The sequence below is a fragment of the Eretmochelys imbricata genome, chromosome 4, assembly GCF_965152235.1.
Source record: "Eretmochelys imbricata isolate rEreImb1 chromosome 4, rEreImb1.hap1, whole genome shotgun sequence".
NCBI classification, from domain to species: Eukaryota; Metazoa; Chordata; order Testudines; family Cheloniidae; genus Eretmochelys; species Eretmochelys imbricata.
In genome coordinates, this window is record NC_135575.1 from 38,713,892 (window position 1) to 39,290,607 (window position 576,716).

Sequence of the window (576,716 nt, forward strand, 5' to 3'; positions counted from 1 at the left end):
TGGCACTCCTCTCTCTCCCTGGTATTTATAGAGAGCACTCATATCTCCCCTCAGCCTTCCTTGGGTTAGGCTTAACAAGCCAAGCTCTTTGGGGCATGCTCCTTCCCTGCCATGCCAGTGGGGCTACCGAGGGCTCCCTACACTGCCACAGGAGCCATTCAGCAGCCAAGTCTTATTCAGACAAAGGCGAGAGGAGGGGCTGGAGAGGGTTGCAGTTTAGCGCTGGCTGGGGAAACAGAGGGAGGCCCAGCACCAGGGTCTGGACTCCCAACACCCCTCCTCCCCCAAGATGGAACTGACTGAGGGGTCCTGTTTTCTGTGCCTACAAGCTCTGTTTTGGACTGTATTCCAGTCATCTAATAAACCTCATGGCAGGAGGCTCGAGGAGGTATGCCTCGATTCCACCCCCTTCCCAAGGCCCCACCACTGCTTCATCTCTGCCTCCTCCTCCGAGCAGGCTGCTGCCCCGCTTCTCCCCTCCTTGGCGCCAGCAAACAGCTGTTCAGCAGCAGGGGAAGCACGGTTGCAGGAGCCTGCAGGACCAAGCTCTGCCCCTCCCCCCACCCCCACCCCCGAAGACGGCGGTGGGCAGAGAAGAGTGGGCCGGGCCAGGGCCTCTTTGGAGCATGGGTCTGGTCCCATGGTAAACCCAGTACTGCTTAAAAAGGTTTCCGTATTCTTCAGTGGGTACTGAATCAGAGTAGATTCAGACCCTTTATTTGATTTTCACCATTCGTTCAACTAGCTCTTTACCTTGTATTCAGGTTGAATGATAAGACCAAATTATGTTAGCGTAGCCGTGTCCATCCCAGGATGTTAGCGAGAAGGTGGGTGACTTGCTGGCATGAGAGACAAGCTTTCACGCTTACACAGAGGTGACCTGAAGAAGAGTTAAACTCGAGAGCTTGTCGCTCATGCTAACAGAAGTTGATCCAATAAAAGTTATTACCTCACTCCCCTTGTCTTTCTAAGAACAGACTGGGCAGTTATGTGTAAGTTTACAGTCACTTTCATTTCCTGAGCCTTATGTAGTAGTTCTAATGTTGACATGACAGATTTAAATCCGGAACCAAAAAGTCATTAATTGGTAACCATTGTACAGAGTGTCAGGGTCCCTCTACTATAACATTTTGTAAGCTTTTTTGGTGGACGGTCACAGAATTTACCTCCAATGTGGCCTTAATATATTATATTATAGTATTTGTAGGGGTATTTACAATATCACCTAGAGTCACCAACTGCAATTGGGTACCTGTTTTGCTAGGAGCTGTTCATGCACTTGGAAAGGGACATTCCCTTTCTTGAGGAGCATGAGCGATGTCGGTTGCAGTAACAGGAATTTAAGCCAGGTCTCCCAAGTCCCAATCCTGTGACTTAAACCAGAGAATATGACTGGTCCTGTGATTATCTTTGCAAATAATTTTTTTTCTATACAAGTGCTACAGAATACCAAACACACACAAAGTTGTTAAAATATTGACTTTTGCAAACAGTATAATATTTACTAGTACTAGCCTTTTCTTTTTCACACTGACTCAAAGGATATATATCAGTAGGTAAAGACACTGACCTTGAAAAACCTATATCATTTATGTAACAGAACTGAATATTAAACATGGTACATATGGAGCAGACTGTGCCCAGGCCTGTGCATTCATGGAAGGTGGGAAGGTACTTTATACCCTCACACAGATGTTGAGCACAATTGCAGTCCAAGGTTTTCTGCACATGGGCTGAGGGAAGCAAGTTACACCTTTGGATTGGATGTGTGGTCACTGATCATTAGCCACATTTAGGGTTGCCAACTTTGTAATTGCAGAACACTGAACACCCTTGCCCCACCCCATCCCTTCCGAGGCCCTGGCCCCACTCACTCCACCCTTCCTCCCTCTATCGCTTGCTCTCCCGCACCCTCACTCACTGGCTCATTTTCACTGGGCTGGGGTGAGGGGTTAGGGGGTGAGGGCTCCCAGCTGGGGGTGCGGGCTCTGGGGTGGGGCCTGGGATGAGGGATTTGGGGTGCAGGACAGGGCTCTGGGCTGGGGCTGAGGGGTTTGGAGCGCAGGAGGGGACGAGGGTTCTGGCTGGGGATGCAGAGTTCGCGTGCGGGAGGGGGTCCCAACCTGGGCAGAGGGTTGGGGTGTGGGTTCAGGGTGCGGGCTCTGGGTGGTGCCGACCTCAGGTGGCTCCTGGAAAGTGGTGTTATGTCCCTCCAGCTCCTAGGCTGCAGTTCCTGGCCAATGGGAGCTGCAGGGGCAGCACACGGAGCCTCCCTGGATGCTCCTTCGCCTAGGAGATGGAGGGACTGCCAGATGCTTCCTGAGGCCGTGCAAAGCCAGGCACAGAGCCTACCAGTCCTGCTGCAACCAACTGGATTTCAGTGCCCTTTTTGACTGGGTGTTCTGGTCAAAAACTGAATGCCTGGCACCCCTAGCCACATCTGCAATTGCCCCTCTTGCCAAACCTCCATGTTATAGTGGGTTGAACTCCAACAACAGAGCAGTGCTGTAGGATGTATGAGCTCAGTATATCTTGCCTTTCATTTTATTCTGCACATTGCAGATATGCAAAGTACCTGTTCTACTGCCTTTAGAGATGCCCCTGCCTACATGATTTGCACTATGATATTACTCATATGACTAATAAAGTAGTTCATAGTCATACTTCACTTGGCCATTTTGTTTCATGATTACAGCTGTGTGGAAAGTAGAATTCAGGTTTTACAAGAAATTCTGCAATTTTGAAATTTGCTGTTTTCCTAATTGCTCCATAGACTTAATAGAACATCTCACAAAAAAGAATTTCAATATGAAAATCCATTTAATGCACAAATTCAAAAAGTGTTATGTTTCAACCTTATGGAAATACTCTCCTGCAGCCCTCTCCACCCCATCCCCCTCAAAAAAACCTAACTCCATAAAATTTCATCCAAGTCAACATGTTTCCATGGAAGTTTGTGATTTTCCAATGGAAAAATGGTACCGCAGAAAAAATTCCAACCAGCTATACTATACACCTGATTAATTCCTTTTCTTTGTGGCCAGATTACCACACCTCCTCTGTTCACAGGGCTGCCCTTCTACACCTGGGACCGGTTCACCTCCAGGCTTGACCTGCCCCTAAAAGCTATGCTTGTTTTCACTTTTGTAATAGAGTCATTGCAGATGGGGTTGTATCCATTTGTCAATATTTCTACTATATTCTACAATATTTCTACGCCTTCATGAGGAGTACATGACAAAAAACAGTAACCTACCTCTCGTAACTGTTGTTCGAGATGTGTTGCTCATGTCCATTGCAATAGGTGTAAGTGCATGATTGTCGGAAGATTTTTTTTCCCCCTAGCGGTACCCGTTGGGTCGACTGTGGAGACCCCTGGAATGGCATCTTCATGGCAGTGTATATAGGTCACTGCCTGCTCAATTCCTTCTTGCCGGAATACTTCTACAGCGGGGAGGCGGGGTGGGCTTTGGAATGGACATGAACACCACATCCTGAAGAACAACGGTTACGAGAGATAGGTAACTTTTTTCTTCCTCGAGTGATTGCTCATGTGCATTCCAATAGGTGCCTTCCAAGAAGTTTCCCTGGGGAAGATGATGGAGTTCACCTGGTTGCTGAATGCAGGACTGCCCTGCCAAAGGCTGCACTGTCCCTTGCCATGTAGTGTGACATGAAGGTGTGGATGGAAGACCACATTGCTGTCTTGCATATGTAGTGGATAGGGACCTGCGCCAGGAATGCTGCAGATGATGCCTATGCTCTCATGGCGTGTACTGTAAGGGGAGGGGCTGGACTTTTTGCCAGGTTGTAGCAAGTCCTGGTACAGGACATGAACCGTGATGAAAAGCGGGACAAGATCAGGAGCCCCCTCATCCTTTCTGTGATTGCAATAAAGAGCTGTGGTAATTTACAAAATGGCTTTGTGCACTCAGTGTAGAATTCTAGGGCATGCCTAACATCCAGGGAATGGCACATATGTTCTCTGTTACTGGCATGGGGCTTAGGGAAGAACACAGGTAAAAATATGTCTTGGTTCACATGAAACTGGGAGACTACCTTTGGCAGAAACGCAGGGTGAGGGCATAGCTGCACCTTGTCTTTATAAAAGACCATATAGGAGGTCAGTGCTCTAAGCTCAGCTATCCTTCTGGTTGAGGTTATGGCCACCAGAAAGGCCATGTTCCAGGAAAGGTAGGTCAGAGGGCAGGTTACCAGAGCTCAAAAGTGAGCACGGACAGAACCAGGTGGAGGTCCCACTGGGGAACAGGCTGTCATACCTGGGGATAAAGTCTGTCCAAGCTCTTGAGAAACTGGCCCAGCATGGGATTACTGAAGGCTGACCTACCCCCAGTCCCTGGGTGAAAGGCTGAAATGGCAGCCAGGTGTACCCTGAGAGAGGATATTGCCAACCCCTGCTGCTTACGGTATAACAGGTAGTCCAAAACAAGGGGAATTGGTGCTTGCTGCGGTTTGGTTCCCCTTTGCAGAGGCCAGATGGAAATACGCTTCCCCTTTGCCAGGTATGTGGCAAGAGTGGAGGGTTTCCTACTTCCGAGCAGGACCTCCCTCACTGGGTCTGAGCACTGAAGCTCAAGAGGGTTCAGCCATGAGGTGGAGGGACTCCAGATTGGGGTGCTGCAGACAGCCTTGGGCCTGTGTGAGGAGGGCTGGGCACACAGGAAGGGCTACTGGTTTGTCCACTGAGAGGTTCAACAACATGGTGAACCACTGCTGGCGGGGCCACACTAGTGCTATGAAGATCAAGGAGGCTCCCTCCCGGCAAGTCTTGAGGAGGACTCAGTGTATGAGAGGGAAGGGTAGAAATGCATACAGCAGGCAACCCGTCCATGAAAGGTGAAAGGCGTGCGCTATGGAGCCTGGCTGTTGTTCAGGAAAGAGCAGAACTGGTGGCACTTCCTGTTGCTCCGCGTGGTGAACAGGTCTATGTGGGGAGAGCCCCACCTCTGGAAAAAAAAAATCGCATGTGCGGTGTCCGGCCTGAGGGACCATTTGTGACCATGAAATGAGTGGCTGAGGTGATAGGCTAGCTTGTTTTGCACTCCTGGAAGGTGCAACACCTCTAGGTGTATCGAGTGGGCGATGCAAAAGTCCCACAGCCTGAGGGCTTCCTGGCACAGGGGAGAGGAGTGAGCACCACCCTGTTTGTTTAGGTAGAACATTGTTGTCCGTCAGCACTGACGCACATTCACCCTCCAGGCGGGCCTGGAATGCTTGATATGCCAGACGAACTGCCCTCAGCTCCCTTGCATTGCTATGCAGTGACAGTTCTGCGTGGGACCACAGGCCTTGGGTTTTGATATTGCCCAGGTGTGCTCCCCAACCAAGCGTGGTGACTCGGGATAGCATAGGTTGGGATTTGGCAAAGGGTACTCCCACACAGACCACTTGTGGTTCCAGCCACCAGTGGAGAGACTTGAGGATATTGGGGGGGGGGTAACTATTGTGTCCTTTGGGTCCCTGCCCAGCCTGTACACCTGTGCCAACCATGCCTGGAGGGGCTGAAGGCATAACCTGGCATGCAGGACCACGTATGTGCAGGTCACCATATGCCCCAATAGTTACATGCAATTTCTGGCTGTGGGGAATTGATGGAGGTTTCTGAAAATGTCCAAGAGTGCTTGGAAGTACAGCTTGGGCAGAAATGCCCTGGTCTGTGTGGAGTCCAAGAGAGCTCCTATTAATTCTATTTTCTGCATCAGGGCCAGTATGGATTTGGGCACATTCAATATGAGGCCCAGCCTGCGGAAGGTGGCCTAGGCCAGAGATACATGCTCTGCGGCCTGTGCTTGCGACTCGGTCTTGATGAGCCAGTCATCCAGGTACAGGAACACTTGCACCTGATGTTTGTGGAGGAAGCCTGCCATACACTTGGTGAATACCTGGGTGGGCCACCAAGAGCCCAAACGGGAGCACCCTGAACTGGTAGCACTGGCCACTCACCACGAATCTCAGGAATCGTCTGTGGGCCAGGATAATGGAAGTACACATCTTTCAAGTCAAGGATGGCGTACCAGTCCCCCAGATGCAGGGCAGGAACGATGGCGTCCAGAGAGATCGTGCAAAACTTCACTTTCCTTATTAATGTGTTGAGGTCTCCCAAATCCAGGATAGGCTGGAGACTATCCTTGGCTTTGGGGATGAGGAAATAGTGGGAGTAGAACCCCTTGCCCCTGAGCGATTGCACCTCCTGCAAGAGGAGCTGTTCATGAGAAGGGTCCCTGAAAATGGATGGGGAAGGGGGGGCAGGAGGGAACAGAATTGGATAGAATATCCCTACCATGCTGAGGGTCCAGCAATCTGATGTGATCTGGGACCAAAAACACAGTAGAAGTGGGAGAGTCAATACACAAAGAGGGTTTGGGGGGGGAGGGGGAGGAAGGAAAGGATCAGAGATTGAAACTGATGCTCTGTCCTCAGGCGCATTTTCAAAAGTTTGGCTTCGGGCAAGGGGGCTGTTTGGCCGAACCCTCACCTTGGCCTGAGGAGGACTGTGGTGGGTGCCTCCTATATTTTCTGCCCTGTTTCCTCGACCAGTCTTGCCTGGGAGGCCCCGAGTAGAAATGGGATGGGGCTGAGGCTTAAAAGCCTTTCTTTAGGGTACAGGGGTATGGATCCCCAAAGACTTCAAAGTCAGCTGTGAGTCCTTAAGGCTGTGCAGGCAAGAGTCCATATTTTGGGTGAACAGGCCTGCAGTCAAATGGGAGGTCCTGAATTGTGTTCTGGACCTCAGGTGGTATCCCCGAAACCTGGAGCCATGCACTGCACCTTATTGTAATGGCAGTGGCCATGGTCCAAGCAACCGAGTCCACCGCATCTAACGTGGCCTGGAGGGAGGTTCTGGAGACCATGCTGCCCTCCTCCAGGAGTGTGCTAAACTCCTTGCACAAGTTTTCCAGGAGCAACTCCTGGAACTTTGCCAATGAGCTCCAAGAGTTGAAAGCATGGCAGCTGAGTACTGCTTGCTGGTTGGCCACTCGAAGCTGGAGCTCCCCAGTCAAGTAGACCTTTCAGCTGAAAAAGGTCCAGCTTCTTCGCGTCCTGTGACTTAAGCATGGAACCTGGCTGTCCTTGCCGCTCTTTGTGATTTGCTGTATCGACCAGAGTCCCCACATGGGGGTGGGTGAAAAGATGTTCATACCCTTTCTGCGGTACAAAATAGTGTCTTTCCACCCCTTTAGCAGTGGGTGATATAGAGGCCAGAGTCTGCCAGACCACCTTAGTGGTGTTTTGGATTGTTCTTATTAGGAGCAAGGCCTCTGGGGCAAGGATGTCCACCAATGGGTCAGACTCCTCCGTGACCTCCTCTGCCTGGAGATTGAGGTTTAGGGCCACCCGCCTAAGAAGGTCCTGGTGCTGCCTGGTGTCCATTGCCAGAAGGGTGGTGGTGGTGTCCGCCACCGCCTCATCTGGTGAGGAAGAGACCCTTCAGACAGGATCTTCCTGCCTTTCTGGCTCTCTGGAGGCTGGGTCCAGTACCTCAGAGCTCCTGTGACTGGAGATGGCTCTAGTGTCACTGATGGCGCTGGTTGGGTTGCTGCACCTGAGCATGAGAGCCCAGAGTCACTGTCTTGTGAGGGGCCTCAGGAACTGCAGGGGTGTGGTAAGCCAGTGACATTGCTGAGTGGGGAGCATAAGGTGCAGGTGACACCAATGCCAGCCTGGAGCCTGACCCTGGTGGTAGGCCCACAGGGTCTGTTAGGGGGCTTATTCCTTCACCCGCTTCCTTCCCTGGTCCTTCTCGCATGAACACAGAGCAACAATACACCTGTGCCCTTGTTCCCATTCCTGGCCTTAGCAAAACATGATTCCAATTTCCTTACCCCCATTCCCTGTTCCCATTTCCCCCACCTGCATGCCCACCCCCACCTCCTGACTGACTGCAGACTGTATAGTAAAACTTGAGTTCTGCTTAGCTATACCTGAAATTTAACTAACCAATCCTAACATGATTATGTAACCAATTATATCCCACCCCCTTAATTAGTTTACACCCAGCAAAATTAAATTATACAGCAGACAGGAACAATCACAGAACCAGGACAGAGATTATACAGACAAACAATAGCAAAGTGGGAACTATAATGACAAAACAATACAGAAGTGGGGATTTCACATCCCAGCTATTGATAACTGAGTTCTTGCCAGACAGGATGCTATCAAACTAAAAGAAAAGGAGTACTTGTGGCACCTTAGAGTACTCCTTTTCTTTTTGCAAATACAGACTAACATGGCTGTTACTCTGAAACCTATCAAACTAAGTTTCCTTTTACATTTTCTAGGCACTTCCCTTGCTCTGGAGGGGATAGGAATACTAACAGCCCAATAGCACCTTCTTTCAATGTGACTAGTTTGGAATGTGAGGATGTGACTGTTCACTTCCCAGCTTATGGCTGCCTCTGCTGCTTAGCCTAAGAACAGGGCCTCAGACTGTCACGGTAAGAGAAGGCCCTTACACCGGCAGACAGGGATTTTGATTCTCTCTTTTATACCTCTATAACTAGCCAAGTGATAAGAATACACCTAAATTCTTAAAGTACAGGCCTTTGCAGACAGGCCTGAATATCTATATTCTAACATTCCACCTCTTTTTTTCCCCCTTTTTCTTTTGGGATCCTCCTGCCCAGGTATCCCTGGAAAAGCATAGGACATATGGCGACACATTTCCTGATAGGGCCAGGCATCAAGGTGGAAGGTGTTGATATTCCATTTGTCCCACTGCCCCTTGTGTAGTATATGCCCGTACGAGAGAAGGTGCAGGGCACTATCACACCTATTCCAATTAGTGTTCCAGACTTCCCATTAGAGTGGACCCGAGAAGGTTGGGTCTGGGTTGTCTAGTACACTGTAGGGTTTGGAGGGCTTATTACATTACTTATAGGTTATCTCCGTATGCAACATAACACAAGTACAGTTAACAATACAAAATCCACAGCAACACTGAGTCCTGACCACTGCAGTATGGTCCAACATCCGAGACACCCCCAAAACACTGCCTCTCCTCCTTTGACGGGGTGACGCTCTTATGTGCCCAGTTGCAACAAGCTGCCCCTGCAGGTTTTGCTTGCTTTTGTCCATATCATAAGTCCATTGAATGTTCAGAGAAATGGGATATTGTCCAAACCAGCTTGACCACTTGGGTATGGAATCAGGCAGTAGGCAGTGGCTTATTTACAGCAATAAGATTCACAGATCCATTTGTGCACCAAAGTCCATATAACAGCATGTAGATGTGTGTAGTTTGGTTATGAGCTGGTGTAATTGTGCCCCCAGTAATATGTACATTCCCAGCAAAACACCTTATACACAGTACACCCAATTGTCCACCCCTTGCAGAGGCCATTGATCCTGCTCCTCTATAGTCATAGGAGATGAGCACATCCAAACATCTTCTGTTGATTTACATTATTTTACACACCCCTCCATTGACTCCCAGTGAGCTCCTCCCCTTCTCATTATTTCCATAGGGCTTGTGGGGGCCACCTTAGTTGCCATTCCATTTCCAGGTACCACAGTAGCTATTACACCTAGCCTCCTAGTTGAGCATTTTGCATTCCCATACACATCCTTCCCCCCCCAGGTCAGCCCCACCCATGTCAGGAGGTTTTCTGTTCATTAAAACACAACAATGCTAGCAACAAGACAAATACCACAGACAAACAAAACACAGATCCATGGTATTCTGGGTTATTTTTCCTGCTGGCGCCAGCTTGCTTGTAGAGTGTGTCTGAAAAACAAAAGAAACAATTTCCGTCCCCATGGTGGAGACAGACTATTGCTTAATAATAATAATACCACTTTCTTTTACAAATTTCCTTGCTAATTGCAGGAAAAACAGAAGAATTACCTCCAGGCTGTCCTTATTTTGTTCTATAGTCAGACTAGTGAATTACCCCACTCACTGGTCATTTATGAAATTCATGAGGTGGTGTACCTCAGTTTCCCCTCTTGTACAACAGACCAAGTTTGCAATAGTTTCTCTGCTGTACCAAGCTTCAAGTTTATTCTCAGGTAATAGCTGAGACAGCTTCAGATTCTAGCACTGTACACACACACACACCCCTTAAGGTTAACCTGTCCCTTATTTTCAGGCTTGACTTGTTTTTTCACCTCCCTTTCCTGGAGGAAACGTGTTGCCATAGTCTTCTAGTAGCTTGTTTGCTGACCAGATGTATTTGTTATTTGCAGCTCCTTTGTGGCCATAAGCTAGGTAATTTGCATATACACAGAGGCTTACTAGCTTGCTTTTGGATCCAAAGCTGTTGGCAGTTTATAGAGTGTCTTAAAAGGGAAACATTCCACTTCCACTAGAGTTCGATTACTTTCCACTTTCATCTCCTGCTCCAAAACACAGATCTGAAAAAGAAAGCACAAACTATTGTGGCTCCTTTTGGAGCCCTATTAGGATTTTAATGAAGTACCATGTTTTATTGGCATTTCTTTTACCCCTTCTCCAATATACACTGCACACATCCTGGGAAAATGCAAATTCCTTCCATATAGTTTAACCTCCATAACATTATATTAGCCATATTAATTCTACACAAGGTGTAACTGCCTCCCCCATGCCCAAGTTTTCATGCACACCCACCAAAGCAACAATCTGATCCCCCAGAGACACCCCAAGGCTCAGTGTTCCCATCATTCCTCCCCTTTTTCCCCATGCACACACACAAAATTCTCTTTTGTCTAACATCCTTTGCACTGTGATTACTCTTTTACACAACTGTACCCCAATTACATTTCCATCTTGTACAACTAGACACAACCAGGGGCAGCCAAGTTAAGTTCCAATAGAAACCCCTTCCATCCTTTAGTGATTTTGATTACCATTACCCAAAAGTCAAATAATTTGGATCAGATTCTCTCTCCACCTGCTTCCTGCAGCAGTCCCCTATAGACCATTTCTGTGGGGAAAGGGCCCATTTTCCCTCAGAATAGCTGTAAAGGCTTCTGGGAACAGAAGCGTAGTGGTGGTAGTAGCCACTCTACCTGACCCCCTTGGATAATTTAATTACCAAGCTTCCATCCAATGTGACTGCACAGAGTTGCACATACAGTTATATAAATGTAACTGGGTTTTATCATTAAACAAAAACTTCTTTCTTGACGTCTCACATAAGTATCCAAAGTACCCTCCTTTAAAACTTCAGAAAAACAGAAGTGTGGAAAGGCAGGTTGCACTTTGAAACTTTTTTTTTCTCTCCACTCCCCCAGGACCAAGTCTCAGATCCAGTCTCTAAAGGTATTCTGTTAACTCTGCTTTTGACTTTAAACCCTGTTGTGCCAAATCATCTTTCACTACCCCTAACTAATTTACAACCCTTCAGCAGCCCTTGCTGAAGCAGCACCAAACTTGAAAGACTACTGGCAGCTTCCCATAATGCTGTCCTTACTTCAAACCGCTCACAAGCGGACTGAAGTGCCTCCTTTCCCTGGAAGGCATTCAGTCCCCATGGGCAGGGACCTTCTTCCACTACCCATATATCAAGGAGGGTGGGCTCCTCAGCCACCCCCCATCCCTCTGGGTCCCCTAACACTTCCTCCATTTCCTTTTTAATCTCATCCCAGGTTGACCCCTGCACCTGGTATGGGCCCTGGTTCTTCCTTATCCATTTATCCAAAAAATCCTTTACCCTGGCTTGCCAGAACCCGCAACCACCATCACGATAGTTCACGATACCCCCTCCAAGCAGCTGCGCGGACTGTTGGGGAAGGGGACTTAAAAGGGAAACATTCCACTTCCACTAGAGTTCGATTACTTTCTACTTTCATCGCCTGCTCCAAAACACAGATCTGAAAAAGAAAGCACAAACTATTGTGGCTCCTTTTGGAGCCCTATTAGGATTTTAATGAAGTACCATGTTTTATTGGCATTTCTTTTACCCCTTCTCCAATATACACTGCACACATCCTGGGAAAATGCAAATTCCTTCCATATAGTTTAACCTCCATAACATTATATTAGCCATATTAATTCTACACAAGGTGTAACTGCCTCCCCCATGCCCAAGTCATACAGGCTGCCACTCACCTATCCAATGCGATGCATCTGAGTCAGTCACGGCACCAAGATGTTTGATAAAATCCAGTTAGTGTTAGGATATAGATATTCAGGCCTGTCTGCAAAGGCCTGTACTTTAAGAATTTAGGTGTATTCTTATCACTTGGCTAGTTATCTGTGTGTAAATGCAAATTACCTTGGGGGTGAGGAAATAGATGTTAGGGGGCTTATTCCTTCACCCACTTTCTTCCCCGGTCCTTCTCGCATGAACAGAGAGCAACAATACCCGAAGTCCAAAGGTGCAAACAATTAGATGTTTATTGGGGTGAACTTCCAGCAAGCATGATTCCAGTTTCCTTCCTTAGTGTCCTCTTTCCCAGCTCTGATACCACAGAGCCTTACACCTGTGTCCTTGTTCATCATTGCACTGGCCTTGCAACTGGGGAGGACAGGCGACCGTTGGTGCCGATGATTCCACTGGTGCCAGGACCAGTAGTGGCTGCATCAAGAGACAGAAGACTAGGACAAGTTGTCTCTGCCTGACCAGGAAAGAAGGCAAAGCCCGCATGTGCCAGGGAGTGGTACTGGGGAAGATGGCGAGTGGCGCCATAAATCGTAGACTTGCACAATGATGAACCAGAGGCGGTGCCGCCATTGGTGCCATAGAGGGTGCTGAGCCACATGCAGCACTGGGATAGACGCTACAGCTAGTGCCGCTGACGGTGCTTGGGCTTGTGGTACCAGGACCCACACCTGTGGGGCTGGGGATTGTGCCATCATGGCAATGGGGTCCTGCACTGCCACATAGGTACCCTCAAATCCTCCTGAGTTGGGGAGTCCACCAGGACTGGACTCGATGGGCCTCCTGTTGGCGCTGGAGTCAACGGTGCTGGGTCTTGAGGCCCAGACCATGGGTGCTCTGCTGGAGGACACACCCCACTGGAATCCCCATGCAGTTTCTTGATGGGGGGGGGGGGGAAATGACCCCTGTCCACCTTTTTTCTTATGTGGCACTGGGGACTGAGTGGTGCCGCCTGGTAGCACTGGCCTTATGAGTTGGGGAGGAGCGTCTTTGCTCCTTGGAGAAGTCCTTTCTCAGGGCTGGGACATCCCACACTGATGCTGCTTCCGGTGCAGACTGTGGGTGGAAGGCTGACTCCATCAGGAGGAGCTTCAAACAATAGTCCCGCTCTTTTACTCCTGGGTCTAAAGCTCCTGCAAATTGGGCACTTGTCTGATGGCCCTCTAAGCACTTGACAAAGGCAGTGTACGGACTGCCTGTGGGCATAGGTTTTGCACTCCTTAAACCCCTGGGACCGAGGCATGCCCCAGGGCCTGGGGAAGGGGAGGGAAGCCCCCCAAATCCAATCCAACTAACTATCACAAACTAACAACTATGTACAATAAAGAAAAGGGAACCACCGGGTAGGCACTTTCAAATGCAAGAGACTGAGCTGCTCCAATGACTGGTGGTAAGAAGGAACTGAGCAGGCAGCGGGTTGGCAGGGACCCGATACACACCGCCGTGAAGGCGCCACTCCAAGGATCTCCAGACCCGACCGCTACCGCTAGGGGAAAAACCTTCTGATGATTGTGCACGCATCACGCACACACACCCACCCACCCCTTTTGGAATGGACATGAGTAATCACTCGAAGAACTAAACGACCCACACATAATAGTAACCTTAATGTTCTTTTGAATGTAAGTTAAGAACTCATTGTAATGATGCTTGTTCTGGTGGGACCCAACTGAGAGTGCCAATTCAGGACCAATTGCTTAAAGCAGGGCAGTTACAGCCCAAGGCTGGGGTTTCTATGCACACCAAGGCAAACTAAACCACCCAGACAGAAAGGACTTTGGTTTTACCCCACTGGTTAACCACAAATCACACAAGCAATTCCCTTAGACGCTCCAGTTTCCCAGTATCACCACCAATGCCACTTATTATGGGGACAAATGGTTATGAAAACCAGTACCCAAGTAAAAGCCCCAGACCCAGGTCAATACATAAATCAGATCTTACCCACAAATCACGCTGTTGCCAATCCTTTAGAATCTAAAATCTAAAGGTTTATTCATAAAAGGAAAAAAGATATAGATGAGAGCTAGAATTGGTTAAATGGAATCAATTACATACAGTCATGGCAAAGTTCTTGGTTCAGGCTTGTAGCAGTGATAGAATAAACTGCAGGTTCAAATCAAGACTCTTGAGTGCATCCACAGCTGGGATGGGTCATCAGTCCTTTGTGTAGAGCTTCTGTTTGTAGCGAAGTCTCTCCAGAGGTATGAAGCAGGATTGAAGACAAGATGGAGGAGCTGCAGCAGCTTTAAGAGTCTCTTGCCATGTGGTCTCTGCTTTCTTTGTCCCAAGGACAAGCTGTCCATCACATGGCATGGAAAAACCTCAGTGTTCTGTCCATAGGCATGTCCCTGCATACCTTGCTGAGTCACAAGGTGTATCTGCCTTCTCTCAATGGGTCATTGTATAGTTGATGGTTCTTAGTGGGCCATCAAGAAGGCTAGGCAGAGCTGACACCAACTCATCTGGGGTGTCACCCAGAAGCATAGCACAAGTTTGAAATACAGACAATATAGAGCCAACACTTATAATACAAAAATGACATGCATATAGCTAGCATAATCATAACCAGCAAAGGTTCCCATAGACACCACACGACAACCTTTGTTCAATATTTACTGCAAATATATAACAGTGGTTGCAACAGTGACCTATACTGTTACAGATTGTCAATATCGTCACACTCAAAAGTTAGAAAAATGCCAGAAATAAGGTTGTCTGTGCAATCTTAATTCAGCTTCCTTGTGTGAATGCATTATGATACAGTCTTTAATTACTTGTCCACAATGAACTTTCCCACAGGACTCCTGCCTCAATCCAGGGCTTTGGAGCTGTGTTCTGGCTTTGCTCCAGCTTCAGGCAAAAGCCTGCAGCTCCACTGCTCCAGGCTCTGCTCCAAAGCCCTGCCTCATTCAATACACAAGATAGAAGGTGCACACTTAATGAGCAGGTAGATATTCTCTCTTAAAAAAATCCTCCTCATTTAATTTACCACACACTATTCAAACACTACTCTTAAGACAAATATTAATTTCTTCATGGACTTTTCTATGGTGCACTATCGTAGCTGACTGCTTCACTGATATTAATGAATTCATTTTCAGAAAGCCCCTGTGAGATGATGGGGTGGTATTATTCCTGTTTTACATCATGGCCCAGTGAAGCCCAGAGAGTTAGATCTACAAAGAGATGTAAGCCCAGATTTTTAAAAGTATTTAGGCATTGCTGCACTAAACTGTCCAATGCTTAATTGATTTAACAGCCTATAGCTTATGCCCAGAAAAATGTGTTTTGAAAGCCTAAAATCTGTTGGGTGCTGTAAAGCTGAATACAGTGAAGCCTACATACCTTGCTCTCTGTATTTTTTTCCAGAAGAAAGCCAGTTCAGCCCTTAGGCACCTAACTCCAGGAGCAGGTTCATAGATGAGAATCCTAAACAGAGATAAGCATCTAAGTCCCTGGCATTTCTACTGGCTAGCTTAGGCAGCTTCCTGCTTAGCTTGGTGACTTATACAAGTCCTGTTCTTAGGCACACAGGAGGAGCCTGGGTGGCTAATTCAGGACTGAGGATTCTACTGGGAGGCAGCACACCTAAATGTTGGGTGTTACAGTACTGCAAATGCTTAAGCCCCTTTGTGAATCCAAATACACATATTTTGGATGCTCTTTCTATGTTCAAAGCACAGCTTCCATTGGCTTCAGTACTTCTACAAATCAGAACCCAGGGTCAATTTCTACACCCAGAAAACAAAGAGTACATACTTAATGACCACAAATTAAAAGCTTGGTTTAACGGACTTGTCCGGCATCACATAGGAACTCTGTTGCAGAGGCAAGATTCAGTTCCCCAGGGCAGCACTGAACTGCCTTAAGCCTGAGACCATCCTTTTTCTTCTGGCAAGCCCCAGTACTTCAAATAGTACACTCTTTCCTACACACCTCCAGGGATCTAACAAAGACAATATTCTCTTTTACTACACAACTTTGATTGACCCCTAGAGTAGGTCCCGCTTGTGCATCAAAGGGACAGGTATGCTGTGGAAAAAAAATAGTACATAATTAAAGACACTTTCATAATGCACAGGCACAAGGAGGCTAAAGTTAAAGATGCACGTGTAACCTTAATATTGGTATGTAACTTCCAAGTGCTTGACGTTTGTACCCTTAATATTTAACATAGTGTGATACTGCACCCCATAATACTTTATGGAAATACGCTTATGAATGTATATATGACATAACTGAAACAACAGAATCATAGAATATCAGGGTTGGAAGGGACCTCAGGTCATATGGTCCAATTCCCTGCTCAAAGCATGGCCAATCCCCAACTAAATCATCCCAGCCAGGGCTTTGTCAAGCCTGACCTTGAAAACCGCTAAGGAAGGAGATTGCACCACCTCCCTAGGTAACCCATTCCAGTGCTTCACCACTCTCCTAGTGAAAAAGTTTTTCCTTAATATCCGACCTAAACCTCCCCCACTGCAACTTGAGACCATTACTCCTTGTTCTGTCATCTGGTACCACTGAGAACAGTCTAGATCCATCCTCTTTGGAACCTCCCTTCAGGTAGTTGAAAGCAGCTATCAAATCCCCCCTCATTCTTCTCTTCTGCAGACTAAACAATCTGAGTTCCCTCCGCCTCTCTTCATAAGTTATGTGCTCCAGCCCTCTAATCATTTTTGTTGCCCTCCGCTGGACTCTTTCCAATTTTTCCACATCCTTCTTGTTGTATGGGCCCAAAACTGGACACAGTACTCCAGATGAGGCCTCACCAATGCCAAATTGAGGGACATGATCATTCGCCTCTATCTGCTGGCAATGCCCCTACTTCTACAGCCCCAAATGCCGTTGGCCTTTTCTGCAACAAGGGCCCACTGTTTACTCATATCTTCTCCACTTAACCCCTAGATCCTTTTCTGCAGAACTGCTGCCTAGCCATTGGTCCCAAGTCTGTCGCAGTGCTAAGTGCAGGACTCTGCACTTGGCCTTGTTGAATCTCAGATTTCTTTTGGCTCAATCCTCCATTTTGTCTAGGTCCTTCTGTATCCTATCCCTACCCTCCAGCGTATCTACCACTCCTCCCAGTTTAGTGTCATCTGCAAACTTGCTGAGGGTGCAATCCACACTATCCTCCACATCATTAATGATGATATTGAACAAAACCAGCCCCAGGACCGACCCTTGGGGTACTCCACTTGATACCAACTGCCAACTAGACATGGAGCCATTGATCACTACCAGTTGAGCCCGACAATCTAGCCAGCTTTCTATCCACCTTATAGTCCATTCATCCAGCCCATACTTCTTTAACTTGCTGGCAAGAATACTGTGGGAGACCATATCAAAAGCTTTGCTAAAGTCAAGACCACCACATCCACTGCTTTCCCCTCATCCACAGAGTCAGTTATCTCATCATAGAAGGCAATTAGGTTAGTCGGGCATGACTTGCCCTTGGTGAATCCATGCTGACTGTTCCTGGTCACTTTCCTCTCCTCTTAGGAGTTCAGAATTGATTCCTTGAGAACCTGCTCCATGATTTTTCCAGGGACTGAGGTGAGGCTGACTGGCCTGTAGTTCCCCGGATCCTCCTCCTTCTCTTTTTTTCTAAAAAATGGGCACTACATTAGCCTTTTTCCAGTTGTCCGGGACCTCCCCCAGTCACCATGAGTTTTCAAAGATAACGGCCAATGGTTCTGCAATCACACCCACCAACTCCTTTAGCACCCTCAGATGCAGTGCATCTGGTCCCATGGACTTGTACTCATCCAGTTTTTCTAAATAGTCCCAAACCACTTCTTTCTACATAGAAGGCTGGTCACCTCCTCCCCATGCTGTGCTGCTCAGTGCAGCAGTCTGGGAGCTGACCTTGTTCGTGAAGACTGAGGGGAAAAAAAAAAAAAGCGCCTTGAGTACATTAGGTTTTTCCACATCCTCCGTCAGTAGGTTCCCTCCCTCATTCAGTAAGGGGTCCACACTTTCCTTGGCTTTCTTCTTGTTGCTAACATACCTGAAGAAACACTTCTTGTTACTCAACATCTCTTGCTAGCTGCAACTCCAAGTGTTATTTGGATAAAATATTTTTTACTTTACATATGCCGTGTAACGTCTCTGCAAAGGTTATGATCTACTGAATATATTCATCCTATTTCTATGCATCATTTTTGTATTCACAGTTATGAATATTGACTATGTACTTGTTTAATTTTAAGTCACCTCAGTGAAGCAGTTGGTCAGCTTCCTGAGAAAAGACTATTCTCAGTAAAAAGAAAAGGAGTCCTTGTGGCACCTTAGAGACTAACCAATTTATTTGAGCATGAGCTTTCGTGAGCTACAGCTCACTTCATCAGATGCATACCGTGGAAACTGCAGCAGACTTTATATATACACAGAGAATATGAAACAATACCTCCTCCCACCCCACTGTCCTGCTGGTAATAGCTTATCTAAAGTGAGCATCAGGTTAGGCCATTTCCAGCACAAATCCAGGTTCTCTCACCCTCCACCCCCCAACACAAATTCACTCTCCTGCTGGTGATAGCCCATCCAAAGTGACAACTCTTTACACAATGTGCATGATAATGAAGTTAGGCCATTTCCTGCACAAATCCAGGTTCTCTCACTCCCTCACCCCCCTCCAAAAAACCACACTATCAGAGGCTCGTTCACCTGCACATCCACCAATGTGATTTATGCCATCATGTGCCAGCAATGCCCCTCTGCCATGTACATTGGTCAAACTGGACAGTCTCTACGTAAAAGAATAAATTGACACAAATCAGATGTCAAGAATTATAACATTCATAAACCAGTCGGAGAACACTTCAATCTCTCTGGTCACGCAATCACAGACATGAAGGTCGCTATCTTAAAACAAAGAAACTTCAAATCCAGACTCCAGCGAGAAACTGCTGAATTGGAATTCATTTGCAAATTGGATACTATTAATTTAGGCTTAAATAGAGACTGGGAGTGGCTAAGTCATTATGCAAGGTAGCCTATTTCCTCTTGTTTTTTCCTACCCCCCCCCCCCCCAGATGTTCTGGTTTAACTTGGTTTTAAACTTGGAGAGTGGTCAGTTTGGATGAGCTATTACCAGCAGGAGAGTGAGTCTGTGTGTGTATGGGGGTGGGTTTTTGGAGGGGGGTGAGGGAGTGAGAGAACCTGGATTTGTGCAGGAAATGGCCTAACTTCATTATCATGCACATTGTGTAAAGAGTTGTCACTTTGGATGGGCTATCACCAGCAGGAGAGTGAATTTGTGTGGGGGTGTGGAGAGTGAGAAAACCTGGATTTGTGCTGGAAATGGCCTAACCTGATGCTCACTTTAGATAAGCTATTACCAGCAGGACAGTGGGGTGGGAGGAGGTATTGTTTCATATTCTCTGTGTATATATAAAGTCTGCTGCAGTTTCCACGGTATGCATCTGATGAAGTGAGCTGTAGCTCACGAAAGCTCATGCTCAAATAAATTGGTTAGTCTCTAAGGTGCCACAAGGACTCCTTTTCTTTTTGCGAATACAGACTAACACGGCTGTTACTCTGAAACCTATTCTCAGTAAGTGCCCAGTCAAGAAACACTTAAGCCACCAATGAACTTGGAGACTCCAATCCAAATCTGAGCTTTTGCAGGAATGTGGCCGGGTTGGTAAGGAACTCAGTCATGCATGGACATGTGACTTGCCCATCTGACTCCAAAAACTCCATCTTGGAGCTGAATTCTGAATAGGAGAGTGGAGGGGGTCTCCACACACAAGAGAAAGTCTATTGAAGCCTCTGGGGCCCCCTCCATTTTGTCTTCAGCTGGCTCAAGAGGTAGCCTCTGCATCCCAAAGGATACCTGAAAGAGACTGGAACAAAGGACAGTAACCACAGGGGTAGGAGTGATTGCTGGACCCAGACTAGAAGGAGGCTAGTCTGTAAAAGAAACTTATTGGAACATCTGAGGGTGAGATTTCATCTGTAATCATTTTCTTACTGTATTAGGCATAGACTTGTGTGTATTATTTTATTTTGTTTGGTAATTTACTTTGTTCTGTCTGTAATCACTTAAATCCTGCTTTTTGTATTTAATAAAATCACTTTTTATTTATTAACTCAGAGTATGCATTAATACCTTGGAGGGGGCAAACAGCTGTGCATCTCTCTCTCTTTATCAGTGTTAGAGAGAGCGAACAATTTATGAGTTTACCCTGTATAAGTGTTATACAGGGTATAATGGATTTATTTGGGGTTTGGACCCCATTGGGACTTGGGCATCAGAGTGTTGAAGACAGGAACACTTGAGCTGTTTTCAATTAAGCCTGCAGCTGTTGGGGGATGTGGTTAAGACCTGGGTCTGGGTTTGCAGAAGGCTAGTGTGTCTGGCTCAAACCAGGCAGGGCACTGAAGTCCCAAGCTGCAGGGGAAACAGGCTCAGGGATAGTTTCAGCCCATCAGTTGGCAGTTCCCAAGGTGTTTTCTGTGATCCAACCCGCCACACATAGGTGGGTGCACAACGTCCGAGGTTTTCGAAAACAAAAAGAAAAATTCCATCATGTGACAGCATATTGACATTCTCACGGGTCATCAGCAGGGTTGGATCCACCCCCATGCAGACCTCTGCCACTTGAGCTAATGGAATACCCAAGGCAATAGTAGGTGGTCGGCTTCTGTGTGAACTAGAAGGGGATGGGGCACTTCACCAGTGGATTTCACAGATATCTGCTGATAGCAGAGTAATGGTGAGACTCCGGAACCTTCAGTTCCATTCCCAGCTCTGAAGGGGAGTGTGCCATAGTGGGCACAGATACTTCCGTTTCCTCATGCCCTGACCCTGCTGGCCTGTCTCTACCCCATCCTTGGCTCCTCCTCCCAGTCCCAATCCCAATCCCAGTCTCTACACAGGCTTCTCATGCTATTCCCAGCCTCTGCCCAAATGGTCCTACTCTCCACCTCTGGAGTCCTAATCCCACTCCAAGTTCCTCCCTCCTGGTTCCTCATCCACTCTCTCACTCCAGCTCCCAGGGCCTACAGTCACTCCTCCTCCCCTATTCCCCATCTGTACTGGCTCCTAGTCTATCCCCCATACCCTGTCCCCCAGGGTCTGTCTCTTGTCCTCTCTGCATGTAAGTCAGGCAACTTTCTCCATACAACCTGGGCTAGGGTTGCCAACCCTCCAGGATTCTTCTGGAGTCTCCAGGAATTAAAGATTATGTCATGTGATAACCAAAATTGACAACCCTAACCTGAGCCCAGCAGGGGTGGGGGGTCATTCAGAGCACAGGAGCTTTCAATTCCTTTGCCCAGCCCCTGCCCATAGCATGAAGACTTTCCAGAGCCAATATGAATTTACTTCAGTGCCCAACAATGAATATTTTCTTTAGAATAGTAAAAGCCCTAATTACACACACAGGATTTCAAGTCCCATGTGCCTATTCCCTCTTCATTTATCTTTGCAAGCTGCTTCTACATTGTTAATCCAAGACAACCACTTCTAAACTCATTCTGTGGAGATTTTAATCTACCATACTTCTATATTGAATAGAACTTCAACTGTAATTGACGCCCAGTGGTTGTGCCGCCAACTGGCTTCAGAGTCTCTATTTCACAGAAGAATCCGACATTAGTGCCAGCAGTGAAGACCAAATGGTTAATCTCCTTTTGCTGCCCATTTTACAGGTTCTTGCTATTCTCTGACTCTCCCCTCACTTGAGTTATTTTGTGACATTCACAATAGACATTTTCTTAAATCACTGTAAAATAAACCCATTCAGTGAGCAAGGGGGTCTCGGTGAGATACCAAATTAAAGTGCTGGTATGTGGGTGGAAAGTGGGATAAGTGATGTGTACACAAGCCTTTAAAGCACTGTGTCTGAAACCTGAGAAATTAAGATTTTTCTTTTGCTGTGACTCGTTTTTGGTCACCAAAATGATCAAATTTTACATAAAAGCAGAGGTAAAAGTAAGCCGGTACACCCCAGTATGGCGTACCGTCAAGAGCTGGTGCACTGTACTGGGGCAGCCTGGCTTCCCCAGGGGGCAATTTAAAATAAAGGGCCTGGCTTCCCCAGCAGTGGCTGGAGCCCCAGGCCCTTTAAATTGTCTCCAGAGCCCTGCTGCTGGAGCCTTGGGGTAGCAGCTGCAGGGCTCTGGCAGCTATTTAAAGGGCCTGGGGCTCCCCTGCTTCTACCGCCCGGGCCCTTTAAATAGCCCCCGGAGCCCCAGGCTGCTGCTGCTGCTACCCCAGTGGGGCGGGGGGCACTTATCTTACAGGGTGGGCTGGCAACCCCCTCAACCCCACCCCTTCCACCCTAGGCCCCACCCCTTCCGGTGGCTAGAGCTGGCCCCAGAGTACTGGTAAGTCACTTGACTTATGTCATAAATATAAAGGAAAGGGTAAATCCTTCCTGGCCAGAGGAAAAATCCTCTCACCTGTAAAGGGTTAAGAAGCTAAAGGTAACCTTGCTGGCACCTGACCAAAATGACCAATGAGGAGACAAGATACTTTCAAAAGCAGGGAAGAGGGAGAGAAACAAAGGGTCTGTGTCTGTCAGTATGCTGCTTTTGCCAGGGATAGAACAAGAATGGAGTCTTAGAACTTTTAGTAAGTAATCTAGCTAGGTATGTGTTAGATTATGATTTCTTTAAATGGCTGAGAAAGGAACTGTGCTGAATAGAATGACTATTCCTGTCTGTGAGTCTTTTTTGTAACTTAAGGTTTTGCCTAGAGGGATTCTCTATGTTGAGTCTAATTACCCTGTAAGGTATCTACCATCCTGATTTTACAGAGGTGATTCCTTTACTTCTATTAAAAAAGTCTTCTTGTAAGAAGACTGAATGCTTTTTCATTGTTCTAAGAGCCAAAGGTTTGGGTCTGTGGTCACCTATGCAAATTGGTGAGGATTTTTACCAAACCTCCCCCAGGAAGTGGGGTGCAAGGGTTGGGAGGATTTTGGGGGGGAAGATGTGTCCAAACTAAGTTTCCCAGTAAACCCAGTTAAAGTTTGGTGGTGGCAGTGGATCCAGGGGCAAAGGATAAGATTAATTTGTACCTTGGGGAAGTTTTAACCTAAGCTGGTAAAAGTAAGCTTAGGAGGTTTTCATGCAGGTCCCCACATCTGTACCCTAGAGTTCAGAGTGGGGAAGGAACCTTGACAACTTACTTTCACCCCTGCATAAAAGTAAACCTGTGATCTGAAACACCTAAATCTGACAACATTCCTCTTGCAATGCTGAATTAATATGGGATAGTTAACAGTTGTGGAATGCATTTAATACAGCTGATGGGTCAGACTCTTAGCTGGTGTCAATGAAGGTACACAGATGTATACTGGTAGAGGATCTGGCTCATGTGTAGATAGAGCACTCATCCTCAGATCATTAACTGTATAGATTTTAGACCTCCATGCCACAAGCACCACAGCATGTCCTAAGAATCCTTTTACTGATTTACTCCAGGCTTTCCTTCAGATTTCCTCACCTTATCTAGAGAATCACTAGACAGCATTCATATGAGAATCTTCAGGGTTCTGCTTATTTGCTATTATTTGACAAATGAAATTTGTTTGACAAGTTATCAGAATCCTGTATCCAGTTTTAAAGATATTGGATGTACAGACAGCTCCTATGCTAGTAATATCACTTGACAACCTGGTTTTAAAGTAAGATCACTGCTTTCTTCTAACTAAGAATTATGGCAGCACGGGAGGGTTCTTTCCTTTAGTACCTGATTCAGGAAATACCAGTCTATATTTGCTTTCCAGAAAGAGAGCTGATTTTACACAGTCGCACTTAAGATCCCACAACCACTTTGCTAGGGCATTTGTTTTGAATCCCTGGACTTGTTTTAACCAAGAACAGCATAAGATGCCTCCTTGAATAATTTCTGGTTGTTTAAGAAACTCAGTTTGTTCTGCTCTTTTTTTAAAAAAAATTCCCCTCCCCCTCCCCCTCCCTCCTTTGGATATACAAACTGTTTGCTAAGGTAGAATTGTAAAGTCTGCCTTGTTACTAAGGGTAATAATCTGGAACTCTTCTTGTAAATTTGCCCACTTCTCTTCCTGTTTTCCTTTTAAAATCTTATGATTTTGTAGGGTTTTACAGAAGTTAAAAAAGTATTCTAGAAGTTAGGCTAAAATCATACAGAATTTAGTAAAAAATGAGCTCCATTCTATAGAATTTAGGCCCCTGGAATAAGGTGTCACACTACAGTTCTACCATATTACTGAACAGCATAATTGACCAAAAAAAATGGAATTTATGGTACAGAAGGCACCTTGAACTCCCTTTCTTGTCAATGGTGTATAGAAATGACCTGTGACCTCTGGTATGGTGGTATTACTTTTGGAATGAAACACCATTAGAGGAAAAATGGTATTTCATCAGTGTAATCTGTTCTTTTCAACTACTCCATTACAGTACTAATAAAACTATTTCCAATAGCAAATCACTTAACCTTGCTAACAGGTTGCTAAATCACCAATTAAAGCATACACTAATATTAGATTACATTTTAAACAGTAAAATATGGGTCCATTTAGACCCTACACACAAGAATAGGAAAGACTACCAAATTAGAAAGGTCATGGACCCACAACTTCATAAATGTCCAAAAGGAGCAAATAAATGCTGCTAATTCCACACAAAATTGGTCCCAGGGACAAGTGTGGCTGATTTGCCTAATAGGCAAAGGCCCTTGGTGAAACATCCATCCACAACCCTATAGGTAGCTCAGTAGCACCTTCCTTGTGTTAGGTGGATTCTCTTTTTCTTAACTTTGCAAATCTGAAATGTTTCCTTTTGTGATACACCCAGAAGATAGTAATGAATACTAAACAAGCAACTCCTAGATCTCATGGGGGTAAGCTCATGGCTGTGCCTGACGAGGAGTCTGGTGAAAGCCCAATTAGGATCCAGAAATATTGAACTACACCTGACATGCAGTTTTGTTTTGTTTTTAAACTAAGTTATGCAGAGCAACTGCACAAGAGCTCATTATATGCAGGAAGCATCTTTCACTGTCCTGGTGAAACTCTAGGGTTTTGAGGAGAGCAGGAAGAAGTTTAGCCACACAACTGTATTTTCATGAAGGAACTGAAGTCAAAAATCTAGGTCAAGTATCTTTTTCTTGGAGAGAGTCTTTAATTTTCCAGGCAGAAGGAAGAAAAGTTCAGATGCCTCAGTCTGAACCAGACTATTTTTTAAAAAAAAACTTTAGTTGTTTAATTGCAAGCTCAGGAACATAGAAAAAGTGTTCTTCTCCTCACATGTTTACACTGATGTAAATCAGAAGTAACACTGAGCTCAATAGAGTTACAATGGAATTCAGTTGACACAAGGGAGAGGAGAATTCAGCCCAAGAAGCTTATTCACTTCTTATACAGAGAGCAAAGTATAATTTTCCAGTACCTTGCCAGTGGAAACAGATTACTGTTTAACATGCAGAGTCTGCTTAACAGACTAAACAATTTAAGACTAGATTGTGCAACCATTAAATCCATTGTGAATTTTGCACACTCTGAATGGGCGAAGGGAGGGAAGAGCCCAATCCTGCTCCCACAAATAGGTCCCGATCCTATAAAATCCTGATCAATCCCTGCCAAGGGCTGAGCACCTCAGCGCTCTTTAACTTCACTAAGAACAGAGGATGTTACAGACACGCTTAGAGGCACTCACCACCTCCAGCGTTTGGGCCCAAGTAGCAATAGCTCAAGCCACCTGACATGCATATTATGCTGCAAGCTGCCTACTGTCAAAGTTTGACTCAGACTCACAATTTATCAGACCACTCTGTTTTATTAGCAAAGCTGCTCTCCTAATACATTTAGGAGTGAGCCCCCCGAGTGGGGCTTGTCTTTTAATTTATACAGTTTTTTGGAGAACAAGTTACAGAGAAGTTACAGACAAAAGAAAAAAAGATTTTAGTCGCCACCCTTTGAGATCCCTGAGACCAGTCATGTATCTTCAATTACCTGCCACCCTTAACAATCTCCTTTAACAGCTTCCAGTTAAGTTAACTAATTGCCCTTCACACCTTCCATTCAAAAGCTAACTGTCCCTAGGTGTGCTCCCTCAGATACTTTGTAACATGTTTTGGCATACCCTCTCATATACAATGTATCCAGCATGTCCCCTTATACAATGTTATACTTCCACAATCCCCCCTTTTGGTCAAGGCTACGCCCATGACCAATGACTTAGTGGATTCCATACATCAATTGTTCTTTTTGATTACTTTCACTGGTGACACTTAACATTAGATTAGCACCCTGGTTAGGGGTAACCTGATGGATGGTGTGTCTTGTGCAGTTTTGGATACAACAAGAAGTCAATTGAACACACACAAAGATTATTAGAATTCCAAATAGGATAGTCACTCTGGATTCCCCAGACCCTCAGGACACAGTAGCTGAGGATTCTGCTTCCAACATGTGTCCTTTGAGAAGCTTGACCCTTTCTGGTTCTGACAACCCCTTTCGAGGGAACTGCAGTCACGGTTTTACGTCCACCAGGCAGCAGGCGCTAGGCTCACTACTGCTTCTTGTTTGTTGGGTCCTGCTGTCTGCTTACCTTCTGCTTCTGGCAACCCTTACGAGAGCGCAGATTGTAAGGTATTGCAGGCTGTTCCTCTTTGTCTTCTGGGGTTGAAGCTGGTTCTGCGTGGTCTTGCAGAGGTGCTTGGTCCCCTTGAGGTGGCGCTGGCTTACACTGTGAGGCGTGGATACATGCAGCGATGCTGGATAATTTCACTGCTGTCTGGATGGTGAGCAGTACCTGGTATGGACCCTTCCACCGGGGTTCCAAGGCGTGCTTCTGAAGGTGGTGCCGCAGGTAGACCCAATCACCAGGCTCAAGAGTGTGACAGGCAGCAGAGGTGGGTTCCGTCAGCCAAGCTGCTCGCACCTGCAAATGGAAGGAGCTCACAGCTTGCATTAACCCTTTGCAGTACTGGAGGAGCGTGCTGTGAGTTAGGTTTAGGTCTGGGGCTGGGGTAATAGTAGCCATTGTTCGCATAGGGCATCCCATGATGATTTCAAATGGACTCAATTTGTGTCTCTGGGATGGGGATGACCGAATTTCCCTAAGGGCCAGTGGTAGAGCAGCTAGCCAGTTTAACCCTGTGGAACTACAGATTTTTGCCAGCTTATTTTTAAGCACACCATTTCGCCTTTCAACTGCCCCTGCACTCTGTGGATGGTAAGGGCAGTGCAACAGGTGGGTGACATGTAATACCTGGTTTAGATGTTGAACAATTTTTCCAGTAAAATGTGTTCCCCGGTCACTAGACAAAGTGGCAGGAATTCCCTTGGTAGGGATAACGTGGTTTAACAGACATTTTGCAATGGACAATGAATCAGCTTTGTGACTGGGAAAGGCTTCAATCCAACCCGAAAACAGACATAACTAAAATGAATTCATATTTCTGACACTTTGGCAACTTGATTTTGTACAAATGCCAGTGTAGGAAAGGTGCTTAAGGCAAACCCCAGAACCCTTGTGTTACTTTTACAGATTTGCCTACATTGTGGTTTTGACAAGTAACAGAAGCGGCACAGTGGCAGGTTGCAAAGGAGCTGAAATGGGGAGCCCACCACCCAGCCTTACTCATAGCAGAGACCATCCCCTCCTTGCCGACATGCAATAATACCATGTAGCAGGGCTGCTAGAGTGAGAGGGGGGCTACAAAGTTACCGGTGGGCGATCGCCAAAGGGAATCGGAATGCAAAGAGCAATCCAAAGCACTCCAGGAGTCTCTGTTTCTGGGGCAGAATCCTGGAGCTGAGTGAGATGAGACAGGGATGGTGGCGTTACAGAGACAGAGAGGGGACCAAGAAATGCTTCTGGTGAAGGTTTTATAGTGGCAGCATGTTTTGCAGCAGCATCAGCAAGTGCATTACCTTTTGCCACCTCGGTGTCTGCCGCTGAGTGGCCAGTACACTTAACAATTGCCAAGGCAGACGGTAGTAAAACTGCATACAGGAGGGCGGCAATGTAGGGGCCATTCTTGATAGGGGTACCAGTAGAGGTAAGAAAACCTCGAGCCTGCCAGAGGGTGCCAAAGTCATGCACAACCCCAAAGGCATACCTAGAATCAGTAAAAATAGTGGCAGAGAGCCCCTCGGCTAGAAGGCAGGCACGGGTTAGAGCAATTAGTTCAGCCACCTGGGCAGAGGTCTCAGAGGGTAAGGGCGCAGCTTCTATGGTCTCAGAGAGACCACAGTGTGCCCTGCAAGAAGGTGGCCTTGGTCATTTCTATAACAGGACCCATCAGTGAATAATACCAGGTCAGAGTTAGGGAGAGGTACATCTGAAAGGTCGGGGCATGGGACAGTGATAGTGGAGACAGTTGCAAGGCAGTCATGGGGTTCACCATCACTAGGTAAAGGAAGGAGGGTAGCAAGGTTTAACCGGGAGCAGCGCTTAATAGTGATATGTGAGGCTGAAAGCAGCAAAAGTTCATACCTAGTGAGGCGAGCAGAGGAGAGGTGAGCAGTAAATAGAACAGCCAAGTTTGCATAGCAAGTCCCGTCCCAGAAGGTTTGCAGGGGTGGAATCAGAGAGGAGGAATGCATGCTCCTCAGAGAGGGGACCGACCTGAACAGACAAAGGTTTTGAGCGGGGAAGAGAGGTAGGGATCCCTGTAATGCCAACAGCAGACACAGATTTTCCAGATCGGGGAACCTCAGGCAAGTCAGTGGTGCAGATTGTAGAAAGAGAAGCTCCAGTATCAACAAGGAAAGGGAGAGAGATTGATCGATCGATCGATCATTTACAGTCAGGACACATTCTCCAGTAGGGGACAGAGGTAATAAGGGAGCTAAAAAACTTTGTGAGGTTCCCCAGCATCCCATCATTGTTGGGGTGCAAATAGGGTTGGGGGATCAGCTGGAGGAACCAGCGGGGGGTTCACTTGATTTCCCATACAATTATTAGGTCGTCTTGGACACTTTTTTTCAGTGTCCAGGCTGTTTACAGTAGTTACAATCCCCAGTTAATCCAGCCCCCCCGCCCCCTTCCGCAACCCCATCCCTGTCCCTTGTGTGGTCTGCTTAGTCCTGAATAATGCTGTATCTGCAGAGCCATTAACTTTTGGGAGGACTGTTCCTCCTTTCCTTTTAAAGTGCGGTGGCAATGCTCTGCTACTGCCAGCAATTTGTCCATGGTTTCAGTCTCCCATCCCACACTTATTCGTTTTAACATGATGCCTGTGGCAGGGAGAAGACCATCAACAAATGCATGTGCCAAGGCCCCCTGCCCATTTACATTGGGCTCTTGTATTCCTGAATGTTGTAGGAAAAATATCAGTTAGCCGGGACCTATAGTCGCCTGGGCTTTCTCCTTGCCCTTGCTTACGACAACGTATTGCTGTCCAGTTTGTTTTAGGAGACCACACTTTAGAAGCGCCTGCATCAAGCCATTCCCAAAGGGCCATACACCGGTCTCTGTATGCCAAATCTGGGCCAGTACTTTTTATGGTTGAGTGGCATGCCTCAGGTTGGCCAGTCTGCGGCAGCCAACCATTTTTCATAATAACTGGCAGGAGCTAACAATTTACACAGTTGGAGGAGATCTGTCTCAGAGGGTTAATAGGTTTCACAGATGAACAGAAACTCCTCAGCAAATTTGACAGAGTTTTCCTGTGGTTTGGGAAAACTTTTATCTATAGTTAAAAGTTCCGTATGAGTCCAGGGCTTATAATCCCATATGGACTCACTTTCTCCCATCTTAAGGGCTCGTAAGGGTGCCACAACAGTTTGATCAGAGTCTCTCATTAACTTCCCATCAGGTTCTCTTTTCCGAGAAGAGATGAGAAGAGAATCTTTGCAGACTGCTTTGGATTTCTTCTTCATAATATTTTGCAGAGCTGTGAGGCCAATGAGGGTATCTTCTTCACTTTCATTATCTGTAGTCACTGAAGATTTTCTCTTTTCTGATTTCTTATTTGCGCAGGAGTATGGTGGGGGTCGGGTTTGATCCGGATCATTGCACAGGACTGGGCAAAGGGGAGCGCTCGGACTAGTGGTGGGAGAGACTGCATCCAATTGAACTGTTAGGGTTTTTTTTAGAATTTTTAAGAGGTGAGTTTTGACTCAGTCCATCTACGATTTGCCTCTTCCCACCACTGCATGAAGCAGTCTACTTGTCCTCCCAAAAACCAAATTGGAGAGAGGAGGAGTTTGCTTTTTAAAGCATCCACTCGATCCTTGTCCCAAGAACCTAACAGTGGCCACTGTAATTTGGGGTTCTCTAGAGCTAATTTGGACCATTTTTCAAGAAACCTACAAGAGTCTGGACCCCTCCTAAAATACATAAAATAAGCTGGAGTTCCCTTAGGGAACTGTTCTACCTTAGACTTCTGATTACCCATCCAGGAGGACTTCACACAGCACTCACACAAGAAGGAAATTCGGGCTCAGCAGAGTGGTACCTGGTGCAACACACAGAAAGGAGCCCACAGGCTACTGCCTCAACTGCCCTTGCTTTCACGCCAGGGGTTATACCCAAGGCGTGGTGCGGCTGCAGCTGTGCAGATTCCACTTATTCAGACCGTGGGGACGGGGACTCCTTGGTCAGCCAGTCTCCGGAGAGAGATGGTTCCCAGATTCATACACACACCACAGGGAAGACAGATAGACACAAAGACAAGACAGTCCTCAAACCGGTTAAAGCACAAAAATAATAATTACCCGAGAGGTCTGATTCCAGAAGCTGGATCCAAAGACCCCAACCCGAACAGGGTGGGAACCAACAAGTTCAATGGCGTAGACTGCGCTGCTGCGTACCTTTCTGTCTTGTGGAGGATCGCTTGGATTAAGCATCCAGGCACCGGCTGCCACGATTGTCCTGCAAGGCAGTCAGGGATCACACAGCCACAGTGAAGCCGCTTGCCATCTTGGTGGGACCTCCAAATTGTCAAAGTTTGACTCACTCACAATTTATCAGACCACTCTGTTTTATTAGCAAAGCTGCTCTCCTAATACATTTAGGAGTGAGCCCCCTGAGTGGGGCTTGTGTCTTTTAATTTATACAGTTTTTTTGGAGAACAAGTTACAGAGAAGTTAGACAAAAGAAAAAAAGATTTTGTTGCCACCCTTCGAGATCCTGAGACCAGTCATGTATCTTCAATTACCTGCCACCCTTAACAATCTCCTTTAACAGCTTCCAGTTAAGTTAACTAATTGCCCTTCACACCTTCCATTCAAAAGCTAACTGTCCCTAGGTGTGCTCCCTCAGATACTTTGTATATGAGAGGGCATGCCAAAACATGTTACAAGGTATCCAGCATGTCCCCTTATACATTATTATACTTCCACACTACTTAACATCTAACCAAAATAGTAGTCAGCCATAGGTACAAGTACATCCCCACTCAAGATTAAGGAGTTCAGTCCAGTTGTGGTATCTCAACTCTGAGTAAACTTCAGATTTTTAAATGGTCACCATTATATCTAAAATAATTTAATGTAGGCTGAATCCACAAACAATCTCAAACAAGTACAAATTAGTTAAGCCATTTAATAATATAGAAGAAAAAAAGTGTGTATTGATTGTGTGGGTGGCAAGGTACATCTGGTGAAAATGAAGCGTGTAGATACATGTTTTTTCTACATGATCCCTAAAATTACTACATGCGTTTTCCCAATTGTCGCTGGATTACCTTCCAGACATAGGGCCAAACTCTTCTCCACTCAGACTCTGCTCTGAGAAGGCAGCTTAGGCCACCAGTTCAAATAAAAACCATGAACTTGCACCAATGCAACTCTCAACCTTTTAAATAAATGTTTCATGAACATCTGTCCAAGAAATTAGTTTGTTCACAGAAGGCATTCTGGGCATTGTGTATGTAACCCCCAAGGAGATTACCTAGATTCCTGGGGCTCTGTCTGCTGGCACACTGTCCCTGGTAGGGAAGGGGTACCAAGGCAAACTCAGTCTGCCCAGCAACCAATAGGGAGTAAGATGCCCCTCCCCAGAGTTCAGGAAAAGGGAGAAGCCATTTTTTGAATCAGTCTGGAGCCAGCCAGGAGAAGGGCAGGACTGGCTGTGTGAGAAGCTGGTGTGTCCCAGGCCTGCATGCAGGGTTCTCCCTGAGAACTGGCCCATAGGGACCTGAAAGCAAGATCCCTCAGCTGGGCTTTTCTTTCTCCACTGAGGATTCCCAGTTTGTAGAGTTTTGTGGGGAATTTTTCCCAGCCAGGCTGAGTTAACCCTCCAGCTCCCTAGGCGAGACTAGTCACCACATGGTCAGCTCTGCTCTGTCTGCTAGTTCAGGGCTGCTGCCTGCTGTGTGTGTGTGGATGCTGGGCTTGGAGGCTACCGTATGGATTTTAGTACATGTTGTGTAATCTGCACCTTGAGCCCTGCACCCCTTTGTGGTGACGGGAAATCCTGAGACCGAAGCAGCCTGACTCCTGCCTGAAGAGGATCCCTGCCAGCAGAGATCAGCCCCTTTGCAGTGACTGAGGAATCCAGAGTCATCTCTGACCTGGAGGATCATTCATGGAGTTTGTGAGTACACCATCTTTTAGTCAGTCAGGGAATTTGTTTTGGGGACCCCTACTCCCTGAACTGTGTCCTCAAGCCAGGGAGTAAGGTTTGGGGATTTTAAAACCTGCTGCATATTAAACCTGTGGAGGGATTTACCACCTTCTTCCACTTGTGAGTCCTTTGGGCTGCACTTGAGAGTCTTTTAGCCACACTGCTAAACCACTGCAGAGAAGAATTTTTGATCATAGGTCATCAAGGGCCCCAACAAAGTACACGTACCAACAAGACACTAATTTTACATTTGCTATATCAAGTCACATGACTGGGGAAAGTTGCAGGTATTTGCAGCGTGGGCACCGGTGGACCTAAAGATAGTGTTTTACTCTGTTATGTTATATTTGTCTCCTCTTTAATAAAATTGTGTTAATATATTGAATGTGTTAGTGTTATTTCTTGGAAATCTCCAATTATCTGGAAAGTGGGGTTTGTTTTTCTTTTTCCTTTTTTTTTTTTTTTTTTTAACCCTGTGGTTAGAATTTTCCTCCCAAGCTGCCCTGGTGACCCTGCCAGGAAGGAGCGAGGGGGAGTGGAAACACCACCAAATAAATTTGTAGGAAAAAAAATAGAGATACATCCTGCTGAGTGGGTGGCAGGATCCAGAAGAACCCAGACCTGTCCATCAAACCCTGTAAACAGATTGGCATTAAAGACAGTAACCGGATAGAGATGGGGCGCTACATCTATTTGAACAGAACTTCATCTCCAGAAATAGTCAAGCAGCTACCTTCAAATCACTTTGCCCTCCTCTGGAGTATAAATTGACCGAGACATCCAGTCATGGTGTCAGAAATAAAGAAAAGTTTGACACTCAATAGAGTACATTCTTAATACTGTAGTTCACAAACAACCCATACGCTGAAATATATTCATGTAAGTGCCCACTGAAGAATTTTTAATAATGAACAGATTTATCAAAGTCAAGGTTTGTCCATGACTAGTTTATCATCAGAAACTAGAGGATTCAATTCATCTGAGAAATTGTTTTCTGTTAATAGTTTGTCAAGCTTTAGCTAAGTGCCTTGCTAATTATTCAGTGACAGATTCCAGTCTTCTTACTTCTCACAGAGTTGCACATTAACATCAGGCATAAGGTATTAATGTAAGCCAGCTCCCTGGCCTGCCTGAAAAACTTGACGCAACCAGCACCTCTTGTGGTACCATAAATACCATAGTACTCAACTGCTTGTGTAATGCTGACATACCCCAGCCGGGATTAAACTGGAGACCTCTGTAGCTTCTTGCATGAGCATCTACAGCATAAGCTAAAAGCCAACTGGCTGTTTGCTAACACTGTAGAGCAGACTCATTTTATCTCTTTCTCTAAGTGATCTCAGTGCCACTACATGGGACAGAACACCACACCCAGAATCAGAGTAACAGCCGTGTTAGTCTGTATTCGCAAAAAGAAAAGGAGTACTTGTGGCACCTTAGAGACTAACCAATTTATTTGAGCATGAGCTTTCGTGAGCTACAGCTCACTTCATCAGATGTATACCGTGGAAACTGCAGCAGACTTTATATATACACAGAGAATATGAAACAATACCTCCTCCCACCCCACTGTCCTGCTGGTAATAGCAGCAGCACAGCAGATAACTTCATTATCATGCACATTGTGTAAAGAGTTGTCACTTTGGATGGGCTATCACCAGCAGGAGAGTGAATTTGTGTGTGGGGGGTGGAGGGTGAGAAAACCTGGATTTGTGCTGGAAATGGCCTAACCTGACGATTACTTTAGATAAGCTATTACCAGCAGGACAGTGGGGTGGGAGGAGGTATTGTTTCATATTCTCTGTGTATATATAAAGTCTGCTGCAGTTTCCACGGTATACATCTGATGAAGTGAGCTGTAGCTCACGAAAGCTCATGCTCAAATAAATTGGTTAGTCTCTAAGGTGCCACAAGTACTCCTTTTCTTTTTTCACACCCAGAATGTGTGTGGGTTACATATGCAAATATTGGTTTTGGTTGTTGGAGTTGGGAGGGGAACGGCTGGATAACACTGAACCCTGGAGAATCAAACATTACAGGTATGGCACATGAAAAAACAAAAACAAAAAAATCCCCACACCTCACCAAAAAAAAGTTACTTCTGTACTTTTAGTATCTTATTAGTAAAGTTCCCCCTGATTTCAGTGGGATGACTCATGGAATGAAAGTACTGCTCAGTGAAAGGAAAGGAGAGAGGAAGCCAGCTCTTAATGCACAGAATGTGCATTTTCTAGTTTGGAGTTTAGTTATTGTTCCAAGGCAGCACAATCTATTTAGAACAAAACAAAACCACCCACAACCAAATTTGGGCTCAGCCAGGAGTTAAGTAAATTCAAATCTAAGCAGCACAGTTACTTATATAACTTACCAGCAATACTTATCCCATCCAAAAAAGAAGGTTCAATTAGGCAATCTTGGATTTCATTTTGTAGGAAATTTCTTCCAAAGGACAGTCAGTCATGTACTGCTTGCCAAAGGTGCTATTATCAGCTGGATGTAGACTAGGGCTGAGATACAGTGCTTGCCATGAGGTGTAGGAAAAGAGAGAGTGGACAAGCAAAACTACAAAAGTGTAGTCATTTCAGACATGCTGCAGTTAAAGTCATGTAAGAAAAAGCATTGTAACAGGGTTTACTCACCACTCTGTACTTCCTCATGGCCAGGCATGGCATCACAGTGTCCTTGTGGGGTAACAGCCCTTGTCAACAGTTTCTTTCAGAGAACTCATATCACTCCAGCCAGGGCACAGTCTTTAGCCCGTTCCTTCCAGGGTCAGCTACCCAAACTAAAGTTCAAAACTATCTTAACAGAAATCAAAAGCTTCCACCCTCTCCACAGCTCTTCTTCAGCACAGTCACATTCAGCCTGCAGCCCCCGCACTGGGCTCACCTACCCTTGTACACCACTTCCTTGAGGCTGGTAGGGGAATCCAGTCCCAATCTCAATTCTGGGGCACAGCACAGCTAAGTCAAATCCTCTACCCATAGTACAGTGTTCCCTGCACCATTTCCTTCCTCACCTCTTTACTTGCCTTCTCAATCTCCCAATCTGCTCCCTGGGTGCTCACTCAAGACCCTGCAGGCACCTTTTGACTCCCTGCATTCTCTTTCCTCCAGCCCTTCCTCAGCTGGGCCCAGTCAGTAGTTAAACCTGAAATCACCTAATTTCTCTCAGGTGGGGCCCATTCTGTAATCAGGGCTGGCTTAGTCAGGGGCTCTCTATTATTATCTCAGAGCTCTGGATGATCTCCGAGTGTTGATCTCTCTCTGTATATATATATATATATATATCAATTTTATTGTCAGGCTCTGGCTCTCACCCTCTTACACCAATCCTGTAACTGACTTCTACTCTGGGTTATCTGTTTTCTTCTAATGAGATTGGGCCAGCCAATGGTGCCATGCTGAATTCATGAGCTGAGGATCTGGCCCATTGTTCTCATGTTGGGCCAGATTCTGCCACCCTTATGTTCACTAGTATAATACCCCACAAACAAGCCCCATTGAAATCAGTGTTCGTAGAGTGAGGTATTACTCAGTGTGAGTAGGACTGGAAGAATCTTGCCTATTATTAACTATTCTTTCTACATGTAGCAATGTAAATTAAAGGCTGTTTTCTAAATACTACACTTTTAAAAGTAGATTTTCTTCCTGCCTAATGCAGCTGCCATCTTGTCCTTAAGATGCAGCATGTTGCAGTCACTGTGTTTTCTCTGTCATGGAAAATTTCTATTTGTTCAGTCTTTGGGCCCAATTCTGAGAAGTGCTGAGCACCCACTAGTTCAGTGGGAGTTCAGGGTGCTCAGTACCTTGGAGGAAGCGGTTAGTGCCTCTTAGGGTTAAGCCCTTTCTTTGATGTTTTTCCTTGACCTGAAATGAAAACAAATCTAGACTGAAGAGTATGTTTTACTCTGTGACTATGAGCATGAAAAACATCATTCCTGTGGCTTGGTTTAGTTTAGTTTAGTTTAGGGGTTTAGTTGATGACCCTTACTGGTTATCTAGCACCGTTTTGGTCTAACAGGGAGATGAAGCTGTCCATAAAAGGAAAAGTACAGGCAAGCTTGACGCAGACCAAGAGAGAGGAAAAGGAGGAGAAATGATGTGGGAAATCAGCCGTGAATTTTGTTGTCGTGTCGTAATTGTTAGATGAACAGTAGGAGTAAGGGAAATACAGAAGAAAATTATTTAGACCTAATTGGAAGATCTGTTATTTTCCAAAAGGTATTTACGGACTGGACAGCCCAACAGCGTTTGGCATTTTATAAAACCTCTAGCTTTGTGAAACAGTTTTTATAATGGTGGCAGGACAACAAACATAAAAGTGTCTAGTAGAATGGAGAAAACATCCTCCCCAAAACAAAAATGATGGAACAGTAAACTGGGTGTCTTGCATAAATAGACAGGGATGAACATGAAGAAAAAAGACACTAAAAATTGTGAAAAGAAACCACCACAGGAAAAATATGTATCTCGCTTTCTGTGTTTTTGACAGGTGGGATATGAATTTGGTCCACAGTGAAGAATCGAAAACAGATCCAAAAATCAGTCGGTGTGCTTCTTCCAGGTCTGGTTATAAAGTAGCCAAAATCTCATGAGCGGGTCTAAAAATGGGATTTCCCCCCCCATGGAAAGAGTCAGTGTCAGCCCTGGTCTTGCTGACTTTCTTGGGTTTCCTGTAGATGCCAACAGAGCTGGCAACAACAGACTATTTGTATGATCTACATCTGCTTTTTCTATCCTATGCTTTTCCCAGGTTAGTCATTACTGATGGGGAGTTTACATAAAGCCTCTGAAGACAGTATGTAAAAGTGAAGAGTTAAAATGGCCTGCTTGAAGAGAGGTTACATCAAGTTGCTTCTATCCTTTGGCTGGGCCAATATTTTTCTTCCGATTCTGTCAAAGTAAAGTGTCTACACTTTATATGCTAATCTCTACTGTTGTCATTAGAGCAATTTTCCTCCTCAGCAGGTCATCCAAGTTTGGGAAATATAGAAAAACCATGATGCTACTTGTTTGTATTATAGCGTAATATACCACCATTTTCAATTCTGTGTGGCACGTAATCGAATGCAATAAAGTATGGGATCATACCTGGATTAGCCTCACTCCATATCTGTTTTGCAATTGTGACATCAAACTGATTTACCTTGGTGCTTCAGAACAGCTAGTGTGCACTCTGCTTGATCTTTGCTTTAGAATTTGGCAAGGAAAAGTGGTTAGACAAAAGGATAAAATAAGATGACTTGGATATGGAATTTACAATTTTGCTGTAAGTCAAACAAGCATCATTTTGTTCATAGCCATGAACATACATTGTGCTTCTGTGCAGAAGATGACAACTATGTATTAGCAACTTGGAATGCACTAGCTGGTGCATAGCTTTGCCCCCTTGTTGGTGAACCACATTTCCTTGGGCAATATAGTAGGGTGAGGTACCTGGACTGCACCTTTTAACATTATCTTGAGTGCTGTACTTGGGAAAGGATCACTACACCTTATTCTGGCCCTGTATCTGCCTAGTCCTGAGAACTTCCAGGTTATTGCTTTTTGTTAGGTGGAGCACTTTAGTCATTAAACTACCTAATTATCTAAGGATCCAGGATTGTTCATTCTAATCCAATGTGTTCAAATAAATTTGAAAAATTTGGTAGAAGGTTGTAAATGAGGATTAAGAACAATTCAGTACTCTGGCTTTTTTTCCCTTAAGCTTGAGGACATGATATACATTTCAGAGTAACAGCTGTGTTAGTCTGTATTCACAAAAAGAAAAGGAGTACTTGTGGCACCTTAGAGACTAACTGTAGCTCACGAAAGCTTATGCTCAAATAAATTGGTTAGTCTCTAAGGTGCCACAAGTCCTCCTTTTCTTTATACTATACATTGTACATCTTAAGTTTATCTACTGCTGCTTATCCACCACATATTACCACTGCTTATGACATTAGAAACAACTTGCTATGGAAGTTAGGAGGTCACAGAAAAGGGAAGATTATGGTATGCAAATATTGTTAGCAAGAAAATGAGGCAAGAAACACAGAACACATGGGGCCAAATGGTGCCACCTCTCATCAAAGCTCAAAAATCTGGCTTTGGGTGGACTATTTTACCCCCTAGCCTACTGGGTTGGCATGGAATAGCTGCACTGGCACGCTAGTGGAAGAGACAAATGGGGTTCCTATACACCTCATACACTGGTTGTTGCTACTGCAGCACAGACCTGTCTAGTGGCTACCCGTAGCCCTCCATTCTGTTGTAAAGAAAGGCACGACAGAGTCCAAGGGGCACAGAGACTTCCCAGCACACACCCTGCTCTCAGCACAGTACAGCTATTCTGCTTGTATTGTGGTTTGGTATATAAACAGAGGGTAGGGCACCACGTGTGACTTAATATAGCGACTGATTAGTTTCTAAAACGTTTCAGAGGTTTTCTACTCTAGGAGGTGCCAGCTTTCAGTCTTTTACACAGCAAAAGTGAGCAAAATTGAAGGACATGGCATCTGATCTTATGAGGTCTTGCCCAAGAAAAGCAAGTATGTCTTAGACCACTTCACCTATTTACATTGTAGAGACAGTCTCCCTTTGTACAGCTTACAGCCGGTCTAGAGTGTCTTTTATCCTGAGATGCAGAACTGAAGGAGATAGGCCTGGGAAATACTTCTCTAACCACAACACATGTTCAGTGTGTATATTTTCCTCACATAATGGGCTTGAACTGTTTTAAGCATTTTGCTCACTTTTACATAAGGTGGTTACAACTTTGCAAGAGGAAATATGATCTTATGTATAATGTCCATGTACAGTGTAGCATGTGCAATATAAAGTGATGCTTCCTGGCCACTGCAATGTTATAACAAATATATACTTGTGGTACTTAGTTACGGCTCTAAGAGTGGGAGGGGGAACTGCACTGCCTCAATGGTGGAGGTACAGAACGTCACACCATGAAAATGTTACATTTCTTCTGGGATGATTAGATCTTCAATAGCTGAACACATCTTTATGAAACTCGAGGCCACAGTCGGTGCTGGCCCTGGCCTTGCAGCCACAGTCGACACCAGCCCAATGAGAGTCCATGAAAATGTTACATTTCTTCTGGGAGGATTAGATCCTCAATAGCGGAACACATCTTTAGGAAACTTGAGGCCAGAGACGGCACCGGCCCTGGCCTTGCAGCCAAGCAAGTCAGTATGTACAGCTTTCCTCTGGGTGTCTTCTTAGGGAAAGGACACAGAATATCCACAGCTACATGCTGAAATGGAACTTCAGTTATTGGGAGTGGCTGGACAGGGGCCTTGACCTGGTCATATTGCACCTGGGAGCCATACAAACTCTTCCTCAAAGTCTAACTTCTTCATTACCCCTATAGTGCAGAGGAGAACCTCCTGAAAATCATTCCATCGCATTGTTTTTAAGCTGTGCTACGTGGAAGAATCTTTTAATCTGCTTAAGAGCCATTTGATGTTATCCATCATCTATGTATTCAGGTCTTCCTGTGGGAAAGCCAACCACAGGTGGATAAAAAAGGAGGAAAAGACCACTAATACATCCCCATATAAGCTCACCATTATCATCCCAGTAGCAGGCAGGAGGAAATAGTTTGCCCCACTTTCATCGTAGAAATAGATGACCAATGGCTTCTGCACAGAACACAAAATCTTTCCACATAGAGCACCTGAATGTCTGCATCACTTCTAGGGCTTTGTCAGACCTGCCTTCCAGTCCCTATCAGCATGGTTCCATTACAGCCACCCTGCCAGGGCTGCCCCAGGCTGGAACAATGGGTGCTGGAAGCTTCAAGTAATAAGAGAGACCAAAAGTATGCTCTCATTCATATTCTGCATTTGCAGTTTTGTCCATTTGCTTTCAGTACCCTGCAACATCTTCCCCTGGGATTTCACCCTGGTGTGGAATACAGAAGCCCAACATCCCTAGAAACTCATGGGAGAATGGGGAGCGTAGCCCATGACAATCTGGGGGCTCTGGTAAGTCTGCTTTCTCTGCTTTGCAGAGTGTCTTTCAAAAATGTGAAGCAAAACTCTCAAATTTCTTATAAAAGTGCAGGAAGACTTGGGAGACTCTAACCAAATTAATAAGCACAAAATGTTTTCATGGTTTCTTCAGGTGATTTTTCTTTTTTAATTTCAGTGAAAATAGTTTTCTTTTTGAATTAAAAACACATTTCCCTGCCATGATGGAAACTCCAGCACAACCGTCTACGCTAGGGCTTGAGAACCAGAAAATGAAACATGACCACAGGAAGTGAAGAGAATTAAACAAACCAGAAGAATTTCCCTGCCCAGCCGAGGGGAAGGCAAATGTTAAAAGAGAAGGAACCAGCAAAACTGGTGAACGCTGAATTTCATTTAAAAAAAATATTTGAATTCTTTCATCCCAGGACACACTTGGTAAAAAAATACATAATGTGACTTCTCTGCATAACCTCCTTCTGACCACATTGTAAATCATAGTCATCCGTGTGGCTACCTCTCTAGCATGTGTTACTATACTAATTGCTCATCCTGTTTTAGGAATTATTCTCAATTTTTCACTACTGTCAGCTACTTGGAGTGATCAACAGGACATGATGTTCACACCTTTCAATGGCATCTATTACTCATCTCCAGCATGTATGTAAAGACATGGAAATAACCAATGAGTTAAGGTTTCATTTTCTCAGAGCACTTTCTCTCCTGTGGTTTCACAGAAGGAAGATACCAATGGTTTCTGCTGTCTACATTTTAAATGTGCCTTCTAAATTGGAGGAAATGGTTAAAGTTGAGATTTGCCAATATTTTTGGGACGCCTAACCCTTTGCTCCCACATTTACTTCCTCCATGCACGGGCCGAGGGATGTACTGGCCACTGCTTCCAGCAGCTCCCATTGGCCTGGAGCAGTGAACCGCAGCCACTGGGAGCCACAATAGTCCGAACCTGCGGATGCAGCAGGTAAACAAACCAGCCCGGCCCATCAGGAGCTTTCCCTGCAGAAGCGGTGGAACAAGTTTGGAAACCACTGCTTTAAACCATACTAGAGTTACAAGGGAATTCTGTTCTTTATTCCCCCTGAAGAAATAGAGTATAAAGGGTTTGTATGTGTGTTTGAATCTTTAGTGATGATTATCCCAGTAGATAGCTGGGAAGAAGTGTTTGCAGAGGACATGTGTAGATTTGTTTATGTAATGTTGGCACCCTCGTGGCCAACATGGAGTCTGCTCTGCAGGCAGCTCTGGCCAAGAAAAGGGCTGCGCAGGAACGCAGCAGGGAAAGATCCTTCTACCCCAGGGGCATCTGTTCCAAACCCCCCAGAGTGAACACACACACACTGGAAGAATGTAGGAAAGGGAAATATTTATTTCCACAGGGATGAAAGAAGTGGTAAAAGAGGGTTGCATTCATCACAAGGCCCCAGATGTTTTATCACAAGTCTTTGAGAAGTTTAGCTAACTTTACACCAGGTTAACTAGCAGCAACCTATTCTATTGAATAGTCAGTCCTGGCAGATCTTTTGTTTAGCTGTAGAAACCCTTTCTTTTTCCAGGTACGCATGATGACACTGGCTGAGGTATTCTAGAATGGTACTTTGCTGAATTAGAGCCCTCATCATCATGCCATCAGGTTTCAGGTCTCTCACAGCATGACATTCATCCTCTAAGAAAGAAGAGGCCAGTGCACCTGCGACTCATCAGCTGCCTCTGAATTGGGTTTAAGTGAAGGTGGAAAGGGGCAAGTCAGAGTACCTGTAAACAGAGAAAAGACATCTATTGAATCTATTGAAGTCATGGAGTTTCCCTAGTGTAACTGCAGCTGCTGCACACTTAGACTTTGTTCACCCGCTTTTTCAACAGCAGGTGAACAATCACCTAATATTGTGTATTTGCTTTCCAAGTTGCCCTCTTTTGAATAATAAATCATAGGGCAAGGGTAATAAATAAAAAGCTCATCCGCATGCATATTTCAATGGAACAAAAAGCATCTGGTATAGTAGCAATGAATTAACAAATGCAAAGAGAGACAGGCTGTTTCAATTAATTATTCACAAGACAGTTTTCTTCACAGCATTAGCAAAATTAATACCTACATAGTGAATTATATGTTCATGCACCCTTACCAAAGTTAATCTCTGGTTCTCCCCCACCCCTATAGAATCTCATTTTTAGTAAAAATTCTGTTTAATGCTTTTCTTTAGTAGAGCTCAAAACACTTTACAAATGAGGTCAGTACAATCATCTCCCCTCCCCTCTTTCTTTTTAAATGGATGGGGATACTGGCACAGGGAGGTGAAGTGACAGCCAAGTGACCCAGGGACAGGCAGTGGACCAGCAGCAGAGCCAGGAATAGAAACCAGGTCTCCTGAATCTCAGGCCAGTGCTTTAAACTGCTAGACCACACTACCTCACATATATTAGCATACTGAAAATTTAGTACACTGTAAAAGTAAATTTCTGAGAAACATGAAATTGAATTAAATATAAAAATATTATATTAATCTACTTTTTTAAAAATTTCTGAACTGGAAAGGTGCAGAAACCAGAGGACCTTGCTAGTTTTAGGCCAATCTTATCATAGCCACAATCATATATTGTGCTCAGGAAGTGAGCTCTAGGGCCTGCAGATCTCAAGCAATCTAAAAGCTTGTGAACATTGAAGGAACCAAACGAAGTCCTATTCTTGTGCACCTTAGATGCTCTAGGAGGGCAACTTTATGCACCTAAGTGGCAGTAAGATTTTCATCCTCAAGGTCACACTGCAGTCTGCCAAAAATGTGTGATCCAAGAGAAAAATCAAACTGCACCACTACAGGGTAGTTACTTTCAATGACCACATGAAAAGGGTAAAAAGATGTTAATTAACTTAAAAGTAACAATACCAAAATTCCTCACAAGTTTACCAGATTCCTTTTTGTTTAGCCAAAGAAAGAACTGAGACTATACTTGAATGTATACATTTTATTAATTGAATTACATAAATAGTAATAAATACATTCATAAATAAGGAGTTACAGAAAGCAAAGCAAGGTGATATGACAGTCAAAGTTCAATCCATGCATTTAACATGGAGTAGTCCAACTTTTATCTAGTAGGTATAATCAGACCTAGTTAATTCATTTCACACATCATAAAGTGGCGATTTTAGCAAAATCATCTTAATATAGAACAGAATTAACTACCAGTGTAAATCTTTTAATACAGGTCATTGTTCAACACTTAAGTGGCAGAAGTAGACGTTTTCCACAATTATTACACGTTGAAAAGCTCAATAAGGTTTAAGGGATCCCCTAAAGCTTCAGAAATGCTAACCTCTTGAAAGTCTCTGGAGATATCTTTATTCTGCCTGGTCATCTTCATCCAAGATTTTGGAATTAGGAATGACAGTAAGAACTGAGGTAGCCAGGTGAGTCCTCTGACCCTGTTGAAATTAAAATTCAAACCTCAGTGCTTTCAAACACCTACCCTAAATTAACTTTCACGCCAATCAAATTGCACCAAACAGGCAACCTCAGCTTTGCCCTTTAAATACATCTACTAACGTACGTATACAAAACATCTAAAATTGCCAACAATTCAGTACCTGAAAAACAGTCATAATCACAAAATACTGCACCTCTACCCAAATACCAAGACTTAACAGAAAAATACCTACCTAAAACATCCACATCATCATCCTCTGAATTCAACAAGCATAAAAAACTATTGAAACACCACTATTGCCACTTACATCAAGAGACACAACTGCTAAAAATACTCTAACTTCTGACACAATAGGTGCACAGTTAAAATTGAATGTGTGGTACACTTTGGTTGGTGTGACTGTTTAAGTAGAGTAGGTGTTTGAAATTTGTGAAATGGGGGGAGTAACTGCCAGTTTCAAGAACATTTAGTTTTGTTTGCTTGTTTTTAGAAATGTGTGAGAAATATATAAGGTAGGTGTTACCTGTAGTAAATGTTAATCTTGTGAATCTTAATTTTATTTAAAGAGTTTTTTGGGGGGAATTGAGGGTGAGTGGAGAATAGAAATGCATGCCTTCCCTTAAGTCACATCTTTGCACTTCCAGTAGGAAATGATGATTTATTAATAAAAGTAAGCTATAATTCTATAGAACTTGTGTGTTTAAGGTCTCTGAATTTCAGATTCACAGTTATGCCTTGATACAGGGCACTCACACTCACTAGCCAGCTAATGGAGACCCAAAGGGCCTCGGAGACACAAATCCTAGTTACAGGGAGGTCAAGCTGCCCATGTTACGGAAATGACGCTACTCCCCCAGATTTCAAAAGCGAGATGCAACCTGTACCCCGATTACAGGGTACTCGCTGGCATTAGGCATATAGCAGAGACCATAACCTGAATTACAGGAAGGTCAATCTGTACATTGAGTTTCAGTACAAAGAGTTCAGTACATCCCATTTCATAGCGACTTGTCACATGTACCCTAATTACAGGGTTGTCATGCTGACTAGTGGGGTAGAGCATGGCGTAATGCCAAATGAGCAAGTGGTCAGAGACCCGGACCCTAGTTACAGGGCGGTCACATTGCTCTATTTAACAAAGAACACAATGCCCCTCCAAAGACAGGGGGAGGTGACCTGCACCCTGAGTACAGGGCAGTCACACTCATTAGCCAACTAACAGAGCATAGTTTCAAAAAGACACAACGGCACAGACAAGGACCAAACTTATAGGTCTGTCATGCTGCTCAAGGCATTAAAAGGCTCGAGATTCCCATACACTCTAATTACATGACCTGAAGCCTGATTTAAAGGGAGGTTACTGTGCCCAGAGTCCCTTTCCTTTTCCTCCATCTTCTTTTCTCATCTGTGTGTGGCATTCCTGACATTTCCTTCCTCTCTACTTGTGCTTCAAGATGCCTGAAACAGAGAGAGGGAGTACAAGGCGCTTGTAAGTGAGAACCGCTTTTGACGACTCTACGTCCCGGACGCAAACTCAGTGTACACTATTGATTCAGTGTTCTTTTCCGGGTCTGCAGATACCCTGGATATTTAGGTCCCAGACAGTTCTAGGTGGTACTCAGAAACCTCCACAACGATTTCCCCCTCCTTCCAAGCCACACTGGGTGAGGAAAGTACTGAACCCATCCTTCTGTAAAGCCACAATCTCTAGATTCCTCCTTGACAACTATTACACGAGGCAATCTCCACACAAAATCAAAAGGCATTAAATGATTACGGGAAGTAAGGAATTAATTGACAAGTATTCCTAAATGAATGTGACAAGGTATACTGCCTGGACTGACATAGTCCAGAACCGCCACAGGACACTCCCTTTCGGAACTTACCACCAATAGCGTGCAAGGTCTCCAAGAGAACAGCAAGTGAATATAAAGCAGGAGACTTGGCTGCAGAATTTCAGGGAAGTTGGAACCACTGCTCAAAGGGCCAGAACTCTGGACACAGTCTCATGGGGGCACCATAAATAGTAGCTGATGAGACCTGTACCCGGTTTACAGGGTGCTCATTCAGGCCAGCGGGCTGCATTTGGCCTACTGCCAAGAGACTAGAGGGCAAAGACCCGATCGCTGATTACAGGGCAGTCGCTCGCAGCAAAGATCGTAACCAGAATTACAGGAAGGTCAAGCTGTCAAAGTATGAAAGAGCTCGATATGTCCCATTCTAGAGAGACTTGTGACATGTACCCTAATTACAGGGTTGCCATGCTGACACGTGGGGTAGAGCACGGCATAATGCCAAATGAGCAAGTGGGCAGAGACCCAGATCCTAGTTACAGGGTGGTCACATTGCTCAGTTTAACAAAGAGCTCAATGCCCCTCCAAAGACACGGGGAGGTGACCTGGACCTGATTACAGGGTGGTTACTCACACTAGCCAACTAACACAGCATAGTGTGAAAAGGACACAATGGCAGAGACCAGGACTCTGCTTACAGGGCGGTCAGTTTACTTAGGTTTCCACAGAGCTCAATATCCCCCAGAAGACAGAGAGACTCGGTCTCTCCCCTAATTACAAAATCAGGACTCCCACCAACCTGCTGATGTGGTATGGTGTCAAAAGAATGAAGGGCAGAGACCAAACCCCTCGATACAGAGTGGTCACATTACCCAAGTGTTAGGAGCTTCTCTATTTCCTTTGACCTAAATCACCCTCATTATAGGCCAATCATTGCCATCAGCCCACTAAAAGGAACTAAACCTGAAGAAAGCAGAAGTGGAGAGAGACTGTCCTTTGCACTAAAAGATGATATCTGAGCTCTTACTCTTCCCTTTTGTGGGGAGGAGGAGGATAAATATATTAATACATTTTCAGCTCTTTTTCCAATTCTGAGGAGAGTAAATAAAAAGCACTGCAGTGATTTAACTTAAAGAACTCAAAATAAATAATAAATAAAGAAGTTCATACCCATTTGTATCACATGCTCTCACATACACATACATACAAAACAAAGGGGGACTTCCCATAACAGTAAGAAAGCTCGTTGCAATAGGTCACTTGACCCACAGTGTTAAACTTGACCAATCTTCCTCCCCTACAAAAAGAAAGGGAAAAGGCATAAAACCTGGACCCTGCTTACGGGGCAGTCACACTGTTCAAGGGATTAAAAGGCTTGAGATCCCCATATAGTGTAATTAGATGACCGGAGGCCTGATTACAGGCAGGTAACTGTGCCCAGAGTCCCTTTCCTTTGCTTCCATCTTCAGTGACTGTCTTCTTTCTTCCCCTTTGCTTGACATTCCTGAACCTTTCTTCTTGTTCACTTGTGCTTAAGCTGCCTGAAACAGAGAGAGGGAGCAAAGAGGCATGTGTTAGTCAGAGGCCCTTACAACAACTCCACATACCTCAGATGAGGATTTTCCCCTCCTGAGTGAGAAAAGTACCAAATCTTTTGCGCTAAGCTCCTCCTCCTGCATCATCTCAGCCTTTGCCGCCCAGGCTCCGACCCACCCCCTTCAGAGTCACCTCAGCTGAAATTTCCCATCCAGGCTCCAACCCTGCACCTTCAGAGTCACTTCAGCGTTTCCCACCCAGGCTCCGACACCCCCCTTTAGAGTCACCTCAGCTTTTCCCGCACACGTGTCAGACTCCTCCTCCTCTGCCACCTCAGACTTTCCTGCCCAGAGGCCGGGCTCCTCCTCCCCAGGCTCTGACCTCCCCGCGTCAGAGACACCTTAGCCTTTCCCGCCCAGGCTCTGAAACTGCCCCTTGAGAGTCACCTCAGCTTTTCCCGCCCAGTCTCCAACCCCCACCCCGCCCTTCAGAGTCACCTCAGCTATTCCTGCCCAGTTTCTGAGCCCCTCCCCTGGTAGCACCTCAGCCTTTCCCGCCCAGACGCTGAGCTCCTCTTCTGGCGTCACCTCAGGCTTTCCCGCCCAGGTGCCTAGCCCACTCCTCTGGCGTCACTTCAGCACTTCCCCCTACTTCATTTGATCTACCTCAGACATTTCCTGCCTCAGCCCAAGCCCCATAGACCAACTCGTGCCACCTCATCTCTTTGCCCAGCCTGCTGCCTCAAATCGCGTTCCTCACCCCCTTGCGCGACGTCAGCATTTCCCTTCTGAACTTGAACCCTTCCCTCAGCACTTCCTGCCTCAAGCCCAACCCTTCCCTCTGCTCATGCCCCTTCTGTGCGGGTTTGCCCCCAGCTTCCTCCTACCCTCTTGGCATCGCCTTTTACCACTCCACAGCAACCTCTGCGCCTTCTGCCTGCCTTGTGTTGCAGTTTCCCACCCAACCCACATTCTGTCTATCACCACCTCAGACTTCCCACCAGAGCCAGCTGCTTCCCGCCATCTCATCACGGTGCTCCAGCCTCGCCTTTGCCCCTCCTGCCACCTCACAACCCGGCCACCCACTCCCCTTTGCTGCTTCTCCCTGTTGAGCCCCCCTTTCCCTGAGGGCCTGGAGGAGCGTTAGCGTTTCAAAGACCAGGGCATGTGGCCCTCTGCTCCTAAGCCCTGCCCCCGCTCGTGCCGCCTCAGAGGTTCACTCAGGCCCACCTCACAGTCGGCGCCCGCTGTCCTCTAACCTGAAGTCTCACGCTGACTCAGCCTCTCACACCGAACGCCCTCCCTCCTGAACCAATTCCCGCCCAGTCTGAGCCCTGCCCCCTGGTGGAGCCCTTTGTGGGCTCCATCCAGCCCTTGTGGCTGGGGCTAAGTTTTGGAGTCCTGGTGCCATGGTGGCAGCAGGGCTCCAGAGGTGTAAGGGTAAAGTGCACTTGTCAGGCCACTTCCCATGGCAGCCCCTGCCCTGAGCCTGCCCTGAGCCTGCCCTGGCCTCTTCCTATGGGGTAGGGGGAACCAAACCATCCCCTGCTGTCCCTCAGCAGTGCACAGAGCCTGCCAGCACTGCTTCCCCACGGTGCCAAACCTGGCCCCATCCCTGCAGCTCAGGCTCTAGCACCAAGCCCACCCTGGCTTCCCTCATCCCCAGCAGCGTGGTGCCATCCCAGGCACTTTGGCAGAGCCCACCACCAGCCCAGGGAGGAGTTGGGCCTCTCCCAGCCTTAGGTAGCGACTTCTCATTTGCACAGCCCGACCCTGCTGATGGGAAACAGAAACCAAGTGAGAGAGGATCCTCAAAGGTCTTTAGGCCCCTCACTCCCATAATGGCTAAATACCTTGGCGGATCTGGGCCAATATGTAAAGAAGATACAGCAAAAGCTTCTAATGTAGAGAGAGAGCTCAGGCCCAGACATCAGAAAGGAAATGACCTGCTCACTGACATGTGCTGAGGTGCTATCTACACATCAGGCAAAGGACTTTCAAACTTGATTTAATTATATGGATGTGTTTTATAGTATACAAAAATGAAGAGCTTGTAATTTATAATTATATTCTGTTGTGTATTCCTCCTGAAGAAATATAATATACAGGGTTTTCAGGTGTGTGTGAATCTTTAGCAATAATAATCACAGTAGATAGCAGGGAATAAGTATTTAAGAGAACATACGTGTATGTGTGTGTGCAACTTTAGTGCCCTTGTGGCTAAGATGGAGTCTGCTCTGCATGCAGCTCTGGCCAAGAAAAGGCACGCGCAGGAACGCAGCAGGGAAAGATCCTTCTACCCCAGGGGCAGTGGTGAGCTGGAGCCGGTTCGCACCAGTTCGCTGGAACCAGTTGTTAAATTTAGAAGCCCTTTTAGAACCAGTTGTCCCGCCTTAGGTGCTGACTCCGTGGGTGCTCCCCTCCCCGCCCCAGCTTACCTCTGCCCCAACTTACGCCCCACTCCCCCGCTTCCCGCGAATCAGCTGTTTGCGCGGGAAGCCTGGGAGGGCTGAGAAGCAAGTGGCGGCTTCATGCTCAGGCCCAAGGAGGTGGAGCAGAGATGAGCTCGGGTGGGGGGGCACGAGGAGGGCCTCCTGTGCCACAGCAGGTAACCCTGGGGTGCAGGGGCGCTCAGGGGAGCCGCTCCCCGCCCCAGCTCACCTCCGCCTCCCTGGGCCTGTGTGCGAAGCCGCCACTTGCTTCTCAGCCCTCCCAGGCTTCCTGCGCGAACAACTGATTCGTGGGAAGCGGGAACGGGGGGCGGTGAAGCAGAGCGGGACGGTGGGTTCAGGGGCGGAGGCGGAGCGGCGGTGAGCTGGGGCTGGGCACGGGGTGGGGAGCTGCCAGTGGGTGCTCTGAACCCTCCAAATTTTCCCCAGGGGTGCTCCAGCCCCGAAGCACCCACGGAGTAGGCGCTTAAGGCGCCACTTTTGATGTGATCAGTGAGTGGAGCGGCCGCTCCTCCTGCTCCCCCCCAGCTACGCTACCCTGCCCCTAGGAGCCAGAGGGACCTGCCCGATGCTTCCCAGGAGTCGCCCCAGGTAAGCACTGCTGGGACTCCCCACCTTGCCCCCCGGCAGGTCCCTCTGGCTCTTAGGGGCGGGGCAGGGTGGGCACCCACGACGGTGGCCCACGAGACCATCCTTCCCAGATCTGGGGGCAGTCAGGGGACGGGGAAGGGGGTGGATGGGGCAGGGGTCGAGGTGGGGACGGACAGGCTATGACCCTCTCGTGGTGTGAGGAGGGAACCGGTTGTTAAGATTTTGGCAGCTCATCACTGCCCAGGGGCATCTGTTCCAAACCCCCCAGAGTGAACACTTCACACTGGAAGAATATAGGAAAGGGAAATATTTATTTCCACAGGGATGAAAGGAGAAAAAAAAAAACAGGGGAAAAGATAGGGGGAGCAATAAATCAGGATTGCATTCAACACAAGGCCCACAGGCCCAGTGGTACCACAGTGTGAAAGGACAGACACTGAGCAATGCGTCTGCACTCAGAGTTCAAGAGACGTGGGAAAGTTCCAGTCCAGTGAGCCTTGGGTGCTCCTGGTTGTCTTCGGTGCCAGTAAACGTTCCCCAACAAACCCCTCCGGTGTCTTCTTCTGGAGCTCTCTGCCAAACCACACAGAATGACAACCTCCTCACTTAAGGAGCTTCAGCTTCCCCCATTTATTCCCAAAGCAAAGTCACCAGCACCAGTACTTATGGTGCTATACAGCTCTGGGCAGCAGTGATACTGGATCCAGGTCTGGGTTGTCCTTGGGTGATTCCTCCGTGGCACAGTGCTCCTCCTGCTTCCTGCCCGGGGTGTCCCCGATCAGCCGCTCTTTCCCTCCCAGGTTTTGGGCAGGTTCTTGCCTGCTTCACTCTGTGAGGGCCTGCTTGCTGCAGCCCTTCTCTCTGGAGCTCTCCCCTCTCTGCTCCCACACCAACAGCACTTCCACTTCCTGAAACAATCAGCACTTTTCCCCTCAGGACAAAGATTCCTCCTCATTGATAAACATCCAATCTTGATTTTAAAGATTTTCTCTCTAGTCTAACCCCCTCTATAACACAGACAATAGCACTGTCTTGAACTGATTCCCTTTTGAGCAGATCTTTTAGAAAAGCATCCAATCCTAATGTCCAGTGATGGAAAATTCACCACAGCTCTTGCTAATTTGTTCCAATGGTTAATTACCCTCACTGTTAAAAATGTATTCCTTATTTCTAGTCTGCATTTGTCTAGCTTCAACTTCTAACCCTTGAATTTCTGTCTGCTGGATTAAAAAGCCCTCTGCAAAGCACCCTCAGAGGGAACAGAAATGTAATGAGTCACCCCTTCACTATCTCTTTAATAAGATGAATAGATTGACCTCTTGAGTCTATCACTATAACAGTCTCCCTCCATTTGATCTTCTGGGTGCATCTGTTCAGACTTGAGTTCTAAAACAGTGCTGATTTTTTCCCCACCATGAAGAGAACTGATAGCAGTTCTCAGTGGAATATTACTGGAAAAGTTGTGTGAGGTTATGAGTATGAGCAAATATTGGTACTGATTTATCACTAATGCTCTGCTGCAATAAAAAAAATCATATACAATTTATGGGGACACTACTGTTTACCCACATGTACTACAATGTCGTAACAGAGCTATGACCATATTTTCCTGGTTTTAGGCTAAGAAATGGCTGCAGTAGCTTGGCATCATTATCCACAGTTACCACACAAACAGTGACTTTTAATGGTGACCACTATCAGGCTTTAGCTGAATATCGAACCTCAGAAACTCAGTAAAAAAAAAAAAAAGATCTAGATATAAACCCATCTTTTCCCACATCTTACATGGTGCTGCTCAAACTTATACACCTACCTGACAGGATTGCCAGCCCTCCAGGGGTGTCCTGAAGTCTCCAGAAATTAAAGATTAATCTTTAATTAAAGACTATATCATGTGATGAAATGTACAGGAATGCACTGAACCAAAATTGGCAACCCCACTGCCTGAATACAAATCATTCCACATGATTGCCAACTTTCTACTTGCACATACCCTGGCTGCTGTCACAGAGTCACATACACACACTGTCTCAATTTGTGTGCACATACACACCATTGATACATATTCATCCACGCATGCATTGAGGAGGTAGATAGTCTCCTCCCCATTGCTTGCACATACTTATATTCCCATGACATAAACATCACACAGACAATCCAACACGTACATACAATACACATACTTTTCAGGTGATCCCAGCCATGCACACAGGGTGAACTTCTGGCCCCACTGACGTTAGTGGACGTTTTGCAATGTTAGCTATCTGCACAAGGGGGTCAACGGCTACAAAACACTCTGCTCAATGTTATCAGAACACCGTTCTATATTAACATAGCACAGCCCTTCAGAAAAACAGCCATGAAATATACAGGGATTTGATAAAATTGTGTAAACTCATGAACACTCCATGTTTCTCTTTGTACTGTTGCTCCTTTAAAAAAAATTAAAAATTGCGTATGAATGTTATTATTTCTGTTTAGGTTGCACAATTAAAGGCACTCACCAATACTTATAATCACTTTTGCATTATGTATCCATCCTTAAACATCACAATATGGTATATGCAGGATGCAGGCTAGATACTGTTGGAGAATCTTATATTTGCAACTTTTGGGTCTTCAAATCCTCCTATGTGGAAAGCCTATGGGAAAATATCTGCCTGATTGGTTTCCCTTCCCAATTCTCCTGCTGCTGGAGGAAGGACAGACAATCAGAGCTGCAGCATGCGCTAAGGAATAGCCCCAGTTCATAAAGCAAGCCATGCTTTCTTCCTCTCCCCTTGCGAGCACAGGGCTGGGGAGTTCCTGAAGCACTCAGCGCTGAGCAGTCAGAATGTGGGGGGGAAGGCAGCAGCTCCTTCCTGGTCCTGCAACCTTCAGCCTGCTCTATACTAGAAAGTTTGTTCAGCAAAACTTGCCTTCTGCTGGCACAGCCTGGCATGTGAACACACTTAATTTGGCAAAAAGCCTCCATTTTTGCTGTCATAGCTCTTCCCTTTCTCAAACCTCTAGTAGTTCTTTGCCAATATAGTTATATCAGCACAGTGCCAGTATGAAAGCAAATGTATCTGTACTGGCACAAGAAGTCTTTCAACAATAATCCCAAAATGCAACAGTCCCTTCTCAGGGTACCATATATTAGGTTCCCAAAAAGAAGACACGGAGAGATGAGAGGGAGCTGTGTGTGTGTGTGTGGGGGGGGGGGTGTACTTGCGGCAGGGGTACTCACTGGAGGTGGGAGAACAGCAACCATGGTTGCCAGCTTTCTACTTGCACAAAACTGAACACCCTTGCCCCGCCCCCCTGCCTCTCCTCCAAGGCCCCCCCCCCCCACTCACTCCATCCCCCTTCCCTCTGTTGCTTGTTTTCTCCACCTCACTCACTTGCTCATTTTCACTGGGCTGGGTCACGGGGTTGGGGTATGGGAGGGGGGTTAGGGCTCTGGGGTGGGGCCAGGAATTAGTGGTTTGGAGTATGGGAGGGGGCTCCAGGCTGAGGCAGGGGGTTGGGGTGTGGAAGGAGGGTACAGGATCTGGACTGGGGGTGTGGGTTCCAGGGTGGGGCCAGAAATGAGGGGTTCAGGGTGTAGGAGAAGGCTCTGGGCTGAGGCAGTGGTTTGGAGTGCGGGGGTGAGGGCTCCAGCTGCGGGTGCAGGCTCTGGTGTGGGGCCAGGAATGAGAGATTTGGGGTGCAGGAGGGGGCTCTGGGCTGCGGCAGGGGGGTTCGGAGGGGGAGCCAGCCCTTGGGGTGGGGGGGCAGCGTGTGCAGCCCCCTGGCTGCCCCTGAGCATAGGAGCCAGAGAGAGGACATGCTGCTGCTTCCGGGAGCCGCAGGCCTGCCTTAGCCCCACTGCACTGCCGACCGGACTTTTCACAGCCTGGTCAGTGGTGCTGAGCTGAGCTGCCAGGGTCCCTTTTCGACCAGGCATGCCGGTCGAAAACCAGACACCTGGCAACCCTAGCAGTGTCGCTCCTTATTACAATGAGAGGCGCAAGCCCAGGATACAGTGATGGTCGTCAGTCAGGGCTGGGAGCTGGGGCCTGGGTGAGCAGAATCCTTCAGCTATGGCTTGCAGGGGAATGGACCAATTAGTTGCGCATGAAGGGGAGGACCAATCAGTAAATGGACCAATTGGGGCTCTTTCTGAGCTGCAACTTGTCTGTGATGCAAAAACCTGGCCATTTCCTGTTACTTGAAAAATCTGCCCAGAAAGAGAAAGGAAGCTCAAAGAAGAGAATATGGTAGGGAAAACCTGGACGTATGATAACCCTATGCCTTTGACAATGAATAGTCTGATAAATTTTAAACTCTGCTACTATCCCACCACCAAGCCTGGGAGGCAAGGGGACAAAGAAATCCCACCTGGAGCTGCCAACTCTCTCCCAGTGTTGATAAAGGGGGTCACTGGCCTAGAAAAGCAGAGACCAGCACCAGCATAATTAGCCCTTCAAATCAATACTGGGAAGACACTACTGTGTGCTAAGGTACAGGGGGAAGGGGCTGTATTAATTTGTGTGCTAGGAGGCTGGACACAGTATTACTCCAGGTACTTGAGTGGGCAGGGCCTGTTATTAATCCAAGTGCTGGGGATCACTAATGGGCAATATTAATTCGTGGGTCAGGTGCTAGTAGGAGACAGAATTATTTGGTGTTTGTGTTGGGTTTCTTTGGGACTCCCTCACACCAATAGGCTGGAGCTGGAAGAAAACACAGGCAGACACTGCTTTATGTGAAATTATATAAATATAAAATGCACTTGGATTTTGGGCACCCATTAAGATGTTGACAGGTACGTCACAGGCAGCTGGATAAAATTTGCACATGCACCCAAGGAGCAGTAATCCACTCTACAACGGGTGTGATTTCTAAAGCACACTAAGGTGTTGCAGACTAATTGGTCCTTGTAGACCTTGCTGATGCACACTAAAGTTTCCCTAGTGCACTTTAAGGGAGTATTGTTTCACACAACATTACATTGAAGTGCACCAGCAAGGTCTATGTGGACCAATTAATGTGCAAAATGTTAGTGCACTTTAGAAATCACACCCCCCATAGAGTGAATTAACCACCAGTCTAGAAAAGCCCTAAGGGACTCAGGAGACTGAGTCCCATATTCAAAAACTTTTGAAAATGGGACTTAGGTGCCTAAGAAAATGGTCCATTATATAAGTTCCTAATGACTTAGGTACTTTTTAAAATGTAAAATTTGCCACCCCTCATTGCAACCACAAAGGCAATGCTGCCCTTCTGAAAATGTAGGTGTAACGTCCCAGTCATGCAGTCCTTTCACATGCAAAACTCCCCTTGACTTCAGTGGAAACTATGCAGACAATGGCAAGATTAAGTCCTCACTGTTAATTGATATGTTTCCTTCCAACTAATAATTGTTAAAAATAGGGAAGCTGAAATCTTAGTGTCCTCTTGAAGCCATTTGAACCATTTCCCTGATTGTTAATACAGCTAATTTTGGGGACTAAAGATCTTTTGCTGGAATAAATTGGAAAGTTATTGAATATAAAATATGATCATAAGGATCCAAGAAGTGAGAGCTTACAATAACCAGGGTCCAGGGAGATCTCCAAAAAGATGAAACAAAACAAAACAAGACACCCCCCCCCCATCTTTCTGAAAATGGAAATACTATATTTGTGAGAGATTTACAGCACTTGAAATAGTAAAGGACAGTCTCTGGAACAGAGTTCTGTAGACAATTTTAAGTTAGAAGGGAAAAGTTATTTTCTTCACTAATCCCTTTGAAATCAGTCTTTGGATAATGGATTCAATTTGTTTCCATCATGTTTGTCAGCAGTGTAATGTAATTATGAGCTCTTGTTAAAAAAACAGATCTTCCAACCATGAAACAACCTGTGTTGCTTGTTCGTAGTAGAAAGAGTTTCATGAAAAGTACCATACTTTCCATTGTGAAACACATTGGATCTGTTTGGGCAGACCCAAATAGAAAACATGGAAACATAAAAATCCACCAGGTGGCAGCATACTAAAGTATTTATTGTATGGTACCACAAAGAGATGCTCAAAGTGATGTTAAAAACATTTCTCAAAAATCTAACCTGATTTTTGTTTTTTTCTCTCTCATCAACTAGTTAATTTTATACACTGGACTATATTCCAATCTGTCTACCCCACTGTAAATGCATGGTAAATCCACTGGCTTCAAAGGAGCTACTGCAAATTTACATCAGGGTAGTTAAGATTGTAATCTAGTCCATTATCTGTAGAGCCCTACCAAATTCACGGCCATGATAAAAGTGTCAAACACCATGAAATCTGGTCTCGCCCTGTGATATTTGGTCTTTTGTGTGCTTTTACCCTATACAATACAGATTTCATGGGGGAGACCAATGTTTCTCAAATTGGGGGTCCTGACACCAAAGGGAATTGCAGGGGAGTCACAAAGTTATTTTAGGGTGGTTGAGGTATTGCCACCCTTACTTCTGTGCTGCTTTCAGAGCTGGGGGGATGGAGAATGGTAGCTGATGGCCAGCTCTGAAGGCAGCACCCCACCAGCCCATCATGTAACAGCCCAGCATGTAAGCTGCTCTACAGGAAGCCAAGAAGTCATGAGCCTGGGAGCTAAGACTCCCGAGGCTTTCACACTCTGGGCTCCCCAGTAGCCCCCTAGGTGGACTGCCAAGGACCTGGATAGGTGAATTGGCAGGAAACCAGGTTTTTTACTGCACTGTTAGCTCTAGCTATAACTTGAGTTTTGTGCCTAACCCAACACCCATCCACACATACAAATCTGTAACTTAGTTAAATGGTACTTTAAACTTGAGCTAGTTGGCCAGTTGCACGGAAGGAAGATTGAGGTTTGAGTGCTACTGATGCTTGAGCTAGCAATGCAGTGGTGATGCCGCACTTTGAGTAACAAACCCACCAGCTACTAGTAAAATTTCTCTTTACAGCTTAAGTGCTGTTTCACAGTGTGGCTACTCTTACTCAAGTTAGGCTGTCTCGAGTGGAGTAACTTGAATGAGGCAACTGCTTCAGTGAAGACAAACCCTTAAATCCGATTTGCCTACTCACTTTTGAAAATGCGGTTTACACTTTTAAATCACTTAGGGGCTTTTGAAAATTTATCTCCATGTTTTTTAATTTTGTTGAAGGGATTGAGTTAGTTCCATGTATTTCCTATATTTCACAAGAGATCCAAAGTCCTGTGCACTTAATTTATCTTGAAGAGTTTTGTACATTAAAGTTGTTGGATAGAACTTACCCTACAGACAGCCCCGCAACCTGAAGCAAATACTCACCAACAACCACATACCACACAACAGAACCACTAACCCAGGAACTTATCCTTGCAACAAAGCCCGTTGCCAATTGCGCACACATATCTATTCAGGGGACACCATCACAGGGCCTAATAACATCAGCCACACTATCAGAGGCTCGTATACCTGCACATCCACCAATGTGATATATGCCATCATGTGCCAGCAATGCCCCTCTGCCATGTACATTGGTCAAACTGGACAGTCTCTACGTAAAAGAATAAATGGACACAAATCAGATGTCAAGAATTACAACATTCATAAACCAGTCGGAGAACACTTCAATCTCTCTGGTCACGCAATCACAGACATGAAGGTCGCTATCTTAAAACAAAAAAACTTCAAATCCAGACTCCAGCGAGAAACTGCTGAATTGGAATTCATTTGCAAATTGGATACTATTAATTTAGGCTTAAATAGAGACTGGGAGTGGCTAAGTCATTATGCAAGGTAGCCTATTTCCTCTTGTTTTTTCCTACCCCCCCCCCCCAGATGTTCTGGTTTAACTTGGATTTAAACTTGGAGAGTGGTCAGTTTGGATGAGCTATTACCAGCAGGAGAGTGAGTTTGTGTGTGTATGGGGGTGGGGGGGATGTGAGAACCTGGATTTGTGCTGGAAATGGCCCACCTTAATTATGCACATTGTAGGGAGAATGGTCACTTTGGATGAGCTATTATCAGCAGGATAGTGAGTTTATGTGTGTGGTTTTTGGGAGGGGGGTGAGGGGGTGAGAGTACCTGGATTTGTGCAGGAAATGGCCCAACTTTATTATCATGCACATTGTGTAAAGAGTTGTCACTTTGGATGGGCTATCACCAGCAGGAGAGTGAATTTGTGGCGGGGGGTGGAGGTGAGAAAACCTGGATTTGTGCTGGAAATGGCCGACCTGATGATCACTTTAGATAAGCTATTACCAGCTGGACAATGGGGTGGGAGGAGGTATTTTTTCATATTCTCTGTGTATATATAAAGTCTGCTGCAGTTTCCACGGCATGCATCCGATGAAGTGAGCTGTAGCTCACGAAAGCTCATGCTCAAATAAATTGGTTAGTCTCTAAGGTGCCACAAGTACTCCTTTTCTTTTATCGTTAAAACTGAAAACACTAACCATTTCAGGAAGATAATCTTGAAATCCCAGTATTTCATCCTAAACATATCATATCTCAAACATTTTTCCCTTAAGACCAGTTGGGGTTTGTGACATATTGTTTGCTGCTGCTATACTCACATAGAAGCTTGTGCTCCTTTTCTGTTATCAGCCCGAAGGCAAGGACTATCTTCCTATGTCTATGTACAGGGCCTAGCATAATTGGCCTCTGATTTTGACTGGGGTGTTTCAGCTATACCAAAATACAGATAGTTCACAGTAATAACTATTCCTGTAATAAACAGACCTTCGCTCTTCCACATTCTTATTTGCATTATTATGTAGTTCCTATGCTGGCTTCATAGTGTAAATGTTAAGATACAAGCAAAGGCTACGTTGAAGACTAGGGTTAAAATGTAATCCAACTCATCCAATCCTTTCAACTAATAGTTTGGAAAAACAGAAACAGATATTTTATAGTACATTGTGCTTTCCCGCCCCATGCTTTGCACAACACAACTTATTATGAAATAAAACCACAAACACAGTATCAGCAGAAATCACAAATTTATTAATCCTTAAATATATGTCAGTCATTTACCATTATGGCAAGAAATATGTACACTGTGTCCCATGGTAAACTGCAGTGTTCCAAAATGACAGAAGACAAGTGTATAATTTGATTGTGGTGGAGAGAACGAGTCACAATTTCCTCACGTCTTGGTGTGGAAGACAAACTTGATCTACAGTAATACATCGACACCACATGCTATGTTAAAAGTGTAAACCACCCCCCACCCTACACCTAATTTTGTTAAATTTAAATACATTTATACTACTTATAGCTGCTTCACAAAAAAAGTAAAGAAATTAATGAGAAAAAAATTAGGCCATTTCTTTTTTATTTTTCACAGACCCCATTGTCAAGTTAATATGGCTCAACACATTTACTGTAAATGCTTATTTTAAATATACATTGTTTTAAGTCATGTAATAATTATCAGAGAAGCTTAAATCCATCTACTGTACATCCACTAATAACAACATCAAAGTGTAAAGGAACGCTTCTGATTTATAATCAACACAGAAAGTAAAATTATACAAATTAGGAAGTCTTCCCATTTTAAAAATTTCAGGCTGCTGAGAGCTGTAAATTGTGATTGCTAAAAAGAACACTGATTGAGATATCATGCACTATACAGCGCTGCAGAAAACAGTTAGCCCCACTGATAATAAAACAATGAACAAAACAAAAAAGAAACAGACAACCCCTCTATTTTTCTATTAAAAATGAGTGGGGGGAAAGGAGGGAGACAAAATCTAAATGTTTGCAGGAATATACATTCACAGCTATAAAATAGAAGCAAAAACAGTCCAGGTCACAAAGTATATGTTTTAAATTGACACTGAGAGCATTCCCTGCTTACTGTACAGGTATATGCAGCAAAAGAAAAAAACCCTCAAAACAGTTACTAAGTTATGCTGCAATAGTTGTTGTCCCTAATATTATGCACTGTGTAAGGATTTTAATAAGCCAAGAGAAAATGGGGGGGAGGGGTAACACCATTGTAAAGTGTTACAGTATTATTAGAAAATCGGTATATTCATGATAGTTCTCCAGAGTAGGAGTCACTACAACGGAAAGTAGACAAACTCTTTACACTAAGCTTGTAAGGCCTAATAGTACTGATTTAAACTAACCACATATCTGGACTAGAGCATAAACAAAATAAAATAATCCTCTAAAGCTTCCTTCATAAATTTACTGTACACCCGGAAAGTGATGATAATCTATTTTGTTTTACCCTTTCACTTTAATCATCAAAAAGTATCTCCACTCAGTCTTCGTTCCCCACAAATTTTAATTTTGCTCTTCTATCACCCAATAAAAATTTTCAGTTAGCATAAAAAAGTAAAGGTAAAGACTCAAAATAGAAAGACAAAAAACGTTACTGACTAGCCAGAACAGCAGAAGTTAATTCTAACGTGTTCAAGCCAGAAAATGATGCAATTTTTCCAGTTTAATAACTAAAATGGCTTCAGCTGGTACAAATCCAACATATTTTTGCTTTCACATTCATCAGTGATTTTATCCATTTTTGTGTTCCAACAAAACTATTCTGCAGTAGCAAAGCTGTAATTGGAAAGCTCATTGATTTCTACTATGACCAAAGCAAAACCCAGTGGTTTTGAAAACAAACAAGCCAAAGTTTTATTTTTTACAAACGTAGTAATTTTAAAGTTATTTGTTAAAATTTCGCATTAATAGAGAAAAATGACAAGTGGATTGTGTATCCACTACTGTACTCTGATTTTTGTTTTTTTTGTTTGTTTTGTCATTTTCAATTTTCTTGGAACATCCTCTTCACTGAAGTGTAAACAAAATATACAGATGAAATATACAACAAAACGATGCATCACAAATGCATTACATGTAGAACCGTCACAGCTTCATGCACTCATAAACATGCATGAAGAGAAGAACAGGATGGCCCACATGGTAACCAATCAGGTGCTTTGAGTACGGAGAATGCAAGAGTGGCATCGTTGAATTTTAGCTGGAGGAGAAAAAAAACCAATATTGCTGTTATTCCCTTAGCAATATCACCACTTTATAAACACTACAAGTGTTGGACTATAAAGTCTTCCCCAGTCTACAACCTTGCAGGATACTGCTTCGAAAAGCAAACAAGCACTTGTGCTGCTCTTTCCCTCTTCAAATCACTTTATAAACACCAATTAACCTTCACTACATGCCAGGAGGTTGGTTAATAGTATCCTTACTTTAGAGAATGGGCAACTCAGGCAGAAAGCTTTACTGATTTGCCTAAGTCCACAGATGGGACCAAGTTCAGAACTGAGCATCTGTCAGTCCAAAGGGCATCTAAGTTGATTTATTTTACACCACTTTATGATCCCCTCATGCGCATAGTACACAAACTTATACTGACTGACAGATTCACATACAACTTACCAATATATCATTTACATCCCTACTTTACACACCACCTTTGTAAGTAAGTTGTGAAAATCAGGAAGTTTGAGCTGATGTCATCATTTGCATGCAGAGGGGACCAGAAGAGGTGGGTAAGAGGAAAAGAACCTAACAGGAACGTGTAAGAATATTTAAAGTAGGCCACTCACTATTAATATCATTATTATTTGTTATTTGTATTACTATAGGGCCTAGGAGCCCTAGTCATGCACCATGGATCCACTGAGCTAGGTGCTGTACAATCACAAAACAAAATCCTTACCTAGGCCTTCTTTTGGCTCCTCAGTATGTAACATATAACAACTAAGATCCCCTTATACACGGATAAGTGGGTACAGGGGAATCTAGTGAAGTATTACATCATGTCTGAATTTGGCCTTGGGATTGAGTTTCAGACCCAGTAGTTCCATGGCTGCTAATTCCATGCTGAGACCAGGAGACAACTCTTCCATGTGTGTGCGCGTGTGTGTGTGCGCGTGTGTGTTCAGCAGTTTTGCAAAAATAAGCTAAAAGAACAAATTCAAAAGAATACTGAGCAAAGAGCAAGTTAACAGAGAGAATCTCTCATCAAACGTATCCGTTAAGTAGATACAAGCTGTGTAACAGATGGAAACCAAAGTTTTTCCATAATTTTCTTGACTTAGTTAAAAATAATCTAAGTTTGTGGCCATTTTATGAGCCAAATAAATTCATGTGAAAGGGAAATATCTCTGTGTATATACAGCAGCCTCGGGGCTCAGTTCTGGCCTCAGATTTATGTGCATTCATCACTGCAGTCTTGACAAATCAGCTACTGTGCTTGCCCAAACTGATTTGACACGATCCAGAGAAACATATTCCCGCAAAGACGGAAGATAATAGCTATGATTGCTTTTGTAATTTTATTGTATTTGAAATCTTTTTCTTTAGCCAGTGTGAATAAGACTTACTATGTATTACAAAAGTGTGTTAATGAATGGAAAATATAACATTAATAAATATTCTTATAATGACAGATCTATATCTGATGGAGTACAAGTATTCTAAATCCAAGAAAGAAAGAAATAATAAGGATTTGGTTCTGTGGAATTCCACTTTTGTGAAGCTCCAGAATGGAGATATTTTTGCATTGCTATATTCTCTGTAAGAGCTGATGGTGAATTCATTATAAAAGATAATCAGGAAGGTTTGTAGAAAGTGACTTCTATGTGTTACTCATATTGCATAAGTTAAAAATGGTGAGCCTCATTAAAATACTAAACCCCACATTGATCAATTTACTCCCAAAACCTGGTTGCAGGAATTACTAGGCAAAATTCTATATCATATGTTATGCAGGTGGTCAAACTAGATGGTCATTATTCTTCCTTTTGGCCTTAATTCTACGAATGTGTGGATGTATGAAACTACTTGGTTCTCTCTCAGTACTTAACAAAATACATGCAAGCAGAAAAATTAAAATGAAAAGAACTAAAATTTTCCCTAATCTAGTTCCTGTCATCCTGGTATGAACCCTTGTTTTTCAGTGAGTATCAGGATGAAATATTGATTCTTAGATATTAATCCTTTCTGGATTTTGTCATTTATGCTTTCAGCCCTCACCATGAGATGGGGCAGACCTGTTCCACATATCCCTCCAATGGAAAACCTGTGTCTTACAACCATCACAATCTCTCCTGTTCTGTTACACTAAATGTACTTTGTTAAGTATTGGCAGTGTGCTTGGAGCTGTGCAAAACAGAGGAAGACAAGGCCCCTGCCGCCAATGGGCTTACATTTTAAAACAAACATTATGGTACAAACATACAGATTAACATATTATAAAGCCAGGCGATGGGTTTCTCTAAAAACAGCATTTCATTCCTTTTAAAGTTTAACACCACTTTGTTCAATCACTATAATTCATTGGCTGACAGATTGACATTGCAAGGCTTTGTGGAAGAAGCATGTTGTAAGGAGGGAAGGTAACTGATGCAACAAGGCAAGGTGGGAATGCCAGGTATAAAGAATAGCACAAAAGGCAGAAGTGGGAGAAACATAATAGTGAAGTTACATGGGAAAGGAAAATTGGAAAGAGTAAAAAATAAAGAAATGAGAGCAGAGCTGTAGACATGAATGGACTCAGAGCCTTGAGAGTGATGACAAGAAGTTGGAACATGATGCCAGAGATGACAGGAAGACAGGTGAGGAAATCAAAGTTGTGAAGGGAGCAGGCAAAATTGACTATTACTAGAGCAATATTTTGGATAGACTAGGTGGGGCAATGCGGAAAAGAGGGAGGCTATGGGGGGGAGGACATTGTTGTCGTCAAGGCAGGAGATCACCAAAGGAAATGCATACAAGCACTTTTTAGGTGTGAGGATGGAAAGGATGGATTTTCAAGATGTGGTAGAGGAGAGAAAGGATTAAGTGACATCCTGGAGGAAGAAAGAGCAGTCTAAAGTAACACTAAAGCTTTGTCATCCAAGTTTGAAATCTCAGGAACTTCCTCCACTAAGGAAATTCACACTGGTGTAAGTACGTTGATGTGCAATCCTCAAATGTAGATGTACTGCAACAGTACAGCTTAATTTGGGAATATACCAACGTAAGCTGCAATGGTAAAGCATGTCTACATGAGGAGTTGGCAGACTGATGCTGTTGCACCAATGCGAATTTTCTTAATGTAGATAAGGCTGCAGTTTGCAAGCCTGCATCATGGGGAGAGCAGTGGTGTAACTGACAGTAATAAGTGGGGGAAAAGCAGAGGGTTGAGAGGAAAGATGAGGGGCCAGAACCTCAGCTGGTACAACCTGATGTAGCTATGGGATCAATGGAAGTACATGATTTACACAACTGAGGATCTAGCCGGAGGAATTCAGTATTTTGCATGCTGAGTCTAAGCTGCTATGATTCCAAGGATGCAATATCAGAAGGTACTTAGAGATGCCCGAACACAGTAGGATAGACCATGAATAGAGAGATTTGAGAGTCAACCACACAGACATAGTAACTGAAGCAGTGAGAACTGAGGAGGTCACTCAATGGGAAAGTATAAAGGGGAGGAGGGGGGAGAGAAGAATTGATGACACTTATTTGTATCTTATAATTTATAAAGTAAATAATCTGACTCTAAATCATCTAGCTGTGTACATGGCTAGTCTGTGTAAGCACTAGGGCTAGCTGGAAAACAGGAAAATTGCTAACATTTTCATTTTTCATCGAAATTTTGTTTTTGTTGAAATTTTCCAGCCAGATCTAAATAATTATCTTTCCTATCACTTCTCTCTCTTCACTTCCTCCCAGTCCCCTTGGACTGTATTTATTATGCCCACTTTTGTATCTGGTCTCAGGTCTGTCTACATTAAAGAAGCTTCCGAAGTAATTACATCAATGTGATTATACCACTGTAAACCCCTTCATGTAGACATGCTGCACAAGTAGAAAGTGCTGCTGACACCTATGACACTCAACCCAGAGATTTACTGAAGTAACCTGCACTGGTGCAAGCCCGACTTTGTACTGAGCCAGCGCGTCTATGTTAATGGTAGTGTAAGCACATCAGCTGAGTTACACTGGGGCAAACTTCCCTAGAGAAGAGGAGGCCTAAAATGAAAACAATTTAAACTCTTCAGGGCAGAAACTGTCTGTGTGTATGTACTTGTATGTGTCCTTACTATGTGTACGTACAACACCCAGCACAGTGAAGCCCTAAACTGAAATGGGCCTGCTTGTAAACAAATAACAACAACAAAAATTATTACAAATATTTGCACTAATACTGTATGCAGCATACTGAATTATTAAATGGACTGTGCAGAATTGACAGTGCAGAAGTTACACTGCAATGCTGCTTTCAAGAGAATGAAAGTTTTATAGAGTAAGGCCAGAACGGATGTTTAGATCATCTAGTCTGACCTCCTGCATAACACAGGACATTCTTACCCCTGTAGATAATACTGTTTGGATAGAGTTCTTACTTGATCGGTACTGTTGGTGACCCTGAACGGTGAAAATGAACATTCTGCCATTTGCCATCACGGCGGTGCCAGACCCGGGTCTCCTCGGACTGCATAGTCTTTGGCATTCCACTTCCATCCATGTACTGCGTCAGCCGTATGTATGCAATGCAGGCAGCATCATCACCCACAAGATGGACATGGGGATTGAGGATAATGGTGTGGATTGGCTTATTACCCTTGGACAAAGCTAGGGGAGGGAACACACACAAAATCAGTTTTTCCCAAGTAAACCAACAGAGTTAGCCATGTCTCTCAGTACTGAAAATGGTGTGTAAATATATCAAGATTAGCAGATGCTAAATACTAAACACTGTTTTACTGATAAGCAAGCAAAGCTAGCACAAATAAAGTTGCAGCAGTGGGAAGGGAGTGGGACGACAGAGATGAAGCATGTACTCCTCTCTTCTATCAGAAAATCATTCTAAAATAATAGTGGTCTATATGAATGTGCCAAATAAGTTACAATAATTGTCTGCTTTTCAACCCTGATCAGTTTCAAGATTTCTTGCCATAATAAAGACATAAAAGAAGGATGTGTAATTATGTTGTTCCCTTTCCTTTGTTCACTCTTAGAAGTGAGGTCACAGGATGAATCTCATGAGTTAGCACCTGCGCTCTGCTCTTAGTAATATATTTGCATTATTCCTATCTCTGATCCCTGTTGGCTATAAATTTCCTTTTATTTTTTTTTAGTTGACATTTCTTATTTCTGATGTGCTGTCTTTGTTGAAATGATCTCACCGAAGTCTTTGGCCAGATTTCAACAGGATTATTATCCAAAGTGATCTTAAATGGTTTTGTATGTATCGTTTGATGGTTCTAGCGCTGTAGTAAAAGCGGTTACCAAATGCTTTATTTATGTGGTTATACTTCTCTGTACTTTAGAAAATGTAGTAAAAAGACATTTAAAAATAGAATTACTTTCTGTGATTTGGGATCTGTGCATGCTGTACTGTGAACTCCATGTTGTTTTGTGACCCAGTTTTGTTTCAGGGCTCTACTTCGCTCTGTAGCAGCCTTTGTGGATTAGAACATCCATTTTGCAATAGGGACTTGACTCCTAATAGAAAGACTATGTCTAAGAAGCAGAGACAAAGCAATCGAGAGCCATCAATGTTGAATGACTTTTCTCTATGGAACAATGGATTTTCTACTGGTAAGGCCACTGTCTTTGAAGGTCTCTCTATACGGAAGTTGATGTGGGGAGAGTAGGGGGTGGAACATGAAATTTCTTCAGTGGAAAGACACATGCACACAGGGGGACAGAGGTGGTTATCAATACCAGGTTTACCATGGTGCCATGCTCCAAAGGGGCCCCGGCCTGGCCCACTCTTCTCCACCCCCTGTTCTCTCCTGTGGGGGCAGCGGGCAGAAGCTTGGTCCTGCCGGCAGCCAAGCTCCCTCCCCTTGCCTCTTCCCCGGAGCGTGCCGGGACCAACCCTAGTTCCTGCCCCGCTGTGCTTTTGCTCCCGGCCCCTGCCTTGCTCCAGTCCGCAGGGACTAATCCTCCCCCCATGCCACACTGTGCTCATCTTTGGGGACTGGCCCTGATTTGAGCAGGGGGTTGGACTAGATGACCTCCTGAGGGCCCTTCCAACCCTGATATTCTATGATCTTGCCCCTGGCCCCTGCCTCCCTCCATCTGGGGACCAATCTTTCCCCCCGCCCCCACGTTGCCCAGTTGTCAGGGTGAATAAAAATCAATGATTTTTTTAAAAAAAAATCAAAAAATCAGATTTTTTGTATTTAAATCGGATTTTTTTTGATAAAATGCTTTTTGAGGGAAAAAACCTATCTAAAGATAGTTTTAATTAAGATACATTAAATCTTATCATGGAATAGGGTTTATAAATTCTAATTCTATAGTAGGAGACAATATATTTGTGTAATGTTTAAGAAAAGTTTTGTAAATGAGTTCTAATAGTTCATGGATTAGGGACCCAATCTTATGGGGATCCACGGGCTTCTATATAGATTATTTAGGTTAATCTTTCTATCTACCCAATGGGACTCAGTGCTCAGTCTAGAAGATACCATTAGAGATGCTTAGTTTTGCAGTTCTCAAACTGTGGATTTGTGTCTCCAGAATGTTTTAAAATAAATAAATAATATATAGAGGTGAGAAATAACAGACCTCAACTCTATTGTCCCCCTGCAAATTTGTGTACTCAGAGTCAATCCCTTACCTCTCTCTAAAAGTGAAACGTTTCAAAAAGTTCAATGAATAGAAGATTGTTGGGGGGCAGAATAGATTTGGACAAGGAGAAGAAATCTGATAAATGTGAGAAGCGAGGGACATAGGTTTTTTTGTTAAAATATTATGTTTGCTGTTGAAGAAACAAATCCAGAATACTTAACGTTGTTTTAGTTAAATAAAACAATTTAAACGTCCGTCTGGTGATGTTCTCCTCCTAATACAGCATGGAAAGAAAATCCTCCAAATATTAATGATTAACCTGTTGAACTGGAGATAGGTCACCTCCCAATGACTTCATAAATATCTGCTTCAGTTACCTTTGGTAAATGAAATAACCAAATAATTATTCATTTTCTGATATAGCTGTAAAACTCATCTGAAAATTTTTCAAAATAAATCACTGTTTAAAAATGTATAGTGTGAACCTTCTAAAAATGAAACCTACATCTATCTGAGTTGTGAAGAATATGTATTAAGGTTATAACAAACAACAAGAATGTACTTTTATGTAGAAAATCATGATTAAATCAAGTCTTCCTGACTAGTGATTTAAATCATGATTTAAATCAAATTCACCCTGCCCTTGCCCCTGGCACCTTCATTCCCCACAAATACGTTTCGCACCAGGCCCACAAAAAGTTAATCCGGCCCTGGTGGTTATTAAAAGCTAGTTGCTACTCTGAGCAAAGGGTTAGTCTCCTGCTGCATGTCAGAAGAAAAGGGCGGGAGGAAAGACAAAGCAGGAGGGCTCCCTAGCTTATCCACACTGAGTTCAGACTCAAAGATAGCCCTGGGACACAGCTGGGAATTTGATGGATACATTATTGAGCTGCACTGTTAGTCTATAAACTTGAAATCAAGTTTGGAATTTCCTTCCAAAAAAAAGCCCTACAACAGGGTGTGTCTAGCTGAGCCATTGGCCATGGGGGAGTGGAGGGAGGAAACTGGAGGCAACTTCAGGGGCAGGACATTCATCCCTGTCACCAGTGACTGACAGGTCTGATTCTGCCCCAAGCTGAAAGCAGGCTGACATAAAGGGCCTATAGACCTTAGCACTAAGGAGAAAATGCTAAATGCTTGCAATTCTCATTTCCAAGTAAGTTAGACAGTAACCCACTTGAATAGGTTACCTAGGGAGGTGGTAGAATCTCCATCCTTTAGTTGGGGATTGGTCCTGCTTTGAGCAGGGGGTTGGACTAGATGACCTCCTGAGGTCTCTTCCAACCCTGATATTCTATGATTCTAAGTAACCTGAATCCTTACCCAGGACATTTTACTAAATAAACAACCACCACCAATGCCAACTCTTACGCTTCTAGATGCCCATCCAACATCTCCCATCTGAGTTAGTAGGAGAATAACATTTTGCATTTAGTAGTTTTCATTTTACTATCCATTCATATAATATTCTTTAGTTCTCACATCATTTGTGAGATGTTACATTTTATTAATATCTATACAGATGGGGAAACTGAGGCATTGAAAGTCAATGATGGGTTCACAAAAGAGAATGGGAGTCCACCTCAGAATTGAGATTATAATTTAGGAGTCCCTGGAGCTAGTCTTGTGCCCTGATATTTCTCACTCAGAAATTGCTGGATGAGAAAATCAGTTTCATTAGTTAATTTATAACACGATCAGTCTCTCTTTAAGTTTCAAATCTGTTCTGAAACTGTGTCATCTATAGTACCGGATAGTCTATGGTATGAACAAGTAAGCAGTGTAGCCTTTATTTTCTGAAGGTGACATGGTTGTATTAAATCCACCAACTGATGTGCTGTGATCACCATTAAAAAAGTCATGAGTCCAGTGCTTCAGCTAGTATGAATCAACGTAGTGACTACAGTTTTTCCTTAGACTTACAGTAAGAAAGAATAATGATCAACTGTTAGGAAATGCTGACTTTTTAATGGTGATCAGTTTGTCCATCACTGCAGACTTTTCAAATGTGCCCAATGCTGTGGTTCAGCCCCTCTAGCTCTGAAAAATAAAGAGTGGGAATCACTTGCCTTCCAACCCTATCTACCTTTCAGCCATCCCTCCACACCCCTGTCCCCCAAAAGATATTACACGAACTTGACAGTTCCTCCACAATCAAAAGTTCCCCATGGTTTCTAAGCAAGTTTAGCAAAAACATGAAAAAATATTTCATACTGCATAACTCAAAATTAAATTTCAAAAACATCATTTGCAGCTACAAAAAAGAGCTGGATTTGAGAAGCACACTTGGAAGTATTTTAAATGTGATCAAATAGGAAAACACACCATTTTCAAAGTAGAACCTGTGAAAGTCCATCCCTTCCACTAGATTCCCCAAAGCTTCAGGTTCAAAACATGTAAGGCCTGGATCACAAATCTTTCTGTGGAAGAGAAAATGAAACAGTTATGACAAATGTATAGTCAGTTTCAGATGCAGCACAGGACTGCTTTCTTCTTGATGTCTTTGAAACCAAAGGAATCCTCAGATTGGGATTTTCCATCCCTAATATATACAATTCACCACATGAGGGAATTCCGGCTAAGTCAGTGTTTCTCAAATGCGGCCACATGCAGCCACCAGGGGCTTTTCTTGCGGCCACAGCCTCCTGGGCTGTGATTTTGTGGGGGGTGGCGTGTGGGAGTAGCTCTCTCTTCTCCTCCCTGTTGCTCCTGAATGCACCCCTTAGTGCTGGTGCTGTGGCCACCAGCAGGGATTAGGCCCTGCTCCTCTCTGGAGTCACCTGGGGCACAATGCTGTAGGAACAGGCAGCCATTGAGTTCCCCACTTTCCCTGGGGCGGTGGGGCTCAGGCTTTGGGCTTCAGCCCTGGACACTGGGCTTCGGGCTCCAGCCCTGAGCTCTGGTTGCGCGTCAGCAGGCCTCAGGCTCCAATGGCAGGCTTCAGGCTCCGTCCCTGGGTCCCATCCTCCAGCCGTGAGGCTCGGGCTCTGACAGCAGGGCTTCAGGTTCCAGTCCCCCCACTGCCTTCCCCAGTCCCCTACCCCCTTTCTCTTGACCCCCACTGCCTACCATGACCCTCCATCCAGGGCTTAATTTGTCCCCAGGCTTGCCAGGGCTGAGTAAGTCTGTTGTGAAAAGTGATACTTGTATGTTTGTAAATATCACTTTTCACAACAGACTTACTAGCTAGCAATAAATAAATTACAATGATTTGGACATGTATATGTGCATATTTATTTGGTTTTCCTAAAGCTAATTAAGTATTTTAGGAAAAGTGTGTCCTGAGAACCCCTGCTCTAAGTGATGATTATGATGGCGTTGAGGGAAAATTGGAGGATCTTTATATCAGAGGCAACTATGGAGCAGAAAGTTTAACAGGAAAGGAGAGACTATGTCTGACGATGTCTGAGGAAAGACTTCAGAAGGGGCAGGAATGGTAAAATGAGTGCTATACCTAGTCATGTGGAAAAGAAAGCTTGAAGAAATGCAGTCTATCAACTCGAATATTAAGGTCCAGAATAGACAGAGAGGTTACTCACTGTATGCAGTAGCTGTAGTTCTTCAAGATGTGTGTCCCTATGGGTGCTCCACTTCGGTGTGCGCCTTTCATGGGAGATTTTCATTGGCAGTGTCTGTTGGCCCTCGCATGCACTGTTAATAACTTGTGCCCTGCACCGAGGTTATGTCAGACTGCGTGGGCAAACTGCCCTCAGTTCCTTCTCCACTGCCGAGTCTCAGAAGGAAACTCTGAAGCGGAGAAGAAGGAGGGCGGGTAATGGGGCACACCTAGGTAAGGCTGCGATTCTTTCATAGAGGTCACGGATTTGGTGACTTCTGCAGCAGCTGGTGCGGCTGACTTCAAGCTGCCTGAGCAACTGGCCCTAGGGCCAGATGTTCAGGTGCCCCACGACTAGCCACACTGGCCACTGCTGGAGTGACCCAGGACCAGCTGCTCCGGCAGTCCCTGGGGCCAGCCGCATTGGCCACTGCTCAGGAGGCCCCAGGCAGCTGGCTCCGGGGACCACCCAAGCAGCAGCCGGTGCGGCTTGTCCTGCAGACCGCCTGAGCAGTGGTCCTGGGGACGGCCCTGGGGAGCGCACGAGCAGCGGTCCTCGGGGCTGCTCCGCAGCCAGCCTCACTGGCCACTGCTCAGGCTGTCCCAGGCAGCTGGCTACAGTGGCACCAGAGAGCGCCCACACAGAGGTCCTGGGGGTGCCCTGGAGACTGCCTGAGCAGCAGCGGCCCTAGGGGCGCCTGGATGTTGGTCCCTGGGAGCAGCGGTCGGGGGGTAGTCAACCCCCAGCACTGGAGTAGGCCCCCCCACCACAAGGTCCTCCCAGAGCAGCAGGGCCTCAGAAGTATTTTTGGTAAAAGTCATGGACAGGTCACGGGCCGTGAATTTTTATTTATTGCCCGTGACCTGTCTATGACTTTTACCAAAAATACCCGTGACTAAATCTTAGCCTTATCCATAGGGGGACACATCTCAAAGAACTACAGTTACTGCTCAGGGTGAGTAATCTCTCTTTCTTCTTCGAGTAGTGTCCCTGTGGGTGCTCCACTTCAGATGACTCCTGAGCAATATCCCCATAAAGAGGAGGGAGCTTTGGAATCGAGTCCAGCACAGAGGAAAGAACTGCATTGCCAACTGCCACATCAGATCTAGAGGCATCAAGTAAAGCGCAGTACCTGGAGAAGGTATGTACACCAAAGACCATGTAGCAACTCTGCAGATCTCAAATACTGGGACATTTTTAAGTAGAGCCAAAGATGTAGATTGTGACCTCATCAAGCAGGGATTGGAATGCTGGCAGGACTGTAACAAACTATAATACACCCAGAAATCCATTTTGATGGTCTTTGGGTAGAAAAAGCAGAACCTTTATCTGTCTGCAAACAAAAAGAATAGTCTAGGAGATTTAGAAAATGATTTAGTCCTGTGTAGATAGAAGGCTAATGCCCTCCTGACATTGAGTGAGGAAGGTAGTTTCCACATTGGAATTATGGTTTTTGGAAAGAAAACTTGTAGGTGAATGATTTGGTTCCAACGAAACTCAGAAAACACTTTAGGAAGAAACCTGGAGTGTAGTCATAAGGAAACTTTTTCCTTATAGAACACCGTAAAAGGAGGGTCTGCTATTAAGGCTTCAGTCTCTCTGACTCTGCAGTTGATGTAATAGCCACTAAGGAAACTATTTTCATAAACAAATACAGTAAGGAGCAAGTTACCATCAGTTCAAAAGGAGATTTCAGGAGACTTTTAGGAACCAAACTTAGCTCCCAAATTGGGGTGGGGACTTTCCATCAGTGGGAAGAGAGATTGCCCAGACTCTTCATATGAACCTTATGGTTGTAGGGTAAGCAAACAGATAGATCCCCTCAATAGTGGTGGAAAACCCAGTAAGGCAGCCAAATGAATCTTGAGAGAACCAAGTAATATTCAATGCAAGGGCAGCATTCTGGAGTTCACACTAGTGACTGAATCTTCTCCACTTCTGAAAGTATATCTTGTAGAATCTGTCTTACTATTTAATAATATCTGCTGTACTTCTGCAGAACAGACAGATTCTAACCCCGCAAACTATCAAGGAGCTACACCTTGAGGCAGAGAATGCTCAGATTGGGAAGAAGCAGTTGACTTGCACTCTGGAAGAGAAGCTAAGGAATCATTAGAATATCTGTTGCTGGACAAAGAGCTAGGCTAAAGGAAACCATGCCTGCCTTGACCACATTTGGGCTATTAGAATAACTCTGGTGTTGTCCTGTCTAATTTTCTTCACCACTCTGAGAATCAGAGGCATCGGGGGAAAACACCATTAAACAGCTTCTTCATCCAAGTGAGGAGAAAGGCATCTCCCAGTGGGACCTAAACCTCCCCTTGAAAAGAGCAGATGGAACTTTTTATTCGAAGCTGTGATAGAGAGCTCCACTTCTGGAAATCCCCAAGTTTCAAGTATGCCAATAAGAACCTGGGAATCCAACTCCCATTTGTAATCGTGGGGGAAAAAACCTGCTGAGAGCATCAGCTGTGACATTTTACCTGCCCAAGAGATACGTTGCTGAAATTCTTATGCAATGTTTTATATACCAGTTCCATAACCTTATTGCTTTGGCATAGAGAGAAGAGGATCCATGTTTACTCTTAGAGCTGTGGAACTTTCCCGCTTCACTGGTACTGGAGAAGCCCTTCATCTCAAGGGTACCAAGCTTTGAGGATTAAGTCTCTGAGGTCGTTTACCTTGTCAAAAAGTGAAGTCTCTTTGAGGTGGGTTCCTTAAGAGGAAAATTAGAGCTCCTCTGAGGATATTCAGAGGAGGATTCAGGCTTTCCCTTTCTAGAAGAGTGTTGCGCTGAGGTTGAAGGGGCACAAGAGATCCCCAGGAACTGATGTACAGCGGAGTTCTCCTGACCTAGTTTCAAAGGGGAGTGAAGAGAGCAATCCATCATTAACAATTGCAGCTTGATTTCCCAGTTCTTCCAAGCCTTGGATTTGAGGGCTAAATGAAGTTACGCTTCTGTGGAATGTGTGACGCTTCCAGGGAGCAAACACAGTTAGAGTGTCCATCGCTGAGTGATACAGCCTCTCTACACATGAGGCAACGTTTAAACCCTGATGAACTGGGCATGCCCCTCACAAGGAGGATTTCCCCAGAGGAAATAAAATGATCTTTCAATAGCCAATAACTAAATATTGCTACTAACAACTTAACTAGCTAAACTAAGTAGAACAAACTCAGCGAACAGGTGAGGCACGCACAATGCAAAGATGCTAAACTCCATCTCAAGCTGAGGCAACTGAGAAGGAACTGAGGGCGGTTCGCCCATACTCAATAAAGGGCATGAAGATATCAGCGGTGCATGCATGGGCTGAATGGACACTGCTAATGAAAATCTCTGATCAAAGGTGCATAGGGTGCACATGCACCTGAAGTAGAGCACCCATGGGGACACTACTCAAAGAAGAACCACCCATTCCTGCCAAACTTTTTTTTTCCTTTCCAGATTTTCCTCTCTTATGGCAAGTAGAGCTGAGTTCATAAAGCTGATTTATTCCCATGGGTCTTGTTTTCCATGAATGATGGAAAACTTCTAATTGGAGACTTTTCCCACAAAATTACTATTTGTCATTTTAATGTCCACTGTTTTGACAATTAACACAAACAATAAAACAGCCCTCCCACTCTGAGATTTAAATGAGGTGGCATTCTATTTCTTTCATGATAACCCAGAACAAAGGTTCCTTATCCTCCATCCAGTTTGCCCTACTGCAGAGCATGCTTGACCTCAAAGGCATATGACCTCATGCAAATCAGCCTGCGAAGCAGAAATATGATGTATGTGAAATTCTGTGATCCATCGATAAACATGGGCATTAACATTTCTGTCTGCCTTGCTTTCCTATGTGTCATTCCAACAGGGAACATAAATTATAAACTGCATCATGCTGGAATGAAACACAACACATATAAGCATGAAGGATGAAATCTTGGTCCCAATGAAATCAGTGGGATTTCAATGGTCAGCATTTCACCTAAAATTTTCTTTCAGTGTTTGACCAGAAGATAAATTTTCAAAGCCATAAATGGAAGTTAGGGCATCTAAATCCTACTGGAAGTCATAGGACTTAGATATTCAGCTGTTACTTGTGCCTTTGAAAATCTCCCCCACGATCTGTTAAGTCTGAAACCAATGTTGCTCCCAATGTTTAAATGGTAATTTAATTTTGGTTAGATGTTTCTAAGGCTTGAGTTTCGCCATGCTGCAAAACAGAAAAGTTTTGAGCGAAGTTCCATTTGACATTTTTGTACAACAGTTTATGTAACAGTCAAAGGATATAAAGTGCTCAGACCAGGTAAAGGCACGTTACTGGTAATCTGTCACTGTCTCATAGGCGTATTACTTCCCTATTTCAACTATTCTAGAACCTTTAGCTTTTCATGAGCTGAAATAGTGTCTTTAGCTCTAGACCTTTAACTTTAAACAAAATATAATTCGTTTTTGTTCCAAATACATTTTAATGGGTTGGAGTAAAAAAATAACAGAACTAGCTATAAGGTTAATTGAAAAACGGAATACCTAAAATGAGTTATTTAAGCAGAATTTTTTTGGGTCCTGAACAGAATTTCTGAAGTAAGATTGGTGCAACACACAATGGGAAGCGAGAGACTGCAACACATGGCCGGAGAGAGGTAAGAGAAGGCCAAAGTAAGTGCTTGGGTCTTGCAAATTCACACCCGGGCTTGCTATGTACTAGCTCTCCATGTAAATGAGCCAAAAGTCCCAAGTGGCGTTAACGTATTACAGTGCAACAGATGAATTCTGGTGATTGTGAACCTCTGCTTATACTGAAATGTTTCTGACAAAACAACTTTCCAGTATATTTTGATCTTGATTCTTAGATTTTAAATCATGAGCATTCTCTCCTCTCTGCCTGATGAAAGAGATCACTGCATATGTTATGTAGCGATAATGGGTCTGATTCACTATGGTGTTATTCCATGTTTATCGTAATATAACGCTACTGAAATCTACTGTTATACCAGTGTGTGACTTGTGCATTACAGCCGTGAATCAGGTTCTGTTTCCTCAGGGCCTACAAGCATGAACATTTTTATACTTTTATCTCATCTTGTCTCTTGCAAAATGAGTCAACTTACGTGTAAGCTTCAAAGTCCCCATTGTTGATAGCTTCAATCAGCTGCTCAGTAACCTTGATAATCTCCTGCTTACGAGCTAAAGAAAGGATAAACAGACAAAAATACAACAAAACATGAGATGGGAACAAAAGTGGAAAGTGACAGCACAAAAGACTGTCAGACTAAATAACAAAGACAAGGACATTTACATATTTCCCTGATCAGTGTGACTGCCATTCATTCCATGATTCCACTTTCTTTTCTAGTACCATAGCCAGAAGTGTTAAATTACTCACTTTACAATATATTGGCCTTAGTGTATTTCTGTATTCATAAGGAAATAAAGCACATGATACATTTTCGACCTCGGTTCTGATCCACTTTCTCTCACTGAAGGATCTACAGATGTGTAAAAGCAGCCAATTGTCATTTTATGAGCAATATTGTAATGATTCACCTATCTGGAATCTGGAGCTTGTAAGTGTGTCATCCTGATCTCAGAAATCTATGTTTACAATGTTCCAGAGTAACAACCGTGTTAGTCTGTATTCGCAAAAAGAAAAGGAGTACTTGTGGCACCTTAGAGACTAATTGGTTAGTTTCTAAGGTGCCACAAGTACTCCTTTTCTTTTTATGTTTACAATGAATTTTTCTCCACTTAGCCTTTGTTTTGGCCAAACACAAAAAGGCAGGGTGCCAGCACTTCCTTAAATGGCACACTGCCTTCAATAGCAGAGATTGAACCATGAGAAATTAAGAACGTAAGAACAGCCAGACTAGGTCAGACAAATTGTCCATCTTGCCTAGTATCCTGTCTCTGACAGTGGCCAGTGCCAGATGCTTCCGAAGGAATGAACAGAACAGGGCAATTCTGAATCATCCATCCCTTGTTTAGTCCCAGCTTCTGGCAGTTGGAGGTTTGCAGACACCCAGAGCATGGGGTTGAGTCCCTGACCATCTTGGTTAATAGCCATTGATGAACCTATCCTCTATGAACTTATTTAATTCTTTTTTGAAACCAGTTTTACTTTTGGCCTTCACAACATCTCACAGCAATGTGTTCCACAGATTGACTGCACTGAGTGAAGAAGCACTTCCTTTTGTTTGTTTTAAACCTGCTGCCTATTAATTTCATCAGCTGACCTCTAGTTCTTGTGTTATGTGAAGGGGTAAATAAACTTTCCTATTTACTTGCTCCATACCATTCATGATTTAATAGACCTCCATCATATCCTCCCCTTAGTCATCTCTTTTTGAAGCTTGAGCAGTCCTACTCTTTTTAATCTCTCCTTGTAAGGAAGCTGTTCTATACCCCTAATCATGTTTGTTGCCATTTTCTGCACGTTTTTCAATTCTAATACATCTTTTTTGAGATGGGGCAACCAGAACTGCACACAGTATTCAAGGTGTGGGCATATCATGGATTTATATAGTGGCATTATATTTGCCGTTTTACTCTCTCTCTCTTTCCCAATGGTTCCTAACATTCTGTTAGCTTTTTGACTGCCACTGCACACTGACTTGATATTTTCAGAGAACTGTTGGTGAGGACTCCAAGATCTTTTTCTTGCGTGGTAACAGCGAATTTAGACCCCATTATTTTGTATGTATAGCTGGGATTATTTTTCAGAGTGCATTACTTTGCATTTATCAACACTGAACTGTATCTGCCATTTTATTGCCCAGTTTAGTGAGAGCCATTTGTAACTCTTCACAGCCAGCTTTGACTGAACTATCTTGAGTAATTTTCTATTGTCTGCAACCACTCCTGAAATAAGCCCAAACCACTATTTAAGAGAAATTTAGTCCTGTTACCATATCCAGATCTTCCTCTGCAGAGTCGCATTGATTACAGTAGGATCTATATGGATTCAACACAGATCTAACTGCAGCAAAGAGTCCTTCAGCTGTAAGCTCTGTGGCACAGTGAGTATGTCTATTATTATGTTTGTAAACATCTAGCACAGCAGAGTTACAACAGATCTTTTGATGCTATCATAAACAAATATTAAAATAATAAAAATGCTTTATAAAAGACCAGTATTAAAACGGTTGTGTGTATGTGTGTGTGTGCGCACGTGTGTATTTTCTTTGATCAATGATGGAAGCCCCAGTAAGACTAAATGGTCACTCAGCTAGCAGGGCTAGTGGGTAGCATGGTGGGATACGGAAGATTTTTAAAAATAAAGAGAGGTTTCAGTTGCCTGATTTCTTGCAGGTAGCATGGATGAATTTGTATGGGGCGAGAACCCTGGCTTTGCTGACCAGCACTGGCAGGGTGCTCCACGTATACCGAATGATGCAGAAGAAAGTGTGGAGGCAGCTGCGGGAGAAGCATAAAAATGGGGCACTGAGGCTGGCATCATCAGCAGAGCAAAGAGGATGGTGGGGTGATGAGAGAAGAGACAAGAGCAGTAGAATGAGGAAGGGTCTAGAAACTGAAGGACCAAGAAGTTTAAACCTGATGTGATGAAGAAAGGGGAGTGAGGGGGGGGAGTGAGGGGAGGGACTCGAGGAGGGAGGATAACATGGTGAGTTGAGAGGGGAAGGAAGATGATGCCTGGAATCAGAAATCTTGTATGCCATGCCTAGTGTAAAAGTAATTGAACTAGAGATTTAACAATACATTAAGAAATGTAAATAATTACAAATTGTTAAATTAGGCAATAGAAAACAATATAGTTTTCTATTGTTGGATAGAATATAATTGGTGGATCACTGTAAATAAGGCCAAGATCTAATGATATATGGTATTTCCCAGATGCAATTTACACTAAACCCCAAGGACAGATCATAATTTATACTCAGCTGGTTGGTAATAATTTAGTGATAATTTTGTGTATGTTGATATTATTCTTTGTTTCACAATTAATTAATATCACATTTGATTTTACCAAAACATGCCCACAGCTGGATACAAGGTCATGTATATACAAAGTCATGCAAATTAAGTGGTGAACATCTGAATATACTCTGCATCATAATATGCTACTAAGTGATCACAGGGGGCTTCAGGAGATGGTTTTTCAAGTGGGGAGCACTGTCAATGGTATGTCTTAGCATAATTCACTTTGGCAATGCTTAACTCATTCTCATCTGTCTGTGGCTTCAATAGCACAATCTAGAGTTGTGCAAAAGACAGAAGCTCAGTTTCACAAAGGATTTTCAGATTTTGAAAACTGGCTTCATTCTTCAGAGAAATGTGTCACAGGGTGGACCGGGCCCTTTAAAAGGGAACTGGTATGTCCCACCTGTGCCTCATTAACAGCATCACAATGGGGCCTAATAGAAGACAGCTGGTTTCCATAAAGAGCCAGAGAAGGAACTGGAAATAGGAAGATGAAGCTGTGGCAGAAATCGCAGTTAGCAGGAGGGAAGATTTGGGCTTAGAAGCTAGAGGGCCTTGGGGGCAGGGGAGGAATGGGGCGGGATTGCCTGCTGATCTCTCAAAGAGGGAGAATAGACAGCACTGGGAGAGTGATGAACTCTGTCCTGGGGAAGAAAGGACTCCAGGTAGGAAGCCCAGGGATTTCCTGCTGTGAAAAGCAGAGAAGGACTCTAGCTGGAAGGGATGGAGTGGCTCCTTGATAAAAAGTGGGTTGGACAGAAGAGGAACTTGGGGACTGGCAGAAGATGCCAGAGATGAACTTTTGAGACTTTGAAGACAGTTTGAATTGTTTGGTAATAAACTCAGCCCCCAAAGAGGGATAATTATTGGTCACAAGAGAGCCTCTAGTGGAGTTAGTGATTTAAGAAGCCCTGAGCAGAAGGGAAAATTGAGGCAGATTGCCACAGATCCACCGCTGGCCAGGGTAGGTGGCCCATCCTGTTACAAAAATAAACCAGAAAATGTGAAAATTCTCTGTGAAGAAACACAAAATGTTTAAAAAAGAGACTTTTCAAAATGAAAAACTGAAACATTTTGTTCCAAAAATGTCAAAACATTTCCCCCTCCCCAACTTTCCAAAATAAAATTCTGCTTAAACTGAAACGATTTTGTGAAGCATTTTGATTTCAATGGAACTGCACATTCTGAAGGAATATAATTCAGTTGAAGTTTCTCTGTCCCGCTCTAGTATGAACATTTGGCAAAACTACGCATCAGCTGATCTGCCCTCTGAGCACAAAGCATGTCCAACCAGCAAGCTCCACAGGCCAGCAAACGAGATTACGGAAACATTGTTGGCTCAAACAGCACAACTGCTTTATGTATTTCAGTACTAGTATCAATCCTTCTAGTGCTCTTCGCACTTGTGGAAAGACTTTTCAGCAAATAAAACTCACTGTAAGAAATTCACAATTCTATACTATATTGCTATACTATATATGTTGGTTACACACACATATAATTGGTTTCAGAGTAGCAGCCGTGTTAGTCTGTATCCATAAAAAGAAAAGGAGTACTTGTGGCACCTTAGAGACTAACAAATTTATTAGAGCATAAGCTTTCGTGAGCTACAGCTCACTTCATCGGATGCATTCAGTGGAAAATATAGTGGGAGATTTTATATACACAGAGAACAGGAAACAGTGGGTGTTACCTTACAGACTGTAACAAGAGTGATCAGAAAAGGTGAGCTATGACCAGCAGGAGAGCGGGGGGGTGGGGGTGGGGGCTTTTGTAGTGATAATCAAGGTGGGCCATTTCCAGACGTTTACAAGGACAGTAGGAGGGGAAATAGTTTTAATTTGTGTAATGACACATCCACTCCCAGTCTTTAGTCAAGCCTAAGTTAATTGTATCCAGTTTGCAAATTAATTTCAATTCAGCAGTCTCTCATTGGAGTCTGTTTTTGAAATTTTTTTGTTGAAGAATTGCCACTTTTAGGTCCGTAATCGAGTGACCAAAGAGACTGAAGTGTTCTCCGACTGGTTTTTGAACGTTATAATTCTTGACGTCTGATTTGTGTCCACACAACAAAAACACTAACCCAGGAACCTATCCTTGCAACAAAGCCCGTTGCCAACTGTGTCCACATATCTATTCAGGGGACACCATCATAGGGCCTAATCACATCAGCCACACTATCAGAGGCTTGTTCACCTGCGCATCTACCAATGTGATATATGTCAGCAATGCCCCTCTGCCATGTACATTGGCCAAACTGGACAGTCTCTACGTAAAAGAATAAATGGACACACTCCCCGCTCTCCTGCTGGTAAATAGCTCATCTTTCCTGAGCACTCTTGTTACAGTCTGTATGGTAACACCCACTGTTTCATGTTCTCTGTGTATATAAAATCTCCTCACTATATTTTCCACTGTATGCATCTGATGAAGTGAGCTGTAGCTCACGAAAGATTATGCTCAAATAAATGTGTTCGTCTCTAAGGTGCCACAAGTACTCCTTTTCTTTTTACACATACAATTGTACACGTACAAAAAAAAGTTAGATTTATTTCTATTCAGTGAGCTTATTGAAATGCAGCATCTACTGGCTCTCTATCAAATGTTCCTAAGACAAAAGTGCAATACAGTTCAGAGTGGCAAAATTTGTTCCAGCAGTGCTTCTTCCTGTATGAAAAAAACTCAGATTCTCATGCCTTACTTATCTGAAAGCTGGAATAAACATTATGAAAAAACTACAGCTAAGAACAAATGTAAGCAACATGAAGTGTTTAGTAATTAAACTGAAACATAAGAAAAAAAAATCTCCACAGCTCATGGAATTCTACACAAACAGCAGACAATAGTAATTTTTGAAATATCACAAACCTTACGTGTGTATGTGTGTGTAAGAAGGGAATAATAGATATAAGAACTGGTTCAGAGTATATACATATAAATGTTTAAAATTGTTTATAATATAACCAGAATCCAGGGTGGGCAGAGGCAGTTTGGGAAGCAGGGGAAAATAGGAGACTGGGAGGGATATAGACTTGGGGGAGGTACAGGAAACATGTCATGGAGCTGTGCTTCACCTCAGAGTTGGGGAAGGCAGGAGATTTGATAGATGTGGAGAAGGAGATGTAGTGGCATAGAAGACTAGATGAGTTATCAGTGAGAGTGCAGTGAACTAGCTGATGTGGATATTGGTTGGAGCATGGTTTTACTCTTGCAGACCTTATGAATCAACCTGATTTTAACTTTTGGCACTCATTAAAAGTCAGAGAAATTCTGAAATAAAATTTCATTAAAAAGTTAAGGTTGCATTTTAGTGGAGACTACCTAACATGTGCTCTCCATGACCCTCCAATTTTTTTTTTAACATTCAAATACACTTCAAAAAACAAATAGTAAAAAACCTGTAAATGAACAGATAAGGCAGTAAGACAGCTAACAAATTCCCCTCTGCCATATAATTCTTCATCACTCTATCACCATACTCAGTTTATGCTCCCTACCAAACTTTAATTTAACTTCATTCTTTTGTTTTGTTTTCTAATCGAAATATACTATTTGCTGCACACTGATGATTTTATATCTGTATATTTTTGGGGAAATGTGCAGTAAAGATTTCAGAAAAAGTATAATCCACGATATATTAAGTCATGTTGGAGTTTTATAAATTCTCTCAGTACAATATGCTGAAGGAGTAGAAGAATGCTTTTATGCACAGAACTGGAATGGATGAGCTCTTTGGTGTTATGCAGAGTGTTGAGCATAAGGTGCTGTGAGGTTATATAAGTGTACTGACCTTGAAAGTGCTTAAATTATATTCACTGTATCGTGCAATGCCTAACATATGTAATAGGCTTTTATTTTTTGTAAAGATCAATCGTATAATATATCAGTGGTATGGCTTAAAAAGTTGAGACCTACCACAGAGAAAGGGAAAGTTTTCCCAGGAGGAGAGGCTACTAAGGACTGCTAGTGAGGTCCAGTAACAAGGAGCCTGAGGCAGTGGCTAGCCTTTCTGTCCATCCCCCACACCTTGTGTGGGGACAGACTGACACTATAGGCAAGGGGCCCTGGAGGGCTGCTCACAGACAGTGATCTGTGGTGGGACCGGGAGTGCTGCCAGGGACTAGAAGTAATTGGACTCAAGAAGGACCATGGGAATAAGTTGAACTCTCACCAGTAACAGAGAAATTGCCCAAGAGTGGGGGCTCCTGTAGGAGACTCAGGGCAAGAGACTCAAAAAGAGACTAAGACCGAGCCAAGGCTGAGTGTCGGCTGACTGCAGACCTGTGATCTGACTTCAATATATAATCTACACAGTATATAATATAAAGCATAGTCAGTTAAGGGATTGTGGTAACAGTATTTCACACAAATGTGACCTTTATTTTAGCACGTGGGCAGGCATATGATGATTACAAAGACATTTCTAACAAAAATATTTTGAAGTCAAGCTAAAATGGATATCTAATACAACGGAATGAAGGGAATATGTTACAATTTTGGCTGAAATTATTAGAGCATTTAGCATTATAAAAACATTAATCCCAGTACATGCATCAATTCTTGTTGATTTATTAGACTCTGGCCACATTTTACAGGGATGTATTTTACATCTACTCCATGTTTGACAATCTACTGGTATACAAGCTATGCAAAGAGGGTCTTGGAGAGCACCGCGCCGGAATCTTTCAGATTAATGAAATTTATGTACTAATGGAACAAGGTAATGCAGAAATAAATCAGGCCTACAGAGCCCCACACAAGAACACACTATTTTTGCATCAAACTAAGGAAATGTGAATACATATTAAGGTCACTCTATAGAAATAATCAATATTTTAGTATGCTAATCACAACAAAAAGGAATGGAGAGAAAAATCTAAGAAGAGTTAAGCATAAAAAATACCCGTTGACATGTAAAAATGAAGACTGCTAGTTTACCCACAAAGGGGTACCTGTTCAAACCAATTAATGAGAAATGCATGCAGAACCCTTGCTAACTGGATGAGCACAACACTGCTGATGCAATGGTTTAAAATTGTGGACAATGTGCTTTGTGCTGCAACAGTAATAAAAACAAAACAAAAAAACTCTTAAAATATGCTCCCTCACAGGTTAATAACACTTATTTTTTTATTAATACTCCAGATGACTGACTATATAATTACTGTGCTGGAACTATTATTACCCTGATTTCACATAACTGGGTGTCCTGTGGTTTTATTGTTCCTTGGCATACTCCTGTTAACGTAAAGTACCTCTGAGAGCAGTAATTATTATGAAGCCAAAAATAAAGGTCATCGTCATGTACTTTCTAGTCTTATAGAAAATAGCTGCGTATCAGTTATGTGCCATGCAGAGGCAGCTTGTTAATTCACATTAATACCTGAGGGATCCATTTCAGATTATCAAATTAGCAAGCAAACAGTCTGTGCCCTATGCACAAAATCGGGGGCAGTATATCACACTCACTTGCCTCCAATATTCTTATAAAGATAAAACTTTGAAAATGACTTATCCCAGTGCTCTTTACAATAGACCTTGGGACATTCTGTGCTATCCATTTTAAAGCAGAACACTCTTCATTGAGCTCAGTGGGGAGTTCTGCTTAAAAATAGATGGAATGATGTGGTCTAGGTTAATTTGTAATAAAAACTGGATCGCAACAACCAGCAATTTGAACAGTTAAAATGTACAGTTAATAGTACTTTTGTACAGTATACTGCAGAGTTTGCTGGAACAAAATATTACCGATTTTGAAAACACAAATGAAACTGGAGGCAAAAGAGAAAAAACACTCTAGTATCATTCACTGAAAAGAATAGGTATAGAAAAACACATCAGATGTCATTCTGTTGTGCAGCATGCATTACTGCCACAGATCTAGAGACAGATCAATAGTCAAGTGCTACAAAGCATTTTCAGGGGCTAACCGTTCAAATTTTAAGTTGCTCTGGCTGTTTTATACTGCTTTTAAGGTTAATTTCTGCAAATTATTTACAAGAAAGAAAAAAGATGTGATAGGTGAACATCTACTCAGTATCAATTATTGCTCAGCTGTATAAGAAACATATTTGCAAAATATTGTATGAAGACCATGCATACCCACGTTTGTAATCCACATAGGGACCATCCCTCAAAGAAGAAGGCCCTGATTCAGCAAAGCACTTAAGCACATAAGTAAGTAGGTGTGTAAGTGCTTGTCTGGATCAGAGCCTAAGGACCTCATCCAAAGCCCAAAGAAATTAATGGAAAGACTTCCATTATCTTCAATGGTATTTGTATCAGGATCTAAAAGAATCTTGTATTAAATTCCTTATTTCTAGAACCTTTCTGGTGACAACTTAAATTGATCAGTAATGTGTCCTTTACCACAAATTGTGAAAAATATTGTAGTTAAAACTCTGGAACTTATTTTAAAAAAGATTTTAAAAGTTTACACTGTAGCCTTAAACATTCTAAAAGTTGTTTTGATTTACTGTATGCCCATTCTAAACACTTAAGCTGTCATCTTAAGAATGATACTCCTTTCTAGCACCTGCTGTTCCTAACGATTCACTCCGATTCACCATCTTATGAATTGATTGGTTTCTGAGATTGCTGATTCTTCTCAGCCTTCCCCATCACCCTTCAGGGGAAATAAAAAAATAAATAAATAAAAATCTACAAGTCTCATTGCTTGTCTAATGAAAACCCAATGCATCATTTCATAATAGACATATATCTGAAAAAGTTATGCCAGCTAATCATTTTTCCATTTAATAATGACATACAAGATCCAATACAATGAATGCTTTATCTCTCATATCTATCTTTATCTCTCATATCTCATATCAGATCTCATATCTCTAACCTCTATCATATTATTATGTTAAACTTTTTGTCAAATTCAGCAAATATGATGTCACTTTGTACACGTTACTGTAGTCACTTTTGAAAAGTCTATCTGCTAACAGTTACCACACAGTTAAGTTAATCTCTCTCTTATGTGGAAACTTTTTTTTTTGAATGGCAACCACTCTATAGTCTCAAAAAGAAACGTATAATGGTGAATTGCAGCTATAGCGAGTTAACACTAAGTTTCTACTGAGATTCCTTAATGTGTTATATTAACCACAGACCTGGCTTACTGTCTCAAGAAATAATGTTTAAATGCATTAACAATGTCAAAGCATCTTATGGTAACTGAGACATTAATATGATTTGTATACACTTTTTATATAAATTGTACTCCCACCTTATGACTCTCTAAATTCACTCTGAACTGTATCTTTGGTCTCAGTTTTATAATAGAATAAATGATAATACTCTTTGCTTCTATTATGCCTTCCTTTTAAATATCTCAAAATGCTTTAAAAACAACAATGAAATGTATGCTGTAATAAAAATAACCAATATTCCCATGAAATGAGGTGTTTGCCCCATTTTTACAGATGGGAAAACTGAAGTGTGGTGCAAGAAAAGCCAAGACTAGAAGCCAGAACTTTTAATTTCCAGAGCTATGCTTTAGCCACAGGTCAATCCTTCCTCTCCATTTTCTTTTTTTCCAACCCCACTACCATTCATAATGCTATCTACCCTGGTCTTGTATGTAACGGTAGATGAGATCCTAACAAGTTTTACCATACCATACTCCTCTAGCATCCTTCCTATCTATTAGATGGAAACTGTAGGTTATAAAGAAACCCACACTATTATCCTTACCCGTACGCATGGGCTGGTCCAGACAACAGAGTACACTGTTCTAGCCTACCTGCTACTGTATTATCACTGTCAATTTATTGGGGTGAAATCATGGCCACACTGAAATCAATGGTAAAACTCCCATTGACTTCAGTGGGGCCATGATTTCGCCCCAGAAGTTTATATGATCCTGTGATAACTTGCAAGCTTTTGTTATGTTCCTGCAAATCCTGTGGTGCAAATTCCTGCAACTTGTGCAAGGTCATCATGCTTTTTAATTTTTCAACAGGGTCCACAGTGCATCAAAGGATTAGATACCACAGTATTTTCTGCATCTAAATAAGATGGGGGAGAGGATTTTCTCATACCATAAAAGCCTCCAGTTAATTCAGAATAGCTACTGTTGTGTCTGTGAGTAGCCTTTACTGCTAACAGAGCATAACAATATCATATTAACTCGGCAGGACTGCCTCTTTTGAGCACCTACAGGATTGAGCTTGTTTGTCCCACAAACATAGTAAGTGAGAGATTCTGAGAAGTGCACTAACATGGCTCTAAGAGGCACTATTGGCCACTTTTACCCTTCATGTACACTTGTTGGCGGGTTATCTGAGGGCAGGAGTCATATCGAGAGCTTAACAAAAAGTAAAATCAGGAAAAAATATATGACGAAGATGAACACAGAATATCACAGCTTTGTCTCTAAAATCAGCATATTCCATCAGAATGCCAACTATTTCCCCCCACGTGGTTTAATGTTTTTTATAACTACAGTGTAATTGAATAATACAAACTGATATGAGAAGCAAATATGAAAATTACATCAGTAAAAGCAATCAGTGGTACATTATGTAAATCATATCAAGTAATGCATAGATTCTTTTTAAAAAGTAACAATTTGTGATGTGCTGTTCTCCAGTTTAATAAATGGAGTTAGGAGGAGTGCTGTTCTCCAGTTTAATAAATGGAGTTAGGAGGAGGAAATCAGGAATAACTTTGAATCCTGAAGGAATTATTTGCTCATTTCTGTAATGGAAATGACTAGACGTGATGTATTAATGTCTGCAGAATTGATTCAAAGGACCAAACAAGATAAATTGTTTTAACTTGTTGCTCTTCCCTTCTGTCTTCTGTCTTAAAATATCTTTTAATTTCCTATACGAGTAAACAGCAAAAACTTTTTATAATTATATTACATTATGATATTTAAAATAGTATATTATTTTTATTTTGGAATCATACAACACAACAAAATGCATGGAATTAGGAACTGATCACACCAATCAACAAAATAAGTCCTTGTTTATATAAAACAATGCTGTCTACCAAATGACAAGAACACTTTGCATTTATATAGCATCTTTACTCAGAGAACCTCAATTGTTTAACAATTGTGGGTATGTATTACTATTGCCATTTTAAAGGATAGGAAATGGAAGCACAGAGAGTTTAAATGGTTTGTCCAAGGTCACAGAGTGAATCAATATCAGGAATAAATCAAGGTCTCTTGATTTCCAGTCCCCTCCTTTAATCTCCAGTTCATGATGCTGGCACAATAATGATATGGGACATACGGAAGGATTGGGATTGAATGGTTTTCTCCGCTAAGTCTGTCTGCTCTATAAGTATGGAACAGAAAGCACACCAAAGGGGTAGGGCCTGCAATGTCTTCTTTAATGTCTGATTCAAACCTTAGATGAAAATTTTAGGTTAATTTCCGATAGACTGTATCTGTGTCAATAAACAAAGCTATGTATCCTGGCAATTCCTGTGGGGAGTGACGGGGACTAAAACGGGTAGTTTTAATTTACATGCTGAGACACAGTTCATTTTACACTTCATATTAGCTAATCTTAACCTTATGATCCATACTATAGACCTTAAAATCAATCAAGTAGAAATGTATGAATTCATATTGCTTATAGTGCTGCCTTTTTGTCACTGTTTTGAAAGAAAAGAAAAAGATATTTTGAAGCATGGCTGATATGCCACACCAACCCAAACGTCAACAATGACATGATCTACCATACAAAGGAAAGAGCCTGATTCACTGCTGCAGTACTTCAGTTTGACACTACTATAATTTAAATGGAGTTACATTTGCAAAACAACTGTACAAATGCAGAGGTGAACTCAGGTCCTTAAATTTATAAAAATGAATTCACTGGTGCAGACTGAAGGTTCAGAGCAGAAACTCACTGAACTGGAACACGTGTGCTTCCATTTGACCTTATTTTAATTCAAGATTAGATGCTGGGAAATGACCATATACGACATATACTGTAAACTGAACACTAGCCTAATCACCACCACATTATACTCTTTTATGTCCATACTTTTTTTATGCCACATTTCAGAAGGGAAGATTATGTAGTATAATGGTTGTGATGTTGCACTCCATAATGTTTTGTGGAAATATGCTTATGAGTGTGAATTTAATGTAACTGGAATATGCTTTATACAAAAGGTCTCTTGTAAGGTATCATTACAAAGTTTATAATCTACTGAGTGTGTTCATCCTATTTGTATGAATGTATCATTCTTTTATCTGAAATTAGGAACATGAAGTATAACTCTGAGGTCCTATTGTAATTATGCAAAGTGTCGGCCATTAATGGTGGTTTGGAAGCTTGATGGCTTCCATTGACTAGGACAGTTGGTTGTAAATGGACTGTTTACTTGCAAACCTTCCGGTGAATGTGCGGGCCAGCCCTGGAAGACTGGAGGCTGGGGTCTCACAGGACATGTGAACATGTCATTTGACACTGGAATCCATCTTAAACCTGGTGCTTTTCCATTTAGAAGGAGGGGTGGGGACCCAGAGAGACAAAAGATTCCCGCCTTGTGCCAAAGATATAGAAGGGGGTGGAACAGAACAAAGGGGGCTGCCAATCATAAGAAAACCCCTAGTTTCCAGCTAAGATGTCTGCAGGAACTAACAAGGACTGTACCAGGGGAAAGGATTGGGCCTGGACTAGGAAGGAGTCTAGTTTGTGAAACAAGCTTATTGGAACATCTCTGAGGGTGAGATTTTACCTGATTCAGTTTCTTAATGTATTAGGCTTGGACTTGTGTGTTTTTGCTTTATTTTGCTTGTGACTTACTTTGTTCTGTCTGTTATTACTTGAAACCACTTAAATCCTACTTTTTATACCTAATAAAATCACTTTTGTTCATTAGAAAACCCAAAGTAAGTGTTTAATACCGGGGGGAGAAAACAACTGGGCATATCTCTCTATCAGAGGGTGGACAATTTATCAGTTTACCCTGTATAAGCTTTATACAGAGTAAAATTGACTTATTTGGTTTTGGATCCCATTGGGAGCTGGGTGCTGGAGGCAGGTTACCTGCTGAGCAGTTTTTAGTTAAAATCTGCAGCTTTGGGGTTGTGGACCAGACCTGGGTCTGTGTTGCAGCAGGCTAGCATGTCTGGCTCAACAAGGCAGGGTTCTGGAGTCCCAAGATGGCAGGGGAAATGGGCTCAGAGGTAATTTCATCACTTCAGGTGACAGTCCCAAGGGGTCTCTGTGTCCGAACCCATCACAATGGTCACCCTTAAAGACCTGCAACTGTCTTAGAAAATGCTTTAGATATCTTGACTTTACCCCAGTAACTGTAGTATTCCAGGTATTTCCTACAGTAAGTATAGAATAGGGATTCTCAAACTGGGGGTTGGGACCCCTGAGGGGGTCAAGACGTTATTACATGGGGGGTCACAAGCTGTCAGCCTCCACCCCAAACCCCGCTTTGCATCCAGCATTTATAATTGTGTTAAATATATAATAAAGTGTTTTTAATTTAAAAGGAGGGTCGCACTCAGAGGTTTGCTATGTGAAAGGGGTCACCGGTACAAAAGTTTGAGAACTACTGATTTAGAAAGTACAAATGAATACTACAGATACTGAGATAATTGCAGACACTTAGCTATTTTGTCTGCTGTAATTCTGGAAAGTCCTTAAGGGTAATCAATGTATGTATCTTGAATTATGCAAGACATAAACCCCAGGAACTCTTGAATACACAACTCTGTAGAACCAGCATGTGTTCTCCACAGACTTACAATACTTTACACAAAGCTCAGGACTGGAGACTAACTACCAATCTGATATACTACCATGATGATTAACCATGTTTTTAAGAATCATTGCCAACATAGGGATTTAAACTAATACATTTTGTGTTGTGAGCAATCAGATCAGTTATAGCAGGCTATCATTATGAAATTATTTTGCATACAGCAGATGGCTGTTTAATAGCATTATGCCATTTCTTAAAGAAAATATCTGTCGTCTTATATAAGCACGGTGAGAAGTTTTTTTGTGAGGGGAGAAGGAGTTAGGGAGCTTGTGTGTTTTGTGTCGCTGGGGCAAAGGGAGGAATGGACTGAAGTAGTACAGATTTGTTGAGATTGTTAATACTATATCCCTACACACTACAGGTTTCAGAGCAACAGCCGTGTTAGTCTGTATTCGCAAAAAGAAAAGGAGTACTTGTGGCACCTTAGAGATTAACCAATTTATTTGAGCATAAGCTTTCGTGAGCTACAGCTCACTTCATCAGATGCATACTGTGGAAAGTGTAGAAGATCTTTTTATATACACACAAAGCATGAAAAAATACCTCCTCCCACCCCACTTTCCTGCTGGTAATAGCTTTTCTAAAGTGATCACTCTCCTTACAATGTGTATGATAATCAAGTTGGGCCATTTCCAGCACAAAGCCAGGTTTTCTCACCCCCCCCCCCAAACCCGCTCTCCTGCTGGTAATAGCTTATCTGAAGTGACCACTCTCCTTACAATGCGTATGATAATCAAGGTGAGCCATTTCCAGCACAAATCCAGGGTTTAACAAGAACGTCTGGTGGGGGGGGGGGGGTAGGAAAAAACAAGGGGAAATAGGTTACCTTGCATAATGAGACTGGGAGTGGCTAAGTCATTATGAAAGGTAACCTATTTCCCCTTGTTTTTTCCTACCCCCCCCCCACCAGACATTCTTGTTAAACCCTGGATTTGTGCTGGAAATGGCCCACCTTGATTATCATACACATTGTAAGGAGAGTGGTCACTTTAGATAAGCTATTACCAGCAGGAGAGTGGGTTTGTGTGTGTGGGGGGGGGGGGGGGCGGGTGAGAAAACCTAGATTTGTGCTGGAAATGGCCCAACTTGATTATCATACACATTGTAAGGAGAGTGATCACTTTAGAAAAGCTATTACCAGCAGGAGAGTGGGGTGGGAGGAGGTATTTTTTCATGCTTTGTGTGTATATAAAAAGATCTTCTACACTTTCCACAGTATGCATCCGATGAAGTGAGCTGTAGCTCACGAAAGCTTATGCTCAAATAAATTGGTTAGTCTCTAAGGTGCCACAAATACTCCTTTTCTTTCTACACACTACAGTACACCCTTTCAAGGCAGCCAAACTAATCCACTTCCTATGAAGACTGACATTACTTGTGGTCTATGCATTGTTGAAATCAACAACAAAAGTACATCTGATCATGTAAGATGTTCTTTACTTCAGTGCTTCTTGTGCTGGACAGGTGTCCACAGTACACCATGACCCTTTCTGTAGCCCACCTGGTTGATATATTTTCTTTGTCCCACTTTTGCATTTTCTTTCCCCTCCAATGCTATTTCTATTATGTGAAATCTATGATGGAGGAGATGGTATGATGGGATAACATGATTTTTGCAATTAATTGATCTTTAAATATTCATGGTAAATAAGCCCAATGGCCTGTGATGGGATGTTAGATGGGGTGGGATCTGAGTTACTACAGAGAATTCTTTCCTGGGTATCTGGCTGGTGAATCTTGCCCATATGCTCAGGGTTCAGCTGATCGCCATATTTGGGGTCGGGAAGGAATTTTCCTCCAGGGCAGATTGGATGAGGTCCTGGGGTTTTTTCGCCTTCCTCTGTAGCATGGGGCACAGGTCACTTGCTGGAAGATTCTCTGCACCTTGAAGTCTTTAAACCATGATTTGAGGACTTCAATAGCTCAGACATAGGTGAGAGGTTTATTGCAGGAGTGGGTGGGCGAGATTCTGTGCCCTGAATTGTGCAGGAAGTCAGACTAGATGATCATAATGGTCCCTTCTGACCTTAATATCTATGAATCTATGCAATTGCAGGTCAGCTGAACTCAGCAAGTTCCATCAGTTAGAGCCTTTTCCTTCAACACTGATTCTTCTCTCTTCCTCTATCTATTAAATGCCCACATCTAAGCATTCTGCACATTATTTAGGAAAAATGTATTAAGTTACACCAAGTGGCAGCACATGTGATCTGGTGTGTTCTAGCCAACTCCCTAGTGCCATATCTGTTTCTAGATTAGATCAGCAAAAAAGTGCACAAGCTCCAAGAAAGTGAGATATAACCTCAGCAAACATACAGATCCATGTACAGTAGGGTCATCTTATTATTTTGTTCCATAGATATGCACAGTGGTTTACAACTGGATAAAACACAACTGCCTTGCTTCTTGGAGCTACCTTTCAAGTAGCACAAATTATTTGATTCTCAAAAAGGATGAAGACGCAAGATGTTGTTCATGCACCCCATAAAATCAAAAACTAGCATCTGTATGAGGAGTTCTTGTGGCACCTTAGAGACTAACAAATTTATTTTGGCATAAGCTTTCGTGGGCTAGAATCCACTTCATCAGATACATGGAGTGGAAAATACAGTAGCAGGTATAAATACATAGCACATGAAAAGATGGGAGTTGCCTTACCAAGTGGGAGGTCAATCTAACAAGACAATTCAATTAACAGTAGAATACCAAGGGAGGAAAAAATCACGTTTGTAGTGGTAATGAGAATGGCCCATTTCAAACAGTTGACAAGAAGGTGTGAGTAACAGTAGGGCGAAATAAGTATGGGGGAAACTAGGTTTTGTAATGTAAAAACCTCATTTCCCCCATACACCCTTGTAGCCTAGGTCCAGGAGTTCAAAACATCTCTAACAACTGAAGCCAAGGCAGGTGCTTTAGTGACATTCATAAACATAACAAATAATTAATTTGGTGGGTTATTGCCCGGATGCTGTTCCATCCTGCCCTATGCTGTTCAAGTTGATTTGTACAGCTTTAAAGAGAGGAGCTGTACAGGGTATATGCAAAGACCTCAAGACTGATCATTCCATCCATGTCACCAGAAATTCTAATTCACCCTAATTCACATGAAATAATTCTTTTTTTCTTATGTCAGGCTCATCACACAAGTTTTTTCATTCTATTCTTCAACACAGACATTTTGCGCAATGGAATTGGATTTTACCCGGCCTTCAAGACAGATTTCAGGAATGACTTCCTTGGAGCATTAAGCTGCCACACAGATGACCTACTCTTTTCCAGAAATATTAATAGCGATTTACTATAGTAAAATGGTGCTGATTTAACTAAGGAACAAAACAATCAAATGCAAACCCACCCAAACCATAGTATTTTAAACAACAACAAAAATAATGGTTAGTCTAGGCCAGATCGCAAAGGTCTTTTGTCGGACTGTGAGATGGGGGGGCCATCTCAACTGATGGTTTCTCTCAACTTACACAGCACAAAGGAAGGAATGGATTGGAAAGGCTCAGACTCATGCCAGTGACTCTGTGAGTTTACATTTTCCAAGGACTTGGCCGCTGAATTGATGGAAAGAAACACAACATATGAACAAACAAAGATGAAGAGGTAGAGCATGATCAGAATCCTCAGTAGACACTGACAGCAGGAGCGGCTGCTGGGGCACAGCAAAGATGGTGACCAGTGAGATGAAGAAGCAATGGAAGAAGAGGACTGGTGAGCAGAACATAACCTCTCCATGTCACCCTCCTTTTTGAAAGCTGTATGTGGGGCATGGAGATGTGAGGAAAGAAAAAAAGGCCAAAAAAAAAATGGTAATTTAATCACAATCAAATGGATAAAATCTCTGAACACAAAAATAACACTAACAATGCATTTTAGGAAAATGAGGGCTGAGGTCAAGGAAAAAGACAGTGGTATCAACAAATGTCTCTGTTCAGATGCCAGTGCTAAGTGTCAAGCCCTTTAATCAGATACTCTGATATGATGGGTTTGAAAAGAGCCATACTCTTATAGTCTTTGGGTCTTAAAAGACCAGTTTTGGGAAAATAATAAGTAAGCCAAGCAACAAACAATATATAATTCAACCTGCTTAATTTAAATTGGTTTATTCATAGAATTTTAACCCAGAATAAAATGAAGTCAAATAAACAAATCATATGTAAGCATGTGTTTCCTGAATGGATTACATATAAAAGGTACCCACCATATGGACAAATTGAGCAGCACAGATGAACCGGAGTTTATCTGCTTTGAAAATGCCCTAAAGCTCAGCCCTTTTGCCCGTGGGAAATCATCACTCTTACTATTGTTTACATCGATCCATCTTCAGGGACACACCACCATGAGAAATCTAGATATCCAGACCATTTCGTATTCAACAAATCACCTCTCTAAAGCTTAGGTGTATTACTGGCAAAAAAATAAAGAAGTTATTCTACAACATTAGTGAGAAAACATATCTACCATTCTTACACTGGAGAGATGCTATTGATGTGTTTGGGCCTCACAATCTACCTTCATAAAGGAGGAGAAATCCCACAGATATTCCTCTCAGATGCCCTTTACTGTGGATTAAATTTTCAGACTCGTCTTCATTTCCACAGCTGCAATTATTTCCAGGTCCCTTTACTACCACTTGGATGTCAACATAGTCTATGGTTACAGCCATGTTCTTAGGTGTCCAAGTGCCCTAAACTGGTAGAAAGGATTTCATGCACAACATTTGTCTCCGTATATATTTTTAAAAGTCTTGTGCTGTACCACTGTCTTATAAAGAAAGTTTCTATTAAAATTCCACTTTTAAAAATACATACCTACAAATGGTACATGGATATGATTTGCTGACCCACATTTACTTGCAGTATTATTTTTAAATGGAAACTATTACATTAAAATGTATGAAAAATGAACTCTTGCTCTGGTTTCACTGCCTCCAAATTACAGAAATACCTCCCTTCCAATACAAAATAATAGCACAAGGCCCTGACACACAATGTTAGAATACGTCCTGCAGGTCTCTGATGAAGTCAAGGAGTAAGAATCTGTGCTTGAAGACAGATTTGTGAAAGCAGAATTCAGGCTGCCTTTTAAAATATTCAAACCTCTTAACTAGCCACAATGCCTATATACATTCACACACGCACATGCACACACATGCTCAGCATAAAAAGAATCGGGCAGGAAAATTTTAAGTCTCACACAGATTCATAGTGCCCACATATCTGTAATGCTGTCTGTAAACACTCAAATCAATAACCTACGAAATAAACAAATTAACTGATGACAAATAAAAAGATTTGTGCACATCAGAAATTGAGTATGTCCCACTGCATTTTGGTTGCTGCTCCATAGGTGTGCAAATGGGTGGGGCGGGGAAGACCTATGTATATGTGCACAAGAGAAAACCACAATCCTGCTGCTTGTTCAGTTTGTGCACAATGTAAAAAGAATGGGGGTATGTTAAGTACCTTCAAGCACTTGTAACACCCTAAAGGGGGCATTCCAGGTTAGGAGAGGGTCCAGAACATTTGTACATATGCTGCATCTCTAAAAATAAGCTGGGTGTAACTTCTCTGAGTGCTCTTCCCAGAATCCCTGAAGGCATCCTAACTTCTTCTCTTCTCCACAGGTTGAAAGTTTCCAGCCTTTGCCTCTATTGTGGTCAGCCTCTACAAATCTCTTAAAGTGGCAGTGACTACAAAAGTCACAATATATAAGCAAGATATGCCAGGTTATGGGACCTTGCATAATGCAGAGCTGCTATTCCCCTGACTCATTCTAGCAGTCAGAACAAGTGGGTCCTATCTGCTTTAATCCATGATATAAAATAGTTTGAATATCACTCTGAGGTAGAAGGAACAACGGGCACAGACAGAGGTGCTGCCAGGAGCAACCCTAGGAACAGGCAAACACATAAATGTACTCAAACTGGCTGGAAGTTTATATTTGTTATTTAAATGAATAATAAATAATACTACTACTCCCTATTTTGGATTAAGTTTGTGTACTGTGTTAGGAGCAGGATGGGAGTGGTACTTGTTGAGTCTAATAGGAACTTGTACAGTATTCCTGAACACAGAGATGCTAAACAATGAGAAAAACAACATCAGAAGAGGGTTCCTCAAGTCATTGCTTCCATTCAGGAACTCTTCACAATCTGCCCCAATATATATGTATCTTATCAGGTATTCCACTTGAACACACAAGCAAACTTTTATTGCTGCACTGTAATTAACTGGCCAAATGTTAGAGAGTCCCTCCAGCAGCAATGTTAATGAAACAGGGACATTTCACAATTCTTCATTTTCAATCAACAATTCATCAGCTCCAGCCAGATGAGCTATTCCACATATTTATTCTCCACAAAGTTATTATTAAAATGATATTTTGTATCTCAACAGCCTCAGTGACAATAATATTCTTCATTATCCTTTGGGGCTAGAGGGATAAGTGGGTCCACAAAAGGGTCAATAAAATGTAGGAACCAATAGTGCCTAACAGGGACAACTCTGAGCAAAGGGTGGTGCCGAAGTGGGAATCTGGGGAAGAATTGTGACTCAGAGAGGCACAATGCTTCCTGGAGCTCCCCAACATGCAAAGGGGCTTGTCTCTTCATGGGTACAGCTTCCAGTCTCCCTACACACTCACCTCCTTCCTGCCCACTATGTGGTGTTACACCTGCAAGGGCACAAGGAAGGAGGAGCCTCCAAACTTTGGGCAGGGGAACTCAGGAATAGCAAAGGGGCCTGCCAGTGTCTGTAGGCACAGTCATCTTGTTCTCTCTCCACCTCATGTAATGGAACTGACTAGACTTTGTGTAGGCTGTACAAAACAGCAGCATTATTGAGTTGTTTCAGATGTTTATTGTTCTCCCTTGAGAAGACTGCTTTGTGACTCCTGATAACAGTTTTACAATTAAGGTCATTAACAGGAGTTCTCTTATGTCCTTCAGCCAATTTTCACTTTTCTCTTTAATTTAACCAGGACACAGAAGATAGGCATCTAGGGCTTGATTTCTATGGGAGCAGGAGCAATGGAGACCTTTCCAATAACAGGACAGCTTAGAAAATAAACAACTGTCAAGCCCTTGCTGCTCTGCCCAACAGTTTTGCTGCTTAGTTTCTATTGCATTTGTTAACTGCTCCGTAGCAGAACCAGGAGCAGGACCACTCTCTCTTCTAACTCAGACATGTATTGTTATTATCTTTCCTATCAGGAAACAGTGAGTATAAACGGTATATAAACCTTTGTTAATTTTGATATTAAACAACCAAATAAACAATCTTAAGAAAAACATTTTTTTTAATTTACGTTCTCTTATAAGCGCACTCCTGGATGAGCTAAATTTCAAACAAACTTTTTAGCTAAATTATAAACCCAAGAAAATATGGGCTTACAAATACGGTATTATCTCTAATAATCAACATAGCATTATCTCTAATAGTGCAGAGGCTCAGCTAGAATTAAATTATATAGTTAATGAGGTTAGTTGCTAAACTACACAGAATGGTTTGAAGGAGGATATTACGAATAAAAGTAAATTGCACTGCAACTATTTTTCTTCACATCAATTGCAGATAAACTTAATTGTTCTTCAAACTATTGCTTTCCATTAACTGAAATTATTTTTATTATGCTGTTATTTAAACTGAGAAGTTATTGGTTGCTAATATACCTGAAGCATGCTCAAGTCAAGGTAAATCATACACTGAAACTTTGAGAACAGAAGGCAACATCAGTGACTTAATTAAAGTTAGTTCTAGATCATATACTACTAAAAAGCATAATCTACTGTTAGATTGTAACTAGCTATGCATGAGTGTGAAACTGAGGGGAAGAGCGCACAGGAAATCTCCTCATTACCCCTTGTACAACAAGTGAAAAAATTTACCCAAGTGCAGAGGGCCAGCGTAAGCCCTATGAACCACTAATCTCTCCAGATGTAGTGGGAAAAGGAGTGGAGAGAACAGTAGGCAGTGTTAACACAGCTGAACAGGCATAAGGAGTACACATGATGAAACCTTTCCAAGATAGTAGCAGGGACCATCCTCCCATGTGTACTCAACAAAGTCCACAATGCCTCATGGTAGGGCAATGTACATCTCTGCCTCTCCTACTGACAGGTTGTGGCTTTACAGTCACAATCTAATATTCAGTGAAACTCTGAGGACATTGGCCTTGGTTTTGATTAGGACTATCACTCCCTTGACAAGTGAGGGGTTAACTGTAACAAATCTCCCAAGATCCCATTTACTGGTACAGCTAGTATCAAGTCATCTGCATTTTAGTCTGAAAAGTCGCTATGTGAAAAAGGCACATCTTGTTAGGTTCTACAACTGCTCCATGTGCATGCAGAATCGTATCTGTTGCCTTCAATGACTAACAACTTCTTAGTACTTTGTTTCCTGTGTTTTACTTGCAAAGTCAACACAGCTAAGAAAGAGTGAGCTACTGATTCAGCTAGGAGAGACTGGATTATACTCCTTCTCACACATTATCAGCACAATTGTTTTTAAGTTCCAGTTCTAGCACTAACAAGTTTGTCTTCTTGAAGACAATGATGTTCCACATGCATAATCAATGAGATAATTTTCTTACTGGTGATGTTGCTTGAGAAGGAAATAACCAACCTTGATTTTCAGGCCTACGGTTCATTTTGCAAGGCTGAGAGTTAGAAAAGTGCATCTTTTTTATTTGTAAAATGAACATCTTTGGTATTAGAGAGGCAAGGTGGATATTAGAGACTCACTTTGTCTCTCTAATATCCTGTGACCAACACAGCTATAACAACATTGCAGACATATTTGGCATGGAAGTAAATGAGAAATGAAAAATGTGGACGCCATAATATTCTTTTTACAGAATCAAACCACACTTCAAGAAAATTGATCTAACCTATTCCCACATTAAGTGTTAATTTTGGCTTTCTAAAATCTCTTCTATTGGAGTATCCACTATAATTCCCATATTCTCTGCAGGTATTATTTTTATCATGACTGAAGCAAAAACAATAGAACTATATGGGCCGGGAGAACAATTTGATAAGTGACATCATGGAAGTGAGAATTTTCCTTTTTTGATCATGCCTTCTGCTGAAGTTCAAAAGTATTTTTATGGCCTTTCACATACTGCCCTTTCTTCTGCCAGCTCTTTCCTACATACCTACCATGCCCTCGACACTTGTTGTGTGTGCTACAGACAACTGAAACACCCTGAGACCGACACAGAAAAACATGGGACTTTGTTTTTTATTCACACTTAATGTCATGTGATGACCAACTTGTGTTAGCTGTATTAGCCCAACAACTTTTTTCAGGGATTTCTCTCTTTTGAAAACAGTGAGAGTATCAAAGCAAAATCAAAGCAAAAAAGTACTTAAATACAGTACTACTTCTTTATTTTCAAGTGGACAGTGACACACTAAGCAAAACTACACTGGGAATTTTCTGTAGCTATACTGGTTCCTGAAATAACAGGGCAAAAGGAACTTCTTTACTCTGCATTACACGTCAATAACTAGATTGTTCAGCCATCTCTGACTACTGCATCAAGGGAGTATGACGTTGCAGTCCATCCTCCAATCTTCTAACTGTGCTCTTCTCCACCACATTCGTGACCATCTGCATCCCTACCACACAATCAGATGGTGAAGATTGCGCTAAGACACTACACCACAGTCACACTGTGAAGATTGGGCTAAATCAAATGTCTGCATTGTGGCAGCCACTCTGCCTTTTCCTCTCAGCAGTCTGTTAAGTCCATGATCTACATCCAAGGTCGCAAATAAGTAGATGTAAATCAGGGCTTCTGAAGTTTGCCAGCACTCCTGCCTTTCTGTTCCAGAGTAGCTGCCACTCTACAAAGAAATAGCACTTGGCCTTAATGTGCCATTGTTCATCTGAGATTGGCACTGAGCTGGCAGCATGAGACAGAAGTGCATGAATGGCAGGAGGATGTTGTGAAGACAATCATGGCAAGTCAACAGGAAATGCAGGTATAGGTGATTTCTTCTGGAAGTGGGCAGATCTTCTGATAGGAAGTATGGGTTGCTTATTTGCACCTGTTGTCAGATTTGTATTCAGCAGGTTGTTTTCATCCATCATAACCCTCTATGCAGTTTTATGGGAGCTATATGTGCCATCACATATAAATCAGATGTTAAAGTACGTCAAAGACAACCACTAACGATATGAGTGGTTGTGTTCATCTCTGAAACAATGAGATGCATTTGCTAACTTCTGCCCCAAACTGTTGCGTACTGCTCTACTGATGCAAGAATATCAGCCCCAGGACTGAGGTGAGTAAAACATTTGCCTCGACTTCCAGGAGTTCCTGCTAGTCTCTGGATCAAGGCAGTGCAGAAAGTCATCTTTTACTTTACATGTTCTAAATGGGGCTGGTATGTTAGGCTGAGGTCCAATTTGACTCCTAAGTTAGTGACATCTGGCTGGAAAGGGAGTGAATGATCCTCAGCACAAACTGTAAGGGGCTGATTGGCCAGGAAATTATTCAGATGGAGGGTTGCGGCCACCTTCTTAAGACTCACTAAGTGAAAGTCTCCACTGATGGAGCTAAGTAGCCAGAGAGTTCATGTCCTTGCTGAATCACTCTTCAATATTTTGTAGATTACTATCCATGTTGGTAGGTCATAAGTATCTATGGTGACAAGGAGAGGCATTTCCATTTTGAACCACACCATAGGCTTACAGGAAATAGTCTGCAGAACCTTAGTGGTCAGCCCCACATGCTAGACAGTGTTGTTTGCAGTTGACAAGTCTGCCAGAATGTGTTAGGTGACTGACTTGATCTTAGGTGCACCATTTGTCAGGCTCTAGGTTTTAGGCAGTCAGGCCTGGTGGTTGGAGTGGTGGTCGAGGACAGGTACCAAGAGTCAAAGCTGGATGCAGATTCAGGACCGGGCTGAGGGCAATGCTTAAACCAGGATCCGGGGATAGGCCATGGATAAGAACTGGGGTCAGAGTCTGTAGGTAAGCCAAATCAGGATGATAGTGGAATCCAGATGCGGGTCGAAGCGGGGCTGGAGTCAGTCCAACGGTCTGGGAGGGAGAAGGCGGATGCATGGCTGGAGCAGGTCAGAAACAGGGCTGGAGCAAGGTTGGAATAGGGTACAGACAAGTCTGAAGTGCGCTAGAACAAGGCTTGGGCAAGACTGAGGCAGAAACAGGGATAGGATTGAAGGCACGCTTGAACCTCAGGGCGCCTGTAACACTGTGAGGCAGCAGGAGAATTCCTAGCTGAGTGGTGCTGTTGCACAGATTAAGGCTGTGTCTACACTGCCACTTTCAGCGCTAAAACTTTAGTTGTTCAGGGGTGTGAAAAAACACCCCCGAGCGACAAAAGTTTTAGTGCTGAAAAGCGTCAGTACAGACAGCGCTTTATTGCCGGGAGCCTGGCTCCTGGCGATAAAGCTACTACCGTTGGTTCGGGGTGGTTTTTTGTTTTTTTTTTGTTTTTTTAAATTGCTGGGAGAGTTCTCCCCCGGTGATAAAGCGAGTCTACACTCCCCAGGTCACAGTGCTGCCTTGGCAGCACTGCTGCAGCTGCACTGTAAAGTGGGCAGTGTAGACATACCCTAACTTGCAGTGAGAGGGAAACACCTGTGCCTTGGGGGTAATTTGACCTAGGCCCTGCTCAGGGATAGGCATGCCTGAGCAATGAGTCACTGCAGGCTTGGCTTTGAGGGATAAATCAGTGTAGCTGAGTTGCCCCAGCATGCCCCTGAGATGAGTCACTGAAGGCTCTGTTGAAGGGGTGAGTTTTTGTAGCTGAGTGAACAGCCCTGGTCTGTCTACAGGTTTGCCTGACATTCTTCTTGTCTGAAGTCAGCCTGAACAAAGAGCAGTTGTGGCCTGATGACCTCACTGATGTGCATTAGAATCAGTCTCTCTCAGAATCATAAGCTTGTATGTAACACAACAGAAAGAGATGTGTCGATAGCTCTTAAAATCTTCCAGTGGTTTTTCCTGGTCTTGGAATGCCTATGACCTTTGTCCCGTGCCACATTTTTGGGATGCAGTTGTCCTGGAATCATCAATTAAGGAACTTGAACAGCAAGCTTTTGGGCCTAGGTGAAGAAGGAACTCATGTGAGTATTATCTAGGCTTCTGGGGGACTGCCTTCTTGTGAAATCCCCATGAATAGTGCACAGCAAAATGAAAGTCAATGAAGTGTTGAACACAGGCAAAGAGCAAAATGAACTGCATTTTAATGCACACATTTTGAGTCTGAAAAGGTTTCTTCAAGTGTCAACTTGTTCAGTGGAACTAACAGAGCAGGGTATACTTATGAATATGATTTTGAGCTTCTACAGCATCTGTGGTTAATTCTGAATAGTTTATTTTCCCCCACCCACATTATATTAATAGCAAATATCCATACTACAGTAGCATCCAAAAGCTCCAGTTGGGATTGGAGTCCTGTTGTGCTGACTGCTGTACAAACACACTAGAGAAAATCCCTGCTCTGAAAGGTTTACAATCCTAAACATATCTAATGGCTCATTTACCTGTAAATAACTACAATAAATGGATCCAAAGCACCTGCAGGAAATAATGGAAGCATTTACATTGCCACAGTGTTCTAAATATTTTCCAAATTTATTCATTTTTTATAGTAATGGGGAATCAAAGGAACTGCAGCAACAGTCTACCATGCATCAAAAAACAAAAACACCCCAACCTTATCTTACTGCAAATAGCAATGCTTTCCAAAATTACATTTCATTAAATTAAATTTCAATTAAATTTGAGAAGAAATTCTAAATCTCACTTTTCCACTCTCTGCTGCTTTGGAGGAAAAAGCAATGCATGGTTTGTTGGAACTAACCAGTATTTTTCAGAGAAATTTGTTTAGCTGTCTTTCAAAGCAGAGAATGTGAAATATTTAGCTACATTAATATGTGGATGAAAGCTTGCAAACTGGCTTATTTTTGAATCTGCACAAAGTTACATAGAGCTATTTAACTGTGATCATCGCCTGATTTTGAAATGTCAAGGTTAACTGGCTGTTTAAAAATAGTTTCCCCATTATTCTTTTGCTTAGTAATTGGGAACAAAAATATTATTATTAATGAGATTATGCTGCAAAAGATGTGATGGTACACTGTGCTGGGTGTTTTTCTGATAGCCTTTTACTTAAATAAAAGAAAAAATTAAATAAAGGTTTGACTGCTTCATTGCCCATTTGTTTATTAGGCCTGTCTGATGAGGTTTTCGGTAATACCTGTTTGAAAGGAACTGGGCTGGTGAGTTCATAGTCACATGAACTTCCAGGGACCAAAATACCTTGGAATCACCAGGTAAGTGTCAAATATTTCATGGGACTTGTAGAGGAGTAGTTATATAATAGCACCACACACATTCTCTGGGATTTACTTAGAAATTTTGGAATGTGTGAACTGAGTGTTGGTGGTAGGAAGGGGAAGTAAACAGGGAGTTCTAAAGGATAGGACAAGAAGCATCCTTAAACTTGGATAGTTCCATCTGCTTTGCACAGAGGGTGGTAACTCACTGAGTTCAGCCTAATATATTCAGGTAACTGTGAATGCTGGATAGTTCCAATTATATTTTTAAGGAAGGTGTGTTTTGAATCCAGATAAAATAGTTTTTCCCAAAGGTTGGAGCACCTGGAGGGGTGGGGGCACTGGGTACAGATGGACCTGTCATCATCCTCTTTTTTTATAACTAAGTTTTTCTCTGGAGACTACATAGGTTTTTCTATCTGTCTGTTTGAAATAAATGATCTTGTTGAAGTGATAATATACCAAACCATACAAACACTGCTTAGCAGGAGAACATTGTTACTTGAATCCTGGGATAAGGTTTTATAACACACAAAATAAAAGTGAAACAGAAGCTATACACCTCATTAAGCAAAATAACTCTGTCTAAAAAAGACAATATATAGGATATCACCAGGTTACTGATGTTCATTTGAATGCCAGCTCATAAACAATGGAGTGTCCTACTAAAGAATTATCTTATCTTGTATTTCTTATTACGTTTCTGACTTGGAAATACTCATGAGTCCTAAACCATTACACTATCAGTCCCTTACTCTGGCAACATCAATTACTTTATCAAACAAGGATACTGCCTGCTCCATTATCCAGAAATAAAATAACAGTTGACTAAACACGATTTGAGCAACTGCATCCACTGAATCAGTTTCATATTCTAAAATGTTTTCTCACAGTCTTGAAGCTATTGAAAACTCCAGCATCTTAGAATCTATACTTTAATGCATATTTCTGCAAATAAACACTTTAATAGTGACACCCACAAACATAACACTTCTAGTATAATACAGTGCAAAACCAGCCCAACACTCTAATGGTTAATTAACTGAGAAATCTCTCTTTTTCTTACTACTTCACCTCTTATTTTTCAACATGTCCCTTCTTATTCCTGTTTCTGTTTTGTGAATCCACTATAACTAAAATTTTGTACTTAAAGCTAAAAACCAATGTCTTATATGAAACATATAATACACAAGCTGAATACACTGGTTTTAAACCCACAAAATGTTATTAAAATAAGAATGAATAATGTCACAGCATAGAATTTAAAAAAGAAAAAAAACCTTAAAAAATAATCAAAAAGATTGCAAAGTTAAGAAGGTTATTGTGCAGAAAATCAAAAAGAAAAGAAAAAGGTGACTGAGGTTAAGACAATTATAGGGCCAGAATACAACAGAAGCACAAAAAAACACTGGCATCTGAACAGAAATGTTTTATAAATGCTGATCTGAAAAAATGCATTAAAAACACATGAATTAAAGCAAGCAAACAAAAAAATTCAAAGTACCATATACAAAATGAAATTTAAAATAATATTAAATGTCATTAGTTTTTAAATCTACACCTACTACTGCCATAATTATAATTTTAAATGACAAACTTCCTTAATTGTAAAATACTACAGAAACGGTACACGTAAAATTTAGACTATCGAAGTCAGATTATCCAAGTCAGAACTTAACATATAGAACTTCAGCAATGAACATAATTTTCAAAAATAATTGTATGTTCTCCTTGGATTACTTAGGAACTCCCTCCATCTGACAGATCAACAAAAGTTAATAAAACCTACTGAAATATATGCATGTAGCCATGGTTTTGCCTTTCCAACTGTCAATCATACCTTTCACATCTTCGTCTTCAATAGTCGTATTGGAACTTTCTGTTGACTCCTGTTAAGAAGTAAATACAAGTGAAATGCATAAAGTGACCCAGCATATTATTCATGCACCTATGAAAATTACACTTGGTATTGTACAGATCATGCAAAGCCTTGAAGCAGGCTATGTGGATGTAATTCACAAACAAATGGCCACAGGGATTGAGATGTCTGTACCTGAAACTAAATGTCAATTTTCATCCATTTCAAAAGGGAACATTTTTATTAAACGTATTTCTGGCTGTCCAGTTTTTGAATGTCACACAGATGTATGGGGAAATAAATATCTTCATGAAAATGAGTTAACTTGTTGGGTTTTTTTACATTCTACTAGACAGAGTATGTCTGAACTGTTATATGAATTACGTCAGCCAAATATTAGAACTCGCCATTTTAAGCTTCGTGAATATCAACTGTGTAAAATAAGTCATTCCATTTGAGCTTATAAGTATAAAGTAAGCAGAATGTTGTATTTCACAATTTAAAGTACTTCTTCTGCTCATATAAGAACTCATACAATAAACTGAAAGGCTCCCCTTGATTTCAATAAGAATTGAATCAAATCCATGATTGCATTTTTATACTCTCCTTGTGCTAAAAAATTTGAAAGAGAGAGCAAGTTACTGGAGAGGCCCACAACAATGCTCCTAGATAATCTAAGATATCTTTGAAGAAATATTCTTTAACCAACCAGCCACACAGAGGAATGACTTGTCCATCAGACAGTTGTATTGAAATCTTTGCAATGTTAAAAGGCAAGGCTCTTATCACAATTTTTATAAGATATTAGAAATGTGAAAAATTAGGGAGCACACTTCAAAGGACAATGTCAAAGGTAGTAGGCAAAAAATTTGACCTACTCTTTTTCTCCTAATTTTATTTTTGCAGAAGATATACTTTTTATGATTTTTAAAAATAAATGCTTTGTTGCAAATAAAAAAAAAAGAAAAAGAAAACGTCAGAAGCAAAATACTCAAGAGTAAAAATATCCATAACAAGCCAGTTTACCTCTGAGACAGAAGGGAAAAACATAAGATTTATTTCAAGCTTCCGAAGGGTTACTATCCACATTAATTAAATAAAAATTCCAAAATACCCTGACAGTGTCCTTTTGTCTACTACGATTTCACAAGACAAGTCAAAGAAAAGTTTCAGAATGGTTAATGCATTATTCAAATGTAAAAGAACAAAATTATATGCAGCAATAAATCAACTACATTAATCAATCCACACATACAAACCAAGCTTAATAAACCATCATGCTTTTCCTATTGTGAATGGTGTTAGACTATTCACTCCACATAAGGGACATACCATGCTCTATCATATATAGTACCTAGAAGAAAATAAAAACCACACACATACAAGCAGGAAACGTCATGCACAAGCTCACAAGAGAGATGTGGCCAGTAATATGGAAGCATCCACTCCAGTTGTCATGCTAAAATATTTGTTTTTTTAGATAATGAAATTTAACAGTAACTTTCCCCATAAGTAGTTTTCCTGTCCATGTTATAACTTTTTGGGACATAAAATATCTAAATTGCTATGAATATATAATAATGTCAAGTAGATGTAGTCATGCCAAAGAGCTCCAGTGTTTTGTTTTTTTGTTTCCCTTTGCTGGGCTTTAGTAAAGATTTGACTAAAATTAAAATGCTGGCGGTACACTGCCTATTAATAAAACATGGGAGATGAAATATGGACCATGGGTGCAGAGAGTAGTTGGTACAGTAGTGAAATGAACATCACAACTTATTCTTACCCACAAACTATAAAATAAATAATCAAACGAAGAAGCGAGATGACTACAATATGCACAATTAACACTTTTTCCATGCTTGTGAAATGCCTGCATCTGATATTTTCCACTCAGACTCTATCCTTTGCAAATACAGTATTGAGCGACCACAAGTAATTACACTAGATAAATGTGACAACAATCCTTTGGAAACTTTAAATTCTCAGCACACACATTAAAATCTGTTTAAATAAGTGAAATCTGCATATGAAAACTAGGAACATGAATCACAAACAACAATATTCCCTAGCCCCTTTCAAGTCCACATAGGGAGAAAAAATTACCACACGTTATAGAAACCAGACATCAAACACAACCATCACAGCACACAGAAGAAAATAAATGAGAAAAATCAAATCAAGATTTATGAATTCAAAAGAGCTTCTTGCCACTTCAAGTGTTAGCTTCTTTTCAAACTGCAAGATGATGTTATGGAATAAGTCAAAAGTTCCATGCAGAAGACATGTCACAGTATGATGCATAAGCATGCTGAGAAACAGCTGATGGAAAGAGCTCAAAATATGCCTTCATCTTGTGTATGAAGCTTTCACTAGAATCGTAAAAATAACCTTACTATACTCTGTGTCTGAATACAATGTTCCTTTGTTTTTCTGAGAACTGAAAGTTCTTGCCTGAAGCAAGAGATGTACAACACACCATAAACCTGGTTCCTCAGGGTGCTGAGCGCCCTCACCGCCTACAGACATCCACAGGAGCTGAGGGAGCCAGCAGCCAGGCAGAAAGCATTCAGTGGGAACAAGCCACAGATGAATTAGGCCCAAGAGGCACCAGGTGCAACAGATACAGGAATGAGATTTTCCTTGCTAAGCTCTGGGTAATGGGCACATTCTGGCTTAGAATAGTGGATGAAATGTGCACTTTGGAGAAGCAAGATGGAGCTAATTCTTTCTGAATACCTTATTTCCATCAGGGTTGTGGATTACTGTAGTTTGGGGCTCCTGAGTGAGAACAAAATAAAGAGAAAAACAGTTCTCATTGGTAAATACATTCACAGTAGTGTGAGGGAGCGCGAGAAGAGCCAGCAGACAAATGCTAAACAGTGACAAGAGCTAAAGCAAATGTTAACTGCTGCCAAAAGATGAAACAATGTCTCTAATAAAGATTCTTCGACTGGCAACCCAGCAAGGGAGGTTACCTCACCTACTGCAGCGGCATGCAAAGACCTTATTCATGATCAACACACACACAGGGCTTTGAAGCTCTGGGGAGGTCAGCTGAAGAGGCACTCTGTTTCACAATGTCTCATATCAGATACATTGTTCCTTTTTGTCTGACCCTGCTTTAGCTCAAAAATGGTGAACTATTTTAATTAAAAAAATACTGTACGCTTATTACTAAAGCAAAAATGAACACAAATCAAAATAAAGATGGGCTGAACAGATTCTGAAAGATTTGGGTACCTCTAAACACAAACGGTGTTTGGATGTACAGGGGTTATTTCCAGTCTGTTGCCCATTTGAACAGCATAGATACCAATTATGATGGAAGTTCTTGATGCCATTTCAAAGGTTAACTCCCCTCTTGCTTCCCTTAAAATGTCAGTTAGCTGGCCCAGAACAAGCTGCAGCAAGTGTAGCTTTTTAACATACTCACAGAGGCCTGGGAACCTGATGGAGTTGAGGACTCATGTACATACCATGAAACCTTTAAACTACTGCTCTGAAATGACTTGACTTAATGCAGGCTTCCATGGGAGCTGCGCATGCAAATCTATGGCAGAATTTGTCCTTATGTTTATATTAAAGAGCAGAAGCATTTCTTCAGAGCTATGTACCAAAATACATGAGAAGTAATACTGCTTAAATTTAGGTAATTAAATAGCAGCATTTGTGTTCGTAAGCCTTCCTCCATCTTAAGAAATGTGACTTAATAACAGAAGCAAGATTCTGACATAGAATCTTCATGTACGCTGTCCTACTGTTTAGTAATATTCCCCTAGCAGAACTTATTACAGAGTAATGCTTACTGTAGATTTAAAGTGGCACTATTCAAAAAGCTTTATAGGACTAAGGTGCCTTTTGATACCAGTAAGTGAAGCCTTGCAAAGTCCTGCTGGGTTGTCAGAGAATAGGGGGAATGAAAATCTGAATAAGGTCTATATTGTTGTTGCCTAGCAATAGTCCTGTTAGCTCTCCTTGATATCAAAACTTGTGTTAAGGCAAAAGAAAAGATAACAGGTACAATTTAAAAAATAAGTCAGCACTTAAAAGCATGGAAACAACCATCAGGTGAAGAGCTAAGGGCAACATCAAGCGCATTCTATTCACTTTCTTACACGGCATGCAAAAAATTCAACTATCGCTACTAATGCTACTACACCACCACATCCAGCTTTTGTGTCACGTTTTCTATTTATAAAAATGTTGCTTCACAATGGACTTCCTCACAAAAAGAAAACAAAAAGTACAAACAACAAGAAAGAGAAAAAATTTTATAAAGCAAACAAAGAATAAAAGCAAAAACAAACAAAAAAAACCCAAAGAAAACAGTAAAGAACTTAAAGATAGGGTGAAAAGGAAGATTCCAGGTATACCAGCGCCGGGGTAGGAATATTTTCTTTGGGGCTGGTTACCACGTTGGTTTTGTTGTTTATCTGTAGGTATGCAGAAAATAGAAATAGACAAGCCTTAGAATTCTTGGTAGCTAGCATATCTATATCTCTCTATATAGAATATCTATATACAGATATAGATAGGGAAATAAAGAATCACAGAAAGGTCAACTTATGAACTTGAAAAAAACACTGACAACAGATTTGATAACTGGCTATAGCTTCTCCCAAAGACGCTAGTGACAGTATTTTGGACTTGTTCAAGGAAGTCCTATATAGAGCATAGGCAGTTTCAGCTCTGACACGTAAATGAATGAAGAATTTTTTAACAGTGGCTACAACCAAATAATAGGAATTCACAATTAATATGGATTTTAGAAAGAAAATGCCTGTATTTCCATTGTGATTTATTTGCCAGTTTAGATCATGCAACAGTGTTAAGTAATATACCATCATTTCACTTTATTTCTAGGAGGGTGTCACTAGGTTAAACGTCATTTTGTTTTTCACGGAAGGAAGCTTCAGTGGTTCAAATTTATGTGTCATTTACACCCATATAAATCTGTAATTGGTAACTCGAGATTTATATGGGTGTCATTGAGGTCAGAATATGTACAGGTACATTCACTTTGAGATTTTTTTCAAACAAGCGTTCAGTATTTCAAATGAAAAACGTGTATGTTTCGTTTTCATTTAATGAAATAAACTAATTTGCTTGTTTTGAAAAACCTTTCCAATCTGGCTGAACCTGCAGTAATACCTTTCGTTTACTGTACATTGGCCTTTCAGTCCACAGAACCCAAATTAAGAGTGTAACTTCCTGTACTGTAGCTTCTCAACATTACTACTTTTGGCCCTGATCCTGCAAAGTTATCTATGGGAGTAGTCTCAATGACTACAAAAACGCAAGTCTTTGAAGAACTGGGCTTTTATTTGTTTAAAAAATATTATTCTCTCTCTCTTTCTGTCTCGCTCTCTCTTTAAGTAAGACTTTAGCAATTAATTTAAATTTCTCTGATTCTTATACCCATTTTTAAAACCCACCTTCCATAACTGCACCAGGTAAATATCACTGTGGTTGTAAAACTGGAAAGATTTTAAAAATCAAGCCCCAATTAAAGTTTTCATACCCACTGGAAAGCTGGTTTCAATTATAACGAAAGCTTGTTGGACTCTGATGCTGTCAAACTATTTTCAATTAAAATTACTAGGATTTTTTAAAAATATTTTTGACCAGTTCTACTTATAACAGCAGCAGGTCAAAGAAGCAAAATGTAAGGTGGGCTGTCTGCACACAGGGTTGGCATCATTTCTACCCGTCAGTGGTATAGAATCTCTACGGCTCTGCTGTGTTAGTACTCTGGTACTGAAAATGTAAACATTACATGGGAAAGAAATGCAATAATGCAAATTCAGACTTCTCTTCTTTCACTGATGGACATTTTGTCAATATTAAAGTAAAATTAACTACCACATTTAAAAACCAAAAGTCAAGCCCTTTGTGTCAGTCAGGCTGTTGATATTTTTTATATAAAAGTCTTTAGGAAATCTAAATGTTGAAGACCTGAATAATATTTACCAGAGTGTGTAATGACATATATTGGCCTAGCCCTAGCCTAATGGTTTAAGCACTGGACTGAGAGCCAGGAATTTCCGAGTTCTAATTTGAGCTCATCAATTCCTCCATGGCCTTAGGTAAATCACTTAACCTCTTTGTGAGGTGGGGATAATGATATTTAGGTCATGTCTACACTTCAGATTTTCCCCAATTCTACCTCTGCACTGGTGCAATCCCTAGTACAGACTGATAAAGCTGCTGAGTAAGCTTTATTTGGGCAAATGTGCCCTAGGGGCGAAATCATGACCCCACTGAAATCAACGGAAGCTGCTGTAGCATTGATTTTAATTGTGCCAGGATTTCACCTGAGGTGTTTGCATTGGTGGCTGCCCATCAGTTGCTGGAATCAGAGCAAATCTGAAGCATAGCCAATGTCTTAGTTAGGACATGTCTAGACTGGGGAAATCTGTTCTACTGTAACTTCATCCATGTAGTTAAGATGATGGAAATCCCTAACACGGACACATTGCTCTGGTGCAAAATGGGCTTGCACTGGATTTCAATTTATCCTCTAAGATATTGAAAGACACATGCCAAGCAGGGCAGTGTATCTACGTTAGGGACAATCTCGGTCAGCACTTAACTACCTTACAGGGGTTTAGTAAGGAACAATTAATGATAGAAAATGTACTACCTGCATTCCTTACTCAGGGAAAAAAACCCACTGAATTCAAGGAAATGTTATTTTTTTAAAATAAGACTACATAGATTATGGAACAACAACAATACAGACAACCATGGACAATCATATTCTTTTTCTCTTGTAACAAGAGAAAAATCACTCTCCCAAGTTTTACAACTAAAAATGAATATTCATTAACAGTTTGGCCATCAAGAGAGAAGTATTCAAAGAGCAAAAGAAAGAAGAAATGAACACATACAAAGCATATATGAGAGAGGGAATGAACGTTTCAACAGACTTCTTACAGTCCTAATCAGCAACATCAGAAATCAAACAACACACCATAGAAGCGCTTGTCATGGAACATGTAACAGACAAAGGATAACCAAATTTCAGAGAGAATTTTGCCTGAGTAAGGAGAGCAGCATTGAGCCCACACTCCCCTGGTCAAAATCCTATAAAAAATAAACAACAACATTCATTCCACTACCATCAAGAACTAAAGAATATATACTCAAACTTATTAATGGTACATCAAGAATACAGAATTTACATTAGTACAAATGAAAAAGAGAATATATTGCATAGTCAAGTTATTTCGTCGGTATGAGCACAGCTTGGCTAAATACTTCCAAACTTAAAGAAAAATGGTAGGTTTTAAATCACATTTACTGCGTTTATTTTAACAGAAAGGGGAAACTATTAAAAACAAATTCAGCATTTTCATACCAAATGATTAAGTGATTATGGAAAATTATTCTAAATTGGTGTACTTCTATTTGTTGTCAGGAAGGAAAACTTTTTCTACTAAAATTGTAGTTGCTGTGAAACAGCTTTTAACTTTATAGCATCTCTTTCTCTCTCTCTCTCTCTCAGAGCAAACAGTTGGGCAGGGCCATACTGTCCTAAGTATTAATGCTTTTTATATATTTTATAAAAATTGTACAAAACTGTCTCTCGGGATCTAAATCCTCCAAGCATCCTATGTAGTGTTTCAGCAGACTAAGAGCTGGCACGTGGTGTGTTTGGGATGCTGAAAATATCCCAACATATCTGGTAAATGGCCTGTACTTTTGTATTAAAATGAACTGTTCTCTTGCATGAAACACTGAATCCAGCTAGATGATATAGGCCATTTACCAGACAGGTATTTTCAAGGGGAGGTCTGCTTGCCCGTGACAGAGTGACCAGTTGGAGAAAGTGGAACATTTGCTCTGCTCTACCTGGATCAGCAGTACAGAGGCATGGTGAAGTGTCACCGTTGAGTAAGCTGCCTTGCCAGGATCACCACCATCATCCCAGAATTCAGGATCAATGCCAGTTAAACAGGAGGATGGTCACTACCTGCCTGAGGACCCTGGTGCTGGGGGAAGGGAGTCTATGTATTGGTTCTCAAATGGGGGATCTGAGTTAGAGGTTGAGAAGGTCTTGGACTAGGAATGGGACTGGCTGGGGGTCTGGAGAAGAGAAGGAAGGCGGCATGTCTGCTGTGGCCTGTGGTTGTAGCTTGACATCCTGATGTGAGTCAAATGACACTAAGACGCTTAGAAAAACCTTATTATTTGATTCTAAAAGTACAACATCCCCAAAAAGAAAATAAACAGCCATCCTTCCATTTGTTATTTGATTTCAAGGGATAATAAAAATATACAAAGCGGGGTTTTGAAAATCACCTTAAAATGTCCTAAATACTGGATATCTGCTCAGTTATAGCTGGAATCAATAAAAGTGGATCTTGCAGTGAATTTATTTATTTATTACAGAGGGGGCAGCAGGAGTACAGAGGTGTCTCTTAATGGATTCCTGATGTTGAACCGTATTCATACTATATGGTAAAAGCTCTAGCGATTTCCCAAGTATTGAAATTTTTAATTTTTTTTTAAGTTTCTATGTAAGTAACTACACAGAGGGTAATGTCTCCATTACACTTATTATTATCCATTTATTATTTTAATGTTATTAGTTTTTAATACAAGGAGATTAAGAAATTAATAGAAGACTGTTTAAACGAATACTTTTTTTTTTAAGTGTACTAAAGACAGCTGCATTGGCCAATGTTACATCTACTTTTTTGTATTTATATTTCTATAGCTAAAAATCTTGCTTTAAAGAATTGCGGAACAATTCATTACAGATGGCACGTAGCACTTCTTGGTTTAGAAGTCACAAGTTTTCATGTTAAAGGTCTTGTAGCTTCTCAAGTTATGTTAACAGATTAAATGCATTTATTTGATTTCTAAGTGTGAATGTTTCACAGGAGGAAAAATCTGGCAGATAAAGATCCTCACCATCATTTGAACACTCGAACTGGACTTCCTTTTCTGAATTGACCAGTCAGAGAGAAAAGGAAAAGAAGAAAATGTGACTGGTTGGATTGAAAATATCAATGCATGGAGTACAGCATATTTTTGTTTTCAAAAAGACAGCATAAGCTGTGGTAGAGAAGGAAATACTTTTTTTGTGCGGGGAAGTTTCTACATGAGAAAAATGCTGAAAACAAAGACTCCCACGCAGGTAAACATTTCCCCCCTTGCTTCACATAACTGAGCAGGAAAATGGTAAAAAACTGAAATATCCTGAAAACCGGAAGTATGAGATCCCAACGAGTGTAATATTAGCAAACCATTGACGAAAATTCTCAGCAACGTTGCTATCAAAATGGAGATACAGCAGATGCCATTATAAACCTGTAGGAAGAATGGTATTTATAAAAATACTAGCCTGACCCGAACACATAAAATTCCCGCATTCCACAAAGACGTGTTAAGGAATCTGTATTGCAATGACCGAATAATACAGAATGATGTGCTTCTTCATCCTCTCTAAGATGCCCATTATTTGACTTTGGGTAACATTCAGGTTAGAGTATACTGAATTCATTTTAATAGCCTTAACATTTTTAAGTGTGAAAGAATACGTGTGCGAGAATAAGTAAAGAACAAATCTGCTGTGAACTGAGTATTTCAGTAAGTAGCACTCTGTTAAAGAAAAGAAAGTTTAAGCAGAAAACTAAAATTCAGGTCAAAGACGCTCCTGAGAAAGAGGCAGAACTGAGAAGAGAAGAAACTTTGCATTATCTACGGAAAGCTGGGGTGCTTTATTTAGTCTTCAGGAATCCTCTGAGAAAAAGAAATACAACATTTTTCAATGCTCAGTGATTTTTTTCCTGGCTATTTTTCAAAGTATCTGTCTAGAACATTCATTTGTGAAGCATCTCTCCTCCTGCGGGACCTGGTGATATGAAAATAGGAACTCTAAATAATCTATGAAAGTTGCCAGAATGTTCCCATTCTTACCAAGGTCTATTAGTCAGGATGAGCTTATTCAGTGAAATCTTAAACACCTGGACTTCTGCCAAACACACCAACTACACCTGGTGGAATGTACCTCATGTGGGGCTTCTAGTAAGCTTCTGACGTTCCATCAAGCTTACATACCCACGACCAAAGTCTCATTTAAATTAAGCAGCTAAAAATACAGTGAGTCACTAACGACTGGACTAGCTTTTATTAAAAAGCAAGGAATATATTCCCTTGTCAGCATTTTTCAGAACCTTATTTAAAACATGGTACAGTTTTTCAGCTATTTCTTTTCTGACACATTATTTTGAACTTAAACTAACTTCAACTTCTTCAAAAATACAGTGAGAACCATTTCTTAACACAACCTATGAAGAAGAGATGTAGTTATTTCCAATCGCAAAGTCAATAGACGTTAGAAGAGTACAAGGAAAAGAAAGCTGAATGAGATGTATAGTTTGGTGCATTTGTTTAACTTACCTTGACTCCATCAGGTTTTTTCAGTAAACTTTTTGCTGCTGTAAAATGAGAGAATAAATTCAATGTCAGCTGGTTATCAATAAACTCCATCAGGTTTGAAGCAAAGCAAGCACTTTCTGTTTTTAGTTCCTCCCTCTGCTGCTTTACATTTAGGAAACGGAATATTTACAGCATTTGAGAAATTCCAAACTACTGGACATAAGGCTGCAGTACCACTTTTCTTAGATTTGCTACCTGGATTTTGTCAAGATCTATACTGAGCTGCATTAGGCACTAAACACTGCCACATCCAGTAGAATCTCATTATTTCACATTGAGAGACCTACTACAAGTTTCTCAAATGTGTGCATTAGCGTGTAAGCAAACACACAAAAGCCCTGAATTGGCAAAGGTGTATGCATATAACTCTAACTGTATGAGTTGATGAACTGAATTCAAGTGAATTATTCACATGGATAAATGCTTGCAGGGTCACAGCCAAAAATATCAAGAATAACAAATCACTGTCATTTACTATTTTGCTTTATTTATAAGTGAATATGGACTCCTAGAAAATACATTGTAGAATACAGCAGAACCCCATTTAACCGAGCCTCCATTATGCGGCTCTCTGTATTAACCGAACCACCAGTTGCCCAGCGCTGACAGCGGTAGGACTTGGGCTGGAGCCCTGGGAGGCTGGGGCTCCTGCCTGTTGTGCTGACAGTCAGAGCCCTGCTGCCCAGGGATCACAGCTGGAGCCCTGCCACCCATTCCCCAGTTTATCTAGACTTTTGGTTATCCAATCTGGCCCTGGTCGCAGGTAGATCGGCTAATTGTGATTCCACTGTATTTTGTAAAAATGATAGCATTTTACTATTACATTTTTGCTCAGAAATGGGGATAGATTAGCTTTTTTGTGATAGATACAAATGCCCACTTTGCTGTTGGGGCTGTGGCCAAGCCAAACCAGCGGAGAGAGACCCTAGACCGCCTTGACTCCTAGGGTTAGCCTGTGATCTATGCAGGGTTATGGTGGAGTGGAGAGGAATATAGGGGTTGGAACTGGCCATGAACCCCAGCCTGTAGCTGTTCACCTAGTTCAGTGGATACAAAGACACATTACTGACTCCCCTGTTCCTTTGATTTGGTACTACTTCTGGAGCCAGGTGATCAACTTTTAGTGCCCTCTTCACATAGCAAGATACCGACGAGGAGGAACAGAAAAAGAGCTGAAGGCTGCAGAGGTGAGTTGGGAGTCGCAACCTCTAGGTCTTGTCCATGCTGTTATAGCTGGTGGTGACATCAAGTGACTAAACGGCTGTGGGTAAGCCATTGGGCTTCCATTTGTCCACAAATGTTTAAAGGGGAGTTTGCAGCCATTTCTCCTTGTTACACAGAGAGGCAGTTGCTGAGGACAAAAGTGCAAAGAAATGGAGGGTTTGGAAGACTTTGGACCTGACTCTTGGTGTTGATGGGCATGGAAGTTGGCTTCGCTGTCTTACACAGCTCGAAGCATTACTCATCTGGACCCTTATCCTGAACATGAAGAAGGACAGCAGGGATCACAGGCCCCTTTATTTGACTGGCGGAAGGAGGGCTTATTCTGTTGGGAACTGCATTAGTCTAGTTTCAGCCTGTTTTCTAGGGAACCACCATTTCTCTGGGTTAAGTTAATGAAGATAAAGCTTCTGCTTCATCTACATTTCTGTGTCCATGTCTTATTCACCTGCTGTGTCTGTGTCAAGTGCTCATATTATTATGGTTCTACTGTAGACATGATGGACTATATAACCATAGAACTGTGCAGAAAAGAACAGATCTTCATTAAAGTGTCTTTCATATTTGTTAAAAGGATACTAGAACTTCAGCTAGAGCTGAAGTTAAGGTTATCTTCTATAATCTAGTAAAACTCCTCAAAATGCACTTTATCAATTAGGATAGCAGATCCACTCAGACCTCTGTTAAGACTGTGTCTCTGCTGCCCATCATAAACCCCTATTTTTCAGGAGCAGAAAAATTTCATTCATAAAAATTTATTTCAAGCTAAAGTTGACACAAAATATTTCCACCTGTGCTAAGGAAGAGTAACGCAGAACATTTTTATATGTGAAAAGCATATGTTATATTTAAACTATGCTGCTGTTTTACTTTAAACTCTTTGGACTAAAGACTGCCTTTTTGTTAAATGTAGGCACAGCACCTAGCACAATCGGCCTTGAGTCTTGATTGAGTTTGAGGCTCTACCACTGTACAATTAATCAGATAGAAAGAGCATCAAATTCTTAAACTAATTTAGCAGAAAATGGCTGTTTTCAAGCTACAGGAAAGCAAAGAAAATTAGAAGTTTATTGGCTTTACAGGTTATTTTATTCTCCTAGAACTAAAAAAAAACACCTAATGAAAAATATTAATTCTTATAAGTTGCTTGTCATAATATGAACTACATCCTTCCAATGTTATCTTTTATGTTTAAAATCTTTTACATGTTTCCGAAACATTAATTTTTTAAAATAAAAATTAAATAAAACAAACAACAAAAGAGTCATAATGAAGGTTGTAACAGCCATTACTCCTCCCATTGTGCCTGTAGGATTGCTAGGGTGTAAGGGGATGTGTCCCTTGAACGGTTTCTTGCATGAGACTGGTATGTGATATCTCATATTATGGGACATATTCTATACTTCAGTCCTGTACATTAACAGGAGCTCCGTGCCCAGAACAAGCGTAGTATATACCCTGTACTTTGCATACTGCAATAACCACACACAACTATTTAAAGAAGTGTTAGCACCATCTTTAGCTATGAATCTTTTGCCTTTTTTGTTGGCTTGTGATATAATTCTAATACTATTTAAAAGCATTTTGTGTAAGCAAGGACACTGTATGCGAATCAAAAACTACAGTAGCAAAGCATATTCTAAGTAAGCTAACAATGAAGAATTTGACCATGCTGATTTCCTACAACTAAAAAGCAATTGTTATAAATAAATCCTAAGGCACTGCTAATAAGCCAGAAAGCAAACTGAGAAGAAATGGAATTGTGACAACATGCAGAGATTAGTGTGGTTCAGGGCAGATGGCAATTTTGCTTAGGAGATACAAAAAAGATGTTTCTTTCAGTTGCTGAGGGTCTTACCTCACAAGAAACACACATTCCACATAAAAGGAAGAAAGAAAAGGAAAAATAAAACACTTTTATAAACACATTGTTATGGACAAATAACCTTGAAAAGCATGCTTTCAATGAAATTCAATGAATAAATAACTCAAAAACTAAAATGTCATCTCAAGTGCAGGTATGTCTTAAATTAACCACTGAAATGATGGATGAAAAAGTCTTTGATCACCATGCTGAGACATTCTGAAATAATATTTTTAAAGGACGATGACATTCTTGTTCTTCAGAGGTGTTAGACCTTACATATGATGTATGTGAAACAATGATTATGGAGAATGATTACAAATGATACACATGCTTCATGTTTTAAGATAATCCATTTTTGACAAGATACTCAGTCTTCAACTACAGCATTTCTGTTCAACTCTTAAAGGAAATTGAAAGTTACTGGCAATTCATTAAACATTAACCAAATATAATTTACAATCCCCAAAGATGGTTTTACATGTTACAATTGTATATTAAATAGGGGAACCTAACAAAGAAGGGCACGGTATATTCCAAGCACCAAACAGATTGGACCAATTGGTCTCACTTGCATCCTGCTGTAGCTTGTTTATTTCGGATGCTTTGACACTTATTATTCTTCAAAACATGCCCAATGCACTATAGCATTTTTACCTGTTAATTAAATATATTGCAACAGAATTATCTCAGACAAAGACAGGATGCTGCAAAGTCACTGCAGAATTCACCCTATGTTATTCAATTGCCTGAATTCTTGTTTGTGGGTGTCTTATATGCATTATCAATGTCTGGTTAGGATAAAGGTTGTCAGAATAATTCTCAAATATTGAGGTTTACATTGGGAGATTCCCAGCTCCTCCCTTCCAAATAAGAATTGAAACACAATGTAAACAAAAATATATCATAGCTATTTGGGGGACAAGCGTTTGGCTAATCAGCAGGGAGGGGAGTAGATGGTCAGGGGAAGGAAGAAAATGAGAACGCAGAGAAGTTTAGGAAATCGGAGGAATGAAGGGAAAGAAAGGTTTTAACACTTTTACAAATTTCCCTTTCAGAAATGTATAGCTATTTTAATTTTGGTATTTTTTCTTTTCTCCTTCATTGAAAAACTTTAAATATGTAACTATAAATTTAAGCATCACAATATTTTGAGCGCGTTCCTAATTAAGACATAATTATAATGGTGCCCTGGGCTAATAAACACCTTGGGTCTTCAGCATTAGAGTTTGATTACTGTAAACACCAACAGCACAGCTGTTATTTCATAAGCAGAAATGTACTCTTATGTTGCTATAACATGATGCTTGAGAATGAGGCAGAAGTAAAAGAGTGAAGAACTTTCATGTGTTTATTAGTATTAAGAAACCCAAACACATAGGAATGGTATTAGAGGTAAACTTGATTTGATATATTACTAGAAAAGCAGTAAAATATGTACTATAAGGTCGCTTTTTATATAAGGTAAGAACATAAAAACTTATGTCTTAAAATGTATTTTAGATTTGCGTATTCAAATGCTCTTCTACTATGTAATTTAACTTTTAAAATATTATTCTTTGACCATATTTCAATTTGCACATTTATCCTTAGCATTTGCTATTTTTCTCTTCCTACCTGGAATATTTTCTGGTCTCTTTGATAGGATTCTACAAATAAGAACGAAAAAAACGTCCCCCTTCACAATAAGGGAAACAAACAGACAGTGCACCAAATTATTCCAACTACCACCTGTACCTTACAAAAGGCTCAATATGACCCTTTTAGTTTAATCTACAGTAGCGAGTAATTTTTGCTCTGATCACTCCAAAAAACAAATAACTTTAATACACTATACTTTACATACTCCACAGTAGCAAAGAGCTTTACTGTACTAAACTAATTCTCATTAGGCCTGGTTGCATTAAGCAGATACCAAAATGTAAAGAACATAAGGATTTGGAGCTCAATAAACATACCTGAGAAATTTCTGGTAGCCAGCATAGTTGTCAGAATGGCCCCCTGTGTACACATATGTTAACTCAAATTAGCATTAATTACGCATAGCTCTGAGCATGAATAGACCAAAAAGGCAAATATGCTTAATCATAAATCATTTGACTATCGAGGTCAACTCTGGAATGATAGATTTTCTATGAATTATTTGGCATAAGGTGGAGTACATTGGGAATGGAGAAACTGTAGCTTATTCTTAAAGCTATTACCTATCATAAATCCCCGAATAGTTACTGAGCTGTCAGAACAAGTCTTGCCACAAATGTATGTGCACACACAGGGATATTTGTCATCAATTAAATTGCACACATATGACACTGGAAATAGAACCCAGACCCTTACTTCAGTTGCTTGGGATGAGTTGTGTTCAACTGGGGGTTTATATGTAACATACATGACCACAACCAACTAAGGGAGGTTTTCCTTTATCTAAAGGGAGAAATGCCCGTGATTTTAAAATGGAGGGTCATCACTATCATCCTGATTCCAAAGAGGTATGTAGATGATATTTATATTAATTGTATCTTAAAAGCAGTACAAATGCTGCTGGAAATGCATGCAGAGCTCAATCGTATGTTGTTTATTAAGCACTGCAGCACAGTTCACATGGCTGTACTTATTTAAAGATCCAAGCCTGACGTTTGTTTATATAAACTTGTTTTTAAGCGTTCGCAAGATAGTTAATATTCTCCATAAAATCCCTTTAAGGAATGGTTATCCTCTACATGGAATATATGTCACTGTATCCTTTTACCCTTCAAAAATTACCTGCTACTAAAATGCCCCTGAAGAAATTGTCTTTCTTACCTTTAGTTTTCTTCTTGCATTGAATTTCTTCAAGCAATCTACAGTCTCCTGCCTGTGCATCATAGAGGCCACAGTAGAACGTTGCTGAGGAAGAAGAAAAGAACAATATATTCAATACACACAAATATATGAGTTATGTTGTATTTACTGGAGAACAAACATATCATAACCTGCATGGGCCAAATTCCTAAGTCTTAAGCTCCTATCCCTCACTGGTATCTACTCAAGCAAACCTCAATGCACCAGTGAAGTCTCCAAGATTTTGCCTGGGTGCAGGGATCCATGCCAATGGAACCTGATACAAAACTAGAGACTCAGTTTATACTCAGTCCTTACCTATGAAAAACTCCAACTTAAATCAGTGGGGTTTACACCTGTGTAGAGACTGACTAAAACCAAACCATTTTGGCCATATATAATTATAAAAATAAAAAATCAGTAATAGCATCCTGAATTGTGGTGTCCTGTAAAGTTTTCTTTTAAAAAAATGAATGGAGTTTTATTTAACATTACCAGTATTGTGTGATGCACGGGAACATGAAATGTGTAAAAAGGAAATATTCAACATCCTCCTTATTTCTTCTGAAACTCATTATCACTTGTATTGTTCTATGATAGAGAAGACACTGCAGCCTACTAGAATGAGTGCAGGGCTGGGCACCAGGACCACATCAGTTCTGATTGTGGCTCTGTTAGTGACTTGCAGAGTATCCTTAGGCAAATCCCTAATTTCCTGTTTCCGTGTTTTACCCTACCTGCACAATGGGGGCAGTATCATTTACCTATCTCCCAGTGTTTTGAGAATTAATTGTTCTGAAGATGCAAAGCACGATATGAGAGAATTTTTCTTGATACAGCTCCATACTGTATTCCCTGAGCATGCACATAATAATGATGTCTTAAAGACCATGAGAAAAGGAGTACTTGTGGCACCTTAGAGACTAACAAATCTATTTGAGCATAAGCTTTCGTGAGCTACAGCTCACTTCATCGCATGAAAGCTCAAGAAAGCTTATGCTCAAATAAATTTGTTAGTCTCTAAGGTGCCACAAGTACTCCTTTTCTTTTTGTGAATACAGACTAACATGGCTGCTACTCTGAAACCTGTCATTAAAGGCCATGATCCTCCATTCTCAGTGCAAGTGGATGTCTGTATCCACTCAAGAGCCCCAGTGAAGTCTCTGCTCCGCCTGGGCACACAGGTCTGCCTGCACAGGGCAGTTTCTTAGGCTGGAACCTCAGTTACGGTAATTATTTCTAGATTCACAGAGTCTAGATAATTACAGTTTTATCTCCTCTATTTAACTACATTGCAATGAAACAGCTCTAAGGAAGGAAAAAAATAATCATTAACCTTCTGAATTTGTGCACTAGATTTTGGAGAATGCTATCAACTATTTTGCATGTACAATTTTTTAGGCATGCAAGTGGAAACTACTTACACATATCCATGGATGCTTCAGTGCCTCTGATGCTGTGATTCGTTTGGCAGGGTTGATGGTAAGCATTTTATTGATGAGGTCTTTGGCTTCAGGAGTCACTGTATCCCACTCTGGTGAGGGAAACTTGAGGAAAAATATATATGTAATTCTCTCTCTGTATGTGTGTATACACACACACACACACACACACACACACACACAGTATGTCACATGAATGGATAACACAGCTTAAAAATTCGAAGACTAAAGAAGCCTGTTATAAAGAAAATAATTTCAAACAACTTTTTATGTAAACATGTGTTTTCTTCTTTATTGTTTTGATGACTTCTAACAGGCTTGTTTCAGATATTAACTTATTTTGTAGTGCAACATGATGCAAACTGACACTTAGAGGATGAAATTACAAATTCAAGGGGAATACAGTTGGCTAAGAAATTCAGATCAGGGAGTGTGCTTTTCTGTGTGTTTGTACACTGCCTAATACAGTACTGCAATAAAAATAATAAACAAAATTATCATATAGACTTATTTGTCTTCTTGAATGTTAAACAGTGTATATGACATCTTAATGTTTAAACTCTGATTTATGAAACCACTTTATCAGGTACTTAAGCCCATCCCTGATCAGCAAAACATTTAAGCTTGTGCTTAAGTCCCATTGGAATGGGACTTAAGTGTGTGCTCAAGTGCTTTCCTGAAACACAGCCATAAGCAACTTGTGTTTTTCACTTTATAAATTAATGAATTTAGACCTTGTGGAAATTGAGAATGGGGCACGGGTCGCTTGTAGTTTTAAGCTAGTATAAATGGTGGATTCTCTATAATTTGAAGTCTTTAAAACATGATTTGAGGACTTCAGTAACTCAACCAGAGGTTAGGGGTCTTCTGCAGAAGTGGGTGGTTGAGGTTCTTTGGCCTGCAATGTGCAGGAGGTCAGACTAGATGATCATGATGGTCCCTTCCGGCCTTAAAGTCTATGAATCTAATAGCGCTCGAGTCACTGCTGATCCAGAGAACAGGTACCTAGGGAGAGTGAGAGTGCTACCTTCTTCTGCAGGGACCACCTCTATGGAAGATCAGTCCAGTCTCCATATGTATTTAATCACTGCCTTCTCAGCTGTGACTGCAGTGCCAACTGGAATGGTATGTTTTGCAATATGGGCGCTTGACCACTAAGAACAAGACTGAGACCATAAACTCATTTCCACTACAAGGCTTACACGAATGGCTTAAAAGATAGAAAGTTCTGTATGCCTTACAATTTTTTGAGTCATTCAGTCTTTAAATTGCTTATCAGTTGAGCACCAATAGACTCCAATTTCACTGTGTCTAAAATAAATGTACTATACTATAAAATCTATAACCCTTCTGAACTACTACTCTAATCCTTCCAACGTTCACTGCTGGGCACTGACAGTCAATGGGACTATTCCCACATAAGTGTTTGCAGAACTGGGCTCTATAACGCTACTGTTATGCCTATTTAGGCAGGCTACAACTTTATGAAAGATAATGCACAGGAAAAAGTTATTTAGGTTGGTACCAGTGGTACACTGAAGAATTTAAAGTTTTGTCAATTTAGAAATACTACTGAAGATCTGAACAAAGCAAAAGTAACCATCATTCATAAATGATTTTAGACTAATGTAACTACCAGACTCAGACTTTGAGCAGTAAAGGAATTTGATAAAAAACATACTGTAGGAGGTATTCGTATTTGTAAGGCTCCTTTTGCACACATTTGTCCCAGCCAGACACACATATGCAAACTTATAAGTGAATCAACTGAGATCACAGCTGTGATACTCTGTAACTAATCTAACTGAAATGTAAAATCAGTAACAATAACCAGCAGAAAGAAAAACCTTGTGCTCTCTCAATACCATCCCTAAAAAGCAACAGCTGTAGGATTGTGGGCAAAGGTACACATTAGTAGAAATATAGGTACTGTTTAAACAGGCAGATAGAAATATACTGCATAATGGTATATATTATATATTGTACAGGCCAAAGAGATGTTTACTCATATAAAGAGAGTGGATCATAAAAATGCTGATAAGAACAGAAATATTTAGGAACTAATTCCTCCTTAGTTTTCACTCCCTTCTTAGTCTAGCAAACTCATACTGAAAGCTCGAATTAAAAACAATTATAAGAGTAGCTCATAATACATACATCATAAGCACCAGCCTTGATCTGCTGATAGAGTCTGTGCTGGTCTTCATCCCAGAAAGGAGGGTATCCCACAAGGAGAATATAGAGAATGACACCTGGAGGAAATCCAAAGTAGCACTAATTAAGCCATTCATGTAAACTAGCCGCAGTGAACATGAACTGAATCATGCCTCAAGGCTGCACAAAACAGGAACAAACAAATAAGGCAAATGACTTATTTGGTAGTACAGCTGAATAGAAATCTTCCACATGTTGGAAAATAAACATCCTGACAATGCTCTGAGGCAGCTGTAGAGTTCACATGATGACACCCTGGAAGAAATTATGGGGAGTGCAGGTGAAGACTATGTGTCTGGAAATGGTGCCTAGATACTATGGGGATGGGCACATTGGAAATGTCTAGTTAGCTCTAGAGACAGACAGGGATATCTCCTCTAGTCCTACTCGGAACAGTCTTAGACAGCACAGAGATTAAAACCAGCCTGCTAATGTAAGTGCTCTCATTAGTGTACTGATGGTAAAGATGATGGAAAATTTTAAGAAAAGAGTCTACCATAGACAAGCCTATCTGATTTGTCATTTATTCGGCCGTGGTTTTGGGATAACTACAAGACGCAAGTGCATTCACAGATATGGCCTAATCAATCTGTCTATGCTACAAATAGTACCTGTTAAAGAACCAGGTTACAAAATGGTTGTCCCTTAACCTGGTTACAAATATGATTTCAGGGCAATTCAAACATTTTAACTGGGCAGCTAAAGCAATGGAGAGAGACTGGTATTTAGCCGGGTAATGAAATATAATTAAGGCCCAGTCTATAACACAAACTGGAACCATGTTTGTAACCATGTTAAGGAAAAATTGTGTTGTTGCTAGGTTCTAGGACACTGTTACACCTGTAGTGTAGACAGGGTCAAGAGTGCTCTGACAGCACATTTGCTTAACTGTAACATTCAAATAATAACTACTATTCAAATAAACAACTACTGAAAAGGTAAATATGAGATAAGGAAACATTTAAAATTAACTCTGAAATACATGAAACAGAGGCTCCTAACGGACAGATCACAATGTAGTGGGCTAAATACAATTCTTCAAAATTGTTTCTTACCACATGCCCACATGTCCACTGGCTTCCCATAAGGATCTTTTCGTAGCACTTCTGGTGAAAGATATCCTGGTGTACCAGCAAAACCTGTCAGAAAGCATGATGAGAGAGTTAGCCAGTCAGTCATGAGAACAGTTGTGTTCTCCATAACTGTATATACAGTATAACAAAGAATTTCTTAAATAACACCCTCTTCTGCAGACTGTGTCTATATTAGCTATTTAGTTTTAAAATCTCCTACCTTTGGGACACCTGTAGCTCAGCTCATCAGGTAGTAGGTGACAATGGGAGTGTTGGTGTAGACAGGACACCACCATGTCCAGTGTAGAGGTATGACAGTAAAAATAACATTGGACATCTGTCTACATCTGCAATCCAATTGTTGTTACTACTGGTGGAGCTACACTGATGAAAGAGCAAGAGTGGGAGATTTCACATAAAGATTCAGTGCAGACACTCTCATGATTTATGTACTACAGTAAATCTATTGTAGGCCTTCAGCAATGACAAGCAGTGCATTTACTTGGTGTCACAGAGTCATAAAAGTTACAGAGGGGAAAATTCTACTACATCTTCCTGTCCATCTCCCAGTAAATGCAGTATCTTTTCTATTTTATCCAGGTCAGCGCCTAAGCTCTGGTCTACGCTGGGGGGGAGGGAGGGAGATGTCAACCTAAGATACGCAACTTCAGCTACACAAATAGCGTAGTTGAAGTCGGCGTATCTTAGGTAGACTTACCTGGCCGTGAGGATGGCGGCGAGTTGACAGCTGCTGCTCCCCCGTCAACTCCGCTTCCGCCTCTCGTGAGCTGGAGTTCCGGAGCTGATGGGGAGCGTGTTCGGGGATCCATTTATCGCGTCTAGACAAGACTTGATAAATCGATCCCCGACAGATCGATCACTACCCGCCAATCCGGCAGGTAGTGAAGACCTGCCCTAAGTGACGAACTTAGCCCGTAAGTGTCTTACAGAGAGGAAAAAGAAGGTGTACCTGATCATATGAACATTTTTGCTGGTTGTTTGTTATTAGACTGATCAGAGTTAGCATAAGATAAGCCCTAAACTATAGAAATTATGTCAGTAGAGCTCATCTAGGAATCACAAATCATCTCCTGTGGATCCTTTAATTCAGCCATCTATCCATTCTGTGGATTGTCAGACTGACATCCACGTAAATTTGTTACGAATGTTATCACCTATTTTATACTTCAGTGGTATCAAGTGCACTTATTGTCCAAACAGAATACAGTAAGAGTAAAGCTACAGTCTCATGTTCATATTAAAAAAGTGAAAATACTCCATGAATAAAATGCAGCTGGATCCCATGGAAAGTTTTCTCAATGTATAAGCAATAAGTAGGGCCAGAATTAGAAAACTAGTGTAGATCAGTGTATATTACAAAATGTTATCCAAACCCTTTCTCCCAAACTGGCGATTCATCCCAGTTAATGCCAGGTTGTGGTACTATCACTGCCCTCCTTTGGAAATTGAGCTGAGGGGAGTAGAAGTTTTTGCTCCCACCGGAGCATCATAGTGCCAGTTGCTCATAGCAGAAATCAAATCAGGCTGCAGCCTCTTTCCAAACACTGCCATTCATTTTTCAGATTGTGCCGGCTCTTTACAGGCCACCTCTGATATAAGTGACATTTTGGGAGTTTTCTACTACCACATCTGTGTCCCCTGGGGATGTTCCAGGTAGAAGCTGGCCCAAACTCTGTAGTGAATTTGGCTCATGGAATTTACAAGTTCCTCCTCATTCTTTAAATAGGTTTCAGAGTAACAGCCGTGTTAGTCTGTATTCGCAAAAAGAAAAGGAGTACTTGTGGCACCTTAGAGACTAACCAATTTATTTGAGCATGCTCAAATAAATTGGTTAGTCTCTAAGGTGCCACATTCTTTAAATACTAGACAATGTTGTTTTCCTCTTAGGAGAAACACAAAATGGAGGCATGGAAGACACCAAAGCATGCCAAGCATTATGTAAAAATGAAAGTAATTGATGACTAGAATGAATGAATGCTGGTACACTGACAGATGAATAATCTCAGACTTTTTCTAAAACACAGTTTAAATGGAATCTGTCCTGTTCGCCAATGGCCATGAAGTACTATTGCCTATAAGACTGCCTGAATGACCAGAATATTGATTTGGTGACTGTTACTGTATTATGCAAACTTGGCTAGAATATTTTAATCTATCTATAATTGAAAAGAGATGCAATTGAGCCTACAAAGACCAGTTAAGACCATTTAACTGAATAGTGTCTATGTGCCTAGAGCCTCAGCTGGTAATCTTTCCAGCATCCTCCCCGCCCCCCCACTGTGCCCCCTTCCCCTCCCTCCACAGCAGTGTCCTCTTTTGGGGAACCTGAAATATGGTAACCCTAAATTTAAGACAAGGTGCAACTAGGGCTCAATCCAGCTCCCAATGAGTTAACATTTTAATGTTTCTTGACTTTAGCAAAGCTTTTGACACGGTCTCCCACAGTATTCTTGTCAGCAAGTTAAGGAAGTATGGGCTGGATGAATGCACTATAGGGTGGGTAGAAAGCTGGCTAGATTGTCGGGCTCAACGGGTAGTGATCAATGGCTCCATGTCTAGTTGGCAGCCGGTGTCAAGTGGAGTGCCCCAGGGGTCGGTCCTGGGGCCGGTTTTGTTCAATATCTTCATAAATGATCTGGAGGATGGTGTGGATTGCACTCTCAGCAAATTTGCGGACGATACTAAACTGGGAGGAGTGGTAGATACGCTGGAGGGGAGGGATAGGATACAGAAGGACCTAGACAAATTGGAGGATTGGGCCAAAAGAAATCTGATGAGGTTCAATAAGGATAAGTGCAGGGTCCTGCACTTAGGAAGGAAGAATCCAATGCACCGCTACAGACTAGGGACCGAATGGCTAGGCAGCAGTTCTGCGGAAAAGGACCTAGGGGTGACAGTGGACGAGAAGCTGGATATGAGTCAGCAGTGTGCCCTTGTTGCCAAGAAGGCCAATGGCATTTTGGGATGTATAAGTAGGGGCATAGCGAGCAGATCGAGGGACGTGATCGTCCCCCTCTATTCGACATTGGTGAGGCCTCATCTGGAGTACTGTGTCCAGTTTTGGGCCCCACACTACAAGAAGGATGTGGATAAATTGGAGAGAGTCCAGCGAAGGGCAACAAAAATGATTAGGGGTCTAGAACACATGACTTATGAGGAGAGGCTGAGGGAGCTGGGATTGTTTAGCCTGCAGAAGAGAAGAATGAGGGGGGATTTGATAGCTGCTTTCAACTACCTGAAAGGGGGTTCCAAAGAGGATGGCTCTAGACTGTTCTCAATGGTAGCAGATGACAGAACGAGGAGTAATGGTCTCAAGTTGCAGTGGGGGAGGTTTAGATTGGATATTAGGAAAAACTTTTTCACTAAGAGGGTGGTGAAACACTGGAATGCGTTGCCTAGGGAGGTGGTGGAATCTCCTTCCTTGGAAGTTTTTAAGGTCAGGCTTGACAAAGCCCTGGCTGGGATGATTTAACTGGGAATTGGTCCTGCTTCGAGCAGGGGGTTGGACTAGATGACCTTCAGGGGTCCCTTCCAACCCTGATATTCTATGATTCTATGATTCTAACAGGATCTTTCCATGGACTTTAATGTGGGGTAATGAGTCACCTGCTTCAGTGAGTCAGCAGAGCCCACTTGATGGGTTTCCAGTAGATTAAACACCTGCTAACTGGGTGGGGTGTATTGGGAAAACGTTGCCAAGCTTTTTACAAACAGCTACACAGAAATGAAGCTTATTTAATTAACAAATGTGCAAAACAGGAAAATATCTTGCATTCTCCAAACAGGATATAATATATTCTGGACCATATTCTCTGCTGGCATAAATCTACTGACTTCAGTGCAACTCTGCCAGGAGGGAATTTGTCCCTCACAATACACAGAAAAAGATCCTGATGGGTTCAGAGCTATAAGTAGTATTTGTGAGTCACTAAGTGCTGGAAAATCCACCAGATAACAAAAGTTCCACTGGAAATTGGGAGAGAGAGAAAGTTGAACATACTATTACTATGCAGGGCCCTGCAAGTTCAAGTTCTTCATTGTAGGGCTAGCTATGGGTAGATCTACAGTAAAACCAAAGATGTGACTGTAGCTTAGATAGACGCACCCGTGCTAGCTTTAATCAACCTAGCATGGCTAAAATGCAGTGACGTTACAACAGCACAGGCTTCAGCATGGGCTGTACAAGCCTGCCCAGAACCTTGGGTACCTACTTGCATTGCTAGCCCACACCAAGACATATGCTGCTGCAACTTCACTGCTATTTTTAGTCATGTTCACTAAATTAAAGCTGGCATGGGTATGCTTATCTGAGCTGTAATCAGTCCCCCCACTTTCGATTGCAGCGTAGACATACCCTATAGGAAGAATGGCACTTGACATGCATCAGAAGGAGTTGCTTCTTCAAAGGCTCATACATCATGCACAAATATTCAACACTGCATTTAATCAGGCATGATCCATGCATGTTCCTTGCAAACAACCTGAACAAACCCTCCTTGCATCATGGGCTTTGGACTTTTACCAGTATAAAGTAGCAGACTAGGGCCTAACTCTGAACTCATAGCAGTGTAAGTCAAAAGTAACTCCATGAAAGTCAATGGAAAATTAAGCCCAAATTATATACTACGCAAGGGCTTTGTAGGTGGAAAAAGAGGGGATTTAAAACATTATTAGAAAGGGATGGGGAAAAAAAATTACAGAACAGGCACAGAACCCTTCATCTCCAAATAGAAAAACAAATAAAAATTGCTTTGTTACAACATGCTGCTTTCCTCATTCCACTGCTAACAGCTGAATCCATACCAAAGATATTTGAAAACAAATCCATTCACACGCTCTTCCCTCTCCTTGTGATCTTCCCTACAACTCCCCCACACTTCCTTTACCAAGATGGGGACGTTTTTAACAGCTGGATGAAGGTTTGAATTGGTTCTTTTTGTAATTCAGAACCACTTTGTCCTTCCCCAATTTCAACAGCACCACAGTGTTGTTTGATTAAAGGGTAATACTGGGCCTATCCTATTCTTACTGCCTTGGCACCAGAGGCCTTGGACACTTACCACTTTGGTTCCATTTTTAAATTATATAATAATGTTCATTTTTCACTAACCTACGCAGCAATGTACAGAATTTCTTACATTATACCCTTCTTAAAGTTTTTTGTGTCAGCCCCCGCTGAATTACTTGTAGCCCAAAACATTTACTTTAAATGCATCACAGCTCCATAGGATCAAGTGCAGAATTTATTTTTATAGAGACCCACAGGAACGGCAAAATCCTGGGCACTCTTCTGAATTCACCCTATTACTGAAATACCATTTAAAATATCTCAGGATTAAAACTCACCCTGATTAATTTTTTTTCCTGATTTGCCAGCTGTTTTTGCCATTAATACACAACTTCATTCTGTATTATTTTTGATCAAGTCCTGTTGTGCTGGCTTGACCAGTTATATGCTGTGGTGATATTTAGGTCCCCAATGCAACTCTGTGTCTTCTGGATTTTGGAAATCCACTATAAAACAGAGTGGGATTTAAAACACTGGACTAGTTAATAAGGACACTGTTATGCACAAATGTGTACATATGTACCCAACTCTTCAGACACTCAGCATGGCTAACCTACTGCTTTTGTTCTGTTACTCTGACAGCAAACTCCAGGTTTTTTACTTAATTTTTAAACATAGTTTTCCAGCTACTGTACATGTGAATGGTATCTGCGACAACCATTTTGTGCTATATTGTTCCTTTGGAGTCCTAATTATTTTTGCTTTATGCTTGACATATATTGAGTTAAAAACACCTTATTCATACATACCTTAGTATTTTTTTAAAAACTGAGAATAAACTCTTTTTCTCGCTTTTATTTATTTTGACCTTCAGGTAATGACAATAATGAATTTGCAATCTGCAGATGTTTTCTACATTAAATCAGGCCTGGATGAACTGATTGATTAGTTATCTGGGGGCTGTATTATCTTTTCTGAAGCATGAAGGGGACAATGCATGTCCCCCATCCCTAGTGATCCTACTCCCCTCGCACACTGTGTGTCCACCTACTACCCTTACCGTGGATCTCAGAATGTGTGTAAAGAGCTCTGCCTGACCCCTTCTTGCATGATCTAGAGGATACAATCTGACAGTGTATATCTTCCTTCGGGGGGGTTGGTGGGGGAAGGATTTAGGAGATGACTTGAAGTAAGAAATTTCTCTTTTTGAAATCATAATCGATGCATTTGACTCCACCCTTCGATATATCTTTGTGCCTCCTACTGAAAGTCAATGGGACTTAGGTTTCTTAGTCCCTAAGTGATGTCTGCAAATGGGACTTAGGCTCCTATGTCACATAAGTGCTTTTAAAAATTTTACCTACTGAGTTTTTAGCAAGATGCTGAGCTCCCCAGACTCTGCCGAGGTAATAAGAATTCAGGATGCTCAACACTGTGCAGGAAGAAGCCCAAAGTGAAGTAAGATGTAGAAACTGAATTACAGTACAAACAAAACAGCCAACCACCACATATTCAACTCTACTATGTATGATTGTCCATTATTATTATTAGGGTGGGAACAGGAAGGGTTGGGAGGATGGGCAGAAATGTGAGGTTAAAGAAACAAAAAATAGAAGAAGGTTCACTTACCAAACCAAGCCTGTTGTTCTCCTTGAACTTCTATAGCCAATCCGAAGTCTGCCAATTTTACAGCTGCTCCCTTGGATTTGCTAGCTAAAAGTAAATTCTCAGGCTTTATTCAGAGAGAGAGCAAAGAGGAAAGGGGGAGAGAGGGGAAATGAGATGAGAACACATCGTAAGTAACTTTTTTCAACATTTACATTTTCCAGTCCAGTATTCAATGATCGGCAATACTGAAAAGTACAAAACTATTTTATAGAGTGAAGAAAACAAACCATGCATTTCCCCTTGAATATTACAGAAACCTATGTCTTTCATTCATTCTAAAGGACCACCTGGCCTGCAAATGGCCTTCCCAATCCTGCATGATAGCAAGACGAAAAGAGATGTGTAGACCTACTGAAGAGATTATGGGGATCTGTGTGATCAAACTTTGTGTTTGGCATCTGCCTTTGTGACACAAAGCTGGCAATCACAATTTACCTACAAAAATGCTGCTGGGGAAAATATAGGTTGGGTCTGATCTGCATGCAGAATTTTTGCAGGATCAGTATATTACTCGCTGCAACATCATAAATGTGCTTTGCGTCATACAGCAATAACAGTAAGAGTCATGATTTTTATATATATATATATATATATATATTTAGAGAATGGATATTAAATAGATTATATAGTGCAATCTCTTCAGCATGGGAACTGTACCTTCTGTGTTTGCACAGTGCCTCGCATGGTCTGTGTTACCAGAAATAGCAACGGCAAGGATAGTAATAATAGCTACTGTTATTGTTGTTGCTATTTGTCATCACTTTTCAATTAGAAGTCAGATTCTAGGAAACAGCAAGAAATGACTATTTTTAACCAAATAAATGGTTTTGAACAATTGCTGTACACTGAATATGAGAGTCTTTCTTTTTGTATGGGTATATCTACTACTATTGGAAATGATCATTCATTTAGACAGAACACTATTAATGCATGCTTATGAGTTTCAGAAGAAACCGGAAAAGAATGGTTGAAGTATTTTGATGAGGTATTTTGTAAGTAAGGTACTTGGATTTGTTTCTAATATGAATTCAAATGCAACATTAACTTTACATATTTAAAACAGACGCTAAGGAAATGCAAAAGTTAGCATTCCAAATAGTGTGTTTAGTTTAAAATGCGTCTGTGTATGCTGTTAAACACACCTCTTAGAATATACAGGACATCAATCTTTGCAAAGATAAGGCTGCTAGAGCAAAGTTAAGTTTTGTTAGAATTTGCAGAATATTGTAGAATTCAGAAAAAATATAGCAGACACACTAACTGTAGGACCCAATATTCTTCCCCTGACATTTTCCTTTTCCCCCTGACATTAATACATCTTCTTTAAAAAAAAGAGAGGACATGCCCTATGTTGGCTTTAATTACAATCTCCCTCCTACAAATTTATCCCACTAATTACCTGAAGCATTTCTTGTGTAGGGATGTTAAAAACAGTGCACCAAATCATTACATCTTGTCTTAAAGTGAGGCCCCAATGCTGCCAAGTCTTCAATGTGAGCTTTATTTTAAGCATGTGAGCACCTTCATCAGCTTCAGCTGGACTATACACATGCTCAAGGTTAATAATGTTTGCGAGATCAGGGCCTAAGGCTATAAGCTTTTTGGGAGAGGCTGTCTTTTAGTATATGGCTGTACAGTGCCTAGCACAAAAGGACCATAATGTGAATAGGGCCTTTAGGCACTGCAGTGATTATGATGATGATAAATAACAATGGCTTCTAACAAGGTTTTTCTAAAATCTTGTTCAGAAGTTTATTATTTTCCTGTCACACACAACTTTTATGAACCAAAAACCTAGCAAAGAACTACCTATTCATTGAATGTTATTTACACCAACAGGTATTTTTCTTTTTCTTCTTGCTATTTTTGCGGTAGCTGTATCTAAAAAGGTTTAATCAAAAAGTATTTTTTCACCCTCACTGAATTTAAAAATGGTTGAATGAAACTTCCTTGACTTCTCATCTTCTCTCTATCCCCAGCAAAAAATCAACGTTGGGTTGAGACCAAACATGGAAATTCAGTCCTAAAGGAATTAGTCATTTTTAAGCAATTACTAAGCACTGAAAACAAGGGATGGGGATTATATGAAAACTGGTCTAGTAATAATGAAAACTATAATATAACTGGAGCTCTTCAGCAGAGTTACCACCCACCCTCTGGCATTTGTTATGGAAACAGTTAACTTCCAAAAGAAATATGAGAAAGTCATCTAAACTTTCGCCCCATATATGCTAAATCTTACCAATTATTATGTTAAAAACCGTGACATACACGAGATTCAGTCAATACATTTATTTAAAATAAAGATTAAGGTTTCCCAGAATAAAATGTAATCTATTTTTCACTTGAATTATTTCCATCTATTTAAATCACAGTACCCCCAATATTTAAAAAATAATGTTAAATGTTTCTTTAACTTTGACATGTTTTATAAATATTAATATAAACAATGTCACATTGTCTGTTATTTCCTCATACCTATTTCAATGTATAGCTAACATTCTTAGAGATTTTCAATCAAACAGAAAGAAATTTGCAGTAAACAACTTAAGGAAATTGATGGTCCTATTTGTTTGTGATCTTCAACAATCCAACACAGTGAAATTTCATGCACTACCAGTTGACACACAAGTCCTAATTCATGAAACACATACCCTATTTTGAATGGGATCACATTGTGAAATGGTATAACTCTTCCCCCCCCCCTTTTTATACAATTAGAAATCTGTAATCTCCCTATTAAATGGGATTAAAGTACTGTAAGCAAATACCATTGTCATAAGATAATAAGTATGTTTCAATAAAAAAAGAAGGAGCACATTTACTCCTATGATAAGAGCAACAGCCTTCCAGGCAGTATAGTGTGGGACTATGTCCTTAAAGAACATGCAGCTGCCAGTTCAGAATAACAAGAAACACACTAGATATTTATCATGCATGAACTTCAAATGACTAAGGCATATATGCATAACTGGAGAGGAACTGGGAGATTTTACAGCATAATCTTGTGTATCATCCATGAAACTAACAAATCAGTCTGGATCAAAAAGTTGCACTCTGCACGAAGAAAGTCTGGCTGCAGTCATGCATGTAGAAAAGCAGTGATGATTTTAAAAGTTACTTGTAAATAAATTAACAAAGACCTGAGTTTATGGCTTGTGTGTGGAAATGTCTTTATTCATAAAGGTTTTGTGTGGGGTTTAATATATCTGGAGCCTGATCTCGAATATTTTTTTCACAATGGGAGTCTGTGGGGGTTGTTAATCACCTTAGATTCTCAAGAGAAACATGGCCGCTGATTGCCAGAGCCAATGTAACTTAGATCTTGAAATTTCTACATGCAAGAGTTCTGTGAACTATGTGAAAGAAGACAGCCATTAGTAAGTGTTTTTACCAGCAATTTTAAAAATCCTATGAGAGTTTTTTCTGGATTGGGTTCTAGATCCATTCCAATACACCAAGGTTCCCAAACAGTGTTCCATGGAACACTTCCTGGTGGTCATATAGTGCCAGATCACGTCTTCATTTCTAGCTGCTCAACTGCATTAAAAAAGAGCTAGAAATATATATATATACTTCCCTAAAATGAAGCTAGATCATCCCTCTCACACCAAATGGGAAAGGACATTTTGCAAGTATGCTGTCAGGATATGGATAGGGTTTGAGGAAAAGATACTTCCAAACCCTCACAAGGCCAAGACCATCCCCCCTAGTTGCCTGGCCTCCTACAGTTCTAAGTAGCCTCTCCAGGCTTCCTTGCTGGAGTTTCACGAGATCCTTGTGTGGAGAGAGTTGTAGAAAACTCAATATGGCCCTGGAACGTATTCCCTTCTCTGTGTCACTTCCATGAGGGCAGTAGGGGGCTGATTTTCAGTTTCCTCAAGTTTTCATCTTGAAAATGAAATTATTTCAAAATTAAGCACTAATGGTGATAGGAACAAAGTCTCTCTACTGCTTCCAATTCATTCAGGATTTGCCAAAATAAAAAAAAATCCACAAGTGGGCTGGGGTGGAGAGAGCACAGTTGGGTTACATAAGGGATCATTCTTTTTTCATGCATCTCTAAGAAAATGTCACTTTATATGAACGGTACACCAAACCATTCCTTATCCTCTCAGTATATATAGCTACACACCAGTTTCTTTAACAGTGGATTGCACAGTATATACAGTGTGAACAGGCATCTTTAAAGCAGCTGGTCAAATTTCATATCCTTTCATTTAAAGCTGGTGCTGACTGAGACATGTGTTATCCAGCTGCTGAGAAGGATTTGTAGACTGGACAGAGACTTGGCATTGTAATGTTGTCCAAAATATGAAATATGGAGCTCCATAAGAGCAAAATGTAGGATGCTGACTATGCTTTCGGAATCCACCATGTCCCCTAGGTTTTCTGATTCGTGTTTTCCTGCATTACAACTCCTTAGATTTATCTAGTGTAACATTAAGGAAATCTATAAATAAAATAAAGTAACTATACAGCTCTTTGCTGGGGGTGAGAGACGAGGAGAGGGAAGACAACATTTTGATCCTGGTTCTATCATTGGTGATGAAAAATCTCAATCTGGAAAGGAAATTCCACCTCCTTATAATAAAATTCCTTGATCAAAGAGAAAGGCAGTTGGCAGTATGGGGAAAACAGAGACAGAGAGTGAGTGTACTCAAATGAAGGATTGGGTGAGACCTACAACTGCCTTCGGCTATAAAGATGCCACTTTTTTATTTCCTTTTCAAGGGGAACCCATTATTCAGATAGTTTCCATTAGCCTTCTATATAAACAGACTAACTGCGTCTAGGATCTCGGAGACTGAGCGTTGTCTGAGTTTAGTTTTTCTCTTCTTTTGTATGAAGAATGAGAAGTTAGTACCTGTGTTTTTATAGACAATCTAGCTTGTCTCTAAGAGTATGTCTACATTGCAACTAGACACTTGCGGCTGGCCTGTACGAACTGACTGAGGCTCGCAGGGCTTGGGCTGTGTGGCTGTTTAATTGCAGGGTAGACATTCTGGCTTGGGCTATAGCCTGAGCTCTGGGACCATCCCATCGTGTAGGGTCCTAGAACCTGGGCTCCAGCCAAGTATCTACACTGCAATTAAACAGCCCCTTAGCCCGAGCCCCGTCAATCTGAGTTAGATGGCATAAGCCAGCCATGGGTTTTTAACTGCAGTGTAGACATATCTATGAGCCATCCAGGAGCAGAAACTTCAATCTCTTTAGTTCCATCTCAAACTTGCACCAGATGTGAGAGGAATTTGATGTAGCAGTTATCTCCAGTCATTTGGAAATATATGTAGTTAAGATGGGTAATATTCCTCTTAGCAAAGGGAACTTCTTTTCCAAAATTCTATTCTAAATAGTACCACCACTCTGGGAAGAACTCTAACCTTAAAGAACTTTCTGGTCAGAAAACTGCAGCAATTCCAGCTTTAAACAAAGGTGGCCTGTAGCACAGTCATCAGCCACAACAGGAAATAGAAAAGGGTAGGCCTTGGTAGCAGCGATCTCAGGATGGCCATTTATCACTAGGCCATGTGGCCTGCATGTATTAATATGCTTCTCAGGCAGCTCTTTCTAAAAATGGTTTGAAAGTCATATTCATGTTACCTCTGCTGCCCCCCCCCCACCCCAGACAGCTCTGGGATGACAGAGTGGCATACTGTTTATGTAATTACATTACGTGCTCAAATACTTGAAAAATAACTTTTTTCCTTTTCTTCTCTGTTACTAACAGATGTATAGATAATGACAATCCCTTAGTAGGTTGAGAGGATTTTAGAGGTTCACTCCTATTTTTGCCACTGAGGAGGGAAAGGAAAATATTTACAGTTTCACTGGACAAGTTTGGTAACCATAATTGCTTTTTAAATTGAAATTCTATTAAACAGCAACAATTTGTTCAATTAGGTTAGCTATTCCAGTTCGGTAAAGTCTACAAGCAAGTTTATGCAAAAAGACATGCTCATTTCTTCTGCCTTTACATGCACATCTGCAGCTGAACAGTAAGTAGGAGCTGTGTGGTGTGAGATCTGCTCCAACTGTATTACTCACCTTCAAGTCCCGATGGACTACTCCCATCTGATGACAGTGTAGCACAGCCTCCAGGATCTGCTGAATGCAATGACTGCATGCAAACACCAGGGGGCGTGTGTTAGTTCCAAGCTTACACTCACTGTCTGTATACCCTCAGCGAGACTGGGTTAAAGTGCAAAACTAGCAAACAACTGAAGATGTTTTTACACAACCTTCAGAAATGTACACACATCACTCACACAGAGCAGCTACTATCTCAGAAATACCATGCCAGGTGAAGGCTTTACCTTATTTTAACCCATTTTGATCTGTACTTGGAGTTTGGAAGAAGGAAGGTCAACGTGGACTCCACTTGATTTAATGGAGAAGTCCTGTTAATGGGGATATGCTATTTCGGAGATTACTGTATTTTAAAAATGCAACAAGTACTGATACTGAAAATGTGTTGATAACATCATTTTTTAAAAAGTTATGTTAAATATTTAGTGGCATTTGTTCCTTTTCCTCCCTTACTTCCTGAGAGCTCTCTGTTGCATTAAAAATCATAGCAGCCATTAAGGTAAAATTACTATAAGTAATGTATTTTAGATAAATTATTAACTTCTCATGTTTTAATTTAGTTGACAATCATCTCTTGCCTGAGAGTTCGTCATACTCTAATGGAGCAATGTGTGACCAGTTGTTCTGCTACTGCAACCCATGGTCTCAGAACAGAAGTGGTGTTTAAATCTGCAGGCTGACATACATCACAGCCAAAGTGCAACTCCAGATGCATACAGAATGATTAATGAAATCCCTTCCAAAATATATGTATCATACCAACCACGTTCAACTAGGTGGGATAAATCCAACACCTTGGAAGCTTACAGGTTTCAATCTTAAAGTAATTACTTCCCCTTTTGCCATGATGTATGTTAGGCCTGTAGACTTGCAAACTGGAAAGAGGTGTCATGCATTATTTATTCAATTAGTCATTTTGAGGGTGAGGAGGATAAGCAAGGGAACATCTCAGCCAACCCACCCTCTGCCCTTTCAAAGTAAAAAAAACTCTTATCCAATTTATGGGCACCAGATACTGACCTTCAGGTCTCTGTGAACTATGCCATTTAGGTGACAATGATTAACACTTTCTAGAATCTGCTGTATACAATGACTGCAAAGATACAAGGGCAGAATGGAAGGGAGAACATTTTAAAGGCACATAATCACATCAAATGCAAAATAAAATAAAATTAAAAAAAATATAAGGAACAAAAACAGAGTTACATTTCCTGACAAATCTTAATTGCACATGGAACTGGAACAAAACAATGCTGAATATAAAAATATTTCCAGATCTAAACCAAACAAAAATAAAACAAACAAACAAACAAAAAAAACATTTAGCATCTAAAGTGTGATATCATCAGACAGAACAATTTGTGTAGTGTTTTCATTCAGCAGCATGGAGATTTTTAAAGAACATAACAAATCTTAAAAAAAACAGAAAAAATTTGGGAGGGCAGTGAAATCCTTAAATGGTTTCTGATGTACTTTCTGAGAAAGTTTATATTCTGACATCAATATTAACACACAAGTGTTGAAATAAGGAAATGAACAAAAATGAAAAGATACAGAAGAAACAAGAGTTAAGAATTTAAAAAAATAAACAAGAAAAAACAAAACATTTATCATTTTGAATATAATGGTTTCTTGTAGAAAGTATTAATGGGAAAATAAATGTAAATGTTTCAATAAGGAAGTATACATTTTCATTTAAAACAGCAGTGACAACAATAATTTGGTTAGTAGCCACGTGTAAAATGGAAATCAGCATTAAAGGCCCTGAACCAAAATCTTCAAACCCGGGTGTATGAATATAGGTTTCTAAATGCGTAAGTGTATAACTAAATGCTGAGAACCCATAGTTCGCATTGAAATAATTACCACTGAAAAATCAGGCCACTTTTATTTAGGTGCTTAAAATATGGAATTAGCAGCATGGTTTTTTCTACATGCAATTTAAAATTTTTGGCCAGTCTATAGTGCCAAAAAACACAGCGGAAAACTTTGGTTTTCTACAGCAATGGAATGATTTTCAGACATTTTTAGCACTGTTATAGCCAATGAGAAGGGCTCATTTTTACTTCTCATTGGGTCGAAAATCTGGGAGTATAGGTACTGTACTTGTCAAAGGGCCATGGATTTGATGCTGATCATATTAAATGTTTTTGCCATGAAATTCAGTAGTTAGGGACAGTCATAAATCAGTAAGTAGAGCCCAGTTCTGAAAACCCTTTCTTACATGAGTAGTCATTAACTCACTTCAGTAGTCCTATTGACATTAAACAAACTGCTTGCATGAATAAGGACTACTTAGGTAAGGGTTTGCAGGAACAAGACCTATTTTTATTATAGATCATGCATCTATAAAGCTCATTAGCTATTTCTAAGGACACACACAAACATATACATAGATGCATAATATTCCTAAACACTCCACTTGTTTAATACAGTATATATTTGTATGCACCCCTTTGCATCAGATAATAATAACTTTTAAACCAGAATAATCACCTCAGTTTTTCTTTTCTTTAAAAAAAAGCATAACCACTTTATGGCATTTGGCATCAGCATTAGAAAATGTGACTGTTTCCACAGAACTAAAAAAATTAGAGTATGCAAAAATTATTCAGTCAGCCCTCCACAACTGCTAATCCAATTTTCTCCTCTGCAGCATGTTTTGTCCAGCTTAGTTTTAAATGTCCTGAGCGATCAGGTTTCCTTAGGAGATTATTTTTCAGTCTAATCAATTTCAGTGTCAGGAAGTTTCCTAACATCCTGCCCAGATTTTCCTTTGCTCACCATCATCCCATTACTACTTGTTATACACACTTGGGACACTGCTAATGTTTTCTCTCCGTCTGCTAAATGAAATTTAAAGGACAGAATATTTGCGCTGTTATTTTAAACTCTCCCAAAAATGTGTTTTACATAAAGTGACTGTGGTTTAAAAGAACAACCCTTACCATTGTAAAGGACTGATTGAATGTTATATTACTACATGGCATCTCTATGTGATTTGGATATTATAAATATACAGAAGCAAAATATCTCGTTAAATTTATTTTAAAAGGAGTTTTCCTACAAAGTTAGCAATGGGAAAAATATGAAGAGGTGCATTAGGGAACCTAATGGACCAGAGTGTTTGCAGATTTGGAAACGTCACGAGGTCAGCAGAACACTGAATTGGGGAAAGGCTATGGTACCCTGGATGCCCCTATCTCTAAAGAATCATGTTAAGATTCAGCCTTTTCTTCTCTTTTTTCAATAAGCAGTTGCAGTTACAGCTAATAACTGCAGCTCCACAGTTTGAGCACTGACAGAGACATGCAGTCACTACTACTGTTTGTTAATGGGGAAAAAATGTATCTCAAAGGAATGAAAAGTTTTTTGGATTCAGAACACTAGTAATATTAAATATGTAGAGCTTTCCAAAATTAATGTGTATTAGAAGCTTTATGTCACGTTGAAGTATTATTTCCATTCTACAGATGGGAAAATTGAGGCAGAAAGTATCTTTACTAAGGACACAGTGAGTGTCAGAATCATGTTATGATAACAGGGGTGAAATCATGGTTCTATTGAAGGCAATGTGAAATTTACCATCACCCAAACTGAGCTCAAGCCACTAGACCATGTCTATCTTCCAAATCTAACAAAGCCTTGATGGGAACTATAGATGAAGGCTGAATTGCTCTGTTCTAACTGATGCCAAACACCATAAGTAAACATCAAAATAAGTAAATATGCTAGCATAATTAAAGGTAATTGTTAAAATCTAGCAATAAACAACATTTTAGAAATCAAGCACTTACCTGGCATCTGCTTCACTGTAATATTCCCTTGCAACTATATCCTCAAACAGTTCACCTCCAGTGACTCTGTGAAAACAAACGATTCATTAGGGCCAGAAGCAATGTGGCAAAAAAAGTATCTTAAATTATTATTATGGATCTAGCCATTATTCTTTTTTGTGTGTGTGTGGAACAGGCGGTCATCCTTATTACAATGCCAGACTTTCCCAGCTAAGTTCACAGCTGGTATAAAGCACATACAACCCTATTTATTTCAAGGAGCTACAACTGCTTACATTGGGGTGAATTTGATCTATGACTCATGCCATGCCGGAAAAAAAACACATAAAATATGAACATGTACAGGCTGCAATAATGTTTGTGTATTTATCTTGCGGTAGAAACTGACATAGGATAAATATATAAAATGTAACTAATACAAAGTATATATAAGCACAAATAAGATCATCTTAATTTTGTCATAGAGTTCTTTAAAAAAAAAAAAAGTTCAAATCCAGCCATTCACCAAAAACCCATAAGAGTAAGGACATGTAAATTCATCAAAAATACGTATGAACAATGATGTCAAGTATGTTCTAGGAAAAAGAGCCAATTTATCAAATCAGGGAATGCACCAACAGGTAACACGAACAAGCATTCACAATTTACTTTAATGGCCACCAGTTCAACAGAACACTTACGATAGTGTTTAACTTTAAGCACATGAATAGTCCTATTAGAGTCAGGGTGTTTAAAGTTAAACATGCAGTTAAATGCCCTCCAGAATCAGAGCCTTAATTATCAAAAAAAGTTTACTGACTTCTCACTAAGCCATAACTACTAAATTGGCAGGCTCTCTCAGTCTTGGTGAGTTCTGCCCCAGTCACCACACTTGAGAGAAGTTCTGTTCTCCCTCCAGTTGCAGTCCTGAATGACACAGAAGTCCAAAGATAAGCTGCCTTCCCCACTGCATCCTTAAAAGGTCCTTTGCCAGCACAAACAGATATCCTGAATTGATTGTTATTCTGTTACAAATACACTACTGTAATCCAAAGGAGTACTTAGAATAATTTATTTTAAATTTTACAAGAAACCTACTTACTTTTACTTGCTTCTGCCCTTTCCACCATAAAATCCCACCTCAGTTTGCATCTCTGCATAGAGCCTAAAAGGACTCCTTGCAAGAAGTCTGAGTTATGTGTATGCCCTTTCTGTTGGATTTTTGGAAAGTCTTGCCTCCAGTGATCTATGCATATAAGGTGATTCCAGGATGTCAAGTCTTCAAAGAGGTCACATTTCATCATAGTATATGAATCAAGTGAAGCCTCTTATAGCATACTGTGTTAGTAAATTGTCAAAGTAGAAATTTTAGCTCTGGGCTTGTCTCCATGTTGTGTTAGACTGCACTAGAGCAGTGTAAACTCCAGTGCACCACCTGATCTGAACATGTTGTGCACAACCTGACCTGCATGGACACTGCTTGTGCACACTAAAAGTTCCCCTAGTGACCATTAATGTAGTCCTGCGTACTATATTAATGCACATTAGGGAACTTTTAGTGTGCACCAGCAGTGTCCAGACAGGCCAGTTAGTGTGCAACACGCCAATGCTCACTAGAATTTAAATCCCTCTTGTGCAAACTAACGCACTGTGTAAACAAGCCCTCTTAAGCAGCAGTGGAATATAAAGAACTTGTATTAAAATGATGGTTTTTCAAGCCACTTAAGTATACTGAACTGCATTTTTCTATTTGCAGAACATAATTGTATTTTATGTGAAAAAGTAAACAGGTAGTGGGGGCTGAATTCTACAAAACTGCATATTTATTTCTCTATTGCTGTAGTAGTTGCTTGTGGCTAAACATTAGTTATTCAGTACAATAAAAGCAATTAGCTGAGATACAGGAATGAACTACTCAGCAAGGAGTAAAGCCCCCTTTGTTGGGGCAGTTTGTTGCCAACTGTATTTTTATTTTCCAATGTCCATTTGCTGGTTGGAATAAATCCCCCATATTCGAGGCTAACATATTAGGGACTCTGGAGAGCAATCATATACTTCATATAACAGAATATTATTTCATAGCACAGTCTGTAGCAAAAACTGTAGGAGTTACATTACATTCACAGACAGGTTGCCTAATTCTCATTTCTCTTCGTCTTCTACCCTCCAGGTGTTTGTGTTGGTTGTTAAGGCACAAAAATACTTAATAAATGCATATGTTCTTTGGTAGCTCCTGTTACATATATTTTTGTTTGCTTTGTCTTTGGTAAAAAGAAAAGGTTTAATTTTCACTGTAATATAAATGAATAAAAACAAAAAATCCTTTGATCTTGTGCCTCACTAGAACAAACTCTTTAGATCCAAGCCGAAAAGAAAAGAAAAGAAAAAGCTTTTAATCAAAGCAGTTTTTAATTAAAAAGTACACCAAAATGTTGCTTGTTCTAATCAAAATTGAAGAAAAGGAGAAAACGGCTACATATTTACTGACACTGGATGTTTACATGGCATCCCTAGCTAGTGCTATGAGATGAAAAACAAAAGCAACAAAAATACAGGTGAAATTTTACTGACAGCAAACAAATAGCCAGAAATTCCTGCATTCCTTCGTCTTAAAGAAAATAATTAGACTCTTAGGGAACCTTCAACATCATCAGCAGTATAACTGGCCATTGATATGACAATAATAAGCAGAACAATTAACATTAATCGCTCCCTTCCTCTCACCCTGGCAATTTAGTACCAAAGTGGACACAATGTATTCCTACCAATGTGTGGATAACTTTTTTGCAAAGTAAGTCTTATTTCATGTATTTTCAGTTGCAAAACAAGTATGTATAACTGAGAGGGGTCTGAACTGCCACGCATGGAATTAAGCTTTCCCAAAGATCGGGGGTTTGGTTCTGAGGTTCTGGTTGCATCTCTAAAGCAATAACATGAACTTGAACCATGATCCACTGTTTATACATCTGGCTGCTTCACTGACATTGTTTTGTTACGGTAGAAAACTTCCAACTGTCTTATACAGGAATACCGGGTGAAATCAGCTCTCCAAAGTGCTGATGATCAACTGCAGAAATAATTAAGGTTGATTTCTAAAACCAATTTATACAGAGGAAAATTAAGGCAGCCCATATCTAAAACATTAACTTACTAATATTAGGATCTTCTGTTTAACAATTTCTTAGGGCTTGAATAGAGAAAAACTGAAAGTACTGCAAAGCACTATGGAGAAAGGAAATACATCATGTATAGACATTAGGTTATGTACGTAAGGTTGAAGCTAGCTTCCAGATACGGACTAGACCTCACACTGTGCAGGTGCAGAGTGTGGCATGCATAAGCAAACTGTAAAAAGGGAGCAAACGTGATTCTCACTCTGCACTAGAAAGCTGCTGAATGGCTGCCAAGTCACTCCCTGCAGCAATTGAGACCTAGGAGGGAAACACATGGCTAGGGGCAAGGGTCTGCATTTTTGTTGTGTGGACAGTGCCCAGCACAAGGAGGCCCTGATCCAAGGAGCAACTAGGCAATGCCACAATACAAATACTATTACTTCTACTAATAAAAATCAGTGCCTCATAATAAAGTTCACACTTAAACCACTCTCCTCAGACATACCTACTGTATTACTAATTTCATCCTTATTTTTGGTGCTGGGTGCTTGATATTTATTGCCTTTCAGTGTGGATGACTATGCATAGCCCTCGACCTTACTTGTGCCTCTGTTTCATTTGCACTGCGCTCGCACTGAAACACAATAACCTTGAACTTCATACTGCATGGTACATAAGGACTGCAGCATCAAGGCCTACAAAACATATTTTGACTTCCTCCTCCCTTCACAATTGCACAAAATCAAACCAATCTGCCTGAAATCTTGCATGTGCCTCCACAGTCCCCCTGAGAAATGACTATGGTTAACAGTCGTGGGGAGAATGCAGTGCAGAGAGCTTTAGAGGGAAGGAATCTGGCAGGGAAGGGCAGCTATATTTCTTCACCTTTCCCACATAAGGGCCAAAGGCTTTTATATTACTATGAAGGCCAGGAAAGGGGAGACACAGAGGATTTCTCTCTTCACTTCCCACAGCAATTAGACAGGCATGGATGTCAGCAGGATCTTTAGGTGCAGGGGGAGTGGTCAGTCATGAAGATGTGGAGGAAGGAGTGAAGTGTCTCCCAGGGTTACGTTCCAGTTCTGTCCCTAATTCTGAACCCACAATATTCATAGAAAGAAACTACCTCCTTATGCTGACAATCCTAGTGTATCATAAACCTATGCATTGACATTCTCTTTTTGTTAAAGGAGCTGTGAAAAGAATAAGCACGCCATTGGGATTTCATTGAAGCCCTCCTTCTGAAAACTGGGTACACTGTTCATGCCCAAGCAGCTGTATTTTCTGGTGTTATTATTGCCACTAAATTAGTTTTGTTTAAGTGAATTGGGTGGAAACAACTTCTCTTTTCGCAGTGTATCTATAAATGGTTATTCAGTCGCTTTGGAAGCACAAGTGTAACCCACATGCATACACTGCTCCATTTAGTTGCACAAGTAAGGGAAAACAAAGTAGGGTGGATACACAATTTCTTGTTTTGGGGGCTGTGTGTGTGTACAGATTTACCAGAGCCAGGTGCGATACTCCCTTGTAGGAGCCAGAAATCATGGGTGTAGCCATTGCTAAACATTCTCAGTAACCATTTCAAAGATATATAAAAAGCTTTCATTGCAGGACATACCCATAGTCACCATCTGAAGGCTCAAACAACTGGAGCTCAGTGAGAAGACTACAAAATAGGGAAAGTTGGAGCAAGCCAGGGAGAACTCAACAGCTAAACGATGCAGGGATAAGAGCTGTTCACTGTCTCAAGACTGTGGCAAATCCTTTGGATCCACACAGTGTGCAACCTATCTCACTGTAAACCAGAGAAGGAGACTGGTAGTTATCACTGGTTGTGAGAGTTGAAGACTGTTGCTGCTGATGAGCTGCAATAGTCACAACCATTTCAAATATTGCTTGCAGGTTGTTCATGCTTATTAACCGTTACTTCTTGACAAATTGCGGGTCACACTTTCTCTCTCAGAACTGTAACTCTGTGTAATGTTAAATCTTTGTACGGAAAGGACTGAGCTGTGGCCTGAACTTCTGCAGAGGAGCGGGCTGAAATGGTGGCAGGAGCACTGGAACTAGAAGTGCTGACGTGCTTTCCATCATGTACAGGGTTTACAGGTTTGTACAATGACGCTCAGCACCCTCACTATAAAAACTGCTCCAATGGCAGTGAATGCAGGAAAAGGGAAGTAATCACATATTATATCACAAGCTATAAGCCATATCCTGAACACACAGAGATCAGTTTTATTGTGATTTAGTGAGAGCAGCATCAGGTCCTATATTTTGTGGAACCTGTAGAAAATTACAGATAGGCGCTGTGATTGATTTAGAATGTTCGCTTCAGGCTGGTGACATTAAAGGGGTGATACCATTGAGTCACCTTGGAATTCAGTCATTGCAGTCCTGGCATCAAGGGGTCTCTATTTAGATGACTCAGAAAGACATGGCAACAAGCTGAGCTGGTATGCACCACTGCAATTAACATGGCTTTGAGCCAAGAAGTTGTGCTCCTTGGATATTGTGAATGAATACTGCGTGGTTAGAACATGGTCACCTTTCAAGAAGGGTGTAGTGGGGTCTTATGGTGAACATCTCCTCTTCAATATCGGGAAAAGTAAGGTGACTATTGGGGTTTCCAAATCATCTATGTAGATATACTGGATGAAGGCTTTTGGGTAATCTGAGAGACTGTGTGAGTATATTTAAGTTAATAGTTATTGTTCATTTAGAGCTGTGGCTCTCAACCTTTCCAGAGTCCAGTATCCCTTTCAAGAGTCTGATTCGTCTTGTGTACCCCCAAGTGTCATCTCACTTAAAAACTTACAAAATCAGACATAAAAATTGCTCACTTTCTCATTTTTAAAATACATTCATAAAATAAATCAATTGGAATATAACTATTGTACTTACATTTCAGTGTATTGTATACAGAGCAGTATAAACAAATCATTGTCTGTTAAATTTTAGTTTGTACTGACTTTGCTAGTGCTTTTTATGTAGCCTATTGTAAAACTAGGCAAATTTCTAGATGAATTGATGTACCCCTGGTTGAGAACCACTGATTTAGAGAAAGAGCATTCAGTATTTATTTACATTGAGCTCTTTATAAAAAGTGCTCTAAGTGTATACATGTATATATTCCATATATAAATCTTATTCCTCCCCTTTGTTACTTTGACAATAGTCATAGGTGTTAGTAAAAGTAATAAACCTGTCAATTTCCATAACCTTCTGATGTGTGTTTGATAACAACTATATAAGGAATCAGTAACCAGGGAGGAGGATGACCTTAACATTGTTCAACCTTCAATAACATGGAGGTCATCACTTTTTCCTGAGTAACTCTACAAAGTAGGGGGTTGGTGGCAGCAAACCAACTGAAAATTATCTTCTAGATTTAAAAAAAAATACAAAAGAACCAAACCAAACCAAGCACTTCTTATGGATGATTTCTGTAAGGTAGAGCTTGTTTTCATTCATGGTTAGATATTCACCAGAGCTAAGACCTATATATTACTTTCATCCAGAAAACGCTTTAATGTTCTTTTACAGACAGATATGATTGAAAAATGGTGTGCTATGTTTGCTCACCAGTTAGGCACTTCTGTCTGTTTCCTCCTAATGAAGTGTCAATGAAGGGAACAATGGTCAATATGGAAATTGCTGGATTCTTATTTGTAAGGATTTGCAAGTTACACTATACTGCTGTGGCACCAGGTAGCATACACTTTCTAAGCAGGCATGTGTCATGAGTTATTTCTTTACACTGGGTTTGATTTGATTGTTCTGTTCCCAATACATTCTGCACATGCCAGTGATATCTTTTCTGTTCCCATCCTCTGTATATAACTTTCTAAAGAGCGCATCGCAGGGATGACATATTAAACGTTTACTTTAAAAACAAAACAAGAGTATTAGTATCATACAGAATTGTCAAGACTCTACACCATGTGCATCTTTTCGTGGGAATGCATATGTGGGAACAAGAGGGAGGACTTCTCACATAAAGCTCAGTTACTTCCATTTCACCTTAAAAGAGCAACAGCAGTTAGCAGTTTTTCATTGTTCAGTTTGAGGGCATTTGTATTCAGTGCAATGAATTTTATAATCAGTAAGTCAATTTCTAACATTTGCTAGTGTTAAAGTAGCTTCCAATATTGTCTTTTGTTGTGATCATTTATGAGAGCACATTTACCTCATGTATAGAATGTAAATGCTTAGAAAAGCTTATGCATATCAACGAGTCTATAACAGGAAAAGGCAGGCTCTCGAATTGTTAACACCAATAAAAAATCTCCACAAAATAAACATTTAGTTTTTTTTTAATCTCCTTGCTTACACTTGTTATTTACTAAAACAGATACAAGGGGGGGGGGGGGGGGAGAATAGCCTTCGAATTACCATGGCTGTATATTTTTACATTTGTTTGTGACCATTTTTCTTTCTGCGGCAACATGAAGGTTCAGACATTTACCCTAGGCAAATTAGTCTTTTTTGTATTTGTCTTTCTTTTAGACACACACACACACCCTTCTCTTGAAATTCTACAGCAATGCCAATTCTGAATGTAACAATTGTATTCCAACAAGTGCTCTCTGTTTTAAGACAGGACACACTGAACTCTATGAAAAAGGATCTAATTGACTAATATAAAAGAATCTTCAAGTGGTTCAGCTGTTTCCATTCAGGTACCATAACTCTGCCAGTGCACATGTGGGTAACAGGATTTGAACTAATCTGCCTCACTAATACAGAAAGGTGACTTGTTCATGTTTTTTTCCACTGTAGCGTGCAGGTGCTAAATGATCTTGAACAACCTTTATTTCATAAGTCGAGCCTCTTTAGCTAAAAATGGGTGGAAAAGCAGAAAACTTCATGAAGTCCACTAGGGACATCATAGGTTTTATTTATCTGGGAATCACTGATACACTAAGGGAATTGGTAACATAAAAGCTCTAAGAAAGCCAGATATGAGTCTGTTCCCCTTCCACCATTTCTCCTTGCATTAGATTGCCCTATGTGATGTTTCTCTGCATCTACCCACCTCTCTCATCTCACATACATATGGTAATTTGAAGGCTATTATCTCCCCCTTTGTATCTGTCAATGAAATCTATTTTAGTAAATAACAAGTGTGAGCAAGGAGATAAAAAAAAGGAACAGAAAAGTAATTATTTTTATCTATTACAAATGGTCAAAAAATGAAAAACTAGTTTCATGAAAAAAACTGAAATTGTTTTAATTTTGAAAGATTTGAAGTATTTCTGGTTTTTAAACATTTCAATACTTTTTTGGAAATTTTTATCAAAAATATCAAAATGGTTACTGAACTTTTTTGTTTACTAGAAACTGTTTTCTGTAAACGCAAATTTTTATAACTATTTTAATAATGTCTACAATAGTGTTTTTGATCAAATTTGCAAATAATTTTTTTTCATTGAGTAAACATTTTTGACTATGTTGACAATATTGTGAAAAAATATTTTGAAAAAGGACTATTTTTGTTGAAAACACTTTTCCTTCAAAAACTTGTTACCAGCTCTGATCTCTACGCTGCTTCAGTTCAACCATAATGTGACTATTGTATTCAGTTTTCTGCATACGCTTTCAACAACATTGAAAACTTTGAGTGCATTCAAAGAAGAGCAACAAAAAAATGTTAGGAGGCTGAAAAAGAGCTACCTACATATAGAATAACTCAGAAATAAATGTTCATTTGTATGCATGTAAGCATATGTATATGTGAGGTGGAAGGGAACAAAAAGTAATTTCAGTGACCTGGTATTACTTTGCACCTTGGCTCATGCAACTATCACGTAATCTAGAATGCCCTGCATGTGCACATGTGTGCAAGGGCATGTAGGAGACAGAGAAGGACAAGGGTTGTAAACAATATTCAACTTACCCGCACAAGACAGTGATCCTCCTCTGACATACATCAGTATAAATCATGACTTCAATGAAGTCCGTGGAGTTTCAGTGGTATAAAACTGACTTCAGCAAGAGGAGGCACAGACCTCCAACCTTAAATTTAGCAGTGAACAGTAGTGAATGCCTGCATAGTCAGAGCTAGCATGTATTCTTAAGTGTTTTTTGTCAGTTCCAGGTCTGTTGACACACCTCCCCATGAAAGCTATACCTTTAGGGAGGAGCAGCCCTGGAACAATATCTCCCTTGGGAAGAGTATCACAACAGCAACCACAACCTACTCAATATTATTTTTTGATAGATGTAGGACCCATGTTCCTAGGAGAATAAAAATTCAATTCCTTACCCATGGCACAAGGCAATCACTCAACTATGCACTGGTAGAGAAAAATATCCAAAAACACATGGTCACCAAAATGTTTAAATCCCTGTGCTCAGATTTGAACACTCAACATAGCAAAAATAAATAGGGCACATTATTATGTTACATTAGTACATCTAGCAGGGATCTGCAGCACGATTTACAAGGGGTCCTTCACATTTCTGCATAAATGCAAGTAGGAGGAGTTACACTTGGAAGAACTGTCACTTTGAATTCCTGGATTTCTGTGCAATTAAAATCTCAACCAGTGAATTACAGTAAAATATCTATTGGGGTACTGTTTCATGTAACACAATAGAATAAAAGTGATTTTTTTTTTTTTTTTTTTTTTTTTACAATTTCATGCTTAAATGTGAAGATTTAATATAAAATCTTTAGGCAGAAGGGCTCTTTCTCATTTTTAAATTATACTACATCACATGCAAGCTTATGCCAAAGATATACCACCCAAAATGGTTCAGATCAAAGCACGACCGGAATTAGGGTATATAAATGAACCAGCAAACTCTCCTTGCAAATAGCAAATTTATCTAGAACAGCCATTGTAAAGAAATTATCAGATTGTGAAAATTATCCCTTTTCTATTAATAGAACCCCCCCCCAGTTCCTTGGGTAGGATGCAATTTTAAGGGAATTTATAAAGATATGGTAGTATTTAATCCTACACAGTCTGAAAGCAACTATTAAGATAAATGAATGATTCGGGTTGGGGTAGGGTATGGCAGTGTTATGCCACAATCAGAGATCACTTTAAAAAAAACCAAGTACGTAGTTTCCATACTATAGAAACACAGAAAGGACATTTTTGTGTGATATAAAACATTATAAATCTTTTACCTCCATTAATTTTTCTAACAAGTCACCAAAATGCATTTAAAAATAGACATTTATAACTGCTGCAAATGATGTAATGTTTCATGTCATCAGTGGATTTAGAGCACCTCTAAAGAAATAGTTATTTTTTAGTTGGAAAGTAAAAATAAAAACAACTCCATCCCCACTAAAACCAAGAATGCAACACATACTGCTCCCACCTTCCAAGAGACCTCACAATCAACCTACCTCCCCACCTTGCAGGATTTCTTTTCTTTTGTTACTCTCTCTGACTCTCAGATGGCATATTTCACAAACATATAAAGACATGTTGCAAGCCAGTCTTCTTAAAGAGGACCACATAAACTGAAACACACATTGCCAACTATTTCCCTGAGGTGAGCTGCAAGCCCCTTAGGCTATTCACAGGCTGATTCTGATTGTCTGGTCCCCTATATAACACACACAGGCTCTGCACACTGCAGAAGGCTTGTCTGTCTCTGCAAGAGAGTGTCTCTGACTTTGAAGTCAACAGAATTAATATACATTTGCAGTGGTGTAACAGCAGAATCTGATTCTCTTTTTGTGCTATCCCTACCAAGTTATAGATATGGGGAGCAAAGAGCTATTTGACATTTGTATACTAATCAACTGTCCTGGCCACATGGAACCTATACTTTGCTGAGATACTCCTTCTGTTATACGCCCAATATACTGCACAAACACAGCAACTGCAACTACAGTAGATATAGCTTCTAAAAATACATTAATAAAAGGGCTAAACACAAAAAAGCCCCTCTGCCAGAGATGACCCCATGGAACTAAATCTCTATACTGTAGCATATCTGTCTGCACCCATGAACTGACAGAAATAACATTTCACATGGGTGGAAAAATCTGTCCTTCCCAGAGAAAAAATGTGTGACATCAGTATATTTCATTTTGTTTTCACATAGATCAAGTTACCAAGCACTCCCCCTTTACTAGTTAGAGAAATCTAGGAGCATTTAGGAGAACAATATAGGCTCAGCATGGGCAGAGGATATAAACAGCTGCTTTTGGCTAATGTTACCCTTAGTCTCTGTGACAACAACCTTTTGGCAATAGCTTTTGTCTCTACTAGTTGTAATGTATACAATTTGTCAGTGTTAGAATTACTTTATTTCTTAATAGTACAATACATGATAATGAAATAAATATATAGATGCAAAAAGAATATCAACAGGGAGGTGTATGGCCTCAAAGAGTAAACTTTCTTTTTAGAGGGTGCACAGGATTTTCAGCTTTGCAATTACTGAAATGAAATGGCAATATGAAGGAGGACTAGTGTTGCTATAATAAGAGAGTTCCTTGATACATGCTGTGCATTCTGAATTCCACTGGAACAATGTTCAAATGAAGCTGCTTCTCCAGTCTGTAAAAGCTATGCATCAGGAATAAAACATAAAGAGAATTCTTCGTCTTTTTCAGGAAATCAGGTTTATCATTCAGCCTAGCAAACACAGAGCTTTCCTGTAAATAGCAAAAGCTCTACCTATTTACTTTGGTGTTTCCTTTTGCTGACAATTTCCTCCCAGCAAATTTACATTTCAGAATGATATATTCATTTGACTTCCTAAATATCTCATTTGTATAAATTGTGTGTCTGTTAATTAAATAACAATAATGGAAATAAAAATGTGCACTAATGGCAGTGACGTACAGTGGAGTTACTCTGCCCTTGAGAAAGGCGGAAGTTGGCAAAGCTGTTCAAGGCTGAAACCAGCATTGCACACCTGTTTCTAAAGAGGTAATTACCCCTTTTAGAATAAAATTTGGTCTTGACACTCACCGCACCCAAGAATCTTACAGAGCCTTTTTCCAAGGCAAAAAACGTGGAGGTAAACTTAGGCTAAACCTGGATTGTGGTCATAAATACATTATATTGATTTCATTCCAAGATTAAGCAGAAGGAAGAGTTGATAGTGTGGAAATCTTTATTCAGATATAAATATCTACAGCAGTTGCAAAGGAGATATAGAAAATTATTGGCAATGTAAGTTTCTTGTATTAAAATGTCCTGTTCTATGTAATTTGCTACAGTGTTAAAGTCCTTATTTAAATGGTTTTTGTTTTCCACAACGATTAATATTCTCGAACACAAAATATTAATGGGTAAAAAATGGGTATAACTGTTTTTCAGTCAATTCCTCAGCAGAAACTCATGTCATGAGAGGTTTTGGTTTTTGTTAAAGCGTATCAGTAAGACAAAAATAGAAATGTAATGATAGTTACAAAGTATACAACACTGTGAACTTCAGCTTGGCATTCACATTAGCTTGATATTGCATTTGTGATTGGTCCTGCTTTGAGCAGGGGGTTGGACTAGATGACCTCCTGAGGTCCCTTCCAACCCTGATATTCTATGATTCACACAGGAACTCTCTGAAGAGGCAAGGATAGAATGCAGTTCTCCAGGGCAGCACTGAACTGCTTTAACCATGAGACCACTCTTTCTCTTCCTGCAATCCCTGCCTCACTTACTAGAAACCTTCCAACTTCTGCAACAGATGAAGCTGGGGGTCCCACAGACCACAGCCTCATTCACTGAACAAGACTGATTTGCCTCCAGAGCATGTCCATTGTGTGCACTGAATGAGGCTGTGGTCTTGTGGAAAAAAATAGTACATGATCATGTAATTAAGCACAACCTCATATAATGTACACACACAAGGTGGCTGAATTAGGTAGAGTTCCACAGGCAACCTTAATTTTGGCATTTCCTAACTTTTGAGTGCTTGACTTTGCAATGTTAACATTCTATTAACACAGGTTTTTTGGGTATAATTTCCCACGTTTTAAAAACATGAACTGAAAATACAGAAATTCCATCATATAGTATATGGATATCAGTAGCTTCCGCTGCACAGAGCTGTGCCACTTAAAGGTAATAGAGTAACCGATAGCAGTAGCAGGCTGTATTACTTTATGTGGATCAGCACTAGAGGGGGACGAGCCATGCGCTTTGCCAGTGGTTTCACAGACATTTGTCAACAGCAGAGGAATAGTGAGACTCAGGCATCTTGGGTTCCATTCCAGATTCTGGTGGGGCATGTGCTCTAGTGGGCACAGATTCTTCTACCCATTCCCCTCAAGATTGGTTCCTTCTATCCTGTCCTCTCCAACCAGTTCCTGTCTGAGTCCTGTTTCTTCCCCGCTCCTGGCTCCTCACCCAGTGCCATTCTCCTAACTTAACTAGTCCTAGTCTCCACTGGTAAGGTTTGTCATCCCAGCCCCAGTCGCCTTGCTGAGGAAGCCCTATTTTCACCCATCTGAACTCCCTGTTCTGATTCCAACCTCCCTCACTTCCAGTTTTCTTGTCCAGCCATTCTCAGATCCCATCCCACTTCCCAGCTCCTCATCTGATCTCTCTCTCTCCCACCTGCCTCCAATGCCTGTCCCCATGAATCTCATCCCCACTGGCTTCCACTCCAACATCCATCCCTGGGCTCCTCATCCAACCTCAGTGTACTTCCCCCAAATCCTTGTCCTAGTCTCCTTGCCCATCCAAGCTCAGTTTCAACAATTCTCAATGACAAGTCCCAGTTTCCCTCCCCCAGGCCAGCCTCTAAGTCCCAGGATCTCCAGACCCACCCTCAAATCCAGTTTGTCTGTCCAGTTTGTCTTCCTCCTCCACGCTGCCTGGGTTCACCAGGGGCATCAGTGAAAATACAGAAGAGAAAGTCTCACTGCTCTCAGTTCTGGTGCATGGTCCCAGCCTGGCCAGCAGCAGCCCTGGCTGGAGCATATCCAACAAGCATGGATTCAGGGAAATTAATTAAAAAGCTCTAGCAAGTGTCTACTGAGCATGTGCGAACTGAAATTTTTCAAAGGCGAATACTTTGGCCAAACTTGCATGGATTGCCACAGGGATGGCAAAAGACACATCCCTACCACTAAGGCCCTCATTCCTTCAAAATTTCAAGTATCTGCTTCAAAGCATGGAGGCACTAGAGTTTCTCAAACAAAAATAAAAGGTTGCCAGAATTTTTTAAACATGAACACCACAACATATTTTCCCCTAGTCTCATTTTCAGAAATATCTGAACTGTTTTGTCTAAAATTCTCCCTCAAAATTCATCTTGAGGTAGACTCCCAGCATGGAAAATTTCAGTCTGAATGGTTCAAGTTTGGCAAAATTATCAGCAACTGAAAACAGGATCTTTTAACTTGAAGTGTCAGGCAACCTTAATGACAGGTGACACTACCAGTCCCATCTATAATACAGTATTCAATTGTGAAAGTAGAATGAATTATATTGAAATTATAATTCATTAAAGAAATGCTGCTTGAAAGGTTTGTTGAAATATAGTTGTCAGGAAGAGAAACATTAAGGAGTGTGAGACAATGGGTCCTCAAACTAATTAACTTAGAGCTCCTACTGAGCTAGGAGATTGGTAAACGTTAGTATGCAAATAAGATATGTATATATATTTGTCAGTTTCTTCTTCCTTTTGTCTCTTATGTTAAATTGGCTTTCCCTTATCTGTTTAAATAAGTTAGCTTGAGCTTTGGCAAGAGGCTCACACATATCTGGGTGCATTGGCAAAGCACTTTGCTAATAAACAGAGTGGTCTGATAAATTTGTGAGTCTTGAATCTGACTTTGACAATTTGGAGGTTCCACTGAGATGGCAACCGTCTTCACTGGTGCCGTGTGACTCTTGACCATTCTTAGGATGGCCGTGGCAAGCCGGCACCTGGGCATTTGGCCCGAGCGGTCCTCCGCTAGAACAGAAGGGTGCATGACCACAGTGAAGTCTACGCCATCGAACCTGTTGGTTCCCACTCTGTTCTGGTAGGAATCCTGGGATCGGACATCAGGAATCTGGTCAGGTAATTATTTCTGTGTTTTGTCCGGACTGAGGACTGTCTTGTCTCTGTGTCTATCCGTCCTCCCTGTGGTGTGTTTGAGTCTGGGCACCGTCTCCATCCGGGGATTGGCTGACCAAAGGGTTCCTGTCCCCACGGTCTGAGTGAGTGAAATCTGAACAATCGCAGCCGCACCGTGCCTTGGGTAAAACCCTTGGTGAGAAAGCAAGGGCGATTGAGGCAGTAGCCTGTGGGCTCCCTTTGTGTTTTGCACCGGGCATCACTCTGAGGAACCCGACTTTCCTTCTTGTGTGATTGGTGTGTGAAGTCCTCCTGTATGGGTAACCAGACATCTAAGTCGGGACAGTTCCCTAAAGGAACACCGGCTCATTTTATGTATTTTAGAAAGGGTCCGGACTCCTGTAAGTTTCTGGAAAAATGGTCTAGGCTAACTCAGGAGAATCCCAAAATTCAGTGGCCACTGTTAGGATCTTGGGACACAGACCGAGTAGATGTCTTAAAAGACAAACTCGGCCAACCTAAAACTAAACTGGCAAAAGGAGAGGTCGATTGTTTCATGCAGTGGTGGGAAGAGGCAAATCATAGGTGGACAGAATCAAAACTTGCCTCTCTCAAAGATTCAAATGATAAGTTAAAAGCTTTATTAGAAGCCTTCTCTCTCGCTGCCAGACCGAGCGCTCCCCTTTATCCTATTCTCCGAGAAAACCAGGATCGATCCCATCTCCCTTCATACTCCCATCTCATTGTGGGAAAGGACGAAGAAAACCCCTTATTAAATTCCGGCGATGAAGATGAGGAAGATGCATTAATTGGCCTGGCATCTTTGTATCGGATCAATAGGCAGTCACAACAACTCCCAAGGGTCTCCAGTTCAGACCAGTCCAGACCAGTCCAGATCCCACCCAATACCACCCAGGCCCATTGCTCCGGTACCACTCAGACCCGTAAAGAAAAACACCCCATTCCCCCGAAACCCTCCAGTCTGCCTGACCTCTCTGTTTTTCCCCATACATACAAAGATAGCCTGGACACTGACTGGGCCCAACGCTTACGCTCTGGCTCTAAACCTATCCAGGCTCCCCTCCAAATCCTGCCAACTGGGGGCCAACAAGAGGGTCCCACTTGGAGCTATAAACCCTGGACTCGTACAGAGCTCCTTTCAATTGTAAAAGGCTTTCCAAAGCCCCTGGAAAATCCTACCACATTTGCAGAGGAATTTTTGTTAGTGTGCGACACCTATGAACCCTCTGAGGCAGACCTCCTGCAGCTGTGCAAGCTACTTGTAACCCCTAGCGAGCATGAAAAATGGCTCACAGCAGCCAACTGGCCCATCAGTGAGCGCCATTCAACTTTACCAGACGCGGTCCTGACACTGAATACTGGAAAAAGTGTAAAGACTGAGCTAAAAACCTATATGAGGCCATCCCTCGAGTATGGACTTCAAAAACAAACTGGACAGCCACACATTGCAGTAAACAGCGACAGGGAGAAAGTCCGGGTGACTATTGCACCTGACTGACTGATGTTTTTCTGCAACATTCTGGTATACAGCAACCGGGTGAAAATGGGAAGGGCGCCCTGGCTCATGCGTATGTTAATGGCCTCCTACCTGCTATTGGCAATATGCTAAAGCGAATAAGTGTTGGGTGGGAATCTGAAACCATGGATAAATTACAATCAGTGGCAGAACACTGCCATTGCACTGTAAAGGGAAAGGAGGAACAATCTTCCCAAAAGTTAATGGCCCTGCAAATACAGCATTATTCAGGGAAAGGTAAACAGTACCGGGGAGGTGGACGTAGTCACGGGAGGGGCCGTGGAACTGGATTTTCAGGTTTTGGAGGTGTTTATAATTACTGTAAACAACCCGGACATTGGAAAAACAAGTGTCCGCGTTGGCCTAATAGCTCTGTAAACAACCAGCTAGACCCCCTGTCGGCACAGCCCGACAGTCCCCAGACTTACTTTGTCCCACAGCAATGACAGAACACCAGGGAACCTCAGGAAATTTTAGCTCCTTTACTACCTCTCACTCCCACGGGTGAATGTGTTTGGACTATTAATGATCTTTCTCTCCCTTTCCTTGTTGATACGGGAGCTTCGCTCTCTGCAGTTCGTACTGCCGACCTGCCTGAGGTTTCCCGCTCCGAAAAAACAATATCCGCTGTGGGCATTATGGGAGTCCCAACCTCTTATCCCCTTTCAAAACCTCTACCAGTCCAGGTTGGTCCCCTTTCCGCGGACCATGCATTCCTCCTCTCGGATTCCACTCTGGTGAACCTTTTGGGTCGGGACCTGTTATGTAAACTTGGCTGTACCATCTACTGTTCCCCGGATGGTGTCTACTTACAAATCCCCCAGTCCTCTCTGAGTGATTGTGTAGCCTCCCTGCTGTCTGAAACTCCCCTTTCCACTCCGGTCCCCTGCTGCCCATTGGTCCCGTCCCTTGAACACCTAATTTCACAGGTCCCATCCTCTCTGTGGCCAACCGACCCGTCTGAAGTGGGCTGTTTACATACTGACCCCGTCTGCATTATTGTTGATTCCTCCAAACCTCTGCCTCGCCTGTCTCAATACCCTTAAAACCCCGAAGCAGAGGCTGAAATTGCTCCAGTCATGACCGCCCTGTGGGAACAAGGCATTATTATCCCCTGCTCAAGCCCCTGTAACACCCCTATCCTCCCAGTTCGAAAAGCTGATGGTAAATTGTGGTGGTTTGTTCAGGATCTTCGGGCCATTAACCGCATTGTCATACCTGCCTTTCCCGTTGTCCCTAACCCAGCTACGATTCTGGCTTCTATCCCACCAGATGCAACTCATTTTACTGTTGTTGATTTGTGTTCTGCTTTCTTTTCTGTCCCGGTTCACCCTAACTCCCAGTTCCTGTTTGCCTTTTCTTACAAGGGGCAACAGTACACATGGACCACACTGCCCCAGGGGTATACTGAAAGCCCGTCATATTTTTCCCAAGCTTTAGCCCGAGACCTTGCTGACCTTGTTTTCCCGTCCAGGTCCACACTAGTCCAATATGTAGATGATCTACTCCTCTGTTCCCCTTCATTGTCTGCCTCTGAAACTGACTCTTTAGTGCTCCTTACTGCCTTAGCAAATAAGGGTCACAAAGCTTCTCGCTCTAAACTCTGTCAAGCTTCTGTCACATACCTTGGCTTTCTCCTCTCCCACGGTTCCCGTGCACTTTCTCCCACCCGCGTCCAAGCTATCCTTAGGTTTCCCCGACCCCGCTCCCCACGCCAGGTCCGGAAGATTTTAGGCATGGCTGGATTTTGCAGACAATGGATTCCCCAATATGCCTCCCTTGCAAAACCTCTCCAGAAACTCACTCGATTCTCTGTGCCTGACCCCATGCCGTGGCCCCCCGAGGCCAATTCTGCCTTTGTTTCCCTCAAACAGGGTTTGGCTTCTGCCCCTGCCTTAGGGCTGCTTGACTATTCTAAGCCTTTTACCCTTTTCTGCCACGAACAATCTGGGTGTGCACTTGGAGTTCTCACTCAGATGCACGGAGAAAAGCTTATCTCCACCGCCCAGTGGCTTATTTCTCTGCCACTTCAGACCCTGTTGCCCAAGGCTTACCCCCCGCCTGCATGCTGTGCTGCTGCAGCACGCCTAGTTGAAATATCTGATTCCCTTGTTCTCCGCTCTCCTCTTACCCTCCTGGTCCCTCACTCTGTAGAAACTCTCCTGCTACAACGTAACACAGGCCACCTCTCCTCTGCCCGCCTTACCAGGTACGAACTTTTACTACTATCAGCTTCATATATCACCGTAAAGCGTTGTTCTCAGTTAAACCCTGCCACTCTCCTTCCTTTGTCTAATGACGGTGATCCCCACGACTGCCTTGCAACTGTCTCTGATGTCACCGTCCCACGCTCTGACCTTTCTGATGTCCCTCTCCCTAACTCTGACCTCGTTTTATTTACTGATGGTTCCTGTTTTCGAGATGACCAAGGTCGTCTCCTTGCAGGATACACTGTAGTTTCACTCTCTGAAACCCTGGAAGCTGCGCCTTTACCTTCTGTAACCTCAGCACAAGTCGCTGAATTAGTTGCACTCACCCGTGCCTGCTTTTTGGCGGGGGGACACTCTGCCACCATTTACACTGACTTCCGCTATGCTTTTGGGGTTGTACATGACTTTGGTACCCTCTGGCAAACTCAGGGTTTCCTTACCTCTGCCGGTACCCCTATTAAAAATGGGCCCTACATCACTGCCCTCCTGTATGCAGTTTTACTTCCGTCTGCCCTAGCTATTGTTAAGTGTCCTGGCCACTCAATGGCGGATACTGATGTTGCTAAGGGTAACGCATTTGCTGACGCCTCTGCTAAACATGCTGCTGCCATAGAACCTTCCCCAGATGCATTTCTAGGTTCCCTTTCTGTTTCTATACTGCTGCCGTCCCTCACTGACCTCACCCTGCTCCAAGACTCTGCCCCCGTAACTGAGAAAGAATCCTGGGTTGCCCAAGGTTGCTTTCTACATTCCGATTCTCTTTGGCGCTCGCCTACTGGCGCCTTTATAGCCCCCTTTTCACTCTACCCGTCTCTGGCCGCCCTGCTACACGGTATTTCGCATGTCGGAAAGGAGGGGATGGTCTCTGCTGTAACTAAGACAGGATGGTGGGCCCCCCATTTTAGCTCTTTTGCAGCCCGCCACTGTGCAGCCTGTACCATTTGTCAAAGCCATAATATTGGTAAACCTGTAAAAGTGGCCCAGGGGTTCCAGGGCCTGCCTCAAGCACCGTTCTTGCATTGGCAACTTGATTTTGTACAAATGCCTAAGTGTCAACAATATGAATTTATATTGGTTATGGTATGTTTATTTTCTGGTTGGATTGAAGCCTTTCCTTGTCGCAAGGCTGACTCACTGTCTGTTGCCAAATGTTTGTTAAATCATATTATGCCTGCCAAGGGAATTCCTGCTACTCTGTCCAGTGATCGGGGTACACATTTTACTGGACAACTTGTTCAACACCTGGACCTTATATTGCATATCAAACACCTGTTGCACTGTCCCTACCACCCACAGAGTGCAGGTGCAGTTGAAAGACGAAATGGTGTACTTAAGAATAAGCTTGCTAAAATTTGTGACTCTACAGGATTAAGCTGGCCAGTAGCCTTACCATTAGCCCTTATGGACATGAGATCCACTCCATCCCAAAGGCATAAATTAAGTCCCTTTGAAATTGTTATGGGACGCCCTATGCGAGCTATTACTACCATTACTCCCGTTCCAGATTTGAACTTGACTCACAGTGCGCTCCTTCAGCATTGCAAGGGACTAATGCAAGCTGTAAGTCACTTCCATTCACAGGTTCGAGACGCCTGGCCCACGGAACCCACCTCCGACGCGTGCCACAACCTCGAGCCAGGTGACTGGGTCTATGTATGGCGCCATCATCGAAAGCACGCCTTGGAGCCCCGGTGGAAGGGTCCTCATCAGGTACTGCTTACTACACAGACAGCCGTTAAACTATCTGGCATCGCAGCATGGATACATGCTTCACGGTGTAAGAAGGCACCATCCCCAGAGAACCAATCATCACCTCAGGACAACGCAGAGTCAATTTTGACTCTAGAAGAAGACGTAGAGGAACAGTCTGCAATACCTTACAATCTACGCTCTCGTAAGGGTTGCCAGAAGCAGACGAACAACAACAACAACAAAAAAGCAGTAGCGACCCTAGCGCCTACTGCCTGGTGGGCATAAAACCATGACTGCGGTTCCCTCAGTTGCGGTTGTCAGAACCAGAAGAGCCTTGCCTCCAACATGCGCCTCTGCCTGTTCCTCGGCTGCTGGTATCTTACGGTCTGGGGAGACCACAATGACAATTCTTTTATCCAGCAGCAGGTGTGGATAGCTCAGACCCTTAATATTTCTAATTGCTGGGTCTGCAGCCACATCCCAGCCCACTCTCAAACTGGTGTTCCTGTCCTGGCTATCCCACTCAAGTCTCCAGAACTCACTGGAGGGCCTCGTCCGTTTAACAAAATATGGAACCGCAATGACACTTGGGAAGCGGTGGGAATAAATGCATCTAAATGGATAAGTGTGGTGGAGGGAAAAGGTAATTGGTGTTGGTGTGTAATGGGACAGGGCTGGATCTGGGGAAAAGCCGTTGCCTTCAGCATATTGTGGCTAATGGTGTATGGGATTATTCAAACAAAACTAAAAAGTGGCGGGCCGGGTATGGAGATGTGAATTTTTTCTCAACCTGGGATCAAACAGAGAAATCAATCTCATGTTCCCCCAACAGTAACCTTAGTGAAAACAATACAATCTTTCAATATCATGCAGATAACACCACTCCTCGTAAGAAGAATTACCCTGTACCCTTTGGGGGATACTACTCCTCCTTTGCAAACACCTATGTAACAAATGGGTGCAACCGACCCTTCCCGGCCTTAATAGGCCATCATTGGGTGTGTGGGAACAGAGCTTATACCACACTACCAGCTAATTGGTCAGGAATCTGTTATCCCGCCCAACTCTTCCCACAATTCCGAGTGCTAGGAACCTTCCCTCGAGAACGCCTCCGCAATTTCAGGCGAAAAAGAAGGGACTTAACAGATGCCCAATGGTATGTAAATAACATAAGCCCCTTAACCTGGGAAGAGGCCATTGGCGATTCCTTAATACCATTAGGGGGAGTAATACACCATGCAAAAAGGCTCCTAAGGTTACAAGCAGTAGTTGAAATAATGGCAAATGAAACCGGAGAAAGTTTAAGAGCCCTGGCCAAAGAAACGGGGGCAATCCGACAGATGGCCCTCCAAAACCATCAGGCATTGGACATAGTGCTGGCGGCAAAAGGAGGGACTTGTGCTCTCATTGGAAAAGACTGCTGTGTGTATATACCAGACAACACCAATGGATCATGCTAGCCACTTAGAACAAATTGCATATCTTCCCCACGAAGAGCCAAGTTCTTTATGGAAGTGGCTAAGTAACCTTTTCAATTTCTCTGGCGTAGGAAACTGGTTGTTTCAGGGAGCCCTAACTCTCCTGTTTGGAATCTTAATAATTTTTGTATGTTTTCAGTTACTTTCCTGTTGTATCCAAAATTGTGTCAGGCATGCTACACAGATAGCTGCCCCAAACCAGAGTGCTACTTTGATGGTTTTAAATATCACTGATGAATAAAGAGATAAAGAACGATTGATATGTGGAACCCAGTCATTGTTGGTCATTGTGTAGCTTGACCAAAAGGAGGGATTGTGAAAGTAGAATGAATTATATTGAAATTATAATTCATTAAAGAAATGCTGCTTGAAAGGTTTGTTGAAATATAGTTGTCAGGAAGAGAAACATTAAGGAGTGTGAGACAATGGGTCCTCAAACTAATTAACTTAGAGCTCCTACTGAGCTAGGAGATTGGTAAACGTTAGTATGCAAATAAGATATGTATGTATATTTGTCAGTTTCTTCTTCCTTTTGTCTCTTATGTTAAATTGGCTTTCCCTTATCTGTCTAAATAAGTTAGTTTGAGCTTTGGCAGGAGGCTCACACATATCTGGGTGCATTGGCAAAGCGCTTTGCTAATAAACAGAGTGGTCTGACAAATTTGTGAGTCTTGAATCTGACTTTGACACAATGTACAGAACCAATAACATTTATTATATGACTAGTATATTACACATTATACATTTATAGTAATTGTAAAATCCACAGATAGTAATCACAGGATGGGCTAGTTTGCTCTGAGATAATGAGAAAATCCTTTACTAAATTTCAAGAAGAAAATCCTTTAGTAAACTTGCTAAAAGTCAAATTTAAAATAAACAGAACTTTAAGCAGCTACCACTATGGGGAAAAAAATCACAACTGTGATTAATAACTTCAAAACGTATAGCAGTTTGGTGTTAGTTTAAGCTGATATTCAAAATACACTGAGGAGGGTTTTTCAACATTTGGATATGCAAAGCTTTGCACATGCTGTTATCGCAGTGACATATACAAGTCAGATGTGTACACACAACTGATCAGTTATGCATCATCCTGGCCATGTGCATGCACATCATTTTATGAGTTTATTTTTGCCCCTAAAAATTTTGAACATCAGGTCTCCGGTGTGTTTTTTGTTATACAAGCATACACAAGGCATATACTTACAAATCAAAGACTAAGTAATGGAATCCTTCTTCTGATATGCTGTCATGAAGCCGCACTATTAAAAGAAGAAAAAAAAGAAACAGATTTATCTCACATGGCTCTCTGTTTTTTCCACTCTACCCCAGGTTTTTTGGTTGGCTAGTGTTGTGTTGTTCTTCCACCCTCTCCCCCCAACCCTTTCTCGAGTTGTTCTTTTTTGCTTAGGGCTTTTCTTTTTGATGAGATAACAAACAAAACCATCTATATAATTCTGTACTTATTTCTAGGGGTGCCGTGTTATGGCAGAGAAGCACTCTGTGATCAATTCCTATCCTCCCTCCCCACTTTGCCTCTGCCCTTAGCGTGCGATAGAATTTCTGCAAACACCATCTGAAAATATATTACATTAATATTAATGCCAACCAACTAGTTCCTTTCCCTTGACAAATACTCTCTGACCACCAGTCTTTGAAATAAGAGTGTACAAAGGTTCCCAACTGCTGAACTTCAACTGTGTTAGATACATGGTATTAGTAATAAGGGTTATTTTCTCAAAACCATTAACCAGGAATGTACTGTAAAAATAGTTAAGTGTCAACTAATGCTAGATTTCAGAAGAACAAATTATTCTAACATTGTTTTAACAATTAAAATGTTCAATAAGCAGACACAAATATATGCCAGGGGATTATAACCGGCTGAGAAACAAGAAAGCATTCTTTTGCAGGCTTCATTATGACTAAATCAACAGCATTTGACTACATAAGAGAGAGATGAATTTAAAAAAAAAAACAAACCCACACACTTCAGTTAATATTTCAAAGCACTGGCTTTATGGAAGTAGAAAGTAGCCAATGTTAAAAACAAAACTGTTGCCTATGCAGATAATTTATTGTGTTGTTCTTGTCAGTTTTTCAAAGTCTAGCTAAATTAACTGCCAACAGTTTCAGCCCAACCCTCATTTAAAATGTCCAGACAAATGATCTGATTTAAGAAATAAGTAATTGCACTCTACAACACACCAAATCCTACCAAATAGAAATACAACACATTTTCCTTTCCAAAGCCACATTTTTGTTCAGTATAAATATTTTTGCTCTTGAGGTACTAATGGAGCACTCTTCTGAATGAAAAGGGTATGGCTTGGTTTGAACTCATTTTCTCTCTGCCTTTCTAAACAGAAAAGCGAAGAGACTACAGAGATCACCACTGCCACTGAAGACTCTGCAACATTGGTGGGTACGTCTTAATGCAATAAAAGACCTGAGGCATGGCCACAGTTGGCCCAAGTTAGCTGACTTGGGCTCATGGGGCTTGGGCTGTGAGGCTATAAAATCAGTGTAAACCTTTGAACTTGGGATGAAGCCCGGGCTCTGAGACCCCGCAAGGGGGTTGGGTCTCGGCTGACCTGGGTTCAAAGTCTCAGCGCCATGTTTTTTTTAATTGCAGTGCAGGCATACCCTGTGATACATATCGCAGCTTTTCACAGGCTGACACTGGCACCCAAAAGACACTGAACCTGAAGTCTCCCAAATGATATTTGCAACATAGAGCAGCACAGCTAATCTTCAGAACTCATTGCTACCAAGTATGATTCAGAACAAGAGCTTTGTTGGATTAAAAAAGGGATTAGATCTATGGATCCCAGAACACCCAGAAGTGTTATTTATTGGTAAAGATTAACAAACAAAACAAAATAAAATTTTGGAAGGTACAGATGCTTCAGAGTATAAGCCAAATTCTAACTAATGAGGTTTATGAATAATTTTTCACTTTATGTTGGGTTCAAATGAATTATTTTTTTATAAAGTAGTGATTACTAGGCAAAGTGGGTGAAAAATTATATTTGAAGAACTATCCTGCAAAAAAGCTGATATCCTCTTAAGCTATAATTTTATGTGTGCATTCTCCTCCTGTAAGTTAACAGGAAACAAGAACAAACTTGTGACAACAAATCAGGTAGCTGAGGATATGCTGTAGTTCCTCAGAAATACATCATGGTTCAAAGCTAGTTCACGTGCCCTACAAAGACTCTTTAGCCATAATACTAAGACAAGCATACAAAAAAGAAAGATAATTGGTAGAATTATAACATGATCTGATTATAATGTTATCCCCCCTAATAATTATAGAGTATATAAGTATAACGTGTTCTCTCCGTTTTCATAGAAATCAATATTCTATTTTGCTGACAGGCTGTCCTTTTGTGTGTGGAAGGGGTTAGGGGATGAGGAAAAGTTGCTACAGTAAGAGGAAGGATTTTGGATATGGAGCATCCTTCAATATATTATATTTACCCTATTCTGTCATGTTTTCTTTATGATACTATTATTTATTTATTTTACTGCACCCAAAATTGTGCTAGGTGCTTCACAGCAGACAAAAAGAGATGTGATCTGTGGCCAGAAAAGTGTTTACATTCGAAGGATTCTGCAAACACCTATACAGATTAACAACTTTACACACACATGAAGAATCCCACTGAACTTACTGGAACCCTTCACACAAGTCAAGTTATTTATGTGCAAAAGTATTTGCAGGATTCTTAGCTGGGACTAGCAAGGGTGACAAGTAGGCAGTAGATGGGGTGCAAATGCATAAAGATCACAAATGTGGTCAGTCATACAGTTGCAGTGCAGCCTTATGCACATTGTGACGGGTTGGATCACAGAAACCCCCTGGGAGCTGCCACCTCATGCGCCAAGACTACTTCTGCCCCTGCTTTCCCTGCCAGCTTAGGACTCCAGCACCCTGTCTTGCTGAGCCAGACACGCCAGTTTGCTCCAGCACAGACCCACAGTCTGATCCATGGACCCCAAAGCTACAGCCTTGATTGAAAGTAACTTAAGAAGTGTTCCTGTCCTTGACACTCAGATGCCCAACTCCCAATGGGGTCCAAACCCTAAATAAATCTGTTTTACCCTGTATAAAGCTTATACAGGGCAAACTCAAATTGTTCGCCCTCTATAGAGAGATATGCACAGCTGTTTGCCCCCACCCCCAGGTATTATTAATTAACCCAGAGTATGTATTAAGTAAAAAGTGATTTTATTAAATACAAAAAGTAGGATTTAAAGTGGTTCCAGGTAGTAACAGACAGAACAAAGTGAATTACAAAGCAAAATAAAACAAAACATTCAAGTCCAAGTCTAGTACAGTAATAAAACTGAATACAGATAAAATCCTCACCCAGTAAGTTTCCTTTTACAGACTAGTCTCCTTCTAGCCTTGGTCCAGCAATCACTCACACCCCCTGTAGTTACTGTCCTTTGTTCCAGTTTCTTCCCGCTTCCCCTGAAAATAAACAAACCTGTATCCCTCCACTGGCTCCCAATATCCCCACTTAGACTTCTCAGTCTGTCTCTCTCATATTGTCTATTCCTCCTACCTGTTTTCCGCCTCAGACACAAGTGATGAAGGGCTACAAGTGAGTAGGCAAAGTACTGGCAGATCATGGAGTTCAAATCTATTCCAGGACTCAATAGTAGCAGTGGAGGAATGTAGCAGTAGAGGGAGTAAAAGGGAAGGAAGTACACACCAACTGTACCCACCAGAGCTCAGGCAGATTTACAGGCATCTACAGATCAGACAGCCAGGACAAGAGGATTAGTTTCAGCAATGTCTGGGGAAATGATGGGTCAGCAGGACAACCCTCCATAAAATCACCTTGAGGAGTGAAATCCTGAAAACTTTGAGATTCCTAAAAGACTAGATAGGACCAGAGGAGAGTGGAGGGATGAGGAGCCTGGGAATGAGAGTATACTTCTAATTTCCTTCATGCTATTCACTAATCCACAGTACTCTACTGGTTAAAGAGGTGCATGTAAAATTTTATATTATCTTTTTCTGTTCAGGAACCCTTCCAAAACCATTTACCTTCCTTCAAATTAATTTGAAGACACACATGGGTCCACCAAATACTATTTTTCATTAATTTCTGCCAAAATACCTTAGAAAGGATTTCTAGAAGAATGAACTAGTGTGACAGTTTGTACCCTTATGTTCACCCTTTCTACAAGACTATGATAAATTTTGTACAAAGTATGCCTTGTGAGGTATCGTTTTAAAACTCATAATCTGCTGAACATTATTGTCCTGGTAAAATGTGTGGGGCAACATTGTATGTAAAGTTTATCTAAACCAGTGTGTAATTGGACTGAAGTGTTTGGGAAACTCTATTTGAGATAACAAGATGTGTGCATACCATTTTCTATTAATGAAATGACAGACTTTATATGCACTTGTGTTGTCCAGGAAGGTGCTGGGCAGTACAAGATGCACATTTCTGGGGGAAAATATGGGACTGGGAATTTGCTGGAATCGTTCTATAATATAATTCAAGATGGCTGGCTGAAACACTCTTGAAGTATAGCTGGGAGTAACTTACACGCTGGAGGCTGTATGAGAGCAGGCCAGGAGTGGTTGCTCTCACAGCAAAGCAGTGTAAAAGGCATCCCATGTTGGAGAACTGAGGGGACACAACTGTTCAACAGTCCAGATCGTACCCTGAGTAATGTCACAGCTAGTCAACTGCAGAATCTTTTAAATTGTGTTACCATCTAAATCACATTGCAGAAGAACTGTGAAACAATTACGTGTTTTTAATTACTAATTATTATTATTATTACTTAAAATGATGTGACAATTTCCTAAGCTAATTTCTCTACAATAAACTGTATTGGCTTTAATGGTTCAATGAACAATGACAACATTGTTCACAGAACCAAATATAGACTCAGGCTACCCCAAAACCACTTTGGATTCAGAAACTAAGGGTACGTCTTCACTACCCACCAGCTCGGCGGGTAGTGATCTATCTATCGGGGATCAATTTATTGCGTCTCGTCTATTGGGGATCAATTTATTGCGTCTCGTCTAGACGTGATAAATCGATCCCCGAATCGACACCTATACTCCACCTCGGCAGGAGGGGTAAGCGGAGTCGATGGGAGAGCCATCGCAGTCGATTCGCCGCCGTGAGGACAGCCAGGTAACTTGAACCAAGATACTTCGACTTCAGCTATGCGAATAGTGTAGTGGAAGTTGTGTGTCTTAGTTTGAAAACCCCCCCCCCCCCCCCGCAGTGTAGCCCAGGCCTAAATTTATTAAGCAACCATGAGAAGGAGGATTTTCAGATTTCCCCAGATGATAGCTTAATATATTAAATAATATTTCCATGCATATAAGAAATTTTTAAATAGAGAAATCAAATAAACATGACTTTTTCCTTAGTAACATTTTGCTTTAGGAAACATCTTGTGTTTATACAATACTAAAGAGAAAACCAGTTGCTGGCTGACTCTCTGCCCAGAACTTCTGCTGAATCAGAAAAGCCAAGTCTGTAGGTCCAAATCAGAATGAATGGATAGTTTGGCTGGTTCTGCAAACTAAGTGCCTCTTGCTCCAGATGCATTGCTTGCCATGAACGGTGTATACACAGAAGATGCTCCAGTAACACACATCTATTCATTCATAGCCAATGCAAGAACATAAGAACTAAAATTATAAACGTAAATTACGTAAAGAACGTAAATTATAAAACTAAATATTTTTAATATCCATTATAACACCAACAGTACAAAAAACAGGAGGAAACATAGTTTGGATATTAAAGTCTGCTTATTTTTCATATTCCAGCTCCTCACATGGGCTTGAGTTTTTCAAAGTACCTTTATGGCCCATAGTTATTTCTGTTTGTTATTTACTGTGACCCAATGCTCTGCCTCTTTAAGAGCCAGTGACCTGGGGCCAGCCATCATTGCTTGTTTATCTGAAGCAACTGAAGAGGAGACAGGTATTCTCTCTAAAGAACTGGGCTGTTAGTAAGGAAGGAGAAAGCAGGAGCAGTTGGAGGTTTCTTCGGAGAGATTTCCAGAGTCCCCCGGAAGAAGAACTGGTGGGAACCTGCTGAGAAAAAGGGGCTTTCTGGGAGCACACAAAGAAGAATTTGGAGTCTTTATTTTCTGACCTCACACTTGGTAAAGCAACCCCCATCCTTTCATGTATTTATACCTGCTCCTGTATTTTCACTCCATGCATCTGATGAAGTGGGTTCTAACCTATGAAAGGTTAAGCCCAAAAAAATTTGTTAGTCTCTAAGGTGCCATAAGGACTCCTCGTTTTTTCTCTTCATAAATTACCCCAAATTACCCCCAAACAAACGTGTTACTGAAATGAGGAGTTTATTCTTTCAATGGACAATCACATCCTTCAAGAATTCATAATTTGATAGGAACAATAATGTCAGACAGTAGATTAGTTCACCAAAAAGTTCCCTTGTATAAAGAAAAATAATCACATCTAAAAAGTGGTGCCTAGATTTATTTTTGTCATACTGTTAAACAAAATTATCAGAGTATGTGGAACAGAGAACAGTGATAAAGTGCATATCTGAAAGACAATCACTTTGAAAAAAAATCCATTCATTTTTAGCTTCTGATAATACCAAGAACAGTGAAAGAAATACTTTGATTTGCCTCACAAATTGAGAGACTAAAAAGGTGCTTTGAGAGTCACATTCTTCTTGTATTTTAAATTGATAGCTAATTATCTCCTATATTCCAGTCTCCTATATCCAAGCCAGACCTCTCTTCTGATAACTGCTTATCAAAATTCATTCTTGTTAGCCAAATATCACTAAGATAAGAAACTAGTGCCCCACATAAAAGAAATTTGAACTCAACCTTCACCTGAACGACTTTATTTTAAATCTAGTATGTGCTACAGTTAGTTCTCTGTAACAGACTTCAGACATCCAGAACACTAAAATGCATGCACACTGTCACAGGTCAGGGCAATTGTGCCTGCATTCCCTATCAGCGGCCCAGCAAGGGCACCCGCTACGTTCCTCAGCTGTTGCTTCTATTGAGTGGAGACTAGTGTCCCTCTGCCTTCTGACTGGGGTATTTCCAGGCTGCACAGTTCCCAACCTTGTCTTCACCGTGTATTTCCCCGCACAGGCAGGTTGCTCAAGGATATATGCTTACTTTCTCTTTAGAGAGGATATAACGGGTGCAATTGCTACAGATATGTTAGTGCACAGACTTCCTATGCAAGCCTACTTTATTGTTAAGGTACAAAGCATTACAGAGAAAAAACAGTAAAAATATTAAATATCCTACACAAGTATCCTACACATGTATCCTACATAAGCTTACCAGAAGAACACTAACCCTAACATGGTTTCTGGCAGGACAAGTCATTCCACCCTCCAACCTAGTGGAGTCTTTGTGATTTCCAGTTCATCACAGCTTCAGCTCAAAAAAAGCACACTCAGAACATGTTTAGTTGACCCTTTTATACAGATCCAGGGGTTTTTGATCTGGAGTTTCCAGAAGCAGGTAATTGGTACACAACGGGTCTCTCCTTCTCCAGCACTTGTCTTCAAAAGGTTGGCTTTGGAGGGGAGAATTTGCATTCCCTTTACCCCAAGGTGCTTCAGACATATTGTTCCAAAAAGACCTTTGAAGGTCTTAATATCTTTCAGAGATTGCATTAATCTTGTCTTCCTGCTAAAGAAGTTCCATACACTCTCACAATAGTACATAAACATTTGCATTTCTAATTCAATGTACTCCAAAGGTATTAACCCTAATTCAATAAGATTTAACTTAATTCAATAAAGTTCATTCAGGATATTGTCAGTTTGCCAAACACATCACAGAGAGGAGCAGCACTTGTTAAGACTGAATGAAATATAAACCATGTGCCATAGACAATGAAAGTGTGTCAGTGAAACTGCAGAGGCCCCTCCTACTAAAGAAGATGCTCTAAAACTTCTCTAGTCACCTTGTTTATTAATACAGCATGGAAGGGAATTAATAGGAGTTCAATTACATTGCAATACTTCCAGCCTTATTTTAAATGTGGAGATAAAAAAATAAGAATCAGGATCCCTGGAGTCCCCGCTGTTGCCCATCCCAGGGTGTGTCGCTTACCAGCCATCAGCGTAGATCAGTGAAATTAAAGCTCTAACTTGAATTAGTGTATTACTAGAAAGGCACATGCACATTCATCAGTAATGAACATGGAGCTGTAAAAGACCAAGAAGGCAAAGTATGTTTGTTGGAAACCCCCAGCCATTTCCTTAAAGAGTATTGTACATTCCTTCCTGTATCTAGGACAGGGGTGGGCAAACTACAGCCTGGGGGCCACATCCGGCCCTCCAGATGTTTTAATCTGGCCCTTGAGCTCCCACCAGGGAGCAGGGTGGGGACTCGCCATGCTCCGCATGGCTCCCAGAAACAGCGGCATGTCCTCCTTCTGGCTCGTACATGTAGGGGCAGCCAGGGGGTTCTGCACGCTGCCCCTGCCCCAATCGCCGGCCCCGCAGCTCCAATTGGCTATGAACTTCGGCCAATGGGAGCTGCAGGGCCGGCACCTGTGGACAAGGCAGAATACAAAGGTGCCTGGTCGCGCCTCCGCCTAGGAGCCAGAGAGGGACATGCCACTGCTTGCAGGAGCTGCTTGAGGTAAGCGCCACCCAGCACCTGCATCCCTGATCTCCTCATGCACCACAACCCCCTACCCCAGCCCTGATCCCCCTCCCGCCCTCCAAACCCCTTGGTCCCAGCCTGGAGCACCTTCCTGCACCCTGAACTCCTCATCTCCAGCCCCACCCCAGAGCTTGCATCCCCAGCTGGAGCCCTCACCCCCTCCCACACCCCAACCCCCAATTTGGTGAACATTCATGGCTTGCCATACAATTTCCATACACAGATGTGGTCCTTGGGCCAAAAAGTTTGTCCACCCCGATCTAGGAAGTGTGATATACGTTTTTTTTTTTTAAAGCTACCAATGCTCTCCTTTTTCACCATTCCCAACAGCATGCCAGGGAAAATAAACATACAAAAACCCAAACCCAGAGATTTCTACTGTCTAATAACTTAATTTCTTCTTAATTTTTTTCAGGGTTGCACTCTTAATATAAGGAATATAATAACAAGGAGTCCGGTGGCACCTTAAAGACTAACAGATTTATCTGAGCATAAGCTTTCATGGGTAAAAACCCCACTTCTTCAGATGCATGGAGTGAAAATTACAGATGCAGACATATGCAGACATAAATATACTAACACATGAAGAGAAGGGAGTTACCTCACAAGTGAAGAACCAGTGTTGACAGGGACAATTTGATCAGGGTGGATGTAGTCCACTCCCAATAATAGATGAGGAGGTGTCAATTCCAAGAGAGGCAAAGCTGCTTTTGTAATGAGCCAGCCACTCCCAGTTCCTATTCAAGCCAAAATTAATGGTGTTAAATTTGCAAATGAATTTTAGTTTTGCTGTTTCTCTTTGAAGTCTGTTTCTGAAGTTTTTTTTGTTCAAGTATAGCAATGGATTTTTTTACCTTCAGTCCATTTGCTATGATGTCCATCTGTTTGCACTTAGAGAGGAAGATGATGTCTGTCTGTATCTGTGCAAGTTTTTTGTTGAGGTTGATGGACTTCCACTCCAAATGGCTAAATTTAGTGCCTTGCATGGTGACAAGTATGCATGGAGTGAAAATTATAGATACAGGCATCATGCATCTGAAGAAGTGGGGGTTTTACTCACGAAACCTTATGCTCAAATAAATCTTTTAGTTTTTAAGGTGCCACCTTAAAAACTCCTTGTTGTTTTTGTGGATACAGATTAACACAGCTACCCCCTGATACTTGTCACTATTAATATAAGCTCAAATCATTCCACAAATGACCACCTTTCAATCAACGAGCAAGTAACAAGCTGTTGGATTTGGAATTATGAGATAAGCCAGTGCAATACTCCTCTCATTCATCAGAGATTTGGCTTTTGAAATCATTTCAAAACCTAAGATCAGTATTCTGGGGTATTACCTGGCCTATATCACTTGGTCTGTTACATTTCAAATAGTTGCTTAAAAACAATTTCAGGTCCCCTAGTCCACAGACAAAGATTGATCCAGATTCAGTGGATCTGGTTTTGCTAGGGAAGGAAAGCTTTGGTGTGTCTCTATGCCCCCAGGACTCAAAACTGTACCATGGAGACTCCTCTCTAGAATCACCATGGCATGACTCTTCTCCCTACCAAATGCATTTGGGAAGAGAAAGTCTCCTCAGCACAGCCAGCATGAAACAACACAGCAGCAGTTGCAGCAATGCCAGGGCTTGTCTACACCACGAAGCTTTTAGTGTCAACACAGCCTTGTTACTGAATTTCAGCATGTGTAAATGCTCTTTGTCGGCACTTTTGCCGACAAAATACTTCCAGCCCCGCAAGCGTGTTCGCTTTGTTGGCAGGAGAACACTCCTGCTGACAAAGCTGCGTTCACGCTGCCACTTTGCTGTGGCAAAACTTTTATATTTCAGGTGTGTGTATGGGGGGCTTTTTCAAGTACTTGTGAAAGACAAAAGTTCTGTCAACAACTTGGCAGTGTAGACAGGCCCTCTGAAACAGATGATGACATCAGACTGCTTTAGACAGTTTTCACTCTAGAGTTCTCGCCTCTGTGCTGATTGACTGTTTGCTGCACCCAGCCACCTCCTGCCTCCCCTTTGACACAGTCACTTCACTTCAGCCTCACTCCTGCCCTATGTGCTCCACTTTTTCCTTCAATATCATCTTTTCCTTCCTTTGTCTTTCAGCTCAGCTAAAGCCTCCTAACACAACTGTAGGGCAATACAGTGCCTAGCATACGGAGGCCCCAATTTTGGTCGGGATCAGACACAGCCAAGATGCAAACACATAGCAGCATGTGTGCTGTGGAACAGAGGTGGCAGCTCTCCAGGTTACTGTTGTATAGTTGAGGTAAGATATCTGGCAACTTCCGTACACCACAAAACTGAGGGAAGGGGAGGGGAAGTGCATTAATCACAGATCAGTATCCTCTGGGTTTCACTGGTGACTGGCACTATGGGTGCTGAAACTGGGGGGTGCTGCCACACTCCCTGGCTTGAAGTGGTTCCCATCAAATACAGGGTTTAGAGTTGGGTTCAATGGATCTCAGCAACCTCACTATAAAAATTGTTCCAGCACGACTGACTGGCACTACTCCACTGCGTGTAGGGGAGGATTCCTTCCTCAGCTCAAGCTTCTGAAACCCAGTGAGTACAGTTGAGAAACTTGGCAATACTGTTAAAATAGGGATTTGCCCTTTACAATGTCTTTTTTACTGCCACATCCTGTAATTCCACTCATCTGAGTCCACTAAGGTTTGCTGCTTTCTAATAATACTACTTAGCATTTACAGTAGATAGCGCTTTACAAGCATTAGTTAATGAGGGCCCTTGTCTAAGGGATTTGAGATATTTAGAGGCTAATCTAAATTTAGAGATTAGCTATGGTACAAACGTTCAGGAACAACTGATTTTTGGAAGATATTTACACCTTGATTATATGGTGATATTTTGTCTATCTAAAATAATCTTCCACCATGCTGAAAAGGTACACATATTGTATACTAAAATATTTACTATTGTTTGCAAAAAGCCATTTATTCTGCAGCGCTGCAAATGAACCTATCTTCAGCACTGATGTATGAGAATTGTACAGCATTCAAATTCATTCAAAAGATAAACAACTTTTTATTACAGCACCAGTTCACAGTCATTTGTGTTCACAATTGGATAACAACCCTCTTAAGATGCATATTCACTAGCATAATTAAGAAAAGGCAGCAAAAAATAATTGGGCATTTTAATAATTGGGCAGAATGCATTTGTCCTAGAGGTACTGTATCAGTAAATGATAACTTGTATGAACAAAATTCCACCTATTCTAAAAATACTCAATTGTGACTAACAGCCAAGTCTTGGGGGACATAGGGCTAAATTTCTGTATCCTGAGTAAATGACAGAAATATTTCTACTTAGTCTCCAGCAAATTCTGCACTCAAATTTTAAACTGTTACTCAACAATAACAGAATTATACCACTTCTAAACAAAAATAGTTTTTCACTACATTAACATGGGCAAGAGACTCCTGTGATGCAGCCGGAAATACAAAATTATCCCGACACATAGAATTAGTGGAATTGAACTCATGAAAACAATTTTGGGCCAGATACCCAACTGAGAGTCACAGAAAGGTGCTGAATTCTGGCCAGGAATTTTCCAGGTGCATGAGAAGTCTCTGCTGCCATAAAGCTGACAAATGGAAAGCCTGCATCAGACCACCTCTGAAATGTAGGGTGCACATCAGAAAACAGAGGAAAGAGCAAATCGGTTGTGTGGCCTGGAACCCTCTGAGATGCTACATTAATGGTGCAAGTTAAAGCAGCCCCACACCTCTACTCTTCCTAAGATCAGGGAGCCATGATCAGCTCCCTGGAACTCTTGTCTGCACTGAGTGGAGCTTGGCCATAGGACCTCATCTGACCTGATCCACAAGCTGCAAAACGATCTGCTAAAATTTAATTTGATTTGGGAAGACATAACAAATAAATTATGAAATACAGACAGACATTGTGGGATGTCTTATGGTACGTGAGAAGTTTTCAGGGAGAATAGCTGCGACTACCCAGACATTTTTTTCTTCATTTTGTTCAGTATGTTCAGTCTACATCATATACATACTCACATAGCTTCTGAGAGAACTGCATTCTTAAACCCTTACTCATGTTGAGTAGTACCTTATTTCATTAGAAATCCCACTGAAGTCAGTGGAAACAGAGGGCATAAAATCAATTGTTTAAAAACAAATTAAAAATACAGTTTTTAAAATATAAATCAGATTTTCATTTAAATTAAATACATGTTTTTTAAAATAAAACTATTTAAAATTAAATTTGAAATGATAATCTGAGTTCAGGCCTAAATTTAAATTTAATGGTTACCTAAATTTACTACAATCTATTAAAATCATTTAAAGTAAATACATTTTAAAAAATTAAGCAGTATATGTTGGGTGCCATATTTAAAAGAAAGTCAAACCACTGAACTGGCGGAAGTCATTGGCAAAGAACCTGAGTTTGTTGAAGTGCTAAACCAGCTTTTGACAGCAGTAGCCTTTTATACAGATGTGGAGAGAACATTTTCTTCACTTAAGTTTATTCAACTGGTTCAGCTCAATGTCTAGTTCAGCCAACATTAAGAAACCAATGGGAGTTGAAAAAGTAGGAAAGTTTGTTGTCTTCTTCCCGTCTATGTATAATAACTAGGTGTGAGTGCACAAGCTCTACTAGTTCTAATATCTTGAAGGACCTGGTGACCAGAAACAATCAGTTCAATTCATAAACTACAGATACTCTTTCTGTTTAATAAATCAGTTACTTTTAAAAGCAAAACATGTTCTTACAGATTTTTTGATAAGCTATTGTTCTTATGCATCCATCACATTTAAGGTAGTTTTATTTAACAAATAAAGAATTTGAAAATGCTGGTTTTAGGTATTTTTAATTGAATTTCAATTTCAATCCAAATAGAGTTTTACTCAAAGCACAAGTAAACAAAAAATCATTTAATAAAAAAGAAATTCATCATTTATCATTTTCTAACATAAAAATTGTAAAAATTAAGATCTGAATATATGTATAAATATAGTGTATTCTGATCAGCAAAAAGCATAAAATTTACTATATTGAGTTGCAAATCAACATACTGTATTTTAATGGTTACCAATCAATGAGAATCAGCCTCTCTTTAGGAAAACTACTAAGATTAAAATTGATTATTTAAAACAAGATTTCTTTGCTGATTTGAATGAATCCACTCTGAATGGGAATACTCGAGAAGTAAGGTACTACTCACTGTAAGAACATCAGAATTTGGCCTATTGTGTTTAATAACTGCACTTTTACATGCATGGAAGTCAGAGTATTCTATTTGGGCAGCATTTTACTTTTTGAACACTATACAAGTATTTGAATAATTACTTATATACTATATTTTTGATTGATTTCTAAACATTGGACCAAATTCTGTTTTCCATTATTCCCATGGGACCCACCAACTTCAATGAACTTTTACAAATATAACAGAGGGCAAAATTTTACCCTACAATTAACGAGACATTGAGAGCCACCTACTGATCTTAATTACATCCTTGCAACCCCAACGAAATCAAAAGTTGCATGAGTATATAAAGCAGAATTTGTCCTTTTTATGTATAAAATCAGTCTCTCTCTATGTGCTTATATATGCCTTACCTTTTTACTTCCTTCACTGTTGCATTTATTTATTTCTCTTTTCTAATCAAGATTAATCTGATTGCCTAGCAGACAAAACGGTAAGTAGCGATACGTACACCTTTTGCATTAAAGCCAAAATATACTCAATCTGAGGTTTTAATATGGTCCAATAATTTCCTGAAGATTATGGGAGCTTTGTTATTGACTTCCATGGGTCCAGATTTTCCCTTGTGTGAATCTTGAAGACTACTTAGACCAGTGATCTCTAAGATTGATGCTCGCAGACAAAAATAAAAAGTCCCTAGCTGCGACAATTACAATGAAAACCTTCAAAATTTGAATAGAATGTAACGAAATCAAAGATGTCTGCCTGAGATTGCAGAGAGCCTGAAACAATAACTTTGAGGTGTAAACTGCTAACTCAGATGCCAATATTGATAGTTTAAAATGTTGATATTTAAAGTATTTCATTGCTCATGAAAGTATGTAAGCAAAGTGAGGATGTGTCATAATATAATGGTCTATACTAGAATTTCTAGAAGTGTTAACCAGTGAAGGGCAAGGAAAGTACAGGACAAGGAAAATGTATAAATTAAGATTAACAGATTTTGAACACCACATGGCAAAACTAAAGAGAGGGAATGCAATTGGTTTCACTTTACTGAAGGCAGGGTTCAGCTTTCAAGTTCGAGTAAGACTGGCTTAGATCACCCCTTCCTACCACATTACCATCTCCATTCAACATGTCTGGTCACCCCCTCATGCCTTCTCATAAAAAGGCCTTTATATTTGGATAAAAATGTTCAAATATCTTCTTGCACTGATTTCTCGCACCACAGTGAAAACTAAAAATCCATATGCAAGGACAGACTTTATATCCTTCACTAATTAAAGGTGCATTGCTTTGTCTGTCTTGATGGCCTGCTGGATAGCTCTATTTTCTAGGGTATAGAAAATATGGATTTGGAAGGAACCTTATGACCCTTGCTTTTCAGGTTGGATAGTATGGAATCATCATGATGGCCTGGGGTTTATCAGCTGCAGAGACCCATTATGAAGAGTGAGAGCACAGAACCGACAACTAAAGCTCACTGAAGAAGGGGGCAAAAGACAGAATGAAAAACTGGATGAAATCTACTGCAATAGACAAGTTCTCCTGCATATGATACTCAGAAAGACCAAATCTACCCATTAGATACTGCAATGGGAAGATAAGATTCTCTCTCCTCCCATTGTACATTTTTACTATGTCCATATGGGGTGAAAAAGTTGGAATACCTTGTGAGGGGTTCCCCGCAGGGTGCCACCTGGAACTGGAGTATCACTGAGCCCGCCTAACCCACCAGCCTGGGCTCCCTTTACACTGTACTGCTTTGACCGGCTCTCAAGCCCCCTCCAGTACACATACAGGTAGGGACACACTCAGCTGCAGCAGAACATAGATGCTGAGATCATCCCTGTATGGGATGGCTCAGCTAAGGAAGTGTACACAATTATACCATCTTGGGCTGCACAGAGGTCTGTACAGCATAAGCTCATGAAATCTGCCCCCTCCCTCAAGGTGGAGAGGAATACATACAGCTTTCCCCCCAAGTTATGATTTCCACACACTGGTTTTAGAAAAAACAAAAATAATTCTATTAACTACAAAAGATAGATTTTAAGTGATTTTAAGGGATAGCAAAGAGATCAAAGAAGCTTACTTAGCAAATAAACAAAAACACTATCTAAGCTTAATATACGAAATAGATTGGATAAGAATAGCAGAGTCTCACTCTAAGTGATGATACAAGCAGTTTGCAGAGATTCTTGAGGGCAGGGTGGATAAAGATACAAGTGGCATTATAGGTTTCCAAGCTGACTGTGACTCTGATTTCTATATAAATTTTTTTTCAGTTTCAGGGTGGATAAAAATCAATGATTTAAAAAAATAAATAAATAAAAAATTGGGATTTTTTTTTATTTAAATCAGATTTTTTTGATAAAATGTTTTTTGAGGAAAAATCCTATCTAAAGATACTTTTAATTAAGATACATTATATCTCATCACGGAACAGGGATTAAAAATTCTAATTCTATAGTATGAGACAATATATTCATGTAATGTTTAAGAAATGTTTTGTAAATGAGTTCCAATAGTTCATGGATTAGGGTCCTAATCTTATGGTGTTACAGGGGCTTCTGTATAGATTATTTAAGTTAATCTTTCTATCTACCCAATGGGACTTAGTGCTCAGTCTAGGGGTCTCAAAGTCCCGGCCCATGGGCCACCTGCAGCCTGAGAACCTCCCCACTGCAGCCCGGGGAAACTTTTTAAAAAGTTCTTTCATTTGGCCATTGTGGCTGCTGGCTGAGGGGGCTGGGAAGGGAGTGGGCAGGAGAGATTCACATGCCCCTCCCCACAACATTGCTCCATCATGCTGCTCCTGGGACCCTCCCAGAGGTTGCACTCGGCAGCCTGTCATTCATAAAACTTTTGAGGTCTGTGGCCTGTGGGACATTCACCTTGGGCAGCTCAGCTCCCTGCAAGTGGTTCCCTGTCCCTGCTGTTGCTGGCCGAGCCCCGGAGGAGAGACCCATGCAGCCACGTTGCTGGCTCTGTCTGCTGCAGGCGCCGCCCCCCACAGCTCCCATTGGCTGGGGGAGAGGGACAGAGATACCATCACTAGTCAGCAGGCAGAGTCAGCCATGGAGGCAGCATCATTAGTTGCCGGGCAGAGTCAGCTGCTGCTGCATGAGGACAAGGGAGCGAGGGAAAAGAGTGGGAAACGGGCTGGGAGGTGGCATGACTCATGAGGCTCCAATGACAGCGTGAGGGGGCACGCTGCCTCCATCTCCCCTCTCCAAGCGCTAACTCCGTGGCCAATGGGAGCTCTGGGGGATGGCACCTGCATGGAGGCAATGTGCCTGGTGCCTACAGATAAGATAAGGTGAAGATAAGAAGGAAAGAGGTTCTTTCTAGCTGTTGGCACTGCAAGTCTGTGTAATGAAATGTGGCCCTTTATTTACTTTTTTACCCACTGTCCCATGTAATGTTGGTAGGTTGTGTAGGAGAGGCCATCTCAGCAGGAGTACCAGGAGGCACAGAACCTGATGGGAGCATAATCCCGTGAAGGGATAGAACCACCCACTGCCCCATCTCTTTAGGGTAGTAGCCATGCTCCTCACCCCCTGCATCTGACCAGTGGGCAGACCATGACTGTGCTTCCTCTTCAGCCGCTTTTGTGCCCAAGGAGGCTCAGCCCAGCAAGGTCCTCCTCTCAGCAGAGCATGGAGTGTGCAAAAGTGAAGCAGGAACTGCCTCGTGGTAGGATGATCTTGGTGGTCCCTAAGAGACCAGGTTTCTATTCTTGGAGCTGCCTTTGCCAGTGATATCCAGTATGGCCTTCGGCAAGGCCTCTGTTCCCCAGCTGTCACACAGGGATAATAATAACCCATCTCTCTCTCTCTCTCTCTCTCACACACACACAGATTGCTTGTAAGCATCTTACAGAGAGATATCTCAACCTAAAAAACAGCCTTACAGAGAGATGTCTCAACATCGCCAATTCTGACATAAGCGTACTGTTCATTATTTCGTCACTGAGTACCAACAGACTGCCTCATGCTTGATCCGCAAACACGAAGTTGCTGTTTTAAAAGACTAGAATATCAAACAACCTTACACGACAAAACATGCACAGCAATATGATAAATATCAGAGAGGAGAGAGAGAGAAGATGGGCTCAGAATTGAAAAAAGAATTAGAGAGGCAGCAGCAGCTTTTTCAGAAAGCGAGAAAATGGCTAAGTGTGGGAAACCATTTACTGATGGTGAATTTATTAAACAATTCATTATTAAAGTCAGTGAGATAGGCTGATATTGCTGAAAACATCTCTCCTATCTCCAAATACAGTAGCAGAGCGTATTTTTGAGCTCTCTAAAGATATCGATGGGCAGCTCATCAAGAAAAGCACAGCTTTTCACGCATATTCAATCGCAATTGATGAGAGTACCAACTTGGTTGACAATGCATAGCTTGCCATATTTGTGAGAGGCGTTGATGAAAACTTTGCAGTAATTGAAGAATTGCTCAGCTTGTCAAGAATGTGCAGTAGAACAACAGCCAGTGAAATTTTTCACTGCCTCACAGAAGCACTGGAACAACGCAGTCTGCCATGGCACTTGTTAGCAGGCTTAACCACTGACGAGGGACCCAGCAATCATTGGTCAAAAAAATGGATTGGTAGCACTAGTACAAAGAAAGATGGCAGAGCAAAATCCGGAGCAACGAATAGCGTTACTATCATAAATATAAAGGGAAGGGTAACCATCTTTTTTTCCACAGTGTTATAAAATCCCTCCTGGCCAGAGGCAAAACTCTTTCACCTGTAAAGGGTTAAGAAGCTAAGATAACCTCGCTGGCACCTTACCAAAATGAGCAATGAGGAGACAAGATACTTTCAAAGCTGGAGAGGGGGGAACAAAGGGTCTGTCGGTCTGTGTGATGCGTTTGCCGGGAACAGATCAGGAATGCAGCTCAGAACTCCTGTAAAAAGTTAGTAAGTAATCTACCTAGAAATGCATTAGGTTTCTTTTGTTTAATGGCTGGTAAAACAGCTGTGCTGAATGGGATGTACATTCCTGTTTTTGTGTCTTTTTGTAACTTAAGGTTTTGCCTAGAGGGATTCTCTGTGTTTTGAATCTGATTACCCTGTAAGGTGTTTAGCAACCTGATTTTTACAGAGGTGATTCTTTTACTTTTTCTTTAATTAAAAGTCTTCTTTTAAGAACCTGATTGCTTTTCCATTGTTCTTAAGATCCAAGGGTTTGGGTCTGTGTTCACCTGTACAAATTGGTGAGGATTTTTATCAAGCCTTCCCCAGGAAAGGGGGTGTAGGGTTTGGGGGGATATTTTGGGGGTAAGACATCTCCAAGTGGGCTCTTTCCCTGTTCTTTGTTTAACATACAGTTGCAGTGCAATCATCCCTCCATAATGCCAACTATAATAAAACTTCAGAGCTAAGGGTGAACCATTCAAGAAATATATGTTTGCTGACGATGTTTTAAAGAAAGGCACACCAGTGAACTGGTGGAAGTCACTTAAGCACTTGGATTCAGAGACTGTTGAAGTTATAATCTCACTTTTAACAGCAGTAGCTTCTTTCTTCTGCCTGTATAGAAAGAATATTTTCTTCCTTTGGACTAATTCATTCCAAATTGAGAAATCGTTTGGGACCTGAAAAAGCAGGAAAGCTCGTTTTTCTTTTCCAGATTATGAAAAAACATGAAAATGAAGGTGAAGATGACCGAGTAAGCTGCAGAAGCCAATATTTTAAGTTTCTCGTGTTGACCTGGTCGATTTAATTTTTTTTTTGTTTTTTAATTAACTATTTTAGTTAAAAAAAAAACAAAAACCTGATTATAAAAAAAACCTGAATGTTTAACTAAATTCAAAAATTTATATGCTTGTTTTGTTAAAATATTATATGTTTGCTGCTGAAGAAAAAAATCCAGAATATAGAACATCGTCGTTTTAGTTAAATAAAACAATTTAAATGTCTGTCTGATGATGTTCTCCTCCTAATACAGCATGGCAAGAAAATCCTCCAAATATTAATGATTAACCTGTTAAATTGGAAATAGTTCACCTCCCAATGACTTCATAAATATCTGGTTATTTCATTTACCAAAGGTAATTGAAGCAAACCATCATTCATTTTCTGATATAGCTATAAAACTAATCTGAAAAGTTTTCAAAATAAATGATTTTAAAAAAGTATAGTATGTACCTTCTAAAAATGAAACCTACATTCATCTCTGAGTTGTGAAGAATACGTATTAAGGTTATAACAACCAACAAGTATACACTTTTATGTAGAAATCCATGAATAAATCAATTTGATTTAAATTAAATCCAGCCTGCTGGAGGGCAAGCTGCATTTATTTGCAGCTTAAAACCCCAGGTATAGATTTCACAGGTTAGAAATCTCTCTAGCCTGGGTTCAGCCCATCTCCCCCAGGTCATTCCTTGTTTCTTAGGTGTTTCCAGAAGTAATCTTGGGCGGGGAGTCAGTAAAGAAGAACCATGATGTCACTCCCCTGCCTTAAATAGCTTTTGCATATGGTGGGAACCCCTTGTCTCCAACTTTTTAGTTCCCACACCTTTCAGTGGAAAAACACTGGTATTCTATGATGGAGTCCAGTACCAGGTGACTTGGCCACATGTCTCTGTAGGGCCATAGCAGCCATGAGTCAGAGGCTGTTTGTGCTCCTGGTGGGAGATTAGCATCTTCTTAGACCTATTGTTCTTCCTAATGGCCCTTCCCAGCCAGCCATCCAGGCTGATTGCATTCTGTCTAGTGGGCGTTTCCCAGGTGTAAACACATTTGTAACAGATGCATAGACAATATTCCTAATTGCAGATACCAAAATGATACATGCATACAAATAGGATAATCATATGATATCTCACATGACCTATTTTGTATAAAATATATCATAGTTATGCCATAATAATATCATAACAATATCCTATGAAGAATATGGGGTATAGCATCACACACCTGTACGACAAAAATAAAGAAACAGACTGGAAACACCAGCCCTTAAAATATATCACTTTGTGTATAACTATACTTAAAATATATTTAATAACTTTCTCTGTCCAGAAACTCCTTGGAGTAATCCAAAACAGACTTCAACTAGATCCTGGCCTCAGAACAACACAAAATCAGATAGTATTTCCTACCTGTCTAGAAGGGACCGCCCCCACACCACTTTAAAGCTTGCAAGTGGAAGGTTTCAGCACTAAATCCAGATCTATTTTTGATAATCAAGTGTATGACCTTCTAAGTCTAGAAAATTGGTTTACTGTGGCACTAATCAGCCAAGCACGCTTAGGATTTCCTCTTGTCTTCTCTTCTCAACTGAAATATCTTAGAAAGAGAAACAGAACAGCTTTACTTATCATTGCCAGTGAGAAGTGTGTTCTACCTATTTACAAGGTGTCCCACTTCCATGAGATCTGGTTTTCAGGGTATCTTAAAAGCTCATGAAAAAAGAAAAGTTGGATTTAATTACTCACAAAAAGAGAGAGGCTAATCTTAACCCTATGGTGTAAATGTAAATGAAACTCAGAATTAAGTGTTCCCCACTCCACCGGATCTTTTCAAAAGATGTATGGCAGGCGTTAAACCATCTAGTGCAATATTTTCAAAAATGAGTAACTCAACATTTGAGAGACCTTAAATCACTAGTCATGTTTGAAAAATCTTGGCCAAAGTATACTTCTAGCCAATATCAGCAATTAGATAAAATAAATTTCCTGTGACATTTCCTTTTTAGAGCCATTCAACCTCATAATTTAGTTTCTTTCTCATTAGTTTATCACAAATCAGGAGAACTACAATTAACTTTCTAATTTTTCAAAGTATCACAAGCAAAAGCAATGGGTCTGTATTTGAACAGGGGTTCCTTTCAACATGCTCCTGCTAAATATGCTTATACTTTTTTACATTTCAAGATGCACATGGAAAGACTGAAAGGCGTTTCAATTTCTGAGTTAAAGACAGGTTTAAAAAAAAACCACCATGATTTGTAATAGACACAACTATAAGCTGTAGTACTGCAAGGAAAGAACAGTTAAATCGAACAGTTAGAACCTTTGTTAAAAAACAAAGCTCTACTGACATTTCTGGCAGGTAATTTATAAATTATTTAGTGAAATAACTTAATAATATTAAGATTCTTGCCAGCAACTTGATTTCAAGTTAAAAAAAGTTCACCCCTGCACACACAGTAATAATCCTAACAGGAAGAGTGTTTATGAGTAACCTGCATTACTGCTTTGATCACAGCAAGTGCTGGAACTCCAGAGTCTGTGCCCACAATTCTGGACTTTGTACCATCTTTTACCCAGTCCCTCCGTTCTGTTATTCTATTCTCCATCTAGCTGTTACAATTGTTATGTAAATTAGCTTTTAAAAAAATAAAAATAAGAAGGATCACTAATTATTTCTATGGAAACAATTCCCTAACACATTGGGATCAGTGAATTCAGGCAGTTTTCATTCCAGCGACGGTTAAAAAAAAACAAAAAAAAAAAAACGAGAGAGAGAGAGAGAGATATGACCAGAATGTTGAAGCTATCTACAATATATGACAACTATGTTGTTTTCTTTTTTTAAGGTTAGCAACCTTATTTATTTATATAGTTTGATTTGTAAAACAAGAACCAGCCACCTCATTAACTGTGGGCCTTTGCATCATTTACATTTAATTTATCAATGTCGCCTGTCTGCCAAATAGTAGCCAACTTTGAGGCCTTGCAAGTCAGTTTCTCACTGGAAGAGAAATCCATGGCACACAATCCAGCGATTTGCTTAGAGTAGCTCATTTTATTTACCACACACACAGTCCTTGAACAGAGGTGACCACAGAAAGTACACAGGAAAATCCCTCTTTCAGAAATCTCAGCCCTAACACCCACGGCTTGCTTTCCAGGAAGCAATTCTGCCCCCCAAAATGGCTCTTGTTAGAAATGTTAAGGTAGAGAACAAATTATTCCGCTGTTTGCAACAGCTTTTTCTAACAAGAAACTGCTTCACAAAACTAACAACAATACAGCATTTCTTCAAAGACTACACTGCTCCCCTGCCAAGAAAAAGAACTTGCAAGACTGTCTAACAGCGCCATTTAGTAACTCTCACCATAATATTACATTACCAAAATTTACTTAAAACTAGACTGCCCCTCGTAAGCCATTTTCCACCCATGATGATAACCTCTGCACAATCTATGATGCCGATTCTCTGTTAGTCTATCCTATAACAATGGAGTAGGGAAAAGATGGCTCCAGGCCCCTTGCCCAATGCCTGCCCTCTTCTTTCCACACCTTGCCTGCAATACAGCCCCATGCCAACAGCATTATGTTGACGGAGGAGTCCACTTACATCACGGGGGCTCTTTTCTCCCCTTTAAATATCCTGAACAATGCAAAGGGATGCTATTTTAGTGGAGAATTGGCCCTACTGTACCCCTCTTCTCCAATCCCTGAGGAAAACAGACAGACCTTGATATTGCCTCATTCACCTTCCAGTGATCATCCTCAGCCAAAGTTAGGATGCAATCCAGAATGAAGTTAGCTTCCTCAGCTTTTTGTCAATGGAAGTCCTTGAATTTTCTGTTTTCCACAGCCTCAGCCCTATTTCCTGGGGCAGCATTTCTGACATGTATGGGAAGGGAGGGGTAGAATCTTAGAGGGCTGCAGTCTAAAGCGAACAGGAAAATTCTATCTCAGAAATTAGCCTGGCAGAAGAAAATACTTCAGTGACCTCCCATTCCACAACCTTTTATCCAAGACAAAGAGAGGAGAGCTGCAGCAACTTCAACAGCAATTAGTGCCAGAGCAGCAGCTTCTTGTTGCAGCCTTTCAACTGAAGAGGGGGATTTTTTGCCAGTCCTGCAGATACTTAGCACTGCCTCTGAGGTGCTGAGGACCCTCATCTCCCACTGATTCTCGTGGGAAATGAGGTAAGCAAGCACTTTTCAGTATCAGGCCCTATATTTGTCATTTACAGGGTTTGCAAGAAGTAGGTTAACTGTAACTATTAAGGTAAAAAATTATTATGAACAGAGACAGCAGCATTCTATCAGTCTCCTAGAAACCTCATTACCATACTATCATACTCCTGGAGGGGAGAAAAGCTCAGAAATAATTGTTTTTGTGATTTGCTTCTTGAAAAGACAGCACATACACCTTCTGCATTTATTACAGATACATTTTTAACGAAGCAGTAAAAATAAATAAATAAATAAAATAAAAATCAGCCTAGAGTTTTATTCATCCAGTCTGAGGAAAACAGACTTTAAAAATCAAAACTTGAGTGGAATAGTTCATGGACTGTGGAATTCTATAAGCAAGGTATGCCTCAAAAATCAATATGAAACTTAATGAATTTTCCAATCAGGGTAAATGAATGTCTAAGTCATCAGAACAACAAAGTTAAGTGTACACGAAGAGACTAAATGGTTAGGAATACAAAACCGCCATACGAGATAGACCAGTGTGGAACAATTTGCTAGGGACATTATAAAATCAAATAAAATCTCATTTAACGCATCCATTTTAGAATAAGACCTTAAAAATATGGTATTTTCATCTTTGTATGTATTTTTGCAAAATTTTTTAAAAGGCACTCCATCAAACTAGCCCTTTTTTATGGCAAAGTTTGGAAAAGGTAGGAGTGAGCTGCAGGAGAAGCTCCAGAGCCAGTCAAGGAGATCTGCTTTGGCATATCTTTCATAGATTGTGACCCTGAACACATCCTTTAAACACATCCTTAAAAATAAGATGTAACTAATCATGGAATAGTCTGAATGGCTTCAGAGGAACTACTTGTATGCGTCTAAAGCTAAGTACATGCTTGCAGGATTTGGGCCTATGAAGGGTGTGCACAATACAGCCATTAGAAAATGGGGAATATGTCAGAGAAAAAAATTGTTTGTCAAAACATTTCAAAATTTGAAGTTTTTCCTACCAGCTCTAATACAGAACATCTAAGCCTTGAAACAGGCTACTCTTTTAATTCATTACATACCAGATTCCAAAGCTCTACGTGTTATGAGGTTTCTAAAGTATGTAGAGATCCTAGATTAAAAGTACCACCAAATTCTAAAAACAATATTACGAATAAACTGGCTTGTACAAAGGGCTATTTTAATCTCTTATCCTGTGTCTTTTACAGCGATGTTTGCTATGAGCAATGAAAACCATGATCTGCATTTTTCTTGTCTGTCTGCTCCATGGTGTTAATACATTTATATATGCAATAGGTAAGCCATTGCATCTTTGTCTACTTAAGAAAGTTGCCCCTGTTAAACAAGTGTAATTCCTGAATGTACACTCTAATTTCAATTTAAGAGTGATTTTTCACTTTATTTTAAACAAATTCCCTATCACCTTAAACTAAATGAATATAAGCCTGGCTTAAACAGAAATAAGCATCCACACAACTTTTTGTGCTGTTTGTACTTATAAAGTCACACCTTTAGTTAAACCTGATGCAATTTTTTATGCAGACAAGCCCTGAGACTTCACTGTTTCCACAGTGCGCTACAGTAAAATTTACTGTGCTGATAAATTGGATTAATTGCTGTAATGTAACAACTCCCCATAAGAATTGCTAAGGCATGTCTGGGCAAGTCCCTGGCTGGCCCAGGCTGGAAGGTTACAAAAGAGTAATAAAATGGATTTAGTGAACAGGAATCTGGCATATTGTAAGATCACAGCAACTCACAATATAGATCATGCATTCAGATATCACTCAGCAGGATTCTGCTGTATTCATTTTACAACCTCCAGAGATAGGAGGGATAGTCTAGAGGTAAGGACTGTGCACAGGGACTCAGGACAACTGGGTTCAATTCACAGCTTAGCCAAATCTTACTGTGTACCTTCAGTAAATCACTTGACCTACTCTGTCCCTTAGTAATAGGATTTTAAAGAAACAGGGGGAAAAAAAACAGGAAAATGACCAGAGATATTAACTCCACATTAATCCTCCAGTAACCTGCAATACCCGCTAACAAAGAGTTCTAATAAATAATAGTAAACTGGAGGTTTTCAGAGAGAGGCTGGATAGCCATCTGTCTTGGATGGTTTAGACACAACAAATCCTGCATCTTGGCAGAGGGTTAGACAAGATGACCCATATGGTCCCTTCTAATCCTCTGATTCTATGAAATAATATAAACTTAAAATATTGATTAAAGAGGGGGCAGAAGCAGTGGGGGACATGGTGGGATGGAGGGGTGGATGCGGAACCAGAAATGCAGTGGAGTCCAGGGGCGATGGGGGGGGTGGATGCAGGGCCGAGAGAGAGGGTGAGTGGTGAGCCCCGCAGCTGTGCGGCAGGAACCAGGGGTTGGCGCCTGCTGCCATGCAGCCAGGGCTCAGTGCCAGACATGCCAAACCCGCTGGGGGGAGTGGGGAAAAAGTGGCTTGTTTTTGGCTTAACTGGCTTGTAAATTGCTTGTTGTCTAGTTTTTGGCTTGTAGCTTGTTTGGCTTATAGCTTGTTGCTTCTTTTTTTTTTTTTTTGATCGGCTCCTGGAAAGCAGGGGCAAGGGTGGGAGAGAATCTGGGTGCACAGTGGGCCCACCACAGTCCCAGACTGCACACCGGGGGGATCTAGTCACATGGACTGTTGGGGTTCTTAAGGATTGGCTTGTTTTGGCCTTGTTTTGAAATGGGATTAGCTTGATTTTTGGCTTATTGTGAAAGTCAGGGTGCTTATTTACCGCGTGAAAGTTGGCAACTGTGGTCAGTGCCCATAGCCAGAGCCCAGAGTTAGGGGTAGGCGCTGCATGGCCAGGGAGAGGGTCAGTGCATGCACCTGGAGCAGGAGCTGCATGGCCAGGGCAGGGAGTTGAAGCCCAGGGCTAATGCCCACCACCATGCAGGCAGAGCTTGGAGCTGGATCCTGGGACCGCGTGGCCAGATCTGAGGGTCAGTGCTTGCTGCCATGGGGCCAAAGCCAGCATCCGCTGCTACACACCTGGGAATCGGCACAGACACGGGGCCGGGGATTGGCTCCTGCTGCTGTGCACCCGGGGATTGGCGCCTGCTGCCACTTGCCTGGGGCCAGGGATCTGCGCCCGGGGCCAGCAGCTAGGACTGGAGGTTGGAGCACATGACTGGATGTTGGTGTGTGAGGCCAGCGGCTGCCGCCGGGGTTGGGGGTTAGTGCCACGTAGCTGGCATCTCATGGCCAGAGATAGGGATTGGAGCCTGAACTGAAGCCCTATGGCCGAAGGCCAGGGTCTCATGGCCAGAGCTGGGGGTCAGCACCCGAAAGCCTGCAGCCAGAGCTGGGTGCTGGCGTCTGAAGTCCCAAGGCTGGAGTCTTGGTCCGCGCAGCCAGACTCCCTAAGTCCTGGTGCTGGAGCTCACCTCCCAACCACCCCGGAGCTGAAGCCCGATCCTCATTCTCTACCAGCAGAGAACTCAGTGGTCCTACAGCATTGTGCCCCACCTGTCTCCAGGGGACATGCAGGGGTGCGCATCCAGGAGGAACAGGGAGGGAGGGGCCAAGGCTTCCCCTCCATCACCGCTCAGGAAACTGTTGTGGCTGCAGGGAAATCCCCTAGTGGTCACATTTGAGAAAAGTTGCTTTAGTGCACAACGGGAGGGGAAAGTGATGGAGAAACAGGGAGCCTCTTTCCTCTGTGCAAGCAGCAGGGCAAGGTCTCTACACAGCATCCAGAACTGCACAAGGAGGTGGTTCTAGCTAACACTTTGACTAGCACACAATGATTCCCAAGGTGAGTGGCTTTACCCAGCAAGAATTCTTTTGTAGAGATTGAACTGGGCAGAATCTCTGCTCTCCTTTCCCTTTAACCAGTAAACAATACCTGCAATAAAAACGGTTTACTTCATAGTCCTTTACAATGTGATATTTCTTAGAATGTTATGCATATATTCTATATGTCTTTGAAGGTAGCAGAATGCCTGTCTGAAAGGTTTAAGAGACCAAAAACAGGATAGTTTCTATATTTGGTCTCCTACTTCCAGATATCAGTGCTATGCAGCCAAGTGCCATACAACAATGTCAAAAATAGTGAACAGAAAATTTCCCCTAACCTAGATAACCAAATGCTTCTAGAATCAATCAAAATGACATCTAAGCAGATTCAATAACTTAATAAAGCATAAGACTGTGGGTCAGCTGGAATATTTCCATAATGGTGTCATTCCAGCACTGTCCATTGGGCTGGGACTCAGGCCCATCTGTGAAAGTTCCCTCTGGCTCCCTCTGTATCAATGAACTATCATAACAATTCTCTGCCACCAGTGTCCAGAACCAAAGACAACTATAAATGACTTGATTTTTATGGCATGGCAGTGTGAAAATGAGTGATGATTCCAAGTGACCGAAAAAGTTTGTTTTAAAATGGGGACAGGAAAGGCATATTAATCTAACAGATGACAAACTGCAGGCTTGTGATGAAAAATTATCATATTTTAACTTTTGTTCATTGTGGGGGCTGGAAATTAATTATCTCTGTAGCAACCTATATGGAACTTGGAGGGAAGAAGCTGCAGTTGAGAAGAGTATGAAGAAGGCACCAAGAAGCCAGTCTGTATGCACAAGGCCTAAATGCTAGTTGCGGCTTCAGAATCTCTGTACACAGTTCTCTTCATTAAACACCAGTTCAGTTTTAGAAACATGGAGTCCTTTCATGTTATTACCCAGATATGTTACATGAAACATAGTGGCAGTGAGTCAGTGGTGAGACACAACAAGGAAGATTAACAAGCAAACAAAGTAGCATTCAGAATCAGAGCAAACAGGCAGCATGGAGGGCCTCAGATTCCTGAGAGAGCTGGATTTACAGACAAAAACTTTGCATGAGAATGAAAACGGCAGAAGGAAGAATTGAGTCTGTATATGGAGCTGATCATGGGGAATAAGATAAATAAAGGCCAAGGTTTTTTATTATCTCATTGGTTAAAAGGGATATGAAGTGAGTGTGATACTGGTGCCAAGTATAATGCCCAAACGCTGAAAAAGCAGATGAAAGGTTCTGATGAGTACTATGATCCCAGACAGAATGAGCCTTTTTTTAAATAACCCAAACCAAGAAGCAAAAGGAAGAATAGATACTTACGTGACAAAGCTGGGAATTCTGGCACCCATATGTAATTTTGAAGACATTAAAGATTCCCAAATTAAATATGTATTCCACAAAGGATCCTGTGATTCCAGTTTATAGGAGAGATCATAGAGAAAACAGATCTAACCCTAAAGAAATGCCTCCAAATATGAAGGACAGCTCAGCTGTCCAGATAATGCATCAAAACAATGATAGCCATTAGCGTAAAATAAGTACACTAGCTCAAGCAATCCAAGAAATAGGACAGAGATAGGTTGACCAAAAATGTAGGCATACATGGTCCAGTGTGCAGTATGAAAGACGGAAAGAAAAATGTACATTCAATTAGCTGTCATCCAGGAAATGTAGGCAACATAACCACTTTATGTCCCAATGCAACAGCTTCCCCAGGAAGAAAAATGCAGCGGTACATTTAAGGACTGAGGACACAGAAGCTTCCAATGAGGAGAAGGATATCTGCTACGGGATTTGGGCAGATCCAAAGACCCAAAGTATTCATGCACTGCAAAAGTCTGCCAGCTATACAAACTGCCAGATTTGTAACTATGCTCTTAGATTGATAAACAGTTTGATTCCAACTGGAACGTGGAGCCTGCTGCCATGGTATCACAGTAGAACACCAGAATATCCTTAACATGAAAAAGGAGGGAGAACAGTCACTATGAGACTTGTCCAGCATTCTAACCAGAATATAAGGGCATACTGCAAGGAACTAGAGGGCAAGGTGAAGTTAGAAATAGACCCTCCCCCCCCGCCCCAGACATGCAGCCTGTTAAGCTACTGAAACAGAGTTCCATTAGCCAGTCTCAAAGAGCCTGTTTAGTTTTACAAGCATGGATTCCTTATTACCGTATATGCGATATATGAAACAAGCTCAGCTACACAAAAATATTATCTCAGAAAGTACAGAAATAGGAACACTCACTACAACTGCTCAACTTCCAAACAGAATGAGAAAGATGATATTCCTTCAGAAGTAGTTTGGGATGAGATCTCATTCATGATTTTCATTTAGTTGTTAAAAAAAATAATAGCCTAAGGATGGTTGCTGGTGTGTGAACGTAGATTTGGATAAGGTAGTCTTCAAAATCCAACCACTGCTTGGTGACTTTTTTGAAATGTATTGCAGTTTCTAGTGAACAGGTGTCCACATCACAAAAAAACACCACCACATTTGTCACAGGCTGAGTGGGCATAGAAACTGTACTATGCTTTTTCTCCCTAGAGGTGGTCCATCCAGATGACCTGGAGCACAATGGCAGGCCTTTGGGGAAACACAGATTATCCTCAAATGAGTGAGATTAGCTTTTCAAAATAAGAAAAAAAGGCAGCAGATTATAATTTACTGTGTTTGATGGAGATAAAATTACCACTAAAGTATGTGTTATGTATGCAGAAAATTGCAACCAACAATTATGTTGCATTGGGAGGCTTGTGCTCAAAAGCCTAGAGTATAGCAGAGCTGAAGACCAAGATAAAAGAGTTAGATTATTTTGCTTATACTAAATTCTAATACAAATCCAAGAGTGCAAAACAAAAATCTCTTAAGAAACCAAAACACACTTGCTTTTATACAAGTCACTTCATAATGAAATGGATTTCCTAGCCTTTTTAGGGTGGGAGAAATAGAGAAAATAAGGCAGGGGGAAATGTTCCCTTCCAAAATATTTTTTCCACTTTCATAATTGTAAAAGCACTGTGCTTCATTCACTAGTTTCTGTGTATATTTCTTTTTTATACCCAGTATGCTGGCTCCCAAATACATTAGAGTCCCCCATTAATTCGTCTTATGAAACGTGTACTCTGTGGGACAGAAAGCCTAATTGAAAGGGTAATATTCATTTTTTAAAAAGAGAAAAAAGGGAGTTCTGTGTATGGCACAAACCAAAATCAAGTTACTCCATAGGCTGTAAACTTCCACACACACAAAAAAGCCATTTGTGAATCAGTTGGAAAGTACATTCAGAGACGCCAGGCATTCTGTTTACAAATTCTAATTAAATTATACTTCCACCAAGAATTAATGTCACAATATTTTATCATTACAATTATCACTGACAAACAAACCAAGAAAAGAATGCCAGGATGCTACAGCTGTAGTCAAGACTCTTTATTTCACTGTTTCCACCTCCTCTTCCACTGGTTAGCAAAAAAATAGATTGTGCTAAATAAAACTCCTCAAAATGATATAGCTGCTCATGTCCAGTTATTGTAAGAATGCCATTCTGCATCTTTTAAGGAAAGAATATTTTATCAACAAGACAGCATTCAAAATAATTTGTGTCTGCAGAAGCTTTTACAGAGATATCTATTATGAAAAATGACTGATGTAGGAAATTTATTTTTCAAATTTGTAATTCATAGCACACAAACAACTCCTTGCCATAACCCGTATCTTCTGCATTCAAAATAATGAGTGCCATTAATTATCTGTTCATTACAATCTTAACATTTTATAAACCATCTAACTATAGTTCCCACTGCATGCAGAAAGCAAGATTTGCTCAACAAAGATTCCATGCAGGTAACACAGTACCTGAAATTCTTTCTCACTAGATTTTATGGGCCTGCACTGTTTTCAGAAGGGCCACTGAAAGCTAATACAAAACATACATAAATCATGAAATGATGATACATACAGACACCAAAGTACCCAGAAAACCACTCTAAAGCTTTATAGTGAATAGAACTCAGAGCTTTCTTCTCCAAAAAGCAGAGGTTTCTACCATTTGAGATAGCAGAGACTCTTCATTATCTTTAAAGTAGTACTGGGGCTTATATTTTTGTGGGACGGCTACTAGAGGGCAACTTAGTCACAAATATTTGACGTGCCCCAATTTTATTTAAGCCGATAGCACTCATACACATCCATGCTAGCTAGCTGGATACAGCTTGTCCTCCGCCTTAATAGAAAGCATGTAGGGTACATAAAATTTCACTCTAACAGTTGGGTACCAATCTGATATAATACTCAGAACCTTCTGCTCCAAAACATAACCCGTTACACCAAATGAGTTGAAAGAAAAATCTCCTTTTAGTTAGAGTATTAGAGACCCGTGTTTTGGGAGGAAAAGGTCCAGAGGAAAACTGCATGTTTGTGGTTTAGCTAGGAGCCATGATGTCTATGTATATGTAGAACATGTAGTCACAAATTCACTATGAACCGTTTTCAAATAAAACTTCATACAAAGTTTCAAAAGTAAAGATTTATTTCTTGCATGTTAAAGAAGTATGCAATTAATATTGAACTAAATTATTTTTTTATCACTCTCAAATTTATTGGCAATATGAGGGGTTTGCTTTTTTTTTTTTTAAAGAGAATATACCAGGTAAACAAAACAATAAATCAAATTATAAGTGAAGTGCAACAGCTTTCATAGTCTCCTGATCTTACACAACTGCAGCAGGGTCTCTAAGACAGTTATGTACATTGGGTTAGTCTATTTCACATTTAAAATCAGTGGCTACAGAAATACAATTTTATTCTGGCTTTATGGAAAGAAAAAAACAACTTTGCAGAAGAAATGAGAAAAATGTTATGAAAACAGTTTCTGAAATTAAAAGTATCTACAGTAAGTAGCTACAAGTAGGCTGTGTAAACCCTCCAAAGTTTAGTTCATGGGGATTTATATTTTATCATCAGATACATATGACCACGGTATGCATGGTGCTGTGCAGGGGAAAAAAAAGACACAGCTGGTAGCAAACCTTAGGGCACCTTACCTTCTATACCACACAAAGAATACCGTAGTGATCTCCAGGGATCTTGCGGCTAACAGCTAAGGGCACAAGTGTTGTGAGCTCAGGATAGGCTATTTTCTTTTTTATAGAGGGCTTCAAGGGCCTCCATAAATCTCTATATTATTGAAGACAACAATAACAGTGGTTTTTTTGGATTTACAGGCAGGATGCTCCTTTTTGCACACATCTTCTCTCACTATAAAAGAGGCTATAAATGGCTTGTCTCTCCTCCTAGATACTTTTTTCCTGGAATAACCCTTTGTAGTGCAATCCAAAGGCCCAATCCTGCTCCTATTTAAGTAAATGGGAGAAGGATCAGGCCCTATCTGAAATGAAGAAAGTCCACAATAAGAATGTTTTACACTTCTTTTATTTAGTGCCTAGATATTACTGTATTGTGCACTCTACACATTACCCCCAGAAGTAATTAGAGAGAGGCAGAGCACAGCATTACCACTATACAACTGCATATCATACTTGGTAGGGACAGTGTTAAAAATAAAAGACAAACTGATAAGCACAAAACTGTTCAAAATAATTATTTAATTATTATTTTCTTGATTTCATAGAATCACAGAAGATTAGGGTTGGAAGAGACCTGAGGAGGTCATGTAGTCCAATCCCCTGCTCAAAGCAGTAATATCTAGGCACTAAATAAAAGAAGTGTAAAACATTCTTATTATGGACTATCTTTTCATTTCAGATGAGGCCTGATCCTTCTCACATTTCTCCTACTCGCTCGCTCTCTCTGCCACATTTACAAGGCTGCTATTACAGAAGGGAAAGCGTACAGCTACTGTTTAATATGTTTGGCCAAAGTAATTTCCTGTCTCAAGCATCTGAAGTCAAATCCTCCTTCTATTCTCCACCCCTTAAACAGCAACTCAAACACCAGCTGCACTATTCTGACCATATATTTAACTGGCTTTTACATTAACTAGGAAATTTAACATATTACACTATTTTAAAAAATCACCAGAAGAAAATTATCCATTTTATTTATCAAGGAAGCTACAGCATTTTGTTAATTTATTAGAATTAAGGCGATCTAGAATTACTAAAATGACCATCCCATCTAACTGCTGTAGGTACTCATAGGAGGCAACTGGAGGTGAAACTAGAATCTCATGGATGCCCGAAGCCCATGGTTTAAAACTGCCCTGTAAAACAGTAAATGCTCTCACATATTCCTGAAACCAGCATATATAGTATATATCTAAATGATAACTTGTTTGATTTTGTTTTATAGAGGGAAGAAGGGGGATAATGCATTTGATTCCTAAAGTCAGTACTTGTTTTATTTGTAACGAATTGGAAAACAAGGAAATGTGAGATTTCAAGTCAAAACACACACACACACGACCTGATTTAAATCTCATATCAGTTTTACACATAGACTTTATGAGATCAGTCAAACTACTCCTAATTTATGCTAGTGTAAAATCAGAATTAGGCTCTTTTTTAAAAAGTCAATCTCTGTCAGATATTTTCTATCAGTTGCTGTAGGGCTTACAAAATCTGTTACATTTATTTTATATTACCAATGTGTATTTGAATGTAGTGATATGCACAACTTCATACAAATAGTAACCACAGACATTCTGAATTTAAAAGTAAAGGTCTATCTCCTAAAAAAAACCCCTGTTAACACAATATTGTTTTTTCTCAACTGAAGGGACATAATGAGGTAAAAATAAATGAATTTTTCTTCTTCCCTCATGCAGCATTTAACAGGTTCTGTGCTGTAACTAGTTACTGTGATGTGTATGCTAAGTCTTATCAAAATTAAAAAGAGCAGACAAGGATGAAGATACTTCTGAATAATTAAGGGAGCCACAGGATTCTAAATCACCACCAAAAGAAACAAAGAGTTGAGTACCAGCAGAATGTTATACCAGCAAAAGTCTCAGGAGATGCAGATTAGCAATCAGAGGCACAGCATGATTTGAGCTCTCTGTGATTGCTAAGCAAGGGTTGGGTATTCAGAACTTACCGAAAGGTTAAAGACCAGAAAACAGAAAGGTAAGATGTAGCCTTCATTATTAAGAGCGGATTATTCTCCTTTCCGAATTTCTGCTACAGGTCCTATTCTCCTCCAGAATTGGAAGCATTGGTATATGCAACAGCTAAAAATGTGCCATTTAATGTAACTGTTACACGTCCTTTGTGGGCTTTCTGCTCAATAATGGGTCTGCTTTTAATGTATGAAGTGTAACTGTATATAAAAATTAAAAAATAGCATCCCCCCCAACAGCTGTCTTAATCTATATTATAGAGTCTCTTCTGGAAGTTTACAATCACATTAGCTAGCTGTAACAAACAATAAAAAACATTGTATACTATAGTATTCCTATAGTAGTTTGTAGGAAGAAAACAATAATACTATAGTATACTTCCTTTAATAGTTTGTAGGGGTGCTGTACTTTTGAGAGTTGTAGACACATTTCTTGTACAGAGGAATAATCACACCTCCTTTTTATTGTATGAATATGTGACAGGACTCCTGTCTTCTCATACAAATGTGGGGCCTACTTCCGTTCCTCCCTTGTTTCACGCATCCTGGCAGAGTTCCTCTGGGCAGTGTCCGCTTGGTTCCTAGACACCTTTGAGGAGCACTGGGCGCTGTCCTGGGTTCTCTGCTCAGTGTCCCCCTCTGGATCCCTGATTCAGTACCTGTGACACTCACTCCTGACCCTGTTATTCATTAGTTGTCCTCCATCATTATTTGAATCCCAGGTCCAGTAGGAGAAGGGGCCTTCAGATATAGGCGGGCTTGCGCCCATCCATCGACCACCTCCCTGACTTCAATAGGTGCTGGGTCTCACCACTCTGTTACAGAAGAATGCTAGTGATTGTGAAATGTGTCAGATGGAAGCCACTGTGTCTGTTACTGTGATCTGGAGCATCTGTTACCATGACCTAGAGGAACCAGCTTTAGGTATAAGAAGATAGTTAACAATTGTTTATTTGCTGATCTTCCATTTTCCTGAAACTCTCACCAAAGATGCCCCAATACTATCAATAAGGGTCATGGGGTTTGGGATGTTGCTTCCTAGCCCTGAGCAACTATTCTAATTTCACATAGACTACTGAGTGTTCATTGTACTGAGTGTACAGATGTTCATTTCTTTGCCTGTATGTGCTGAATTTGAACCAGTGATCTAGCAATGAAAGGTTTTTTATCTTCTTAAAAGCCTCCTGACCAATTCAGTCCTCTTGAACATCTGTTCAAGAAAACATTTTACTCCTCTCAAACATATCCAATGACAGTTTAGCAAGATCACGCAGAACATGAACTTCCAAAGTCACTTTGTAGGAAGAGTTCAGCACCTCACAGGATTGAGCATACAAGTGAGGGGACAGATTAACACAATAAACATAACACCTCGTCCTGCACTGTCCAGTCCTACAACCAATTCAAAGATTTCTGGTACATAATAACTGCTGTAATGGAAAGCTGCCACACACTGGTTTATGATCCCAGATTTGTTGAATTTCACTGATAATATCATAAATTTTCAACCATTAGAACATGCAATAATATCCTTGATGGCATTTTTGAGAAAGTATAATAAAAACAAATAAAACTGTGGTTTTGCTGCTCGTCTATCTGTGTTTCATGCTGTCACGTAATGCTTCCAGGACTATGTTTCCCAACTTCAACTGGGAAATGAGAATGCATCTGAGAGTGCTACAGAGATAATCTGCTCAGATTAATTTATTTTATCAGAGACAGAAAGGAAAGAGGAATGAGAAAGAGTTCTGAAATGAGAGTTTTCCTTTCACATTGACCAAGTGGCTATACTCTTTGACTGCAGAAAGATTTATACTCCGCCCATAGCTGCAGAGGTGACAGGTTGCCTTAAAACAGAGCCATAGAAAGGAGAAAATATTGAGGCAGGCTATGCAATTCCTAAATTCCTAATTCCTGCAGTTTCCCTTCTAATTTATTTTGTGTACAGTTTGTGATTTTTTTTTTCACCATAGTCCATTTCTCCTTTGATTTCTATGGGTCCTTCATACAACAGAAGACACAGGCCCTTTTTTTAATAGGAAAATGTGGCTGTAAAACCACATGAAATGGTAATGGGACTGAGGGACGTGGGGGTGGGGGTTGGCGGGATGGAGGCGGAATTGATACTACTTTTAACTCACTGAAAAGAACATGATTTAATTTTTTCTGTAGGTGACATTATAAAGCTGCTTGGAACCTGCAGATAAAGGCAGATGAAATGATAGTGTTGAATGCTGTTAAACTTTCATCGCACCGTACACAACATTTTGATATTGCAAAGAAATCTATCTAGGCATTTATAAGGGCTTGTCCACACAGACACTTAGTCCTTATCAAGACAGGGAGTAAATCTAGTGTATTAGCCTGTTGTACTGCACTAAGTTGCCATGTGGACCCTGTTACCATGCACTGTAAGTTCTGTAGTGCAGTTTGAAACAGCAGTAAGTCAAAGCACACTATGGAACTTTCAGTACATGGCTAGCTAGTGCACGTCAGACTAGTGCACTGTTCATACACACTCCAGCTTGCTGTGCATTAAGTCTCTGTGTGGACAAGCCCTAATGCACCTCTCAGCACTTATCAGCTAGGTGCTGAAATGAACAGTATGAGACACCAACACTTAAGTGGATTCCCAGGTTTTTATAAATAAATATTACAAATCATCCCTAATAACCAGTGGGCTCAATGGATAATGTTCTGTTCTTATACCTGGAGGTGAATCCTAATAAAAGATTTGGAAATAGACTTTTTTTTTATTTTATCAATATGGTTTAAAAAAAAAAAAGGCATCCCTACTAAATTAATCCCAGCTAGCACTGAGATAAATGTTTCCACCAAAACTTATTTTGAAGAAAAATGCAGATTCAAGTTGACCAAAACATTTCTCAGATTTGTTTAAAATTTGCCAAGTTATCTTAGTTGAAAAAGAATCTTAAAAAACTGAGTTGTTTTATTTAGACATTTTCAAAGTGACGTTTAAATTTTTTAATTCAAAATGACAATTTCAAAATTTCCTTCAAATTTATTTAAAAAAAAATCTTTAAAAAATATCAAAATCAAAACAAAGGGTTTTGTTTTGGGTCAAATTAAATGTTTGTTTGACCCAAAACACGTTTGTTTTTTTTTACTTGTTGGTTCGCCAATGTTTTCTTTCAGTTTGTCGGAACTGCCGTGATATGAAAAAATTAGTTATTACATAGCTTTAATCCCAGCTAAAACTAACCAGTATTCCCAAATGATCTGAAGATCATTTAATTTTTCAGCATCTATGACTTGCTTCTTTTTCAAAAGAGTGCAACTGCCTGCTCTGAGACTTTCTTCACTGAAAATTTACAACCTTGGCAATTTATACCTTAAACTAAAAAGTTTCATGGTTCACATGTGCATGAGAATTTTGAATATCCAGAGCTTATCTCTCACCCAATTAACATTTTTCATAGTCAGGATTTATTTCTACTACTTAAGACCAATGAATTTCATGACATATTAATTGGAAATCTTTTGCTTCGCAGAACACCAACACAAGCTGTTTGTCCCTGGCTCCACTGTACATGAAGCACTTGAAGAATGTGGTCTGGCTAGTGGTATAAACTGGATCTACAGTAGAAATTTCGAAGTAAAAGGTCAATGACGAGAAATCTGTTGTTAAGCAAATGTTTCAAACAATGTCCTGTCCAACTTAGTTTGGCTTGCTGTTAGCTGATTAAACAGCATATGCCAGTTTCATAAACTAGGGGGGGTTCTGAAGGAGCATGTGGTCCTGATTTGTCTGGGACAGTGCTAGGTTTAGCAAGATTTTCTGCCTGCCTGCCAGCCAGCCAGCCAGCCGGACTATTTTTTTTAGAAAGTTCTGAGGCAATGTGGGGTCCTCGTTAAGTTATTGCACAAAAGGGCAGTCACAGAAAGAGATCTGGCTGCAGAGCAGAAACTCTACTGGTTCTTGGCTTCTGGGCTTTCCCCAAATAATACAGCTGCAGTAAGAGTGAGGACACTACATGGGGAGAGGTAACTGTTTGGGGAGCTGTGGGATCTCCATGGGTTCCGCTAGTTAGTAGAACCCTCAACGTTTTGAGGCCTTGATCTGAGATACTCAAAGTCACTTTAAATTCACCAGGATCTGTTGACTCACGCCATCATATTGTGGTGAGAAACCAGCACTGCTGTAGATCAGTCTAGTGTACAACCTATTCATGTATGAAGCAAACTGCCGGAGCTCTGCTAATAAAAGAGAATTAACCCTTTATCTGATTTTCTTCTGCAAGACACTGTAAGGGAGGCCTGAAGCCCTTAAAATGATGTGGTGGGGTGGGGGACAAGAGGTTAGAAGGAACCTGGAGCCCTAAAAGAACAGCTAACGAGGGGAGTAGAGGACACTGGGAGCACCAAAGAATATCTTTGGTGGACTGGTGCGGGAGAAGGGGCTTAGAGCCCCAAAGAATAGGAAGTTACTTACCTTAAAGTACAGTAACAGGAGATGAGTGATTCCTATCTGTATTCCACTGTGGCTATGCATGCGCTCCATGACCCTGAAGCCTGAGCATTTTAAAAGCAGTGTCCACTGGTCTGCACATGTAACTTGGCTCACCTTGTGCCCCTGACTGAGGAGATAAAGGGTGGGGCGGAAACACCACCTCTCCATTTCCTTCTCTGCTGTGAACCACAAGATGATCCAAAGCAGCGGGGAAGGAGGGCAGGTAGTAGAATACACATACGGACTACATTTTGAAGAACCTCCAGTTACTATAAATAAGGTAAGTAACTTCCTCTTCTTTGAGTGCTGGTCCCTATGTATATTCCACTGTGGGTGACTAACACGCAATACTCAAGTAGGAGGAGGGTCCGAGGATGCAGGTGGCAGAGCTGAATGAAGGAACACCATTCCAAAGGATGCATCAGTGATATGGTCCTGAACTAAAGCATAATGCCTTACAAATGTGTAGATAGATCTTCACAGCTGCTTTGCCAATATCAAGTAGAGGCACTTCTTGAAGCAATGCCATACACATAGCCTGTGCCCTCATGGAATGAGCCCTTACCCCATGAAGGGGAGGAAGAATAAACATCTGATAGAGCAAAATACAGCCCAAAATCCATCTTGAGATTCTTTGAGAGGATATAGCTTGACCCTGAATTCTTTCCACTATGGTGACAAATAGCCCAGGAGACTTTCTGATGGGTTTTCTTCTCTACAGGTAAAAGGCCAAAAAGCTCGCTGAACACTAAAGGAATGGAGCCTGAGCATGAGGATGGGTGACATTTTTGAAAAAACACAGATAAGTGAATTCACTGGTTTAGGTGAAACCCTGAAACTACTGTGAAGGTGAACTGAGGGTGCATATATAATGAAACTTTGTCCCTATGGAATATAGTAGAAGAAAGATCCTCCATCAGCGCTCCAAGCTCACCAACCCTCGTGGCTGAGATGATTGTTACCAGGAATGCAACTTTAATGGACAGGAGAGACATGGAGCAAGAAGCTAATGGTACAAAGGGAGGCATAGTGAGTACCGAAATAAGAAAATTTAAGTCCCATTGAGGAGCTTGCTTTTCTATTGGCAGAAAGGTTCCAATTAGGCCTTTCCAGAATCTGTTAGTCAGTGACTGGGTGAAGATTGAGTAACCCTCTTAAGGTGAACGGTATGCACCGATTGCTGCAAAGTGGACCCATAAGGAGCTCATGGACAAGCCTGCTATCTTTCGGGAAAGCATATAGTCCAAAAGAAGAAAACTTGGGGGGCTACAAGTCTTTGATGGCCCATACAGAAAAATGTCTCCACTTGGCAAAATAGCATTTTCTAGTGGACTCCTTCCCAGAAAAGATGCTCTGTACTGCATCAGAACACAATATTTTTAAAACTATTTACAGATAAAGGAATAAAGACGAAGCTTTGGACAATGAAGGTTCCGACCCACCCTTTATCTCCTCAGTGGCAGCGAGAAGGAACTGGAGAGGTGGTTGGTCCAAACTACCCTTTATCTCCTCAGTCAGATGCACAAGGAGACTGAGGCAATGTGTGGACCAACAGGCACTGCTTCCAAAATTCTCCAGCTCCACATGCATCAAGCGCATGCCTACCTACAGTCGAATACACATAAAGGCCAGCACTTGAAGAACAGATACGGCTAGCTGTGCAGTGAATAGATCGGGATGTCTGCAGTAGTGCAGCACTCAGATGTAGCTCCTGTCGGTAGCCAGAGACAATCCTTATATGAACACAGCCTCATGTAGAGGCAGGGGAGACGCACATTTTCAGGAAATCAAAACTACACATCTAGACTGGCGGTTCTCAAACTGTGGGTCGGACCCCAAAGGCTGTCGTTAAACTTACTGGGGCCCGGTCCTAAAGCCAAAGTCCAAGCCCCACCACCCAGGGCTGAAGCCCTCAAGCTTCGGCACCCCACATGGTGGGGGTGCTCAAGCTTCGGTCCCCCTTTCTGGGGTCGTCTAGTAATTGTAGTTGTCAGAAGGGAGTCGCGGTGCAGTGAAGTTTGAGAAACCCTGTTCTAGACCCTTCTCTATTGTCACAGAATTTAAACTAATTAATAGACTTCTCCAGATAGCTTCCTGGTGGACATCTGCTTGGAAGTGTAATGTAGGACAATTAAATGCTCCTACAAAGGTTCGACACCAGTAATTATTTTTTGTGAAAAGACATAAGCAAAAAATAAAGGTTCTCTCGTATGTTGCCAGTGGTCTACATTTTGGTTTCCTGCATCAGTCCCCTTTTAAGAGAAATACCATTTGTTTGTAACTAAAAAAAAAATGATGAATGTATTTCTAGGTTACAGTTAGGCTGGAATTTTAAAAGCTGCTTTATCAACGCCCTGCTATTTTGATCTGATTATAAAGAAAAATATCATGAAAGGGAATTAAGAAGGGCATGTTTTTTTTTTTTTTTAACATATGTCTGGTCAGAAAATAAATCAGTAAGGCTTTGTTCACAAATATGAAAGAAAATAAATTGTACAGACCTTAATATAGTCTAGATATTGTTTTAGAAAAATAGACAAATCAAATGTTGACATTTATGACAAAAAAGCTCAATTTCAGAAGGGAGATTTAATGAAATGAACTATGAACAATAAAAAATGGCACTTCAGTTACTGTCAGTTAAGAACAGGCAAAAGCAACTTAAAAAAATAATAAAAGGGATTTTTGTTCTGAACTGTTTCTTGAAGTTTTTAAGTTCTGAGGCTGTAAAACCAGGCCACTCGCTTACCCAGGACTGAAAGAGAAGAGAAAGGATAATTTAATTCTAACAAGGGAAAGACAGGGACATACACTAATTCACAAAAAAACTGCAAGTTATGAAAAACCAACCTAACTAAAAAAAAACCACAAAAAGACCCCCACCATGTTTGCAGTCTTATGAGAAGGGAAATAATATATTAAAATAGAAGTCTGCTTTTCTCTGCATTTTCAAGAATCATTTCAGCACCTTAATTTTCAGCACCTGTAGCAGCAACTTTTCTTTTTCAGAAGAACCCATTATTGTCTGGGCTCCGATCAATTCAGGAGCTGTACATCACTCAGAGAAAAATGAAGGGCAGAAGAAAATATAAAATTTAATATACCATCGTCCTTCACAGATTAAATGGGCTAGAGCTCATAAAAAAAACAACAATGTATTCATACTCATCAATATACTCCTTTCCATATGTAAATGTTAACACATTACTACCAGATTTCATAGTCATGACAAAGCCTGCTAAAAATAAGTTCTGAAAACATTTTCAGAAATTAAATTTTATTGTGATACTATCACATATTCTTCCTGATCAAGAGAGAATTTTAGGAGTAGAAGTGTTTAAACTGAGTTTTTATACTGTTTATAAGGAGAACCTCACTGGTAGCATGCTGTAATGTCCAAAGCTATAGGCTGAAGGGACTATTGCCCATTAGATTTTATATTTATAAGTACATAGGGCAGCAGTTTTTCCTTTTAAACTAAAAGATTCAGTCTAGCAAACATACAATATATGTCTTGTTATATGTTATTAACATATCTTTTTACATTCTAAGCATGACGCAGCTTCAGTTACATAAGTCGGACATATTCAGTTACGGACATAAGTCTAGTCTAACTTACAAGATCATGCACTCAGCACTGATCTAACTCTGCTTTCCACTGAAGTTTTACCATTAACTTCAATTGGATCAGAATAAGGCTAACATTTAGCATTTTTGGAAATCCCACCTCAGTCAACAATAGGCCCAAAAATAAGATTGGCTGCCAATATAAACATAAGTGAGACTTCTCCAATTTTACAGTGTTTGTTTGTCACATCCACATTACAACTTTGAATGGAATTTTCAAAAGTACCTAAGGAGTAAGGCACACATTGAAAGTCAGTGGGAGTTGGATGCCCAAGTCCTTCAGATGCCTTTGAAACTCCCACCTTTCAGAGTATTTAATTTACTTTTAAGTAATGTGGATAACAATGTTTAAATCAACAGCTGCTAAACCAAAAAAGCAGGAGCAGAAAAAGGATTTCCACATATTATGATTTCTGGAAACTTTGCACCGAAGTTTTCAAAAGTAGGACCCTAAAGTTAGGCTCCTAGTTCTCCATTTAGGCACCCAAATAAGTGGCCTGATTTGCAAAAGATTTGAACAGCTCCCCAGGGACTGACGTCCATGGGAGCTGCTGGCTGCTGAGCACATATGAGAATGAGGTTGTGTATTTGTCAAGGGAGGCAAGCCTTGCTTTCAGCTTGATGGCCTTTCTGTCTGCATGTTGTACAATGACTTTTGAACTTTCTATCTGATCAATTCCAAAATTTCAGGGAATATTCTAGGCTTCCTTGGGCAGAATCCTATTGATTTTGTTGAAAACTGGAAAACCAGAAAATCCTCAACCCACTCCAGTCTGCTTGACCCTCACAGGATCCCTCGTCCCTTCTTATTTTTGGCCAGTCCCCCCCAGCCAGGCCTCTCTCTCCCATTAGTAGGCCCCTCGCCAAACAGGTACTCAAAATACTTATGGGGAGGGGACATGGGGTCCAGCTGGGTTTACAGTTTGGCCTGCTTTAGCAATGAAGTTTGCAAACCTCTAGTTTAGATGCCTAAATGTGGATTTAGAAGCCTAATTTTAGGCTCCCACTTTTGAAAATCAGAGTCTTTGTAAATGTACAGAATTTGTTTCTACTCTTGAAACTGCCTCTATGATCTTACTCCAAGATAGAGACCAGAACTAAAAGCAAACTTCTTCATTCAGCTGTACAAACAAGGTACTTTAATACTTGAGAGCTTTTAGGATGGATATAAAACTAGATCTCTGGCAGACACACACTCTCCATGCTCAGCAGGATATTCTGTTATAGGGAAAGGGGAGTAGATACGTTTCAGTGACTTGATAGTGTTCATGGAGATTCTACAACATGAAAACAAACAGCCTCTCTCATAAGATTCTGAATCCTGATATTCTTTCTCAAACTGAACAGCCAATTAGAAGAAAAAGTGTACTCTATTATGTGATTCATTGACTGAATTACCTATTTCAGAGTAGGTTGCACAGCATGGAATTTCTTCTGTGCCATCTTATTGAACATCAACAGTGTCTCCTCAACAACTACAACCCTTCTGTGTTTTCCAGCTGTATGTTTACTTGCTGTAATAACTCTAATAGAACAGCTGGACAGCATACAATAATAATATTGGTTCAAACTATTCAATGGAACAAAATAATTTAATCACATGCAATCATATATTTCAACAGTCCTTTGTGGATTTTAGCTCTTCTTATTTCATAGCAATTACTGTTTACATTTTCTTCTTAATCATCTTCCTTGGCTTCAACATTGCTTTACTATAGCAAAGGATGGGCAAACTGGTTTGGGAACAGTAAAGAAGCAACAAACTGTATCTAACCAAAACTTTTTAAAAGTTTTAAACTGTTCAGGGGAGTTGCAAGTTCAAGGGAGTCCTCCTGTCTCCGTATCTTTGAGCTTCCTGTTTTTTGTTTGAAATTTTGATAGGGATTTTTGAGTCATTCCAATCTCCATTTTGAGCTGTGGTTTCTGAGTTTTTTTGTTTTTTACACTTTGTCATTGCCATTAAAGGGGAGGAGACATTACTGAGTATGACACAAAATCATACTTTTGCTGCTGGACTACTGAGGTAGCCTAAAGTTGGCTCAGGTGAAGATTCATAGATGTGCACTGAAACTGCTGGCAGATAAACCAGGGTCTCAGTCATCCTCAGAGTGTGATTCCTCATGGCCTACAAAGTTATCATCAGTTCCTATTGGTTCACACTTTCAAGACAACAAGCAACCCAAATCAAAATCTTTGGCAGCCTCTACTGTGAATGCCTGAATGCAGGGACACAACAGTGAGGAGAGGAAGGGGTTTACTCTTCTATATACATCCTCAACACAGTGACACAAATCATAAAAGCACCAAACACGAGCTCAAGGAGATGAAGTCAGTATGGACGGTTGGAAGTGACCACCCCATAGGACACCACATCTCAGGGGAGCATTATGAGTTTGGAAGGAACTCCACTGTATAAAGGAACCTTCTTTGCCAGCTATTTCATTTAACTTCCCCCAACTTTCTACCTCTATGAAGCTATTCTGTATTTTCTCTTTTAATTTCTGTACTGACACACACCATATAAAGTGATTACATTCTCTTACCAATATTAGGATGCTTCAAAAGGCGACAGATTCTAGCTTCCCTTTCCAATTTCTGGTGATCTGCAAGAAAGAGAAACACAACCATAAATTTTTTGTTTAATCATGAAAAGGCACATCATTCTATATGGTACTGAGTGTTGCAAAACATATGGTACAGTATGCGACATGGTGGTTAAAATGTATCCTCCTTCTCCTACTTAGAATCACCATGATTGTACATTTAAGTTGTATGTCACACTGAATCAAGGTACTACATCCACCCCTTGCTTTGCCTAGCTGCTCAACCTATAGTAGTTTTAGAAAATCAAGCTGCCTACTCAGTGGGAAATGGGACGTATTCACACCATGACCTATAATTATCAGATAATAAACTATGATTATAGAATTAATCAGAATGAAGACAGCCCTGAATCTTTAGAAGAATTCTAATCCTAGACTATGATGTGTTTCAGTGCTGCCTAAGGTACTAAGTACATCACCAATGAAGTGCTAATATTCCATTGTAAAGAGAACACTTTTCAACATGCTAGGGCATTCTACCAACATATAAAATGTATATAAAATCTCCCCACTATATTTTCTACTGTATGCATCCGATGAAGTGAGCTGTAGCTCACGAAAGCTTAAGCTCTAATAAATTTGTTAGTCTCTAAGGTGCCACAAGAGCTCCTTTTCTTTTTACTAACACAATGATGCCGTAGGAGGATTCAGTAGCTAAATGACCAACAGCAGCATCCCCCCACAATGCCTACATTACACTACTTCTCAGTTAAGCTGATTACCTGTTAGCCTCTTAAGAATAAATGGCTAAAAGGTGTTTCTTTGTTATGGGTTGCTCTAATGCAGGGTTGGAAATCTTTGGCATGCAGCCCATCAGGGAAATCCGTTGGCGGGCCAGGATTGTTTGTTTACCTACAGCGTCCGCAGTTTCGGCTGATCGCAGCTCCCACTGGCTGTGTGGTTCGCCATTCCAGACCCATGGGGCCTGTGGGAAGTCGCACGGGCCAAGGGATGTGCTGGCCACCACTTCCCACAGCCCCCATTGGCCTGGAACAGCGAACCATGGCCAGTGGGAGCTGCGATCAGCCGAACCTGCAGACACTGAAGGTAAACAAACCGTCCCGGCTTGCCTGCGGATTTCCCTGACGGGCCGCGTACCAAAGGTTGCCGATCCCTGCTCTAATGTGGTCCCTGTGGGCCAACACAGCCTAACAAACAAACAAAGAACTGGTTCATAAAAAGTTATAGATATCAGATGGCTGGAGAAATATATTTTTCTGATGGACCTTGTAATCTTGCTTTCAGGGTCCTGAAGGGAAAAACTTCCAAAGAGACAAATGGAAGGAAATTCCCTTCATTTGTTCTTTTTAATTGATGTGGACCAATTCCTCGTCATAATCCCTCCTCCTCTACTTGTTTGTGTTTTTGTAGTAGAATGATGTAAAGCACAATTGTTTTATAGCTGTGGAGTAACAAGATGACATGGTATATGACCACATCTTTGAACACAACTTGAGGTCAACAAATTAAATTATCCATCTCTGACAACAGCAACAGGATCAGTAACAGAAGAGCATCAACATCTGTCTCACAAACACTGGATGTCATATCAACAGCATCTTACACACAGTATGCTGCTGCTCAAGGGCAACTATGTTGCTATATAAACTAAGGCCCATAAATTAAACTATAGATCTTTTAATGTCATCATCATCATGTTTACAAAGTGTTATAGCCTCCTCTTTCTTCCAGAGCAGAGTCCACTTTAGCAGCAGTCTCACTGTTGCTTGGCCTCATAAGCCAGTGTGCAGATGTTCAAGGGAATATGAAAATGCATACAAAGGAAAATATAATGAGTATAATAGATAAACAGTAAACTGGAAAATGGAATCACTCCAAGCTCCCCTTTGCTGATCTCATATGCAGAAAAAGGAAAATCAACTGCAGTACAGTCAAATGAGCCAGAAAAAAGTAAGATAGAAACAGCTGTTGACTGACACTAGTTCTAGGTTGTCTTTGATATTGTCTGTCTGCCAAGTGGAATCAACTCCCGACCACTGAGGCTCTCTCTCTCTCTTTCTCTCTTTGGCCCCCACTTACTAAATCAACTAAAATGGTGACCAAAAAATACAATGCCTGCTGTGTGTACATGAAGGTTTTCACTGAAAGGTTTTCTGTATAGGGCTGAACAAGATGCACGATATTTGTTATTAGTGCTCAAAGTGTTTCTTCATATTATCCCTCTCCTCCATGTCCTGTTCTTCAACGCCACTAGCACCAGCTGAATGGCCTAGCTTTAGTAATCACATGGATTCAGGCATGTGTGTATTTTAACGAAGACGGTGCCTGCAGGGAGAGAGGTATGCCTTTAACAGAATAAAGCACCTTATGTGCTAAAAAGACAGCTGAAGTAAACACTTACGGGGAGACAGCTTAAGTGTTAAATAGCTACATGAAACAGGGCTGGCCACATATCACTCTTCACCTTCCAGTACAGAGAAGTGTCTTTATGGGCAGACACAACAATGGTAGCTGGCAGATATCTATCGACCCTCTCTGTGGCCATAGCTTTGGTTGATTCTTCTTGTAGCTTTGGGAAAATCCCGACAGTCCTGCAGGCTGTCTCCACTATAGCCGTAGCTCCAGAACCTGTTGGACATGCTCCTATTTGTGACATGATGCTGCCTAGCATTTGAACAGGGCCCTTCCACAGGCACTTAGTTAATCATTCTTTGCTTCCAGTGGTTTTTGTCCTCTGTGTTTTTCAATCTGAGGTCCTGTAAGGCCTCAAGTTACTGACCTTATTGTAACAAGATCTTCGAAATGTGTAGTCCCTATCTGTATTTCACTGTGCAGTACACATGTGCACCAAGAACCAGAAGACTCTTCCAAGAAGTGTCCATTGGTCTGCACCTGCACTCTTGCTCTTCTCCTTCACAAGGATGTAAGAGATGGTGTGGACTGACCACCTCTCTAGTTCCTTCTCTACCACAAATCATTTAGGTCTGGTCTACACCACGAGTTTATGTTGGATTTAGCCGCGTTAAATCGAATTAACCCTGCACCCGTCCACACAACGAAGCCATTTTTTTGACATAAAGAGCTCTTAAAACCGATTTCTGTACTCCTCCCCAACGAGGGGATTAGCGCTGAAATCGACATTGCCATTTCAAATTAGGGTTAGTGTGGATGCAATTTGAAAGGTGTTGGCCTCCGGGAGCTATCCCACAGTGCACCATTGTGACTGCTCTGGACAGCGCTCTGAACTCTGATGCACTGGCCAGGTGTACAGGAAAAGCCCCAGGAACTTTTCCTCTCATTTCTTGTTTGGCCAGGCGAGCTCATCAGCACAGGTGACCATGCAGTCCCAGAATTGAAAAAGAGCTCCAGCATGGACTGAATGGGAGGTACTGGATCTGATCGCTGTATGAGGAGATTTCAGAGTAGCAGCCGTGTTAGTCTGTATCCGCAAAAAGAAAAGGAGTACTTGTGGCACCTTAGAGACTAACAAATTTATTTGAGCATAAGCTTTCGTGAGCTACAGCTCACTTCATCGGATGCATTCAGTGGAAAATACAGTGGAGAGATTTATATACATAGAGAACATGAAACAATGGGTGTTACCATACACACTGTAACGAGAATGATCACTTAAGGTGAGCTATTACCAGCAGGAGAGCGGGGGGGAAAAGCCTTTTGTAGTGATAATCAAGGTGAGCCATTTCCAGCAGTTGACAAAAACGTCTGAGGAACAGGAGAGGGGAGGGATAGCTCAGTGCTTTGAGCATTGGCCTGCTAAACCCAGGGTTGTGAGTTCAATCCTTGAGGGGGCCATTTAGGGATCTGTGGCAAAAACGGGGGATTTGTCCTGCTTTGAGCAGGGGGTTGGACTAGATGACCTCCTGAGGTCCTTTCCAACCCTGATATTCTATGATTCTATGAACAGTGGGGGATGCGGGGGGGAATAAACATGGGGAAATAGTTTTACTTTGTGTAATGACCCATCCACTCCCAGTCTTTATTCAAGCCTAAACCCTGGTCTACACTAGGACTTTAGGTCGAATTTAGCAGCGTTAAATTGATGTAAACCTGCACCTGTCCACACGATGAAGCCCTTTATTTCGACTTAAAGGGCTCTTAAAATCGATTTCCTTACTCCACCCCTGACAAGTGGATTAGTGCTTAAATCGGCCTTGCTGGGTCGAATTTGGGGTACTGTGGACACAATTCGACGATATTGGGCTCCGGGAGCTATCCCAGAGTGTTCCATTGTGACTGCTCTGGACAGCACTCTCAACTCAGATGCATGATTGTTTGCCGTTGCTCTGACGCAGGGAGGGACGACTGACGACACAGCTTACAGGGTTGGCTTACAGGGAGCTAAAATCAACAAAGGGGGTGGCTTTACATCAAGGAGTACTTCAGGCAGGACTTCACAGAGGGTTCCAATAAGAAATGGTGCACCTAAGTTATTGTTCTTATTGGAACAAGGAGGTTAGTCTGGCCTCTGATTGATACATGGTTAGATTTACCTTGCTGCACCTTCTCTGTGAGTGACTGCAGTGTGACCTAGAGGAATGAGTCCCCTAGACGGGGGGCGGGGGCGGGGTTGCAAATGAGTACAAAACAAATCTGGTCTATTTCTTGTTTTGATACACTCCATCTATCTTTTACATCTTTGGCTGGCAGTAGACGGTGCAGAAGGACTGCATGCCATCCACATCTCATAGCTGCTCAGCAGAAGATGGTACAATAGGACTGCTAGCCATCCTCAACTCTTGCCTGCCCAGCAGAAGATGATGCAATAGGACTGCTAGCAATCCGTATCACCTGCCTGCTCACCATAAGATGGTTCAATAGGACTGACTGCAGGACTAAAGAGAATGACTTGATCAAGTCACTCCAAATTTAGTCCCTGCGCCCATGTCTGCCCAGGCGCTCCTGATCGACCTCACACAGGCGACCAGGAGCACCTCGGACATGACGATGACAGCTACCAGTCCTATTGCACCGTCTGCTGCCACAAGGCAATGGGTTGCTGCTGCTGTGTAGCAATGTAGTACCGCGTCTGCCAGCACCCAGGAGACATACGGTGACAGTGAGCTGAGCGGGCTCTATCCATGTAACTCAGGAAAAAAGGCGCAAAACGATTGTCTGCCCTTGCTTTCACGGAGGGAGGGAGGGAACAGAAGCCTGACGATATGTACCCAGCACCACCCGCGACAATGTTTTAGCCCCATCAGGCATTGGTATCTCAACCCAGAATTCCAATGGGCAGCAGAGACTGCGGGAACCGTGAGATAGCTACCCACAGTGCAACACTCCGGAAGTCGACTCTAGCCTCGGTACTGTGGAAGCACTCCACCGAGTTAATGCACTTAATGCATTTTCTGTGGGGACATACACACTCGAATATATAAAACCGATTTCTAAAAAACCGACTTCTATAAATTCGACCTAATTTCGTAGTGTAGACATACCCTAAGTTAATTGTATGCAGTTTGCAAATTAATTCCAATTCAGCAGTCTCTCGTTGGAGTCTGTTTTTGAAGTTTTTTTGTTGAAGAATTGCAACTTTTAGGTCTGTAATTGAGTGACCAAATGGACGCTCCGGGACAGAGCTCCAGACATGCCGATTCTACGCTGAGCTGCATGCAATTCTAGTGGGGGGCCGCCACCACTATCCCACCCCTGTCCATAGATTCCGAAGATGGGGTACTCTCCACCATGCCTGAGGATTTTGAGGATGGGGAACATGAGGAGGAGGAGGAGCTTGACGAGAGCACACAGCACACCGTTCTCCCCGACAGCCAGGATCTTGTTATCATCCTGACTGAAATACCCTCCCTACCCAACCAAGCTGAAGAAGGGACCTCTGGTATTATTTTAAAATATAATACATGTTTCTAAAAGCAAGTGTTTTTTAATGATTAAGTAGCCCTGAGAACTTGGGATGCATTCGTGGCCAGTACTGCTACTGGAAAAGTCTGTTAACATGTCTAGAGGTGGAGCGGAAATCCTCCAGGGACATCTCCATGAAGCTCTCCTGGAGGTACTCTAAAAGCCTTTGCAGAAGGTTTCTGGGGAGAGCAGCCTTATTCTGTCCTCCATGGTAGAACACTTTACCACGCCATGCTAGTAGCAAGTAATTTGGTATCATTGCATGACAAAGCCTGGCAGCGTATGGTCCCGGTGTTTGCTGGCATTCAAGCAACATCCGTTCTTTATCTCTCTGTGTTATCCTCAGGAGAGTGATATTGTTCATGGTAACCTGGTTGAAATAGGGGAATTTAATTAAGGGGACATTCAGAGGTGGCCGTTCCTACTGGGCTGTTTGCCTGTGGCTGAAAAGAAATCCTTCCCGCCGTTAGCCACGCAGTGGGGGGGGGGGCATTGGTGCTGAGCTGTTTGCATTTGGCTAGCAGGGATCTTCCCTGATACCAGCCACGTGGTGGGGTGAGGGGTAAAGCAATCATCCCAGAGAACTGGATGGTGTGGGGTTTAGTTTGGTTTCTGCTGCTGCACGTTAACAGGAAAACTGCAGCACTAAATGGCCAACTCAACGTGCTTTGCCTGGGATGGGAGAGGAGGGTGCTGCTGTTACGAAGGTTGCAGAAGCCGAAAGACTGTGGCTTACCATGGCCACCTGCAAGCTGAATTCTGTTGCCTGGCACTGCGTGTGTGACCTAACACCAAAGCCGCAAGCACTCAATATAAGATACAAAATGCAACCTTGTACCAAAATCACATGTGCTATGTAAGGTGAATAGCGTAGTTCACCATGAAAGAGTATAGCCATTGTTCTGTAAAATGTATCTTTTTAAATACTTCACTCCTTTTTTTCCTCCAGCAGTTGCAAATGTTTCAAGCCTCCCTCCTCCATACCAAAGGCTATCTCAGATAAGGTGGCCAAAAAAAAAAAAAAAGCATGTGCAATGAAATGTTCTCTGAGCTCATGCAGTCGTCCGGCACTGACAGAGCTCAGCAGAATGTGTGGAGGGACACAATAGCAGAGTACAGGAAAGTGACCGATAAACGTAAGGCGAGGTGGTGGCTGGATGATCAGAGGAGGTATGAGGCAACACTGGGGCTACTGCGGGATCAAACGGACATGCTCCGACGTCTGGTGGAGGTTTATGAACGGCAGCAGGATCACAAACTGTCGCTGCAGCCCCTGTTTAACCGCTCTCCCTCCTCCCCAATTTCCATAGCCTCCTTACCCAGATGCCCAAGAATGCGGGCGGGGGAGGCTCTGGGCACCCAACCACTCCACCCCAGTGGACAGCCCAAGCAACAGAAGGCTGTCGTTCAAGAAGTTTTAAAGTAGCCTTTTCCTTCCCTCCTAACCTACTCCCACACCCCACCCGGGCTACTTTGTGAGTTATCTCCCTATTTTTGTAATCAATTAATAAAGAACACGTTTTTTAAACGATAGTGACTTTATTTCCTTTGCAAGCAAGCTGTGATCGAAGGGGGGAGGGTGGGTGGCTTACAGGGAATTTAGAAGCAACCAAGAGGGCAGGTTTTCATCAAGGAGAAATAAACACAAGTGTCACACAGTACCCCAGCCAGTCATGAAACTGGTTTTCAAAGCTTCTCTGATGCGCACTGCTTCCTGCTGTGCTCTTCTAACTGCCCTGGTGTTTGGCTGCGCGTATTCAGTGGCCAGGCAATTTGCCTCAATCTCCCACCCTGCCATAAACGTCTCCCCCTTACTCTCACAGAGATTGTGGAGCACACAGCAAGCAGCAATAACAATGGGAATATTGGTTTCGCTGAGATCTGAGCGACTCAGTAAACTGTGCCAGCGACCCTTTAAATGTCCAAATGCACATTCTACCACCATTCTGCACTTGCTCAGTCTATAGCTGAACAGCTCCTGACTACTGTCCAAGGTGCCTGTGTATGGCTTCATTGAGGGGTAGGCTGGGTCCCCAAGGATAACTGTAGGCATTTCAACATCCCCAACAGTTATTTTCTGGTCTGGGAAGTAAATGCCTTCCTGCAGCCATTTAAACAGACCAGAGTTCCTGAAGACGCGAGCATCATGAACCTTTCCCGGCCATCCCACATTGATGTTGGTGAAATGTCCCTTGTGATCCACCAATGCTTGCAGCACCCTTGAAAAGTACCCCTTGCGGTTTATGTACTGACTGCCCTGGTGGTCCGGTCCCAAGATAGGGATAAGTGTTCCGTCTATAGCCCCACCACAGTTAGGGAATCCCATTGCAACAAAGCCATCTAGTATGACCTGCACATTTCCCAGAGTCACTACCTTTGATAGCAGCAGCTCAATGATTGCATTGGCTACTTGCATCACAGCAACCCCCACAGTAGACTTGCCCACTCCAAATTGATTACCGACTGACCGGTAGCTGTCTGGCGTTGCAAGCTTCTATAGGGCTATTGCCACTTGCTTGTGAACTGTGAGGGCTGCTCTCATCTTGGTATTCTTGCGCTTCAGGGTAGGGGAAAGCAAGTCACAAAGTTCCATGAAAGTGCCCTTACGAATGCGAAAGTTTCGGATCCACTGAGAATCATCCCAAACCCTCAACACTATGCGGTCCCACCACTCTGTGCTTGTTTCCCAGGCCCAGAATGGGCGTTCCACAGCATGAGTCTGCCCTAGTAAACCATGATCTCCAAATTGCCGGGGACTGCAGTTTTAGAGAAATCTGTGTTCATGTCCTCATCACCGCGCTGCCGTTGCCTCCTTGCCTGGTTTTTCAGGTGCTGGTTCTGCATAAACTGCATAATAATGCGCGAGGTGTTTACAATGGTCATAACTGCTGCGGTGAGCTGAACGGGCTCCATGCCGCGCTATGGGTCTGCTCGGGCAATCCAGGGAAAACAGCGTGAAATGATTGTCTGCTGTTGCTTTCACGGAGGGAGGGAGGGTTGACTGACAACATTTACCCATAACCACCCGTGACAAATTTTTGGCCCCATCAGGCATTGGGAGCTCAGCCCAGACTGGGAGCTCAGTCCGGGGACTGCGGACACTGTGGGATAGCTACCCACAGTGCACCGCTCGGAATGTGGATGCTTGCCACGGTACTGTGGATGCATACCGCCGAATTAATGTGCTTAGTGTGGATGCATGATCTCGACTTTATATAATCTGTTCCCAAAAATCGACTTCTGTAAAATCCAAGTACTTTTGTAGTGTAGACATGGCCTTAAAGATCCGAAACTGAGGGGAAAGAGGGGTGTGTAATGGAATACAGATAGAGACCACACATCTCGAAGACTCCAGTTACAATAAGTTGAGTAGCTTACTTACTCAAGTAGTTGAGTACGTGGGTGACTGACAAGCAGTGCTCAGATATGGAGGAGGGTGTGAAGGTGCAGGCAATATAGATACATGTAGGATCACCACCCTAAAGGATGCATCATCTGTGGAGGCTTTAACTCGGCTATAAAACCTCATGAACATATGGATAGAGCTCCACATTGCTGCTCTGCAAATGTCAAGTAAGGCCACTCATGAAGTGAAGCTACCAAAGCTTCTTTTGCTCAGGTGGGGTGAGCTCTCGCCCTGTGTGGTGGCGATGCACCAACTGATAAAGTAGGATACAGCACTGAGAGGTCTTCTGAAAGGACGAAGGTTGTCCTCTCATTTGTTCTGCTATAGCAATTAATAATATTGGTGACTTTCTTATCATTTTCATTTTTTGCAGGTAAAAAGCTAATGCACATCTCACACAGAAGGAGCAGAAAAGATTTCGTTCATCAGAGATGTGAGGCTTTGAGAAAAACAAAGGAAACAAAGGAAAGTGTATTGTCTGATTTAAACAGATGGGTTAACATTTGCAGGAGACTTAGAATATAAAAACAGCCATACTGAGTCAGAGCAAAGGTCCACTTAGCCCGGTATCCTGTCTTCCAACAGGATACAATGCCTGGAGCTTCAGAGGGAATTAACAGAACAGACAATCATCAAGTGATCCATCCCCTGTTGTCCATTCCCAGCTTCTGGCAAACAGAGGCTAGGGACACCATCCCTGCCCATCCCAGCTAATACCATCGATGGACCCATCTTCCAGTACAGCCAATTCCCCCGACAATGAAAAAGTTGGGTCCATTTTCATCCGCGGTGCAGTCCATACTGTTGCTAGCACACGGGATGGGGCGGACTTCTTTCAGAGTCCCTGACACCTGATGGTCGCAGAGTCTTCCTAATGAGGATTGGTGTTTCTAAACAGGGTTCTCATGCCTGCTGGGTTCAGCTGGGAAAAGAGCAGTAGATACTGCACATAGAAGAGATTCAGGAATCTCCGCGACAGCAAAGGCAGCATTTGTGGTCACCACTGATTGGAAGGAGCAAGGACAGAAGACGCAGTTTTCAAACCTTGATAACTGGGGCATAAATCTAAACCCTGCACCAGGGAGGCAGGGAGAATTACCTGCAATGAAGATTACCGACAACTAACTATCCTGATAAAACTCTATAAACTATATACAAACTTTAAACATTTTAAAAAATAAATGAGGAGAAAGAATCAGCTCCAGACACTGGAGGGTTTTCTCTCAAACCATGTAGCGGTAAATAGGAACTGGAGAGGGGGGTGTTCTGCACTATCCTTTATGTCCTAGGTATGACACATGAGGAGAGAAAGGGCATAGATGTGGACCAACTGACACTGCTTGCAAGATCCTTCTGGTCCCAGACCTATGGAGCACGTGTGTACCTGTAAAGGGGTTTACAAACCCCATACTGAGCATAGGCAGAAGGGAGAGGAGAGTCTTTTCCTGTTTACAAGCGTAAGCAGTGTCAAGATGAGCTCCACCCTGACATCTGGTGGTGAGGTGTGGCAAGTTGTGGAAAACAACTTCAGGGGCCGATCTCATTTGCATAGGCACACCCACCCCACCTAGAATGAGGCTATAGCTGCCCAAATGGTCACTTTGGCTGCTGTGGGATCCCCAGTGTCTCTGTTATTGGGGCAGGAAGAATAAATTGTTATTACCCTGATTATGGGAACTGTGCTGGGAACTGTACTTGGCCTTTTGTTATGATGGAGGGACTCACCATCAACTAAGTAGCACTTGCTAGGCAAGGGTCATGGATTCCAAAACTCTGTGAACTGAGAGAGGCTGGGGACAAGTATTAATACTTGGTGGCATGGGCCCCTTGGTGAGGGCCTTACATGCTAATTGCACTTCCTCCTCTCTTCACTGTGGAATATCAGAGCTAATTTTGATTCCATTAGGAGTCTAGTTACAGGCTGCTGAGCTCACTTTGGGCTAATGGTGCACCAGCACTGAGGCTCCCCTACTACAAGCTGAATTCACCAAAGAGCTGAACTGACTAAGAGCTGAAATCACTGAGCGTTGTGTTAAGTAGTGAGGGAGCCTGAAGATATATTGTGGAGCAGTTTGCGGGACGGCTGGAGTGCCTTGTGGACAGGCTGGTGGAGCAGTTCATAGGACGGCGGGAGCTGCTTGTGGGCCGCAGAGCAGAGCCGAGCAAAGCAGTTCGTGGGGCGGCTGGCGGAGTGGAGTGAGGGCCTATGGAGCTGTGGGGCGGTCAGCTTCAGATCATGTAAGGTGCCCCTTACCTCTCTCTCTCCCCACCGCCATCTCCACCCAGGTTGGGAGGTAAAGCTCTGCAGATAAACTTTCAAACTCTGCGACTGCCCTGACCAGGGACAGAGACTTTTGGGTCACTGGACTTTTGGGACTTTGGGTGATTTGGGGTTGCTGGACTCAAGAACCAAAGGGAAAGGGCATGCCCCAATTTGCTTGGGGTGGGTTTTTTTCTCATGGGTTGTGTTATGAATCCTGTTGGTGGTGTTTCCCCAACATAATGCCACATTGTTTCTCTCTGTTATTAAAAGGCTTTTTGCTACACTCAGACTATGTGCTTGCGAGAGGGGAAGTATTGTCTCTTGGAGGCGCCCAGCGGGGGGTGGTATATGTTTGTCCCAGGTCACTGGGTGGGGGCTCGAGCCGGTTTGCATTGTGTTATTGGAATGGATCCCCTAGATATTGAACCCGGCCCTTGTTGCTGCCAACTCTGACGGGCAGAAGGGTTACACAAGCAAGCAGCTTGATCACACCCCCACACAGCTGCCAGAACTGCCAATCCTTGAGACAGGCACCTACAGCTGTGGTCAACAGAGAAAACAAGACCTGCTATAAAGGGGAGAGAACAAAGTGGGAGAGGGAGGCAGGGAGGAATGACACACCAAAGGCACTACAACCCTGCACCAGACTGCCTCTGAGAAAGCAACCAGGAGGCTGACGGAGATTGCAACTCTGGAATTCAAGGGCTGATGGACTCAGTTTAAGGTGTGTGTTCAGGAACTGATAAGATTGGAAACAAAGTGTGGAGGGCCACTTAAGAGAAGCTGAGACTCCTACATAGGCCACACCCAGATGTGTTGACAGTGCCCCACAGTGGAATACACATAGGGATCCGCACTTGAAGAAGAACCACAACATATAAGCAGGTCATCATCTTGCTGTAAAGTGTTAACAGGGTTTTGCTGACTCATTGGTTCAGCTATAAAGAAGGTGGGTGTGGCCCTCAGGCAGAGACAAATTTAGGGCTGGAGAAGATGGCTCCTGAGAGAAGAAACCCCAAGTGCAGGCAAATCAGGGAAGATGCCTTTGACTGGGAGAAATAGGGGGATTGAAACCTGAGAAGAAGGCTTTGCCTGGGGTTTCATGGATGTAGTTTTGGAACTAGCAATTTGTTACAAGCCAGACCCCAAGGAGGGGTGATTTTATATAGATTCTATGAAAGAGGAAGGGACATCACAGGCTTACACATCCATCAATGACCTGTGTACAACACTTCTCAGAACAACATGCTTTTGTAAATGTGACAACCTACTTGCACAGGTCACACAGAACACAACCACTCTCTGGGATGCAAACCTTTGAAGAGAGACCACCTCTTACAAGCAACCACTTTTGCTAACTCCCACGAGTGGTCGCTCTGGACAGGTTTTACTGTATCAGAAACCAGTTTATGGCTGCAATTTCAAAAAGGTAATTAGAAACAGAGAATGTAAATGAAAATGAGACATGCATGGGGGCTCCTTAGAATTACCACAATAATGGAAAAGCTTGGACAAACCCTGTGAGAGAAATATTAAACCTCTTATACATAATTTGTTTGTGCTGATAAAAAAAAGTTCTTAAAAACCCAGTGGATTACTGAATATGATGGGATTATAGACATTGGACAAGTGTCATAATGCCACACAGCATGAGGTTGGAATGCTAAGCATAATCCACAAGGCACATATGGATACTGAGAAGTGTAAGAAACATAGCCTGAAATGCTCTATTCTGGCCAGACATTAAGCTAAAGACAAATAAACCTGCTGGATTTACAAAAGGAACCTAGAATAGAAGAAATAGTACAACAAGAATGCCAAACTCCTATTAAGAGTGGAGCAGAATGTTAGATTTCAAATATAAAGTGGCTATAAAATGTTTAAGCTTAATCCATACTGAGAAGAAAATCTTTGCATAAAATATATCAAAAGAATGAAATTTAGTTGAAGGCCTAAATTACTGCAAACTAAAAAAGGAATTAATCTCATGTTGACAGTATATAAAGCATTAGTGCTAAGACAGTGTACACATCCCAAAATGAGGAAGAAGGGGAGCTGAGCAGCAAGAGAAAAATCAGGCTTTAATGCCAAACATATAATCAAAAATGTAGCATGTCAAGAAAGAGTTACATACTTATTTATCTCTCTCTCTCTCATTTAGCTGTCTATATGCCAATTATAAAATAATTGTCTACCACCTTTATATTTTTTCCACGTGAGAAGCTAAAAAACAGATAGAATGGCAAAACTTAACACATACACAGAGATAAGAGAAACTCAAACTCAAGAAAACAGTCAGGACAGTTATTTGTTTTGAGTTTCATTTTAAAAAAAACCCTCAAAATGCAAGCAAGGAGCTTAAACATCAGTAAGGTAACTCCAGCCCTCTTTCCTGTCTTCTAAACTATTTTATTAAAGCAAATCTCTTCCTTCTGTTATTGTATACATGATGGGAGAAAGGGCATGGGGTCTGAAATGATTTAGAGGAAAGAAGCAATGGGAATAATAAGATTTCATAAATGGAAAAGGTTTTTTTTGAAAATACTATTTCCTGAGGCTAGATGTAGATAATTTTAATGGAACATGTAGCTAAAGAACATATTGAAGTATATGACAACATGTTCAGATTCTTCAACGACTAATGAAGCTCACTGAAACCTGGAAAAATATACAATATGAAACACTGAATTTGAGACACTGATTGTATGAATGGTCAGACTTGAACTCATCGTGGATTACTAGGAACTGAAGGTTGTACCATTACCATGTATCCTTGACAGTAGATTTTTCCAGTAGTTATTTCCTCCAGATAGGAAATATCTTGAACTTGATATATGATTTCTGTGGCAAACGGTTTAAAGAATCTCCATATATGTTTGGTAATAAATGGGCAAATAAATGGAGAAATTTGAGGGGAGAGGTTAATGTTTTGGAAGTATTTAACTTATTTATACTGAATATATGAGTTCCTTGGATGAAGCCATAACACATTTTGTAAGAGTTATTAGAACTGCTGTCCTAGCCCAAATTTCCTTTTAATATGGTATCCTGCACTTCAAATCCCAAACTGCCATCATAATACGAATGCACAAAATAAAACTTTCCAGAATGATAAGAACTCCTTTTATTTCAGGTGTGGATGTGTCCCTATTGTACCAAGCAGCTATGCAGAACACCAACATCATGGTCAGTGGACACAATCTGAGAACCTAAATTCTTCATCCTCAACATTGCTAAGACCTCTGGATCTTTGATAAATTTAGTGGTTCATCCTGGAATGCACCTACACCCCAGTGCAACCAGTGTGCCCAAAACTGAATAAAGTACTACAAATGGAGCTTCACCTTGCATTACGCAAATAGCACTATTCTTCCCTTGCCCTTTTTTTTTTTTATTTTTTTTATTTATTAAATAAAATGACTTGATCTTACTGGTATTCTTTGAGGCAACTGAACAATAAGTTTCCATCATCATGAGGCTCTCAACTATAATTCCCTCCCCCTTTTCATGGTTATTACATTCCAGAGCCCTAGCCAACAGTAGGCAGGCCACTTATTGAGAAAAATTTATATTTGCTCAAGTTAAAATCAACCAGGCAGTTCACAGAGCACTCATCTTTCTAAAGATAATCTGTATTTGACACTTTCTTTTAACTGTAACCAACTGCAGGACTGAAAGACTCCGAAAACCTTAGATCAACTGGACTAAGAAACCCAACCGTTTGATCCTGGTTTGGCTTTCTTCATACCATGTGGGTTGAATCATAGAATATCAGGGTTGGAAGGGACCTCAGGAGGTCATCTAGTCCAACCCCCTGCTCAAAGCAGGACCAATCCCCAATTAAATCATCCCAGCCAGGGCTTTGTCAAGCCTGACCTTAAAAACTTCTAAGGAAGGAGATTCTACCACCTCCCTAGGTAACGCATTCCAGTGTTTCACCACCCTCCCTAGTGAAAACGTTTTTCCTAATATCCAACCTAAACCTCCCCCACTGCAACTTGAGACCTTTACTCCTTGTCCTGTCCTCTTCTACCACTGAGAATAGTCTAGAACCATCCTCTCTGGAACCACCTCTCAGGTAGTTGAAAGCAGCTATCAAATCCCACCTCACTCTTCTCTTCTGCAGACTAAACAATCCCAGTTCCCTCAGCCTCTCCTCATAAGTCATGTGTTCCAGACCCCTAATCATTTTTGTTGCCCTTCGCTGGACTCTCTCCAATTTATCCACATCCTTCTTGTAGTGTGGGGCCCAAAACTGGACACAGTACTCCAGATGAAGTCTCACCAATGTCGAATAGAGGGGGACGATCACGTCCCTCGATCTGCTCGCTATGCCCCTACTTATACATCCCAAAATGCCACTGGCCTTCTTGGCAACAAGGGCACACTGCTGACTCATATCCAGCTTCTCGTCCACTGTCACCCCTAGGTCCTTTTCCGCAGAACTGCTGCCTAGCCATTCGGGTCCTAGTCTGTAGCGGTGCATTGGATTCTTCCGTCCTAAGTGCAGGACCCTGCACTTATCCTTATTGAACCTCATCAGATTTCTTTTGGCCCAATCCTCCAATTTGTCTAGGTCCCTCTGTATCCTATCCCTGCACTCCAGCATATCTACCACTCCTCCTAGTTTAGTATCATCCGCAAATTTGCTGAGAGTGCAATCCACACCATCCTCCAGATCATTTATGAAGATATTGAACAAAACCGGCCCCAGGACCGACCCCTGGGGCACTCCACTTGACACCGGCTGCCAGCTAGACATGGGGCCATTGATCACAACCCGTTGAGCCCGACAATCTAGCCAACTTTCTACCCACCTTATAGTGCATTCATCCAGCCCATACTTCTTTAACTTGCTGACAAGAATACTGGAGGAGACCGTGTCAAAAGCTTTGCTAAAGTCAAGAAACAATACATCCTCTGCTTTCCCTTCATCCACAGAACCAGTAATCTCATCATAGAAGGCAATTAGATTAGTCAGGCATGACCTTCCCTTGGTGAATCCATGCTGACTGTTCCTGATCACTTCCCTCTCATGTAAGTGCTTCAGGATTGATTCTTTGAAGACCTGCTCCATGATTTTTCCAGGGACTGAGGTGAGGCTGACTGGCCTGTAGTTCCCAGGATCCTCCGTCTTCCTTTTTTTAAAGATTGGCACTACATTAGCCTTTTTCCAGTCATCCGGGACTTCCCCCGTTCGCCACGAGTTTTCAAAGATAATGGCCAATGGCTCTGCAATCACAGCCACCAATTCCTTTAGCACTCTCGGATGCAACTCGTCCGGCCCCATGGACTTGTGCACGTCCAGCTTTTCTAAATAGTCCCTAACCACGTCTTTCTCCACAGAGGGCTGGCCATCTATTCCCCATGTTGTGATGCCCAGCGCAGCAGTCTGGGAGCTGACCTTGTTCGTGAAGACAGAGGCAAAAAAAGCATTGAGTACATTAGCTTTTTCCACATCCTCTGTCACTAGGTTGCCTCCCTCATTCATTAAGGGGCCCACACTTTCCTTGGCTTTCTTCTTGTTGCCAACATACCTGAAGAAACCCTTCTTGTTACTCCTGACATCTCTTGCTAGCTGCAGCTCCAGGTGCGATTTGGCCCTCCTGATTTCATTCCTACATGCCCGAGCAATATTTTTATACTCTTCCCTGGTCATATGTCCAACCTTCCACTTCTTGTAAGCTTCTTTTTTATGTTTAAGATCCGCCAAGATTTCACCGTTAAGCCAAGCTGGTCGCCTGCCATATTTACTATTCTTTCGACACATCGGGATGGTTTGTCCCTGTAACCTCAACAGGGATTCCTTGAAATACAGCCAGCTCTCCTGGACTCCTTTCCCCTTCATGTTAGTCCCCCAGGGGATCTTACCCATCTGTTCCCTGAGGGAGTTGAAGTCTGCTTTCCTGAAGTCCAGGGTCCGTATCCTGCTGCTTACCTTTCTTCCCTGTGTCAGGATCCTGAACTCAACCAACTCATGGTCACTGCCTCCCAGATTCCCATCCACTTTTGCTTCCCCCACTAATTCTTCCCGGTTTGTGAGCAGCAGGTCAAGAAAAGCTCCCCCCGTAGTTGGCTCCTCTAGCACTTGCACCAGGAAATTGTCCCCTACGCTTTCCAAAAACCTTCCTGGATTGTCTATGCACCGCTGTATTGCTCTTCCAGCGGATATCAGGAAAATTAAAGTCACCCATGAGAACCAGGGCGTGCGATCTAGTAGCTTCTGCGAGCTGCCGGAAGAAAGCCTCATCCACCTCATCCCCCTGGTCCAGTGGTCTATAGCAGACTCCCACCACTACATCACTCTTGTTGCTCACACTTCTAAACTTAGTCCAGAGACACTCAGGTTTTTCTGCAGTTTCGTACTGGAGCTCTGAGCAGTCATACTGCTCCCTTACATACAGTGCTACTCCCCCACCTTTTCTGCTCTGCCTGTCCTTCCTGAACAGTTTATAATCATCCATGACAGTACTCCAGTCATGTGAGTTATCCCACCTGAATGAGAGATCATCTTCTTTTCTATGACAGTTTTAAGAGTGCAAGCTATTTTTGGTAGGTAATACATCTGCAACCAGAAAAAGCTTCTACACCATTCACTCTGCTATATCATCTCACCATACCCAGTGATTGGGAGTTGTAACACCCAGGATTGCTTCCAAAATCTCAGGACTTTGGATACAGCCATTGTTACCAGTGACACAGCTGCATCAGGGAGAGAAGAAAGAATGAGATATGCCTTTCCAAGACAAGCTACGGAGAAAGCGAATCTTGAACCTTTGAGCATCATTGTTTTCAAAACTGATCTAAGTTTGAGATAAATTTATTTTCCTGACTTAAAACTAAAACAAAGTAAAAACAAACAAAAACCATTAGGTTGGGATTTTCAAAACTAACTAATATATTAGCACAAGTCCCACTAAAAGTAACTTTTGAAAGTCAACCTTGAAGTCAGGTCTTTTGAGCATGAGAGAAACCAGATTCGGGTGGAGGGAAGGAAGGCGGCAGAATCCATGGGGCAGCCAAGAGGAAAACCCTCAAGCTTATCAATTTCCCACTGAAGACCAGTATGCTTCTCACTGAAGCCACTCTTTCACACATGCTCAGTACTCTTCCAACATCTGCCTATATAGAATACCTTTATTGTTCCAACCATCTAGGTACAACAATTAGGGGTGAGTTGTTTATACATGTCACTGATAGCTAAAAACAAAACACAGCTGAAAGCTCATGAACTTATTTTATCTTAGATTAACAAACAACACTATAGTAAATCCACTAATTTCACTGTCCCTTAATCTTCAACTCCTTGGACAGTAAAAACACAAAAGCACTATACGGTCTCTCCTGAAGTTATTTCACAGTTTCTGCTCTAAACCTTTGGACTGCTCCTTATTCCTTGCCATATAGGTTTGGCCAACTGCACAGAAGCAGCATGAGGTTGTCATACAGACTTGATTCCCTGATATCAACGCTTCTCTCAGGATTAACAAAACACTTGGTGCTCAGTTTCCTTGTAGTTCACTTTAAGGCCCCCACACCTCTAATGGCAGACTAGGTTTACATAACCTATGCCTCCTACATTCACTGTACAGAACTGAAGTATATGAGCATCTTAAAGGACACAACAGAGCTTATGTCTTACTGTGTAATATAGGATACTGGGTTCTTCTACTGAAATCAGAGGATGCAGTCACTAAAATTTGAAAGCAGAAGTGCTAGAATATAATTATACTGTTCTAGCTCTAATTTTAGGTTCTTTTGATTAGCATTAGCTACATGTCACTCAGCATATATTTTTTTCCTTTCTGGAAATAAGATCCCGATTCTATTAAACACAACACCTATTTTTTCAAAAATGTTACACAAAACTTTTTACCTTACTAATGTTTCTTCAAATGAGACAAAGCTCAGGGTGGATAAAAATCAAAGATATTTTTTATTTAAAATCGGATTATTTTGGATAAAATGCTTTTTGAGGACAAAACCTATCTAAAGATAGTTTTAATTAAGAAACTTTATAGCTCAAACATCTCTCATCATGGAATAGCGATTATAAATTCTAATTCTATAGAATGAGACAATATATAATATTTAAGAAAAGTTTTGTAAATGAGTTCCAATAGTTCATGGATTAGGGACCCAATCATACAGGGTTCCAGGGGCTTCTGTATAGATTATTTAGGTTAATCTTTCTATCTACACGATGGGACTCAGAGCTCAGTCTAGAAGATACCATCAGAGATGTTTTTGCAGTTCTCCAACTGTGCATTTGTGTCTCCAGAGACAACATGCTTGTTAACAGCAAAATGTTTTTAAATAAATAAATAAGTAAATATACAGAAGTGAGAAATAACAGACCTCAACCCTACTGTCCCTCTGCAAATTTGTGTACACAGAGTCAACCCCTTACCTCTCTCTAAAAGTGCAAAGTTTCAAAAAGTTCAATGAATAGAAGAGTGTTGGGGGCGAAATAGATCTGGACAAGGAGAAGAAGTCTGGAGATAAATGTAAGAAGGGAGGGACAGGCAGTAGAAACAAAAGTGAAACTTTTTGAGCAGCATATTCTGTAAGTCTTGAGGTCTTTCTGAGTGCAGCCTTCACTGATTTGAGATCTGCCACACCATTGTCTCACTAGAAGGGAAAACCTATAGTGGCAGCAGACCGTAATAGAGACCCAGGTTGGGAATACGTTAATGAAGTTCCTCTACCTGTGGGTAAGAGAGGCATGTGTGCAAAATGCAAACGGTGCAACAAAGAAATGGAACAAAGCCTGGTTGCCCAAATGAAACAACATCATGAGAAGTGTTCCTTCTCAGGAGGAAGCTGCGTTGAAGATGATGAACGGAACATGTCTGAACATGCAGGATCTTCAGGTTGGTAAACTTTTTTATTTCATACCTCTTTCCTAAGGACTGCCTGTCTTCCTTCTGGATTATTCTTGAATGCTCATGTTTCAGCAAAAAATATAGTTGTTACTCTATGGTACTATCATTTTAGATGCAGTTGTGATAAAAAATAAATAGCTGAAATAGGCAGATCTTCCTTTTACAATTTCACCTTTAAAGTAGTACTGAGTGTCCGTGAATTCAATGAGTAATACTAAATGAGCAGTATGGTAATAATAATTAAATAACTGCATTGACTTATTTTGTTTGGCAGAATCCATCCTCAACATACAGGATTCTAAAGACTATCCACCTTCAAGATCACCATAATTTTCTATGGCTTCAGAGTTATCTACCAATGATAGTGTTTCAGTCACATCATGTATGTCACATAGCCACAGTATATCACCCATAGCAAAAAGAAAAAAAAAATCTCTATCATCCAGAAACAACCATAGATAACTTTGTGATAAGAACTAGCAGATTACAAAAAAGAGGTAATTGATGAAAAAACTGCCCAGTTTGTTTATGCAATAAACTTCTTTCCGCATGATTGAGAACCCACACTTCATTAACATGGTTCAGTCATTAAGACCAGGATACAGTCCACCCAACAGAGCAGATGTCGCAAGCAAATTGCTGGATAAAGTGTATGAAAGAGGAATTGAGCAGTGTGCAAAAGGTCTAGAGACTAAAATTGTTAACTTGAGTCTTGATGGGTGGAGCGATGTCCACAACGATTGTGTTGTATGTGCTTGTGTGACAACAGAAGAAGGGAATGTCTTCCTTAGAGAAACAATTGATACATCGGGAAATGCACACACAGCAGAATACTTACAAGAAGGAGCAGTAAAAGCTACAACAAACTGGGAAAAGAAATTCAAATGTCTAGTACGCAGCTTGGTCACAGACAATGCTGCAAATGTATCCAAGATGAGAAGAAATTTAGAAGAGAGTCCCAAGCTAACAACATACAGTTGCAGTGCAATCATCCCTCCATAATGCCAACTATAATAAACTTCAGAGCTAAGTGTGAACCATTCAAGAAATATAGGTTTGCTGATTAGGTTTTAAAGAAAGTCACACCAGTGACCTGGTGGAAGTCACTTAAGCACTTGGATTCAGAGACTGTTGAAGTGATAATCTCATTTTTTAACAGCAGTAGCTTCTTCTGCCTGTGTAGAAAGAATATTTTCTTCCTTTGGATTTATTAATTCCAAACTGAGAAATCGTTTGGGACCTGAAAAAGAAGGAAAGCTTATTTTTCCTTTTCCAGATTATGAACAAATGAAAATGAAGGTGAAGATGACTGAGTTAGCTGCAGAAGCCAATATTTTAAATTTCTCATGTTGACCTGGCTGACATTGTCGATTTAATTTTTGTTTTTTATTTTTTTAAATATTTCATTTAACTATTTTAGTTAAAAACAATTTTACAAAAACAAACCTGATTTTAAAAAAAACATGAATGTTTAAATTCAAAAATTCATATGCTTGTTTTGTTAAAATATTATATGTTTGCTGTTGAAGAAAAAAATCCAGAATATAACACGTTGCTTTTTTAGTTAAATAAAACAATTTAAACATCTGTCTGGTGATGTTCTCCTCCTAATACAGCATGGCAAGAAAATCCTCCAAATATTAATGAATATTGAATTGGAGACAGTTTACCTCCCAATGACTTCATAAATATCTGTTTTAATTACCTTTGGTAAATGAAATAACCAAACAATCATTCATTTTCTGATATAGCTGTAAAACTTATTTTGAAAACTTTTCAGATTAATCACTTTAAAATTACCTTCTAAAAATGAAACCTACATCTATCTCTGAGTTGTGAAGAATATGCATTAAGGTTATAACAACCAACAAGAATGCACTTTTATGTAGAAATCCATGATTACATCGAGTCTTCCTGACGACATCATGATTTAAATCAAATTCACCCTGCCATAACTTCTGCAATATTGCACTGGAAAAAATGGGATGGCTCAACAGGCAAGTCCCAGGGCTCTTAGGATTTTATAGGTCGGAACCAACACCTTAAATTCCATCCACAATCCATCATCCAGACAGTGCAGATCCCAGAGTACCAGTGTCATGCACTCAGAGCAAGTAACACCACTTAATAATTTGGCAGCTATTTCTAAATAAGCTTTATTTTCTTGGTTGATTTATGGAATAGTCCCTTTTAGGGTACACTGCAATATTCTAACCATGCAGTCACAAAGCTGTTGCTCATTGTACAGGTAAATTATTAATTTAGCTGTCCATCACTTGAAACATCAATTGAATAAGACTTTACGAATGGTATGGTGGGTGAAGAGAACCTTTCCCCCCCCCCCACACAGCCATATTGTAAGAAATGAGAAAAACACCTTATAGTAGAATAGTTCAGCATCAGTCTGTGACATCTAGCACTTATGCGAGGGAGCACGTCAATATCCCGTCTTCTCACTAAACAATATAGAATAAGAGATCTGCCTACAAAAGATACTCTACAGCAATGGCACAGAAGGAGTTAACTAGGAGTTAACCCAGAGAGAATCACTGTGGGCAGCGTTAAATGTAAATACTTATGGCCTGCGGGTCTATTGTATAAGACTGAAATTGCTATCACCTTCATCTGCTTTGCCCCTGATCAAAACCAAGGAATGTGGTTTATATGTAATTTAAGAGCATCAATTAAATATATTTTGAAGGCTCTTCTCAGCCACAGTACTCTCTGAAAAATGGTCTAATTCCACTTCTAAAATTAGGACCAATAATTTACATGAAACTCACTAATCGAGCATCTATGCTACCAAGCCCCTGCCTGAGCTTGTTAATTTGGAAGAGACAATAATTTAAAGTACCTTTTACATGTTGCAGTACAGTCATTTGTAGACTATATGAGAATTCAAAAACAACACAGTAATTCACATAACAGCTCGCAAACCTCTGAGTTTTCCATTAGTGGATTTCAAATACCCAAATGATTAAAAACAGACAGACCCACAACCCTCACCCAATCTATCATTAAAACAGCAGCAAATGCAGCAGAATATTGGTTCTTAGAATTCTCATAAATAGTGCTCTTTTCAAATCAAATTATTTAGCATTGACTCCCTATTCCTGGAAAAACATTTGAAATTCCATCTTTATTTTCTCTTCTCTCACTGGTGTTTACACTCAAAAGTGGGACACAATAGAATATATAATTAATAAAATATAACTATATATACTAAATAAACTACTACAGACATTAAGAAAAAGGCATTTAACTGAGCCCAAATTTCCTAATACTTCCTGACTGTAAGCACTTGCCAAGTGGCCATTATTGTAAAAACAGCTTTTCCATGGGTACTCCAAACCATAATGGATGCCAGTCTGCAATAATGGGAAACAGCAGAGTCTAATCTTGTTACTGGGCCATTGGTCTAAAGCATCAGACAAGAAATTAGAATATGCAGTTTGCCCTCAGTTATATCTGTAGGTATGTTCTGCATACGAGAGTTGATTCAGTCAGACTTTTGAATAAGAAGGGCAAACAAAATGTACAATATTAATTCAAGAAGCTTTGTAATCACTGAGTAGATAACAAACACCCGTTGACTTTCAATATTCACCTTTAAGGCATAAAGACAAAAAAAGCAAATTTGTGCTCAGCTGTAGAAGCTTCCAACAATAGGAACAGACAAGAAAACACATTCTCAGATAGCTAGTGCTTCTTTAGGGCTTTATTCCCATCTTCTATTTTAATATTTAGCTTTCACAAAAGGTGCCACATTAATAGACTTGGAGACTGAACCTCTATTTATCTACAAAGAGGTATGACACAGGCAGAGGCTTATCCAAACCACCCTACAAAGCAACCTGACTTCAACCCTGATTTCAACTCACTAATTCGAAGGGGCAAAAGGGTAGTTCAGTCTCTGTTCAGTTTTTGGCATTTCTGCTGAGAAATATATATATATATTTCTTTTTAAATATATATGTCCTCTAAAAATTGGATAGAGACAACAAGCACATTTGACACAGAGCACTGAGCAAAGAGAAAATAGTAACCAAAAGTGATTCCTATTATTATATTTACATTTTCTTTGGCAGTGCCCAAAATTGTGTTAGGTTTTTAACAGGCCTCTAATTAGGATCACCAAAGAGCCTATTATCTAAATACTGACTTGGGCTGGATTTGAACCAGTGATGTAGAACTGAAAGGAATATTTAAAAACGAACAAACAAACAAAAGAAAAGAACTCCTTGTGCTCTGCTTTCAAAATGAAAAAAAGATGGACCCAGTGAAGGGACTTGAGGAGAGATGACATGGTTTAAGTGTTAGGACAAAATGACTGTTTTAGCTGCTGAATGTTGCCTGAAGAAGGAATAGAGGAGAGACTCAGGGATGCTTTATGGAAGGAGGTTACAGTAATCCAAGCAAGAAAGAACAATGAGGAGCCAGAGTTTTGGCAGTAGAAAGGACATGGGGTGTGTTTTAGAAATGGCTATGTTAAAGCCATTGTTGTACAAACACATGCAAAAACACCAACTCATAGAAAAGCTCATAGTCTAAAAAGAAGCAGCAGTGGCAATATTTGGCAAAAGCATAGTTGTGAGGAGAAAAGGCTCAGGAGAAGTCAAAGATAACTCCAAGGCTGCAAGCTTGAGTGACAGGCAGAACGATAAACTTGGCAAAGGTGAGATGAGAAAGGAAGTAAGGGAAAAGGTTTAAGAGGAAAAATGGGCTCAGTTTTTGCCATGTTTAGACTAAGGAAGGGCTAGGTCTTCCATGAGGAAATATTGGAAAAATAGGAAGAGATGCAGGCCTGTACAGAGAGTAAGAAGTCAGAAGTGGAGATGTACAGTTGAGGTGATGAGAGAGACCATTATACACAAAGTTAAGTATTTGGTGTAATTTCATCAGAAAACAAGTGTAACTGACTAAATACTTTCACTTGCATTTGGCATTCAATGAGCCTGAGTCTCCACGGTGCTACATCACTTTTGAACCAGTGTTACTCCACTTTAGTGGGGTTACACTGATATATGACTAGTATAATCCAGTAAAGATTCTGTCAAGGTTCCTCCCCCACTCTGAACTCTAGGGTACAGATGTGGGGACCTGCATGAAAAACCTCCTAAGCTTATCTTTACCAGCTTAGGTCAAAACTTCCCCAAGGTACAAAGTATTCCACCCGTGGTCCTTGGAATGGCCGCTACCACCACCAAACTAATACTGGTTACCGGGGAAGAGCTGTTTGGACGCGTCTTTCCCCCCAAAATACTTCCCAAAACCCTGCACCCCACTTCCTGGACAAGGTTTGGTAAAAAGCCTCACCAATTTGCCTAGGTGACTACAGACCCAGACCCTTGGATCTTAAGAACAATGAACAATCCTCCCAACACTTGCACCCCCCCCTTTCCTGGGAAATGTTGGATAAAAAGCCTCACCAATTTGCATAGGTGACCACAGACCCAAACCCTTGGATCTGAGAACAATGAAAAAGCATTCAGTTTTTTACAAGAAAACTTTTAATAGAAAATAGAAGTAAATAGAAATAAAGAAATCCCCCCTGTAAAATCAGGATGGTAGATATCTTACAGGGTAATTAGATTCAAAAACATAGAGAACCCCTCTAGGCAAAACCTTAAGTTACAAAAAAGATACACAGACAGAAATAGTTATTCTATTCAGCACAATTCTTTTCTCAGCCATTTAAAGAAATCATAATCTAACACATACCTAGCTAGATTACTTACTAAAAGTTCTAAGACTCCATTCCTGGTCTATCCCTGGCCAAGCACAGCATACAGACAGACACAGACCCTTTGTTTCTCTCCCTCCTCCCAGCTTTTGAAAGTATCTTGTCTCCTCATTGGTCATTTTGGTCAGGTGCCAGCGAGGTTACCTTTAGCTTCTTAACCCTTTACAGGTGAGAGGAGCTTTCCCCTGGCCAGGAGGGATTTCAAAGGGGTTTACCCTTCCCTTTATATTTATGACACGCCCCCCAAATCTCAGCTAGGGTGAAACACTGGCTGGGATTTCTTCCTGGAGCTCTAGGAAAAACAGAGTTAATAAGACACATGCATCTCTAATTATACTACCAAGTACATAAAGACTAACAATATTTTCCACATCTCAAGGACGATTTTAACCAGTTGACTCTGGGAAACTTTCATGGGAGAGTGCATCAGCCACTTTGTTAGAAGCTCCTGAGATGTGTTGGATGTCGAAATCAAAATCTTGGAGAGCTAAACTCCACCGAAGAAGTTTTTTGTTAGTTTCCTTGACGGTGTGAAGCCACTTCAGTGCAGCATGGTCGGTTTGCAGGTGGAAACGCCGTCCCCAAACATATGGGCGTAGCTTTTCCAGAGCGTAGACAATGGCATAACATTCTTTTTCAGTGACTGACCAGTTGCTTTCCCTCTCAGACAGTTTTTTGCTGAGAAACACTACAGGGTGGAATTCTTGATCAGGTCCTTTTTGCATTAAAACTGCTCCCACACCACGCTCGGATGCATCTGTGGTTACTAGGAACGGTTTGTCAAAGTCTGGGGCCCTTAGTACAGGGTCAGACATGAGTGTCGCTTTAAGCTTGTTAAAGGCCTTCTGACACTTTCCGGTCCACTGAACAGCATTTGGCTGTTTCTTTTTGGTTAGGTCTGTCAGTGGGGCAGCGATTTGGCTGTAGTGCGGTACAAATCGTCTGTAATAACCGGCCAAGCCTAAGAAGGATTGAACCTGTTTCTTTGACTTTGGGACAGGCCACTTTTGGATAGCATCCACTTTGGCCTGTAGGGGGCTGATAGTTCCTTGACCCACCTGGTGTCCAAGGTAAGTCACTCTGTTTAGGCCTATTTGACACTTCTTAGCCTTAACAGTTAGTCCTGCCTCCCTTATGCGCTCAAGGACTTTTTGTAGATGTTCCAGGTGGTCTGCCCAGGAATCCGAAAATATGGCCACATCGTCAAGGTAGGCGACTGCATATTCTCCTAATCCCGCTAGGAGACCATCTACAAGTCTTTGGAAAGTGGCGGGTGCATTTCGCAGCCCGAAAGGGAGTACATTAAATTCATACAGCCCGAGATGTGTGATGAAGGCTGACCTTTCCTTGGCAGATTCATCTAGCGGTACCTGCCAGTACCCCTTTGTTAAGTCCAAGGTAGAGATGAACTGGGCCCGTCCCAGTTTCTCTAACAGTTCATCTGTGCGTGGCATTGGATAGTTGTCTGGGCGAGTTACAGCATTTAGCTTACGGTAGTCCACGCAAAAACGTATTTCCCCATCTGGTTTGGGAACTAGAACCACTGGAGATGCCCATGCACTTTCAGAGGGGCGGATTACACCCATCTGTAACATATCCTGGATCTCCCGTTCTATAGCAGTTTTAGCTTGAGGAGACACCCGGTAAGGTTGGACTCTAATCGGATGAGCATTACCTGTGTCAATGGAGTGGTATGCCCGTTCAGTCAGTCCTGGGGTGGCTGAGAACGTTGGTGCGTAGCTAGTGCACAGCTCCTGGATCTGCTGTCGCTGCATACGCCCAAGGGTCATGGAGAGGTTCACCTCTTCCACACCACCAGCACATTTCCCTTCGTAGTAGACACCTTCAGGCCACTCAGCATCATCTTCTCCCTGGGCTGTAAACTGACCAACCTTTAATTCTCTGGAATAACAGGGCTTTAGAGAATTAATATGGTACACCTTAGGCTTTCGGTTGGAGGTGGGGAATGCTATGAGATAATTAACAGCTCCCAGGCGCTCCTGGACCGTGAATGGCCCTTCCCACGATGCTTCCATTTTATGGGCCTGGAGCGCCCTTAAGACCATGACCTGGTCTCCTACTTTGAAGGAACGCTCTCTGGCATGTTTATCATACCAGGCTTTTTGCTCTTTTTGAGCATCCTGTAAGTTTTCTCTAGCAAGGGCTAAAGAGGTTCGGAGGGTGTTTTGTAGGTTGGTTACAAAGTCCAGAATGTTAGTTCCTGGAGAAGGTGTAAATCCCTCCCATTGCTGCTTCACCAACTGCAATGGCCCCTTAACCTCACGGCCATATACAAGTTCAAATGGGGAAAACCCTAAACTGGGATGTGGTACAGCTCTGTAGGCAAAGAGCAACTGCTGCAACACTAGGTCCCAATCATTGGAGTGCTCATTTACGAATTTACGTATCATGGCCCCCAAAGTTCCATTAAACTTCTCCACCATGCCATTTGTTTGATGGTGGTAAGGAGTGGCAACCAAGTGATTTACCCCATGAGCTTCCCAAAGGTTTTTCATAGTTCCTGCCAGGAAATTAGTCCCTGCATCTGTGAGGATGTCGGAGGGCCAACCTACCCTGGCAAAAATGTCTGCTAGTGCCTGGCATACACTTTTAGCCCTGGTGTTGCTTAGAGCTACTGCTTCCGGCCATCGGGTGGCAAAATCCATGAAAGTCAGTATGTACTGCTTTCCTCTGGCTGTCTTTTTCGGAAAAGGACCCAGAATATCCACAGCTACTCGCTGAAATGGAACTTCAATGATGGGGAGTGGTTGTAGAGGGGCTTTGACCTGGTCTTGGGGTTTTCCCACTCTTTGGCACACCTCACAAGACTGGACATAGGTAGAAACATCCTTGCCCATTCCCTCCCAGTGGAATGACCCCCCCAAACGGTCTTTGGTCCTGTTCACCCCAGCATGGCCACTAGGGTGATCGTGGGCTAAGCTCAAGAGCTTGGCCCGGTATTTAGTTGGAACTACCAACTGTCTCTGAGGATGCCAGTCTTCCTGGTGTCCACCAGAAAGAGTTTCCTTGTATAAAAGTCCTCTTTCTACAACAAACCTGGATCGATTAGAAGAGCTGAGAGGCGGTGGGTTGCTCCGTGCCGCTGTCCAAGCTCTCTGGAGGCTTTCATCTGCTTCCTGTTCGGTCTGGAACTGTTCCCTTGATGCTGGAGACATCAGTCCCTCATTGGATTGTGGACCTAGGCTTGGTCCCTCTGGAAGCAATATAGGGGATGGAGCTGTTTCTGTTGACTGTGAACCGCTCTCCGCTGGTGCACTATGTTGGGATTCAGGCTCCGGCTGAGTCTCTTGTGTAGGGTTATCGGCTGCTGCCAGTTCAGGTTCAGTGGGGCCCTCTGGTGTTGAGGTTGCAAGTACTGGATTCAGTGCTGACACAGGGTCTGGTGTTGGTTGTTCAGCTGGTTCCGGTTCTGGGACTGGTTCCGTCTGGGTCTCTGGGACTGGATCCACTACTGCTGTTGCAGACATTGGCCTAAGGTCCAGGTCCATCACCTCTGACTGGGTCCTGATAGCAGTTTCCGGAACAGAGCTAGGCCTCACGGCTTGTTTAGCCTGGCTGCGGGTGACCGTTCCCACCCTCTTGGCCTGCTTCACATGATTGGCCAAGTCTTCCCCCAACAGCATGGGGATGGGATAATCATCATAGACTGCAAAAGTCCACATTCCTGACCAGCCCTTGTACTGGACAGGCAACTTGGCTGTAGGCAAATTGAAAGAGTTGGACTTGAAGGGTTGAATCGTCACTTGGATCTCTGGGTTGATTAAATTGGGGTCCACTAAGGAAGCATGGATAGCTGACACTTGTGCTCCGGTGTCCCTCCACGCGGTGACCTTCTTCCCGCCCACACTCACAGTTTCCCTCCGCTCTAAGGGTATCTGGGAAGTATCTGGGCCTGTGGACCTCTGGTGTGATTCCGGTGCAATGAACTGTAATCTGTTGGGGTTCTTGGGGCAGTTGGCCTTTACATGCCCCAGCTCGTTACATTTAAAACATCGTCCAGCTGACGGGTCACTGGGGCGAGGAGGGTTGCTGGAGAACGGGGTGGCAGGACGATAAGGGGTCTGGAGGGTTCTTTGGGAGGTAGGTGGGGCCTTGGGCGGCCCCCGGTAATAGGGTGTGGTCTGGGGTGGTCCCTTCTGGTCTCCGCTCCAACTGCGACCAGTTTTCTTCTTCTCTGCCACCTCCACCCATCTGGCTCCAATCTCTCCTGCCTCGATTACAGTTTTGGGTTTCCCATCTAGGATGTATCTTTCTATTTCCTCAGGAACACCCTCTAAGAACTGTTCCATTTGCATTAGGAAGGGCAAATTTACTGGAGATTCAACACTTGCTCCTGATATCCAGGCATCCCAATGTTTCACAATGTGGTAGGCATGTCGGGTAAATGACATGTCTGGTTTCCACCTTAGGGCTCTGAACCTCCGACGAGACTGCTCGGGTGTTATCCCCATTCTGACTCTCGCCTTGGATTTAAACAGTTCATACTTGTTCATGTGTTCTTTAGGCATTTCAGCTGCCACCTCAGCTAAGGGTCCACTGAGCTGCGGCCTCAGCTCTACCATGTACTGGTCAGTAGAGAGGTTGTATCCAAGGCAGGCCCTTTCGAAGTTTTCTAGGAAGGCCTCAGTATCATCGCCTGCCTTGTAGGTGGGGAACTTTCTGGGATGGGAAGTGGTACTTGGAGAAGGATTACTAGGGTTTGTTGGGATATTCTGCTGAGCCTTTATCTTCTCCATCTCCTCCACATACTTCCTCTCTTTTTCCTTCTCCTCCAGTTCTTTGTCCCTCGCTTCCATAGCTCTCCTGTGAGCAGCCGCTTGGTGTTGTTCTGCCTCCCTTTCTTGTTCCTTCTTCAGCCGCATGAGTTCTATCTGTCTTTCATGTTCCCTTTGTCTTTCCTCAGCCTGAAATTTGGCTAATTCCAGCTGTAGTCGAGCTGAGGATTTGGTCATTCTAACCTCTCTGTTTTTAACTAACTTTACACCCGAGGTTTAGAAATAAACAAACCAAACTTGGCTGTAAAATTTTGTTGTGCTGGAATAGAATACCTATTCTCTGATAGTGATTGTCAGCCTACAGAAAAAGACAATTCCCTTGTCTCTGTTCTGGGCCCAACTTAAAGCAAAAAACCTCCAAACTACTTGGAAACCTGCTTACCCAGCCCAAAGAAAAAGCAAATGGGTAGAACACACACCCCCTATTTACTTTTAGGAAGAAAAGAAAAAAAAAAACCTCTGGGTTGGAAGACTGTGAATTTCCCTGCAGGAGTTAAGTACCCTGCCTCCAGGCAAAGAAAACCTGCAATTCACAAGATAATCCCCTTTTGTCTCTGCTTGGCCACAAAGCAGGCAAAACAATCTGCTTTCAGTTTCAACTGCTTTCTGGACTTCCTTTCCAAAGGAAAAAATAATTTCTTTTTAAAATCTGTATTTCTAGTTCAAAAAATCTCAACTGGATCTCAAAATGATTTCAGGTTAATCCCACCACTATGCCACCATGTCAAGGTTCCTCCCCCACTCTGAACTCTAGGGTATAGATGTGGGGACCTGCATGAAAAACCTCCTAAGCTTATCTTTACCAGCTTAGGTCAAAACTTCCCCAAGGTACAAAGTATTCCACCCGTGGTCCTTGGAATGGCCGCTACCACCACCAAACTAATACTGGTTACCGGGGAAGAGCTGTTTGGACGCGTCTTTCCCCCCAAAATACTTCCCAAAACCCTGCACCCCACTTCCTGGACAAGGTTTGGTAAAAAGCCTCACCAATTTGCCTAGGTGACTACAGACCCAGACCCTTGGATCTTAAGAACAATGAACAATCCTCCCAACACTTGCACCCCCCCTTTCCTGGGAAATGTTGGATAAAAAGCCTCACCAATTTGCATAGGTGACCACAGACCCAAACCCTTGGATCTGAGAACAATGAAAAAGCATTCAGTTTTTTACAAGAAAACTTTTAATAGAAAATAGAAGTAAATAGAAATAAAGAAATCCCCCCTGTAAAATCAGGATGGTAGATATCTTACAGGGTAATTAGATTCAAAAACATAGAGAACCCCTCTAGGCAAAACCTTAAGTTACAAAAAAGATACACAGACAGAAATAGTTATTCTATTCAGCACAATTCTTTTCTCAGCCATTTAAAGAAATCATAATCTAACACATACCTAGCTAGATTACTTACTAAAAGTTCTAAGACTCCATTCCTGGTCTATCCCTGGCCAAGCACAGCATACAGACAGACACAGACCCTTTGTTTCTCTCCCTCCTCCCAGCTTTTGAAAGTATCTTGTCTCCTCATTGGTCATTTTGGTCAGGTGCCAGCGAGGTTACCTTTAGCTTCTTAACCCTTTACAGGTGAGAGGAGCTTTCCCCTGGCCAGGAGGGATTTCAAAGGGGTTTACCCTTCCCTTTATATTTATGACAGATTCAGACTCAGAAGTGGGTGAAACAATTGTAACATATCTATTTGGAATTCTCTGGAGATTATCAATGAGAGTTGTTTTCACTTACACCAGGGCTCAGTATTTACTGCACTAGATACTGTAACCATATGAAATCTGTGCTAGTGTTTTCAGTGCTCTTATAAGTGATTATATTGGAATGGGAGGTGGGCGGGGGGACGAAGATTGGATAATTGACTCCTACAACATCAATGATGCATGGTGGGGAGACAGATTAGTGGATTTCATTGTTCAAGTTTTACGAAGGAATATGGAAAGGTCAATAATTCAGGTTTCAGTTTGCATACCTGGTTTGTGCAGATTTAAGATTTTGGAAGAAGGATTAGGAAAAGACCTAAGATTGAAAAAGGGCCTTTGGGGGGAATAATATGAAGGAAAGTCCAAAATCATGTCTCCCAGATTTAATTTTTGAAGCCATCCTAGTACAGGGAGGAGGGATAGCTCAGTGGTTCGAGCATTGGCCTGCTAAACCCAGGGTTGTGAACTCAATCCTTGAGGGGGCCATTTAGGGATCTGAGCCAAAAACTGGGGATTGGTCCTGCTTTGAGCAGGGGATTGGACTAGATGACCTCCTGAGGTCCCTTCCAAACCTGATATTCTATGATTCTCTATATAGTCTGTAATTGCAGTTAGTATTTTCTGCTGAAACTGTACTTCATTTCTTAACAAGATTCTGACTCTGAGCCTTTTTACGTGTCCCCATATAGGAATAATGAGTGCAAAAATTATGTGCTGTGATGTATTGGATTTGCTTTTGGGGGGGGGGGGTCTCTGTTGCTGCCTGATTGTGTACTTCTGGTTCCAAATGAGGTGTGTGGTTGACCCGTCAGTTTGTAACTCTGAGGTTCTATTGTAGTTATTTTATCCATTTGGGGGTTGGGCGTGGTTGTTGTTGTTTTTGTTAAGGTTTTCTTGTGGGATAAGAGGAAATTAAATGAAAACCAAAACCCTTGAGACTCACTTTTGTTTCCTCTAGTCTAGTCTGCAAAATAGTATGTGTTTGCGGAATCCTGCTACTGAGCAACCACTTGACTTACTCAATAAATTGTTGAGGTGTGTTACATAGAAATAAAGATGAGGTGCTAAAACCAATACGCACAAGGCTAAACTAGAGAATTTCATTTACTGGAATGTATATTTTCAGACAAAAAGGTACCAGTTTCCTTGTTTGAAAAAAAAAAAATCCTCTCACTACAACCCAAATGCCTGCATACAGCATCCCACCCACACATAGTGGAATTGATTTACAATCAACTCTCATTAAAATAATAAATATTTTAAATGCTAATACGAGAAGGGTAATGCTATATATTGTAGTATTTTAGGGCACTGGTACTGACGTCATTTGAATTATATTTTAGATAAATGATTGGAAAAATAACAAATCTGAAGTGAGAACATGCGCCCAAGAAGTGAACACTAGTTATACCATCTTAAAGAAACAGTCATGTTTTATCATTCTCTAGAGGCATTTGGAGCAGGTGCTGTCCTCACCATTTTTTTCACTGAGCAAAAATCCGAGCTAGCACTTGTATGCTCATGAGGACACACTGAATTAGCAAATTAACCATTGTGTAATTAAAATGGATGCTGTGAGAATGTGTGATAAATTGGAAAGAACTCCATCGATCCATAAATCTTATAGATAATGCACCTACTTCAAAAGTGCTATACAGCACAAAAGCCGAATGCTTTATTTACTACCAAATGCACCTACCTGCTTATACTTTCATATACTCATTGCTTTATATAGGGCAAGTATAGCCATTTCTCGACATTCAAGCTTTTAATGACTGTTTTATTTCAAAAATATAGAAGTATAAAATATATGTTGAGCAACTGAAAAATTACAAGCACAGCACAGGCCAACACTGCAATTTGTGATGGAACTGCAACCCTTTCCTTGCCTGTTTGGATGTGAATGGAAACTGAAGCTGATGAATCTTCAGATCACAGTACAAAGCCACATATTTCCCCAGGCCTTCGAGGGGAGGGTAAAATGGGTGGGCTTGATTTGCCATTTGGGGTTGGTTATTTTAGGAAGGACGAGAGGTGTTAATGTTATTCTTTTTTATATGAATAAGTCTTAAACATATGTCCTATGCATTTATGGCCATGTGTAGGAGCTGTATAAATCAAGATACATTAACAGCAATTTCCAAACAGTGGGAGAATATGGCAAAAGGACAATCATTACAGTCATACCAGAGAAGATGAACAGCAGTAATATTCAGCACATCTCATCTTCAAAGCCTGGTACAAACATTAACTAATTAATCCTCCCAACACCCCTGTGATATAAGGAAGCATGAGTATCAATTTAACAGGTGGGGGAAGAGGAGTTAGAGATTAATGCCCAAATCATCCATCCTAGTAAACAGGGCTTCTCCAACAGGGGCACAGGAGGAATCATCCTCCACAGGTTGCAGAGCACTCAAGAAGCACTCTGCAGCTGCTTCAATAACCTCCACAGCCACCCAATCCTCCTCACACAGAAGAGTCTGGCCAGTGGATCTGCTCAGCTGCAGATCAAAGGGCTATCCCCTGCAACTTCTCCCATCCCATCTGTACTCTGTGCAACCACCTCCACAGAGATGAAGCTTCCAGAGAGTACAGCTCTGAAGTGTACAAGGAGTACAGGCCTCCTCAGTGAGGACACTCCTCTCTGTGGCCTCTTCCGCTACCCACCCACAACCCACACCCTTGTAGAGTGTAACTCTCCCTCCTTCTCTATATCCATAGGGGGCCCACAACTGCAGGTGAACAGGGCAGATTCTGCTTGCACAGGAATTGGAGGACAGGATTCTGTGACTTAGAGGAGTTTACATCCCCTCTGTCTCACAGAGCTGAGTTCCATAGGAGCTCTGGCATATCTGGCACACAGAAGAGTTTTGGGCAGACTGGAAAAGAAATGGAGTGGTGGATCCAGGACTACAGAACTTGCACAGTAGGTGTGGTAAGGGTTAGCACCTCTCTAGAGCTACATGGATTTACTATCAGCTTTTACTCTATTATGAAGAGGGGAAGATTCTCCCCACCTTCTTCATTTAGACCCTTGCAGCCCTCCCAGGTGCACAATCCAGTTACTTAGGCTGCACACTGCATGCCATATTTACCCTTAGTGGTTTTCCCAAGGCCATGTTGGAATTCATTGTCAAAGCCTAGATTAGCATTTGAATTTTATTGAATTGATAAATGCCATGTTTCATTCTGAAAGAACTCACTTCATTCCCAGATAGCTCCCCCCGGCACCAAGAGCTTCACTCTGGCTTAGTTTGGCACGTGGCAAGGGTCATGTTCTGGTGATCAGGAAGAGATAAGAGGAACTCCTACCCAACAGCATGTCAACAGCTCTGTTCCAAAGACTCTAAACAAAGTAGCCTCTTCCAAAATCACCTCACCTACCCACAAGAAGTCTGTTAGCCTCAGGAAAGGGTGATGTTTCAGCATGGAACGCAACCAATTCCTTTCTGATCTTGGAGGGAAAAAGACAGCCTTGCTCATCCTGCTTTCTGGGCTCCGGAAGTAGATCCTGACCACTCTTATGGAAACTCTTGCTGGGCTCAATAGGACCCAGTTGTTCCCTGCTCCAAAATTATACTTCCCTTCATCTGATATGCGACTCCAGTACATGGCTGGCTAATAAACACACACTGATACTTAGGTATGAATATTCCCCAGTATGTCTACAGTTAAAAGGAAACTGTGTGTTTTCCTTCCAAATCCTGATGAAGCAATAATTCATCAACAAAAAAACCTGCAGCTCATCATATCAGTCAAGAATACCAGTAGCCACATTTGTACATGATTTACAGTAGCAGGTCATTTTATACCTTGAAATGAGTCATGACCCACTGACTGTTAGCCAGTGATGACTGAAGTGAATCATCATTATATTTAAAACAGTCACCAAGAATCACTTTTCTAAAATAGAACATGAGCAAAATCTCTGGTTTTGAACCTGCTTCAGGAAATAATTTGGAAATCTGACCTCAAGTTTTTCATTTCTGGTTATAAAAATAAATATCACAGTGTCACTAAGCTGCATCTTTTGCGCAGATGTTATTTCCAGAACTAGGAATTGTATTAGTCATTTGTGAGGGGGAACTTGGATCTTATTTTGGGGAATGAGGAATCATCATTAGGGACCATCCTAAGAAGTCACCATAGAAGCAAAAGGAGAACACAGTTAAAAGAGGATACAAAGAACTGAAATAATGAAGCTATTTTGAGTTGGTGCAAGTATGTGTTCTAAACTCTTCTACCGCGATGGCCAACTCTCCTTCATATTTCTCAATGCATTATCACCTTTACAGGGAATTGGTTTTGGAAACAGTTGAAAAATGTTCACCTGCAGATATTCCTGTTGAAAATCTTTCCTATCCCAATGACCTTTATGCTTTAGATTAGCACTCTAAAAACACATTTTTGTCATTTGTGGCTAAATTAATTCACTGAATTAATGGTGATACATTTGGTCTGCCATACATTATTTAATATTTGTGCACTTTCTTTATGATGTGTGAGTTTTTATTCAATTCACTGGCAGCCTATGGGTAGCTTTGAGTGCACAAATGTAACAAAAGAAAAGAGAGACCCGATAGAGCTGAGTCAAAAGATGATCTCAGTAATCTCATTGTCCAGGCAAGTGGAGAATGGACAGAGTATTACCAAAATGCCAAATGTTTTCTTCTAGGTTTAACGGCTCTCTTTTGGGTGGGTCCCAGAAAGACATGTCAGGACAGTACCCTTTATTTCTTCTTTGATTGTAACCACGGAAAACAAAAGCCTGAGGAAGTCTTAGCTATATTGGCAATAAATTGCTTTTCTTGAAATCTGTGTCCAGATGTGAAAGCCAAAGTCTTAAAGAAACAAAAGTCATCTGATTCCTGCCCTCTGGGAAGGAGCAAAGGAAATCTACATTACCTATCTGACCCAAATCTGTTCATAGATGGTGTTCTTTCATTCTCAAAAGAGCTAGATTACCCAACCTGTAAATCAACAAAATGAATCTTAATGTCCTCAAAGTCACTTTATACTCCTCTGGCATTATAAAGAGGCATTAAAGGGAATAAAGTGTATTTTACACCCAACTTTTAGGCTTCTCCACTTGACTACAGCAGTGTAAAGTGCGGTCTTAGTATAAATGAGAATAAAGCCCAGAGAACCTAGTACAACTACTTCCCTGGGATTGCTCCAAGAAATAAGCCAACTCCACCAGCTTTTCTGTAGTCACTGTTACTTTAAAAATAAAATGCACAATGACAAATATTATTCCAGCAGAGGCCAGAGATAAAACATGCAGAAACTAAGAGACTTTTGTTTCCTTATGCAAACCTCTCTCAACTCAGTGATGATTATCTCAGACAGAACAGTAGACTTTAACCTTTATGGGGGAAAATAACAGAACAAGGAACAGGTCTGATAAGAACAAAAACATAGGTTTGGTGATTTTATTCTGGCTTTAAAAGGAAATTTGTTGACACTATCAAAGTCTGAATTTTCATACAAAGGCCAAAAACTGGGAATATTAAAGTGTGTGTCAACCAAGCGTTTGTTTTTTTTTAAACTGTCTAAGTACTTAAATACATAAGGTGTTTCCTTTTAATATGTTGATAGTGCTACAGGAACAGAGATATTCATGCACTATGAAAACGAATTACTAAAAGATCATTTGACTTAATCTCAATATTTACTGAATAGCAGATTAAAAAAACCCACACAGGAACAGGTATTGATTTCCACATAAAACTGCTCTTCAGCAATCATGACAATCAGATCAAACAGACTTCCATATTGAATAATAATTCTATTATCTTTCCTTTTAAAATGAAGTATATTATGGCTAACTCGCTTTATCATATTTTTGCTACATTGCCAGGATGCTAAATCTTTGCTCTTAAATATAGAAAAATCTCCAAAAATCTATTCATGAACACAAACTGCAGTTTAACTACCTAAGGCTTTATTCTATTCCTAAGAGATGGTACTTAAACAATTACTTCACAAGGATTATGGGCTTTACATTACAGCAGTCTTTGATATAAGGATTCTGGAGTCATAACCTCCCGAGCTACCTAAGGATACTCCTATTACGAAAAGTAACTCTAAAAATAACATTATGATGATCCATCTTGATTGTATCTCATTAATCCCACACTAGATTGCTCAATTTACAAATTTTTTAAAAAGAAATTTTGTTAATAGCCAGCTTTGCAAACTTGGTGTAGGATCAGAAACTCAAGCTGGTTTGTTTCACCTTCTAAAATCATGATCAGTAGTAAAGAAACTGTTGGCTAAATCATGTCATCATTGTGCTACCAAGGCAACTCCAAAGTCTTTAGATAATACTCTCAGTTAAAATGGTGCAAGCTTATTCAAAAACTCATGGCCAGATTTGTCTTTATCTGCAGAGATGCCTAGGATTTGGATAAATCTTCCTGTATTCTTCATCTGATTTTCTATTTTAACAGTCAGTTCACCTTAAGGAATTGAACCTCGTGATCTAAAAGCATGAGCCTCCACCATTTAAACAAAAAGAATAAGTCCCTTAGCTGGCAGCTGTAGCAGGCTCATTAACCTCTTATGTGTGGCAGCAACTGGGGGGTGGGGAGGAGATATACTGCTTATTGACTTAGTCATAAGAAGCAGCTTGATACATGATTAAGTTTTCAAATAGTTTAAAATCCTCTGCCATTTTTCCTACGTGGTGCCCAAATCCTAGTCCATGTTTCTCAGGCAGTTCAATTTGCTCATCTAAATTGGTAATTTTTTAGGATACTTTGTCCATTTTACCAAGACTGTTTGTCAAGGAGATAGCAGTGAGGCCCTCACCTGAGAAGAAAGGTCACAGTTATTCATGCACAGTGAACTTCTAGGTTAAATTACTGAAATGCTCTTTAATTCGATGCTTGAGAGCTTCTACTATTGCAGAATACAACTGCTGCTTAGTGGTGTTTTTTTGAAACACACGCTTCAGAGCCCGTACTGGCTTCCATTTCACTTCTGAAAACATATCTAGTTATTAGTTTTTAACATATAAGCCCTTAATGGGTTGGTCCTGTCTACTTCAGGGACACCCTCCCCCCACCCGGCGCTTATCTTTCCTCATGCACTATCCTAACAGTAAATATGAGCTGAGACACTTGAGGTAACAGCTCCCCAGTAAAACAGTGTCAAAACTAACTGACTGTCCTCCTTCAAATCTCCCCTTCAAATTCTTCTCTCTTGAGAAGCCCACTAAAAAGTTGACAATGGTCAGGCTGCTTGCTGTGCTGAGACCACAACGTGTCATGCTGACCAATACTGTTGTAGTTTTTTAAGAGAGGGTACCCATTATTGCACTTTTCATTGAGTTGTAGAGGTTCTGTCTGAAGTCAGGGGATTGAGTGAATTGGTCAATCAATATTTTGTCATTTAAATTAGCATGTATTAATTCTGCACGTGCTTGTAGAAGTAGATTACAAAATCTAAAACGCCAAAAAAATGAAAAGATGTATTGAAGAATGACACTTAGTCTCTCTGTTCATTAAGACAATGGAAAAGCCCAATTCTTTAATCCAGCTTCGGGGAGAAATTCTATCACCTGCGGGGGAGGGTTGGATTAGATGGTCATGCTGGTCCCTTCTGGCCTTGGAATTTGTGAATCTATGAGTCTCCCATTTCATCTCCCTCCTTAATGGGTGAGTGCCTGTATTGCCCTCAAGCTCACCAGCAGGGTCTACATGTACCAATTAATTCATAAAACACTAGTGCCTAATCACACCCCAGTGGAGTGCGCTACCCCACCAGATAGACAGGCCCTAATTCTTATCTATGATTAAATATATATTCAGTCTTTTAAAACAACATGCAGCTCTCTGGTCCTGCGGCATTCAGGAATAAAGCTGAAGTACACACTGATATGCAGTATTATATGAAAAACTAAATTTCAGTTACCTTTCCAATAATATGTATGTAATAAGATGTTTAGCATCTAGGCAATAGTCTCTATACTACGTATAGGGAAATGTATGGAACACTGAAAACCATTATAATGTTATCTAGCTGAAAAAGTAAAACCACAAGATTTAAAAGACAACCACTATACACTATTTCAAAATCTTAAAAAACAACATTTCAAATTGAAAACAGGCAGTTAACTGGCCTAACAGATGAAAATTCGGGGCTCATACTACAACTTATGCAACTCTGAACACTGATTATATTTACAGACTTTCTTACCTATGTTGCTAAAAGTATATTCTAATATGAATGGTTCAGAAGATCAAAGACACTATTTTAAGAAATGAATATTTAATGCTCTGGTTAAAGATTATAAATGTAAGGTATTTTTATACTGCCAAATCCTATTTATTGAAGAAAGTTGGGATTCAGCCACTAGACCTCACGGAGTTCAATTCTGTTCCAGAATCTTGCATCATGAAGGTGGAAAGAAAGAAGATGAACCCTGAATCAAGGGAAAGAGTTTCTCCGCTCTGAATTATTATACTGAAAAAAAGTCCCTACATTAAACATGCAGATAGACTTATGAAAGAAAAATGGTGTTTTAGGGCCCAATCCTTCTCCACTGAATATCAGGTCCTAATTGCCCAATAATGTTTTTTCCTCAGGACCTGCTGCATAAATAAAAAAGGGTATTTCACAGAAATACTGTCGCTTCTGAATAGTTTTGTGCTACTATAAAGATATTTATTAGGCCAGTGGTTCTCAACCAGAGGTCTCCTAGGTATCTGCCTAGTTTTACAACAGGCTATATAGAAATCACTAGCAAAGTCATTACAAACTAAGATTTCATACAGACAATGACTTGTTTATGCAGCTCTCTATAGTATATCAGCAGTTCTCAAACTGTGGATTACGAGTTTGGTTTTGGTTTTGATAGGGGCAGTGTTAGATTCGCTGGGGTCCATGGCAGAACGCCAAAGCCCAAGACCTGCTGCCCCCGCTGAAGCAAAAGCCCAAGGGCTTCAGCCCCAGGCACTGGGGCTCAAGCTTCGGCTTTAGCCGCAGGTGGTAGATGTTAGACTTGTTGGGGCCCATGGGAGAAAGCTGAAGCCGGAGTCTTGTCATATGGGACTAAAGCCCAAGCCTGAGCAACTTAGCTTTGTTGAGCCCCCAGCAATTGCCCTGCTTATCACCCCATAAAGCCAGCCCTAAGAGTAGGATGGGGAGAAAAAATTAACTGCCTCCCAGAATGACAAAAAGAAAAGGAGTACTTGTGGCACCTTAGAGACTAACAAATTTAGAATGACAAGGCTCACAAGTGAAAAACAGGCTCAAGTATCACACTGAAATGTAAATATGATTTATTTTATAATTATATGGTCAAAATGAGAAAGTAAGCAATTTTTCAGAAATAGTGTGCTATGACACTTTTTTATTGTTATGTTTGATTTTGTAAGCAAGTAGCTTTTAAATGAGGAGAAATTTGGGATACTCAGGACAAAATCAGACTCCTGAAAGGGGTACAGTAGTCTGGAAAGGCTGAGAACCACTGTATTAGGCAACCAAAAGAAATCTGTTTTGTTTCCCCACACAGCAGTTTAATTTTTTTCAATATTCTATCCACCAAATCCTCATTCATATTGGCTGAATCTATTATAGAGAAAAAAGTCTTCTCTTGAACCTCAGGAGGGTGGAGGGGTAGAGAATTTAACCTCCAGATTTAATTAAATCTCTGGCACAAAACCATGGAGAAAGTAGCAATGTAACACTAAGTTCACAGAGCAAAGGTTCACTGCTCATATACTGTACATGACCACAAAATTTTCTGTTAATTCCAGGAACTCACATCCAGTAGTACACATAACACAGCTGTGTGAGCTGGAAAAGGATTCTAGGTACATGTATGGAAAAGCACATAGCAGCATTCTTGCTTTGCCCTTAAATTTCTATAGCCAGGTCTGCAGAGTTTTATAAAATAACAGAGTAGAGTATGACTATTTCTGCCTTACCTCAGCATGGCTCTTCAAGATTTGAAAGAAAAGAAAATATAAAACTATATTTCAATGTCATTCATTATCTATCACACTGCTGGAATGTTTTTAATTTTTCAGCTTTGAGAGGCACACTGCAGCCTATTTCAGCTGCCTGTGTTGTTCAGAAGAGCATAACTGTCATTAAAGCATACTGTGAAAGGAAAGTAGCTTATAAGATAACCAGTTGTTTTTCAGTGTCTGTAGCAGATTTATCCCACCCAATAGATCTGATGATTGCCACAGAGGAATGTTGGTAAAAGCCAAATGTGTGGAGTCATTCTTGGAGATGAAGATGGAAACAGTGATCCTGACCATAATCTTGAACACAACATTATTCAAGCCTATCTCAAGAGGAAAAAACAAAACAAAAAACCCCCACAAGGATGGGAAACAGAGACAGACTTTAAACTAATATGTAAGAGTTAGAAGGTACACCTCAGCATGCCTACAGTATGTACAAATCACCTACCGTTTGAAAAATCCCCTGGCAATACTGGAGGCTTAAATGGGCTCATTCCGTTAAGAACAGTTCACCTTTAACTCTGAACTGAATTTATTAGTTAAAATTCAATGTAAAATGTTACTTGACCACAGTTACACACTATATAGCTACATAAAGATGAGAGACTGATGATTCACACTCTATGGTTGACATAGATCAGGGGTTCTAACACTTTACCACACTGAAACCTCTTTTTGCATATCACTGTCTATCTCGGAACCTCTCCTCTTTTCTGGCCAAGACCCCGCACTTATGATAAGCAATTGGGAAACGCAGTTGGTTGTGACCCTCAGAATGAGAACTCCTGACACAGATGGATTAGACAGTTACTAAGCATCTCATGTCTCTATATTTAATAGTAGTATTAAAACTAAGTGTTTCTCAGGGTGCTGAAAAGATCAGCCACTGAAGGAAAATGAAAAATGGACATTGTCAAATTACTCTGTGGTTTGTTTTCTCTATTGTTTATGATGCTCTTATAGGAACTGGAAAACAATTGGTCTTTTGATATTAATGTTAAATCTTCTTTCAGCTAAATGCTGCTCTGTTCTTAATCAATAGGCATAAAATTACTTCGGGGAAGAATTCTGTGCCACTGTACATGTGCAGAGTGTATGTCCCTCACAGATGTCTTTGCTTCCCCACAGAAAAATGATGTACTGATAGGGAAGCAAAGGGAAGCCACAAGAACGATCCTACGACTCTCCCCAGCAGTACGTTTTGGGTGCCCAGGACAGCTGGCAGAGAGGTAAATCACTGTGGGGCAGGGGGTGGGACTGGAGAAGACCCATCTGGTGGCTCCTACCCTGGGCTCAGCTGCTAGTCCTGGCTAGGCTGGAGAGGACAGGACTTCCTCTTCCCCTGCATGGCATCCAGGACACTGTCAGACCCACCCCCAGATTTCTCCCCTGGCTGTAGGAAGCTTTGCAAACTCTCTCCTCCATGTCCGCTGTGCTTCTTGCACCCATTGCTTCTCAACTGGAGGGGGAGGGATCCCTGTACAGGGAGCTGCTCCCCCATCCACCCAATCCCCCATGCATTCAGACCCTCTCATACCTAGCCCCTCCCACTCCCTATGCACCTGGACCACCCCGACAAGCCATCTGCACCCAGATCTCCACCCCACTGAGAACCACTCCCCCAGCATCTGGAACCCCCTCACTGAACCTACCAGACCCCCCCTGACAAGCTCTAGCCCTTCCACACCCAGACCCCTCTTCCTGTGCTGAGCCCCAACCACCTTCACCTGGACCCCCCACCCACGCAAAGTGCCATTACCATTGCATCCAAATCCCCCCACACCCAGATCTCCCACTGAGCTGCCTGCACCCAGATTGCCCAACGCAGAGCCCCTCCACACTTGGATCCTGTATTGCTGAGCCTGCCTGCCCACACCTGGTGCACCTGGCACATTGGGGCAGGGCCCTGGGGTATTTCTGAGGTAGGCCTGGTCCTTGCACTGTGTCAGGGTTGGGTGCAGCCCCACTGATGAGTCCGTGTCCCAGAGGAAACTGCACAGTGATCTCCAACCTTTGTGCAGTCAGTGGCCTGTGCTTCCCAATGTCATGCTGGAGTCTCCACATTTATTTGAAAAATAAAATTTTCAGAATTTTAAAATATTGTGTGCAGAATTTTTAATTTTTTGGCACAGAATGCCATCAGGAGTAGAAAACGTATGGTGATATTTCTTCCTGACCAGAAATTCCTCCTCCAGCATGCTGCTGGGAAGAAGCATAAATGTTGTTTGCACTCTGTCAAAGATCTGCATCTCCCATGGCTGATGTTCCAAACATTGCTGTGGTTGATTGTCAAAAGGATGTACCAACCAAACACGTCCACAGTTGTGACTTTGCAAGTCAGAACAGTGAAAATTCTGAGATCAGCATAGAAAACTGAATTCTTCTAGCCCAAACCTTTGTAACTTACATTTCAGCAAAATAATAAATAAATAGTGAGCGGAAAACCCTTCGCTAAGACAAAAACAGCTAAAAGTCTCTGAATTGACAGTGAGCCAAATTCTTCATCTGCCACCTCAAAGCGCAGCAGAATCAATGTAACACCTACCCATTTATCTAAAAGGGCACAATACCGCTTATTTCCTGCTCTATAAAGGGCCAAGCTACCCCCCCACTCGGTAAGGCAACTCCGATCTTTTCATGTGCTGTAATATATATACACTGCTTACTCTATTTTTCACTCCATGCATCTGATGAAGCGGGTTTTAGCCCACGAAAGCTTATGGCCAAATAAATTTGTTAGTCTCTAAGGTGCCACAAGGACTCCTTGTTGTTTTTGCTCATATAGACTAACACGGCTACCACTCTGAAACCTGACACCTTAGGAAATGTTTTTTATGTACCTTTTTTGTACTCTGATAAAAAAATTATTTGAGGTGTTTAAATGCATTTTGAATCTTTTAATGAGAACTAGTACCATCAGCTTTCCAAACAAATGTATAACAACTTATAGTCATGCATCATGCTACTTTCTACAAACTTAGATAAACTATAAATAAAAGGAAACCTTGCTGTCAACTAGCAAGACAGTTTAAAGAGTTTCATTGCCAAGGCATTCAGAATCGGGGGTAAGGGCAAGAGAGCCTGTACTCTCCCAACTCACCACTACATAATGCTCTAGGCTAGGGACTCTGCCTGAGCTTCCAGTCACCAAGCCTCCTCTCTCTCTGCCACAGAGGCTGGTCTTTAGACAACTGCACTAGACAACTGCAGGAAAATAGTAACCCCTCATGGTCAGCACATCGGATTGAATCCACAGAGATCAGGTGCATGGAACCGGGAACTTATCTGCATGAGCCACCTGCTTTCTCTTGGGTCTTTGTTGGTCCCAACCAGGGGTCAGCCAAGTAAACTAGATTATTCCTGAAGATTGGTAAAGTCAGCACATAACTTCCCAACTTTGAAGATGGATCAGAACATATTAAGGCATTAGAGTGAATACCACATACAGTAATATCAAACAGTCCTGCAGAATGAGCTAGATTCTCTTCTGGAATCCACCCCCTACTAGCCACTTCTGTGGCATAAAGGAGATGGATTCTGGCAGCAAATTACCAGCAGAGATTTCTCCTGCTGGAAGGGAATTCAGTGCTGTTCCAACTGTCCCAGATCCAGGTCTAATCCTAGCATAAAGAGTATAGTGAGTGGTATCAAGGGGTGGGGAAATAGCAAAACAGATCTCCAACACGCGACAACAAACCTGCGTTATTGGCAGCAGCTCTAATGCATGTCAGGGTTGAAGCAGCTCTCAAGAGTAGGGAGCAGTAATCCGCTCCTTCACACAACGCTCCCGTTCCAGCACCACATAAAGCAGGAGAGAATCTGCTTGACAATGGGGTTCAGTTACTGTCTGTGGAAAGTATTACTGTGAATTTCCTGAATTCTATGTGCTTAAAATCTTTATTAATAAGTTGTATGGATGTTAAGTTTATACATATTAATAACAGTGCCCCTTCCCCCCGATCTATAAATACTATGTCATAGAGCACATTTTAGATATGTATTTATTTAAATAAAACTGAAAGTAATGAAAAGGTAAGTAAAGAGTATCTGACATGACCTGGAAACGTTACATTTGCAGAGTCTTGTTTGCTACAGTAAATATTTAATAAAGCAATTCTCTCTTCTGCCACACTAGCCACTAAAGTATGCATCTGCCTGAATTTGCATTTTGATAACATGGAGAAGAAACAGCCATCCTTCAAAACAAGATCTTTACACACAGACTGCAGACCAACTCATACTCAGAGTAAACCTAATGGGTTTACTAAGACAAACTCTGCAGCTATTATTCGGGCAAAAAAAACTGCTAGTGACTTCAGTCATTACTCCGGGAGAACTGTCACTGAAGTATCTGGTCCACATCTAGTAAATTATGAGTCACGCTACAGAAACTTGGCTATACTGTTATTTTCAAGTCTAATTCAAATTTACTCTGACATCCTACATTCTGGCTTTTACCATAACAGTATCTATATCTACAGCCAAAAGACAGTTCAGTACCACAAAGTGTCTCCTGGGATAGTATGTACACCTTATACTGAAAGGGCCATTAAAAATTAGCTCTTTTGCTGCCTTTTCTTTCACAGGATCTAGTTAAAGAGAGCCAGAAATTGAGCTGCTTCTAAAAGTCAATTAAACAGCAGCAACACTGTCAAACATCCCCATCTTTTATAGCCTAACCTAGTGCTTACAGAACACATTAAAACACACTTTGCCTTTACTTTTCTTACATGGTAAAATCCCATGTAATATCCCTTCCTTACTCTTTATTTTTAATTGGATGGTTACAAGCAATATGTTTTTTTCTTACTAAGTATCTTTAACAGTTGCAGTGGAGAAATGTAAAAAGATACAGTCCCTGCCCTGAGGAGTATACAAAAAAGCCAATTCTGCAGTGAGAACTCTGTGGGCAGAGCCTGCACCTATGTGGTTCTCTTTGCAGGATGGGGGGCTATAGAGTCACCTGTAATCAGCAGAAAGAGACATTATTTGAAGATTGTCAGGTGGGTCACCATTATGACAGAAGGAGCATTTAGCTAAGCCTCAAAGTCTTATTTTTAGACACATGTAATTTTTCCATAGATGTAAATCTCCAGAGAGAGTTATAAATATACAATATTCCTGCTTTGCTAACTGAAGATAAACATCCAAATGCCATTAGTACAAATGAATAAACTAAAAAAAAAAATGAAATGGAACATTCCCATGGAGAAAAACGCATTATATTTGCCTCTAATATAATTACTGCAAAATGTAAAGCAAAATTGAGAAAAAAAATTGAAAAACTCTCTTCACTCTAAACCGCAGGTGCTGCCAACTCCTGTATGTAGCTTTTCAGGACCATGTTTTTCATGTGGCAGAGTTGATACCTTCATAAACCTTACTCAGATGACAGACTCGGACCACATTCATGTCTTCTGTTACTTTAAATCAATTTTCCATGCTATCAGAGCAAGAGTTACTGACAAATACTAATTAAATTCACTATCCATTCAGGCTCACTGCTTAATATAGTTGAAAAACAACAGCCAGTAGCTGCTATGCGTGTCTAACAAGGGTATTTGCTGTTTTAAATGAGGAACAAAGCATTTTACAGAACATAATAGATTGACATTGGTTTCCCTTCGGTGCCTGGCCATGGCCTCCAGTCCTCCCTCATACAAGTGTAGTGCTAATGTCCGCCAAGACTGCCTGAAATAAAAGATTTAGGACTATGGACCAGCTTCATTACCAGCCTCTTTGCAGCTTCCTGCCCTCATTACTGGTTCAGACCAGTCTGCTAGTCTGTTCCTTTCCCTCCCTTACTTCTGAAATACATGGCCTGAGTATGGGGGATAAGCACTGACAGTCAGCAAGGGAAACTTCTCTAATACACCAAAACCTCTCACTTAGATCTCACCTCCTTGACACGGACATATGCGCTGCACAGCAAAGAATGCAGGTGACTGGACTGACTGGAAGGAGAGGAGTGGGCTGACAGTTTACAGACATGCACCACACCCACATTACCAGAAGAGAAGGGAGGGCAACGAAGAGACAAAACAAAGGGGACAAAAGGATAGGATACTAAAGAAGAGAGAAAAGGAGTACTTGTGGCACCTTAGAGACTAACCAATTTATTTGAGCATGAGCTTCCATGAGCTACAGCTCACTTCATCGGATGCATACCGTGGCAACTGCAGTAGACATTATATACACACAGAGACCATGAAACAATACCCCCTCCCACCCCACTGTCCTGCTGGTAATAGCTTATCTAAAGTGATCATCAAGTTGGGCCACTTCCAGCACAAATCCAGGTTTTCTCACCCTCTGCCCCCCCCCCCCCCCCCCCACCACACAAACTCACTCTCCTGCTGGTAATAGCCCATCCAAAGTGACCACTCTTCACAATGTGTATGATAATCAAGGTGGGCCATTTCCTGCACAAATCCAGGTTCTCTCACCCCCTCACCCCCCTCCAAAAACCACACACACAAACTCAATCTCCTGCTGGTAATAGCTTATCACTTTAGATAAGCTATTACCAGCAGGACAGTGGGGTGGGAGGGGGTATTGTTTCATGGTCTCTGTGTGTATATAATGTCTACTGCAGTTTCCACGTATGCATCCGATGAAGTGAGCTATAGCTCACGAAAGCTCATGCTCAAATAAATTGGTTAGTCTCTAAGGTGCCACAAGTACTCCTTTTCTTTTTGCAAAGACAGACTAACACGGCTGTTACTCTGAAACCTAAAGAAGAGAGAAAAATCCAAATCTCCTCCTCCACCTGTACACTTTCACCAGCACTATGAAAATCCACTAAAGCCTCTGGCTGGAATTTGACAACACTAATTAATTAAATCTCTAATTCTGGAGCATAAACGAATAGAACAAATGGCTATATTTTAACCTCATATTATCCTGCATAATTATTACAGGCCTATTCGCAGGCTGCCAATCTGATACCAAAACACTGATATATCCAGTACATTAGAGCTGGATGAGCTAGTCTTTGCAGACAATTTATTTGAGGAATTTAACCCTACAATCTGGTCTCAAGTTGTCTGTAAACAGATCACTGTTTACAAATTCTTCCTTATTAGAAATCCTTTGGTAAACACATTTGATGAACATTCATCTGAGCTGAGTCTTGTTTGTGAAATCTTTGCAGTGAGTAGCCACCAGTGGCAGCTATCCCAGGATAACAAGACAGGAACAAGTGACTCCAGCAGAGGATTGCCAGCCTTAAATACATGTTACAGTGGGGATGTTTCACTAGTCAACAAGGAATACGCACAGAATCTCTTTTTCCATGAAGTAGTAAGAGCCTGTCTATCTTCTCTAAGACTTTAAAACTGGAGTGTGGAAGGGGAGGAGGAGTCAGGCCTGCCTATGCAGGGGGAGGGGGATATTTGCGGTGATGTACTGTGATAATTTCAGCTTTGGGTAAAATGTTTTGCTCTTTCTGCAGTGTTATTTTTCAGTTTCTCCTTTTAAAGGCCCCAATTCAAGAAGGTACTTAAGGACATACAAGGTTTTGAAGTCAACAGGACTATCATATGTTTAAAGTTACCCATATGCTTAAGTACCCTCCAGAAATGGGATCAAAATGCGTTGGCGTGAAACAAAAGAAGGCTATGTTTCACATACAAACAGTTAGACATAGGGTGTGAAAAATACCTAGGCAAGTCATAGACTGCACACTATGTATCTACTTATTGAGACAAAGTTCTATCATTTTGTGATTGTCAGGACACTTTATGATACTCAAATTATGCATCTGATTCAACTCTATAGGATGTGGTCACTGGTAAATTACATACAAGTTTTGGGTGCCTCACGTAAGTCCACGATGCTCATTATCTTTAGCAAGCACCCAACAGGCAGGCTGGTTAAAGAAAGGCTGACCGAGTGCTTACTACAACTGACTCTTCGCTGGTTTGTGGAAACTGGACTGGACCTGCTCGGAAGTCTAACATAAGCCTTGTCTAACTAGGAAAATTATCTGATGTGACAAGGGTGCGGCTTACCTAGCGTTGAACATGGTTTAACTCCAAGTGTAGACCAGGATTAACATGTTCAGCTCCAATTCAGAAGTCATGGAGCAGGAAAATCATATTTTCTGGAAGAGTGCTAATCATGATTTGTCCTAATTTAGACTTGCAGTTAAGTCATGTTCAGCACCAGTTCATCTGCACCCATTAGTGATACCCATTTGCAGCTACTGGAAAAGTTTCTGGTGTAGAAAAGGCAATAGGGAGTAGTCTAGTCACATTTCCATATAAGCAACAAGGATTAATTCAAGTCTATGACGGGTAAGACACAGAGGTAAATCAGGTTGTGAATCTACTTAATTTTAAGTATCGTAAGCTAATGGATTCTAAGTAAATAGGATTGCAGCACTGTGGAGGTCTCCCATGGACACTATGTTAAAGCTAAGGGAAAAGTAGCAATCGCATCAGTCAGTCATCCACCATGCCACCTGTTGTCTAGCAACCAGATTTCCCATCACACTGTGACCACTTGACAGAACTGCAGTGAAACTAACCCAGCATGCAAAATGTCTAAGTATTTTCACCGTATGAGCAAGACCTTAGAGCTTTTTCATCACAGAAAAAGAGGCACATTAAAAGTTTTCAAAGGGACTTTCAGCAGCACTGTTCTATTTATATCACTGTCCAGTGAAATGGTTTTCTGTGCCTGTTGCAAAGCGTGCTGCCACATACACAAGAGGAACTATACAAAGCCCTTTGAGACGACCACTAAAACTCACTGTGCAGTTTCATAGTGAAACCAGTTCTAAACACATACATCTACATACTACAGTCAGTTGATTTTCACTACCAAAACAGGAAGTTCACACATTTCCATTGTGACAACATGACCATATTATTTATTGGTAACCAAACTGACTTTATTCTCTTTGTGTGCACAGTCTATATTTTTCTTAAGAGAAGCTGAATATTATTTTGACACATGGGCCATACATAATTTACAAAAAATATTCAGGAAAAGAGAAGAGCTATTTCTATAGCTCCTGAAAAAAAGTTGTTGTTTAGACAACTTCAGTCTCTCAAAATAAAGTATGAAAATACTACCAGGATTCTCAGAATCTCTGACTAGACAGATAAGAGAATTCTCGATTACAGTGGGAGATTTTGCATTCAGAGATCTCTCACAGGTTAGGGATTGTGAGTGAGATTTCAAAGTCACAAAGAGCAGTCGGGTACCTGACTAGCACTGAAACACAATGTGGGCTTGCAGCCCACTTGTGCCACTAAAAATCTCCCCTCTATATTTGTAAATGGGTCCAGCATGTGACTACCATATGGAAAACTAAACATTAAATACGAATGACCTGGATTCAGTCCATTTCACTGCCGCAGGATGAACAACGTATATCCAGAGAAGAGACACTTGAACACTGTACTGCACTGTCTTGTAGAAGATAAATCCAGGTACACGTACACATACACATACAGCTTTAAGATTTATTAGCAGAGCTGCTGTGCTGTGCCTTCAAACAGCTTTTATTCCATACTAATTACCAGAAGTTTTCAGATTACAACATTACAGGAGCACATCCTTATAGATAACACTTTGGAATTCCTGTACCTAATATGCTGCGTGATCATTGAAAATACTGGTGGTATGAATTAAACTACAGCTCTGGGAGGAAGAGTGGAGGGGGTGGAGGGTTAAGTAGCCTAGATTTTATGCCACTTTAGTTATCGGTTAAACTACCATAAAAATCAGTATGCATGCTTTCAAGAGTAACTACCGCCTCCTCTGCTCCAAAAAACAAAACAACAAAAACAGATGAGTACAGATTTCCTTTGTTATTAATAATAATAAATAATGCCTAGCTCTTATATGGCTCTTTTCATAAGTAGATTTCTAAGTGCTTTATAAAAAAGGTCAGTATCTTATCCCCATTTTACAAATGGGGAAACTGCAGCAGAGAGGTCAAGTGATTTGCCCAACTCACTTAGCAAGGCAGTGGCAGAGTGGAGAAAACAACCCAGGTCTCTTGAGTTCCAGTACAATGTTCTAACCATTAGACCATATTGCAGATACCACATATCTACTTGAAGTGAATTTATACCAAAAAGGTGACCTTGTACCAAGATACAAGTGGCATTATAGGTTTCCAGCTGACTGTGACTCTGATTTCTATATCAAATTTGTTCAGTTTACAAGTAAAAATACGTTTTATCTAATAGGTTGAGTTTGTGGGGGAGTCTAACATCTACATGTCAAGTAGTACCCTTTCTGTCTTGCTCTTCACTGCGAGCAATAAAGAATCTACTACTAAAACTTGGCTAGCTAATCTATCAAGACAGAGAATAGCTCCATAGATGTTTTTGGATCTGCAGTGCTGACAGTCGTCAATTTTTTTCCAGCAGAGGAACAAGACAACAAAACATTCACTACATAGATAGAGCAAATCTTCCTAAATCAGAGTTCTCTCTCCCTTTCTGATTATAACTACACAGAAAACTAATGCTGCATAAACCACATGGCCTCTAACCCATTCCCACACCCAAACTATTATTATTATTTATTATTATTATTAATTAGATGTGCTCAGAAAATTATCATCTGCAAAATTAAGCACATTTATGACCACCTGTCAAGCAGACCTGCAGGTATTACAGATAACTATTCCAGTAAAAGGAAAGGGAACATGGGTTTGACTCTAGAAAACACCTTCCTATTTAAATGCATTTTAAAACAGAACAATGACAGTGGTAGACGTGTACCATGAAGTCAATGGCTCTGCTGCAGGCACCAAAACACAGGCAACTTTAAACATTTAAATACCCAGAGTGCTAGCATGTTAATGCAGGGATCAGCAACCTTTGGCACACGGCCCACCAGTGTAAGCCCCCTGGTGGGCTGGGCTGGCTTGTTTACCTACCACATCTGCAGGTTTGGCTGATCGCAGCTCCCACTGGCTGCAGTTCGCCGCTCCAGGGCTGCGGGAAGCAGCATGGGCCAAAGGATATGCTGGCTGCTGCTTCCCGCAGCCCCCATTGGCCCGGAGCGGTGAACCACAGCCAGTGGGAGCTGCGATCGGCCGAACCTGTAGATGCGGCAGGTAAACAAACCGTCCCAGTCCGCCAGGGGGCTTTCCCTGGCTGGCTGCATGCCAAAGGTTGCCGATCCCTGTGTTAATGCAGTATACTAGAAAATTCAAGGCCTACTGCATCTCAGGAAAGGCTGCTGTGCTTATTGCTTATCATTACTCCATGTGACTTGTAAAGTGGCATAAGTCAAAGAGATACTTTGTAGAGAGATACGTACTGTCCTAAAAGTAAAGTGTAAAAGGAGGATTGCATGGGGGGGGGGGGGCGGGGTGAGCAAATTGAAGAGGGCAAAACATCAAAAAAATTGGTTAAGAGCAGAGGGAGTATGAATGATGTCTTATTGTGGTGCTACAGTGGCACTTCATATTTAGTTTCCATTTCACCTCCACTGACTTAAAAAACACACCTCACCCACTTGCAAGGCCTTGGTCAATAGGGCATTCCTAGACATTAGAAGGTAGTGCTACATATTTACACTTTGCTGTAAAAACACCTATTTTCACCGTCATAAGAGTTCATGTGAAGACCATTTGCCAGGAAAGGTTAAAAACTCTCACGACTTCTAACGGAGAAGATCTGTTGCATTATATAGCGTTAGACTTTGAGGACTAGTCAAATGAAAGTACAACTTAGAGCCTACATTTAGGAAATTCAATAAATCAGCTTAGCTGGACTGAGCAAACCAATATCATTCAGTTTTCATCAGCTAGTAGAGAAAGCTTTCCAGTTTTAGCAAAGCTGGTTGTCTTGGTGTGCCAGTCCACAGTGAAGTGCTGAACAATCTTTTCCAACTTAGTCTGCACTGCTAAATGAGTTCCAAAGGAGATAAAACCAGAGAATTTGTCTAAGCAACACGCTACAGCAAAACACACACAATTAAACAATAAGTTTCCAACAGGAAAGTTCCAGAATATTAGTTCAAGATGATTTTATTAACCATTTTTATATTTTTAAAAAGTTCTACCTAAACTACCCTTCCATTCTTTGAATCTTTCAAAGGAAAGCTTCACTAAGCTAAAAAATTAGTAGAAATTATCTGTTTCTTCAGGTAGATAGCATGTACTGACACATTCTTGCAATTATGTATCTTTGTCTGGAGAAGAGAAGACTGAGAGGGGACATGATAAGAGTTTTCAAGTACATAAAAGGTTGTTACAATGAAGAGGGAGAAAATTGTTCTCCTCAACCTGTGAGGATAAGACGACAAGCAATGGGCTTAAATTGCAGCATGGTGGTTTAGGTTGGACATTAGGAAAAGCTTCCTGCCAGGGTAGTTAAGCACTGGAATAAATTGCCTAGGGAGGTTGTGGAGCCTCCATTATTGGAGACTTTTAAGAGCAGGTTAGACAAAAATCTGTCAGGGATGGTTTAGATAATTTTTTGTCCTACTATGAGTGCAGGGGACTGGACAAGATGACCTCTCAAGGTCTCTTCCAGTCTTACGATTCTGTGATTTTTAAATGACTGCACCGACTTTTGACTCACTTCACTGGCAGAGTGTCAAGAGAGTATGCAAATTGTTCAGTGAAGTTCAAGAGAAAAATAAAAAGAGCCACAGCTCTAAATATATCAACATGCTGTGCCTACTGTACAGAGTGAGCCCTAGATCAAATGACTCCCCAGGCAAGGAGCGTCTTCAGCGCTGCTCCCCCATCCCAATTTGTTAAACTTTTGAACACCTTATTTTTATTGCATTTGTAACCCATTTCACAACTTTGATGCACGATTTGGATGCATGATCTACCCATCATACAAGATGATAAATTTGCACGCTAGGATCTGTGAATCTGTATTTATTCATGCATATATAAGCAAATAAAAAGATTACCGTATATACTCGTTCATTAGCCCATTCGTTTATAAGCCAACCTCCCCAAGATGGATAGGTAAAAACAGTAAAAACTGTATGATCCTTTCATAAGCCAACCCTATATATCAGGGATTGGCAAACTTTGGTTCCCGGCCCGTCAGAGTAAGCCGCTGGCGGGTAGGAACATTTTGTTTACCTGGAGCGTCTGCAGGCATGGAGCCCCTCAGCTCCCTGTGGCCACAGTTTGCCGTTCCCAGCACTTCGCGCAGCTCCCATTGGCTGGGAACGGTGAACCGCGGCCACAGGGAACTGAGGGGCTCCATGACTGCAGACGCTCCAGGTAAACAAAATGACAATGTATTAGATAGCCAATTCAATGATTTCATAGAGTTTAAAATCATCAAATTTTGGTGTAGACCCCCGCTGTTTGATGCGTCACTTTTTTACCAAAAATATTCAGCTTATGGATGAGTATATATGGTAGTTTCCTCTAAACTTACAGAAACTTTTTAAATTTTAAGAGTTTTTAACTAATTAGTGAAAAATGAAACCGCATACGGAATACCTGCAGTATGATACTTCAAATATGCTCTTTTCTCTTTTGCTGCTAACAAAAATTACTCCAAGCCCGGCACCCCCCCAAGCCCGATATCCCAAGTAGTTCCCTGGGTCCCCTGCCCCTAAATCCAGCCCTGCCACTGTATTGTATGCAACTGTGTACTGCTACCACCTGATTAACACAAAAACACCTGGTCATCTGAAACTCTCTCTCATACGAAGTTACTTTTTCATGGAATTGTTCTACAAAAAGGACAAAAACAATGTAGAGAAAGAATGAAGAGAAATGTGCCAAGTGCAAAATTAAATTACTTCACTCCTAGAGTCAACTAGGGCTGGCTGTGGCACTGAGAGAGTTTGTTCTCTAAGAAAAGAGACAGGTACCAATACACTGAATCTAAGGCCAATCCTGTTATAACTGAAGTTTTCACGATTGGTTGTATTTTTTCCCCTACTACTCTTCACTGATGTGAATAGCTTTCCTTAGAGAACATCTTTTGTTAAGAGCTTTACTAATGGTTATAGCTACAGTCTCATATAGTAAGATCGCTACTATAGATGTATGTAGATTCTGCAGGGGAAAAAAAAATGTATGTGTGAATTCTGCAGTAACATTAACAGACAGTGTAAAAAAGCTGTGATTCACAGGTGTGATGCCAAAATAGGTCATTAATGACAAGAGCAATGTCACAAATTCACAAATACCGGCTTATATAAAACACATTTTTAAAACAACTGGTAATATAATTTTGCATATAATTTTAACAACTCGTCCTTTAACATTTTATTAATAGAAATGTTTCATCCTCCCCAGTTAGCATTTTCAATACATTATGAAAATAAGTAGGATAGCTGTGGGTAATATGCTACTGAAAGCTGCAGCTGCACTAACTTCAGTAAAAGAAAAACAAAATATAAAACAATGAATACTGCTTGGGTTTCATGCATACAGCCTTGTTGCTTTAAATCATTAAAAAGCTAGAACAGGAATACTAAAACATTTCACACAATGCGCACACACAGAAAACACATCATAGGCAGCTGAATAAATTTAAGATTAAACTTTATATTTACACACACACACAGCTTGAAAAATCAGACTGTTTCGGAGTGACTGCTCCCTTTAAGGAAAGATGGGGCCAGTTCCATGTGGGCCAATAATTAATATGTGCTTCCAAGCCCAAGGGGGCAGGAATAAGGGTGGTGAGGGGTCAAGTAACAATTTAATGGATGCCTGGGCCTTATAAAAGGACTGAGTACATGGGTGTGGAAGCCTGTAGGAGGCCAGATATGTTCATTAGCTGCTTCAACCACCAGTGACCCCAAAACAGGTAAGAACTGGGGGAGAACGGCAAGTCTTGTTCGGTGGCTGGGAGATGTATGGTCTCAAATCAGAGTTTGGAGACGACTACTTGGAGTACTTTCCCTTCCACTGACCACGGAAGGACTGACCCCATCAAAGCCATGGATCTGTGCTGGGATCGTTAAGTCTTCTGAAGATTCACCACCATAGCAGGCTTCCCCCTTGCTGCTACCGATGGGTAGACAGACACAGAACCCAAAGAGTGGTGCTATATTGAACACTGCAGCGCAGGAGTTGGTGCCGAGTGGTCTGATGGCATTGGGAGAACTATACCAGCGCCGGCAGGCTTAGAAGGTGTCTTGCTGCAAACGCCTCAGATGTAGTCGGCACTGAGATTGTCTTTGATGGCTTTAGTGCCACTGAAGTCAAGAGCCCCATTTCTGGCATATGTCTTGATGGAGCCTGTACGTCGCCCGAGTCAATGGTTCCAGTGCTGCCACAGACCTGGAGGAGGAGTGCTTTGAACCAGCATGTACTTGACTCCTTTCCTCCTGCTTAACTGGCTTGGAGGGTGATAATCTTCCTCTTCTTGAAGCCCCTTTGGAAGGCTTTGAAGCCTCTTCCTAGGCACTGGAGAAAGAAATCAGTGCTGGGAATGGGACAATCTCAGAAGTGAACTTCTGACTGAAACTGCAGCACTCAGCACCTACTCAGATGGGATGGCTCCAATGGTGGTCTCGGTGCCATCGCCATAGCTGGAACTTCAGCCTAGGCTCCCTGTCTTTCTTTGTCTTAGGCTTAAAGTCCTGACAAATTTGGCAGCGGTCCCTTGCGTGAGTCTTGCCCAAGCACTTGAGATAAGAGTACTGCAGGTTGCTCATGGGCATGGATGTGGGTTTTTTCTTCTAGAAGCACAGGTCTTGAAGGGGCAGGTTTGGGGTTCTTTTGAGTAACAGCTACTAAATAACTCATTAAAATTTCTAAAACTATTTACATCTAAATACAGAACTACCTATACAAAAGGCTGAGAGATATTGCTAATGCAATAAAAAGCAATTCTATTGTGTACCCTCAGAAGCATTAGGAAGAAACTGAGGGGGGATGGGGTGGCTCTACCCTTTAAACTAGCACTCACTGGCATAGAATAGAATCATAGAATATCAGGGTTGGAAGGGACCTCAGGAGGTCATCTAGTCCAACCTCCTACTCAAACCAGGACCAATCCCCAACTAAATCATCCCAGCCAGGGCTTTGTCAACCCTGACCTTAAAAACCTCTATGGAAGGAGATTGCACCACCTCCCTAGGTAACGCATTCCAGCGCTTCACCACCCTCCTAGTGAAAAACTTTTTCCTAATATCCAACCTAACCCCCCCCCCCCACTGCAACTTGAGACCATTACTCCTTGTTCTGTCATCTGGTACCACTGAGAACAGTCTAGATCAATGGTTCCCAAACTTGTTCTGCCACTTGTGCGGGCAAAGCCCCTGGCGGGCCGGGCCAGTTCGTTTACCTGCTGCATCCATAGGTTTGGCTGATCGTGGCTCCCAGTGGCTGCAGTTCGCTGCTCCAGGCCAATGGGAGCTGCTGGAAGCGGCGGACAGTACGTCCCCTGGCCCGCGCCGCTTCCAGTTTCAGGCACTTTCAGGCATGTGACACCAGAGAGCACTCGAGCCAACAGCACAGGTACTGCTGAGGGAAAAATTTCCGACAGCCGTGCACTGGGTGCACAGACACTAGGTGTGGAATGCATATGTGCAATCACTCCAAGAAACTTTTTTTGTTTCTTGGTCTTTTAAGTTTGAACTTTCGCTACTCCAAAGGGGGTTAGGTGTGGAGAGTGACCAAGCTGGAGGGCAGAGCCATGTGAACCCTTGGAAGGGACAGCAAATCCTGGGCTGAGGGATGGGGCACTGAGACCAGCAGTGCCAGACTTGGCCCTCAGGGGGCACTACAGGGAGGCATGCCCCATCGCTCTCTCTCGCTCTCTCTCACACACACACACACACAAAATCAGGCACAGAGAACCTTCCAAAGGTGAATCAAATATAAACTAATTTAGAGTCGTTTTCTGTACCTATAGTTGACTAGCTCCAAGAAGGCCGTAAGAATTCTAAGAGTGAAATTAACATGACTCAGAACAGTTTCAACACTGCTATGCTAAACCCCAGGGGCAGCAAGTTAAACTGAAAATAAGCATGTCAATTTCATACAACTGCATGTTTGGGAAAGCTATGAACAGCAGCCAAGAGAGGAAGTTACATGAGTTATTACCAGGGTGGAGGACCCCCAAAAAACAGAGGAGAGGTAGCATAACAGTGTACTCTGTACCCTATGCCCTTAAACTCAGAGGGTCCTGGAAGAAGGACAGAGTTACAGAAAACTCTCCCTTCAGGCAGCTGCAGGTTTTAAGACATCTGCCATACCAGCATGAGCAGAGCCCAATGGTAATACCCTGGTAGAAATCCTTTCCCAATACTTAGAGTGTTCTTACTGTCCCTTGTGGTTGGAGCCTGATCACTTGTGTTTTGGACTGTTATACTAGGTACAAGGGTTAAATCTATCTATCTGTTACACTGCAGGCTGAAATTCCCTAATGGATTCTCACCAGACAGCAGTTTGAACCCACACACTGGATCTGTGTGCTTCTATGCCCAGGTCTGGACAGGTTCTGGCCTCTTGGACACATTTCTCAAACACAGACTCCCTTCTTTGGTATCACTTGTAAGAAATACGATCCTATGACCCAACTGCCCTGGATCCCTGGACCTAATGCTGAACTCCCCAAGTCTCCTCATTAACTTATGCACCCCCTTCCTGGAGCTCCATCTATATGGATAATCCAATTTATAGTTTAAACCTTCAGGGACATGTGATAGTTGAAGCAAGTAACACAGAGATTTTGCAGAGGGATTTCTAAATTAAACATGCTTTACTCATAGATAAATTACAAAAGATACACCAATCTTGGCAAAACAACACACAACGGCACACAAAACTCTGCCTCAGTTTCCTCACCACCACCAGTATCCTTGGGGATTTGGTACGTGTCCTTTCTAGTTCCCAGAACCATCCTCTCTTCCTTCCTTCCTCCTGCCCACTCTCACCTTCTTGTCCTGGTTGGCAAAGGCACTTAAAACAGACCTTCTCTTTCGCCTCCGTCATGTGACCCTTCTAGTCAGCCTCAAAGCCCCCATCAGGTGATCAAGTTCCCACCAGGTGATAAGTTGCTTGGTTACTGCCCATTTGGATTCCAGAATGAAAAACGTATTTGCAGATTTGGCTACGCTCTTTAGTATACCTACAGCATTGCCAGGTCAAAGTCATTCAATGGTAACAACCCTTCATTGCTCAGCATTATGTCCCCTGTGTCAACCACCCCTCGGAACTTCAGTCCAACACGGGAGATAAAAAGACAACAGGAAGGGCACAAGACAATCTGACAAAACCAATTACAAAACAAATTGGAGTTTAATTTGAGAGAGATACATACAGACATGTACTAAACCTTCACAATAACCAACTATCTATATAGCTACACACACACAACACAGTTTTCATTGCAAGTTTCATTTACAAAGAAGTAGTAGTCTATACAGTACATAATTCATTCCAGAACTTGTGAGAGACCAAGATTAGGTTATGTTCATAGATATTCAGAACCAATTTTTTGGAAAGTAGAAACCCAGGTTCGTACACAGAAGGGTAGCTGCATGAGTATTTACTGTATTTGTATATGCAAATCAGTAAGTTGTTCACAGAGTAATCAGGAGCTTAACTGTGCACATATTTATTCTGATTTATGCATGCAACTGTGGCGAACATACACACAAGCATGTGTACTTTGATTTGACTACTGCCAATAAAAATGAGACTTGCAGAAGCGCTGCATCTTTGCAACATCAGGCTACTTATATTTAGGAACCTAAATATAGTTTTTAGGAGCCTAACTTTAGGCACCCACATTTGACTTATCCATAGAGCATATGTCTACACTGCAACTGAAAACCCACAGCTGCCCCATGACAGCTGACACAGGTTCATGGGACTCCAGCTAGGTGGGAAAGTGCGAGGTGGGAAGGTCCCAGAGTCTGCTCTGCAGCCTGAGCCCGAATGTCTACACTGCTACTAAACAGCCCTGAAGCCTGAGCTCTATGAACCCAAGTCAGCTGGCACAGGCCAGCCACGGGTGTCGATCTGCAGTGTAGACATACCCTATACGGCTAAGTCACTTTTGGAAATGGGACTTAGGGTCCTCTGTCACTTAGACAATTTTGAAAATTTTGCCGACAGCCTTCAAGGCCCTGGAAGTTCCCAACCATGGAACTGCAGTTTGTGTCTGAAAAGTAATTAGGTAAAAAAATCCTGGCACTTCCTTACTCAATGATTCTGCTCCCTGTGGGGCAGAGCCAAATGGGACTGAGTCAATGGGACTTTGGCTGCTACACATTTCAGTCACTTTTGAAAATGGAACTTAGTCAATTTAGAAAATGTTAACCTGCAAGTTTTGGATGAGAATAGTAGGGACTGTTAATAAGAAGTCACTTTTAGGAAGAATCATCATAATGAACTTGAACAAAGAATATCGCTTAAAAGTTTGAAGCCAATGTTACCCATTAAAAGGGGTGGAAATTTACATTTTCTTTAAAGATTGAAAGTTAAGATGAGCACTGACATGCAGAGCCAAGCTTTTTATCAAGCCTGAACCAGGTCTCCATTTTTGTGTCCTCCAGCTAAGAAGGGATGGACACAGCTTTCACCAAATTGTATGTTTCTCTTCCGGTTGGCCATATGAAGTCACTAGTCAGTGATGTGAAATACTTCCCAGTCTGAGGCTAAGCACTCGATGCCCTTGTTGACACTGCAGTGATGTATTGAGATTGGTTCTGAATGCTGATGCATTAGGAAAACACGCCTGCAAAACTGAGTCATCTCTTCCCTTCCCATTCCGTGTGTGTGTGGATGTGTGTCCCCGTTCCACCCCACCAGCCCCTTCTGTTTAATCATCCTTCCCTTTCTTGCAATCCCACCACATACATGGTATAGTACCAGCAACTGATCACAATTCATGCTTGAACTCCAACACAGAGATTTTCTCCAGGTGTGCTGGCAGAGAAGAGTGAAATACACTAGAGTTGGTCACTCTATCACAGGTTTCAGAGTAACGGCCATGTTAGTCTGTATTCGCAAAAAGGAAAGGAGTACTTGTGGCACCTTAGAGACTAACCAATTTACCTGAGCATAAGCTTTCGTGAGCTACAGCTCACTTCCTTGTATGCATCCAATGAAGTGAGCTGTAGCTCACGAAAGCTTATGCTCAGATAAATTGGTTAGTCTCCAAGGTGCCACAAGTACTCCTTTTCTTTTTGCACTCTATCACAGAATGTCTAATTCTGCTATTGCCAGTACTACTGGAGAAGTGCTAAATGCAGAAGCTCAAGCAGTGTTCTCTACCATGGAATTCTACAGAGGAATCATTTTAAAATGTGAATAATATACCAGAACCAGATTTTCCAAGTGAGGTACATACAATTGCATGCATCCGTTTGCACATGCCTAACTTTGGAAGTCAGGCCCTTACTACACACATTTACTGAACAACTTACTGATTTGCATATACAAATACAGTAAATACATTGAGTTTTGAGATGCCACATCACAACAGTGAATCACAACTCAGCAACAGATCAAAATAATGACATGACACAACTCAAGGAACTGGCGAACTGGAATCTGCATCATTTCATCACACTTTGATGTGTTTGATGATTCAGCCTGCCCAAAGGATACAAATGTCAGGCTCCACGTGAAGTTTATGAAAGTTACAAGACTCCAGAAAATGTGATTTGAGAAAGGCAGAATGAGTGTTGGGGAGGCAGAAGAAGGAACATTTTTTTAAATGTTAAACTAAGAAAAGCCATTTTATACCAGGAGTTCTCAAACTGGAGGTTGGGACCCTTCAGGGGGTCGCAAGGCTCATACATGGGAGGTCGTGAGTGGTCAGCCTCCACCCCAAACCTGGTTTGCCTCCAGCATTTATAATGGTGTTAAATATATAAAAAAGCATTTTAATTGGGGGGGGGGGTGTCGCACTCAGAGGCTATGTGAAAGGGATTACCAGTAAAAAAGTTTGAGAATCACTGTTTTATACAATAATTACTGCAGTTCCTCATCAGAATCTCCTTCTTCAGTTCAGCCCCTGGGTTTTATTTAACTTTGATAATCTATGCACAGTGCTTATGTCAATATTTGAAACTCCAGGAGGCAGTCAGTTAAGGTGATGCAAATTATACATTAAATTTTGCTGTGCCTAATCAGAGTCCACAGCCACAGGCATTTAACTACATTACTGAGTTAAACTTACTGCACGCAGAATTCTGTACACAAAATCATCAGTTCATGTGTTGCTTTCTCATAAACATCTACTTTTCTGAATGTTTAAGAACAGTGAAAATGAAAAGCAATTAAACCATTCTGAAAATCTGAAAACAGAAACAAAAACAGACCCATATTGTTTTTCACCCTTCCCACCAGCCAGTCAGAGGTTTCATCATTCTTCAGTTTTTTAAAGCATTCATATCTATTCTCAGCATGACTTCATGTAACTAGTGAAACACTGGAGATTGGTCAGTGACCATTTTAATTTAGTTCTTTGTAGAACATTCCTCTGCAATTCACTTCCACTCGAGGTGTAGTGTACATTAAAATATATATTATATACACACTTTTTTTCCAAAGCAGAAATGGTAGCAACTGCAGTAGTTAAGGTCAAGTTTCCACTTCTTTTATAATATCCTTTTTCAGTTCCTCAGATACCTTGCCTAGCAAAATCCTTTTTTAGGCTGAAAAAACCCCACACAGAAGACTGAAAGTCCCCTGCCAAGAATTTTGCACACACAGAACTCAACCACTGAATTGACCTGATGCAGATATACCTAGTCTTGCAGATCTGTTCGTGACCAAGACTTGTTTGAAATAATTTATTTAGCAGTTTTTCAGTTATAAGCATATAAAGTTTTTCTCATTTATGCACTAGAGGTTTATATTTTTGTTTGAACAGCTTGATCTAAACCAGGGGTCGGCAACCTTTTAGAAGTGGTTGCTGAGTCTTCATTTGTTCTTCACTTTAATTTAAGGTTTCGCGTAGCAAGAGCCGTCAGCCAATTGGCCACAGGGAGGGAGGGGAGGAGGGGCAGGAACCCAGCACGCTGGGGGAAGAGGCTGGGGGAAGGGGGAAGCTTGCCTGCCCTGCAAGGACAGAGCAGTGGGCAGAAAAGAGCGGGCTGGGCCGGGCAGGATTTTTAGTGTATGCTGCTGTCTGCCCAGGTCCGGCAAACAGCAGCGTGCCATTAAAAACTGGCTTGCTTGCCATAGGTTGCCGACCCCTGATCTAAACCTTACAATGTTGTGAAGACATATGACCTCACAAAATACAAAAACAATAAACCCCATATCCCTCCATTACTTTCAGTGCAATTTACTAACATTTCCTCTTTAGTCCTACAGTTGCATTTGCGCAGAGCAAAAATATGATGACCCTCTTCTTCCTCACTCAACCCACAACCAATTAAAAGAAATTAAATCAATAACTGTACTTACTCTACAGAGTTGTTTCAATGCCTGAAATCTCTGCATTATTAATTGCTGCAGAATTTATCATTAACAGCTTAAAGACAGTGACAAGATACAGCTGCAGGAGGATAGTTGGTCCGACGTTCACAGAACTTTTTTCCTGTATTTTGAGCATCTAGGATTCAAATTAGGTACAAATAATTCAATACCACATCTCAGAGCTAACATCACAAGCCTAGGCGATACCACTGAACTGTATTAGCCCCAAACACAATACAAGTGAAAATGCAGATCACTTGTTCTTGTCTATCATAGAGGATAAATATACTTAAACTGCAATATTTGCATTTTACTGTATGTAAGTTTGTTGTATTTTGTGCAAATTTATTTTAAACTACAAAAAGGATTTCAACTGCAAAAAATGGGCCTCTTCCTTTAAAAAAAAAAAGTTGTATTGACAGACTCTGAACTGATTTCTGAATCTGTCCTTTTAAGGGCACAGCAGGTTTGAGATTGTTTGTCTTGTGTTCACCTTTCATTCAGAAAAAGTTACCACTGTTTCCCAGTAGCTGTAGGATCATGGCTATTCCCTCTGATCAGATTCCTTTGGTGACAGGACACTATTAATGTTGAGATATGTTCCTCATCCAAGGGGTCAGGCCATTTAAATGGGCCAACCTTAATCTTCAAGGGAGAAAATACAAATGTGCATGTATATAAAGTCATATGACAGTTACTCGGACATATGTATTATCTATGCCCATAGGTTTTTTAAAAGGTTAAACTTAAGATGAGTAGTTTTTCCCTATACATACAGCATGTGTTAGAGTGGTGCCTGTCACTGAGGCTTCTAAACGTACCACCAAGAAAAATAAAGACATGTATTGTTACAGTATTAGAAAAAACAGATCAAACTAAGTTTTAACAGCATTAGCACAGGAAGACTGCTCTTTCACCAGAGAGATTTACTTTCAGAACAAAAGCAGTATCAAGGAGATTATCTGATTAAGGATAAATAGCTAAAGCCTGGAAAATGTTAACTGATCTAAATGATTTGAAAGACAAGGTGGGTGAGATAATAGCTTTTATTGGACCAACTTGTTTTGGTGCTAGTGAAAGACAAATTTTTGAGCTTTCGCAGAACTCTTCTTCTCACCCACCTTGTCTCTCTAATGTACTGAGACCAACAAGGTACAACAACACAGCAAACACTAAATGATTTGGTAATCTGACTGGTTTCTTAAAAGAGGATATTTTCCATAACCAGGGAGTTGTTTGGGTTGGTTGGTTTGTGTTTTGTATTTTCTTTTAGAAAGTGGTTTGCTTTCAAACCACCATTATTAGACAAAGGTTTCAAAGATTGCAAACATTTCCCAGAGGATACATATATCAAATACACAAGACACAATAGCAAACCCTGTCTCCCATCAGACTCTTGCATTCATGGAGGGCTCTCACTGCACAAAATCAATATGATTTTGCACTGGGGCTCAAAACTATATGGAACCACTATCTACTCCCCCAGCTTTGAGAATGAAATACAATAGCTACAAGGCAGCTCTGTTGCTTCTTCATGCTAGAGTCTAAGGGGAGAATTTCTTTCTCATCCAGCTCCCAAGGATGTTCCTCCTACACATCTCAGTTCAAGGAGATGTATGTGCATGAGGGACAGAGCTTGTGATTAATTTTGAAATTTTCTAAAGCCATGTTAAAACAGCAAGAGAGAAACAGGTTTTTAAGAAGAGTAACTGGAGATGTTAAAAACACAAAGCACCCAAAGACAGTAGTTGAAGACCACAGTGAAAGAAGTAAGGGTCCTGCCTGGGTTATTAAGGATACTGTGGATTTGGTTGAAAAGGAGCCCATGTAAAAATACAGGGACATGAATTTGATGAAATGGGACAGGCAGAGTGTCATTGATTTCCTCTTGCAACCTTCCCAAATGACAATGTTCTCTAGGTTACAGATTCTGTTTGTCACTATAAAGAGAAAATAACCTTTTGCTTATAAAAATGATTGACTAGAGACTGTTCCAAGCTTTAAACGGTCAGAATCGTAAAGACAGAAGATATTTAGGCAATAATGAATGAGTTAAGGAGTCTCTCCTGGAGATTAATGAGCAGATAATCACAACCAATTATTACTGATAATAGTCTCTAATGTAGGGCCCTTCATTTCAAAGTGCTTTTTAAATATTATGAGCTTCAGTCAACCCCCACAAATGCAGAGCAGACAAAATTTGCAAAATCCCTGTGTGCTACTGGAGGCAGCTAACCTGATTCATACAAAGGGTGCCACCTTCCCCCAGGGAAAATGCAAGAAGGGGAAAGTTTTAAACGCTTTAAAAGCCCTCCCAGCAGAGGTTATCTGTGAGATTAACTGAATCACCACATCACCCTTGTTTCTGGCCCAAACAACGCTGTGGGCTCTGCTGGGATCAGACCATACCTGTGACATGGGATGAGCGGCTTGTACTCTTACCCTTCAGGAGGGCTTTCAGCTACTGGGATATGGCTTGGATTTTGCCAGCAAGGCGGGTTGGTGCGGGAGATATGTACGCGTGCCACACAGAGGAATCCTTTCACCTACCACTGAAATGCACCTACCTCTCTGGGTGGAATGCTGCAACTGTTTAACAGCTTACAGCATACTCAATCACTTAGGGCTTGTCTTTTCAGCAGTGCTGATTTAGCGTGGTAGTATCGATGCAGAGGTGCCGATTTAGTGTGTCTGGTGAAGACTCATTAAGTCAAGGGGAGAGCATTCTCCCATCCATGTAATTACTCCCCCCTAACGAGAGGCAGACGCTATGCTGGCAAGAGAGAGTCTCCCACCGATACAGTGTGGTGTAGACACCGCTTTAAGTTGATGTAAGTTACGTTGCTCAAGGGGGAAGTTTTTTTCACACCCCTAAGCGACATAACTTACATTGACTTAGGCGGTAGTGTAGACAAGCCCTTAGAATGGGACATGCAGAAGAAAACATGATCTAACTGGAACTGATGGAGGTACTTAGGTAGGCAGAATATAGTCTCCCAAATTAAAATTTAAACAGACTATTTGGGCTAACACTGGTACCCTTACAAAATATTTCACTGGATACTTGATGACCAGAGGTGCCCCCTGACATTATGCTAAGGCAGTGGTTGGAATAGTCTCACAGCTAGAGGGATTCTCTATGTTTTGAATCTGATTACCCTGTAAGGTATTTACCATCCTGATTTTACAGAGGTTATTCTTTTACTTTTTCTTTCATTAAAACTCTTCTTTTAAGATCCTGACTGCTTTTTCATTGTTCTTAAAATCCAACGATTTGGGTCTGTGTTCACCTATGCAAATTGGTGAGGATTTTTATCAAGCCTTCCCCAGGAAAGGGCTTGGGGGGATATTTTGGCGGGAAGACGTCTCCAAGTGGGCTCTTTCTCTGTTCTTTGTTTAACACGCTTGGTGGTGGCAGCATAGGTTCCAAGGACAAGGCAAAGTTTGTACCTTGGGGAAGTTTTTAACCTAAGCAGGTAAGAAAAAGCTTAAGGGGTCTTTCATGCAGGTCCCCACATCTGTACCCTAGAGTTCAGAGTGGGGAAGGAACAGCTAAATCAGTCTCATCCTTCCTGAAAGAACCTAGGTTTTCCTTAGAGGTCTCCCCTGCAAGTATTAAGCACAACCCCAAATGAAATCCCACAAGATCACAGTCGAAGATGGCCCCCTTGACTCTTATTACCATTATAAAAGCTGAAAATGAAAAATAAAACAGTTTTCAGATTTGTTTAACAGGTGATACAGTTTCAATAATTCATGACCTTCTGGTATACTGTAATTAGATTGCTTGAATTCTCTCTAAGCATTCCATTCAATTTACAGTATGCCATAGATTTTAAAAGCCATTCTAATGACCTTCCTAACTAATCTGTAAAAAATGCTGCAAGTCAGGTGTGGATCAACAGACAAATGTAAGCAAGAGATTAGGAAGCAATATGCCATGGTTTACAATTTTAATTTCTTGATGTTATTTGATGCGGACATCGTAGCCAAATGAGGACAGACACATGAATGGTATTAAGCAGCAGGCCACAATTTTTATTAAACACAGGGGAGGGGCACTACCTGCCCATCACCCATACTCTCCTACACCAGGCATTTAATTAATTGCAAACCAGCTGAGCGGCGAACAGCACAGAGGCTAACAGAGGGAGTTTGCCTGGGATCCGTCTGAGAGGAGGTACACTAAGGGCTGCTTTAGGAAGGCTATGTTGGTGAGTATCTGAGTGACTGTTGTGGGGACAGTTTGACAGTGTGCTTGACTGGTTGTTTGAAAAGTGTGAATTGGGAGTGCTTTGTTCCAGGTGAGCCTTGATTGGGCCTGACTGTTACAAAAAGCCAGTCAGCTGTGAACCAGCTGAGTGGCGAACAGCAGAGAGGCTAACAGAGGGAGTTTGCCAGGAAGTTCACCCGGGGAGAGCCCACTGAGGCTTACATCTTGCCAGCTTCTCTGAGTAGTTACTACAACTGCTGAGGAAGCTCGTAGAAGGAAGGTAGTATGGATGGGGAGCGTTCAGCTGTTGTGACCTGCACTGGATGTGCCATGTTTGTCTTTCTTCCACAGGACAGAAGCGACTTTGTCTGTACAAAGTGCAAGCTGGTCTCCATACTGGAAGAGACGGTTCAAGGTCTGGAGAAACAAGTATCAACCCTGCATTGCATAAGAGAAACTGAAGATTTCCTGGACAGACGTCAGGATACGCTTCTACGGGCACAATGTTCTGAAGATTCAGAGCAGGCTGCGCAGCGGGGACAGGAGGACAGTAAAGAAATTTGGCGGCATGTGACCTCCAGAAGAAGAAAGGGGAGAGTCCACGTACCAGCAGCGCAGATAAAGGTAAGCAACCGTTTATATATTCTCTCCACAGGTACTAATGCAGAGAGTGGACTAGATGATACATCTGAGGGAAGGGAGCAGAAGGAGACTCCGCCGATTGGAAGGCATGAAATGTACTGTCCTAGGGATGGGGGTTCCACGACCACCGCTCCGAAGAGGAGGCGGCGGGTGGTGGTGGTCGGGGATTCTCTCCTCAGGGGGACTGAGTCATCTATCTGCCTCCCCGACTGGGAAAACCGAGAAGTCTGCTGCTTGCCAGGAGCTAGGATTCACGATGTGACGGAGAGACTGCCGAGACTCATCAAGCCCTCGGATCACTTACACTTCTCTACGTGGGCACCAATGATACCGCCAAGAATGACCTTGAGCGGATCACTGCGGACTACATGGCTCTGGGAAGAAGGATAAAGGAGTTTGAGGCGCAAGTGGTTTTCTCGTCCATCCTCCCCGTGGAAGGAAAAGGCCTGGGTAGAGACCATCAAATCGTGGAAGTCAACAAATGGCTACGCAGGTAGTGTCAGAGAGAAGGCTTTGGATTCTTTAATCATGGGATGGTGTTCCAAGAAGGAGGAGTGCTAGGCAGAGACGGGCTCCACCTAACGAAGAGAGGGAAGAACATCTTCGCAAGCAGGCTGACTAACCTAGTGAGGAGGGCTTTAAACTAGGTTCCCCGGGGGAAGGAGACCAAAGCCCTGAGGTAAGTGGGGAAGTGGGATACCAGGAGGAAGCACGAGCAGGAGAACGCGAAAGGGGACGGCTCCTGCCTCATACTAAGAGAGCAGGACAAACAGCAAGTTATCTCAAGTACCTATACACAAATGCAAGAAATTGGTGGGATAACTCACATGACTGGAGTACTGTCATGGATGGATATAAACTGTTCAGGAAGGATAGGCAGGGCAGAAAAGGTTGGGGAGTTGCACTGTATGTAAGAGAGCAGTATGACTGCTCAGAGCTCCGGTATGAAACTGCAGAAAAACCTGAGTGTCTCTGGATTAAGTTTAGAAGCGTGAGCAAGAAGGGTGATGTCATGGTGGGAGTCTGCTATAGACCACCGGATCAGGGGGATGAGGTGGACGAGGCTTTCTTCTGGGAACTAATGGAAGTTACTAGATTGCAGGCCCCGGTTCTCACGGGAGACTTCAATCAGCCTGATATCTGCTGGGAGATCAATACAGCGGGGCACAGACAATCCAGGAAGTTTTGAAAAGTGTAGGGGACAATATCCTGGTGCAAGTGCTGGAGGAACCAAGTAGGGGCAGAGCTCTTCTTGACCAAACTGGGAAGAATTAGTAAGGGAGGCAAAAGTGGATGGGAACCTGGGAGGCAGTGACCATGAGATGGTAGAGTTCAGGATCCTGACACAGGGAAGAAAGGAGAGCAGCAGAATACAGACCCTGGACTTCAGAAAAGCAGACTTTGACAACCTCAGGGAAGTAATGGGCAAGATCCCCTAGGAGAATAACATGAGGGGGAAAGGAGTCCAGGAGAGCTGGCTGTATTTTAAAGAATCCTTATTGAGGTTACATGGACAAAGCATCCCGATGTGTAGAAAGAATCATAAATATGGCAGGTGACCAGCTTGGCTTAACAGTGAAATCCTTGCTGATCTTAAACACAAAAAAGAAGCTTACAAGAAGTGGAAGATTGGACAAATGACCAGGGAAGAATATAAAAATATTGCTCGGGCATGCAGGAGTAAAATCAGGAAGGCCAAATCACACCTGGAGGTGCAGCTAGCAAGAGATGTTAAGAGTAACAAGAAGGGTTTCTTCAGGTATGTTAGCAACAAGAAGAAAATCAAGGAAAGTGTGGGCCCTGTACTGAATGGGGGAGGCAACCTAGTGACAGAGGATGTGGAAAAAGCTAATGTACTCAAGGCTTTTTTTGCCTCTCTGTCTTCACAAACAAGGTCAGCTCCCAGACTACTGCACTGGGCAGCACAGCATGGGGACGAGGTGACCAGCCTTCTGTGAAGAAAGAAGTGGTTCAGGACTATTAAGAAAAGCTGGACAAGCACAAGTCCATGGGGCTGGATGCGCTGCATCCGAGAGTGCTAAAAGAGTTGGCGGATGTGATTGCAGAGCCATTGGCCATTATCTTTGAAAACTCATGGCGATCAGGGGAGGTCCCGGATGACTGGAAAAGGGCTAATGTAGTGCCCATCTTTAAAAAAGGGAAGGAGGAGGATCCAGGGAATTACAGGCCAGTCAGCCTCACCTCAGTCCCTGGAAAAATCATGGAGCAGGTCCTCAAGGAATCAATTCTGAAGCACTTAGAGGAGAGGAAAGTGATCAGGAACAGTCAGCATGGATTCACCAAGGGCAAGTCATGCCTGACTAATCTAATTGCCTTCTATGACGAGATAACTGGCTCTGTGAATGAGGGGAAAGCAGTGGACGTGCTGTTCCTTGACTTTAGCAAAGCTTTTGACATGGTCTCCCACAGTATTCTTACCAGTAAGTTAAAGAAGTATGGGCTGGATGAATGGACGGTATGGTGGATAGAAAGCTGGCTAGATCATTGGGCTCAACGGGTAGTGACCAATGGCTCCATGTCTAGTTGGCAGCCGGTATCAAGTTGAGTGCCCCAAGGGTCGGTCCTGGGGTCGGTTTTGTTCAATATCTTCATTAATGATCTGGAGGATGGTGTGGATTGCACCCTCAGCAAGTTTGCAGGTGACTCTCAACTGGGAGGAGCGTTAAATACGCTGGAGGGTAGCGATAGGATACAGAAGGCCTTAGACAAATTAGAGAATTGGGCCAAAAGAAATCTGATGAGGTTCAACAAGGACAAGTGCAGAGTCCTGCACTTAGGACGGAAGAATCCCATGCACCGCTACAGACTAGGGACCGAATGGCTAGGCAGCAGTTCTGCAGAAAAGGACCTAGCGGTTACAGTGGACAAGATATGAGTCAACAGTGTGCCCCTGATTGCCAAGAAGGCCAATGGCATTTGGGAATGTATAAGTAGGGGCATTGCCAGCAGATCGACGGACGTGATCGTTCCCCTCTGTTCGACATTGGTGATGCTTCATCTGGAGTACTGTGTCCAGTTTTGGGCCCCACACTACAAGAAGGATGTGGAAAAATTGGAAAACGTCCAGCGGAGAGCAACAAAAATGATTAGAGGACTGGAATACATGACTTCTGAGGAGAGGCTGAGGGAACTGGGATTGTTTAGACTGCGGAAGAGAAGAATGAGGGGGTATTTGATAGCTGCTTTCAACTACCTGAAAGGGAGTTCCAAAGAGGATGGATCTAGACTGTTCTCAGTGGTACGAGATGATAGAACGAGGCGTAATGGTCTTAAGTTGCAGTGGGGGAGTTTTAGGTTGGATATTTGGAAAAACGTTTTCACTAAGAGGGTGGTGAAACACTGGAATGTGTTACCTAGGGAGGTTTTGGAATCTCCTTCCTTAGAAATTTTTAAGGTCAGACTTGACAAAGCCCTGGCTGGGATGATTTAATTGGGGATTGGTCCTGCTTTGAGCAGGGGGTTGGACTAGATGACCTCCTGAGGTCCCTTCCAACCCTGATGTTCTATGATTCGATGATTCTATGAATTGATTCCATTTCGAGGGTTACAGGGCTCCTTACCATATAACCCATTACTGGCGCCAGGGTTAGAGGGCTCCTGATCATATAGCCCATAATGTGGGTTAGGCTCTCACCAACCTACGCCCCTCCCCCTCCCAGGACTCAGCTCTCTCTCTCTCTGAGTCCTAGAATCCTTCTCCCACAGGACAGAGGGTGTAGCAGGTGGGAACCTCTGCCCGCGAGGGCCACAAAGTTTCACTCTATCACATGAAGTCAAGGCCCAACACCAAAATTTGAGGCCTTTTACCACTGGGTGCTGTTAATTTTATTCCTTATCTTCACTGGAAACTGGCCACATGTTGCAACGAATAAACATCTCCACCTCAGTACCTCCGTTAGGTACTAAGCATGATCCTACTCAACCCTCTGTAGCTTGAAGATGCTGCAAAGAAGGAAAAAACTCCTTGATGCAAAAAATTCCTTCCTGATGCCGTAAACAGGCTACACCCGCAGCATCTGTCAGGCCGGGTTCCCATTCCTAGTTCAGGGTGGGCTGCTGGAACAGAGCCAAAAGAGGCTCCACATGGCCCGTGTGCTGGGCTAAATCCTGGGAGCGGGGGAATCCTGGGCAATCAGTCCCCCTCTTCCCCAGCTGGTCAATGGGTGCTAGAGACTTCCAGGAGGAGCTATGTATTGTCCCTTGGCAAGTGTCTCCCTCCCTTGCTACTGGGACTGTCCCCCTTTCACCACTGGCCCCATCAAGTTGCACTACCCACTGACGTAGGTGGGTGGCATTTCTCATACCAGACTGGTAGGGTCTTTGTCCTTCTTTACCTCTTAGATGAATACTCAGAGATTTAAGAGTGCAACTAAATGATATCTTTCTCAGAAAGGCGACAGTCTAGTAAACCCAATGCAATGATGACACAAAATATGGAGCTTATTAACATGGCAGACATCTGCATATCTTGGCATAACTTAAGCCTAAGCCTTTAAAACATGTCCAACACCAGATGCTGCTTCTGTGTTTCACACAGAGCAGACAGACTGAGTTGCTAACTTGCTACATTTAACCACAAACTCTTGCTAGAGCTCTGAAGTAACTTTCTCTTTTACCTTTTTTCTTCTATATGTTATGCCTATAAATTTGTGAGAGAGAGCCAGCAGATCAAGCTATATTATTTGATGTAGTCTGGTAAGGTAAAATGTTATTACTAGATAAAGAAATCTAAACAGGTGTCATTTATGATTTATGAAACCATATCAGTACGTTAAAGCTGTCTCAAGGCATTCTGTAACAGGCCCTTTCAGTTTGAGGAAGTTTTGTGACCTAGTCAACCTTATCACAAAATATTGCAAATAGTTCACACCATGTTGTCTATTTTAAATTGAAATGTGATCAATACAATATATATATATATAACTGATCTTTAATAAAGATGTAAGCAAATCAAGTATTTGTATTCAAGAAGCCAGTGCATTCAAATGGCATGTTGAAAAGGCAACATGAAGCGCAAATCTTTAAGGTGAACCAACCAACATGTTATAATGCTATACAGCCTGATCAATTGTATGATTGGCAGTTGCACAGAGAGAATTTTGCATATGAAGCGTTTCTGCTAACTCTATCACTGAGTTGTAGAGAACAACTAAGTACTGGTCCAAAGGTGTGTAGAGCTTTTTTGCATGGTTAAATTAAATTGTGATCTCCCATTGGTGACTGATCAAGCAAATAAATCAAATGATTTTAACTGCTGCATGATGAACTCTTACACAAGGACAGAACCATCAACTAGTATGAAGGGATTTGACATAAAAACTTTCTTCTAACTTCAAAATGGTCTTTTCTGAAAAACAGCTAAAAGTGCTGATGGAAAGAACATGGAATTGTGCAAAGTTGGCCAGAGGACCACACAACATAGAAAGTAACTTGCCAAAGTAGGTTGCTGACCAGAGCTAAACCAGAGAGAGTTCAACGTACGGCCAGACTTACACAAAATGGAATGGGGCACAAGATGTTTTGCATGAAGCTACTAGAATTTTCCAGACACAGTTGCAAGAACCCATAAAGGAGATGCCTCTTTTTTTCATTAGATAGTGAGAACGGACACAAATCATATCCTGGATGGTTATTTCAAATATTTGCCAGAAGCATGGGTCACTTTCTGATTGGCCCAGGGCAACTTTGCAAAGAAGAGAACAAGGCCACACCACCCAGCAGAAAGTGCACTATATCTATCAACACATTGTTCCCTGAAACTGAAACATCTGGACAAGGAAGACTGACGGTCTCTGCCTGGCCAGGAGACCACCCCATGGTTGGAAACACTAAACTCTTGTCTTTCTAACACCTATCTAGGGAGACTGCTGTGAAATTCAGAAAGAGAACAGAAATACGGTTGCCACTTGTCTTGAGAAACCAGTAACTGAAATTTTGAAGCTGAGCTGCAGAGAACTCACCTTCATGCCAGTTCCTACTGATCAGCAAAATGAATTGTATACATGTATTTACCCAAGTGATCATTTAATTACATAAAACTAAATGTTTATAAGAAGTAGGAACCCGAGTTAAAACCCTCTGAATGATTTCAATGGACGATGTACACCAGCATTTCACTAACAAGTTTCGTTTTAGTTATCAAAAAAATACACCGAATCACTAACTCAGTTTAGAGTATTGAGAGACTGGAGAAATTCATTACGCTAATTAAGCCTAATACTGTACATCTATAGCAGGAAACTGTGCTTTCCCATAGCAGAAGTTAGCTGTGAGACATCCTGGTGGTTTCAAAGAGTTTATCGAGAAATCACAGAGATTTTTGTGGTCAAGAGAATTGATAGTTTCTCAGATAAAAAGAGGAAGAAGCTTTGAATTATGATGTAAACTATAGCTTTTGTCTCTATCCGAACCTTTGGTTAAATTGACATAAGAGCTCACAGTATTGCTGAAACTCCAAATAAATTAGAATAGCTTCAAAATACTTACCGGCATACTATATTTGGGTTTAATATTAATGTATAAGTGTCTAAGCTTGGCTGTGAGTATCATCTGAACTGAACTGACATTCTTTGATAATTAAGTAGCCTGTCTAAATTTCTAAATACTACTTAAAATCGTTTGGTTGAACTGACACAAATAGTCCCATAAATTAATATAATCTTCATAGGAAGTAAATAAGAATCTATAGTCAAAGATCCACAGGTCTAGACTGATACCAAAATCACCTGCCCAATCTAATACAGAACTTGGATAAATGTTTGCCTTTGTAACAAGACCCCATATTAATTAAAATGATTTATTATCTCTTGTATGCAGTGTTACTGTGGCCATGTTGGCCCAGGATATGAGACACACAAAATGGGTGAGATAATCTTGTATTGTGTAAAACATGCCAAAGTGGGTGAGGTAATATCTTTTACACAATACAAAGATTACCTCACCCACTTTGTGTCTGTATTATATCATGAAAATTTTAACATCCCATGTAGAATTTAATTTCTGAATTTATCTAACCATCTTTATTTTGTTTTTCTGTAACTTCTTGTTTGCTTTAAAAGTTATTTTGGCTAATAAAACTCAAATTTAAACTAATTCTGTAGTCTGCATTTTAGCTAAGAAACACAGATCCAAAAGAAGAAAAATGTAGAAGTAGTAACTGGTTAATTAAATTATTTAACCAATGTGTGTTTTAAAACCTATCTTTCTCATACCAAAGCACAGAAATTAGGAGACGTTAGTCCACAATTGTAGTTCTGGCCAGGTCACAAACTAACTGCATGGTATTGGGCAATTAATTTCAATTTCCTCTGCCATTTTTTAGAAAAAGGACACATGGTTTAGGAGCACAAAGTTTCCTATGTAATTTTGTGCCCACATTTACACATAATGATTGCAATTGCACATGCAAATCAAGCATTTGTGCAGAGATAATACTTAATGAGGGTCGCTAACGTAACACTGATTTTTAAAAAGGGCTCCAGAGGTGATACTGGCAACTACATGTTTGCAAGCCAAACTTCAGTACCAGACAAATGGGTTGAAATTATAGTAAAGAACAGAATTATCAGGCACACAGTTAAACACAATATGTTGGGGAAGAGTCAACATGGCTTTTGTAAAGAGAAGTCATGCCTCACCAGCCAATTAGAACTCTTTGAGGGGGTCAACAAGTGTTGTGGACAAGGGTGACCTAGTCAATACAATGTACTCTCACCAAAAGGCTCTTCAGAAAACTAAGCAGTCATGCAAAAACTGACAAACGTCAGGGGACGGTCCTCTCACGGATGAGTAACTGATTAAAAGCTAGGAAGGAAAGGGTATGAATAAATTGTCAGTTTTCACAATGGAGAGAGGTAAACAGCAGGATCCCCCAAGGATCTGTACTGGGACCTGTGCTGTCCAACACATTCACTAAAGATCTCGAAAAGGGAGTGAACAGTGAAGTGGCAAAGTCTGCAGATCATACAAAATTATTCAAGATAATTAAAGTCCAAAGCTGACTGCGAAGAGTTACAGCAAGTCTCAAAACCGGGTGTTTGGGCAGCAAAATGGCAGATGAAATTCAACATTGATAAGTGCAAAGTAATGCACATTGGAAAATGTAATTCCAACTATACATACAAAATGATAGAGTCTAAATTGGCTGTTCTCACTCAAGAAAGAGATCTTGGAGTCACCACAGATTGTTCTCTGAAAACCTCTGCTCAATCCACAGCAGCAGTCAAAAAGGCTAAGGGAATGTCAGAAACTATTAGGAAAGACAGAGAAAATAAGACAGAAAATATCGTAATGCCACTATATAAATCCAGGGTGCACCCACACCTTGAACACTGTGTCAAGTTCTGGTCACCCCAACTCAGAAAGGATACAGTGGAACTGGAAAAGGTTCAGAGAAGGGCAACAAAGATAATCAACGATATTGAATAGCTTTTGTACAAGGCAAAAAGAAAAGGAGTACTTGTGGCACCTTAGAGACTAACCAATTTATTTGAGCATAAGCTTTCGTGAGCTACAGCTCACTTCATTGGATGTGAGCTGTACATTGTACAAGGAGAGACTAAAAAGATTAGGGCTATTCAGCTTGGAAAAAGAGAAGACTAATGGGGGGTATGACAGAGGTCTACAAAATCACGAAAGGCATGAACACAGTGAATAGAGAAGTGTTATTTACTCTCACACAATACAAAAAACAGGGGGTCATCAGATGAAATTAATAGGCAGCATGTTTAACACAAACAAGAGTAAGCACTTTTTCCACACAAAGCACAATTAACCTGTGGAACTCATTGGGAGTTGTTGTGATGGCCAAAAGTATAACTGGGTTCAAAAAAAGAACTAGGTAAGTTCACAGAGCATAGATCCATCAATGGCTGTTAGCCAAGATGGTCATGGATTAAACCCTAAACATCTGACTGCCAGAAGCTGGGAGTGGAAGACAGAGATGGATCACTCCAAAATTTCCCTGTTCTGTGCACTCTCCCTGAAGCTGGCCATTATAAGAGACAGGATACTGAACTAGATGGGCATTTAGTCTGATAAAGTATGACAGTTCTTATGGTCTTATTTTCTTATTATGATGTTTATTCATCTAAACACTCATTTGTTTGTATGTACAAAGCTGTAACTGTGCACTCATTTTTATACATAGACCCTAGGCTTCCTTTTTCTACATTTGGCCCTCCATATCACAGTTGCCCAATCTATATAATGGAGGTTTTTTTTTTATCCTAATCCTGCCCAAGTTTGTTGCAAAGATTAATCTACCCTTTTACAGATCTTTCAAGAAGAGGCCACTTCAGTAAATTTAGACCTATAATTCTGTAGGTGCAATTTTCATCCTGAAAATACTTCCTTAAGCAAAAATTTGGAAACAAAAATGGTAGCAATTGGACATTAAACTACCTGTTTGCACAAAACAGGAAATTGGTGTTAATGTGCCAAAAATTCATTCTGAGTATAAAATTGGGCACAAAATTATAGTTAGCTTGGGGTCTAGCTGAAAACTATTCCCAAAATACAAGAAACGATTAATTTTGTGTGATAACCAGGTGAAGCTCAACATCATCCCCATCCACCCACCCACAAATTTCAATCTGATAGCTACAATCCTGCATGCAAACTCACATCTATTTAACTAAAAAATTGTTACTCACATATACACACAGTATGGGTTAAGCTTATTTATTTATTTAACCAGAAACTCAAAGCTTGTTTTTTGTTTTTTGGTTTTTTTTTTTTTTACATATTATGCTATACCCACCTAAAGACATTGTTTATCACTCATTCCCATCAGGTAGGCCAATATTTGTCCTAACTACTTTAATTCATGTAGCTAAAAGAAAGATCTTTGAACTGATTCTCCAACATTCTTTCCTGTGAACTACTAATGCAAACTTTACTTGACTAGATTGATCAACTGCCATTCTTATTATTTCCGTTTGAGTGACCCACAAAACCACAGAAATACACGATTAGAATATTCTGCATCTCCCAAACATCTTTACAGCCATTAGTCACTATTGCCCCAGCTTGTTCCTTTAACTGATTATCAGTTCTCATTTCATATTTACTGTACAAAGAAAACACATTCCACAGTAGCAATGTAAACATTGCTCAACACTCTAGAAATGAAATTCTATTATCACTAACAAATTAACGCTACCAAAAGAAATTATCAATATATGTTTGTAATTTAATAACATCAGGATGAAGGATGAATCAAATTTTAATTATCTAAATAGTTTATCTGGACAGTGTTTTAGTCATGTCCCCAAATGACAATTCATGGCGATTTTAAATACAAACGAGCTTAGAGAAGACGCATGGTAGTTATTGTTTGCTTTGACGTTGTTAAGCAACTGGAAGTTTATCAGGTTTCTTCAGCCAATTAATTGCCCAACCTGCCTTAGCAGAAAGCATGATCAATGAGTCAAATCCTCAAATAGCTTTAAACCTTGCACAAAGGGGCTTTGCATGCAACTATCAAGAGATAGGGCTCAATTAGATAATTCCCACAAAGTAAGTCTAGGTTAAGAATTCTTTCTGAATTTCTACTTCATTTCTTTCACTTTAGAAGAAACATTCTACAGATGAAAGCAATCTAGGCACTCCTAGTAAGAATCTGTCATCATATCTAAAAAGAAACAGTGACAACTTATTGTAATTCAACATATCATGCTGTGCAAAAGATGGAACAGAGGACGTATGAAAGAAACAGTTTTTTCCTCCCACAAACATCATACCTGTAACAGCTCTATATCCATGTGCATTAATTTGCGCTCCAGTAAGGAGTCCTGACTTTATTAGCTTTATATTTTTTAAAAGTGGAGAGATGAGCAGCGCATTACTTTAACTTAAAGATAGGTCAACTAAGCAAGAACTAGATACTTTTCACAGGAATTGGTTGCATCAATATAGATAAGTTAATAAAGCTGTACAAATCCTCACACATTCATTTCTCATGAAGATCCAAGTATCACATTTCACTTCTCCCATGTTGTCCAAACAAAGAAAAAGCATGGCCCTGAATTGGGGTGACTAAAAATAAGTCTTTTGCAAACAAATGAAGGCAAAACATCTGTACAATGTAAACTCTATGGTTTTAGTTTGATAACATGTTAGAACAAGTTAGGCTTCAGATAATCAAAGATGACATCTTGGGTAAACCCACTTCACTGCGTCACAAATGTAATCTCATCTTGAATGACTCCAGGTTTGTCATACCACCTCACAGGGTAAACTCTTCCACTGACAAACTGACTTCACTAACATAGTTTTTACTAATTTCCAAGTTATGATTTTGTTTCTTTTTACTAACCACATAAATGCTGCCTAATATGAGGTATGTGTGACAAAACTACACTTTGATTGCTGAACCATCTCTGACGTGCAAACAGTGCCATAGAATGTCAAAACCTCAATGAATGATGTGATTGAGACCAGCAGAGAAGGGGTTAATATAAAGCCACTGTTCTTTGGTTTAACTGGTGTCCAATTAAAGAGAAATCATTTCCCCCCACCCACTTTGGAGCATTATGCTTTAAATATTTGTAGTGATGTGTCCACCGTCTCTCATCAGCGTAATGTCTAAAATTAGCTTCTTCAGCCTCCTACTCTAAATGACTGTAACTGATGTACCCTCAAAATCACAATTAAATTTGAACACCCTTAGGTTTTTCAAAATTGTACCTCCCATTTTTCCTGCTCCATTTTACTTTGCAAGTCGAGATGTTAAACAGTTTAAAGAATTTTTCTTTAATTTCTGATACCACTCAGCAAAAAGATTCTAGTCTACATTGTGACAGTTTAACAGGCTGGATGCTGTACAGACAGCACTTCTATTTAAAGATGTTTTTTTAAATGGCCCACTAATAACTGTAGATATATTAGATAGAGTTATCAGTCATGCATTAATCATCTGCTTAGAAATCAGACTAGATAGTTCAAAGGTTTAAGAGGCCACAGTAGAGGGGACTCAGGCAGGGGACTCAGAATAAAGTATTTCAGTTCTTGCCATTTTTCAGTACGAACAGGCTTCACTTCCTATATTTCTTCCCTCTTTTAATGCTTTGAAAAAACAGCCTGGACTCCCACCATTCCAAATCTAATCTAAATATATTACAAAAGAGAAAGGAGTATTGTTTTAATCATTACATTGGAAGTTTTGAAACTATACACATGTGAAGTGAAAAATCTATACAAAGAGTTCTTTTCTTATTTGATAATTGGTGAGCTAGGGAGGAGGTGTGTTGGCTTCATCAATCCACATTGATGGGTTTCCAACCCTACTGTGACAGGCAAGGAGCGATTAAGAATGTAAACCAACAGTGCTTAGAATTTTGGTGTCATATCAAATATTCCTCTGCAATTAGGGAATATAGATTGATCAACTTTCACTTGCAAAAAGACTGTTTAAAATAAAACAGTGTCTGGCGTTGCAGCAAAGGTAGAAAACATTAAAATAAACTTCCTATAAATAGTCTGTAGTCCTGTACCCTTAGTCACCAGCTGGGGACACTGGAGATAGACAGACATCCACACCCAGATTAGGTTTCTGTCCCTTTCTTCAAGGGTCTGTTCATTGTTTTCCCAAAGGGAGAAAATTATACAAAAAGCAACACGAACAACATTCTGGTTAGACATGAAGACTGGGGTCCTCTGGCTTCTGGTAGCTACAGAATAGGGTTCTTTTTAACCCCAGGGGAAAGGGTTCCACAAGACCAGCCTGCAGCCTCCTGCTCTGTTTCCCAGAAAGCATCCTCACCCATCACCATAGACTTATAGATTCCAACGCCAGAAGGGACCACTGTGATCGTCTAATCTGACTTCCTGTATAACACAGGACACAGAACTTCCCCGAAAGAGTTCCTAGAGCAGATCTTCTAGAAAAACATCCAGTGTTGATTTAAAAATTGTCAGTGATGGAGAATCCACCATGAACCTTGGTAAACTGCTCCAATGATCAATTATTCTCACCATTTACTGAGCTCTCCTTTATATTCCAGCGGAGAGTGTGGGCCAATCATAAGGTACTGATAGCTGATTCCCAGCAACTCTGCTGGGCTTCTCTCTGGGGTAGGGTCAGCTTCTCCCTCCCCTGTCCCTCTTCCAGGGCTATTAAAGGGGAAGATTGCCAGTTACATAGCCTAACATGAACAGTTTAACTCATAATTTCTTTGACAAGTTAGGAATAAAATGGACAACAATTCTCTTTTTCAAAGTGCAAGACATTCCAGAGACTAAAGTGTGGAGGACTCTTTGCCTGACAGATCCAAACAACAAGAACCAAAATTTTCAGATAAGAAAATGAGCAGCCCGAACTTCCAAATTCAGTAATCTGGGATGCATAATGTTTAGAAATATTCTAATAAATTAAGGAGGAAAACTGCAGTGTCAATGGCTCCAACATAAAAGAAAAAACAAATCAGACTATTGGTGCAGTAGCAGCTACCCAGACTCGCTCTTTTATGTGAAAAGTGAAATCTGTAAATGCTGTCACCAAATTTTCCCAACTGGTATAATATCTAAGGAACTTGCACATAACAGTTCAGTGGACAGAGTGAATGACAAACTTCATGAAAGACAGAAAAGACATAAGTAAATAGGGAAAAGCCTGAAAGGGAGATGAAGTCAGGAAACAAAGAGAGATAATATTACCTGGTAAAAAACTGAACTGAAAGAAAAAAAAAAAATCTACTGAATCTAAGAAAAAGAATAAGGCCTGGTCTACACTGGGAGGGGGGAGGGAAATCAATCTAAGATATGCAACTTCAGCTACGAGAATAGCGTAGCTGAAGTCGACGTATCTTGGATCGACTTAGAATCACTTACTTCGCGTCCTCGCGGTGTGGGATCAATGGCCGTCGCTCCCCTGTTGACTCTGCTTCTGCCTCTCGCCATGGTAGAGTTCCGGAGTCAACAACAGAGCAATCGGGGATCTACACTAGACGCGATAAATCGATCCCCGACAGATCGATCACTACACGCCAATCCGGCAGGTAGTGTATACGTGGCCTAAGGTCTAGTGCCCAACTGGAGAAGAGAATACTAAGACAAAGGAATTCAAGAGCATTCAAGTATTACTAAAAACAAGGAGTTAAAATCCTGGCCCCATTAAAGGCTATGGGAGTTTTACTATGGACTTCAGTGGGGTCAGGAGCTCAGCTAAGACCTTAGACCAAGAGTACGCAAATTGGTCTTCTAGGCTGAAAAACAAATACATGAATGAGGCCATGTTACAGAAACGTTTAACAGAAACTGAGTTAACTTTTGATCTGCTGACCCGAATCATCTGGTATAAGCTCAGAGAGCTCAAATTCTGCCGAGCTCTAAACGACACTAGATACAGATTAGCACATCAAAACACAGTAAAATAACTGAAGACAGCTTCCAGGATGCTTTCCCAAATCTACAAAATATTGTTTATGTGCCAGCAAAGAAAACTGTCACAGTGAAAGTTATGCTACTACAGTCATGTCCATGAGAAAACAGCTTCAAAAGATGGTGTAGAGTACATTTCTGATCTATTGTAGCTTGAGCACTATCACTTTTTTTATTTTAATTCATTATTTGATTGTACCCAAACTTTTCTTTGTGGGGTTTCTTTTTTAAAATATTAATTGATCATATATTGTTTACCATCATTGTTGAATACTGGATATCAAATACTGACAGCAAATAGTATGTGATCAATCACTATTGTTTAAAAAAAATCTCAAAAACGTTTGGGTATATTCAAAATATTTACAAATACATTTATGAAAGACAATCTTCTGGTTGATAATCCATAAGCAGAAAAGGAAGTGGAATTCATTAGTTCATTAAGTAAGTTAATCACTAAATTATTTGCTCAGCTCCAGTGAAAACATAGACAACTGGCTCATAGAACACTAAATATCATTGTTGTACATGCAAATTAAACAGCATTGAGATGGGACTTAAGTTCATAACACAGAGGTACTTTTCTCAATTAAACATTAATATTGTATAGCTGTAGGACTTCTCTTCTGCTTGACACATCTATTTTAGATTTGGATGATGTTTCTTTACAGGGATGTCAAAGCTAGATAGACATCCTGATGAAAGAAAACCAAAACTTCTAAAACTCAAATATTTCACTACAGTCTTCACTACCTTAAGCATTTATTTAACAAAAGATAAAAGAAAAGGTGGGCTGACTAGGCAGACTCACATTATTCTACTGTTTTTAGCTAAGCTTAAAGTTGTTCTATAATATATAAAGGAAAGCATGGAAAGAGGAACTCTGTTTATCTAAAACTTATTAATACAAAACAGAGCAGAGGAATGTTCCCCTTTAAAAATACAGTCGTTTCCACCATTTAACCTGGAGGACAGCATTAGGTGCCAAGCCAGCTTCCCCAATAGAACACAGTTCAGCAGGACTTGCGTGCATAATTTGTGCAGAAGACCTTATTCAAAGTTTCCTGGGGAAGTTGTTGACGACCATTTTTCCTTTGGAGGAATTGATCTGGTTTTAAAAAGGGGACTCCCTCCTCTTGTCTATAATGTAGGGTTGCCAACTTTCTGATTGCAGAAAACTGAACACCCTTACCCCAACCTCTACCCCTCCCCTAGGTCCTGCCCCTGCCCAGCCCCTTCTCCAAGGCCCCACTCTGTCTCTCGCTCTTCCCCCACCCTTGCTCACTTGCTCATTTTCACCGGGCTAAGGCAGTGGGCTGGATTGCAGAAGGGGGTGAGGGCTCCGGGATGGGGCCAGGGCTCACACATACTGAAATACTGAAATTTTACACTGAAATTTTCCTTTCCATTAAAGGTCACCAAAAGGTCATCAGTTCAAGTGTTATTATTTGCAAATAAAGAAATGTTTATGGAAAAATACATCATCGTCTTCCCTGAACAAATGGTGCTGGATATGAAATGAAGAAATTAAAATCTGAGGTCATGAGTTCCTCCTTTCATGGGGAGAGGTATAGCTCAGTGGTTTGAGCATTGGCCTGCTAAACCCAGGGTTGTCAGCTCAATCCTTGAGGGGGCCATTTAGGGATCTGGGGCAAAAATTGGAGATTGGTCCTGCTTTGAGCAGGCGATTGGACTAGATGACCTCCTGAGGTCCCTTCCAACCCTGATATTCTATGATTTATCAGATTTCAGCCAACAAAATTTCTACAAATATGTTTATGAGGTAGGTAAAATAGAAAAAAAAATCATTTCAATGCTGCCAGCTAGGAAACAAAATATGTGCTTGTAGGAGATTGCATGCTGCAAAGAGGAATTTTTGATCATGGGCTGGTAAGAAGAATTAGTGCTAAAACATCATAAAGAAAGCAAAATGGCTAATATAACACTTCAACAGCTTTTTAACAGCACAAGTGACTGTACATTCTTGTTTCATCCTGCCACTTCCAACCATCATTCACTCTATATTCTACCTAAAAATGTAGAAATTACATTCTAACTTTACAGGAACCTTCTACTCAGCCACAGATCCTCCTTAAAACTCTCCTTTCCAAAGACGACCGCTACAACGAGTTCCTTCTTGTATACAAGACAGATCAAAGAACTGTCTCTTGCATATTCTCCCTAAAGTCCAGAAATTACAGTATTTTCACTTTTCATCAATACAATATCTTTAAAAACCCATAATTGCTGCTCCGCTCTGCTCTCCATAAGAGTACAAACACTAACAACCAAAGAGCCAGCTAGCCACAGAAGAGTCCCACCATGACCCAATGTAGTCTACAAACAGTAGCAGTAAAGCAGAATTCTTTATGTATTTCTCTAGATGGGACAGAACACCACACCCAGGAGGCATGCGGGTTACACTAGCCCCTCCCTTTCCCTGCTGCACTGGTGCTCAGAGATGATAATTCCCAAAAATACCAAAACGTGACCTTATTAGTGCCACCTCAAGGACAAAGAGGAGTATTTATTGTTTGTATCCCAACAGTACGCAAAGGGCCCAGTTGAGAGTAGGGCAACATTGCGCTCAGTTCTGTATAAATACATACAGTCTACGTACTAAGAAAAGGAGTACTTGTGGCACCTTAGAGACTAACCAATTTATTTGAGCATAAGCTTTCGTGAGCTACTGAAGTGAGCTGTAGCTCACGAAAGCTTATGCTCAAATAAATTGGTTAGTCTCTAAGGTGCCACAAGTACTCCTTTTCTTTTTGCAAATACAGACTAACACGGCTGCTACTCTGAAACCAGTCTATGTACTGAAGACCTTAGAGAACACAAACAGTAATAGGCACACAACAGAGAAGCAAAATGATAAAAAAAAGTGAACATCTTGTTACTTACATTAATTTTGTTTATTTAATAATTTCCTTCCCATATGTCCAGAATCTCTAGCCAGTCTGCTCTATCAGTACAGCCTAAACACATCCTTCTTTCACTTCAGCCCATTACATGGTGAGTGATTCAACACCAAAGGAAAAACAGAGTTTACAAAAGTTTGAAAAGAATCTGAAATAGTTAAGGTAGGTATTAATCTACCGTGTGGGTAATGTACACCAAACCCATGGTACAGTCACAAAGAAAGTTGTTCATGGGATCTTAACTATGAATAGTCAAACTTTTGTTTTCATTCCTCCCCACCCCCTGTAAATTCAGCCTTATTAATTTCCTGTGTTCCATGTTTTGTCTTTTCCTGCAGTTTTTAATAAGATTAAGGCTAATAAGGTTTTAGCAGCAGTACCAGCAATCAATATATCCTTATATTTTTTTCCTCTGCATCTTGTAGTAAACATAATACATAAGTGAATATCTATTGAGAGTTAATCACCCTTGAAATTACTCTTGTTCCACATGTAAAATTAAATGACATTAATTTAATGTATAAAATGTCAATTACAAATTAAAGAAAAACTAATCTGACATTGTGTGTTATATCTCATTCATACACTGTAATTGCCTATGTTGTCAGTACATCTTTGTGTTTACTTGTGTAATGCCCACAGAACCCAGCTATCAGCAGGCAGGATTGAACTGGAGACCTTTGGAACTTAGTACATGAGCTCTACTGCATGAACTGGAAGCCAAGTGGCTATTAGCTAAGGCTGTAGAGAAGACTCATCTTAGCTCTCTCTTTAAGTGGTCTCAGGGCCACTAGAGGGGACAGAACACCACACCCAGGAGGTGTGGGGGTTACATTTGCACTAACTGAACATGTACTAACACCATAGGCACAGTTATTTTCTGTAATTCAAACAAGGTACCATTCGTCTAATTAAATATGGATGAAAACATTAAAATTCAGCAAGGTACCGAAGCACATACATAACTTAAGGCATGCAAGTATTCCCATGGATTACTCACTTTCTATACGGTACAGATATGTACTTTACATATCTTGTTGAATCAGGGCCTAAACTTTTTAAAACGGGTTTTTAGTAATTTGAACCCTGATCCTACAAAGGCCTGTGCTAAACTTAATTTATTGTAAGTAGCCCCAACTAAATCAATGCTAAATTCAGATTGTGCATAAGCCTTTTCAGGATGAGGGGCTTGCACTTCCCAGTTCAAAACTAATACTATGAAAGAAAAAGATGTTCTTTGTGATAGGCAGGTTTGCTATTTTATAACTTCTCTAAAGATGGAGAGAGACTTTGTCCTAGTTCTTCACAGAGAAAGTCAAACTTCGCATCAGAAAGCTTTGAGTAAATTATTCATCAAATAGACTGGTAGCAGATATTTAAAGATGATAAACCCTGTGGGAAACAATGATTTAAGAAATTGGAAACAGTAATTCTTTCGTCTCTAGATGACTGGTTCATACACAGTTCACGGTTTTAGTGAACAAGCATCACTCTCTCCTCAAGGCACTTGTCTATTATATGTAGCTACCCCTACTTGGTGCGGCATTCTGTGGTGGCTAGGCCAACTAGAGATGGATGAGCCTACAACAGGCTTGGTTAAGAGAGCTGGGTCTTTTAGCTCACACTATTGCAGCTCATGTATTGAGATCCAGAGATCTCATGATCAATCCCCAAGGCCAACAACCCACTGAGGGGCACCAGCATTACAAGCAGTGGCCCTTATGGGGAACTAGGAAACTTCTGAAGCTCAAGACATGCTTCCCTGGCCAGGGGAAGTATGTAAGCTATGCCTACTTGGTGTGGCACGCTATCCTCCTCTAGGGGTGGGTAGGCCATCTAGAGACTGATGAGCCTACTGCAGCCATGGCTAACACACCAGGGTCTTCTAGCTCAGGCAGCAGAGGCTCATATATTAAGATCTAGAGATCCCAAGTTCAATTTGTGATGATGATGATGATCCACTCAGGGGTTGCTGATTACTTTTTCTTGGTTTTCCACCAGCTCTGTTGCTAACACTGTTTGAATAGTGTCACTTTTAATGTCAATACAATGCTTTGCTTCAGATGCCAAATCTGTAAAAAGCATATATATTTTAAAATTACAGTAATTTTAAAACAAAATGGAAATATCAATTTCATACTTCCTTAGCTTCAAAAACTTGAGATCAGGATTCTGGGCTCAAAGTTGGGGGGAAGTGCTGGACTCTGTAATACAAGGCCCTATGTGTTTCCCTCACCATACAAGGGAATGTCACAAACACCTAAAACAGGGGTGGAGTGAAATTTCTGATACAGCTTGAATTGATTCTGTCCTCTGTTACTAAAGGTAAAACACAGAACTCTGATATCAGTCCTCAGTGGGAGCAACGTTTTTCAATTCACCTTGAAAATTTATACTTTTTAAATCACAAGCTCTCTTTTTCTGCACTGCAACTACCTTCTCTTCACCCTCCCATTTAAATATCAGGAAACTAAAATGAATTACTCTAGGGAAATAACTTCCTATTTCTGATGAAACATCAGAATCAATAATTAAATGAAACACTTGGCCTCAGATTACAATTTCCTTGTCAGAGGGCATACAAGACAGCCATTTGCCACTGCAATATCATTGCTTCCTCCATCTGTCCTTGGCACTGTGGTACATTACAGAGCCCAGCAGTTACTGTTCTCTCTTCTCCATAGTTCATTCTGCCAGAGAATGAATGTGAATCAGAAGAATTCAGAGGCAAAATTACTTGCCTTCAAGAATACTTCCAAAAACTGTGAAGTACAGAAGTAGCATTATAGGAGTTATCTTATAGGTTAAAAGCTATGACCCTGATTCTCCACTGCATCCAAACTGTGGACGGATGTGGTGAAAAACTGCAACTGCGGGGAGACAATTGGGGCTCCCCAATCCTTGGCCCTGTCAGAAGAGAAAGCAGCAGGGGGCCTATTCTAACTGAGGCTTTGTCTACACTGGAACTTCATCAGCAAAACTCTAGTCATTCGGGGGTGTTAAAAAACTACACCCGCAAATGACAAAAGTTTTAACAACAAAAAGCACCTATATGAACAGCACGTTGTTGGCAGGAGCATTCTCCTGCTGACAAAGCTGCTGCCGCTCCTTGGGGGTGAAAGTTTTTTGTCAGCAGGAGAGCTGTCTCCTGCTGACAAACAGCAGCTTTACGCCTTTTAGCAGCACAGCTGTGCCGCTAAAAGGTGCATAGTATAGAAAAAGCCTTAGACCAGCGGAGGGTAAGACACAGTGGAACTCTGCTTCAACATGGCCCCTTCCCTGCCCACATCTCACTTTGCTCCCAAAGTGCCCCCTCCCTCCCTTACATAGTGGGTTTGGCAGACAGCTAGCATAAAAAGCAGCTGCACAGAAAAAAATGAATGTAAGTGACTTCTAGGCTAAAAACCTGATGCAAATACCACTGAGTCTTTCCACGGAATTCAGCGATCTTTGAATCAGACCCTAAAAGCTGGAAAATACAGCTAACACCAGTGTAATACTAAAAGCAATTAAATAAAGTATATTTTAAGGAGTATGCCAAACAGACTCACCAACAAACAGTGACAAATCAGTAAAGATATTGGATTTACAATAATTTGCTAGTACATGAATGGGAGGCAAGATATGGGACAAGGCGCAACAGGAAGAGACCGTACTTGAAACAGGCTGAACAACCACCACTTTGAATTAGTAACCAATCAACTGAGAAGCTTGGTAGTACAAAAAAATATGTGATTCCTACTAAATGGCAGCACTCTCTAGCTTTCTAACTACCGGCTCTACAGTTAACAAACAAGAGTTATTGGACTAGAATTTCCAGATTTGTCTTGGTTCTGTGTTACATCAAAGAGTAAACATTTTTTCTCCCCAAGCTCACCCATAAAGGTGAGCTTTTCTTCTAGTTCTTTTTAAGCACTGAAAATATCATCTTGACTTTCATTGTTGTTAGAGGGCTCTTTGGAAAATTAGCAATCCAGTGAGATTAGGGTATCACAAGAGACCGAAACCAGAGCAAATAAGAGGGGAAAGATTTTTAGTTAAACTATTTAAAAGCGTGGGCCAGATCTTCAGCTTGTATAAACTGGCACTGTCCCATTGACTATATATGTCATCTGAGAATCTGCCTCTCATATTTGTTTTTGTTGACATCTATTTAATTCAAACTGCTGACTTGGGAGAACTACTTTTTTTGTGAAAGATTCATCCCAACACACCCTCATTGGCTATAAAATTTCTCATCCCAATTATACAGTTCTCCAAGGAGCCATCCCAATAAAATAGAGATGACAAGGCTTAATACTCCAGTTACACCGAGTAAAACAAAAAACAAGTAAGGAATGAAACAAACAAACACACACCTACTTTTAAGCCTTCTTTGCATAGTCAAAAAGAAACTAACTTTTTTTCACCTCTGAAATACTTTTTCGCCCTTCTGTGGTAACCTTTTTCAAGTCTCCAAAGTCAGCACTAAAGGGAGAACATTACAACCACTCAAAGCAATTCTGAGAATTTGATGACAGCTTTGACACATCCCTCTTTCCTGAGCAGCCTTTCACTTTTAAATAAGTAAAGCATAGTCACTTATGAAAGCTTAAAGTGGGCCAGCAATGCTCATCACTCAGCAATTCATCACACGACACTGATTTATCTAATTAAAGTCATGCTGGAGTAAGTGATGGAGCATTTTGTTCAGATTTCCATAGAAAGTCTCATCAGAACATGAAAAACCTTCCTACATTGATAAGTTACAACAACAAAAGCCCTTTATAAATACACGATTAGCAATAGATAACTTTCAAGATTAGAAGACAGAAAGACAGACTTGATTCTGCCTTTTAATTTGATTTGTATTCATTTGGTTTCAAGATTGACTTAACTCCTTATTACTACAAACCCATACTCAATAGTTTTATCAATTTTTTTAATAAACTTTCCACTGGTTACTGTGTTAGAACTGCAGGATATGGGGTGTTACATAAAAGAAAACCTTTTACTCTAAAGTTTACAGAGAACTATCTAGATTTTTATCCTCCTTCCCAACTGCCATGGAACATTCCTTCATGGTAACCTATATCCATACTGGGAACCTCTTTTCCATAATGGGACCCCACCCATACCCTTTCAATCTTCCTGGGATCTAACAAGTACCTCAATTTCCATTTATCACCATGGGAGGGACTGGGTGGTCAAGACCCCATCCTCAGGTTGAGAACTACATTCCATATTATATCAAGTATGAATGAATGACAACTTAAAATTAAACCTGTCACATTTCAGATTTAATTCACAAGAGTCTGGACTCTGTGTAGGAATATGACCAATACATAACAGGGGATGGATGTGTGTAACATGAATGAAAAGTAACCAGTTTGGAAAACACTGTCACATGTTGAAAATGTGTGTGTAATACTGGAGCTGAGCTGAATCTGAGATAGCCAAAAATCTGGATAGAATAAAAAATGTAGCAATTTCAAATTCAGTTAGGCATTTGTGGATTCAGACAAGAAAACTGTACAACTTGTGTTAATGTATCTAATAAAGAGAGTTTCAAGAACGTAGATATCATGGCAATTTATGTGAGAAGATAACTTAGATAGAGCCAAAATTCTGATGTGTCAGAAAAGGCTTACTCAGACCACATGCAATCATTCTTCTCTTGTGACGGAGTTTTAAAGGTGTGTTGGGGAACAGGGAATGGTGGCACCAGTCTCAACACAGAAACCAGGATTGTCAATTCCAAATGCATCTTTTACAAATGTACCTAAGTGACACAGTTAAGATGGAGACTGGCCCCAAACTGAAGAGGGTGAGTTCTAGCTCACCATGAGTCATGGAAGGATTCTGAGTGGGAACAACTTGGACTTCCAAATAAGTCTCTAGGAAAGGGGGTATGGAGCTGAGGTTGTCCATATTCTCCTGTATCATCAAAGACCACTAAATCTGAAGGTTCAGACCAGCTGTGCACACAGAAACACTAAATCAGACCAACTAACTAATTTTAAGCATCTAAGTAATTCTAATTATTTCAGTGACTCATGCTTGAAGTGAGGCATGTAGCTAAAAACCTTGCTAAATCAGGGCCCAAGGCCCAGATTTTAAAATATATTTAGTCATTGCTGTAACATTTAACTGATTTAGGAGCATACAATCTCATTTTCATAAGTGATTTAGGCACACAATCAATGGGATTTAGGCTCCAAAGTGCCTAAATCACTTTTTAAAATGAAATTTGTCCTCCTAAACAAGTAAGGCATTGCAACGCTGAGTGCATCAATGCCTAAATACCTTTAAAATTTTTGGACTCTAGTGTCTATGTCATCTCTATTAGAAGGGGATTTGGGGATAAATAGAAAGAGTAAGACTCAAGCTGTTGTGTAGTTTCTTACAATAACTTCAACCTTAATTCTCCCTTTGTGGCTTTTACATCAAGAAAAAAAAGATTATAACTGGCCAATTAGGAACATGAAAACTATTAACATAACAACCAAAAGAAAAGGCATGAAATACAAATGAATACACTGTGTTTTTATCAATGTAGAGTGGGATTTTGGAAGCAGATCAGAAGTGTTCAGCGTTTACCTAACACCCCACTCATGAGTTTTATACTGCAGCCCATTACAGAAGTATCTGAGTACCTTCTACATAAAATCAATAGTGAAATCACTAATGGAGGTCACAGATTCTCTAGTATGCCTACTTTTTGAGGGTAAAAGCTCTGCTTGAGATAGGGTTTCTAACTTTAATTAATTACTTTTTTGGCTATTGGTTAGCACTGGATGGGTAGAAGGAGGTGTCAATGAATGTGCACGATAAAAATATTTCTATAAAGAAATAAAAGAAATACAAAATCAGTGGGAACTTTAGATGTTCATCAACTCTAAAAAATAGGCCACACATTTTTATGCTTAACTTTAGGCATCTAAAGTTGAAAATTTTAGTAAAGTTTTATAAGTCTGAGTTTTATAAGTCGGAGCTAAACCATGGCTCCATAATCTTGTTTATATAAAATGTATGGTCACATATTCCCTACCAAGCAACTAGGTAACCGGAGTAATATATTGAAGTTTATTCTTTATATTTAGGTCTATTAGCTGAAGACGCAGAAAGTAGTGTTAGTAGGCAATATTCTGTCACTTTACCATATATGTGTTACAACTGGTGAATCCAGTTTTGATTTTTAAGTCTGATAGTAACAGAATATAGCGTGGCTTTATTGTATAATTATATTTAAAACTAAGGGAGCCATGCTATTTTTGTATTAAAGTGTTGACTTACTTTATATCTTCCTTTTCTATTTCAATACTGGGAACAAGCTATTTTCAGATGTTTTCTTTCTGCTATACAATAGTTAGTATAATGTTCTCTGCCATCCCTGCACAAATTATCTATATATCTGAATTGCTCTGTGAAGAGGAATTCTCTCTACGACAACTGATATCTTAAGAATTTATTGGAGAGAATGGCAGCCTATTTTCTAAAATCTGGTGTGTGCGGTGGGGGGTGGTATTTTTTCGTGTATTGTATTAATATTCACAATATTAAAAGAGCAAAAAGTTTTACATTATTTTCCCCACCAGCAGAAGAGAAGCTTCTAAGTATTATCAGAAAACTGAATCCAATCAATTGAAATGTCCTATATGAAAACAAGACAGCATGAAATTACATCTATAAATGCATACCTCCCATATGTAAGTTTCTCCCCTGACAACTTCGAAATTAAATAAATTGCAAAATGTTAAGTTGTACAGTAATTGGTTTTCTGTTGAACATTTAATCATTTAACATTTAAAATACTTATCCATGTAAGCTGTATTCTAAAACATGATCCCAGATAGATACACGATCCCAGGCTTCAGTGTACATTTATTTATTTTCTGAATCTGTTCTACTCACTATCCAATGCAAACCAAGGCCTGATCTCACAAACACTTACGCATGTGTAGCTTTATGCACATTAGTACTGTAATCCCACTGAACTTTTCACATGCTGAGTTGTTGACCTATACCATGTCTTTCAGATCAAAACCTAAAGAATTAATATTGCTTATAATTAACCTTCCAACACCAGCAAGACACATTCAGTGAGGCCAAGTTTTTCAAACACAGAGACAGAAAATAAGGTTCCCATGTCCACATTGAAGCACTTAAATAAATTACCTGATTTTCAAAAGTGCTGAGCACCCCACAGTTGAAGTCAATGGGAGTTAGGCACTCAACCGCAATTTGTGCTTTGGAATACTTCACACCTCAAATAGGAGCTTCTAGATGCTCAGCACTTTTGAAAATCAGGTCACATCTTAAAGCACCTGTGGGAGCCTTACATTAGGCACCATTTTTGAAAAATTTAGCCTGAGAATACAAAACAAAACAAAATCAACACAAGCTTTGTTGTGCATTTGTACGTGTCATTTTATTTACCAAACCAGCCACCAACCATTAGAAGGCTCAGAAGTAACAACTGCAAATTAAATACTTCACTTTTAATTATGCTTCAATTTATTCAAAGTGAAGAGAGTCTCAAATGGATTCAGCTTTCCTTTAAATGAACAGTGAATTAGTCTACTGTAAGCATGTGTGCTTTTGTTGTCACTTTCTTTATCAATTTTCTTAAACACAAAAGTATGCGACCCTTGCAGAACTGAACCCTAATATTCAACAGAAACTATTCATCATTTAGCTTTATTTCAGAGCACATTCCAACTTGGCCTTGCATGGTAGAGCTGACAGTGGCAGCAGGCTACAGGAAGCTATCGTATCAAATCTTGAATTACATTTTTGCAATGGAAGCAAATGCTTACGTCTCACCTCTCCTCAAACATATGCTCAGGAGCTTTAGATGCAGTATAGGGGAAAAAAGCACTTACACACATCAGTTACTGGTTGTGTAGATCAAGCCTTTCAAATAATTATTCTGAATAATTCTGTGTGGCAGGGACTAAGTCTTCCTATGTTGTTCTATAGCACCTGGGATAATGGGTTCTGAAGTGACTGAGGCCTCTGCACATTACCATAGTATAAATAAACAGGTATGATGGCCCGACAGGGTGGAGAGAGCACAACTGATTCCAAGCTGCATATCCAGTGAAAGCTCTAAGTGAAAGTTAAGACTAAAACAGACTCCAGCTCCTTCCTACGATCTCCATAGCACAAAAGTTCCACCTTTCTTCCTTCCCTCTACGTTCAATAAAGGCAGAAAGCCTAGGCCCTTTCTGCTGCCTCCATTCTTCCCCACAGAATTTCTATCCCACACTAATCTGTCTCCAGTAACCCAACCCCGTTGCCCACTCCCTTCTACTCTTTTTCAGCCTTAATGTGACAGAGCAAGAAGTGGCAGCAACCTTACATTCAAGTGAATGGAAGAAAGATTAGGGTTCCAACACACGGAGTCTGCCATCTTTCCACCTGGTAGAGTTCTGATTCGTGAGGGCTGCGTGCCCCAATGCTCAGTTGTGGCACTCAGTAGTGAAGGAGCTGGGTTACAGCCAAACACAGGCAAGCTCTTACAGGGGTGCTGATGGTCAATGGCTCACTGTTAGGGCCCTATCAAACCCACGGTCCATTTTGGTCCATTTCATGGCCGCAGGATTTTTAAAATCGTAAATTTCATGATTTCAGCTATTTAAATCTGAAATTTCATGTCATTGTAGGGGTCCTGACCCAGAAAGGAGTTGTGGGAGGGTCACAAGGCCCACATTGTAGCGTGGGTTGCAGTATTGTTACCCTTACTTCTGGGCTGTTGCTGGCGGTGGTGCCGTTTTCAGAGCTGGGCAGCTGGAGAGTGGTGGCTGCTGGCCAGGAGACCAGCTCTGAAGGCAAAACCACTGCCAGCAGCAGCCCAGAAGTAAGGGTGGCAATACCATACCATACCATGCCATGCCATCCTCACTTCTGCGCTGCTGCCTGCAGAGCTGGGCCCTCAGTCAGCTGCTGCCATTCTCTGGCCGTCCAGCTTTGAAGGCATGAGCGCAGGAGTCAGAGTGGCACAGTATGGTGTTGCCACCCTTACTTCAGCACTGCTGCTGGCGTGGCGGTGGCGCTGCCTTCAGAGCTGAGTGCCCGGCCAACAGCCACCGCTCTCCGGCCACCTAGCTCTGAAGGCAGCGCAGAAATAAGAGTAGCAATACCACCCCCCCCCAAAATAACCTTGTGACCCCCTGCAACACCCTTTTGGATCAGGACCCCCAATCTGAGAAATGCTGGTCTCCCCCATGAAATCTGTATGGTACAGGGTAAAAGCACACAAAAGACCAGATTTCACGGTCTGTGACGCTTTTTTCATGGCCGTGAATTTGGTAGGGCCCTACTCATTGTTATTCCCCCCAACCCAAGAGCAGGATGGGGAGGAGAAGGAGAAGATGATTCTGGGCCTGATTCTCCTCTCAGTAGACTTTTATACTGGTCTAACTCCATGGATTTTAGTTAAGTCACTTGAAAAACACCCAAATGACTTCAATAGGCAATGGATCAGGTGCTTACTGTTGCTGTACTCTGGAAGGAAAATCTTCCCCAGGTACAAATCTAGATTCAGTCTCTATGCTTAACTATACAGATGTTTGTACTGTCTGAACAAAGCAAATAGCAGCCATACTCATAAGAACAGCCATACTGCATCAGACCAAAGGTCCATCCAGCCCCGTACCCTCTCTACCAACAGTTGCCAATGCCAGGTGCTCCAGGGGGAGTGAACCTAACAGGTAATGACAAAGTGATCTCTCTCCTGCCATCCATCTCCACCCTCTGACAAACAGAGGCTAGGGACACCATTCCTTACCCATCCTGGCTAATAGCCATTAATGGACTTAACCTCCATGAATGTATCCAGTTCTCTTTTAAACCCTGTTATAGTCCTAGCCTTCACAACCTCCTCAGGCAAGGAGTTCCACAGGTTGACTGTGCACTGTGTGAAGAAGAACTTCCTTTTATTTGTTTTAAACCTGCTACACATTAATTTCATTTGGTGGCCCCTAGTTCTTATATTATGGGAACAAGTAAATAACTTTTCTTTATTCACTTTCTCCACAACACTCATGATTTTACATATCTCTATCATATCCCCCCTTAGTCTCCTCTTTTCCAAGCTGAAAAGTCCTAGCCTCTTTAATCTCTCCTCATATGGGATCCATTCCAAACTCCTAATCATTTTAGTTGCCCTTTTCTGAACCTTTTCTAATGTTAGTATATCTTTTTTAGATGAGGGGACCACATCTGTACGCAGTATTCAAGATGTAGGCATCCCATGGATTTATATAAGGGCAATAAGATATTCTCCGCCTTATTCTCTATCCCTTTTTTAATGATTCCTAACATCCTGTTTGCTTTTTTGACTGCCGCTGCATACTTTGTGGATGTCTTCAGAGAACTATCCACGATGACTCCAAGATCTTTCTCCTGATTAGTTGGAGCTAAATTAGCCCCCATCATATTGTATGTATAGTGGGGTTATTTTTTTCCAAAGTGCATTACTTTACATTTATCCACATTAAATTTCATTTGCCATTTTGTTGCCCAATCACTTAGTTTTGTGAGATCTTTTTGAAGTTCTTCACAGTTTGCTTTGGTCTTAACTATCTTGAGCAGTTTAGTATCATCTGCAAACTTTGCCACCTCACTGTTTACCCCTTTCTCCAGATCATTTATGAATAAGTTGAATAGGATTGGTCCTAGGACTGACCCTTGGGGAACACCACTAGTAACCCATCTCCATTCTGAAAATTTACCATTTATTCCACCCTTTGTTCCCTGTCTTTTAACCAGTTCTCAATCCATGAAAGGATCTTCCCTCTTATCCCATGACAACTTAATTTACGTAAGAGCCTTTGGTGAGGGACCTTATCAAAGGCTTTCTGGAAATCTAAGTACACTATGTCCACTGGATCCCCCTTGTCCACATGTTTGTTGACCCCCCTCAAAGAACTCTAATAGATTAGTAAGACATCATCTCCCTTTACAGAAACCATGTTGACTTTTGCCCAACAATTTATGTTCTTCTATGTGTCTGACAATTTTATTCTTTACTGTTGTTTCAACTAATTTTCCCGGTACGGACGTTAGACTTACCAGTCTGTAATTGTCAGGCTCACCTCTTGTGCCCTTCTTAAATACTGGCATTACATTAGCTATCTTCCAGTTATTGGGTACAGTAGCTGATTTAAAGGACAGGTTACAAACCATAGTTAATAGTTCTGCAATTTCACATCTGAGTTCTTTCAGAACTCTTGGGTGAATGCAATCTGGTCCCAGTGACTTGCTACTGTTAAGTTTCTCAATTAATTCCAAAACCTCCTCTGGTGACACTTCAACCTGTGACAATTCCTCAGATTTGTCACCTACAAAAGACAGCTCAGGTTTGGGAATCTCCCTAACATCCTCAACCGTGAAGACTGAAGCAAAGAATTCATTTAGTTTTTCTGCGATGACTTTATCCTTTTGTATCTCGATCATCCAGGGGCCTCACTGGTTGTTTAGCAGGCCTCCTGCTTGTGATGTACTTAATAAAATGTTTCTTACCACCTTTTGAGTTTTTGGCTAGCTGTTCTTCAAATTCCTTTTTGGCTTTTCTTATTACATTTTTATATTTAATTTGGCAGTGTTTATGCTCCTTTCTATTTACCTCACTAGGATTTGACTTCCACTTTTTAAAAGATGCCTTTTTATCTCTCACTGCTTCTTTTACATAGTTGTTAAGCCACAGTGGCTCTTTTTTAATTCTTTTCCTGTGTTCTTTAATTTGGGGTATACATTTAAGTTGAGCCTCTATTATGGCGTCTCTGAAAAATGTCCATGCAGCTTGCAGGGATTTCACTCTAGTCACTGTACCCTTTAAATTCTGTTTAACTAACCTCCTCATTTTTGCATAGTTCCCCTTTCTGAAATTAAATGCCACAGTGTTGAGCTGTTGAGGTGTTCTTCCCCCCACAGGAATGTTAAATGTTATTATATTATGGTCACTATTTCCAAGCGGTCCTGTTATAGTTACCTCTTGGGCCAGATGAGTTGCTTCTCCCCTTGTGGGTTCCTGTACCAGCTGCTCCAAGAAGCAGTCATTTAAAGCATCAAGAAATTTTGTCTCTGCATTTCGTCCTGAGGTGACATGTACCCAGTCAATATGGGGATAACTGAAATCACCCACTATTATTGAATTCTTTATTTTGATAGGCTCTCTAATCTCCCTTAGCATTTCATCGTCACTATCACTGTTCTGGTCAGGTGGTCGATAATAGATCCCTACTGTTATATTCTTATTAGAGCATGGAATTACTATCCATAGAGATTCTATGGATAGATGGGGATTCATTTAAGATTTTTATTTTACTCAATACTAATTATTGTGTTTTTCACCATTTATGTCATTTACTTATTTCCATTTCACACATTTTGGACCAAAGAAACAGTCTTGTCAATGTCACATATTATAGTCATTTGTTAGGTATTATAATTATTTATTTCTTTTCATTTTCTCTCTCTCTGTGTGTGTGTGTGTGTGTGTGTGTGTGTGTGTGTGTGTGTGTGTGTGTGTGTGTGTGTGTCTAAAAATATTTGACATTCTTTTAAGGAAAAGTTTTTTTAAAAAAAGATATTTAACAGGCAAAAAAAAGTACTGTAGGCTAATAACATTCCACTTTAGAAAAGATAAACAGCAAAAGAAAAATATCCTGACTTAGCTTAGCCTGTTTCAATAAACTTTTGAACATAAGCAGCTGAACAGGTAAACTTTAATTAAAAAAATGCAAAAAGACAGTGTGGTTGTAATATCCTCACATCCAAAGGGCAATCATTATGTTTCCATGATGAAATGATTCTTTGTCTTTTCATGGATAAGGTGTCCTACAAACAGTCAAAACATTTATTGAAAGGTGTTTTCTCCACTGAAATTTACTCAAGCCTTAAGGTATGTAATATCTTGAGAACCCTTTCTAGAAAAGGCAGAAAGCGAATCATCATATGCTGCTGTCAAAGCTGGGTATCATAATCACAAAAGTTCAATGCTAACTTAGCTGCCTTGCAGCAAATCAAGATAATCTACACTACAGTACAAAATCTTCACTGCAATGCAGTACCACAGTAACCAAGAACTTCTCAGTGATACATTACATTTTGGTTTAGAGTACTGATAAAAATAAGACTGCTTCTTACATTGAAGGATTTGAATAAAATCAGTCAAAAGAACAAAACTATAAGAGAAACAGACTAATTAAAGACACCAAACTCAAAAGAGTGACATCCAGTAAAAAAAAAACATTCCTGCAAGAAATCTCCCAAACCACAAGATAGCTAAGCACTGGTGTGAGGTTTTACATGCAATACAAATAACTCATAGGCCTCCCTTGCCTAATTAAATCACAAACCCATCTCCTGAAGAGGTTAAAATGTAAATGAAAGCTTAGGCTTGGCAAATCCCATCGGATTGTCAAATATGGATATTATGTAGGTACTCCATTTGTTCCTGCAGCTATATGAATATGCAACGTGACTGACACTGCAGCACCTGCATTCACGTTGCGGAATATTACAAGTAAGCTGTTTCTAATTATAATTAAATCAGGAAAAAAGTTTTGAAAGCATCTAAAACAGACTCCTTGCTACAAATTGTTTGCTTATGAACTCCATACATTGACAGTTCACATTTTCCATCCTTTAAGCTTTGGGATGGAATAATTTTACAGTGTGCATGTGCTGTGCTTATCAATTACATTAAATGGAGTGATTTTGAGAGCTAATTTCAATACAGTCTACATCTTGGTCATAGTTAATATCTGTCTGAAAATGAATTTCCAATGCACCCTAAAATTTTTGGTTTTGCATCAAAGCTAGATAGATAGCACAGTAATGCTAGCTGATAATTTTAACCTGACTTCTGCCTACAGATGTAACATGGCAGATAGATGATGGATCTGAACATGGAAACAAAACAGACAAAAAACAGTGTTACAAAAAAGGAAAAGAATTATCAGCTTCCTATCTTGGTACACTTGGTTTTTGGTCAAACCAAACACTTGGTTTTTGGTCAAACCTCAAGCCAAATTATTGTTGATTTGTCTAGAACTGATCAGCAAAAGATACATGGCAGACTGGACCTCATCAACTTCAAGAGCAAGCCTGGCTCCAATTTCAAAGTGACTGCACAAATATACAGAAATTCATATCAAGTGGATGAAAGATACTTCTGCTGGGACGTTAGAGTCAGTATAACGTCTCGGTGCAGTGTTATGAAAATAAAATTACACCTCATACAAAGAGAAATTTCCTTTATGGTTGCCATCAAAATATCAATACTGTTACTTTTCTATTATTAATAAGCTTTATTTTATTTAAAATTCTTTTTAATTTGATAATTTTTTAACCAAACTTGCCTAATATTTTAAGTTATCATCACAGTTCTCTGTGAAATACTTAATATTCAAGAAAGGTAATACTGAAAGCAGAAGTTTCATAGGTTGCCTTAGACCACCAGCTAAAGCAAAGGAGATTTCTACCAAATACAAAACAGATGCACTGTTGTATGGACAGATCTCTAATGAGCTGAGTAGGCCTTCACATTTAGACAGCCTTCTATTCCTTTAAAATAATGACAAGGTAATTTCTAATCCTAATGTTGAGTTGTTTTTCCTAGTCTGATTTTAGTTGTAATTCTAACCACATTCTTTAATTTTCCTTTAAATGAAAGAGAAAATGAGTTTGAAGTTACTTTAAATGTTTGCAACTAGCCAAAAAAGGCTGAACAGATGAAAACATATTTTTTAATTAGGACACTAAGTATCACAGCTCTGCAGGCACTAGCTTTTCTGCTCCAGAGACCCAAGTTCTAAGCTAGACTTAGTCAACAGGTGGAAACAAGCTTTGTCACCTCATTTTCTCATAAAAAACTACCACAGAACATAGCACAATTCACTATGTTTGGCAGTTTCCACTCAAGAGAGGCTCAAGACTGGAATAACAGAAGCATTACAAGTCAAGGCTGAGGTGCATTCGCAAAGCTGCACGGAGGAAATATCCACAGGTCTTAACTATACTTGGCAGGAGCCAGTGCTTTCAGCCAGTATCACTTTCATGAGCACCAAATTCACTCAGATGTTAAATACCTTGCACTGGAGCTGACAACTTCTTTAGTAACTTCCAATCAAATATAACACGAAATAGCAGAGTTACAAGTCTCATATGAAGAGGCAGACAAAGCTACTGAACCTCAAACATAGGAGAATGGACGGGTAACACTACAATGGAAAAAAAAACAAGTTGCAGAGTGGGTGGGACTACAGTAAAAAAAACCCTCTCACAAAAGGCAACATCTGCTCAGGCTGGTATTACATAAATAAAGGTTCTGGTGCACAAAACATTTCTAGTAATACTCAGATTAGAGTGAGAGGAACAGATATTATATATATTCTCACACACACACACACACACACACACAAACTAAAACATTTACACGAATAAACAGACGGATTGGATTTATGTAGCTCTCCAATAGGAAGCAGATGTTCCATTCACCTTCAAAGCATGATTAATTTAAAATAAACAGTTAAACAAAAGAGCTATCACCTTCAACATGAGTATGTATTGTATGTGTCCTTCATCCAATAAAGTTAGGAAGTGGTTATGCTTTTCTATAACACTTTACAATCCTCAAATTGTCCTTACAAAGTATCCCACAAATGATAAGTAACTGCATATGAAGAAGGATATAGGACCCTGACGAAATAAAACCCAGAGGTACCAGTAAGATCCACTCAAGATACCTATCCTACATATCTGAGGGTGCTCAAATAAAGGTAGGTAAATGATTACATCATTTTGCTTATGTTTGCCTGTGCAAATAACATAATTTGGTTTACATTTTTTTAATCTGTCAGAATCACCAGGCTGTCAAAGCAGGTGTTTTTAGGTTACAGGAAGAGGATATGTTTTTACCCTGCCCTTCAAGCCACAGTGCATCAGAAAAGCAGCTAACGTGGAAGGACTTGGAATAATAAGCATGAAATAAGAGTAGTAAGAATGGCTACTACATGCCAATCATGACTGGGAAAGAGTAATGTATCACTACCTCTTATCTGCACACCTAATACCTCTTCTTGTCTCATTAGACTATTGCTTTTATTTTTCATTTTCAATCAACTTGTTCATTTTAAAACCTAATCAGATGGATAACGATCACATAAGCGTCTGCCTAATTTTAAATCAATAGGAGAACTAACATGTTAAAGATAGGCAATGTATTTAAGTACCTTACTGAACTGGGACCTCAAATCACAATAGGCATAAAATACTGTACATTATTTTGTATACTAAAGAAGCAAATAAAATAAACATACAATAAAATTGAAAGTGTTTAATATTGTTCTTGTGCCCTTATTTTCACATTTTAAGACAATAATTAACATATTACAGTACATCATATTCATATGAACATATTGTAAACACACACAAGTAATACTTCAGATATGCAGAACATATTAGAGAGGTTTGCAGACTTGATATAAAAAATAATAAAAACAAGGAAAAAAGGTTTAAAAAAAAGTAACAGGGAGAACACCAAGAGACTGTGGAAGAGCAAGTAACATGGTTGCTATGATTCCTGGTTTTCAGAATACTATTAAAAGATTACTAACTAATGGCCCCATTGTGAAAATAGTTACTATTGACTATATCTCTTTATTCCTGCTTGTAGCCCTACTGAAGTCATTGGGGATTATGCATGGGAGTACATATATGTGCAGGAGCAACTGTGAACAGGACTGGGCACTTAATTTTTTTTCCTCTTAAAAAAGTGTTTTGTTTTGTTTTAAGAATAGCTTTTGCTTTGAAATTTGATTTGAATTTAAGCAAAATACATTCAGTGAACAAATTCTCAACGAAAACAGAAGACAGAAAAAATATATTTATGTTCCAAAATCAACATGGAGATTTAGAAACTGTACAGTATGGGGAATTCAAGATGAAGACCTCAGTGCCTAGCTCTCTTCCCTCTCATGTTGAGTGAATCTGAAGTAACTCCAGTGAAGTAACTGGAGTTACTTTGACATAAAACCAGCAAAGTCTACAGTGGAGAGGAAGGAAAGAAAGAACAAGTCACCCTTGAATAACTCCCTCTGGCTGACTCATTAGTGGAAAGAACGTACTCATGAGAAGATGGGTCAGAGGCCCAGTTCAAGCCCCAGGAAGTAATGGAACAGAATGAAAAAACAGGGAGATCCCAGACAATGTTCCTTCTCTCCCCAAAAGTTCTTCAAGCAACAAGGTGTAACTGATTATCATTTCCTGTCATCTTAAAGAAAACACTGAAAGGGAAACACATTTAATACATAAGAGAAAACATGTTACCAATCAACATATAATTAAGGTGAGAAACAGACCTCCACAAGACTTTACTGAAGCAAATGGCTTAGAGCTCAATTCTATGGACCTTGCACATACAAAACTGACATTTGCTTCACAAGAGCAGGCCCAGAGGGGTTTTTTGTTTGTTTAATTATAGACAACATTATGAATAAGAATAGCATCCAGTTATCCTAAAATTACAAAGATAGAAGTCTAAATTTTATTAATTCTTGTCCTTCAGGGTTACGCTCATCACCTGCTAGGGTCAGAATGAAATTTTCCCTAAGGTACATAGTATTGCACTGTTGGGTGCATTACTGCAGTTTTCTGGATTCCTGCAAAGCATACAGCATTAATAGAGACAAGATATCAGAGGGGTAGCCGTGTTAGTCTAGATCTGTAAAAGCGGCAAAGAGTCCTATGGCACCGTGACTAAACGGACCACTAGTCTGTAGTGGCATGGTAATTTTTCTCTTTGCCATAAAAAAATATGCTGAAAAATACCATCTTATATGGTTCACATTTCCATTTATCTCCCTACAGTATTTTAAACAACTTTATGGTTCATGAAATGTTCCACATGGATAGATTTATAGATGGAAATACCCTAGCCACACAGCAAAATTCCTCAGAGTCTCCGAACAAAATATTGTTCCAAAAGGGTGAGAGTGCCTCTTCAGGCTCCATGCAAATCACAGGTAGTTGAAAGAATCTGCAATTGGTGTGGTCACCTGTGACATTTCCTTGCACATGGGGACCCTTCAGTGAATACAGTACAGGAAATATCAGTGAAGCACTTCTCTCTTTCATAAAATAGAGAGATACTAAGAGTGGAGAGGAAGCCAAATGAGAAGACAATAAGTAACCAGCAGAAACCTCCAAGGATCCCACCCAAAGCCCTATGAAACTAATTGCAAGTCTCTCACTGATGTCAGTGGACTTTGGATCAGGTGACGGGTATGGAAAGATTGGAATGGATAACTCCTATGGGTTCCTGTATCTGCCCTACAAATATGTATACTTGCCACAGATAGTTGCTCACCTTTCTGCTGCAATGACCAAAGGGTTGGGTGGGGTATTTTTTGGCAACACGGACAAAGGCACACTAGGAACTGGACAGTACCATCGAGTGATCATCAGAAGGCAAGTACTTTTGGTCACTACAGATCTGGTGCAAGTTCAGATGAGTTAAATGACTGCATATAATGAACAATCTGCTGAGTACACCGATTTCTGTTCCTTTTCAATCCAATTAGAGAGAATATGTCAAAAATACAATGGTTGCAAAAATCTTTCATATTTTCTTATTGTCCGTGAAACACATACACTGTAACTGAAGATTAAGACCTCGATCCTGCAATGGGATCTGCATAGGCAGAGGATCCATCCACACAGAGCTCATGGCAGGGTTAAAGCCACAATTCTTTCAAAAAAGAAAAAAAGAAGAGGTTGAAAGATAAAAATAAACGCTATTAAGTTTTGTCTTCTTTTTTTTTTTAAAGTTTGATGCATAATAGGTCAAGGCTGAATAAAATAATATTTTAGAATAGCAAACTTTATTCTTCCTAACTATATACCCATAAATAGGACAGCCTCTGCAAATAACAAAACCAAGGCTTAATAAAAAGTAACAGAATATATATAAGATTAAGCCTAGTACAATGTAAAAGCAGCACAGATATATTGCTTTATGCTATTACTTTTCCATACACTTGCCAACTCTTCCACTTTCTTTCAGAGCTCTACTTTCCTGCAGTATGTTCATGCTCCTAGTTTATTAAGAATGTGTTCTTCTGATACAAATGACCAACTGTTTATTTTCTAACAATACCAATCTGAATTAATTATCTCTTCATTCTTCATTAAAGTTTAATAACTTACAAAAACCACAATTTGTATATGAAGCGTGACATTATTTTTAAATGAAAAGAGGAACTTCTATATGTTCCTACAGAAATGTTAGTTAACTAACACAAAAATTGTTCATAAAAGGCATCTCTACAATGAAAGGCTATACTTCTATTATTGTTTAAGAACAACAAATCAACCATGGAACTGATGACATTTCTACCTACCTGTTATCAATATTATAGAAAACCATGCATTTAAAATCAACTTCTTTATTTAAAAAAAAAATCTAAACTTTAAACAATAGTACTTTTTCCTATTGTAATTTGGATTACTTACAAAAACCACAATTTGTATATGAAGTGTGACATTATTTTTAAATGAAAAGAGGAACTTCTATATGTTCCTACAGAAATGTTAGTTAACTAACACAAAAATTGTTCATAAAAGGCATCTCTACAATGAAAGGCTATACTTCTATTATTGTTTAAGAACAACAAATCAACCATGGAACTGATGACATTTCTACCTACCTGTTATCAATATTATAGAAAACCATGCATTTAAAATCAACTTCTTTATTTAAAAAAAAATCTAAACTTTAAACAATAGTACTTTTTCCTATTGTAATTTGGATTAGTTAGGTATGTGACCACATTCCAAATATATGAAATTTGTCATCAATTTAAAACACAAACTTAGTTTTGAAAATGAGAGCAGTAGAAATGCAAAAGTGTTGTGCAGAAGACCCCCAAAAACAAACAAACAAATGAAAAAGAACATGCAGCACTTTAAACACAACAGTGTTTTGAAACTCCTTTGTAAAGATTTAATCATGCAGGGAAACTAGGAAGAAAGTGCAAATCCAGACAGCTTTGTATGACCAGATCAATATTTCACATTGGGAGGACTATGAACCTAAGTGTTCAAATATACTCAAAGAAAACATACATGGGAAAGAGCTGTTTGACTAGGCAACACTAACTGAAACCCAGAACTAAGAATATTAATACTGTTTGAAATAAACTTAGTAAAATATAATCAAAGTTTTGATTATTCCATATCATTTGTTAAAATACCTCTTCAATATTTCAAGCAAAAGTCTTACTGAACACTATGTGAATTTAGTGAACTACACCAAAGAGAGCCAGTCACCATACATGAAATTCACCTCAGCACAGAGTACCTTGTATGTACCCCGTGCACTGGGATGAAGTTCACTTTATGAACTGTCCATTAGAATTACAACAATAGCATATTCTGTATGATTTAATACACCGGTGAATTATCGTATGAACCCATGAAAGTCAATGGCTCCATCTCACAATGAAAAACAGGTCAAGGTGTGAAAGAATTAAAATAATGGTGTGATTTCAAATACTATCTAACCTACAATCTGTAAACCCATTATCAGTTATCCAAATGAAAATGTATCACAGTTTGATGCTATAAAACATATAGCTCCTATATCGTAAGAAATATCTGAAGACAGAGAAATTGGAAGCATGCTTTTAAATAAACTACAAATGGTTAGGGTCATAAGTACATTTTTTCTAACCTGATGCATGCTTATTGATTACTGTTTCATATCTGGAGCTATTTACCTGACAAAATACCTCAGTACACTGAGTCTATGTAATTATATGTATAGTGTGTATGTGTAGATATACACATACATACACACACACACACTCAATACAAAACAATTTCTTATGTATGTTAATACCCTCACTATATGGACCATATAACTGCAATAGAAAAGAAAGCAAAACTTCCTACTAGCAATTTTTGAAGAGTTCTGTAAAAACTAGCTCTGTGAAAGTTGCCTGATCATGACCAAACTATTTGTGCAAATTTGTACAGGCAGAGCTGGACAGTTAGTATTCCCTACCCCTATAATACTCACCTAAATCCACTGACAACATATCATGTATACACACATGTGTATGTAAGGAAAATGACACGCCCACAATCTATTATTCAGGTTTAAAGTTTAAATCCACAAAAGTAAGGGAACTCCGAGTTGAATTCTTGGGTACCATGAATGCAGAAATCTGAGATCTGTGCACGATGTTATACTGCATACTGCGTTCTCAATTTTTTTGGTGAAATTCCACAAATTAAAAGACTACACCAAAGATGAATTTGGTCATGTATGTGCTGCAATGTCTAGATAAAACTGTGTAAGAAAAGTGCAAAGTAGAAGCATTTACTGCGTCCTGTGCTGCTTTTAGGAGTTTAAGGCAGACTCTTAAAATTTACTTTAATAAATGTTATAGTTTCTTCACTGTAACACATATATTTAAAATCGTAATATATATGTGATACATTCAAACCATAATTCATTAACAATCCAGTGTTGATTCCATTACAGTCTCTCGTGTCAAGAGGGACTTAATTTTTTAAATATTTATCTGTTTTAAATGTCAATATTTTGGCTAATTTTCTTTTAAATATCCAAACTAACAGATCAACATTTTCAACTGATATAGAAAAAATAACTGAAAATCAAAATGTATTTTTAAGTAAGAAAAAGTTCTCAAATCACAAACTTCCATTTTATTTACTTTCCTCACCCCTCCATTAAAAAAATAAGCCAAATCCTAAAAATGAACAGACTCATTAGAAATATGGTTTTATAAAACTAAAAAGGAAAAAAATAACTCTCTCATACATTAACAGCCTGAAGACAAGAGGTAGTGAAAAGTAAACTTTTACAATCCTGTTACTGAGCTGAAAATAAGGTTATATAACGCAAAATGTTGAATGATCCCCAGCTGTTAGAGCAGCATGAAAAGTTACAGCTATGCCACCATATATTAGAAGTATTCTTTTATATATTTATTAAATGAATTAATGAAATCAGAGTGCTGTTTATATACAATGCTCCCCTTGTATAAAACATAAACCAAGCCACAAAGGCAGGTTTACACACTGACACTGTTTACTCATTTCCATGCTCATCACAATACCATAAATTCACATGAAAGTAAAGATAATGTCAACAGAGAATAATCCTTAATCCCTAACATCCTCGTACAAGCATGTTAGTGTGGATTTACCAAACAATAAGTATAAGGCCTATTTTCAGCAGTCCTAACACACAGTAAATATATAGTTTCTTTAATGTAGTGTAAACACACAACCAGTGAATATCTAGATATAGATACAAACAGCTGTAAAATACATACTCAGATATATACCACATAAGGAAAATACAAATAAAAGGAAAAGAAAATGTGTGCATGATAGAAATAACAGTACAAATGCTTCACTTAAGCATCACTACTTGGTACACAAATAGTTACTTTATAAAATGTCTACCCTATTACACTACATTTTCATTTGAAAAACTGTATGTGCAGCAGATCAGATTTTTTTCTAAAGGTGTTACTGTTAAATATGGCTTGATTAATTATGTTGATATTTAAATATAATGGAAGCATGTTATTCAATTAAGATTTGAGCAAATTTTTCTTCATAAAAATTAGAGTGAGAGAGCATTTTCTCAAAAAATAATAAAAGAAAATGACATTCCAGGCTGTTATTCTAACTCTCTCACACACAAAGCTGAAAAGCAGATTTGCATCTTTAAAAAAATGCTCTAGAATTTGTACATCTTTCCTTTTAGCATGGTAGAGCAGTAATCTCATATCTAAGCACTGTCAGTCAGTGAAAGATTACTTTACAACATGGAAAATCTAACCAGTATTTTAGGAAAATGGAAAATATACGGAGAAAAAATAAAATATCTACTCAGTGTACAAAAGCTTAGATATAGTACTATTTTAAACAAGAAAAAAGAAGAGGGTAGAGGAATTGAGTGAGAGACACTGAAAATATTGGGTTGAAAAATACCCACCTCTAGCAGACAGCTTTTTGGTGTTGATAATTTTGGCAGCATACTCCTGTCCTGTAGGAATTTTCACACATCTTCTCACCACTGAGAACGCCCCCCTGAAAACCAATAACCAGACAAACATCAATACAAGGGTTGTAATACTGGATAATGGTTCTAATCATTTGAGTTTTTTAACTGATTTGATTGAAACGCATAATGTCAATACAGGAGACAGGAAAATGAGCACAAAATGGCAATCATTACTCATTTTATAGATGATAACAGTACATTGGATTTAAAATACAAGTGAGCACAAGTCATATAATTAAACAGTTTAAATATATGTACACAGCAAATTATAAGCAATGGTATTTACACACCGGAAACATGAACATTTTTACAGTTCCCTGCCTCAAAAGCCTCAAATGCTCTGTGACTACCTTACAGGCAGCAAAAAAGTGTGAAAAACGAAACAAACTCTGTGTAAAAATTTCACCTCCAGCTCTGTCAACATGGCGATTGTATTTAATTAAATTTAAACACTGAGCCCATTTGTGTGACTAGGAAGTACATCTTAATGAATACAGCGCTACACGGGGACATTCCTACTCCTTGCAGAAAAGGAGCATTTGAATTAGATAGCTGTTCACGACATATTCTCCATGTTTTTAATACCAAATGGCATCCCCACAAGCCTTTTCAAGTCATTTACATAAAGAAATGACACAGCAATGAATTCACAAATTAAAAAAAAAAAATCAGAGAGAAACTGGAGACTGAGCAATAATTAATTTCAGGTCTGAACAATACACAGACAGACAGCTTCTTTGTAAACAATGGATCTATGAACGTCTGGGTGTATTTTCGAGTGTCTAAATAAACCGCACAGCTTTTCTGATCGTGGACATGAAAAACACAAAAGCACACACTGCTCTGGGCAGAGCTTTCTCTGACATTAAGATAGAAAACAACAATCTTTCATAAATAATAAGAGGAGGGCAGGGGAGGGGGCAAGCTACATTCACGCAGGGTCGCCCTCCCTCCCGATTAAAAGTGCTGGTTGCAAACTATACTGTATACCCAGCTGAACTTTCCCCATCAATAAACGTGGCACCGAATTGTATCAAGTATAAAACAGTCACCCATGCAAAACAGAGAAGCAGCTGTGTTGGAAAAAATATGAATTTATTATCTAGATACGTGCATAGAGCTGAATCCTCCCTCCCCCATGACAGCTCCAACTGCAGAGATCAGCAATGCACTAAGTCTCCTTTGCAACAGCCGGCCTGACACCCCCCCCCCCTTCATTTTACACCCAAACAATAGCCCCCTCTTTGCCCAGCCTTGATCTGTCAAACCACCTCCCCTGCCCCCAACCGAAAGACCCTTTCCCGGCACAATGTGCAGCGGCCGCCAGGTCTCTTACTTTCCAAGCTCCTCGAAGAGCTGGTACTCGTCGGTGAACCTGGTGCAGGTAGGGGTTGAAGCCATCATGAGTCCAGGCTGCTCCTGCCGGTACCTCGGAGGAAGAGAGGGGCTGGGAAGAGCGGGGACGGAAAGGAGGCGGGACGGGAGAGAAGACGCGCTGCTTCTCCTCCTCCTCCTCCGCCTCCCGGCGAGTCGCTGTCACCCTCGCTGGCTTCTTTACTTTCTTACCGGATGGTTTGATGGGGCTGGTCGGCAGGGGATCTCCACGCCTCCCCGCGAGCTACCTTGCCGCTCTTCCGCCGCGCGCAGCTGCTCCCCCTCTCCGCTTTTGGGTTCGTTCAAATTGGCACCCCACCGGCCAGTGCCCAAGGGAAAACTGACGGCAAAAGGGAAACCAAAACCCGCGGGGAGAGCGGGGAGGCGAGCGGCAGCAAAGCCAGCCGTGAAGACGACTAACACAGCTGGGTGGGTAGGTGGACGGAGGAGGAGGAGCACTGGAACCCAGCAGCAGCCCGGTCCCCTCCGCCTCTGCTCCGCGGCGGGGCTGTGCGCTAGCCCGGACGGCAGCCAGGCTGCGGGGGGGGGCTCCGCGGCTCGTCCGGCCGCCGCTACTGACAGCGGCAGCGCAGAGCTGAGGAGGAAGGGGGCAGCCTGAGTTGAAGAAATAGCTGGGGTGGGGGGGGGGGGGGTCTTTCGCCTCCTGCGGCAGCTGCCTCTCCCTTCTCCCTGCCGCTCTCTGTAGCACAGCTCCCTCTAGCGGCGGCCGCGCACACGCGGGGGAAAGCGGCGCTCGCGCGGCCTCCCACGGAAGACAGTCTCTGCGGCCGCCTGCTTGCTCAAACCAGCGGGCGGCCGCGGCACCCCGCTCCCTTCCCGCCCCTCTCGCTCTCTCTTTTTTGTTTTTTTTTCAGGGCTCCCACCGTGGGAGCCGGGCCCGTTTTGTGCACAAGCAGCGGGGAGATGGGTGAATTTCTCATTCAAACAGCAACCCTCCCCTCCCCGCGGCAGAGGCTGGGCATCAGCCTAACCCAGAAGGACGAGAATCGGGGAGGGCGGGTGCAGTTCTGCTTTGTGTGCCAGGACTGGAGTAAAGCCTGCTGCAAGCTGCACAGCTGCATGCTACGCCGGCTGCTCAGCCTCAGCCAGCCAGCAAAGAGGCACGTGGGTCCACTCAAGAGCCGAGGGACTATCTGCATGACCCCCGCCTACGGGGTGACAGCTGCGCGCTGCCAGCGCACGCTTCCCCTCCCGCCCCAACGCCCGCGCGCGCGGCTGCAGCGCCCCTTCGGAGCAGCGACCGCTGCCTCCCCTCCCGCGCGCCCGCCCATCACTGCATCCGCCCTTCGCTGAGTTCCGTTCTGTAGCGTCATCAGCGACACACTCTCTGGGTACGTTCCAGGCAGCCTCCTTGCGGCTACGGGCAGCCAAGAGAGGCGTGCAGCTTCTCGCGAGATTTCTCTTCTGGTTGGGGCGGGGCAGGAGCGAGTGAGCTGCCTCACGAGATTAGGAGCTGCTCCCCAGTGTTACCGAAGCTGTGGGTTTAGCGCAGCGGGAAAGCTGGTGGGGGAGTGTCTACATGCAGGGAGAGGTCTGTGCATGTAGACACAGTACCTTTCCCCACTGCTGTCGCCTACACAATCCCCTGGACGCTTCTTTGTAGTTTTCCCAGCTCCAGCCTCTCCCCCAACACTGGGAATCTGGTTTATCATCTGGTGTCTTGTCCACAGGGCTGGTAGCAGTATGGTTAAATTTGCACAACACCCTGTTTTCAGTGGCTTATCACTTTGCCAGCCTTTCATCTTTTAATCTTAAATTTTACATGATAGGTTTCTACCTCGGGCCGATTAATTTAGGCATTTAATTTTTATTCTATTTCTTTTAAAATTTCAGCAAAAAAATAGTTCAGCCACTTTCCAAGCAGGAGGCTAAGGGAAAATATGTTCTTTGCCAATGTTTAAAAATTCTGCTGACCTTTTCTTCTAACAGCTGTAGTGCCCTTGTGCTTTGGAAAAGGGACTTGATATTTGGCAGGAAGGTGGCCTTTGTGTCAAGATATCCCTTTTGCCATCCCCATGACAATCTGCCCCAATTGCAGTTTGTGCATGGTCAGTAGAGACTTCTTTAATTTTAGTAGCAAAAATCTCTGAAGATTCTATCCTCATTCAGCATGTTCCACCCCCTCCTAGCTGCTTGTGCTAACCAGACTATGCGGCCGTTTAGCTCCACAGAGTGACTGAGCATGTGCTATATGCTCTCAACTTCTATATGTAGCAGGACTGCACATGTGTACATTTAAGGAACATTATTCAGGTTACAAAGTTAAGTACTCAAAGTTAGGATATGTCACAATTAAAGTTGGTTTTGTTATGTGTTTATACAGGGCACAGAAGAATGAGGTACTGGTCTATGACTAACATCCTTATCTACAATCAAAGGTCTTAAGTATTACTTCAGTACAAATAATAATAGAATAGAGATCTAGTTAATGATAGGTATGAATAGAGACATAGTTACTGGGGTAACAAGGTGAAATATAATGGCATGTGCTATACAGGAGGTTAAAATAAATGTTCTCATGGTTCCTTCTGGCCCTAAAACCTGTGAATCTATGAATCTCCCTGCCCACTCAGGGTCATTAAAAATACCAAAATGTTAACCTGAGTATCCTGGCCAAATATCAAGCAGGGCAATGCTTCTCTGTCTTACTGAGACTGGGATGAGAGGGGTTCCTTTAATCAGATGCAGATTTTTTTTTTTCATTATCGTGTCTCAGACTTTGCAGTATTTCTGTTAATTCATTCGCTGATATGTCCCCATCCCAGCGACAATTATGTCTCATTGCTGGGATCCCTGTAAATGTAGGGCTTGCCTACACAGAGTAGTAGTGCACAACAGAAGTGTGTAAGTTTTAGTCTGCACTAGCTGGCTCTTGTGGCCCTGCTGGTGTGCGCTACAAGTTCCCTAATGTACATTAACATAGAAGTACTTTTGAAATGGGATGACAAACTCTCACATTATCAGAGGTCATTTCACCTTTCTTTCTCAGTTCTTTCCCATATGCCTAACAGCAATGGTGTAATAATTAATCAGTGAAATTAATATCTACACAGTACTTAAAACAGCACAATTTAAATTCTCATAAATTCACATTAGATGTTTACTGTAAAATTCAATTTGCACATTGAGGCCAAAATGTTTCAAGTACGGTGTCTAAAAGTTAACCACTTAAATCTACATTTTGGCACCTAAATAAGAGTTTACATATGTAATAGGTACCCACAACTCCCACTGACTTTAGGCAGCCAAGTTACAAAATCAGGGCCTACAAGCCTGATCTTGACTATTCACCACAGGAGAGAGTTAAGAATGTAGTAACTTTTGTCTCCAGTGAGGCAAAGAGCACATAACCCTCTTTAAAGATAAGTTCCCACTGGATGAAACGCATGTGAGGCATGGATGCAGACATCCCAGGCTCATTGTGTGCATACCGGAAAGAAAGAGGGTGTGGGTTTTGTAAACAAAGTCATGACCAGGTACAAAACATTTACACCATATGTTCCACCCCAACATTGCATATTCAGCAAAGAGTGTAAACAACTGGAGGATGCATTAACACAGGCAACAGCATGCACCACAGAGGGAGGAAAGAAATCACAGGCAGATGGGGAGGACATGGTGCAAATAAAAAGCAAGCAGCCAGCTTGTCAGCATGCCTTCCAACATCCTAGAGCTGTAAAATAGGATGCAAGTTGTGCATAAATGTACATACATTTCCATAAATAAGGCACAATAAATCAGTAGTTTTAAAACCCCAGTGCATCTTGATAACTGCATGCACTTTAGGGACATGTTTGGTAGGTGTTATGTATATATATTCTAAAAATAAACATATTCCCATGTTATGTTTCCAATACTGTTCTTATCTCATTTTCATGGTGATATGTCCTAATAACAAGTATTTGGGGGAAGCACCTATTAGTATACTCCTGGGGGAATTCTGCATCAAAAAGTTTAAAATTATGTTCCAAAAAATTAAAAATTCTGTGTACAATATTTTAAAATTCTGTATATTTTATTTATCAAAATAACAATATAATCATGCCAGTTTCACTTATTTTGGTAATTTACTTCAAAATACCTGTCAGCAAGTATGTCTATAACAATAAGACAACAAAAAATGTTTTTTGACAAATAGATTCCTTACTAGGCATATTAATATAGAACTTTGAGTAATAATTCATTTAAACTACACTTGCGCAGTGACACAGAATTCCCCCAGGAGAAATTAGTAGTAGTACCCCATGCTTCTCATTTAATTAACACAAAATGTCAAAAGGAAATGAAGAAAGTCAAGTCATTTTCATCAGCTCTGTATGGTGCTCTTATGGTTATGACATCATGTAGCTGCACACTGGAAAGACAAGAATCCAAAAAAAAAATCATTCCTCTCACCCTTTTCCTCCCTCATGGAGCAATCTGAATAAAATCCAAAATAGGTCCAAGGAGTTTTCATAGGAAATCTTAAACTGGAATTGGCAAAACATGAGAAAATTGGGCATTTGAAAAAGGGAAATATTTACTTACACTTCTTTATAGTGAGAAAAGCTGGGAAATCTGGATTCAGAAAATTTACATTGTGAAAGAAATCAAACACAACTCTGAAACGTCTTAAAGGCTGGGATATTTCTTAAAACACACCATTCACTCTGGATAAAATTCATCCCTCTGCAGATGGCAGGGAGGAGCATAATTCCTGACATTTAAGTCCCACATAAGCCCTCAAAATTGGATGAGAGTCAAAGCAGCAAAAAAAGGCAACCAAGGATCTGACCCACTAAATTCACTTTTGAAAAAAATTGTTCAGTATGCTACTAAGGCTAAGGAAACAGATCTTTAATTTGTGGATCTTATATTGGATGAAGAAAGTCAGATATAAATGGAGAACAAAAAGGCTCTTTAAAAAACCCTGAAACAGAAAAATTCAAGAGAGGATTGTATATAGATAAAATATATGAAAAACCAGATAGCTAGTTCCTCTAAAGAGTCTGTAATTTAACAAAATCTTGCAATTCAATGGAATGAATTTAACTGTAAACTGTGATAAAGCCATTCACTGTGGAAAAAGAAGTGGCATTTATTTTAAAGGTTTTACTATTCAGTGAGCTCTTTAGCTATATAGTTTTATTTTTAGATAGTGAGAGTGAGGTTCTCTTGTTATTTGTGATACTTGCAAACACAGGCTTTCAATTTGCTAGTGATGCATGTGAAAGAGTTACTGAGCTTTTAAAAGGTTATTTGTGTAGACTTCTCATTATGAGCACTGCTAAGGAGACATATATATATCATATATATATATATATAATCATGAACAAATTCAGCAACCAATTTAGAACAAAGGTCTAGACACAAAATGGCCTGGACAATGGAGCAGTTTTATTTGCTGTTAGATATATTTATTTGTATGACCAGATGATCTTGAACTGCAATACTTAGTCATCTCCAAGGCATCATGTTCTCTTGTGGCAAAATTCCCGAGCACCCTAGGGCAGCAGACTGGAAATTCTGAAGGAGCTTGAGGTGTGTTATTGAATTAAATATGAAAATGAATAAGTTAATCAATAAAATATTCCTTGTGTTATTCATTTGGGGTTTGATCCAAAGCTCATTGAATTAAAAGATTCCCATTGACTTAACAGGCTTTAGTCCTTTTACTGTTAGATTCAGTTTATTGTAGTGTCCTCCTAATGGTTCCTCAGATGTTAGTACTGACAGTGCATGACTATGTTACAGAAATTGTCAAGAGAGTAGCTGGAGATATTGGCAGCAGGGGCATTTGGTTAACTATCAAAGTGTAGGAGGTAGTTTGACCTTGTGAGATAAAAACATTAGCTGAACATTTCTACTAAAATGATCATCTGTGAAATGGTTAGCAACATTGTCATTTAAAGAGCTACCATTAGGTTTTAGAGTTAACAGTTTGTTTGACTGAATGAGGGCAGTTTGTTTCTCTGTTAGAATGATGAAGAAAGACATCACTGACTGGTTTATATATGGTCGTGTTTGGAAAGTTCTCGTGGAAGCCCTATGTTCTATGAGGAAACAAGAGGCTGAATGTAAAGTTTAGAGGAGAGAGAGGAGACTGGAAATGAAAAGGAGGAAAGGGAAGACAGTGGATGGAGAGGAAAGAATAGAGAAAGCGAGCACATTGTGTAAAAGGTAGGGGGGAAGAGGAGACTAATTTGATTTTAGGTGGAAAAGGGAAAGAGGAGACAGACTGGATGCTGCAGGGAAAGGAGAGATTAGACTGGAGGGAATCTGAGCAAGGACATGTACCTGGTGTACATATAGAGAGAATGAATGACTTTTTTGCTAACTGGTGGAGAATTAGAGAGAGATATGATGAATGAAGAGGACAGGAGATAGAAGAATAGAATTTGTTTAGAAAAGGGAAAGTTGTGATACTGAAGAGCGGGGAGAGAGAGAAAGATTGAGGGTGAGAAGTACAGTAACTCCTCACTTAATGACGTCCCGGTTAACGTTGTTTTGTTATGTCACTGATCAATTAGAGAACATGCTCATTTAAAGTTGCGCAGTGCTCCCTTATAATGTTGTTTGGCAGCCGCCTGCTTTGTCCACTGCTTGCAGAAAGAGCAGCCCGGTGCATCTAGCTGGTGGGGGCTTGGAACCAGTGGGGGCTGGCAGCCCCCTATCAGCTTCCCGCTCTCCTAAGTTCCCTGTGCTGTGCGGCAGCTGTCCAGCAGGCTATTAATTGCCGGCCAGTTCAGCTGTCCCTCGCCCCATTGCCATGTGCTGCTCCTGCCCTCTGCCTTGAAACTGTTCCCGGGAGCCTCCTGCTTCCTGTGCAAGGGGCAGGGGAAGAGGGGTGTTAATGTCAGGGTGTCCCCCTCCACTCCTGCCCCCCACTTACCCCATCTCCATAGAGCAGGAGGGGACAGGACATGACAGAGCTCAGGACGGAGGAAGCTTGCTGGCAGCAGCTGCTGTCTCAACTTGCTGATCTACTTAAAAGGGCAGTGTACTTAGAGTGCAGTCAGCATACTTAAAGGGGCAATGCGCGTCTCTCTCTCTCACACACCATGTATGTCTTTGTCTCTCTCTGCCATATTGTCTCCCCTCCCTCCATTCCGTGCTGCCTTGTGGAGCATGAGGCTACATTAACAAAAATGTTTTAACCCTTGAGGGCTTAGCCGAGTGCTAGTTCATCATTTAGCAGTAAGGCATTCCCTGGGAAATATCCCATCCTCTTCCACCCTCTGACTTCACCACCTCAACCAAGCTTCACAATCATCATTGCTGTGTACAGTATTAAATTGTTTGTTTAAAACGTATAGTGTGTATATGTGTGTGTGTATATACAAAAATATAATTTTTTGTCTGGTGTAATTTTTTTACCTGGAACCTAACATCCCTCGCCGCCCATTTACATTAATTCTTATGTGGAAATTGGATTCACTTAACATTGTTTTGCTTATAGTAGCATTTTTCAGGAACATAACTACAACGTTAAGCAAGGAGTTACTGTAAGATTAAAAAGCTTGAAAATGATGGCATATAGGAAGAAGTATAAATGAAGGATGGAGGAAGAGAGGATTGGGTGTAAGAAAAAAGGAGGAAGAAGAGATGGAACAAACATGGGGAAAGGAAAGAGAGAACACAGCAAAAATCATTGTTGAAAATACAGACAAAAATATACAACAAAAGGAATGAAGAAGTGAAGTGGAGGGCAGGAAAAAGAAGGAAGAACAAAAGCCAGGGAGGCACATGGCAATAAGTTGCATTTTTAGACATTTATATCATAGAAAGCTGAATACCAAAATATTGCAATAAAATCAATTTCAGTAGTGATGCATTGCATTGCTATATAAACCCTATATCCTGGATACGCAGAACACAGCTATAAAGACTATGTATGCTTATAAAGATATATTGATATGCATTTTATTGCAACATTTTGGCATTCTGTTTTCTATTATAGACAGCATTTCCACTGCCTGTGAGGAGGCTGTACGTGTGCAGGAGGAAGTGGGGGTTCTGCCCTTTCACCCTCAATCTTAAATACCAAGCCATCCCTGCTTGAGATGCCTTTTATCATTGGCTCATTGAAGACACTTCTGAGGAGCAATATTTTGGAACTTGATTCACTTCCACTGGAGCAGAGAGGTACAATTCCTCCTTAAGGGAAAGCAGGCAGTCGATGCCCTAACACTCTTTGCCCTCCCTCAGGAGTTCTGCTGGTGGAGTGCAGCTTGAAGCTGTGATTGGAGTTCCATAACAGCCCCTTAAGAAGAGATTGTCTTGGCTACTCTCTCTCTCTCTCTCTCATATCAGTGCTGCCCACTTTGGGGTCTTTGCTAGCTGTGCCCTCCATCCCCAGGGGGTGCTACATGTGAACTGTAAGAGCCAGCATCACTCTGGATTATAGCCCGAGATGACTGAAGTGCTTGGGATTGTACTAAATGACAGACATTTTTTAAAAATAATTCTCAGAGAGGATACCCCTGGTTCCTGTGTAAATTCCTCAATTCTGCAATGGGGAGTGAAAGGTGAAAGGGAAGAATGGAAAGAGGGAAAGAATGTAGGTGGTTTAGTCTTACATTTTAAATCCTGAGGATAAGTGATGCAGCTCAAAGCAATGCCCCAAATACAGGAATTTGGACTCCAGCAGTAAAGTTAGTGAATACCACTGCTCTAGGCCATGCTACCTTTTGAACACAGAGATCTTTATTTAAAAAGGGATCCAAAACACTATTGTAAACTGTTACATGTTGGAACATTAATGTAGCATATCTTTCATAAGAAAAGCCATTTTCTTTTTTCCCTTAGAATCATAGAATATTAGGGTTGGAAGAGACCTCAAGAGGTCATCTAGTCCAACCCCCTGCTCAAAGCAGGACCAACCCCAACTAAATCATCCCAGCCAGGGCTTTGTCAAGCCGGGCCTTAAAAACCTCTAAGGATGGAGATTCCACCACCTCTCTAGGTAACCCATTCCAGTGCTTCACCACCCTCCTAATGAAATAGTTTTTCCTATATCTAGATCTCCTCCTCCACTGCAACTTCAGACCATTGCTTCTTGTTCTGTCATCTGCCACCACTGAGAATAGCCTAACTCCATCTTCTTTGGAACCCCTCTTTAGGTAGTTGAAGGCTGCTATCAAATCCCCCCTCACTGTTCTCTTCTGCAGACTAAATAAGGCCAGTTCCCTCAGCCTCGCCTCGTAAGTCATGTGTCCCACCAAGTTTCTGTTATTCTAATCACATCATAGTTCCTTGACTGTGCCAGGACTTCCAATTCTTCCTTGTTTCCCAGGCTTCTTGCGTTCATGTACAAGCACCTAAGATAACTAGTTGACTGCCCTACTTTCTCATTATGAATCAGGAGGCCTCCCCTGTTGCACCCTCCTCCTTGTGTTTCCTCCCGGTATCCTACTTCCCCACTTACCTCTGGGCTTAGGTCACCATCCCCTGGCAAAGCTAGTTTAAAGCCCTCCTCACTAGGTTAGCAAGCCTGCGTGCGAAAATGTTCTTCCCTCTCTTCGTTAGATGGATCCCATCTCTTCCTAGCAATCCTTCTTCCTGAACAGCGTCCCATGGTCGAAGAATCCAAAGCCCTCTCTCCGACACTACCTGCAGAACCACACATTTACCTCCACAATTCGATGGTTCCTACCTGGGCCTTTTCCTTAAACAGGGAGGATGGACGAGAACACGACTTGCACCTCAAACTCCTTTATCCTTCTTCCCAGAGCCATGTAGTCTGCACTGACCTGCTCAAGGTCATTCTTGGCAGTATCATTAGTGCCCACGTGGAGAAGTAGGAAGGGGTAGCGGTCCAAGGGCTTGATCAGTCTCAGCAGACACTCTGTCACATCCTGAATTCTAGCTCCAGGCAAGCAGCACACTTCTCAAGTTTCTGGGTCTGGACAGCAGATGGATGACTCCATCCCTCTTAGGAGGGAGTTCCCAACCACCACCACCCGTCTCCTCCTCTTGGGAGTGGTGGTCGTGGAACCCCAATCCCTAGGACAATGCATCCCATGCCTTGCAGTCGATGGGGTCTCCTTCTGATCCCTTCCCTCAGATGACTCTACAAACCATTCTCCACTGTAGTACCTGTGCAGAGAGCCTGAAAATGGTTTCTTACCTTTATCTGTACTGGGGGTACCTCGGTTCTCCTCTTTCTTCTTCTGGAGGTCACATGCTGCCAATTTTCTTCCCCGTTCTGCAGTGTTCTCTCTGATTCTTCAGCATGCTGTGACTGCAGTACCAAATGCTGACTTCTATCCAGAAAGTCTTCATGTTTTCTGATGCAACGCAGGGTTAATACTTGGGTCTCTAGTCCTTTAATCTTCTCTTCCAATATGGGGACCAGCTTGCACTTCATACAGACGAATTGCTTCTATCCTCTGGGAGAAAGGCAAACATGGCACATTCTCTGCAGGTCACAACAGCTGATCGCTAACTGTCCATAATGTCTTCCTTCTAAGAGCCTCTTCAGATGTTGTATTTATTGCTCACAGAAGACTGAAATGCAAAAACACTCTGTGGGAACTCCCCGGCAAACTTTCTCTGTTTGCCTGTCCTCTGTTTGCAGCTTAATCCAGCAAAGGGCTGGATCCCTGTAGGTTGAGCCATCATCACCCACCATTAACTACAGCTGAATCACTCCTCTTAAGTGAGTAAGAATGTGCCTACTGAAATCAATGGGAATCTTTATATCAATTTTGGTGGATAATGGATCAGGTCCTAAACCTGGTGAGGACAACAGTTTGGACATTCCCAGCTGCGAATTTTCTTAACTAGCCAGACTGCAGGGCCATTAATCGTATCCTGCTATGAAGGACTGTGACTCTGGGAAATGTGTGTGAAATAGTGAGTGGCTTTGCAGCAGGGGGGTTCCCTTACCACTGTGGGATGATAGATGGCATGCATATTCCACTTTTGGCCCCAGTCAGAGTACATCAATACAGTGGGCTACTTTTCTGTGGTATTGTAGGCACTTGTGGATCACTGGGGTCATTGCACTGATATCAGTGCTGGCAACAGACCTCCTGAAGTTGGAATCTATTGTGAGTGGGATTTCTCCTGAACTGCAAATAGGTTTCAGGCAGTAAAGCCAGAAATTTCACCTAAACAGACATTCTGAGATTGAACAACCTGGCTACATCATAAGTTGCTTATATATGTTTATATGTATAATATCCAAGAGCTGATATCAAGACTGAATCTAATCACACCCAGATAGCAGTAATCTCAGTAACTATGTATTGGAATATATATGTTACATTTAAGAGGTACAGTGGAGAGAAGGTACAAGTAGGAGGGAGGAATAAAATGAGAAAAATATTACATCTTTCAATCATACCTTTAATTTTTAGTCATGAAATTAACATTAAATGGTTCCAAGATGCCACTAAAAGCTGAATTTCAGGACTAATCATCTGGCTAATGTTATCGTTTTCATTTAATAACTTTCAGACTTTCTTTATTCAGTATTTCCAGCATCAACACAAAAATGCTCTGGTATGAAATATGTATGGTGACAAATATAGGCATATCTGTTACAAATGTCTCTGAAAATCAGACACACCCAGACTTCATCAAATTCCTCCCCACTCTCCCTTAAGGAGGAATAAAGGAGAACTCCACTGCACAGAAAAATCAAATCTAGATAAAATAAGAAGATTTACCAGATGGACAAAGTGACTCCAAGTAAAGAGAAAGAAGAATAAACAGCATGTCTCACCTACACAGACATAAAAATCCCTGTGAGCCAAAACACCTACGTAAAACTGGCTATGCGACCCTGTCCACACAGTGAAATTGACCTGTTGCTGACAATGCCTGTTATTTCATGAGCAATATCCATTAAACCACATCAGCCAGCATTCAGGGGAACCAATGGTGATAATTATTCATGTGTTAGTTTCTTAGGTGAGACAAGGTTTTAGGGTAATCTCTCACTAATGTGTAGGGTTGTGCTAAACAGCAGGTCTCCAAGACTTGAGCTGATAGCATAGCAGTTTTGGAGGTGCTGTTTCAGAGACGTAGGCCAATGGCCTGAAGCTGCTCGGCTGGAAAGGGTATCCTGATTAGCACATGTCTAGCAGCTGTGGCTGGGTTGGCAGGTCTAAGGAAAGAGCTAAAACTAGCTGGCCATGCACAGTGGAGATACAGCATGCTGGCTGGCAGAGTGGAAGAAAGGAACACTAGAACCTTGAGTGTGGGCACTAAAAGAAGCAACAGGGTTGGAAGGGAAGAGATGCAGAGCTCACTCTGTGGAAGAAAAGGTTGAAGTGCATTATAACCCTCTGACCTCTGAGCAGTTCTCAGTGAAACACATCAGGACTAAAGGGTTAAGTGTTTACACAAAAACATTAGGTCCCATGTTGAGTCATCCTGGCTTTCATACCATATGCCTCCTAAACTATACATTTAGAAGAGGTTTGACCAGCATATCAACCTAATTTATCTCATTTCACTGCAGGTGGAGATGAGGGACTGGAGAGTTTAGTGTGAATGGGGATGTAAAAGAAGAATGTAGAGAGAGGCAGAGGTCATACAGAAACACACAAAGGCCTAGAAATCCCAATGAAAGTAGAATCCTTAGGCACACAGATCTAAGAATGAATCTAATCCCAAAACCACTTTGAAAACCCACCCTATAGAGATACTTGATACTAACTTTGGCAGTACGTATATACCTAGGCATGCCAATAAGCAAATGAAACTGACATTATATAAAATCAGACCCTCAACTAGTGTAAATCAGTGTAGCTCTAGCTGAGGATCTGGCCCTAGGTTTGTAGCTCTTTTGCTTTTAAATAAAATAGGAGTTATTTAATAATACTGGGCCAGATCCTTGGTAGTATAAACTGATTGACTTCAATACACTAGCTGAGGATCTAGCTCTAATATTTTGAAGTGGAAATTCTTTTTAGGTAAAAAGGTAATATAAATAAATAATAATAATTAATAATTGGCAGGCTTTGAGGAGATGTGGAATTTCTTCCTACAAGAGAAATGACAATATGTTAAAAGGACCATTATAGATTCTATAATTACCAATATTGGGCATGGTGAATAAATTCAGATTATCTGAAAGCAAGGTGACACTGAATTTCGAAGTCAATGAGAAATACATAAAGGAATATGTTAGTATTTGGACACTTCCCATCCTGTTATGTCATCTAGTGGTAAAAAAAAACAAACCAGGATCATTATGTTTCTTCATGGATGGTGCCTATATCTTCTCATTTTATGTATTACAGCCACTTTATATCTTCAGTGTTTATCTGAAGAGTTTCCAAAAGAGTGTACATCTGACTTATTTCTGCAGCTGTGTTTTGCTGTTGTTTCTCTGTTTTTATTTTTACTAGTTGATCATCCAAATCCACCTTGAAATTTCTTTCATTCGCTCCAATCTGAATCTCATAAGAAGAAGAGCTAGATCCAGAACTCATTAATTCTTCTCCTGAGCACATGTCTAGCAGCTATGGCTGGGTTGGCACGTGTAAGGGAGGAGCTAAAGCTACATGCTGGATGTTAAATGCTAATGCTGGATGAGAAATAAATATATTTTCCCAGTAAAGTAGAAGATTTTATTTTATTGTATTTTAGCAATCCTATGGAAAATACACAAATTTGGAAAAGTTGGCTGAGACTCTCAACATCATCAAGCGTTATTATGTATTAACCATATGCACTACTGACAAAGTTCCACAAATGTTCACAGTGCTTCAAACTAAATAGAAGGTACCAAAGAATAGTGATCCAGATTCTCTGGCCTTTTCCACTTCCTTTGTGCTAATCAGGCCATGAAAATAGATGAGTGATTGCACATAAGTCTAATGCAGGGGAAGCATTGCACAAAAAGAGACATTACAGCTGGCTCCTATAACCTGCTCACTGCAGTTCCCAATGATACCGGGACCATGGAGAGATAGAGAAGAGGAGTGGTTAGAGTGTGATGTGCTCCAGTTAACTCACAGCTTGCAGACAATCCCTTGGAGACCATTGCCAATGGGTGCAATTTAGAGCAGTGCCCAGACTGGTCTAACCTGTGCTCAGAAAAATTTCTGTGGGTTAGAAAATCAAAGAACTATAGTGGGATTCCTTACAGCTTGGTTGCACTCAGAGGAGACTAAGCACAGCAAATAAACTACCTCAGAATCTTGACTCTGAATGCTCTGTGGAACTCATAAGTTTTCATGCACTTTCTGATACAGAAGAGGGAAGGGACTTGAAGTACATGTACTGGAAAGCAATTATAGGCATATAGGGGAGCATGAATGAAGAAGACTAAGGATGCAGTCGGGAAAGAAACATTGGGAATCAGGTGGTGTTGATAGGAGGAGATGAGGTCAAAGTAAATGATAGTGAGGTTATTTAAAGTTTTGAATGAGAAAAAGTTTGAACTTGTATGGGGAAGTACAGGGTACTGTACTGAGAGTCAAGAAGTTGGGGGACATGATAGGAAAGGGATTATTCTTGATGTCAGTATTGTTGATAGAAGGAACAGGAGATAGAAGAGAAGGATAAGCCAGAAAGCAGGAGGTTCTAGAAATAACTAGATCATGGGCTAGTGTTTTGACAGTGGAGATGGAGATGGGGGCTGACTTTTGCACGTATTATTATGGAAGAAGCAGCAGTAACACGTGGTGAGCACCTGGATGAAAATGGAGAAGGAATGCAATAATGAAATCAGGGAGCATGGCAGATGGTGTACTGACAGTGAGAGAGAACAGTGAGAGAAGGGAAGAATGATGATAAGCTCAATTTTCATCTCATTTGCAAAGCACAGTTTTCCAGAGGGCTTACCTTCTGACAAGCTTAACATTTTCAGAATGCAAATACCTTCAGGGCTTATAAATTACTTATGTCTTCGCCACCATACTCAAAGCAATAGAAAAACATTTTTTATTCACTGTCCAAAAATCGTCAGGTAAAATACTGATACTTTGAATTTAATAAAAAGTATCTGAATCAGTTCACTGGGACAAAAATCTGTGAGAAGAATAATGGAAATTATTCATCCCAATTTCAAATGAAACTACTTGGAAAAAAAGACTTGCTAAATGCTTTCTTAGGACTTGCTAAATGCTTTCTTGATTCCTAGCTCAAAAGCTATCCAATGAGTAGAGTTTTGAGGGATCAGGTGAGAGCGCCCACAGCCAGTGAGAGTATATTTTTGTCTCAAAAGGTGTCACGGCTGCCAGGATTAGTTACCCCATTTCAGAGATGATGCATCCACTTCATACTAATTTGGGCCTGCTTTTCCTTTCTATGTTGGCTGAGTTTGACATTCCTGGCTTTTCAGGTTCTAGGAAAGGAAAGTGTTGCAAACACCTTTTGAAAATACAGTACTACAATTTACAAGAGGAAAAATCTTTAAATCAGGCTGTTATTTATGAAAAAAGTGGCACCATTCTACTTTGAACCTGTTTGCTCCAAAAGAGAATTATTAAATTAAAGGCCCTTCTCCCCTTTGGACACTGATCTTCTCTCTTTCTTGGAACTTTCAAGATCTGACTGCTGGGTTTGCATACTTTTAACTTTCACTGGCAGTGATTGCCAAAGTAAAGAAAGACAGAAGAAGCCTGTTGAAGTAAACTATCAGCTCCTTAATAGTGTGCAAGCTTTGGTTAAAGTGAGCAATTTTCTATCATGATGAAATACAAAGTAATTCATACTCAAAGAAAGGACAGATATATTGAATATTTCATACCTATTGTACATTATGCATGTGACAGCAATTATGCATTTTATCTATAAATATAGAAACATTACAATGACAGATAAAGTTAACCAACCATAAATTCTTGCTAGTTTATGGTTTTGTTAGGATTTTTTTCCTCAGTTGCATCTGGCTACTCTTCACAGAACTAAATGTTGGCATATATATGTACCAAAGAGTATTATGCCAGCTACAGACTTCACTTCAGCAAAGACTTTTCTTTGCTTTCCATCAGCATATGCCAGTTTAAGATCAGCAAGACTTGCTTTGATTCATCCTGCTTTTACCTTCACTTGGCATCAATCCCAGTGTGGAGCAGCCCACTCTCCCAGTATGCTAGGATCTGGAAATATGCTGCCTAATACTGAGGATTCCATTTTCAAGCTGATATGAGTACCGAGAAAGACAATCCAGTCTGCTGACTTCAACCCAGTAAATCATGGTAGTTCAGACGAGTGGGGAATTTGCTTTCAATTTTCAAAATGACACAGGCAAAGCTAGAATGTAAGTGGAAAAGATCTTTCCTCAGTGAGATCCTAATGAAAAAGATGCTTTGCAGTGTTTTCATTGAACTAATCTATACCTGACTGCTTTTTGCATTTATGATTACTCCTTTCCAGCCTACATACCCCAAAAGGAGAAAAGATTAACAAAATAAAACTCCCTTAAGGACTCATCCATCACAGCTTCAGTCAGCCCTGAAGTCATCGCTTTGCCAAATGTCTCCTTCTTCATTTATGAAATCCCAGGATTCATAGGGCCAAATTAAAATTCCTTAAACTGTGCTCACAAAATATAAATGTGATGTCATAAACAGATAATTGTGCATTCAGATTACACAGTTACATGTGCGAATGCTTTATTTTTGAAAAACTGGACTACAGATTATAGTTAGGATCCTTCCAATCCCTTGGAAATTTTGAACCCTGATGTCAGATCTCAGAAGTCTGTAGGTGGGGTGTTAATGGATTTAAACACTGACTTGAGCACATAGACTGAAGAACATAAACTCTGGAGAAAACAGTGACAGACACCAATACTTTAGGGAAATTGTATATATTGTTCACCAAGAACTTTGTCCCTCAAAGATCAGTATTTTCACGTCATGAAGGTGTTTATGCTGAAGCTGACCATCTGCAACAATCTGGTCAATTGTTCTTGTAGTTTGAATGGCCACGAGTTTCTCTGCTGCTGAGGCAAAAAATGACCAGTGAAGCCTTGCAAAAGGGCATTTCCAGTATCCTGTGCATTCGTGTCAAGTGTAGAATTGGTGAATGGAACATTCAAACATTAACTGAAATAGCTAAACCCATTTTCCTCGAAAAGCAGATGATGTTCAAAGCTGCATCAGGCAATCACCTCCATCTGCATTGGTCTGGTTTTGGTAGCTTTCTTGATATGGTCGTATGACTGGAGGACCAACGGATTCTGAAGCATGTGTACCAATGATGCTTCTGCATGGCTGGCGATCGCATGGTGCTAAAGCTTTGGTGGCACAGTAAGATTGCCAGTGATGGTAAGAAACTGAATATCCAGCCAGATTACCTTAAGGATGTAGCGAGCAATGGATCCAGGTGGCGCTCAGTCTGCAAGGAGACCATATCACTTAGGGATTTGCCACAATGATGAAGCAGCTTTGGATTGTCAAATCATAGGTAAAAAATAATAAAATCCTGAGGTTCTTTTGCATTGTGCATTGGACATTGATCTGTGTCTAAACAGTTAGTTTCCCCTGTTGCTTTTGTGCACCAAAAGAAAAACATGCTAAGAATATAAAAACTGGATTCTGCACTATCAAAAAATTGGCCAAAGAGCTCAGAGAAAGGAGGAACTACTTTTAGATTTTATAGACTTCCTGAATATAAAATATTGTCAATCTTGCATTTCCAGCCGAGGGAAAACTCCCGTTGCAAATAAGGCACATTTTGCCAGCATCAGAACTGAAAATGACCTGATCAGATCTCCCTACTGCATACATCTCTTTGGAAGGGTGAATGTGCATATCCAGAATGGAATGGAATTCATTTTAAAAAACACTCTATTTTATAGGGTCCTTTAATTTTGTGTAAATGGAATGAAGACTGTATGAAAGGAATAGTTTGATCAGAATTTAGTGTACATTATAATGTATAAGTACCTGGCTTGAAGATGTTGCTATGCATTCCTCAAATTTAAGAGCTGAATGAATTGGAGATCTAGTTACTTTATTTCAGTGCAAAGCAACCGGGCATTCATCTAGTTTCTCGTTTGGGGCATTCCAAGTTAAAAAATTAATGCCACAATCTTGATTTACTTCTGCAACAAAAAAATTATAGATAACAGTGATCTAACTAAAATGCTTGGCAGCATAAGTTGAGAGACTAGTTAACAATTAAACCAGGAGACACTTGAGTTATGCTGTGTATACTGGGAATTTTCAACTCTTAATAAATTATTATGTCCATATAACTACACACTCTTGGAGGAATTCTCTCTCTGGTTATGGCTTCTGTATGCTACTGCAGTGGTACATAGAAGCCAAAAAAAGCCCTTTAGCCATCTAGGGGAGAGTTCTAGGAGAGCTGTACATAGACACCTTTGCACGCCCCAGGGTAGGGCCCAGAGCTAGGAATATGTGGGTAGGGATGGGAGCCCCTAGAATACTTTAAAGCAAGTGGGAGCTGCTCTAAGTTATGGTGCCCACTCCCATCCCTACCCACATTCTGTCTGTCTAGGGGCTGTTATGCTTCTGTAAATTATGCTAGAGGCTGCTGTAAATTATGCTACCAACCTCTGGAGCAGCACAGAATAGTGGAGGGCAGGGGAGGTGCAAGAGTATCTTAAAGTTACCCTTCCCCTAGGCTGCACCCTTCTGAGCCATGCCTCTTAGAGGCACCAGAGAGAATTTCAACCTCTATTTCCTTGTCTTTTCTATATGACACTCTTTAAAATGTAATGAAATATGTGCACACCAATAAAGAAGCCTCTAACTGTTCAACTTCATGCCTGATTTTAATGTTTGATTTTTAACAGAGTACCTTTTTTTGGTAGTCCTTTCACCCCAAAGCATGACTGGGAGATACTGGCTCTGATCCAAAGCCCATAGAAGTCACTGACTTTCCATTGACTTCACTAGGGTTTGAATCAAGCCCATTCTGAGCTCTGGTACAATACACTTGGGACTGGGTTGTAAGAAGTTACATTAAGTTATCTTTGGAACAACTGATCAATTGAGTGACTCACTTCTAGCCTATTTCTAACTAGAATTATAATGACTGAATTGGTTAGTTCCCCCCCCCCAAGAATATTCCTTTCATTATCCTATTTGTGTTTTAAAAAATCAGTACTTCTTTAGCCTTTAATCTTTGTTTAATATTGTATACTGTTAGCCATGGATTTATTTTGGGCTTTTTTGTGTTATTTTTGGAAAAGAGAAGGTGTCAAACCCAAATTAGGTTTCATAGCAATGCCACTGCCTAACTGCCCTATTAGTAGCTCTATACAAAGCTATTAATAGCAGGTCCTGGTCTGCAGCTTCCACATTTAAATTGTTACTGTGTAGTACAACAATGAATGGCAATAATAGGCAGTATATTAGTTATTCCACCTCAGAAAAGAGTACCAGATTTATGAGATGCTGAGTGATGTATTATTTATTGGTTGCCAGGTGGTTGTGTTGCTCTTTTACCTTTCCAGACTCTCAGGAGATCTTATTTGTTGCAGTTTATTTGTCAGTGTACACATATATGCTGACAAGCTACCCAGTAACAGTTACATGTGACAAACTGAAAACATTGTCTCAGGGTCCTTTAGAGAAGTGGCAGGACAGCTGGGGCTGGAAGGCATGCAGTTTTTGTAAACAGAGTATGACCTTGCACTATGAACACTGAAACCTTGATTATATCCTGGGCCAAGGTCTGACTAATGTTCACATTTGCCAACACCTTAACCAGTATCTTAAATGCATATGAGTCTGCCTAATTTTGTAAACATTCCACACAAAAAATAGGACTACGGTTGAGATAAACTCTCAGAAGTCAGGAAATTCTGAAAGTTAAGGTTAAACTCTCAAACGAATTCTTCCCTCCTTCTGCATATGCTTTAAAATGGGGTCTCCTTATATCTTCTAATATTATGTTTCATCTGTATAGAGAGATATAAATACAACAACAACATAAATCGTTTTGAAAGCCAACTCCTCAGATGGTGTAAGCTCCATTGACTAACTGAAAAGGTCACAACTTCAGCTGGTGATCTGTTATATTGACCAGCTTAACATCTAGCTCATAGTATAAAGTAGAATTTTACTGTCTTGTATTTCAGCTTCTCCAAACTTTATTACACTAATTCCTTTTGTGTTGACATTTTCCTTGCTTTACTTCTATACACACTTGCACTCACACAGCCTGAACCTGAGCTCTGTATTATGGCAAAGCTCCCTTGAAGTTCTGCTTGATTTAAAATAATCTGGTGTAGGCCCACACAATCTGATTCAGTGTGACAGATTTTCGTTACCAATCTGCCTGGGCCCATAGTTGAGGATGCGGGAAGAGAGGGGAGGTGTAAAAACTTCAAACGAAAGAATAATTTCAGTGGTTGGTATTGCAAAGCAGTACCCCAAATTCTGCAAGGATAATCCAATCTGCATTCCTCCTCAGACAACATTCCTATTGATTACACTGAAAAAGCTTACACTGAAAAAGAGCTACATTGGAAGGCTGAATGCTGCAAGCTTCTTGGAGGCTAAGCTAAAAAACAAGCACATGTATGCTTTTACCTCAACCCTGTAGGACTGAAACTACTTGTCAATCCCAATTCTGTAAAGTGAAAATGTGAGAGACCAGAGAATTCTACTTGTAATAATTTAGATGCCAATTTTGCAGTCAGCTTCATGTGGGCCCAAGGGCCTTTGGATGGCAATGAAATAACAAGAGACAAACTAAACTAAATAAATACCAAATGGAAATGTTCTAAAATACAGTTTGAATAACATATTTCCAAAAGCAAAACTCAAGAAGTCATTCAGTTTTCTAAGTGAACTAAAGCAATCTCTGCAATTCTCAATCCCATTTGAGTTTTGAAAGGGATATTACAGCGATTACATCAAATCATTCTATTATTCTTCCATTTTGCTGAAATGAATGCCTGTAATTTGTATCCAGAATGCCTTCGTATGTTAAGCTTCAAAGATTACTGGCAAAGTACTTGGGATCATACATGCAAGCTTCCTGTTCTAATCCACTGGGCCAGATTCACCCCTAGTGTAACTTTCTTAACTTTAAATGGAGTTACAACAGGGGTGAATTTGATCCTTTTTGTTTTGGCAAACTGTGGATCTGATCCTACAAACCCTTACTGAAATTGAGAGTCCTTTCTTACATGAGTATATGGGGCTACTTACATGAGTAAAGATTGCTGTTGTAAGTAAGGATTTGCAGAATCAGATCTTATAACCATAGGAACCTGATACTACAATCTGAATTGTGACAGAGTAAGCAGTGCAAATCAGGCCCTTGAAATATTTTTTTTAAAAACCAACCCAACAAGAAGAAATTTATGTTTTAAATATACAAGGTTAGTGAAGGAATGAGCCTATCAGGGTTTTCCATTCACTTCAGTGATAGCAGGATTGGGCCCTAGAAGATGACTTCGAAAGGAAAAAATCTCCAAATCATTCACAAATAGCCCATTAGGTAATTTTACTGAAGTCTTTTTACAACAAGATAACTTTAGCCATTGTTATGTCTGCCAATTTAGTAAAACACTAGTTTATATATACCACACTAGCCAATATGTATGTGCATCTAATTCTCCTACCTGTGGTTCCAGACAATCCAATTTGTTATTTCACAGTGGCCTTTTTTGTCAAGTATGACTATGGGCTTGTTAGTGCAAAGTACAAATGATGGGCTGTTTCTCATTCTCAAACAGCAGTTTCCTGAGCAGCAGTAGCTCAGCTGGGTATTTTGCAAATGAAGCAGGCATAGTGTTTGCAGTTCGGTGCCTTTGATGCTGATCATTGCTGTAAAACACTGATAGTATTCCAGGGGCAATTACAAAAATAGTTTAAGCTCTTTTTCATCTGACAAACCAGAAGGTGGGGAATTAGTATACCCCAGGAAATCCTGAGAAATAAAAGCTTTGTATTTGTTTCAAGAGACATTCATCGTTGCCAAACCACTTGGAAAGGCAACTTTCTGCATTTATGATTTAAGATCAGTAGGAAGTATGAATTGCAATACCCTACCAGTAAAGTTACCTCTCATGTACTACAGAATAAAACTATCAGTCTCAGTTCACTCTTGATGAAAAGGGCATTTTCATTACTTCAGAGTGGAAGGATGGGACATTGGTACACTGTGCTCTGCTCTGCTTCTTTCATTTACCTTCCTGATCTCAGCTGAAAAATAATCAGAGACTTATCTGGCCTTGAAATCTCCAGTCTGAGCAGTGGCAATGGAACCCTTTTAATAGTGGGGGTGCTGAAAGCCAACCCCCTAACCCTTGTTCGCACACCCCACCCCGTGCGTCGCTGGGAGCAGTGGATAATGCTGTGTCTCCAGGGGGGCGGAACCCACACAGAGGTAAGGAGGCAAAGGCTGGGAGCAGAAACGGGGCTGGGAGCAGAGCCCCAGCTGCAGGGTCAGTGGCTGGGACCCTGGGAGCAAAACCTTGTGAGCAGGGAGGCCAGCTGCAGGGCCCCAAGCACAGGGCCTGTGGCCAGGGAGTGGGGCCAGCGCCCCAAGAGCAGAGCCACGGGTGCAGGACTGAGGGGGGGCCCCCAAGTGTGGAGCCCCGGGCACAGGGCCAGCAGCTGGGAAGCGGGGCCAACAGCCAGGACCCAAGTCCTGTTCTGGGGAGTGGAAGCTTGGATGCAGGGCCAGCAGCCCAGCATAAAACCTGGGGGTGCTGCAGCACCCCACACCCCATTAGTTCCCATGCCTATGAGTCTGAGGGAAAACATTTTTCAGAGTATTAAAACAAAATAGTTCTATGTTTTTTTTTCCCTTTCCTTCCCCCACCCTCAAGGTTAATCTATTTCTTCTTGAATTAAAATGATGAATCAAGGCAAGTGTACCACAGGTATGTAGTCAGTTGCAGTGATGACTATAGACCCAGATAAGTGATTTTGCAAGCTCAAAAATGTTGTATGAAACTGTTGTGAAATAAATGCAAGATAGTATTGAGAAAGGCAATATTTAATGCAATGTGGATGTTTTCTATCTGGCAGTGTATTGCGTCTTAACAACCTGAGTGGTATTTCAATCACTGGCTAGATCTCCCAGTATGTTTAGGTTTGGTCTGCGTGCTTTCAAACTATCATTTGTATAGTTTGGTATGCTAGAGGGATGGATACATTCAATGGGTGAAATTCTGTTTAGAAGGAAAGGAGTACTTGTGGCACCTTAGAGACTAACCAATTTATTCGAGCATAAGCTTTGGTGAGCTACAGCTCACTTCATCGGATACAATGGTAATTCTCTAACAGGTGTGTGTAGAGGGTGAGGGTAACCTTTATGGAAAGTATTTGTAAATAAGTGTCATAGATGGAGCTATAGCAAATTAGCAGTCATGTTAGTCTGTTAGTTGAAAATCAGCTTAAATCACTGAGGGCTGGATTCTGTCAGCCCTGAACCATACTTTACTCTGGGAGTAGTCCCATTGAAATGATTGCTAAATATGAGTAAAGCTATCAGAATCTGGCCCTGGGTAGGCATGTTTTTGTTGAACCTCCTTCTTCTTTCACTGTGTTTACACTGGTATGACTCCATTGATTTCAGTAGGGCTACACTGGTGTAAGGGAAATGAGAATCAAGTCCTAAGGGTAGGATACACAAGGGGGGCATAGGTGCCTAATTGCCAATTGAAGCACCTAAAGTCCTAAATGTAGCTCCCCAAAACCCCTGCTCAGCTGCTGCCTAACCCTGTAGGCACCAAAAGTCCCTAATGCCTAACTTTCCACAGGTACCTAAATTCCTGTGGATAGGCGTGTGCACAACTGCCTCATTCCTGACACTAGCACATAACTCATGCCTAAGCCTCAGCAGGATGCAAGAACTAGGTGTTCTCCTCTCTGTCATCTGAGGTTCCCAGTCTGGTAGGCATGAGCAGGGGCCACCTCAGAGCATGTTTACCAGGGCGCGCTCTGCACAGCCAGAAGCAGTGGTGGTGGCGGCAGCAGGTGGTAGTGGTGGTACCACCGCGTATACTCCTTATCTCAGTGGTTAGGGCACTCACCTGGGATTTAGGAAGCATGGATGCAAGTTCCTGCTCCTCCACCTCCTCTCCTTGTTTTTTTTTTCTTTAAAAAGAGCTGAGCTGGCTTAGATGCCCAACTCCAGGAGAGGGTTCACGGCTGTGAATCCTGAGTGCAGGAAGGTACTTCCCTCCAGCCTGGATTTAGGTATGTTAAGGTTCCTTCCCCACTCTGAACTCTAGGGTAGAGATGTGGGGACCTGCATGAAAGACCCCCTTTGCTTATTCTTACCAGCTTAGGTTAAATGCTGCCACCACCAAAGTGTTACACAAAGAACAGGGGAAGTGCCCACTTGGAAACGTCTTCCCCCTCCCCCCCCCCAAAATATCCTCCCAAGTCCTACACCCCCTTTCCTGGGGAAGACTTGATAAAAATCCTCACCAATTTGCATAGGTGAACACAGACCCAAACCCTTGGATCTTAAGAACAATGAAAAAGCAATCAGGTTCTTAAAGGAGAATTTTAATTAAAGTAAAAGAATCACCTCTGTAAAATCAGGATGGTAAATACCTTACAGGGTAATCAGATTCAAAACATAGAGAATCCCTCTAGGCAAAACCTTAAGTTACAAAAAGACACAAAAACAGGAATATACATTCCATTCAGCACAACTTATTTTATCAGCCATTTAAACAAAACAGAATCAACACATATCTAACTAGATTGCTTATTAACTCTTTTCAGGAGTTCTGACCTGCATTCCTGCTCTGGTTCTGGCAAAAGCATCACACAGACAGAGAGAACCCTTTGTTTCCACCCCCCTCCATCTTTGAAAGTATCTTGTCTCCTCATTGGTCATTTTGGTCAGGTGCCAGCGAGGTTATCTTAGCTTCTTAACCCTTTACAGGTGAAAGGGTTTTTCCTCTGGCCAGGAGGGATTTAAAGGTGTTTACCCTTCCCTTTATATTTATGACAAGGTAACCAACTCGCTTTGAGGGGTGGGGCTTTGTTCACCCTGCTTGCCTCAGCATTTCCTACTGGCTAACTTAGGTGGCTTCTTGCTCAGTATGCTGGCTTCAATAAATCATAGAATCATCAAATCATAGAATATCAGGGTTGAAAGGTCACCTCAGGAGTCCAACCCCCTGCTCAAAGCAGGATCAATCCCCAACTAAATCATCCCAGCCAGGGCTTCGTCAAGCCTGACCTTAAAAACTTCTAAGGAAGGAGATTCCACCACCTCCCTAGGTAACGCATTCCAGTGTTTCACCACCCTCCTAGTGAAAACGTTCTTCCTAATATCCAACCTAAACCTCCTCCACTGCAACTTGAGACCATTTGAGGCACCTAATCCCTTTTGAGGCACCTAATTCTCCCAATGCATTGTTTAGGGAACCCAGGCACCTAACTCAAGGCAGAGGATTCCATTTGGCAGCAGGGCACCTAAAAGTTGCCACTGCAATGCTCAGCCTGAGTCCCACTGTGAATCGCCTCCTATGTGCCTTCTTGAGGCAGATGTCCTAACTGTGTTATGCCTTTTTTGCAGCCAATCTTTAAATCCTGTTCCTCTGAAGATTCCTGGCTTGTATGTGAGACCTCAAAACCAGGATCTGAAGGAAATGATATTTGATGTTAAAGAAATGTAACTGCTTCATTACTTAAAGGAAAACTGCACACATATTGCTCAGTACAGTAATATAAGAGTTCACAGGATAGGAAGTATTTGTCACCATAAATAACTGTGACATTTTAATTATTAGTGGTATATGTAAGCTTAGAGATAGAGACAGCCATCTGGTTGAAAAATTATATCTTTTGTGATACTAGCAGTGTGAGATCCCTAGGGAAGAGACTGGAAAGCAGTTTCCAGCCTGATTTAATGATAGAAAGCCCTCTAATATGTAAAGATGACATGTTGTCCCAGAGACTAAACACAGCAGAGGGGGTGGTACATCAGAAAGCTGGTTTGGACTCCTTGATCCTGGGGCCAATCCTGGGGCAGCTGTATATGAACCCTCACAGAAAAAAAATACCAAGTACTAAACAGCTCTTTAATCTAGCTGAGAAAGCATAACAAGAACCAATAGCTGGAAGCTAAAGCCAGACAAATTTAAATGAGAAATAAGGCATACATTTTTCACAGTGAGGATGATTAACCCCTGGAACAGACTCCCCAGGGAAGTGGTGGATTCTCTATCTCTTGACATATTCAGGTCAAGACTGGAGGCTGTGAACCTAAGAACCCCTCCAATGCCAACTGGCAAAGGGTTCACTACTCAGTGTCAGCAACTCGTAATAGGCCTAACACACCAGTTTCATGGTATTTATCCATCAGTAGTGTCAAATAAAAGCTGGTGTCATGCTGGTCATTAATATCATTGTGAAATGTATGCACTGTTGATATTTAAAGAATTATATGTACCTACTAAAAAGGTGTTTAAACTATGTAAAAAGGCAGAACTGACAAATAGGTTTTCTCCCAGACAAAGAATGACTTTCACCTATCCCCAAAAGTAAGCATTGTAAACCCAACACAATGAGAACTACATTTGCATTCCAAATCAGCATGAGGATGTAAAGTCAACATGGGGATGAGCACACCAGAGAACACTCAGTGGAGAGCACTTCAAACATTTACTGACTATAACTGAAGGATGAGAAAGCCATTTTAGTATCCATTTACTGAGGAAACCCCTTGAAGAGCGTGGAGTGTTCATGAAAACTTGGATCCTGGTTTTGACTGAAACCTGAAGCTCTGTCAGACTGAATCTTCAATAGAAAATGTACTTTATTAAATAGGAAAGGTAGCCATTAATTATTATAGACCTAGGAATGCATTTTATACTTTGTTTTATATGCGTAGCCATTTTTGTTTCCATTGGTTATCTTTACTATCTATCTCTTAAAACTTAACTTTGATCATAAAATCATGTTTGATTCACTATAAATATATTTCAGTGCTGTAATGCTATAAAGAACGTGATCTTGTGGTGTTCCTCTGGGAACAGCAAAGCTGGTAATTACTGTGAGTGTCCAGTGACAGGGGCTGGACACTTCAGGGGAACTCAGGTGCCAGGGTACACCAAGTGTTAACCTGCAAGGCAAAATAAGGACTGGCAGAGCCCTGAGTAGATTGTTTAGGGGGCTAACAAACTGGGGACATTAGGGAGCTGATGACCAGTTAAACACAGGCAAGTCTCTCTTTCTCACAGAGGCAGGTGGTAATAGGATGACCCACAGTCCTGGATATACCAAGAAAGTGTCAGAATGGCAGAGCTGGCAGGTTTTACATACAGTTTGCTCGTTAACTAAGGTTCACACTCCAAGCAAATTGGGTTCAGAGAGATTCACAAGAGAGATGGTTGGGAACAGACAAAGAAAGGTTACATTTTTTATTTTCTGTATTTCAGAGAAAGGAAGCAAAATAAAAGCAGAAAGCATCATAAACAGCAAAAAAGAACAACCTGATCCACCAAGAGAACTTGAGGCAAAGACACAGCCCACAGTGTGAGACAGTCACACAACTCAGACTGACTGAGTTAGAGTTACAAAAGCTGGAAATAGCAGAGAAGGAAAAAGAAATGGATCTGGAAGGCAGAAAGTAAGCACACCAAAGAGCTCTGGAAACTGAGCAGCAGAAAGAGGCAGCAGAAATGGCTGCCCTCAGTGAGCCATGGAACCAGAATAGTGGAAGCATGAGGCTAGTGAACACAAACACAAGATGCTGGTGATGCAGACACAAAACTCTCAAGCAGCAATCAGTCCCCTCCAAAAGTCATCCAGCTGGGAAAACCTGTGCCCTGCATACAGAGAAATGGATTTCTCTCACCACTTTTGAAAGAATTTGCAAACTGTATAAGATTACAGAAGACAAGAGAGCTCCCATGCTTATCTCCAAACTCTCAGGAAGAGCAGAGCAAGTATTTAATGAAATGGACATGAAGGAGGCTTTGAAATATGATGAATTTTAAAAAGCTGTGTTGTGAAACTTTCAACTCACCCCTGAGGTGTATAGGTTAAGATTCAGAAATCTCATAAAGCATAAGATGAGTCACGGAGAATGCGTGCATACGATGCGTGATTTGATGAAAAATGGACAAATGGAAAAGAGGTAGAGAATTATGAGCCTTTATTTGACCTCTTTGCACAGGAACATTTCCTGAGTATATGCTTGAGGAGATCAGAGCGGCCATTTGGGCTAAATCCCTTGGCAATATTCAAGAGGAAGACGATTTTGCTGATTCCTACATACAAACTAGGGTGTTAGAGTGTCTAGTGAGCTCTAACCCCAGAAAGAAGGGCAGAAGGCTGGGGTAATGGGAGGGCACATTTTATCCCTGGAAAAAGGGAGAATGGCGCGGAGTCTAGGCACCCTACAACCACAGAACCAATTCCCTCCATGTAATCATAATTACAGGTCTCTATCACAGGAGAATGGCCCAAGGCAGGGTTACTCATATGGTCCCACTGAGCACATGAGAAAAGATGATCCTAAGCGAGAAGAATCCAAATACAAACCCAGGCTGGCCCAGGTTAATACAACTACCTCAGACTCAGGACCCAAGGGGCTTCCTGAGAAGACCCTGGTGAATTTTGCAAGGACCCACTCACTGGAGGTTGATAAAGAGTTTATTAAAGTTCCCATGTTGAACAGCAAGTTACACCACAGTGGCACCCAGATTTCTCTGGTCCGAAAAGGCATGGTTAGGGAATCTGATATGCTCACTGGGGAAAATGTACAACTCCTTGCATTGGGACAATTTGAAACCATTGTGCCTTTAGTGCAGTACAGTTGGAACGGGGAGGTTTAAACGGCACTTTAAATGTTAGGATACTGGATAGCATTCCAGCAGATGTGTGAATTGTGGTAATGATATATTTTCAGTGTCCAAAGCTGTTAATATAACAACCTGTAGTAAAAAGGAATACATCTTTGTCATCCCAGAAGTGAACTGTGAAGACAGAAAAGCAGTCAGGGTGTGGGGATGTTTCCAGCCCCTAGTCAGCAGAGGGTGACTGTGGGTATATATACACTGTAAATCAAACAAGCAAACCACAGCAGCAAGTCTCAGAGCCCAGGTCAACTGACTCAGGCTCACAGGGCTAAAATAGCTGTGTAGTCCTTCCCACTTGGGGGATCCTGGAGACTTCCCTCACACAGGGGAATCCCAGAAGCCAGGTGAAGCCAGCTGTGTGGAACAAATGAAGCAAAAACAGACAAGCTTTCTATCCATCAAGAATTTCCTTTCCTTCCAGCTACCCATCCATCTACATTTTCCTTCCACTGGACTCATGCACGGCTAGTGACATGAAGAAAAATACTTTTCTCTAAGATGCCTGGTTCCAGCAATGTAAATTTTAATTAAACATTCTATTTCACTGTTTATTCATGGAGATAATTATTTCTTACCCTATGCACTTTGAGATTGCTTGGCTGAATGGAACAGGATGTTGGGTCTTCCTTTAAGGAGTTCATGATCAACAGTCAGAGAGAGATTCACAACCAATAGTTCTTAAAAAAAAAAAAAAAATAGGGCCTGAAAGCTTGTGACAAAAGCTGGCTTGTAACAAAATATCAGTTTGGCCCAAGTCCTGTTCTTCTCACTTCAACCCTATATTCATGGATTTATGGAGGCAATATATATGAATTACAAAAACTGATAATGAAATATTAGTGATGCCGGGATTTATGGTCCACACTATCTCCTTGCTACAGGGTTAGCTGCCAACACTTGTTAGATTTTCTTGCAAAGAAGACAATTAGCCATGCATAATGAAAGCATTAGATTCTTGCTAGTTTGGAACCTTTCCAAACCTTTATCAGGGTTGGCCTTGGAGGCCTATAGAGCCCCTCCAGCCACAAGCTTCTAGATGTTTGGGATCCTACAAATGTCAAGATCAAGTGTAATCTCAATTTATAATTTAAAAAAAGAGGAAGTGTCTGGCTGGTTTCATGATTTCAGGAGCCTTCGTAATAGAAACTGATTGCTGGGGCTAAATGCTTGTCACAGTGATCAATCCTACAATAAAATGGCATATTTATGTCACCACAACAGCCACCTAGGACTGGTATATGTGACCTGCAAACCGCATGACTGTGAATCCCCCTCCTTTTTTGGGGAGGGGAGGGAGGAAATGGTGGATTGATTTGCGTCTGAGGGGAAAATGCCTTCCCGTCCTATATTTCTACAAGTCTATGAAATGAGAGCCATGGGATGAGCTTCAACATGAGCTGTAAAAGACTGTTTACCACGTTCTCAAGTGCAGGGTGAGCTGAAAAGTGTTGCATACAGTGCTTGCTCCACACTTGTCTTTCAGCTTTTTAAATAAATACAATAATGAAAAAAACTTCAAGTGTTCTTTGGTGACTTAAGCTTCTCTTTCCTTTTTCCTCCTCTGTCACCTTTCTTTAAACAATGGTTTGAAATACTTTCCTTGCCATCTACCCTCCTCTGTTCCTGTCTCACTCACTGATGTCTGTCTGTGCTAGTTCTCTCTCACTTTGGGCTTACTTCTTCTCCACCAAGAAAGAAATCACAGTCAGAGCAGGATCACAAGGCCATAAATTTGATCTGAACTTGATGTTTTACTTCAGTGATTCTGCTAGATCCCCTTCTTTCAAACCTTTGCATTTCCTCCCAGCTCAGAGGCTCCAATTTCAGTATTTTCTTTACAGTAGCTCCTAGTTGTGGCTCTCCAAATGGACATATTTTTCATGATAAATAAACCCCTTTCACACACAAGAACCATAATGAGACTAGTAGTGGAGCCTTCCTGGTAGCATGAGAATGAGGAAGGAAGCAAGGTTTGTAAGTTGCATGAGAGATGCTGGAGTCTAGGCAGAGGGAGCAAATAAAGTAACTGAAATAAGTAGCTCCTTTAGGAAAAACAATACTTAAAATACAAATGAAAAATAAAGCTACTAGAACCTTGGGGGAGGGATAGCTCAGTGGTTTGAGCATCAGCCTGCTAAACCCAGGGTTGTGAGTTCAATCCTTGAGGGCACCATTTAGGGGATCTGGGGCAAAAATTGGGGATTGGTACTGCTTTGAGCAGGGGGTTAGACTAGATGACCTCCCTCCCAACCCTGATATTCTATGATTCTAACCTGTGCATTCTCTTTGCTGTTATGATACTGCAGTGGTCATTTTAGCAAGTACAGTCACTGAAGGAAAAATATCTGTATTTAAAATGTGTTATCATCTAAATAAGCAGGCATATAATTCTCCACCATTGAACTTTGTTCATAAAGTGCCAGCAGTGAATTATATACTATAGAGTCCTAATTACCAACACTTGGGAGTTATATTATACATCTGCCTTAGAGCATCTTTTTGGGGAAGAGAGGCCACAATGGATGGATTAATTCTCTTGAAGCTGTGGACTTAAAACTCAACTGCACAGCCTTCAGAATCTATGTCTATGTAGTCCACACATTCAGAAAATGTCATGACAAATTATAATGTCTTAAAAAACAAACCAACAAATAAAAAACACTAGCAAGGGAAACTGAATACTGAAACTGAAATAAAAATTATGTTAGCAATTTGATTTACACCCAATTAAATCTGAATTTCTTTTGCAATGACTGAACCCTCAATGGATTCATTTCTTGCAACAAAATGGAGTCAAAGCTCTTATAACCCCAGAACTCAGCCTTATAGTGCTGAGGTCAGAGATGAGTAACACAGGATATCTAAACAAAGGATATCTAAAAATTTGGCATGTTGAATGTACATTTTCCCATGAAGTCTGTCTCCCACAGGCTACATGTAGTTTGTTTGCAATGATTTTGTAAAGTTGTCAGAGATATTTTGAGTTATTTTGCTCAACCACGTCTTAGGTAGAAAGTTGGAGTTTTCTAGGCAAATCCTTTCAATTTTCATTTCTCTAGGATAATCCTGTGCTAGTATATGTTATTTCCTGATTAGTTGTTGTGTTAGGAGATCCTTTTTCTTCATAGCTGTATCTTTTGTTGAGTTTAGGCAAAAATAATCTTTTGGCCATTCTATGGGCCTGTGGAGCTTGCAGATATTTCTTTACTTATATTTCATAATGAAAATTTTTATGTGTGTTTCCTGGAAATGTTTCGTCAATATGTTTTGAGTTTGTCTTCAGCCTTGTCTACACTATTGGGGTAAGTTGATCTAAGTTAAGCTACTCCAGCCACATGAACAATGTAGCTGGGGTCGATGTTTTTGACACTGTCTCCCACAGTATTCTTGCCAGCAAGTTAAAGAAGTATGGGCTGGATGAATGGACTATAAAGTGGATAGAAAGCTGGCTAGATTGTCGGGCTCAACTGGTAGTGATCAATGGCTCCATGTCTAGTTGGCAGCCGGTATCAAGTGGAGTGCCCCAAGGGTCGGTCCTGGGGCCGGTTTTGTTCAATATCTTCATAAATGGCCTGGAGGATGGTGTGGAATGCACCCTCAGCAAGTTTGCGGATAACACTAAACTGGGAGGAGAGGTAGATACGCTGGAGGGTAGGGATAGGATACAGAGGGACCTAGACAAATTGGAGGATTGGGCCAAAAGAAATCTGATGAGGTTCAACAAGGACAAGTGCAGAGTCCTGCACTTAGGACGGAAGAATCCAATGCACCGCTACAGACTAGGGACCGAATGGCTAGGCAGCAGTTCTGCAGAAAAGGATCTAGGGGTTACAGTGGACGAGAAGCTGGATATGAGTCAGCAGTGTGCCCTTATTGCCAAGAAGGCCAAGAGCATTTGGGATGTATAAGTAGGGGCATTGCCAGCAGATCAACGGACGTGATCGTTCCCCTCTATTCGACATTGGTGAGGCCTCATCTGGAGTACTGTATCCAGTTTTGGGCCCCACACTACAAGAAGGATGTCGAAAAATCGGAAAGAGTCCAGCGAAGGGCAACAAAAATTATTAGGGGACTGGAACATATGAGTTATGAGGAGAGGCTGAGGGAACTGGGGATGTTTAGTCTACGGAAGAGAAGAATGAAGGGGGATTTGATAGCTGCTTCCAACTACCTGAAAGGGGGTTCCAAAGAGGATGGATCTAGACTGTTCTCAGTGGTAGCAGATGACAGAACAAGGAGTAATGGTCTCAAGTTGCAGTGGGGGAGATTTAGGTTGGATATTTGGAAAAACTTTTTCACTAGGAGGGTGGTGAAACACTGGAATGCGTTACCTAGGGAGGTGGTGGAATCTCCTTCCTTAGAGGTTTTTAAGGTCAGGCTTGACAAAGCCCTGGCTGGGATGATTTAATTGGGGATTGGTCCTGCTTTGAGCAGGGGGTTGGACTAGATGACCTCCTGAGGTCCCTTCCAACCCTGATATTCTATGATTCTATGATGTAGCTTAGGTTGACTTACTGCGGTGTCTACAGTGCGCTGCACTGACGGAAGACGCTCTCCTGTTGACTTACCTTACTTCTCTCATTCTGGTAGAGTACCAGAGTCCACTGGAGAGTTCTCTGCAGTCAATTTAGCAGGTCTTCACTAGACCCACTAAATTGATCCCTGCTGCATCGATCACAGCAGCGTCAATCCCCAGTAAGTGTAAAGATGGCCTCAATTTCTGGACAAGGCACAACATTTTGGACTATGCCGCCATTTTAATATAAGACATTATCTGTTTTGTCTTTGAAAATATACCAGTGTTGCAACACTTTGAAACTGGTACCACATAGGGCTGGGTCACAGGCTCTAGCCCTATTCCATTTACAGCCCAAGTGCTGCTGACTGTTTAAATTACTGGGGTTGTGCAGTGATTTTTTCTGTATTATATCACAACTGGTGAAGTCAAACAAATTATTTTGTTTCCCTTTGGTGAAGATTTAGCCTTAGAGTTAGTAGAAAAATAGAAGAGGAGGGGAAATATTGCCAAAAAAAAAATTAGAATATTTCCCCATATGTTTTTTCAAATCAAAATTTGAAATTTAACATTTAGATTAGCTTTATTGCTAGATGAAAAGTGAGCATTTTTTCATAAAAATGTTTACAGCATTTCCCACCTCTGTTCATCAAAATTTCTAACTTCACTAAAATTTTGAAATTAGAAAAATTTAGTTTTACATATTGCATTTCCTCTCATTTCTCAAAGTCATCATTATATTGTATTACTATAATTTACTGACAAAATCAGTGTTAAATCATAAAACTGATTATTAGACTGTATGCTGCAAAAAGGAAAATTTTGCTTACCTCATTTTCTTTTCTTAGGATTATTATTCCCACTAATCCACCAGACAGGGTTGAACTATTCTCTTAAAATATTGGGGACAGCAGGAAACTTGTCAGTCAAAGTTGCCTCTCATAACTCTTGGTTTTTATATATAATTCTGGAAACATGATCTAACGATTAAAACATTAACTTCATAGAAGATGTGTATAAATTAAACTCTCCATAACATTATGTTGCTGTTCAAACAATTTTCCCCCACCTTACAGTGTTCTAGAAAGTGTACACTTTCTAATCAAGATTAAAGGATGATGCAGGGAATTTGATTTAAGAATTGACTAACAAATACCATTTCCTTTGAGAGGCTGAACTTTGAAGAGATACTTTCTCCCCAAACATCCTTCCTCTTAGCCACAATTTTGATGATTTCGTAGTACTTTCTGTGAAAATGAAACAGTCTTTCACAGGATGTAGACATCTGTTGACCACAGGGAATGCAGAGTGACTGACATTATTATCTGTTCAGTGACCATATTGTGAATTCCTTTCAGCTTTCTTTAACTATCAGATCATTTAGGTGTGGATAAATGTGAGCTTCCTGAAATCTCAGTGAAACTATTACTGAAATAGTTAGGCCAAATCCTGCAGTCTTGAATTCTTTCCTTGACAAAACTCTTCTTGAAGTTTTTGGGAATTTTACTCTAGTAAGGACTGAATAAAGATTAGATCTTTAAGAATTGTCTTGGCATTGGCCAAAGTGTAGGCATTTTGTATTGAGAATGTTGCTCTCTATATGGAGATTTCAGTAATTAGTGATTCCCTTCCTTGATGTACAAAGTAGCAGTGCCTTGATGCATGTGACTTTTGTCCTTGCAAAGAAATTTATATATGCAAAAGAACATGTAGTAATTTTGGAAAATCATATTACAGCTTTCACATAATACAATGAAAAAAGTTAGGATTTTCTTTTCCCTTTCTAAAAGACACATACTGTAACGGATGACCCAATGACGAATGACTTTCCCCAGTGATTGGAGATAGGATTGAATGTAGGATTTGCTAATTATGGTGAATTTCCTCAACTGTTTAAGATCTAACACTATTTGTATTCCTCCAATGTCCACTCTGCGTGAGATCTATATATAAGGAAGAGTATATGAGGCCTCAATATTTCTTTGGTTCAGAGACTATTTCTGTGGTTCTTTTGTTTAAATGATGACATACCACTATTTTGATAGTTAATATTGGAAATTTGTGTGCACTGCCATTTCCAAAGCAGAACCATCTCATCACTTCTAATGTACCCACCTGTTGCTGGTTCTTCATAGACATTCCATAGGAGCAATTAAAAATCTTTCCTCTTAAAATCTGTGGCAAGATCTATCTAGCAGAACCTGAGTCTATTCTCTGTTATCCTGGTGATGGGAAGAAACATGAAAAGAATTAAGATAGTAAAGTAACTTTCCTAAATAAAAGTAGCAAAATATTAGCTTTCTCAGCTGTCTCTGATACTAACTTCCCTAATGTTTCTCCAAACACTTTATTCTCCCCTGCATATTTTGCTGATGCTAGCAGATGCTTAGCTTGTGTCAGCCCTCCAGGGATGTAGCCATAAATGTCTTCCTTGAAACTGCATCTAATACCATTGCCCTCAGAGCAAAATGTAATGAATTCATAGAGGAATAAAAACCAAAACAAATGAGGCTGCTAACAAAAATGAATTTAAGTTAGAGGTTACTTTTTTCATCCTTGTGTGAATTCATAAGTTTTTGTAACCCTTAAAAGGGTTTCACTCTTTAAAAGTGATTCCTAAGTGGACTTTTTGAACTTCATGGACAATGCCTATACCATTAAATTAGGTGTGGGTAGGTGGGAGGGGGACAGTGGGGAGGGACAGGAGAAGAACATATGTAAAACAGCTATTTTATTTGATCCGGTGCCACTAAGAGGATATGTGAGCAAAGAAGAAAATAACTTTCCATAAAGTTGGAGGAGAAGGGAAACCAAGAGATCTGAATGCAAAGAAATCTAAACGGATTGTGTCTTGTGAGTCAATGTTATTTCTTGCTGAAGCGAGAGATTTAAGTGTTGCAGTGCTTGAGATTTTTTTCAGTCTCACAATATTTGTCATTTTTCTTAAAGCCTTAGCTCCTGGAGTCATGTGATTACATGAAAATATTGGCTTTTACTTTATTTTTTTAAGTAAGTTTTTATTAGCTCTCATGGCTTTGGAGAAAAGATTGCAAATGCGAATCTAAAGACTCAAAAACCAGAAGGCAAGTAAAAAGCCAAATTTATTATATTATAAAAATCTCAATTTCTGAGCCAATCTCATGTTTTTCGAGGGGCCTGCCTCATGACTCTTGAGTACTTGGGTTTGGCAATACTGAGTGCTGACTAGCAGTCAAAAATATCTGAGTGTTGTACATATTGTTTTATGTGGTAATTCAGGTGAATTGTGCTTTTATAAGAATATGCAGATAGAGTATTTAGTGGAGTGATTTTGTATGAGTTAGATTATTTTGTTATTTTAAACAAGTATGATGGGAATTTACTATTTTTGAAGAAGTGATTGAAATCATATTAAGGGAAGTGGACCTGGGGGAAAATGTTAAGAATTTACACACTATGCATTATTTTTTCAGTGATGCAGGTTGATTTGGAAATCAACAATAAAGAGAAAAGAGAGTTGTGCTGGATTGGAGTAATTGGTATAAATATATTGTTCTAATAGATTATAAATTTCAGATCCTTATCTGATATAAATCAGCCTAGCTTCATTGATTTAAATGGACCTTAAATTGACCTAAATGGAGCTAATACCAGTTTACCCCAACTAGGGGTCTGGTCCTAACCATTTTTGAATTTGATTTATTGACATTCTGAACACTTATGGTCATTGATGTCTCTGGTTGGCTTGCTTTGTGTTTTTAAAACACATACAGGGAGGGGGAAAAAACAACAGAGGAGAAGCACCAACAAAGGGTATATTTCATACTCCTATAGCCATTGGAGCCAGGAGTCTCATTAGGCAGAGATAAGCAATACAGCGCCTCCAGGCAGATAGACTGATCTACTTCAGAGGTAATTGGTGGACAATGTATTGCTCCAACATTGAGTCCATGTGTGAGGAATGTTGGGCACATAGCCTTGATTTTATATTACTTATTTGGATCTTTTTCCACATAGAGTGCAGACTATACACAAAGAAACTCACTGGAATGAGTGGAATTTTGATGATTGTATTAATATCTATGTTTATGTTAATGTTAACTTGAAACTTACAAATTAGTTTGGCCAATTGATCACCAGCCCTGTCTCTGTTTGTTAGCATAAATTCATTTATTTGTATTGTTAGTTTGTTCCCTTCAGGGGAAGGGGACATTTCTCCTTGCTAACCTTAGAGGGACTATAATCCTGCACTGGGGGAAACAAAGTGGTAAAATTTCAGCAGACTGTCATAGAGTTGGAGGATTAGATCAACTCTACAGAGCATACATTGCTACCACAGCTTCACATGTTAATTCCTCCAACTGCTATCCAGATCTTTTTAACTGAGCTGTTGCCTAGTAAGAAAAGGTTTCCCTCTGCATGGATAACAATGTCATACTCCCAAGTGGCCCTATTGGAAAAGGCAGCAGTAGAAAATGAATCTGTCGCACACAGGCTGTAGAGTTCTGTTTCCCGATCCCTTCACAGTGGGTGGGGGCTTCTATAATTGTACCAAAGGGATGCAGGATTTCATCCTAGGTGTCACACACAAAACATAGACCTACAATAGCATCGTTCTAATGATTCTGTTTTCAGTATTCCCAATAGGAATTGTGCTTGTTACTGCAATTTTTAACATAACATGGTGCGTGTATGTATTAAAATTATTCAAATTCCATCAATGTATGAAATAGGCATATTATATATAATTCGCTGTCAATGCATGCTTATTCACTGGTTATTTGTTTTAATAAATGTGTGCAACAGGGCCTATCATCACCAAAGGAAATGAAAACATCATTTTCTACAATTATTTGTATGGAATGTATCCATACAAGAGGGAATATTGCACAGCTAGTATGAGCAGAGTAATTACAAAAAGAAAAAAATGCAGCTTTACTATACATTCTGTGAGATCCCTCTGGAAACCTTAGGAAACAGGGTATTGCAATGCAGATTTCCATGACTTCCTGAAGAATTTCACAGTTTCACAAATCCTTGCCTGAAGAAATTTTACTTTTCAACAGTTTTTACTACAATACAATTACTTTTGACAGCCCCTGTGTCCCTCCTTGATTCTAACAAGTTTAATGTTTGCATTACAAATCACTTTCCAAATGAGAATATGGTTCTTGGTAAATAGCTGAAAGCTACCACCTCAGTATTTATTTTCTAGCAGTCTTTGTCCTCAGAGAAAATTATTAGCTTGAAATACCATTTTCTCTTCACTGACTAAAATGTTGAACAACATAGTAGTAAGTACTTAATTGGTTTTTGCTGTAAGGTATTAGAAACATGGAGGAAATAAATGCACGGACTTTCTGAATTTTAAAAACATGAGATAAAAAAACGAGTTTTGATTCAAACAGATTCTTTGTGGTGGTGGGGGTTGAATAATAACAAATTTGTTAGACTGATAATGAATACATTATTTGAATCTGGTTTGCTGATGTCATGGAGTGACATTATTTGTGAATTGCAGATATTTGTACAACTGTCAGTATTTTTGAAGTTATATGTGAATCACAAAATTTCACCAGTTTGTCCTGGAAATGCATTATTATTTGTTGTTGTTCATCTTCTTCCATTAGAAAGGGTCAGCCATCTGATCAGGGAGCCAAAATAATACAATATGAACAGCCAGGCATCACAAACTGCAAATGTGGAATAGTGAGCATTTGCAGTAAACAGTTTTTGAACCACCTTTAATCTGAAAATTATTCAGTTAATACTTACGACTAACCAATATTTTATGACTAACTGGCAGAAAGCAGGAATGATTAACAAATAATTCACAAAACACAAAGACAAACTTATTAAAGTTCTGGTTAGAAAAATATTATGAAAACAACTTCAATATCTGTACAGACATATACCCAAAGATACATACATAGACTGTGTACTAAATAAATATGCAACAAAAATCTGATTATTAAAAATGACTAGGACGGTCAATTAATTGCAGTTAACTTACACGATTAACTCAAAAAAATTAAACAAAATTAAAAATCACAGTTAATCGCAGTTTTAATCGCACTGTTAAACAATAGAATACCAATTGCAATTTATTAAATATTTTTGGATGTTTTTCTATATTTTAAAAATATTGTGATTTCAATTACAACACAGAATACAAAGTGTACACTGCTCACTCTATATTATTTTTATTACAAATATTTGCTCTGTAAAATGATAAACAAAAGAAACAGTATTTTTCAATTCACCTCATACAAGTACTATAGTGCAATCTCTTTATCGTGCAACTTACAAATGTAAATTTTTTTTGTTAGATAACTGTACTCAAAAACAAAACAATGCAAAACTTTAGAGCCTACAAGTCCACTCAGTCAGACTTCTTGTTCAGCCAATCGCTAAGACAAACAAGTTTGTTTATATTTACAGGAGATAATACTGCCCACTTCTTATTTACAGTGTCACCAGAAAGTTAGAACAGGTGTTCGCATGGGACTTTTGTAGCCAACATTGCAAGGTATTTACGTGCCATTTGTATGCCCCTTCATGCTTCAGTCACCATTCCAGAGGGCATGCTTCCATGCGGATGACACTTGTTAAAAAAATTATGTGTTCATTAAATTTGTGACTGAACTCCTTGGGGGAGAATTGCCAGCTTCAACAGTGCCTTGAGAACACTTGTTCTCTCTTTCAGGTGACATTGTGAACAAGAAGCGGGCAGCATTATCTCCTGCAAATGTAAACAAACTTGTTTGTATGAGCGATTGGCTGAACAAGAAATAGAACTAAGTGGACTGGTAGGCTCTAAAGTTTTACATTGTTTTATTTTTGAATGCAGGGGTTTTTTGTACATAATTCTACATTTGTAAGTTCAACTTTCACGATAAAGAGATTGCACTACAGTACTTGTACTAGGTAAATTGAAAAATACAATTTCTTTTGTTTTTTACAGTGCGAAATTTGTAATAAAAATAAATATAAAATGAGCACTGTACACTTTGTATTCTGTGTTATGATTGAAATCAATATATTTGAAAATGTAGAAAACAGCCAAAAAATTTAAATAAATGGTATTCTGTTATTGTTTAACAGTGCAATTAATCGCGACTAATGTTTTTAATTGCTTGACAGCCCTAAAAAGGACAATATATAAATCAGTACTGCTGTGGAGATCCTGCCTTTGCTTGCTATGTTTGTGTCAGGTTTTTTGTGTAGCAATGGGAGATCGTCTATTGAAATCTAACAATGTGGAGTCAGTAGGAGAACAAATACAATTTAACGGTACGTATCCATTGCAGCTGGGAGTGTGCTAAAAATAGCTGTGTAGCAGAGATAGCACAAGCAGCAGCTTGGACTCACTGCCGGAGTACAAACCTTCCCGGATCCCCTGAGCATTTACACAGGCAACCAGCTCAATCTGCCACTGATGCTACCTCTGGCTAGCCTGCTATTTTTAGCATGCTAGCTCTCTTCGAGCTAGCGCATCTGTCCACTCAAACCAGGATGACATACCCTAAATGATTCCTAGTTTTCAAAATAGGCAAATTGATGATGGGCATCTAATATAGGCAGACAGGATGGACATAGATAATGTTTTTGTACTTATTCCCTTACCTCCTTTCCCTGACAGAGCATGCTTCAATCAGAAATATAACAAAGACTGCAGTATTTGAATAGCTGTGACATTTAAGGGTGTGCACATTTACACACTATTGAAGTCAGAACATTGTTGTAGGTATATTAATCAATATTTTATTACCTTTAAATATTCATGTATCATTATTTCTAATTTTCCTTATTTAGCACTTGAACCTAATAAGCAGGGAGAATGGGAAAGTTGGAAAATGGGCAAATGTGATCATAACAGAAAGTATGTAATGGAACTAGTAATATCTGGTGTGTCAGTGGGTGAGCAGGCTTGTTTATTTAATTTCCTTGGGCATCAGGTAGCATTGGCTAAACTAACAAACACATGGCAGCTGTCACTAATGAGAATCATGAAACATGGAGTCCTTCCCTGCTCAGTCCAGATGAATATAAAACTATAAAAGCTATACAAAGATAAGTAGATACCTAAACAAAGCTTTTCTCCAATTTATTTTTATTTGTTCCTGGTTAGGGTATATTTAAGCCATTGTGCCTTTTATTTATTAATCTATGAAAGAAAAAAGAAAAGAAAAGACTTTGATAAACAAACTCACTTTAGTATATATCAGATAAGTATGACTTTTCCTCAGCAGCTTCAAAGTAGCTTTTCTTTTGTTTTTTCTCCTCCTTCCCCACCCCAAAAATTCTTTTACGCATAAATTTATTGCAGATTGTGTTGCATTGCACTAGATATTTTTTCTGTTGAGTAGGTTACATAAAGGCAAAACTGAAAATTTAATCAGTGTGTGTCACACTGTAGGACAGATGGTAAACAGAGCCTGTCTGTCTGTGATGAGGGTAAGTGTGCTGAGCCACTGTGCTGAAATTACGAAGTTTTCAGTTATGATTGTGGTTTTGTAATCACTAGAGAGACTGATGCTGATCTCTGTGATTTGACAGGTGACCCTGGTCCACATCCTATTCTTGGGCCAGAAAATAAACATAAGTACTCCTGTGTGTCACACTCTTATGACATAGTGTCAGAAGAAAACTTAAGTGTTGGCAAAAATGAAATAAATGAAGCCACTTAGATGTCTCAGTTCTGGAAGCAAGGGGTATTGCAGAGAAATTGGAGTAAAATTCTCCAAATGCTGTGTGTGGCTGGCCCAAAGGCATTGGAGAGCTACAGTGTGTTCCAGTACAATCATAAAGATGACTGGAAACTGCCACAGTTATTCAGCAGTCTCAGGAATACTGTGATCCACTCTAGAATGTCACAGTAAGGCATGTTTTCTTTACAAGAAACTAGCTGCCTGACAAGACCATTGACTGCTGTGTTACAGACCTATATAACAATGTTATATTCAATAGTTAACTGTTATTTGTAACTAATTCTGGTATAACAAATAAACAGATCAGAGAGCAAGGTTATTGCAAGAAATGGACTTGACTTTACAAAGAACCTTGGGTATTTGCAGGATAGTGAAAACAATGCTTCCATTTGAAAGAGTTAACAAGCAGTGAAAGAACAGAAGTACATCTAATTAAGATTTCCTACCAAAGCATAAAGACAAAATTTCGAGAGTGAACAAATGGCAGAGACCAGATTTATTTTTTTGCAATAAGTGTGGAAGCAATCACAGCACAAAGGCGTCCAGAACAAAGGGCGTGGTATCACAACTGCTATAATAGCAATCATTTTGCAAAAGTGTTGCTCTCAACACAAACCACAAAGAAAAAAATTACAACCCAAAATAAAAAAGTGACTTTGGTAGAACTATTTACATGATTAAAGTTACTCATGTGATTCAAGGCCCCAATTCAGCAGAGCTCTTGGGTATGTACTTGGGTTTAAGCATGTGTCTAGGTGATTGTTGAATTAGAGCATGCATCACCATTTTTACTGTTTATATAATTATTTGTTTTTACCAATTTATGACAGTTTCTTCTTTGTGTTTTCTTAGAATTTAAAAACATGAGTTTTACACTTAAATTTGCACTATGGCTTGATGATTTCGTTTACTGTGCCTGTGAAACACAGAAATAAAATGGCCCAATTTTGATCCCTTTTAGTCAATTAAAATTTGGCCATTGACTTTAACAGGAACATGATCTTGCCACAAATGTGTTAAACCCAACATTTGTTTTATTTATTTACTCTCCTTTATTGCTTGATTCCTTATAGCGTTACCTTTTGCAATAAATGTTTCCGAACATTGTCTCCCAAGCTACATGTATAACTCCTCTTTAGCTTTAGGCTTCAACAATTCAACTACCCACAAACAGAAAGCCTAATGTTCCTTGTCAGTTTACATAAATTCAATAGTTGTTCCACTGAAATCCTGTAGTGATTGTTGCAGTCACAGTATTCAGATCATTTACATGAATGCTTAAAATTAATAGCAGTTTAATTCACTTTCTATAAATAAAGGTTTCAGAGTAACAGCCGTGTTAGTCTGTATTCGCAAAAAGAAAAGGAGTACTTAAATAAATTGGTTAGTCTCTAAGGTGCCACAAGTACTCCTTTTCTTTTTTCTATAAATAAAGTTTCCGTTTCATAACCAAAAATATGCAAAAATCAAAGTAGCTTCCTTACAAAAAATACAATACAAAGTAGCTTCCTTACAAAAAATATAGGACTATGATCACCTGTATATTTCTTTAAATAATGTAACTATCCTAAATAACTAAAACAAACATTTAAGCCAGCAAGTAATCACTGTATTGTCAATTTAGGCTCCTCTGTTCTGTGAGCACTTTCGGTTCAAAACACATGTGCTCAAGTAATTTCCCTTAAAAAAAGTACAAAATACTTTTCTTTACAACTGCCCAGAATAATAAAGGATTTGAGCTCTCTTAACTCATAATGTCTAAACTCTGAGGGGAAAATGTTATTGCATACTGAAAGTCATTATGATGCCTCCAGTCAAGACAGAAAAAAAAAGCACTAGTACAGCTAGCATATCAATGCCTGTTAAAAAATAATGAAGGACTTGCATGTTTTTGTAGATACTTACCAGTTTCCCAATGAAAAGGAAGTGGAGTTCATGCAATCTTTCCTGAAAATGTCTTGGTAGCAAAGTGGTGTTTTGGAGCTTGCTCCAAAGCCTGTAGAAGTCAATGGGAGATGTTCTGCTTATTTCAGCTGGCTTTGAATCTTGGCCTTAGTATGCAACAACTTTTTGAGTCAGTACCAAACCCATGCCGCAGCCTCGTGTTAGGAGTCACCATATTGCTAGTGGGAGCACTATGTGCTCTTTCAGATAAGATGAATACTGAGGTTCTGCCCATACCTGTAGCCCTGTAACAAAAGATTCCATAACACTCTTTGAAAAGCTAGGGGGTTCTAAGCTTGAAATCCTGACCACATTCCTATACGGGTAATTACACACCACTACCTAACAGTTCCCTGGTAGTTTCAATTGGATATGCCAGTCCTATTTCAAATTATTTCATACTGTGAATCACCTCACCCCTTTCACAGGCCATCTCTCCTTCCTACATAGTGCCAGTCCTGACCCCACACCTTCCCTATGGCAGCCACAGGACTTGATTACATTAAAATATAATATTAGGGCAGTATTAAGGAGACAAGATGAGAATAAACTTGTCTTATGTGATGGTTGTGGACGCTCATTATTTCCTCTTTTCCCTTTTTTTTTTTTTCTTTTACATGTGCTGTTTATTTCCTCTGCCTGGAACATTTCATTTATGTATATCAAATCTCCCCTCATTGTGTCCAATTCCTGCTGCTCTAAGGCACTTTGCAGTTGGGCTCTGCCTTCCTATGTGCTTACCAACTGCCCAATTTTGAACTGAAATAGCCAGCTGTGGGTAATGAATAGTATTCCCTCCAGCAGTTTGATATGCCATGCCCAAGTTCCCCATTTGCCATGCCCACTTTTTCTACCTCTCAAAATCATAGTGATATAGGCTGCCGGGATACGTATCAGGCATCTATTTAATCTCTCTAAGGTTTTACACTATGTTGATCACTTTGGTATCCAAGCATTTATTAGGCATGACAATTACATTGATATAAGACTCTTAAACTGATGCAGAAACAGTTTCCTAAAAACATCTTAAAAGAAAAAGTAAATAATCTGGATATATGTGATAGCTGAGGATAATAACCACTATCTTTTCTACCGCATTTTGTCTACTATACAGTATGTTTTTCTATACTCTCAGAGCAACCATGTACTTTCAGTCTGACTTATTTTAGATACAGGAAAACAAAACAACAACAAGTGCAAAAGTAAAAGTCTCCATGTGAGAGCGCAAACTGTGTATTTTCTTCTATATACTCTGCAAACAAAATGACTGCTGTTTCTGCTCCTGGTTTTTAGGGTTCTTAGACATGTAAAAAATGTAGCACTCAATAAATAAGGGCATCACATTTCCATAGCTACGTACACTGCAATTCAATGTCTATCTTATTTTTTATCTCTGTGATCTTTGCAGACTTCCCTTTATTTAATGGGGGGTTCCCACAGTAGCACTGCCTGTTTCTTTTCTGCTGTGTTTGTTCCCCTCCACCCTTTCCTCTTCCATGTCTTCCAATATTTTCTCTCTCCTTCAATTTTTCCTTTCCCCCTATTTTCTTGCTCTTCTGATTTCATCAACAGGAAAGTGCTGACTATCACTTGGCAAATAGTGAGAAAAAAATCATGAATATTCTGGTGATTTCTATATAAAAATTCACTTTGGGTTCTTTTGCATCCCTTTTCATTCATTTTTCATGAACATGCTTGTGATCAGTTTGGTTCATGATACGGAGTTATTTCGGGCCCTATGTGAAGTTTTCTCAGTGAATACTATATTTTTTTCCTGGCAGAAATAATTTATAAAGCTTAAGTCATCCAATCAGAAAACAGAAACTGTACCATATGATCTGTGTGACCAATCGCACAGTTCAACTCTAAGATCAAAAGCATTATGTATTTTTTCTCAAGGGAATTCTTACAGCAAACAGTTTGTGAGCAATCTGTAGGCTGATACATAAAAACACATGAACAATTTAATAGCTAGCACATTCCTTAAATTCAGTTTATTCACAAACAATTTGCAAAAAGTAAAGTGGTTAAATTCACCAAATAAAGTTGTTATTTTGATAAAGTTGATATTGACTATCTCTTGTGTGGATTCTACCAGCTCTTTTCAGTCACCTACTGGCCCCCTAAAGAAATGCTAGAAATTTACCTGTTTAATTGAAAGCTCCATATAAATATATGGATTTCCTGGTTTCCACTATTTCTTGAAGACAGTCAAAAATGCTGGGTTTTCAATTTATCTTGAAAGTCTTTTGTAAATGATATCCCCTTCTCTGCAAATCACTGTTGTTGCACTTGCCTACTGTCAGCTCACTGTGTCACTGTAGACAGCTCAATAAAGACCTTTGTAGAATGTGCAGCTGCAGTCAACAAAGCTAACAAGATACTAGGCTGGATAGAAACTGGATAGTGAATCATACAGAGAACAGTATACCTAAATTTACCTAAATTAATGGTACAGCCTCAGCTGGAACAAGTGTGTGTGCAGTACTGGTCACGCTATCCCAAAAAATATACTGTAGGACTAGCAGAAGTTCACAGAACAGCAAGAATGATTAAGGGCCTAGAAAAACTCTTATAAAAAGAGAGATTGAAGAGGTTGGGATTGTTTACCTCAGAAAGGAGGCAAATACCTCATAAAAGTATATACAGTAATGAATGGTCTAGAGCAGGGATTCTCACAACAAATATTTTGGGTGGCCTCAGAGTTCAGCCACCAACTCTTGCTGGTGGCCGCGCTGACAATTTTTCCTAAAATACCTAATTATCTTTAGGAAAAACAAAATAAATATGCACATATACATGTCCAAATTATTGCAATTTATTTGTGAAGGTATACATTGTCCCCAAATGTAAAATAGTTATGGGTAAGGACAAAGTCACAAAATTCAGCCACCAGGTTAGCCGTGACATTATCGGGGATAGTGTTCTTGACGGACTACATGCCTGGGTTTGTGGGGGGGATGGGGAGAAAACCTGGATTTGTGCTGGAAATGGCCCACCTTGATTATCATACACATTGTAAGGAGAGTGATCACTTTACATAAGCTATTACCAGCAGGAGAGTGGGGTGGGGGGAGAGAAAACCTTTTGTAGTGATAAACACCCATTTTTTCATGGTTTGTATGTATAAGAACATCTTCTGTATTTTCCACAGTATGTATCCGATGAAGTGAGCTGTAGCTCACGAAAGCTTATGCTCAAATAAATTGGTTAGTCTCTAAGGTGCCACAAGTACTCCTTTTCTTTTTGTGAATACAGACTAACACGGCTGTTACTCTGAAACGTGTCAGTATGAATTGAATAGCTATTAAAACACTATTATACAGATCAAAGATTTCATAATTAATTTATTATTGTTGTTGTTGTTATAGTAAGAACCTTATGAGAAAAGAAAATTACTGCAGCCAGTAAAAAGTGTAATTTTTAAATGAGATTCTGTATGCATGCAGAGGTTGTCATGAATGAGGAAATACATTTTCTTTGATTATTGTAGCCCTTACAGAAAACCTTTAATGTTTTTTTCTTTGCAAGTTTCTTTGAATCTTTATTCAAAGATTTTATTATTTAAAATATTTATTATTTAAATAATATTCAAATATTAATGTGACTGCCTGGTCCCCTCTGGTGGATTATATAACCAGTAAAAAGTTCTTACTCCTCATGCTACCGTATCCCCGAGTGCACTGTATAGCCTGTTATAGAATGCTGTTGTTGTAATACAGATATGGCTGGTTTCCAGTAGATTTCATCTATTATCTGTTTTCATTTATATCACTGTGGATGAATTGGCTCTCATCATTTTTATATGAACAGTTCAACTACTAACACTTATCACATGCAGATGAGCTAAGTGCGAAGAAAGGAAAGGTTAAGACAATCAGAGAATTTATTTGAGATGATTATTTAGTGTAATCAAGCACAGTTCTCATTTGTTAATGACTTCCTTTACATTCTGTACAATTAACATTTCTGTTTGAAAATCATTCTTTGAACGAAAAGTATGATATTCCTGCAAAATTTGTTGTTAATAAATATCTTATACTCTGAGAAAGTATTCATTACTTCTGGTGAGGCGTATATATTTAGAAATTTGATACTAGAATGGCATTAATTCATTTTTCCCCTTCTTTGACTTGTTATCACAGAATTCTGAGACATGTGAGCTGTGAGTCATAAACTTAGGGACTGTGAAGAGGAAAGAGGAAGAAAATGACTTTGGAGCATATAGCAAACATATAGCAAAAAATATAGACATCTTTACATTTAGGCCCCATAGGAAATTAAATAAATTCAGTTACAAAAATTGCCAGAGCAAATTCATAACAATATAGCTCTCAGCTAAGGTAAAAACTTCTAGAACTAGATAAAGCCTTTGTCTAGGCTGAACAAAAATCTGATACAGTTCTCTGTCAGGCTTCAGGGCTAAACTCAGTCTTTCAAGCCTGGAACAAGCTTCTACCTAACCTCAGCTAACTAAGTCTTCCAAAGCTGGAGTCTAAACTAACTTCCCAATCTAGATAAAGTCTTTCTAGCTGGAGCAAATCTTTCAAACTGGGCAGAGCATCTGCCTAAGCCAGGCTGACTAAGTCTCCCAAAGCTAGAGCGGACCTGTAGCTGAGTCAAGCTCCCAGACTAGGCTCACTATTGTAATAGTGGGGCAGGCTTCATAGCTCCTGAACCCCACCCCCATTAAACTCCAGTCAATCAGAAACACTCTGAATCTCAGAGCCCTCCAGCCCACTTATATGAAATGCACCTACCCAAATGTCTGCATTTGCAAGCCATGTATTTTTCCTTTTTGACAAGGAATCATAGAAATGTAGGCCTGAAAAAAGTAATCTAGTTCAGCCTCCTGCACTGAGGCTGGACCAAGGATACCTAGCATATCCCTGACAGGTGTTTGTCTAACTAACCTGTTCTTAAAAACCTCCAATGACAGGGATTCCACTACCTCCATTGGTAACTTATTCCAGTATTTAACTATCCTTATAGAAAGTTTTCATAATATCTTCCTTGCTGCATATTAAGCTGATTACTTATTGACCTACTGTTAGTGGACATGGGGAACAATTAATCAATGTCCTCTTTATAACAGCCCTTAACATATTTGAAGACCGTTATCAATCCTCCCTCAGTCTTCTGTTCTCAAGAATAAACACACCCCTTTTTTTAACTTTTCCTGAAAGGTCAGGTTTTTTAAACCTTTTATCAGTGTTATAGGTCTCCTCTAGACTGTCTCCAGTTTTGCCACATCCTTCTTATTGTAGCAACTAACGCTGCATCAGTACTCCAAGTCAGACCTCACCTGTACCGAGTAGAGCAGAATAATTACCTCCCATGTCTGACATACAACACTCCTGTTAACACACCACAGAATGATACTAGACTAATGCTCAAAAAAGGGCTAATAGAGCATTCTGTGTTTACTGGGCCAAGTGTTGAAGTCTTTACTGAGTTTTTTTTTTTACTCAGTCCTTAATCAAGGAAAATGCCCATTGACGAAATCTGTCCCAATTGATTACTCAAAGGACTGACACACACTGATTACTTTATGGAGGTATTTCAGTGGGAGTTTTCTTTGTGAAATGCTGATTAAGGATTTCATGATTTTGTTCATTATCTGCAAACTGCTATTCAGTTATTAATGAATTACACTTCACAACATCTCTCATGTGATATCTCAACTTTACAGATAGGAAATGGATACAAAGAGGTTAAATGATATGTCCATGGTTACATGGCAGTACAGTGGCAGAGCCAGAATTACAAAATGAGGGTCTGCTGATTCCACTAGACAGCAATTCCATACTACTGAAAATATTCAATACAACTGATAAACAGCCATATGAGCTGCATAAGAACACAATTGTTATAAAAATAGTAAACTTAGAAAAGGGTTAACCATTTACATGGTCAACTTAAAGGAAAACACAATTGAGGTTAATGTCATACAGAGGACCAATTGTGCCATTATTATTGCCAATAATATTATTGCCATGTAGCACCTTCTCATTCAGAGGCATCCTAAAGAGCTTTACAAACTTTACTTGTGGATTAACAATCCCGGGATGAGATGCTGTGCTGTCTCTCTAATGGTATGTCTACACTGCAGCTGGGAGTGTGTTTCCTAGCCTGAGCAGACAGACATGCTAGTTCTACTCAAGTGACTGTGCTAAAAATAGCAGCGTCGCCGGGGGTAGCCTGGCCCTGGGCTTGGGCTAGCTGCCCAAGTACGTAAGCGGGGTCCCAGTCAGGTTTGGACTCAGGCCGCTAGCCTGAGCTGCCACCCATGCTAGCCTTGGCTATACTGCTATTTTTAGTGCACTTGCTCAAGCAGCGGTAGTGCATGTCTGTCTACCTGGGCTGGGAAGTACCCTCCCAGCTGCAATGTAGACAAACCCTAAGAGGTGCAGTGCAGACCTCATAGTCATGGGAAAGGAGGAGATAAGGCAGCTTTAAAGACACCTTTTGCCCTCCTGATCCTGGGCTATTAAAGGGGCTGGAGACGTCCCCAGCATAACTGAGATAGTGCAACTTAGATAGCCCTGAGGGCCTGTCTAAGTTATGAGAGCCAGACTGCCTATGGGGTACAGCGCTGCCTGGAATCGGGCATGCGAGTGTTCCTTGGGAGGCTGTTGTTTCCCATAGTGCCTGTATCAAGGGAATCCTCCCTGGACCAGATATGGGGCTTTTAGAGCACCTTTACATCACTCTGACCCTTTTATATGGCATTAAGGAGTCAAAGTGGGGTTGAGATTCTCACACATATATAGAACTTATTTCACCCACTGATGAAGTGCAGACATCCCTGGGTTGAAGTATAGCAATTGTTTAAGGGCCAAATCACCCCCCCACCCCCACCCCACCCCCCGTTGAGAAGTGGAAGGGTTAAAAAGAGCACAAATGTATTCCCTTTATTTCTTTAGATTTATATGCCTTCAAAATGGTTCTTATCCTTTAGATCTAGGAGGCCTTGTTATTTCTTACAAATACATTTTAAAAAATTTCTCCAACACTACTGAACAATAGTTATACCCTCTAACATGACCCAAGCTAGTAAGTCAGGCAAATTAAAAGTTAATAACTTCCCTTCGTCTCCAACAATTCATCAACTTCTCTATTCTCCCGCACTTTAAAATGTTTGCAAAATCTGGCTGGAAAGTACGGGAGGAGGCAGAAAGCAATAGCCAATAGTGTTCCTTTCCATTGGTTTTCTTGTTTTGCCTAATGGTCTAATACTGGCAACGTGCCATTTTATAACCCTTCAGCCAGTCTCCTCAAGAGGTCCTTCACAATGCTATGTGGGAGTTATTCAGTCAAGAATCTGAACATTTACACAGTCTATGGACTGTACATTTCCTCCTGTTTTGTGAAGCTTGACTCTCTAATGAAGAATCAGAGATCAGTGCAGGAAGCTGACAGGATGATTTTCTTTTACTTTTTGGGTCATGATTTTTGCATTTCTCTACACTCTCACCTTGGAACAGTTCTATTTAAGTGGAGGTATAGAGTTCATGGTTGGCTTGAATACCCTTGAGGCTGCAAAATTTGGCTGGAAATCTTGCAAGAATGAACTCACGAGGTTTCATGTATTTCCCGCTTCTGCTAGTGCCAAAAATACTTCCAGATCAGCTTTTCTCAGAGTAATTTGGGACTTACCACCTCTAGATGAAGTCTAGAAGTACAGAGGCAAATGGAAAGGGAAAGCAGAGTGAGAAAAAAGATCAACAGAACGTATCAGAACCTTCAGAGAGGTTCTGTTGAGTTCTAGAAATTAGCAAGTTTCAAGAAAGGGAAAGGAATTATATTTTCCTCCCTCTACCAACCAATCATTCTGTATCCCATACATCCTTCCTTTCGCCCAGCATTCTGCTCGGTCTCACAGTGAGGGTTCCCTTAGCATTTGTAAACCATTACTGCTTTGCCAGTTGCTGGCAATCTCAGCTTAATCTCTCTGAAAAAAATGTGTAAGAGTAGAGCTGGATTTCTTTTAAATAGCCCTTTAGATTTGTGTTTGTAGCTCAGTAACTCCTCAGGAAGGCAATTAGGAGTGATACACTAGCATAGCTTTCATATTGATGATTTTAAAAGTACTATGCTCTCCTACACTGGGAAAGTCAGCCCCTTGGGTTTTTATTTACATTGTGTTCTTGTCATTCAACATCAAGCAATTGTATCATGTTTGGCCCCTAAAACACAAAGTTAAAAAATGCTAAGCAGCTCGCGCCCCCCTCACCAGGAGAGGTTGCCGTTCTTCTGAGGAACCTGCCTAGAGCAGTCTTAGCTCGGCATGTGTGAAATGTCTCATTTGAGAAGTATTTCCATCTTTAGCTTCTCCAAGGGCTTTCGCTCAACTTCTGATCTTTCCAAAAATCTACCTTTTAGTCAGCAGCTGAAAAACAGGGGATGTGTTAGAAGCCATTCTGGATCAGTGCCAGAAACAGAGTAGTGCAGCATTCTGGTCTCACATGCACTACTGGCTGTGGCATAACCCACAAGAACAGCTTCCACTCACTGCAGATTTAATGGACATAAGTACACACAGCCGTCCCAATGGGAGTGGATGCAAAGGGCCAGTTTGCCCTGGGCCCCATTTGAATGGGACCCCAAATCGAGCGGTACTGTGATCCCATCCGTCAGACTGCAGGCCCACTCACTGCAGAGGAACTGCCAGACTGAACAAGTTATATTCTTAAAAACAAAGTTTTGCCAGCATGACTGCGTCTATACTAAGGGCTTCTGTGAGCACCTCTCTGTCAGTCAGACACCCCTGACCAACATAGCTATACTGGAAAAAGTCCATTTGTAGACCTGGCCTAAGCTAGACAGTTATCAGGCCACTTCATACCTTTATAATTATTTTGACACTTGTGGTTATATTGGTACAACTATATCAGTATAAGATCACACTGCTAACTGACAGTTATACTGGTAAAAACCAGTGGCGTAGGCCAGGTCTAAACTGATGAGTTGAATTCAGGCTTAATCTGCAGCAAGGGAGATTTAGGTTAGATATCAGGGAAAACTTTTAAACTATGAGGATAGTTAACCATTTGAAAAAAGAAAAGGAGTACTTGTGGCACCTTAGAGACTAACAAATTTATTTGAGCATAAGCTTTCGTGGGCTACAGCTCACTTGCATCCGATGAAGTTAGCAGTAGCTCACAAAAGCTTATGCTCAAATAAATTGGTTAGTCTCTAAGGTGCCACAAGTACTCCTTTTCTTTTTGCGAATACAGACTAACATGGCTGCTACTCTGAAACTTAACCGTTTGAGTATGCTTCCAGGGGCAGTTGTGGAATCTCCATCATTGGAGGTTTTTAAGAACAGGTTAGACAAACACTTGTCAGAGATGGTCTAGGTATACTTGGTTCTGCCTCAGAGCAAGGAGCTGGACTAGATGAACTCTCAAAATCGCTTCTGGCCTTACATTTCTATGATTCTCTGGAGCATATTTCATACCTTGTCTGTGTATTGGAAGACAGACTATCAGCCCCACTCTCACCAACACTAAATTAATTTTTAAAATTGACAACACTCCCCCTTTTCTGTTATGTATACATCTCTCCTTATTTATTTATGTAGCTGTCACTTTTGCAAGAGGAAGAGGAGGAGGAAGGGTCTTCTGAATGGGAGTCTGGACTCTGGCATTCTATTCACAGCTCTTCCACAGTCTTCTTCTGTGACCATAGGCAATTCTTACCTCAGTCTCCCCATGTGGAAAATGGGAATAATGATTTTTTTTTAATCTCAGAGGATGTTGAGAGACTGAACTCATTCATGTCTGCAAAGATTTTTTTTAAAGTAGAAGACAGCTTGTGCTATACAAGTGACAAGTATTTTATTCTCAGACAAAAAATACTACTAACTAAATTTTTGGTGCAAAAGAAGGTTTTTAGTGTGAAATTTATTCAAGTGTAGAAGCCCCTGCAAATCCCCCTGCACTCCTTGCACCCTAAAAGTGGGCATTAAGTGTTTGAGGAAGGATGATCTTGAGGTTAAGGCATGAGGCTAGGATTCAGGACACCTGGGTTCTTTGCCCATCTCTGCCACTAACTTTCCAGGTAGCTTTGGACCAATCTGTGTCTTAGTTGCTATGACAGAGTACGGGGCACCAGCAACACTCTGACCCCTGCAACTCCAGTTAGTTGCCCAGAGCACACCTGACTATGGGAACTGCACCTAACAGTTTGATTGGGCTGGGCTGGAGAGAGTTCAAAGACAAATTAACTCATTACCAGAAGGTACAAAAGGCATAGGAAGGAAGGAAGGAAGGGATTGTCAGTGTCAGTCTTAGTCTTGTAGAGTCAGAGCCACAAGAGATCTTTCCTTTTCTTGCCTCAAGTGCTGAGGGCTCCATGTTACTGTTGGTATAAGGCTATATAATATGTGAAGGTGGTGGAAAAGAACCCTGTAAATAAACCACACAAGGTGTTTTACCCAAAGAAGGTCTCTGAGCCATTTGTGGGCTAGAAAGTAGGTGAGATCACGTCTGCCCTGCCACATCTGCCCATCTGTAAAACTGAGATAAGAATGCTATCCTGCCTCACAGAGTTGTGAGGATAGATTCAGTAAATGTTTGTAAGGGGGCCAGCACTAAGAAAAGCTTATAAATAATTAAATATCTAGCCATATATGCTATGTTCATCACAGTAGTTTCTGAGTGGGGGGTGGGGAGGCTTAGTGTGGGACGAATTTCATCTGTAATTGATTCTAAACCACTATTTCATACTCAGAACCATTTTCACAACCATGGAAAATTTGGACACCTCATTTGTCTAAAGAGTTAACTATTCTATTTCCAGTAGTTCTTTATTGTTATTTTAAGATCTTGGTGTTGATCATCATCTCACAATGTTGAACAAACCCTCCTGGGGAAAGATAACCACTAAAACTCTCCAATTATGTAAACTACCACAAGGGCTTTATTTAAATCTGCTCTGGCACATTTCACTGATGGGATCAATATATGTTGGATGCGATCCTTGGATTCCTTAGGTAAGGAACAATAACAAAGGGCTTGATTCTGCCACCCTGAATTAGAGTGGCAGGATCAGCCTCGAAGGGTACATCCACACTACAATTAGACACCCGTGGCTGGCCCATACTACCAGACTCCGGCTCCTGAGGCTTGGGCTAAGGGGCAAGATGGGAGGGTCCCAGAGCTCAGGCTCCAGCCCAAGCCCGGTTGTCTACACCACAGTTAAACAGCCTCTTAAACCAAGCCGCAGGAGGCCGAGTCAGCTGGTCCGGGCCAGGCATGGGTGTCTAACTGCAGTGTAGACATACCTTTCCTTTTCATTCCTGACCCAAAGTCTTCTGAATTTGGCCCAAAGTGTTCATTGCAGTACATTGAAACTGGACTGTTTCAAATAAGATTTTGATATTCTTTTGCATAAAAACAAATTGTATCTATATACACAAACCTGATCCTAAGGTAAGAAATTGTCTGACATAGCAGCAGCAAAAGGACACACCAAACTAAGTAGACCAGGCCTCCCACTTTCCCCATTGTATTGGCTCCTTACCTCTAGAAGGGAGAGTGGCAGGTCTCCTGCACAGCTAATGTCAGTGACACCAATGCCATTGCAAGACTCAAGCAGCAGGGGGTGCTCTGAGCTCCGTGCTGCCAGTAGTTCTCAGCATTTGAGCATTTGCCTCTTCAATTCATTCAGGCCACAATTAAGGCTCCCAAGTCTTCTGCTGAACTCCAGCTTCATTCTCCAGGGCATTGAATTGCTGCTAAACCAGGCAGTCAACAGGCTGAAGTATAACCACGTGACAGTTATTAGAAAATTAGTCCTATGCAATATCAGGAGAGGACATGTTAAATGGATAAAGATCTGGCTAACTGACAGATCTCAAAAAGTAGCTGTCAGTAGGGAATCATCAAATGAGGTTGTTTCCACTGGGGATCCAAAGAGATCAATACTAGACCTGACAGTATTCAAATTTTTCCTCAATTTCTGAAAGCAAATATAAAATCAATGTAGATAACATCTGTAGCTAAGACAAAGATCAGCAGAGTGGTAAATAATGAAGAGGTCAGGGCAGGCATAGAGAGCGATCTGAATCACTTTGCAACCTGGGCCCATTCAAACAAAATATATGTTTTAATAGACCCAAATGCAAAGTTGTGCACCTAGCAACAAGAAATGCAGGCCATAGCTGTAGAAAGGTGGGCGGGGAGGGGGGCGGGGGGGGGCGGGAGGGGGGAGTGGAAGGAGACGGAGGGGGCGACTGTATCCTGGAAAGCAGTGACTCTGACAAGGACTTAAGGGTCATACTAGACAAGCAACTGAATATGAGTTCCCAGTGTTATGCTGTGGGGAAGAGGACTAATGCAATCTTTGGATGTATAACCAGGGGAGTAGTGAATAGGAGTAGTTATACAGCATTGGTGAGACTGATACTGGAATACTGCATCCAATTCTGGTGTCCAATTTTAAAAAAGGATGTTGAAAAACAGGAGAGGATGCAGGTTTCAGAGTAGCAGCCGTGTTAGTCTGTATTCGCAAAAAGAAAAGGAGTACTAGTGGCACCTTAGAGACTAACCAATTTATTTGAGCATAAGCTTTCGTGAGCTACAGCTCACTTAATGCATCCGATGAAGTGAGCTGTAGCTCACAAAAGCTTATGCTCAAATAAATTGGTTAGTCTCTAAGGTGCCACTAGTACTCCTTTTCTTTTTTGGAGAGGATGCAGAAAGCCAGAAATATTATCTGATGGCTGGAGAAAATGCCTTACAGAGAGAGATTTAAAGAGCTCAATCCATTTAGTTTATCACAAAGAAGATTGAGAGGTGACTGGATTACAGTATATGTGTGCCTTCACATGGAGAAAATATCAAGTACTAAAGGGCTTTTTAATCTCGGGAGAAAGGCATAACAAGAATCGATGGCTGGAAACCAGACAAATTCAAATTAGAAATAAGGCACAATTTTTTAACAATGTAAACAAACTAAACTATCAAGGAAAGTGGTGGATTCTCCATCTCTTGATGTCTTTACGTCAAGACAGGATGCCTTTCTGGAAGATATGCTTTAATCAAACACAAGCTATTGGGCTCGATACAGAGGAAACTGGGTAAAATGCGATGATGGCCTGTGATATACGGAAGGTCAGACTAGATGATCTAGTGGTTCCTTCTGGTCTTACGTTCTATGAATCGATGAGGAAAGAAGCTCTCTTGGAGACTGACCTTGTACACATTTCAAAAGAGACCCAACAACAATATTTAGGAAAAGAAGTGTCTTGTTTCAGAGATTATACAACTTTTTTTGAGCTCTGGCATTTCTGAATGGTTATAACGCAGTGGGTTTAACAACATGCTGCAAGATGGAAAAGGTCTTTGTTTAATGAGGGACTGAACACTCGCCAATAAGAGTGCAGGGGACTCAGCACACCAACTCAGGGCTCCCTCATCTCACAGGATCAGGCTTTTACTTTGCTGTCAACTCTCATATGAAGTGTGAGCTTGATGATGATAATCAATACCACCATTAAGCTGCTTATGGGCAGACAAGGTTGCTTTCTGGTTAGTTACAACCTAACTGTGACAAGCTGAGTTTTCAAAATGTATCAGAAATATTGTATAGTTTTCCCATTGTTAAATTCTCCCCAACCTGTTGCTGCCCTGGGTGTATTTTCTTATGAAGAAAAGTAAATTTATTCTGGGCCACTTTCACATATTAGCAGGGACCTGCACTTGCACCAGGTGTTCAGTCATGTTCTCCTGTATCTGAAAGCTCAGCCCCAAGCTGCTGCAGTGCAAGAGTCAGCTTTGTTCCATCAAAACCAATGGATTCTTAAAAATGTACTTGCATTGGATGTCACAGCTTCTCTATGGGTAAGCAGGAGGCCAAGTGAAACAGGAAGGAAAGTCATCTCCCGCCTCCCAAAACCAGTCTTAAACATGGTCATCATGATGTTGCCAGAGAAATGTCAAAGGCCATGTTTTCAAAGGGCTTTGATATGCATGCACACAAAATGCATTTTCCCACATATATGTAACATATTTAATTCTATATCTCTCATAGGTACTTCTGTGGTCCCCAGTTACCGCATGATACCTCATTTATTTTCACAACAATCCTGTCAGGTAGAGGGAATTACTGTTATCCCATTTTTTTTTTCCAAATGGGAGCTGTGGCACAGAGAGGATAAATGACTTGCCCAAGGTCTCAAAGGAAATTTTTGGCAAAGCACGGACTTGAACCCAACTGTCCCAAGTCGCAGCCCGACACCCTAACCAAGTATCAGGCACTGTAGTTAGATCTGATTTGTGCACACAAATTCAGGTCACATGCATAGATCATTGTAGCAAAAGAGAGTGTCACCTCTAGCAGGTAGCATAGAATTGATTACCCAAGTCCCTAATATCCCTTTTCTCACACACTGCTCATACCTTCCACATCTCTTGACTCTCTGTCTACTGATTCCCAAATATCTGGGCATATTTGTTGTTACCTGAACACTAATTATCATTTGTGAAGAGCAGATGATGATGTGCAGATCAGATAATCTATTGATGATCAGATTCTCTACTACATATTTAAAACCTTGGAAATGGGGAAGATATGGACACACTTGAGAGAAGCTAGCACTTATAATTTAAAAGGAATCAAAGAAAGGTACCGGAAATTGCAGCCTGATAAACCTCCTTGTCTTTTAGCAATGGTGAAAATACTATAAACACTGACAGGAACACAAGAACAGCACCCTATTGATGGATGCTAGGCATGAATTTATGATAAGATAATGTAAAGCACTTTCTTGAATTTCTTTATGGCTTGTACAGTGAGTTTGCAGATTGGGTATTTTCAGTGGCTAAACACAAACTTTATAGATTAACCTCTTCCAGACCAGTCACCTGACACCCAGGCTTATGAAGTGGTAGAAAGGTGTGGATTGCACTCTCAGCAAATTTGCGGATGATACTAAACTGGGAGGAGTGGTAGATACGCTGGAGGGGAGGGATAGGATACAGAAGGACCTAGACAAATTGGAGGATTGGGCCAAAAGAAATCTGATGAGGTTCAATAAGGATAAGTGCAGGGTCCTGCACTTAGGATGGAAGAATCCAATGCACCGCTACAGACTAGGGACCGAATGGCTAGGCAGCAGTTCTGCGGAAAAGGACCTAGGGGTGACAGTGGACGAGAAGCTGGATATGAGTCAGCAGTGTGCCCTTGTTGCCAAGAAGGCAAATGGCATTTTGGGATGTATAAGTAGGGGCATAGCGAGCAGATCGAGGGACGTGATCGTTCCCCTCTATTCGGCATTGGTGAGGCCTCATCTGGAGTAGTGTGTCCAGTTTTGGGCCCCACACTACAAGAAGGATGTGGATAAATTGGAGAGAGTCCAGCGAAGGGCAACAAAAATGATTAGGGGTCTAGAACACATGACTTATGAGGAGAGGCTGAGGGAGCTGGGATTGTTTAGCCTGCAGAAGAGAAGAATGAGGGGGGATTTGATAGCTGCTTTCAACTACCTGAAAGGGGGTTCCAAAGAGGATGGCTCTAGACTGTTCTCAATGGTAGCAGATGACAGAACGAGGAGTAATGGTTTCAAGTTGCAGTGGGGGAGGTTTAGATTGGATATTAGGAAAAACTTTTTCACTAAGAGGGTGGTGAAACACTGGAATGCATTACCTAGGGAGGTGGTGGAATCTCCTTCCTTAGAGGTTTTTAAGGTCAGGCTTGACAAAGCCCTGGCTGGGATGATTTAACTGGGAATTGGTCCTGCTTCGAGCAGGGGGTTGGACTAGATGACCTTCAGGGGTCCCTTCCAACCCTGATATTCTATGATTCTATGAAAGCCCCCCACCTCTCAGAAAAGGAGGTGGGAATAGAGTCAACATTGCATGTTCTCCTTTCTTGGGAGCCTGGTGTTTGCTGGGGCAACCTAAGATGGAAGCAGTGACCTATCACATAAGAGGATTTTCAAGCAGAAAGCCACACAGTTATTAATAATGTTGGAAACAGAATTAACCCTGTGGCTTCAAAACTGATTCTTTTCAGAAGGAGGGTAAATAGTTAACGACAGGTCAACTCCCATGGAAACTGTACTGACAAGAGGAGGAGACGGCTGAATAATTGGAGCTCTGTAGGGTCATAACCCGATTCCTTGCAGATCCTTGAGGCCCATAGAGTTCACAGCCATACCTTGTGCCCCCCTTCCTGCTTCCACTAACTCTTCCTCTAGAGGGTAGAATTTATTGCATTATGGCTTTCAAGCCAGGGGGATTTTTGATTACTTTCCCCCTCTGTCCTTTAGGTTTTACTGTGGGTGTGGGTCACAGAGATCTAAAACTTTCAAATCTACAATATTTACATATAAAGTGCAGGAGGTTAGTTTCTTGTGTGCATAAAATACTGGCTTGGTTAATAGGGTTTGCATGAAGGCATAAGCAGTCTGAGATGGGTGGAGGTAATCAATAAAGTGCCACTAGGCTCTCTCTCAGAGCCTATATTCACTCTAATAGTTTAGAAGGAAATGTGGTAAAATGTGACAAAATCCTCTAATGAAACAAATGCAGGAAAGCAATGAATATGAGAGAAACAGGCAATCAAAGTTTGAATGACTTCAATAGGTTGTGAGAGCACAGAGATAACTGGTTCATATTGTTAGCCCAATTAGACGCTATCTGGGGTCTTGCGGGGTGTTTCCGTTAGGAGAAATGGATGATGGAGTCGGGTATTTCTTTGATGCAATCCTGTTTATTTACAAAGAATGTGGAAAGTTCCATTTCTCTGAACACAGCAGGAATCAAAGAACAGGAGGCAGTTTCTTTGCTCACAGTTCCAAGCCTCTTTCCAGCCCACACTCTGCCCCCAAAGCTCCCTCTCTTCACTTTTTCTCAGTGCTCTTGCTGTCTGCTTGTTTTGGGGTTTGGTTTTTTTGGCAGTGCTGCTTCTTCTTCTTCTCTCTCTCTCTCTCTCTCTCTCTCTCTCACACACACACACATCTCCATCAAACAATACCCAGTGAAAACCCTCCTGGGTTTAGCAAAGTTGGCTCCTATTATCTCAGCTAATTTTACTCCAAAAAGGAGTTTAACTGCTTCTTACCTTTATCCTGAATGAAGGGCAGCTGTCACATACAACTTCAACAAGGTTTCACCAACTCTCCATAAGTAGACACACATTAGTAAGAACAGATAGATGTTGGCTTTGTGGCCGCCTGGATCATTCTTTCATCTCTGGTACCTCCCTCTCCTGAAAATTAAGTGCAAAACCCTCCTTTGAATGAAGTATCAACTCAAAGGTGGCTCACTTCTGTCTATCCATAAAATTTAACATTTGTAAAGAGGTCCCCCAGTATATACCTAATAGCTCACTTAATGTTAGAGAGGGCCTTCAGTAAATAAAAGCTCTGCTTTTGGCCCTTTATCAAACAGTTTATAAGAATAGGTTTAAAGTCCTCAAGTGGTCTTCAAATCAAACACATCAAAGAGGATGACTTTTTTTTTTTTTGCAATTAGATAATAGAATAAATTACTCTACAGAGGACTCTGGCAATTCTCAGTGAATGCACTGAACTGTGCTTCTATTTATATTCTTTTAAAATGGCGCTTCACATACTTGTACTAGAAAAATATTCATATATTTAAAGACTGAATGTCTTCAGGGTGCAGTTAAGTATTAGCTACTTTTCCCCTGCAGAAGCAAATCTTAATTAAAAAAAAGGGAATCATATAGCCTGTTGTATTATTTCAGATGGTTTAAATGGACCCAAAAAATCAAAAGTGTTAAGAAGATCCTAACTTTCCAATATTAAACAGTTTTAAACAAGATTTGGGTTTGGTATACAGAGATATCAGCCTGTGTAATACCATGGCAAACACACTTTTTAACCTTTTATTAAAAGATACCCCCCAAAAAATAATAATCACAAAATGTTTGGTACTGCAACAGCTCTTGGTTCAGGTGCCTTGAAATTCAATTCAGAGTCACTTCAGTAGCAGCCCTGAATTAAGCTGGCATTTTGCTCACATGGGGAATTACCCAAGATGTTCTTTCAATAAAAGTTTGCTTTAGCACCTTAACCTTCAACAATTTAAAACATATCATTTTTGCTACTTTTGCTTTTTTTTAAAATTCTTTACATTAAAACTTTGAAGTTATTACCATTTACAAACTATAAACATTAAAATTAACAAAAGAAAATGGGAAAACAAATCAAAACATTTGTTAAAAAGTTTTTAGACAAATTATCAATTGCTATAAAACAATTGTTACCCCTTTATTTTTTGGAGCCTGTATTGTTCTGTGAATGTAACAAACTATGAAAATTACAAAGCAGGTGCAGGGAGTGTTTTCAAGAATTCAATATAAAGGACAATAATGTTCAATCAAAGTGTGGTCCCCTGGCTCATAACAAGATCTCCATGCATGAAAATTTTATTGCAAAAATGTAACGTGGTTGTTTCTAGCTCTTTTTAAAATTGAACAACAGCCAGGCTTTTTTAAATTTTGGCTTTAAAGGGCAACTATCCAAATATACATGGGGTTCCTGAGGGTGTTTGTATATGGAGTGTGAGGGAGAGAAAAAGAAGGGGGAAGTTAGAAACATGCAGCAAAACCACAAAATAATTAAGTTTCAATGCTTGGTGTTGTTTAGACAATGCCTCAAATTCCTCATGAAGTTTAGTTCTGTACAGATAGAAACGTGAGTGTTCTTTACCAACTTGATCTCAAATCTACTATCTCAATATGAAAGGGAAAAGTTGCTTGCTTTACTGGCATAGTCCCCTTTTGAAAAAGGCTCATGTCCCAAAGAGATCTGTTGAATTGCTTTGGCTGTTAATGCATCCATTAGTGATGACAAATAATCTTCAGATCCTGAGCTTCCGTACACGATGGTCTTTTCCCCTCATCCCACAGAATGAGTCACATACAGAGACTGTCATTTTAGAATCATTTACCATTCATAACATGCACTTCCACTTACTTTTGTTTTATCTGCAGCAAGGAAACTTATGCCTCCAGTTCCATGCTAAATTTAGTCATGCTAAATCCAAAAAAACTAACTCTCAATAGTGGATAATAAAACCATTTAGCAATTTTAAAAGCATTGAATGGGGTTTTAGGTAAGGATTGATGAAGGTTGAGAAACAAAATACAGAAAAGGACAGGATTAAGCTTCTTCATATCTGCCAGCTTTTCCAGTGAAAATGAGGGTGATGTACAGTGTCTAAAGGTGATCTGTCAGGAGGCAGGGGGTGTTTTCCCTCCAGTTATTTTCCTTCCCTTAGATTCCTCTCTTTTCTCCTACTCACCGGTTCTGCTTTTCCTTCTGCACAGTGTTGCAGTGAGGAAGTACTGAACTGCGGAGTTGGGGCTAAGGAAGGAGAGTAGCTTTCATCTCTCACAAAAACAGTCACCAACAGTATATGGGAAGAGAAAGAAAAGAAGCACCTGTGTTCAGTATGGTGTTTCCAAGGCTCCTGCAGACAGTGCTGATGCCATGTGAGGACATCAGGACCAGCCCACATAGATGATGCCAGCCCTATTTTCTCCATGTGCCCATGATAGGATATGGTGCACAGCAGCCTATATTAAAAAAAACCCCTATTGTTCCTTTAAACACTTCAAAAATGGGTAATGAAACTGTTTTGAAGGGTCAGAGGGTGCAAGACTTTCTTTCCTGAAAATGTTAATGCAGGCCTTTCTTTGCACACATTTTTCAGCTTCAAAAAAGTAATGCCCTTTCTCCTTATTCTTGTACAATATCCAACCAGCCTTCCAATTTTGCTTTGGAATATGGCATTGTTGTCTAAGCAACTGTGGTTACCTCTGCTGAGCTGGCTGCTGTTTTCAACTCTAATGACTTCCGAAAGTATCAGCAATACATTCTGAGGCACATACGACTTAGTGTATTCAATGCTCATTCACTCACGATCACACAACAGCTCAGTAAAGAGAATGTCCTATTGAACACATGTGTGGTTGAAGAACATTGAGAGGGAGCTGTGGCTGAAAGGGTCTATTGCAGGTTGGAAAATAAGCTCTATGCTTGGGAAAATGAGAAGAACCAAGCTGGACTGTGAGTAAAGACGGTAAAATCTAGAAGTGATAGGATTGTAAAGGTTTTGAAATGTTCGATAAAACATTCAGATATGCTTCCAAAATTTTCAAGGCTTTTTAAAACCTAACTTCCAATCCTGCTGAGCTTTGCCCACTAGTTTAACTGTACCTCACCTCTTGACTTTAATAGGACAGCAGAACTAAAATCTAATGCAATCTTTAGAAAGTATGCATCCTCTGGTTTTATAAATGTTTTCTCCTGTGGCATATGTAGAATATATATAGGAATAAAGAGACTTCTGATCCACCATTATACTTTATGCTGATTACATTCAAGGAGTTCTTTCTTTGCTCCGTAATTGAACAAAAAGAAATAATAATGGAATAAAACATTGTCATATAATAATGGTCTCTGGTTTCTTCTGACCAGTAAATGTCAAGGCAACCACAAAACTTACTTTCAAAGGGGAAGTCATTGATTGTATGATGTTGGCATTTTACTACCATGGACTTTATTTATATTAGCCAAGGAAATTGATGGAGCCGTCCTTTCTGTCTGCTAGAAGTTGGTGTGATAAAATGAATTAGCCGCTGCACTATTATTGAAGAGCTGTGTTCTAAGCAATTGAGAGAATAACTTATGTGCTTTAGCCATTCAGAGATAAGCTCATCTCAGTCCTGCCAAATATACAAATTGTCCCTATAGATTACATATTTGTGGTCCTTTCTACAGGAACACTGAGAAACCTGTTTTCTCTAATGCTGGGCTCAGGTCACAATGCAGGGCTATTCCATATGAAACCAAAGAGTGATTTGTGTGTGTTAAGAAATCTCCCTGGCATGATAGTATTTCAAAATCATCTTCTTTCCTGATTTACCTTATAATTTTGATTACCCAAATCCAGATTCTCTCAGTACATGTAAAAAGAAAAGGAATACTTGTGGCACCTTAGAGACTAACACATTTCTTTGAGCATAAGCTTTCGTGAGATACAGCTCACTTCATTGGCCAATATTTTACTCTCTTTATTTTTTAAATGTCTACATAGTCATTCAAGTTTACATATTGGACATATGTTATGAGAACTTCTCAGGGTTGCCTTAAAAATATTTCAGATCTATCCCTGAAGGCAGAAAACAAACTACACTTGCTTCCAATGCTGTATTGATGATGGTTTGATTTTGATGAAATTTTATAAATTTGCACTCTAATGATTTTTGTTAGACGATATTAGCAGTTATATTATCTACAGCGATACAATTTCAAAAAATAGATTGTACTTTTATCAATATGCTGGACCTGTGTCTGATTTCAGTTTACACTGATTTTAAACTGGTGTAACTCCATCAACTGCCATGGCTTTACACAGATGTCAGGCCCTCTGTTTCTAATTGTTGAAATGGTATTCTCATTTAAATTTTTACCACAAGTTAGGTGATGGCTATCTACTATGTTAATCAGCTGGCATTAATTTCATTTGCTATATGTTATATTAAGACCGTTAAGGAAAAGTTAGCATATGTGACTCCATTTTGGTTTGGGGCCCACCATTGTCTAAAAGCAAGCACATCATGCACCAGGAGGAGTGTTCCTTAGATACTGCATTCCTGTGAAAACCCTCCCCCTTGTTTCCAGCCTCTCAACTCCCGGTTTCTGTTCTTTGTCTGTTCCTAACTCCCTGTCTCCTGGCCTTGATGTGAGCCTCCCATCCTAATAAAAAAGGCTACTGGTGCATTGCTTTAGGACCATGTTGTGTAGTTGAAGTAATGGTTTAACACGGAAATGTCCAGCCTTGGGGAACGTCTGCCTTCACTTATAGTCTCCCATATATCATAGCCATCCAACTGGATGTCCTTATCAATCTGCCCTTCTGCCAATGTGATCAAAGTGGGGAACCAGTCTGTGATGTGCACAAGCTCCTTACACATAGACCCTTTGTACCTAGCAGGGATAGGTGGTAGATAAGGGAAGGGTTTGTCTATTGGCTAAGGTTTCCGATGCACGAGGGCAACGTGCTTTGCTAAAAGGCATATAATCTCTGTATAACCTGCATTCGGGGTACCCTCCTGACTAACAGGGGGGCACCACGCTTGAGCGTAATAAACTTAGTGTCTCTGGAAACTCTGCAGTTGTCGACTTTGTTTGTGTGCCTCAGCCTAGACTCGAACTGTGAGTGACCTATCAGGTATAATTCGTAGCAGTTCTTGTGCGTGACCTATCAGGTGTAATTCGTAACAAGACACAGATTTGTGATGGGCCACATCCACCCTAACTGAATTGGCCTCGTTAGCACTGACCCCCCACTTGATAAGGCAACTTCCATCTTTTCATGTGTTCATATTTATACCTACGTACTGTATTTTTCACTCCATGCATCTGATGAAGTGGGTTACAGCCCACGAAAGCTTATGCCCAAATAAATTTGTTAGTCTCTAAGGTGCCACAAGCACTCCTCGTTGTTTTTTTCATGGGAACTCTGAATTACATTATCCACTGTAATACAACAAGATTAAAAAAGCCAGTGTAACCATCCATCTGGGTACTGGAGAATTCTTCATTAGCATCCTTGTAAATAAGGACAGTTTTAATAGTGTCCTGAATTCAGTAACTCTTTGAAGGACGGAACCGTATCACAGAAATGAAATGTCATCAAATCAAGCCTGCATTTAAAAAAAACAAACCAAAACAAAGCTTAGCAAGATCATTTTAAAAAATCAAGAACTGAATTATGACCTTCAGTGCAAAGGAGAGACATAATACTTTTATGAATGCCATAAAAATAAAATATTTTAATAGATATATAAATAAAAGGTTTAGAGTAGACTCCCCCCCAAAAAACACAAAACCGGTCTAGCTTCCATACAGAAACTGAACAACAATATTTCAAGTGACCACTGAGTCAAATAATCACTTTGATACATTCAAATTAATTGGAGGCAAATATATAATGAAATGATGTACCTGAATCATTCTTCTTTTGCATCTTAGCTGTATTTACAGTAATTTGTGTTTTTACAGTACTATGCAGATTTGGATATGTAAAATAAAATCTCTAATGATAGAGCAAATCAAATCAAATAAAACAAAAAGGTGGCTTGCATCACCCACTGTGAAAGCTTTAATATAGATGAAAGAATTGACTTCTGTTGTAAAATAAATTATGTTTTTTTTGTGTACTGTAGCAGAGTTAACTTAAAGTGTATAAACATTACATTCATTTTGGTGGTGTGCTCAAAGACTTCATCTCTGCCTATCCCTATGGTAAATAATATGAGACATGCGCTGACTGATTCTTGTGTGTGCTTTTGTTTTTATTGGAAACTGAGCACAAAAAAATCTCCAATTTATGTAAGACAGACACAGTTTAATTAAAAGCAGCTTTTTAAAAAAGCATATAGACTCTTAGGGGGCTTAAACTTTTGCTGTGCTTAATTAAAAAAAAAATCACAACATGGTGACTACAACCCAATATAACCTAAAATGACAGTCAGATTTTGGGTTTTATTTCTCTCTATAGATCATCTTTATCTGTTTTGGAATATCTACTAGTAACTTTTCCATACCATTATTGAAATATACATTCTATTTTGGGCATGGAATAACCCCACAAAGTATCCTTCAAACAGAGAAATACTGGAACTGAGAGTTATTTCCATTGTTATATGGAATGTAGCTGTGATGGAAAAACATCATTTGTGCTGAAGAGAACGATGTTTGCCACATGGGCATTTATATATTCTTCAGGTAGAGCGTCAGGATAACTTGTGCTGGTATAATGTGAGAACCAACCACAAGGGGAGACTTTTCATTCAGTCATAGTGCAGAGCTGGTATTTCTACTGTGGTGGAATGTCAGCAGCTCCCGAAAGTTGGAGCAGACTGCCTTAGGCTTATGCAATGACAGTAGTTGATCCTATCCACCAGCAAGGTGCAAATGGCAATTTAAGGAGTGTCCCTTTTTCTGACTTGTTTTTTTCTTGTTCTTCTTTTGTTTATTCTCTCCCTTAATTTTACCTGGCTTCTTTTTCTTTTCATCCTCCTTAAACCATGGGCCCCAGACTCCTCCATTGAGTTTAGGGTTACTTCTAGGGTCTTTAGCTGGGTATCGAACAGGAACTGCAGTCTTATTGAACTGTGAAAGTCTCCGCAACAACTGCTTCACTATATCCGGATACTTACCAGAAAGGTCCACTCGCTCATATGGGTCTGCAGTTATGTTAAAAAGCCATACTGTTTTGCCAGCCATCCAAGAAACTCGTTCGTTGTGCCAGCGATTGGGGCCAGCGTTGCTAAAAGACTGAGGAGGGACCCAGTCACTGTATCCAGGATTTCCGGTCAGTAGTTTCCAGTGGTTTACTCTGATTGCTGACTGAATTGCTGTGTTCCAGATCCCAAAGCCTGCTGCCCATGAGCCATTTTTGGCTTTGGTGTAAATGGGGTCAATGTTGTGTAAAATGTCCACCCTTGGGGAACGTCTGCCTTCACTTATAGTCTCCCATATATCATAGCCATCCAACTGGATGTCCTCATCAATCTGCCCTTCTGCCAATGTGATCAAAGTGGGGAACCAGTCTGTGATGTGCACAAGCTCCTTACACACAGACCCTTTGTTTTTCAGAAGGGGGCTATGGACAAAGCCAACAGCACGGATTCCCCCCTCCCAATATGACCCTTTGCTTCCTCTGAGAGGCCAGTTACTTCCTCCAGCCATTGGTTGCCCACCATTATCTGAAGAGTAGATGAGAATGCTGTTGTCATAGTAACCATACCTCTTTAAAGCAAGGGTCACATTGTTGATGGCTTCATCCAAACAGGCCAGCATGGCAGCATATCTCCGCCTGTTTATATTATTTATTGATCTATAATGTTCAAAATACTTGCCTGGTGCCTGTAGTGGAGAGTGAACAGCTTGGTAAGCAATATATAAAAAGATTGGGGTCCTGGGATTATGAGAGGCTAAGATTTGTTGTACTTTTTGTGTGTACATCTGTGTTGAATATATGCCATTGTCATGATCCCAAGCTGCATTGTCATTCTCATACAGGTCATAGCCACATATCCCAGGGCTGTCACATTTGTAGTGAGTGTAATAATCCCCACTGCCCAAGAGTGAGCCAAAAAAAGAATCAAATCCTCTTTGTGTCGGCATGCATTCTTTACGGTAAAATCCCAAGTGCCATTTTCCAACCATGTGTGTTGAGTAGCCAACCTCCTTCAGCTTCTGAGGTAGAGTCACATTATCCAGAGGTAAACAGTTAGGCTGAGTAGGCCTTATGACAGAATGCTGAAGGCCTGTGTGTATCTGGTATCTGAAAAAGACAAAAAAGGAGAAATACATATTAGACAGAGGGGAGAGAAAAGAAATGTATGTAGACACATCCACAAACAAGAACACACATGCAATAAATAGTAACTACAAATGTCCCTGCACAAGACAGTCTTTGTTAGAAATGTTTTAAAAGTGTAAATCTCAAAGAATACTGATATCATGCCAAGACATTTGTCGAAACAAGGAAATGGTATATATTTTACTTTAGAAATGTTTAAAGGTTAGTAGTCAATCTTTTCAGTATACTCTGTATACACTAGGACCTGTGAAAAACTGACCATGTTCTGCACCTTCTTGTGCCTGAATCATTTCCTTAGTATTTGTCTGAGTTAAACTGTAAACTCTTGAAAGCACAGATCTGTTTTTTTAACCTAGTCTATGCAGCGCTGTATGGAATTACTATATAAATAATAAATAACTATAAATCCACCAACATTAATGCTACTCAGAAGGCATTGTGCAGCATTATGGTGTCTTTTACAATATACTGTAGCCTTTAACAGTGGATATCTATACAAGCTGATGTAGATATGGCAATTGAAAAATAAGAACGAAAACTTAATCAACAGATTTCTAACTTGCCTTATTGTTATCTTGGTCATATATACAGCATTAGAGTTCAGCATGCAAGCTCTGACCCTGTTCAACAGCCAAGTTGTCACCTTGCCAAACTATTCAAATAAACATCTCCTGATGTCTGTCATCTCTAAATAGTTAGTTAGTTACCCAAAATATTTACTTATCTGATAACACCCCGATTTGCTGCACCATTCTTTTCCCCACAGAAATCTTTCCCCATGTCCCCATCACATTTGGCTTAGAGAAAATTATATTGTAGAAGATATATTTATGTAAATGTGTTAAAAGCCTCATATTTTCCTATGGTAAACAAATCTACAGAGTGCATATATACTGTCCTGTACTGCGAACAATTAGAAGCACTTTATTTAAATGGTACAATAATAAATTCTGGATTATAATGGATTCCTATAAAATACATATGATACCCACATGACTAGAAAATGAAGTAAATGTGACTAGCGCTACTAATGATTAGAGCCAAATCAGTTAATATCAGTTTCACACTTGTCATAAAGAGAAGGGTAACCACCTTTCTGTATACAGAATTATAAAATCCCTCCTGGCCAGAGGCAAAACCCTGTCACCTGTAAAGGGTTAAGAAGCTAGGATAACCTCACTGGCACCTGACCAAAATGAGCAATGAGGAGACAAGATACTTTCAAAGCTGGAGGGTGGTGGGGGGAAACAAAGGGTCTGTCTGTCTGTGTGATGCTTTTGCCGGGAACAGATCAGGAATGCAGCTCAGAACTTCTGTTAAGTTAGTAAGTAATCTAGCTAGAAATGCATTAGATTTCCTTTTGTTAAATAGCTAGTAAAATAGGTTGTACTGAATGGAATGTATATTCCTGTTTTTGTGTCTTTTTGTAACTTAAGGTTTTGCCTAGAGGGATTCTCTATGTTTTGAATCTGATTACATACCTGTAAGGTATTTACCATCCTGATTTTACAGAGGTGATTCTTTTACTTTTTCTTTAATTAAGATTCTTCTTTTAAGATCCTGATTGCTTTTTCATTGTTAAGAGCCAAGGGTTTGGGTCTGTGTTCACCTATGCAAATTGGTGAGGATTTTTATCAAGCCTTCCTCAGGAAAGGGGGTGTAGGGCTTGGGGGGAAGACATCTCCAAGTGTGCTCTTTCCCTGTTCTTTGTTTAACTCGCTTGGTGGTGGCAGCATAGGGTTCAAGGACAAGGCAAAGTTTGTACCTTGAGGAAGTTTTTAACCTAAGCCTGTAAGAATAAGCTTAGGGGGTCTTTCATGCAGGTCCCCCCATCTGTACCCTAGAGTTCAGAGTGGGGAAGGAACCGTGACAACATTAAAAAATAAAATGTAAGTTAATCCTTTAAATCTAAAGAAGTCTTTCCCCAGGGATAAGAATTTATGAAATTCCAGGAACTGGATGAAACCACTAGGCCCATGTCATATCTTATTCAATGCTGCTTTTCTATTAACTCTTTAATGCTGTGTGGGGGTTAGGGTTAGGTGTTCTTAATTCATTATGCTAATATATAACCTAGTACCATAATAGCATTAATCTAAGAGATCTTAAACCAAACAGTACCAGGATTTAACCTCAACCATAAATTTTTTTCCATCCTCTATTTTCTTGTTTAGGATAAATGTATCATGTGTGTAGAGTCTTCAGCTATTCACTGGACAGATTATTACTATCTGTTTCTGTCTGTGTCTTTAAATATATCTGTAAAACAATCAACTGTATGTGAAAATGTTCCAGTTGTAGAAACAGTTCAAAGAAATATCAGGGTGTTCTTTGTCATTGCAAAGATGGACAGAGTTTTCCTTCTCTCCAAGCCTTCCTAATTGACCCATATGGTACCAGTATTATCTTTTCAGTGAACATATTCAATTTTCAAAGAGCCTTCAGGTTCTTACAAAGCAAAGCAGTTAAGACACAGATTACTGTAGAAGGAAAATGGCACCAATAGCTATGGGAAAGGTTTCTCAACATAAGTGCTCTGCAGTTTTTATTATTTATTATTTGTATTGCCCACAGGCGCCACTTAAGAACAAAACCACAAAGGCAATAAGTGACAGGTATTAATTGTTTGGTTCTGTGGAAGGCAAATTCATAAGCAGCTTTACTCATGGTGACTATCTTGCAATCTTTCTGAGATAAACTCTGTACACTTTATGACTTTCCATTGCAAGACTGGATAAATCTTACGAATAAATTGCTTGAATTTAATCCCATATGTAAAACCGGAGTATTATGCTAAAAAGTCTGGAATTCATGATCATAATTTCAGCATTAGTAACCAATTACATACAAATAAATGCTGACAGACTGGGATGCAGAATCTAATTTTACAGTTTCTGACTTTCATTTTTATAAATAGCATTTACATAAAGGTAATAGGGTGATTTGTGCTGTTTTATAAGTGCTTACGATGTACCATTCCCCCCCATCCAATTTTTAGGTCATAACTGTCTGGTTTCTACACATTTAAATTTTGTAGAACAGACCAGTATTTCTACTCTGACAGAGGAATTAAGTAGAATTTTACTGATAAAGTGCTTTTTTATTTCAACAAGTCTTATATTTTCTAAATGTCAGCAAAATGTTTTAAAAGTTACCCCATACACTATCGACTAATCCTAGGACACATCCTTGTAAACGCTGAGCACTACAATATTTCTTATTTTTAAAAAATAGTGGATACCACAATAGCCTGGTGGAATGGTTTATATTGCTCCAGGACCCAGATGCTTTACTCCAACATAGTGTGCATGAGTTACAGCTAACAGGCTTCAATTCAACAAAGCACTGAACTGTAGTTCCATTGATGTCAACCAGGTACTTTGCTGACTCAGGACCAAAAGTACGCAATCAAATTTGGTACATAAATACAAAAGATTCAGTATGTATGAAAATAACTGTACAAATGGAGCATGTGGCATTTTGTCCAGGGACAGACCTGTTTAACTTATAAGAGATCCTATGGGGAATCAAGGAAATGTTATATGTAAGAATATGATCTTCCTAGAACATGCAGAATTCCTTAGGATAAGAGAAATTAAAGATGGAAAAAACCTATTAGATCATCTAATCTATTTTCCTGCCAGTTCAAGATAGTGGGTAATATGTTCTGCCTACCCACAATACTCTTCCTGTAGTTTTAAACAGATACTGTATTAATCTTCATCAATGCATAGAAAATGAAATTACAGTTCAGACTAGATGAACACAATGTCCCTTCTGGCTTTGGAATCTATGAATCACCCTGCACCAGTGAAGCCCTTTATGCCACAGGACCATGGGGAGTTACTACTACGATAAGAGGCTGTTGTTCCACCACTGTCCTCCCTTGTCATTCCCATGGGTGGGTAGCAGCTTCAGCTTGTGGCTGGATCTTCATCAGACCCTGGTGGAGAAGGCTACAGATAAGATGTGTTGCATAAGCCACATTCACTTCGTGGCCAGTTTTGGGGAACTGTCTCTCAAATTTGGTGGACTTTCCACTTTTGGGATCCTCCATCAGAGTTTAACCAGACATAAGCCAGCAAAAACCCTATATGAATCTGGCTCAGTGTTTTATCATTCAGGTCTTCTGGTTTAGATTTCTATTATTTTGCAGTGATCATTCATGGAAAACAAGCACAACACAACCACAACTTGACACCACAGGATAGTTTCACAGCAGCAAATATACTTTAAAAAGACAGCCCTCTGCTGGCAATCACGGTGTTTGCCCACATAAAACACCACTGTGGAGACAGTACAACACACATATACTGTAGCTTCACCTGTATTTCTTCTATTTTTATGTGGTTGTGAATCAAATTGTAACACAGATTTTTTTTTTAAAAAACACAGTATGTGTGTAGGAAGAACAGTCAACTTTTATTAACTTTTATTACGTAGGCAGCCTCACTTTTTGGTCTCATTTGAAAAGTTTCAGATTTTGTGTTACAGGAGAAGACAATCAATTCTTCCATAGGAAGATTAGGATGTTATGTTACAAAAAACAATACAAAAACAAAAATCCCAAACACTCATAAAACAGTCTGTCCATAATTTACTAAGTTTAGAAATTTCGACTGGGATTTTCAAAGGGTCATAAGTCAGTTAAGGAGGCTAAATCCTATTGAAACTCACTGCAGTTTCAGAGTAGTAGCTGTTTTAGTCTGTATCAGCAAAAATAACGAGGAGTCCTTGTGGCACCTTAGGGACTAATAAATTTATTTGTGCATAAGCTTTCGTGGGCTAAAACCCACTTCATCAGATGCACGGAGTGGAAAAAAAACAGTAAGCAGAATATATATTATAGCACATGAAAAGATAGGAGTTGTCTTACCAAGTGGGGGGTCAGTGCTAACAAGCCAATTCAATTAAGGTGGAAGTGACCTGTTCTCAACAGTTGACAAGAAGGGGTGAATACCAAAGGAGGGAAAATTACTTTTGTAGTGCTAACAAGGCTAATACAATCAAGGTGGCCCATTTCCAACAGTTGACAAGAAGCTGTGAGTATCAGCAGAAGGAAAATTACTTTTTGTAGTGACCCATCCACTCCCAGTATTTATTCAGGCCTAATTTGATGGTGTCCAGTTTTCAAATTAATTCCAGTTCTGCAGTTTCTCATTGGAGTCTGTTTCTGAAGTTTTTATTGTTGGAGAATTGCCACTTTTAAGTCTGTTATTGAGTGTCTAGGGAGACTGAAGTGTTCTCCTACTGGTTTTTGAATGTTACAATTCTTGATGTCTGATTTGTGTCCATTTATTCTTTTGAATATAAACTGTCTGGTTTGGCCAATGTATGTGGCAGAGGGGCATTGCTGGCACATGATAGCATATTTCACACTGATAGATGTGCAGCTGAATGAGCCCCTGATGGTGTGGCTGATGTGGTTAGGTCCTATGATGGTGGCTGTAGGTGACGGCTAGTGGCATTCTGTTACTTTCTTTGTTGGGCCTGTCCTGCACTAGGTGACTTCTGGGTACCCTTCTGACTCTGTCAATCTGTTTCTTCACTTCACCAGGTGGGTACTGTAGTTTTAAGAATGCTTGATAGAGATCCTGTAAGTGTTTGTCTCTGTCTGAGGGATTGGAGCAAACGCGGTTGTATTTTAGCTTGGCTGTAGACAACGGATCATGTGATGTGGTCTGGATGAAAGCTGGAGGCATGTGGGTAAGTATAGCAGTCAGTAGGTTTCCGGTATAGGGTGGTGTTTATGTGACCATTGCTTATTTGCACTGTAGTGTCCAGGAAGTGGATCTCGTGTGGACCGGTCCACGCTGAGGTGGGGTGGAAATTGTTGAAATCCTGGTGTAATTCCTCAAGGGCCTCCTTCCAATGGGTCCAGATGATGATGATGTCATCAATGTAGCGCAAATAGAGCAGGGGTGCTTGGGGACGAGAGCTGAGGAAGCGCGGTTCTCAGTCAGCCATAAAAATGTTGGCATACTGTGGGTTCATGCAGGTACCCATAGCAGACTCGAAGGTATAAATTGTCTCCAAATCTGAAATAGTTGTGGGTGAGGACAAAGTCACAAAGGTCAGTCACCAGGTTTGCTGTGACATTAATCGGGGATACTGTTCTTGATGGCTTGCAGTCCATCTTTGTGTGGAATGTTGGTGTAGAGGGCTTCTACATCCATAGTGGCCAGGATGGTGTTTTCTGGAAGATCACCGATGGATTGTAGTTTCCTCAGGAAGTCAGTGGTGTTTCGAAGATAGCTGGAAGTGCTGGTAGTGTAGGGTCTGAGGAGAGAGTCCACATAGCCAGACAATCCTGCTGTCAGGGTGCCAATGCCTGAGATGATGGGGCACTGGGTGCTTAAACCATTTGGGATATCTCAGCCTTACATCATATTGCTGCAATTTGATTAATTTTGCGGTATTTAAAGTACTCAATCTACCACCGTATCACTTTAACTGTGAACATCCTCTCAGCATCCAGAACACACACAGACTTTAAATCCCAGCCTGTTACTCCAGTTCTTGCCATTAAAAAAAAAAAAAAGAAATTTTACTGACAGTTACTAATCTGTGGTATCTCAGGTAACTCCTATGAATACTCTCCAGCTCTGGAGTGGCAACTAAGCCAGATTTTGCAGTCTATTAGGGCAGTTTTGCTTCAGACCTCTCTGATGAGCAGCTGCTCTAAAGCTGGAGAATCAAGTCAGCAAAAGGATTTCCCTATGCTGCCTTTATTGCTCACAATTGTGCAGTATCAAGCATGTGCTTCAAACCAAGCACGGTTTTGCCTTCCCTTCTCCTCTTGGTGGAACTGTGACATCAGAGACAAGAGACTCCTTGAACAACTTATTGGTGGGTGGCAGGACTGTGAATGCAGTCCCTGGAGAACCTGGTTTTTAAAGAATAATGGCTGTCTACAAAAGAAGATCAGAAAAGACAGGAAGCAGAAACCTTCACTTGCATTTTCTGGGGGCGTGTGTCTCTGGGTGTAAGGGGAATTGCTTGTGCAGGAACATGTAAATTACATTCCCCTTTGTCAGTTAGTGAATTTTTTTTTGCCAGATTCACTTACCATCATTCCAACAAATACTGTAGTCATATATCACTTCCCATTTTAAACAAACCATTATTAAACTCCCACTATTGCTCCTACCAACCTTTTCCTTCATTGAGAGAATTTGTTTATTTAAAATGGGTGGAATAAAAAGGACAATGGTGAACCTGGGAGTGTGAAACAACATGTGTGTACATATATATGGTTATTGTTTCCTTTGTGTTGAGTTTATTGGGAACAGAACAAAAGATCCCCAACTTTATCACAAATATTTTTTAAAGAAAAAAATGGATTGCATAAATTTACTAAAACCTACACACACGACATGAAAAGAAAAAAGTTTGACAAAATAATTTGCTTGCTTGCCACAGATGCAGTCCTTTCCACCAACTCTAAGCTCTGAGTGAAAGCAGACTCACTCTTCAAGCAGAGCCATGTCATGTTATGAAGAAAAAAACATGTACTGGGCTGTAATGGCATGACGAGACAGTCTCGTAAAAGGAATGCTGTCATTATGTCCAAATTAATTCAGAAGAACTTCAGTTTACTTTTGTGTGCTCATGTGTATCTGTAAGTACAGACATTGCAGAGAAATAATATATTTATTTTCAATTCAATATAGGTTCAAATTTTGGAGTCTGAGCTATGCAACCTCCGAGCATGTTCAAATAAATTTGTTATCTCTAAGGTGCCACAAGTACTCCTGTTCTTTTTGTGGATACAGACTAACACGGCTGCTACTCTGAAACCTGAGCTCTTCTGTTTATCTATAGGACATAAGCAAGGACAATGGCAGTGCCAGCTTATTCACAGTGCATGAGATTGTGACCCCACTGCCAGCCCTGTATTCCAAGAAAAAGGCCACAGTGACACACCAGATACAGATGGGGGAGAATTCCCCAGCATAAAAACCTGAGAAAGAGACAGTCACAGGCTGTCTTCTGAGGACCAGTGTATGGGTGTGCTAGGGATTGGGACAGGAGAGGAATACTAGCACAGGGATGAGGCACTGCAGAGAAGGTTCTCTAAGTTACACAAGGGCCATTGCAGGGCTCTGGATCAGTCCTCAACTGAGGTGGTGTAAATGTGGCTTACCACCCCCATAGCTGATGTTCCCCCTTGCTTGTGCGTTTTATGCCAGGCCCCAGATTCCATTCCAAGCAAGACTACTGTCAACATTCATTTCCATTCAATCTTTCCTTCTCTGCCAAGTCCTCAAGCAAAGGGACCAGATAACATTGATAGCTTTACTGATGCAGATTCATGTCTTCCAGGAACTATAGACTGGCAACTTGCTCTTCATAAGCCACCAAAGAGCCATCAAATAGTTCATAATGACTTTTGTCACTACCAAGCTGGATTGGATTTGACCCGTTAACCTATGCTCTGCTATCTCAAGTCACTAATAATACCCTGAGCCAACCATTCCTGCAGACAGAGAAATGTCAACATGTCGAGTGTCATTAGTCAATGTCTTCAGCCTGAATAATTCAAGGAGTAATGAAATACTGTAATCAGTTATGAAATCTGCATTATTTACACACCCAAAATAAAAGTAAATTACTATGCACATGTGTGAAATTCGTTCAGCCAAAGTATATGGTTTGAAATGTTCATAAAAACTCAGGTAAATAACTATTAAGGTTTTCTGTAGTCAAGAGTAACGTATTCAACAAATGGCTCATACGAAACATGAAAAGTATCTATATGTTGCCTTTCATAAAGAAACGTTACAGATATATAAAATAACCAATATTTATTGATGTTTCAGACATTCTTTAAAATATGTGAAAATAATTGTTCGATGAAAATACACATTTCAATCATGCAAAATCACTTTGAATTAATTTCATCCATGTGTATTATTTATATACCCACCCCTTAAGAGTCTGTATGAATCTAAATGCTGTAGGAGGACCTTAACTTGACAGCAAAGATTGGTTTGGGGTTGGGGGGAGAACGTCAAGAATCCAAAAAGCAACAGATGTAATATAGGACAACTAATACTGTGTCCTGCTAGTGTAAAACATAAGTGGAATCAGTTTATCACAGCATTGTAATATCTGAAAGTTGGGGCTATTTGGAAGTGATTAGTGGAAAGGTATATAAAACATATACTTATATCTATGTCCAAATTCTGCAAAGCCTACCAGTCACCATTTTTCATCACCCATGCAAAAACTACATAAATGTGACACTTACGAGAATGACATGGGAATATGTTAATCAAGTGAAGATGATGCAGCCTCTTTTTGATATTTATAGATACCTATTACCTGGATATACAGGTGCCTAGGACTGCCTTGCAAAGGTAGGAATTACAGAAAATGAGGGACAGATTTTGCCATCCTTAGTTACATAAAGTTATAGCTTACCCCTTGAATAGACCCTGATTCCAATGGGGCTACTTTAGGAATAAAATACTACTCAGTCAGAGTAATGGTGGCAGAATCAGGCCATAAGTTAATATAATGGTAGCCCTTTCCTAGTTCAGAATTGCTTTGTGTAGGAATACCCAGGGACACTTGTTATTTCTATGCCATCTAATCTTTATTATTCCCACTGTTCTGCCTAATCATTAAGTGTATTATACAATAGCATTCTTGTGACAGAATGTAAAATATATATATTTTAATACAGACCTGTTAAAATGACAACTTCCCCTTTTTCCCAAAAAATATTGCACAGCATTTAAACACAGAAAATGGGCTGATTAATACTACTGGCCTGAAAATAATAAATTAACAATGTAATAAATCTTTAATTCAAAGCTGGAAAGAAAATGTGAGAGCATTAAGCACAAAATAAAAACCATTCACCACATAGATTGCAATGTCCACCAATCACCCCCCTTCTTTTTAATTTTAATCAATCACTGCATTCTTGGAAGTATAAGAAAGAAAGATGCCTTTTTATTGTGCTGTTACAATAGGTGCTCTGGGATGGATGCATGCCAGAAATTGGTTCATGCAATCCCAGAGCTTCTGACAGAACTGAATTCTGTTTCCAAGAAAAGCTACAGCCCTAATAGTTTGAACAATAGTTTTAACCGGATGAAACCAAAAGGAATTTTGACTTTTAAACAACACACATACTTTGGTGTGCTGTTGTATATTGTCAACAGAGGTGTCAATATATGAGAGGCAGGAAGGATAATCTTGAGTTGAAATACAGGATTGGGAGACTGGATATCCAGGTTTTATTCCTGTTTCTGGCAGAGACTTCCTCCACAACCTGAAGCATGACCACTGGAGCTGAGCACCTAATGCTCTTAGGCTCCTCTGAAAAATGTCAGTCCTAGTCTATTAGCACTTAAGATTTCTCATTTGTTATATGGGGACGATACTACTTTCCTTCTTCACAGCAGAGCCAAGAGCTGAAGGTTATTAATGTTAACACAAATGTTAATATTATAAAATGCTTTTTGCTCCTCCAAATGAATGCAACATCATATGAATTGGTGGTGTGATACTGATTTGTTAAACATTGCATGGAATCTGCAAAATATGATTTTCCTGCTTTTATGTACTAAATGAAAAATAATAAAATTAAACAGTAACAAATCCTGTCACATATTGCTAACTATAGATCCTCTTCTGCATGCATCTGTTTCAAGGACTGTTGGTGGCTGTACCGGGCACCATGACCATCAGAGATAACCTGGATTGTTTCTGAAACAAACTGTATTTCTTCTTTCTTAGAATGGTTTGCTCGCTCCTCTTAGGCGATTGAAATAGACCAGCTGATCCTTGCTGTTCCTCGCATTTAAGCCATTCAGAACTGATCTATGGAACTCCCTCTCTGAGGATGTCCACTCCTTTGGGTGGATACATCTTTGACCATTTTGGCCTGTCATTTAACCCATCAGCTATTTCATTTGCAATTATTTTCTTACACATTTTTGCTTAAGAAAATGACTGAAGTTGCTGGGCATAGGCTTCAATAAAAGCCAAAACAAAGAGCAAAGTGTTAATTTTATTCTTTAATTGAAGTCTTCACCCTGGTGAAAAGTGCCTGATTGAAAGCAGGGGAAACTAAAGTTCTTTATTTATTCATGGAACAGGTTCAACATGGAATTTAAACACCCTTATTACCATCATCTGATCTGAAGTCTATGCAGGTGGGTGTGCCTTTGTATCTCAAACAAAGAAATGAGTGGGTAGCAGCGTATACTCTACTTCACTACTGTTAGTCATTTGACAATTCTCAATTAACACATCAAATGTTACATGGACTGTTAAATGGCATGAAAAGGAAAATCAAATTCACAGAATGTCATCATTCAAAGCACAATGTTTTATTTATTCTAAGATTTTTTTAAAATTTATTCAGAGTAATGAAAACATGGAGGCAAACTGTCCCCTCCCCCGACCCATGAATGATGTGGGACCAATATTCTTTATTTTTTAAAAAATCCACATGGTGGGATTGAGAGAGGTAATGTGGCTTTGGTACATAGACACGTCCAGCTAGTAAGAGACAGTCCCTGCCTGATCAGTTTCCAGTCTAAAGATTGTCAAAGGCATGAAGGGAAACAGGTTCCTATTCAACCCTTAGTCACTGATGCCAATGGGTCTTTAGCTCAGATTAGGTCTGAGTACGAAACAAAAAAGACACCTGTACCTAAAGACAGATTTTAGAACCACATTTTCTAATTCAGGATCTGATGATCCTTTCCCCCTTTGTATGCCTTGCTTCAGGCAGTGGCATTACCTGAACCAGAGACTGAATTAGTAGAGGGAACCAATGAAAGAACCCTCAGGACGCTAATACTTAGTAATTTTTTTTTTAAACTTTTGATAGTAGGAAAACTGAACTCTGTTCACAGTATAGTAATTAAAAATCCCATTACTTTGTTCTCAAGAGTAGGGGGATGACAACACAAAGCCATGTCCACATGGAACGCCACTGGAGAGACTTCCACAGGATCCCGGTGTTTCAGAGTTGTCTCCCCTACTCTGGAGAGATGTGCTAGAATTCAGGTGGAGGGTACAATCTAAATCTGAGTAAGAACAACAAGATTTGGTTCTACAATATTTTTGCCTAGGCCTATAATAATTTGACAGACTTAAATGTAAATCATTTTATAATTATACATTTTGTAAAAATAAGACTTTCAATCAAGTGACTGTCTGAAGATTATGTCTAATATTAAACATATACATAAGCCATACAATAACTATTTTTAATATTTTTAAACTGTACTTAGTTAGGGAGTTAAAAGGCTGATTTTGATCCCATACCAAAATATATCAAAAATAACTGTACAGTAGGTAGTGGAGTTACACAGGCATAAATGAGACTTGAATCAGTTACCTAGGTCTTGGTGGTAAATTTTCAATGCACTGAATACAAATAAATCCATTACGAATTAATGCTATATGCTGTTTTTTTGTTTCACTTAATTGTATTATATGGCTGTGTTCTGTGGATATTTTTCTCTACCTAAAAGCATTTGTGTAGTTGAGTGATATTAACACTTTACATGCTCTGATAGCTGATGACAAGTCAGATGCCCTTTTGAAAATATAGACTGCTGCACATCAAAGTAAGGGAATGCATTACTCAGGAAAGAAAACATCAGTGCAACAGTAATGTTCAAGAAGTAGATGGGATTTATGGTAGGGTTACCATACGCCCAGATTTTCCCAGACGTGACCTCTTTTTTGATCCTCTGCCCCCTGTCCGGGCAGATTTCTCAAATAAGAGGCAAATAGGAGGGATTTTTGCAGAGCAGACATTGCAGGCTAGAAAGAGCTGTTTCTGTGCCCCAATTAGTCCCTTTCTTGCAGCTAATCGGTCCCTTCCCTGCAGACACAACTGCTGGATCCCACCCACCCAGGCCCTGGCTTCCTGCTCTAGGGAAGGGGAGAAGCCCGCAGGAAGGTGCTGACTACCTCCACCTCGAGAGTGAGGTCACAGGTACTCCATCCAAAAACCCCTCAGGTGCTCCTCCCAGTACACACACACACCCCTCCAGTACCTCCCAAATACCCCCTCACAGTACACCCCCTCCCGTACCCCTTCTACCTCCTCAGAGTACACACACACACGTCTCCCACACCCCCAAAATATGTCCTCCAGCTCCCCTCCAACAGTGTCCTCTTTTTGGGAACCTGAAATATTGTAACCATAATTTATGGGCCTGATTCAAAACCCGTCAAAGTCAAAGGAAAGACTCCCATTCACTGGTCTTTGGACCAAGTCTCATATTTCTGATTTTCTCTTTCCACATCGCAGAGACTCAGAAGGATACTTGTTCATGCTCCATTTTGGTTCGTACCAAAACCAAACAATGCTATTACATCCATGTCAATCTTATTGGGGTACAGGGTGGATAAAAATCAATGATTTTTAAAAATTAAAAAAAATAGATTTTTTAAATTTAAATCAGTTTTTGATCAAATGCTTTTTGAGGAAAAAACCTATCTAAAGCTAGTTTTATTTAAGATACATTATAGCTCAAAGATATCATGGAATAGGGATTATAAATTCTAATTCTATAGTATGACACAATATATACATATAATGTTTAAGAAAAGTTTTGTAAATGAGTTCCAGTAGTTCATGGATTAGGGACCCAATCTTATGGGGCTCCAGGGGCTTCTATATAGATTATTTAGATTAATCTTTCTATCTACCCAATGGGACTCAGTGCTCAGTCTAGAAGATACCATCAGAGATGCTTAGTTTGGCAGTTCTCAAACTGTGGATTTGTGTCTCCAAAGATAACGTTTGTTAACAGCAAAAATGTTTTTAAATAAATAAATAAAATAAATAAATATATAGAGGTGAGAAATAACAGACCTCAACCCTATTGTCCCTCTGGAAATTTGTGTACACACAGAGTCAATCCCTTACCCCTCTCTAAAAGTGCAAAAAGTTTCAAAAAGTTCAGTGAATAGAAGATTGTTGGGGGCAGAATAGATCTGGACGAGGAGAAGTCTGGAGATAAATGTGAGAAGGGACAGACAGTAGAAACAAAAGTGAAACTGTTTGAACAGCATATTGCAGAAGTCTTTCTGAGTGTAGCCTTCATTGATTTGAGATCTACCCTACCATTCTCTCCCTAGAAGGGAAAACCTATAATGGCAGCAGGACGTAAAAGAGACCCAGTTTGGGAATATTTTAATGAAGTTCCTCTACCTGTGGGTAAGACAGGCATGCGTGCAAAATGCAAACAGTGCAACAAAGAAATGCAAGGCCTGGTTGCCTCAATGAAACAATATCATGAGAAGTGTTCCTTCTCAGGAGGAAGCTGCACTGAAGATGATGAAAGGAATATTTCTGAACATACAGGATCTTCAGGTTGGTAAACTTTTTTATTTCGTACTTCTTTCTTAAGGACTGCCTGTCTTCCTTCTGGACTATTCTTGAATTTTCATGTTTAATCAAAAAATAGAATTGTTACTCTGTGGTACTATCATTTTAGATGCAGTTGTGTTAAAAATAAATAGCTGAAATAGGCAGATCTTCCTTTTACAATTTCACCTTTAAAGTAGTTGTCATAAATATAAAGGGAAGGGTAAACACCTTTAAATCCCTCCTGGCCAGAGGAAAAACCCTTTCACCTGTAAAGGGTTAAGAAGCTAGGATAACCTCACTGGCACCTGACCAAAATGACCAATGAGGAGACAAGATACTTTCAAAGCTGGAGGGGGGCTGGGGGTGGAAACAAAGGTTCTCTCGGTCTGTGTGATGCTTTTGCCAGGAACAGAAAAGGAATGGAGTCTTAGAACTTAGTAAATAATCTAGCTAGATATGTGTTAGATTCTGTTTTGTTTAAATGGCTGATAAAATAAGTTGTGCTGAATGGAATGTATATTCCTGTTTTTGTGTCTTTTTGTAACTTAAGGTTTTGCCTAGAGGGATTCTCTATGTTTTGAATCTGATTACCCTGTAAGGTATTTACCGTCCTGATTTTACAGAGGTGATTCTTTTACTTTTTCTTCAATTAAAATTCTTCTTTTAAGAACTTGATTGCTTTTTCATTGTTCTTAAGATCCCAGGGGTTGGGTCTGTGTTCACCTATGCAAATTGGTGAGGATTTTTATCAAGCCTTCCCCAGGAAAGGGGGTGTAGGGTTTGGGAGGATTTTGGGGGGAAAGACGTTTCCAAGCGGGCTCTTTTCTTGTTATATATTTGTTAGACGCTTGGTGGTGGCAGCAATAAAGTCCAAGTGCAAAAGGTAAAACAGTTTGTACCTTGGGGAAGTTTTAACCTAAGCTGGTAAAAATAAGCTTACGGGGTTTTTCATGCAGGTCCCCACATCTGTACCCTAGAGTTCAGAGTGGGGGAGGAACCTTGATAGTAGTACTGACTGTGAGTGAATGCAAGGAGTAATACTAAATGAGCAGTATGGTAATAATAATTAAATAACTGCATTGACTTATTTTGTTTAGGGGAATGCATCCTTAACATATAGGATTCTGAAGACTATCCACCTTCAAGATCACCATCGTTTTCTATAGTTTCAGAGTTATCTGCCAATGATAGTGTTTCAGTCACATCATGTGTGTCACATAGCCAGAGTATACCTCACCTGTAGAAAAAAGAATCTGCATCATCCAGAAACAACCATACATAAGTTTGTGAAAAGAACCAGCAGATTACAAAAAGAGGTAATTGATGACAAAATTGCCCAGTTTGTTTATGCAACAGACTCTCCTTTCCGCATGATTGAGAACCCACACTTCATTAAGATGGTTCAGTCATTAAAACCAGGATACAGTCCACCCAACAGAGCAGATGTCGCAGGCAAATTGCTGGATAAAGTGTATGAAAGAGAAATTGAGCAGTGTGCAAAAGGTCTAGAGGGTGAAATTGTTAACCTGAGCCTTGATGGGTGGAGCAATGTCCACAATGATCCTGTTGTATGTGCTTGTTTGACAACAGAAGAATGGAATGTCTTCCTTACAGAAACAATTGATACATCAGGAAATGTACACAGAGCAGAATACTTACAAGAAGTAGAAGTAAAAGCTACAACAAACTGAAAAAAAATGCAAATGTCTAGTACGCAGCTTGGTCACAGACAATGCTGCAAATGTATCCAAGATGAGAAGAAATTATTTAGAAGAGAGTCCCAAGCTAGTAACATACAGTTGCAGTGCTCATTTGATGCACCTCCTAAGCCAAAGCCTTCAGTGTTCCAGAAAGAAAAGGCTAATGTTGTTGAAATTGCAAAATACTTCCCTAACAACCACTTTGCAGCAGCTGCTCTGAAAAAAAAGTGGAGGAACCAAGCTAACTCTACCACAAGATGTGCGCTGGAACTCAGGAGTGGACTGTTTTGAGCATGATATCAAGAACTGGCCTAATCTGATGAGAGTTTGTGAACAAAATTGTGAAAAAATAGACGGCACTGTCACAGCCAAAGTTCTCAACATTGGGCTTCAGAGAAATGTTGAAGACATGGTGAGTACCCTGAAGCCTATTTCTGTAGCCTTGGACAAAATGCAGGGAAATAGCTGTTTTGTTGCTGACGCTGTTGAATCTGGAAGGAACTGAGATAGATCTTAAAAAGAGAAATATGCAATGACAGAATTAAATTACAAGCATTAAAAAAACAAATGGGACAAGCACGATCTCCAGCTCATTTTCTTGCAAATATTCTCAATACTCAGTACCAGGGTCAAACCTCAACTGCTGAAGAGGAGGAGATGGCTCTGACATGGACATCCAGCAATCATCCCTCCATAATGCCAACTATAATAAACTTCAGATCTAAGGCTGAACCATTCAAGAAATATATGTTTGTTGATGATGTTTTAAAGAAAGTCACACCAGTGAACTGATGGAAGTCCCTGAAGCACTTGGATTCAGAGACTGTTGAAGTGATAATTTCACTTTTAACAGCAGTAGCTTCTTCTGCCGGTGTACAAAGAATATTTTCTTTCTTTGGACTAATTCATTCCAAATTGAGAAATCGTTTGGGACCTGAAAAAGAAGGAAAGCTTGTTTTTCTTTTCCAGATTATGAACAAGTGAAGATGACTGAGTTAGCTGCAGAAGCCAATATTTTAAGTTTCTCATGTTGACCTGCCTGACATAGTTGTTTTATATATAACTTTTGTATTGTATAATTTTTTTTAAATATTTCATTTAACTATTTTAGTTAAAAACAATTTTACAAAAACAAACCTGATTTTAAAAAACTTGAATGTTTAACTAAATTCAAAAATTCATATACTTGTTTTGTTAAAATATTATGTTTGCTGTTGAAGAAAAAAATCCAGAATATAACACGTTGCTTTTTTAGTTAAATAAAACAATTTAAATGTCTGTCTGGTGATGTTCTCCTCCTAATACAGCATTGCAAGAGAATCCTCCAACTATTAATGATTAACCTGTTGAACTGGAGATAGTTCACCTCCCAGTGAGTTCATAAATATCTGCTTCAATTACCTTTGGTAAATGAAATAATCAAACAATCATTCATTTTCTGATATAGCTGTAAAACTAATCTGAAAAGTTTTCAAAATAAATCACTTTAAAAATGTATAGTGTGTACCTTCTAAAAATGAAACCTAATCTATCTCTGAGTTGTGAAGAATATGCATTAAGGTTATAACAACCAACAAGAATGCACTTTTATGTAGAAATCCACGATTACATCGAGTCTTCCTGACTAGTCATTTAAATCAAATCCCCTCTGTTGGGGTATGTCTCCTCATAAAATGTTCACTATTTATTGGTTGTGTATATGGTACAGAAAATTTATCATAATACATGGACATGTGTTCACTAAAAAAACCTGTATGTAGTACCAAGTTCCAAACACAATATTGCTAACCTCCAATGTTAAACTATCATACGTCACTCCCTAAAATATCATGAGATTGCCTTAAAAATCATCAGATTTTTAAAAATAACGGGGATTACTTTTCTTTGCCATCTGGTGGTGGAACGTGTAAGAATCATGTTTTCAAGCTTTCCTTTGCAACTATGAGGGCTAGAAACTATTTTTTTTAAATGAACGCAGAGATCCTCGGGTAATAACAGAAGCTGGGAGCTTTAAATAAATAAATACGTAAAAAAGGACCCACATTCAGTGTTCTAGTAAAATGCAGGTTTAATTATAAGAACCTAAGGCTCTGATTCGAAAGCATTTCTAGTCTGGACAGCACTTTAGCATGTGCTTAAACCTGTTGAAGATAAGCACGTGCTGAAGTGCAGTCTTGAAGAGGGATGAATTTAAGCATATGCTGAAGTGCTTTTGCTGAATTGATGATGCACCTCTGCATTCCGAACACAGTAGGACTCTAGGAGCAGATTTTTAAAGGTACTTAGCTGTCTAAAGATACAAACAGGCACCTAGTGGGATTTTCAAAAGTGCTCAAGTGCTTAACTTATATTGATTTAAATGGGAGTGAAGTACTTTTAAAAATCACACTAGGTTTCCATCTGTATCTTCAGGCACCTAATACCTTTAAAAATCTGTCCCTTCAGAGTCTTTTTTTTGTCAGCCCTTACTATAAAGTCAAATTAAGATGTGTGCATGTGGAAGGGCCCTGCGAGTATAACTTCTGGGTCCTCAGGGTAACACACTCTCCAATAGGAATTTAGTATGCATTCTCTTCTGTACCTTGCCTATGTAAGGAGCGGGAAGCAGAAGAATGGGGAGGCAAGTGGCAGGTCTGCCCTTGCTCCTCATCCACACTATGGTTCCTATACAGGGGTGTAAACATTGTTCCCTCTATGCCATCCTCCTTGTCCTGGCCCAACCACAACCTGTTATGTAGTTTAAGATAAAACAGCTACAATTTAAAAAGAAAGAGCAAGAAACCTGTTAGCCAGGTGGCTTGCCCTCTGTTTACTTGAATATTGTAACAATTTATTTGAGAGCTAGTTGGAGTTCTACAATTCAGGTTAAAAATCAGGATGAGAGGTTTTCTACCTCCATTATTAAGAACAGCAGTTTTCCAGTGGTTGGAGCAAAATGGGCATCCTGGTTTCCATTCCCAGCTCTGCCACAGACTTTGTTTGTCACCTTGGTCACATCACATTCAGCCTGATTTTCTGAGCACTGGCAGTTCCCACTAACCTCAGCTGCAGTTCTGAACACCAGGCCTGTAACCTCAATTCCTTAATTCCCTCCTCCGCCCCCCCCACCCCCTGTATCACCAGGATAATAATAGCTACGTCACGGGGATGTTGTGAAGCTCAATTAATGTTTGTGAAACCTCTTAAGATCCTTGGATGAAAGAATCCAGGACTGCAAGTGCAAAATATAATTTTTATCCATCAGTAATTACTGTGAAAAACATATTTCACAGCAGCCTCGTACTTCAATATTTTTATTTTTTTATGTAGTGAATAAAATAATCATTTTTATAAGTTGATGAGGACTGCCTATTAGACTTATTTCTCATAAAATTTTAATGATTGTTAAGAAATCCTTACCATGTTCTAATATTTGTACTCTATGTTCATGCTGGCTCAATTAGCCATCTATATTATTTTTTCAGATTAAAGTTTCTTTCATCTCAGTTTAACTAATCATGGAAATTTTCTATTAAAAAGACTTTTTTTAAAACACTAAAAAATTACTATATCTCCTTGGGTAATAGGGAGAGAGAGGGATATGCAGTGGTTTGAGCATTGCCCTGCTAAACCCAGGGTTGTGAGTTCAATCCTCGAGGGGGCCATTTATGGATCTGGGGTAAAAATTAGGGATTGGCCCTGCTTTGAGCAGGGGGTTGGACTAGATGACCTCCTGAGGTCCCTTCCAACCCTGATATTCTATGATTGAGTGATTTGACACTATACGCAACCCAAAAAGCAATAAACGATGCATTTAAAGTTTCACGAACAGAAGGTAGAAAATACAAAACCCAGAAATGTCAAGCAAGTCACATATCTAAATATTGTCCCATATAATCCCCAAGGATTAATATAGTGCGGAAAAAGGATGAAGCTGTAATATTTTATAGAGTGATAGTCACATAATTTTGGATTTGGATTTAATGCATATATCCAGGTGAAAAGTCTGAATATGTTGTGATGTAATTTAATTTGTATTTTCTGAGTTAAAAAAAAACACAACAGAGAGGGAAACAAACATTTCATATTATATATAAGGGGGGGGGCAGCAAAATTGTTGTCCCAAACATTTACACATGAGAGAGAAAGAAACCAACCTATATTTTAGCTTTTAACCCTCTCAATCCCATGGAGTTTAACATGCTACAGGTGCAGTTTCTTTCAGAAAATCAGTTTTTTTTGCAGAGGAAAATGAAGAAAATATGCATTTTTTTTCAACTAGCAGAGGTTTCCCTGGGAGTTCCTGGTTTAACAAGGTGATGGGAGAGGGAGTTTGTTGTTATAGAGGACCAGAGATGGAACTTGGGACCCTGGCCAAAGGCCGGGAGAACGGATACCCCAGCGATTGGTGACTGGGAGGCCCAGTTCGGACACCACAGCTGGGAGGACAATGAGCTGCAGACAGAGAACCCTGGTGACGTGACCAGCCAGTTCCAGCCAGTGGGGAACAAAGGATGGCTGAGAGGAGAGGAGGCCCAGGCAACACTGTTTACCTGGACAGGAGATAAAGAACAGAGACGGGGCTTGGGGACAGGTGATATTGGATGCCCAGCTGGAAAGCGCAGGGTCGCTGGACTGGAGATAGAACAGGGGAGACTTAGATGTATTGTGCTGAGGGAGGCCAGGCCTGGGGGCCCTGAGAGTCTCCTATGCTGTGTTCAGATGCTCGATAAACACTTCTGCTTTACACTGGCTGAGAGTCACTCCAGTCTAGAGAACAGGACTGCATTATTCCCTCTGGGAGTGGAGGCCCCGGGGATCCAGAACGAGTGGACTCCCTGAGGGGCCCCACGGTGAGAGACAGGAGTGCTAAAGGTTTAGAGCGGTGCAGCTCCAGGTGGTGGAGGGGCTTAACCCCCAAGAGAGAGTGGACCCCCTAGAAGGGCTGTCACACTGGAGGGGGTTCTTCCCCACGGACAGTACGGGGCCAAGAGTGGGCGTGACCTGTGAGTCCGTGACACTTTCCCCAAACCTGAGCAAGAGCTCCGTGAAGCTTGAAAGCTTGTATTGTCCACCAAGAGAAGTTGGTCCAATAAAAGATATTACGTCACCTACCTTCTGTCTCATATCCTGGGCCCAACATAGCTACAACACTGCAAATTTGTATACCAACAGGCAGCCTTCTATACAACACGGGGGAGATTCACAAAGGCACAACTGACTTTCGCTAGGAGCCTAAATACCTTTCATGCCTTTGCAAATCTTCCCCAGTTTGGAACAAATGGATAAACAGTAAAGTCCCCAGGACCAGATGGTATTCATCCAAGAGTTCTGAAGGAACTCAAATATGAAACTGCAGAACTACTAACTGAGGTATGTAACCAATCACTTAAATCAGCTTCTATACCAGATGACTGGAGGACAGCTAATGTGACAAAAAAACCCCAAACAAATAAAACAAAAAAAACCGCACGTTCCAGAGGTGATCCTGGCAATTAAGGGTTGATAAGCATAACTGCAATACCAGGTAAATTGGTTGAAATTATAGTACAGAACTGAATTATCAGACAAACAGATAAAGATGACTTGTTGGGGAAGAGTCTACACCGCTTTTGTAACGGGAAATCATACCTCACCAATCTATTAGAATTTTTTGAGAGGGGTCAACAAAGATGTGGACAAAGGTGATCCAATGGATATATTGTACTTGGACTTTCAGAAAGTCTTTGACAAGGTCGCTCACCAAAGGCTCTTAAGCAAACTAAGCAATCATGGGATAAGAGGGAAGATTCTCTCATGGATCAGTAACTGGTTAAAAGACAGGAAACAAGGGGTAGACATAAATGGTCAGTATTCACAATGGAGAGAGGTAAATAGCAGGGATGTCTATTGGGACCAGTGCTGTTCAACATCTTCACACATGATCTGGAAAAAGGAATAAAAAGTGAGGTGGCAAATTTTTCAGATGATAGAAAATTACTCAAGATAGTTAAGTCCAAAGCAAACTGTGAAGAGTTATAAAGGGATCTCACAAAATTGGGTGATTGCATTTATCAGCATTGAATTTCATCTGCCATTTTGTTGCACAAAGTAATGAAAAGTAATGCATATTGGAAAACTACACATTGAGCCCGATGATCTAGCCAGCTTTCTATCCACCTTATAGTGCATTCATCCAATCCATACTTTTTTAACTTGCTGGCAAGAATACTGTGGGAGACCGTATCAAAAGCTTTGCTAAAGTCAAGATATATCATGTCCACAGCCTTCCTCATATCCACAGAGCCAGTTATCTCATCATAGAAGGCAATTAGGTTGGTCAGGCATGACTTGCCCTTGGTGAATCCATGTTGACTGTTCCTGATAATCTTCCTCTTCTCCAAGTGCTTCAAAATGGATTCCTTGAGGACCTGCTCCATAATTTTTCCAGGGACTGAGGTGAGGCTGACTGGTCTGTAGTTCCCTGGATTCTCCTTCTTCCCTTTTTTAAATATGGGCACAATATTTGCCTTTTTCCAATCATCCAGGACCTTCCCTGATCAGTATGAGTTTTCAAAGATAATGGACAATGGCTCTGCAATCACATCAGCCAATTCCCTCAGCACCCTCTAATACATTAGATCTGAACCCATGGACTTGTGCATGTCCAACTTTTCTAAATAGTCCTTAATCTGTTCTTTCACCACTGAAGGCTGCTCACCTCCTCCCCATACTGTGCTGCCCAGTGCAGCAATCTGGGAGCTGACCTTGTCTGTGCAGACTGAGGCAAAAAAAGCATTGAGGACTTCAGCTTTTTCCACATCATCTGTCACTAGGTTGCCTCCCCGATTCAGTAAGGATCCCACACTTTTCCTGACCACCTTCTTGTTGCTAACATACCTGTAGAAACCCTTCTTGTTACCCTTCACATCCCCCCCTAGCTGCAACTCCATTTGTGCTTTGGCTTTCCTGAATACACTCCTGAACGCTTGAGCAATATTTTTATACTCCTCCCTAGTCATCTGTCCAAGTTTCTAATTCTTGTAAGCTTCCTTTCTGTGTTTAAGCTCACCGAAGATTTCTCTGTTAAGCCAAGCTGTTTGCCTGCCATATTTGCTATTCTTTCTGTACATCGGGATAGTTTGTTCCTGCACCCTCAATAAGGCTTCTTTAAAATACAGCCAGCTCTCCTGGACTCCTTTCCTCCTCATATTAGTTTCCCAGGGGAGTCTGCCCATCAGTTCCCTGAGGGAGTCAAAGTCTACTTTTCTGAAGTCCAGGGTCCGTATTCTGCTGCTCTCCTTTCTTCCTTTTGTCAGGATCCTGAATTCAACCATATCATGGTCACTGCTCCCCAGGTCGCCACCCACTTCTACTTCCCCTACTAATTCTTCCCTGTTCGGGAACAGCAGGTCAAGAGGAGCATGGCCCCAAGTTGGTTCCTCCAGCACTTGCAGGAGGTAGTTGTCCCCAATACTCTCCAAAAACTTCCTGGATTGTCTGTGCACTGCTGTTTTGCTCTCCCAGAAGATGTCAGGGTGATTGAAGTAACCCATGAGAACCACGGCCTGTGATCTGGAAACTTCTGTTAGTTGTCCGAAGAAAGCCTTGTGTACCTCATCCTCCTGGTCTGGTGGTCTACAGCAAATGCCCACCACAACATCACCCTTGTTGCTCTCACCTCTAAACTTAACCCAAAGACTCAACAAGTTTTTCTCCAGTTTCATATTATAGCTCTGAGCAATCATACTACTCCCTTAGATTCATCTTAGAAATGAGATGATGAAGTTGGGGGAGGATAAGGTAGAAGTCTATAAAATCAGGAACAGTATGGAGCAAGTGAATAAGGAAGTGTTATTTGTCCCTTTGCACACCACAAGAAACAGGGGTCACCCAATTAAATCAATAGGTAGCATGTTTAAAACAGCCATACTTCTTCACACAATGCACAGTTCGCCTTTGGAACTCATTGCCAGGGGATGGATCACTTGAAAATTGCCCTGTTCTTTCGCTCCTTTTGAAGCACCTGGCATTACCCACTGTCAGAAGACAGGATAATGCACTTGATGTAACATTGGTCTGATCCATTAGGGACATTTTTATGTGCTTATGTTCACAGACTTATAGAGATAGTGTCCTATAGTTCTGCATTAATCAACCACCCCTCGCCCCGAACTACCTATGTTGGTATACTCAGTACATACAGTGTGAGCTAAGTAGTGATCTTTGTCATGTATTCAAATAGTAGCTGACAACAGGAGACATGTATTTGCTCAAGAATCAATTAACCATGTTTCTCACCAGAAGTGGGCACATACTGTAAAATGAGTACGTTTTCACAGTCTCATGTCACTGAGGCGTCTTGGAATCTGTCCCTGCCCTTTGTGAGTTTGGTTGTCTAACTGAACTGGGTTTTCATGGCTGTCTCATTTGATCATCATTACAAAACTCAGTATATAATACAATTAGATTAACAACATACTCTTAATGCATGCATACCGGATTCCTAAATATTTAAAGGTTCAACTTTTCAAGGAGTGGAGTCCTACAATTTTCAGCACAGCATTCAGAGCTTTTATTTGCTTAAACATTATTTTTTAAATGTACTTGAACAAGCATATTATAAGCCAAAATGGGGTTGGCCCAAAAGTCTAGCAGCAGCACACTGAGATACCACAAAAGATATTTGAGACTAACTCAAGCTTCTGACTAGCAAGGAATGAGAAGTGTCATGAAAACTCTGCTCTCAGACTCTGGGAGAATGAAGACTCTTGTACCACTCTGAAGCAAGCAACCCACCTGGCCAGTACAGCAACAGCATTGTTAATCTCTTAAGGAAATTGCATTGAGCTCTGACTGGAGGGATGGTTGCTGCAAAACAAAGCTTATGGGAAAGGGGTTGGGAGAAAGAAGGAAAAAAACCCACAGGAACTCTTGGGCTTAAGATAGAGTCAGAGGGACACTCCAGTGAGGAAATGCAATAAGGGCCTGATCCATCTACCACTGGCTTCAATGAGCATTAGATCAGGTCCTAACTGAATTTATACATTGCTTTTATTGACTTCTTCCAGATAAATTTTGATGGGGACTAGTTCACCTTACCCCCATGACAACTCACCCGTATTTGGCCTTGTTAAATAAGAAGAGTATTTGTATATGCTTTTATGCACTCTACAGGCTTCATGCAAGATGAAAAGGAATTCTCAAAAAATTGACTTAAGAATGATAATGCTGCATGATGGGAGAAATAATTACTTCACCATCTCATGATCCCTTGAAGGTACTTTTTTTAAAAAAAAAAATTACTGTCTAGAGTCCTAATGAATTTTAATCACTCTCAGAGAATGGAAATGTTCTGTAGCTGCAGATTGCAATATCAAAAACTTGCCCCATCTAATATACCAAATGCAGAGAATACCAGGTGCCACACTAACTTTCAGCACTTGCAGTCTTTGTGGTTTGGGAAGAAGGAAGAAGCCTAGGAGTAACAAGAAAGTGGAACACTAAATTATTATATTGAGAAATATAGTACATCCTGAGACAATTAAAAAAAGAAAGCCACGATCTGACATATTTCTTCTTGAAATACATAAGCTGGATTTGGTTGTGCGTTTTGCAAGTGAAAACATTTCATACTGACTCCTTAGTTCTATGCTTAGGAACACAGCATAGTCACATAGTTCCCCCCCTCTTTTTATAGCAGTACATAACTGTTTGTGAATTAAGTCTTTGAACTATATTTCCCTGATCCATTAAATGAATTTCAGTTGTCTTCTTGCAGTTATACCCCATGTGCTATTGCAGACTCATTATCCTTTATTGTCAACAGACAGTAATCCTTCCTCCCCGCCCCGCACAAAAAAAAAAAAAAAAAAGAAAACCAAGCCAACTCTGATGCCTCAACTTGCAGCACAATAAACTCTCCTCTTGCTGGTGTTAATATATGGTTTGCATAAAAAACAGCTGCAGATGCACTGTATATGTCGTGTTTGTGCATGTTTCATGAAAGGCTTAGAACTGAGAACAGCTAGAGCAACCTAGAAAGATTTTCCTCTCAGGTGCTTTGGGTCATCTCTCCTTAATGAGACAGTAAAAAAGGGTGTGTAACAGAGCACAGGAGTGAACACTGCACTCTGAACACTCATAAACCAATTAGTTTCCCCAGAGAAAGATGATTGAGATAATTAGATAATCAGGTTGGCAGGCTGGATGACATAAAGAGTCAATTAGCCCATCAACCTAGAAAGTTAAAGGACCTCCTCAGGACCTCTGCTCCTCTCTGGTCCTGAGGAGGTCCGAAAGCACAGAGGATATTTTAAACAGACGGTTGCACAGGGACTTTAGTGGTATAGGTGGAGGGAACTCAAATAAATAGCACTGTGAATGCACAACCAGTGGAGTCCATGCAGTTTCTGCAAGGCAAGAAGACAGGAGCAATAGTCCACCCTGTTACATGGGGTGAGAACCTCGATCATTAGAACCTGATTCTGCAGTGAAAAGCATCTGGGTATGTGGATCTGTTCATGCAGATCTCATGCAGACTGGAGCTTTAGGTCACAACAGTGGTTTTGAGGCTGTTTGATTCCTCCCCTACTTCTCACTTCCCACTCTTCATTTCTTTTTAAAGTGATGAAGTCCTATGGATGTTGTGCAAAAACAGCAGTGTGTATCTCAGAGTGTTCGATAAAGTTCATCACCAAAGTCTCTGAGCACTGCACGGGTAAATTAGATCCGTATTGACTAAACTTCACAGAATGCTCTGCTCTTCTCTGGTTCTAAAAAGCTCTCTTTTCCCATCTTCCCCCCACCTATCATCATCATCATACCTTCTTTATCGAAGAGGCACATCTAGAAGTTACAACCAGATGCCGTTATAACATCCCTAACTCAGCAACACTGGTATGACCTGAACCCGAGTAGCATTCTTCAACAAAGTATGAAACAACTGGTCAAAATGATTAAACACGCCTCCAACTGGATGTGTTGACTTGTTTCCAACACTTCTTTGTACCCCTCTCGCTCAAAACTGGTTTGTTACTATTCAAATTTCCTTATAAACTTACACATCATCTGTATTTGAAGAGCTTATGGGGTGAAATAATAGATACAGCCTCCCTGTGCCTGATACAGAGGGACTCTGAATCAAGGTAAATGTGGTATCTTGAGGACTGTGTTGGAATTGCAAGGTACCACTGTAAGAGCCTGGGGAAGGCCAGTGTAGCAAAACATAGGAGCAGAGCCAGTTTAAAGCAAGATGGGGGTGCATCATGTGTCTGCCTTAGGGAGCAGCCTATTTCTCTCTCTCTGTTTTTGCTTTCTGGTGCATTATCATTCTGAATTCCTTGATGACCTGCTCCATGATTTTTCCAGGGACTGAGGTGAGGCTGACTCGCCTGTAGTTCCCCGGATCCTCCTCCTTCCCTTTTTTAAAGATAGGCACTACATAATGGATAGATGTGGTGGTGCTTTTCCCCCAAGGCCATACCTGCTCAATGTGCTAAAAGCACTTTTCAGACAGTCACAGTAACTTATTTTTAGGGAGAGGAAAGTTGATGACAACTTGGGGAGCTCCAGCAGGGTACATTTATGCAGTCTCTGAATATAGATATTTTGGCATTCTGACAACACTAACATCACAAAATTCTTGCAGCCAACAAAATGAAAAATATGTTTTTCCCGCATTTCGTGCTCTTCTAACTGAATATCAGCATAACAGAATATCTTTCTGATACTTCTAGGCTATGATCCCTTGGAAAGAAAAAAAGACAGATATTGTTAAGCTTTCCCCAAAGTTGCACTCACTGTATTTGTAATTTCTAAAGAATGTTAATGAGACAGCAAAAGTAAATAAGAACAAAACATAACCTGGTTTGAAAGCAGAGGATCACAAATGGGTGTCTACCACAGAGCTTCCTGAAACAGCTCTGAAAAGAAGCCTTTAAAATCAGTTTTCTGAACAAGAGAAAGCACCTAAAGAGTGCTCTATTCTTTATAAAAGACAAAAATATATATGGTATCTCATACAGTACCTCATCCTGTCACCAGATGAAATGCCTGCTTCCACTCACTCCCTGAGGAATGTGCTTTCAAAATTCCACTTCTTCTGACTCAATAACTCCCACTTCAGAACTCTTTCCAATTATGGAGACATCTTCCAGCTGCTTTCGTAAACAGTGTTTGATAGCCTGGTGTTACCTGCAATTAGTTTATTTTCTGGAGGCTACAGGAAACAAAGCTATGTCTGCACACTACAGTTTTCCGTGTCAGGATGGTCTGGCAGTTAAAGCAATAATGTGAGTTCTGTTCCTGGATCTGCCAGACCTTCTGTGTGGCCCAGGGCAAGTTTCTCTGTGCCATAGTTACCCTATCTGGGACTGGGGAGACTACATATTTACTTTTTTCCCCACACAGTGTTGTAAGGTTTAGTCTATTGATGTTTATAAAGCTCTGTGGCATGTTTGAGAAGGTGCCATAAAAGACTCAAATATTATTAGTGAGATCTACTTTAACACCAAAGGAGCCATGATTTACACAATACCTCAATCACCTGTGGGTGAACACTTTTCAAAAAGTGATCTCTCTATCTCTGACCTATCAGTCCTCCTCCTCAAAAGGAAATCAGTGCAACACTTTCAAAAGAAAAGGAGTACTTGTGGCACCTTAGAGACTAACTAATTTATTTGAGCATAAGCTTTCGTGAGCATCCGATGAAGTGAGCTGTAGCTCACGAAAGCTTATGTTCAAATAAATTTGTTAGTCTCTAAGGTGCCACAAGTACTCCTTTTCTTTTTGCGAATACAGACTAACACAGTTGCTACTCTGAAACATTCAAAAGAGGAGCCTAACAGCTTAAATTCATTACTCTGCTGGACACCAAAAATCATGAACTGGAACAACCTGTAATCTATAACCCCCCTCTTTTTTGTCCTGTGCCTGCACAGGTGTTAATGGGCCACTCTACCTTAAATGGTCCCTTATAATATGTGCTAACTACCTATACTAATCTGTTCCACCTTGCACATTGCTGTGAAGCTGGGAGTTCCCTTCCCAGACCTGAAGAGCTCGGTGTGTGTCTCTTAAGCTTGTCTCTCTACCCAACAGAAGTTGGTCCAATAAAAGATATTACCTCACCATCCTTGTCTTCCACAATTTCAAATGCTATTCTGAAAACTTCTATTAAATAGTCACAAATAATATACTTTCTTGTCAATATCCCCCTGAAAATGACTTCAGAATCTTCCTTACTTAGGTCCCAGTTTGTGACTTTCCTTTCGATGATGCAAAATGGAATAAGGGGAGTATGCATCAGCCCTCCAACTGTGCAGTTTAGCTGCATCACTTTTCTGTAGGTGAGGAGAGAGCTCTGAGAGGCTGCTACTTCTCCTCCACGTTGGAGGTTAGGGAGTAGAGTGGAATCTTGGCTGGATTCACCAACATGCAGGCGGGAAAGCTGTTTACTATAGAAAGGCTTAGTATCACATTACTTCCCTAACGGAGGAAGGCACCAACTCACATGCCCTCCCTTGTTACTGGGCCAGTGCATCCACATGCCCTTCTTTGCAAATGGTGAGATGTAAAGTCTCAATCTTGCCCCTCTTGCTTCGAATTCCCTTGCATTACCTCCCACCTTTGGAAAGTAAGTCATGACCTATTTTTTCCTCCCTTTCTGAAATAATTACTTCCTTGAGGTGGTGCCGATTCAGAAGCAGAAAGAGAAATACAGATGTTCTGATCATCATCATTTGCAGAGACATCATAATTAGGATTGTGTCATACATGCCAGATAGTTGATACCTTTATTAAAAAAAAAAAAAAAAAAAAAAAAAAAAGGGCAGGTAATTCTCTCTGGATAGATTCTCTGCTCTGCCAAGTTCATGATGCACCACCTATATGGCTCATTGTGAACTTAAAGCATCCTGAGATTTAGCCTGAAGCAGTCCCCATATAGGTGGAATCTCCACCAGTACATAGCTGGCAGAGGCGGGTCCCCTGCCTCCTGCATCAGCTCTGCTGCCTCTTGTGCCAGAACCTTCAACTCCAGCAGAAGAGAGAAAGGGGAGAGGGCATCGTGACTGCAGAGAAGAGGAGAGAGGCAAAGGGTGGTGGAAGGAGGCTCTATTATACTTGATTCTCCAGCAGCATAAGCTAAAGCTGTCCTGGGCAACTGAGAATCAAGGCACTGTGACAGCTCTGTGGAAGCCTTCACTCTCCACCGCATTGAAGCAGAGCTCAGATACAGTGAAAAATCAAATCCTCCACATCTGTTTATACCTAATGAAGGGCGGTGGTGGTGATGGTATGTGTATGTGTGTGTACGTGGGGGAGGGGGTGGTTCCCAGTCCAGCAGACGAGTATGTCATCTGAATAGAGTCAGCCCTTCACAGAGCTGCTGCACCTGTATAGTTCTGTGTTTGCACTTTTTGAATCGAATACTTCATCCAGACAGACAGTGAAGTTCTTAGAAGAAAAGTATTGATGCAAAGTTATTCCATGCTCCAGTATTTACTCTTGTAAAAGTCGCAGTTGATTGGAGGAAGTGTAAAAGTTACACATACAAAATCAAGGTCAAGAAGCGTACGTCAAAGATGTAAAGTAAATACATTCAGGAGGAAGGCCAACTAGGCCACATTTTTTTAAACTCCTGCTTTGCTTGGTGAATGTAGAACTTAATATACTAGTGGTTATAGACCTAAGCCTGCAAACCCTTCCTCAGATGATTACTACTTACTCATACAACTAGTTCCAGGGACATACCAATGGTTTTGCAGGCTTGGGCCCTTTGTTGTTAAAAGCATTCCATAACAATGGTTCAAGGTCAAGCTGGAAGGGCATGACCTTCCAAAGTAGGGTCTTGCAGGGATCATTTCTAGGTCCAGTCAGTTCTGTTCAATATCATCATCAGTGATTTAGGTAATGGCATAGAGAGTACACTTACAAAGTTTGCAGATGATCCCAAGCTGGGAGGGGTAGCAAGAGCTTTAGAGGATAGAATTAAAATTCAAAACAATCTGGACAAACTGGAGAACTGGTCTGAAGTAAATAGGATGAAATTCAATAAGGACAAATGCAAAGTACTCCAGGAAGAATCAGTTGCACACATACATAATGCCTAGGAAGGAGTGGAGGTGGATTACCAGGAGCGCTGGGAGACCTCTCTCCCAGTGCTCATGTGTGACCACACTCGCACTTTAAAGTGCTACCGTGGAAGCATTCCCACAACAGCGCTTTGAAGTTTCCAGTGTAGCCATGCCCTTACAGTACTATATAAGTGAGTTTGAATAATAATGTTAAGAATTCTACCCTGTTACACCAACATAAATCTAGAGTAACACCAATGATTTCAGTGAAATTACCGAGTGGCTGACTTTGGCCCAATAGCTGGATATTTTGAATTAACATAAAAGAACACCCTAGGCAGAGGTGAAAGTAGGCCAGTACGGCATACCAGTAAGAAGTGGCCTCCGGTACTGGCCCATACACAGTTGATATTAAAGAGCTGCCACGGCAGTGCTTTAACGTTGCTGCCCCTTTTGCCCCTCCCCCTCGGGCCACCGACAGAGGAGGGCTAAAGGGGCAGCTGTCCCAGGGCTCGGCGATTTAAAAGGGCCTGGGGCTCCTGACCAGCACAGCAGCTTGAGCCCCGGGCCCTTTAAATCGCCACCAGAGCCCCAGGCGGCATGGGTCGGGCAGCATGGAAGGGCTGGCTGGTGAAAGCTGACCCACAGCCCCGCCCCTTCTTCCCGAGGCCCCACCCCTTCTGAGGGCCCAGAGCTGGCCCCCCGTAGCGATAAGTCTTTTATATTACTTTCACCCCTGACCCTACGAGAAATAAAGACAAAACGCTGTGATCCAGAAATGGGAATTCCTGCCTGAATGGTAGTTCTTGGCCTCTTTGAATGAGGTGGATGCAGTGGAAGAGGTTGAAGAATTCCTTTTCAAGAGTCTATCATGACATAACGTTGGTGTTTTCATTTCTGCAAAAGACTTAACTTATTATGAGATAGGAGGTAGAAAATGTACTCTTTGAAAGAGTGAGTAGGGGAACCCACCATGCACCATTTAAAGTGGGGTCTGCTACTTACTCCTTAAGTCAAATGCTTTTCTTCCTGATGACAGGTGATGATGCCATTTTGAGGGACACAGTCCAAATGAAGACAAAGGTCACATTGCTAATAAGCACAGTGACAACTTAAAGTAGAGCAGGGGTTCTCAAATTGGAGGTTGTGACTCCTCGGGAGGGGGGGTGTCACAAGGTTATTACATGGGGGTCGCGAGCTGTCAGCCTCCACTCCCAAACCCTGCTTCACTTCCAGCATTTATAATAATGTTCAATATAAAAAAAGTGTTTTTAATTTAAAAAGGGGTCACACTCAGAGGCTTGCTGTGTGAAAGGGGTCACCAGTACGAAAGTTTGAGAACCACTGGAGCAGAGGAAACACCTGGGTTAAGTCTGATCCCTAATCTCTGGAAATCTAATGAGACCCAACAGACATTTGACAAAAACTCTTATCTTTTAAATCTCCATAGATAGCTGCTTGCAAGAAGAACTGCCAGCTGCAAAAAGATCTTTTATGAGTTTTTTCAGGATGTTGCTCCATGGAAGCCCCCTCCTTCTATTGAGATAGTGGTCCCTGAAGTTGTTCTGTGCTCATTAAGGATGAAATTCATTTCTGTGCAAAGGGCCAGCACCTATACATTGCTTATGGCTTGCTTTGATGTGATGTGGTTTGATATGATGAGACAGATAGCACGGATGAATTAAAACTGAGAGTACCAGAGCACTGGTGTGTTAATGTGGTTGAACAATAATGGGCTAGTATACGGAAATTAGCAGTGGTTGCAAGTGATTCATGAGTTTCTTGCTCTTTAGCATTTGCATTTTTGTGAGGAAATACATTTGAACAGCCTTATCGCTAAGGGACAGAATGAGTCCTTGTCCCAGGAGAAGCCCCAGGAATAAACAATGAGCCAGAGTCAAAATCCTGCCCTGCTTGTTGAAGGAAATAAGTTACTGCAGCTTCACTCAATCTACCTTCCTTACTTTGTGCCCACCCAGCTCCGCTGGCTGGAGCGCTGAAGATAGGAAGGGGGGGCGGGGGGAGGGGAGAGAGAGGGTCCAGCTATGGTTTTGGTCACTCTGTGCCCCTCTCTATCATTTCTCCTCCCACTTGCTTGGGAGGATAGGGATGGAAGCGAGAACAGTGTCAGGCATGCAACCCATTCTCCACTCTATGTTTGGACCCAAGATCCAGGGATCCTTCATGCAGCCTCAAAGGGGAGGTCATTAAAGTGAATCACAAACTGGCCCTAAGTAAATGAGGGTATTTTTGTTTGTGTTGGGAAATGAACAAAGTTTACTCTGAACTATAGAGTTGCTTCTAACATCTAAAGACGATACTGATATTTAAAACACCCACTATCAGTACTGTCAAACTATCTATGCATACTATTAATTCAGAAGAACGATTGCATTTGAAGCGTGTTATGTCAGAATGCATCTATGCCATCCGTTTTCTGCAGGCTATAATGCCACGAGCTAAGAGGATGGGTTACTTGTTACTGTGTTTGCAAAACAAGAACCACGTAGACTCGGGGGGGAAAAAGAACTAACCAACTGTAAACCAAAAAACAATCTTCCCCATCCCCTGAGGCCTTTATCTGAAAACATTTTGCTTAAGAAATGAAGCTTAAAAGAGTTACCAATACAAAGAACTACATAGGAAAATATTTTACCTACAGCTTGATCCAAAGCTTAAAATATAATAAATGCCTGAGCAGTAAGAAAGGAAGGCAATTGGTTTATATTTATATTTCATATGGAATATATCTTAAAGGTAAAATACATATAGCCACATGCCCCCATTCTCTCTGCTTTCTTAATGGTTCACTTTGCTGAGCAACAAGAACAGAGATACAGAGACAACAACAGAAAAAGAGCCAAGCTGAGTAGTTTGATGTTTAAATAGTTCCTTTCCATAAAATGACAAGCTCCACCCCGCTAATGGAACATTGGCTATACAAGCCAAGTCCAACAAACCTGGTCATTGTTTAGAGCATTCTGCAGCAGGATACTGTAGATGTGAATAAAACATCTGCTTTCCTAAAAACACCTCTCATATCAGGTTGCAAATCAAGGTGTAATAGATTTCATTATCAGGACCGGATCTAGGCACCAGCAAAGCAAGCACGTGCTTGGAGCAGCACAATTCCAGGGGCAGCATTCTGCCCCCCCCCCCACTTTTTTTTTTTTTTTTGCTTAGGCAGTTGCGCTCTTGGAGCATGGGGCGGTAAAAAACCTAGAGCCGGCCCTGTTCACTATATAGCAAATACAAGCTGGAAGCAACAGAAGAACTGATTCCAGAACTTGTAGTAAATCAATGAAGCATGGACTGGTTTGAAGAGAAGATGAGCTCAACAGGAGAACCAGCTCTTACATTACAGATACAGTGTGACAGATACCTTCATTTTAGAAGCTCCTGAATTCTTTCTGTGTGCCAAGGACTCTTAGGATAAAGGCAGCTTCCCTTTATAAGTTAGTTTCTCTTCCCTGTTTTTTGATATTTGACTTGTAGTTGCAAAGACAAAATAATAAGGAGGTTAACTCTCCCACCCCCAATTTCTAATACATATTTGCTAGAATGTTTTAAACATTTTATGCAGTATATTTTCAAAGCAGTGATTGGGAGCTTTACCACCATAATTCCCTAAAATAGATGACTACTGCAGCACTTAATTTATCTTTGCAATGCTCCTGTATGGTAAGTATCATTACACTTACTTTACAGATGGGTAAAGTAAAACTCAGGCAGGTTAGGTGATCAACTCAAGACCACACAGCAAGTCAACAGAAGAATGAAGGTGCCCAGGTCCCAATACTGTGCTCTAACCACTACAACACACTCTGTATATAACCCAGCTGCTAACCCTGAAATTCGCCTTGGGCTATCATAGTAAAACCACGTTCTTTCCTTCTTGTATATCACCACCACCAATAACGATTCAGCAGGCCAAGTTATGTCCTCAGTGATACCGATGCAACTGCATTGTCTTCAGAGCATTTGACATTTTATTAATCGTGTTAGCACAGAAGGAGGAATGGAATCCAATTCACTCTCTTTTATCTATGTTGGGATAACAATAGCAAAACATATTTTTTGTTACAGAAGTGAATAGAGATGACTAGATCACATTCAGGAAATGTTTGTTGAGTAAGCAAGTGCCATTTTCACATACCTATTTTTCAGAGTGAACAGCACAGGAAAGGCTGTATGTGTGAAAACAAAATTTTTAACTCAACTCACTAACAAATACTGTGCCAACTGAGAGAATGTAACAGTGTCAGCAAGAATACAGGCTGTCAAACTGTGGTGCTCTTCAAGGTTACATTTAATAGCAACAGCAGGCAAACCATCAAAAAGAGCACTGAAGAAATCCTGTTGGCTTGTAATAGCAACATGGATAAGAAGAGTCTTGGGATTAGTCACAGAAAACACATTACTTTGGCTGTTTTCCTGATGGACACAAGCCAAGCTTTTCTGTGGCAGAAACATGCTTTAACAGAGAAAGCTTGGAATCCAAAGTGACCCCAAATATTCCTAACAGAATCAGCTACCAAAAGATTTGACCCATTTATACCTAAGCTAAGGAATCATGCCTCACCACCACTGTCTTGTGCCAATCTACAGCAATTCAACTTAGGCTAGATTCAGACAGGGCCCTCCAAAACAACATTTCAACCAGACAGTAAAATATCAGGATCTGACAGAAGGGATAAAAAAATTCAAGCATAATTCTTCTTACAATGGAAGCCTAATTCATGACACATGACAACTGTACCGGATGGCAACACAGAAACAAAAAAGAATTAGAGTCAAAACAGAATCTTAAGAGTTGCCATATGCAGTTTCAGTGGGGCCAATTACTGCCAAAGGATATAAAGTGAAGCCTCAAAGAGAGTCAAGACTCAAATTGGGCCGAAACAGTGACAAACAGTATTACACATGATCTTAATCATTACAGTAAAATCTCATTGTTTGTAGCATTACAGCAAACATATATTTAATACTGATGGCTGAGGAGTCTTGGTCAAATCATTCTTCATTACATCAGAAAGACTAATTCTCTTTATTCTTACCAGAAGTCTCTTACTTACAGTAACAAAAATAGGGCAAATCAAAGCAGGAGATATAAATTAAAATAAAATAAAAAAAGCTCAAGGAAAACTTTTCTCTATGTACACTACACACAGAAGGAAAGGTTAGTTTTCCACTACATATGAATTCTGGATTATTATAACACCATAATGAAAATAGAATAAAAGAAGACAGAAAAAACACAAACACTAATGTATAATTGCATCAAGTAAGGAGTGCAGCAGAAAATTTTCAGGAATGCACACTGGCCCACACTCAATTCACACTACTTCTTTGCAGTATTGTTTGTGAAGGGGAAAAGAAATCACAATTTCTATTCTTGTGCCTCCTACCCTTGTCCAAATAATTTATCCATTTCTGCTTCCTTCTCTCTTATGGTTCAGAAATCAGTTTCCACATTTTTACAGCACCTAATAACAGCTGTGTCCAGTTTAAGTGTCTACACCCTTAACCAAAATTCTCTTAAATAAAAGTTTATTGTTAGATATAGGGTAGTGTTGCACAGTACAACACGCAGCAAACAAAGAGTAAATACCAGCTCAGCTTCACTCTCAACCTGTCACCAAGGAAGGGCTGCTAGGGAGATGGAGGGAGGAGAAAGCGTCTGAGAAGCTAGGATTCTACATCTTGGGGTTATAGAACTGGGCTGAACCTCTCATTTGGAAGTTTTCTGTATACTTGTCTATTATGTTAATTTCTTTCTCATTATAAACAACAAGTACCTGATTCAGAACTGACGGCTCCTCTTTTATGTCATGTAATTGGATTTACTCTATCATAAAGCTGAACTAGCCTAGTGCTGAATCAGGCCCTAACATCTGAGGATAAGATGTTCCCTATTGAGTTACTGCACTGGTTGATAGAAATTAAAGAGAAAGATAATCAAATAAACAATAACTATAAATAAGCTTATCTTTTTGCTTATTACAACCAAAAGCACCACAAGAACTGAAAAAGATTATGCTGCAAATACTACCCACGGCATACCTGAATGCAGTTCGTCTTCTCCCACAGCCTAAAAAATGCATCAGGGCTTCTTCCAACTTGACAGCCAAGCAAGTAAGATGCATGTCCACCATTCCCATTTTCCTTAGTCTAAAATGTGAGCAAGGGGGTTGCTTGCATACAATCTTATTAGCCTCAGCGATGACTTTGAACTCCTTTTTGAAAGAATCTTTGTAATCCATATAAATCAAAATAGTGCCCATTTCTAGGCTATCATATAGCATAGAACACATAACATGGAACTCTCCAAGGTTTACAATAGCAAGAACGATTCAGATCAGGAAAGGCACAAATTACACCAGACTTGACAATAGATTTTTCTTTTTATAACTAATTAATTTCCCCACCACCCCCCTCTTAAGATGTATGTATTAATAATATAGGAAAAATCTCTCTCTCTGTCTGAAGAGGAATAATATTTAAAAATAAGAAAATGTTCCCCAAGATCAAGAAATTTCAATAATTCTGCTAATGGTGCAGCTTTGTCTAGTTTTCCAGTTTCTTTTTTTAACAGTACATGTCGTCATAGTATTTTGGAAAGCCTGGATATCATGAAAAAAAAATGTATGGTCAGCATAAGGTTTGGTTTGTATCTTCAAATGAAAGGGGGAATACTCCAGGCACACACATAAAATTCACACCTAAACTCAATCCCAAATCCAGCTGCTGGTGGAACACAGCATACTTTAGATGTTATTTTTTAGAGTCAGGTCACTTCTGGAGAATAACCACGAAGGGTGGGGAAGGCTAGCATACATAAATCTGAAATGCAGAGGATAAACTTAAGAATGGGCACCTGGTAATTTTATAGAGGCGTTGCCATTTTCAACAATATATTACTTCCCAAATTCCGGCTCTACTGATCTCTTCCATCTTCCACAACCAAAAGCAATCAAGTCAGAGGACCTGGACCAGCCTGGCTGTTTTAAGAGTTAATTCACTGTAGGCAACTAGGAGTTTCTGATGCTCACCATATGTTTGATAAAAAGCTTTCCCTTTAAAACACTCTGAAAAGCCTCGGCTAAATTGTGCAACAGAGAGTAGTCCATAAACTGAAAGCAAGAACAGCACAACTAATTAAATTTGCTGCTAAAAAATTAAAGCATTCTTAGTTCAAGGGGCATTTACACATATAGGTTATCTTAGATATTAAAAAAGGATTAAATGTATCGGCAACTAGGTTTTACACTGAAACCAAAAAATCTATTTTCCAAAACAAGGTACTTGTAACTTTGCAATTGTTACAAAAAAGGGTGGATAAAAATATTTTTTTTAATTTAAAATCAGATTTTTTGATAAGAAGTTTTTTCTTCAAAAACATATCTAAAGATAGTTTTAATTGACATTCATTATAGCTCAAAGATATCTCATCATGGAATAGGGATTATAAATTCTAGTTCTATAATATGAGACAATATATTCATGTAATATTTAAGAAAAGTTTTGTAAATGAGTTCCAGTAGTTCATGGGTTAGGGAGCCAATCTTATTGGGTTCGAGGGGCTTCTGTATAGATTATTTAGGTTAATTTTTCTATTTCCCCAATAGGACACAATGCTCAGTCTACAAGATACCATCAGGAATGCTTAATTTTGCAGTTCTCAAACTATGGATTTGTGGCCCCAGAGATAGCATGCTTGTTAACAGCAAAAATATTTTTAAATAAATATAGAGGTGAGAAATAACAGAGCTCAAACCTATTGTCCCTCTGCAAATTTGTGTACAGAGTCAATCCCTTACCTCTCTCTAAAAGTGCAAAGTTTCAAAAAGTTCAGTGACTAGAAGATTGTTGGGGGCGGAATAGATCTGGATGATGAGAAGTCTGGAGATAAATGTGAGAAGGGAGGGACAGGCAGTAGAAACAGAAGTGAAACTGTTTGAGCAGCATATTCCGGAAGTCTTGAGGTCTTTCTGAGTGTAGCCTTCATTGATTTGAGATCTACCATACCATTCTTTCCCTAGAAGGGAAAACCTATAATGGCATCAGGCCGTAAAAGAGATCCAGTTTGGGAATATTTTAATGAAGTTCCTCTACCTGTGGGTAAGAGAGGCATGTGTGCAAAATGCAAACAGTGCAACAAAGAACTGGAACAAAGCCTGGTTGCCTCAATGAAACAACATCATGAGAAGTGTTCCTTCTCAGGAGGAAGCTGCATTGAAGCCACCACAATATTCAAGTGCCACCACAATATGAGCTCTAACACAACATTTATCATGATATGGTGGACATTGATAGAACTCAATAAGCATTTATGAACCAGATTTTTGAAGGGTCTTCCTTTTACATGTGCACCTCTTTGTGTCTACACAATGGTCATCTGTGTGTGCATATGGGTACAAGAGAAGCCTGAAACTGTTGACCTTCCAGGCACATTGCAAGCCTATCCATCCCTTTGGCTAAAGATTTGGGAAAGGCTGAAGTGTGAAGGGGAAGTCAGACCTGAAAAGGATTTTTTCCCAGTTTGGTGGATTTTCTTTTTATTTATGTGAGATGGGACTTCTGGGTGCGCTTTTTTTGTTTGATGAATTTTAAAAAACTTTCAAAGTGCCCAGTATGTGTAATAGGCACTGGATGTTTATAAATCAAAATAAATATATATTGTATGGGTCAGATGTATCAAACTGGAGGCCAGAAGTCCATTTGTAAAACAGTGTATTCTTATTTGTGTGAACATCTAACACAAATAGATGTATTAATCATGAAACTGTGCAGGTACAATTTTGTCCATGTGGTTTCTGTATATTGGTGTCTGGCCTTTGAGTTAAAAATGTAGGCCTACATGCCCATAGTATACTGAAGGAATTTATAATCCCTATTCACTTAAAGTTAATCTGAAACAGTCATTTTAAATAAGAAAGGACAGTTTTGTATTTAAGACACAGGACTACAACTCAGACAGTCTAGAATCTAGATTTGTTTCCCAGATCTACCAGGGATTTCCTTTTTGACCTGCGGCCAGATATTATGGTGACAAGAGCCATACAATTACCTATACACATAAATACGTGATTTCCTGACAATTAGTTTACACACTCCCAATAGAACCAGAAAAGTGGTTCCCTCATTTATTATGAGCCACAAAGTACAGAAAATTCCCAAATTCAATATTTGACAATTGCATCACAGGTCATAGAGAAAAGTCAAAAGTAATTTTAATCAGATTTCAATCGTTCAAGCACCTTTATATGAACTTCAAGTGGCAACAATTTACAAGTATTATATTAATTTCTTTCTTGAACTGTTCATATTGAGTGTGAGGCCATCAGTTTAGTTTAGAGAAACAACGATCGCCTGACGTCTCTGGTTCTCTGTACTGGGTTTTAATTAAGACAATTTCTATAAACTGGGTAGCTGATTAGCCAAAAATTAAACAAAATCAATTTTATATACTCTCTCCTAAGAGAATGTATTGGCCCACAGCCAATAGGGCACTTGTCATTGTCATATTATTGTGTTAGGGGCAAAACATCAATATAAGGAAAGTAAGCTCATCCCACGTATGGCCAGTATAGACCTTACACAGCTTTAAAATAACAACAAGCTGTGATAGGTTCTCGATATGTTTATATAAGTCTTAAGATAGCTGGAGTATCTGGTCTGGTGAAGTTATCTCATTATGTTTTACCATACATTAAACAAAAGTAAGCAGGGATATCAAGAGGCTGCAAATATGCTTATTAATCAATGATGATGAGAAAATGGTCCCCTCATTGAAAATAAAAACCTCATTGTTTTAAAATTGTGAGTATTCAAAAGACAAGTAAGGATGCAGCAGATGCTGACACTGGTAGTAATTGTAATTGCTTAAGAATTTGGATAGACCAGGAAGGAAGCAATACAACACAGTATGAATTGAAGGCGCAACTGCTGATACATATCAAGCTGTGAGAGCTAGTAGTGAATTTTAATATTTTAGCTTTCTCGGGAAAATTACCAGATTCTACCAAAAGAGATGAACTTTGACACAAAACTAAATGAAAATAATAATTAACAAATATTATTACTTCATTATTTTGCTAAAAGTTTTAATCTGAATTTAACAAAAAAACCTTAACTCCCCAAATTTGATGGCTTAGTTTTCAGTGAAATACTTATCTGTCTTGGTATGTGGGAATAAAGAATATTATCAATATTTGATGTCTCATATTTTGATTATAATATTTTGGGCACATATATTGCATATTTTAATAAAATTGTTACTATAACCATTTGCTTAATTCACTAAATCTCTCTGTAGACTGCATTTCTTTACAGATATAACAAGTCTAAATAGGCAGCAGGAAAGCAATAAATATAAGCAAGTTTCAATTGAATTTCCACAATAGTTATCATAAATTTTGGGTGCCATATGTTCAAATACCTCTATACACTGTTAAACATTTTAGCACAAATTTACTCCAACATGGGCAGGTGCCATAATATAACAAACTTGGACATGGAAACAGAAACTATTAAAACAACAGAAGAACAGATTTAAAACAAAATTAAAATAAAAACAAAAATCTGGAATCTTGATTGAGATCATTGTTACAAATTACAAGAAATAACAGAGGTGCAAACTGGGCATTTTTCCTCTTCTGAGCTGCAGTATGTAAGGTTGACCACTAGCTACTTTTATCACACAAAAAGTAATCTACTAGCATTTGAATTTAGTTTCTCAAATTTTAAGCCCCAAACTATCTTAGATCTTTTGGGTGATACAACTGAGTGTCTTTATCACTCTGCATCTAGCTAATCAGCGTCCTTTCCAGGCCATTTTTCCCCCAGGAAACATAACTCAATAACCTGAGTGTTGATTCACTTCAGAGGGTCTTTTTTAGGGAAGATGCATTCAAATACCAGAGTTTTGATCATGAGAGCCTACCAATGTTTATTCCTTCATCAGCTTACTACTTACTATTAATGTCAGAAGTACGCATGGTCAATTACCAAACAGATATGTGCAAGGGATGTTGAGTATTGAATTAATAGACTTTGAAGTGCATTTGCAAGTCTTAATAGATCCCATATGTACTGTCTACAATGCACTTTTTATGCTGACACCTCTATCACACAAGATCCTTCTTTTTTTCCAAAATGGTTTTGCCAGGTTTGAGAAAAAAAGTCAAATTAAAAATCACAAATTTAAAATTCCTTACCAATGTAATTAACAATACATTTCTTTGTTTAAAACTAGAATATTTCTAAAGTATAATTTATGTTTGACCATGTATGCTGTTTCATTCATTTTTTTAATTTCACACATCTGGGACAATGAAAATTTGATCAGTCAGTTTCACCTTTCTAATTAGGTACAGATTTTGCATCCTATACAATGCTACCATATTTGGGTTGCAAGTTTTGGGCCTAAACTACCAGACAATGTTCTTATAAGTATAATTAAAAACTGATGCATGAAAAATATGATTGCATATTACACTCCATACTCTGCTAATCACTCCTTCCCTATCCTTACTAATCTTTCATATTTATATGTTGTGTATTTCCCCACTGCTTTGGTAGGGCTGACAACTGGGTAATATTTAAAAACCAGACTCTCCAGCAGGAGCGCCGGAACTTCCCCGTACCGCCTCTTCCCCCTGAGATGCCACACTTGCTCCACCTATTCCCCACAAAACCCTGCCTCTGCCCCGCCTCTTCACCGAGTCCGCGCCCCATCCACTCCTCTTCTCCCGTCCGTCGCTCACTGCTTTTCCCCTGACCCCCACATCCCCCAGGTCAGGAGGGACTTGCCTGTGGAGCTGTGGCTGGGAGCTGCAGTCGCCCGACAAAGGTAGTAAGCAGGCCTGGCTGAATAGGGGCTGGAGCAGGTGATGACCCAGTGCCTCCACCACTCGCAGTACCCAGACTTTGGGCGTCCAGTCAGTAGATCTGACTGGACATTGTCAAGTCCCCTTCTTGACCAGATTTTCTGGTCGAAAACCAGGCACCACGCCACCCTATGCTTTGCTCCATTATGTGTTTATTTGGTTTATTTATTTATTTATTGGTGGTGCATTAGAAACAAAGTGATACAACAAGACTTTTGATATCTTAAGAGTATATTGCATTTTAGAGTTCAGGAGTCCATTAACTGGACATTACTGTCTGCACAAACAGAGGACAGTGGAGGGACAAAACACCACAAGAAAAGGAATTCTTTAAATTCAGCTATTTTTTAAAAAATTCTCTCCCTCCCTTATTTCCAGGAACCCTTACTCAGCGCATACAGATAGACATTACAGTCATCACCCAAAGATACATACAAGGACACAGAAAAGAGACCTCAACATCTTTGGCTTCAGGCACACAGACCTCTACCCACTGAGCAGAAGAAGTCCGCAAAAGGACTAGCCTCCATAAGGCAAAGCTCATTCTTGAACTCAGTGCATAGTTTCTGTGATTCATAGGCATTCTATCCAACGTTTGGTTGCCACAGTACTCTCTGACCCTCAAAATGGATTAGTGGGAACTCCAAGTCCTATGGATGTCAAGAGACTCTCAAGGGAGCAGACTAGCATATTCCAATGCATTATCTAGGCCAAAGGTGGCAAGTGCCATGGTCTTCAACCAACTACATAGATACAGCACAGGAAATGCAACTATTGACCTTTGCCTCCAAAAACATGTATAGCTTATGAATCTATTATACTCATAAATTACTTTTTTCTAATTATAGTATTACTTTAATTTTCTAATTATTTTATTAAATTGGCTATCGACAGAGCAGATGCATCACCACCTCACTCAAGCACGTACCTGCCCATTTGCTTGGCTGTACCAGATGACATTCATCACACTCATCACCTCCAAAGGCTTCATACCTCAGCAATACTTTATCCAAAGAAAGGCTCCTTCTCTGGATTCCAATATTTTGATATTTCTCAAAAAGACTCTATTGGCAAACTGTATTTTGCATGTTTCAAAGTAATCCTTGGTTTTAATAGGAAGTCGGTAGCAGTATCACATGTGACTAAATCAAGTACTGCATATTGTACTATTTGTTCAGCTTACTCATATGTACACACTTTTTTATACAAAAAAGTATCTCAAATATTTCCAATGTTTGGGTGATCTGCACTATTCTATCTATCAAGGCCTTCTTGTATACCATCCATCATAGTCTGCCTGCATTTTTTTTAAATGTCAAAACATTTTCAAAAATGAAACAATTTTCAGACTGCCACAGTGCATTTCCTAATTACGGTGTTTACACAAGTTCTTCTTTTTTTTTTCTTAAATGTAGCAGTCAGTCAAATGGTAGGCTGCGGTGAAATACTTTCCCGATGACACATTCCTATCTCTGTATATTTTATTGATATTCCAACACATGGGATGTACATATCCCGTAAGATTTCTTCTCACAAGAACAAACCACTCTCAGTACCCGTCTAAGATAGCTTCTGCCTTAGCTCTAGTTCAGCAAGCTATGTGTCCTGAAATATTCTGATTCATAGAATCATAGAAATGTAAGGCTGGAAGGGACCTCAAGAGGGCATCAAGTCCAGCTGCCTGTGCTAAGGCAGGACCAAGTATACCTAGACCATCCCTGATAGGAGTTTGTCCAACCTGTTCTTCAAAACCTCCAATAATGGGGATTCCACAACCTTCCTTGAAAGTCTAGTCCAGAACTTAACTACCTTTACAGTTAGAAATTTAATACCTAATTTAAATCTGCCTTGCTGCAGATTAAGTCCATTACTTCTTTTCCTGCCTTCAGTGGACATGGAGAACAATTGATCAGTGTCTCTTTATAACAGCCCTTAACATATTTGAAGACTATCAGATCCCCCCTCAGTCTTCTTTTCTCAAGACTAAACATGCCCAGGTTTGTTTGTTTGTTTTTTTTTTTTAAACCTTTCCTCATAGGTCAGATTTCTAAATCTTTTATCATATTTGTTGTTCTCCTCTGGACTTTTTCTGATTTGTCCATATTTTTTCTGAAGTGTGGCGACTAGAACTGGACACAGTACCAGCTGTGGTCCCACCAGTGCCAAGCAGAGCAGGACAATTACCTCTTATGTCTTACTTCCAACACTTCTGTTAATACAGCCTGGAATGATATTAGCCTTTTTCACAATGGCATCACACTGTTGGCTCATATTCAATTCAATCATTCCCCCTCTCTGCCCCCCGCCCTTTCAAGAAGTACTGCGACGTAGCCAACGATTCCTAAGTGAAGTACTTTGCACTTATCTTTATTGAATTTCATTTTGTTGATTTCAGACCAATTCTTTAACTTGTCAATGTAATTTGGAATGTCAATCCTGTCCTCCAAAGTGTTTGCATTCCTCCCATTCTGATGTCATCTGCAAACTTCACAAGCAAACTCTTTATTCCATTATCCAAGCCATTAATGAAAATATTGAATAGTACCTGACCCAGGACTGACCCCCACATGACTCCACTAGATAATCTTTCCCATTTGACAGTGAACCATAACTACTCTTTAGTTGAGGTCTTATGCACCCACCTTATAGTAATTACATCTACATCACGTGTTCCTTGTTTGCTTATGAGAATGTCATGTGGGACTGTGTCAAATGTCGTACTAAAAATCAAGATATATCATGTCTACTGCTTCCCCCCCCATTTATTAGGCCAGTCACCCTTTCAAAAGAAGGAAATTACTTTGGTTTGACATGATTTGTTCTTGACAAATCCGTGCTGGCTATTCTTTAAAATCTTGTTATCCTCTATATGCTTACAAATTGATTTAATCATTTGTTCCAGTATCTTTCCAGGTGTCAAAGTTAGGTGGATTACTCAGTAATTCCCCGGGTCCTCTTTGTTCCCTTTTTAAAAGATAGCTACTATATTTCCCTTTCCCCAGTTCTCTGGGACCTCATCCATCCACCATGCATTCTCAAAGATAACTGAGATTGCTTCAACAAGTTCCTTAAGTACGCTAGAATGAATTTAATCAGGCCCCGCCTATTTGAGATTTTGGCTTGTTGATGCTTCCATATTACTTTTATGGAGAAAGTAAAAATCCAAACAAACACCATAGAAATACTGGTAGGTTTAGAGGACCTAAACCTTTGTGTTCAGCCTTATACCAATGGGGAAACCCCCGCCTGCCACAACTTATTTGCTGCAAAGTTATACCCACTTGGCAACACCTCAAACATAAACAAGCTACTGTCCAACTCAACTTAACAGTACCTCAAATAGCAAAGCAAGAATAGACAGAGATCTTTAGAAATTTCAAACTAGGAATGGGACCTTTGGAAGGAATCAAATTAGTTCCAGGGCTGAATGAAGAGCAGTGCAGGTCAGTGAAAACTGTATGAATCAAAGATCCACCCAGTCCTTTGTTGCAATCCTGGTTCCCCAGCTGCAGAGCTAGGGACAGCCTGCTTCCTGAAAGCTGACTGCCTTATCTCCCTCCTTTGGCCCCAATGCAGCTATCATGGGAGCAGATCTCCTGTAGCATTAAACCCACTGGCTCAGGCTTTCAATCTCACCTTGAGTCATCAACATCAAGGGACATTATGCACAGAATTTAAAGGGAAAGTAGAACCCTAAGAGGACTACAAAGGGCTTAATTATGAGAGCAATTTTTACTGGTTTATTTCTTTTGTCATTAATGTATTCTATTCCTGGCCCTTATTTATTCTTATTTTACCTCTATGCAGACAGCATCATAACATATCACCTCTGGCACCCATCTTTATACAAAAGAGGGATGACAATATTCTTCTGGCTCTACATTGTTAATATCTTGCCCAGCCCTAGCCTCTCCTAACCACTTCCTTCCCCTATTTCTCATTCGTGTAAAGCAGTCTTTTCCTTCTGCTGTTCCTTCTTCTGAAAGTAGAATGGAAAGAAAAAAGGTCTGAATGGTGGTAGTCCAGCAGACTGTTAGTAAATGAAATGAATGAAGTGTAGGCAAATCTCTCGCAAGGTTCCAAAATTAAAGAGGCAGATTTTCAGGATCTCTCTTTCCTTGCAACCTGATTAAAAGAGTAGGGTTCTGAAAAATGTACCCATTTTATTTTCTCTTTTTTTCATTAACCTAAAAAAGAGTTATTTACATTAGATATTTTAAAGGAAGGGTAAAATAAACTAAGTTCCTTATCTCTCCCCTTAGTTTTTCTTCCTTTTGCCCTGATGATGCGCCAATTTCTCCTTCTCTAACTACCACGAATCTCAAAAAGGCTTGCACAGAACCCTGATTTCTTTAGAACCCAACAACGCCATTCTTTAAATGACTGGATGAGTCACTGTTGTGCAGAATGAGATTCCACTCTTAAAGCAGTAGTTTCACAACTGTTGTCTGCAGAAGACTTGCTGGTGGTCTACAGAGAACTGGCTGATCACATGGTGCTGGCTCTACTCCTTCTTTCCAGCTGCTACATTACAGCAAAGGCAGCTAAAAACACATTAAAGATTAACCCGATATTACTTTTCTGTACAAACTACTACTTCAGTTGCCACAAGGATGTTATATTACTATGAGCTAGAGGGTAGATATCCACAAGACACAAACTCTACTAGGATATGGTTCATAGTTTGAGAGCCCTTGATGGTGAATTTCCCTGCAGAATTCCCTGTTCTGGCAAGTTTGGGAAATGGAAGATTGGGAGCAGGAATCAAATCAAGTTTTTTCACATGGCAATGAAAAACATTAGGCCACTTGCTTGTTTTCGTTAAAAATCAGGTTTTTTTTTTTTCATTTCCAGTTGTGCCAACACTATTAAATTGGTTATATTGATTACCTACCTAACAGATTTTTTTTAAAACTGTACCAGGTAGCGCAAGTCAGACAGCTTTAGCCCCATTTTTGCATGTGGCAGCTTTTCTGGTGGCACCGTAGACAACTGTTTGCACAGTGGCAATTACATTGTAAAAAGAGAGGTTTCAGAGTAACAGCCGTGTTAGTCTGTATTCGCAAAAAGAAAAGGAGTACTTGTTGCACCTTAGAGACTAACCAATTTATTTGAGCATCCGATGAAGTGAGCTGTAGCTCACGAAAGCTTATGCTCAAATAAATTGGTTAGTCTCTAAGGTGCCACAAGTACTCCTTTTCTTTTTGTAAGAAGAGAGATACCGCAGCTCAGATACCTGCAAAATTCTACATTCCCCTTGCTTGTGTATAGCACAAATTCAGTGGAACCCTACTATAACACCACAGAAAGACTTCACTTAAGGAAAGGTTCACCGTGAGAAGAGCAACAATTTGCACATTGCAATATATATGGAAACAACTTGGAACATTCATTCTACTTCACCAAAAAAGAATTTAACTTTAAGTCACCTCATGTACTCAATCTGCCCTAAGGAAGTTACATAACTGACCTAGATGATCACTGAATGCATAGTACCAAAATATATTAAGTGACAACTAGAACTTATATGTATATAAGGGAAAATCAATTCCTACTATATTAAGAAGTGGGTAATTCAGCTGACTTCTTGTTGGCTAACAAGATTACAGAGTGCAGGTCTTTATTCCGTTATAAAAGTAATCTGGAAAAGTCTTTTTTGTCCAAGTAAAAAAATGTATTAAACTTTCAAGTGAATCAACAGGTTCTCCCCCCCCCCCCCACAAGATAAGATCAATTTCTTTCTAATTATGTTAATCACTGGAGAGCTTGTGCTGCCTTCAAGACGGAAGAGGCTACAGCATTAAATTTAAGAAGATGAGAGGAATTAATTAAGCAGTAAACTTACTTTCCTGTGATAAATTGGCTTCTGGAAGGCGTGCACATAGGCTGAACATAGTAATTCTCCAGTTTAACCCCTTCAGCAGCCAGCCTGTCCAGAGTTGGTGTCCTGATCTCTGATCCGTGGTACCCTACATCTCTGAATCCCTGATCGTCAGCCAGGATGAAAACGATGTGAGGCTGAGTGGTGGGTACGCTGGCCTCTAGCTCCTTTCCAAGCTCGGCCCTTGTGGTCTCCAGGCTAGATGCGAGGGTGTCCCAGGACAAGTAGCCGTAGGTGAGGAGGCTGAGCACAGAGAAGCCGGCCAGCAGCCCCCCGGCTAGCATTGTCCCCTTGCAGAGCCAGTGGTGCGGTGCACATCCACCGGGGGCCATTCACTTCGGCCAAGGCTGGCGAGAGCGCACAACAGAGAGAGGCTCTGGGCACCGGAGGCGAGGGCAGCCTCAAGGGGTTTCCACCCCGGACGAGCCACGGGGAGCCCAGCTCATCCCGACTTCAGCTGCCTCTGCAGGCGGGGCGGGGGCAGGGCGCAGACCCCCAGCCCCTCCTCCAGCCCCAAAAGCCCGAGGATGGCCGAAGCCAAGCCAGGATCAGAGCATCCTTCGCCGGTGTCCCTGCTGGAGCCAGGGGAGCTGCCGTGACCCTGCGCCCATGCCGGGGCGATTCGTCGGGTCCCCGGCCGGGGAGCTCCGCCGCCCGCGGGGACAACCCCAGGCGCCCCCTCTCAGCTGGGGGGCGGCTGCTGCTAGAGGAGAAGCCCCCGAGCTCCCCCCGTCCAGTCTCCCGCCTGCTCGGCCGGGCGCTCCCCCTGTGTCACGCCGGGCATCAGGGAGAGTCTGGAGAACAAGCCGCTCCGCACCCTGACGCGAGTCCGCTCTCCGCCCGCCTGCGCTGGCGAGCAGCTCCCTCCGCCCTCCCCGCTCGGCGGGAGCCTCCCCCTCGCCTCCCAGAGTACACGCCGGCCGGCGGCTTCCCCTGCAGGGACCCGGCAGCAGGGAGCTGCCCCAGCACTAGCCCCGGCCAGCCCCACTCGAGGCCGCTTCCCCGCCGACTGGCTCGGGTACAACCCCCCACCGGCCAGGAGGGGCGGCCGGAGGCTCGGGGGAGGAAGGGGACAGGGCAGCGGAGCCCTGCGGAAGAACTTCTCCGAGCGCCGGAGTCAGCGCCCCGCCGCTTTCAGCCCAGCTTCGCCTCTCCCCTCACGCCTCGGTTTGGTCCCCTCTTTCGCTCGCCCTCCTCGCTGTCTCCCATTTCTCCCCTTCCCCTCCCTTGCAGTCCCATCTTCTCCACCCACGCCTCCTCCCCTTCCCCTGGCCCCTGTTTCCCTTGGGCTCTCTTGTCCCCTCCACTCGACTCGATTCTGCCCCTCTGCTTCCAGCCTGTCCGCACTCCCGCCCTTGGGCAGGGCTCCTTAGCTGGAGACTTTCACTTTTCTTTTCCTCTCCTCCCTTCTTCCTGTTGGCCGCAGCCCCCTTTCCAGGTGGCTCTACCCTTTGCCTCTCTTTTCGGACGGCGGGAGCCTCCTTCCAGGCTCCAGCTGCGCAGCTATGGAAAAAAAATGCCACTCAGGGCCTGAAACTGAACTAACTCTCCCACGGCGGGGCCCAGCTGCTGGAGAGCCAGACTAAGGAGCTCCAGGCCCAGCTCCTTGCCGCTTTACTGCTCGGTGCGCTTCTCAGGCGTCCTCGGTGCCAAAGCTCAGGCAGCGCATTCCGGGCAGCCACCTCAGCAGGGCACCGTTTGTTTTGATTTTTCCTTCCCTTTCTTAAAACATTCCCGAGGCCAACAACTCCATGGCTCCCAGCGGACGGGTTTTTCTTTCTTTCCACCTTCTCCTTTGCAGAGGTTTCTCAGTCATTACTATCAAAGCTGGAAAATATGAATGTACAGAATTTGTCGGGCACAAGCCAGGCCTACTTACTACCACGTCTTTAATTCTGGTGCAATTGAGGTAAATGTTAGGAGAATACTGTTAAAAGTATCAGCAACTCTCTTTTTGTTTGTTTGTTTGTTTTAAAATGTGTGTTTGCAGCAGTTTTTCAAATTATAGTTAAACATCATACCTCCTCCCCTTTTGATTTGGGTGTCAGACCCCTGCTCTGAAACCTTTAAAAATATTGAAGCATGCTGAAACTTACATTCATGCATGAATAAGTTAAATTGAAGCAAATGTACTGGTTTAGCTATTTAATATGAATCACCATGAACAACTTTTACCCAAACTAGATTACTTAGAAATCATTAACTCTTAACCACCCATTCAAACAGAAGTCAAGATTTACCACACTTTTTTGAAGCACTGTTATCTTACAGTACCTTCATGTGCAGCTCTTAGAAACTCAAAGAATCCTCATTAAGGTGTGAATTGGTTCGTGTTCCTCCACATGGAATATGAACCAATTCACACCTTAATGAGGATTCTTTGAGTTTCTAAGAGCTGCACATGAAGGTATTGTAAGATAACAGTGCTTCAAAAAAGTGTGGTAAATCTTGACTTCTGTTTGAATGGGTGGTTAAGAGTTAATGATTTCTAACGGGAATGTTTTGCTCTATATTTTTATAAAAATGAGGCTTCTCCAAAAATTACTGAAAACCAGAACTATTCTGTGAAGCATTCCAGCTGTTTCACATTGTGTGATTTTGATTTTTCACACTGTAAGTTCTTATGCCTTTAGACTACACATTTTGCTACTTCACTATTTGTTTGGCACAGCTTTCCGGTTACATAACTCTGCATTCACTGATAACACTACAGGAAATATAAAATTTCCAGTGAAAACAGTTGTTTTTAAAGAAATAAACATTCCACTACAACATCTGAAACCCAAGTACTGCAGCAGTAATAACCGGAAAGTAAAACTGGATTCAGTGCTTTTAGATCTCCAATTTAAGGGCTTGTCTACACTGGAAAGTTTTGCCAGTTATACTGTACTAGTGTAACAATACCAATATAACCATATTGGTTTAATTCGTAGTGTGGACACTTTTATTCCAAAATAAGAATGGCTTTGTAATCAGTTTAGCTTAAACCCCTTCTGAAGAGATAGGTGCTTAACTGAAAAAAGGCCTTTATACTGGAATGAGAGTGGCCACAAGGTGACTTTTACTGGTATAACTATATCTGTTTAAATTCACACCTTAACTTATAGCTTTCTCATATATACAAAAAAGAACAACAAACAAAAAGTATATACAGTGAAATGTGAATTGGATTTAAAATATTCTTTCACTTTTAATAATTGATTCTTCAGGGATATACATCATTTATTAACTAAAGAGAAAACCAATGTAACAGTGTACCTTGCCTGGACAGATATTTAGAGCACCCTATAGACTAACCAGGCCTAACAACACTCGAAATACTGCAGGCAATTTAGCTAGTAATTTAAGACCAGGCAAACTTTGGCCTCAAGTTTTATAATCATTTAAACAAACCATATATATTTAAAAGTATCAGTTATTTTCTGTCCCTGATTTATCCCAAATATTTCGGGAACGTCCAAAATGTTCAGATAAACAGGGAGTTGGCTCCCCAAGATCGTTGCTGAGTAAGTGATTAATGCTAGTGAACAGAACTATAGGGTCAGAGAAGAGAGAGCTGAGTTGAAAAGGTTTTTACGCTACTGTGCAGGCACAGTAGAATTTATCTTTGGATAATGAACAGGGGAACATCTGTATAACCAAACAAGAACACAACATACCTTCCTATTTTCCTGTCCTGCCTTATCAAAGTGGCTCCCTTACTCATGCAAAATGGTGTTAGTCATCACTCAGTAACAAATGAAAACATTCTATGGCTGTCACTGTCAAAGGTCTAAAAACCTGACTGCTATTCTATGTATGTTTGATTAAACAGTTGTTGGTTTTTACAAAATAGGCTTGCATCAGCATGGCATTACACTGACCTTGGAGTAAGAGTGTTTGCCTGGCTTTCATTAATATTTCACTTCAGAAAATTCTTTGAGCAACTGGTATTTGTAAACAATGATTTATACAATCTGCTCAGAATGCCCAAAGAAACTGAATTAGAAGGGAAACTACATGAAGTGTTTTTACTTTATGAAAAAATATTTAACATTCACATAAACCTGTATTTGAAGGCAATTTACCTGTCAGTTCATATGTAAAATAATTATATCAGCATATAATTGTTACTTTATAAGAAGCCAGTGTGGTGCAGCATCTTTGTGCCACACTGCTGGCATAGAAAGGCCATAAAGCTAATTTAACAGGCACAGGGAGGATCACCTTAGTGTAAGGGTTATCATCTGGTGGTAAGGGCTGTAACTAGAGAGTAACTAAGGTATTCATATCACCATTGTACCTGAGCACCTCCCTATCTTTAATGTATTTTCCCTCACAACATCCAGTGAGGCAGGGAAGTGCTATTATCCCTATTTGGGGGATGGGGAACAGAACAACTGAGAAGCTAAGTGTCATAGCCAAGATAACAGGAAGTCTGTGGCATAGTAGGGACTTCAACTCAGATCTTCAAAGTGCGAGGCAAATAATCTAACCACTGGACCATTCTTCATCTGACAGCCATCACATAACCTTCCTTCTCTGATGCAGGAGGAGGAATAGTTAGAGAAAGTGAGATGTTCCTAACTTCATGATGGTCGTTGTGGCTGTTGCATCTCCTTTTTAATTAGAACAGCCCTCACTCTTCTTTGACAAAGTGCAGGGGAATGGTCATGCACAGAGCAGCACCAGGATCAGCTTTTAAGTCACCATTTCATATTTTTAGCTCCCTGCCCCAAGGCTAGCATACTTAATAGTTTAGCCACACAATGTGCATTTTATTGAAAAATAGATCTACAACCAGCTAGTCTTTTGTTTAAAAAAGACTAAAAATGTGAACGTATTTATATATTACTTTTAAGTACAATTTTAGAATATTGTTACTGTGACAAGACAGAGTATATTTGGGGTTCCCTGGAATGAGTCATCTTATTACCCCTGCCTCCAGCAAGAAAGAGTCTGTCTTGTGGTAGCTGAGTGTCAGCTCCCTAGCACCGCCAGCCTTTCAGCCACTCAAGCACTCTCCACTGAGCTCTGCCCTATATTCACATTGCAGGTTAACAATAGATGCACTCCGCACCCCCTAGAGTCATTCCCCTCTGATATCCAGCCCCTGATACGGGATACTAACAGAAATTCCATATCATTTGCACCCAAAGGTGCAGTATACCCCAATTTACCAGTTATACCTTGTCATAAATATAGAGGGAAGGGTAAACCCCTTTGAAATCCCTCCTGGCCAGGGGAAAGCTCCTCTCACCTGTACAGGGTTAAGAAGCTAAAGGTAGTTTCGCTGGCACCTGACCAAAATGACCAATGGGGAGACAAGATACTTTCAAAAGCTGGGAGGAGGGAGAGAAACAAAGGGTCTGTGTGTCTGTCTATATGCTGGTTTCTGCTGGGGATAGACCAGGAATGGAGTCTTAGAACTTTTAGTAAGTAATCTAGCTAGGTATGTGTTAGATTATGATTTCTTTAAATGGCTGAGAAAAGAATTGTGCTGAATAGAATAACTATTTCTGTCTGTGTATCTTTTTTGTAACTTAAGGTTTTGCCTAGAGGGGTTCTCTATGTTTTTGAATCTAATTACCCTGTAAGATATCTACCATCCTGATTTTACAGGGGGGATTTCTTTATTTCTATTTACTTCTATTTTTATTAAAAGTCTTCTTGTAAGAAAACTGAATGCTTTTTCATTGTTCTCAGATCCAAGGGTTTGGGTCTGTGGTCACCTATGCAAATTGGTGAGGCTTTTTACCAAACCTTGTCCAGGAAGTGGGGTGCAAGGTTTTGGGAAGTATTTTGGGGGGAAAGACGCGTCCAAACAGCTCTTCCCCAGTAACCAGTATTAGTTTGGTGGTGGTAGCGGCCAATCCAAGGACAACGGGTGGAATATACAGACATAGACATAGAATATCAGGATTGGAAGGGACCTCAGGAGGTCATCTAGTCCAACCCCCTGCTTGAATCAGGACCAATCCCCAATTTTTGCCCCAAATGGCCCCCTCAAGGATTGAACTCACAACCCTAGATTTAGCAGGCCAATGCTCAAACCACTGAGCTATCCCTCCCCCCTTTGTACCTTGGGGAAGTTTGACCTAAGCTGGTAAAGATAAGCTTAGGAGGTTTTTCATGCAGGTCCCCACATCTGTACCCTAGAGTTCAGAGTGGGGGAGGAACCTTGACATACCTTAAACCACTACTCCTGTAAGTCACACAGCATTTGTGAACACTTATGATAAAACAAAAGTAGGTTTATTTAAGAGAGAATAAAGATTTAACTAGAAACAAGAGCATGGTGGAAACAAGTGATTATAATACAAACCAAAACCATAAAATGTGAACCTGGGTCTACATTTATTAATAGTAATGTTTCCTATCTAATAATAAAGTAGACTCTCTCTCCCACCCCAAGTTCAGTCTGTTGCAAAGCTGCCTAGTTTCTCAATCAGGATTCAAATCATTCTTTAAAGCAAATCCCTCTACTAGGGGTTTTCCACAGTGATTAGATCCAGAGTATCTTTCCCTATACTCTGTTATACAGAAAACAATCTTTTGTTTCTTCACAGGCAGGGCACAGGTCTGTCTGTTGTAATGTTCCTTTTTCACCTGTAAGTTTTGATTGTTTGGTGGTGACTCTGATAGTTTTCCATTGATAATTTTGGGAGGGCGCAAGGCTGGTCAATTGAGCCTTGCATTACCTCAGTGGCTGATTGGGGAGGAGTCACAAACTCCCTATTGCTTGGATGGGCCATACCCAAGGCCGCAAACACACTCAGGAAGATAGTTTTATAAAATGGAGGACAGCTGAAAAATCAAATGAAATTAAGTCAAAGCCTGTTTATACCACCCATGTGTTTTTATTGAGAGAGAACACAAAGGATTAACATAATATGGCTAGACTCTGACTTTAGGCATAGCTCTGAAGTAGGGGTAGTGTATAAACTGCACCACCCCAGGAATAGCTCTGGTGGGAGGCACTGTGACTCCGAAATGCTCCTCTGAGTCACAGTTCCTCTCCTGTTTCCTTCTGGCTCCCAGGGGGATAGCTATTTACTGCTGGCCTGTACTAGATACCAATAATAAGGAGTTTGGGATTAAAAAGATTTAGATAAATGTTTCTTACCCTTGTGAAAGGCACAATACAAGTTACTTTGGAGAATGTACATAAGAACGTTTCCCAGACAAGACAAAAACATACCTTCAGATTTTCCTGTTCTGTCTAACAACAGTGATTACTCTGGCAGGCAAGTATGGAGATGAAGTCAAAGCTCTACCCATTCCTCACCTCTTCCAGTGAGGGCATAAGAATCCTTTACCTCTAGCCCTGCTTACTTCTATGTGAATGGACCTACAGTCTGGAAAACCCATGCAGGAACGTATTAAAGGAATTCTTGTTCACTCATACCTCCTTGTATGAGTGAACAATGTGAGTGACACTCTAGGTTATAGTGAGAAAAGGTGGTGGAAGCGAGGGTAGGAACTCCAAATCACATTCTGGAAGCAGATAATTTTGAAATAATTATGAGGAACTACTAGTTAGAAACTCAAATGATAAAAGTATAATTGTTCCTGCTAACATGTAGCCAGACAGTCTTCATTAGTGGAGACTAACATGGCCTCTTCTTACCTTGAGGTCAAAGCTGTCTTTGTACCAAATGAAAATAAATAGGTCATAACTCAGAGTGAGCCTTTCTGTAGACACCTCAGATGATATCCCGTATGGATAAATACCCCACAAGATATGTGTTTGGTGTCATGAATTTATCTGGGCTGAGGTGAGAGCTAGTTACAAAAAACGGGACCCTTTGCCAAGGGGTGTAACCCATTTCATTGGGTTTTTCAGTTGTTCTGCTAGAGGCCAGAAAACTGATTATTTTTTGTTTGTTTAAAGAGCAACTACACTATACTATTATATTTAGTTTAATAAGTACAATTGTAGTGGGAACAAAAGCTTTGACATACAGAAACACAGTAATTTTCATGTTTACAATAACAAGAAATGTAATTTTATCTTTCCTACTAACAGTGCTTCTATTGCCAATTTAATTCCTGCACATCACTGTCTTCAGTGTTCCTTTATACTGAAAAATATTGGACTGCAAAGTGAGGCAACATTTTGTTTCCTAAGTGGATGCTATGTTTTTGCCAGGCACTCATTGCAGGAGACAACATACTATAAACATGAATAAAAATCTGGTGATTTATGGGAGTGACATAATTCCCTTTGCTTTCATTGGTGGAACCTGGTAATTATTTCACAGATGTGATATCCATGAATTGCCAGATTCCACCGGTGAGTTGCTCTGTGGTTTATGAAATAACTTGTTCTATATTTAATGCAGATTTTCCTCAATTCCCTGCAGGATTTCATGGGAAAAGGTCCCGATTCTGATCTCAGCTGCATACAATGGTATAAATCTGGAGTTATTCAACTGGTGCCAATAAAGTTATTCTGGACTGACACCTGGGAAACTGAGATCAGGATTTAAGCCCTATATATTCCTATCATGGCAACTCCTGCAGAGATCCAAACTTTCAAAACTGTTGAAATTTGTAGAGAGTCTTTTGCCTTTATGTAAGAGCCTACTACTATTATACCACTATTTTCTTTCATATAGCACCTTTGCTTAAAAGAAATCTGAAGCACTGAAACCATATTATATATATATACACACACACACTGTACAGCATCATTGAAATACAGCTGTTTCTGAAAGCAGCAACCAGCTGATATATTGCATACTATATATTAATTGGGGAAGGGGATATTTTGATGGTGGACTGAGCACAAACCCCTTCTAAAACGAAAAGTGGCATATGATTTCTAGTGACCATGAAGAGCAGACAGGATATATTTTCCCCTCTCCACCTCAATTTATTGTATCTGTGCTATAGCTGAGAACAATAGTTAGATTCTCCTACTACTAGGGTGCCCAATTTACAAAGGGGCTGCACCAGCCCCACCCTATTTTTTGACTTTTAGCACATTGAACCCAGTCACTTTCCCTGACAGACAGTCTGCCTACCCTCCAACCTAACTCCCAATCTGTCTGTTATTCTGCTTGTCTTTTTGTTGCTCTTTCATGCTTCCTGTCCCACCCATTGCCTCTTTTGAGGCTTTATGGCGGTGCCTGCACCAATCATAAAGCTCTAGTCAGGCCACCTGATGAATTAATGTGGTCCCTGCACACATACATTTTGGGCCCCTTCTCTATGGTAGGCACCCCCTGCCCATTCTGAAAATGCTATTTGGCTCACCCCCAATACCTAAACGTTGTTGATAGGTGCTCGCTGCTAGTACATTAGCCCCTGTTGAAAATTCCCTTGGGAGCACAGGAGCAACCTGACTGGAATACCCATAGGTCAAATAATGGTTTTGGTATCTCCTGTGGTTTGAAAAAACACTGATGTCTAGTTGTTGGCAGTGAGGGGGTGTGTCATAAATATAAAGGGAAGGGTGAACACCTTTAAATCCCTCATGGCCAGAGGAAAAACTCTTTCACCTGTAAAGGGTTAAGAAGCTAAGATAACCTCACTGGCACCTGACCAGAATGACCAATGAGGAGACAAGATACTTTCAAAGCTGGAGGGGGGGAAACAAAGGGTCTCTCTGTCTGTGTGATGGTTTTTCCGGGACCAGAGCAGGAATGCGGGTCAGAACTCCTGTAAAGAGTTAGTAAGCAATCTAGTTAGATATGCGTTAGATTCTGTTTTGTTTAAATGGCTGATAAAATAAGTTGTGCTGAATAGAATGTATATTCCTGTTTTTGTGTCTTTTTGTAACTTAAGGTTTTGCCTAGAGGGACTCTCTATGTTTTGAATCTGATTACCCTGTAAGGTATTTACCATCCTGATTTTACAGAGGTGATTCTTTTACTTTTTCTTTAATTAAAATTATTTTTTTAAGAACCTGATTGCTTTTCATAGTTCTTAAGATCCAAGGGTTCTGGTCTGTGTTCACCTATGCAAATTGGTGAGGATTTTTATCAAGCCTTCCCCAGGAAAGGGGGTGTAGTGCTTGGGGGGGATTTGGGCGGCGGGGAGATGATTCCAAGTGGGCACTTCCCCTGTTATTCTTTGTGTAACACTTTTTGGTGGTGGCAGCTTTTAACCTAAGCTGGTAAGAATAAGTTTAGGGGGTCTTTCATGCAGGTCCCCACATCTCTACCCTAGAGTTCAGAGTGGGGAAGGAACCTTGACAGGGTGGATGACAGAAGGAGGTTCCTGGGTGCTTGCCTGGGCTTAAATGCCCTTTTAAAAATTCCAAATGCACCTAAATGGTTACCATGGGCATCTATGTGGTGCTTTAGGCACCTAGTTCCTTTTTTGAAAATCTGGCTCCAGACTGCTAAAATGTGTTACTTTTCTGAGAGACTGACATCTCCAATACAATTCATTGGCTTTGCCACAAGTGCTGCAATTCAGGCTTGTTTACTGGTCCTCAGTTACAAAATGTTTTAAACTTTACCTTTTTTAAAAAATTGCCGGAATACTTATGCAGTGAGACGTGACAGAGCATGAGAAGTACTGGGGCAATGCTTGGTCTCATAATGTAACAAAAGTCTGGAAAATTTAGAGGCCATGTTTTCATAAAGCCTCAAAATTTTGCAGTAGATGCAGGCTTTTCCTATTTATAAAGAAAGGAATTTTTAATTTATGAGGACTTGAAGGCATAGCCTGCTGTAAGGATGTCACCAATAAGTGATATTACCACCATTTATTATTCACAAAACAGTACATTTTTTCTGGAAACAATCAAACTGACAATGTATGTTCTGATTGGTCAAGATGCTGCACTTGTAACGTAATATATGTTGTGAGCATTACATTTTGTCTCCTAGGAGGTATTTGATTTCAAGGTTGTGGGTGCAGAGCTGCAATAAAGCTGTCTTTCTGTAATGTTGGCATTAAGGGAAAGAGGTTTTAAAATTTGGAATTATGTCTATTCTCCAGGAAGAGTAATTCTAACTTGCTGCTTCTCAGGCTTTGTTTGTTTCTATGTTTAAATAGCTGTTAGATATTAGAAACACCATTTGGGCAATTATATACGGTACATAACATGAGCCTTGTGACAGATGTTGAAATTTTTACATACTGCAATGTCATGGATTACACAGTTATATTTTTTATGCTATAGTACCTGCAAAGAAAAATATATAGCTGAATTTTCAGAGGGTCCTCATCCCAACCAACTGTGCCCCCCAAAAGGGATCACCCTTGAAAATTTAGGCAACAGTGTTTAAGTATACAGAACATTTTTTATAGTGCTTCCTTTAGTTATTGCCCTGTGCTAACCAGGAAAGAAGATCTCTCACAGATGCATCCATTATGGTCTTTAATCTTCTTTCCCATGGAATCTAATGTTAATCTTCTGTCATTGTTTCCCCATAGTTCTGTTTTGCAAATACAGCAATATAATGGTTTCATCCTTTCAGAAGTATTTAAAAATGATGACCGATCATCTGGCAGAATCCACATTTGCCTTGTTATTTATAGCTTTGCTCAGTCCCAGAGTGTTTCAGTGGCAGCTGATCTGTAGAAAATCTACAAGGTTTGCAGGCTATGCAGATGCAGAAACATTCCCCCCTCCTCAGCCTTTAAGAAGCTACAGAATATCAATTATTCACTTTATATGAATATCCAAATTTAACCCCTCTCCTTAACTCTGTCTAGTTTCATTTACCATATATGGCAACAATGAGGATCATGTCCATTGCATCCCTTGTCATTCTAACATGAACTGAGATGTATTCTTTCCTGACTGTCAGCTTTTGAAGAAAACCTGAGCCAAGTTTTGTTTTGGGTAGCAGAGAGAAAGGAAGTTTTGAAAACCATTCGTCCTTAGCACATTAGTGGTTTTAAATCTTGAAGTGGATCTGGAACTGAGTGGAGAGCTAGTGGAGTCTTCAGATCACTAATGCAGTATGTTCAATTGTGGCCTGGTGGATAGGCTGCTGTATGTTGAGCTTGCTGTACCTTTAGCATGGACTTCACCATTAGTACCAAGGAAAGTGCTCTAGAACATATAGCGTGGTGACAAACATGTGGCTCATCAAAGCTAGGTCTTCAGCTGAGATGAATGGACCAATCTCTTTGCAAGGCAAACATGGAAACAGGCATTTTTCACCACTGTTTCTGCTTGTACATATAGCAATGATGAGCCCAGTAGTATTGCATGTTACCATACTTTAACAATTGAAGGGCAAATGCCCTCAAAGGGTTATTTCACTGCTTCTGGTACTTCCTTGAAGCACTTTTCTCTTCCTGCCAGCATTAATTACCTCTGTCATGTTCAGTCTGTGTTTGATGTAGGTGCCTTTCAGCCACACACAAATGATAATTATCCTTTAGGCCAGTGGTTCTCATCCTGTGGCCTGTGGCCTCTTGCAGCCCAATCAGCACACAGCTGCAGCCTATGTGACATCCTCAGGGCCATACTGGTAATATAGATATTGTATGGATGCAACCCACAGAACACATGGAGAGCTGCATATGCAGTGCACAGTGGTAAATAGGTTGAGAACCATTGCTGTAGGCACTTGGCCATCCAGTTGATGGTGGTGGGTCTGTTTGCTGAGGACAGCTGGATGCCGCTGGAATATTGGTGACACTGAAACCTATGGTATTTTATGACCTTTCTTAGAGGTCTCACATATATATTAAAGGTGACAGAAAACCATTGCCTTCACTCCATCCTATGGGCTATTGGAATGGTAATCTATTTCTCCTAGGTTGTGATTTTTAGGAGTCATACTTACTTGTTAATATAAGCCCATATCCACAAGGATTATTGTACTTTAAACTTGACCATAAGTGACTGGAAAAGAGAATCAACTAAAAAACAAATCAGTCAAATCACATGGTAAGAGATCAAGATATTTTACCTTGGGATTAATATGGTTTTGTGCAAATACCAAAATCAAAATTCCCTTGGTTGACTCACACGATTCTAAAAATTTTAATATTTTGTTCTCAAAGCATCAGATCCTTATTCCCTGAACTAAAATCATGTCACCACACAGTTCTGATTGTTGCCATCTTCAGATTTCTTAAGAGTTTCTTTAAATCTCTTTACACTCTGTAATCTTCCAGGTCCTGAATTCTGAAGGTTCTCTCAACTCTGCAAGGCTTTTCCTTTCTACATGCAAATGAACAGATGCTCAGAATTACCAATGACTATCTGCTAACCAGTTCTCCTTCATTTCCTCTCAGTTCATGAAGTGTTTTCTTCGCCCTCAGGTTTCATGAAAAATACTCAGTCTGTCAGTTAGGCATAAACTATACAAATGATAAAGTAATATAGTTCTAAAATCCAAATCATTTTCGGGTAACATAACTTAACCATATAAAATTCTTATATCACAAATGTAACCTTAAACCTTCACATAAAGTTACATTTTTCACTAACCCAAAGCAAATCTATTCTACATTGCCATCGTGTGACACTGAGGGATGCATGATATCAGAACCATGTTTTCAGAGTTTACACAGTGACTGTTACCAACTATCCAGATGAATTCATCAGCTAAATTCTTACTGGAAAATTGTCTTAATTTAGAAACCATATAAGGAAACCGAATATCTTAATCAAAGAGGTTGGAGGGGTAATAGGCAAAGTTTTGAAGGGAGTAAAAAAGGATCCATTCTCTAGGGGAGGAATTCTTCACTATTGCTATTTTCTGTTACTACAGCAATTTATTTAGATCAGTGGATCCCAAACTTGTTCCGCCACTTGTGCAGGGAAAGGCCCTGGTGGGCCTGGCCGGTTTGTTTACCTGCTGCGTCCGCAGGTTTGGCCTATCGCGGCTCCCAGTGGCCGCGGTTCGCTGCTCCAGGCCAATGGGAGCTGCTGGAAGCGGCGTGGGCCGAGGGACACACTGGCTGCCACTTCCAGCAGCTCCCATTGGCCTGGAGCAGCAAACCACAGCCACTGGGAGCCATGATAGGCCGAACCTGCGGACGCGGCAGGTAAACAAACTGGCCCGGCCCGCCAGGAGCTTTCCCTGCACAAGCAGCAGAACAAGTTTGGGAACCACTGATTTAGATTTATACAAAAAATAAAAAGGGGCTACTATGCAAAGCTTTCAGCACCCCTGCCATAAATTGCAAAAACATAAAACCAGCTGCAGAATACTAATCTCACCTCTTCTAAATCTGAGATCTTTGAAAAGCCTACCTTCATAGCAGCCCACGTAAACAGATGCAACTTGAAGGGCAGTAGACTTGATCTATTTCAGACTGGGGGAGAAGCCTGTTCCAGAACAAAGGTTCCCTCCACAGATAATGCTCTATTGCTCCATTCCCTCTTTTGAGCCAAGGAGGAATCTAGCTCCAGTGCCTCTGCTGGTCACAACTGTGGCAGCATGGCACGAGGAGAGAGGAGGTCTCTCAAGTAACAAGGTCCCAATACTCAAGCCAGTTAGGGCTTCACACACAAACGCTTTAATATATTGATGCTAGTAGTTAAAATGTGTAACAGGAAATAAAAATGAATTTGATGCTTTAGAGAATCTGTAGTGGAGTAGGAAGTACACAGGGAAGCAGTGATGGGTTATTGTGACACAGATCCATTGGTGCCAACCGCAAAAGGGGTCTCTGTTCTTTACAATGAACTCCTGTCTCAGACCTGACAAACTCACTAAATATCTAATCATGGTAGCATGTAAGGTCTCCATTGAAACCTTGTAATTGATTGATATGCATAATCATTGTGAGAAGTGTGAACAGAAATAATGTAACTGTATTGAAAATTATGCCCTTATGGTCTTCGAGTAAAATGAGTCATCAGGGAATCATGTGTCTGGGTGATGGCATATTAAAGCAGCAGGCAGTTGTCACCCCTCCTGGACTAGCTGATGTAACGTATATAATGCATTGCTCAATTGTCTAACTTACCACCAACCCAGAAAAGTCAACAGAAAATTATCAAAAGGCAAACTATGAACACTGAAACCACTTGGAAGTTAGCTCCTAACATCGAGCTGGCATAGTCAAGACTCCCTTGCACTATAGGCAGGTGGCAACAAAGTACTCACAGCCCTGGGTGCCCTGAGAAGTGTCACAATTATATTTGGCAATTAGAAAAAAACCCTTTTGATTGTTGATTACTGTTTCATTTGAGATAATTACATTGGTGAAGAAGACTAAAGTCACAGAGGTGAAAACACAAAAGTGAAATGTCAACAGATTTACTTGTATTCCAACTTTTGATCCAAGCAGAGAGTAAACTGGGATAGAAAAATGGGTAGTCAGGCTCAAGAATTTAATGTTGGCTCTGAACATTGAGGACCTTAAGAAACAAACAACTAACTTGCTTCTGTCAGTGTCTGAAGAAGTAGAGGACATTTTACCAGCCTCCACTCTACAGGGTGATAAAAATGGTCTGGATAAAGCCTATTTCACTCCTAAACAATGAGTTACATATAAATGTCTGTCTGCCACAGATACACAGGACAGCTGAGACCTAAGACATGACATAGCTTCACACGTGCAGATGCAAATTGTTCTAAACTAAACATAGTTCAGTAGCTTGCATAGATGATTAATTCACCAGCAGCAGCAGCTATCCCTCCATGTGAGGGAAAGAAGTCATTGATGAGACTTAAAATGGCTGAGGAGGCCAATCCATGCTTTACAGGTTTTTTTCACATATGTCAGGTCGTTGCTTGGAGAGAGCACAACTCCTGAGGGCTGATGTATGATGCAACATCATGGCAGTCTGTTGCCAGCCTGCTCATCCCAATTTATGGAGTCAATGTCTCCCTTCTTAAGGTATGCTCTCAAGGTGTCCTTGTAGCATTTCCTCTGTCCCCTGCAAACCCGCTTACTATGATTAAGTTGAGAAAAGAGGACTTGCTTCGGAAGATGGGTATCAGCTATCCCAGTGGCTACAATGGCCAGCCCAGTGAAGATGATGTTTCATAATCTTTGCCTTAACACTGGTGATGTTAGCTGCAGAGAGAACACTGGCATTGGTGCTACAATCTTCCCATCTGATACAGAGAATCTTCCTAAGGCTGTGCTGATGATACCACTCCAGATGTTTAAGATGGCTTCGGTATGTCACCCATGTCTCACACCTATCAAGTAGAGTGGGGATGACTACTGCAAGGTATACCAGGATCTTAGTTTCCATCTGCAGATCTCTATCAATAACAATGGATCCTATGTTCAATCTCCACATCAAGATTGGTAGCCACCTCTCCAAGACAGCCAATGTAAGGGAAATGCTCAATGTTTTCCAGGAGTTCACCACTGATGACACTTTGTGGGAGAAGGGGGACAACTTGTGCTGGAGCAGGCTGGTGGAGCACCTCAGTGTTCCCAATATTGAAGGCAGGTCGCAGGCTATGATAGGCATCAGAGAAAAGAGCTAGTGTGGTTTGCAAGTCAGCCTTAGTGTGCGTGAGGATAACACAGTTGTCAGCATACTGAAGGTCAGTAATAACAGTCCTGGTGACCTTAGTTTTAGAACAAAGACACTGCAGGTTGAAGAGTTGGCCATCCATCCGATACTCAGTCCCAATTCCAGAAGAAAGTCAGTGATGAATAAGAATCAAGATCATGGCAAGATAGTTGGAAAAAGGGTTGGGCAATAGCATAGCTCTGCTTAACACCTGTACAGATGGTGAACTGGTCTGTCTCTAATCCACTGTTGAGGAGGGTAGTAGTCATCCCATCATGAAGAAGCCTGAGAACATGAATGAACTTCAGTGGACAACCAAACCTAGAAAACACCTTCCATAACACTTCACGATTGATGGACTCCAAGGCCTTAGTTAGGTCAATAAATGCCATAAACAACGGCTAATGTTGTTCTCTACGCTTCTCTTGGATCTGTCATGCAACAAAAATCATGTTGTTGATGCCCCGAGAGTGTCTGAAACCACACTGGGATTCTGGAAGGATGTCTTCAGCAAGAGGGAGGAGACTATTCAAAAGGATGCGAGCAAGGATCTTTCCAGCAATGAAGAGGAGGCTAATGCCTTTGTAATTCCCGCATATTGACTTTCTTAAAAAATAATCAGTTAATGGGGATCTAAAAATATTGTTGTGTATTTGGTTGTCGTGATAACATAATCTTGTTGCTATGGCAACTGAGTTGCATTATTAGGAGATAGCCCTGCCAGTTTGGTTAGTTCAGTGTGGGGCAATAAATGGCTGCCTTTAAGGTTTACTGCTCTCCATCTCAAGTGATTTCTTCCTAAAACTGCTGCCCCCAAGGATACAACAAAGTGGTGATGGGGATGGGATACCTGTGCTGCCCCAGCAACAGAAGGAGTTAGAAGTCAAGGTACAAAAAACCCCTCACACCTTTTTGCTGTTGGAAGGGCGTGAGAACTGACTGCAAACTGAAACTAAAACCATGGCTACACTTATGAGGCCCCTGGAACCTTTTGAGGAGACTACAGTGCAATGGCACGTATATACTGAGCATTTTGAGCTTTTTATTATTGCAAATGACATTACAGAAGAGAAGAAGGTGCCAATATTCTTAAGTGTTGTAGGGGCTAAGACCTACTGCCTGCTATGCAGCTTACTACACCCTGTTAAGACTGAGACCAAATCTTACAGTGACATTGTGGAAATCCTAGGGTCCCATTTTTCTCCAAACCATTGGTAATTGCTGAAAGATATAGGTTCCACAAAAGAGACTAAAAAGATTGAAACAGTTGTACAATTTGTAGCAACTTTGAAAAGGCTTGCAGAATACTATGAATTTAAGGAGATTCAGTATTAAATTACGCCCTATGTGACAGGTTAGTGTGTGGCCTGCACAGTGAAGCAATACGGAAGTGCCTGTTGACAGAGTTTCAGCTTACTTTCCAGAAGGCTGTTGATATTGCGGTGTCCATGGAACTGGCTACAAAGGAGGTGAATACATTGGTGCATCCCCCAGGGTGCATAAGGTGTCACAAGAACCTACCCACAAAATCTGTGCGGAATCAGGAATGTTACCACTGTGGTAAGCTGGGTCACCATGCGCTGGTGTGTCAACACTGTGGCAAAAAGACACATTGTGTGCCTGTAAACAAAAGAAAAAGAGGCCTGTGGTCTGGCCAATCAAAAAAGGGAAATCTGCATACCCTAGAGCAGACCCAGGATGACCAAGGAGACACCTCATTGCAAGAAGTGCCACTCCACATTTTGTCTTTAGCAGTGGGCTCACATGAATACTGGGTAACCCCGTTGTTGGACAGCAAACCTTTACGCATGGAACTGGCCACCGGTGCAGCATCTCACTGGTCTCCGAGACTGTGTATAAAGAGAAGCTACAGCATCTTCCGCTTAAAGCAACAAAAACTATTCTGAAGATGTATACGGGAGAAGCTGTGCCCATGTTGGGCACTACTGATGTTAAGGTGGAGATCAATGGACAGGCTGCTAAATTGCCACTGTTTGTGGGGAGAGGTAATTACCCAGCCTTAATGGGTAGGTGTTGGCTTAGGAAGATTCAGCTGAACTGGGCAGAAGTGCACTGAATGACTAAAGAAGAAACCGGTCTGACTGCTATAGTAAGGAAATATGCTGCTGTTTTTGGAGAGGATCTGGGAAGTATGAAGGGAATCACTGTGACATTGAACATTAAACCTGACAGTCAACCAAAATATCTGAAAAGCCAGAACTGTGCCATATGCCATCCAGCTGAAAGTTGAAGCAGACTTGGAGTGCCTGGTCAGAAATGGAGTCCTAATACCAATTACCCATAGCCCATCGGCAACTCCTATCGTTCCAATAGTGAAGAAAGATGGCTCTCTCTCTGGATTTGCGGTGATTTTAAAGTCGCTGTCAACCCAGTGTTGTGTGCAGAGCAATACCCGCTTTCCCGCATCAATGACCTCTTCGCGGGCTTCGCTGGGGGACAAAAGTTCAGTAAGATTGATCTGAGTCAAGTGTATTTACAGATGCATGTCAATGAAAAGTCCCAAGAGCTGTTGACTGTTGCAACTCATAAAGGACTTTATCGATACTGTCGCTTACCCTTTGGAATAACATCTGCTCCTGCCTTGTTCCAGAGGGCTATGGATCAGATCTTGTGTGGCTTGCCAGGAGTCCAGTGCTATCTGGATGACATCCTGGTCACTAGAAGGAATGAGGAAGATCACCTAAAGAATTTAGAGGCTACCCTACAAAGACTGGAAGAGTATGGCCTACGAGTTAGCAAAGACAAGTGTGAATTCTTCCAGCCCTCTGATGAATATTTGGGACACATCACTGATGCTACGGATCTTTGTAAGGCCCCTGCAAAAGTTAAGGCTATTGTGGAGGTTCCCCCTCCTCAAAATGTTAACCAGCTTTGCTTGTTTCTAGGACTATTGAACTATTATGGAAAGTTCATCTCACAGTTAGCCACACTGCTAAAACCACTTCATGAACTCCTTGGGCAGAACAAGGCCTGGAAGTGGACTGAAGCCTGTGATGTTGCATTTAACAAAGCTAAGGGTGCATTGCTAAATTCTGAAGTTCTGATGCACTTTGATCCATCCTTACCCCTACAGTTGGCCTGCGATGCCTCCCCTTATGAGTGGGAGTGGTCGTGTCACACATTATGCCTTCGGGAGAAGAGAGAGACCTATTGCTTTTGCTTCACGCACTCTAAAAAAAGCAGAAACTAACTATGCCCAAATCAAATGTGAGGCATTGGGAGTGGTTTTTGGAATTTGGAAGTTTCATCAGTACCTGTTTGGATGGAAGTTTACTCTTTTCTCACAGACCATCAACCTCTGACTTCAATTTTTAGGCCCCACACAGGCATTCCCCCATTAGCTGCTAGTCGTGTGCAACGTTGGGCATTTTGCTTTCTGCGCACACAAATGAAATAAAATATCAGAAATCTACTCTGCTCTCAAGGCTGCCTTTGCCAGTCAAACGTCAACATATTGCCCAAAAGGAAATCTTTTACTTTGAACAGGTAGAGAATACACCCATCACTGCTACTCAGGTAAAGAAGGCAACTCGGGTTGACCCAGTATTGTCCCAAGTTATGGACCTGGTGTTGCATGGAACATCTCGACTAACCTCTCTGGTCTCACCTGACCTTGTTATCTACATGTCCAGGAGGACGGAGTTATCAATCCAATGTGGTTGTTTGTGGGGGAGACATGCCATTATCCCACCACCACTGAGATCACAGATGTTAGAACAGCTACATTCTGGTCACTGTGGAATAGTGAGCATGAAGGAAATTGCACTAAGCTATTTTTGGTGGCCTGGATTGGACAGTGCTATTGAAGAGAAGGCAAGAGCTTGTATGTCATATCAGGGTGTGACGAATGCACCCTAGTGGGCACCCCTACACCCATGGGACTGGCCTGAAAACCCATGGCAACATCTTCATGTTGACTTCACTGGGCCACTTGAAGGAAGCATGTTCTTGGTGGTGGTAGATGCCCATTGTAAATGGCCAGAAGTCTCTCTAATGCAGTCCACTACTGCAGAGAGTACTATCCAAAAACTACAATCATATTGATCTGCCAGAACAACTTGTGAGCGACAACGGACCGTAGTTCGTCTCTCAGGAGTTTCAAAATTTTATGAAGGCAAATGGGATACAACACATCACTTTAGCACCATGTCATCCATTCACCAATGGATTAGCCGAAAGATTTATGCAGACAATGAAACAAGCTTTGAAATTGGCAAGGGGACAATTATCCATTCAAAAGCACCTGGACACCTTCTTACTATCCTACAGAAACACACCTCATGCTACGACCAAGACATCCCCCGCCTTTCTGATGATGGGACAACCGCTGCGCACTTGCTTTGATCCGCCGAAACCCTCTGAACCCCAACAAACTGTGCAACGTTAGCAGCAAGATCAAGTCATCAGGTGTGCACCCAAAGCAAAAGACCGAACCTTTAGCCCAGGACAGCAGGTTCTCACTCGGAATTATACTTCTGGAGCTAAATGGGTCCTTGCCACTGTCATCGCTCAAACAGGACCTGTTTCCTACACAGTCCAAGTGCAGGGGATCTCACTTGGTGGTGACATGTAGATCAGCTGTTGCCAGGTCATGCCAGTCCTCAGGACACATCTTCAATTGAGTTGCCTGACTTCACCACTTTCAGCAAGGCACCAAATCAAGAGTCACCTGTTTCTGACTTTCCCCCTCCATTACTGCCAGCAACAGAGATACACCCTTGCCTGGAACGAGCTGATACCACATCCTCACCCATTCGTGCTATGAACCCTGAGCCCATTGTCAGGCCTGCACCCGAGACATTTTCAGGTGCAACAACACCAGAAGTCCACTGTAATCCACCTAGAGACAAAAGGCCTCCTCAGTGGCTGGATCTTTAGCTAGGGCAAACCCATGGTTACGGGGCAAAATAATCCCTGGGGTTTAGCCAGGAATGGAGGCAGTCTACCCTCCTTCTCTAGTTTAGTGTTTGTTTTATTTAGGGAATGTTCTCATTAAGCGGGGAGGAATATGTTGTGTATCTGGTTGTCATGGTAATAGAATCTTGTTGCTATGGCAACTGAGTTAGATTATTAGGGGATAGATAGCCCAGCCAGTTTTGGCTGGTTTGGTTAGTTCAGTGTGTGGTAATAAATGGCTGCTTTTAAGGTTTACAGCTCTCTGTGTCTCAAGTGATTTCTTCCTAAAACTACTGCCCCTAAGGATACAACAAATATGACTCCAGAAAAACCATCATTTGGACATAGTCATGGATGGGGGCTTGTGTGGGTTCTATTAATTATATTTTTGTTTCAAATAGTTGTGTTTATTTGTATTTGTTTTTCATTGGCTTTTACAACACCTTGCCTTGTAGAGACATTTATTTGGTCAAAATTGCACAAAATCAGGCTCTCTCTTGGTATTTCAATTTCTTAAATGTAGACATACTAATAAAAAATACCACATTTGGCTGAAATAATGAGAAATTAATTGCTCCTGAGGAAAGAGCAAACAAAAGAGTCCATTAAATATATAAACACAAGTATCAAGATTTGGTTTTGCATAAATGCTAAACTAAGATCTGATCCAACACACTGAAGTCTTTCTATTGGGTACAGTGGGCTTTTGATTAGATTCTTCGTTGACTTTTTTCAGACTCCTCAAGAAATAAAGTCTGTAGCTCTACTTGAAGTAAAAGGATCAGGAATAGAGCATGAACATCGACTCAGTAAAGAATCACAATATACAGGGTTTATCAACAAAACAAGTGTATGCTCAAGTAGAAAATTCAAAATACAAAAATTGTGGGGAATACACATACAAGCAGTGTGTAAGATAGCACATGCTACATGTTATGCCAAAACTAGAGAAAGCTAGTCATTTTGCAGTCTATTGCAGATTTAAGTAAAGCAAATGTAACCCTTCTGCCCGTCAGAGTTGGCAGCAGCAAGGGCCGGGTTCAGTACACAGGGGTTCCCTCTCATTAAAGCAAATGCAAAACTGGCTTGAGCCCCCACCCAGTGACCTGGGAAAATCTTACACACCCCCTGGGCGCCTCAAGGAGGCAATACTTCCCCTCTCGCAAGCACGGCGTCTCGGTGTAGTAGAAAATCTTTAATAACATGAGGTAAACAACATCAGCATTAAATTGGGGAAACACCACAACTAGTGTTCATTAACCAAACCATGAACACCGACCCACCCCAGAAAAATTGGGCCACATCCTTTCCCTTAGGCTCTTGACTCCCAGAACCCAAACGTCTCTTGAGTCCAGCAATCCACAAATCACCCAAAGTCCAAAAAAAGTCCAGCCCCGGAGTTCAAAAGTTCATCTGCAGAGTGTTACTCCCAAGTCTGGCTGAAATGTGCCTGGGTGTGTGGGGGGGGAAAGAGGTAAGGGGCACCTTACGTGTCCTGAAGCTGACTGCCCCACAGGGCTCTGCTCCGCTCCACCACGACCGGCTCCGCTCTGTACAGCTCGCCGTCTCACGAACAGCTCTGCTCAGCTCGCCGTCTCACGAACACACCGCTGTCTCACGACCGGCTCCGCTCAGCTCGCCATCTCACGAACACACCGCTGTCTCACGACCGGCTCCGCTCAGCTCGCCATCTCACGAACACACCGCTGTCTCACGACCGGCTCCGCTCAGCTCGCCATCTCACGAACACACCGCTGTCTCACGACCGGCTCCGCTCAGCTCGCCGTCTCACAAACAAACCGCTGTCTCACGACCGGCTCCGCTCAGCTTGCCGTCTCACAAACAAACCGCTGTCTCACAAACAGCTCTGCTCACCCCGCCGTCTCACAAATAGCTCCGCTGCACACTAGATCTTCCAGCTCCCCACTACTTGGCACAGTGCTCAGTGATTTCAGCTCTCAGTGATGTCAGCTCATAGTAGTGGGAGCCTTAGTGCTGGTGCACCATAAGGCTGAAGTGGATTCAGCACAGTACCTGTAACAGAACTCTTAATAGACCCAAAATTAGCTCTGACATTCCACAGTGGAGAGAGACAGAGGTGCAATTGGTGCTTCAGGCCCTCACAAAGGGGGCCTACACCACCAGGCACTAATACCTGTCTCAAGTCTCTCTCAATTCACAGAGTTTTGGAACCCATGTCCCTTGCCTAGTGAGTGCTACTCAGTTGATGGTGAGTCCTCCATCATAACAAAAAGGCCAAGTACAGTTCCAAGCACAGTTCCCATAATCAGGGTACTACCAATTTATTCTTCCCGCCCCAATAACAGAGACACTGGGGATCCCACAGCAGCCAAAGTGACCATTTGGGCAGTTATGGCCTCATTCTAGGCGGGGTGGGTGTGCCTATGCAAATGAGATCAGCCCCTGAAGTTCTTTTCCACAACTTGCCACACCTCACCACCAGATGTCAGGGTGGAGCCCATCCTGACACTGCTTACACAAAGAACTAAACAGATAGTAAATCATCACTCATGTAAACAAGTTAGGAAGAGAGAAAGATTAAACAAGTACTGCTGAAGATCTTTAAGTACCAGAGTACATGTGCTAAATAACTGAAAGCACACAGCTGTGCACATTGTAAAGGTGGAAATTGTTAATAAGCCTGTGACCATCATAACAAATTCTGGTGTTCATATAATCTAATAAAACAACTCATGTTATCTAATTATACTCCACTAACCCAAATTCTAGGTTACACATAAATATTTTTCAACACTGATATCAGAAAACAGTCATGGTCTTAAGAAATTTCCATGAACCTGCTGAATTCAGTTTGGAGATATTCTGTGTCATAGGAAAAAATGTCTCGTTTTTATCAATGGAAAACACAGGGCTTGAATTTCATACAAATAGTTCAGAAAATTACCCAAAATGAAACACTAAACTCATTTATAGACCACTTATTAGTGGAATATCATGATCCATTTCATAGGCTAGGGAAAATAAAAATTTCAGGTGAAATCTCACTGTCCAGCTGTAGCACAATTTCATTTCTGAATTCCCTTTCACATCTAGAAAGAACAAGGAGGAATATAATTTTCATACTAAACATATTTCTCCCCCTAATGAGCAGAATGTGTGTAGCAAGGCAATGACATGAGTTTTGACTTTTTTTGTAGTGGAGTAGGAAGTGCATGAAGAAAGAGTGATCCATGCAATGTGTTTGGAGAACAGAAATAAACCCTATTAGCTGTGGATTAATGGTGTGTGTGAAATAATTACACATAGAAAGGGCTTGTTTGTCTTCGTTCTCAATAAAATATTGTGACACTGTTGAAATACTGCCACTCACTGAAATGGGAAGTGCTTTCCTTACAAAGGATAGCAATGTTCAGTGAAGGGAGGCTGAATGGGTCAGAAGAGTAGTAAAAAGATATGGATCCTTTCACCTGTAAATCAACAGTTCAGACTGGATGGTTGGTACTGGCTTTTTCCTTGGAGTGGGGTCTGATCAGCAAGTCATCAAGTAAGGTTTAGATGATATCCCTTCTCAAAGAGCTGCATTATTACCTACAAATACCCTACAGACAGTTTGTAGTTCAAAGGTGACTGAAATGTTGTGTGAGAATCAGAGGAATTTTCTGTGTCACTGCTGCATGAGTGCGTGAAGATAGGCTTCTTTCAAATTGATTGAAGTCATGGAGTTCCCCTGGTGTAACTGCAGCCAGGGGTGGCAGGTTTATAGAAATTTTGGTGGTGCCCAGAAAACACCCCCCCCAATTCTGTCTACCTAAACTCTGCCCCCCCCCCACCTGTCTAAAGCTCTGGGAGGGAGTTGGGGTGGGAGAGGGGGTCTGGGGTGCAGGCTCTGGGATGGAGTTTGGGTGCTGGGTGCAGGCTCCGGGCTCGGGCAGGGGGAGGGGCTGGGGATGCAGGAAGGGGTGAATGGTGCAGGCTCTGGGACAGAGTTTGAGTGCAGGCTCCAGCTGGGGCAAGGGGTGGGGGTGAGGGGTGCAGGCTCTGGGCTGGGGCAGGGGGTGGGTGCACAGGAGGGGTGCAGGCTCTGGGACGGAGTTTGGGGGTGAGAGGGGGTGTGTGGGAAGGGGGAGAGGGTGCAGTCTCTGGGAGGGAATCGGGATGGGAGAGGGTACAGAGGGAGGGGGTACAGGGGTGAGGGTGTGGCTGGGTTGAGGGGTTTGGGATGTGGGAGGGGGCTCAGGGCTAGGGCAAAGGGCTGGGGTGAGGGCTGTGGGGTGGGGCTGGGGGGTTCATGATGCAGGATGCGGCTCAGGGCAGGGGCAGAGGGTACGGGTGCAGAGGAGTGAGGGCTGTCTGGGGATGAGGGTTTTGGGGTGTTGGAGAGGCTCAGGACTAGGGCAGAGGGTTGGGGTGCAGGGGGTGAGGGCTCTGGCTGGGGGTGCAGGCTCTTGGGTGGGGCAGGCCTGGGGACGAGGAGTTTGGGGTGCAGGCAGGCTGCCCTGGGTCTGGGGCCAGAGAGGATGGTTCCCCCCCAGCCCTCTCCCCCCACCAGCAGCAGTGAGCTCTGTGGGAGGATCCCCTCTTACCCCCTCACCACACTCACCCCGCACCACTGTCACTGCACATGCTCCTAGGGCCCCTCTCAGGTCCAGGAAGCCCCCTCCCCTCCCCTGTGGTGGATGTCAGGGTGGGGGGCATCACATGTGCACCTCCTCCCCTGCTGCTGCCCCTCACTGTAGCCTCACGGGGGTGGGGAATGGGGCTGCCCTTTGCCCAGTGTGGGGCAGGAGCAGTGACTATGGGGGGGGGGGGGGCTGTGCTGGTGGAGGATCCTGCTGGAAAAGGGAAGGGTCCGAGGTGCAAGGGCACTGTAAAGGCAGCCTGCCCTGCCACTAGTGAATGGGGGCACTAGGACCCTGTGGTGGCAGTTGATGCCGGGAGCTGGCAGAGCGGAGCAGAGGCAGCGTGGAGCTACAGGGGAGAGGCAGAGACGCTGGGGGACCCAGGGGAGGTGCGTGGGGCAGCAAGTGGGATCCGGCGGACACTCGAGGGAGGTGCGTGGGGGTGGCAGGTGGGGCCGGGGGAGAGACCTGGCCCCAAACATTAGTGGAGCTGGGCCGCCGGGCCCTGAATATTGCTGGAGCCCGGGCACCAGGGACCCATACAACTCGCAGCCCCTGAGTGCAGCTACTGCACACTTTAGATTTTGTTAATCTGCTTTTTCTACAGCACGTGAACAATCACCTAATATTGAGTATTTGCTTTCCAAGTTGCCCATTTTTGAACAGTAAATCATAGGGCAAGGTATTAAATAAAAAGTACATCCCCACTACATACATATTTAAATGGAACAGACAGCATCTGGTACACTAGAAATGAATTAACAAATGCCAAGAGAGACTGATTCAATTCATTATATATCAAGACAGTCTTCTTCACAGGTTTAGCACAATTAATATTTACATAGTGTATTATATCTTCATGCACCCTTACCAATGTTAATCTCTAGTTCTGTCTAACCCCTGTGGAATCTCATTTTTAGTAAAAATTCTGTTTAGTGCTTTTCTTCAGTAGATCTCAAAACACTTTACAAATGAGCTCAGTACAATCATCTCCCCCACCCTTTTTAAAAAATCTGATGGAGAAGCTGGCACAGGGAGGTGAAGTGACTTGCCCAAGGACAGTCAGTGGACCAGCAGCAGAGCCAGGAATAGAAACCAGGTCTCCTGAATCCAAGGCCAGTGCTCTAAACCACTAGACCACACTACCTCACATTTAGAAGCATATTGAGACTTGAGAACATCGTAAAAGTTAATTTCTGAGAAATATGAGATTGAATTGAATATAAAAATATTACATTAATCTACTTTTTAAAAAAATTCTGAACTGGAAAGGTGCAGAAACCAGAGGACCTTGCCAGTTTCAGGCCAATCTTATCATAGCCACAATCACTGTTCCCTCTAAGCTGTGCGCGCGCACACAGATCCTAAACCCCGCGCACACGAAACACCACACGCACAAAAATTTGCACAGAAGCACAACAATTTGCACAGAAGCAATTTTTTGCGCACACAGCCTGTCAAAAATTAGAGGGAACATTGGCCACAATCATATATTGTGCTCCGGAAATGAGCTCTAGGGCTTGCACAGCTCAAGCAATCTATAAGCTTGTGAACAGTGAAGGAACCAAAGTCTTATTCTTGTGCACCTTAGAAGCTCTAGGAGGGCAAGTTTATGCACCTAAGTGGCAGTGAGATCTTCATCCTGAAGCTCACACAGCAGTGTGCCAAAAATGTATTATCCAAGAGAAAAATGAAATTTGTACCACTACAGAGTAGTTAGTTCCAACGACCACATGAAAAAGGCAAAAATAATTAAATTAAAATTAATTATACCAAAATTCTTCACAAGTTTACCAGATTCCCTTTTGTTTTGCCAAAGACACAGCTGAGACTATACCTGAATGTATGCCTTTTATTAATTTAATTACATAAATAATAATAAATACATTCATAAATAAGGAGTTATGGAAAGGTGATATGACAGTCAAAGTTAAATCTGTGAATTTAACATGGCGTATTCCAAATGTTATCAAATAGGTATAATCAAAACTAGTTAATTCATTTCACACATCATAAAATGGCGACTGTAGCAAAATTATCTTAGTACAGAACAGAATTAACTGCCAGTGTAAATCTTTTAATAAAGGTCATTGTTCAACACTTAAGTGGCAGAAGTAGAAGTTTTCCACGATTATGACATTTTGAAAAGCTCAAATAACATTTAATGGATCCCCTAAAGCTGCAGAAATGCAAACCTCCTGAAAGTCTCTGGAAATATTTTTATTCTACGTGGTCATCTTCATGCCAGATTTGGAATCAGGAATGACAGTAAGAACTGAGGTAGCCAGGTGGGTCCTGAGTCTGTTGAGTTTAAGAGCTTAAAATTCAAACCTCAGGGTTTTCAAACACCAACCCTAAATGAACTTTCACACCAATAAAATTGCACCAAACAGACAATCTCAACTTTCCACTCTAAGTACTTCTACTAATGTACATATACAAAAACATCTAAAATTGTCAATGCTAAACCAATACCTTAAAAACCGTCATAATAACAAAATACTGCACCTGTACCCAAATACCAAGACTTAACAAATACCGACCTAAAATATCCACATCATCATTCTCAAACATCCTATTAATTCAATAAGCAAAAAAACCTTTTAAAACACCACTATTACCACTTACATCAATATACACAACTACCAAAAATACTCTAACTTCGGACACAATGGGTGGAAAGTTAAAATTGAATGTTTGGTACACTTTGGTTGGTGTGACTGTTTAAGTAGAGTAGGTGTTTGAAAGTTGTGAAGTGGGGGGAGTAACTGCCAGTTTCCAGAACATTTTGTTTTCTTTGCTTGTTTTTAGAAGTGTAAGAGAGAAACAGAGCTAAAAAAATAAATTAGGTGTTACCTGGATTAAAGGTTAATCTTTTCAACCTTAACTTTCTTTGAAGAGTTTTTCTGGGGTATTTGGGAGTGAGTGGACAATACAAACACATGCCTTCCCTTAAGGTACATCTTTGCACTTCCAGTAGGAAATTATGACTTATTAATAATGGTAAGCTATGATTCTATAATGCTTGTGTGTTTAAGGTCTCTGCATTTCAGATTAACAATTATTCCTTGGTACCTAGCAACAAACCTGTGCAGTAAAAACAAAAAGTACACACAACTTGAGTTGTCCAGCTATATAAAAGTCACACACTTAAGTCAAAGAAACACGTTTTCTAAGATGTGTGTAACTGTTTTACATAAAAATATGCAAAAACACATGCTAAATATTTAGTGACGTATCTACATGAAATCAACATTTAGATGCAAATTATCAGTTGTTTTGACAATCTCTAACTGGCGATAGGTAGAAATTTAGTTTAATTCCATACAGCATCATAGCTATGGTACTGTTTTGGTTTTAAAAAATGGGCTTTCTTATGGGGCTGGGAGAAAGGTTAAGAGTGTGCCTACTTGAAAACGCCTTCCAACACACTTCAGAATGGCCACCCACAGCCTACGTCTCAGTTTTCTTGTATCCTTTTAAAACAGCATTTCTGCTGTAGCCAACAGAGACTTTATGAAAGTAAAAAGGGCCTCAGAGATGCAAACCCTACTTAGAGGGAGGTCAAGCTGCTCACATTACTGAAATGCTTGTAATCCCTCAGATTGAAAAAGAGAGATGCTAAAAGGTGGTCACAGGCCTTAGCTACAGAGCAGAGATCATAATCTGAATTACAGGAAGGTTAAGCTGCTCAAAGTACACAAGAGCTCAGTATGTCCCATTCTATGGAGACTTTTGACATGCACCCTCGTTATAGGGTTGTCACTCTGACGAGCGGACGAGAGCGGAGCCTAATGCAAAGTGAGCAAGTGGGCAGAGACCTGGACCCTAGTTACAGGGTGGTCACATTGCTCTATTTAACAAAGGACTCAACGGACCTCAAAAGAGAAGGGGAAACAGCCGATCCCTGATTACAGTGCGGCCTCTGTCAGCAGGGTGTGAAGACAGCACAAGGCCGAGAGACCCAAAGGGCCTGGGAGACACAAACCCTACTTAGAGGGAGGTCAAGCTGCCTATGTTCCTGAGATGTTTCTCATCCCCCAGATTGGAAAAGAGAGATGCAACCTGTACCTTGATTAGAGGCTGCTCACTGGCATTAGCCACAGAGGAGAGACCATAACCTGAACTACAGGAAGGTCAAGCTGCTCAAAGTACACAAGAGCTCAGTATGTCCCATTCTATGGAGGCTTGTGACATGCACGCTACTTACAGGGTTGTCACGCTGACTAGTGGGCCAGAGCAGGGCCTAATGCCAAGTGAGCAAGTGGGCAGAGACTAGGACCTCAGTTACGGGATGGTCTCATTGCTCAATTTAACAAAGAGCTCAATGGCCCTCAAGAGACAGGGGGAGGTGACTTGCACCCTGATTACAGGGCAGTCACCCTCACTAGCCAGCTAAAGGAGCATAATGTCAAAAGGACAAAATGGCACAGACCTGTACGCCGCTTACAGGGCGGTCACGCTGCTCAAGGGATTGAAAGCTCGAGATCCCCATACAGTATCATGACATGAGCTGAGGCCTGATTAGAGGAAGGCTACTGTGCTCAGAGTCCCTTTCCTTCTCCTCCATCTTCTGTGACTTGTCATCTTTCCACATCTTTGCTTGACAATCCTGAAACTTCCTTCTTGTCCGCTTGTGCTTGAAGCTGCCTCAAAGAGAGCGAGGGAACACAGAGGCGTGTGTAAGACAGAGGCTCTTACAACAACTCCATGTCCCCCACACAAACGCAGTGTAAACTACTGATACAGTGTTGTTTTCCGGGTCTGCAGAGAGCCTGAATACTCAGCTCCAAGACAGTTCTCTGTGGTCCACAGACACTTCCGTAAGTATTTTCCCCTCCTCCCAAGCCCCACTCAGTGAGAAAATGACCAACCCCATCCTACTCCAAAGGCACAATCTCCAGGTTTCCCCTTGACAACTACTATTACATCAGGCAGTCTCCACACAAAATGAAGAGGAACTAGATGTTTAAGGGCAGTAAGGAATTAATTGACAAGGATTCCAAAAGCAATGTGACAAGGTATACTGCTGGGACGGACTTAGTCAAAAACTGCCACAGGACTTTCCCTTTCTGAACTTACCAGCAAGAGCAGCTGGATGTCGGATCTCCGAGAGCCCAGTAAGTGAGGAAGAGAGCAGGAGACTTGGCTGCAGCATTCCAGGCAAGTTGGAAGCGCAGTGTGAAGGGCCAGGACTCTGGACAAGGTGTCATGGGGGTACCGTAAATGGTGTCTGATGAGACCTGTACCCCGTTTAAAGGGTGCTCTTTCAGACCGGCTGGCTACACTTGTCCTCGTGCCAAGAGACTGGAGGGCAAAGACCCAATCCCTGATTACAGGGTGGTCACTCTCAGCAGGCTGTGAAGAAAGCACAAGGCCAAGAGACCCAAAGGGCCTGGGAGACACAAACCCTACTTAGAGGGAGGTCAAGCTGCCCATGTTCCTGAGATGTTTCTAATCCCCCAGACTGGAATAGAGAGATACAACCTGTACCCTGATTACAGGGTGGTCACAGGCATTAGCCACAGAGCAGAGACCATAATCTGAATTACAGAAAGGTCAAGCTGCTCAAAGTACGCAAGAGCTCAGTATGTCCCATTCTATAGAGACTTTTGAGATGCCCCCTAGTTACAGGGTTGTCACTCTGACGAGTGGGCCAGAGCGGAGCCTAATGCCAAGTGAGGAAGTGAGCAGAGACCCTGTCATAAATATAAAGGGAAGGGTAAACCCCTTTGAAATCCCTCCTGGCCAGGGGAAAACTCCTCTCACCTGTAAAGGGTTAAGAAGCTAAAGGTAACCTCGCTGGCACCTGACCAAAATGACCAATGAGGAGACAAGATACTTTCAAAAGCTGGGAGGAGGGAGAGAAACAAAGGGTCTCTCTGTCTGTCTTTATGCTGTCTTTGCTGGGGATAGACCAGGAATGGAGTCTTAGAACTTTTAGTAAGTAATCTAGCTAGGTATGCGTTAGATTATGATTTCTTTAAATGGCTGAGAAAAGAATTGTGCTGAATAGAATAACTATTTCTGTCTGTGTATCTTTTTTGTAACTTAAGGTTTTGCCTAGAGGGGTTCTCTATGTTTTGAATCTAATTAGCCTGTAAGGTATCTACCATCCTGATTTTACAGAGGTGATTTCTTTATTCTATTTACTTCTATTTCTATTAAAAGTCTTCTTGTAAGAAAACTGAATGCTTTTTCATTGTTCTCAGATCCAAGGGTTTGGGTCTGTAGTCACCTATGCAAATTGGTGAGGCTTTTTATCCAACATTTCCCAGGGAAGGGGGGGTGCAAGTGTTGGGAGGATTGTTCATTGTGCTTAAGATCCAAGGGTCTGGGTCTGTAGTCCCCTAGGCAAATTAGTGAGGCTTTTTACCAAACCTTGTCCAGGAAGTGGGGTGCAAGGTTTTGGGAAGTATTTTGGGGGGAAAGACGTTTCCAAACAGCTCTTCCCCAGTAACCAGTATTTGTTTGGTGGTGGTAGTGCCCAATTCGAGGACAAAGGGTGGAATATTTTGTACCTTGGGGAAGTTTTGACCTAAGCTGGTAAAGATAAGCTTAGGAGGTTTTTCATGCAGGTCCCCACATCTGTACCCTAGAGTTCAGAGTGGGGGAGGAACCTTGACAGACCCGGACCCTAGTTACAAGGTGATCACATTTCTCAATTTAAGAATGGAGTGAATGGCCTTCAAAAGACAAGGGGAAAAGAGCCGATCCCTGATTACAGGGCAGTCTCTGGCAGCAGGGTTTGAAGACAGCACAATGGCCCTCAAAAGACAGGGGGCGGTGAGTTGCACCCTGATTACAGGGCAGTCACGCTCACTAGCCAGATAATGGAGCATAATGTCAAAAGGATAAAATGGCACAGACCTGGACCTTGATGATAGTGACATCACGCTGCCTTAGGTTCCACAGAGCACGATATCCCCCAGAAGCCAAAGGGACAGAAACTCTCCCCTAATTACAGAATCAGGACTCGGAGCAGTCCAGTGAAATAGTATGATGCTAAAAGAATGAAGGGTAATATATGTGAACCCTCAGTACAGAGTCATCATGTATCCTAAATAGTCGGGGATGGTATATTTCATGTGATTTAGAAGCACCTGTCTTAGAACTCCTTGCTTAAAGGCGAGTTATTGCCTTCAGCCCACTGAAATGAGCTCAATCTAAATAAAGCAGAAGTGGTGAGACTAGAGCCCTGTTTACACGGAGGTCACACTGTTCAAGGCACTAAAAGATGATATCTGAGTCCTTACTCTTCACCTTTTGTGGGGTGTAGGAGGACAGATACATTAATACATTTAGAGCTCTTTTTTCGATTCTGAGAAGTGTAAAGAAAAAGAGCTGCAGCAATTTAACTTAAAAACTCAAAATAAATCAATAAAAAAAAAAAAACTTTCACATCCATATGTATAACATCCTCTCACAAACACATGCATACAAAATAAAGGGGGACTTTCCAGAACAGAAAGAGAGCTCATTGGAAGAGGTCACTTGACCCACAGTTTTAAACTTGACCAATTTTCCTTTCCTCAAAAAAATAAAGTGGAAAAGGCAGAAGACCTGCATCGTGCTTACAGGGCAGGGTCAAAGTGACCAGCCTAACAACCCAAAGGAGCCAAAGGGGAAAGGACTGTATCCTTGTTACAGGGCAGTCCCTTGGACTAGCTGATTAAGAGAAAATACATCACATGAAAGAGAAAAGGAGAAGACCTGAACCCTACTTACAGGGTCGTCACTCAGCCCAAAGCACTAAAAGGAACGTAGTCCTGCCTAGATAAGAGGCATATGACCTGCACCCTAATTACCAGGCAGTCAAAGTGATCAGGCTGAGAACAGGACATAATCCCTGAAGAGCAAAGGATAGAGACCTGACCCCTGGGTATGTCTACACTACGGAATAAGGTTGAATTTATAGAAGTCGGTTTTTTAGAAATCGGTTTTATATATTCGAGTGTGTGTGTCCCCACAGAAAATGCTCTAAGTGCATTAAGTGCATTAACTCGGCGGAGTGCTTCCACAGTACCGAGGCTAGAGTCGACTTCCGGAGCGTTGCACTGTGGATAGCTATCCCACAGTTCCCGCAGTCTCCGCTGCACATTGGAATTCTGGGTTGAGATCCCAATGCCTGATGGGGCTAGAACATTGTCGTGGGTGGTTCTGGGTACATATCGTCAGGCCCCTGTTCCCTCCCTCCCTCCGTGAAAGCAAGGGCAAACAATCGTTTCGCGCCTTTTTTCCTGAGTTACCTGTGCAGACGCCATACCACGGCAAGCATGGAGCCCGCTCAGGTAACCGTCACCCTATGTCTCCTGGGTGCTGGCAGACGTGGTACGGCTTTGCTAAACAGTAGCAGCAACCCATTGCCTTGTGGCAGCAGATGGTACAGTACAACTGGTAGCTGTCATCGTCATGTCCGAGGTGTTCCTGGCCACATCGGCTGGGAGCGCCTGGACAGACATGGGCGCAGGGACTTAATTTAGAGTGACTTGACCAGGTCATTCTCTTTAGTCCTGCAGTCAGTCCTATTGAACCGTCTTATGGTGAGCAGGCAGGCGATACGGATTGCTAGCAGTTGTACTATACCATCTTCTGCCGGGCAGGCAAGAGATGAGGATGGCTAGCAGTCGTACTGTACCATCTTCTGCCGAGCAGCCATGAGATGTGGATGGCATGCAGTCCTTCTGCACCGTCTGCTGCCAGCCAAAGATGTAAAAGACAGATGGAGTGGATCAAAACAAGAAATAGACCAGATTTGTTCTGTATTCATTTGCTTCCCTCCTCCCCCGTCTAGGGGACTCATTCTTCTAGGTCACACTGCAGTCACTCACAGAGAAGGTGCAGTGAGGTAAATCTAGCCATGTATCAATCAGAGGCCAGGCTAACCTTCTTGTTCCAATAAGAACGATAATTTAGGTGCACCATTTCTTATTGGAACCCTCCGTGAAGTCCTGCCTGAAATACTCCTTGATGTAAAGACACCCCCTTTGTTGATTTTAGCTCCCTAAAGCCAACCCTGTAAGCCGTGTCCTCAGTCGCCCCTCCCTGCGTCAGAGCAACGGCAAACAATCGGGCATCTGAGAGTGCTGTCCAGAGCAGTCACAATGGAGCACTCTGATGGGGCTAAAACATTGTCGCGGGTGGTTCTGGGTACGTATTGTCAGGCCCCCGTTCCCTCCCTCCCTCCCTCCGTGAAAGCAAGGGCAGACAATCGTTTCGCGCCTTTTTTCCTGAGTTACCTGTGCAGACGCCATACCACGGCAAGCATGGAGCCCGCTCAGGTAACCGTCACCCTATGTCTCCTGGGTGCTGGCAGACGCGGTACAGCTTTGCTACACAGTAGCAGCAACCCATTGCCTTCTGGCAGCAGACGGTGCAGTATGACTGATAATCGTCCTCGTCGTGTCCGAGGTGCTCCTGGCCCACGTCGGCTGGGAGCGCCTGGGCAGACATGGGCGCAGGGACTAAATTTGGAGTGACTTGACCAGGTCATTCTCTTTAGTCCTGCAGTCAGTCCTATTGAACCGTCTTATGGTGAGCAGGCAGGCGATACGGATTGCTAGCAGTCGTACTGTACCATCTTCTGCCGGCAGGCAAGAGATGAGGATTGCTAGCAGTCGTATTGTACCATCTTCTGCCAGGCAGGCAAGAGATGAGGATGGCTAGCAGTTGTACTGTACCATCTTCTGCCGAGCAGCCATGAGATGTGGATGGCATGCAGTCCTTCTGCACCGTCTGCTGCCAGCCAAAGATGTAAAAGACAGATGGAGTGGATCAAAACAAGAAATAGACCAGATTTGTTTTGTACTCATTTGCCTCTTCCCCTGTCTAGGGGACTCATTCCTCTAGGTCACACTGCAGTCACTCACAGAGAAGGTGCAGCGAGGTAAATCTAGCCATGTATCAATCAGAGGCCAGGCTAACCTCCTTGTTCCAATAAGAACAATAACTTAGGTGCACCATTTCTTATTGGAACCCTCCGTGAAGTCCTGCCTGAAATACTCCTTGATGTAAAGACACCCACTTTGTTGATTTTAGCTCCTTGAAGCCAACCCTGTAAGCCGTGTTGTCAGTCGCCCCTCCCTCCGTCAGAGCAACGGCAGACAATCGTTCTGTGCCTTTTTTCTGTGCGGACGCCATACCAAGGCAAGCATGGAGGCCGCTCAGCTCACTTTGGCAATTAGGAGCACATTAAACACCACACGCATTATCCAGCAGTATATGCAGTACCGGAACCTGGCAAAGCGATACTGGGCGAGGAGGTGACGTCAGCGCGGTCACGTGAGTGATCAGGACATGGACACAGATTTCTCTGAAAGCATGGGCCCTGCCAATGCATGCATCATGGTGCTAATGGGGCAGGTTCATGCTGTGGAACGCCGATTCTGGGCTCGGGAAACAAGCACAGACTGGTGGGACCGCATAGTGTTGCAGGTCTAGGACGATTCCCAGTGGCTGCGAAACTTTCGCATGCGTAAGGGCACTTTCATGGAACTTTGTGACTTGCTTTCCCCTACCCTGAGGCGCAAGAATACCAAGATGAGAGCAGCCCTCACAGTTGAGAAGCGAGTGGCGATAGCCCTGTGGAAGCTTGCAACGCCAGACAGTTACCGGTCAGTTGGGAATCAATTTGGAGTGGGCAAATCTACTGTGGGGGCTGCTGTGATGCAAGTAGCCCACGCAATCAAAGATCTGCTGATATCAAGGGTAGTGACCCTGGGAAATGTGCAGGTCATAGTGGATGGCTTTGCTGCAATGGGATTCCCTAACTGTGGTGGGGCCATAGATGAAACCCATGTCCCTATCTTGGCACCGGAGCACCAAGCCGCCGAGTACATAAACCGCAAGGGGTACTTTTCGATAGTGCTGCAAGCTCTGGTGGATCACAAGGGACGTTTCACCAACATCAACGTGGGATGGCCGGGAACGGTACATGACGCTCACATCTTCAGGAACTCTGGTCTGTTTCAAAAGCTGCAGGAAGGGACTTTATTCCCAGACCAGAAAATAAGTGTTGGGGATGTTGAAATGCCTATATGTATCCTTGGGGACCCAGCCTACCCCTTAATGCCATGGCTCATGAAGCCGTACACAGGCAGCCTGGACAGTAGTCAGGAGCTGTTCAACTACAGGCTGAGCAAGTGCAGAATGGTGGTAGAATGTGCATTTGGACATTTAAAGGCGCGCTGGCGCAGTTTACTGACTCGCTTAGACCTCAGCGAAACCAATATTCCCACTGTTATTACTGCTTGCTGTGTGCTCCACAATATCTGTGAGAGTAAGGGGGAGACGTTTATGGCGGGGTGGGAGGTTGAGGCAAATCGCCTGGCTGCTGGTTACGCGCAGCCAGACACCAGGGCGGTTAGAAGAGCACAGGAGGGGGCAGTACGCATCAGAGAAGCATTGAAAACCAGTTTCATGACTGGCCAGGCTACGGTGTGAAAGTTCTGTTTGTTTCTCCTTGATGAAACCCCCCATCCCTTGGTTCACTCTACTTTCCTGTAAGCTAACCACCCTCCTCCCTTCAATCACCGCTTGCAGAGGCAATAAAGTCATTGTTGCCTCACATTCATGCATTCTTTATTCATTCATCACACAAATAGGGGGATGACTACCAAGGTAGCCCAGGAGGGTGGTGGAGGAGGGAAGGAAAATGCCACACAGCACTTTAAGCACAGCACTTTAAAAGTTTACAACTTTAAAATTTATTGAATGACAGCCTTCTTTTTTTGGGGCAATCCTCTGTGGTGGAGTGGCTGGTTGGCCGGAGGCCCCCCCACCGCATTCTTGGGCGTCTGGGTGTGGAGGCTATGGAACTTGGGGAGGAGGGCGGTTGGTTACAGAGGGGCTGCAGTGGCAGTCTGTGCTCCAGCTGCCTTTGCTGCAGCTCAACCATACACTGGAGCATACTGGTTTGGTCCTCCAGCAGCCTCAGCATTGAATCCTGCCTCCTCTCATCACGCTGCCGCCACATTTGAGCTTCAGCCCTCTCTTCAGCCTGCCACTTACTCTCTTCAGCCCGCCAATTACTCTCTTCAGCCCGCCACCTCTCCTCCCGGTCATTTTGTGCTTTCCTGCAGGAATGGACTCCTCTGAGTGTCTCCTGAAGAAAAGCACTCTATTTCAACCAGGTGACCATGAATTATATCTCACTCTCCTGAGGATAACACAGAGAGATAAAGAACGGATGTTGTTTGAATGCCAGCAAACATACACTGCAATGCTTTGTTCTACAATGATTCCCGAGTACGTGTTACTGGCCTGGAGTGGTAAAGTGTCCTACCATGAAGGACGCAATAAGGCTGCCCTCCCCAGAAACCTTTTGCAAAGGCTTTAGGAGTACATCTAGGAGAACCGCAAATGCCAGGGCAAAGTAATCCTTTCACATGCTTGCTTTTAAACCATGTATAGTATTTTAAAAGGTACACTCACCAGCGGTCCCTTCTCCGCCTGCTGGGTCCAGGAGGCAGCCTTGGGTGGGTTCGGGGGGTACTGGCTCCAGGTCCAGGGTGAGAAACAGTTCCTGGCTGTCGGGAAAACCGGTTTCTCCGCTTGCTTGCTGTGAGCTATCTACAACCTCATCATCATCATCTTCTTCTTCGTCCCCAAAACCTGCTTCCGTATTGCCTCCATCCCCATTGAAGGAGTCAAACAACACGGCTGGGGTAGTGGTGGCTGAACCCCCTAAAATGGCATGCAGCTCATCATAGAAGCGGCATGTTTGGGGCTCTGACCCGGAGCGGCCGTTCGCCTCTCTGGTTTTCTGGTAGGCTTGTCTCAGCTCCTTCAGTTTCATGCGGCACTGCTTCGGGTCTCTGTTATGGCCTCTGTCCTTCATGCCCTGGGAGATTTTGACAAAGGTTTTGTCATTTTGAAAACTGGAACGGAGTTCTGATAGCACGGATTCCTCTCCCCAAACAGCGATCAGATCCCGTACCTCCCGTTCGGTCCATGCTGGAGCTCTTTTGCGATTTTGGGACTCCATCATGGTCACCTGTGCTGATGAGCTCTGCATGGTCACCTGCAGCTTGCCATGCTGGCCAAACAGGAAATGAGATTTAAAAGTTCGCGGTTCTTTTCCTGTCTACCTGGCCAGTGCATCTGAGTTGAGAGTGCTGTCCAGAGCGGTCACAATGGAGCACTCTGGGATAGCTCCCGGAGGCCAATACCATCGAATTGTGTCCACAGTACCCCAAATTCGAGCCGGCAAGGTCGATTTAAGCGCTAATCCACTTGTCAGGGGTGGAGTAAGGAAATCGATTTTAAGAGCCCTTTAAGTCAAAATAAAGGGCTTCATTGTGTGGACAGGTGCAGGTTTACATCAATTTAACGCTGCTAAATTCGACCTAAAGTCCTAATGTAGACCAGGGCCTAGTTACAGGGAGGTCACATTGCTCAGGTAACAAACACATCAGTATCTCCCAAAAGTGAGGGGAATGTGATTCTCACCCTGATTACAGGTGGTCACTCTGACTAGCTAAATTAAGGAGCATAATCACAGAAGACACTGTTTACAGGGCAGTCACATTCCTCAGGACCCTAAAATAGCCCTAATCCCCTGTAAATGAGAGGCATTTGACCTGAACCCTCATACAGGGTGGTCTTTCTGATTAGAAAGATAAAGGTGCATAATGCCAGGGAGAATGGCAGAGACCTGATCCTGAATTACAGGGAGGTCATGCTCCACAAGGGTATAAGGACTCAGTATTTCACATACTACTGAAACTTGTGACATGCACCCCAATTACAAGGGGTCACACTGACTAGATTGCCGGGGGCATGATGCCAAAACAGCAAGAGGCCAGAGACCAGACCCTGAAATACATGCAGGTCAAGTCACACTGCTCATGGTTCCAAAAAGTTTAATATCCCCCAGAAGCAACAGGAATATGACTTGCACCCTAATTACAGGGCTGTCATCCTCACTAGATGGCCACAATACAGCATAAAGCCAAAAGAAAGTGGGAGGGAGGTTACTGTGCCCAGAGTCCCTTTCCTTTTCCTCCATCTTCTTTTCTCCTCTGTGTGGGGCATTCCTGACAATTCCTTCTTCTCCACTTGTGCTTCAAGATGCCTGAAACAGAGAGAGGGAGCACAAGGCATGTGTAAGTGAGAACCCCTTTCGACAACTCCACGTCCCCAATGCAAAGTCAGTGTAAACTACTGATACAGTGTTCTTTTCTGGATCTGCAGACAGCCTGGATATTAAGGTCCAAGACAGTTCTCTGTGGTCCACAGACACTTCCGTAAGTATTTCCCCCTCCTCCCGAGCTGACCTGGGTGAGAAAAGTACTGAACCCATCCTCCTCTAAAGCGACAATCTCCAGATTTCCCCTTGACAACTATTACACCAGGCAGTCTCCATACAAAATCAGAAATAAATGATTAAGGGCAGTAAGGAATTAATTGAAAAGTATTCCTAAATCAATGTGAAAGGTATACTGCCTGGATTGACTTAGTCCAAAATCATCACAGGACATGCCCTTTCAGAACTTACCACCAATAGCATGTCAGGTCTCCAAGAGTACAGGAAGTGAGTAGAAAGCAGGAGACTTGGCTGCAGAATTCCAGGGAAGTTGGAACTGCTGCTTGAAGGGCCAGAACTCTGGACACAGTCTCCCGGGGGCAACATAAATACTAGCTGATGAGACCTGTACCCTGTGTACAGGGTGCTCATTCAGGGCAGCTGGCTGCACTTGACCTAGTGCCAAGAGACTAGAGAGCAAAGACCCAATCTCTGATTACAGGGCAGTTGCTCGCAGCAGGTTGTGAAGGCAGCACAAGGCCAAGAGACCCAAAGGGCCTTGGAGATGCAAACCCTACTTACAGGGAGGCCAAGCTGCCCATGTTACTGAAATGTTTCTAATCCCCCAGATTGGAAAAGAGAGATGCAACCTGTACCCTCATTACAGGGTGGTCGCTTGCATTAGCCAAAATAGCAGAGACCATAACCTGAATTACAGGAAGGTCAAGCTGTCAAAGTACCAAAGAGCTTGGTATGTCCCATTCTAGAGATACTTGTGACATGTACCCTAATTACAGGGTTGTCATGCTGACTAGTGGGGCAGAGCACGGCGTAAAGCCAAATGAGCAAGAGGGTAGAGACCCGGACCCTAGTTACAGGGCGGTCACATTGCTCAATTTAACAAAGAGCTCAATGCCCCTCCAAAGGCAGGGGGAGGTGACTAGCACCCTGATCAGAGGACAGTCACACTCACTAGCCAGCTAATGGAGACCCAAAGGGCTTCGGAGATGCAAACACTAGTTACAGGGAGGTCAAGCTGCCCATGTTACGGAAATGATTCTAATCCCCCAGATTTCAAAAGCGAGAGGCAACCTCTACCCTGATTATAGGCTGGTTGCTCGCATTAGCCAAATAGCAGAGACCATAATCTGATTTACAGGAAGGTCAAGCTGTCAAAATACCAAAGAGCTCACAATGTCCCATTCTAGAGAGACTTGTGACATGTACCCTAATTACAGAGTTGTCATGCTGACTAGTGGGGCAGAGCACGACATAAAGCCAAATAAGCAAGTGGACAGAGACCTAGACCCTAGTTACAGGGAGGTCACATTGCTCAATTTAACAAAGACCTCAATGCCCCTCAAAAAAAGGGGGAGGTGATTTGCACCCTGATTACAGGGCAGTCACTCTTACTAGTCAGCTAACAGAGCATAAAGTCAAAAGGAGAAAATGGTGTAGACCTGTACTCTTCTTACAGGGCAGTCGTGCTGCTGAAGATATTAAAAGTTTCGAGATCCCCATACAGTGTAGTTACATGACCTGAGGCCTGATTACAGTGAGGTTACTGTGCCCAGAGTCCCTTTCCTTTTCCTTCATCTTCAGAGATTTTTTTTTTTCTTTCCCCTTCTTTACTTGACACTTCTCAGATACTTTGTTCTTTTGTTTGGAAGTTCTGGAAATAGATGAATATAGCTGAAGACAGACATTAGAACAATTCCCAAGTTTCCCCTTCAAAAATCAGTTGTGTATTTAATTATTATTGTTTCTATGAAAAACCTTGTATTGCACCTTTAATTAGACAAGACTTGAAAATTGCACAGGACACTGTTCAGAATATCAAAGATGCACAGTAAGTACTGACTGATGAGAACTGCATCCTCATTACTAACTGGTCACTCTGACCAACTGTTTATGTTATTTGCAAAAAGAAAAGGAGTACTTGTGGCATCTTAGAGACTAACAAATTTATTTGAGCATAAGCTTTCGTGAGCTTTCATGCGATGAAGTGAGCTGTAGCTCACGAAAGCTTATACTCAAATAAATTTGTTAGTCTCTAAGGTGCCACAAGTACTCCTTTTCTTTTTGCGGATACTGACTAACACAGCTGCTACTCTGAAACCTGTTTATGTTATTGTAATACTGAAAATAAATTAAAAAAAGAAAGGCAGAAATCTGAACCCTGTGATTACAAGGATGTCCCCCACGCACATGATAATTATCTCCCAGATCCTGTATGGTGGGATGATTCTCACCTCTAATTAATGGACTCTCTTGTTACCCTGGAGGACACAAGGCACAACCTCCTTATTTGTCCCAAGGCCAACTCCCTTCAAGAGGATATGTGTATGTGTGTGTGTGTGTGTGTGTGGGGGGGCATTCTCAGCAATTCCCAGTTCATTTTACCTCCACAAAGACAAAGAAAGAAGGAGCTATGATATGCAGGCTTCCCATTTAAACCCCAATCCTTCTTTTTGCTCAGTGTTTCCCACCCAGGTTCCAAGCCCCGCCCCCGGTGTCACCACAGCCTTTCCAGCCAGGCTCTGAGCCTGCCCTATGGCATCACTTCTGCCTTTCCTGCCCAAACCCCGAAGCCCCCTCCCAGCATCACGTTAGCCTTTCCCACCCAGGACCAGAGCACCTCCTTAAACATCACCACAGCTTTTCTACCCAGGTCCCAAGCCCCTCCCCTGCTGTCACCTCAGCCTTTCCAGCCAGGCTCTGATCCCTCTCCTCCGGCATAACCTCAGCTTTTCCTGCCCAGGCGCTAGGCCCCTCCTCTCAAGTCACCTCAGCCTTTCCTGCCCAGGCTGTGATTCCCCCCAGTCCTGAATTACCTCAGCCTTTCCCACCCAGGCTCCACCCCGCCTCCCCCCTTCAGAGTCACCTCATCCTTTCCCTCACAGGCTTCAACCCTGCTGCCTTCAGACTCACCTCAGCCTTTCCCACCCAGGCTGTGACCCCACACCCCCGTTCAGAGTCACCTCAGCCTTTACTACCCAGGCTTTGACTCTCCCGCCCCCAGAGTAACCTCAGGCTTTCCTGACCAGGCTTCACCTCCCACTTCAGAATCACCTCAGCGTTTCCTGCCCAGGCTCCAATCCACCCCACTTTAGAGTAACCTCAGCCTTTCCTGCCCAGGCTTCGATGACCCCCCGCCTTCAATCACCTCCACATTTCCCGCCCTGGCTCAACACCCACTTCAGAGTCACCTCAGCCTTTCCCACCGAGGCTTCAACGCTGCTGCCTTCAGAGTCACCTCAGCCTTTCCCACCCAGGCTCCACCCCGCACCCCCACTTCAGAGTCACCTCAACCTTTCCTGCCCAGGCTTCACCCCCACTGCAGAGTCACCTCAGCCTTTCCCACCCAGGCTTCAACCCTGCCACCTTCAGAGTCACCTCAGCCATTCCCGCCCAGGCTCCACCTCCACTTCAGAGTCACTTCAGCCTTTCCCGCCCAGGCTTCAACCCTGCACCCCCATTGCAGTCACCTCAGCCATTCCCGCCCAGGCTCCACCCTGCACCCCCACTTCAGTCACCTCAGCCTTTCCTGCCCAGGCTCCACCGCCACTTCAGAGTCACCTCAGCCTTTCCCGCCTAGGCTTCAACCCTGCCGCCTTCAGTCACCTCAGCCTTTCCCGCCCAGACTCAGAGTCACCCAGGCTCCACCCCGCACCCCCACTTCACTCACCTCAGCCTTTCCGGCCCAGACTTCACCCCCACTTCAGAGTCACCTCAACCTTCCCTGTCCAGGCTTCACCCCCACTTCAGAGTCACCTCAGCCTTTTCCGCCCAGGCTTCAACCCTCCCGCCTTCAGAGTCTCCTCAGCCTTTTCCGCCCAGACTCCACCCCTACTTCAGAGTCTCTTCAGCCTTTCCTGCCCAGGCTCCACCCCGCAACCCCACTTCAGAGTCACCTCTGCCTTTGCCGCCCAGGCTTCGACCACCCCCCTCAGTCACCTCAGCCTTTCCCGCCTAGGCTTCAACCCTGCCGCCTTCAGAGTCACCTCAGCCTTTCCCGCCCAGGCTCAGAGTCACCCAGGCTCCACCCCGCACCCCCACTTCACTCACCTCAGCCTTTCCTGCCCAGACTTCACCCCCACTTCAGAGTCACCTCAACCTTCCCTGTCCAGGCTTCCCCCCCACTTCAGAGTCACCTCAGCCTTTTCCGCCCAGGCTTCAATCCTCCCGCCTTCAGAGTCTCCTCAGCCTTTTCCGCCCAGACTCCACCCCTACTTCAGAGTCTCTTCAGCCTTTCCTGCCCAGGCTCCACCCCGCACCCCCACTTCAGTCACCTCAGCCTTTCCTGCCCAGGCTCCACCCCGCACCCCCACTTCAGTCACCTCAGCCTTTCCGCCCAGGCTCCACCCCCACTTCAGAGTCACCTTAGCCTTTCCCACCCAGGCTTCAACCCTGCCGCCTTCAGTGTCTCCTCAGCCTTTCCCGCCCAGGCTCCACCCCCAAAACCCCACTTCAGAGTCACCTCTGCTTTTGGCGCCCAGGCTTCGATCCCTCCCCACCCAGAGTAAAGTCAGGCTTTCCTGCCCAGGTTTCAACCCCCTCCGCCTTCAGAGTCACCTCAGCCTTTCCCACCCAGGCTCTCACCCATCCCACTTCAGAGTCATCTCAGCCTTTCCTGCCCAGGCTTCGATAACTCCCTACCTTCAGTCACCTCCGCATTTCCCGCCCCGGCTCCACCCCCACTTCAGAATCACCTCAGCCTTTCCCGCCCAGGCTCCACCCCGCACCTCCACTTCAGAGTCACCTCAGCCTTTGGTGCCCAGGCTTTGACCCCCGCCTCCCAAAGTCAGGCTTTCCCACCCAGGCTGCGACCCGCTCCACCCCCCCCCCCACTTCAGAGTCAACTCAGCCTTTCCCGCCCAGGCTTTGACCCCTACCCCCAGAGTAAAGTCAGGCTTTCCTGCCCAGGCTCTGACATTCCCCCCACCTTCAAAATCACCTCAGCCTTTCCCACCCAGACTCTGACCCCCCGCCTCCTTCACAGTCACCCCAGCCTTTCCTGCCTAGGTGCCTAGCCCACTCCTCTGGCATCACTTCAGCACTTCCCCCTACTTCATTTGATCTACCTCAGACATTTCCTGCCTCAGCCCAAGCCCCATACACCATCTCGTGCCACCTCATCTCTTTGCCCAGCCTGCTGCCTCAAATCGCGTTCCTCACCCCCTTGTGCGACGTCAGCATTTCCCTTCTGAACTTGAACCCTTCCCTCAGCACTTCCTGCCTCAAGCCCAACCCTTCCCTCTGCTCATGCCCCTTCTGTGCGGGTTTGCCCCCAGCTTCCTCCTACCCTCTTGGCATCGCCTTTTACCACTCCACAGCAACCTCTGCGCCTTCTGCCTGCCTTGTGTTGCAGTTTCCCACCCAACCCACATTGTCTACCGCCACCTCAGACTTCCCACCAGAGCCAGCTGCTTCCCACCATCTCATCACGGTGCTCCAGCCTCGCCTTTGCCCCTCCTGCCACCTCACAACCCGGCCACCAGCTCCTCTTTGTCAGGCAGCGCCTGTTGCTGCTTCCCATCCGCCCTCCTCGCAGTGCCTGCACCACTTCCAGCCTCAGCCACAGTCCCTCTCATGCCGCCATGTGGAAGCCTGGTCCTAGCCCCCCGCCTCTGAGGGTGCTTGTTTCATCTGGTCCCAACCATTCTGATGCTCCAGGGGAAGTCGGCTGCCGGCTGTGGGCAGCTCCTAGTGCTGCTTCTCCCCGTTGAGCCCCCCTTTCCCTGAGGGCCTGGAGGAGCGTTAGCATTTCAAAGACCAGGGCATGTGGCCCTCTGCTCCTAAGCCCTGCCCCCCACTCGTGCCGCCTCAGAGGTTCACTCAGGCCCACCTCACAGTCGGCGCCCGCTGTCCTCTAACCTGAAGTCTCACGCTGACTCAGCCTCTCTCTCACACCGAACGCCCTCCCTCCTGAACCAATACTCGCCCAGTCTGAGCCCTGCCCCCTAGTGGAGCCCTTGTGGCTGGGGCTAGGTTTTGGAGTCCTGGTGCCAGGTTTTGGAGTCCTGGTGCCATGGTGGCAGCAGGGCAGCGATGCACAGAGCTGCCTCCAGAGTTTTGAGGGGTAAAGCCCACTTCCAGGCCACTTCACATGGCAGTCCTTGCCCTGAGCCTGCCCTGGCCTCTTCCCATGGGGTAGGGGGAACCAAACCATCCCCTGCTGTCCCTCAGCAGTGCACAGAGCCTGCCGCCACCTGCTTCCCCATGGTGCCAAACCTGGCCCCATCCCTGCAGCTCAGGCTCTAGCACCAAGCCCACCCTGGCTTCCCTCATCCCCAGCAGCGTGGTGCCATCCCAGGCACTTTGGCAGAGCCCACCACCAGCCCAGGGAGGAGTTGGGCCTCTCCCAGCCTTAGGTAGCGACTTCCCATTTGCACTGCCCGACTCTACTGACAGGAAAGAGAAACCAGGGTGATAGCGACCCATATCCAGAAAGGTGTTTGGGCCCCTCACTCCCATAATGGCTAAATACCTTGGAGGATCTGGGCAATATAGCCAAAACATACAACAAAAGCTTCTAGTGTAAATAGACATCCCCTGCTTAGGCATCAGAAAGGGAATTACCTGCTCACTAAAATGTGCTGAGGTGCTATCAATACATCAGTATATTGGATTCTCAAGGTTCTTCTTATTATCCATAGAGGTTTAAATTAATCTTCTAGGCAAAAGACTTACAACCTTGATTTCACTATATGGATATGTTTTATAGTACAGAAAAATAAAGAGCTTGTAATTTTACAATTCTATCTAAAAGAGACCAAGTGTCATAATCCACTACCTTTAATTTTAAACCATACTAGATTTATATGGAAATTCTGGTTTTATTCCCCTCTGAAGAAACAGAATATATAGGGTTTGTATGTGTGTGTGGCTCTTTAACGAAAACACAAAATACTATCACAATAATCCCAGCAGATAGCAGGGAATAAATGTTTACAGAGAACGTATGTAGATTTGTTTATGTAAACTTTAGCGCCCTCGAGGCTAAGATTGAGTGTGCTCCACAGGCATCTCTGGCCAAGAAAAGGTGCATGCAGGCAGGGCCATGCCTAGCCACTTGGGTGGCTGTGTGGGGCCCCAGGTCTCCTCCCACCCCACGGTCTGGGAGGCAAGAGCTGTGGGGGGCACTTTTGGGGGCCACAAAGGCCCAGAGTGGCCCGGGGGATTAGCAGGGGGGCCGGGAGCAGCCCGCTCTGCTTCCCTCGCCCCAGCCCCAGCCGTGGCGCTTAGGGGAGGGGGCTTGGCGGAAGGGATTCCCCACCCCCTCCCCGCACTCACCGGCAGGAAGTGGAGCAGTCTGGCCCCAGCCAGCTCTACTCCGCCAGTTGCCAGCCGCAGCGCTCTGTTTCCCGCCGTCGATGAGAGCGGGGGTGGTCCTTTCCCCAACCCGAGTGACATGGCTGGGGCCGGGGCAAGGGAAGCAGAGTGGGCTGGGGCCACATCGCTCTGATTCCTGCCACCAGTGAGTGCAGGGGGCATCCTTTCCCCAACCTCCCCGCACTCACCGGTGGTGGGAAGCAGAGCGATGTGGCTGGGAGCTGGCAGAGTGGAGTGGGCAAGGGTCATGTTTTTCTGCTTTCCGCTGCTGCTGGTGAGTATGGGGTCGCTGGGGGAAGAGGTGGAATGGAGGTGGGCTGGGGGCGGAGCTGGGTGGAAGGATAAAAGGTGGGGCAGAGGGAGTTGTCCAGCGCCCGACACTCCCCTAGGGACAGCCCTGTCCAGGGATAGGGCTAGTGCTGCCGCGTATGCAGCACACAGCTGCCTAGGGCACCATGAAATTTGGGGCAATTTGGTGCCCCAAATTTCATGGTGCCCTATGCAGCTGCGTATGCCTCAGGACGGCCCTGCATGCAGGAATGCAGCAGGGAAAGATCCTTCTATCCCAGGGGCATCTGTTTCAACCCCCGCTCCCTAGAGCACACAAACACCAGAAGAATAAAGAAAAGGGAAATATTTATTTGCAGAGAGATGAAAGGAGAAAAACAGCAGGGGGAAAGATAGGGGGAGTGGTAAAACAGGCTTCATTCAACACAAGGCCCCACAGGTCCAGGGATACCACATTCTCAAAGGGCTGACACCAAGCAATGCGTCTGCAATCAGAGTTCAGGAGTTCTGGCAAAGTTCCAGTCCAGCGCTGTGTCTTGGGTGCTCCTGGTTGTCTTCAGTGCCAGTAAACTTTTCCCAACAAACCTCTTCAGTGGCCTCTTCTGCCGCTCTCTGCAAAGCCACACAGAATGACAACCTCCCTACTTAACTACAGCCTCCCCCTTATTCTCAATGCAAAGTCACAAGCCCCAGCACTTATGGCCCCATACAGTTCTGGGCAGCAGTGATACTGGGTTCAGTTCCGCCACATTCTTCCCTGGCACAGTGCTCCTCCGGGCTCCTGTTCTGGCGTGTCCCCAATCAGCAGCTCTGTCCCTCCCAAGCTTTAGGCAGGTTTTTGCCTGCTTCAGTCTGTGAGGGGTTGCTTGCTGCATCCCTTCTCTCTCGAGCTACCCTCCCCCCCCCAACAGCACTTCCTCTTCCTGGAACAATCAGGACAAAGATTTAAAGCGGCCATACTCTCTAAACCCCACAAGGAGTTACATTTTAAAAAAATCATATTCAAGATTGTTTGCAAACTCTGACCTTCCTGTTTCAAGTAGTAGTCCGGTCTCAAGTGTAGTGGAAAACAGGGTTAGAAAACAGCAGCTGAATACACAGCCACAGGTGCTGCTTTGAATTCCTTCAATTTATCTCAGAATGCCTTATGTTTAGCTCACCTACTCTGCAGTTATATTACCAAGCAGAATTCAGATTGAACTGTAGATAATGGGTTGATAATTAATAATGGATTTATGGAATGATTTATTACGCTAGCCTTCAGTATTAAAATTGCATGGTATTATAAGAACATGATTTCTTATTCTGTCCAAATGGCAATCCTCTGAATTCTCTTCTGTTCTCTTCTAACCTAATCCAAGGGATCACTTCCACAGCCCTGATTTACTTGTACACTTTTCCTGGGTATGTTGATCAATGTAGCAGCCTGACAAGGAGAAGGAAATAAAGACATTTATCACAGTGCATACTATGTGCACAAACTAAGCCATGGTAAGGCTTCAAGGATGTTTTTGGTCCAAGGTAAATAACAGCTATTTACATTTGTATTGCAACCAGACTCAAATACATTTTGCTTTTCTCCCTTGAATGCTAAAAATCAAAATGACAGGTGACTTTTAGGAAATAAGTTAGACGGTCCTAGTCCAGTTCATCATGGACAGGTGTCCAGATCACAGAAGCCACAATTGAATTTGGCATTAATTAGCATTTTGGTAGTTCTTGAAATATTTTCACCTCTGGGGTGAAACATGGCAACTAATTAAGTTAATATAGAGAACTGGGGGGAGAACGGTAATTCTATTTTGTAGAGGATTTTGCTATTTCAAAATCAGATTTCATTCGGATTTGGAATGATAACCAAAATTTTTTGAAATTCTCTGAAATGGAATTACTGATCTCCACTGAGCTCTAATGCAGCCTGGTGGGCTGCCTCAGAGGTGGAGAACCTGGGAGCCTTAGAAACCCCAGCTCCATGGAAGTACACCTTGTGGGCTGTCCTGAAGCCATGGATCTGAAGTGCCCTACCTGGCAAGGAGTCATGAGCCTGGCAGCTGGGGCTCCCACAACTTCCCGGCTCCCAGCTTCCCATCAGCCCACCAGGCAGGCAGCTGAGGAGCTGGAAGCTTGGAAGCCTAGGTTCCCCAGATGGTCTATCAAGGAGCCAGGCAGCTGGGTGGTCAGGAATCCAAGCAGGTTTCTGATGGAATCCTGCCTAGCAGGCAAAGTTCCACTGGAAACATGCTTGGTTTCCATTGGGATTTTGTCAGAATTGATACAGTCCTGCAAAATGTTTCAATGTCAACAAAAGAGCAAACTCTGACAATTCTTTTCCTAACAAACTTTATTAATTAGCAGTGGAGAGCAATACGACACAATAGCTTTAAACAATAAGACCATTATAGACAAATGAAACAGCAGGGAAGATAACTTTTAGATAGGCAGAACGTATGGTAATTACTCAGTGGAAATGCAACCTGCACCAACACAGTCTTTGAGATGTTTAGCCAACTTTAAAACAGGTTAATTAACAACAACCTATTCTATTGAATATTCAGTCCTGGCAGATCTTTTGTTTAGCTGTAGAAGCCCTTTCTTTTTCCAGGTACGCATGACGACTCTGGCTGAGGTATTCTAGAATGGTACTTTGCTGAAACAGAGACCTAATCATACCCTCAGGTTTCAGGTCTCTCAAAGTGTGACATTCACCCTTTAAGAGGGAAGAGGCCAGTGCATGTGTGACACATCAACTGCCTCTGAACTGGGTTTAAGTGAAGGGGGTAAGGGGTGGGTCAGAGTACTTGTAAACAGAGAAAAGACAGTACAATAGAAGCAGAAAGTTGCTTGAGGGAAAAGGTTGCAGGAAACTCAAAGAAGGGCAGTAACTGTGAGCTGCTGGTGATGAGTTTGAAGGAAAATTGTTGAAGGACAAGCTAGAGTGGGGAAACCTTGCTAAGCTTGTGCAGTTTTCCCCTCTTCCTAGGGGCCAACCAGTTTGGTCAGTGTAAGCTCATCCTAGAAGCAAGAGACTGCCTCTGGAGGAAGGCCCTGAGGAGCAGGGGTAAGGGAAAGGAGGCCTGGGGAGTTTTACAGTCTGTAAGTATTTACATGGGGAACAAATATTCGATAATGAGCTGTTCAGTCTAGCAGAGAAAATTATAACATGATCCAACGGTGGAAACTGAAGCTAGACAAATTCAGACTAGAAATAAGTCAAACTTTTAATCATGAGTAATTAACTATTGGAATAATTTAACAGGCTTGTGGTGGATTCTCCATCACTGATAAACATCCGATCTTGATTTTAAAGATTATCTGTCTAGTCTAACCCCCTGTATAACACAGACCATAGGACTTTCCTGAATTGATTCCCTTTTGAGCAGATCTTTTAGAAAAGCATCCCATCTTAACTGGCAATGATGGAGAATCCACCGCAGCGTTGGTAAATTGCTCCAATGGTTAATTACCCTCACTTTTAAAAATGTCTCTCTTATTTCTAGTCTGAATTCATCTAGCTTCAACTTTAATCCAGCGGACAAAAATCCAAGGGCTGAAAGAGCCCTTTGCAAATCACCTTTACAGGGAGGCTTACAGGGAACAGAAGCTTGACAGACTGTAATCAAGTTATCCCTTCATCATCTCTTTGATAAGTGAAATAGATTGATCTTCTTGAGTCTATCTCCATACCGCATTTGATCTTCTTGGTGCATTTTTTCACATTTGAGTTCTAAGACAGTGCAGATTCTTCCTGCTGGGAGCAATGAAGAAAATTGTCTATTCTCAACAACAGCAAGCCACTCAAATGGGAACTGGCTCCATTACTATAATGTGACAAGAGGCAAGACCTTACTTCTTGCACCATCATCTACTCTTGAGGGTCTTGGGAAAGCTAGATCGCTATGAACTCATTCCTTAGTATTTTCCTGAACTCTGTAGTATACCCCCTGGAATTATTTCCAGTACCCATCAGTCCAAAGTGATTATTTGCCATTGATGGAACAATTGTTGAAATCCCCAGATGAGTTGCTTCCTTTGATGTGAGCTAGATCCAGTAATGCTTGGTAGATGAGCAGGCTTGACTCGAGAGACTTCCCTGGATTTACTTTCCTTTTCAAATCCTATACCTTTTTCTCTTCTAGCATGGTTGGTCCTTCTTTTCAGTATCTGTGCTACTGCTGGCTGTGAAATGGCTATCACTTGTATAAAATAATCTATGGAGGGGCAGGTCTAGTACTTTTTAAGACAGTAGAGTTTTCTCCTTCATACCAATAAACCCTACCACAGCTTTATCCAGTCGCTCTCAGAACAGTCTAACTCACAATAAGACAGTAGTGAGCTGTTTATGATTTGAATCTGTGTTCCATGAATGCTGCCACCATATTTGTTTAAGAGCTGATTTTAGATGGCATAGAAAAAACATTGTGAATCAGAGCATTAGGAGAAGTGTCCATAACAAGTGATTCTGCTAATGAAATATTGTATACCAGCTTTGTAAAGTCTCTTTTTTCCCCAAGCAGTTTGTGTTTACAGCTCATCTGGGCCATTTTTCTAAGTTTCCTATGGCATTCAGCACTGTAGTACCTTCTGTACATTAATGAATTTTCCAAGATCACATATGAAATCTGAGGCAGAGTTAGGACACAACCTTAGATCTTCTAAGTCCCAGTCCAGTGCCTTAGCCATAAATCCATCATTTCTTCAAGTTGGTAAAACACCTACAAGCTGATGTGGTTTTTATGGCCAGTACCCATCAGCCTCCTTCATCAGAAACTCCCCTTCTGATGAAGCTACAGTAGCTATTAAGTGTGCATGACAGTAGTGCTCACAGATCCTAGACTGGACTGGGTTCTCATTGCATTGTATAGCACCAAGCATAAAGTAAAAATGGTTCCTTCCCACAGGGGTTTTAAATCTGCTGTTGCAGCTACCTTAAGTACTGTTGTAAAACTGCTCTCTTTAAGAAACAGCCATTCTGCTTTTATAAATTTCTTTGAGTGACGAGGATAGGAACAGACATCGTACCTTGTTTACTTCTGAGGGGAAGTAGTTCCTGGGCAATTGAACTCCCCTCCACCATCCTTATCTCTATCCTGAGGTTCGGGAACTTTTGTGTTCAGTGAGGTAACTACCCCATATACCATTATAGACAAGAACTAAGCTGAGAATAGCTTCTCAAATGCTTCTGCCTCTTGATCCTCATAGACTGACTGTACCAGCTCCCTGTCCTCTCAAAATGAATAAAATCAGATAAATTATTGATCAGATAAATCAGATAAATAAAATCAGACCTTTAGAAAATTCCAATTCACATATCGCTAATTTTAAGAATAAGACTTTAGATCTTGACTCTGCTTTGATTTAGAGATAGCCAGGTGCTTCTTTTTCTGAGTGGTTTTTTCCTATGAAGGAGTTGAAGGGCTTGAAGCATACTCTCTTTAGAATGCATTTTTGTTTTGACTTTAACTCCATGTCTTTTGTGTCTAGTTTTCATGGTGTTGTTGCTGTCCCGTGACATCTGAAGATGGGTTCTGGTTGCTGTATACCTAAATTCTAGCAAATACTATGCCATAATATACTGCAAAAAAGAAAAAGAAAAGTTCATTAAATTGAGCATTTTGCCATTGAAAAGTTTTGTGCAAAGTTAAAAATCAACCTTAAAGGAATACTCTTCAGTTTGAGCCAAATCTTGCTATTGTTATCTCATCCATTTCCTTTTAACTGGCTTAAAGTCCCAGGGACCTGAATAGGGCTGTATTGTCACAGGTGAATTTTCAGGCTAAAAGGTAAGGAGATATCCATTACCCTCTCATAAACAATAATGGGAGTTATAAGCTTAGATTCCATTAATGTGGTACTTGCTGAAGATTGACAGTATTTTTTTAATGGGGACTCGGACCCCACAATTCTTACTGGCCCATACCTACCCTCTGAAACCATCTTTCCTTCCTCCATCATCATATTGTCTGTCTGAAACCAGTTTTTTATAGCTATGGCTGTGTTTCTTGACCTTGGCAGTACTAGAGAAAGGAACTACAAACTGATTTCCTGCTTTCTAGGAAATCCCTCTGTTGAGCAATTAGTGTCATAGAAAATAATTTCTCTTTTGAGTTAGTATACCTTCTTCCAAACTGATGGAGTGGAGTGTACATATATGGAGCAAGTAGCTTCTAGGCATTATTATAGATGTTATTGTTTGATTTACCTCTGGCATGTAGCATGAACTGAGCAAAAAATTCTCTGAGAACATACTATAAAGCATGAGAGAACATCTGCTGGTCCTGTGTTCTAATATTGCAATTCTTACAGTTGTAGCACTCAGTGCTTAATTTACAATGAAAGAGGTGCTGGGGTTCAAGCAATTTTTTTACATTCATAACTGATGCACAAGCCCAGAGGTGCCAGGGCTTTGAAGTGCCAAAGCTAGAGGTGCTGGGGCTCAGCCCTGGCAAGCCCTGACACAAAATTAAGCACTCGTAACATTTGACCAATTGCTTTATTCCCCACATCCCTTCTCTTCTGAATATGACTCTTCCAACGTAAAGAAAGAACTTTTTGTCCAACTGGTGCTAGCTGGCTACAGCATCACAGGTTAGGATTGAGATGGATTAGTAGGGCAAAATTGTTAGGACTCACGACAGTGTTCTGTGCTCCAAACAAGGACATGCAGCTCTGAACTGGGAGAAAAAAAATTTCAGAGCAGTTCTTCACTACTGGATTAACTTTGATGATTCATACACAGAAGACATTACAGCTATATGTGTTAGCCATCAGCCAAACATTCCTCAGATAGGGGTCTAAGAAAAATAAATCCTTTGGACCTGCAGATGTGTACAGTAAAACATTTTATGGAAAGACAGTTATGAACAGCTATAGTTATGAGCTGAAATGCAAGTCAGATGTGTTAAACAGAGCAATGTGATTTTTCTCAGGTTTTTGTTCTGTTGTGTGTTCAATAGTCAAACTATGAAGAGCAGCAATGCTAAAAATATGGGGATGAGGTTAGTGAAAAGATCACCAGGTTTAATAGACAAAGTGTTCTGGAGTTTCAGGTGATTTCTTTCTTTTTTTAATATATAAATATTGTACCTTATTTCTCTGGTTCTAATCAGGTCATTTCATTCAGCTATGAATTATAGTGACTGCTAGAATGTCATTGGCTGAGCAAAATGCTAGCCAATATGTCAAACATTATTTCAGTAAACTGGAATAATTCAAACCCCAACCAATGTGACTATTTTAAACAGTATAGCTATCTATATAGATTTAAACAATGAGTCATATTTTTCTCTTAGTAAAAATCTACTTATAAAACCAACAAAAATCATAGTCTCTGGCACACATACATTGTCTAGGTGTAGTAAATATTCAGATGAGAAATAGCAAAGCTAGGAGTTTCTCCTGTGATAGTATTCACAAATTGCAAGCAATGGTCTGAAGTTGCAGTGAGGGAGGTCTAGGTTGGATATTAGGGAACACTATTTCACTAGGTGGGTGGTGAAGCACTGGAATGGGTTACCTAGGGAGGTGGTGGAATCTCCATCCTTAGAGGTTTTTAAGGTCTGGTTTGACAAAGCCCTGGCTGGGATGATTTAGTTGGTGTTGGTCCTGCTTTGAGCAGGGGATTGGACTAGATGACCTCCTGAGGTCTCTTCTAACCCTAATATTCTATGATTCTTTTGACTTGTAATTCTCAGTTATTTCATTTGTTTACTTTTTAAAAAAAAATATACAACAGAAGGTGACTTTTAAAAAGGCGTCATTTACTGAACCATTGTTCACCCTAGTAGCAGTATGATTTATGGATTATGTTACTACAGCAATAAGATTGTCAAAAGCACTCATTATAGGCCTCTCCTCCCATTTAAGCCAGTAAGAGCCATTGCTTTAATTGGGAGCAGATTTAGGCCCAACAACGAGCAGCTTTGGAAATCTCACCCATATTAAGTATGTTTATTTCACATTTACATACACTCTAAAATACTGACAGATGGACATTTTAAAAATAAGCTTGAAACTCCTTCTCTGGTCTCACCCGCCAACTTCCCCAAAAAGCTGTACTCTGGATTGAGATGTGGCACGTGACATTTCAGGAGGATTGGTTCTTTTGGGGAAAAGTTGCTGGAGGGGACGAAACTGTACTTATAACCAGAACATAGCTTCAGCCTTATGGAAAACAGATAGCTGCTCCACAGATAATTTCTTTTTTAGCTCTATATTCATATGTAGTCACACAGAGAAAGAAAAAGAACAAATAAAAACAGAAACGAACGAACAAACAGACAGACAGAACCAAAAAAAACCACCAAAAACAAAAAAACCCCAAACCATCAACCTTAGACAGAGTACTTAGGTTTTGATGGAACAAAACAGAAGCAAGAAAATCCACAGTTTGAGGTGGAATCCACTGTAACGCCCCTTCTGATATGTAGAAGCAAAGGGGCACATGAAAGAAAGTTTGGTTAGTTGCCTATGCCTTTGAGAACAGAGCATGCATCACACCTAACGGTTATTTTTTTCTTCCTTAAAGTAATTTCTTTGCTTTTTAAAATTCACATTCAGCCATAAGTGGCTTTAGTGCTCATTAAAAAGTGATGGATTGACAGCCGGAGAAAATGAACTTTTCTATTTATCCACAGAATAGATGCAGTTCTGGGAACCATGTGACCAAAAACCTCTCCCGTAACACCATCTCTCCAATCCTAGCTGGAGAGAACACCTGTAAGATCCTGTCCACAATTGTATTTTGGAACTACTTCATGACATCTGACCTGGTTACAACATGCCCAGTTTAAATTGCATCTACATTACAGCTTATTTGCTTCACTGAACAGTATTTGTATATCCAAACCTACTCCAGAGCTTAAACATGTGTGTATCAGTACATCCAGAGAAAATGTGGGATGCTATACCATACTGCCTCAGCATGGTACAGTGCATGGATGACATACAAGCTGTTGGAGCTATTCAGCAGTGTTTAAAGCAATGTACTCTCTTTTTTCCAACAGCAAAGGGAAATAGGAGGGAGGACTGGCCAAACACTTGACACAGGCACAGTTAGGAGTTTCTGTTTATATTGCCAGACCAAAACCACTAAGAGCATGCTGAAATGGTACAGGAAGGACATGTGCCAACAGACATGTCCCTGGCAAGAGGGAAACGCTGTTAGGTCCCACAATTACTAACTGAGTAATAACTATGTGGTATGTGAGCGTACACCATATTCAAAAGTAATCCATACCAGTAGCTGGGTACAAACTCACTTCGGAGCTGTGGTGTGGACAGGCCCTAAGACCTGATCCTAAGCCCTCCTAAATTAATGGGACTTCTTCCATTGAGTTTAGTGGGCTTTGGATCAAACCCTAATGGAGGAGAAGGAGTTCAGCCTCTATAACTATTCAGTTCTTTACCTTACACATAGCAGCTAGTAAGACTGTCATGAATATCACTTTTGTGGGCTCTTTTGGGGTGTTGACACCTATTGACTAGGCTCTAGACTGAAATCACCAAGTAATTCCAGAAGGGCAATAAAACAGGCATCAGATGTTAATGACTTGCTCACTTTCAAATTGATTCAGAACCAAATCTGAGACCTAGAGGTGAAATCTTCCATATCCTATTACAGAGCCCTTAAACTATCCATTCATCTGAGATTTTTCTGTATATACAATACGGTGTCTTACTTTTGGTCTATACATTTTCAATTAAACTAAGAATTATTCTTCTTTCAGGCTAACATTTAGATTGCAGGGTAATAAGGCAATTTGGCAGGGAGTAAAATGTTTCTCAAAATCCAAAACATATTGCAGAAAAAGAATGCGGTTATAGTATAGTATAGAACAGCCAAATGGAATGAAATTTAGCATACCACCTAACATAGTTGTCATGCAGAAGTACAAAATCTGTATACAACAGATTCTGAAAATCTGATAAAAATTGCTATACAGTAAATAACCTAAAAGGGTGAAATATGGACCTCTTGGATTCTTCCAAGGGCAGTGGAAACCGACTAGATCAGCATTATAAGTACCAGCCACATAAATTAGAGATGTTGGAGGGCGTCTTAAACCTTGCATCAAGTTTTTTAAAGCTTCCGAAATTATTTCAAGATAATACATATGCAAGCTTGCTTGGATTAATACATACCTTGTTTTCACTTTCTCTGTTGGGTCTCTTTCCAGCCTACCTTGCCAAGATGTGCATTAAATTGCAGTATTGCATAACTGAAATGAGGAAACAGCTTTCTGACATTCTTTATGGTTAAACTACATGAAAATCCAACATGCAAGTATGTAAATGAAGTCAGAACAAAATTGGAGCAAATGTCTGTGTTCTATCACCTGGATATAATCCTCATTAATTGTTCAACCCTGTGAGGAGTTGAGCTCCTCCTGAAAACTTTTGAGTTCCTTCAGTTCCCATTGGACTTCAGTGGAAAAAGCCTATTAAGCTCATGTCATAGAACCTTGTGTCAGGAAACAATCCTGCAATGGTTTCTGAGTGCCTCGTCCAGCCATGTGTTTATGAGAAAGGATGGTTTTATCGCTAAAGGCCATAAACTCTATTAGTATCTCTAATTACTATATTACTCTGTAAGTAACTATGGCAGCTAACAGTGTTTCACCCCTGCTAAAGGCCTCTGCTGGCACATGACCTTCCTGTTACCATTGGACTAGGACTCAGGAGTTTTTGGTTCAATTCCTGGCTCTGCCACAGATTTTCTGACCTTGGGCAAGTCACCTAATCTATCCATAACCCAGTCTCCCCAGCTAGATAATGGGGATAGTAATACTTCTTTAGTTTGTCTTGTTTCTTTCGATTGTAAACTGTTTTGGGCAGGAACCGTCTTTTAGTATGTGTACATTATTTGTATGGTGCACAGCACAATAGGCCCCAATCTTCACTGTGGCCTCTAGGCAATATTGTAATATACATGATTAATAATAAAGTTTTAAATTACTCAAGTAATGTGTTTCCACCGTACTTTGGGAAGTCACAGGTGTTCCAAAAGTTAGCAAGTATTAACTTTTTTAAGTAAGAACCCAAACTAACGTGGCAGTAACTTGTGAAGACACCAATTTTCTTTTTTGAATTGAAGATGTAATAAACTGAGAATTTTCTCAATTCTCTTACAGCTATGCTTTTATTTGGATATTTTACACATGCTACCAGGTAAATTATGTAACTGTAACCTTGACATAGTTTCATGTGCACCCATTGAGCCCTGCTGTTTCTCTCTCCTTAGAGTATTTCCCAAAAACACACTCCTGTTAAGTATCACGTCAAACTGTCTTTTCAATTAGACTCAAGGATTCTGAAGCATCTCCACAAGTAATCAAGTACTGCAGGGAAGTGAAGGCTCTGATTCCATTGCAGGAAGGTCATTAACAAAAGACTTCCCTTCTTATGAAGACAAATTTGGGACTTATCAATACTGTTCTGTTATCTTGCACCCTGGCCCCAGCATGGATGACTTCTTATCAATCATTCATTAAAGCTTTTTCCCCCCAGGTATGCAGCTTTGCATAAGATATTTATGTAGCAACCCATTCTTCTGAGAGGAGTTCAGAGAGATGTGATCACACGATAAAATCAAGCTGCTCTCTCAGACGGGTTAGTGTTTCCTCTATTATAGATAGGCAGTAACTGAAATGAAAACCTCATGTGTATCCTTGCTTCCCCATTTGGGATGAATTACCCATGTAGGGTACTTCATTGCCAACTCTGTGCTACTGACAGTGTCATTAAGCTTAGTGCCACCAGGGACAAATCGTTTTACACACTGAACAGTAAAAGTTTTATGTTGCTAAATGAGTTTGGTGGTGTTCCTAACATTGCATGTTGTGTGGAATGGTGAACACCTATACTGTGCAGAAAAATTAAATAGGCAGAACATTCAAAGCATTCACTGTTAGAAGCCTTTGTGCATAGAGCAAGCCTTTATTTATCTTTTACTGGGGCCCAAAAGCTAGAACAAAGATCTCTCACTTCTTTGCCATTACTTTACTACTAGAGTGAATGCTTGGGCCCTTACCATAAATTAAAGATGAGTTAAATTATTGGGCAAATATCTAAGGGTATTCCTGTGTTGGGGTTGTGGCAGCATAGTGTAACATCCAAAATATATCTCAGGGAACAAATTTGCTTATCAATGAGTGACTGAGCGCATTGTATTGTACAATGCTTGCTGTTGCTAGAAAAAGGAATGAAAGGGTCAAATAATCCAGTTAGTTAAGAGCCTGATCCAAAGTACACTGAGATCAGTGAAAAGGCTCCCTCCGATGAGCATTGGATCAGGGGCTAAGAGTCAGAGGTCTTGCAAGCCTTTTACAAAGATACCACAATATTCTGCAAAAAGAGTCCAAAAAATTATAGCTTGGAGTAGTGACTCTGCAGTTGTTCAAAACCATTTTTATAGAATATTGTGGGTTATATTTACTTTATTTATTTCTTTTTATGAGGGCTGTGAACAGAAGCCTTTGGTAGAACAGAATGCTACTTAATTCACTCTAAACAATTTTTCAACTCTACTGTTCAGTGACAGGGTAGTTGGATCATTCCCATACATGTTTTATGAAACAAACTATCAACATATGTGTCAGATAAAAAAGAAGAGACACACAAATTTGGTGGCTGTTACTTTCTCTTTTAATCATCTGGGTATAAGTGACTTTGATTAACCATGAACTGTGTAAAAAGTCCAGATTATTTAAACAACAAGCTATAGCATTTTTCTAGGAAGCACTCCACACTACAATATACTCCACACTGTAACTGTTTTATAAAACCTAGCTTCAAAAACTTAAACAATTACCAGCTGTCAGTACATCAACACATTAAAAAAAAAGTTATTTTCATTGATCTGCGATACTTTTATCCCCAAGGGGCCTACCTCACCAGCAATTTAAGGGCAATAGCTTATGCAACCTTAAAAATGTAAAATTTCTGAATAGATATAGTGGCATGTGTGGTCTATGCTTCCATTCCATGGCCTGCATATATCACAGTTGGCAAATTCTGCCCTGCACTCTGTGAAGTACTACTAAAGTCAATAGGGTTGCATGAAATCTTAGGAATCAAGACAGAATTTGGCCAAGTATTTTTCTGACATTCAGAAATGAGGATGGTGTACATGCATGCATACATACATACATACATACATAAGGGCATACCCATTTTTTTTTTTTTAATTGTTGGAGAGAAGATTTTGGGAACTGTATTAAGCTACCTAGTCTACCTCTCTGCCAGTGTAGGATTTCCCTCTAATTTCCCACCCAACTAGAGAGCGGATAACAGTTTAAAAAAAACTGAACGTGCACAGTATTGTCAAATTCACATGATCTAAAATCACGAGGCAGGCTCCCCAAATAATGATTTAAAAAAAACAAAAAACAAAAAACCCCATGAATTTTAAACCAACCAACAAATTTTGGGCTGTTTTATTTTCCTTCTGGATTTTGAAGCATGTAGGGTGCATTTGAGTCATTTCCTCAGCAATCACAAGAGCTAGAACCTTACTAATTTTAACATGAAAGCTGAGATCCTCAACTATTCGCTCATCTCCATGAGTTGGGGCTTTAAAAGTTAAACACCAAAGACTTGCGATAAAATTGTGAGAGTTGGCCACACTGCATTCAGCTACATTTTCATCTTCTGTTTGCATTTGGAGCATATTCTCACAAGTAAAATTTTGTTCACAGAAATATTCAAAGGCAGCAAAATTCAGCGGTTGTAGCCAATATTAACAACAATGAGAAATTCATTTCAGGTAGAAATAAATTATAAAGTTTAGGTCTTCCAGTAGGGGAAAAGAAGCAATACCATATGAGTCAGGTGGCAAATAATTGAGCTCGAAAAACAAATTTCAAATATTGAATAATTAGATGATTAATTGAATGAATACTTGTTACAAACTTTTCATCAGCAGACTCTATAGATAAGAATGTATTGCCATAAACCATTCATCAAACAAACAGATTTTTAAAAATAGTGATCTGTATGCAGGCAATTCACAAAAACAGAAAAAATAAAAAAGGGCTAAGTCTGCCTAATGACTGGATTGCAAGAGTCAGTCAAATTATTTCTGTTCTCTAGTGCTATGTCTAATCTGGTTTTAAATGGTGCTGAGGAAAAAGGTTTAATGATATAGTCCAGTTGGTTTACAGAATGTTTATTTGAAGCTATTGAGTCAACAAATCTCCCCAAAATTATTGAAAATAATGGTCAAATAATCTGCTTTTACTGTCAGACTGATGGTTTAATAACTCCACTGAAAAACCAACGACAATAAAGTTTCCTCCTCCTCCCAAGACATCATTGTAGAAATACAGTGTTTTTTTGGGTATTGTGATATGCTTGACAGACAGGCATAAAATAAACACCACTCTATAAATACTGCCTTACTTATTGACTGGCTTTGTGAAAATATCTGCTATTAACTAATAAGAGATAAGTGCTGTAGGGACATTGGTCATGTCAGACCTGTCAGTAGGCTAAATCCCACTTAAATGGGAGTTTTGCTTGCCTAAGAACTCCAGCATTTAACTCTACACTGCATCAGAGAAACTAAATGGAAAAAATCCCAGTGATTTCATCATGATGAAGATTGAGCCTAAACTACAGTAGCAAGCAATCTGGTGTCAGTGAAGACATTTCTGTCACTTCTATACGAGGTTGGTGGATGTGTGCGTGCATATTGAATGAATGGGATGAGTTTGTCCCAGTGATTTTCAGATTATAGGCTTCAATCTACTTGTTTGTTGTGGATATGGAACCACAGAGTTCCTGTGTATCACACAGAGTAGCTCTGTATCTAAAAATTGCCATGGCTGACAGTACGTATTCACAACCATTTTCAGCAGAAAAATATGGTAATTTCTTCTCTGTTCTTTTCTCCTGCAGGTTTATAACATTTGAATGGATGTTAGTTTTTTTGTGTTGCTGTGTTATTTGAAAGAAAGTAATTAATAAATAGCTTAGTTAAAATGAATGGATGTCAGTAAGTCTTCGTGAAAAAAGTGGCCTTTGAGTCATTTCTGTGTACCCTGGAGAGCAGCTAGACCACTGCTTGACTCCCCTTTGCCCCCCAGATTTAACTGACATGATTTAAAAGAATGATATAGGAAGCAATGTATTATAGATTTCAGAACATTTAGCAATGGTTTTGAAGAAGGATAAAAATTTGGGCAGCTCTGGAATCTCATTCCACTTTAAGTTTTGTTTCTTGCACACCTTACCTCTCTGATACAGCCAGTCATGCTTTGTGCACACACTGTACATTTCCCCCAAAATCTGGAGACAGGGATGAAGTTACTTACTTTTGGGAAAAAACAAGTTAATGGAGGCTGTGGGATAGTATTACTGATCCCCTAAATTCCTGCAAAAGGTTGTCACCAATGGAATTACACAAAAAATGAATTTACTTCCCTAGTGACTCAAAATACACTCAGCCTCAGAGCTAAACTGCCCTGGTGACCCTTTGAAAAAATTGTTTTGCTCTTTGGAGAGTATGGTGAGGTCATTTCTAAAGAGTCTAGTAAGTGAAACATTGTGCCTTATACGTTCGACCATTCTCCCATAATTTTCCTTTAAAAGTGTTTATTAAGCAATAATCTCTTTTGCCTGCTTTTCATCTGCAAGTGGTCTAGAACTATAAAAATCAATTTCAAATTGTAGACCACTTTCTAATTATACACAATGAGGAGGTAGCGTGAAGGACAGTAGCACTCAATAAAAACAAACAAGTTAAAGTAAAGTTGGCAACAATATCTTCTTGACAAATATGGTTAACCTTTTGGGCATTACCTACATGTCACATTTTTTTTTTAGTGCGCCAGCAATTCTCTGTTTCTCTAATACTCACTGTTATTGCATTTATCATTATTACTTACTTACAGGTTTCATTTGTTGTAACAATTCCATAGGAACTCAACTGCTATTTAAACATTACTTCATTATAATGTGTTGCTGTAACTAGTACCATATATCAAACTAATTTTAGTATTTGTGTGAATATCATTGTTTCCATGGTAACTTAACATCAGATTTTGGATAAAAGAGATAAGCACCAAAATAGTTTATGAAATGCCTCTGGAATCAGTGTGGAATGATTTATTTTCAGATACTAAGTTTATTGTACATTTTGAATTCACTAAACACTATGAGCATTGTGCATAAGATGTTCCAGACTGAATTACACCCTGAAAAACTGTCTATGCCAAAAAGGAAAGAGCAAAAAAAAAAAAACAAACAAAAAAAAAAAACCCCAACCCCACATTCCTGCTTTTAAGAAGCAATATTCCAGTTTGTAAATGGGGAGAAAAAAATAACAGACATGCAAACAAATAAATAACTGCTGTTTAGAAACAAATATGGAATTTCAAATCAGGCCAGGTCTACAACAGAAACTTTTGCTGGCATAAAAATGTTGCTTAGGAGGTGCAACGTTTCTATTCTGGAAAAAGCTCTAGTGTAAATATGATTGTATCAGTATCAAAGTGCTTCAGTCAGTGGAGCTTATTTTGCTCACCAACCTGGTACAAGTTATGCTGGCAAAAGTACTGTTTTGCTGTTATAAGCTGCTTCTGCACTAGGAGGGTTTTGCAAGTATAACTGCACTGCATAGTTTATACTGCACGTTACTGTCACCTGAGTAGGAAGAACAAGGTTTGTTGTACTTAAAACAGGTAGGAAAATCATTCAGTCCATATTGGCCTAAATCCTCTGACTCTAGTTTTTGCATTTGTTAAACAGCAGAAGTGTTTTATATATTGTTTTATATTTCCACATATTATATGGCTTGGGCCTGCACTACATCTTAGATTCAGTTGTTATCATGACAGGCTCACTATCTGGGGATTATTGCTGTGAGTAATGCAAAAACAATTTAGTCCATTATCTTAGCATGTTTGAACTTCAATTCTGGTACATACCATATATACTCGTTCATAAGCCGATTTTTTTTGGTAAAAGAGTGAAGCATCAAGGAGCGGGGGTTGGCTTATCAATGCATCTCATCAAAAGTTGACGATTTTAAGTTCTATTGAATTGAATATCTAATACGTTGTCATTGTAGAGCAGGGGTCAGCAAACTTTGGCTCCCAGCCCATCAGGATAAACCACGAGCAGGCCAGGATGTTTTGTTTACCTGGAGTGTTCACAGGCATGGAGCCCTGCAGCTCCCACTGGCTACAGTTCGCTGTCCCTCATCCTGCACTGATTCCCGCAGCTCCCATTGGCTAGGAATGGCAAACCGCGGCCACTGGGAGCTGAGGGGCTCCATGCCTGCGGATGCTCCAGGTAAACAAAACATCCCAGCCCGCCAGTGGCTTACCCTGACGGGCCGGGAGCCAAAGTTTGCTGACCCCTGCTATATTTTAAAAAGTTGGCATCACAAGAAACACTCAAAAGTTTTGCTAGAATTATTTTAATGTAATCTTACCAAAAACCTGTTGTTATAATAATAACTGAACAAATACGTATTCACCTTCAAAATTACAGTCAATGTTTTAAATATCCATTTACTGATTTTTAAAGTCTCATATTGTTCTAAGGTACTTATTTAAAAAGTCTTAAAATCCTTCAAATTCCAAATCAGTCTCCAATTCACCAAACAGTTCATTAAACTCTGCTTCAGTCACAGCTGCACCTGCATTGTCATAGTAGATGTTGGCAATGTCGTCTTCAGACTCAGATTCCGTCTCATCATCAGCCTCTGTTGGGTCATCATCAAATATGGCATTGTCTTTGGATCCATCAAGCACATTTCCGAAATGATTTTTCTATCATTTCTGAGGGAATGGACTCCCACGCATACTTGACCTACTGGGTGACCAGACTGATTTTGGGGTTCATAAGATTCCGCCTTTTGTCAGCTTCGCCAAGCCTGAGCACATTCATTCAGACCACATTTTGTGTAGCCTGTCTTTAAAGGGTTTGTTCAGGCAGACATCAAGTGGTTGTAGAACAGAAGTTAAGCCTCCAGGTATTACAGCCAAAGTAGTTTTCATGGTTTTGGCCACATTCTTCACCTCATCCGTCTTGTGTGCCCTGAACATGTCCCAAATGAGCCCAGCAGGTTTCTTGAAAAGTGCTCCTGATCTCTTATTCCACGCTTTTTCCAGCCATTCAATAGTCCCACTTTCATCCATCTATCCCTTTTCGTGTACATATACGATGACACCAGCAGGAAATTTCATGTTTTTAGGCAAGGTTATTTTTAAAAGAAAAACAGGAGGGAGCTTTGTTCCATTGGCCAAGCAACCATAAAATGGATTTTTTCCATGGCCAGTGGTTTTAATTAAAACTGTTTTTTCGCCAACCCTGGTTATTGTTCTGTTGCTTGGGAGATAGAATGTCATCGGTGTTTCGTCCATATTTCCTATTTGTGACAACTCAAATGCATATTCCTTTCAATGTTTTAAAATAAACCTTTGGAAAGATTCAGTTTTTTCTTCCAGATCTCCCTTTGTTCGCTGACGGTTCATAAAATGAGTACACCAACCCGCTGATGCGACAAACATCGGTGGCTTTACTGACTTGTATTTGTTGTCTTTCGACATTTGCAGAGCACGCAGATGAATTCCAGTTCTAGGTGACGATGTACCCATTTTGTCGACATTCAACAATCCAATCATTGAGATCTTTCTCCAGATCAGGAAATGAAGTGCACCTCATTGGACATTTTTTTTTGCTTCTTGGCATGTTTTTTAGTGTTGTTTTATTTTTTTGCCATTCTCTTACTTGCTTCTCATTGATACAGAATTCATGAGCAGTAGCGCAATTATTGTTTGCTTCTGCATATTCAACAACTTTAAGTTTGAACGCTGCATGATAAGCAGACCATTTTCTTTTGATTTCACCATTATTCATTTTAAATACTAGTATGAAAATCTTAGAAAATAATAATTTAGTTATATATTTTGTAGGACTTTATATAGACTGTCACCTGCTTTATCACTGTCAAATTATTATTGTTCTTTGTTTATTTCAAAGCAGCCCTGTAGATTGGCATGTCTGTGGCAATAACAGGCTGTTTAAATTTTATTACAGATTCCATTGATTCTGCATGTTATATTTTCAGATTGGCTCGAGACTTATAAGGTCCATTGGTAGAAATGCATGAAGAGATTAAATTACACAGTAGCAGACTGACACCAGTGCCATAGTACTATCGTTCATTGTATTTTTCTAATTGGCTTGTAAGGTGTAGCATTTTGTGAAATGTCCAGATCAAATGTCATGCAGATGCGAAGCACTGCTCTTTTAGCATTCATTTCAAGCCAATCTAGTCCACTAAGCAAAGCCTTTGTGATTTTAAACTGCTGCAGTATTGACATCAATAAATTATTTTACGATCAATATAAGTATGCGCTATAAAAATAATTATAATATAGTCCTGTAGTTGAACAATACCCAGAAAAGCAAACAGCAAGTACTAGGAAAATTGAACTTTAGGAAAGCAGATGTTTTTAAGTGCTTTGTTGACATGGACATGAACTGAGAAAAATTATATAATAGATATCCATATGTTTATTTATATTAATACTTCTTTTATCTCAATTGTAACATAGCAAATATACAATTTAAGTAAAAATAAAATTTTAGCAAATTTTTAAAGAAACAAATCCAGAATTGATGTTCCATCATCAGTGATATACAACAGGGGTTGGCAAACTTTGGCTCACGGCCCGTCAGGGTAAGCTGCTGGTGGGCCGGGACGTTTTATTAGATAAACATCCCAGTCTGCCAGCAGCTTACCCTGACAGGCTGGGAGCCAAATTTTTTCAATCCCTGAAATATAGGGTCAGCTTATGAAAGGGTCTTACAGTTTTTGCCATTTTTACTTATCCATCATGGGGCATCGGCTTATAAACGAACGGGCTATTGAACAAGTATATACAGTATGTTATGGATATGTCTAATTTGGTTTATGGTTGGTTTATGTCTAATTTGTATTTAGTCGAAGAAAAACAATTATGGCAATTGTACTGTATTTACGATTTTGCAAGATATCTTATTAGTAAAGTATAGTCTAAATAGCATGTACAAAACATAATGCAAGAGTGCAAACTTTTCCGTGTACCATGTTTATGCTATCTGAGATGGGGAAGCACTCCTGGAGAAAACTCTCATGCATACTATTAGAAATATAGAAGGATAATGAAACTAGGAAAAAATCTGCCAGCACAAGAGACTTTCACAGAATTTTATTGTATGGAACTGCCTTCCCCTAGTTCAAGTGGCTTCTAGCTGTGTCTGTGAGTATAATGAAATGCAATGGTATGCATTTGAGTTTTCAATTATGTCCTTTATTAATTCCATTATTTCACTACTTACGCTAGCAAAGTTAAGCATTTGGGTAAGTGTTTGCAGGATTGGAGCCATAATTACTATACTTGTAGTTAGGGTAGTAAAGCTAAGCATGTGCGTGTTTGCACGTCAGCAGCTGTGTCACTGTAATGCTTTAGGATCATCTTCTGCTACTCCCATTGAGTTGTACTTTACTTTACCAGTAGTGCCATTGAGGTCAGTGGCAAGTTGTTCCTCCGTGCACTAATGGCTGCAGTGGAGGGGTGGGAGTTGTTTTTGTCAGTTCTATGTTGGGGGAATCCCCAGCTGGGGAGACAGAGATGGTTGTTGGAGCTTCACAAAGGAAAGCTATTTATACATGTGTCTTTATTAGTATGAGCACTATCAAGGAGGGAACCTCTAGAGGAATACTTGCACTTCTCTAATCCTATTTGACTGCATGCTCATACACCCAAAGTGTTTCAATATCCTGATAAAGTTACACATGGTCATTAGTTGTGTACCTTAATTTCTTGTGTGCCATACCAACATGCATGCTCCATGGAAGTCACAACCTGCTAGCTAGCAGTCACCTTTTTGGGTGACTATCTAGCTCTCATGGGTTGCAAGTGGCTTGTTATTTGAATTTTCAACACAGAAAATATTATATAAAATAAGTCAGTCTCATGAAGAAAATAATATTGGCCAAAAATCTCCACACCCTGGCAACAAAGACCACTTAAAACATGGTTGGGTTGCAGAGGAGAGAAAGAAAGAAAAGATCCAGCCTAAGGAGAAACCAGTACTGCCTAAAAAAACAAAACAAAAACAAAAAAAGGGATCAGGCCACATTTTCCCTCCCAGCTACAGCAGGGTAATGGTTTCAATGTTGTACAACTGATGGACCAAATTTGCCTATTACTTTTAAGTATTAGGTTCTTGGAGCTGAATCTGCTTACTTCTTTTCTTTCTCTCCTACGTGCTACTACTCAGCTCAACAGGATCTCTTCCTGCTTACCCAACTAAAAGTGTGGAAGATGAGAAGAGATCATGTACTGTGGAAGGCAGAGAGAATGGAGTTTAGCTGAAGTACTAAGGGAACAATTTGTTTCAATAAACCAGTTTAAGGGTCTGACTTCTGTCACTTTTCCTTTCTGATGCGTCAGTCCATAATCCTGAAAGGAAGAATAGTCTTGTGATTAAGGCACTAGATTAGGATTCAGAAAACCTGGGTTTGTTTCTCAGCCCTGACACAGACTTCCTGTGTGCCCCCGAGTAAGCCTCTAGGCGCAAATACTATTCAACTAATAATAAACATTGAGTGCAAGTACTGGTGCAAGCTGCACCTCTCTGCTCCACAGACACCAATAATGAAATCCTGTCATGGGAATCTTTGGATATTTTCTTTCCTTGAAAATATTGTAAAAATGAAATTCTATTGGAAAGAAAGTACTTGATGCACATTGGAAGGAGTGACAGTGATAACACTGCTACCAATGCCCAAATATGTAACACTGAGGGAACAACTACTTTGTAGGGAAAAGGTTTATAAAGAAAAGTAATGCAATCCCATATAAGGATTTACATTTATGAAAGAAGAGATTGAACCCAGGTCTCAGTGCATATATTATGGTGAAGCTCTGGCTAATAATGAGAGGATAAAGCAAATAAAATTGCAGAGATGCTTACAAAATAAATACAGCACAGATAAAAACAGGCTAAATAAGTATTTCCAATTTTGTAAAAGAAAGGACGTTCTTAGTCACATGCTCCCCCCTTAGCTGCTCCCCCCCCATAATGGTAAGATATGGATTTTACTTGCATCATGGTCTAGACCAAAGCCCTGATGTGAGAGACCAAGTCTTTAGTCCCACCTCCAACCACTCCAGCACAACCTGGGAGCTGAAAAGCTGGCATCAGAAATTACCCGGAGGCTCACCAGCATCAGGAAAATCCCTGGGACGTGTAGAGTTGGCGTAACAGTTCTGTGCCCTGCACCTCACCACAGTCTCTGGTGTGGGGCTGTGTCCAGGGAGCTGGGATATTCCTGGAACATCCCACCACCCTAGCAATCTCTGGGAACTGGAACAGCCTGCAGGGGCTGTGTCATTCAACTACAGCATAGTGTAGCCCTGTGGCCGCTCTAAATTAAGGCAGGGTCTGATTGTTTAAATGGTCATAACGGTGGCTTGGGCCCACCAACTGCACAGGCTGCAGTGCTGATATATTTGTGGATATAGCCCAAAGTTTGTTATCTTCACTTATTGGAACCCAAACTTGGGGATTTTAAGGGTGGGTTTTTTTTTTTTGATGAATTCAGAGCAAAATTAACTTCTTTACCTTTAAAACAACATCATTTTGTAGTCACTTCAAAACACCAACTCTCCCCTTTTTAATGTGGACCAAATATAGAAGCCCAAAGATGTTAGTATAACCCAGTCACTGTCCAACATGGAACAGTGTTAAATAAGGTTTGGGGTCTGGTATTCAGCGACCTCAGCTTGCTTAACACCACAGAAAAAAATCTTTTCAACCTTTTATTAAAGATAAAGAAAAGAAGGAAAAAGAATTAAACCATTTGAAATGTAAATTATTTAAATAAAAGATTTAACAACATCTTTGGTTTCCTTTCCTTTTAGCGGGAGAGAGGTTTTTTTTTTTTTTTTTTTAAAGAAATCCCAGTCCAAAAGTCCAATCCTATTTCATCCCAGGTGGTGTTTGGGATTTAGTGAGAGGTGGTAGAGGCATCAGCAGGGTCCCTCTCTGGCCTGGTCAGGGCATCTCTCAGGATCATGATGATGCAGGTGTGGGATCCCAGGAATTGGTTGGGGGTGGCAGCCATGATCATGAAACTTGCTTCAATAGCCAATTTTTTCTTTAAGGAGTGGTAGTGTGGGAGCTGAATAGCCCATCCCCTCATTATTTTGTGCACAAAATAAGTTGTAGTTTCTAACACACTAATTTTGGATTTCTTATTTTGGTTCCAGACTTTTCTTGTTTACTGAGTATGATCTTAACATGCTGTGAGTTATATCAGTAGGCCTTTTTGTTTGGACTAATTCAGTCTCTCTGTCATGCTTTTCCCCCTGTTAACATTTGTTATTATAGGTTATTCTTTCAACTTTTTATGGCTGAGCTCACAATTAGGGTAACCTTATAGGCTCAATTGTCACACCACCAAAGGGGGCACAGGTGAATGTCAGTGTTAAGAGCAAAATTGGGGAAAGTATTTCTTTACTATTCCAGGCCCTTGCAGATTGTAATATAAAATCTGAGTATGTGTTTTCAGGGTATGAGCACACAGTAGTATGTTTTTTTTTTTTTTTTTTTAAAAAGGATGAGAGTAGCTGAAGTTTTTTGAAAGTACCTGGTGGAAAGACGTAAATGTCAATTGGCTGTGGATCAGGCCCTTAGAGAGTGGAATACCATGTACTGAATCATCAAGAACACTTAAGGCCAGATCCTCAGGAGAGTAACTAAGCATGGCTTCACTGAAATGGCTGCACCTATTTTCTCAAATACCAGCACATCTTAGTTCAGTATTAATGTTTTTTTGGGAGGAAGCTCATCAGGAGCATTTGTTTTAAACAAAGCTTCCCCCCCCCCATTTTTTATTTTATTTTGGCAATATGGTGAGAAACAGAGAACAATGTGGACATTTTGGATTGGGGATTAACATTTAATTTACCATTGCTGTTAATCAGTAGCTGCATTTATGGCCACAAGATACTAATGAAAAATATATCATTCACTATAACTGATGTAAAGTGATGTATGTCATATCTAGATTGCACATGTTGAAAGTCACAATGTCATAAAACCTCTATATTCCAGGAAAGTTTGTGGTTTTTTCTGTTTTACTGGCCTATAAAAAGCACAGGTGTATTGATACTTCTCCATCCCCTGCTTTCTGTATCACATTAGACAGTGTGCAATTGGCAGAGGGACAGTAAATTGCTGTTATGATATTATATTTGTCTCTTTTCAGCCTAAGGCTACTGTGTTTTGGATCCCAACAAACGTCTGGAGCAGATTAAAAATTAGCACGAACAAAATAAGACATAGAAGGAGATTTTCTTGCAGTCACTGTACGCTAAGGTTGAGTCTCAAAAATATTTGCATTTTAAAACCCTTACGAAATTGAATTCAGGCCAGCTGAACATATGGTACTTGGATTTCTTCTAGATGAGGTCATTTTAAATTGAGCTCTCTCGGAGAAGGTTTCTCCCCCACAGACATGTACATGCTGTCCTCAAAATTTGGTCATGACATACTGGATAAAATTATCACTCTCCCAGCCCGAAGATTATTCTCAGTTCTGTTCTCTAAAGTCAGTTATGGGAAGATGTTCATATCATCTCGGAATAGCTAACAGATTTTTACCTGGATTCAGGCCAAAATAATGTTTTGTAACTGCTTTATACAATGTTTTGGATATATTTCACCTCCTGCACTGCTGACATTCTTAGAATATATTTTAAAAGTCCCTTTTATAAGGGAATAAAATTGCTTCTCTAGTACATATAGTTCTGGTTACAACTCAAGCAGTTTTTCTTTTAAAAAAAGGAATGAATGTAGTACTGGAAAAAGATGCTGGATTCACAGTTTAAAGACTGAACTATACTTTCCTTAGACACAGAACAGATACAGCAGGACAGATTTCCTCACCATGTTCCACAGTTTGACTCAATCCTGACCTAGACAAACCATGACCAAAAACAACAACAAGGTAGTTCAGTGTCCATGCCCATTCATTTGTTGAGCTCTTTTGAAACTACCAATGGAAGTGCAATTAAAGTGCAAATTAGTACTAATTGCCTTGGTGTTTTTTCTGTTGTAGAGACAGAATCATGATGAACTGAACTGAGATTACGAATTTATTTTATGTGGCTTTTGAACAGCCGTTAGAAATGGTAGCACCCTTCACTCATTTACCCACTTGGAGCTGAATTAGAAGTCTAGAAATCAAAGGGCTCTCATACCTCCATTACCAATCCCCAGAAACATTCAGTCTTCTTACTGACTTCCCTCTATCCCTAATGTTTGCTCTTTTTAAATTTCTGTGCAACTAGAAGTTGTCACACATGGTTAATTGTCAAAAGCACCCACAGTGTGATCAGTGCTGTATAAAACACTAGAAACAGTTCCTGCTTCAAGAAGCTTGCAATATAAATTGCTCAGAAAGAGAACAGGGTAATAGACTAGGATGTGGTATTTTAAATTATTTTCTTTTGTGATGATTATGCATTTATTCTATTTTTGAGAGCAATATATAAAACATCACATTTTACAGTGAACTACTTTACTATCCAAATCCCAGGTTGAATACCAAGTAGATAGAAGCTGTCATTTATTTAGCTGCTAAAACTGTGTGAATTAATCTCTTAAACAAAATGATCATAGTCTGTCCGGCAGAATTTGCCATTTTTTAAAAACTGCTATACCAATATCCTGTAGAAGATGTGGGAAAAACATATGTTAGCCATTTTAATAATATGAAAGATCAGCACCCACATGGAACCCAAATGTAAACTATTAATAAAATTAGTGGTTTCTGCCACAGGGTACATTATTAAATGCAGAACAATCTGGGAAATTGAAATGGTCAGGTTGATTGTTCATTATCCATTTCTGGTTGCTTCTGTTCCTCCGCTTCACCTACCCACTCTGCATAAAAAAAAATTAATTACATAGCAACAAAAGGAAATTTTAAAAATGGAAAAACAAAGCTTAATCAACATCATCCAAAAAAAAAAAAAAAAAGAGATCAAATAAATGAGATATTACTAATGTGCTATTTCTAAGTAGCTTCTTAGTTCACATGTCAGAGAGGGAATCATAATTCATGTGTATTTTCAGTACAAACGTGTATGCACAATGTTGAGAGACTACTTGATTCTGTAATATTTATTAAGAGTCAAGTGTAAAATATTTAACTCTGTGTGTGAGAGGTGACAAAAATATTTTCTGCTGTGGTCAGCAAAACTCCTCAGGCTGGCTCTGGCCACCTCTATGGAGAAGTGGTTGTTGCTGCCTTGTACTGCTGCAACTTATCTCCCAGAGGATTTGCTAGTGGAGGGAGAAGGAAAGAGAAAGGGAAAATCTGCCCCGAAGGAGGGGCTTTCACACTGAAAAAGGCCTTCAAATACATTAGGCCTTACCTGCTCAAAGAAGCCAGAGAGACTAGGTGTGTGTGTTTGCATTTTATATATTGGCACTGAGCTACCACAGTAACGGGAATGGTACAAGACATTGAATAGATGTCTGATAATGAGTTTCAATGCAACATCAATACAACCTGGCAGTAGAAGGTGGAGTGGAGAACCACCACCACTTCAGAGTTGTTCTACCTGTGGTTTCCATGATATGTTGATGCTTAAACAAGGTTTATTAAGATCTCCAAAAGAAAGGGAGCCTGCCCTCCACTCCCCTGAAAATAAACTTGTGGTTTGTAAAAATGGAGAGTCTGCCAACAAGCTACATTTGTAAAAAAAGATGAGATGGTTTTGATAAAATAATGGGAAAGAGAATAGTAGACCACTCAGTTATTAACATTCCTTTAAATATGTTTTTATCTCACTAACAGAAATATTTTAGTTTCAGCATTTGTGGGTATTTGTACTGGATATAAATATTGGTTCGTTCAATGGACAGAGACAGGAGATATGGATTCCATTCCCAGCTCTGCCACAGACTTAGTCTGTAATTTTAGACAAGTCATTCAAGCTCTCTATGCTCATGTATCCTATAAAACACTTACCTGCCTCACAAAAATGTTGTAAGACTAAATTAATATCTGTAAGTGATTTGAGATCTATTCATGAAAAGTACCATATAAAAAAGCTAGAGAGACAAAGTGGGTGAGGTAATAGCTTTTATTGGACCAACTTCTGTTGGTGAAAGAGAGAAGCTTTTGAGCCACACAGAGCTGGGACCAACACAGTTACAACTACACTCCATGTAAGAGCTAGGTATTATTACTACTGTAGAACCTCAGAGTTATGAGCAACAGAGTTACAAACTGACCAGTCAACTATACACCTCATTTTGAATTTGAAGTGTGCAATCAGGCAGCAGCAGAGAGACCAAAACAAACAACCCCCTGCCCCCCGAATCAAACAAATACAGTATAGTACTGTGTTATATGTAAACTACTGAAAAAATAAAGTGAAAAATTAAAAAAAGATTTGACAAAGAAAGGAAATTATCACTGTGCTTGTTGCATTTAAATTAAGATTGTTAAAAGCAGCATTTCACTTCTGCATAGTAAAGTTTCGAATCTGTATTAAGTCAATGTTCAGCTGTAAACTTTTGAAAGAACAACCATAACATTTTGTTCAGAGTTACAAACATTTCAGAGTTAGGAACATCCTCTGTTCCCAAGGTGTTCATAACTCCAAGGTTCTACTGTGTTATTATTATTATTGAGACTCAGTTGAAAAGCACGATTTAAGTATTATTTTCCTAGTAACATATCAATATATCAAAAATATAATATGTGGCTTCACAGCAGGATATAGCGAAAGGATCATAAGGGAGAAAACTGTTACTTGAGCCAAAGTAGCTGCAAAAGGGCAAAAGGACCCACAAAAGCCATGTCTTTTTATAAAATCCTGCTTTGCTCTAGGCTTCTACCAATGTGCAAGTCCATCATTCAATGAATCCAGCATTGTTATGATGGGCTTTCCACAACAAAAGAACAGCAGCAACAAAAATATTAAAATATGATAATAAAGTTTGAAACTTCTGTGGAAGATTTCATCAGATGGTTTCAGAGTGCTTGATGAACATTAGTTGAATTAAGCCTCACAGCACTTTGTGAGGAAGATAAATATTTATACTCCATTAAAACATGGATACATTGATTCTCAGAGAGGTTAAGGTTGTTTCAACTGAGATCAATACAAATTCTTCTCCTATAGTTAGTTTCAGGCTAAGATTTTCAGAAATGGGCATCTAACCTTAGGCTCCAAAATACACATTCTGGCTCCTCAATAAATGTGGCCTGATTTTCCAAAGTGCTGAGCATTCACAAGTCCAAATGATTTCAGTGTGGATTGTTAGGTGCTCATTGTGACAGATATGGCAATTTCCTGCATATCCTTGGGAGACTTAATTGAATTAAGTTTAAGTATCTTTAGGATCTATTGAATTAAATTAAAGTTAATTTATTATGGTGGGCCAGGATTTCACTCTCTCCAAGCAGATGGGAGTTCAAAGGGTTGTATTGAAAATGTGCCAGACAAGAACGGACTTTTAGGACAAAAAGTCTGAAGTGGATTTCCTGCTTGGAAAAAAAAAAAAAAGTAAAATCATATAGTAAGACTAAGTAGAGGAAGACAAGCAGCTATAAAGAGCATCATATACTATGATGCTCATCAGCATGACATGATACACAAAGCAAAGTTTGCTGTTAACTGAGGCACAGTTAACCTCTGCTATATGAGGAAAGCCCAGCCAGAAGCAAGCATGTCTTTAGGAAGAGAACAAATAGGTTATAGCAAAAAAAATGGAAGAAATCCCTTGCACATTTTGATCTACTTTTCAGCAGGATACTGCACTCTTTCATTCTGATAATCCCCAAATACAGTAATTCTGAAAAATGGCCATGACTCATGATTTATTTCAGCAAACCTCCTCAAATAAGCTCCCTACAAGATAATTGTCTACAAAACAGGAAACACTCAGGGATATTACAGCAGCTGTGTTTCTGCTGCTGGGTGCGAAACTCATATTTCTTTTGGGTTTTCATCTTATATCTTGTGTGCGCAAAAGAATTATTGTATTTTGTGCTTTAAAAAACCAAAACCCTATATCTACTCTGGGAGACCCTATGTAGTCATGTCTGTGCACAGAACTATAGTGAAACCCAGAGGCAACAAGTTCAAACTTGGAGTACCTAAAATTTTATATTTAGGTATCTTATAAAATAGTTGCCTGAATCCCAGAAGCATTGAGCACCTGCAGCTACCTTCTGAAGTCACGTGCACAACTCAATAAACCATTTAGTGCATGTGGTTATTCCTAAATATAAATGTAGGTTCCTGAGTTTAGGCAGCCACTTTCAAATTTTGGCCTATGCCAATAGTGTTTTTTCATCTCCAAGCGCTCACCAAAATTAAATTTGTCCACAGGATAAAATGTTCACTCCATAAATCTACTGCTTGTTTTAGGAAGCTTCTTTAAAAGTGATTACAAACAAGATCAGAGCACCTTTAAAGTTAGTTTCCACTAAAGAAGCTTTTAGAAGGATTATAATTTAACCACAAAAATTTGTTGCTGACTAAATACTTTGGCTCATAATGTTAAGGTAAATGAAAAAAAACCACATCGTTAGTCTTGGTTCAACTGCAGTATATAACTTGGAGCATGAAAGTAGTTCCATTGGGTTTAAAAGTTATGCATATGCTAAATTACCTTCCTGAATCAGGGTCTAGATTTGTATGATTTACCTGTAAACAATCTTAGATGGTAGTAAGCACCAAAAAGTAGGAATATATGCAAAACTATAGAGAGGGCCAGATTTAAATATATATATGTTCAGAACCCACAAGAGAAGCTAGATGCCTACATGGGTGCTGAGCTCTTTGAAATTTAACACAAAAATTAAGCAAGTTAAGTACAAAAATGTCACAGTCTGATTCACCATCATGGTACATCAGCAAATGGAGTTGCACTGGCAGAAATCTTTAGGACACAGTGGTGACTCAGGCTCTGGGAGTATGTATGCAAGAATTACTTGGGTGTTTTTTGCTCTTATAATTAAAAATAGTTTGGGATTTAAAACAAATGAAATTTACCCCTGATTAAATATTTGGATTACTCCTGGCATATTATAAACAGAAACATTTTAAATAGTCATAATATAAAATTTTGTTGAGTAGTTTTTGTTGTATTTTAATACACACCTTACACATCCTATAAGCATGCTGGTTTATTAGTTTAACAGAAGTTTCTAAAAAAAAAATAATAAAACATTAAAATGCTGCCGAGACACATTTACTGCACAGACCAGAACTGACGCTTGAGAGGCATTCCAATCTCTTGGGTAAATAGGAGGTGGTTTTAAACTATTAGAACACATATTTACACAACAGCTCTTTTCAATCCATTTTGGTCTTTCTCAGGTAAATACGACACTAAAAAAACCCACCTAAATACACATTTGCCCAAGAGTGAATTAAGTTGTTTACAAAAACAAACCAACCAAAAAATGTGCTAAAGAATTTAAATGTGAAAAACTATATTACCAAAATAAACAGCACCTCCCCCCGAAACCCCCTCCCCCCCCAAAAAATCCCCCAAACAAATCCAAAACCTAAGGAAAGGCCAGAAACTAGGCTCAGGTTACCACTAACACAGGCTCGTGCAAACCATTGTACCTCTATTGAAGTCAATGGAGCTAAGTTGATTTACACCAGTGGAAGATCTGCCCTCTAGTTGAAACTCTTGCTGGTGGTGCCTCTTTTCCTTCTCTCCCCCCCATGCTATGAACCTGAGGAGGAGCATTAGCCTGGACTGAACGGTGTTTTGGGGAACTGAACTGGAAAAGGACAGTTTTGCAACTTTCCCTTTTTTCTCATGTCAGGACTAGTACAGGAAGGGCACAATGGGATCCTTACCCTCATATGCCTCATTCTGATCTAAGTGTGGAGGACATCAGGCAAAAAGAGGGGATAAGACTGGTGATGTGTGAACACTCCACAGTTAAGAGTTCAGGTATGATCAGGATCAACCATCCCAAATTCTTGTTAAAAATTCCTAAGTATTTTTAATTTGTCACAAAATATGAATGATGGGCAGGTCCCCAAACCCACCAGTGGAGTATGCTCTCTTTTTGTCAAGGTTTCATTTTTTGTTGATTTTTTCTGACCAATTGTATTGCTCAGAGCCTCAAAAAGTTAGGTAACTCTAAATATGGATTCATATGCCTAGATTTAAAATGCAAAGTTTGTATAGTTTTGCCCAAGGGCTTTAGGTACACAAGGCCAGAAGAGGTAGGGTTCAGCCAAGAGTGTCCGGGACTTTTTTGTTCCAAACGTGTGTGTGTGGGGTAAATCCCCCCTCCAATTCCCCAAAAGGTGTTGCCAACAAGGGAAAGAGAGTCTGTCTGTCAGTCCCTCTTTAAAAGTGCAGAGTTTGTGCAGCTGTTTTTAAGGGTGGTCATCCCTAGAAACCAAAGAAAACTCTTTACCACCAGTTCAAGAGTAGGGTTGGTGGAGAATTCTCAGACTCAACTTTTTTTTTGGAAATGCCAATTCATGGGAAATGAAATTTTGTAGAAGTATATTATTTTTGATGAAACTACTGTCAGGAAGGTTTCTCAGGTCGAGAGTGTCATTTCTGGTCAAAGCCAGAGGGACAAACTTACCCCAGATTAGCCAGTATCCTAGTGGTTAGAACATTGGCCTGGTAGTTGGGAAGTGAAGGTTCAAGTCCCTGGTCTGCTTAATTCAGAGCAAGAACTTGAACATGGCTCTCCTATATTCCAGGTGAATTCTCTAACCACTAGCCTATTGGCTGTCCTGGGGTGAGTCTCTCACCCCCCACCCATAGTTTTTCCAAGACATTCCAAACCCTTTTTCATTTGTTTGTGAAATGGAATTCTTGTATTACAGCCAGCTCCACTCAGGAGGCAAGGTGGCTTCTCAGTTGTCCCTGGGAAGTCATGGAAGAGGTTTTCCATCCAAGAAAAATCAGCCACCCAGTAACGTATGGCTACATCAGCTCCATCTTTCTGCCTCCCAGAGAGAGCCCATCTATGAATTTGGTTCTAGGGATGAGTGAATGGTTCAAAGGTGGTTGAGTCTGGATGTTCTTTTTCCTTTCTGAATTTATTCTCCTCATCTCCGTTTTAGACCTGCGGATGCCTCCATTTTAGTTGTGAACTAAGTCATTCAGTTGCTGCCATAGCACTGGGACAGACACTTTCGGTGCCCATAGGCTCTCAAAATGAGATCACCGCAGTTTGCTCTAGTTAGAACTAGGGATATGCAAAATGGGTCAGATAAAAATGGAGAGCCCTGAAACTTTACACAAAACAAAACCTTTTCCAAGATTCAGAAGTGTTTCCTTAATCTTTTTCCTCCTTCCATTATTTTTTGTTTTTCCGTGACACTGCACTTTAGGATGTTAGTCACATCTGGAAGCATAAATGCTGAATTTTGCCAAAAAATCCGTTTCCACAGAATTTCGGACACACATTGGCAAGGGCAAGAGGTTCAGATTTGTTTGGTACATGTGAACTGAAGTGAAACGCCAAACCTTTTGAAATCGAGTCCTATGACTAGACAGACTCTGAGCACAGAACAAAATCCCTTACCCTGGCTAAAGGGCTAAGGAGGTCACCTTCAGATTTAGCAGCTTCAAGCCTTTTCAGCACAAACTTATTTAAGATTTTTTTTGCCTTTCTGCCATGTGACAGCCTTGAAAGGATTAATCTCAGTAGTTGCTACTGAATGTCCAGCCATCAAGGTATTCTCAATTATTATGATGATCTGTTGCTTTTATCTTGCGCTTCACTTGAGGTTCTGTGTCTTCTCTATGAAAATCTATTCTGTATCTTCTCTATAAGCACCTCACAAGACTGAGCATTTTGAAGCTCATTAATCACTAGTAAATCTTACTCTCCCAAAGATCACCCATTTTTATTCCCTACTACTTTACAATTTAATGTAGGATTTCCCCTAATTTTAATAATGGCATACTGTACTCAATTAAAAAAAAAATCAAATCAAATCAAAAGCAGCACAACAGCTGTAGCTTTTTGGGAAAACTACTGATTTTAAAAAAAAAAGCTTCCCAAAAGGATTCTCAGGGACATTCTCTGTTCAGGAGTGTTTTCTTTTTAACATTGCGGAATCTCTGGTAACTTTTCCTTATGACTACAGGAGCCAGTTATCCCAATGAATACACTGTAGGATCTCTCTCTCTCTCTATATATATATATATTAAAACTCTGTCTTTTCAATGTTTATTTTTCTTTGTTATTGTGTTTGGCTGTTCTTTTGGACATAAAAAAAGGCAGGTAATAAACTCTCCTTGAGGATCTCAGATTGAAACAAATGACTGTGTGTTTTATTATTTTAATGATGGTAGTTATTTGAAATACCTAAGAAGTTGGTCACCATTTCTGCCTTTAGGTTGTTGAATTCTTCACTACCTGCATGAACTTTAAAAAGCATTTAAAATATGATGTTAGGGAATATCTGAAGTGCAAGAGGAATAAATTTAGTCAAGTTTGTTTCCAACTAAGCCCAGTCTTACTGTCCAGATTACTGCTAGTACTTTGGACAAATCTATTATGTGAAATATATCCATTTAAGAAAGATGGGTCCATACAAACCATTATGAGCTATAATAAATATATTGAAATCTTCACACACAACACACACACCCATATTTAGAAAACAGATAATGCTGTCCAAAATACTAAAGCTAGCTTTCTTTTAAATAGAAACTGATAAAAAAACATAACCAGTAATATTTCTGTTTTTCACATTACCTTCTAATATTAGCCTTTTTTTAATTGGCAGGCTGTGTAGTAAAAAAATTGAGATGAAGTTATTGCTTAAGTATGAAAACACACACTTAGGCTTCATACCAGTACTTAAAAAGATTCTTCTCGGCTTAAGAAATTGCAACTTGTATAGCTAAAAAACTCTGTGCCAGCAATTTTTCAGTTTATGCAATAAAATTGAGTAACCTGAACACCATATATATTTAATATGGCAATTTTAATCTGAAACACTTTGCATTTACAGTAAACTATACTGTACAGAACAAGTCTCTTGATGAAATAGATTTTGCTAATATGAAAGTAAAACACTAGTCTGAGCACAAACAGTTTTATAGTACTTTTAAAATTAAAAAAAGTATTAACACCATGCCCTTTGATGGTATAACTTTTAGACCAGTTTAAAACATTTTTCAGTGGCCTTTTTTCTCCAGCTTGTTGATTCATATCCGGATCAGGCTGATAGGGCTCAAAATAATTACCATATGATGCCTCTCTGGTTACCTATGTAAAAAGATTCAGTAGTTCCCAATGCAGTTTCTAGATGACACACTACAAATTAGTACCATAAATGTTACTACTGTTGGCATTCTAAGCAGACAGGACAAGCATGGAATGGGTTTGGAGACTCTTCTACCCTTTCTCCCTAGAAGGGGTCTTTGTAGATCAGGATGAAAGCATGATGGCAGAAATAGGGAGGATTGTGCTGGCCAACGTCTGGCTGCCCAGGTTCTGTCCTATGGGTGAAGATAGCTCTCCAGTCTTACTAAATTGCTAAAATGATCAACGTTGTTTTGGGAAGCTTAAATGGTATCAAAGCATGTAGCAGAGAAAAATAGTTTCACAACAGCAAGAATCACAATGTGCAAACTCCACAACCTTGAAAACAAAATTAAGAAATGCTATACCACAGGAGCAGAATTCTGTTTTTTACCTGTGGGTACTCCTCTCTACCCCTTTTCCCCCGGACGAGTGGCAGGTGGGATCTTGGGGGAGGAAGGGGGAACAGGCTGAGCGGAGGTGGGGCCACAGTTTGTGTGCCGGGGCCCACAAAAGATTAATCTGGCTCTGTGGGTGCTGAACAACCCTCTTTTTTTTTTTTTCAGTGGGTGCTTGAGACCCGAGGTCTTGGAACTATTTGTGTCCAAAGCAGTTCTCATGGCCCTAAAGCTCGGAATGATCCTGACTCAAGTGCACCCACTTTTCCCATTGTTAAACTTATTGCAAATGCAAGTTAGATTCAAGTGATTTATACATAGTTGCACCAGAACCTAAACTGGTCTAATGGCCATACTGGAAAAATACTGTTAACAGCCCTCTGTAAAGAACTACACCAAGAAAGTCATTTGCAGCATGCAACACCACCACATTGTATTGGTCCTACAAAACTCAGGAACTATACTAGATATTCTTGAACCCCTATCTACTGATACATTAGCAATTTACATATGTACAGACATATCACTCTAACAGGCACAGCCCACTCCTCCTCCTCTTAGTGTTTCTCTCTCTGAGACTGCATTTTCCTCCATCATGTAGGGTTTCTCTCTCTATTCCATTTGCCTCTTGTTTCTTTACCTGTCTCAGAAACTGTGGGGTTTTCCAAAACTATCCTTTCCTTCATATAAGCCCTGTCATTTCCTCTCAGGCTTGTTTCCTTTCTAAACATTGTACAGTGCAATTGCTTTTATTTGGTTTTACAGCCTGTCACTCCCAAGTGTGCATCAGTTAAAATAAGACAAAGTTTTGCAAAATAGCTTGAGAAGTTTTTGATTGCTTTGAAAGATTGCTGGAAGCCTCCCAATAGCTCAGGATAGCTGAGCTAATAAGAACAACATGGCATTTAATTCTCTTTTAAGAACAACCAATCGCTCAACTCAGTAAAGTGATCTATAATTATTAGGCTAAAACATGCCTAAAATAGCTGTCAAAATTTACTGACTGTGAGGTAAAGCAGATTGTACATTGACAATTATATTTTCATAATGGAATCAAAAATAAATTCCCCACAAACACTTTTCCCTGGTGATGTCAGGTGGGTGATGACTTCTCTGTTTGAATATGAGCGTTGCCATTGTGGTTATATTGGAAACTTAATGAGATTACTGCACCCAACATAGCTGATTAAAAAAGAAATGACTGTAACTCCTGTGGAGTTTGCCACTTGTTTGAGAGCCTGGCCAGTCTATCTTTATAGAGGCGAGATTGGATGGGGCTCATATGAATACAGTCTATCCACCTCCAGAACAAAAGCTGCCTCAAAGCTTTAGAATTGATGCAATGGGTTTGGATTTAATTGCCATAGCAACAAGAGTCCATCTCTTCAGAAAGTCACTGGGAAAGATCACAAGACCTGTTGAATAAATAAAAAGCCTGGGATTTTTCCCCCAAAGGAAGGGGAGTAAATGGTAGAGGGCAAGCATAGGAGAGTCAGACAGGGAGTTCTGTAGGGAATGGAAGGTTCAGCCAGAGCTATCTGTAAGACCCAGTTCCGGCTGCAGACACAGGAGCCTTAAGATCTTCCATATGGCCTGAAAGGCCATCATGGAAAGAGTTAGATGACAGATGAAGACAGAAGGAATGCCTAATACTGTTCACCTTGGGACCTGCTCTAAAGGACTCTGTTCCAGCAGGACCAAGGGAACCATACGGCTGTAGTTAGTATCCAGTTTAATTAGACTTGGCTCGACTCATAATGGCTGAGCGGTTTATGAAAGATCAATAACTTATCTCGGCTATCTCATCACTAGAGTCCACTCTCTATGGTAGCAGGACTCACTGCATCAATAGCACTGAAAAGTTTTTAATTTGGTAACTGGGTATTCAATAGTTCTGGCTCTGAGAGGTGTGTCAGGAGTTAACTCTTAACACAGGAGGTGTATATTCAGTGGGAGTATTTGGGAGCAAGGATACATACTAATATGTGGGTTTTATAGCAATAGTTTATTATATTTACATCTCATTGGTTTACCCAGCCTCTTTCTTCAATTCCTTATTTACAGTTGCTTTTCCTTTGTCAACTTCAGAAAGCCATTTCGGACTGATGACACCCTCTTTAAAACAAACAAACAAACCAACAACAACTTTCTACTCGTGTGTACATTTGTAGACACCTTATGTTACAAATAGGTTACTCTGAAGTTTCCTGGGGAAAACTAAAGCCAATGCTTAGAGGGCAGGGTCCTCAGTTGGTGTATATCAGCATAGCTTCACTGATTTCAATGGCTTTATGATAAATTTACACCACCCATAAATCAGAATACAGACTGTTTCCTCAGGGGACATACTGCATACTCTTTTAGCTCATATTGGAACTACCCTTTTGGAATTCCCTTGCCCCTTAAGATTACAAGTGACCAATGTCTCCTGCTTGAAGCCTGCTACCCAGAAGATAGTATCAGCAGCCAAAGGGACATGGCTAGACATCTCCTGAGCCTTGATGTGGGAATGGTGAAAGAGGCAGCCAGCCTTGGAATATTTAACAAACCCAATACAGCCTTGTCATGTCCTGCAGAGAAAATTTCATCACAATTTGTACTTCATTTTTTTTAATCCATTTGCTGTTTCAGCAATCATGAGGATCTTTCAGATACAGTGAAAAAAATGAGTTGTTTCCTGGTAGTTAATGAACATTTTTTCACTGTATCTGTTGGGACAAATTTTGTCAGGTTTATATGAACATATATGAAGCCAAATCATGGAGAAAACTGCAGTCGGAAATTAGGGTTCGACTAGTACAACTTCTTGCTTCACAATTACAAATGAAAGGCTTTGTTATTTTGAATTTTAGAAAGAGACACTAGTTTATAAATGTATTGTGCTTATGTAGGCACCCCCATAAGTCAGCCTTGTAGTCACTTTGCTTCTTGGACCTAGCAAGAAAGGGGTGCATGTTGGGGGACATTCTCATACACAGGGAAAGTGAGATAGCCACTGAACAACCAGAACATCTCAGGAGCCAGGCAGACAGTGTGTGTGCAGAAACCAAAATCAAAAACATTTTCATAAGTTACTAAGTCTCCAGCTTTGTCACACCTTGGAGTAGTTGGGGGTAATAATCTCCACAGCTTGTTCAGCAGAGTAAAGAATCAAGGGGAAGAGTGTAGGTAAGTGGTTCTGGCTCAAGCACCAAGCCCAGGATGTAAAAGTTTCATTACTATAATCTGGCTCTGGCATAATTCATGCCATAAAGTATGGACAGCTCTATTTGTGTCCCCTCACCCCCACGAAATAAGGATATGAATAGCAAATAAGTTCAGATATAGCTGTATTTTCCCTAACTGCTGATTCATTTGAAGAACATACCATTTGACTGAAGTTTGTCCAAGGGATAAAAAATTAGTAAGAAAAAGAAACTTCTTAAAACTTTACAGCTGTTTTTTGTCATTTCTCGGTCTCCTTTTTTAAGAGAGACTATTTCACAGTAATGATCCAAGACATTGTAACCAGTACATTGTCAGTTCATTGTACAGTAGTACAATTTAATAAATTTAGTCTGTGTGTCTGCAAGTTTTCCATTCATGGTTTAAGAAAACATGAGCCACACTCCAGTTATTCACTACTCATAATTGGCTGTTCATGTATGATTAGTCATCTAAGTCACATGGTATTGTTTTAATCTCTCAGTTGGGTGACTCCCAAACCTACAAAGAGCTTTCAAGTTGGACAAAAAAAAAAACTTATGGCACAAACAGTTGTAAAAATATATATTTTTCCTAAAGCTATTTAAAACATTTCAAAACTCAAATGTTTTCAATAGTGTGAATTATTGTGCAAAAAATTAGTTATATCCTTTTGTCAAAGAATATGTCCCTTTTTTCATACCAGCTCTAATACTAACATTTTAAATGAACATTTCCAAGAACAAAAATGAACTGACAGGAATGCTTGTAGAAAGGCAATAACAATAGTCATGAATATTATCAAGGCAAATTCATGTTTTACATTTGAATGAATACTTTACTGTAGTATATAGGTTTTTAAACAGATGATGGTTAGGCAGGGATATTTTTATCCTTCATATAATTGGGTTTTGAATGCTGATAAGACTTCATATACCCCAGTCATTTTCAGGTCGAAGAACTAAACACCTGGACATATACAATACACCCCCCCCCCAATATATAATGCCCAGGTGTTTATTTCTCCATCCTGAAAATTACTGAAATCCAGTGAAATAATACTTCACTCAACCCCAAAGCCCCATTATATGAATGACAAAAAGTCCACACAATGGCATCAAGTTCCCCTCTATTACGAGATCAGTACAACACAAGAAGTGGGCAGTGCTGACCGGGGCATGAGGTGTAGCAGAGGATGATCTGATTCAGTGGATCTCCATGACAACCTTGCTGGCAGGAGAAATTAAGTGGGCCCTAGTAGAGCCAGTTGGAACATTTTCAATTAAATGTTTTTTCACTGAAATAGGCCGTCTTGAAGCAAAAATGTTTCAGATGTGTGTTGGTTTCAACAAAATTTTAGTTGGGAAGGTTTCTGAGTTCCAGATGGATTCTTCAATAGCAGAGAGAGAGAGGGTATGCCAAACTGAAACCCTAATCATTTTGATCCAAAGACAGATGGCACACAATTCCATTTTGCAAAAGGTTTTTTTTCATTTCAATGCCGAACAAAAACAACTTTAGAACCCTTGAAAGGTGTCAAGGGTCAGAATTGCCATTCTCTGGCCAACTCTACTCCCTACCGTGGGAGGAGCCTCAAGAGAGGGTAGATGTCATTAATAACATCAGTCTCTGTGAACCACAATGAGTGAGAGAGGAAATCCCTTGTCTCGGGTTTAATTTATAATTCATCCATACTTGCTTGTTTGAATCTTGTGTTACCTTACTCTGAAATTGCATCTTTTGACTCAATTAGGCAGAGTTCAAAGAAATCACTCTACAGCTCATAGGGAGGTAATCCCACAGTCCTCATGTTGGATAACAGAGCTGGCACTGGGGGAGGAAGGGGAAATTAAGATGTATACTTGCACTGGGCCAAAACCAGAGGGAAACAGTGAACCACTGGAAGCTTCTATATCACAATTGTAAAAGAAAAAAAGAAGAAAAAAAAATCTAAGACCAAGCCTGCAAGTACAACCTGTAATAGACAACAGTTCACATCCCAGAAACAATCTATGCAGTTTGACACACATACACACCCACCCACCCACACCCAACCCTCTCTCCTTTGAGGATTTGGTACATTTACATGCCTAGTTCTTCAGTATTGTTAGATGGGAATAGACCCCACAGAGTTGCTGGAGTCTGTTCAGAGGACAATTGGCAAAGAGAGAGAATGAATTGCCTCTTTTGCTAAGGAAGTTGATCTCCCCACATTAGATTTAAAGAAATTAGCAACCCCCTGGCAGAAAGTTAATCACTGTGATTGCCCACATTTGGTCTAAATGCTGTGGAGTATCTTGGTTCATTTTCCAAGTCTTTTTATGTCTTTGCTTAGTTCTGCTAGGCATGTAACCTCAGAGGCAGAAGAGAGATGATACACTGCTATATTTCTCCCTTTAGAGGTAGAGAAAGAAAGTAGATTTTAAAGTGTATTTAGCTGTCAGTGGATGTCCCAGATCATCTGCCTAGAAATCCTCTATACAGCCATGATTATACAGCAGCAACACAAGCTTCACCCATATTGCCCCATCAGTGTGCTAGAAAGACTACCTGCAGGGACAAGAAGGAAACTAAGTCTCAACACCCATCATCAGGTAATAAATGATTCTTATACACACACACACAAACCCCTACCTTTCATCAGAAGATCTTAAAATAGTTACACAAATGAATAGGCAGTTTTTCATCTGATTTTACAGATTAGGGAAACTGAGCCCCAGAAGGTGCAGGTCACATGACAAACATGTAGAATAGAACCCAGATCTCCTGACTCCCCCTCTTTTGATTTCACAACAAAGAACATGCTAACTCTAAAACCATGCTCTTATACTTGGCCTCTCTGCTAACATGAATTCCAGTTAGTGCTAGTGATTTTAGGACATGGACACTTCGCTTGTTTCATGAAGGCAAATTAACACATTTTCAGTCATTACTGATCTCAGCTACATTCATATTGGCAATTTTCAGGAGACAGGCCTCAGATCTCATTACTAATCAACCCTGAGTCACCAAGATTATTTTTTTTTTGACTGGTTAATTCTAAGTGTAATCCCTACTTTTTCCAATTTGCTTGTTAGTTAGCATCAGGTCACACACTGGGCTACTGCTTCATGTGATGTCAAACCTAATTAGAGAGCTTTAACTGAACTAATAGAAAGGATGCAGCTTTAGGTCTTAAACAATTTGCTGCTCTTACAACCATGTGCTTATTTGTCCCATTGTTGTCTTCACTATAAGATGATAAATGAGGGGCTGACAAAGGAATTAGTTTTTAATTAGGCCCTGTCCACCTTGGATCACCGAAACTATGCTAGTTACATTCCTGGCTCCGCCATTTCAAATTGAACTTTTCAAAACAAACAAAGAATCTTCTTGTTCAGACTGTGCCCACCATGGTTTTCACCATTTTCCAAAACAAAGAGGAAAAAAAAGTCCCTGATTAAAGAGTGTATTATCAATCAAATCAAGCCATGGTTGTAACTATCATGTTTTGGTACTCCAGTGGAAAAGTGCTTTTGTAACAAAACAAAATAGAGTAGATTAAAATGATACTAAATGCTATCCCACCACAGAGCTCTAATACATTAGAACATGGGCCAAAATGCTACAAAGAAATCACATGCATGGATTTCCGTGCCTGGGTTGAGGTCCGCCTGGATCTCAAGACCAGGGCCAGGGTCTGTAACTGTGTGAAGTGTGGGTGTATATTGTACTACAATTGTGGGTGTAATTGTGTTCATAAGTATTTGTGTACACAAATCTACACAAAAACAAAATCTGAGCATGAAATGCTGGCCCACTGAAGTCAGTGGGAGTTTTATTATTGACTTTAACAGGGCCAAAATGTCACCTTTAAATTCCAGCTTTTCAAATTGACACTCAGTGATGGACCGAAACCTTGGGGCTAAAATTCTGCTCTTAGATTGCCAGTCTGAATCCCTGTACTATGCCTCCACTGCAGTGTAAATCTGGAGCAACTCCACTGACTTGAGAGGGGAAAAATTTTGGCCCTCTATACTGAGGTGACTCAAAATGTCTGTTGTGCAATAGGTGGTCATTGTGTGGATATATGATTTCACTACTGGTGCCCTTAAGATTTCCGTTTGAGTGACAACAGATCAAAAATTCCTAAAGATTGTCATAAGATATTTAATGGTGTTTGTTAGAGAAGATGCTGTTGGTATTTTTCATAGATTCAAAGAGTTTAAGGCCACTACAGACCATTAGGTCATCTGTCTGACTTCCTTTACGTCACAGCCATTTCACCTAGTTACTCTTGTAACAAGACGAATAACTTGTGCTTGTCTGAAGCATAATTTTCAGGAAGGCATCCAATCTTGATCTGTATTGTATAGTTCTCTGAAAACATCCACTCAATGTGCAGCAGCAGTCAAAAACAGCAAACAGAACGTTGGGAATTATTAAGAAAGGGATAGATAATAGGACAGAAAATATCATGTTGCCTCTATATAAATTCATGGTATGCCCACATCTTCAATACTGCATGCAGATGTGGTTGCCCCATCTCAGAAAAGATATACTGGAATTGGAAAAGGTACAGAGAAGGGCAACAAAAATGATTACGGGTATGGAACAGCTGCCATATGAGGAGAGATTAATAAGGCTGGGACTTTTCAGCTTGGAAAAAGAGATGACTAAGGGGGGGATATAATAGAGATCTATAAAATCATGACTGGTGTGGAGAAAGTAAACAAGGAAGTGTTATTTACTTCTTCTCATAACACAAGAACTAGAGGTCACCAAATGAAATTAATAGGCAGCAGATTTAAAAAAAACAAAAGGAAGTACTTTTTCCACACAATGCTCAGTCAACCTGTGGAACTACTTGCCAGAGGATATTGTGAAGGCCAAGACTATAATAGGGTTAAAAAAAGAACTAGATAAGTTCATGAAGGATTGGTCCATCAATGGCTATTAAGCAGGATGGACAGGGATGGTGTCCCTAGCCTCTGTTTGCCAGAAGCTGGGAATGGACAACAAGGGACAGATCACTTGATGATTACCTATTCTGTTCATTCCCTCTGGGGCACCTGGCATTGGCCACTGTCGGAAGACAGGATACTGGGTTAGATGAAACTTTGGTCTGATTCAGTATGGCTGTTCTTATGAAGATATTTTCTACTCATGAAAATATTTACACAGTAAAAAAGAAAAGGAGTACTTGTGGCACCTTAGAGACTAACAAATTTATTTGGGCATAAGCTTTCGTGAGCTACAGCTCACTTCATCGCTTGAATAAAGGCTGGGAGTGGATGTCTCATTACACAAAGTAAAACTAATTTCCCCATGTTTATTTCTCCCCCCCCCCCCCCCCCCCACACACTGTTCCTCACACGTTCTTGTCAACTGCTGGAAATGGCCTACCTTGATTTTCATTACAAAAGATTTTTTTTCCTCTCCTGCTGGTAATGGTTTACCTTACCTGATCACTCTCGTTACAGTGTGTATGGTAACACTCATTGTTTCATGTTCTCTGTGTATATAAAATCTCCCCCACTGTATTTTCCACTGCATGCATCCGATGAAGTGAGCTGTAGCTCATGAAAGCTTATGTCAAATAAAATTGGTTAGTCTCTAAGGCGCCACAAGTACTCCTTTTCTTTTTGCAGATACAGACTAACACGGCTGCTACTCTGAAACCTATTTCTACAGTGCAATTCAGTCACCTAAATCTTTTATTCTTGATAAAACAAACAGTTTGAGCTCTTTACATCTCTCACTGGAAGGCATTATTCCAGCTCTCAAGTACTGTTTGTGGCTCTTTTCTGCTCCCTCTCTTCAGTTTTTCCAACATCCTCTTTAAGCTGTTGATATCGGAACTGGATGCAGTATTCCAGTACAACATTCCAAGCCTGAGGTTAAGTCAGTATTGGTCTCACTAATGTCACATACAGAGGTTTAAAAACAAAAAAGCACCTCCTCCTTCTATTCATTACTCCCTGTTTATACATCCTAGGATTGCATTAGCCCTTTTTGCCATAGCATTAGACAGGGAGCACATGTTGAGTTGCTTTTCCACTATGACTCCTAATTCCTTTCCAGGATATAGTCTCTTATTCTATAGATATGGCCTTTATTACAGGTTCCTAGATATAACTTCGTATTTGGCTATATTAAAATATATTGTAGTTGAACAGGCCCAGTTTACCATGCAATCCAAATTGCTCTTTTTGAGTGCTCTGTTTTCATCATTATTTACCATTCTACCAATTTTTTCAGCAGTGATTTTTTAAACTTACTTCCAGATCACTGATGAAAAAGTTGCTTTGCCTGGCGCCTAATCTTCACTGTGGGCAGACCACACATTATTTCTCAAATTTAAGTAGACAACTGCAATTGTTTGAGAAGTTGTGCTTAAATCTTGCTTGTGGTTGTAGGAACCAGTTTTCATAATCATTTCTATAGCACACTGCACTAGCAGATTTGAAGGCTATCAGAACCAAATAACCCCCCCATCCCCCCAAAAAAGGGGGGGGGGGAAATGCACCAGCAGCCTGCAGCGGAACCCAGTTTGTGTTTCGATTCTTTATAGATTCTTCCTCTATAAAGTCAATTAGGGTGTCTACACTGCAATAAAACACTCGTGGCTGTCCCATGTCAGTTGACTCAGGCTGGCTGGGCTATAAAATTGTAGTGTAGACATTTGGGCTCAGACTGGAGCCTGTTCTATGGGAGCCCGGGGGTGGGGAGGGGATGTCCCAGAGCCCATGCCAGAACTTCTATACTGCAGTTTTACTGTCCTGCAGCTCGAGCCCCATGAGCCTGAGTCAACTGACCCAGGCTAGCCATGGTGTTTTACTGCAGCATAGACATGCCCTTAAAGACTAACATTGGCCCCAGCATGTGAGACTTCATTAGTAAGGAGATGAGCAGAATTGCTTTCTCAAGGGGAGGGAAAGCTCAAGGCCCGTGTCAGTTAGAAAAGTATTTCATTTTGAAACTGTTATGGCCAATTGCTTCCAGATCTAATGTTAGCCAGTTGCAGCACACGTTAATATGGGCTGGAGAAAGAAAGACTGATGGTAAACCAAAATACTGTTCTCTCAAACAAGCTCAGGGATTTTATCCAGTGTTTATGTTCATTAGTTATAACAGACAAGTGGCCTACTAGGAAACTCTCAAAAAGAGCACACCACTTACAGCAAAAGTTGAATGCACTGAGTAACCATTGTGTGAGACAGTTGCCAACCACCCTCTCTAAATCTGCATGTTTGGAGGGATGAGGGGTGGGGGGAGGGAATATTCTGATAATGCCTGGCATATTTATGTTGGATTGAAGTGTCCCAAACATCAAGTCACCGATTCATAAAAATTAGGGATGGAAAAGACCTGTCTCCTGCCAATTCAGTATTGGTAGAACATTCCTGAGTTACTTACTAGCGTTGACCAGACGACAAGTTCACAGCAGCTTTCTAGTTTTCAATATTTGATTTTGTTCTGTATTAGAGTGAAAACAAAACCTTTAGAAAGGTTGTGTGAAAATGGTGTATACCTGTCACACGATGGCCAGGTGGCTAGGGCACTGGCATGGAGGTTGGGAGACAAAAGTTAAAGTCCCTGCTCTGCCTAATTCAGAGCAGAGTTTGATCATCCCCTATCACTCCAAATTAGACAGAGCCAAGATTTGAACCTGCATCTCCCACATCCCAGGCCGGTGCCCATATCACCTAGTTATAAAGTCAGAATGTCTGTCCCTCTCAACTCAAAAACCTTCCTGGTGAGTTCTGTGTTTCAAAGTTCCAAAGTGTTTCAGCTTCTTTCAGACAGCCTATTTTGGTAATAACGTTCCAGTTGGCTCTATAATTTACAGAATATGTGGAGAGGTTAGTTCACCACTGAAGTGCAACAGTCTCTGAACTGAAGGGCAGCAGATTTTTGCATTAGTAGTTCTACAGAGTTTCTTAGGAAGGGGAAGGAAGATATACTTTGGGCTTGTCTACAAGAGAACTTAACTGGCATCACTAAAGTGAAATAAGCCATTCCTGTAAAACTCCCCTGTGTGGTCACTATTCTGGAATAAAAGTGATTTCATTTAGAATAAAAACACTCTTTTATTCCAGAATAGAGTGTCCACACAGGTCAGTTATACCAGAATAGCTATAGTGGAATAGCTTATTCCACAATAGCTATGCCAGTCAATTTCCCCATGCCGACAAGACCTAAATCTAAATATCTTATTTTATAGTCTCACTTCAACTCTCCATCATCATTTCATGAGATTGCCTAACGAAGTAGAGAATCTAATCTAGAGAAAAGTATATATATATATATATATATATATATATATATATATATGTGAATACACTGCCAAATAGCAGCGTCTATCATCTGTATTTTAAAATGATAAGCGTAGTATCTAAAAATATCAAAGCATAGCTCAGATGTACAGCATGCACCCAATAGATAAACAGGCTCATTACAGAGCTATCTCTGCCTCCCCCCCCCTCAAATTTAAGAGAATATCATGGTTGCTTGGTTAAACACAAAAAACTTAAATTGGTGGGAATTTTGCATCAATTAATATGGAAAACTTTTACGCTATTGCTGCGTACGTATATTTTTTCACAAGAACCGGTAAAAGTCCTGAAGTGCTGAAATTCAGGCATTGGGCAGGTAATGTTTTCCATGCAAACCAGTTCTCAGTTTCAGAGATTTTCATTGCTCCAGGACCATAAAAATCTCACTCTTCCTAGCCATCTTTAGCTCCCAAACTTCATTGGCCATTCTCCTCTACCTCCTGCAGACATCAGACAATCATAATAATAATATCACCAAGCTCTTGTATAGTGCTTTTCACCAGTATCTCAATATGCTTTTAGGAAGGAGGTCAGTATCATTGCCCCCATTTCACATATGAGGAAACTGTGGAATAAAGAAAGTGACTTGCCCAAAGTAGGGCTGCCAATTTTGGTTGGAGGTGTTCCTGGAGGTTTCATCACATGACACAATCTTTAATTAAATATTAATCTTTAATTCCTGGAGACTGCAGGACAATCCTGGAGGGTTGGTAACCCTAGCCCAAGTGTTACAATAGGCCAGAGGCAGAGCCGCAAGGTATTCTGAGTCCCAGTAGACTATCCTATCCACTAGGCAGTACTGAAGAAGAGCAACTCTGCTTCTGTGTGTGGTAGCTGAACTCTCTTCTTGCATACCCCTCCTAAAGTCTGCAAGACCTTATCTTAGAAAGTGTAATGTGTAGCCTATGGCCACCTTCAGTTCATTTCTCAGGACACAGCTAAAGTAGCAAGTACACATATACAGTACAGCCTTCCTTAGCCTCACATTCAGCAAGTCAGTTTAATATGTTCTGGACACATTCAGAAGTAAGTTTTCAGAGATTCATAACTTGGCCACATCAAAAGCAATTTTTACAAGGCCACTCAAAGACAATTCTCCTTAGTGAGGGCTATTTCTCGTCTACATTTTTTACTTTTTGCCTCTGCCCATTTTTGCTGAAAATATGTTCAACCACAGTTGTAAGAATTTTATTTTTTTAAATAATGGAAGTTGTATCCCCCCCACCATGGTCAATTTGCTTTTCAGTTCAACTTTTAAAATAAAATTTCACTCAGGCACAAACTCATCTTGGAAAATCTTCCCAAGGCCTAGAAAACTTTTCTAAAAGTATAGGCAACTGAAAACAGGAGGTTGGAATGGAAACAGTTTTAGCTATGGCCGTTGCTACCACCATGAGTACAATGCAGCTTCATCAAGATGCATGAAAAAACATGCACTTGACTCCAATGGCACTTTCTGCAGTCACCTAGTGGGTTAACAATAACTGCTTACAAAAAAGACTTGAGTAATTGGGCTCCAGGGCTACATCAGGCCTTGGGACATAAATCAAGAGGCAGGCAAAATGGATGATGATTTCAGAAGACTATGACATTGCGAACAAAGCTTCCAGAGGCTGTTTGTGAAATATAGGTTTTGCTTCTGTATCATCTCCCCCTGACCCCACAAAATTGATTTTAAACGAAACAAGAGAGTACATAGCAGAGTCATCAGGGAATTTACTTAGGCAGGTTTATATTTTTCCACATCTCTCACACCTGGTTATTTGTGAGCATGCAAATGGTTTCAAACTTCTTTCTTTGATTTCCAACTCCTAACTTCCTTTGGTACAATTATTAGGAGGTTGCTAAAAGGATGAATTTTGACAGTCTCAGCTGTTTGTCTTTATATTAAATGAATACTGGTTGCAACAAAACAGAAACCTTCCTTGTTTTGTAAGTTATGAATGCAAATGAGGATATGGGTGCTGTGCCATTGGAATAGAAAGAACAAGGTGTTCTTTCATTTCAAAACCCAGAAGAAAGTTTCCATTGTAGATTAGGCAGTAGGTCCATGTGCAAACAAGTAACATTTTCTATGTAATTACAGAACCCACATCACTCAGACAAGCAATAAAACAACATTTGACTGAAATTCCATTTGACTGTCCTGTAAATGTATATCCTTCCCAGACATTGCAGAACATGAAGAACTGTATGCCCATGGGAAGCTGTTCCTCTCATAAGCCAGCTTTCTGTGCCTGTGCACTTCAGTCATATAGTCCATATACCTTTGTGTGAACAAACACACTAAGATATAAGTCATCATAGAGATCTGAGGCCACAAATTTCATTGCATCATCATGAAGAGCGAGAAATACACTGTTTGTCATGCCTCAGGAGGATTCAGGTGACAGTAACGTTTATACAAGAGCAAAGAATGCTTCAAGAGATTCATAGCACAGCTGGGATTCTGCCAGGTGGAAGGAAACAAAAGGCAACAACAGAAGAACCAATAACTTAAGATAAACTAATACAAAGCAAGGAGAAAGAAAGATTGGCCAGTAGGTTCCACAAAGAGACCGGAACAATCTAGATTGTAAAGGGCTGTTAGGTCCCCGCTGATCATACTGTTTGTATGTGTGGTGGTGATAACATTATAAAGGGTCAGGATATAGCACAGAGCCAAAGAAAATTCTTCTATCCAGAACTGGGCTGGGGTAAAAATGGCAGGGCTGATGACACCTTAACCCAGGGCTCCAGCCTTCTCCAATATTTAACAATATAGTATTTCACTCAGCAAGAGCATCTTATATTTTCTCATTTAGCAGGTCTTAAAGTCGGTCATCTCACACCCAGTTGTTACTTAAATCCAGTTCAGTTCTCTTACTTGGCTTTGGTTGTCTTGGCCTGTAGAAAAACAAACCCCAAACCCTCTTTCTGTCTGGAAGTCTCCCCACCATTTGAGAGATGACATATATAGGGCCCAATTCTCCTCTCACCACCAATGGAGTAACTCAACTGAACATAGATATAATTAAGAGGAGAATCAGACCCACAGCACTCAAGTAAAAACAAATGGATTATTTTATTAGCAAAAAGGAGGCTACAAATTCTTGCAGAGCAAAGACCTACAGGTTTAACTAGTCAGAGATTCATGTCAGTTCTCCCAGGAGTTATACCTTTTACTTTTATTACATTCCACAAACCACTCGCTTCATACTTAATGTAATTACAATACTGTATTGCCTTTTTATGGTTTTTTATATTTTTAAACTTTTCCCAATGTAAAAATACCTTTTAAAATAAAGCATAGCAGTAATAATAAATGACCTAAAGGTAGAGGAGAGCTAGAATGGGAATCATGTAACAGGGGAAACTCTCCTGTTTAATATACATTAATTTATTTTCAACAGAATTGCATTTTACCACTACCACCTCTGCAAATCCTGAGATTCCCTTACATTACACCTGCAGATGTAGTTTCAGGAAACAGTCTTAATATAGATTCAGAATCAATACTTCACACTTTCCTACCAACATTTCCTCTATACTTAGGGTGGTCCCTTTGCCAAATGAATAAAAATCACAGAGTTCAGATTAAATTTCACTATATCCAATCAGCACTAACCAAAGTGGATTCTCAATATAGTGTGTTTATGTAGAAACTGAGAAACCTTGGCATCTCACTGAAACATAGTGGCATGACACATGACACCTCATGCTCAAGTCTAAGGCACCACTATTGCCCATTCACATGTATCACAGTTCATCTTTCTTCACTCAGTGCACAGTTGCTACTGTCATCTCCAGCTCTTGCTAAACAAACATGCTGGCATTTGCTTTTGCTTCTTGTCACTGGAGTCAGTCATGCCATCATAGCCATCTTTGCTACCCCTTACTTTTCCCCCAGCATCTGAACCCCAGGCCAAAATTCAGTAGTCAGCCAGGCGTGTCCCTAGTAAACTAGATCACCGTAGAACCTTTGCAGACAAACAGTCCATGCCCCACTACTGGTCTACCTGATCTGCAGCTTAACTATGATGAGTCTCTGTTCCTGGCTTGACCCTGAATTGTGTGGAAGAGAGTCCCTTAATAACACTTTAAAATCTTCCATTCAAGAACTGGAAAGAATATCACCAGCATTTCTGAATAAAGACTCACAACATTCCTTGGAAGTAGGTCTGTATTCATATCATTTACAACTCAGGGGAAAACAGACACACAGCTGCTAAATGCTTTCCTGGAGCACACCGCAGCATTTAGCTATTACCACACCCCTTCCAAACACTGCTCAGTCATGACATTAGATTTTCCACTTCTTATGTAGGAATCATCCCCTTTCACTGGTACCTGAAACTTTGAGACAGACTATGTCCCATCTGGTGAGCATCTCTAGGTCACTTTCCCTCTGAGTATTGCTCCTTTATTTAAGAATGCTTTCTGGGGTAAACTCTCATGCAAACCATCTCTTAAGTCCTCAGAGATACTCACCTTGGGCTACTATCTGAGTAATCCCCTCCTTTCCAAATTCAGCCTGACTTCTTCTGTCTTTCTTAAAGGGCCCATACCAAAATCAGCACCTGCTCTATGAACACAGGCCACTATTTTCAAAAGTCACTACTGGTTTGGGGTGCCACTCTTAGAGAAGGAAAGAAATAGCATTTGGTGTTTTCTGAAAATCAACGCCAGTCAGGGCATCCCAAGTAGGCCACCACAATCACTAGACTAGTTGCTTTTGGAAACCTTGGCAGCTGCACTTTCAGGACACTGGGATCCCTCTCATTTCAGAAATGGTGCAATTGCAAAGACAGCTGAAATCAATGTACCAGAGTGAGAAATGAGTGACTGGTTTTGGGGAAGAAAATAAACCCCAGAGGAACAATTAGCTGGTTTTCCTCCTTCCTACCCCCAATGAACAGTTCTATGAATGGTAATTGTGCCTTAGGTAAGGGCACAAGGACCAAGACCTCTTATGCAACCTCAGAACTTATGATCATACATCAATTTAACCTTCAGTGTCTTAGTGATGCAATTAGAACTAGGCTTTGGCATTCTTAAAAAAAAAATCCAAAGAAACTTCTGATCATGCTGAGCTTTAGAACTTTTAAGAGAATCCAATAGCTCATTATCCCACTATTCATAACACTGCAAATAATGACATCCTGAGGGATAGAGAGGACAGAGTCTTATACTATCATCTAACCAGCACAACTTCAGCAGGTCAAGATACTTTTAAACTCATCATCTTGATTGCATTTAAGAAAGTACAGAAAATTGCAGTGCACATTACACACTTCACTTAGCTTTTAGAAAACTGCTGATAAATTCCACATGATTAGCTATTGGTGAACTGTGAGCAAAAGTATCCTCAATAAGACAAAGCATTTAAAACAAAACTCTGATAACACAGAAACATGTAGAAGGAAATATAGTTCTAGTTAACTCTAAGATGACAAAATTAGCAGACTTACCAAGAACTATCCAAAAAAGCTTTTAAAGTTCCAGGATTTGAAACTTCTGCCCACATTTATTGGGCTAAGGAGCGGTGACAGAATTCCCAGGAGGTGTGCGTCAAACCACAGAAGATCATATCCTTGTAAGAGATTATATCAAACAAACTGTAGAAGTGTGTTAATATTTCCATTTACTAAGCTCAGTCCTTTCAACTGTTCTGGGATCAACAAGAGCCTCACAAACATCTTGTGTGCTTCCATTCAGGCACATCTAGTTACCTAGTTAGTAGTTCATTATCCACACACCTGCACTGCAATTCAGCTTTCAACCACCCACTCTACAATGAGTGTCATGAAAATGGCTTGAAAATATTAGAGCACTGCCATTGCTGTTTACTAGAACAGAATTTGCTGCAGGAATCTAAGATTCATCCTTGATAATTCCATCTACTTCTGCTTTATTATTTTTGTGTTTCTATGCAGATCTACTCACACTAGCATTATATGCAAACACTCATAAATGCCTTAATTTTCAAAGAGATTACAGCCAAAATGCTTGGAAATTTTATAGTAGAGGTAATTTTCCCTATATCCCACTTCCCAAATGGGAAAAGGCACACCATCAGTATCCGCATGCAACAGCATTACTCAAAAGAAGCAGCTGAACCACTTTTAATCCTTGTAGTTGAAGGAGGAAACATCCAGGGCAAAACCCTGTTTGTATGGCCAGGAGGATGTGCAAGCCCCATGGATTTACATAAACAGGCTCTGCAGGAGGCTGACTGATCCCAAGGACAATGTGAAAAGGGAAATGTCGGTGACCCGATTTGCTCAGTGAAGGTAAGTTGTGGAGCTAGTGTGGGCAGAAAGACTTTTTGCTCCTGGCCTCACTCCCCCTAAATCAGCCATCTGTGGACTCCCACTCCACTCTCTTTCCTTTTGGGCCACAGAACTTCAGTAACTCACATGGAGTTACCACTACAGGTGGGTGAATGTTTTTAAATGGTGAAGAACTATGAATTGCTACTGTGAATGACCACGGATAGTCACTGGGCCACAGCCATTCAGGGAGAATGACTATAGCCTGGTGGTTAGGCCATTCACCTAGGCTGTAGGAAATGCAAATTCACATCTCTGCTCCAGTGACTATTTGTAAAGTGAAACAGCTTCAATATAACAGATTAAGGAAGTTCCATAGCAGAATATCCCATAGAGCACTATAGGATACCCACATTCAAATCCCTACTCCACATTCAGCAGAGAGGGGAACTGAACTTGAGTCTCCCACATCCTTGGTTAGTACCTTAACCACTGGGCTAAAACGAGGGCATAATACCCCCCTCCCCGGTCATTTTGTTAATCGAGCCTTCATTTGCACATTTCATTTATTGCAACTTTTTCATTTGCCAAAAATTGGGCATCAGGTCAACCCATACTGAAATTTTTGTTTGGAGTTTTAGAAATTGCCAGCAAACTGAAAAAAACCATGATTCATGCAGCTCTAGTTACCACAAGTATGGCAGGAGAGGGAAGAGAGGAACTGGATTCCTTTTCTTTTTTTTTAAAAGGTTTTTGTTGGCTGGTAGAGGAGATGTTGGGGGTTTGGCATCAACAGAAGTAATCTAGGCTTCAGAGTAGCAGCCGTGTTAGTCTGTATCCACAAAAAGAAAAGGAGTACTTGTGGCACCTTAGAGACTAATACATTTATTTGAGCATAAGCTTTTGTGAGCTACAGCTCACTTCACTGGATGCACAAGAGGGGGCTATTTCACTCAGTGGATGCTTGCCTACACCCTTCTTGACAGCTGTGTTTCAAAGACAGCTTTAATCCAAAGACCCTGTTTTGGGCAGTATGTCCTGTTCAGTCTCCCTGACTGACTGAGAACTGGGCAGGGTAGACAAACTGCTTCTCTTCACTTCTATCCTCCAGCATCCAGCTGAGGCAAAGTTTGTGACTGTTCGGGGGCAAAGCTTGGGGCTGGATAACTCAGTAAATACTGTCCCAAGATTTGTAAGAGTTCCCTCACTATTTTGTCTGCCTGGGCTACGTAATTCTCACTGCCTCCACAGGCACAACCTACAAAGGTCCAGGATTTGACCCACAGTCAAGTCAGTCTGATGCTCATTACAATTTACACACACAAAGACCTGGGTATGAATTAGGGAATACATTTTCTTACAAAATGTATTACAAATTTTAGCCTTTATTTTCAATTATTTCGCTAATATTTTTTCTTTTTCCCTGTGTGATATTACTGCTCTTATGGAAAACATGAGAGCCAGCCCGTGGTTTCTCTAGGTTTTCATAAATGGTAACCAAAGATTGAGCAAATAAATGTAATTACAGGTTAATTTCATACCATTTTTCTAAAGTAACTTTTCAGCTGTATACATGTGATATATATACTATATACAAGCCAGGTTATGAAAGGGTTATCCATTGACACAATCAATTATAGTTCACTTGGTGCATCTCCTGTTTTAGAGCACCCATAGGCAGGTAGAGAGTATCAGAGAATCCATCATAGTTACTCCCTTATTAGACCTATCAGCTACCTTTGACATGATGGACGTTTGCAGTCCCTGGCATGTGGAAAGGAATGTCCTGTAGGGTATTTCTACTCTGCAGCTGGGATGTGTGATTCCCAGTGTGGTAGATAAACTCACACTAGCTCAGCTCAAGCTAGCTAACCTAAAAATAGCAGTGTGGCTGTTGTGGCACCAGTGTGGCTCAGACTAACCACCCAGGTTCAGGCCCATGGGGTCAGTATGGGCTTGACGGGGGTGGCTAGCATGATGGGGCCACAACATCCACTCATTTTTAGGGTGCTTAGCTTGAGCTTAGCTAGCACGAGTCTGTCCATCCACACTGGGAATCACACATCCCAACTGCAGTGTCACCATCAGTGACTTAAGCTTAGAGCCACAAAGGGACTTAGGTTTTGCGATGCTCAGCATCACTGCACCTAACTTTTATATACCTCAAGAAACATTTGAACAACACTGAGATCCACAAAGCCTTAGTTAGGCACCTAGGCTCCCAATACAATAAATGAGAAGATATGGGCACCTTAGAATGGGATCCATAAAAAGTAGCAAGCTAGGTGGAAAGCTACCTACGCTAGCCACTGGGAAATGCCAATGAGAGGAATGTGTTTTAAACCCGGCCCCTTTATGGATTGAAGCATTTAAATCCAGGCTGCAGGAAGGCAGACAACTTAGGTACCTAAATAATTTCTTATGAGAATGAGTTGAGTACCTGCTTCACTCTGCATAAAATGACTGGAAAAGGATGAGGTGGCAGCATTCGCTTTATAACTTTTAGCCCACTGGTTACAGTATTCATCCGGATTCAATTTTTCCCTATACCTGAGGGGGAAAAATAATTTGAACATAGGTTTCCCACACCTCTCAAGAGGGCTATCTAAAATGGGTCTTCCTCAATCTCTCCTGTTGAAGATGTTCCAAATTTGGAAAAATAATTCAAGTAATTGGAGATGGGGGATCCTGGTCTCCCACTCCCAAGGCAGGTCCCTAATCACCAGGCTATAAAAATCATTCTCATTCTTGCTGTAGCTCAGTGACTAGTTAAGTATATATACACATTTATACACAGTATCAACAGGAGAGCCTGCGGGAGACTTGCTCCAGATTATCCCATATCTTAGTAGTTAGCGCATGCACCTGTGATGTGTGGGAGACCTCTGTTCAAATCCTTTCTCCCCCCACCTCACATAGAGGGGGTAATTGAACCCATGTCTCCCACAGCCAGCTGAGTGCTCTAACAATTGGGCTAAAATTTATAAGGTTGGTGGCAGCACCACCACCACATTTGGAATGGGCCCAATCTGGTCTCATGCTTACTAGATCAGGCCCCAAAGGTGCGTTAGGTGGAGTCATGGATCACCCTGGGAAGTAGGTGTCCAGATGACTACCATGAGGCAGCAGTGCTTATGCCCTGAGACAGAAACTTAGGTTCCCAGGGAACTTACCCTGAAAATGTAGACACCAAGTTTAGGCACCTACAGGGTTAGGTAGCAGCTGAGCAGGGTTTTTGTGACTTGCCATGGCATCTAAACCTGGTGTTTAGGTGCCTAAGTACTTTTATGAATCCGAGCCCTCATCCCTTTCTTTGTGAAGGTTCCTTGAATTAGAAATTCACTTGCCCTAGTTTGAAACAGCTCAAGTCGATTGACATTCTGAGTATGCCCCAAAGCCCATTTTTTTGAATTTGTATTTGGAGAGGGATGAAATGGCCAGTTTGTACTTATTGGTAAAGGTGAATTATTTTCTTGTTTGTTTAAACCAAAATAAGTAAATAACTATGGCTGAAAGTCTGGTTCAGTTAATAACACTGAGTTTTCTAATTCAGTACTACAATTGACTAACACGTTTCCTCCAACTTTCCATATCAGCTTTGGTGACTACACTCTCTTTTTCATGATGTAATTTGACTTCTGCTTCTATTGAATTACATTACAAATGCTTCGTATATAAAAGGCAGGTTCCCAAGGATAGCCTTCTAGAGAAGGATCAGCACTTTGTAGTATGCAGAAAGACTGATGTAAGTATCAACTATGGGTGAATACTGAGTGGTACTTTGACCCTTAATGACATTGGCCTATTTCACTCAGGAAGAATAATGGCCTGATTCTGCCACTGTTATGTTGAGTAGTGCTTTGTTCTGTGAGTAGTTTCATTTATTTCAGTTGGACTACTCATGGAGTAAGGTGCTACTTAGTGTGAGTAAGTGTGGCAGAATGTAGCTTTAAATTATGAAAATAGGCCTACAGAATGGCATGAAGAAAATCAAGTTTGCTCATCAAACAATATGAGCAAGGGGCCTAATCTTCATCCCTCTAAAATCAATAGAAGCTGTGTCATTGACTTCAAGGGGAAAAAATAGCTGGAGTGAGAGAAAATAAATCTTGCCCCTGTCAACCAGTTTCTCGTTTACTGTCACTCTTGGCAATTGTACATGTAATAAGGAGGGACCCACTACTGCCAGGAATTCTGTAACCTACATGACGGCTGAACTTTTAAATTCCTGCACTTCATTTATGAGATATCTGTCAGGAGAGGTGTCAAGTTTCAGAAATCCTCCAGCAGTCAATGACTCCCTCAGATGAATTCTTGTACAACATATTGGAAGCAGTGGGTGTTGAATCACTGAAACAGAATTTCACTGTTGTATCTCTATTTTAAAAAATAAATTAAGTATTGTTTGTATAAGTAACATTGACACTACCACAGCAGCATAAGTTCTAGCTGTTGGATTTTTTTCATCTCCTTTCTGAAGAATCTTCCAAAATGATCAAATGAAATAGGGATCCACATACATACATACACTCTCTCTCCCTAAAATAAAAGGGTGCAAGCCCATATTGTTACTGCTGTAAAACCATTAAACCATCATTGTCTACTCTGATCCCAAGCAGTAACTCTCCAGCAGTTCCCAGGCCAGATTCTCAACTGGTATAAGAGTCTCAACATAGCTCCATCAATTTCAATGGACTTAAATGGACCCGACCCTTTAGTCTGACAGAAGCAGAAAGATAATGTACTGCTTCTCCAATTAATCATCACATTGGATCAGTTTCCTCTCTTACTTACACTACTATAACTCTAGTGAGCTCTTTGTGGTTTCACGAACTCTCCATATACATTCAGAATTAAATTCTACCCCCAGTTAAGTGCACACAAGTCAATAGGAATGCACAATGGGGACTACAATTCTCTTTCTTATTTAATAATCTGTGTTTAAAGTATATACATCTGATAAACCTCTGACTGGAGAAAGGAGGGTCTTGAGGTTCAAATGCAGGATTGAAAGTAAGGCCATCTGGGTTCTAAGTGCAGCTCTACCACAGATTTCCTGGGTGACTTCAGGCAAATCACTTAATTTCTCCCTACCTTAGTTTCCCCATCTGTTAAATTGGATTAATAAAACTTTTCCACCTCCCAGTAATGTTGTCAGGTTTAATAAATTAATACTGGTTCAGCACTTTGAGATTCTTACATGGAAGACACAATATAAAATTCAAATACTGCAAAGTAGCACAATCTGTGCATTTGAAATGTGTAATATTGGCATGAACATGTAGTTCAAGTAATATTGTGATCGTGTGTTTTGTGTTACCCTGAAGCTATCGGGCCCCTTAATTTCCTGAGAGCATCAAGGCTAATGATTAACATGAATTTCTCCCCATCTGTTAACCAAACTGGACAAGGGAAACAAACAAGCCAGCACACAAAAACACAATCCAAGCTTTTCGTGAGAGTAGTTTCAGGCAGCATTAAGACAGAAAATTTATGTGACTATATAGTCTATATACAAGAAAAATAGAGAATATTCACATACAAGGACATACATATGCTTCACGCGTGTGCACACACACATGCCATTTATCAATTTCCACTAGCAAAGAAGAGACGATGATGATTTAGACAGTGGCCCATCTTCTACTTCTCAGGCACTGGATCCTAAGCCAAATTCAGCCTTGATGCAACTCCACTATGTCACTGAAGGTACACCAAGGCTGAATTTGGCCTCTTAAATTTTGAGACTGCAGAGGCAGGGTGTGCAGAGAAGCACAATATTCATTTATATAAATTCACAGTGAACAGCATTTTCCATTCACATTCTTGTGGCTTAGCATTAGAGGAGATATTCACTTACAGTTTATGGGCCAAATAAAGCCGTAGTATATTTTTAGTGACTTCAGTGGAGTTGTGCCTGATTATAACAGGGCTGTATTTGACTCTCTCTAAAAGGAATTCTAAGCTCTTACTTCTCAACACTCTAAGGAAACATTATTTATGTTTCAGTATACACGTAACCTTTGTTGCTCAGCACAATGATATCATCACACTATAAATCAGATATATTTCCTTACTACAGTACGGCATGTGGAAATTAATATTGGAAGTGATCTCTTAAATACAGACAGTCTGCATCGGTGACAAGTCGATTCATTTTTTTATACTAGCCATATAAAAAAATGCCCATTTCAAGGTCTCAGAGACTTTGACAAACTCTTACAATTACAATTAATACAAACTCTGGCAATCAACTAATAGCACTACCCCAGCAACAACACAAATGTAACAACATTTAATAAACCCCATCAACACAGCCACCTCCACAGTCCCCAATTTCACCCTTCTTCCAACTCTCTATCAACCAGGGAGAAAAGATCTGCATTTCCGTGTGCCCTGAAGGTTAACAGACTTGGACTGTTCTGTACCAACGGGGAGAAGAGAGTTTCAAAGGTGCAGGGCCCTAATGGAGAACAGCTTGCCAGCAGCTCGTTCTCTTTTAAAACCAATGGAACTCAGCTCAGTCATCTCCCTTGACTATGACCATGGCAATTGCTCATATTATGCATCACTAGTCATGAAGATGATGCTTGGCAATTCCCAATTGTCTGGACTCCAGCATGAGGAAATAGCACAAGGAACCCCATTCCTTCACCATAGGTGCAGCCATGCAGGAGGCAGTCATAGTTTGGTTGGCTGTGCTCAGAAGTCCACGAGAAGAGAAGACAGCTAGTACTGCTGGCAGAATTTAGTATCAGGTCTTACTAGCCCAAAAGTGGCATATCTGGCTAGTGCAGGAGTATGTCCCTGGTGATTGCCCCCAACCCTTATGCATAGAAAGCACAAGCAATGGTGTTCTGTGGAAAGTATAGGCTACAGCTTTTTAAAGATGTAGCAAGACATAATCCTCATCTAATTTCATACAATGTCCCAGAAGCATTACACCTACTTCTACTTTGGCTGAAGTGCTACACATACCCACCCTCTTAAGCCAGAGCTCTAGAAGTTCTTAGGGCTATAGTTTTGCCCTTAACGTTATTTGAGGTTGCTCATTAGTATATCCATCATCATGAATTCCTGAATTTATGTCATGAGAATGCCATATGGAGCGCTGAGAGTGGGCTTCCAGATGCTCAGATTAAGAATTTCCGTACACAGTAAAGCCACTTAGCATTTCTTTGGCATTCTTGGAGGGTCAGTCTTTTTACATGAATGTATGTACTTGGGAACAATTTTAACTGGAATTCATCCAGTAATGCAGAGTTCTGCGGTATGAATACGAGCAGCAGCAGCTCTCAGCCTTTGACAATGGCATAGCACAAACATAAAGATAAGGCGGCTGACCTCCTTTCACCTTAATGCACTTGTGTTGTACTGTAAGGGAATTATCCAGAGTCATCTCTGCCATACATTCTCTCAAGGCAGCAAGTGTTTGATGTGAAAGTGCTCATGGGCTGCATACATTACATTTAGTAATATTTTTCTTTTTTAAAATGACACATGGTACCATGACTAGGAAGAGCATCACACACAAAGCAATATCCTCCTTTCATCCTCCCATGAGCTGCTATTGGCTGTACTGCTAGATTCAAGAGATAAAATACTTTCTTTCTTCAGTATGTTTGGGGGAGGATGGGAGACAGGGCAGTTTAATGTAAACTTTACAAAAAGAACAGCCTTGTGGGAATAGCATACTAACATGCTTAGCTGAACTGAGTGAGTACCCTCAAACAGGAGAATCTTTGTGAATGCCCCCATTTTTTTTCTTGTCCTTAGATATTTAGCAAAGCTCCCTTCATTCCTATTGGTAGAACTGGAGCTGTTCATCAAAGGAGAGGGAAAGGAAGATTCTTTATTTTAAACGTGGCTAAAACACAGAACACGGGGTTGGGACTGTGAAGCTGGAAAGGGGATTGCAAAAGGAAGATGCTGTTTTAAAAATCCCCACACAATTAAATCTGAGCTCAAAAAAGGGGAGGGGTAGGAAGCAGGGATGGGAATTTTTGCAGCTGGAGTGGTCAGGCACACAAAGCAGATTTTCACATCCAGTTTCTTTTTTATTCCAAAACAAGGCTCAAGGGGTGAGAAACTGCAGCTGAGAAAGGGAAGGGTGGGCAAAGGCTTAACCAGACATTTTTGAAAGATTAGTCACTTTAATATATTATCTTTAAAAAGAAAAAAGCCAGATCCTCAGTTGGTGTAAACGGGAACAGCTAATTTAGTCAAATGGAGTCACACCATTTATACTACCTGAAGATCTGGCTAACACACCTACTGCTGGCTGGACGTCAAAGAAGAAAACACACACTGCATGAAAGCAGGGCAGGGCAGATCTTACAGAAACATGCCTTTCCTAAGGCTAGGGTGGATAGGAAATATTTTTTCTTTTGTTTTTCCTTTATATGAGAGAGAGTTTGTTCTTCAGGTGCATTTTACCCAAGCTCTGACATCTCCACTAATATCCGTGGCTTCTTGGTTCAACAGTGCTAAAAGTCGTGTCAGCATTTCCATTCTTTTTTTTTTTTGGCTTTGGTTTAAAAAATACAGTTGTTAACATTTCTATTAAGGTGAAGATTATCATGCTATATGCAGAGCAATTGAAAGAGAGTTGATGCTGAGGTTAAAGCTGACATGCCATCCTCAATGTATGCAAGTTGTGCCCAAATACTTCAAAAGAGTTAACATTTTATTTTAAAAAAAGATCCTAAATCTTCCAAATGCCTTATAATACCAAAACGTCGCCAGACATTTTACAAAAGAGGTGCAGTAGTTTTATGAAAGTTGTCTGTGCTATGCCAACAAGAGAAAGGAAAGCAAAGGAGGCTATAGTTTTGATACAAAGAAGAAAGGGTAGCAGTTTCCTTGACATTACAGGACAAGGCGATCCAGAGAGAAAGGATGAAATATCTGAAGCAACAGCTGCCATCCCAGTGTGATACAGGCTGGGTGAGCAGAATGAACTCAGTAGATGCTGAGGTTGTCAGAAGTTACCATGAATTTAGCTCAGGATTCTGAAAGGCTCTAATGGCAATTTAAAGACAACGTAAAGACACTGTGGCCTGTAAAGGGCTAACGGAGCTGTTAGTATTTGTTAGTAAATATTAACCCTTTTAGTCCTTTCCTTTAAGTATATTTGATTTATATATTAACTATTCTTTAGAATTTTTAGGATATTAACAAAGAGGGGTATGTTGAATTCTAAGGCCCAGAACACTGGTCCTTGGCCAATAAGTAATCCTATTTAGAAATTCTATGTATTAGATTGTTAAATACAATCTTGGGCGCCTCTATGTCCACAGAACCCCAGATAATCTGGGAAACCATTCTCTTAATACATTTATGCCTACATAAGCATATATAAACCTGGGAAACTGTTAAGGGATAATTTCCTAGAGCAGATAGGAAAGAATAATTATGGAGGAAGAAAGCCTCACTGAAATATATTATGTTGTCAGTCCTCACAGTGATAAATAATCATGACTTCACACATAAATCAGGTACACTGAGAATGTATAGAAATGACATCAAAACATGTTTCTTTTGGCAAAAGAGGTTTTCTTTGTTTGAAATCCCTATGTAATGACTAGGGCCCTACCAAATTCACAGCCATGAATAAAGCGTCATGGACCATGAAACCTGTTCGCCTCCCATGAAATCTGGTCTTTTGAGTGCTTTTACCCTATACCATACAGATTTCATGGGGGAGACCAGCATTTTTCAAACTGGGGGTTCTGACCCAAAAGGGAGTTGCAGGGGGTCACAAGGTTATTTTAGGGAGGTCGCGATATTGCCACCCTTACTTCTGCATTGCCTTCAGACCTGGGTGGTGGGAGAGCAGCAGCTGTTGGCCGGGCGCCCAGCTGTGAAGGCAGTGCCCCGCCAGCAGCAGCGCAGAAGTAAGGGTGGCAATCCCGTACCATGTCTTCTGCTGTCTTCAGAGCTGGGGAACCAGAGAGTGGTGGCTGCTGATTGAGGGCTCAGCTCTGCAGGGAGCAGCGCAGAAGTAAGGGTGACATGGCATGATACCATACCATGCCATCCTTACTTCTGCGCTGCTGCTGGCGGCTGCCTTCAGAGCTGGGCTCACAGCCAGCAGCCAACCCTCTCCAGTTGCCCTGCTCCGAAGGCAGTGCTGCCACCTGCAGCAGTGCAGAAGTACGGGTAGCAGTACTGCAACCCCCCCCTCCAATAACCTTGTGAGCCTCTCCTCCCACAACTCCTTTTTGGGTCAGGACCCCTACAATTACAACACCTTGAAATTTCAGATTTAAATAGCGGAAATCATGAAATTTACAATTTAAAAAATCCTATGGCCATGAAATTGACCAAAATGGACCTTGAATTTGGTAGGGCCCTAGTAATATCACTGGTACTGGAACTTAGTTGGGGAATGCATCTGCCACGTCCCTCCAGATACAGTGAAGGAAAACACATAGCCAGCTCTTTATCATCATCATCACATCAAAGGATGTTAATGTATCTATTCTTTCTGTATTCTGTATAATGCTGTACTAATCTCTGATTGATAATCTTTGATTAAATAATTCCAATCGAGCCTGTTATGTGGCAATCTTGAGTCATAATTAACTCAGACATGCAACAGGTCTAACCTATCACATGCCTGCTTAAGGGGTTGAGTGTAAAAGAAGGAGAAGCCAAGTCACAGGGGGACAGGTGTGTCCTCTGCCTGCCAGCTAAACGAGAGAAAGCCTTTGGGAATTACTGTTCTGTGTTTTTCAGTTGATATATGATCATTATGTGGACAATGAAACAAGCTCTGAGGAAAAGGCCTTAAAAGCATTAATGGTTGCAACTTTATGTCCCTTTCTAGGCTGGTGAAATTGGCCACCAGCTTTCAGAGTTACATGGTTGTGGAATGATATCTAGACATAATTGAATGTGTAAGTGTGGGCAGCAGAGTTGGGCCTCAAGTAGCTGCCCCTTTAATAGACAGCGGCTGAAAATACCAGAAGTCCAACTTGAAGCACTCAGGTTTAAAGGTGTTTCCCTGCCTTCAGTGGACCATTAATGAAGTGTAACAGAACAAAAGAAAAACAAAGCTGAGGACCAGAAACGAAGGAATTAAGTTGATTAAGCTCCTGTTAGTCTCATCTTTCCTACAAGTGTGTTGTTCAGATATTTTCTAACCCATCCCACTGCTAGTAATTTTAATTTTTTTAATTTTAGTAATTACCAGCAGGAGAGTGGGGGGAGGAATCTTTTGCAGTGATAATCAAGGTGGGCCATTTCCAGCAGTTGACAAGAACATCTGAGGAACAGCGGTGGGGGAGGGGGAAGGTTTTTTCCTCCCAGCTCTCCTGCTGGTAATAGCTCACCTTACCTGATCACTCTCCTTACAGTGTGTATGGCAACGCCCATTGTTTCATGTTCTCTGTGTATATAAATCTCCACACTGTATTTTCCACTGAATGCATCCGATGAAGTGAGCTGTATTTCACGAAAGCTTATGCTCAAATAAATTGGTTAGTCTCTAAGGTGCCACAAGTCCTCCTTTTCTTATTACAGGTTCAATATATCTGGCATTTATACCAGACAACTTCAATTAGAATATAGAGCCGGTTTCATATTTTTGTTAAAAGTGGCAGGCTTTGCTTTGAATATATTCCAGTGACCACATTTTTTTTCTTTTTCTGTGAAAAAGAATACTGAGAGGCATGACTGGTATATAAAGCATTAGCATATTCTGAGCCTTTTGAAAATGTACATCCCTGAATTTTCCCTACTTAATCCTCTGCCTCCCCCCGCTCTCCTGCAAAACCCCAACCTGACCAACCAAAAACACTGAAGCATCACATATATTCTGTATCTGTCTAGTATTTAGTCTCCAGTAGTGGCCTGGGTCAGACACTTTAGACCTTTCTCTAATGTAGCTGACACTGGGCACTGCTGACGACAGGACACTAGGTAGATACTAGGTCTCTTCCAGTAAGCGTGTGTGTTCTTAACTTTGCTTCTAGGACAACATCACAGTTGTCATAATGCTTCAACATAGTTCTCAGAGAAAGGCACAATTTGTAGATGTGAAGGATGGTATGCCAACCTTAACTTTTAAACTTAAGAGCCCAAGCTCTTGTCCTTTTGTAGTGGATTCCATTTGCCCTCCACTCTTCCTTTCAGAACCCTGGAGAATACATAAAATAGCCAATACTTTATGATGCAGGGACAGAAAAGAGACCAGTACGATTTATTCCTGTTTCTCAGGGTATATATATTTAATACCACAAATTAAATACATCTGATACATTTGCTGTAATAGCACTTTTTCTAAACAAAAAGGCGATATTTTAGATACATACAAAGTAAAACCTTTTGACAATACATCATAGCACAATATGGACAACTCAAGAATTGACTCTGAAAACTGTCCTGTGATGTTTTTGCACCTCACACTAGTGAACTTGGAAGCTAACGAGCCTGATCTTAGTTAGTGGCATCTTTCAGATTTGAACTCAATTGGTTAAAAGAAGATTTTAGATGCTCTGTGTCACGTGATTTTAATCATTCTCTTCCTTTAAGTAGTGTGATAAATTGCAGCACAGTCTAATGCAATACATCATTACTGTGAATCATAGTGGGGCAGAGGCACATTTAACAATCTTTTTGGGGTTCATGAAGCAAGCATTACTTGAGAAAAATATTCCACTGGTACATGTTCATGGCATGGTAAAGGCGTCCATTTGAACGATATACACTCCATTATGGAATGCTTTTGCTATGTTTGGGAAATGACCTCACCAGTATTTGGTGACCTTCATTAAATTATTTCTACATCTATTAATTATTCTTGTTATAATTAGATGCCCAAAGGTGTGCTAAGCACCTCACAAAACTAGTGAAGACACAGACCAAAATTTTCACATCTGGGAGCTAGATCCTTGGCTGGTGTAAGTTGTCACAGCCTCATGTGTCTTTGGGTACTAAATTTAGGCTCCTAAATTCAAAATTTGGCACCTTAATTTAGGTGGCCTGATTTTCTGAAGTTCTGAGCACCTGCAAATACCATTGAAATCAATGCAGATTTGTAGCCCTTTTGTACATCAGATCACCTAGATCAAACTACTTAATTATAGATTTATGAGTTTAATTTTGAGAACACAGGCTTGGAAATTTTGTTTGCAGTTCCTTCCCTGAAGAGCATATAATCTAAAACTAAGATGCTAAAAAAAGGTAGGGTCGTAAAGCGGAAAATAGAGAAGAGCAGTGCAAAGACATGAGTAATAATCCTAAAATCACCAGTTGCTCAGTAAGGCATTTCACACTTAACTTTTTTTCTAATGTTTTCTTTCCTTCCTCACACTTCTTGTTTAGACCGGGTCATGATAACTTGGCTAGGAATAACAAGATGAAATTAAGAAAATGAAAATGTAGGCACTGAATCACAGGAAAAGAAAGAGTAATCCATCCATTCCTTTAGCTAGGTAGCTCCCTTAGTACAGAAATAGCTGCTGCCTCATTTTATGAAAGGGATAAATATGTATGGTGCTATCCAGTTCTCTTTTCACAGCACTCCTGATGCTTGTGCCGATACCCACATAATTCCAATAATACAGTCCACACAATGGGCCAAACTCTGTTCTCATTTACACCCACAGACAAAATCAGTGGGTTTGCATGAGCAAAATGGAGCAGCGTTTGGCCAAATGCCTTTTCAAGAAATGCAGAAATTTAATGTGTTGCTGTTTTAAAAGAAATGTAATTTTACAAACAAAATAAGACATTATAAACCTACTTGGAACTTTGAACTATAACCCGAAAAAACAACCCTTCTAAAGCAGCCTTAAGAGAAACATCTACATGGTATTTAGACAGCTGTTTAATAACATAAAAAGCCTGCTAGTTGAGTTACATTATAGTTTCTACATGAGCTTCCAGCTGGCTGGGGCCTTGTCTGAGGGGAATGGAGACATGAGCCAAAGACACAAACACTGCTTTATGTGAGGATCAGAAAAAATAAAGGCTGAGGGCCAAATCATTCCCTCTGCATAGGGGATGGAAAGCATTCTAAGGCTCACAAAAACTGGCCAGTATGCATAAAAGGGTGGGGAGAGGAGCTCACATGGCATTAGCACTCACCCCATCCTGGAATATGCAGAAACCAGCAGAGGCCATTTTGGGATCTGCATGCTTTGATGGGCATAGCCAGGCGGATGGAGCAGTGGAACCAGGGGATAATCACTCGGTGTGGCAGCTAAAGTACAAAAATGCTGATCCTATTCAAATTAATGAATGAGAAAATGGGCTCTGTACCTTCCTTCTCTTCCTCTGAGGGAGAGTATGTCCCAGGGCCCAGTGTGAACATGGGACACAGGGAGCTGGGAGATAATATGCAGGTGGAGTCCCTCCATGTGTGTGGTCCAAGTTCATTGGAATTTCCCTATGGATCTTAGGTCACATACAAGGATGGAGAGTCACACTTTTTATCCCCTCTGTAAAAACCTTGCCACTCAACAGGCTCATCTGTCAAAACTCCATAAATTAAAACACAATTTTCAGCTTAGCTTTGGCCTTCCTGTGGGTTTCCAAATGACAGGGCACACCTTAACTCTGAGAGCAGACAGGAAAATATTGTACACATAAATGTTTTTACGTTACATAAACATAGAGGATATGCATAAGGTCAAAGATTTGAACTAACCCAGCAAAGCAAGGAAACTTGGAATTCAGGTGCCACTCCCTTAACTTGTTCTGATGTGCCCATGCACTGCAGTCATAATAGAAAAATGATACACTGTAATAAACGCCTCACACAGAGATGAAGAAATGGAAGCTAGCAAGAAAGAAACAGAAGCCTTATGGCCCAATCCCAGTCACATGACCTGTGCCAGAGTCCTAAAGTTAACTATATGACACTATTTAGTATCCACTCACACCTGTAGGTACTGTTACAAGTTTTATATATACAGCAGCAGCACTATTCTGGAACCCTTACAATTCTTAGTATACCTAGCCACAAGAGGTAAAAAGAACCGAAGGGCAGCCTTAATTTGGTTCAACTGCTGTAGGTGAAAGGAAGGTGTTATTACTTAATATTATTAGCAGCAGGAAGATCTCAAAATTTTAGAACCTCATGAATGTTTGATTCTAATAATGAACAAAGGTTTAAGGGATCAGGGGTGCTTATTTAACACAAATCAGTTCTGTAGCTCGGATCTGAGATTCAAGTACAGAGGATGTGAACACAGAAAGTCTCTTTCCCTTTTATTTACTGTGCTGTATGTTGTTTAAAAGTTATAGTTATTTATAATTTATTTGACTGAAGTCAAGTCCTCATTAATATCCTTCCTCCTTGAGCCAGGGACTGTGCATGATCCACCCATCCATGTTTTCCCTGGAGTGAGATCTGTGATATAATGTGAATTCATCCAAAAATATATCTTCAGCACACAGTTTGCATGATTACACATATATGGAAAGGTTCCCACTGATTTCAGGGGGCTTGGGATCAGATCCTTAGTGGGTTTCATTTCAGAATTCACTAAACGAGATGTGCTTTGTGATGTAGGAACTGTATGCACTTCACCTATATGTGTTGTATTAAATGTTATGCTTTCCCATTTCTCAGGAATAATAAAAAGAAAAGGAGGACTTGTGGCACCTTAGAGACTAACCAATTTATTTGAGCATAAGCTTTCGTGAGCTACAGCTCACTTCATCGGATGTATTCAGTGGAAAATATAGTGAGGAGATTTATATACACACAGAACATGAAAAAATGGGTGTTATCATACACACTGTAGGGAGAGTGATCACTTAAGATGAGCTGTTATTTTCATGTTCTGTGTGTATATAAATCTCCTCACTATATTTTCCACTGAATACATCCGATGAAGTGAGCTGTAGCTCACGAAAGCTTATGCTCAAATAAATTGGTTAGTCTCTAAGGTGCCACAAGTCCTCCTTTTCTTTTTGTGAATACAGACTAACGCGGCTGCAACTCTGAAACCCATCTTAAACCTGGTGCTTTTCCATTTAGAAGGAGGGATGGGAGCCCAGAGAGACAAAAGATTCCTGTGCCAAAGCTATGTAAGGGGGTTGAACAGAACACAGGAGGTTCCAATCATGAGAAATCCCATAGTTACCACCTGATCTGAAGCTAACAAGAACTGTACCAGGGGAAAGGATTGGGCCCAGACTAGGAAGGAGTCCAGTCTGTGAAAGAAGCTTATTGGAACATCTCTGAGAGTGAAATTTTATCTGTAATCAGTTTCCTAATGTATTAGGCTTAGACTTGCGTGTTTTGTTTTATTTTGCTTAGTAACTTACTTTGTTCTGTCTGTTATTACTTGGAACCACTTAAATCCTACTTTTTATACTTTAATAAAATCACTTTTTGCTTATTAATTAACCCAGAGTAAGTAATTAATACCTGGGGGAGCAAACAGCTGTGCATATCTCTCTATCAGTGTTATAGAGGGAGGACAATTTGAGTTTACCCTGTATAAGCTTTATACAGAGTAAAACTGATTTATTTGGGGTTTGGATCCCATTGGGAGCTGGGTGTCTGGGTGCTAGAGACAGGAGGACTTGCTAAACCGTTTTCAGTTAAGTCTGCACATGGTTCAGACCCTGGGTCTGTGTTGCAGCAGATCAGCATATCTGGTTCAACAAGACAGGTTTCTGGTGGCCCAAACTGTCAGAGAAAATGGGCTCAGAGGTAGTCTCAGCACATCAGGTGACAGTCACAAGGGGATCTCTGTGACCAAACCCGTCACAGTACTGTACTCTGCTATTCAGTCACACAACAGAGCTTTGTTCTCTTATTAGAAAACTAGTATGTATTCCAAGCTGAAAGCTGCAGCTTCTAGCTAAAAGAGGTGCCCATGTAGGCAAAACTCAGAAGGAGCATATTATGACACCATTGTTACAGTATGCTCACATTATAATATATGATGTTCTCCTGGAAAGGTATTAGCAAATATACAAATCAATATCCAGATCAGATTATCAAACATTTAATTTGTCTATAATCTATTTGCTTCTACTTTTACTTTTGTGAAATGACTTTAGATTGCAATGTAATGGCTTCTTATTGGCAGTCATTTTTTGTTTTTCATTGTGACTACCTACTTCCAGTACCTATGATTGTTTGGCTTGAGTTGCTCTTAATGATTTGGGAGATTGTTGGGTGGTTAATTTATCAGTCAATATTTCGCTAGTTAGCAGCAAATCGTTCAATGGAACATTTTCTTCCTTTTAATTTACTAAATTTTTTAAAATCTGGTTTAATTTATTTGATGAAAGGCAAGTCTTCATTGGTGTATTTTTTCCATGAACTAGGGCCTCTGGGCATCCATATGTTATGCAAAGCTCCCCTGCCCTGCAGCACAGCCCCTTGGTACTATAGAGTTTGTGTTAAAGATATGAAACTATGTTTACTTAGTTGCTTTTCTAATTTTGGAACACATCCATTAGAGATGCACAGCTTTTTTCTGTATCAGAAAATGAAGGCAAAAGTTAGCTGCCAGGTGTATGAGAATAATGCACATTCAGTGACTGAATTTGCTCACTTTCACAGTAGGGAAAAATTATTCCCCGCACTGCAGGAATTTGTGGATAAAATTCTGTGGCTTATGTTAGGCAGGAGGTCAAATTAGAGTTTCAAAGTGATCCCTTCTGGCCTAAAAATTTGTAAATCTATCTAAACCTTGAACTTTCTACATATACCTTGCAGCTTTAATGAGGCTAGTGTGGCTGGCATATAAATGCAAGACTCAGTAGTTAAGAACAAGAAACACATAGCTTTGGTGGTTTTTAAATTTTCACATCCTACAGGGAAAACCATGTTAGGCCTGCATAGTAACAAGGCAATCCGAGTCATCTTTATGAGATGAAACTCAATTTTGGGTTTTCCAGTGGAGTGGCATCCATTACAATGCTGTGTATACAAAGAAAAGATATTAAAAGCTGTAATTAAAAAGAGGGTCACTGGGGGAATCCTAGGAAATCAAGGGCAAGAACACAGAGCTACATAGCTTGGGGCCCAGAATGCTTGAATGATTGTTGTGGTTTCTGTTTGGGAGCAGAATATGGTGTGCAGAGCACTGGAGACTTAAACAGACCTGCAGGAGGGAGGCCTGAATGAAACCATCCAATCTGGCACAGATAGAGACTATTTCTTAACTGAATGGGAATAGTAAATAAAGAAACTGTGAGGCTATAGTGTACAATATGTTCATAGCCCTGCTACTAAAAGCCGAAAGATAGCATCATGGGCTGCTGGTCTAACATAATTTCTGTGCCAATCTGCAGATCAACGACTGTTCTGGAGACTAGTAATAAAACAGTTTAGAGAGGAGGCTCTGAACATAACTGATCCCAGAAGCAGTCTGGTAGGTGTAGGATTCATACAAGGTTTATGCGCTTGGCAACATTCAGGGCACACCCGGAGTGTTGTGCTGGACCTGTGCACACACAGCTCCTTTCAAGGGCATCAACCTTGGAATCTCGCCCAGATGACATGAACCGTGGGAAGCCTCCCAGGACTGGGCTCAAGGCCTGAGAGCAAGGAATGCGGTTGATAGAGACTGGTAAATAAGAATGTTAAACAAAGCCAGTGTATTCCTTTTATCTGTTGGAGAATGTAATGCGCGGGGGGAGAGAAAGAATAAAGGGGAAGGTGGAAAGCTGACAGGCAGAAGTCGGTTGGCAGACCAGCTCGCTTGCTTGCTAAAAGCTCTGTGCTGTCTTGTCATACCGCAACAGGTAGGAACTAAAAGACAATAGTTACTAGAGGAAATCTTGACGAAGAATAAGAGACTTTAACTGCATAGCTGTGTTTATTCCTCTTTGTTACTGACACTGGAAAAAATTATCCATGCACAGGAGAGATGGCAGAAGGAGGAGGGCAAGAATGGATCTAAATCACTGGAGCTGATGGACAACAATGAACAGGAAGGAAGTTCCATCTGATCATCTAAGGTGTGACTACAGACAGGATTCAAGAAAATTCACAGAGGCTGACAAAGAATCACTGCAATAGTTTGAATGATCCAGCAAACACTGCACAACACTTCAGAAGGAGTGAGAGGCAAGGAACCAGCCACCTAGTATGTGTAGACTAAACCAGTGCAATTGTCAGGGGAAAGGAACAAATAAAACGAGATTCCTTACGTCAGGTAACTACTGAAAGTCAGTTTCACTAATTCTAGGAACCTTGAGTTGTAGGTACTCTAACTGATTATACCTGAGTCAGGAAAATTATTTTACTCCTATAAGAAGCTGGATCCAGTTCTGGGCTGTGTTGTCTTACGGTGGCATATCCCTAGGAGCAGGATCTCTGGTGACAGAAAGTTTGCTCAGAGTGGATTTGAGCCGCACAAGTTGGTGGGAACCTCCCCTATGCTTCAGAATTCACAAAGAGCCAGCACATCCCTCAAAGTGAGCAAGGCTAGCCAAACAAGTGGCATGGCCAAGGTAATGATTTGGACTGATTCTATCAGTGGGGCTTCCATGGGGCCCCAGCTGCATCTTGAAGCTGAGTACCAACACCAGCTGCCCTCTTCTTGGGATGAATTACACTCTGGGAAGCATCATCCCTCACTGGCAATCAGTTGGAAACAGTAGAGCTGAAGATGTTCTAATAAAGCATCCTTTAAAATTATGCACAAGTAGCTGGACAAAGAACTCAAAGGCTATAAAAAGTGATGAAAACATAGAGGAAGAGTTCTTCTGTGAGTTGTAAGGGAGTGTTTCCAGAGGTATCAATGCTACACACAGGAATGCTCTGGAGGCTGATACTCCTTTGCAAGCAGCAAGTCATAACTGGCTGTGAAAAAAGATTTGTATCCACTCAGATATTCTAGTTTTATTCTATGTGATGTAAGAAGTAACCACTGCATAGTAGGGAGAAGAAAAAATGGGGCAGGATATGGAAGAGAAAGATGTGGCTCACATAGATGCCAACATTTAATTCACTAAAAGCCACTCTGTGGACGGCCATGGTTGGAAGCAGTACCCATTAAGGTTCTATAGTAATAACTCTAAAAACCTATAGTATTTCATAGAAAATGATCTTTTTCTCTATAGAATTTTTAAGCCATCCAGTAGAATTTAATGGTAAATTATTTTTCTGGTTCAGAATTCTACAGGACCTCTCCATCATTGTGTCTGAACGAACCATGAATTCTACATTTTATTAATCCTATCGAATGGTAGAAGCACAATCTTCCAAGCCAAGTCTTGCTACTACTGTGAAGTAATTTCGTGGGTTCTGCCAAGAGGCGTTCCTTCTCCGTGACTGAATTCTGATGTGTCTATCTATGTTGCTCATCACTATAGACTTCTTCCCAAGAATATAGAAGCTGGCTTTTTTTTTTTTTTTTAAAATCTGTTTCACATTAGTACATTTGACTGTTTTGGTCTGTATTTACTGCAGTTTGAATGATTTCACCAATGACTCATAGAACTATATCCTATCATACAAGTTTGTTGGGAGGGGCAAAGTCACCTGGGAAGCTCAGTGATCAAATGGTCATAGAGTTCACAATGCATCATCACATGTTCAGAAAGGGGAAGGAGGAGTAGAGATGGGCAACATTTTTGTATGTTTTTTTAATATATTTTTTATTTTTTATTTTTTTGCCAAAAAATGTGGATTCGGATTGACTGGAACATTTTGTGAATTTGTGTCAAATTTGCTAAATTGTTTTGATGGGGGGGAAAAGGGGAAAACAAATTCCAAACAGTCTAAATATTTCATTTTGACATTGAAAAAATAAGGCGTAACAACTTTTTGTTTGGAATTGTACTTCAATTTTGTTTAGACAAGACTAAAAAAATCTAACTAAACAAAACATTTCATTTCAGGGATCCTCAAAGACTCTTTCTGTTGTATTTGAAACAAACTGAGTGTGATGTAGCACCTACTAAAGTTTTTGAAACAAGTCTAAGTGCAATCCATGCATTAAATGTCACATCCTTCCCACTACTGCATCACTGCTGTCACTGAATGGATCTACACAAGCAACTGTATTTGCAGAAGTTAAAGCCAAATAATAGAGCTATTCTAGACAAATAGATAAGGCACAAAGAACAAAGCAGTAGCTGAATTCTGGGGTCCCTGTGACTCCCATTGGTTTGTCCTGAATTCCAGTAGTCCTGAAAAGAAAAGTGTGTAAATAAATATTTTAGGGAAATTTTTAACCTTTGGTGGTGCTGAAGATGTTAGTCTATCCAAATTAATGCCATGAGAGTCAGATGGGATGGAGGATCAGTCTGCTGCAGATGATGATGGGAGTCCCCTTTCTATCTGCGTTCTGCAGAAGACAAAATAAATGATACAGTGAGTGGAGAAGATAATGATTTGGCAATAATTCTCAAACAAACAGGACATGACCTCTGCAGGTTAATTTACTGAGTTAAAGGCTATGGCGGCTAATTGAACTAACTGTTCTGGATGCTAGAATGGGTACAGTGGAGGACAGAATAATCTCTGCAGAAGATTGTGGGCCTGGTTCTCACTTACAGTAAGGCCCCTTTACATTGATATGGCAGGGTAAAGAGGCCTTTAAGTAGTTGCACTGCCAAAGACCTGTAAAGGGGGCTTAGTGTAAATGAGAATCAGGCTCTGTACTTCTGACCTGGGACATGAGAGGCTTACAAAAAATTAAACTGAATATTTAGGATGGTCATTCTATCTTCCCACCTCTCACAGCAGTAGCACCCTCAATGAAGTAAACTACTGTGCCACAGCCATCATCTTCAGATCACATCTTGAGAACCTCTTCTGTCAGAATCCCTATATGACATTAGCCACATGACAATTACTAAGACAAGGGTCATTGGAACTAACTGATATTTGTTTAGAAGTTAATTTCAGTGTTTTATGTCCCTTCTCTTAGAACATAATCTCTTCTGCGCAGGGACTGTGTCTTCCTGCATCCATAGACAGCACCTAATATATAGTGGGTGCTACAAATAAGAATAATGACCTAAGAAACAGGCACAGAAAATCCAATTGTGGAGGTTCCAGAAGGCTCTGGGAAATGAATGATGACGATATCTCTATAGCCCCATGTAGTTACTGTAGGTGTTTAACACAAGGAGTTAATGTTCTATAGGGGGAGGTAATGTTGAATGGGCATTTTAGTTGTCTTAAGTAGATTAGATTATTCCATGCTAGCTTTTATTAGTGTCAATACACTGTGATAGAGTTGAGACCTTCTCTTAGATCATTCTGTCTCCAATGGGACCTCCTTTTTGTTTTGCTAGTGTCACGTTTTGTTTACAATATGTTGAGAATTTCACTACATACTAACTCTCTTACTAATAAGAGCTATTAAGATGAGGCTGCATTGATTTTTCCATTTTGTTCCTCACTGTGACTGGGTTCTAGGCGTGAAAGCCTGATCCCATTGAAATCAATGACAGCTTTGCCAAAGACTTCAACAGGGCCAGGGTTTCACCCTGAAACTCCAGTTAGCAATATCTAGCTAGAAGCTGTACGATAACATGTTTTGTTGCCCCCCCTTTTTCTTTTTTTCTATTCTATTCTTCTCAGTACCGCCTCGATCAGGGATGAGCAACTGGAAGCCCCAGGGTCTGCATCCAGCTCACTGAGGGTGACTAGATGTCCCGATTTTGTAGGGACAGTCCTGATTTTTCGGTCTTTTTCTTATATAGGCTCCTATTATCTTCCACCCCCGTCCCGATTTTTCACATTTGCTGTCTGGTCACCCTAAGCTCACCAGATCATTTTATTTGGCCTGCCTCAGCCCAGCTTAGGGCAGGTCATCCTGTGGTGCCAGGCCCAGGAAGGCACTGGGGTAGGGTGATGTTGTGAGGGGAGGACACGTGTCTCACATGATGCTCTGGCGAAAGCCAACAGCTGGAATGGGGAGTCAGGCCCAGCTCTGCTGGACAGGAGTGGGGGTGAGTGCGGGTGGTGGGGGTCTCTTTTCCAACCATCCCCAGGACTTACTACCCCCACAGGGGCAGGATTCACCCTTCTCCAGACACATGCCTCAGGGTCAGGACCCATATCCCCCCACATCACACTTCTCAGGTCCATCACACACATTCCCTCACATCACATCCCTTGGCCTACCAAAGGGTTTTAGTGGCCCTATACTACATTAAAATTGCCCATCCCTAGCTTAGATGGAACTTTGCATTGTTCAGTCTGATTTCTCAATTGTATTTATTTTACATGTCCTACTAGTGTAATTAAATATTTAGGAGTTAAAATATTAGTGTTTTATTTTCTTTGAATTACACTCTGCTATGGAAACAAAATCTGAAGACTCAGTTTAGTTACAGCTATTATGACTTCCTTGGATAGCTAGAAAGAGTGATAGGTAAGTGTAATTAAAATGAATATTTTATTTCAAGTTTTACCCATTATGATATCACTTTCCTCTGTTGCCTCTTTACAAAAACACCTGTCTCCAAGTATATGTGGAACAGATGCTGCTTAAAACCTGGTATTATTTCCTTCCATAAAAAGGAGACAATGGAGATATATTTTGATCTCACTTTATTTTTATATTCTAATTGTCCAATTTAAAGTGGTATTTGTTGAATCCTCTTATCCACATTGAACTTTTTAAAATACTAAAATAAAATAATATGAGACTAACTTAAAATATATTCCTTTTCCATCTAATTAGGATTTTTCAGTGTATGGAAAGGATAATCCATTTATCATGCTCCTGATTTATATTGGGAAGAAAATGACCAACATTTTGAACTAGGAAGCCCTTCTCTTGATTTCCACTATATTATATTTTTGGCTCCTTGAAATCAAGAAACCATAGTGAGTAACAAATCAAGTAGTTATTTGTTATCCTATAGTCCTAGGGGCAGCAGAATATCAGATCACTACAGGGATTTTCTTTTCTGTGATTCAGGTAGGAGCAGAACTGGGAAGAGCATCTGCTCCTCCAGTTCATTGCGACATGGCAAAAAAGTGAGGCAACCACAACCCAGCCCTTACTGTGTTCCTCAGCCAGGATGTCAATTTCATTTTCCCAGCTGAGGGTGTCTGAGATTTGTGATCTGTAATGCTCACCACTAAATGGGTTATTTATTATGCTCTCAATGTTTCTAGGCACTTCGGGAAGCAGAGGAAGGTGTTATTACATATATACCTACGCAAAATGGCTAAAAGTGAAGAGGAAGCAATAAAAGTGTTAACAAAACCCTCTAATTCCCTCTCACCCCTCCATTCGTTCCTCTTAGGAGGTTTAAAGACTTTTTTAGGGGTGGAGAGGAAGCATGGGAAACCGTGTTAAGAATGATTCCTTTCCCCCAAATCCTAAAAAAAAGCTTAAAAGCTATGGGGCACTAATAAAAGCACATTAGTGAGTTGCATTAGGCTCCTGGTAGAATTATGAGTCGTCTGCTCACTCTCTGCCCCAGAACTGTAATAAAAAAATCCATAAAATTTTGCCTCTGCACTAGATTGCAACTCAGTATGGGAGAAGCCAATGGAATTAAACGAGGAAGGAATTCTACCCGTTGCTTATGTTAAAATTAGGTACACATTTCTTCATGGCAGCTGTGGATTGTAGTCATTCTGTTGCTACAACAGCATGTTGAATCTAAGGATCTCATCTCCGTGCTTTACCAATATTAATATAGCCTCACAGTCTCCCCTGGGATGTAGTTATGGATTATTTGCATTTTACAGATGGAGAAATGGCATAGAGAGTATACTTATAAAGTTTACAGATGATACCATGCTGGGAGGAGTTGCAAGTGCTTTGGAGGGTAGGATTAAAATTCATAATGATCAGGACAATGGAGAAATGGTCTGAAGTAAACAGAATGAAATTCAAAAAGGACAAATGCAAAGTACTTCACTTAGGAAGGAATAATCAGTTGCACACATACAAAATGGGAAATGACTGCCTAGGAAGGAGTATTGCTGAAAGAGATCGGAGGTCATAGTGGATCACAAGCTAAATATGAGTCAACAGTGTAACACTGTTGCAAAAACAAACAATGCATTAGCAGGAGTGTTGTAAGCAAGACCCGACAAGTAATTCTTCTGCTCTATTCCACACTGATTAGGCCTCAACCGGAGTATAGTGTCCAGTTCTGCAGACCACATTTCAGGAAAAATGTGGACAAATTGGAGAAAGTCCAGAGAAGAGCAACAAAAACGCTTAAAGGTCTAGAAAACATGACCTCTGAGGGAAGATTGAAAAAATGGAGTTTGTTTGGTCTGGAGACGAGAAGACTGAGAGGGGACATAACAGTTTTCAACGACATAAAAGGTTGTTACAAGGAGGAGGGAGAAAAATTATTCTTAACCTTTGAGGATAGGACAAGAAGCAATGGGCTTAAATTGCAAGAAGGGTGTTTTAGGTTAGACATTAGGAAAAACTTTCTCTCAGGGTGGTTAAGCACTGGAATAAATTGCCTAGGGAGGTTGTGGATTCTCCATCATTGGAGGCTTTAAAGAGCAGGTTAGACAATCACCTGTCAGGGATGGTCTAGATAATACTTTAGTCATACTGTGAGTTCAGGGGACTGGAGTAGATGACCTCTCAAAGTACTTTCCAGTCCTACAATTCTATGAAATTCTATGAAATGGAAAGTCAGATTAAAGCCAAAATTTTACGAAGTACCCACTGATTTTGGGTGCTTCAGTGTATGGGCAGCCACCTTGAGACAACTTGTGCCTGATTTCAGAAAGTGCTAAGCACCGCTTACATCAGATGAAGGCAATGGATGTGTCTTTGAGTGCACCTTTGAAAATCAGGCTGAAGGTGTCTAATGCTGATCACCCAGAAACTGAGGTATGGAAAATTAGTTGCTACTTTTGAAAATTTGTGCCTAAATGCCATGCACAGCTGGGAATGGACCCCATATCTTCTCTATTTAATACTACACAGCAAATCATTATACACAATCAGCATGGTTGACAGATCCATTTAGAATCCGTCAAAAGACACTGTTTGACTTGTGCAACGCCGTTTGGTACCATTGGTCAGACTGTTTTTTGTCATCCTCTAAAGGAGCACAGATCTGTAAACTGCACATCTCTTACGCTCTTTCAGCTATGAATGTCAACGATAGGTGTGCTTATTTTGAAGTAGAGAAACACTGTCTCTACCTAACATGCTTTGAAAGAATGAGTTTATGGAGGTATATGTCTGTAGCATAAATTCCCATGTAACTATACAGCCATTATTGAACTTTCTGGCAGCATGACCCCAAAATGGTATGCCCTATGGTCTATACCAAGGTCCAGAACCTCTCCTTCCACATGCAGAACCACAGGACGGGACTTAAAAAGAAATCTGAGGATTTTCTTGTGGAGATCCCCATGTCACTTCTTCATTCTCTTAAATTGGAACAGGAGAGGGGTCAGTGACAGAGTCCATGGTTTTTCTATCAGTGGGTATGTGTTGTCAATGGTACACATACTAGTGCACAGCACACATTGCTGTGTAAAAGAAACCAGTATGGTACAGCTGAAGCACTGGATCAATGTAACAGCATTCTGGGCCACTCACAGGCATACTTGCAGACTGATGCTTAATTGCAAATTCAGAGCTGTTTGTGGATGTCAACGGGGTAGTGATGCACATTTTACTCAGGTACTGTACTTTTTTGTTGTTGTTGAAGATAAAGGCAGGGGTTTGTCTCAGATACTTTACTGATGATGAGGTACTTCTACTTTGATATCCTCTGGGTTGCATGGAGCACAGGTATTCTCTGACATGACTGTGTATCCTATTTCAAAGATTTCTCACAGGCTTTCTGACTAGGGGTAAGGACATATGCTGATCATGTAATAAAGATCAGCAACAGCCAGTGACAGATAGTAAAGACTCATCCTTAAATATACTAATTACACTTTCTTAACTCTGTAACTCAGAGACATAAACCTGATAATCTTAAAGCTCTTCCTGCTCCTCCATTATCTTAACAAAGACTCATAGAATACCAGGGTTGGAAGGGACCTCAGGAGGTCATCTAGTTCAACCCCCTGCTCAAAGCAGGACCCATCCCCAATTTTTGCCCCAGATCCCTAAATGGCCCCCTCAAGGATTGAGCTCACAACTCTGGGTTTAGCAGGCCAATGCTCAACCTGCTGAGCTATCCCTCCCCACAGGCAAAGAACCATTTGCCAAGGGTCAGTCTCACCATAATGTAGATCAAAGGCAACACAAAGCGAGAGAGCATGCGCTATCCCAGGTCAGCAAGGACTCTTCCTGTAATTGTTCCTAGCAGCCAGGAGCTGCTATGATGCCAACACTTGAACTGAGATCAGGGAGATTCTCTCTTGTGCTCTAAATGTCTGCCTACTGGCACACAGGCAACATGGAAGAGAAGGATGACTAATGCCAGGGGGTAAGGTGCAGAGACCTTGATAAGAAAGAGGAAGTTGAGGTAAAGAGCAGGGGCATATAGGGGGAATAAGAGCAGAGGTGGGCAGGTGCCAGAAGGGTGTGTGTGCCAGGAGGCATTTGTGCGTGTGTGTGAGAGAGAGGCGGGGGGGAGGGGTTCTGCTGCTGTCTGAACGTACAAGACAGCATGCTGACACGCTCTCTGACCCCAGAACACACTGTCTCTTCCCCCACGTACACACAACATGCTCCCTGTCGCACTCCATCCCCCCATTTGAAAAGCACGCTGCAGCCACTTGCACACTGGGATAGCTACCACAATGTCCTGCTCCCTGTGGCTTTGCAGGAGATGCTAAAGTGGCCAAGCCACTGCACTTGTAGCGGACAGTGTAAACGCACGGCAGCGTTTTCCCTAGTGCGGTCTCCAAAGGCTGGTTTAACTCTCAGCGCTCTACATCTGCAACTGTAGACAAGTCCTGAGTCTAATTTGAAAGAAAAAAGGTTTGCTTATATTAAATTATCACAGCAGCAACAGCTGGGCTTAAATTAGAAATAGGGAAACCCAAAACCTTGGGTGGGGTATACGAAGGGGGAGGTAGGGAAGCAAAGGAGAGATCCTGTGAGGAGGGGGAAAGGAGAAGTTAGAGAAGAGGGGAAAATGGAGGTGTTGGAGGGAGCAGGAACAGGAATTAAAACTTCAGAGAAGTAGAGAGGAGCACCTGCTAGAGGGATGGATTAAGAAATAACTAAGTAATGTATAGGGAAAATCTGCACTCTCTCAAATACTACTATGTAGTGACTGTTGGCAAATGTTCACTTTTACATGGTGCTGCTTTGTGTGCTGCTACACTGGGCAAACATCAAGGGTCACCTTAATCCAATTATTTGCAGATGCAGTCTTCTTGGCACAATCATTTGGTGCATATGATAGAACTGGTTACATCTTACAACCTGACTTTTCAGTTGCCTAGCTTTCTGCCCATATGGCAATGAAAAGAGATGTGTACATGCAAGTGATGGTACCAGAAAAGATGCAGGCATCAGTCACTGAAGGTAAAAATTAGAGACCTAAAAATGCTAATATTTAATAAGAACTGCTTGCAAACTATATTAGGTTTGAAACCCTCACAGCCATATAAAAATAACCTTAAAGTCATCAGAATGTACACAAATCCCTTTGATAGCTGGAAACCCTAGCAGTGTCCAGACCCACAGCTTCTTTGGACAATTGTCCCTTGAAAATGTTTACAAGTGTTGGCAACTGGGGCTTGTTTATGCACCAGTGTCACTGATATCATCTCAGCTCTGGGAGTAGCATTTGTTAGTATAACTCCTGCTGCAGAGGCATAATACCATTGGGAAAATATGCAAATGATGAACCAGACTGGCTTGCTACAATTTTATACAAACTTTGGAGCTCACATCAACTACCATAATATGAGAGGCTCATTCCTGGACAGAGATGTTGATCTGTTAAAGCTGGTAGTGGAAGACAATATTTTGCAACTTCTTCAGACATTTCACAGTGAGATGGGGCATCTGATGTTAAAGCTGCTGTCCGTTTAGTTCCTTCTGGAGCACATTTCTCACCAGCTGATATCTTCTAACTTTAATATGGCCAATTGCACTGTGCAAACTGTAGAGGAGTTCTCGTTAACCTAGTTACAGTGTGTTTTAAATATGCGGGTTGTGGCTATAAATGCATTCTGTCAGTTTCCACGCTAAGGAGAAATTAATAGAATTGATGTTTCTGAGCTAAAAGATAAATCTGAAAGTCAAGAGACACAGACTCAAATATGCATCAGCAAAGCAGTGACTACTGCACTTTCCTTCCTCTGTAACTGCTGGATTCTCTTTCAAGAAGTAGATATATAAGATACCAGGGACAGCTTTTATAATGCAACAGCACACTGGGTGAGTCAGATTTTTGGCATCAGCAAACCTATAATGTTCCTTAAGAACTGCACATGGGAAGCCATTTTTTCAGTCCATAATAAGATCAACTTTATTGAATCTACAATTTTATGAACAATACAACACACACTGTTGCTCTTCATATGCTACTAGATGATGTTCTTTATATCTACTACCATTTACACAGATCTCAGATTGGCTACTATGTTTATATACAACTTTTGTAACACCCAGTCGCCAGGGAGACAGGGCTGAGAAAAGGCTGCCCCCAAACCAATGGCATATGCTGAATAAAATTTCAGTAGGAGAACATACACAAAAGGATAGAATGACATTTATTGAACGAGTCTCTCCTAAGTTCCTAACGCTTTGTTTCCCCTGCATCCCCCACAAAAATAGCCTCCAAATTTTTAAAAATCAGATTTTTTTTGCTAGGGGAAAAAGAAAACTTTAAAAGATTAGAACACTGGTCATTGAGGTGGGTCTTTCTGAAGCCTATCCTTAACCACAGTGACTTCTGAGAATGGGAAATGGGAGCTGAGGAGATGCTAGTGATTAAAAGGGACAGTGCTATCAAAGTTCATTTGTAGCTAAGGTATTCCTCTGGTTTTCACACACTTCACAGCCATTTGTTCCAGTAAAATATTGTGCTCCAATAACAAACATCTTCAGTCTGAAATAGATTTTTAATTCTTCTTTTTGCTAGCCGGTAGTTGGGTTCTTGGCTATAACTGTTTATAATACATGGACTCCTATCCCTTACTCAGTTGAGCTAAAATTTATCTTTCCACTTCCATTGTATTAAATCAGCAGTTTCAAGCTACTTAGTGGTTAGGGATTACACACAATAGCCAACCCATTACAGAGTGGGTTCTGGTTAAAGAGAGGAATCTATTCCATTTTAGGACATTTTCGTCTCTTTCAACATTCACTCATTTTCATTATTTTTTGGGTGACCATTCATATGGTTGCAAGTACCTTTGGTCTAGACTGACTCAGCAACACATCATAGCCCACGCCAGCAATATGGAAGACACAATCCTGACCTTTCAGAGGCAATGTTACTGTCATGGCTCAGGGCAACTGCACTGGTCTTTTTCCTCAATGGTTCAGCAAGGGCAACCACTCTCAAGCTCCCAACACCCCAGCTGTTGCCTTTCTTGCATGGAGGCCATGTCTCACTTCCTTCTGACAGAGGTATTTCCACTGCCTTCACTGTGATAGTCTCAGCAGAGACAGACTGCCCAACCACACCTGCTTGCTTTCTCTTCAAAGCCTGATTATCAACCATTATAAATTACACATAGTTCTTTCTATTCTATTCTTAATAGAAAAAGACTTCAGAGAAAACATTAAAACCAATAAAGGTTATTGGTGCTGATATCATACGCAGAGATCATCCCAACTCCAACAGGGGGTCTAGTGGGAGAAGCTCTGCAGCACTCCACCCAAGGGATTTCCTTTGTGGTCACAAGTTGATCACAGATTCAGCGCAGAATAAATATGCTCATAACCTTTTTAATCCATCCTTTATGCAGGTCAGGGATCTCTGCTCTAGAGTTACCAGGAGTGGGTAATTAGAAGACAATGGGTTTTCCTCCCCAGGACATAGCTTCAAAAGTGTGGATTCAAAGTGGGGCATTTGTACTCCCCTTACCTGCCCCTCTACTTCCTCGGAAATCCACTTCACAGGTATTGTTCCAAAAAGCTTGTAGAAGTTCCTAATACCAAGTGAAAGACAAAACTTTTGTCATTCAGAGGTGTTAACCCCGCCGAAAGACAAAAAGTTTTGTGGATGACAAGTGCCAGCGTGAACAGCGCTTTGTCGGCAGGAACGCTCTCCTGCTGACAAAGCTAATGCAGCTCATTGGGGGTGGAAGTTTTTTTATCAGCAGGAGAGCTCTCTCATGTCACTAGAAGCTGTGTAGTGTAGACATAACCTTTGTCAGTTTCCTAGCGAAGGTACATACATGCAATTCCAAAATAACACATACACAATTGCATTTTTAATATAATGGACCCCAAAGGTATTAAAAGTAATTCACTAAGCTTTAACTTAATTCAGTAAAGTTCATTCATGATATTGTCAGTCTGTCATAGTTCATATTTTATTTTAACTAGAATTCCAGGAATCAGCCCCCAACATTACTGGAGGATACAGCACAAAATGCAGAAACACAACATACAAAAAAACTACATTAATATAATGTTAAGATTGCTAAAATCAAGAACTCAACAGTTAAGGAATGTCAGAATTAAAGTGGTCAATGAAACTTTAGTTTCCATTTCCCCTCCCCCGAGCACATATATTATGTAACAGTTCTTTTACATGATCACACACAATTTTTTTCCACAGGACCTGTGGCTGAGAAAATCTCTACCTTCCTGATAGTCCAAAGTGACACTGGAGCTGCAGAATACACAATATTGCACAAATATTTCCCCTATCCATCTCCATTTATTAATCAGGTGGTCTTTGCATCTCAGTCTTAATGCATCAAAGGAAGCTGAGATACAGTTATATATTGAACCTGGGTGGTGGTGGTGAGGTCAGAATGGTTGGAAATGTAACTATCAGAAATTTTAATAAATTGCTGACCCTTTGTTGAAAAACCTGATTTAAATTGGAAAGAAAAACCCACTTACCTACTACAGTAGACTCTTGTCAGTTTTTCCTTCTAATAATTCTATATGTGGTATAAATAAATGTGTGCCATGCCTGGAGTGAAGAAAAAGTCATAGATTATATTCATTTTGAGACATTCCATTTTCAGTGTACAGTGACATAGGCAAAGTCTTTTCACGATTATTACGATTATTTTCTCCTCTCTGTCATTCATAATAAGCCTTTGTAAGTCTCAAAGTAAATCCGCAACTTTATATTTAAATATTTTTTCTCCAGCACCAGCACACGCTGGTTTATTATAGGCTTTCTCACTAGTGAGGGATTGATTGCATGGGTTTCTTATTGTAGGTTTGCTCATGACTTCTGGGTTGCTAGCAATGTTTATTTTCAGAAACACACTGAAGTGTTTGTTCTTGAAAAAAATATAGGAAAAATTACATATACTTTGCAAACAAATATAAAGAAAAGGATTTGGTCTACATTTGAGGCCCAGCACTCTCTAGTGACCGTTAAAAGATCTCTGCTCATAATCATCTCATTTAGCACCAATTTAGCAGTAGGGAAACATGAACTATAGACACTAAAACCCATACTGTAAGACTCCTTGTTATAGGTCTACTTCTTATAAAGAGTTGCTTTATCTAATGGCTCCAGACTGCATAGACCTCTAATATTTCCTACAGATGGGCCTACACAATTCAGAAAAGTATGATTCAAGTATCTCTAGGTCATTGGTTCCCAAACTTTTTGGCATCATGCCCCCTCTTTAATTTTCGAGAAACCCTCACACCCCCCACCTCTCCTTTACCATCATCCAACTCCCCTTTTAACAAATTCAATTCATAATTTAAAATTAAAAATAAACCTAAAAACTTGGTATAAAATTTTTTATTTAAAATTAAAAATAAGCACAAATAGTTTTTCTTGGCACAAAAATGTAATAAAAATGTAATTTAAAATAAGAAATAGCATAAACAAAACAAATTTAATGTGAAGGATGATGCTGCATTTTCTTCATGAGTTGGGAAATCTTAGGTTTGAAAGATGAGAGTGTGCAATACAAATCGTTTTCGACATCCAGTCGATTCCTTTGTTTTGTTTTTATTATGACTAAACAAAAAGCTTTTTTCACAAAGGTACGTCGATGAAAATGGAAGAATAATATGTAGCGTTTCTTCTCCACCTTTCGGGTAAATTGGGAAATATTTTATCCAAAATTCCTCTGGCTTAAGTTTTCAAAAATATCTTTTGCACTTGAATCGTATTTCATTTCGAGTGCTTGTTCTTGCAATACTTTTGGCAATGAATCGACATCAACACTGAATGGATTACGTGCTAATTTATGAACGGGGTTGCCAGAAAAGTTGTCTGGAAAATAGTGGATGAATTCGTCAGCAAGGCAGTTCAGATGAAACACAATTTTGTTCTTCGCATCCTCTTTACAAAGTTATTGGAAACCTTCATTTTCA

General features: G+C 41.2%; 2 protein-coding genes and 1 pseudogene across 31 annotated transcripts; all 3 read right to left on the reverse strand.

Moving 5' to 3' along the window:
* Window positions 1-59,339: 59,339 nt before the first annotated feature.
* On the reverse strand, window positions 59,340-325,818 carry CAMK2D (calcium/calmodulin dependent protein kinase II delta). 30 transcript variants are annotated; one of them, XR_013345892.1, is made up of 23 exons: window positions 325,194-325,565; window positions 324,964-325,056; window positions 323,559-323,653; window positions 212,321-212,380; window positions 167,202-167,256; window positions 143,992-144,057; window positions 141,215-141,287; window positions 134,066-134,168; window positions 127,390-127,473; window positions 126,278-126,372; window positions 124,103-124,225; window positions 122,661-122,744; window positions 121,817-121,859; window positions 116,735-116,772; window positions 115,244-115,276; window positions 110,698-110,757; window positions 109,061-109,102; window positions 106,307-106,355; window positions 76,559-76,634; window positions 70,227-70,321; window positions 65,723-65,951; window positions 61,764-61,892; window positions 59,340-61,347 (listed from the first exon to the last, which is right to left on the reverse strand). XR_013345892.1 is itself a non-coding variant. In XM_077815153.1 (21 exons), exons 1-21 carry the CDS (start codon window positions 325,029-325,031, stop codon window positions 61,344-61,346), a joined length of 1,575 nt encoding a protein of 524 aa, XP_077671279.1. In that variant the 5' UTR covers window positions 325,032-325,562; the 3' UTR covers window positions 59,340-61,343. The 30 variants fall into 30 exon arrangements, 9 of the variants coding, with proteins under 9 accessions (XP_077671279.1, XP_077671282.1, XP_077671284.1 ...); XR_013345893.1 differs by having other exon boundaries at window positions 116,735-116,769; window positions 324,964-325,564; XR_013345891.1 differs by having other exon boundaries at window positions 324,964-325,564.
* A 66,748-nt stretch (window positions 325,819-392,566) lies between these two features.
* On the reverse strand, window positions 392,567-443,457 carry ARSJ (arylsulfatase family member J). Its single transcript, XM_077814412.1, has 2 exons — window positions 443,090-443,457; window positions 392,567-394,223 (listed from the first exon to the last, which is right to left on the reverse strand). Exons 1-2 carry the CDS (start codon window positions 443,455-443,457, stop codon window positions 392,828-392,830), a joined length of 1,764 nt encoding a protein of 587 aa, XP_077670538.1. The 3' UTR covers window positions 392,567-392,827.
* A 132,775-nt stretch (window positions 443,458-576,232) lies between these two features.
* Window positions 576,233-576,716, reverse strand: part of LOC144263790 (SCAN domain-containing protein 3-like) — a 1,791-nt pseudogene continuing 1,307 nt past the window's right edge.

What these genes read in the sequence shown, in the direction of transcription:
- CAMK2D (XM_077815153.1), bottom strand. Translation starts at nt 325,031, where the DNA reads ATGATGGCTTCAACCCCTACCTGCACCAGGTTCACCGACGAGTACCAG. An exon ending in TTTGAAGCATCCTAATATTG is followed by an intron (nt 167,257 to 212,320) that starts GTAAGAGAATGT and finishes TTCTTTTAATAG; the next exon opens with TGCGGCTTCATGACAGCATA. An exon ending in AGAACAACAGGCTTGGTTTG is followed by an intron (nt 127,474 to 134,065) that starts GTAAGTGAACCT and finishes GCTTTCTGACAG; the next exon opens with GTTTTGCTGGTACACCAGGA.
- ARSJ (XM_077814412.1), bottom strand. Translation starts at nt 443,457, where the DNA reads ATGGCCCCCGGTGGATGTGCACCGCACCACTGGCTCTGCAAGGGGACA. An exon ending in AGCCAATTTATCACAGGAAA is followed by an intron (nt 394,224 to 443,089) that starts GTAAGTTTACTG and finishes TGTCTTTTTCAG; the next exon opens with ATACCAGATACACACAGGCC.